The 576,716-nt window shown below is 45.4% G+C and overlaps 10 protein-coding genes, 1 non-coding gene and 1 pseudogene across 33 annotated transcripts in view; 3 read left to right on the top strand and 9 right to left on the bottom strand.

Annotated features, from left to right (window-relative positions):
- Nucleotides 1-17,903: 17,903 nt before the first annotated feature.
- Ncbp3 (nuclear cap binding subunit 3) lies at nucleotides 17,904-53,979 on the bottom strand. Of its 2 annotated transcripts, XM_052756762.1 has the most exons (14): nucleotides 53,745-53,979; nucleotides 51,864-51,929; nucleotides 48,463-48,568; nucleotides 37,259-37,384; nucleotides 36,614-36,742; nucleotides 36,323-36,399; nucleotides 34,904-35,012; nucleotides 32,893-32,992; nucleotides 31,771-31,874; nucleotides 28,999-29,284; nucleotides 26,109-26,263; nucleotides 23,959-24,120; nucleotides 21,935-22,097; nucleotides 17,904-21,482 (listed from the first exon to the last, which is right to left on the bottom strand). In XM_052756762.1, the coding sequence occupies exons 1-14, from the start codon at nucleotides 53,928-53,930 to the stop codon at nucleotides 21,374-21,376; spliced, it is 1,878 nt and encodes a 625-aa protein (XP_052612722.1). In that variant the 5' UTR covers nucleotides 53,931-53,979; the 3' UTR covers nucleotides 17,904-21,373. The 2 variants fall into 2 exon arrangements, with proteins under 2 accessions (XP_052612722.1, XP_052612721.1); XM_052756761.1 differs by having other exon boundaries at nucleotides 17,904-22,097; nucleotides 53,745-53,977.
- A 5,723-nt stretch (nucleotides 53,980-59,702) lies between these two features.
- Nucleotides 59,703-83,350, bottom strand: Camkk1 (calcium/calmodulin dependent protein kinase kinase 1). Of its 3 annotated transcripts, none has more exons than XM_052756714.1 (16): nucleotides 83,220-83,350; nucleotides 76,383-76,783; nucleotides 75,704-75,751; nucleotides 75,035-75,088; nucleotides 74,621-74,672; nucleotides 74,278-74,411; nucleotides 73,803-73,839; nucleotides 72,874-72,895; nucleotides 71,188-71,276; nucleotides 68,545-68,744; nucleotides 66,285-66,338; nucleotides 65,540-65,613; nucleotides 65,178-65,265; nucleotides 64,859-64,987; nucleotides 64,332-64,435; nucleotides 59,703-62,609 (listed from the first exon to the last, which is right to left on the bottom strand). In XM_052756714.1, exons 2-16 carry the CDS (start codon nucleotides 76,740-76,742, stop codon nucleotides 62,537-62,539), a joined length of 1,518 nt encoding a protein of 505 aa, XP_052612674.1. In that variant the 5' UTR covers nucleotides 76,743-76,783; nucleotides 83,220-83,350; the 3' UTR covers nucleotides 59,703-62,536. The 3 variants fall into 3 exon arrangements, with proteins under 3 accessions (XP_052612674.1, XP_052612672.1, XP_052612673.1); XM_052756712.1 differs by lacking the exon at nucleotides 83,220-83,350 and adding an exon at nucleotides 82,833-82,963; XM_052756713.1 differs by lacking the exons at nucleotides 64,332-64,435; nucleotides 83,220-83,350 and adding an exon at nucleotides 82,833-82,972.
- A 3,702-nt stretch (nucleotides 83,351-87,052) lies between these two features.
- On the bottom strand, nucleotides 87,053-102,253 carry P2rx1 (purinergic receptor P2X 1). Its single transcript, XM_052758452.1, has 12 exons — nucleotides 101,876-102,253; nucleotides 93,413-93,560; nucleotides 93,110-93,181; nucleotides 92,651-92,720; nucleotides 92,401-92,497; nucleotides 92,012-92,092; nucleotides 91,636-91,777; nucleotides 89,654-89,781; nucleotides 89,249-89,339; nucleotides 88,811-88,876; nucleotides 88,329-88,430; nucleotides 87,053-88,195 (listed from the first exon to the last, which is right to left on the bottom strand). The coding sequence occupies exons 1-12, from the start codon at nucleotides 102,010-102,012 to the stop codon at nucleotides 88,130-88,132; spliced, it is 1,200 nt and encodes a 399-aa protein (XP_052614412.1). The 5' UTR covers nucleotides 102,013-102,253; the 3' UTR covers nucleotides 87,053-88,129.
- Nucleotides 102,254-108,190: 5,937 nt separating this feature from the next.
- On the bottom strand, nucleotides 108,191-140,289 carry Atp2a3 (ATPase sarcoplasmic/endoplasmic reticulum Ca2+ transporting 3). Of its 2 annotated transcripts, XM_052757843.1 has the most exons (22): nucleotides 140,009-140,289; nucleotides 131,593-131,610; nucleotides 131,250-131,332; nucleotides 129,824-129,928; nucleotides 129,530-129,668; nucleotides 129,180-129,260; nucleotides 129,003-129,088; nucleotides 126,617-127,081; nucleotides 124,968-125,056; nucleotides 124,710-124,812; nucleotides 123,772-123,903; nucleotides 123,289-123,414; nucleotides 121,425-121,643; nucleotides 120,993-121,328; nucleotides 119,582-119,802; nucleotides 118,673-118,875; nucleotides 117,972-118,057; nucleotides 113,865-113,998; nucleotides 113,347-113,464; nucleotides 112,793-112,910; nucleotides 112,366-112,438; nucleotides 108,191-109,666 (listed from the first exon to the last, which is right to left on the bottom strand). In XM_052757843.1, the coding sequence occupies exons 1-22, from the start codon at nucleotides 140,124-140,126 to the stop codon at nucleotides 109,603-109,605; spliced, it is 3,117 nt and encodes a 1,038-aa protein (XP_052613803.1). In that variant the 5' UTR covers nucleotides 140,127-140,289; the 3' UTR covers nucleotides 108,191-109,602. The 2 variants fall into 2 exon arrangements, with proteins under 2 accessions (XP_052613803.1, XP_052613804.1); XM_052757844.1 differs by lacking the exon at nucleotides 112,366-112,438.
- Nucleotides 140,290-163,054: 22,765 nt separating this feature from the next.
- LOC128121812 (cofilin-1-like) lies at nucleotides 163,055-163,887 on the bottom strand. Its single transcript, XM_052756826.1, has one exon. It carries the CDS (start codon nucleotides 163,812-163,814, stop codon nucleotides 163,314-163,316), a length of 501 nt encoding a protein of 166 aa, XP_052612786.1. The 5' UTR covers nucleotides 163,815-163,887; the 3' UTR covers nucleotides 163,055-163,313.
- An 11,376-nt stretch (nucleotides 163,888-175,263) lies between these two features.
- Zzef1 (zinc finger ZZ-type and EF-hand domain containing 1) lies at nucleotides 175,264-306,945 on the bottom strand. Of its 2 annotated transcripts, none has more exons than XM_052756186.1 (55): nucleotides 306,475-306,945; nucleotides 285,203-285,347; nucleotides 281,190-281,384; nucleotides 279,644-279,815; nucleotides 278,611-278,810; nucleotides 276,130-276,340; nucleotides 270,718-270,834; nucleotides 269,699-269,877; nucleotides 267,393-267,491; nucleotides 261,830-261,921; nucleotides 260,663-260,811; nucleotides 257,023-257,134; nucleotides 255,662-255,874; nucleotides 254,616-254,716; nucleotides 252,884-253,053; nucleotides 251,902-252,035; nucleotides 249,303-249,370; nucleotides 248,094-248,208; nucleotides 243,803-243,962; nucleotides 242,943-243,064; nucleotides 242,721-242,843; nucleotides 241,829-241,995; nucleotides 241,667-241,748; nucleotides 240,967-241,168; nucleotides 239,761-239,909; nucleotides 237,900-238,140; nucleotides 235,512-235,591; nucleotides 233,020-233,113; nucleotides 231,562-232,024; nucleotides 230,091-230,255; nucleotides 225,049-225,168; nucleotides 224,118-224,279; nucleotides 220,804-220,933; nucleotides 218,437-218,575; nucleotides 216,812-216,977; nucleotides 215,686-215,948; nucleotides 214,454-214,623; nucleotides 212,098-212,257; nucleotides 210,377-210,516; nucleotides 206,686-206,963; nucleotides 205,234-205,408; nucleotides 204,594-204,726; nucleotides 197,011-197,210; nucleotides 194,931-195,050; nucleotides 193,365-193,556; nucleotides 192,259-192,359; nucleotides 190,485-190,620; nucleotides 190,038-190,397; nucleotides 187,848-187,991; nucleotides 186,355-186,523; nucleotides 185,727-185,825; nucleotides 184,485-184,650; nucleotides 180,037-180,190; nucleotides 179,318-179,389; nucleotides 175,264-177,723 (listed from the first exon to the last, which is right to left on the bottom strand). In XM_052756186.1, exons 1-55 carry the CDS (start codon nucleotides 306,826-306,828, stop codon nucleotides 177,643-177,645), a joined length of 8,904 nt encoding a protein of 2,967 aa, XP_052612146.1. In that variant the 5' UTR covers nucleotides 306,829-306,945; the 3' UTR covers nucleotides 175,264-177,642. The 2 variants fall into 2 exon arrangements, with proteins under 2 accessions (XP_052612146.1, XP_052612145.1); XM_052756185.1 differs by having other exon boundaries at nucleotides 249,303-249,373.
- Nucleotides 223,536-223,699, bottom strand: LOC128123550 (U1 spliceosomal RNA). The gene has a single exon (XR_008222725.1). It is a non-coding gene; the product is annotated as a U1 spliceosomal RNA (small nuclear RNA).
- Nucleotides 306,946-307,210: 265 nt separating the features above from the next.
- Nucleotides 307,211-345,937, top strand: LOC128121475 (neuferricin). 16 transcript variants are annotated; one of them, XR_008222206.1, is made up of 7 exons: nucleotides 307,211-307,588; nucleotides 312,973-313,113; nucleotides 319,040-319,226; nucleotides 319,834-319,888; nucleotides 320,213-320,314; nucleotides 321,469-321,670; nucleotides 321,919-322,032. XR_008222206.1 is itself a non-coding variant. In XM_052756193.1 (6 exons), exons 1-6 carry the CDS (start codon nucleotides 307,339-307,341, stop codon nucleotides 321,964-321,966), a joined length of 783 nt encoding a protein of 260 aa, XP_052612153.1. In that variant the 5' UTR covers nucleotides 307,211-307,338; the 3' UTR covers nucleotides 321,967-322,086. The 16 variants fall into 16 exon arrangements, 12 of the variants coding, with proteins under 12 accessions (XP_052612153.1, XP_052612150.1, XP_052612157.1 ...); XR_008222202.1 differs by lacking the exons at nucleotides 319,834-319,888; nucleotides 321,469-321,670 and adding an exon at nucleotides 345,538-345,937 and having other exon boundaries at nucleotides 321,919-322,598; XR_008222203.1 differs by lacking the exons at nucleotides 319,834-319,888; nucleotides 321,469-321,670 and adding an exon at nucleotides 331,300-331,385 and having other exon boundaries at nucleotides 321,919-322,598.
- Nucleotides 327,004-395,924, bottom strand: Ankfy1 (ankyrin repeat and FYVE domain containing 1). Of its 2 annotated transcripts, none has more exons than XM_052756187.1 (25): nucleotides 395,865-395,924; nucleotides 385,993-386,185; nucleotides 383,731-383,849; nucleotides 375,390-375,525; nucleotides 369,540-369,663; nucleotides 367,772-367,921; nucleotides 365,696-365,861; nucleotides 358,183-358,387; nucleotides 356,552-356,620; nucleotides 356,002-356,201; nucleotides 349,992-350,089; nucleotides 345,949-346,177; nucleotides 345,327-345,425; nucleotides 344,737-344,890; nucleotides 343,755-343,923; nucleotides 342,308-342,426; nucleotides 341,376-341,532; nucleotides 339,994-340,194; nucleotides 338,277-338,453; nucleotides 337,071-337,218; nucleotides 335,908-335,998; nucleotides 335,526-335,650; nucleotides 334,268-334,414; nucleotides 331,408-331,498; nucleotides 327,004-330,931 (listed from the first exon to the last, which is right to left on the bottom strand). In XM_052756187.1, exons 1-25 carry the CDS (start codon nucleotides 395,872-395,874, stop codon nucleotides 330,799-330,801), a joined length of 3,510 nt encoding a protein of 1,169 aa, XP_052612147.1. In that variant the 5' UTR covers nucleotides 395,875-395,924; the 3' UTR covers nucleotides 327,004-330,798. The 2 variants fall into 2 exon arrangements, with proteins under 2 accessions (XP_052612147.1, XP_052612148.1); XM_052756188.1 differs by lacking the exon at nucleotides 395,865-395,924 and adding an exon at nucleotides 395,311-395,333.
- Nucleotides 395,925-399,395: 3,471 nt separating this feature from the next.
- Ube2g1 (ubiquitin conjugating enzyme E2 G1) lies at nucleotides 399,396-483,753 on the bottom strand. Of its 2 annotated transcripts, XR_008222207.1 has the most exons (7): nucleotides 482,892-483,753; nucleotides 428,701-428,803; nucleotides 420,212-420,309; nucleotides 414,047-414,225; nucleotides 412,398-412,521; nucleotides 404,297-404,389; nucleotides 399,396-402,403 (listed from the first exon to the last, which is right to left on the bottom strand). XR_008222207.1 is itself a non-coding variant. In XM_052756202.1 (6 exons), exons 1-5 carry the CDS (start codon nucleotides 482,935-482,937, stop codon nucleotides 412,435-412,437), a joined length of 513 nt encoding a protein of 170 aa, XP_052612162.1. In that variant the 5' UTR covers nucleotides 482,938-483,747; the 3' UTR covers nucleotides 399,396-402,403; nucleotides 412,398-412,434. The 2 variants fall into 2 exon arrangements, 1 of the variants encoding a protein (XP_052612162.1); XM_052756202.1 differs by lacking the exon at nucleotides 404,297-404,389 and having other exon boundaries at nucleotides 482,892-483,747.
- LOC128121478 (40S ribosomal protein S24-like) lies at nucleotides 404,396-412,153 on the top strand (annotated as a pseudogene).
- A 71,922-nt stretch (nucleotides 483,754-555,675) lies between the features above and the next one.
- Spns3 (SPNS lysolipid transporter 3, sphingosine-1-phosphate (putative)) overlaps nucleotides 555,676-576,716 on the top strand; it is a 55,015-nt gene continuing 33,974 nt past the window's right edge. The window contains exons 1-8 of the mRNA XM_052757608.1: nucleotides 555,676-556,059; nucleotides 558,879-558,944; nucleotides 564,201-564,337; nucleotides 565,760-565,911; nucleotides 566,564-566,630; nucleotides 567,719-567,867; nucleotides 568,402-568,554; nucleotides 575,605-575,794. Coding sequence (XP_052613568.1) covers nucleotides 555,720-556,059; nucleotides 558,879-558,944; nucleotides 564,201-564,337; nucleotides 565,760-565,911; nucleotides 566,564-566,630; nucleotides 567,719-567,867; nucleotides 568,402-568,554; nucleotides 575,605-575,794 — 1,254 coding nt within the window. The 5' untranslated portion in view covers nucleotides 555,676-555,719. The remainder of the gene's footprint in view (nucleotides 556,060-558,878; nucleotides 558,945-564,200; nucleotides 564,338-565,759; nucleotides 565,912-566,563; nucleotides 566,631-567,718; nucleotides 567,868-568,401; nucleotides 568,555-575,604; nucleotides 575,795-576,716) is intronic.

Raw genomic sequence — 576,716 nt, forward strand, 5'->3', positions numbered from 1 at the left:
CTCAGCACCACAAAAATAAAATTCAATGAAGCACTTGGCTTTTGTCAACTAACATATTTTGCTATCAGAAAAAAATTGTCTGGGTATCTTGGATTTGATAGAATATAATACAATACAATATTTATGTTAAAGTTAATGGGGGAATAATCTTCAAATTAATAAATTTTATTTTCTAGTAGAGATTTTAAGAGCATATCAAAACAATGATACAAGGGTAGATTTACAAACCATGCTTCCTTGGGTACAAGGAATGGAAAGATGTATATGTACATAAACCTATTTTTCTTCAGAAGGATTCTTAATCCTTTCTTCGGTGATTCTTAATCTGTATGACTGCAGTAACATCACTTCAAAATCTAAAAGGCAAAAACCTGACTGGATTTAAAACATTACAGATGTTACAACCAAAGGAGTCTTCAATACTTTAACAAAACTTTCAAGTTAGCTATAAAACAAACAAAAACAGACATCAAGGATATAGATCTGATCAGCTGATACTCTTGGCCTAATCAACAATAGAATGCATTCCTAACAATGGTAAAATAAGTATTTTTTCCAAACACATGTGAGGATTTGGCAAAATTGACCAATATGCTGAATCACAAAGCAATCCTTTACTGACAGATGAAGACAATTCAGAATCTGTTCTGTGACCATAATAGAATTAAAATCAGTAACAAAAAGAAAACTAGAAAAATCGTGCTTCTCAGAACTTAAACAGTGAGCCTTTTTTTTTTACAGTTTACTCTTTTTACTTTTGCATCACAAATTAAGTTTTTAATATATAAATATTTTATACAAATGGATTAATAAAATCAAAATATCAGGGGCTGGAGAGATGGCTTAGCAGTTAAGAGCACTCACTGATCTTGCAGAGGACCAGGGTTCAATTCTCAGCACCCACATGGCAGCCAACAAGCCATTTACAACTCCAGTTCTATGGGGTCTGATGTCCTCTTCTGACCTCTGTGAGCACCAGGCACAAAGGTGTTGCACATACGTAGATGCAGACAAAACACTCATACACACAAAATAAAATAAGTCTAAAAAACCCCCAAAACTAAAATATTAAGTAAAAATGGCCAAAGCTCATAAACATGCAATTAATCCTGTCTTCAGTGATTCTTAATCTGTATGACTCCAGTAACATCAAACCAAACATAAAACCAAATTATCTGATATTAAAAACATTCAATTTTAGTCACATATTAATGAACTAATATTTCCATTTACCAACAAAAATACTACATTTTGCACTGTTTTATCTTTAATATTTTATCACTGTAGGAAGTTATAGTATGAACTACGTTATCTTAACCACCCCACTGAGACATCCTCTGAGAACTGCAGTTCAGACAGGGCCTACATTGGTTATAACCCAGAGTCACAGAGGAAATCGCAACGGAAATGCTGAGTGCTTAGATTAAGATACGAGAAATCAGAACCTGCAGGACACAGTTAAAGCAGTGATTTCAGGAACAGCACAGCCTGACACCAGTGTTCAAAGGGAAGAGGTTGAAGATGGTGGCACAGGCTGATGAGCTGGACACCTGGAAGACGAAGACTGGAGAATCAGGAATTCAGTGTCATCATCAGCTACATTAGGAGTTCAAGGTTAGCCTGGGCTACATGAAACCCCACCTGAAAAACAACAAATTGCCGGCGGTGGTGGTACACACCTTTAATCCTAGCACTTGGGAGGCAGAGTAGGGTGGATCTCTGTGAGTTTGAGACCAGCCTGGGCTACAGAGCAAGTTCCAGGACAGGCTCCAAAGCTACACAGAAAAACCCTGTCTCGAAAAACCAAAATAAATAAATAAATAATAAATTAAAAAAATAAAAATAAATTATAAAAAAAAAACGAAAACAAATTTACACATACACACAAAAAAAGAAGGAAGAAGAGGAAGAGGAAGAAAAGAAGGGAATATATAGCAAGGATATATAGTAAGGTTAGATTTATAAACTATGCTATCTTTAGTACAAAGAATGGAACAATCTACATGCACACAATTCTATTCCTCCCAACCCCTGTTATAGATGTAAAACTTCCAGAGAAATATGATGGAGAATATTAGTCAACTACACGCGCGCGCGCGCGCGCGCGCGCGCACACACACACACACACACACACACACACACACACACACACACGAGAGAGAGAGAGAGAGAGAGAGAGAGAGAGAGAGAGAGAGAGAGAGAAAAAGACAGAGACAGAGACAGACAGACAGACAGAGAGACAGAGACAGAGAAGAAGCGAGGGAGGGAGGGAAGGAGGGAGGGAGGGAGGGAGGGTGGGAAGGAGGGAAAACCATAGATTAAGATAACATCATTGCAACTCATTCATGAAGGATTTGTTTCAGAATAGGTAAAGAGTTTCTACAAATCACTAAGAAATGAAAGCATAAAGGCTAACATATAAAGAGAGAGAGAGAGAGAGAGAGAGAGAGAGAGAGAGAGAGAGATTTCACAAGAGTTTATCCAAGTGGCCATCAGTCACCTAAGATGTTCACTACCTATCGGAGAAAGGCACATTAAGAGCCAGCATGTGATATGGCTGTAAGCGAACACAGACAAGTGATGGAACATCGTGTAGGCCCTGTTCGCATCTTAATATGAGCAAACTCACTGTTAAAAAGACACTTTGAGACTGATATTCATAGAGACGGGGTATGAAATGGTTCAAACTCATTTGTTAGCTGATAACATGCGGCAGAGGAAGAGAGCGCTACATTCTTCAGAGAAATGGGCCCCTGAGCCACTGCCATGCAAATGAGTCTTGTGGGGATCTTTGTTTCGCTTTTGCTTATTTGCATATGTGTATGTCTATTTGCATGTGTGGAGGCCCGTATGTGTGTGCACACATGCAGAGCCTGAAACAGACATCAGGTGTCTGTCTCCTTGATTGCATGCCACCTTAAATATTAAGGCTGGGTCTCTTGGTGAAACTGGAGCTAAATTGCTCCTTGTCTCTGCCTCCTGTGTGGAGATTGCAGGCGGGCTGCCACACCCACCTGACTTCCGTGTGGGTTCTGGAAATCACTATGTAGACCAGGCTGGCCTTGAACTCATACTCCTACCTCTGACGCCCAAGTGCCAGGATTACAGGCTTGTATCACCATGCTCAGGCATACCTGAGGATCCTAAATCACAGATTCTGAATCAAGAGGGTGGGCAAGGGCCTGAGGGCCTAACAAGCCTCTTCATTATGAATATGTCTACAGCTGGCAGGTCCTGAGACCCACTTTGGAAGTTTTAAAATACTTTGGTAAAGAGAGAAAGAAAGAGATGCAGCCAGTGTGTGGGAATCCTGACAACTTTGTCACATTTGTGATAGACATATGAGCTTGCTGCAGGTCTCCGGTAGAACTTCGGACACACTTGAAATCTTGCCAGGGAAACCCTTCCACTGGTTTGATTCCCAATCCTTCTGTCTGAGCCTATGACACGGGGATCCAAGAAAAAACAAATTCAGTTTACCTTATATTTTCCTACACCAAATACTCCTGTGACCTTATATACATCTTTTTTACTGGGGTGTGTGTGTGTGTGTGGTGTATGTATGTGCGTGTTTGTGTGGGTATGTGTGCATGTGTGCCCCTGTGTATGGAATCCAGAGATTGACATCATGTGTCTGCCCACCTTATTTCTGAGAACCTGGTGCTCATCCAATGGCTAGACTGGTCGGACTGGAGCTCTGAGGACCCCATCTGACTCTGGACCTCCAACCCCAGCTCTGGAGTCACAGAAGCACGCCTCCACTCCCAGCTTTTATGTGGATGCTGGGTGTCTGAATTCAAGTTCTCTCGCTTAGAGGCAGAGGCAGGTAGATCTCTGTGAGTTCAAGACCAGCCTGGTCTACACAGTGAGTTTCAGTCCAGCTGGGGCTACACAGTGAGATCCCATGTTAAGAAGAAAGGAAAGAACTGAAGTCCTCACGCTTACACGCTTTACCCACGGAGCCACCTCCCCAGCCCACACTTCCACAGTCCATTCCTTTACCTTTACCTTTGCCTTGCCCGGAATAACTTGTGCTGATTCGTAAAAATGCATGGCACCGCAATATTAAAGTCATTAAAATTATGGAGCAGGAAAAAAAATGGACAGAAGGAAATCGGGTTTTTTTGTTGTTTTGTTTTTTAAAGGGAAGAATCCGATTAAACCAGGAAGGAGGTCAACCATCAACTGGCATGCCCAACAATGAATCCTTGTACTTTCTAAGCCAGCCCCACTTTGGGCTCTGGACACAGCTCTGGGGCTCAGTAGATGCTTAATAACATTTCGGTTGAATAAAAGTGTCCATGAGTGAAGATCAGTCAATGTCATTCATGGTGTCTACAATACAGGAAAAAGAAATTATTCTGGCCGGGGATGGTGGTGGATCTCTGTGAGTTTGAAGCCAGCCTGGTCTACTTAGAGAGTTCTATGGTATCCAGGGCTACATACAAGGGCTCTGTTTCAAAAAACAAAGCCTATTTGGTGGAGCACAACAGCTTTTGTTTTGTTTTGTTTGTTTGTTTATTGAGACAGGGTTTCTCTGTGTAGTTTTGGTGCCTGTCCTGGATCTCACTCTGTAGACCAGGCTGGGCCTCGAACTCACAGAGATCTGCCTGGCTCTGCTTCCCAAGTGCTGGGATTAAAGGTGTGCGCCACCACCACCCGGCAACAATTGCTATTTTTATTTAAACCAAAATACATTTCCTTGAAGATTAGCATAGGGAGAACACAGGATGCTCAGGTTTCCCAGAGTTGTCATGCATCTCCTCTCTACCACTACACTGAAGCCACTCAGAAGACATCAGCAGAGCATGCGCTCACGGGTGCGTGGGAGATCCCAGATCCCCTCATCAGAGCCTCTCTATTCCCCCAAGTGCAGTGCAAATCAAAATCCCAAAATATGTCGGCAGGAGACCGGAAGGGATCCCCCGAAACATACTTCTGAAGTTCTGAGGAACTACGGACACAAGGAACATGGTAGCCCTGAAAAGTCCTGTTGGCTAAAAACAAAAACAGCTTCACACCTAGAAAGGAAATCCTCCTGAGAGAGTAGCCTCAGGAAGAGGTGAGTTTTAGACCTGGAGGGCACTGGCTGCATCTCCACATCCTCCCGCCACGCTCTCTCAGAAGGACCTCAAGGCCCAGCAGCCCCAGGTCCCTGCTCCTTTTCGGCAGCCCGGGGTACCAGAGAATTCACCATCTGCTCCTGTGTCTGCCCCCAACGCTTTCATCTGACCCCGTTTACTCCTGTTAATCTGCCTTGTGTCCATGTTACCGCCATCCCAGTCAGGGTTCCCCAGTTAGGACTCCCGAGCTGAGAAGGGAATGATGGTGTTTCCCGTGACTTCGGAGCTTAGGTAAAGATGACTTGGGGTTCGAACTCAGCCTCCTTGGCTCATTTCACGCTGAGCCTCGTGTCTCAGAGAGCCAGGTTGGGAGAAACAGGAAGTGAGTCAATTGAAGAGAAAAGAACCACAAAACGGGAACTGCCAGTTGTTCCAGGGTAAGTGGAGGAAGGGGTGGGGCTTTTTCCTTCCATTTTCATTGCTTGTAATTGATTGACAGAGTGGATTTGAAATCCCTGAGCATCAAGAGCACTTTCCACCTTGCCCAGCTGTTCCCTCCATCCCATGTGTCCTCATCAGTCATCATGTGTCTGGAAGGTCAACCTTATGGCCCCGCTCAGCCAGCCAGCAGCCAGTCCTCAGCCAGGCAGCAGCCAGTCCTCAGCCAGGCAGCAGCCAGTCCAGATCCTGGATAAAGTAACTCACTGGTCCCCGAACCCACTGAGCATCCTGTGGTGTTTGTTGGCTCTGACTAAACCCCATCCTGATAAACTAATGGGTGATTAAATCTGCCTCCCCCAACCTGTGATCTGATGAGTCATCCATGACACCCCCAAACCACAAAACCCAGCCGAGCTCAGGGCCAGGTTCAGAAGAGACACCCTGAAAATACCGTAACAGGCCAGCCAGCCCCTCTTCCTCACCCCCTCCAATCCCATGTTTGCGCTGTTTAACTGAGGGGTCTGGATAGACCCCCCAAGGGGTGGGAAAGGAGAGGAAAGGTACTGAGAAAACATAATGGCTGTCTCCCAGGGCACTTGCTCTCTTCAGGGACCCTGCTGCAGGATGAAGCCAACAATTTGCTCTTGGACTCAGTAAGTTGTCTTTTTGTGACTGAGGCCCAGGTTTCTTGATTTCAAGGCCCTTCCCAAAAGTTAGAAGCACTGAGGGGTAAACAAAGTAGGGTTACAAATGGCTCTGAGGGCCGGGCGGTGGTGGTGCACCCTTTAATCCCGGCACCTGGGAGGCAGAGCCAGGCGGATCTCTGTGAGTTCGAGGCCAGCCTGGTCTACAGAGTGAGATCCAGGACAGGCTCCAAAACTACACAGAGAAACCCTGTCTTGGGAAAAAAAAAAAGAAAGAAAGAAAGAAAGAAAGAAAGAAAGAAAGAAAGAAAAAGAAAGAAAGAAAGAAAGAAAGAAAGAAAACAAAAACAAACAAACAACAACAACAAAAAACGTCTCTGAGGAGTTGGGCGGTGGCTTGCTGGACCTGGCTCCCTGTTGTTTTAATAGCGCACTGGACAAGGGCAGAGCCCTGAGTTAGGGCAGGTAACTAGGTCGTTGGGAGCTGACTGTATAACAGGGGCACAAGAGCTGTGTGTGCAAGCATGGGTATGTACATGCATAGGTGTGTGTGTGTGTGTGTGTGTGTGTGTGTGTGTGTGTGTGTCTGTGTGTCTGTGTAAGTGTGGTGGTGCCTGGAGTCTGCTGTGGGGTTTATATTGCATTTTTGCTTGGGCTTCCATGTATCCATTACTTCATACTTCCCACAGAGACTCAGAACATGAGCCCCAAGGGCAGAAAGTCTTGAGTTCAAATCCTTGCGATGCCACGGAGTCACTGAAGGACCTTGACTTGTCCCATTGCTTTGGTTTTCACACGGACATGGGCTGAGCTAGCTCAGGGCCTGTCGAGTGGAGGTTCAGTGTGTGGATGCTGCTGTGAAAAGCTCTTTGACCACAGGCGAAGGGCTGTCGCTCCTTTTAGAACCTCACTGCCCACCCTCTTCCTCCAAACCTGTCATGAAGTCAGACATGAGAGCCCAGTGAGACTTGTGTCTGTCTCCACTCTACCCACAGGGCTGCACCCTAAACTGTCTCCAGTCACATGGGCCTCTGAGTCAAAGATCTTACCCTGGCGGCCACCCTACCTTTTCCGTTGCACTGGGCATTTTGGATGTCTCCTCACAGCACAGTGGTCATCACTGTTTCCAAAAAATGAGGCCCAAATTTTTATAAGGAACTAGTTATAGAAATGAGACTAGACTCAGCATCTTGATGCCTGGTCCAGAGGCCCAGGGAGGCCCCAGGGGAGGGCCATGCCCATCTTCAGATCACAAGCATCCACAGAACACCTGTCCGGAAGGAGCAGCCCCTCATCTCTCTCACAGAGCCTTTCCATCTCAACCTCAAACCTCACAGGCGCCCAAAGAGCCCCGCCCTCCACACCTCTAGTTTATCTGATAACAAAAATGGCCACTGGTCTCAGGCAATTCCTGAATGCAAGGCCCAGCACTATGCTAAGCACATACAGATTTCCCAATGTTTCCCCTGAACATCCCTACAAGCACCTCCACCTCCACATGCCTGCCCTCCTCAGCACTCACAATTGGACCACTGCTGCAGCCTCCTACCAGCTTCTCTGCTGCTTCCTCTCACCCGCTAACTCCATCTTCTATACAAGTGTGATGCCCTACCATGCTCAGGACCATCCATGGCCTCTCGTTGCCCCCATGATAAGTCCTCACTCAGCCTGGCACTCTGAGTCCTCCACACTGCTTAACTCCAGCACCGTGGAGCCTTCAGGCATCCATGTCTTCCGCATACCCCATATACATCCATACACCTGTGGACAGTACACACTCCATATATTCTATGTACATTGTGCACAAATACCCCATTGTATACCTATACATTATATATACCCCATAAGCCCCATCCCATGTACCACTCATATACCTCATGTACTCATACATACCATATATACTCCATATATCATGTACACATACTCCACAAACCCCATACTATATGCTCCACACATCCTATGTAATTCCCATATAAAATCTATATTAACTCCTGCATGCCATGTCTTATAAACTACATAGCCTATACACTTATACATAGTATACACTTCATATAGTCTATAATAGTATACATAGACCATAAATACCCTCTCTGTACTACTCACATCCCATACACTCCCTATCCACACCACACATACTTCATATATACAGGATAGTTTTCCCGAGGTCAGAGATGTGCGGTTGGTTCCATCTGGCTTGTCCACCTTTGCTTAGACTACCCTTTCTGCCTGAGGGTTGTTTCCTGGCTCTTTCCACAGACCCTCCCCTGGGCTAGGGAACTCAGTGAGTGTATAGCCTGCTTTTTCATCACATTGGGGCCCAGCAGGTCCTAATCTGGGATGGGGAGGACAACATCAGAGTAAACAGCTTTCTGCTCCCATGCCTCCCCTCCTCCCTCTTCTTCCTGTGCCCAGGCCATGCTGCTTCCTAAAGCCCTTCTTCCTGGCCAGTCTATTTGCTGAGACCCTTCCCATTTTCCTAGGCATGTCTCAGGTACCTATTCCTGAGGACCCAGATGCTCTCTCACATCTGCACACAGGTGTAGACTAGGCCTGGGAGGAACCAGACCAGCCACCTCCTAGCTTCCCCAGCGGTGCCACAGGACTCCGCCTGGCCCCGGACTCTGGTTCCTTCTCTTAATGCATGAGGTTTCACAGGTCCTAGCAAAGTTCCCTTTACACAAAAGTAGTAAACTAGATCTCTGAGTCTCAGGAGGAAGTGAGTACCTGTGGCCACAGAATGAGTCAGGGCTGGATTGACTTTGGGGACATCAGGGTGTACAGGGGCTGGAAGCTGGGGTTTGGGCTGCTATAGATTGCAGTGTGTTTGTTTGTACCTGCATTCTCTCTGAACCTTCCTTAGACAGCCTTTAGCTCATTTGCTCCCATGAGTGACAGGGAAAGGTCATTACCACAGTCGGTGGCTTGGAAGGGCAGAAGGGCAGAGCCATTGAGTCAGGAACAGCTGTGAGCTGGCCCCAACCCAGTGAAGCCAGCCAGGCACAGGGCTGGAGAGCCCGGGCCTGTGCTCAGACTTCATTCTTAACCTTCTGGTACCACCTTGCCTGCTTCTGACTCCCAAAGCCCTGAGGACTCAGCCTCAGAAAACTTTCCAGGAAATTCTTGAGGCCTGGCCTATCACCAAGCCTCAGAGCATCACAGTACAGAGCAGAGCCATCTCCTTTTCCCATCAAATACTAAAGCCAAGCTCTCACCCTACCCACAGCATAGCCAACCCACAGGCTACAGGGCCTCAGTGACAATCTGCCCATCTTGCTTTTTTGTTTTGTTTTGTTTTGAGACAGGGTTTTTCTGTGTCTCTATGTAACCCTAGCTGTCCCGGAACTCAGAGATCAGCCTGCCTCTGCCTCCAGAGTGGTAGGGTTAAGGCATTTGTCACCACTGCTGGCCTCCATCTTGCTCTTTGCTGCATTTCAACTCGGGAAGTACTAGGGCCTCAGGGGTTTGATGAATGACAGGCAATGGAGGTGCTGAGGTGATAACATTGCTAAGGAGCTGCAGGAAACAAAGGTGGACAGGAGTCCAAAGCCACTAGGGTCATCATTCCAGGCCATGGAGTGTCCTGGAGCCGTGAGGCAGGGCAGAGACCTGGGCATGGTTCTGTCTCTACTGTTCCTTGATCACAACCATTTCAGTCTGTCTATCTGTAGGCCCTGGTCACCTCTGTGCTGGAGTGAGCTAGTCTAGTCTCAGCATCTTCTCTAGCCAGCCTTGATGATGGGGCATCAGAGCTCTGATTTAAAAAAAAAAAAAGAGATCCCTCCCACTTCACATTCTGTAGGTAACAAAAATGAAGACAGGTCTAGGATGCAAAACAACAAAAAGTTCAGCCCACTTTCTTCTTTCCATGGTGACTCCTCAGATGCTTGAAGAAAGCTTGTATGTGTGTGCCCACACATGTGTGTGCCCCTGTGCATGGCACCATGTAGAGGTCAGAAACAAGTCAATTCTCTCTTTTACCATGTGGGTCTCCCAGGTGGAATTCAGGTCATCAGGCTTGGCAGAAAATGCCTTAACCTGATGAGTCATCTCACTGGTCCCTCAGATATTTAAAAAAAAAAAAAATCAAAATTTGTTCCCAAATATGATGCACTGGTGATCTTGGCAGTGTCTAGACTGCTTCCTGGGTGCTCTGGCTCATGGTGGGTGCCCATCCTGCATCCTCCTCCTACGATGGTTCAGCTTCTTCACATCTTCACTGATCGGCATGAACTGGCTTTCATAGACAGAGCTCCCAGAAGCCCTTATATTACTGTGCCTAATGCCCACCTTATTCTCCTGCCAAGCTTGAGCAAAAAAAAAAGAGACCCAGATCACTAGGCAAGACCATGGCTTGAGCCCAGGGGGGACTTACCTGACTATGCTAGCTTGTCTCTGGGACCTTCTAGGTGTGCCCAGGGCAGTTTATCTAAAAGCAGCTCCCATACAGGGTTAAAGACAGAACGGGAGCCCCTGGCAGCAGAAATACCTTCCCCACCTTCACACCACAGAACAGGAAGCAGGTTCCCCCCAACACTGACTCTGTAGATTCTCGCCCCCAGTCTCCTACCAATACTTAGGTTCTCCCAAGTCCTCCCTACTCCCAGCAGCTGAAACCACTCTATTAACTAACGGTCCTCTTCTGGGTGGTATGGGCTATCATTAGCTCCCACACTCTGGGCACTAACTAGGAATAGGCCTGAGGAATGTGGCAATGAGGGGAGGCTGGATAGAGAGGGAAAGAGGGTGACAGAGTCCTAAAGCCTGAGGCCAGGGGCCATCAACACTGAAGAGTTCCTTACCAGTAATCCTACAGATATGTCTGAGCAAGGGCACTTCCCTGGAGAAGCTCCTCGTTTCTCTGACCTCTAACCCTAAAGTCCAGACAGACAGACAGTGCGTCTGAAGGCAGGGGGTAAGGCTGACTTACTGGTCATGCAGAGAAGGGTGTAGAAGAGCCACTTCATAGCTGGAGCAGATGCAGCTGTGCAAGCTGAGTGGGGTGACACAGGACTCAGAAGGCACTCAGCTTCCCCTCCTCTACCGGAGGCCAGGAGGGCGGGGGACAGAGGCATATACAGACAAGGGCCCATAGGCCCACAGGTACTTTCAAGTAGACATAGCCATCCTGGCTTATACAAGGCCAGCATGTGGCTTCCCCCATAGCTGTGGGCTGTGTCTTGGGAACTTAGACAATTGTCAGCCCAGCTCCATCACTCACTAGACACCATTTCAAGCATGAATGAGCTAAGATTTGGCTGGTGGTAGTCCTACAGCAGATACAGGAGGTGCAGGAGAAACAGTCATCCAGGTAGGTGGATTCCAGTCCATCCCGTCTAGAATGCTCCCCAGGTAGACACATGAGTTCAGCTTCCAGGCCAGTCTTGGACCCCCTCCCATAGACAGTACCCCACAGTCAGAAACTGGGCTCTTATATATGCTCCTGGACTCAAGGCCTGGGGCTGGGGAGGGCTGGGGGAGCATGAAGACCCAATGTATTAGCTGAAGTCATTGCTTCAATCCAGCTGTTGCTCGATTGTCCCCAAAATTTGCAACTGATACTGGCTTCACAGGGCTTAGAGCTTTCAGTCCAATGGAAGAGGTAGACTCCATGGCTTTACAGCACAGCTCTGACCCAGCCCGGGTTGTGGAAACTCTACTACTTAACAGAGGCAGTCAGACCTAAAGACCAACTCCTTCAATGGTCAAATTTGCCCACACAGCAACGAAGGCAAGAAGTCTCTCCATACGGCAGCCCAGCAGAACCCTGGACAGGGAAGCCTAGTGCAATCCTAGCATTTAGGAGTGTAGGACAAGACTAGGTTTGAGACCAGCCTAGGCCATGTAGTAAGACCTCTCTGCAAAGATGGGCTGCTCTGGAGCCTGCTGTCCACAAGTGACTGACATATTAAAATGATGCCAGTGCATGGAAAGAATTGAAATTTAGACTGTACTCAATCTTAATTCAGAAAGGCTAGGCATTAAACCTCTTGTTCTTACATGCATGTAAAAGAACATTCTGAAGTTTTATGTATGAACATAAAGTAGACAACCACGTGACCTTAATGACTGCATGAAAATCAATTTTATTTTGTTTTTCACATGGAAAACTTACTTAGCCAAAGTTCTGTGAAAATTCAATGACACTCCAAACATTTCTACACTGTCAGCTTTGGTCTGACATTTGACTAGATCTTACACGATTACTCCAATAGAGATCACAACTCACCATTTCTCTCCGCACACCACCTAGCAGAGATTAGCAGCACTAGAAAAGAAGAGTTCCAGGTCTGATGACTTACTGCCACACCATAGTGCAAGCACCCTGAGGCTGTTGGACAGACCTGTCACAAGCTGCAGTGGCACGCCCATCTTCCCATCACTCCTCTGTGCCCACCTCCTCCCAAATCTAAGGGCGTTTGGTAGAGCCACTCAAGGATTCTCCCAACCCTGGCCCATGGGGAAGAAAGGGGCAGTCTAGTATCATAAATCACACCCTTGGTAGGGTAGGAAAGCCTGGGATAACAGCTCACTTAGGAACTCTGCAAGCAGCAAGACTGAATGCCAATCCCAGGCATCTCAGGATGCTGGGCAATGTGGGTGGCCGAGAGCTGCACAGGGAGCAGGGGCGTTTTTCTGCCATCTCTGTAGACTCTATAGAGTGCCGATACCTCCTGCACCCACCCAAGATTGTCAAGGCCGGTAACTACAACTTGCAGAGGAGCCCCGCCCAGCCCATCTGATACTAATGCTTTCCTACAAACCAGAGCTTCAGGTCCCTAAGTTAGGGCTTGGCTTTGCTGTCTCATGTTCTGTTCTTCTCATAGCACCCAGTCCGAGGCTGTAAATTCAGCAAATACATACTTCAAGGAACCAACCTGAATGCCAATCTTATACCAATAACTAGACTGTATCCCTCCAAAATATCCATGTCATGAAAGACAAAGAAAGGCTGAGGACATGTTCCCATTCCAGAACAAAGGCAGTCCACTGCTTGATGCCAGATTAGATCCTGAACCAGGAAAAAAAAATGCTTGAAACAGCATTGCTGGACAGCTAGAAGCCTAAGGCCTAAACTACAAATGAGCAATTATTATACTGACCAGACACTACATATTCCTGAACTTGGTAACTATCCAATGGACACAACACAAAAGCATGGTGAAGGTAAAGTTGGAATGCAGTGCAAAATACTTCAAATAGTTTGTGGGTTGGGGATGGAGACAAGGGAAAGACTGAAGGGGTAAAACAAATACAGAAAAAAAATGTCCTTTGTTCTAGCCTCAATGCTACTGATTTTGCAATTATTTCAAAAGAAAAAGTATACTGAGCCATGGCAAACCCTGTTCGGGAGGCTGATGTGGGATTGAAAGCTCTAGACTAGTCAGGGCTCTAGGCCAGGCCAGCTTATGTAGCAAGGAGACCCTGTTTCCCCTCCCCCACCTCTCCCAAAGAGAAGTGATACATGTTCAGAGAGGGAGGTGTGCAGCAGGTGGGACACTGTCTTGAGAGTCACAAGCAAACAGGAAGTGTGACACATACACCAGTGGAGGGGCTTGCCCTCAGAAGTGGTTCTAGTCACTTACCTCCAGCCTTCCCTCAAGAAGCTGCGAAGAGGACATTTGAAGATGAGGACCACAGGGAGGTGGGGATAGGCAGAGCCAAGGCCTCCTGGAATAGCCTTTATCAGAGGATAGTATCATCTCATGGCGGAGGGTGCTGATCTCAGAGGGAGGCTAAGGACTGAGCCCAAGGCTACATGGAGGCCTAAGTTGCTGAGCTGGGAGCCAGACATGACTGTCTCCTCCAGAACTAGAATCCTGAACTACTACAAACCCCTCTCTTCAGATCATGAGTTTTTGAGAATTTACAAAGCAAAAATACAGACTGGCACCCTTACACTCCCAGGTTCCAAGAGCTGAACAATATCCACCTCCAAATTGCTGTATTCAAGTTCTGAACCTCAACGTGACTAGACTTAGAAATTTGGCTTTGAGAAGGTCACTAAGTTTAAGAGTTCAAAAGGGTGCCCCAGCCCTAATGCCATAGGGTTGGTGATATGAGAAGGGTTACAGGCACACAGAGGAGAAAGGCCATGTGAGCAAGCTAAAGAGAGAACTCTCTCATGCTAGAACCCTCTCCTCTTCTAGCTTCTAGGTCTGTAAGAAAATAAATGTCTATTGTTTAAACCATCCATTCTGTGGTATCTTGTCATAGCTGCCCAAGCAAACTAGTGCCTTAGGCTATCTTTTCAAATAGCTCCCAAATTAAAGACTGAACATGCATGTTCACACATGAACATGTCACAGTGCATGTGTGGAAGTCAAAAGACAACCTGCAGGAATCTTTCTTTCCATCATGTAGATCCTAGAGAATAAGCTCAGGCCATTAAGTATGGTGACAAGAGCCTTTACCCACTGAGTCATCTCACTGGTCCTTCTTGTCCCTTCACGACTGAAGGGATGGAAGGGAGCTTGCACTGGCTGTGGGATCAGGTGGGTCTCTTGATGATCTCATCTCCTTCCTATTGGATACTCCCAATGCTCCTTGCAAAGCATAGCAGGAGTCCCTCCCATCTCAACTACCATGTGCAGAGAAGAAACTTGAGGTCTCCATTTAATGGACAAGGAAACTAAGGCCCGGAGAGGGACATGTTCCGTCTTCCAGCTGTGAATCTGAGAGAGAATGAGTCCCCCACCACCTGCCTCAGCTCCAGTCATCGTCCTATTTGCCTTTCTTCAAAGACATTCTACCTGAGCTAAGAATGCTGCCAACTGCTCATGGCACTCAGGGGAACCTTTGTATATAAGCAGGAAAGGGACACGTCATTGGACCCAACACTAGGATAGGGAGAGGCTGTTTTTATCCATGGTGGGAGGCTCTTGCTCTCTGACCTACACTGGTCCTCACTGGTCCAGGGGTAGAGGTGTTTGAGGTCACACAAAGTCTCAACTACTGAAGAATCCGAGCATCCAGAAAGGGCCTCTGGAACTGCTTAAACAGATGACTAGTGACTTTGGTACACTGAGTATCACAGGCATTGGAGTTTATCAATAGCATAGTAAAATACCACTTTCATGCTTTACCATGCTTAATGGTAAATAAAATATAGAAAAAAAATGTTCTTTGTTCTATCCTGAACGTTACTGTGATTTTGCAATTATTTCAAAAGAAAAATTTATAGAGCCAAGGCAAATCTGTAATCCCAGTGTTTGGTAGGTTGATGTAGGATTGACAGCTCTAGACCAGTCAGGGCTCGAGGCCAGGGCAGCTTGTGTGACAAGGAGACACCATTTGAAACAGGCTTTGAGGCAGCAATTCCCCGACTGCTTCCAGATGTATGAAAGTTCTGTGAAATGCTTACCAGGCTTCGGAGGAGTCGGGACTACTACTCTTTATGCTAAGATTTGCCACATAAACATAAGACTAGTTCTAGGCTTTTGCTGCTGGTCACATTACGCACTTTTTTTTTTTTTTTTTTTTTTTTTTTTTTTTTGGTTTTTCGAGACGGGGTTTCTCTGTGTAACTTTGCGCCTTTCCTGGAACTCGCTTTGGAGACCAGGCTGGCCTCGAACTCACAGAGATCCGCCTGGCTCTGCCTCCCGAGTGCTGGGATTAAAGGCGTGCGCCACCACCGCCCGGCACATTACGCACTTTACAATCTGTCTTGAAGCAAAAGTACTACTCTCAATATTACCAAAAATAAAATATTTTCTTCTTTGAGTTCTTACATTTAAAGGGAGAGGAAAAGGCTCAAGTTCTAAGTTACACCTCACTATATAAGGTTTAAAAGCAAAGACTTAGGCACCAAACTTATCCACGCAGCAGTTAAAGCAACACTATTACCGCTTACCCAAAGTGCACAGCAGCATTTCACCAGCGACCGCAAGCTGGTAGCAGAGGAGGAATGCTGCTTCGGGCACAACAGCTGCTCTAGCAGGCAGCTACTTCCTGCCTCCTGTTTGGGTTGCTGTCATTTATCTTGATAGGACCATGGGCTAAGAACTGGTTCAATGTTCCCTCTTCCGGGCCTCCTACTTACCTGCCAGCCTTCTTTCCTCCTATCCTAGAGAGGGTGAATACTAAAAAAAAAAAAAAAAAAAAATCTTCAGGAGAGAGAGATGGCTCAGAGGTTAAGAGCAACTCTGTTCCTGTAGTAGATCTGGGTTGGGTTCCTAGCTCAGGACTGTGTGGAACCACTGTTCAGAGAACCTAATCCTTTTCCTTTCAGATACTGGTTGGACCCAAGCGTGCTCTTTCTGGTACTACGGACTTTATGGACTTGCTTACCCCTTCTCTAAAGTCCTCTCCTGGCCGTGACATGGCTGAGGTCTCAGTCAGCTTAACTCAAGCAGTGTGACCTTTTCTGTTTCCTTCTCCTCGTCATCTGCTGTGATTTACAATTTGCCTGGTAGTTTTCTTTTAAACCCCAAAAAAACTGTCCCCAAGTCTGAAAAACAAAATGATTTCCCAGTGACTTTTCTAGAGCTGGATGAACTCCAGCTCAGATATGGCAGACCATCAACATCTGATGTTTTCTGAGATCTAAACGAGAGCTCTTTGCACACATGGTATACCAATGAATATTCTGGCCATTTTGTATCTGGGGAACTCAGTTAGAATCAAAAAGCCTGCACAAAATGGTGTGTGAGCTGTGTTGTCAAATTCATTCACTTCCCAAATACTTCTGAAACATTGCTTACACCGGGCTGGCCTGATTCAGGGAAACAGAGAAAACTACATGAAGATACTACTCCTTAAGAGCTCACAGGCTGGAAGGAAAACAAGGACAAAAGATGAAAATAAAGCATACCATACACGTGGCGGAAAATGAGGACTGGAGTGTAAGAGGCATGGGCCTGAGGGTAGAGCTGCTCTTCGGGCTGAAGGTTTACAATCTCACAAATGTTCATGGAGGACCTGCTGGGCTAGTATGGTGACAAGCATGGAGAAAGCCCAGTGCACAAGCCAAACATGGTCCCTGCTCTTACGCCCTTACAGCCTAGTGAACACATTAACCAGGAACAGGAAGTGAAAGTCCACTGAGGTGTGCTGGGCTAAAGGCATGTGGTCCGCATTACATGAGCCACAGGATTAAACATGAAGCACTTGTTTGAAAAGTAAACAAACAACAAAAATAGCTGCAAAGCGATGGAGCCACACTACCTCCATCCTCCCCCTCAGCAAGTCCAGGCAAGCTGGAGGGGAAAACCTGGACATCCTTTGTTCTTCTGCTGCTCCTGGGGCCCAAGTTCCCAAGCTTCTTAAAAGTGACCTCACTGAGTGTGGTGACACCAAGATAAGGCAACATTTGCATGACACCGTCCTAAACTGCAGGCTTAACTGCTTCACCAAGTACTCAACCAAAGAAAGAGTGACCCTTTCCTACAAAGGCAAGAACTGACTGCAAGAACCTTGTGATGCTGGCCTTCAATGTGGCACCCACCTTGGGATTTCCAGGAGGTATTTTGATTAGATTACACTCAATTTTAACCTCAGGCATTGACTTATGATCTAGTCCTGGAGTCAGCTAAGATTCCTTGATGGCACACTGGGACACACACATAAGGAAACCAGTATTGAGGACTGCCTCTTAAAGCCTTTATCATGAGAGAACTAAAAAAGGCAAGGCACTGCCTAAAGGCATGCCCTGTGCAGTCTGGAAAGTCAGTGAAATCAAGAGGATTGGAGTGGGGAGGGCAGGAGAGAGAACAGGCCACAGATACTGCCAGAGGCCATCCTGATCGACTCCAAAGGCTATCAAAGAAGTTTGGAATTTTATTCTGGAAGCAATGATGAAGTTCTGCAAAGGTTTTAAGCACAGTAACAATAAGATCAGATTGATATTTTAAAAGTTCATCTTGTTACACATGAAAATATGCCCAATAGCCAGGCATGGTGATGGATGCCTTTAATCCCAGCACTCGAGAGGTAGAGGCAGGCAGATCTCTGAGTTTGAGGTCAGCCTGGTCTACAAATCCAGTTCCAGAACAGCCAGGACTACAGGAGAAACCTTGTCTTGAAAAGGCAGAAAAAAACAAAACAAAACAAAACCAAAACAACAACAACAAAAAGGAAAAAACAGGGGATGGGGGAGCAGGAGGAAGAGGAAGAAATACTGGCCAACAGCACTAGTCATTAGGAAACTGCAACTCAGAACCATTCTGGGACTAGGATGTAGCTCAGTGGTACAGCCCTTGTCTACATGTGCAAGGTCCTGGGTTTGATCCCCTGCACTGTAACAAAACAAAACACACGCGCACACACACAAAATAAAATACCATCTCACAGTGGAGAGTAAGTATTGGAGAAGATGTGATAAACTGGAAGTCTGATACACTCCATGGGAACACAGCTTGGCAATTCCTCCAAAGACTAAAGGTAAGAGCTAACATATGATCCACTGATTCCACTCCTACATATAAGAATGAAAACACATGTCCGTGAAGGGGAGCTGCACACAAATATTCACAGAAGCCTATTCACAATAGTCTCAAACTAGAAATCACAGAATGCCCATTAAATGAAATATTTAATTAAATAAAATATATACACAATTTTAAAAACTGAAAAAAAAAAAAAAAAAAAAAAAAAGCACTGGCAGGCACACTGCCGCACACCTTTAATCCCAGCACTTGGGAAGCAGAGAAGACAATCTCTGTGAATTCAAGGTCAGCTTGGTCTACATAGGGAGATTGAGGGTAGCCAGGGCTACACAATTAAAACCTGTCTAAACACACACACACACACACACACACACGAGAGAGAGAGAGAGAGAGAGAGAGAGAGAGAGAGAGAGAGAGAGAGAGAGAGAGAGAGAGAAGGAGGAGGAGGAGGGAGAGAAAAAGAAAGAACTGAAATGGCATGGATGAACCTTGAAATGATATAAATAGACACATAGCATAGGACATTTATGAAATGTCCATTAATAGGCAAATAAGCCCTCAAGGACAGAACGATTAGCAGTTGCCAGGTCTGGGGAGAGGTAAGAATGAAGGATGACTACTAGTGGGAACAAGATGTTTTGGTGATGAAAATGTCCTAGAGTTGATTATGATAATGGTTACACAACTCTGCAAATAGCCTACAGCCAACTGAAATGTGCACTTTAAATCTCTCAAGCAAAGGTTCACCCCGGCTACAATGTGAAGAATGGAGAGGAAGAGTTGAGAGAGGCTGCAGCAGTGAGGGAGGACAGAAGCAGGGAAGGATGCTCGTATCAGGCTAGAGGAAGGCCAGAGGCTATCTGGCCCCTCTATAAAGAGGGAGAGTAGGAAACAGATGAGGTATCTGCGATTATTATCAAGCAGCAGAAGTGTATTTAAAATCTTCTACATGTAGAGACTAACCCCACATGTACAGAAAGAGACCTGGATAAAGCATACCCAGCTGTCTGCGGGGCTGTCCTGACTATCCACTGTCACTCCTAAGCACAAAGGGCTCAAGGTACTAAAGACCTGAGCAGCTCCAAAGGCAGGCTGGAGAGAGAGGCTGGGAAGGCCATCACTTTAGGCAGTACATACCTTTCTGGGTTCTCTGTGTTCAACTGCAAGGCTGCTGAAGTGGACATCTTTCTAGGTCAGCTCAAAGGGCTAATTTTGAATATATACTACCTATCTTCCATGAAGTCCTCCCCCTCATCTCTAGCAGGAGATTGACAAGTGCTCCAAGACCCTAGGCAATGGGCCTGGACTGGTGGATGGAAGCATTATAATTGAGAAACAGAAAGCAAGCCGGGGGAGTTGTCTAAACCCTGAGGAAACCATGTCAGGTGGGAAGCACATCTACATCAACGCACTGGCAGAACCAGAGCCTGGGCTAAGTGCCTGCCCACAACCTCACACTTACCTTGTCTTCCTGACACTTTGGCCACCTCAACAGAAAACATGCTGCAGCCACAGCTTCAAGAATAATAAAATATCACTAAGAGATACCAACAAAGCCAGAAACTGCACCAGACCATTTACTTGCCTCATGGGGGAAACGAAGGTGCAGGCCCACTGGGCAGAGTCCTGGTTGGCATCCAGGTCTGCTCTCAGGACCCTTTTTCTTTTCACTCTACCAAAGCCTGAACATCTAAGAACCTGGCTGTGAGCTGTGAACTACACAGGGCAAGAGAAGCTTAGAAACTCTGGAGGCCTTAGGTCTGAGCTAGTGGAGAAATCAAAACCACCTTTCTAGGATTCCCAGAAGTCAAACCACTTTGGTTATATGCTCATCTTTTCTGATGGGGGTGGGGGGTGGGGGTTTAACCAAATAATACATATGATACAGGTTTGTTACAATTTTCAGTTCTTAAGCCTTCTGCTTCTCTGCTTACAACACTGTTCATTCACAATGTAGTCAACCATCAATGGGACATGTGCTCAACCACAAGCCAAGTGCTCTATGGATCAGAACAATCCAAGCAGGTGAAGAGCTTGATATCCCAAAGGGACGATGGCTCACCATTATCTCTAACTCCAAGATTCTAATGTGCTCAAGTGAAAAACCATTTTTACACCTGTAGAGGAATACAGTATTGAATAATGCAAAGTAAAAGTCAGAGGAGAGGCCAAATAATCTACTGCCTCTGCATGGTAAAATAATTTGAAAGATTAAAAATAAACTAAAATTTTCTGAAACTATTATCTTATTTGCTAGTTTTGAATAAGTCTTCAGTGACAAGTCAGAGACAGAAAGAATGAATCAACCCATCCCTTCTAGAAAAGTGTAATGAACAAGAGTCCACTGCAGACAGACAGTTTTTCCTACAGTGGCCACAAAGCAAGTTGAACTCATGTACAACAGACCATACAACTAGTATCATTCAAAATAAAGAGACTCCCCTCTGCCTTCTTCCAAAGTATATGATGTATATTTAACAACACAAGAGACACCACTTGAGCTTCCCCTGTAGCCAACAGGAGGAATATCCACATATAAAAATTAAGAATTTAAACTTTTAAGTCATTAATAGTCTTTAAACATAATACAGACTTAAAAAGTGTTCAACATTAACCCAAGACCCCATCCCTAAGCACAGAAATCAACTCCAAATTCAGAAGTCACAGTTGTTTGTCCCTAGAAGTCCCACAGCACTGACCTAGGTCTTCCCATCAGGCTAACAGCCAATAAAAGGTCCTAACAGAAACTCCCCAGGGAGGAATGGAAGCCATTGCTGCTACAGCTCTATCTACCCGGGAGGGCAGACGCAGCTCAGGTCAGATCTGAGATTCAGCCCCCACACTAAGGTGCTGGAAGGCTGGGCTGGCAGCGTCCCTCATCTTCCCCCTCAAAGACTGTCCAATAAGCACCTAGAAACTGACTTTTCTTGGGAAAAGGGTGCTGGCAAGAGCTGTCAGGGCCAAGGCAACAGTGAGAAGTTCAGTTCTCTGCTCTTTGGATGAACTGTGTAAAACATTTCTTTTAAAAGACACAATGTTAAAAATATTAAGAAAACGTCTACAAAATCTGGAGGGTTGCCTTTTTCTCCAAGGGTAAAGCTTGTGGGGTGGTGGGGGAGAAGACTTGAGGGCCCAGAACTGTAGCTCTGCAGCACAAGACAGAGACGCCCTTCAACACTCATCACACTCTAAATCTGCCCACTGGGACAGCAAGAGTTCAGGGTGCAGGTAGGAGGGAAGGGCGCCAACTTCTGCAAGGGAGGTTCCTACTGTGTGCCCCACCCTGTGGAATAATGTCAGATTTGAGGGCAGCTGCCAAGTCCAGAGCATCAGGACTCTGCCTCTGAACCAGAGCTACTTTCCCCGGCTGACTTCAATCTGGAGCGATGGCAAGCTATCTAGCCGACTCTTTTTCTGGCGAGACTGTTCTTTCTCCTTAATCAAAGCACCCCATGCCCTCTGAAGCTCCGAGTCATCTTCCTCAGCACCAGACGGCCTGTGATCCACTTTCTTCGTGTTCTTTTCTTTGGTCTTGGGTGTAGATCCTAAGCGAGTCCATAAACCACCTATTGGGGTGAGAAGATACCTCAGTTTGGCAATCAATGCTGAGAACCAGACAGTTCTGAGGAAGCAGGTGAACTGCCAACACCTGCCATGCAGAAAACATCGGCACAGGCACTTGCCACAGTCTGCAAGTCGACGGCTTGAGACTCAACAGGAGAGGCTCACAGCTCAAAGCAGGTGTCCTCACATCAGGCATAGGACACCTTACACTTTCCTGCCATACCTGTCCCTTTCCCAGGTGAGAGGCATCATGCCCCATGCTCATACCACCTCAGTCTGCTAGGAACCTCCAGCTCTAACATTCTGCAAACTGAAGGGTTTCTTTTTACTATGACAATTCTCAGGCTTTCAGCTATTAATTTTTAAAGAGTTTTATTGGGCTGAAGAGATAGCTCAGTGGTTAAGAGCACTCGTTCTTGCAAAGGACCTGGTTAAACATCGAACACTCACATGGCACCTTACAACAGTCCATAACTCCAGTTCCAGGGGATCCAATGCCCTCTTCCAACCTCCAAGGACAACATACATATACACAGTACACAGACAAATATGTAGGCAAAACATATAAATCAAAAAAGGAGAGCATTTTATTAAAATCTAACAATAAATAAATGTGTTTAGGATGTGGTGGTATAGATACACTATGAAGCAATTAAGTTTTATTTATGAAGAGTAAGGCAACATGGAAGATTTATTATGGAAAAATGCTACATGAAAAGAACTAGATATGGGCTAGACAGATGGCTCAGTGGTTTAAGAGCACTGGCTATTCTTCCACAGGTCCTGAGTTCAATTCCTAGCAACCACATGGTGACTCACAACCATCTGTTATGAAATCTAGTACCCTCTTCTGGTGTGTAGACAGAACACTGTATACATAATAAATAAATAAATCTTTAAAAAAAAGACAAGAACTAGATATATGTGTGGATAAAGAAACTAAATAATGTGAAACTAAAAAGAAGCAAGAGTGTTGTGGAATATTACTTTAACTATGTAAAGGTGTGTTATATTTATGCTGCGGATTATTACTTTAATTATGTAAAAGTGTTACAACTGTTCATGTTGCATTTGTTTAACAATGTCAAGATGTGTTGCTTTGCCTGCCTAGGGCACCTAATTGGTCTAATAAGAAGCTGAACAGCCAATAGCTAGGCAGTAGAGGGATAGGCAGGGCTGGTGGGCAGAGAATTAAATAGGAGGAATTTAGGCTCGGGAGAGAACAAGAGAGAGGGAGGAGAGAAAGAAAAGAAAGAAAGAAAGGAAGGAAGGAAGGAAGGAAGGAAGGAAGGAAGAGAGAGACACCCAAGGCCAGCCAGACAAAAAGTAGGACATACAGAATGAAAGAAAGGAGCTGGGCGGTGGTGGCGCACGCCTTTAATCCCAGCACTCGGGAAGCAGAGGCAGGCAGATCTTTGTGAGTTCAAGGCCAGCCTGGTCTACAGAGCGAGATCCAGGAAAGGCACAAAGCTACACAGAGAAACCCTGTCTTAAAAAAAAAAAAAAAAAAAAAAAAAAAAAACACCCAAAAAAAGAATGAAAGAAAGGTAAAAACATATATGAAGAGAAACAGGATAAAATAAGTTATAAGAGCTAGCAAGAAACATGCCTAAGCTAAGGTCAAGCATTCATAACTAATAATAAGTCTCTGTGTCATGATCTGGGAGCTGGTTAGTGGCCCAAAAGAAAGCCTGCTAAACAAAGGTGTGTACTCTTTTCTCCTTTTTGAACTCTCCTGTAGGCATGATACTGATGCCTACAAAAGCAATTATGCTAACTGGAGAGGAGTAAGCACTGACTCTACTTATGCTATAACCACTGTTCGCCACTCCTTCCCATCCAGCAGTGTGAAGTGTTGCTCACCTGATTTCCTCTCCCGAGTATCAGAGTAGAGGCCTTTAACATCTTGTCTAGGAACACCTAGCCTACTATGTACATCTGAAGAGGGCTCTCTCCGAATCACTTGATTACTACTAAAAGCCTTTTCTGGAGAATATGGTCTTTTTCCTAACCGCTGACGAATATCTGAAAAAAAGAGAAAAAGTACACCTGTAGTACTAAGCATGTGTATTTTACTGTAAGTACTAAACACCTAAGATTTTTGTCTTAGCTATAGTTTCTATTACTGTTATAAAACACCATGACCAAAAGCAACTTGGCGAAGAAAGGGTTTATGTCACTTACACTTCATTTAATAACTTATCGTCAAAAGCAGTGAGGGCAGGAACTCAAGCAAGGCAGGAACCTGGAGGCAGGAACTGATAAGGGACCACTGAGGAGTGCTATTTACTGGCTTGCTCATCCTGTTTTCTTATCCCAACTAGTAACCAGCCTAGGGGTGATACTGCCCACAGTGAGCTGGGCCCTCCTATATCAATTATTAATCAAGAAAATGCACCACAGGCTGGCCCACAAGCTAATCTGGCAGGGGCATTTCTCAGCTGAGGTTCCCTTTTCCAAAATAACTCTAATTTATTTCAGGCTGACAAAAAAACTAGTCAGCACGGCTCTCTAAGGACCTGAGCCCAGATCTCCCACAGTGAGGGCACAGGACTTGGTATGAGAAGGCTTCTAAAGCCTGTTCTGTTCATAATTGGTCTTGCTTCTCTTAGGAAAACTTAAAACTTGGGGGCAGAGGCTACCAGCTGTTTGCTTGAAGTGAAAGTTTTCTTTCGTTCTTTTTTCTTTTTTGGCAGAACCAAGCAAAACTAAATAACATACCAAATTTTTCAGTAACAAGACTGCAAGCTCCCCACAATCCTTGGACATACAAGCTGTTCTCAATAAACTTACTACATTTAACCAATAAGTATAATGAGGCTGGCAACAGGCCAAGTATAAAGGAGTCATGTCCTAAACTAAGCGTGTTTCTCCTCCAAGCCTATGTCATAGAGCTGCTGGGCCTGAGGTCTCCACTAACAAACAGCAGCTACACATTCATCGGCCTTGAGCCTTGCGTCAGCTTTTGACATCTTATGTAACCTCCCTCCCCCCAGAGCTCAGGCTGAGCCTCCTCCTTGGCTTCTTTCTCTTCCATCCTTTCTCCTCCCAAGGTCCCCTTCATAGCCCCAATCTTCACTGTCCCTGACCAAGTTCAGTCCTTGTTATCTTGTTTTTTGTGCCCACTATATTCTATTCCTCCAAAGTCATCTTTTTAAAATAAGAATCAGATTATTCCCCACCTCAAAAGATAGTTTACCAACTGCACTCTATTCCCTCCCAAGACCAGGATCTAAAGCTGTTTTCTCCAAAACCCTTCACCAGTTCTCTCGGCAGATCTACGGCAAATGCTGCAGCCCGCCCCCAGAGACCTGCACATGCTAGGCTATTAGCCACAAGCACACCCACATACTGTTCTATCAGGGTTTACTCACTTATACAGTCTAGTTCACACTCAATCATGCATCTAACCATGCAACTTAACTTTAATGGTTTGGAGTATAAAGTATACCAGGGAAATTATATTATTTATTATTTAATATCATCTATTATTTCAGACAAAAATACTAAAAGCTAGTTTTGTCAAAAATTTGGTTTTATTTTCTCATGAATCTAATGCCTAGCTAAAGATTTAGATACAACAAGAACAATTTAATCAGTTTAGAAGAGCCTATTCTGAGCCCACCTGCTCTCAGGTGCTCAGAGTGTGTTATACCTTTGAGGGAAAAGGTATCCTGGCAATCAGAAGCCTATGAATACCACAAAGTCACACAGCACAACAAGCCTCACACAAGAGATTTATTGGGAAAGACACAGGATGATGGCTGCCTCTGCTTTAGAGGGAAGCAGCAAAGAACTGAGCAGGAGGCAGGTTTATACAGGGTTTCTTGTGGGGATGGAACTTTCCAGGGTGGCCTGATCTTGGGCTTTTTAATCTCTCTATGATAGAGCTTGGCCACCTGATCTCAAGAGGCAGGAAACAGCCAATACAGCTGTTGTAGTCTAGTGGCCAGGCCTGGTCACTGGAGATGCTTACAAGAAGCAGTCAGGAGCACAAGGAAGAAGAACAGTACCTGGTTTAGTACTGCCAACCGCTGGCCGTGGACACGAGTGCTGACGCTTTTCATCTAAGAGGTGTCGAACATCTGAAAATTTCTCAGGCGGCAATTTGTTACCAATTCGGTTTTTTATATTGCTTGTGGATATACTATCTGCCCTCATAGAGTTCCTGTAAGGGAGGGAAAAAAAAAGAGGGGAGAACACAAGAAACCAACTTCAACTGTGAGACAGGACACAAGCAAAGTCTCCTACTTCAGAGAAACTCAATCTCAGAGGACCACTATTCACTAGCTGGCTTAGAACCAGGATTAACATGCTATGAAGAGATGGTGATGGCAGCTGGCTGTTGACTTTCACAGGGTGGTTTCCATGTGATGCCTGTACACTTTATCACAGAACATATAACTGATGGTCACCTTCTCCAAGGGCAAACAACATTAAACAGATGCTTGCAAAGAGGCTGGAACTCTGCTCACCCAGTGCAATCTGGATGTAGTCCAGCCACAGTAAATCTATAATCCCCTTCTTTAAACACGATACTTCTCTGTCTACAGACCATCCTACTATGAGAGAGAGCATTACTCTGCTACAATTCTCCATTAGCTCTGTGGAAACTAAACACAAAGATGTGAACAAGGCCACACAAATCAACAGTAACAGCCCCTTTCCTTCCTATCTGAGAGTACCTCAGAAAGCCAAGGCCTGGTGGTACAGGCTGCAGGCTCAGCTACTTGGGAGACTAAGAATAATCACAGATTCATATCCTGCCTATGTTACAGAGCACATTTAAATCCAGTCTACTTGGTTTAGTGAGACCCTGTCTCAAAATTTCACTAATTTTAAATAAAATCTGTATTTATTGAATCTGCTCATTAAAATAACTATGTCCTCTGTTCCAGAGGTCCACAAAAATTAGGAAGAACAATAGTTTCTAAACCTGGTAAGAGTATGAGTCACAGGCAGTAATGTGGGTAAAGCCCTAGGAAGGAAATTCTGCAATACATACAGATTTTTAAAAACCCGTCTCTCTCTCTCTCTCTCTCTCTCTCTCTCTCTCTCTCTCTCTCTTTCTTTCCTTTTCTCTCTCTCTCTCTCTCTCTCTCTCTCTCTCTCTCTCTCTCTCTCTTTCTTGTTTTTTGTTTTTCGAGACAGGGTTTCTCTGTGTAGCTTTGCGCCTTTCCTAGAACTCATTCTGTAGACCAGGCTGGCCTCGAACTCACAAGAGATCCACCTGGCTCTGCCTCCTGAGTGCTGGGATTAAAGGCGTGTGCCACCACCGCCCGGCAATTTTTTAATTTTTTCAAGACAGGGTTTCTCTGTGTAGTCCAAGCTGTCCTGGAACTTGCTCTGAAAACCAGGCTGCCCTTGAACTCACAGAGATCTGCCTGCCTCTGACTCCCAAGTGCTGGGATTAAAGGCATGTGCTACCACCACCCAGCAACACATGTATTTTAAATACATGTATGATTTTTAAACACGTGTACTATTTTATATAGCAAGACAGACTTTGAAGAATCTATTTAGCTAGGGCAATATTAACAGAAACATAAGTAACTATCAAAGGGGATTAGGTGTGGCGGTGTATACGTGTAATCCCAGTCAGTACTCAGGAGGCTGGGGAAGAGAATGCAAACACAAAGTCAGCCTGGGCTATCCACTGAAACTCAATCTCAAAAAATCAAAACTAAATAGCAAGATAGCTCTGAGGTAAGGGTACTTGCTTCCGAGTCTGACCATTTCTGTTCAATGTTCAGGACCTGCATAGTAGGAGAAGAGAACCAGCTCCACAAGTTGTCCTATGACATGCACTGTGGCATACTCATGCATGAGAAAATTTAAAGAAATCTTTTCTAAGTAATTAAATAAGTGATGATAGTGTTAAACAATGCACTACATATGGTGGAAAAATAACAGATGTCTGGGAATACAAGTGGTTTTCACTTTCTATACTGTCTATGCAACAACTATTGTTTATATAGAGGAAAAAATTGGGTGCTTCCATTAAACACCTACAAAGAAATGAAAATTAGGGTAAAAATTATTGCAACATGAAGAGGGATTGCATCTGTAATTACCACTTAAAAATCAAATTATAAGGGCTGGAGAGATGGCTCAGCAGTTAAGAGGACTGGTTGCTCTTCCAAAGGACCCGGGTTTGAATGTCAGCACTCACATGGCAGCCAACACCCATCTGTAACTCTAGTTCCAGGGGATCTGACAGCTTTTTCTGACCTTTGAGAGCACTGAATGAATATGGTACACAGACATTCATGAAGGCAAAACACTCATACATTCAAAATCAAAATAAAAATAAAAAGAATCAAATTACAGAGTAGGAATATATCTCAGTAGGAGAGTGCTTTGCCTAATGCCTAATATGTACACAAGAGGTCCTCTGTTCAATCATCAATATTTCCAAAATACATAAATGAGTAAATTTAATTTAAAGTTAACATTGAATAGCCGGGTGGTGGTGGCGCACGCCTTTAATCCCAGCACTCGGGAGGCAGAGGCAGGCGGATCTCTGTGAGTTCGAGGCCAGCCTGGGTTACAGCGCGAGATCCAGGAAAGGCGCAAAGCTACACAGAGAAACCCTGTCTCAAAAAACCAAAAAAAAAAAAAAAAAAAGTTAACATTGAATAAAAAGAGGAAAAGTATTAGCTGGACTGTGGTGGCACACGCCTTTAATTCCAGAACTTGGGAGGCAGAGGCAGGAGGATCTTGAGTTAGAGGCCAGCCTGGTCTACAGGGAGAGTTCCAGGACAGCCAAGGCTACACAGAGAAACCCTGTCTCGAAAAATAAAAAAAATGAAGAAGAAGAAGAAGAAGAAGAAGAAGAAGAAGAAGAAGAAGAAGAAGAAGAAGAAGAAGAAGAAGAAGAAGAAGAAGAAGAAAAGTATTTACCTAATACTTTTCAACTGAGATTCCACTTCATCTGCATACATGGTCATTTTCATGCTTTTCTTTGGGGAAGGAGTGGAAATCATCTTCAGTTCTAGATCATAGTCCATCTCATCTGAGTCTGAGCTGCTCGCACTGGACCGCCTAGACACACTCCGCTCCCGGGACTGCCTGAGAGCTGGGAACTCCTCATGGTACTCCACCACGACCCTGTCATCTGCATCCATGTCTTGGTCCTCCTCTTCCTCTTCCTCTTCTTCAATGGGTTCCTCAGGAACATTCACTAATCCTGAAGAAATTTAACCCAAAGGTTAGATAGAACTAAACTTAAGGCTAAACTAACAAGCATGACTTCTACTCTACACTGGGAGAAGGAAAGAATGCCACCTCTGAGACTGTACTGGAGGATTTACTATCTGTAAAAGTATCAAACTGGACGCCATTCTTATTCTTACTTACTTATCCAAGAGACTGGATAAAATATGAATGTAGTAGCATAAATTCATGTACAATATGAGCAATCTTCATTATTTGTTCTATATTTATAAATCTGTCAGATTTATTTGTGGCTCCTAAATCAACACTCAAGGTACTGTCAAGAACATCTGTAGACATGTGCAGATTGACAGAACTAAGTGGCCAGATGTGCTTCTTCCTGTCCAAGGCAACAGCACCAACATCTTTTTATTCATGATTCATACTGTAAGCAAGGTCCTTTTCAATTTATTAACTGCTGTGTTTTCACTTTTTGTGCTTTCTCTTGATAATTTCATTGCTTAAAAATGGTCCCTAAGCTGGGTGTGGTGGTCTATGCCTTTGATCTCAGCATTGAGAGGCAAAGGCAGGTGGATCTCAGAGAGCTCAAGGCCAGTCTGGTCTACAATACAATGTGTTCCAGACACAAGGGCTACAGAGAGAGACTCTGTCTCACAAAAAAGAAAAAGAAAAGAAGAAGAAAAAAAAAAGTCCCAAGCTGGGCAGTGGTGGTGCACGCCTTTAATCCCAGCACTTAGGAGGCAGAGGCAGGCAGATTTCTGTGAGTTCAAAGCCAGCCTGGTCTACAAAGCGAGTTCCAGGGCAGACTCCAAAGCTACACAGAGAAACTCTGTCTCGAAAAACCAAACCAAACCAAACCAAACCAAACCAAAAAAAAAAAAAAAAAAGGTCCCATTAAATACAGTGAGTGATGAACTGTTATTTGTTGTAGAAGAATGGTGGTGCACCTCATGAAGAAAACACCTACACTAAATAAGCCTTGTTCAGGCACGAGTTACAGTGCTGTCAGCTGTTAAATCAATGCCAATTAATTAATAGTGCACATTCAATCAGCTGTATTTAAATTTAAAAAAAATGGGCACAGCAAGGTTACATACTGATCAGTTGATGAAAATAGTGTGACCAGATGTTTTATATGGTTCAATATTCACTAATTCAATGTTCAGTGTAACTTCATGCCACATGAGAACCCTCAACAATAAAAATCAACTAACTCTAAAGCTTATAGGCTATGTATGAGGCTAGAAAGATGGCTCAGGGGTTAAGAGTGTATACTCCTCTTGCAGAGAACTAGAGTTTGGTTCCCAGAGTAAATGGCTTGTAACTCCAGCTCCAAGGGAATCTGACACCCTCTCCTGGCCTCCACAGGTACTATACAAACCAACACACCCCATCCACATATAATTAAAAATAAAATCTTTTTCAAAATAAGTATGAATAATGCTTGTGGTAAGTGGGAAAAACAAATACAAAGTATACTTACAATAATTATAATTTTATGAAAATAGACCAATGTGATAAAGGTAAAATAAAATCAGTTACTGTATTAGAATACTTGAATTAGGGGCAATTTACTTCCTAATTTCTTTAATACGAGCATAAAGGATAGGTTACAACAACATTTTTGTTTGTTTTTCAAGATAGGGTTTCTTTGTGTAGCCCTGGCTGTCTTAGAACTAGCTCTGTAGACCAGGCTGGCCTGGAACTCACAGAAGTCCACTGGCCTCTGCCTCCCGAGTACTAGGATTAAAGTCATGTGGCACATGCCCAGCTGACAATATCTTAGAGTAACTGAAACTGGCAAAGTATAACAGAAACTATGCTTATTACTAATACACAGATTTCAAAGGTACAATTCTGTACACATCCATTAACTAAAAGTGCATACACTCTATTTCTTCCTGTCTCATCCCAATGACACCTGTGCATGTCTGTATGCTGACTTACCTAGTTCTATAAAACATGCAGAAGACTGTACACATAAGTTCAAAATAAAAGTGAATCTTTTAGAAAGCATAATGAAAATGGATCCTTTATAATAAACACACAAGAAAGAAAGAAAAAAACCTCAAGTCATAATGTCTCATGTTTTAGTAGCATTCATATATAAAAACCAATGTGTAAAAACACTCAACACAGCAGTCTACTCACATTATCGGAAAAGGAAACAAAATCAGTCCATTCGATAAGGTTTTTTTCATGCAGTTGTTGATATTAATAGTAGAAAAATTAAGTTCCTAAGAAATTTTTATTTTCATTTTCTCTCTGTAACATATGGTCCCTTTTGTTAAAACAGTTTTATAAAATCATGTGACCTCTTTTATGGGCAATTTAAAATTAACCATGACTTGACTTACTTTCCTCTATGTTGGCAGAGGGTGAGGGCAAAGAAAAGAGGATAAGAAAGTTTGGAACCTTAAAAGACTGTGTTAAGAATAAAAATACGATTTCGAGAGCCAAACATGTGTTTGTCTACCCAAGAGCTGAGCAGGCAACTACCGGAATGTCGGTGTTTATACGACGTCAAGCCAACGTCATCCCCAATCAGGGCTCTCTTCTTGATCACATCCCGCTGAATGCGACGGGAATGATATCTTCGCTTCCTGCAATATTGCCAAAATAAGCACACCATCAGAAACCAATAAGAAGGATGCTGAAATCCACTTCATTCCAGCTCCACAGTGGCACAGCGTTAGGTGCCGAAGCAGTGTTCTCCTATCATTTGCCACAGCTAAGAATCATGAGTTCTTCCTCACTTTCCTTCAGTCCACAGGAGGTTCTGACATTCTGCCACAGAACACCAACTGAAGGATGAAAAACAGCTGAAGTGGTGTTCAAATGACTGTATTTTTAAGCCATGCTTGGTGGCACATGCCTGCAATCGCAGCACTTGGGAAGGCAGAGGCAAGAGGATCAGGAGTCCAAGATCCTGCCTGGCTACATAAGAGTTTGAGACTTGCCTGGACTACATGAGACACTCTTTCAAAAAACTAAAACCAGAACAAAATATTTTGCAATGGTGACCAGTGAAGATAGACTTAAAACTGACAAAGTTCTGAGAATAAAAGACTCTTGAATGCCTAACCACAAATGAGACATCTGTATCATCCCTTCTAAGTCTCAAGAAACACTGTAGAAGAAGGCCCGAAAGAATGTAAGAGCTGGAGAAGAGAGAAATGGGGTGGAACACTGACTTCCTGGTTATAGCATGATTGCCACACTCTTAAACTCACAGCTATGATGGCCTGCACAAAACCTATACAAGATTGAGTTCATCAACCCCTGTTATGGAATGGGGAGGGACTCACAGGACCCATGATTTATACACAGTTTGTAGTTGAGTTGGGAGGGAGAGATTTTCTTCAGTGACTACTAGTAGGCACCCATGCTCCTGTAAAAAGGAAACTCATGGGTCACTCACACACCAAAGAGAGACATCAAAGTAGAAGGGAGCTAGTTGGAAGAGGTGTGGGTAGGGATAGGGGAGGCCAAGATCAAACTATCAAAATGCATTATATACCTGTATGTGAATATGATAATGAAGCCTATTATGTGCAATTAATATATGCTAATAAAAACATTAAGATAAACAACCATCATATTTTAAGGTTTTAGACTCACCATGAATTGCTAAGAATTCCTTTCATGCCTCCATAATTTGGATTTCCATATTTCATATAATATTGACTTCTTCTGGCTGCTCCAAGTTCCTTTTTGTCATCTGAAAGTTAATAGAATAGTTATTTAGGGTTTCCTGTGAGTGTGAAGATAATATTGACTGCTTGATTTTGAATTTGTTTTTGAAGCTGGGTCCCCCGTAGTCCAGGTTGGCCTTAAATTTACAATATAGCAATAAAAAGAGCATATAATTCATCTATCTATGCTACTTTTGGATATATGTCAAAAGGAGCCAAAATTAGTATATTGTAGGGATATCTGCATATCCAGTTATCAAAATATTATATGCAATGGTCTATTCCATCACCCCCAAAAGACCCTGCAATAACCTCATGGCACTGTCCCAAATTTGGGACATATAGTGGCATCTTCTACTGAGACAAGATACCAGCAGGCACATTTCTTCTGCTGGAATATAGGGCTCAGAAATTATGTGGAGACATGCTATCGAAGCACCTTCATCTGGCACTATGGTAGACACGGGTGGCAACCCTGACATAACCATCACCAATGGGTTCCCACCATGTGCCCCTATTCCCTAGGAAGCTGTGGCAGTACATTAGCACTACAGGATTCATCTATCTGTTATTTGGGCACAGACTACCGGCTTGCTTGTTAGCAATAGTGAAGGTGAGCATCCTCTATGAAAAGATGCATGAGAACTTTGTGAAACAGGTAGACATGGTAGACAATGGGCTCTCCCAGTGGAAGAAAGGGGAGCCTCAGTATTCATTGGCTACTATACTGAGCGCCTGCCTAGGTTGCTCAACTTCATCTCACCTGAAACTAGCCCAAAGACACCAAGGTAAAGGTGACACACACACAGCTTTGGTTCAGGAGGAGTTTCTGTAAGATCTGACTTCTACCAGCACAGCTGGCCTAGGCCTTGATGGAAGACTCCCTGGTCCAGCGATTCCAGGCAGATTCAAATGGGGTGATAGTGGAACTGAAAGAACACCTTTGCTCCTGGCCATCACTGTTATCTATGCTGACCAGGATGGACACAGTGGTAAACTCAGTGTGTGCCCAAGGAATCGCATTCATTTCAAAGCCAGCTCTTTTGTCACAGACATGGTAATATCTTTGGGATAAAGTCCTGGATCAGATCAGTGTACCCCTAACTAAATCTTCATCTACAGCAGCACTTCAATGGTGGGTTCCGCATGTTAGAGGGTACCCTGAGCATTGTCAATGCCATTCTGGTCCCATGCCCAGCACCTATGGCTCCTACAAATTTTCTACTTTTATTAATAAAACTCCCTTCTCTTAAAAACAAAGTCTCAATATAGTGGCTCGCACATTTTTTTTTTTTGGTTTTTCAAGACAGGGTTTCTCTGTGTAGCTTTGCGCCTTTCCTGGGACTCACTTGGTAGCCCAGGCTGGCCTCGAACTCACAGAGATCCGCCTGGCTCTGCCTCCCGAGTGCTGGGATTAAAGGCGTGTGCCACCACCGCCCGGCTCGCACATTTAATCACAGCACTGAGGAGGCAGAGACAGGTGGATACCTTAGTTCCAGGCTAGCATGGTTTTACAGAGTGAGTTCCCAGACAGCCAGGGCTACAATGAGAAACCCTGTTTTGAAAACAAAACTAAAGGTTCACCAAGTATCCTATTTTTTTTCTATGTGGAATTACGGAGTTAAGTAAAAGGGGAACTATTAGGGAGGTAAAAAGAGGAAGGGAAGGAATATATGAACAGGAAGTAAAAAGAATGAATGGGGTCCAAGTACATTACAAGCATGTATGGGAATGTAACAATAAAATTAATCACTACATAATAAATACACACTAACAAATACGTTTTGTACAGAAATTCCTTCTCAATCAGTAAGGCCAGTTTTCATAAAGTGTTTATTTAAAGGGAGTTTTGGGATTATCTGAGCTAACTTCTGGTCAATAGGAAACGTTTCACTCAGTAATTCATCATTCTGACCAAAAATCAATATCAAATTTACCTTTTGTAGCAAATCTCATGAATAGCCTATTTCCTTTAGCAAGTTTGTTAGCTGGACGAAGATCATTTCTTAACAGAGACTCTTCTTCTACCTGAGACAATGTGTCCAACTTAAGAAAAAGAAAACATTTTCAATGTAAAAATCAAAGCATATTTCACACTTTTTCTGTGGTTACCATTAAGAAAGCATCCTAGGCTGGGCGGCGGTGGTGCACACCTTTAGTCCTAGCACTCGGGAGGCAGAGCCAGGCGGATCTCTGTGAGTTTGAGGCCAGCCTGGTCTACAGAGTGACAACCAGGACAGGCACCAAAACTACACAGAGAAACCCTGTCTTGAACCTCCCCCCACCCCACAAAAAAAAGCATTCTATCTGTTATACCCATCACAATTATAGTACTCATTCCTCTGGAGACCTCTGAAGCCAGATTTTCTTTGACTACCTTGCCTAAAAGAGTAACCTCCATCATTTTCTTTCAGTATAAACATTTTTTAAAATTATGTTTTTACATCTGTGTAGGGTTATGTGCACATGAGTGCAGTTGTCTTCAGAGGGCAGAACAGTTTTGGATGCCCTATAGGGGGCAGTTGTGAGCCATCCCACATGGGTGCTGGAAATCGAACTCAGGTCTTCTGCAAGCATAGTATACACCATCTCTGAAGTCCTAATTCTCCCTCCTTTTACCCTTTACTGTCTTCATCCTGCTCATGGTGTCTCCTAACAGCATGTAACTGTGTATCTGTCTTCCCTTTTAGCATATAGCCTCCAGTGGGGTGATAGTATGTTCCCAGAATTTGGTACACAGTAAACACTTACCATTTCAATATTTAAACTCGAAATGAATATGCTTAGCTAGGGACACAGATCAGAGGCACAGCACTTGCCTAGCATGTCCAAGGCCCTAGGTTTGCCCTAGCACCACACACAAAATGTTTCAAATGAATGCACTCCAAGATTTCTAACAAACCCTAGTTGCCTTTCCATATTTTATTGGTTAAGTAACACTTCAAAGTATTTCTTTTTTTTTTTTTTTTTTTTTTTTTTTTCTTTTTTTTGGTTTTTCGAGACAGGGTTTCTCTGTGTAGCTTTGCGCCTTTCCTGGAACTCACTTGGTAGCCCAGGCTGGCCTTGAACTCACAGAGATCCGCCTGGCTCTGCCTCCCGGGTGCTGGGACAAAGTATTTCTTAATAAACCCATTTTCTCTTCTGCACAAGTATAAACACTATTCTAAGATTCTAAGATGAACTGTTACATCCACATAAACTAAAAGGCTAAGAGTCTAGTGCACCTTCAGAAGGTTCCATGGTAAAAGCTAGACAAAGAACACAGCTTACTAAGTCTTTAAAGCCTTACATTAAAAAGACAGTAAGCATTTTTTTTGCAATAAAATCTTGCAGATTATCTTTGCCCTAATACTAACCTCTACATCACTTGAATTCTCATCTTCAACTTCTCCTTCTTCAGTCTCGTCGTCATCTGAACTGTCTTCCTGCTTGTCTAAAATGGAGTGTGAGGGACAAGAGGAACCTTAATGTAACCCCATCTCATAAAATTTAAAAAACCCAGTGTTTTCTATTCCTATTGATTGATGACCCAAGCATCATAATTCACCTCAGAAACATCTGGAAATGCAGTGTTCATAACACTCTACTCAAAGGCCCAGAACTGGTCAGTGTACAGAATGAACAAGGGCCCCTTTGTGTGTAGTTACCTTTCTTGTTCTTCTCAGACAACTTGTCTTCACTGGTATCTCTGCTTCTTATCTTATCCTGAGCTGGCAGAGAGCTCATATTGATGAGAGCTCGTGTGGCTGTCATCTCATCCAGCCAAACCACATTACCTAAAATAAAACATCACACATTCAAATCTAAGGTTTTTGAGAGCGGATTTGGCATCAGGTTCATTGTCACAGTCTCACTGGCCACAGACAGCTGTCAGTCAAAGTAAAAACCAGCTCATGAAAAAGTATGAAAGTGATGGAAAAATGCTTGATGAACATCGTTTAAAGCTACACTCCCAAGCGCATTTCCACAAAATAACTGTTCTATACATATGAACTGCTTGAAGCCAAATGTGGCAACACACACTTACAATCCCAACACATGGCAGGCAGAGGCTAGAGGATTTCCAGTGCTAGACCAGGCTGAGCTAGAGTAAGACCTACCCCCCAGAAAACGCTCCTGAAACACAGTGACTGCTATGTAAGTATTATCAGGTTAGCTTTTTTTCTCCTAGACTAAGAACAGAAGTTAAAAATAAACAGTTTGGGCCATAATTATTCACTATCAAAGATAGCAAGGACTCTTTTAAAATCATAAATAAAAGCATACTAAACAGAAAACGTGGGTATACTTACAGGAGGTATCATCCAACCACTCGATGTGAGCTGGAGGATATTCTTTAAAATAGGAAAAGATATCCTGGGTACTCATCTCATCTACTCCACAAATGTAGATGGTCTCCAGTCTCACTTTGGGGATTGCTACAAAAAAAAAAAGAAAAACAGACAGAATTTTCCTACCTGCTATGTACAGCTTGCCAGCACTTCTTTACAATGGTTTAGATAACGGGTCTAGAAGAGGAAGAAGCTAAAGCAATAATTATTTCAAAAGAACACCAAACAAGATAGTAAGGTCAACTGCACTAATGTTTACCATTAAACTACATTAAGCAAATGATGTGATTCAGAATAGCCACCCAGGGCTCAAACTGAGGAAATAAAGCAATGGTAAATATATGGCAGTTCTCCCTACTGGTCATGGAACTTGACAAGCTGATTCTGAAATTATACATATATACTGAAGAGAAATGTCCAACGGTGGATATAACACTTCAAGAAGAGCCTCCACCTTCAGATACAGCAAAGCATGAAAACTAAAGAAACTATAACGGGATGCTAGAGTCCAGAAACCTTACAAATCACTGGGCATGATGGTGCCTACAATCCCAGTATTTGGGATACTAAGGCAGAAGGACTGCCACAAGTTCCATGCCAGATGGGCTATAGTTTGTTACAGGCCATCCTGGGCTCAAGTATTAGAGTCTGTCTCAAACCTTACTGTACACACACACACACACACACACACACACACACACACACACACACACACAAAAGATATCCTACAAATCAGTAAAACAACAACTCAGATGGAGGTTGGTGGCACATGCCTTTAATCCCAGCACTTGGGAGGCAGAGGCAGAGGCAGGCGGATCTCTGTGAGTTAAGGCCAGCCTGGTCTAAAGAGCTAGTTCCAAGATAGCTAAGGCTACACAGAGAAATTCTATCTCAAAAGAAAACAACAACAACAACAAAACCCCGAACACTTCAAAACAAAAATGGCAAAAGATGTAAACAATTTACACAGATGGAAATATAAATGGCAGATAAAAATATTAAGAGAGGGTTGACTTCCTACTAATCTGGAAAATTCATATTAAGAGGATACTAAACTGGGTGTAGTAGTGCATACCTTTAATCCCAGCATTCAGGAGGCAGGCAGGCAGATCACTGTGAGTTCCAGGCCAGCCAGGGCCACATGAGACCCAGTCTAAAACCAATCAAAAAAGATACCAGCTTCCAGTGAGCAGTTTTGTCTTTTGCATCAAACACTGGCCACATGGGAGGAGTTGCTCCTCCTGCTAGTGGAAGCATGGACAAGGATAGTCCAAAGGATAAGGGAATATAGTCTAGCACATATCCTAAAAACCTAATTCTCAGCATCAACCCTAACACACACGAGATCATATCACACACAGAAATGTTCAGGGCAGCACTACTTCTAACAATCCAGCAGCCCTAAGGGTAATAAGTTACAGCTTACCCAATATTAAGTAAATCATGGTTTACCCAAACAAAACTACAGAACATAACATAGTAAGAAAGCAACAGAGAGAGAGAGAGAGAGAGAGAGAGAGAGAAATTATATACCAGATTATTTTAAAACACTGAGTGAAAAAAAAAGTTATCAAAAATTCCTGGGGCCAGAGAGATGGCTCAACAGTTAAAGCTCTGGCTGCAACACAAATGTGAGGAGCTGAGTTCCACCCCAGCCCCACGTAAGAAGGTAGCTAGAGCCGGGCGGTGGTGGCGCACGCCTTTAATCCCAGCACTCGGGAGGCAGAGCCAGGCGGATCTCCGTGAGTTCGAGGCCAGCCTGGTCTCCAAAGTGAGTTCCAGGAAAGGCGCAAAGCTACACAGAGAAACCCTGTCTCGAAAAACCAAACCAAAAAAAAAAAAAAAAAAGAAGGTAGCTAGGATGGCATGCATATGTAACCCCAGCCTCTACAGATGGGAAGCAGAGACAGAGCTCATGGGTCAGCTGGCCTAGAGTACACAGCACAGCAGAGTGAGACCCTCCCTCAACAAGGTGGAAGGTAAGAAACGACTCCTGAAAGTTGTTTTCTCACCTCTACCAGCATGCACACACCCTCAAATAAATACATCATTACACAACATCGAACACCTTAATAGCTATAGAAAAAAGCCTGGTCCCATTCACAATGCATTGAAAACAGTTATTACATCTGGTGAGAAAAAAAGTTGACAGCCATGGTCAAAAAGAACCTGAGTGTTTCCATGAAACACTTGCAAAATATGTAAATATGTCATTAAGAATTTGTAAATCCCTGTATATCTACTACCTGGTTTTGTTTAATCCCTCAAGAAATCTCAAGCAGAGACTAGTAGAAAAGGGCCTGTGGACCAGGTGTAGTGAGTGAGGAGGAAGTGGGGGCAGGAAGGATGCAGATGAACAAAGCTTGACATGTATATGTATGGAAATGACAGAATCCTCTCAATCTGTATAAGTAGCATTAATTTTTTTAAAGTTCATGCAAATGAAACATCTCATACAAAACTAGGGCTTCATAACCTCCCTTTCTCTTCTGAAGCCAGTCTGACAAGAATTCAGTTCCCATTACTCCAAGCATGTTTTCCTTTTAACTGATAACATGAAAACAGGGCATGCTGACTCATGCCTGTAATCCTAGCACTCAAAGGCTGAAGCAGGAAGATCACCAAGAATGCAAAGCTAACCTGGGTTACACAGTGAGTTTCAGAAAGCCTGGCCTACAGGGTAAGGCTCTGTCTCAAAAACAAAAAGTAAAGCAAACACCTATTATTTCTTTCTGGTATAAATGCCATTCCTTTAGACATCTGAAATATGTATTACATAATTGTTTCAATAATTAGCCTCCCATGCAATTCCACAACCAGATCTTCTTATTCCAAACTACAACTACAACCTTTCCCGACCCCTCTATTCTTCCTATTCTCCCAGTCTGGTAACCAGCATTTGACGACCTACTCCTCTTGAACTCATGTATTTTAGATTTTATACATGGAATCATGTGCTACTGTTCATCTGTGTCAAGCTTAATTTTACTTATCATAATGATCTCTACTTCTATCACAATGACAGGGTTTTGCTTTTTTATAACTGAAAAGCATTTCATGTGAATATGTACTACATTTTCTTAATCTAGTCATCAGCTTGTGAGGGAGATGCAGCTCAGAGATAGGGTTTACTTAGCATGTGTATGGCCTCAGCTTTAATCCCTACCACCACAAATGGACATTTAACTTGATTCCCTGTCTTGGATATGCGAATGTGTTACAATAAGTAACAAAATGCACAGGTGTACAGATGTCTCTTTACATATTGATTTTCTTTGGAAATACGCTCAGAAGTGGCTTTGAAAGTTATACCCACCTATGGTTCCAGCCTTTCTCTGCCACACAGTCTCACTATGTGGACCAAACTTCTGTCCAGGGGGATTACATGCCTGTGGATTGTAGAGTCAGGTGTTTTCCTTCCCCTCCACTGCACTGTATTTGGAGAGTCAGCCCACTGTGGCAGCTGCAGGAATTTAACCAACGTCTCCTTCCCTGCCATGACACACTGTGACCCTCTGAAGTCCTGGGCCAGAGTCAACTCTTCCTTCCTTCAGCGGGTCTGTCGGGCATCTTGTCACAGCAGTAAGAAAAGTACCCAGCTGCCTTCCTCCACACCCTACTAGTGCTTGTTATCAACTCACAATGCATTCGGTCACGCCCACTCTCCTGACACTGCAACAGATTCTTCATCTACAGAGTTCAGGTTGGAGAGCCATGGAATCAAGTTACAAAACAAAACAGAACAAAAAAATCACACATCAAAACTCTCATCATGCATTAACAAAGCTTATAGCTTTGTGCTGTGGTACATTCATAGTTATCCTGGGGCACATGTGGCCCACAGAGCACAGGTTAGGCATACCTGAAAAAGACTTAGAGGATGGAGAGATGGCTCAGTGGTTAGGAAAACTTGTTGCTCTTGCAGAAGACCCAGATTTGGTTCCTAGTACCTACAGGTACTCTGAGGGTCTGCATGCACATGGCACACAGACATACATGCAAGCAAAACACCCATACACATAAGAGTAAAAAAAAAAAAAACGCTTTAAAAGACTTGTAAAATCTTAAACAAATTACCAGAAGAAAACAGAAGGAAAGCTTCAGGTCACTGGACTAGGCAGGGATTCCTTGGATAAGATCCCCAAAGCACAGGAAACAAAGACAAAACTAAACAGATGAATTACACCAAACTCAAACTTCTTCACAGTAAAGGAAATAATCATCAGAATGAAAAGATAACCTATAAAATGGGAGAATATATTTGGAAATTATACCTCCAACAAGAAATTAACATCTGGACTATATAAGGTACTTCAAAACTCCAACAGCAAAAGAAAAAAATATCCAATTGAAAAATGTGAAAAATGGGCAATACCGTTGGTGACGCAAGTCTTTAATCCCAGTACTCGGGAAGCAGAAGCAGGCAGATCTCTGTGAGTTCAAGGCCAGCCTGGTCTACAGAGCAAGAGCCAGGACAGGCACCAAAGCTACACAGAGAAACCCTGTCTCCAAAAAAAAAAAAAAAAAAAAAATTGCCTTTAGCCGGGTGATGGTGGCGCACACCTTTAATCCCAGTACTTGGGAGGCAGAGCCTGGTGGATATCTGGAAGTGTGAGGCCAGCCTGGTCTACAGAGTGAGATTCAGTACAGGCACCAAAACTACACAGAGAAATTTTGTCTCTATACATTTGTAATTCTAGCATTGGAAAGACAGAGGCAGTAAGATTGCCCTGAGTTTTAGGACACCCTGTTGTACAAGGTGAGTCCCAGTCAGGTCTACATAGCAAGAAAAACATTCTGTAAAACAGTAACAACAACAAAAACAGTATTTTCTTGACTCTTGGCAGTGCAGGTTCATGAGGACAGAGATACCCTCAGGATTTTTTAATCACAGCAAATATTCACTGGTGAAAGTAGTGTGACAGTGAGCAGAGACTCGTGCAGAAAGGAAAACACTGATTTAGCTCAGTGGTTACTGTGCTTCTCAGCTCCTTGAACTAAAAGCTATGGTAAGTCAAGAGATGGTTCCACAGACTGAAACAAAAAACAAGACAGAGCCAGGCATGGCGGCACATGCTTTTAATCCCAGCACTGAAGAAGCGGAGGCAGATAGGTGGATATCTGAGTTCGAGGCCAGTCTGGTCTATATAGTGATATCCAGGCCACCCAGGACTACACAGTGAGACCCCTACTCAAAAGAAAAAAGAAAAACAAAAAACAACTCCCAGTAACAGAAGAGGAAAAAGTCTGAGTGTTAGGGAGAATACATATTTGTTCTTATCTGATAAAATGGACTTAATTAAACGAGTCAGGCAGAGAAAAAAGTAACAAAACTCAGTATCAACACCATCATAGTATGTACTAATAAAAAAAAAATCACAATATTAAAAAAGAAAACCTACAGATAAAAAAGTTTAAACACAAAGAAGAATGAAAGAATAAAAATTCTGGCTAGAGATGTTTAACTTAGCAGAATAAGACACATATTAACAGTGGACAATATTCTTCAAAAGAGGCAGGTCAAAGCCAGACTTGGTGGCACGAGCCTTAACCACAGCTACTAAAGAAGCTGAAGCAGGACTTCAAGTTCAAAGCCAGCACGCATGAGACCCTGACTCAAAATAAGAAAACAAGAGCTGGGGATGTAGCTCAGTGGGAGAACACTTATCTGGCATGTGCATGTGGTTTTTCTCAAAAGAAAACCAGGGGCTGGAGAGATGGCTCAATGGTTAAGAGCATTGGTTGCTCTTCCAGAGGTCCTGGTTGAATTCCCAGCACCCACATGGCGGCTCACACCTGTCTATAACTCCAATTCCAGGGGATTCAGCATCCTCATACAGACATATATGCAGGCAAAACACCAATGTACATAAAATACAAATAAACAAATAATTTTAAAAAAGAAAACCAGATTGCCAGATGCATGGTCACCAAAATAAGAACTTTGTTAAAATCAGGATTTCATGGAAAAGGCCCTTACCTTGCTGGCAATGTTACTGCAAAATAAACAAAGCCAAAGAACGTGGCTAGACTTACAGCAAGGGATGAGAAAGAGCTTGAGTGCTGAGGGGAACTGCATGGGGATGGGAACTGCACATTCACTTAGTGTTGCTCATATGCCAGGCACTGAGGTCATCATCCTGGATGTTCCAATAGGAAAGGAAGATAACCAACAACAGTGAGTAGGACAAAAATTCAAGTCTTTGGGAAAGCAGACTTCAGAAAACCCAAAGGAAAAAAGTCAATCCTCAGGTCTCAGATTAGATTAATTAAAAACAAAGCCAGTGGCCCTAACACAGTAACAGTATGAAAACGCTCTAAGAACCAACCTGTTGGCGCAGGTAGTGTGAGCCAGCCCTGAAATTATGAGCACGGGAGAGCTGTCCCCATTACCTATCTGTCTTGTAGCAGCACGGGAGGAGGAGAGACCCTCCCCCTATCAACACCTGAGGCAGGAGAGAGAGAGCTATGGTCATAAGAGTAGGAGAGTTACCCCTGACCCCTACCAGCTACAATACTTGGGAGAGCAGACCCTGTACCTAGCCTGGGCAACACAAGAGTCAACCCCACTGGGAGGTGTGGGTGAGCCAGCCCCAAAGTAGTGACTGTGGGAGACCTAGCCCCACCCCTCATCTGCCATATGGCAGCATGGACTAGAGAGAGATGCCCTTCCTCCTAACCCCATCAATGCCTGAAACAGGTAGAGGAGCTGGCCTGGGGTCATAAGAGTGGGAGGACTGTCCTTACCCCTCATCAGCTGCAGCTCTTGGGAGAGCTGCCCCTGTACCTCACCAGGTGTAGATGCAGATAACCAACCCTGAGGGTGTGAAAGCAGGAGAACTGGTCCTGTTTTATTTGGGGGAGGTGTAGGAGTGGATGCAAAGGGACAGGAAATGAACTGGATCAAGATACATGCTGTAAAAGACACATAGACTAAATAAAGTTAAAAAAAGAAAAGAAAGAGAGAGAGAGAGAGAAAGAAAAGGTTCTAAGAAAAGCCACACTAGACTCATGGTTTGGGGGTTTGTATGTTTAAAAGACTACTAAATCAACAAAATTCAAGGAATACCATGGATGGTGGGTGTTCCATCAAGAGTCAATGTGGACAGTCCAGGAAATCAGTACATCTGCTTCTCTGCAGAAGATGGGACTACACGCTGACAACTGGATCAAGAAAAAGAAGCTACACAGATTTAAGGTGCAAAAGATATAACGAGGAAGACAGTTAGAGAGATAAAAGCCATATAACAGAAAACAGGTGTGATGGTGCAACCCTGTAACCCCAGCACAGCACTCAGTTACAGGTAGAAGGAATTCCTGGGCTGAAGACAAGTCTACTACCATGATTGGCACAAGGAAGAAGATAAGGAGCAACAAGTCTGCCACTCAATACATACACTGTAGCCAGAGTCTACACAGCGTCTTAGGAAGGACATTTAGAAACCAGAGAGAGACAGGAGATCAGAAAGACATGTCATACAAAACAAAGTTGGTCAGGACCAAATGAGATGGCTCACACTATTAACACAGTACTTATAAGACTGAGGCAGGAGGACCAACTCTAAGGCCAGTGGGCTATCCTAATACCTTGTGTCAAAAGAAAAAAAAAGGGGGGAAGTGAGGCTGTATTTCTATCTCCTGAGCAGTCATACATAAATGAGCAAAGTACTTAACATGTTTTTCCTAGAAGTCACACAGCAACTACCAAACAGAAATTCCTGGAGAGCAATGTTCCACACAGGGAAGTATCCTAAGACAAAGCTGCCTGCCCCATAATGATTCTCACACAATCTCTGGATGCCCAAGGGCCTGAAGTATTGGGAAAGGAAGCTGGTTTAAATGAACTAGAAGGTCCCTCCCAACCATGAAATCTCTGATCCTAGAGACATGAGGACCAAAGCTATTTAGCAACAAGACATCCAAAAGCAGCAAATCCCTTTTGAAGCATAATAGATGTAGCCTGTCTCAAGTTGTGTCCCTAAATGCTAACAAAATAGGAATCCAGGCTTCCAGTCAGTCCAGCCTTCAAGCACAGCCCTGTTACATACATGGCTGTGGAACCTCGGGCAAGTTTCTCAACCTCTCAGCACCTTGGTTTTCTCATCAGTAAAATCCCTCAGGGAATTGCTAAAAGGATAAATTTGCCACAAAGCAGAGCAACTGTAACTCAGTAAGCATTTAACAAGTGTTATTATTGTGGATATAAGAAAAAAAATCACGTGACATCTGGTGTAGCTGTGAGTATGAAGATACTTATTTCAATTTCTCTCTCTAAGACTGGGCTGCTCAGGTGACTACTTAGCTGAATGCCAGATAACTAACATCTACTGGGCGCCTATTATGTGCCAAGCACCAATTGAAGAGCTGCAACATTTTGTCAGACTCCTGTCAATTCTGTCTGTCTTCCAAGAGTTCACAGTGGCTAGACAATTTGTCCAAGCTACAGAACTACAAAAAGAATCTGAATCCAGGCAACTGGGCTTCAGAACCTTGGCTCAAAACCAATGGTTCCCAATCCTGTCCAATCCTGACTCTGCATTAAAATTACCCAGAAGATACAAAAACAATAGTTACCTCTAGGGCTTATCCAACCCTATCTACCCACAATTCTACCTTAAATTCATCTAGATGGATATCAGGGACATCATTTAAGCCATCTTGCCTAAGGTTCATTTTCAGATTGCACTATAAAATGAGCAATATTCCCCAGGTGATGTCCAGGCAAAGCTACTACTGTCTTTTAAATGAAATATCTGCATAGCTGGGCATGTTGTCCCATACCAATAAACTCAGAACTTGGGAGTCAGAAGCAGGAGAATCAGAGTTCAAGGCTAGCCTGGCCTATATGAGATTCTGCCTAAAACAAAAGCAGAAACTTAAGATTCTGATTGCTTTTCCATGTGCAGGATAAATATTCTTGACTAAAATTTAACCCCAAAGCAATCCTACTAATAACATAGATATTGCATTCCCATTTTGTGGATAAGAAAAATGAGTCTTTAAAAGGTTCAGTAACTTGTCCTAGTAACAAAAGAACTGGCACTAGATTCCATGAGGGTTTGTGATCCTAAAAGCACCAACAGAAGAGGGAGTTTTGAGCACAAAATCAGGGATGCTTCACAGAGGGCAAATGAGCAGAGAGAAAAGCATGAACTGTGGCTAGGACTATAAGCCAAAAGGTGCAGTAAAACATGGAGCTTTCAAAGCTGAGCTGTGAGAGAAGAGTCCAAGGTCTTCCTAGGCCTACATTGTGCTAGCACATGACTGAGAAGCTATATAGCTATCTCTGGACTTCATAGGACTTTTCCTTATATTGAGATCCACGTAAGTCTGGAACCCCAGAGTCTGCAAGAAAACTAAGGTCACAATCCTCAACTTGAACTCAGAATTCAGGGAGAAGAGTAACCAGTTCTGCACAGACACTACTCTGTCCCAGTAGGACTGACTAAAGAGTGACATGGTCTAGGACTATGGAATTATATACACATTACATTTAAAATATTCACATATATAAAATTATACCAATAGACCAAAAGTGTTAGAAGTAAGGTTAAATGTTAAGCATAGGGCTGGTGAGATATGGCTTAGAGGGTAAAGACACTTGCAGCTAAGTCTGACCACCTGAGTTTGATTCCCAGGAGCCACAAAGTAGGAAAGAACCATCTCCTTAAAGTTATCCTCAGACCTCCACACAGAGGCTGTGGTGTACGTATACACACACACACACACACACACACACACACACACACACACACACTAAAAGAATGTGTTTTGTTTTGTTTTGTTTAACGTAAGGTATGAGTCTTTAGAGTCAGATAAACCTAGGTTGAAATCCTGGTTCTTTCTTTAGCTCTGAGCAATACATTAAACTTTTACAACCTGTTTCTTCTTTTGTAAAATAATGATAAAAAATATATTCCTCAGAGTTACTGTGAGAAACAAATATATAACATGCTTAACCCACTGCCCTAAGAAAACATGTTCCCAACAAACAGTAGCCATTCTTTCCCTCATCCATCAGGTTTACGAACTGTTTTCATCAACCAAGCAGGACTAAAGGGACTCACACAACACCACAGAGCTTCAACATGCAGTAAGAAGGCTGCTTCCTAAGCCCTTTATAAGTACCAATATTGGCAAATACAACAGAGAGAGGCCTTTTGTATTCATGGATTTAGATTAGAGGGTAATAAAAAAAGAATGTAGGCTCACTCCAGGGAAATGCTCCCCGGAACACTTTTTTTATAAATTGCTTTGCTATCAAGTATGGTATACCCCTGTAATCCTAGAACTTGGGAGGGAGAAGCAGAAAGACCATGAGTTCAAAATTATCTTCAGTTTGAAACCAGTCTGGGCTACATGAGACGTTGTCTCAAGCAAGCAAACAGAAAGTGAGTAATTGGGCTGCGGCTGTGGTGACTTGACTTGTTAGCTTGAGCAAGTCTCAGGGTTACACCTATCACCACAAACAAAAACCCACCACTATCAACTGCCTTGCTGTGAGTTCTAGGAAGCAAAATACCTAAATAAAATAGACTATAATTGGTTTAGGCCTCTTTGACAATAATTACTAGGAGGTCTGCATGTACCATGTATTGACATTATTTAAAAAAAAAAAAAATCCCCACCAATTCCCAAAGTGCTCCAACTGCTCTAAAAGAAAGCTTCACAGTAGGACACTTCCACTATTCTTTTTTTTTTTTTTTTTCTTTTTGGTTTTTCGAGACAGGGTTTCTCTGTGTAGCTTTGTACCTTTCCTGGATCTTGCTCTGTAGACCAGGCTGGCCTTGAACTCACAAAGATCCGCCTGACTCTGCCTCCCAAGTGCTGGGATTAAAGGCGTGCGCCGCCACCACCGCCCGGCTACACTATTCTTAAAGGCAAAGAGGCTTACATCACCACGATGAAAGCAGTCAACGAGGAGGTCTACAGCACATATCATCTCTGACACAAGCTCCCTTCACAACCTCCTTTGTTCCATTGTTCTAGCTCTAACTGAGAAACATCTGACAGCATCTCACCTTTACACCGGTGATATCAGAATCCCTTCCTCTTGGGTATTTGGATGAGGACTGAACATACAGGACAAAGCCAGAAACATGAAGTGATGGCAGGGAAAGTTACTCTTAGAACAGTATGAATAAATTTCCCCAAACACACTGTACCTTTCTTCATCATGTCTCGGTCCAAGGCTACATTTCTCTGGGCAAGATTTACTTCTGCTCGAAAGTGGAAGCGCTTGGCTCGCTGTTCTTTCTTTTCAATTGCTTCCTAGGAAGTACAAAAAAGTCAAAGAGATAAAAGGAAGATGAAGAATGTTAAATCACAAACAGCATGTTGCAACCTTAAAATAAATCAGAAGAAATAAGCAACCTGTGCCTTGAATGTGTTTTACAGTGAACTGGACATGCACAGCTTACAGTAGCCCTGCCAAAATCATCTCCATTCTATCATAGCCTATGACTACACCCAGAACATAGTAGGAATTCAATGAACACTTGTTTATAAAGTTTTCTGATACTTCATGTGTTATCAGCAATCATGCCAAGAAGTTACAACAAATAACCTCAACTTCTCAAATTCTCCTAGTGCAGAAATGGAGATACAAAAATGGAAAAAGGTTTGGAGGAAATATTTCTACTAGCTAAGGACAGATCTGATCCAGTGCTATTTCTAGGGACTCCACAACTACCATTATCACTTTACTTTGTCTGTGGGCAGAGTAATCACACCTATTATGCTCTTCCACATTATGTCTGCCTGAATGATCCACTCCCTAAAAGTCACACCCCCATTTAAAAATAACACAGGAGCAAAAACAGTCTCCTCTATTCCAGCCTTATGTGCATGGAATTGCCTGTTTTCATTTTTAAGTAACAAAGAGCATTGACATTTTGCTGAAAAAAACATTCAGCTTTGTAGATTTCTTGCAAGAGTAAAAATAAATTCAGGTCCAGTTCTGCTTTGGATTGATGGATTTCTCTGATGGCTCAAGAACCCCTCACTAACTGGAAGACTAAAGGTCTGACTGAAGTAGCTTGTGGCACTGAGGATGCAGCAATGCTTCTGTTACTTCCTAATAGTTAGGCTAATTTTTACACGAAGTCTACTTAGCACAAAGGACAATCTACTTTTTTTAGCGAGTGTGTGTGTGTTTGTGTGTGTGTGTGTGTGTGTGTGTGTGTGTGTGTGTGTGTCTGTGTCTGTGTTATGCGTGCACTACAGCATGTAGGAGGAACGTGTGTGCATTTGCGGGTGGGGGAGCAGGTCTTCCTTAGTGCTGCGATTATAGATGCAAACACACTGCCCTGTGGGTTTTATGCGGGGCTGAGGATCTGAACTCAGGTCTTCACGCTGACACAACAAGCACTTTAAGGGCTGAGCTGTCTCCCCAGCCAAATCCTTTACTAACAATTCAAGTACAAAATCCTTTCCCCAGGTACCTGTTCATGTACTAGAAAATGATGGAGGGTTAGGAGCAGTCTACTTCTTAATTACAACGAGAACATTTTCACTCTGTACTATTTTCTGGACTAGAAGGTGCTCAGCTTTCTTTTAGCCTTTAAGTAATCTGAAATAAACTGAGACAGAGAAACTATAAAAAGCCAAGTATGATATATTTATTTTTATTCTTGTTTTTAAACATCCAACATATAGATATATACTCTTTAAATTTTAAATTGGGCCTGGAAAGATGGCTCAGTAGTTAAGGGCATTAGTGGCTCTTACAGAGGACCTGGGTTCAGTTCTCAGCACCCACGTTATAGCTCACAACTGTCTATAAATACAGTTCCAGGGGACCTGATGCCTTCTTCTGACCTCCACAAGTACCAGGCATGCACATAATATAGTAGGCAAAACACTGATATACACACACACAAAATAAAAAATGTAATTGAAGCTAGTTGGCACACACCTTTAATCCCAGAACTCTGAGAAGCAGAGCAGGCAGATCTCTGTGAGTTCAAGGCCAGTCTGGTCTACAGAGAGAGTTCCAGGACAGCTAGGGCTACACAGTGAAATCCTGTTTCAAAAAACTGGGGGCGGGGGGGGGGGGGGGGGGGGGGGGGGGGGGGGGACGGGACGGGACCGACGACGACGACGACGACGACGACGACGACAAAACATAGAAATTGAAAATTCTGTTTCAAACTGAACTGTACACATTTAAATGAGGAAGAAAAAAAAAAAAGGCCTGAACTAAATTAAAGCAATATACTATATACTGACTGTTCATCACATGGAAAATAAGAGGCTTCACTCTACGGTATCACAATGAAGGGGGTACAATGGTAACAGCAATCACTTAGCAAAAGGCAATATTGTCAAGATGCTGGAAATAATTCGGTTAGCATGGTCCTCAGAGCTTAAGCACACACACACAACTAGAAAACCCTATTTTCCTACATTGGCAACCAGTGAGGAATAGACATGTACCAAGGGCTTATTTACATGTTGGGTGCTTTTAATGTTTTCGAAACAAAACACATTTTTAAAGAGTGACATCCAAGTAAACATTCCTGAGGCCAGGGGCATGGCATGACTCTGTGGGTAAAAGTGCTTGCCATGTAAGCCTGTCGACCTGAGTCTGGATTCCTGGAACCCATGTCAAAAGCCAGACATTGTGGCACATGTCTGTAATTCCAGCACTCTTATAGCAGAGTGGGAGATAGGAAGCAGAGATGGTAGAATCCCCCCAGAAGCGTGCAAGCCAACTAGCCTAACGTATGCAGTACAATGGCTAACAGCCAGAGTGTGAGTGAGTGAGTGTGTGTGTGTGTGTGTGTGTGTGTGTGTGTGTGTATGTGTGAGTGAGAGAGAGAGAGAGAGAGAGAGAGAGAATGAGAGAGAGAGAGAGAGAGAAGGTAGGAGGGGGATGGAGAGACAGCTCAGCAGTTTGAAGCACTGGCTATTCTTGCAGAGATCCAGGTTAAGTTCCCAGTACCTACAGGGCAGCTACAACTATCTGAAACTCCAGTTCTAGGGGATCTGAAGCCCTCTCCTGACCTCCTCAGGCACCAGGTCTACATGGAGCACACGTACACACATGCAAGCAAACCACTCATATACATAAATCTAAAAATACTACTACTACTACTACTACCACTACTAAAAAAAAGATGGGAGGTGAAAACCAACACCTGAGGCTGTTCTCTAACTTCCACTTGTGTGCTATAGCATGGACACACTCCTACACACAGACACAGATACATCATATACAATAATAAATAAATACTAAAATAAACATTCCTTTCATGGAAATAGCTAAGCACAGGCATCTAAGTATAGTGATTATCTTTTCATGGATACAAGCACATACAAATGCTGCCTGGATGTCTTCAGGAATATACAAGGGCATCCTTGGGTAGATAGATATAGATATTTGATAATATGATTTTATATATATATATATATATGTGTGTGTGTGTGTGTGTGTGTGTGTGTGTGTGTATATGTAACAAAAGAAAGAAGGAGGCAAAGAATATTTATTATCTGTAAGTCCTAAGGACCAAGTATTAATTTCACCTACTTATCAAATTGAACAAATAATCACAGTCTGTCTTACCTTGGAGGTAACATCGATTCCAGTGATGAAGCTGCCAGCCTTGTTTTCATATCTTCTGCTTGTGTCCTAACAGAAGAGAAAAGATGGGAAATTCTGGGAGGAAAATCCACGATTAAAGGCAGTCTGAGAACCCGCTCTTTTTGAAGTCATTCTTTTCAGCAGCCCTTCTCCACCCTAACACCTGTGTTATTAGGAAGTCTATCTCTGAGATTCCACAGTAGCAATGGACCATTCTAACAAGAAGTCTTTTTCAGACCCCAGACAGAAGCCTGTACAAAATATTAAGTAATTCTGTCAACTGAGTATCTACAGAAAGGAAAATCTAAAGGCGTTTGTGGAAAAACGTCAAAAATGAGATAGTCACTTAGCTCCCCAACCCAGACTGGACAAATTCCCCTCATGGCCACTAGGTGGAGCAAATGTCTCCACAAAAATACATGAAGTCCCAAATCTCTGGGAAAAACACAGCCCAATACAATGAAAAAAGGAGGGGAAACGGATTGAGTGAGGACTGAAGTCTCAACTCTGCAATTCAATACCCTGGACATCTCTGAGCCTTGCTTTCTTCTATGCTATCTGTCTTTCTGACTTCTGATCTCCCCTTTGAGCTTAATATATCCCAACATTTCTCCAACAAAACAATCTTGTTTCCATCTCAGAGTCGTTGTGCTTGCTGTCTCCCTATTAGGAAATGCTCCCTTCCAACTGACATGGTTGCCTCTTCTTGTCATGTAGGGTTAAGGTTAAATCTGACTAAATAAGGGAACTTCCCTATACATCCTGACACACACTGACTGCTTCATATCCCTCCTGGGCACGGTATTTTCTATGCTATTAACAGAGTGTGTTTTCTTCATAGTACTTGACACAAAAGAAAAGTATTTATTTACTTCTGTCCCCTACTAGGGCAAACTCAAAGAGGGAGTTTGATCTTAATCAAACACCTAGGATTATGTCTAGCACACTGTGTGTGTGTGTGGGGGGGGTGCGATACATATATGTTAAACTGAATGAATGGGTAACGCCTAAGTCACAACCGCAGTGAAATCTAGATGATATAACGTGGAAAATGCTAAAGTTGCCATTATGCTGTTACCAAAGTCACTGTTATTCGCCATCACTACCTAAGCCTTTACTCACAACGTCACATGTAAATAAGGGGGGGGGGGGGAGTTCATGTTGTGTGTTAAAAATCGAGCTATCCAGGCCTCAGACCAGCTTTAAGAATAGGGCATGGGACTACCAAACCACAAGCAAAACACTCCTCCTCATCTCATTACCCACTGTGGTAAAAGACAGATCAAGTGTCATCGAGCGTCAGAAGGTGGGACCACCGAGTGGACGCAGCGAAGGTGCGCGGGGACAGGACGACCCTCACCCACAACACCAACACGCGAGTGTCTGCTGCTTGACAGGTCTAACCTTCTCAAGCGAGGAGCGAATGGCCCTGTTTGTAACAGACACGAACTCCGCCGGGGCAGGACCCGCCAGGAGACCTGGATGCCAGCGCCACCTAACACTTCCTTTCAGAGCTGCTCCAGGTTCTGTTCCCGCCCGCGGCTCCCTTTTATCTCCAGCCGGACACAGCTCCTTCGCTCCGGGCCCCCGGCCGGGCCCGAGGGGCAGAGAGAGGGCTGTCCCCAACTCTCTGCCAGCTCTCCCGCCTCCTCCAGCCGTCTCTGCACCCATTTCCGGGCGCCCGGGTGTCCTTTCTCTCGCTCCGGCTCTCTCCGGGTCAAGCGCGGCCCCCTCCCTTCGGCGCTCGCGCCCCTCTCCGGGTTCCCGGACTTGGGCGGCGAGTGCCGCGGTCCGCCACCTCTCCGCCTCGCAAGGGACACTCGCTCGGCGACCTCCTCCTCAGCCCCCGCCCCTCGCCCCTACCGGGAGCAGTTCCTTTAGCGAGCGCCGCACCGGCACGATTTCCAACTCGCCCTCCTCCACCTCCATGGGCTCCGGCTCGCCACGCTCCAAGCCGGACTCCACCTCGGGCGACGGGAGACCCAAAGCCGGGGGCCCAGCCGGGGCCTCTGCCTTCACAGACACCCGCAGGCCGCGAACGGCCGCCATAGCTGCCAGCCGGCCGCACCACAGAAAGCCCGCCCCTCACAACCCGCCGCCTAGAGCGCCGCCGCCGCCAACCACAGAGGAGAGCCGCTGTCAGCCAGAGCGTCGCCTATTTCGACCAGAAAGCTGCCCTTCTCTCTGGCGCCCCCTTGGTGGCCCGGGAGCCTGGGACCGGCTTGGGGCGGGATTTCGCGGGGAGGGGGGTGGGACCAAACAGAGCCGGAGGTGGAGCGTCGTCTGAGGTTCCAAAATACCTACACTTTGAGGACTATATTCCTAAAAGCTACTGAGCGATTACTATGTGCCTAATACTACCAAGGCTTGAACCCTTACAACTCTATGAATAAGATTTTATTATTACCTTCATTTCACATAGAAAACTGGGGCATGGTTTTCTCAAGGTATAAGCTATTTAAATGATTACCTGGATCTGAGCCTCGACAATCAGGCTTCAGAGCCCAGAATGAACTATAATGTATCATCTCTTGGCAATCTGCACGTTTACAAAGTCATTTGCGTGGTAAACCTTGTCTCTGTCAAGTCTTCCAGTAACTGAGCCATTTTATGTAGTCAAAAAGTTAAGCTGGGGCCCAGCATGGGATTATATGCCTTTAATCCCAGCACTCAGGAGTCAGAGGCAGGCACACCTCTGTGATTTCCAGGCCATCCTAGTCTACATAGTGAGTTCCAGGGCTCCAAGGTGAGACCCTGCCTAAATTTAAGCTGGGCATGGTGGTACATGATTGTATTCCCAGCACTTGGGAGATAGAGGCAGGAGGATTAGGAGTTCAAGGTTATCCTTCAATACATAACTAGCTTGAGGCCAGCCTAAGCTACAGACCTATCTTGGGGGGGGGGGGGGTGCTCCAAGATGGTAGTGACCTACCCAAAGGGCAGAGCCAGAGCTTGGACCCCGTTTTCTTGCTTCTGGGGGCTCTACCCATCAAAGACGCATTAGAATGACTTCTTGCAAATGTTTCTAGTAAGAGTCTGGCTGGGAAAGAGGAAAGGCTTCAGACTTCCAGAAGGTACCTCTTGTCTGCCATGAGTGCTGATTTTGTGTCTCTCCTGTATCTCCTTTAGCTAGCTCTAGACCTGTCTCCCAATCTGACTCAGGAACAGGTGAGACCATACTATATCTGAGCCCCTAAAAATCTATTCACAGACCAATAATTCTAAAACAGAAAACACAAGGATAAGACATACCAGGGGTGTTCTTAGGCATACTACTTAACCCTCAAGTCACAGTTCCTTCATCAGACACACACCTCCAGAGAAGACTGCAAGGGCTAAATGAGCTATTATATGGGGTGATAAGATCCAACAGAAAGCCAGGCGGTGGTGGCGCACGCCTTTAATCCCAGCACTTGGGAGGCAGAGCCAGGTGGATCTTTGTGAGTTCGAGTCCAGCCTGGTCTACAGAGTGAGATCCAGGACAGGTAACTACACAGAGAAACCCTGTCTGGGGAGGCGGGGGAGATCCAACAGAAGTGATGTAGCACATCCAAGTTTTTTCTTAAAATGGGCCTACACCATGGGACAAAGATGGAATTCCTTAGAAGGGTAGCTTTGGTTGAATGTAATGCAAAAGTAAGTACAAAATTTAGGTTTGTAAGCATTGCAGCTCAGATGGAAAGGGATCCTGATAGTCGGGAGCCAAGGAATGCCACAAGTCACTGAAAGGACAGTGCTGCTCCAGGGAAAGGTTTCCTCAATGTAACAACTCTGCCTGGGCAGGGGAGGGTTTCCCCAGAAAAATTGTTACAGTTCTGCTCTGGTCCTGTGGAGTGTAACAATTCTGCTCCACTAGGGGAATGTTTCCCCAGAGAAAGTGTTACAGCCGTGTTCTGCTCTGCTCAGGCTAGATCTCTGCTCCTGCGAAAGAAGGTGGTCACCCAAATCTTATTCAAGAGATTTATCTGGAGGGAAGAATCGAGGAGGGTGGCTGCCTCTGCCAGGGTGGAAAAGGGCAGCAGCAAACTGAACAAGCACAGGGCTTACATAGGGCTTCTTGGAGGCAGTTTTTCAGGGTGGGACTTGGTCAGATTTCAATCCTTGAGTTTGGACAAGCTCAAAGATTGGCTGAATTTTGTGCTCAGGGACTGGTTGGTTTCGTCTCAGGGATTGGTTGGTTTTGTGCTCAGTTGGTCAGGGGCAGATTTGGCTCTGGTTTCAGGGCCAAAGTGTGTTTCTTTCACTGACCCTTTTCAACCTTTTGGCTCTAGTTTTAGGACCAGGGTGTATTTCTTTCACTGGCTCTGGTTCCAAGGCCAAAGTGTGTTTCTTTGGCTCTGGTTTCAGGGTCAGAGTATGTTTCTTTAGTTCGGGTTCAGGGCCAAAGTGTCTCTTTCACTGGCTCTGAGTTCAAGGTCAGGGTGGGTTTCTTTCACTGGCTCTGGTTTCAGGGTCAGGGTGGGTTTCTTTGGCTAGCCCTTTTACCCTACAGGATTGACAGAATGGAATGTATTTTCTTTTCTCCATTTTTTCCCCTCTGTACTGACAATGGAACCCAGAGTCTTGAGCATCCTAACAAAACCCTTGACCAGAGAGCTATATCCCCAGTTTTGAGACAGGATCTTGCCCTGTAGCACTGGCTGGCCTACTACTCACTTTGCAGCATAGAATGACCTTGAACTTCTAATCCTCCTGCCTCCACCTCCTGAGATGGGATTACAGGTATTATAGCCACCTAGGCTGGCTCCCTAGTGTGTATTTTAAAGAAATGTTTATGTTTGGGATGGCCAGCTGTGCATGACAGTCAGGAACCCCACCATTATACTAGCTCTCGGGGCCTACAGAGTAGGAGGTAGGAGAGGCAGAAGCAGTTAATTACTCAGCAACACAGGCCTAATCTCCCTCCTAAAAGAGTTTTGCAGCTTGAGGATTCAATTCAGAGAGATTTGGTATTGCAGTTCGAAGAAGCTGTGGGGCAGCCACAGCCATCGAGGGACACGAGGGAGTCAACACTAAGCTTCCAGACTGCTACCCAGGCGGCCTTGTCCCTTTCTCCTCTTGACCACCCAACTCACCTCTTCTGCCTCCCTGTCCACTGTGCAGCCTGATGATGCGAAACCACAGAGAATTTAGGAGGTAAATTTAGGTAAAGAATAATTTTCAAAAAGTTACAGCTAATGGGGCTGGAGAGTTAGCTCAACGGGTAAAGTTCCTCCAGAACCTGGTTCTAAATCCTCAGCACTCCTGTAAAAGCCTGGCAAAGTGGTAAGCATCTAAAACCCCAGCGCTGGAGAGGCAGAGACAGGCAGATCCCTGAGCTCACCGACCAGCCAGGCTAGCCAGTCTGGGAGTCCAGGTTACTGAGAGATCCTGTCTCAAAAACTAAAGTGAAGATAAGATAGTTCAGTGGTTAAAAGTGCAGGATGCCCTGACAGAGGACCCAAGTGTCTAAAAAAATAAATGGAGAGATGGCTCAGTGGTTAAGAGTACGTAATGCTCTTGCGAAGGACCCAAGTGCAGTGCCCGGCAAAAAACATCCAGCTTGCTTACAATCATTTACAACTGCAGCTCCAGAAGATGTGACATCCTCTCCTGACCTCTGAGTACACTGTACTCAGGTAACAAACCCCCCCACACACACACATACTTTTAAAACAAATTTTAAAAAAATCTTTAGAAGTTGGGCATGGTGGCACACAGCTTTAATCTCAGCAGTCAAGAAGCAGACGCAGGCAGATCTCTGAGTTCAAGGCCAGTCTGGTCTACATAGTGAGTTCTCTGTTACACAGAGAAACCCTGTCTCAAAACACCAAAAAAAAAAAAAAAAAAAAAAAAAAAGAAAAGAAAAGAAAAAAATAGAAAACTTTAGAAAAAAAAGTGTTGAATAATCAAGGAAGAGGCCCAACATTAATTTCTAGCCTCCACACACCCACATGAACACATACATACATACATACTTAAATACAAGCACATGCCCACACAGTCAGAGCTGAGCATGGTAGCTCACACCTATAATCTTAGCATTCAGGAGGCTGGAGCAGGATGATTGGTTTTAGGATTATCCTGATCTATAGAAAAAAAAAGGCAAAATAAATAACTGCTAAAAGTTTTTAAAAAATATGCCTTTCAATTATAAAAACAAAGATTTGGGCTATGTGTAGCTGCTTTAACTGAGTTCTCACCCAGCATGCAACCTGGTTCAATCCCCAGCACAGAATAAACTAGACATGATAGCACATGGCTGTAATCCCAGCACTCGAAAGGTGGAGGCAGGAAGGATCAAGGCCATTCTTGGCTACTCAGCAAGTTTAAGGTCAGCTTGGAACACAGGAGAGCCCCGCCCCTTCCCATGTCAAATCCTACTGTTCATTAAAACTACCCGAGGCAGAGAAAAGTTACATTCTGTGTAATTCCAACCATGTGACTTTCTAGTAATTGGTCCCTGGTTGTGGAAAGGAGCAGGGAGGGATGAACAGATGGGACACCGGACTTTTAGGACAGTGAAGACCCAAGCTTTGACCTGTTCTCATATTAGCTGGAGAAATGAATTTCTCTGGTTCACGTGGTGGTGGGGGGAACAGGGGGAGGTTAGGGAGGGAAGGCCATTTAAGTCTGGAACTAAGTAGTACTGACACCTCAGAGGCCCAGTCAGCCAGACTGCTACTTGTACTGACCACGTCTTCAGTAGGCACCCAGGACTCGGCACCACCTACCACCTGGCTCCCCAGAGGGAATATTGTCTATTTTCACTTGAGAATGTGAAGGCTGTTTGGAGTGTGCTCATCTGTCTATAGTGAAGGTAACCCTGTAACCTGGGGTGTGTGTCCCCTGGTAAAGCTGGAACCCGGTCAGTAACTTCCAGCCCCCATTCCCAGCTGAGCCACCTTGTAGGCTGAGTGAAAGAGGAAACAGAGATCAGGGAAGGGTCTGCAGGATTCAAAGCTTGCAAGGCACACTTAACTGCCTCCCACACCTTTAAGCAGATCCACTGTTGCCGGGGCTCAGTTCCCCTATGTGGTATAGTAGTTTCTGACTCTGGCTCTCCCAGACGTCTTTGCATGTGTAGGGCTGACAGTTCTCCTGGGAGCTTGTGTGGCAAGGCCTGGGTGAGGGTTCAGTGAGCAAGAGGTGCAGGCTCTAACCTGGCCCTTTCCTAAATCACTTTTCTGGGCCTCAGTTGTCCCACCAGTGTGCACACTCAAAGGATGAGACCCATGGGAAAATCCCATCAAGTACCCAGGATGCTCTTCAAGTTCTCAGGACTCAATAGACCTTGCTTAAGAGTGTAATGGACTTTGACAGGCAGAGGTAGGGGTATGGGAAGGGCAGTATCCTGGAAGGATAGGAGAGATAGAAACATAGTGGGGAGGGAAGAGAATCAAGTGGGGGGGGGCAGATAGAGCCCGAGTCAGCAGAGTAGCCAGAGAGCCTTGGAGGCCTTGGATACCAAAGTGGGATTCTTACTAGGCAGCTAGCAAGGATTAAGGGCTGGAGACCAGTGAGGTGAGAGGTAAGGGCTGAAAGGATAGGAAGGGAATGGGAACAAAACCCATTTTTTGGTGTGGTATTTGACAAACTCTTGTCTGGCCACCATCATCCCTCTGGAGAAGGCCTTGTACTTACTGCCCCTCACAGGACTAGGAAGCAGCCAGGAATACGAAGAGTCTGCATTTCTCAGGTGGAAAAACTCATCACCCACTTGGGGCAGCTTGGCCATCTTCTTGGTCTTCAGCACTCATCAGTCTCTGGCTTCATCCAGCTGCAAGTTCACAGCTGGGCAAACAGCATGCACATAAGGCCGGCTGAGCAATAACCCCCAGGTTTCCCCATAAGGGCTTATGTACCGAGTATTTATTACCAGCTAGGCTTTTGAAACAAGGACTGAATTCACTGTCACAAAAACTCCATAAAAGTGCTGATACTATTTTCACTATACCAATAAAGAAACAAAAGCTCCTTTAACGACCTGCCAAAGGTGTCAGGGTTATTAGATAGTGTGGTAGTTTGAAAAAAAAAATGGCCCCCAAAGGGAGTGGCACTATTAGGAGATGTGGCCTTGTTGAAGTGGGTGTGGCCTTGTTGGAGGAAGTGTGTCACTATGGGGGCGGGCTTTGAGGTCTCTTTTGCTCAAGCTTCACTCAGTGTGATACTCAGTCTACTTCCTGTTACCTGCATATCAACATGCAGCAGCTCCTTCTCCAGCACCATGTCTGCCCACATGCTGCCATGCTCCCCACACCATGATGATAATGGACTAAACCTCTGAAACTATAAGCTGCCACCTCAATTAAATGTTTTCCTTTATGAGTTGTTATGGTCATGGTGTCTCTTCACAACAGAAACCCTTAGACAGTTAGGTAGCCAAATTTGTGTTCAAGCTCAGGGCTGTCTGACCTCAAGAATGACACTTGACATCACTACCCTGGAGGACCCTATGGCTAGAGTACTGGTGCTGAGTCTGATAAGGCATGGGTAAGACACTGGGCAGGCCGGCTTCCCAGCTTAGCCTTCCTGTACCCCTACGAGACAGGAAGTGTATCCTATGGCCACCCCACTGGTTCTCAAGCACCCAATTCTTTCCAAGTAGGGGCCCTGGGGCTTAAGCTGCACGGAGGGCAGGAACTCCTTGGCCTCGTGAGCCCACCTTTCCTCCACCTCCTTCTTCCTCCCACCTCTCCTCTCCCTACCTCTCCCTACCCTGCCATGCCGCTCAGCGGCCTACAGTGCCTCAGAGCCTTCCAGAAGATCAAGCCAAGTCAGCTGGGACAAGAGAAACACACATCTGGACACAGAAGATTTACAAAGCCTTTCTTTCTTTTCTTTTCTTTTTTTTTTTAAACTTAACAATGGGTTTTTTATTGTTTTTAATTCACTTCCTAAGAAGTTGATTTTTAAAACACTCTTATGGAGTTTGTTCACTTGTGCTACATTCAGAACCAATGCCAAACAAAACTCTCAGCAACAGATGACAGTGAGCATTCCTTTCTGGCTCTGCTGGGGACAGCGAGGCCAGCCACCCAACTCCAAGCTTTTCCCAAGTGGGTCCCGTTCACAAAGCTCCCTGACTCCTTGCTATTTAACGGCTGCCGGCTCTCATTCACTCTATAAAAGTATTCTTAGAGATAGATTTAGATGATTTGTTTTTAAGACCTGGGTTACACTGGCTGCCTTAGTGCAGAGGAGCTGGGTTGAAATGGGAGCCCACCGACAGTGGGCTACCCTCTGCTCCTAGGCTTACGTAGATGTAGAAACTATATTACAGATGCATGTGCCAGGACGAGACATGCAAGTGTGCTGTGTACAGCAGATGGGCACGCACAAACAAGTGCACATGGAGGCGCAATGTACACCCATTGGCACAGAGATGCATTGGAACTCAGTGCTCCCACCAAACCTCCCTCTTTTCTAGTCTAGCCCTCCTGCATTCTGAAACCCATGTGGGCAGCTAAGATCTTGTGGGATGTTTTTGCGGGGGCAGGGGGGTGTACCTGAGTCCTGGTCATCTCCCTTTGGGGACCAATCTCTATGAGCATTGTCAGTAAACATTAGACCAGCCAGACGACCACAGAATCCAGAGAGCTGACGCTCGCTCCAGAAGGCATTGTCCACATGTGTGCCCCAAGTGTGCAGCAGGGCTGACTGATGTCCTGTGCTGAAGCAACTGGCAGAAGGGCCACCTGCCTGCAGGGTATGCATCCTGTGAGGTCCCTCATCTGTCTGAGTCTCCCACCTAGGCAGTTCATTCTTTATCCTAGGCATGAGATGGGTAAGCCAGTGTAGGGTCAGTGACCGGATCCCAGTTACTTCCACATCTGCAGGGCCACAGTTCCGAGTGTTCATAGCCCTCAGTGTCACTCTCGGTGTCTCTTCTGCAACCTTGGCTCTGGAGATCCATATGGGAAGAAGGGAGGTAGGCAGGGAAGGTGCGCTGCTCCTGGCTCAGGCCTATGCTCTGAGCTGGATTCAGTTCAGCCCTTTTTCCGGCTAGTGCCGAGTATAAAACACAGTCCATGAATGTCAGGTCCACGGGACTGCCAAACAATGTGCCAGGAACTACCCAAAGCTGGAGGAAGGTGTTCCCCACAACAGCTGCTCCCACCCCAGCCTTCAGGTAAAAGACAACAAAAGAGGAATCTGAGTTCTCCAACACCAGTCCTCTCCCGGGCACACATCATTATTTGTAGCATCCACGCCAGAGATCTGAGTAGCCTAGCGCTCAGCACCTTCCACACACAGGTGAGGTAATCATCCTTCCTTGTGGTGTGGCAGCTGGGAAGGCCCACCGAGCCCTACGGGAGTTCTCTGAGATGGAGCCCACCAGGCTTCCATCTGCCATTTTGGTCTCTTGCCCTTCTGCCCTGGGCCTCACCAGCCAGTCAGGTACGGTTTCTAATAGTCTGTGGGCCCCAGGCTTCCCCACAAGATGGATCAGAACAGAGAGAACCAGGAACCCCAAGCCCCAAATGATACACATTCCAAACTTGTCCATGGATGTGCCTGTGCGCAGGTCATGCAGCACAATGGGGGAGGAGGGCCGGGGGAGAGGCCGCAGTCCCCAGCCCCCTGCCCGCACGGGCGACTATTGCATGAGGGCGGTGGGCCTCTGGAGGCAAGGAATGAGCATGCTGCCGATGGCCCTGGGCACATGCAGGGACTCAGGATGCAGCCTCATCTTCCTGGACTCCGGGAAGCTCCGGGCTTTTGCCCCCTTCTCCACACCCTTCTTTCCTGTTAGAAGACACGAGGGGCAGAGGGACCTCAGGAGGCAGAAGGTGTATGCCAGGACTCTCACCCACATCCACACAGGGATAGCTATTCTACAGCCTTTCACGCCCCAACTCCACACTAGGCCTCCCTAGGATCTCTTCCATCATGGCAGTCTTTCTGCTAGTTCCCCAGGCCCCAAGCCTCAACCTACAACTCTTGTGTGGCTCCCCACTGAGATGAAATCTAAACCTCTCAGGAACCTCTAGGGATCCGACCCAGATGACCTCCTGCTATCCCAGAAGTACCAGCCAGGTCAAAGGGTCAAAGGTCTTCCACATTAACCTTGACTGGCCCCCAGTGGGTACAAGGCCTTTCAGTCTGTGTTTTCTTTGCCTTGACACAGGGCAGAGTTACCATCAGTCTTGGAATTCCATTCTTCAACGGATTCCTGAACCTGATCATGCATCCCCACTCCCAACCTTCACTTTTAAAAATATCCAATCAAAGGATAAACCTCACGGAACTGGACTAAAAATACCACAAAAATGTAAAAAAATGGGGTCTACCGAGAACCCCAAGGTCCTTGATGAGGTTAAAACGTACTTTATCCTTGTTTTTGTTGTGCAGTTCCAGGGAACAAATTGGAAGTTAGACCCGGTGGCTTAACCGGTGGCTGCTTCATTCTACCACCAGGGGGCACCAAGCTACAAGCACTGAGCTGGCGTGGCCTGATGTTCAGTTTACCGCACAATTGTGATTCAGCTGTCCCTACATAATCATTAACAGACTCCTTTTCACGCTCAGATCTGTTCCAGTTTGTCAAAGTCTATATGATGTACCAGGCGCAACTCCAGCATCAGGGAACTGATATCAACTACCTCAAGAAGAATCAGGAAACTTGCAGATATCAGTGCTTTCCCAGGTCTACCTCTCACTGTGCGGCCACTCCTTGGAAGGGCACCTGCACAATGTTCATAGTCACCTCCCTGGGAAAGTACCTTCAGCACAGGGCAAGCCAGAAGTACAGTCCTTCTCCCTGGAGCTCCCTTCACAGCCCGGAGAGGTGCCCAACTGCCCTAGAACCAGGATGTTCTGGTCCTGAAAGTAGTACTCTCTGAAGGTCTGTGCACAAACTCTAATTGGCAGGTGAATTTTACTACAGCAGAAAAATTGGAAGCCAGACTCAACGTTCAGAGAACTGCTTTTCTGGCCTCTTCCACAAAGTGCTGAAACCATGCATATGGTTCAAAGCAGGGACCCCTTAGCACACAGGGGTCAGCTAGCCTGTCCACATGAACTCGCTGGACAAACACTCACAAAGTGCTGGCTGGGGATGACATGAGTCACTCAGAAGAGTGTCAAACAGCCAGCCTGGGGCCAAGGAAAGTGGACAGAGTGGCCATTTCCCCACAGACACCAACCTTCGGTAAGGAGCTGACCTGATCTGTCTGCAGACTTTTGACTACCAAAGGCAAAAGGAAGCACAGGTTGGAAGCCAGAGAGCTGTGCTGGACCCAGTAGGAGAACATGACCACAGCAGGCTTCCAAAAGATGATCTACCCTTCAGTGTGTGCGTGAAGGACACTGGGCCTGGCCAGGGGTGCAAATGAGGCCCTGCTCTGAAACTCGGATATATCCCCAGGCTCTAGGAACAGCCCCCACACTAGTACAAGTCAGGGATGTGCCTTGGTGCCACACCTCAGCCCAGGGAGCAGCCCACAGGCCTCAGCCTACTGTACTTACATCAGTAAGTTTCCAGGTGCAGACATGGATCTTTCTTCCCTGCGTGCTTGGGGCTCAAATGGGTTCCCAAAGGAACGCTTTCTCAGCATGGATTTGACCAGGATCTGGGGAGCACAGGTCAGTATGGAAAACAGGCCTGGACACCCAGTCCCGGCCTAGGCAAGCAGGAGGCTTCTGGGGGTAGGGTGTGGTCTAACCGACAGGTGGGAGCCTTGAACCAAGTCTCCGGGTCTTTCACTGTCACACCTAGACACCAGTGTGGTATCTTGGGAAGGGCAGCAGGTCAATGAAAGCATGCATGCAAGGAACTGCTTCCTCCTGCCTTGGGCCTCACCAAGCCTCAGGTCTCTGCCACAACTAAGTCTAATTGCTCCATTAGACTCCAATAGAGCAGGGCCTCCACAGCCCCTGTGCTGTGGCTGACAGACTTGATTCCCCACTGTTCCCTCAAAGGCAAGAGCAGAGCAAGCCCCAGGGAGTAGCCACACACTTCTAAGACAAGAGAGCCCCACCCCTCGCCCTCTTACCACAGTGGTCCAGCTGGGGATGAGCTTGACTGAGTTCTTCACCTCCTCCTCAGTCACCTCCACCACACTACAGTGCTCCTCCTCTGAAGGGAGAGGCTCCTGTCCATGCTTAGTCACCCAAGGGTGTAACTGCAGAGCCCAGGAGATGAGGAGGGGTCAGGGCCATAGGCATATAAACAGCAACCAGCAAAGGTGCCCAGGTATCCCTAGCATTGACCTTGAAAGACTCCTCAACCCTCAAACCCCAAACCCCAACCCCACACACACGTGCCAGTATAGGTTCCTTCAGGAAGGGACAGAGACCTTGGTCCAGACCCACCTTGATATCTGACACCCCAATTCTTGTTTCAGGGTTCTTGTCTAGCATCTTCAGGATCAGGTCCTTGAGCTCCTCACTGACCTCTGGCCTAGCGGAGGGAAGGCACGGGATGAGGATACCACGGCTGATGAGGACCCCTTCCTCCTCCCCTCCTCGGGACCAGGAATAACCCTAACCACATTCCTCGAATGCAAGGACAGGAGGCTCTCCATCTGCCCTGGCCCCTCCCAGGTATCAATACCCCCACCCTAACTCTGAAGGGTAAAATGGAACCCTGACAGGGTGAGCGCTCTGCTGACTTTCAGATACCCTCCCCAGGAGTGGGCGGGAGCTTCCATGGTCCCCTGCTGTGGACAACTCACTCCTCAGGGAACACCACGGCCTCATTCTTGATCTTCCTGTGAAGGGCCAGGATGTACTCGTCAATGAATGGGCACTGTGGGAAGGGGAGACAGACAGGATGTAGGCCTTGATCCGCACTGCAGGGGGCAGGGGTGGGAGGCTGCGTATGCCCTTCCCCCAACAGCAGATGGGAAGGGCCCCACCTAACTTGTTCAGGGCACACAGCAAGGGCTCAGCGAATGTAACTGAGCAGATGAGTCACTGGAGACCGAGGCTGGCTGCATCTGCCACCTGCAGTAAAACTGCCTGCAGCCAAACCTTCGCTCTCCCAGGGTCTGGCGTTTGGGGACCTGTTCACTGAGGTCCCCTCTGCCTTGTTAAGTGTGGCCACCAGAGCCAAAGCACCCAAGGGCAGGAATCTTGGTCATATCAGTGTTAGAGGTCCCCAAGACCCAACCATTTGAATAAATGATTGAGTGGATGAAGGAATGAATGGCATCGAGAGAGAGGAGGACAGGGCTCACTCTGGCTGGAGGGAGGAGGAAACACCTCTGTCACCTCCTCTTGGATGTGTGCTGTCCCAGGACTCCACTCAATCCCTCCCAAAGGGGAGAAAGACCAACAAAAGGCCTCTCTTCCCTCAATCTTCCTGGCCCAGGTGGGCTTTTTCCAAAGCCATTTTGTCTAAGGACACAAAAGAAGGTCCTGCATCTGCCATCCACTCCTGGCTCCCTGAATCCAGTCAGAGTTGAACTCAGGACTCACCTTCCCATAGATAAAGCAATACAAGGTGACCCCAGTGGCCCATACATCCAAGGCCTAGAGAGAAACGAGTTCATGTCAGTAAACATGGCCAGCACCTCCACCAACTCATCCCCACCCAGCTTTACCAGGCTATGGAAGAGCCCCGTGGGGATCCTCCTTCCCTAGGCAGGCATTTATCAACAAACACTCCTGGGGCTTGCTCTATGCTGGGCCCTGTGCTGAGCACCAGGAGATCACAAGGATGACCAGAACAGAACAGCAACACTCCTGGGATTGTGGACTTTCTAGAGACAAGCCCAAAAGAGACACTGTTTCTAACTCAGCAGGTTCCAAGCCACATTTCATCCATGGGGTCATCTGCTGCCTCCATGACACAGATGTACTCCCAAAATAGCAGTATGGATTGAACTAATGCTCAATAACTAGCTCTGGTTTCAAGAGGTTCTCACTTCAGCTACTGCGCAACTGCTTCCAATGCCAGAGAGCAACCCCTGCCCACCCTATCCCCACGTCCACCTACAACTCCCCTCAGGCCCAGGTAGGGCTCCCCATAGGCTCCTCATGTGTGTAGCCCCTGACACAGACAACCATCATCATCATCATCATCATCATCATCATCATCATCATCACCATCATCATTAGAATCCAACCAGGGAACACTAGACATCAGGCTGCTTTTCAAAACATCAAGATCAGAATGACAGAGAGAGGCCAAGAAGCTAGAGGGCGGGGAGGACAGAGGACATGTCTGTAAACCAGCACTTGGCGGGTAGCTGCTGGAGAATCGCTGGTTCAAGGTCATTCTCAGCAAATTCTAGGGCAGCATGGGATGTATGAGTCCTGTTCCCACCCCTCACCCCAGAAAAGGCGGGGAGACTACTCCAGATCAGAGAACTCTAAGGAGATGGGACAGTGAGCCTGATGATCTCCTCCAGGATTAGGAAAACAAACAAACAAAACACCAGGCAAGCCGACAACATTTCAACACCATTTCATAATAATTTAGATGTGTGCAATCTGTTGCAGAACAATCTCATTACAGATAGACTCCTGACCTTGGTCACTGTACCGAGATTATTTAAGGGAATGTCCACCCTCTTAGGAAAGCCACTGAAGTACATAGTGATAAACAGGCATACTGTCTCAAAGTGAATTTCTAAGTGGCTCAGAAAAGTGCAATAGAAATATGCAGGAACATAAAGACAATGAATAAGCTTATGTGACAGAGCGGATGAATCTGGGTAAAAAGTTACATGGGGGAATGGAGAGATGGCTCAGTGGTTGAGAGCACTGGATGCTCTTCCAGAGGATGTGAGTTCAGGTCCCAGCACCCACATGGTGGTTCGCAGCTTTCTATCACTCCATTTCTGGGAGACTCAACGCCCTTTCCGTTTGTGGGCACCAGGCACACACTCGGTGCACTGACATGCAAGCCAAACACTCACAACATTCCTGATCTTACAAGTTACACGGTATGCCTTTAGGCTCTAACTTTCCAGTGAATTTAGAATTATAGCAAAAATAAAAATCCTTTTTTGTTTTTTGTTTTAGAGTTGGGAAATAAACCCCAGCGCGCGCGCACACACACACACACACACACACACACACACACACACACACACATGGCAAATGTTCTACCACTGAACTATATGTCCAATCCAAATAAGAAATTCCAAGCCTATAAACCAGGCACAGGCATGGCTGACATTGCAGCCCATCTATAATGATGACACTAGAACCCCACGTAACCAAAGAAAACCACACTCTCCACCCCGTTCTGTCGTCAGCAAGCTTACATTTTGGTGTTGGGCTGCATTCATAACTACCTTTGGCCACGTGAGAGTCTAAACTCCACCCAGCCCTATGCCTTTCAATCTTCTGCCTCCATCTCAAATTCTCTTTTTCCAGGGCCCAGTCTAGACCTGAGAAGGCCTCTACCTTCCTTGGGCCATGACTCTAAGCCCTCATCACCGTGCAGAAGGATATGACTGGGGCTATTTTGGTTCTGCCTGGCCCACAGTCCAGTACAGAGCCCCACACAGACAAACAGCAGTAACAAATACAAGTGAGACTGTAACCATTTGCTAGGAAATGAGAGGAGCCACAGCTGGAGTATGTGTTGGGCTCCAGGGAAGAGGCAAGTATGCCACTATCCAAATGCAAGAAGCCTAGAACCTTCAGCTTGCAAAGTGGCCCCCCACGGCAAGCTGTTCTGCCCCTCTACCTGAACCCCCAACCTAGCCCAGGCCCTGAGAGTCACCTTCCCACTGAAGCTCTGGCCAGAATCAGAAATGGCCTCAGGGGCCATGAATGCCGGGGTCCCTGCCGTGCTAGACAACTGAGCATCATTCCCCTCGAACTGGTTGCTGACCCCAAAGTCGGCGATCTTCACATGGCCATCGTCCCCAAGGAGTAGATTGGATGGCTTGATGTCCCTGTGGACGATCTTCTGGCAGTGCACTGCAGAAGAGAAGCAGGTGGTAATGCAAGCCTTGGGGATCGCTGCCCAGAGCCCCTCTCCTGCCTTCACCCAGCCTAGGAAGCAAGCAGTTGCATCCCAGTCCACGTCCATTCTTGTTAGGAGAGAACCTCAGAAGATGAGACCCTCACTGTTCCACTATGCAAGTGAGGACATGGAGGGGAATCTTGGGAGTCTTTGGACTTCCACAACAAACAACACACTTCCTGCTGAGGAGGGAAGTCAGAGGGAACTCAGGCTCTGTATTGCGCGTGAATGTCCAACAGATAACAATATCAATATGCATCTCAGTATCAGAACTTGATGTCTGTCTACTATCCCCATCACCAGCAAAACAGAAAACTTCTGTTCTAGCCAGGTAGAGTGACACATGCCTATAATCCAGCTGAGACAGGAGGATTGCAAATTCTAGACCAGCCTGGGCTACATAGCAAGAAAAGGAAAGGAAAGGAAAAAAGAAACTCCAAGTTCTTCCTCTATTGTTTCCTAATCCTAAAGACCTCAGCTCCTCCTCTCCGCCTTAGAGCACGTAGCCATGACAGGCCAAGGTGAAAATAATCCAAGCTGGGTAGAGTGGTACACAGTCATCCACCATAATCTGAGGTACTTAAAAAACTGCAGTAGATAAGGAGTTGGAGGCCAGCCTGGGCTACACAGTGACACCTAAGTTAAGAAAAATGTACTCGAGTGTGTGTGTGTGTGTGTGTGTGTGTGTGTGTGTGTGTGTGTGTGTGTTACATCTCAGTGTCTATCTTAATGTACCTGCTTCCATCATCCGGGCCTTTCTGACCAGCTCCAACTGTCCCTCCACAAGACCAGAATTACAAGTCTTTGGGGCTCTTCTTTCACCTCTCCAGTCCCTGGTGCTAACACATACCCCAGAGACGCCCTTCATTAGCATCAGCTGAGCCCTGAGGAAGCTATTACCTAGAACCAACCCTAGATTAGCAAGCTTCTGAAGTGGAGTTAGGAGATGGCAGACAGGCCCTCAGCAGAGGAGAAGGACCCAGAAAAGGAAAGAGGTGGAGCTAAGCTCCGGAAGAGCTGTTCCTGCAGCTGACTAGACCAACAGACCAAGGATAAAATGTACCCATCCCTCCTATACTATAGACCCTTGCTGGAGTCTATGTATTAACATTTGCCTCTGTGTGCCTCAGTTTCCCTACACATACAAAGAGAGCATTAATCTGAAGACACTAGAGAGGCTCGGCAGTATAAAGATGCCCATGTCACTGTAGGTCACACTTCACCCAGGGAGGGAGAATTTGCTCACAAGTCCAGCTAAGACGTTAGAGAGATGGGCAGCACCCCCATCCCCCAACTCAGCCTAGAACCCTATTTTTCTGAGGGCCCTCCTCTTCCTAGACCAGTCAGGCACCCCAGGCCGGCCACCCCACCTCCTTCACATCCCAATGCTCCTGCCCTAATCCTGACCTCACCATCTGTCACTTGAGCTGTGGAAATAGCCTGCCCCTGGCCAGCTGGCTGCCTCTCACACCCTATCCAGCCACCACACAGCTGCCAGACAGAGCTTTCTAAGAAGCAAATCCTGTCAGGCCTTCCCCTGCTTAGTTAGAGCCCTCAGGGCCTCACAATATGGACAGGATTTAGTCAGAAAGTCTTTCTCAGAGACGTTTCCAGCCTTCACCGTGGGGCCCGAGGAGAGTTCCAGTACCATTGTTCATTGGCCATCAGGCCCTGCCTCTGAGATGCACCACCCAGACTGAGTGCCAATCTTCAAACAGTACAGCCCCATTCCTCTCCTGCCTCTGCCTGACTGGCTCTCCCACCACCAACCCTCAAAGCTGGCTGGGGAAATCCTACTCTTCTTCCTTCAGGACCTGATCTCATGTGGCCTCTTTCAGAGAGCCTCCACAGCACTTCCCACCTGCCACTCCTGGGCAGAGCTCCCTTGGTCCTAGACCATCATCTGTGCGGCTCAAGTAGGTGTCCATAAGTGAGTGAAGTGAATGAGTGAAATAAACGAATGCACTTCTGGCACAGAAGCTAAGCGCGCCTGAGCTCTCACCTGAGGTCTCCTCACAGCTAAACCCACCCTACCATCACCACAGGCATCACTCCAGGACGCACTCTTCCCTAAGCAGCTGGACACAAATCTCTTCCAGCCCACATCTCCTGAAGCCCTGCGGTGAGGGGAAGCTTGGCTAGAATCCAGCAGAAAAGATGGGGACAGAACACCCGGAGACAACACAGTGGTGAACGCAATGGACGGGGAAGGACCTAGCGCATGCCTAGTGAAGTGAGCTATGGCCCCGCCCACACCTCCCCGCCCCCAATCCCCACTAAAGCGGATTGGTAGACCAGCGCTGACTGACAGGAAGGCCTCAATGGCTGTTTAGCGTGGGCACAGCCCGCTCCTGTGTCCTCTAGCTCCAGTCCCAGGGGACAGGCTGTCTCACTCACAGTACTCGAGGCCCAGGATGATGTCCCTCAAGTAAAGACGAGCTTGCTCCTCAGGAAAGGGCTTGTCGCAGGGCACTTCCATGACCGGCCTGTGGGGAAAGAGAGAGGAAGGCTGTTCAGCAGAATCTGAAATAGAGATTGCCGCAGGAACGGGGAACAGAAGCCCTCCAGGGAACCTGGTGCTCGTGGGTTCAGAGAACTCAAGACACTAGCTTCTCCCATATGCCCCAAAGATGTAACCTGTCTATCCCCTTTCAATCATGTTTTCAAGGCAGCTTTATCTCTATTTCCACTGGCTTGTAGTTCTTGCAAGAATTAAGTTTAGCCAAATAATTACAAAGATGCCATTTAACTCAATGGCTTTAAAATTGTGGACCCAGACCCATGAATCATGAAATCAATCAGGTGGGTCTGCTTTTCTTTTTCTATTGAAATAGACTGTTTCAGAATGTATAGCATGTGAAAAAGATATACATACTGTTCCAGATTATCAATCACAGACATGGGCAATACAAACTTTTACTTTTTAAACCTAGTGTGGTGGCGCACACCTTTAACCCCAGCATTCAGGTGGCAGAGGAAGGAGTATCTCTGTGACCTGGAGGCCAGCCTGGTCTACAGAGCAAGTTCTAGGCAGCCAGAGCTACATGGTGAAACCCTGTCTCAAAACAAAACAACAAAAAACAGCCTGGTGTTATGGCAAGTGCCTGTAATCCCAGCACTTCAGAGGCAGATAAAGGAGGATCATCCATGAATTCAAGTTCAGTCAAGTCTAAATAGTGAGATCCTGTCACCAAAAAAATAAATAAAATAAAAATAAACATACACTTGTTTTGAAACAGGGTCTCACGTAGCCCAGGCTGGCCTGGAATTCACTATGTAGCTAAGGATGACCTTGAACTTCTGATCCTCCTGCCTCCAGCTCCTGACTGCAGATGTTAGCTGCCACCCGTGGCTTTATGCAGTGTCAGGGACTGGACCCTGGCTTGGTGCATCCTAGGTACTCTACCAGCTCAGGTACAGACTCAGTCCCTACTGCTTGATTTGAATGCAAGTGGGTTTTTTTGTTTTGATTTTGTTTTTGTTTTAATAGTCTTTCAGGAAAGCACTAGCAAAGAGATAGTTCACAGCCTTCATTCCAGGATTGGCAGTGAGGGGGTCGCGTCCTATGCCCACTAGTCTATGTCAGTTGTTCTGCAAATGGTCTGATAGATCAAACAGGCAGTGTCAGAACACCAGGCTTCATCAACAACTTGCTGTGTGACCTCGGGCAGGCCATTTGCCTTCTCTGATTCTCAGGCATTTCCCTCCCATAATCATGAGTTGTAGTAGCTCAAAGACCCCTTGGTGACTTAAATACAAGTATGAATTGTATCCCGTATGTACACTTTTGCCTGGAAACATTCCTTCCTCCCCCTCCCCCCCCATCCAAATACCTTCCTGGTTTTTCAAGGTCTGGCTCAAGGCCCATCCCTCTCCCAGCCTAATTCCCCAGCCTCCACAATGCCCGCAAGCCTTCACAGAATGGTCCCAGACCTCTTATTTGCCCCTGAGGCAAGAGTTCCCGAGGGCAGGTGCACAGCTCTGCTTTCTCTTACACTAGCTGGCCCCTGGGCAGGGAGACAAAGGGGAGGATAGGGAGACCTGGATTAGAAATGACCTGCCTGACTGGGACGGGGAACTCACCCCTTTCTCAGGAGGTCAAACACTGAAAGAAAAGAAGAGAAGAAAAGGTGTTGGAAGGCTGTAGGATGGCCGTGCCAAGGTCCCTCCCTGTTCTGGAGAGGGGCAGGGGGACAGGGCAGACGGAGTGGGCTCGCTGTGGGCCTGCCTGACCTGATCCTCGGGTGCTAGATGGGACTGTCAGCCTGAACCTCTTTCCCAGGGAGGACCTGAGACTTCATGAGAAGGGGCAGACATGTTAACACTCCTGACTAAAGCCTTGCCTCTTGATGTGGAAGCCAGCTCTCTGGCCCCACTCCCTTTCTGTGATGAACGGAAACACAGAGTCTTGCTCATGCTGGGCAATCTCTAGAGCTTCACCTCCAGCCCTCCTATCCCATTTCTCCAAACCTCCTCCAGAAAGAGCCAAAGTAACAATCAGGATAAGGAACTTAAATAATAACATTCATATTAATAAGGATAATTACAAATGTGCACATTTCCTGACATCAACCTATAAGATACATACCACCATTATCTCGTTTTATTATTATGAATATCATATTTTGAAGGGCTGGGTATTGAGCCCAGTTCCCCAAGCATGCTGGGCAAGTGTTCTACCACTGAGTTACACGCCCAACCCTATTATCCCATTTTATAGGTGGGAAAACTGGGCCAGGGTCCCCAAGCTCACTGACTCAGCCAGCTTCTTGTATCTACTGAGTGCAGAACCACGCTGACTGGGACTGGTTCGGGGCAGGGAGTGGGGCCCAGGAATAGGCACTGAATCTGATTAATCTAATTCTCTTTCTGCAGCGCTGTACAACGGAGTCCAGGACTTCAGAGTACAGGAGGTCAGAGCATGTACATGGCCACCTGAACATCCCATGTGTTCCTGGGGAGCCCTCACTGGGACCAGCCCTAGGTAAGCTGCTGTGAGAATGAGCACTCACCCAAATAGAGATTGTCCTCAGCAGGGTCATCCAGGACCTGTTCAGAAGGAGCAGACATGGGCACAGGGCTTGAGGAGGCATGGGGTTGGGGAACCCAGGCCTTCTGTCCTTTCCTGACCCAAGATCCCTACTGTGCCCTGCAGCCACCCTGGACACAGAGCAGGAACTGTACAGGTACCAACAGAGGGGCCTCAGTATCACTGACACCCCACCCCCACCCCCACTCCCTCGAAAGGCCTTCCATATAACACTGGGTCCTTCTTTCCCCGTGATGGAGAAGGGATTCACAGGACTGCCCCTCACTCTCAGCAAGAACACCCCAGATCAGCCTGAACTGCCTCTGATACCTCCACAGCCCCATCCAAGGCTGGTCTGTGCCCAGTGCCTCACCCACTTCTGCTCCCTAGGCCCTGGTAAGGCTGAGCACCCGCCCCACCCACCCACCAAGCTCCCGTACCCTCGCCATCCCCCCTACCTCGATCAGTTTCACTACGTTCACATGGTCCAGCTTCTTTAGGATGGCAATCTCCTGGTACACACGCTCCAGGGGCAGCAGCTGTTTGGCTGGCCCTCCCTGGGCAGCTTGAGACCCTCTGGGAGGAGGACGGCCTTTGACCAAAAAACAAGGTAAGGCCCTGGTCCAGGAGAAAGGCCCTCACGAGGCTGAGATCTCATTCCAGCTCACCAAGCCTAGTCCATTCCCAGGCCATTGCTCCTGTTTCCTACCATCCACCCCCACTCCTAGGCAAAAGCAGTTAGGGACCGGTCCCTCCCCCTCTGCCCCAAGCCTACAGCTCCCACAGACAAGGCATACTTACGGGGAAAGCCATACTGCTTCAGTAACTTCTTTTTGGAAAGAACTTTCATTGCCTGTGGAGAAAGGAACAGAAATATCACATGCGCAGCCACCAGGGGCTAGGAAAGGCTGGTTACATGAGGACTACAGTCCAGATGGGCACACTGGCAGCTGCCACTGGCACCAAGCATGTGGCCAGGTATGTATCTGCTATGCCATAGCTGAGTCTAGGCCTTCCCTCCCTTCTCCCTTCAGGGGAAGCCAGCCTCTGCTTGTGTATCCCAAAGGAACATTCAAGCTCAATCCCTTAGCACACCCCAGGAATAGGAACCTCCCCAATAAGAGGTAGCCCTAACCCCTTCCCCCAGCACTTCTGCCTACTACCCAGGCTTCTGGAGCCTACCTGGGCAACACCCCTTCCCAACCCCAGACTCACATAGTGTCTGTCTTCACTTTCGTTGTAGGCCAGCCTCACCACACCGTAGGCACCCTGCAGACAGCCATTGGTCAGTCCTACCAAACACCACCACCTTCACTCTGGGTCTAGCTCAGGAAATGGCAGGCCTGACAGCTCTGGCCCTGGCCTTTGTACCCCAACCCCACCCTATCTCCTGCCACCTGGTTCTTGGGTTCATTCACATTTCAGAGATGAGGAAGGGACTCCTGTGCCCTAGGAACCGCCCTGCCTCACAACTCCATGAGCCTCTTCTTTCCTTTAATCTCCATCAAGAACCCTGGGAGTTGGGGGCTGGAGAGATGGCTCAGATGTTAAGAGCACTGGCTGCTCTTCCAGAGGTCCCGAGTTCAATTCCCAGCAACCACATGGTGGCTCACAACCATCCATAATGAGATCTGGAGCCCTCTTCTGGCCTGCAGGTGTATATGCAGACAGAACACTCTATACATAATAAATAAATAAATCTTAAAAAAAAAAAACAAAAAAAACCCTGGGAGTCAGGAATCCAAAGTTATCTCCACCCTCCTCGGATGATCTCCCAATCGGGCTGGGGTGTTCTTGGCTCTGCTCCCCAGTCCCATCAGAGGGAAAGAAAGATGCTCAGAGAGCACTCTGCAACCCCCCTCCCCAATCCTGCCCAGGTCCTACCTTGCCAATCTCGCTCTGCAGCTTGTACTGGTTCAGTTTTACACAATCCTAGGGGAGAGGGGAGCATCAAGGACAGCTCATTCAGACACAACAGTGCTCCCATGCTGGGAGACCGTTCAGGGCCCAGCCCTACTTCCCAGACCCCCAGCTCTCACGCCTTTCAAATTGGGAAGATTGGAGGGTAGCATCGCCACCACGAGAGACAAGAAGCCTGGGGTAATATATAAAAATATGAAGGGTGGAATCCTGGCTATGCTGCGCTCCCACCAACTACTCAAGTTCACATTCAGATCCAAGCCCGTGAAAGGCCAGAAACTGGAAGCACACTGCAGTTTTTAAGTCAGAGCACTCTTGGGGGGCAGGATTATGGCTCGAGCTTGGGATGATGCAGGGGGTTGGGACGTACATGATCTATTTCCAAAGCTCTAAGAAGGCTTCTTAGGAACAAGAGAGGGTCCTCTGTCTGGGCTGAAGGTAGGAAGAAAACAGGAGGTAACCTTTGCTTTAGATGGCTCTTCTCTGGGTAGGAAGAAACCCTGCTGGCTAGGTAGTGAGCTTCTCCGCTCTCAAAGTATGCAAATCAAAGAAAGCTAAGTATACGGGACAGATGGTGGGCAAAAAATCCCGGGTTTTCCTGGCAGGCCCATGAACAACTCCTACCTAACTCCATCTCACCAACCTCCGTGTCTGAGATGGCCACATGGTGGGACTCGATGGTGGGTCTCCGCCAGGCCCGAGGAGAGATGTGAGTGGCAGGGCCCGTAGAGTAAGGCCCAACCTGGGCCTCCAGACAGCTTCCGGCTGGCCGTTCCTGCAGGGAGAACTTTCTAGCTGAGAGGCTGGGCCGCACTGGGGTGGGTCTTGAAGCACTGCCAGGGATCACAGAGGCAGCTCTGGCCCGGGGTGGAGGGTCCACACCATTCCTGGCAGGCTCTGGGCCCTCATCTGCCTCTTCCAAGTGGGTCACATTGATGGCTGCCACCCGATCTACCAGCTCTGCCCGAGGGTCCTGGCAGCAGACGGCCGGGCCACTCTCCATCACTTTAGTCAGTGGATCCTCTGGATAACCTTGGTAGGAACCTGAGAGAGGAGAGAGTGTCACTCCTGGCCAGGCAAGTGGATTGGGCCAAGCCACAGTGCTATAGACCCACCTCCCAGTTGTTCCCTGGGCCTGGCTTGCTGGCACATAAATCCAGGGATTCCTAGTAGTTCACCTGGCTCTGCTGCATGCCAGCCCTCTAGCCCCTAGCGCCCCTGCCTGTAAAATAGGTCCAGTCACTTCTACCCTGATGGCTTCATAGAGAAGTGTAACAAAACTGATTCTGCAGTCAAGACAGGCAGACGTGGCAGACCTGGAGGTCTAGCCACACTAAGGCACAGAGTTCCAGGTCAGATCAGTCCCAACCATCCAGGCAGCCCAGTAGCTCACCAGTCGCCATACTTGCTGGCAGACCATTACAATATAGCCCCTTATATGTAAGCAGCCTGGGCATTGGAGCTGCAGACCCAGACACCTCCTCCAGGAATGCCTTCTGGATACCCCAGACCTTCACTCTAGTCCCTCTCACTGTTTTCAAGAGCACTTCCCGAGGTCTCAGGCCTCGGTCACCTCCTCTCACTATCTTCAAGACCCCAAAGCAAATCTAATCATTCACCTCCCTGCTCCAGTAGAGCTCCTAGCCCAGAGGAGGGTGCACTAGGGGCCGTTCTGCCACACAAGACACTAGTGCAGCTTCTGTCCTCCTGTTTTTTCCTCCAGACTGCCCATGTGCCAAAACGTCCCTTATGGCTGCTTTACTGGGGCCGACGTGCTCCTGGGTCTGGCTTCACACATACCTTGCATCTACTGCAGTCTATGTTCCCCAACCAGCTAAAAACCCTAGCAGCAGCCCTGGCTTGAGCCTCAAGTCAACCCCCAACCTACATGCTGAACCCCTGACTTACTCTCAGACCAGGACAACCGTCTCTGCCACAGCCCACATTCTGGCTCCACCTCCACCCAAGGCTCCCTCCTGGGCCTCACTCTGCATCTTCTCAGAAAAGGAAGTAAGTGGACTCCTGAACCCCTGCCCTTCCGGTCGGTTTGGTGACTTCCTCTATCCTGACTGCAACTCAGAGGATACAGGTCCCATGGGCGACATGTGCTCATTCTATCTGTGGCTCTCCATCCTTGGCTGTGAATGCTGTCGAGGTGGTAGGGCTGGCTGGAATACCCTATCCACAGGTAGGGAAGCCAGCCACCTCTGCTGCCAACCACGGGTCTGGGGCAAGCCAGGCTTCCCCCTCTGTACTGTAGATGCTATGCCTCCCTAGCTGCCCTGGATACCACCAGACTTGGAAGTAGACTGTAACAGGGCAAGGGTCAGAGCCTCTGCTTGGGACCACCTGTGCTGAGTGACTGGGAGCCAGGAGGCAGCAGAGCTGCTGCTGACATGAAGAAAGGAAGAGGATGGGGGAATTTGAGAGGCTGGAGCTCTGAAAGGCCTCCCTGGAAGAGGTGAGGAGGGGGAGGGGGGCTTCAAGGCTCAGAAGAGCCTCCCCACGCCTGATGACTCCTCCACCCTCTCTTCCATTCCCCATAGGGCAGTCCTCCCCACCAGGTCCTAAGCACTGAGATAAGCTCTTCGGTCTGCTTTGTCTCCGTAAGATCACTTGTGTCTTCAGCAGTGCCTGGCACATAAGAGCTTGATAAATATTTGCTGAATACAAGTGGTCGTCATAGTGATCTCTACAGCCCTGTTCCCATTACATGGATAGGAAAGCAGCCTCAGTGAGGGAACCCCAACCAGCCTCAGGCAGTAGACCACATCAGGGGATGGAAGACAGTCAGAAGTTCCCGCCCTCTGCTCTCAGGGGAGCCCCCAGCAGACAGAAGCCACAGGCCGCCCTGGCCCATAACATTTGCATATAATTTCCCTCAGATTACAACTCCAAAAAAAGTCACTTTCCTTTTAGCTCCCTCTCCCCCTTTTCCTCAGAATGCTCTGGGGTCACACAGCAAGTGGGTGCAGAGGCCTTCCTGTTCTCGTCTAAAGACTGTTACCTGGCTTGGTACCCGGGCTGGGATGCCAGGCTGCCCACTTCCTGGCTCTTAGAGGTGGGGAGGGCAGATAGCTTTGGGTATTTCTCATCAGTGAAACGGGCCACAAGGCAAGTCTCACACTCATGTGGTTGTGAGGTGTAAAGGTGCTGATGTCTGGTAGGGACACAGAACAGCGCCTGCCACTAACACGCTCCAGAGAAAGAGTTGTGATTGCATGGGATGAGCTGGGGCCCAGATGGATGCGAGGGTGGCGGTGGGAGGAGGCTGTGAGAGCTGACGTCAGGCTCTCCATCCATGCCTCCCTCTTGCCTGGATCAAATTCAGGTGACTAAGCAGGGCTTGGCTGGAGGGAGGCAACAGGGAAGGCCCAAAGTTCCTGCCGAGTGAGTGTCCAGGAGACAGGGCCTTGCGCCTGGCCTGCGGCTGTGCTGTGCACACGAGGGCCTGTGTCTGACCCAGAGAGAACATCCTGGAAGAGGCTGGGGGCTGTGCATCCTTGTGCTGTGGCTCTGCACCTAGGAGCACATCTGTGCAGACAAGCAGTTCTCGCTCTCTGAGGGATCCCCTTGTACCGGTTGATCGTGTGCACTTCTGGCCCTTTAGACCTGCACATGCGTGCAGCCAGGGCCAGGGGAGCGGGACTCCAGAGGTCAAGTCTGGATTTCCCCACACATCCCCTGTCCCACCAGCCTGGGACTGGTGATGGTTTGTAAGGCTGGCCTGAGGGTCCACTCCTCCTTGGCAGCTCATGCAATGGGTTTTCTCAAGGCCCCACCCAAAACTAAAGCCTTGAGAATGCTTTGTAGAAGCTGACTCAGCAGGTAAGCAGGGGTCAAGCAGACAAACAGAAAGATGGACAGACAGGCTGAGACCCACTCCCAGGGCACAGCAAAGACTCTTGTCAGTGTGGGGGGTGGAGTGTTGGGGGTCAGTCCCTCCACTGACCTAGATAACAACCCCAGCCACAGGTCTTCTCTCGTTAGGCAAAGTTCAAATCCTGTTCTCCCAGATGGGAGCTGTGCTGCCTGGGCTAGGACATGAAGCTTTTTGTTCTTATTTTTATTTTGGTTTTTTGAGACAGGTTTTCTCTGTGTAGCCCTGACTGTCCTAGAACTCCCTCTGTAGGCCAGGGTGGCCTTGAATTCAGAGATCCTCCTGCCTCTGCCTCCCAAGTGCTGGGATGAAAGGCCTGTGCCACCACGCTGGGCTAGGTAGGTTCTTGAAGCTTCTTGAAGCATCAGTTTTCCCACAGGTGAGTAAGATAGACGGTTACTGTCCTGTCTTCTCTGGGAGCCCTAGAAGGAAGTGGAGGGATCTGTGGACACAAAAGCAGTTTGTGCCCGAGTAATACGTGGCTAGAATGTGTGTGTATCTGGAAGCAACTCAGAGTGAGCCCCACTTTACCAAAAACAACCTACTTTTGGTGCCTGGCTCTAGACTGGCCTGGCTCCGGCTTCTCCTCCAAGCTGCACCCCACCCTCCAAGTGTCTGCCACTCCCATGTACACAAGCTCTTGGCTTCAGAAGCCCACTTCGTCTGACCTCCTTTTGAGGACATGCCCCATCCAGCTAGGTCCGAGAGTCTAGAAGAGGAACGAGCCAGGAGACCCTGCTGTCACCTACACGGGCTCAAGCAGCCCTATCTACGGTAACTTCAGAGACCAGTGACCTCAGATCTCATTCGGAGTTCTGTTAGAATGTTCCAGAGCCAGGCTGAACCAGGGACCAATTACCATCCAGGCAGAAGATGAGCAGCCCTCATCAGCAAAGGACTGGTGGGGTGGGGGTGGGGGGGGGTAATGCAAGGAGGTAGTAGCCTTGTGGGCTACACACCAAAGTGGTCGTGACATCCTAGGGATGCTTCACTGTAGCCTGTTTATGCTTCTGACAAGGGTCTGATGGCTCTGGCAATGGTGCCCTCTGCAGCTCCTGCCCCTGCCTGGGATGACTCAGTCCCCTTGAGGGAGACCCAGGAGTCTGGTGCCAAGTCATGCTCAAGGATGCCTGCTGTGAGGGTGGCCCTCCCACTACCTCTGGGGATCCCCCGAACACCCAGGTGGGCTCATGACTCCCCCTTTGCAGCTGTCCTCAAGGCATCCCTCGGCCCACCTGTGGAAACTGACGTCTGTGGTCCTCCTCTTCTATGGCAGCTCTCAGCCTCCGCCCTCTTTCCAGGGAGCTCCTCCCCTCCCTGTTCCTGGGCAGCTCAGCTCCGTCAGGGACCCATCCAACTCAAGCATCATCCCTGGACTGTTTATCCTCCTCTGCCCCTATCACAGAAGTGGGAACTCCATTTCCCCAGTTCTCACAGTGCCTGGGCCATGGAGGCAAGAGTCGCAGAAGGGTTATTCCCCCTTCTCCCCTCTCTCGCCCCCCCCCCCCCCCCCCCCGGCCTACCTCCTGCGGCCCCCTCCGGCTGCACCGCACCACTTCAAGCTTCCCCAGCCACAAGCTCTGTGTCACCAGGCCTTTGCACACGCTGTGCCCTTCTGCCAGGAACACGCCTCCCTTGGCTTCACTTCCTGAAGACCAGTTCAGACATCACCTCCTTTGAGATGCCGCTTTGATCTCTCCACTGCTGGCTGGATGAGCTAAGTTGAACCCCACAAACAGCAGAGATTCGGGGATAAAACAGCCAGATCCTGACCTCACTGTTCTTTCCCTACTTCCTGGGGTCTCCCTACCTCCAGATTCAGATCCCACTCCCCTCCTCCACACCGATTGCTAGGGGGAGGATTTCTAACATGCAAATATGTTCGGAGTTTGCCCCGAGTTCTTCAGGGCCCTCAGAATCTGGGGAACAGACAGGCACAGTGACTCCTGACATGCAAATCCAGAGCCATGCATCCTGCCACAACTATTCATTGGGAATTTGCTATATAGGGACTGGGAGATAAACCAGTGAACCTAAAAGACCAAGTCCCTGCTCCCACCGTTTGCTTTCTGGTAGAGGCTGGAAGCAACAAATAAGAAAGCTAGGACTGAATATATGATAGGTTACGTGGGATACCCTGGGAGGACAGCTATTGTAACAAGACAGCGCAGGAATAAGACAATGACACTTGACTTCAGATGCAAGATCTAAGCAACTATGAAAGGACTAAGGCAGTAAATAGTGCGGACGTCTGGGGAAGAGCATCTCTAGTCAGAGGGACTGGCCCATAGAAGCAAGTGCCATGAGGTGGGAAGGTGCTTGCTCTGCGTGAGAGGTCTCTGATGGAGGGGTACATCTGAAGCCACGGTCTACTTACACTGGCCTCGGGGGTGTTTCCTGGAGGGGGTGACACTGAAGTTCTTTTTTGACCACTAAGCAGGATTGGGGGTTGGGGATTCACCCTCTGCCTAAGAGAGATGCCTTCCCAAAGTGGGACTCAGGGCTTGGTGTGGGGTTGGGCAGGCCTTTGTAGACAGAAACCAGAAGGCCTCCAACATCAGACAGGGAAGCAGTTCTGTTGGATGAGGTTTAAGATGATCCCCACTTCTGCTGTGAAGATTGAGTGTGGAGGGACCGAGGAGCAAGCAGTGGGCTCCCTGAAGTGTGTGGGTCTAGAACAGTCTGACCTGTGCACAGTGTGTGTTGGATGGAGGAGACAAGGATGTGAAGGCCTGGCCTCTTCCCTTTCCCTGGAATTTTCAAGGACACAAGCTGTGTGTTTCTCTCACATCCTGAACCTGGCCAAGACAAAGAGGCACTCACTGGAACATAGTCCTGGGACCCAGGGCATGTGACAGAGAGCTCTGCTCACTCTGCAACACCCTCAAGACAAGCACACACCCCTTCCTTGACATGTAACCCATGTCCTCGTGACCCGTGCTCACACACCACTCCAGCCTGAAACGCAACCCCCAAGTACACAAGCACACTCTTGGGTCCACGTGACGCACGCACACCCGCCTCCAAACACCACACACAGCTCCCCGCGCACGTGTGCACCCTCGGAGCCCCAATCCTGTGCCCACCAGAACCAGAAGCTGCATCGCCCGCCTCCGCCACCCTCAGCCAGGAGACGACTACGCAGCAGCTGAAGCCGCTCGCCGCATCCGTCCCATTCATTACCCCGCCCCCAGCTCTCCACGGAAGACTCACTGGAGGGCCGTGGGAGGAGCGCTCCACGGAGATCCACACGTGGGTGCACCCGTCCAGGCCCACTCCGCATAGACACGGCCTCCACCCAGAGCTGGGGCCCGGGGCACCATGCGTGGGGCTCCTATGCAGTCCCGCAGACAGCATCTGCGGAAGGGACGTAGGTGGCCGGGCGCCCGCATAGCTGGCTTAGACAGACGCAGGCTCGAGGAGCCACCCCGCGGACTTGGCCCTGGAGACACAGTGGGGATCGCTGCACGCTAGGTTCGGGCTGCCCACGTAGACGCGGCCTCGCAGACCACCCCTCTACAACACGTTCGCTGCACAGAGCGGCTCAGCCGTCCGCACCCCAGTTCCCCACTCCAAGTCCCTGCCGCCGCCGACCCCTACCTCGGCACCTCGCGACAGTCTCTACGGTGGGCGCCAGGCTCGCTCCCGCGCCGCGCGCCCCGCCCTGCCCGCTTCCCCGGGCTGGGATCGCCCCGCTCAACCCGCCGGCGCCGCGGCTCCAGGCAGCGCTCGCTTCCCCCGCCCGCCGCCGCGCCGGCCCGCTATCATTGGCTGCGCCGCGCAGCGCCCCGCAGCGCCGTCCAATCGGAGCCCGGTCCTGCCGCCCGCGGGCGGAGGGGGCGGGGTCTCGACGGGATCGGGAGGAGGCGGCTCGGGAGGGGCCCTGCGGTTGGGCCCGGACGCGTCACGCCCCCGGCGCCCGCAGACAGACAGGCTAAGGGAACCCGAAATCCCTCGGGCCACGTCGTGAGCCCCTCAGCCTGGCCTGAAGCGTACGGTGCTTTTTCCCGAGTCTTCAATCCTGTGTCCTGGCCTGTAGAGGCAAGAGCATCCCTTCCTCGGGGCTGATGAGGCCCGGTGCGTGCCAGGGAGAGGCTAGGCGGAGGCAGCGGGAGAAGGGCCTGGAGTTGAGTGTTCTCCTGGGGTAGGGAGAAGCCGAGCAGGGAGGACCGGCGGAGTGCTGGGGTTGGGCAGCACTCAGGTTTGGGGAGGAGCAGGAGGGAACAAGCCCCTAAGTGGGGCTGAGGGAATGGAAAAGAGCCCGACAAGACCAAGAGGCCTTGCCTGGGGACTCTGGCCCTCACAGACTCTTGGTTCGATCCTGCTGTTAGTCTCTTGGAGAACCCCACATCACTGCTTGCCTCAAGCCCAGACCCATATTGTTGTCTCCAACTTGGTCTCCCCTGTGTCCCTGTCTCCAGCTGGAGTCCGAAACCGGGAGTTACCACCTGAAAGCCTGCCTGCGTAGCAGGTTTTCTGACCCAACCAGTGTAGCACAAGGTTCTGCCATGCTACCTCTTAAAGATCCCTAAAGTCTACCTACCTCTCTCCACCTTCTGCCCCTCCCTGAGCTCAACCACTAGTCATGTCTCCCGCTTCCAGTCTCACTTCCCGCTGGCCAACGTGGACAGGTTTTCAGAAACACCCGACAGCTGCCTCCTAGGATCTTCCATTGTCCCCACTACCTTGAGAATAGGTCTCCCTCAAGCCCTCCACGGTTCACTCCTCACCACCAGCCCCACTTGTCTTTTGGGGCTCAATACTCCTGCCGCTAGGAAGCCTTCCCCATGTCCTCCTGGATATCCAGAATGGCCAGCAGCCCTTCATCAGCGGGACACCTCTCAGGGGTCAGGCTGTTCTGGAGAAATCAAGAACAGCCCTTGGTCTCAAGAGTTCCTAGTCCAGATGGGAAAGACTCAGGTGAAGGGCGCTGAGACCCGGAGGCTCCGAGGATCGAGCAATTGGAGAAATGGATCTATAGGGCAGGGATTCAGAAGAGGGCTGGGCCAAAGAGCCATTTTTGTCCCAGTGTTGGAGATTGAATCCAGGGCTTCCTGCATATTAAGCAAGTGTGCTACTGCTGAGCTACACCTCAACAGGACAGTTTGGAGAGCCCTCGAGGACCCACAATCCTAAGTAGAGCCATGGAAAGGAGCAGATCATCTAAAACAAGGCCAAGAGCAAAACACTTGTCCCAAGTAAGATCAAAATTCTGACCTAGGCAACAAAAGTCTCACACGTAAGCCTCGAGAAATGCTTCTGGGTGGATATAATGGCTCTACTCCACAAAAACCTTCCAAATGTGGCTCTCTCCACCCCCTGTACCAGCAAGCTCTGGAGATGGCCTCTGTCCTCGTGGTTCTGAATCGGGGCCAGAGCTCCTCCAGTCATCACATACACATTCCAGGTTTTAGAATGGAGAAAAACAACAAAGGATCAACACTAACACTCTCTCTCTCTCTCTCTCTCTCTCTCTCTCTCTCTCTCTCTCAAGATTTATTTATTTATTATGTATACAGGGTTCTGCCTGCACACATCCCTGCAGGCCAGAAGAGGGCACCAGATCTCATTGCAGATGGTTGTGAGCCACCATGTGGTTGCTGGGAATTGAACTCAGGACCTTTGGAGGAGCAGCCAGTGCTCCTAACCTCTGAGCCATCTCTCCAGCCCCTAAGTCTCTCTTTTTAAAGTTATTTATTTTATGTGGATAAATGGTTTGCCTGTATGTATGTATGTATGTATGTATGTATGTATGTATGTATGTATGTATATACGGGTGATTATGAGCCACCATGTGACTGAAAACTGAACCTGGGTCCTCTGCAAGAACAGCAAGTGCTCTTAACCACTGAGCCATCTCTTCATCTCAACAGTCTCTTAGAGAAAGTACCCAGAAAGTGCCACAGAACATTCCCCCCATACATCCCACTACCTCAAATTTTGTCATATAACCAGACCCAGTTAAAAGGGATAGAACATGGAAATGCAGCCTCCGTTAAAGGCAGCCATGTGCCCAACCAAGGAGCAAGGGTTGTAGCACCAAGAGGACAATATATATGCATGTATGTATGTATGTATCCAGAGACAGTGAGTGATGATACTGTGTACCAGTGTACCAGGCACTGTCCTGGGCACTTTCATGTGTATCTCTCTTATCCCAACCTTAGCAGAGGTTGCCGTACCCCTAACATACAGAGGAGTCTTGGAGAGAGGCCACTTGCCAAGGACACAGGGTGCGCTGTGTGAGGGCTGCAAGAGGCTTTCCTCCCCTACTCTCCAGGCCTGCCAGGGAGTCAGGAGAGGCTGCACTGGCCTACCACTGTAAGGAATCTTTGAACAGTGGTTAAATGCTGGGAGCCAAGCAAGACGCAAGTCCGAGTATCCCTGTGGAGTTTGCATCAAGGACTCTTCTAGCGACCTTGGCAAGGGCATCTGGAAGTGATGGGGGTGGAGGCCGGTTGCAGACAAGGGTGAACTGGTCTTTCTGGAAGGGCAGCAATGAAGAGGGAGTAGGCTGGTCCACAGCAGAACAGGAGCCAGAGGTACGCAAGAGAGGCCGCCTTGGCTAGAGGTATCTGGGCTGGTTGGATACTTCTTTTTTCTGCCACTCAGGAGGAAAGAGACAGGAAGCCCAGGCTTCGGGGGCTGGGAAAGAGGAAGGTGGAAGGTTCTTGGCTGGGGAAGGGGGCAGAAGGCCAAGGTCTGAGAGAACAACTGGCCCATGCTGTCCACTCTGCTAGCCACTGGCTTCATACAGCTACTTTGGTGAATTAAAAGTAAATAAGAACTGGGTATGGTGCCAAGTACCTGTGATCCTAGCATTTGAGGAGCTGTGACAAGAGGATCATGAATTTCAGACCAACATGAGCCACATAGCAAGGCACTGTTTAAAAAACATTAAAAAGTGAAGCGGCTCCAGGTGTTTATTTGCTACCCTTGGCAAGTGGCCACCAGATTGAAATGTACAGATCCATCAGTATGAGAAATTATGCCGTTCAGACTGGTCTAGACAGAGCAGGGTGGGGGTACTCAGAACCCCTGGCTGGCTGTGAGCCCAGGCTGGAGGGCGTGCCCACATGGAGCCTTCTGTGTTCTCCAGCCTCGAGCCTCACTTTCTTTGGGGAAGTACCCCCAAATCCCCACTCCTGGGACAATAAGCCCTTCTCTCAACCCTGTTTCCCGAGGCTGCCTCTGGGGTGCTCAACTGCCCTCACAGCCCGGAGAAGAGCTTGCTCAGGCTTGGGTAGAGTGCTGGTGCCCTGTCCTGTGTGGAGATGGAGCTCAGGGACTGCTATGAGCTCACTGACCCAGCTGGGCTCAGGCACCCCTCACCAGCCTGCCCACAGGGAGCTCAGATGCTCAGCTCAGCTGTGCATCTCACAGGTGCACAGAACTTCAGAAGGGTTTAAAAGGAAAACAAAGAAGACAGAAAATTTGTCCTCATTTCTTTTTATTGTGCCCCACCCCTTGCCTCCTCAGCCTTCATGTTCCAACCAAGCTGGGCAGGCCACGGAAGCTGGGACTGGGCCACAGGCAAGAAGCCAGGATTCACCAAGCTTATACCTCCACCTGAGGTAGCTGAGTAAGGTTCTGTGGCTAGAAGGGCTGGTCTGGCCCGCCTCCCTCAGGAAGGAGCATCGTCCCATGGGGGTGACACTGTATGGAGACCATGTGTCCCTGCCTGGGGGGTGTAGGTGTGTTCAGATGGCTGCACTTGGAGTACCCAAGCTGTTCCAACCCACAGTGGGGGTGGAGGATTGTGTGTGTAGGGGGGGTGTGCACATGGGGGTTTGTGAATGCCTGTGTGGCGCATGGGCACACTACACACTTGCTGGGTGTTGGAGCCCCTGCTCAGTGCTTACAGCTGCCAGTTGGTGCTGACCCGAGGCTGACGGGGAGCTTACAAGTCCAAAAGCTCCAGGACAGCAATTCTTAAGCCTCAGGAACAAAGTGGCCTGTGTTTCTGGTTTAGGAGGTGGGATGTGTGCCAGGCACCTGCACTGTTGATGAGCCTCCCAGGGAATGCCTTCAGAACTTCCCTCAATGATAAGCATCCTATGCTGTCCAGTGTGGTAGCCATGGGCCACACATGTCCACTTAGCTAGTTCAACTGAGGCATATTTTTATCATATTTTAATTTAAGTTCAAATCCTCACATCTGGCTAGTGGCTTCCATACGGAAGAGCACAAATCTAGGAAGGTGAGGCCCTGGGATAGACAGTGAGAGCCGGAGCCATAAACACAAAGCTAGGGTCTAGGTGTGTGAGGAGCCCAACCACATGGACCCAGAGTAGCTGAAACTGCAGGGGGCATCCCTCAGGAGGGCAAGTGTGGAATTGGACCCAGAGCTCTGAATTGCAGTGTCTCGCCTGTCTCCACTCTGAACTAGAGGGGCAACTTGGTGTCTGCCTGGTAGGAAAGCCCCTGGGAATGACCTCTGCCCTGGCTCGAAGCCACCAGCCCTTGCCGGAAACCACACACTGAGTCAAGTCCAGAGGCCAAGGCTGAGTTCAAGAGGTCCTCATGTTCTCCTGCAGGCCCAGAGTGGAGCTGGTGGCCGCGGGGTCACGTTCACCCTGTGTATGCAATGTGAGAATGCAAGTCAGGCCCCAGAAGAACCGAGTCCTGCAGGACAGAGCCTGCCACTACAGACCCACGAGCTTGAGGTCTTTGAAGAGTCCTGCTAAAGAAGTTCTGGAGTTCTCTTACCTCTCCAGGCCCCATGTCCTCCGCGTACTTGAACTTCTTCTGCTTGTAGTAATGCCTCTTGGGCAGGATGTGGAGCAACAAGAGATCACAAAGAACTGTGGCCTGAGGACAGGGAGGGCAGGGATGGAAAACGGGAATCTGGGGCAGACACAGACCTTCCGTGTCCCAGTGTGCTCCCTACTGACTGCAGTCCTGTCCTAGCTGAATCCTTCCACTCCAGACCCTGGGTTCCTGAAGACAGGATAAGGTGCTGCAAACCCCTCCTGGGACCAAGTCAACCTCATCCTACCTCTCTCTTACCTTAACTCTGAGCCTTAGTTTCCCCAGGTACACGGGGGGGGGGGGGGGGGGGGGGGGGGGGGGTCTATGGTGATGGAGAAAGCTGCTGCTGCCTCAGAAATGATAGGCAACTACAGTCACATTTTGGGGGTTCTGCTACTGAATGTAGAAGAGGAGTGGCTGAAACCCAGCACAGCACTTACCACTCCAAAGATGCCAATTCCAGAGCCGATGGTAGTCATAGTAGGGATGATGTCAAACTTCCCGGCCTGGTGGCAGGGCCCAGGGGAGAGCCAGATCAGAAGAAGGGACCCAGCTAGAAAAGGTCAAGCCCTTCTCCCTCTACTCCAAACTATCCCCACTGCCTGTGGCCCAGGGCTCCAGCTCTCCTGAGAGGCAGCTCCTGGTCATAAAACCTGGGCTTTATCCCTGGCCTTGCTTCCCCGGACCCAAGGAAATGGAAGGGGAGTCCTGTCAGTGACTCTAAGCCTGGCCAGGATCATCCCTCATGTTCATGGTGATTAGAAGCAGATCTCTGAACACACCCTTCCCATCACACTTCATATCCATAACAACAGACATCCGGAGCAGGAAGGGGCCTTCCTTGGCGGCCTGGGCCTCCCTTCACATGGGACACTCACCTTGCCATCCACAAGGATGTCAAAGTGAATCCCAAACACCTTGAAGAGGTGACGACGGTTTGTCCCATTCTGCACAAAGTGCCTGGCAAACCTGGAGGGGGGGGATGGGCAGGTGGCAGGAGAAGGTGCTAAAGTATTAGGAAGAGGCCTTCCAGCATTGCTCAAGGAGAGTGATTAGCCTCCTTCCAGGAGAGTTGAACCCAGCCCTTCCCTGACTCCTACCAGGCAGACCTCCTAGGAGCCAAGACCCAGGGCTCTGAGGCTCAAGCCTTTAAGGTCTTGTTTCCTGCTGGCTTCCTGTTTGGCAACTCACACAGGATGGAGGCCATCCGGGTCCTTTGGTCCCCTCTGGGAACATTTGTCAACCTGTGGCGTTCTAGAAATTGGCAGGAGACTTTCAGGTACCTGAAGTTGAAGCCTGGAGACAGATTTTTCTCCCCATATAGTCCATGGAACTGGTAGATGGGTTTGCAGTGCCTTACATGCCAATCCAGGTCACACTCCCAGTCGATGGTGATGCCAACCACCCCACCCTGCCAGAGACACAAGCACATAGGATCTGGGCTTCAGGATTCTAAAACTCCTGTCTAGACTGGCAAGATGGCTTCATGAGTTTAAAAGAGAGAAAACAAACAACAAAAACTGTCTTATAGTTGGTGTCTGCACTCTCTTTGAAAAATCATATTATTAATTTTGAGAGATGTGTATAGGTGTGTATGGGTGCTTTCTGAGTGTCGGTGTGTATGTGTGTGTGTGTATGGGTGCTTTCGGAGCCCAGAAGAGGTCATATGGGTCTCCTGGAGCTGGAGTTACAGGTGGTTGTGAACCACCCAATGTGAATTGCTGGGAATCTAAAGTTGGGTCCTCTGGAAGAACAGCAAGTGCTTTTAACAGCTGACTCGTCTCCCCATCTCCTAGTTTCTTGAGACTGGGTATTACTGTGTAGTCTAGGTTGGCCTTGAACTCCTCATTCTGCATCTGCCTCCTGTGTGCTGGGATCACAGATGTGTGCTAGCATACCTGGCTTGTCATGTGTGTATTCTGTGTGATAACTTATTGACCTCTGTCCTCTAAGACTGCCAGGTCCAAGGAGACAGGGTCGTCTGGCACTCGTCACTGTTTCTCAGTTGCTGCCTCAAGTCGCAGTGGTGTGGGAGACAAGCAAGCAACCTTTGAACTAGAGTGACCTGTGCAGTCTGGGAAGAAAACACTTCAGACCGTGAAGTGAGGCAGGACAGGTGGGTGGCTCAGGCCAAGAGCGGAGAGGTGGTCAGTGAAGTGGGCAGGGAGCTGAGCAGCTCAGCCTGGAGGCAGGAACAGAGATCCCCACACTCAGTGGGTGAGGGTAGGCATGGGTTCTAGAAGCAGGGTGGGTTACAAATCATGATGAACCCACAGACGCCTCAGCGCCCACAGTTAACCACTGTCCGGCTGTTTCCACCTCCGGGTAGCTCTTGGAAGCAAACACCTGCAGACTTCTGCCATACACAACTGTGTCGTGAGTGGGGCTTGTTGGTGACCTCATGGAAAAGGGGAGGGTTGCCATCCCCGCACAAGCAGCTGCAGGAGCAAGCACAAGAAGAACTCAGCAAGAACAGGATGTAGGATTGCCCCATGCCGGGCAGAGCTGAAGTGCTAGCCAGCAGGTGCATGCTCACTTGATCCTCTCCCAGCGCCACCATGGGAATGGTGCTATTATTGTCTTCAGCGGCAGTTCTCAGATACACTGAACCTAAGAGACCTGTCTGAGGGCACACTCTGATTGGGAGGCAGAGCAGGATTTGGATCCAGAGCCTTATGATGATGGGACAGTGGTCTTAGAATCCAGGGGACATGTGAAGCCCTAAGGTCCATCCCCACCACAGTGATTTCAGGCTGTGGTACAGCCCTGGGTTAGGGGTTACTACTGAGCATGCATGAGGCCCATCCTCAGCAGAAAAAAAATAATTAAAAAAGAAACTGGGTGTGGTGACACACACCTCTTCTCTTCATTAAGTAGGCAGATGCAGGGGGATTAAGAGTTTGAGGATAGCCTAGGCCACATAGAGAGACCCTGACTCAAAACAACAAAAAGGAAGAAATGGGAGACGAAGGAAGGGAGGGGGAGATGAAGGGAAGGAGAGAGGAAGGAATAAAGGGAGAAGGGAAGGGAGGGAGGACCATGGAATATCCAGATGATGCTGTCTGCCCACATCTCTTCATTCTTAGCATCTCCTCCATGGCAGGATCCGACCAGGCCCTGCAGAGGATCCTCAGGGGCTCTGGTACTAGGGCACAAGTCCAGTGCATACACTTGGCCTATCCCAGGGAAATTTGGGAGGCAGGATGGGACTGGCAGGCCTGTATTGTGACCTTGAGCTGTATACACCACCCCATCCCATCCATACCTTCTCAGCCAGGCTGCGGAAGTCCTGGCCTGACTCTCGCACCACATAGCCAAGGCTGAAGACTGGGCACAGTGGGTGCAGGGTCTTGTGGTAGAGGCATTTCTTCAGGTAGGTGCCATTCACCTCCTCCACCAGGTTGCGCCTGTGTGGAAGGCATGGGTAGCAGCCATGTGCCAGCTGGGAGGGTGCTCACTCCACTCAGCTCTTGGGACCCTCAAGAACTCTAGAGTGTCCCCCTCCAGAGCAGTCAGCCTCCAGGAGGTCGGCCAAGGCTGCTGTCTCCAGAGTGCAAGCAGCGGGGATGGAGGGAGACAGTGTTGAGAGCGGCTGCAGCTGCTACAAACCACCTGCATCTCTGCCTTCCTTTCCCACGAACCTGTTGACCTTGAAGCGTGGAAAGCTGATGCTGTTCTTGATGAAGAGGGTGAAATTCTCAGCCTCATGGAGAAGAGCAGGGCTGGGGAAAACAGCACTCACTCAGTGCCCCTCCCCAAGAGTGTTCGCATGCTCTGAAAGAGCTTGGCATATAGCAGGGTGCACACGGGCTCCTCTGGAGCGTGCATTGATGTGTGGTGGAGTTGGGGCAGCCATGCTACAGAGGCACGGGCTTACAGGCTCCTAGACCAGGGAGACTCTTTGGTCTGGGCCACAGGGATAGGGTGAGGGGTAGGATCAGAAGTATAAAGAACCCATTCTTGCCAGACACAGATGTCTGTGAGTCAGGACCCTGTCTCTAGCTCCCTGGAAGGACAGGACATCAGTTACCTTGGGATCTTGTCATCCACCTCCACAGGACACCAGCCAAAGATCTCACAGGTCTTCACTGTGCTATTGAAGGGCACACACTTGCCTGTGCGAATACCTGCAGTGAGAGAGCAACCCCTGGGGTCCCACCCTATGGTGGACTTCCATGGCATGGGAGCCAGGATGAGAGCAGGATAGACTTTCTCAGTGGGGAATGACTTGGTGAGTTGTGGAGTACAGAGAGAGGCAGACAGGAAGGGGCTGGTCTTACCTTGGGCCTTCCTTTCTGCTTTTCCTGGAGTGCAGCCATTATCATCCTGACATATGCCACCTTCTGGGTTCTGGGGGAGGGGAGAGCTGCTGGTCCCAGGCCCTGTGGTGTGGTCCTAGAGAGTACCTCTCCTGCTCTGCCCACCCAGGGCCACAGTGTAGACATGGAGCAAAAATCTCAGATTCTGTGGGAGACCCTGCTGACAGCCTCCTTCTCCCACATTTATCCTAGGTTTCTGTCCAGCTGCTGAGAGCTGCTGGCAGGGGACTGGAGGTTGGGATGGAGAGGCCCAATGCCCAACAATGGCACTAACAATGGCTGAGGGTTATTTTGTGTGACTCTCTGTCCAACATTGCATCATAACCACATCAGAAAGCCCGTCCTACATCACCACCAAGTCCCAAGGGGATTCCATCAGGTTATCTCCCTGTGGATCCAGGAGAGGGGCGGAGTCCTCACCTCTGCACAGTAGCCTTGAGCCTGCTGAGGGGTCACGATGAAATTGGTCATAACTACAAAGGAGCTGTCCCCCTGGAAGTGAAGGGCAGGGAGATGACAGAGTTGATAGAACAGCCCCAAGCATCTAAACACTGCCCTAGCAGGCACCTGACACCCAGCAGACGCCACATCCCGTGACATCACTGTGAAGTGAAAGGATTAGTCTCATAGCAAAGGAGACTGAGGTCCAGAGAGCAGGACCCTCGGGGATCCTTGAGCCACGGTTTGTGGGAGGGAGGATGCTGCAGCCCTGAGCCAGCTCACCTGTGCCGGGAAGACATAGTCAGCCACATCCCAGACCTGGGGCCCCAGGCCCTGGAGCTGGGTCACAGCCAGGCCCTTGAGTTTCACAGACACACTGCTGATGAGGCCACTTGAAGTCTGGTATCCCTTTTCGTAGACAAACACCCACCTGCCGGGTCCGGGGAAGACAGAGGAGTTAGGATTCTGTGCAGTGTTGGGCAGGACATCCAAGGACACAAACGGCTGTGAGAGCCTTTGTCCTTTCTGGCATCCTCTGGGCTGCCTCTTGTCCTCCTCAGATACGTTTCTGAGCTACTTTCCTGGTGGCAGGACAGCCTTGCCTGTTGCCCCCTGCTGGCCTGTGTCTAAATTCCCACCTCTCCAACTCTGCCACCTAGGCCAATCCATGCAGCTACTGATTGTCCCTCCTAATCCTTTTCCCAAGAGCTGTCTGTCAGGACCAGCTGGCCAGCTCTTGACCCCCAGTCCTCCTTCCAAACACCCTGTTTCTTCCCACACAACTTCCAGCAAAGTATAAGGACTGCCCGGGAGTCCGGCTTTGTCTCCCAGCCAGCCCTGCTCCTCAGTGCTGCAAGGTTTAGAGTGGGTCCTTCCTCTTCATCTTCCTTATCTATAAAACGGGAACAACATCGTGCTTGTTTATGTTAAGAGAGTTAATGCAGAGAAGCTGGTTAGGATGTGGGCTGGCGCCTAGCCAAGGCTGCGCAGAAACCATCTGTCATTACTGAGCAGAAACTGGGAAAGAGAAGGGAAGTCAGGATATGGGGCTAGAGACCGTACCTTCCCCCCTTGCAGCATCCAGCCCCCTCCCTCAGGCTGTTGTGTAAGTGGCTCGTGTCGAATCCAGGAGGTTCAGTGGGACTGACCTCACTCCCAGGGATGGGCACACGGCCAAGGCATGCCAATCAATGTCCCGCCCCTCTAGCAGAAGTAGAGTCTAACTGTCATTAGAAGAGTATCAGCAGCAAAGCCAGATTCTTTTTTCCCTCGGATTTACTAGCAAAGAAACTTCCACTGTGCTGGGTGGCTAAGCAAAATGGCTGTGAGGCCATCACTACCATCAGCCATTTTTGCCATCTCTCAGCAACAGCCTGAGGATGGAGCCAGGAGATGGAGAGGACAAGATCCCTGACCATGTTGCCGCAGCCCCTTGGGAAAAAGAGAAAAGAAAAAGAGAAAAAAAAAACAACAACAATTTCTGGACTCTTACTAGAACATGAGCCAATGAAGTAAATCTCTTCCATTGTGGGAACTAGCTTAGTTTCATCTCGATTGCTTACACTGGGAGTTATGTATCTCACGTCTCTCCAGGGATAGCCTCTTCCTTTAGAAGACACTGTTTGAGTCGACTGAGGGTGTGTTGCCCACTGGAGCATATATATACCTGCAGTGCTCCCCAGGGAGAAGACTGTAGGTGCGTATGCTCTGCTCCCTCCCTTCTTTACCTTACCTAGACAAAGAGCTCAAAGTCATCTGCTCTGGGGACAGGGTTCTCCAAGCCTTAGTGCCAGAGTCAATGTCATTTCCCTTCTCCTAGGCCACAGGGAAACAGTCTTGTGGCTACTTTAATCCTCTCCTGCGTTGGAAACCATCCCTATTCCAAGCCAAAGTGTGGTCGCTGCTGCCCCCTGCAGGCCACAAATAGCAACAGGTAAGGCACAACAAAGGTCTGCGTTCTTCTGGGGCTGGCTGCCAGGCTGCCCTGCTGGGAACCCCTCAGGGAGAGGGGCTCCCCATCTGCATGGTCTCTTTCTGCAGTCAGGCCTCTGTCTCGCACCCCAGCTGAAAGGGGCTGCCTTGGAGGAGGGGGGTGTTGCACATCTGAGTCTTCTCTGAGAAGCCACTGTTTTCCCTCTTCACATCTCCATCCCCAGAACCTCAATTTCTCTTGGCCCAATAGCAACACATCACACAATAGGTGGAGAAACTGATGCCCGAGGACACGCTCCTCCCAAAGGTCAGAGGTCAAACAGGAGCAGGAGGAGACTCAGGGCTGGAGGCCTCCCATTCAGGGGTGTACAGCACTGGCATGGACGTATCTCCCCGGAGCTCCTCCCCTGCCTCAGCTGTGGGTTGGGACCAGTACAATTTCTGGGCTGTGTCTGCCCCTGGGGCTGCTGGTCTTGGAGGTCAAAAGGAAATGTCAAATCTGGCATTTGTGACCTCAGCCCTGGTAATAATAGCTTTGGCATGGCGGCAACAGGCCTGTCATTCCAAAGCTATGTCTTTTAAAGAAGATTTTATTTTTAACTGTGTATATATGTGTGGGTGTGTGGGTGGGTGGTGGGGAGTTGAACACTCAACTATAGATAACCATGAAGACCAAGAGAAGGCACTGAATCTTGTGGAGCCAAAATTACAGGTGAGTATGAGCTGCCTGCCTGCCATAGGTGCTGGGAACTGGACTTAGTTCGTCTACAAGAGCGGAACACACTCCTAACCACTGAGCCATCTCCCCCAAAGCCATGTCTTGACCTGGCCTTGTGGTCACCACTCTGGGAAGGCCATCAAAGAGTCTGGGGTCAAAGACACCGGCATCTTCAGAGGCCCCTCCCCTTCCAGTCTCTTCACCCTTCTTGGGACTCCCTTCTCCAACAGTCCCTGGGAAGAGGACACACAGTGAAGTGGCCCACGTTTAAGTACTAGACCTGCCTTTTGCCAAATGTATGGCTTCAGACTAGAGACTGAACTTCTCTGAGCCCCAACTTCCTCAGTAAAACAGAGGATGCCCCTACCTCGAAGGTACTGCCCACTCAGCAAATCCTTAACAAGGCTGTGTACTCATGACACATGAAAATGAAACTCTCTCATCAAATCTTTCCCATTCCCCCGGCCTCCATTCTCAGCCCAGGACAGAGTTCTGGGTGAGCTGTCACAGGCACACTTGTCCCAAGATCCACCTCTACATCTATGGTCTGCCCTTACAAACTCAGCCCTACACATTTAGTTAGTCATTCAATACACATGCATGCATCAAGCCCATCTTTGGTTCCAGGCACTGTTCTCGACACTAAAAGCACAGAAGTGAGCAAATCCTAGGAGCCTGCCCTCAAGAAGTCTGAACAGACTACAGGCATCTCTGGTTGCTTGGTGTGCTGGTTGAAATTGTCAACTTTGATTGCGTCTGGAGTCACCTAGGAGACTCACCTCAAGACGTGCCCACAGAGGATTAACTGAGAGAGGAAGTTAACTCAGAGCGAGCAGTACCTTCCAACGGGCCCAGAGATAAAGAGGCCAGAGGAAAAGCAGTGTGGCCTGCCTGCCTTCACTTCCTCCAGGAGCCTGTGCCCATTGTGGCAGCTGCTGCCACTGATGAAGTTGATATCAGACCCCCAGCCTCTTTGTCTTCCAATGTGAGCCGAGGACTAGTGACTCTCCAGAAATCTTCCAGTCCTCCAGTGCCACAATGAGATACCCCTGAGGTATCTAGCTTCATGGACCGATCAGCTACTAGGCTCTCAGCTTCTCCAGCACGCAGACAGCCATTGTTAAGCTACCTGGCTCGTACCTCTTGTGTAAGGCAATATGGTGACTCTCCTTCTATGCTACACATACATTACATCAGTGCTGTTCCTGTAGAGGACCCTTCCTAGCACAGATCTGGGTACTGAGGAGTGGGGCCATTGCTTTGATAAGCCTGACCATGTTAACCTTAGGTCTTTGTGGAAGAGTTTGGAGCTGTGGGCCAGAGAAGCCCTTGAATGCTGTCAGCAGAGCCTAATAGGCCATTCTGAGGGGAGTTTAGGAGACGAGAATGCTAAGAGAAGTGCAGATAGTGGAGGGCCCAGATCAGAAGGTCTCACAGGGGAGCAAAAATTCTTTCGGGAACTGGGCCATCTGGGTCATTCGTGTTATATACTGGCAAAGAATCTGGCCTCGCTCTGCCTCTGTCCTGAGAACTTGAATGAGGCTGAAGTCAAAAGTAACAAAGCGAATTGTTGGAGAGGAACTTGAGTCTCAAACTCACAATATTGCCAAGGGTAATCTTGAACTCCTGGGTCCACCTGCCGAGTACTAGGATTACAGGGATGCACCTCCTTGTTTATGTTCTGGGGATCGAATCCAGGGCTTTGTGCATGCTATGCAACTGAGCAGAGGACCTTTCCAGGAGGTTTTACTGAACAGGGGACACCCTCCCTGAATGTGGGCAGCACCATGCCATGAACTGAATATAAAGGAAAAAGCAAGTGGAATCCTGCATTCTCTCTGCTTCCTGACTGTGGGCACAGGGAGACCGGCCGCCCCGCCCTCCAGCTGCCACAGCCAGAGAGGCTCTCACCACCATGCCTTTACCATCATGATAGATGTGCCCTCAAACCGTGAGCCAGAATAAACTCTTCCACCTTTATCTGCTTTGGTCACAGCTACAAGAGAGGTAACTAATTTATTTGGGGACCCAGATCTGCCTCCCACAGCAGACATCTTGAAGGTATCTCCAATGCCACAGGACAGTTTAGAACACAGCTCTGCAGTTCCACAGAACTTTGAACATGGGCTTTCACTTGACCTGATCCCGCTATTAGATAGATACCTTGGAGAAAAAAAAAATATGTCCACCAAAGTATTGGTCCACAAACACTCAGGGCAGAATTGCTTCTGAGAGCCAAAAAGTGGAAACAGCCTAAACTGTCCAACCACAGATACTCTAATAAACAAAACGTGATGAATCAACACATGGAATATTATTTAGCCATAAAAACATTGGGTTACACATTATAACCAATGTGGCAAGTAAAAGAAGCCAGATATGAAAAGGCGCCTGGTGTATGGTTCTATTTATAGGAAATACCCAGAATAGGCAAGGCAAGCTGTGAGGAGAAGGGGTTGATTACTAAGGGATACAATGTTTCTTTTTAGAGTGATGGAAATGTATTTAGAAGTGACAATTATGCAACCTTGTAATAATAATGACCATAGACTTGTGAAGTTTCGTCTTGTACCACACTGGCTTGGAACTCACCATGCAGCCCAGGCTAATCTTGAATTCATGATATGACTGTCTCAGGCTACTGAGTGCTGGGATTATAGGTAAATACCACCTACCATGCGTGATTCAGTTCAGAATTTTTTTTTTTTTTTTTTTTTTTTTTGTGTGTGTGTGTGTGTGTGTGTGTGTGTGTGTGTGTGTGTGTGTGTGTGATTTTTTTTTTATGAAGGCTAAGGAATAGCTCAATGGTGGACAGTGTGCTTAGCATGCTCAAGGCCGTAGGTCCAATCCCCAGCATTAGATAAATGCAAGACAAGTTAGTTAAAAGAGTCAATATTGCCGGGCGGTGGTGGCGCACACCTTTAATCCCAGCACTCGGGAGGCAGAGCCAGGCGGATCTCTGTGAGTTCGAGGCCAGCCTGGGCTACCAAGCGAGTTCCAGGACAGGCGCAAAGCTACACAGAGAAACCCTGTCTCGAAAAACCAAAAAAAAAAAAAGAGTCAATATTAAGGTATTTGAAGTCAGTCTCAAGCAAGTTCCAGTCCACCAAACAAAAAATTCAACTGAAGCCAGGCATGATAGCACATGCTTTTAATCCAAGCACTTAGGAGGCAGAGGCAGATGGATGTCTGTGAGTTTGAGGCCAGCCTGGTCTACATAGTGAGTTCCAAAAGAGCCAGGGCTATGTAGACCTTGTCTCAAAAAACAAACAAATACAAAATTCAACTGAACCAATTCTTAAAAAACAAAACAAACAAACAAACAAACAAAAAAAACAAAAACAAAAAACTGGGTCTCTCTGTGTAGCCCTGGCTGCCTTAACATCTTAGAACTTACTATGTAGATCAGGCTGTCCTCGAACTCACAGAGATCTACCCACCTTTGCCTGAGGTTAAACATGTGCACCACCATACCTGGCCAGACTGGCCCACTTGAACTCACACAACAGAGTTCATTTCCTGTGTCCCCCTGCTTCCCAGCAGGAGGGACCAGACCAGTCCGTCTCATAGCTCAACGTCTCCAATTGGAGCATTTTATCTGTGACATCACCTTAATCTGGGCCAGCAGAGGCTCTGCCTCCTGCACTTTCTTACTTCCCCTACTTGCCTTGAGTCTACAGGAAGAACATGACCAATGGAGACCACAGCCTAAGCTTCCCTCCTCTAAGTCTGTTTCACGTCTTGGCATCTCAGCCTGTCTGTCTGTCGTCTGTCTGACTTCCTAAGCCTCACAGCTGCTTTCTTCATCTGTCCCTCTCCACCTCCTTGCTGCCCATTTCCAACATGGGCTTCAATGTCTGGTGCCCAGAGACCGAATCCCTTGGTTGTCCCTCTTCCCCACCCTCCATCTTCCCTGCAGCACCCACAGGCCCGGACATCCAGACAAACGTCTAGGAAGGAGGAGGATCCTTAGAGCAAAGCTCTTCCCTTCACAACGAAGAGCACGGTCCTCTCCAACTGCTATGTCCTATGTAACCATGGGGAAACTGAGGCTTTAAGGTGCTGGGAGTCTTGTCTGTAGGAGTCAGTGTAGCATCAGGCAGGGGCCAGATGAGGGCGACAGAGACAGAGGAGCCACAGCCAGAGTTAGCAAAAATTCCCGTGGGCAGGGAAGCCTGGGTTTGGGGACCTGAAGACCTTGCCTTCGGCTCCGCTGCATGAATTGGGCATTTTAGTGAGACCAGTTACATCCCTCATCTCTTTTTTTTTTTTTTTGGTTTTTCGAGATAGGGTTTCTCTGTGTAGCTTTGCGCCTTTTCCTGGATCTCGCTCTGTAGACCAGGCTGGCCTCGAACTCACAAAGATCCACCTGCCTCTGCCTCCCGTGTGCTGGGATTAAAGGCGTGCGCCACCACCGCCCGGCTACATCCCTCATCTCTTACACCCCCACCCCTCACACCAACAAGGGCTACATCCATTTGAAAATGATGGACCATATTGGGCCAGAAGAAAGGAAAGAAGGAGGGTGAGGTTCCTGTCACTGGAGGAATGTGTCAGAACTGGGGGGCAGTTGGGACTCATCTTAAGCAGGGCATGGGTAGGTGGACTGTCCCTTCTGTTCTGACAATCAGGCTCTGAAGTCACAGTAGAGAGCCCTCGGGGCCTGAGTGAGGACAACCTTTTTGGCCTCTCCAGGTGAGGAACAGGCTGAGCTTGAGTAGTGACTTCTCTTTCCTGGAGGAACTAGAAATAAGTTAATGGTGAACTTTTAGGCTCCTCTTGTGCTCGACATGTGGTCCTTGGTGCCCATTAGACAGTTCCTTAGAAACCTTGTGGGGGTGAAAAGGGAGGGGCTGATTTGCCCTGTGACCTGGAAATTTCGTGGCTCCTCTCTGGGCCTTAGTTTTCCTCCCAAGCTCGGCCAAATTGATATGTGAGCAAGAGGGAGACAGAGCCCAAAAGGCAGCAGGAGGGTCCTGGCCTTGGCTGCATCTGGCCAGCTCTGAATCTCAGGGGACCAGTGGGCAGAAGAAAGGCTGTTCTGGGTGCTAGACACTCCCAAGAGGTCAGCACTACATGGGTAACTCTTCGGGCCCTTCATCTCAGTCCCCCAAATGTGAATGTGCAGAGCCCTCAGAACCACACAGCATAGCCAGCCTGGGGTGCTGGGTGTTGGCAGGCTCTCATCAGGGCCCAATCCTTTGAGTGACCCCAGGACCTCTAGGGGTTCTTTTCAGCATGACTGTGAGTAAACATGATACCCCTTACATGGGACACTTCAGGCACCTAACTACCTGAGACCCGGGACAGACAGGGGCACAGCCATACATGCATGTGCATCCAGCAATAGATGCGTAAAGCCATTGGTACATGCCTAGACATATAGAACATGGGAAGGGTACAGGTACCTCCGAATGACACCGTGACATTAGCCCACTCAACACACATGCTCATGCAAGATTCTGCCAGGCTTGTTAACTTCCAGGACAACCAGACTGAACTGTAAAATGGGGCCTTTGCATGGTTTCCAGGCTAGCCAGGTGGCTGAGGTAGACCTGTGCAGCTTTGATCCTGTGCCCGGGAAGGAGATGTCACACTTGAGAATGGAGACTACCTCTTGCTTCAAGCCTCCACCTACATGCTGAGTGTTCAGAATCCAAGGGTCTTTCAGTTCTCAGGTTCCCAGACACCCCAGGATGTCCCTCATTTAGGGCCTATCTTCTGGCTAGTAAGATGGGTGTCGCCTTGTCTCAGTAGCTGCATGTGGGAAGTTGGAGGTGAAAGGAACTCTTACATCGAGCACCACTCACTCACTCACTGGAAAGGACCACTCACAATGTCACTTCCTTGGGACCCACAATGGCATTACCTCTTGCTCGCCATGCACCCAGAGCAGTGTGTCCCATCCTGCCTCAGTGTGTCCGTCTTGGCAGTGGGTTAACAGAGCCCATTCTTTCCTAGTAGCATGGAGGCTCATCAGGAGGGCTTTCCAGTGCATAGAGAGATGAGGGGCTAATCAGTACCCCTGAGCTCAGAGGATTGGCACGTGTAGGGGTCCGGTGCCCAAAGGTGGCGAGGAGGGGACTCAGACTCACCCAATGACGTAGACCAGAACCACCAACTGGATCAGACGGAAAATGACTCCCACCTTCTTGTTCCGCACCAGCACCATCCGGGGAGTGTCATACTCAAAGAAGAAGGCTGACAGCTCATCCTGCAGCCGCCGTGCCATGGTGGGCCAGGAGGGACTCAGAAATGAGCCCCCTCGGGCCTCTGTGGTCAAAGGCAAGCCAGCATCTGCATCCACAGCTTTACAGTGGAGTGACGGGAGACTTCTCAGCCCCCTAAGAACAGAGCAGGGCAGTTGGGGCCAGAGGCCAGGAGGCAAGGGGTTAGTTGGTGGGGTCTGGGTTGGGAGGAAAAGCCCTGGGTGATCAGAACAGCTTTTGGCTGCTGGCAGGCAGTGGAGTACCGGCCAGTGGTGCCCGGGAACTAAATTCCCAAAGATAGACAGAGGCGGAGCCAGTGGGGCCGCTCAGGCCCAGCCCCACTGCCCCTCTAGGCTCCGCCTGGGCCCCCTTTGGGCCTCCGGAAACAGGAGCTGCTGGCCGGAAACCACCATGGCCACTGGTCACAGGGGCAGAGATAAAGCTAAAGGCTACGCATCCCCTCCCCCTTCCCAGAACCTGACAGGACAGAACTGAGGGGTGTGGCCAGGACTTGAGGTGAAATCCCTCAGAATGCTCCCTCCATCCTCACACCTATGGTCTCAGAGTAGGCAGCTCAGTCCTGAGGACCTGGAGGGAGATGGGTAGAAATGGATATCAGGTCTTGTAGCCTAGAACTGTCCTTGGACAACCTCATCCACCAGTCCCTTCAAATCCAAGCCTGCCTTATATCCATTAACTTCAACATCAGGCTGGCTTCTCCATCCTCAGCCTTTCCCTGCCTCCATCTGACCTGCTTGACTATACCTCTTGACAGCACTCCCATCCCCTCCCTACCACCAGAAGGGACATGGAGGTAGATATCTAGACAATACTGAGGTCACATATCTCTATGGAGTCCAAAGACTCAGCTGAGAAAAGCCTAATATTATGTAGTTTTGCCACTTGTTGAGGGCTTGGGGACATTGTCTGGTCTCTCTAAGTCTGCTTCCTGTAAAGTGGGACAGTGTAACATTTTCCTCAGAGTGAAGTCCTCAGGGGATGGGTCCCAGCAACCCCAGAGACAGAATTCGAAACCACTGTTGAGTTAGGAGTTCAGGTCCAGGGCAACCCTTGCCTTCTTCAGTAGTAACCCAGACCCTGAGCATAGGGGTCTCAAGACCCAGGTCTGAGGCTGGCTCACATTATACCCCTAGGGTCAGAGGGGAGCAAGCTCACTCTGGGCCTACTAGAAGAATCGGCTAGAAGCACAGGCCTCTTGGGTAGCCTTCCCTGCCCTGCACCCCAGGCCTGAGTACTGATAAGCAATCTTCTTCCTCATAAGCCACTTGTAGGGAGCAAACAGCCCAGGGCAGGGCACCAAGCCCCTGTGCAAGCAGGGCTGCTTTCTGGATGTCCCGTCCCAGCACCCAGGACCAGTCCCTCCCTCTTGAATAGAACAGACACACACACACACACACACACACACACACACACACACACACACACACACACACGACATTCCAGTAGGACCTCTCACAACTGTCTGACGCCACCGTCAGCAGTGAGAAACCACATCCCTCACTCTTTGTCTAAGGAAGCAGAGCCACAGCAGGCTCCTTGGCCTTGTCTTGACCCCACACAAAAGGGCCTGTGCCTCTCGCAGCTGATTTCATGTCCAGCTGTTGGGACAGGAGACCCAGGAGACGGGGCCACCTGTGATAGGAGTGAGCGGGTGCTGAGACTGAGCCGTACCTGTGCCCTCCTCCACGACGCTCACATCATATTCTAGAGGGGGACCAGCTCCAAATGAGGGAGAAGAGAAAGGATGGAGAGAAGACAGGAAGAGGAAGGCAGCCATTGTCCAGAACACTGCTTCATGCCTCGGCCACCGTCTCCCTTAAGGTCACTTCGCCTCTTCCTCCTCCCTTCTCTTTCTTCCCCCTTCTCCTCTTCCTCACCATTCCTCCTTCCTCTTACTTTTCCTTTTCTACTTCCTGTTCTTCCTCTTCTTCTCCCTTCTTATCCCATCCTCAAGAAGCTAGGTTTATGGCTGGTTGGATAGACCGTCAGGCCTGCATCTGTTACAGCCTGGGCATCAGCTGGAAATATGGCAGAGAGGACCATTTGAAGGTACTAGAAGATCCAAGGAGCAGCCAAAGACACAGCTTTCTTCTATTTCTTTTTTTCCCTTCTTTTCTTTTTTAAAAATGTTTTTTGAGACAGGATTTCTCTATGTAATGGCTCTGACTATCTTGGAACCAGGCTTTGTAGCCCAGGCTGGCCTTGAACTCAACGATATCTGCCAGCCTCTGCCTCGTGAGTGCTGGGATTCAAGTCGTGAGCCTCCACTGCTCCGCATAACTTTCTTTTCTTGACAATAACCCTGCAAAAGTAAGCCAACCACATGAGACTACAGGGGTGGCTCAGGAGTGCAAGCATAAGGACCCAGGTTCAGATCCCCATCACTTGTGGGGGCCTCTGCAGCTGCATCTGTAACCCCAGGGCTAGACTGGTGGAGATGGGCAGATCCCTAGAGCTCATTGGCCAGCCATCCAAGCTCAATATGTGTGCTCTACGTTCAATGAAAAACTCCATTTCAAAAAATAAGATGGAGAGCCATTGAGAAAGACATTTGATGTTGACCTGTGGCCTACACACACACACGGTGAATGTCTTTTGCACTGGTTTACTTTTAGGGACAGACACCTGTGGCCCTAGGCTTTGTCAGCACAGGCGGGTAGAACAGATGTCAGAATTCCACCCAATGGAGTTCTTCAGCCTTTTCTTTACTATGGCCCTGTAAAGCAGGTAGTAGAAGCCCATTATACAGATGCAGAATCCGAGGCTCTGAAAGTTGAACACCTGATCAAAGGTCATGGAACAAGTAGTTCTCAAGTTTGCTTGTGGCTGGAAGAGAGGCTCCCCAAAGTCTAAGGGCTTGGCCCAGATCCCACCCAAAGACTCCAGCTCTTGAGATCTGCCAGGCCTGCCTTATAAGCCCAAAGGACGTGTGGCCAGCTCTGGTTCTGGGCCGGGCCTTCTAGGGAGACATGGCCCTGCTGCCAAGGACTCGGCCCCAGGACAACCTCCCCTGCTTGGCTAAATTTAGCGTTCTGTGGGTATGGAGGGAGTCAGTGCCCATCCTGGAGCCACTGCCCAGGCCTGGAGGGCAGCCTGAGTCCTCAACAGGGTGGGTGGCATTGATTCCAACTTGTCTCCTTAGCCACTCAGGATACCAAAAGCGTATCTCTGGCAATCTGACTCCCACACTCTATGGTGTCCTCAGGGAGTCACCCCAACACTCAACAGCCCCTCCAATGCTGTTGGAACAGAACTCTTGACCTAACAGTCAAGGGGAGGTCCATGGAGAAGGCTGGGTACCAGCCACGGCCCCAGGGCTGGCTTTTCCTCATTGTCTGAAATTTCCAGACCTCTTCCCTCCCACTGTGGGCCATGACCAGGCTGGCTCCTATCCTTCAGTGTCCAAGGCATCATGGTCCATTCTTTTTGGGTCTTTCCCCGCAGACCTCTTCTGTCCAGTAGTAAGAGGCTTCTGGCTGATGTAGGTCCCTCTCCTCAACACTAAGCACTCACTCAAGAGGCTTGTTTCTTTGCCAGTTCTCAGGGCTGGGGCCCCGCTGCTGCCATAGGTAGCACAGGTGAACTTACCTCTTCTATGGCTCTTTCTTATCTATTTGAGATATAGTTTCGAACATCTCAGACTGACCTGCCTCCACTTCCCAAGTGCTGGGATTATGGACAAGTACCACCAAGTCCGGTTTATGTGGAGCTGGAGGTGAACCCCAGAGTGGTGTGCATGCCAGGCAAGTGCTCGACCAGCCAAGCCACACCTCTGGATCCTTTTTTTAAAAATCAAACTAAGTTGAGGTAGAATTTCCTTTTTTTTTTGTTTTGTTTTGTTTTGACAGTCTGATGAGTTCTAACAAATACACATAGCTACTCTCCGGCCCATCGTTCTAGAAGGGTCCCTCCTGCATCCTCCCACTTTGGTGTTTCAAGACAGGGTTTCTCGGTATAGCCCTGGCTGTCCTGGAATTCGCCCTGTAGACCTGGCTACCCTCAAACTCAGAGACCCGCTTGCTTCTGCCGCCTCAGTGCTGAGATTAAAGGCGTGTGCCACCATCTCCGGCTCCTCCTGATGCTTTGCGGTCACTCCTCCTTTCCCCAGGACCTACGCCCAGCAATCACGGGTCTGCGGCCATCTAGATTTGCCCTGCCTTTTGGGGAAGTCCATGCATGCACACAGGATGAGCTCTCTTTGTATCTTGCCTCTTGCATCCAACACGATGATTATTTCTTTATGTATTTGAGACAGGATTTCACTTTGTAGCCCAGGCTGGCCCAGACCTTGCTTGCAATGCTCCTGCCCTAGCTCTCCAGTGCTGAGATTTTTAGACGTGCACCACCATGGCTGACTTATCACAGTGGTCTTAGGCTACGTAGTTCTATATGTGTGTGGTCATGTGTGCGTTTGTTGCTGAAGATTTTCTGCTGTACAGACACGTCATGGGTGGTCCATCCATCTACAGATGGACTCTGTAGTCCTGTAGTATCCAGCCTTTTGGGCTCAGGTCTCTGGATGTCTATATTTCCTTCTCTGCTCTGTCTTTCATTTTGCTCTTCCATGTCTCATAACACAGCTCCAACCTGCTCCCTCCTCTTGTAGAGGGGGCCTGGAGAGCACAAAGTCCTGGTTTCCAGAGAAGCAAGGAGACCCTGGGGCATCTTGGCAGCTGCCACCTTGGAGCCAGAAAGGAGTATCCCAGGAATATTGCCTGGGAATTCCCTCCTGGGTGAGGTGAGGAAACCTCTCTGTTTACCTTGGCTGCCCCGCCTTGGGTTGTAGACTCCATGCTGCGTGCTGGACAGAGATGGATTTGGGCAGGCCCTGGTGGGGGTGGAGGCAAAATGGACCAGGCTACCATGCTCCAGAGATTGCTAGGGACTCCGGAGCCACACACCTCTTCTGAAAGTACCCTTAGGGCTTAGGCTATCTCATTTCCACATCCTGTCACCATGATGAAAGCCAGATAGGCCCTCCCATGGCTTCCTCATTTGTTAGCTGGAGCTCCAGCCCTCGGCCTGCCCCTGTCATGGGGCTCCTTTAAGACCCTAGGAGTGCAGGGTTTTATATTTGAGAGGCCTTACAGAGGTCTGTGTGGCCAAGGATACTTCTAACCATTCTGCTGGGAAAATAAATCCTTGGGAGCTCCTCAGGGTGTGAGCCATCTCCTCTGTCACAGCTAGCGTCACAGATGTGTGACTTAGATAACTGCACCAGCCCACATGCAGAAAATCCCTGCACTCGGCACTGGGATTCTGGGTTTCTTCCTTCCCCCAAACCCTAGGGCCTCAAACTGCTCTACCACTGGCTTCTATTCCCATCCCAGTAGTACCTTGGGCTTTTATTTGTTTTGTTCCTGCTGGCTGGAGTCCAGCCCAGTTCAGTGAGTAATTTGGGGGCCCCTGGTTTTCACCTTGCAATGGGCTCTGCAAATGATGTAGTCGGTCCTGCCTCCTTCCCTGTACAACAGGGCCTGGGTATCCAGGTCTCCATCCCAGGACAGCTAGATAGAGGATAGATGCTAAACTTTCATGGTGAGCCTTCTCTTTGGAGACATGGTTAGTTCCTTCCTACAGCTGCCTCCCAGGACCACTTGCAGAGGCTGGTTCATATTAGGCACCATTATAGAGATCCTCTTGGGGTGGTGGGAGTTGAGGGAAATTCTGGGGAAAGGGTAGAAACCTTTGAGGTGGGATAGACTGCTGGAGGCCCAAGAGGATAAAAACGTAACAAGCAAGAAAGCCCAGGGAGAGTAACAGGAACCACAGCATTGCCAGGGCCCGCATTTGCCAGGGGTTCTGAGGTACAAGGGCTCCTGAAATGCAGGCTCCAGACCCAGCTCTGCCTCATCCCACCTCCAGCTCCTTTTCCTCTGAGGTGACATGTTATTCATAAAACATGCGATTAAACTGTTGAGCACTGTTCTTAAACTGCCAACTAGTAGAGAGAGCAGTAAGCAGGCTGCCCATTAAGGCTCGCCCCACTTCTGCTACTGGGGTGTGGTTCTGGTCTTGTGATTCCAACTGAGTGTTTCTCAAAGCCCCATCTTCGAGTTAGAGATGGACTCTGGCAACGTGGGGATCCCAGACTTTGACTTTGCTGGTTCTGGGTGGCTGGGCCCCTGGTAGCCACAGAGATAGGAAGCCACAGTTCAGACAAGATGCTGACAGCACCAATCCCCCAGACACACATCTTTATTCCTCTACCAGAAAGCACGTCAGCAGGTGGGCACAGGGCTCTGCTCCTGCCAAACCATCCTTCCAACTCTGTTTCTCTCTAAGGCCCCTCTAGAACCCGCCAGAGGGAAGGGAGGATGGGCAGGAGAGTAGGCTGCCAAACAGGGAGTTCATCTGTCTGCAAGGCAGGCTGAGGGGGCTTTGGTTACTGGGGGGGGGGGGGGGGCGGGGATCAGGACAGTGATGTGAATCTTGATTTACATATAAAATAATCACATTGCACACACTCAAGGAAGAGCGAAGTCACGCAGACAGACACTTGCTCTGGTTTCTGGGACACCTAGCTAGTTTTTGTCAAAGGGGCAACAGCAGTGTGAAGAAGAGGAACAACAACAGAAAAAAAATAAAACCAAGTAACACCCAAACCAGTTCATCTGCTAGATCCCCATGAGATGCTTTCTTTCAGTGGGGAGGTAGGGGTAGGCAGTCCCTCATGGAGCATCCATCCTAGCGACGTCTCTTTGACTCAAAGATGGATGGTGGGAGGAAAGAGAGAGAGGCGAAGAGTAACACCAGCAGTTCAGGTGATTCAGAATCACCCAGTCCGGCAGCAAGTGACACGGCCTCCCACCATGGGTAGCAGGACAAGCTGACACGGACCTAGGGATGTCTGGAGTCTCGGGCACCAGGGACCTGGACAGTCAAGCTGGCCTCTGCTTTACAGACCAGGTCACCCTGAGCCAACCTGAGCCGAGGCAGTGAGCCGAGAGGTGGGAATAGGCCTGAGCCCCGTCAGCTAGCCCAGGCTGCCTCCTAGGAAAGGGAGTCCTGGTCCAGCCCCTCCTCCTGCTTCTTGGGTTCCTATCTGTCTGTGATCCCTCAACCCCCTAGGGCCGGCACATATATAAACAGACACAGGCTCCCGCTCTCAGAAGTGGACTTGGTGGAGGCAGAGCCAAGTGGAAGGGGCTGCCCCTCCTCGTGGTCACAGCTGGGCCCAGATGGTCCCCTCTGAGTCCTCTTTCCCACAGCTGATCAGGCTCCAGACCCAAACTAAGCAAGAGGTCAGAGTCCGTAAGAAGGCCCTCGTGAGTCCTCCATCAGGGCAGAGGCACTAGTTACCAAGCAAACCAAGTGAGCAAAACGTCCAGCCTCCAAGCAGGGAAAAGGTTATAGAGCTGTGGGGGAATGTGTGGTGGCCCTGCAGCCAGCTCCGGCTTCTTAGCTGCCCCTCCTGGGCTCAACTTCTGGGCCAGAGCTGCAGGGAGGTATGGAAATGGAGACAGGAACCTGGGATTGGGCCTAGAGGTGGTCGTTCTTGTTTCAGGCCTGTTATGTCCAACAGGGTCCAGTAGACATGTGGCTGAGTGTGGTTGGCAGGGGTGGGAATGGGGACGAATGCTTGGACACTGTCAGTCTGATGGCCATACCGGAGACTCCTCTCGGATCCCAGGACTTACTTCGGGTCCTTTTTTTCTGGAGGAAAAAAAAAATGAGAAATCATATTAAGACGAAGTGTGAGATATGTAGGCTGCTCTTTTCAGCTCCCCTTTCAGCCTCTTACCCTTCATTTCTCCAGGGCCAGCCCCCACGTTCCATGGCCTGGGACCTTCCATACCTGGCCCATCCCTAGCCTCACTGAGTCCCAGCCCCAGGAATCCGGCTGCTCTCTATGTGTCCCCCAATACTCCCACAGAAAACGCTCATATTTCTTTGGAAAATGCCCCTGTCACTGTTAGGTTCATAAGCAGGGGATCCTCCCTGCCTCCTCCCTATCCCACGTGGTCTGATTTCAACTGAACACGCTCAAGCTGACCTTTACCTTTGCAGCCCATACAAGGACAGAGGCCCCACTCCAGTCTGTCCTGCTTAACTACCTCCTTCGGCATCACACAAATCCCCCAATCTGGCCCCATCATCCTTTCCGTGGCTTCACTGTCCTTAGATGAATTCTGGATCCGCCTTGGACTCTCCCAGATCCACTCCCTCTCAGCTTCTCCATCCCAGCCTACCGGCTTCCTGGCAGCCCCTCAGTCACACCTGAACAGCGCCAAGGGTGGGGAGAGAGGACCCCCCAGTCCCAGGGCTGACCCTACATCCACAATTCTCCCCAGGACACATCCTCGTAAATCACAGAGAAACCACAAGAGTCCAGCCTCAGTAAAACTTCCCTAAAAGGCCACTCAGCTGGCTTGGGAACGTAAAGGGTCCCCTCTCTCACCCCCGCCCTGTCCGGCTTTAGGAGGCCCAAGGGATTGTGGCCGCCTGCCGGCTCAAGGCAGAGCCGTCTGGACTTCCAGCAAGCACATGAGTCCCCAGGGCCAGCCACAGGTGCCCAGCCCAGGTCCCTCCTGAAGACCTGTGGTCACTCCCTTTCAAATCAAACTTCTCCGAGACCATGGTGGTCACCATTCCGGGTCAAGAAGGTTGGTAAAGGTATGGTTTGGGGCCCGTTCACTCTGGGTCAGGATTTGGTTTCTTCCTCAGGCCACCTTAGCATCCCTTTTGCTTCTATTCTAGAATCACTTCAGTATGTTTCTAGTTGTCAGAGTCCTCCCAGATGCTTACACACCTTTTGTGGTCCCCACTCCCTGAGAATAGCCAGGACCTTGTCTTGGCATTCTAGGCTTTCTGCGTCCTCTGGGCTCCCTTTCATACTCTGGGTACCAGCTCCATCACAGACACCTCAGCCTCTACCCTGCCAGATTCTACTCTGTCTATGGAATCTCATCTAGAATCTTCTAGCAGTTTCCCTTAGCTCCAACTGGGCGGCTCTCTAATCTCCCCCATCTAGCCCCCCCTCCCCCATTAGGCCCAGGAATCCAGTGTGGAATTGTATCCCAGACACAGGGTTTCCCCCAAGGGAATGAGAAATTTTAGCCATGGGGAGAAATTTTTCATCTTTAAATTTCCTCAAGAAAACACGCTGAACTCCTTGGCTGCTGTGGTCACCAGGGATGAGAGTTGTCTCTCAAGACAAAACAGCCTCCAGATGCTCATGTGTCTAGGGGGCAGGCTTCACAAGGGAGTTTGTGTGGTTGGGGCTGAGTATGGAGGGAGGGGTTTCCTGGAGACTCTCCTGTGCTGTCTGGTCACAGATGGCTTTCTTTCTTTCTTTCTTTCTTTCTTTCTTTCTTTTTCTTTCTTTCTTTCTTTCTTTCTTTCTTTCTTTCTTTTCTTTCCTTCCTTCCTTCCTTCCTTCTTTCTTTTCTTTCTTTCTTTCTTTCTTTCTTTCTTTCTTTCTTTCTTTCTTTCTTTCTTCTTCCTTCCTTCCTTCCTTCCTTCCTTCCTTCCTTCCTTCCTTCCTTCCTTCCTTCCTTTTTTCCTTTATTTTTGGTTTTTTGAAATAGGTTTCTCTGTGTAGTCCTGGCTGTCCTAGAACACACTCTGTTGGCGAGATTGGCCTCAAACTCAGAGATCCGCCTCCCTTTAGAATCTTTCAGAGAAAACCAAGATAAAACATTATGCAAATATTTTAGAGAAGAGACAAGCTTTCATTACACTGCCCAAATGGGTCTTGAACACTTGTTCAAGTGATGCTCTGGCTCAGTCTGGTGTACATGAATACAGACAGCTGCCACCACGTCTAGCTGATGTGGTCTACCTGGCACATGTGGTGTGGGGATGCTGGGATTAAATGAGTGTGCCACCCCTGCATAGACAGAGCTGGAATTCTGACATTCTAGTATCATACCTATTTCTTCAAGGCCTCTCCCAGGTCCACCCAGGGTGAGCCCGAAAGAACCATATATGGAGGGGCTGCCCTCAGCCCCACTCCTGGGCTCTTTGAGTGCAGCCGTTCCCTGTACGGAAATCTGAGAGGCCAGCTTCTCCAGAGAAGGAGGAACGGCTCATTGAGACCCTTTTAAAAAGACAATTGTTTTCAGTACCCAGTAGACTTGGTTAGCATGGGGGTATAGGGACCTTTATGGAATGACAGGCACGGCATTTATTTATAGCTTCCACTATTTCCTGGATCAGGGGTCACATTCCAGCTAGAAGTGGCCCCCAAAGTCCCAGCTGCCCAAAGTAAGTCTTAGCTGGTTGCTGGGCCCAACCTCTCCACAGCAGTCTAGCTTTCTTCTCTGCACCCAGCCCTGCTACTGTCCATCACTCCTGGATGAAGACAGACCCTCCCCTTGTTCCCACCCATGAGGTGACCCCAAGAAGCCAACCCGGTGTAGTATGGGGTCCTGGAAGTGGTCGGCGGCTGCCTACTCCAGGCCTGCACAATTGTCCTGAGAATACCTGGATAAAGACAGGCCAGTACAGGCAGGTCAGAGGTCAGGGCCAGGACTATAACAGCATCTTTTCCACATTATGTGTGTGTAAGGCGGTGGGGGTGGGGGTGGAGTGGGGGATTTACAGCAAGTGAGGACAGTGAGGCAGCATGGCCCTGAGCAGTGTTCCCAATAGGCCCAGTGCGAGACACCTCCCAGCAACACCTTGGGTTATAGCCACCAGGACCTTCATTTCATGATCCAAAAACAGCTCTCCTCCCATGCACCTTGTATCTACTGTAGCATGGGGTGGGGGTGGGGGAGCAGAGGCAGGCTGGAGAGAGCTGGTGAGGATGTGGAAGGGGCTGGGCCTCTCACTTACCATCCATGTGATTCCTGGACAGATACTTGAGGGCCTCGTCCAGCAAGATGACGGGCAGAGACATCTGGAGCACCACCCCCCACTGCCGGCCACTCAGTGGGGTCACCTGGAAAATGAGCTGGTGGGGGCAGGGAGACCTGGTTACAGGCTGCCAGCCGCGTATCTATGTCACCCACCTGGACTCCAATGGGCTCTTCATGGGCATGTCCTTGGAAGCCCTCCTGCCACACCTTACCCACTAGGTTTCCCCCAAGATAAAGTGCTCTCCTCTGCCCACCCAATCCTTCCTAGGCCCTGCCTAATGCTCAGGCCCAGGCAGTACCTTCAGTGAGAGGGCTCCACCTTTTCTGCCCCCTGAAGGTGGGGATCTATCTGGGGGATGATGGTTAGCTGTCATCTAGCTAGCCATCTCTCTGCTGTCTCTCTTGTGCTTCCATTAGAGAGGCCTAGGAAGGCCCAGCACCCAGTTGGAACCCCTAGTGTCCGAGGACTGCTCGATGTCTGTAACCCAAGAAACTAAGGGAGGAGGAGGAGGAGGCGTGGGAGCGACTCACAGGCAGGGGAGGCACCAGAAGGATGAGGAAGTGTAAGGCCATGGACATGACCACAGCCCCCAGCAGCCAAGGGTTCAGCCAGGGTGGCATGCGCAGCAGTGACTGGTTCTCTGAGACGCTACCAAAGGCACAGGGATTCACTGAGGACAGGTTGTCAGGCCATGGTGGTCCCACCCACCTCAGCAACCACCTCTCTCCCTAGGTTGTAGAACCAGCGTGGATATTTCTTCTGTACACCCCATTCACCCTAGAGGCCCATCTCAGGGCTTGGGTCCACTTTCTCTGTCCCTCAGATTCAGTCCTGGCCCTCCATTTCATCATACCCCAGGCCTTTCTCTCCTGGATCCCAATTCTGGCCACGGTGACTCTCAGAACCCATTATGGGCCTCTATGATCCGTAGACCTCAATCTTCAGTCTACTTAGATCTCAATCCTGGTCCCTTGTGACCTTAGACCCCAGTCTGTCTTGGACTCCTCTGACCCTTAATCCCTGCCCAGGACCCCTTTGCCCAGCTCACCTGTTGAGGGCGTTGCACATTTCAATGGTCACAAGCACAGATAAGGCCATGGTTGTGGGGAAGCGGGACTCAAAGACCTCACAGTCGATACCAGCAAAGAGTGGGTTGTCTTCAGAGCACTTCAGGAAGTTCCTCTGAAGACAAGGTGATAGGACCCAGGAGAACAGTTGTTACTGAGGTGCTGGACAGAGGAAAGGGAATCCTTGCCCCAACTTTGGACACAACGGGGAATGACTAGTGGGCACAGCACTGCCAGGGATGGATCAAAGAGTGACCATCCTGGGGTGGTTAGGTGTGGATCACAGGAGTAGCTGGCATTAGTCTGGGGAAGGCACTGGGAAGCCAAGGGGTTGGGGAAGGGCCCAGGCTGAGCCTCCTGGGTCTCTGAAGTGCAGGAGTTGGGGAGGGGGTGATCAAAAGAGACCTGGTAAATACACCAAAGCACGTCAAGATGGATCAACACAATTATGCTTAAATAGAACTGACCTCAGAAGTAGACAAAACCCACGTGTGCCCTCTTCAATGTCATTACGCAAGGTTCCATTCCTACCTCACTCCCTGCTCCCTGCTCCCTGCTTATGACATAGAGAATGAATTGCCAGGGCTCAGTCCTAACACACACTTCCTCTGTAATTAGCAAACTGTTAGCACCATAAGAAAGCCCGCCCCCCTCCATTCCAGGGAGCTTTCTTTCTGCTCACTGGCCTTGCTCAGGGTCTCCTGCAGCAAAATGCCAAACTGAGGATGTCTGGGAGGATCAACCTGTCCTCTCCCACACCATGGGGATAAGTGCAACCATTCATAACTGTTAGTCTACCTGGGTCTCCCACATTCCCACAAGAATAACTCCATTCTTAGAAGTCTCCTCCGAACCTGAAGATCTTTAAGGCCAGGGCTTAGTAACAGGCATTGTACCGTAGAGATAAATTCTCCAAGAGAGGTCTGTCTAGGGACAGATGGTCTGACCTAGCAGTAAATACAGTATTACTGTGCATGAGCCTCTGCTGTCACACAGGAGAAAAACTATTGACAACTATGACTTGCCTAGATCCCTCCTAAAAGCTGAGATCACATGCATGTGTCCCCCACACTCAGTTTACAGAGTGCTGTCAACCCAGAGTGTCAAACATGTTAGGTAAACAATCTACAACTGAGCTATGCAAGCCCAGCTTTGGAAACTGAGTTGGACCCTTTATGGGGTCACATGAGTATGGGTGTGGTTGTTAATTTTAACTGTCAACTTGACAAAACTTAGAATCCCCTTGAGGGAGTCTGTAGACCAGGTTGGCTTGTGGATATGTCTGTGGGGCACTGACTTGATTATGTTAATTAATGTGGGGAGCCCCAGCCTGAAACCAGGCAACAGCAATTCCTGGTTCTGGGTCCTAGACCATATAAAAGCAGAGAAAGTGAGCGCCTCCAGCTCATTAGTGTGCACTTCACTTTCCTCTTTAATGGTGAAAAGATATGGATACCAAAGACATGGGTTTTGTTGCTGGTTCTGATTTTTAAATAAATGTATAATTTTATGTCTTGGGTGTTTTGCCTGCATGCATGTCTGTGCACCGTGAGTGCCTAATCCCTCAGAGGCCATCAGATCCCCTGGAACTGGAGTTACAGACCGTTGTGAGCTGTTACACATTCACTGAGACTCTGACCCAGGCCTCTGCAAGAGCAATCAGTGTTCTTAACTGCTGAGCCATCTCTCCAGTCCATTTTTGTTTTTGTTTTGAGACAGGGTCTCATTATGTATCTCTGTCTGGCCTACAGCTTGCTATGTAGACTAGACTAGCCTTGAACTCACAGGAATCCACCTGCCTCTACCTCCTGGGTGCTGGGATTAAGGTCCCAGCTGGTAGAATTGTTCTAAAATATATTCCTTATGATACATTATTAATAAGTAATTGACTTGTGTATGTATTTTAATACTTATATAATTGAGGTCATATAAAAATTTCTTGGGTGAGAATGGGCTGCAAATAGAAAAAGTTTAAGAAGTCATGAAACAGGGGCCTGGAGAGATATCTTGGTGGCTAAGAGCACTTGCTGCTCTTCAGAGACCCTAGATTCGATTCCTAGCATCCACATGGTAGTTTACAACCATAACTGACTCCCTCTTCTGGTCTTTGCAGGCACCAGGGACACATGTGGTATACAGACAGACATGCAAGCAACCAAAACACTCCTACACATAAAATTAAAAACAAATAATGCCGGGCAGTGGTGGAGCACACCTTTAATCCCAGCACTCGGGAGGTAGAGGAGGCAGATCTCTGTGAGTCCGAGGCCAGCCTGGGCTACAGATCGAGTTCCAGGACTTCCAGGGCTACATAGAGAAACCCTGTCACAAAAAACCAACCCTCACCCACACCCCACCCCAGCCTCAAAATAAAAAAACAAACAAACACTTTTTAAAAAGTCATGAATCAGAGTGTTCTCTTTCAGGAGCTTCCGCAAGGATCCCTCTCTTGAAATTTGACAACTTGAGGCTATAAAATGGCAGAGACAGGCGGATCCCTGGAGCTCAGTGGCCGGCTAGCTTAGCTGAATCTATGTATCTGTGAGCTCCAGGTTCAGTGAGAGACCTTGTCTCAAAAAAATAGGGTTGAGAGGAATCGAGGAAGACACCCAATGTCAACCTCTGGCCTCTACATACATGTGCACATGTACCAGAGAGAGAGAGAGAGAGAGAGAGAGAGAGAGAGAGAGAGAGAGAGAGAGAGAGAGAGAGAGAGAGAGAGAGAGGAGAGAGACAGAAACAGAGAGAGACAGAAACAGAGAGAGACAGAAACAGAGAGAGGGAGGGAGACACCAGTGACTCTAGCCTAAAGTTCCACCTAAACCTCCCACTAAAGCACTTCCCACCCTGAATAGGATTCCCCGTTTCCACGGCCCCTCCCCAAGACTGCCAGTTCTTTATAGAGACCCCCTGACCATCAATCCCATCGCCTCAGTAATTTGTGCCCAGGCCACAGTGAGTGTCTGGTGGCTGAATGAGAAAAGGAATGACCTAAGGAGAGTTGAGAAGAAGACATCACATCAGGCTGACTAGGTTTAAGGAGATGGCTAAAGTGACTCCTAGGTCTCAGCTTGAGTGACCAGGCAGACAGTGTATCTGAGATGAAATAGAGGAGAGAGATCAGTGTGGAGGGAGGCATGGTGTGGCCTTATGGTTTGCAGGGGACCTATGAAAACTACAGAGGAGGTAAACAGCATTTATGGGGTGGGATCTCAGAAGAGAGGAAGGAAATCCCTGGAGAGCTGGGATCCTTGGCCTAAAGTAGTAGTTCTCAACCTGCAGGTCATGACCCCTGGCCGAACAACTCTTTCAAAGGGACCATCTGCATATCAGATATTTACATTATGACTCATAAGAGTAGCAAAATTAAAGTTATAAAGTGGCAACAAAAACAATTTTATGGTTGGGGGTCACCACAACTCCAAGAATGGTATTAAGGTGTCGTAGCATTAGGAAGGTCGAGAACCACTGGTCTAAAGGATGGATGTAGACACAGGGATGGGTGGAGGCACAGTCCCATGCTCTAATCCAAAGCTATCATGGGAACCAGAGGTGCTGAGGTGATCAAGGATGATCCCTGGCTGAGGACAGAAGGAAGGGATATTAGCCTTCGAAGGAGGATGGGCTATGCGCTGTCGGTATTGTGGTGAACTGGAAGAGATGGTCTCTGGGCTTGAGTGCTGCAGTGCCAGAACATGGCCCTGGGGCTACCTCCTCTCCAATAATGCAGGTGGCATCCATCAAGGAAGGGCCCCACCTCCCTCAGCTACCCTTGTCCACTGTTCTGTGATATTTGCTTGAAGCTAAGGGCCAGAAGGACAGACAGCAGCTGAGAGATGGTCTGGCTTGTTTCCAGAGTTGAACTAAGCTAAGGTTGTTCCACACTGTGCTGTGTAGTGTTTCCTTGAGCTGGGGGCTGTACTGGCCCCTGTGGGCTTCCAGGGCCAACCAAGCTACCTCCCTGGAGGATGGTATTCACACCTGGGGATGGGAAAGGACAGCTGCAGGTCAGCCACGGAGGCTGAGTCTCTCTGGAACTCCCTCAACCTTCATCTATAAGCCCACCTGCCTGACTTCTACTTGCTCACCAGCTGATAGAAGGTGACTTGAGGTCCCTCAGCGTCATACAGGAACCACCAGGTGGCGGCAGCCACCGTAGCCAGGCCTACATACACTGTGGGCAGAGGAAGGGGAGACATTGCAGGCAGCAGCTGAGGTTCTTAGCCATCCCTTTCCCCTTCCCAACCATCCCCCGAGTTTCCCCCTCCCTCCGTAAGCCATGGCCTACTAACATCTACTCTGTGCCAATGGTGCCCCTGAGTGGCAACCTCATCTGCCACACTCTTAGGCACAGTAATTGGTCTAAATTTGCACTAATAAAAACAGGCCTGAGATTTTTTATAAAAATAAACCCTAAATCTCCCTGGGCTGTGGAGATGACTCGGTGGACATAAGCATGAAGATCTGAACTTGGATCACCCAATGTAAAGGCTGGATGTGGCCGTGTATGCCTGCAATCCCAGCACATGGGGTTTGTAGGGAGACAGACAGAGGATCACTGGAGCTTACTGGCCAGTCAGTCTATCCAGCACCTCCCCGCCCCCCCCAAAAGGCAAGCTCCAGGTTAGTGAGAGACCCTATCTGAAGGGAATCGGCAGAGTGACAGACCAGCCATACCCTGTCTTTTCAGTCACACGAGCCCACAGAATCTGTTAGCAGAAGCTGGTTGGGTGGCACTGTCTGCAGTCCGCAAACCTAGGATGCTCCTGAGGGCTGGAGCCCTGCTCACCTCCAATAGCCAAATACCGGAAAAAAAGCCAGCCGCTGATGAGAGCCTCACGGGGGTTCCGAGGCAGCTTCTCCATGATGTCCAGATCTGGTGGGTTGAAGCCAAGTGCTGTGGCAGGGAGGCCATCTGTCACCAGGTTCACCCAGAGCAGTTGCACGGGGATCAGGGCTTCGGGCAGGCCCAGAATTGCTGTGAGGAAGATACTAAAACCAGAGTCATGGGCTCTAGCCTGAGCAGGCCAGCCATCAGCAGAGGGTCCAGCTCCACCTCTCACCCCAGGCTGGAGGAGGGGCCCTCCACAGCTTCCTCTGCAGCCCAATAGTGATGTGAGTATACTGGGTACATTTGTCCTTTAGGTATAACAAGGACAGTTGGGTGTGTGCACACATACCACATGCCAAAGCATCAGACATGTGCAAACACCTGACACCTGTCACACAATCACATAAACACACAAATACAAACAATCACCCATGTGCTGGCCCCAAAGTGCAATGGTGAAGAATCCACATGCATTGAGTACATACGAGCTCATAGCATCCAACAGGCATCTCTCCCATGCAAACAGAAATGTGAACATATGCACACTCTGGTATACATTCTGTTTGTGTTTATGTCCAATGATGCTTAAAAGCACACATGCATTCCTAAGCATAGACCTCTCACCTGAACATACTATACATACACACACAGATCAATGCATGCATACATGTAGACACCCTGTTGCCCTGTGGTGAAGCTGCTTCTCCGGTCTTATGGGTCTCAAGGTTGAGAAGTGATGAAGAGGGAAGACCATGGCTGGAGGAGGGGTAGAGGATGCTGGAGTGTACCACAATCTGGGAGTAGCCTTCTCAGGGACAGAGAGTTGTTCGGTACAGGGGCTTGAGAGGAGGGCGCATGGAGCCTCACCAGACAACCTCGCCAACATTGGAGGAGATGAGGTAGCGGATGAATTGCTTCATGTTGTTGTAGATGGCCCGGCCCTCCTCCACTGCGGCCACAATGGAGGCAAAGTTGTCATCGGACAGTACCATCTCTGCTGCTGACTTGGCCACAGCGGTGCCTGAGCCCATGGCGATGCCAATCTCTGCCTTCTTCAGGGCTGGTGCATCATTCACCCCATCGCCAGTCTGTGGGCCGGGCCAGGTAAGACATACCTGAGAAACTTGTCCCTTGTCCTCTTATCCCAAGCAATCCTACTGTTAGGGGATGTCCCCAAGGACTAAGACAGATAGACAGAAGAAATGGTGGGGTCAAGAATGAGCTTAGAGAGCCAGTCTGTAGTCTCAGCCACTCATAAAACAGAAGCCGGAGGATTACAAGTTCAAGACCAGCCTTGGTAACTTATGGAAACCTGTCTCGAAATGAAAGTGAAAAAAGGGCAGGGGATGTGGCTCAGTGATAGAGTGAGGGCCCTGAGTTCTTCTATCCCCTGTATCCCTACCCCCCCCACTCAAGTGCGCATGTGTGTGTGTGTGTGTGTGTGTGTGTGTGTGCGTGTGTGTGTGTGTGTGTGTGTGTGAAAGGAAGGAAGGAAGGAAGGGAGGGAGGGAGGGAAGGAGGGAGGGAGGGAGGGAAAGAAGGAAGGAAGGAAGGAAGGAAGGAAGGAAAAATAAGCATGATCTTATACATTGGTTCAAAGACGAGATTAGAGAAGACAAGGGATGTGGGCTAGGGTGAAATTGGACAAGACCAAGCCTAAGTCCCGAGAAGATGATGAGGCAGCGACAGAGATGAGGTGGACCCACACTGAGGACGAGCATGAAATTCAGGTTGGATATGGAGTAGACATCAAACTGAGATTAGAGAGAAAGTTGACATCAATTCAGAGATGACGTCATGGTTGTGGCCCAAGTCAAGGGCCGGGTACATACTAGAGTCAAGGTGAGCACAGAATCTAGATAGGACTCAGGCTGAAGGTAAACAACACAAACTAAAGTAGAGGTCAGAGTCAACGTTATCGTCCTCATGATCAGTGACATCATAGCCAAGTTTGGAGTTGTAAGGTCAGGATTGGAGACCAGGTTAAAATTGAAATCAGCGTAAAGGTGAACATTGAACAGTGTTGGGGAATCAGAGTCAATGTCTGCGATCAGTTCTAGACCGGGTCAAGGCTTAAACGCATATCAGAATTGAGCCCAATGTAAACAAATAAGAGGGTCAAGGGGGGTTAGCCTCAATGGTAAAGTATGTGATTAACAAAACAAGTTGGAGATCAAGGTCAGTGTAAAAGTCGAAGGTGAGGGCAAGAACAGGGTTACAGCTGTAATCAATTTAAGCAGCTCCCAGGCTCTACTCTCCCACCCCCCAGCAGCCTCACCATGGCAGTGATCTCGTTAAAGGACTGTAGGTTCTCCACGATGCGAGACTTATGGGCGGGCTCCACCCGCGCAAAGCAGCGGGCCGTGCGGCAAGCGTGGCGCTGCTGCTCTGGGCTGAGGTCATCAAATTCACGGCCTGTGTAGGCCTTGCCCAGCACGTCCTCTGTGTCCCCAAAGATGCCAAGTCGACGGCAGATGGCCACAGCTGTGCCTTTGTTGTCTCCTGTGATCATGACGACCCGAATGCCCGCCCGGGAGCAGCGTGTGATACAGGCAGCCACCTCCGGTCTCGGTGGGTCTAACATGCCCACACAGCCCACGAAGGTCAGGTCTGTCTGTAGGGTAGGGACAGAGGCAAGCACAGCCTGAGTCTATCCTTGACCTGGTTTGTTCCCAGCCACTGCAAGAAGAACCTGGCTCTCAGCACCCACCTCGTACTGTACAAACTGACTGCAGTCATCCAATCGCATGTCCTCCTTCCTTGGGGGCGTGTCCTTGGTGGCCAAGGCTAAGCAGCGCAGTGTGTCAGAGCCTGAGCCCCAATCCCGGATCTTGGCCAGAATGTGTTCTCTGGAGGTGGTGTTCAGGGGTACTGTTCGGCTCCCCACTCGGACTAAGCTACAGCGCTCAATTACACTCTCGGGAGCTCCCTGTAGAGGGAAGGGGAGGAGTCAACTCTACCAGCCAGGACCCTGGCCCTCCTTGCTGCTGGGTAGAGGAAAGTGCAAGCCTCTATGGAGAAAGGCCAACCAAGAGCTCAGACAGAAGGAAAGAGCCTTTCTTTGTAAGCTCAGAGGGGGAACCTGGTGGGCCTCACTATGAGAAAACCTGAAGGGATGGGCAGGTGAGGTCACAGACACCCACTGGGTGGCCCCTGCCTCTACCAGCCCCCAACTGAGAAGGCTTGCTGCAACATTTGGAGGTCTGATTGGGATCTCCATCTCCCATGGGGACCCGTGTCCCTCCCTGCTTGCCTGGTACCACTGGAATCCCCATTTTATAAGGGCTCTGCAGTAGCAGATAGGCATGCTGAGCCCCACCAGGGAGGGCACTAGAAAGAGAGGCATGCGGTGTGGCAGGTGTGGCCCCGGCAAGGCGGCTTTTGGTGGAGGGGTGACTGACTCATTTCATCAGGGTCTCACCTGGGCCTAGGACTGGTTTCTGGCTAGGGCATCAGTGGCAGGCATCTTCCTCTCCCTTAGCCTAAAACCCCAGGGGCTGCCTTCTCTAAGAGGCCAGGATTCCCAGGATGGAAGTGCTGTCATTTCATAGGCACTAAGATCTCCACTGTGGGATAAAGCTAGGGATGGGATCCCTGGAGAGCTGGGACCAGAGCTGCTCCTTTCCCTCCCCAGGTTTCAGCTTCCAAAAAAAAGGAGCACCGCTGGGCGGTGGTGGCGCACGCCTTTAATCCCAGCACTTGGGAGGCAGAGGCAGGCAGATCTCTGTGAGTTCAAGGCCAGCCTGGTCTCCAAAGCGAGTTTCAGGACAGGCGCAAAGCTACACAGAGAAACCCTGTCTCGAAAAACCAAAAAAAAAAAAAAAAAAAAAAAGGAGCACCAACCACATCACCACCAGTGATCCGAGGCACAGGGCTTCTGAGAGCTTTTAGCCCAACTTTGTCATGCCCATGGGGTGCCCAAGACCACAGAGGAGCACCGATGACCCCAGAGTCCTGTGACAAGACAGTAACCCTCGGGCCAGAGCTAGGGACCATGGTCCCTTAACTGCTGCTGCTGCTGCTGTCAGTGTCCTATTGGGTGTTGACCAACCTCATTCCAGAGCCATGGCTTTGACAATGGGCCTCCCAGCTCCCTGGGCCTCCCTACTACTGCAGTCTGTGGGGCTTTTATTTGTTTTTTTTGTTCATCTGTTTTTCTTCTTTTTTCTTTTCTTTTCCCTCTCTTTCTTTCTTTCTTTCTTTCTTTCTTTCTTTCTTTCTTTCTTTCTTCCTTCCTTCCTTCCTTCCTTTCTTTTCTTTCTTTTTTTTTTTTTTGAGATAGGGTCTCATATAGCCCAGACTCATGAACCCAAACTCACTTATGTAGCAGATCCTCCCACCTCTACTTCCTCAAGAGCTGAGACTATAAGCATATGCCATTATACCTGGTTTTTGTCATTCTAGGGAACAAACTTACGGCCTCTTGTACTCTAGGCAAACACCCTACTAACTGAGCTAAACTCCCCCTGGTGTTCTAGAGACTGGAGACCGGATTGCTCCCTACCCGCCCCCCCGCCCACCCCCCCATCCCCCCATCCCAGAAATAACCCCAGGCCTCACAGGCAGGCCCCCACCTTCACGAACATCTTGCTGCCCTGGGCCTTGGGGTCAGAACGAGTAGGTGTGCAGTACACAGACATGGACTTCCGGTCCCGGGAGAACTCGAGGGTGAACTCCTTCCGCATGAGTTCCTTGATGACCTGCAGGGTCCAGGTAGGTCAGGGCACGAAGGACAGAGTTCGCAACTCTTGCCTGCTCCTCACTAGCCACTCGGGAGGAGATTCTTGTTCCTTGAGGCCTGCTAATCTATACTCCTCTGACTCTGGCATTCAAGGTTCCCACCTTCTTCTCCCAAGATGTATTCATTTCCCATCTGGAAGCCTGTGCCTACACTCAGCCTTTTCCTCTCTCTGCTCCACAGATACATCTTGCAAGCTTGAGGTCCTCCCCTCTTTCTTGAAGCCCACCCCCCAAGCCTACGCTTTTGTCTTCCCCATCTGCAGATACTCCAGAACTCCTGGCTGTGCGGCCAAGGCTATAAGCCCCGTTCTACTCACCGAGTTGCAGGCGCCAGCGCGCTCCACCCGGGACAATGCGGCCAGGTCCGTGTCAAACACATTCATCTTCTCTACCAGGCAAGTCAGGGCTGTCTCCGTGGCCTCTCCTACCTTCTCGTACACGCCCTTGGCCTGGGGGAGGGGGCAGTCACAGTGCATAGGGAGTGAGGGCCTTCTGCTGTCTTTATTGATTACTTTTGAGACAGGATCCTGCTATGAGCCCAGGGTGGCCTCAGATTCACAACTGACCCTCCTGCCTCAGCCTCCTAAGTGCTGGGATTATAGGAGTACTTCAGCACACAAGGCTTCCGGGTTCTTCTTGGCTGAGCCTCAACCCTGCTCCTTCACCACATAGGGCTCCCTGACTCCTGTGTTGTTATCTGTCTATGCTACTGTACATACAGAGCATCTTTGGGGGAGGCAATGTAGTCACACGGGTCCCCTGTTCAAAACCCTCTGGTGGCTCTCTGCTTGCCCTTGGCTTGGCAGGAGAGCTGACTTGGTTTGGCTAAGGGTTCCTGGAAGACTGGGGTATCCTCCAGTATGTTCCATTCCCTGCTTCAGTCACACGAAGAGCAGAATTCAATGTGTGTCAAATCTAGCTTTTGCAGGATGAGCCTTTCCCACGTCATGCCTTCGGCTTTAAATGTCCACACTTGTCCTGTCCCCCACCCAGTGTCTTCCCAAAGCATCCCTGGCCTGCTAGCTTCTTACATGGCAGTCTCTCCGGGGGCAAGGTTACACAAACAATCTGAGCAGAATGAGGAGGAGGGTTGGAAGGGAGGGTGTACGTGGTACAGGGTGTACCATGCTCCTGGAGTGTGGCCCTCTGAAGCAGCAAGGAACACCAACCTCAAACAATGAGACTCGGGACAAAGGAAAAGGGTCTGTCCTCAGAAATGAAACCTAGGGAGGTCACGGAAAGGAGGGGGGCCCACCTCATTGTAGTCCAGTGCTGAATCATTGCAAAGGGCACAGATGGTCGCTAGCTCCACAAGCCCATCAAACTGCCCACAACGCACAGGCTGCTCCCCTTGTCGCCTGCAGAGAGAAAGTGGTCAGCCCAGAGCCTGGCCCTGCCCCTGAGAGGCGTCCTGCATTGACCCCTCCCCCAGGAAAGCACTCCCACGGACCCCTGTGGTGTCCCACGGAGCTCCACCCACTTGACCCCACAATACCCTTGCTCCCACACTCACACTTCGCCCTCTGGGGTATATGTGGTACCCGAGATGGTGAATTCATGCAAACGACAGGAGCCTGCCTCTGCTTCAGCTACCACGAACATCTGTGAGCACAAGGGCGGGTTCAGGCTGCTGGATGGCTTCCTTTCTCCCTGCCATCAGCTTACAAAGAGTCTGCCCCAGGAGGATGTTTGAGGCACCCTCCCCGAGAGTCACTGAAGGGCCTTCCTTCCCCCTTCACTAGAGTGAAGAAGTGAGCCCAGGCTAGGTCCAGGCTAGGCACCTGGAGACTCTGCTCTGTCCAGTGGCATCTGGCTCTCACTGGCCATTGCTCAGGACTCCTGAGGGTTCTGTAGCCCATCTTTCAGTGCCTGAGATGTCTGCCAACATGACAGGGCCCTGAGTTGAGCAGGATACCTGGGCCCTTGTTCATCTCTCTGTGTGACCCCTTTCAAGCATGCAAGCCTCAGTTTCTCTACTGGTAACATAGGGAGAAAGTGAGCCCAGAGCCCAATGGCGAGGGTTGAATTCTCTGTCTTCAAGGAAGAAACCCATATCTTGTGCTGAGGCAGTTCCCTCCAACCCACAGGTGACCCTAGAGAATGAGCTTCTGCTCTCAGGGCCTGCTGGGTCATCCAGCCCCTACCTGCACTCTCCCCTACCAGGGCGGCCCATTTCCTAGTCCATCAGCCCACTGAGAGAGACTTCTTACAGCTCATTCTTGAGCCAGTGGCCAGTCTAGCATCCCGAAGGTACTCTGAACTAGCTCTTCCTTCTTGTCCTTTCTGTTCTTGGGGTAGTCTTCCAATGAGCATAGTCCATTACCCAGCATGCTCAGCCACCGCCACTTCCTCACACCACGTTTTTCAAATCTTTAGTTAGGAAACACTGAACAGATACAATCTCGCTAGGGATTGTACCAAGTCAGAGGATGCAGGACAGCAGAGCTTGCCCATGCCTCTCCCCTGCATCAGACTCTGAAGCACTTCCAGGGGGCTGTAAGGTCTCAAGAGCCCTAAGCCAGCTCCTAGGGCCTACTAGGCAGACTGTGGGAGCAGAGGTGAAAGGGGCATGGCAGGTGCCTGAGGTATGAAACCCACAACTGTCACCATCTCCCCAGCGACCTCTCTGCCAAGGCAGAATGGGCCCTCGTCCCTTGGAATTCCAGCCAGAATCCCTGGCACATGCAGACAGTGGACCCAGGATATGGGATCAAGTGCCCTAGAATGAATAATTGCTGCCCTAGCCTTTCCCAGGTCACTGAAGCTAGCGTATCTGGTGACAGGCGTCAGGTGAACAGTCAGGACAGAGCAGGACAGAACTTGGGTCCAATGACATGGGGACTGCACTTGACCCTCTCTTGGATCCCTTAAGGTAGTTACTGGCAGGGCTCACACCCAGCTTTCCGATGAGGAGACTAAGGTCCACAGACTGGAAACAGCCTGCCCAGGACACTGAATGACACTGGGCCCCAGTGATGTATATCTAGACAGGCACTGATGCAGCCTGCTTTACACACGGAAGACCTCAGTCTGCTGCTCCCCACTGCCAACTGGGAGACAGAGCACAGGTTCTCCATTCCTTACCGAAAAGGAGGCCAGGGAGCCAACCCAGCCGCCCAGCATCACCTAACACCAGCGGGTCCCAACCCAGCTGCCACTCACCCTGCAGACAGACATCTGATTGGTGGTGAGCGTCCCTGTCTTGTCAGAGCAGATGACTGAGGTGCAGCCCAGGGTCTCCACAGAGGGCAGGCTCCGCACAATGGCATTCTTGCGTGCCATTCGCCTTGTGCCCAGTGCCAGGCATGTAGTGATGACTGCTGGGAGGCCCTCGGGAATAGCAGCCACAGCCAGGGCCACAGCAATCTTGAAGTAGTAGACTGCACCACGGAGCCAGGATCCACCGTGGGCTGGGTCAGCAAAGTGGCCGATGTTGATGACCCACACAGCCACACAGATCACAGAGATGGCATGGGACAGCTGCCTCCCAAACTCATCCAGCTTGCGCTGCAGTGGCGTCCTCTCAGGTTCCACAGCCGCCATCTGGCTCCGAATCTTGCCCAGCTCTGTGTGCAGGCCTGTGGCCACGGCCACACCCAGGGCTTTGCCTGATGCAATATTGGTGCCCTAGCCAGAGAAGGACAAGGAAGTGCAGCTCAGTCTCTGGCCAGGGCCGGGAATCCCTGACTCCAAGCCAGAAGAGGCTCTTTTGTGTGGCCAGTGTTTCCAGACTTACCTAGTCTGGTATTTATTGGATTGTTGCTCTATGAAGGCAGGGATTTAGAGGGTCACCACATGTCCTGTGCCTAGCATAGTGCTTCAGGACTGATATCAGCCGCATGTCTCAAGTCCAACCCATAAACCCCATCAAAACAGGACTCATAAACAGCCACTATGGCCACACAGGAAGGAGTGTGGCTGACAACGATCTCAGGCAAGTAGTTTGTACATATTTACTGAATCCACAAAAACCTGAGACTTGGCACTCCCATTCCCAAGGCCCTGGGGCAAAAGACCCAACTCCTAGTGTAGAGGACAGGTGGCCTCATACCCCAATGTCCTGGTCTGCAAAATGCCCCCACAGACCCAAGATGCAGTCTCCATAGAGGCTGCCTGGTGCCCCTTCGGATGGGTGTGGAGGGGAGCTGGTAGAACATGGGTGTTACTGGCAGCTCTGCCTCTCCTTCACCCAGAGCAATGTAACTGCGCCCCCGCTAGCTGCGCCCCCAAACTAAGGCAAAGGCCCACAGCAAGCCACCTCCCTTCCATGGGTGACATGCTTCCCTCCCCACCCCAAGCATCTCATCTGCCCATGCACTCAGGCAGGGCTCTCTGCAGAAGCTCCGAGGACCCATGGCATTCTCCGTTCCCGTTCACTTCCAGGGAGGCTCTTCAGCCGCCTCTGCCTGGGTGTGCTGGGGCATGGTCTAGCTGAAATGCAGCTAGCCCTATCCCTTCTGTACCCTCTCCTGCCTCCCATCTTCCATTGAGTGACCCAAGGCAAGCTTTGTACCTCTCTAGCTAGAAGCACAGTATCCTAGCAGGAAAGAGAAATCCTTAAGACCCGGATGTCTGAACTTACATCTCAACTCTACTGCTTATTCACTATGACCTTGGACAATTGACTTAACCTCTCCTAGCCTGTTTCCTAACATAGATAACAAGATATGGACAACCTTATTCAACGGCTTGTTGTGTGGATTAAATAAACTATCAAGTTTAAAGGGCTTAGACCAATGCCAAGCAGGCAGTCCTCAATAAACACAAGCTATTATAATTACTAAAAATTTGCGTGTATTATTGGTAACCAAAAGATCCATTCCTATAGGACTCTGAAAATGTTTTTAAAAAATTTACATGCCAGGAGTTGTGGTACATGCCTTAATCCCAGCACTCAAGAGGCAAAGGCAGGTGGCTTTCTGAGTTAAAAAGCCAGCCTGGCGCCGGGCGGTGGTGGCGCACGCCTTTAATCCCAGCACTCGGGAGGCAGAGCCAGGCGGATCTCTGTGAGTTCGAGGCCAGCCTGGGCTACCAAGTGAGTCCCAGGAAAGGCGCAAAGCTACACAGAGAGACCCTGTCTCGACAAACCAAAAAAAAAAAAAAAAAGCCAGCCTGGCTTACATAGGGAGTTCCAGGCTAGCCAGTGCTACACAGTGAGACCCTGTCTCAAAAAACTAAATAAAAATACATTTTAAAAAATGACAGACAATAAAGTTTTTTATTACACTTTTGTGTGGGGGGTGGTGGTGGCGGTGGCGGTGGTGGCGGTGGCGGTGGCGGTGGCGGTGGTGGTGGTGGCGGGGTGGTGGTGGTGGTGGCGGTGGTGGCGGTGGCGGTAGTGAACATGCATATGCCACCATGTGAGTGTGCACGTTGGAGGACAACCTACAGGAATCAGTTCTCTCCTTTAAGCCTGTGAGCCCTGGGGACCAAACTCAGGTCTTCAGACTTGGTGGTAAGTACCTTTATCGGCTGAGCCTTCCCACCAGCACACCTATAGGACTATTATTACTGTCCAGGCTGAGCCCCGAGCATCCCAAGAACTTACAGAAAACAGCATGTTCTTCTTGTCCTGGTTCACGGCTCTGGGGTCTGGGATGGCGTCTGTGTGCTTGGTCACAGAGACAGACTCCCCTGGTTACAAGATGAGATATGAGAAACCCCACCCTGAGACAAGCCCATCACCTGGACCCACCCCCACTCTCCTGGAGCCCTTGGGCCTCACCTGTCAGGATGGACTGGTCCACTCGAAGTGTGGTAGACTTGATCTCAATGAGGCGGAGGTCAGCAGGGACCTTGTCTCCCACTGCACAGGGAGAATGGCAGGGCTGAGAGGGGCCCTAACCCCAGCAAAGCCAGAAAGGCTCCCAGAGGTAAGGCTAAGACTAGAGGCAGGGTCCTGAGCTATGATCCCTCAGGCAGATCCCAGCCACTCTGGCCACAGTCTCTGGATCTGTCCAACAGGGCTTTGGAAGGTTCTACTATCAGTCCTCGGTAGCACAAGATAGAAGCAAGGAGAGAAACAAGGCTCCCTGCTGTCACAGAGTGAAAGGAGAAGGGCCTGGACATACCCACCTGCCACTTCCACAATGTCCCCAGGGACGATGTCCCGGGCTCGGATCCTCTGCACACCCTTGCGGTCAGAGCGGATCACCTTACCCATCTCAGGCTCATACTCCTTCAAGGCCTCAATGGCACTCTCAGCATTGCGCTCCTGCGGAACGTAAGTGGGCAGGTGGTCTCCCTTTGCTGCCCCAGGAGGCCTCCCCTGGAGACTAAAACCTCTGGGACTAGGGTGGACCCGAAAGCAGAAAGCACACCTAGCAGATGGGAGACCCCAGGGACCGGCCCACCCCCAGCACCTCCCACCTGCCACACTCCCACGATCGCGTTAGCCACGAGGATCAGCATGATGACTAGGGGCTCCACAAAGGCGGTTGTGGTGTCTTCACCCTCCTCGAACCAGGCCAGGACCTGCAGGGACAGAGCTGGTCAGCCTGGCTGTGCTGGGGGCCCTCTGAGATGAGCTCCTTGCCTTTTATACCCTGCATTCTGTCTGTTCTCCTGGGGGATCCTGGGCTTAGAGAGAAGGCCTTGGTGGAGGAAGGATACCCACCTTCTAGATGTGCGGCCACAGCCCTCCTCCCACCCAAACCTCTGTCTCCAAGGAAACAGAGGCAGCTGGAGACTTCTCTCTGCCTTCCTTGCTTTTCACTGTGGTCCTCAATCAGCAGCCCCAGATGTTCCTGAGAACTTGTTAGAACTGAAGTTCTCGGGCCAGCCCAGACATCCCGAGCAGAAACTGCTAACAAGCTTCCATGATTCTGGTGAGTGTTCATGGTGAGGGTCCTCCAGTCAGAGGAAGCCTTAATGGGACTCAGGTCAAGTCCCTCATGCACCTCTTGGCCCAACCAAGGACTTGTCACCTCCCTCCAAAGTCCTCATTGTTTCCATCTGTTCTTTGAAGGGTAAAGGCATTCCTTTGGCTTTGCCATTTTAGACATCTGCATGGATGGGTTTTTTTTTTTTTTTATTGTTCGTTTTTCTTTTCTTTTGTAAGAGTTCCAGTTTTCACAAGGACAGTGACCAGGAAAGCCAACCACCACTGGACAGGAAAAGCTAGTCCCAGCCAGTACCATGGGGCTCGACATTCTGAGTCACCAAGATGAAGTCTCCTCCCCAGGAGCAGGAATCATGCCTGCCTGCCTTGTGTTAGTTAGCCTTGTGTTTGCTGCTCAGACACGGAAGACAGTCATTGTCTTCCTCCCCATTCCCATTTGGCCCAGGACCTGTGGTCCAGAAGGGGCCCAGACAGCAAGAACGAGGAAGGTACAAAGACAGAGAAGCCAAGATAGAGGTTAAAGTCTGTTTGAGGAACCCAGGAAGGGACCAAGGCCCTTCATCTGAAGGGAGTTTGGCCCCTAAATAGACATCTAGCAATGTCTGAAGACATATTCGATTGTCACTGGGAGATGCTGCTGGCACCTCACAAGGAGGCCAGGGATGTTCAACATAACAGACCACCCTCACCCCTATCCAGAACCATCTGGTTCAAATGTCAAGGATGCTGAGGCTGACAGACCCTGGCTAGGGCAGGGACAGGACAGGCAGGTTTGAGGTTTTGAAAGCCCCCTGAACCAGGGCATAAATGGGTTAGAGGAGTTCAGGTGGGAGCCCTGAGTTCAGTGTGGGACAGCTGAAGACTGAGGACTGTCCCTGACTGACAGGAGAGCAGCCAGGGGCCCTGAGCACTGTCAGGACCTGGCTCACAGGGTGGCAGGGCGGGCTTACTTACAAAGGAGACCAGGGCTGCCAACAGCAGGATGCGTACCAAGAGGTCATCAAACTGCTCCAGCACCAGTTCCCACAGGGACTTCCCTGGAACAGGAGAGTGTGTGAGGTCCAGACCCCTGGCCATCACCCCCCTCCCCGCCCTGCCCCCATCACCCTCTCCACTCAGAACTAGGGACTTTTAGGGACCCTCTCCCTATTGATCAGAGGGAAAGCCCAAAGTCCTGAAGGGTTCATCTGAGGGTTCAATAAGACGTCTATCTGGGAATGGGGTGTTGCAGCCTAAAGGTGTCTAGCTTGGGGGAGGGTATTATAGCCTGCAGCCTTCCCAACCCACTCGGCCTCACCTTCCTCAGTAGGGAGCTCTGCAGGATCCAGGCAGCCACGGGAACAGGATGAAAGACAAGAGAAAACTGGTTACTAGTAGGCCCTTCTGGAGTCTGGAAGCCCTGAGTCTGGAAGCCCCTCCTGTGGAGCGCATTGGGGCCCACCATGGCATCTCATGTGTCCTCCCAGCTCTGAGGGCACAGAATCAAAGTTCAAGTTCAATGACTACCCTTTACCCCCACCCCCCAAGTCTGTAAGAAGTCTAGTATGGCCTGGCTCACCTTAGGATGAGACCAGAAGGGAAGGGGAGCTTCCATCCCCATCCCCTTTCATAGAAATAAAATTGAGGCCCGGAGAAGAGAAAGAACCCGAAGTCACAGAGTCTACAGTTCTTGCAACCCCATCGCATTGATCTTCCTTGTACAGCTGCCTGCCAGCCCTGGCCAGAGCCTCCCTGCCTTAGCAAGTTGTCAGTGCTCCTTGTAATTCTCAGGAAAAGGCCAGCTGGGAATCCCACCTACCAACCTCCCTGGATACCCTTAGTATTTCTAGACATCAACCAACCATCCATGTTCAGGTCCTTCTTGGGGTCCCTCTTGGAACTCCACTCCAGACACACTCAAGGAAGATGGCCCTCGTGTGTCCAGTCCCATACAACACTGTGAAGAATACTGTCTCTAAACACCAGTAGCACCCGCCTCAGTTTACCCGCCAAACTTCTTTAAAAAGTTCATTTTTCATGTTTATTTTAGTTTCCTTTTTTATGTGTAAGAATGATTTGCCTGCACTTATGTATGTGTACCACATCCATGCCAGAAGAACGTGTCAGATCCCGTGGAACTAGAGCTGCAGACAGCTGTGTGCTAGGAATTGAACCTGAGTCCTCTGCAAGAGCAGCCAGTGCTTTTAACTGCTGAACCATCTCTCCGTCACGCCCGCCAAACTTCTTTCCCACCTACAATTCTTGAATTAATTTCACACCTGCTGTAAGATTACTGGCTAGCTGCTCTGGGTCCCCAGGATCTTTAACTTGCCCTAGCAGCCTCCAGCAGAAGCAGGTGGCATGCCGGGCCTGTCTCATCACATCTGCAAGGACTGCGGATCGGATGGACAAGCAGCTGGAGCAAAGTTCCACAGCCAATCGGTGTCTGCACGGTGCTGTGCCGGTGGCAGAGCTGAACCCCAGAGTTGGCGTTCTGGTAGGCTCCCCTCTTTGCCAGAGCCCTTCCCCGGCTGAGGCTAACTAAAGCCCCCCCCCCCCCCATGTGGCCAGTCTTTCTGAACTGTGCTTCCTCCTGTCCTCAAAGGCCAGCGGCCTCAGCCGCACCCAGGACCCACTCCCAGCACAGATCGGAGCCTCCCCTTTCCACTCCCTGACCGTGGCCCAGTTCCTCACATCTCTCCACCTGTTCTTGGCCCAAAGACATTTTTTTCCTGTGGGAACTCTTTCCCCAGACCGTGCGCCGCAGAGGTTTGGGGATTGCACCTGTCAGCTGAACCACGGACAGCAGCAACCACTGGCCCTCGGGGCTCCGAGAGGGAAACATATAACCTAAAAATATATTTTCTAGCATTTTCTCTAAAGGCCTATTTTAGGCAATGGCTGACATTTTCCACGGAAAATGTAATCTCCAGTGTCCTGTGTTGAGATTAAAATCAAACAGCCTTTCCTTTCTGATCTGTTTAACTGAAGAGAACAGGAAAGGTAGGGGGGAGGTCCAGGCCCAGTTTCTGGGCCAGTTCTCCAATGGAGCAGAGTCCCTTAGAGGTCATCTTAGGTACGCCCCCGCATCAAACAAAGCAATACTCACCTCACAGCACATATCAGCAGCTTCTGCTGGGCTCTACCCAGGAGTCTCTCACCTTGCCAAGACTCATGGCCAAGAGAAGGACTGTCAGTCAGTCTCGCCCGACTCCCTCATGCTGATTCTCTGGTCTTTTGCTCTGAGGCAAGCCTCCCCACCCCCACCCCAGGCTCCATGCCCTCTGTGATATAGATCGGGCAGGATGAGGCCTGGGGTTAGGACACATGTCACAGGCACGCGTACCAGTTCTAGTCTTCAGGCTGCATGCTGCCTGCCCAAGGGGTGTCTTTCTAGAAAGTTCACCTCTTCTACCTGTCTACCTGGATCTCCCCTCTGGCTCCCTGACCCACAGTGACCCACTCTTTAAAAGTCATCCCATTTCCCCAAATACTTCTCCCAGCTTGAGGCCACATTGTAACTGTGCGTTTCTCAGCCCATGAGAGTTTCCAAAAAAAGGATGTGTGTTAGTTCCCAGTCGGCAGATGAGGTTTTTGGTGCAGGGTTCCCTGGAAGGTCACTGTCCCACGGACTGCTCTGTGAAGATGGAGGGAGTGTCTGTCCCATCTAGCACAGCTGTCACTAGCTACATGTGGACACTGAAACCTGGCCAAGTGGCTAATGTGCCTGAGGGTGACATTGCTAATTTTATTGACTTCATTCATTTAAACTTAAGCAGTCACATGAGGCAGTTAGCCGTCTGTCACCGTGGACGGCATGGGCTGGGATACTGACCCTCCACTATAGTGGTGGTAAGGCATGGGTCTACTAGCTGCTCTGCTACCCTTTATGCATGCATGCTATTCTCTAGAATTCTCCTCAGCTTGAGGAGATACTATTATTATTTCCATGTTATATGGCACCTGAGCACAGATAGGCTGAGTCACATCTTTATGACCACACAGCTGGGAAGCATCAGGAAACATTTCTACACCCAGGCCATCTGACCCTCGACCTCTGCTCTGGGCCTCCTGTGCTAACCCCCAGGTAGTCCTGCCTTCCTTCCCCTGGTCCCTTAACTGCCCAGTCAAAGCCACCTGAAAGACCTTGGGATCCTGCATATTTACCTGGATGCCCATTCCTTTGTAGTGAGCCCAGATCCACCTGCCCAAATTACCTGGTCCAAGAGGGTCTGCTGTCCTCACAAGTGGGGTTTTGGGGGCCTCTACATCCTGCCCATTCAAGTCTGGTCTACTTCAAATGCTGATTGCACTAAAACCCTGAAGGACCTGATTCTCTCTTTCACATGAGCGAGTCACAGGGTCACAGAGGAAGCCCAGGTCTGGAAGAGTCCCCAGTGAGGGGAAAGAAGATGCTGGCTCTGCTCTCCTACCTGTCCCTAGCTGATCCTAAGTACTGATGAGGTACCAGGCCGGCCTTGGTACAGACATCCTATTTGCTAAATGGAGGGATGCCTGGTCTCTACCACAGTGTGGACAGCTACACAGGGCAGAGGCAGTAACCTGGTAGGATCCTATTCCCACTGGACTGGCCCAGGCATGGGACCCCCTGAGTCGCACACAAAGAGACTCAGAACATGGCATCTGGTCCCGAGGGCATGATTCGCACCCCGCTCTAATTGTTATGCCAAGGCCACTGGCAGGCCCAGGGGCCCGTGTCTGTTTCTCTGTCTGCACAGAAGCTGTGGTGACAGGGATGCCTCTTGAAGCTGACTGAAGGCCGAGTAATTGGCAGAAAGCTCCTGAGGGAGACAGCATAGTCACCAGGCATCGGCACAGTGACAGCGATGGACCATCAGCTCCACAGCATCTCCAGCACCCAGAACAGCGCCTGGCACACACCATGGAGCCCTGCCTCTGCCTCACTGTGAGCACCAAAGCCCAGGAACAGCCTCTGAGGCTTTCCCTGATCTGCCTGGCCTGCCCTTCCAGAGGCACTCCCCACCTTATGTTTCTCTACAATCAAGCAAGAGGCCTCATGAGGGCCACCACCTTCGTTTCCCTCCATATACCCTTCTCTCATCACCTCATCAAGACTCCAAGAAGCCAGGGGCCCTTTCATCCCAACCTTGTCCTTCCCCACTCTTTGAGCCTTCCACCACTGGACAGGAGCCCCAAGGCAGGCTGAGCCATCCCTGGAACCACACTGTGTCCTCCACCCCCAACCCCAGGGTCATTGTTGAGTCAGTTGCTCAGGCCTCCTGCCCATACCCTGGAGCTATGGAGCAGAGGGTACAGAGCCAAGCACACCACTGGGCTGCGCCCCCCCCCCCCGACCTGTCTACACCCCAACCCTGGGCTCCATGCACCACCTGCTCCTCCAATTTCCTCCTCCAACTCCTTCCTTCTCTCAACATTGAAAACTGGAATTTCGGCTTCTAAATGTCAGTTCCAGCTGGGAGAGGCGGGCACTCACCAAGGTCTTCCTCCAAGGCAAATTTACAGAGCAATTAAATTGTCACTTGTGGAGGCAGGGAGAGGCTCTAGCTAGGCAGGGCCCGCCCAGCCCACCTGGCTCTGCCCTGTCTCCAAGGTCCACCTAGAGTGGATAGCCTGACCTGGCTCTGAGGGGGACCACTCAGGGGGCCAGAGGGAAGTAGCTCCCGAGCTGCAGAGGGGCACACCAGCCTACCCAGAGCTGGTAGTGAAAGGTTTGTCAACACCTGTGTGTCTTGCCACATCACAGGGCAGACCCCACCTTGCTCACTGCGATTCAGCTGGGTCAGGACTGCCACTGCTGTTTGGCAGACCTCAGGGAGGGCCAGGAGATATGACAATTAGAGTCAAGCCCAAAATGGCTACCAGTAACACGGCACTCAGCAGAGGCAGTTTCGGATCCTGAAAGGCACTTAGGAGATGGGGTTGGGGGTCCTATCTGTACTATGCTGAAGAAACTGGGACCCAAAATGGGTAAGTATGCCAGAGGTCAGCCAGAGTGTGAGGCCACACCTGCCCTGTCCTCATGGTTTCTGGGGGTCACGCATATGGGTTTCTCCTGTTTGGTGCCAACTGGGGCCTGGGCTGAAGTCAGGAAACAAGGTCACAGTCGAGGAAGGCACTGTTGAGCCCTCCTGGGATTTCGCCCAACCCAACATCCTTGGCCCTCCAGGGTCCTCAGGGGTGGGTGTTTTCATCAGGATGAACCTAGCACACAGTCTAGCCTTGGGCCTTGGCTTATGCTGTTTAGGGACAAAGAGACATCAGTTGGCTTCTGAGCAACCAAAGATGCCAAACCTGACTTAAAAACAGAAAAAATGCAAGGAAAGATCAAATGTAGGCTTGGACACCACTGGCTGGGCGGCAGAAGTGGGCAGGTCGTCTGCATCAGCCCCGTCGACAATGACCCAGCCACAGCCCCTCCACGTGAAAACACTCCTGTTTTGCTCACCAGTTCCACTAGGTGACATGATGTGAGGATGGGGGGCTCCTAGTAATGCTGTGAGGCATAGCAAAGGAACCACCCAGCTGGGAAGTGGCGTAAAGAAACTGCAGCCTGCCATGATGAAACCCTGTGAGGACACAAGGAAGCCCAGGGGCTGCTCAGGAGATGTATTCAAGAGTTCTAGCCAAGAGGACCATCACATCCAGGCTACTTCCCTCCCTGTTCAACACATCCAGGCTCTGTGTAAAACAACCCTGGACCCTAGATAGCCCCCCACCCACCCACACACACCAGGTGTGTATACAGGAAGGAGACTGGTGGCTGGGAATGGCATTGGGGAGACTTTACTGTATACTTTTTGTACCCTTTGAAGATTACACTTCGTGTAACTTTTTATTAAAAAATGAATTTAGAATTAGGGACATAGCTCAGTGGTTAGAAGGCTAGCCTGGCCTGTGTAAGGCCCTGGGTCAATCCTGAGCATCACTAAAACAAAAACAAAGTGTCACTCAAGCTGAGCATGGTGGCACAGGCCTATAATCCCAGCACTCAGGAGTCTGCAGCAGAAAGACTGTAAGTTCCAAGCTAGCAGGGCTATGGAGGCTGGTGGTGTCTTCATGTGTGTTGGACCTCTTGGCTGGTCTGTTAGTAGCTGTGTGAGGCTTCTATCCAGCTCTGAGGTTTTCTATCAGGGAAGGGAGGGGGGAGTTAGGAGGGTGGCCCCCACCATTTCTCCGCCCCAGGCAGAATTTGCAAACTTTGAGGAGTTAAGCAAATGACTTCCTTGTGGTTTCCAGCACTAACGACTGCAGGTGCATGGCTGACTAGGGTAGGGGGAACACTAGTCCCTGGGGTGTCCCCTTTGCCTGCAAACCCTGCCCATCCTATCGCCCAGCTCCTGGCCCAGAGCCCAGCCCCACCTCCTGGTTACAGGGCAGGGTGACTCTATGTAAGTGACCTCACTAACCGTGCACAAACAACCCCGACGTGGGTCCTACTGTACCCTCCTAACACAGACGCCGAGGCAGAGCGTCCATCCAAGTGGCCTGCTTAGGACAGAGCAGAGCTAGGGTGCTCACCCCTAACTGTTTCACTCCAGAGGCAGAGCAGAGACTGGAGGACACCCAAGCTACACACACACACACACACACACACACACACACACACAGAGGCAGAGAGCAGGAGGCAAGGAGAGGCAGCTGGTTCCCCTCTGCTCACCTGACAACTTCCAGAGCCCTGGACAGCTTCCTGAGGAACGAGCCAGTGATGGGAGGGGCCCGGAGGGCTGAGGAATGAAGCAGGATTGTCTGCTGCCCAGACAACCCCAACACCTAGCACAGGCACAGGCACAGGCACTGGCACTGGGGGCAGACCCTGTGTCTGTCTGATGCAGTCAGGAAAAACTGAGGCCTAACGACAGGCCCCACCACCAACGCCACCACTGACTGTGGCCTTGCGGGTCACTTGAGCTTCTGGTGTCTCAGTCGCCTCTGTGACACGGGCGACAAAGTCCTCACTTAGGCATGGGTTCAGAAGAAGGAACGAGTTAATTGATGGGAAGTGCCGAGAGCAGGGCCTGGCATGAAGTAGGAGCTTCTCTTAACACCATCCAAACGGGCACCCGGAACACCCCTGCCAACCTTTCCTACCTGGCATGAAGCAATTGCTCAATGAAGTAGGAGCTTCTCTTAACACCATCCAAACAGGCACCCGGAACACCCCTGCCAACCTTTCCTACCATGCCCTCACGTACCATGGCAAGCCAAACTCCTCTCCCATCATCACACTCCGACACCCCGAGACTCCATCACCAGGCGAAACTACTTGGCGTAAGGGGGCTGGGGCGCCCTCTCTCCCAGTTATCTCCTCTGCTGGACCAATGAAGTCATGAGCCAGAAAAGACAGTGAACTAGGCCAGAGCCCTCAAGGGACAGAGTCTGTGTGACCTGGGACAGAACTAAAGGCTGAGTCTCCAACTTCATATGAGAACCAAGATTCCTAAGCTGGGGACCACGATCCCATCAAATAGACCGTAGACCCCAGACCTGCCTTCCACTCCCTCAGGGTCGGGGGAAGACCCTGCTTCCCTGTCTTCCTTCTGCAAAGGACACCCTCACTGCCAAGTCATTAATGGGAGATATTAAATAATATTTATCTCCTAGTTCCTCCCACAGCTCAACTAAATATAGCAACTAATTTTTTTGAAAAAGGATTTCTGCTCCAGAAAGATAATATTTACATAAGAGGTGGTTTTCATAAACCAATACAAACCCCAAAGCACCCTTTCTGACAGCTCTTCCTAGTTTCCCAGCCTGAGCACAGGGACACCCAGGCCAGAGCATGGTTCCCTCAACTCTAAAAGGTTGAGGCCCTCTAAAAAGATACAAGTTTGGGATGGGTGGGATCTCTGTCTCTCTGTCTCTGTCTCTGTCTCTCTCTCTCTCTCTCTCTCTCTCTCTCTCTCTCTCTCTCTCTCCTACAGGTGCTATGTCCCTGAGCCAGGAGTGACAGGTCCTGCTCACAAGGACACTGCAGGGAACCTTTATATGTCCACTCCCAGGCTCCTAGCAATGTGTGGGCCACATCTGAATGCAGTCTACTGGCACTGGCGAGGCTTTTGGCCGGAAGGAGAACCCCATGCTCCTTTGAGGGAGGTGAGGAAGCCATACCTCTCCCAGTAAACTGCAAGGGTGCCTGGGCTCCCTGCATGCCCAGAAATGGGCAGGTACCACTCATTTCCCCAGACCACCAGCTGGGGAAAAGACTCCTCTGGGAGCTCCTCCAGACCTCCGACCTGCCCCTCCAGGAAGGTGGGTCTTTGCCCCAGCAGTTCAAACCCACATCAACGCCCCGCCAGCCACATCCGCTTGGGGTTGCAGAAAGAGGAAGACCTGGGGCTGGGAGTAAGCACCAAACATGACAGCTGACAAGATGCACCTTCTCAGGCGTCTTATTAAACCTTCCGGGGAAACATGGGAGCCAGCTGAAAGGCTGGGCCTCGGAGACCCTGGCTAGCGTGTCTTAGAGTCTGCACCTGCTGGGTGCCAGCGGATCGCACAGCATCGCGGGCAGCGGCATTCAGCGAGGCCCTCAGATAGGATTGGCTAAGACTTGCAGGGGTGCACAGTGACAGGGAGTCGGGGACTAGATCCTCTGCTCCTCGCGAAGGAAGCCGTGAGGTCCCGCCAGGTGCCCCACTAGCATCTGCGAAGGCTTACAGAGCCCTAGCTTCCTGCCGAGAGCCAGGAGGGGGACAACCGCTCCCCACCGCGGGGCAGGGACCCGCGCTCACCGTTGGGGCCGTAGCGCTCCCGCGCGTCGGTCACCTGCTCCGGGCTCAAGCCGCCCTCGGCTGTCACCGAGAAGCGGCGCAGCACGTCGGCAGCCGGGAGCAGGTGCGCCTCCTCCATGCTGCCCGCCCAGCCGTCCGCGACGTCCAGGCCGCCTCTCCTCGGGGCTACTGCGCGGGGTGCTGAGGGCTTGGGCCGGGGCGGGCACCTCGCGAGGCCATGACCGCGCTGGGACCTTCCCCGACGGCAGTGGCTGAGGCGGCCCGGCCCGAGCCAGGATGCTGCGCCCCGGGCTCCGTCCCCTGGGCGGGGCGGCGAGGGACCCGCCCCCGCACCCACACCCCTTCCGGCCGCCCAGGCAGCCACCGCCCCGCCCCGCCCCGCCCCGTCCCGCTGTAGGGACAGAATCCCCGCCAGTCCTACCGAATCTGGCACTGAGGCTGCGTCCTGGGAGCCTCGAACCCGGTCTGCAGGGTTGGGGGGGGGGGGGGGCGTGCAGCTACCACGTCGCCGCCTCTTGGTGCCCTAGGGGCGGAGCGGGGCTGTGCAAACTGCAGCTGTCTGTAGGGTGGCGTCCCCCTTCCTAGCACAGCACAGCGGACCCCGGGTCTGGTGGGAAGCAGACTATGTGCATTTGTAGGTCTCCTGCAGAGGAAGCCACCTGATGCTTTCCTCGGGTGCTGAATGCGCGCGCTTTATTCTTTCCCAAAGGTCCTGCGATGAGTGTTCATTGCTCATGCACCCACATCTTTAAGACCCTAAGAGTGGTCCAGTGTAGAAGAAAGGTAAAGAGCACCAGGCTGTTTGTTACCTAAGCGTTCCCCCGCTGGTGAGTGGAGATCCCCTGGGAGCAGGAGCTAGGCAGAGGGTTTCCCTGCTTAGGGTACACGGCAGGAGTGACCTTGACTGAGGGAGGGGCGGGGACAGAGGAAACTCCTCTGTGTCAACATTGCCAGGGAGTGCCAACCGGTTGCAGGCCCGAGGAGGTGGGGGAAGGCAGAGACCACTCACCTTCCTAGAGGGGGAGCCAAGAGAACAGTGTGATCTCACCACCGCCTTCCCCTTCTTGGACTCAGTGCGATCTCTGGATCACCAAGGCTGCCAGGATGGTGCTTCTGGGCACGTGGGCCCCACAGCACCCATGCAACCTGAAGTTTCCGGCCCGCCTGACCTGGGCACCCCAGAATTGGGGTTTTTTCATCCTCTGCTTCCACCTCTCTACGCCCTCAGAATATTGACTAGTGAGGACAGGGACAAGTTGTGCCTTTTAGTGGCTTTGGAAGGGCTGTCCAGACTCTGTGACATCAGCTGGGTCTCAGCTGGCATAGAGATAAAGGAATGCTGGTTTTATGGCTGTGTCTCCTTCCAATTGACATTTTATTTGTTTACTTTGGATTTTTTTCTTTTTTGAGACAGGGTCTTGCTACATAGTCCAAGATGTCTTCGAATTCTTGGCAATCCTCCTGCCTCAGCTTCCAGAGTGCTAGGATTACGAGGATATGATACCAGGCCTGAGCTCCTATTCTGACATTTTAAGTTTTGACTCCAATATCCCCAGACATCTTCCTCCATCCCTTTCCCTCTGTCCAGGATGGTACACAGACAGACTCTCCATTTGTGAGTTGCTGGGAAACTTGTTAGGACTCTGCTGGAGACAGAGCCATCCAGGGATGGTTCCCCACTAGAGACCTTGCTCCCTGAGACATGGAGCTATAGGCATTTGAGCAGCAGACTTCCCTCCTTCCTCCCAAACACACACATCCAGGGGTGCTGACACCTCCTCTGCCAGCCTCGGAGACATGAACCCCAAGCCTCTTCCACTCTCCCCATCCATAACTGTGAGTTGATGTTTGCTGGAAGGCAAGGCCTGGAGGCCTTATGGTTTGCTCTGGCAGCCCTACCCCTTACTCCAGCCCACTCCACCCTGTCTTCAAACCACCATGGGTAGAGCAAAACTGTGGTTCCTACCTCACAGGTGGATACACCTGTCGGCATGCCCCGCCTGCTCAGCTGTCCTCATCAGGACTTCTGAGCACCCCTGCACACTTTCCCCAAGTCCCACACAGTCATTTCACACTCCGACTCTCTGTCCATCGCTTCTATGCGCCCAATCATGTCCTCTGCCTGCACTTAGACAGCTGGAGGCTAGGGTGACATGGTCACTAGCAGGCTGTCCGAAGGGCAGCTCTGTTCTCCCTATGCCCCAGCAGCTATCACGGTCTCACAGCTCCAGGTCTAGCTAGTCCCAGATTTTTCTAACTCTCCCACAGGGCAGATAGTGGCAATTTGCCAGCAGGATCTTGCCTGGCTGCCTCACGTGAGGGGCCAGGACAGTCAGGAGAGGCAGGTGTTCCCTGGGAGGGTTTGGACACATGAAGAGGGTGTTGCAAGCAGTCACAAGTTTGAATTAAATGCAAGAATCACCAGCCTTGTGTCGTGGACAGAGATCCAGTTCCAGCACAGCTGCATCATGGGAGCAGAAGATGGATATCTGGAAGACAGATCAGGAACCTAAGCTTGGACACTAAGCCTTGAATACCCCGGTCCTTATCCTGAAGGCTTTTAAGCAATGAGAGATAGGATCGGATTTGCCTTCTAGAAAATTCTTCCGTGGAGCTAATATGGGGAAGTGACAGATGGGGGCAAGGGAAAGTAGAGTCACCTGAACCAGAGTTTCTGTTTCAGCTTGCTGGGTAGGGGTAGGGGTCAGGCCTGGGAGAAGGGCAGGAGGTTGAGGTAGAAAGAGGAGTCATTGAAGACCAGGTGGGGCCTGAAGTGTGGCAGGGGAGGTGTTAAAGAACACTTCTCTATTTGGGACTAAAGAGAAATCCTGGGAGGCAGCCTAAGCCACCTGTATACCCCCCCCACAAGCCACCGTATACCCCCCCAACACACACACCAAGGGGAAGCCACCTGTATACGTCCCCCACACACAAGCCACCTGTATAACCCCCCCAACACACACACCAAGGGGAAGCCACCTGTATGCCCCCCACAAGCCACCTGTATACCCCCCCAACACACACACCAAGGGGAAGCCACCTGTATACCCCCCACAAGCCACCTGTATACCCCCCCAACACACACACCAAGGGGAAGCCACCTTTATACCCCCCCCCACACACAAGCCACCTGTATAACCTCCCCTCACCCCCAACACACACACCAAGGAAACAAGAAGCCCAGGCCCAACAGTTCAAACAGGGTGAACAGAGCCTAGAAGTTTCTCACCTTAGGCCGGAGGTCCTACTGGGAAGAGGACCAGTGATCAGACCAGAGTTCATAGCTTCAGGTTCGGTGTTGTCTCAGGTGGAATGGCAGGGAAGCAAGGGCAAGTCCAGTGTGGGACAAGCAGGGAGCTGAGCGAGGGAGAGGGAGTGGGGAAGAGAGAGAGTCTGGGAGAGAGAGCGTTTCCACCCTTTTCATGGCGCCTAAGGTGATGTTCTATATAGATGTGCCTGTATTTGAACAAATTTCTGGAGATTTGTAGTCCTTTTTTGGTTTGGTTTTTGAGGCAAGGAGCTGTGTGTGACTGGATATAAGCCCAGCTTCCTCTCTGAGCTCTGCCTCTTCTAGGCTGTGTGGGCTTGGGCAAGGTGCTTCTCACCTCTGAGTCCCACTTTGCTCACGGGCAATTGCCAGGGCAAACCAACTGCCACCACAAAGTCAGCCCCAAATAAACACGTCGTCGTGGTTACGGTCTACAGAAGTTTACTTCTAATGGTGTAGTGGTGCAGCCCACGGAACACTCGGCAAGGAGGTGACCCTGAGACCCAAACTCTTTCCTTTTTGTGGCTGTGCTTTCTTCACTGTGGTGACAAGGTCACCACACTAGCTTCATGGAGCCAGGGAGGGAGGAAGAACATGGCCCCAGTCATAGGGGGGCTTTCATGAGCCAATCCTGGTGGCGATGTCCTTTCCTCTTATAGTCTGTACCAGCAGTTTGGTCACATGGCCCCACCTGTCTGCAAGGGAAGCTGGGAAATGTAGTCCATGCTTAGAAAGGAGGAGGAGGAAGAAGGAGGAAAAGACAGTGCTCTTACCCACACATGGACATAATAGCCCACTCCCAGGGTGCAGGAAATGGACCATAATCAGCGTTCTGTCTTCCTCAGTTTTAATTCTGGGACTCTTCCCTTTTCCGTCCTGCTCTCTGGCCGCCCCAGAAATGATCCCGTTTCTGAGATCTAGAGGCTGGTGTATGACTATTCTAGAAAATGAGACAGCCTGTAGTTCCCTGGCCACAGGATTGGCTCAGAAGTAGCATTGACTAGAACTCAGACAACCAGATATATTGACTTGGATTTTTGTTAAAATATTGGGGAAAATATTTTTACGCTATCAGCTATTGATGGCTGGCAGCCATCTTGTCACCATAAGGATAGCATTTGGATTTCAGTGGGGAATGGCAGCACAGACTCGTAAACCCAGCACTCAGGACACCTGAGATAAGATGATTGGGAGTTTGAGATCAGCTGAGTTATGCAAAGTGCGGTGAAGGGAGGCAGGAGATGAGGAGGAGGAGGGGCCCCAGCAGTGAGGAGATGGAGTACTTTTTGCCTGGTATATATACAAAGCCTGGCTTTGATCCCCAGTACTGCAGAGAGTTTATTAACTAAGAGCTGGGTTTCTGATGGATCCGTAAGAGCACCTTCATTTGCCAGAGCTCAGGAGTCAATAAAATCCCAGCTGGGGATCTTTTGGAGTTTCTGTCATTTGAAAGTAGAAGGCTTGTTGGGCTTTGGTAGTGTTAGAGGCTAACGGTTGGGTTGGGAACCAGGATGTGTTCAGCAGAGACCTACTGAGGTTAATTAACCCAAATTATGATGGGAATTGCAGAGGGATCTGTGGTGGCCATCAGTGCACAGCCCCGTGGAGGGAGATGGAAAACATGCTTCCCAGAGAGAACGGGCTTCCACATAAGCCCTGTGGCTGGCACTGGGGCCACACTCCAGCCCCCTAATTTCTCTTAGATACATACAGTAGACCCCCACGAGCCCCAGACCCATGGCCTGAGATGGGAGGAGCTTCCATACCAGGCAGGGATGTGTCTGTCGTCAGAACAAGTGAGGAGGACCTACACCATGAGCCAGGGTCTGCACTAAACTCCTTTTAGATCTGCTCCTTTTCACCCAGGTGGGGTAGCACATTTCTTCAATCCCTTCACTCAAGAGGCTGGGACAGGGGGTTCTTGAGTTTAAAATCAGCCTCCTGCTATGTCCTATAAAACCAAACCAAACCAAAATACCCTCAGGCTTGTAGGCTTGAGAACCTTAATTTCTTTTGGGGGATCAGAAGCATCTGGTTGCAGGCATCTCAGGTATCCTCAGCCTCACAGCTGAGCCATGTTCTGAGTCTCTGAGTTTATTGTCTTTTTTCTTTGCTTTTTTCTTATTTGAGACAGGGTTTCTCTGTGTAGCCTTGGCTGTCCTGGAACTCACGCTGTAGACCAGGCTGGGTCTTTGAACTCACAGAGATCCATCCGCCTCTGCCTCCCAAATGCTGGGATTAAAGGCGTGCACCACCACCATCCGGCCCAGTCTATTATCTTAAGCTCCCAATCCTCCTCTTGGATAGCCACCTTTGGGGAACAAGTGGGAAGCCCTTTGCTTCCAGCTGTTCAGAGTGGGAGATCCCTAAGTCATCTGGTACCCAACCCTACCCTAGGTGTATTGTTTGAATGTTCAGGCTTAGGGACTCTATACCAGCCCCTAGCATATCCCATCAGTCCTCCTGGGGTCAGCCCCTTGGTCTGGAGTCACCTTCATCTCTTTTTTTGTCTCTGAAATGGTCCTCCAAGGAGTCCCCACATCACCTATCACCTCTTCTGGCTACCCCTCCCACTTTGTTCTCATCTCTCCAAACCTTTTCTAACCACTGCCTGCCTCCATCGGGGAACCCTGAGTTCACATCTGGTTCTCTCCTCCCAGCAGGAGGCTGGCCTCTGGATTCTTGCTCATTCTGTCCCTCTGTGAGATACGCCAATTCCCTTGTAGCTGTCTCAATCCTGGGAGTTCCTGAGGCCACGAGGGCTCCCACCGCCCCATGTGACCCCCACTAGCCCTCTGACTGTTGTTTGTCCCCTGATCCTCTACCTGGTGGACACTCTTGAGAGGGGCCACCTGAGCTATCCCACAGAGGGTGCTAGGAGGAGGTATCCAGAAGGCACACATAGAATGACTGTCCACTGTGGAGACACATGATGCTTGCCCTAGAAGAAGCACGCGTCACCTACTGGGCCACAGAAATGGGCTTGTCATCAGGTGACAGAGAGAGAAGCACTCAGGGTACCCAGGCCAGCCCAGGACAGGATACTCGTGCATTTTGTGCCGAATGGACTTTCTGACATTTTGTGCCTTTTCCTCTCGCGTCTGGGCTGGCCCTGCTGTGGCCAGGCCCGGGACATCAGGCCATGCTACTAACTCCTTAAGGCAACTTCCTGTCCTCACCCCCTTATCTCCCCAGCCAGACCAAGGAAAGGAAGTCGTCCTCTCCCTCCAGAGGCACCCCCGGACCTCAGGAAGAGTAGCATGTCATGAAAAGGTTGGCCTACTTCTAAGGCCCTCCTCTTCCTGTGTCTGCTGTGACAGTCCTCTTGCTAAGCAGCTGCGTAGCCTCTCCCTTGCCAAGAGCCTTCCATGACCCCCTGTGATCTTCTCCAGTAAGATCACGGCCAACTTGTCAGGCTTATCTCATGCTCCTGCACCTCCACCACCTCAGAGTCCGGTCACATCAACCCATCTCCATTCCTTCTCCAAGATTTGCTTTCTCCTTGTCCTTATCCACACCGTTACCTTCTCTGGGAAGGCCACTCTTCTCTGCCATCCCGACCCTCTTAGGACACCCCCAGCCAGGAGGGTGATTTTGTAATGAATGACCTTTAGCACAGGATGCCCCTGAAACAACCTTTGGTGGTTCAGATGGTACTCATCGTGGAGGGACACACCAATTGGAGGCTGCCAGCGAGAATTCGGGCGAACACAGAAGCCCGGGGCCCTGGTTAATTAGGAGCTCAAGGGGTGGGGGTGACGCTGTTCGAGCTTTGAAGGGTAAGGAGGGTTGCGTTAGACCCTCAGTGATATTGGGTAAATGCAGTTCTTGCCAGTGCAGTAGGGCAGGCAGGAAAAGCAGATGAGATGCCAACAGGGGAGGAAGAAAAGGAGCGAGCATGGTGTCTATCAACGTTCACATCGTGCAGTCAGGGGTTTAAGGCCCAGAGAGGAGCTGGAGTCTGCCCATGTCCGCACATCTCTTGGGCTTCCCTCCTAGCTCCACATTACCTTACCTACCGCAGTGTCTGGCACAAAGGCACATTCTCTTGGCCATTTGTGTGCTCTGGACTACCAGCCCCTTGGCAATGAGAGGAGTGGGCTGGCTGGCTGGCAGGGGGCACATCGGGCCAGCCTGCCTGGACAGCCTCGGCGGGAGGCCGAGTTAACAAAGAACCCTGATTTGCCTTGGAAATTGTATACCGGCCAAGCTTGTATGTGGTCCTTGAGTCAGGGCTTTAAGTGGGATTTATCCCCATGGAACAGAGAAGAGGCCACTGAGGAGCCTGAGAGCCAGGCCCTGTGTGCATGGTTGGGAAGGGGCTTAGGGTGGGCCTTCCTCTGGGTTCTTCCAGGCTAGAGCTGAGTTCAGGTGGCTGGTCAAGTCCTCAGGCCAGTCTGGATTGCCCTGGCTACAGAGGCCGGGGAAGCCCCCTGCACTCTAGACCTATAGCCAGATAGTAGGTGGAATAGACCCATGTCTAATTCTAAGATTGCTAGTGGACTGTAGTCATGTGGCCCCCCAGGAAAAAGTGGCGCCTTTGGCTTTCAGAATGGAGCAGTGGAAACACTCACATCTCTATTTGTGGGCACCCGACTTCCTCTACCTCACTCTTGCTTGTGGTCACACTTTCCATGACAATGCTGGGCCATTCACTGCCTGGAGGGACCAGCTGTCCTGACTTTCCCCCTCTATGCCCTTTGGGGCTTTGGGTCCAGCTACAACGGGTCTCCACCCCGGCGTTCCCTGTGTGGGCAGCCAGCCCAGCTCCCTGGGGATATCCTGTCATTGTGGCCCAATGCCTGGGCTCTGTTTCTGCCAGGTCACCCCCAGTGCCCTGGGTCCTTTCCAGGTCCCCAGGTAGAGCCTGGGAGTTCAGAGATGTGGGCAAGGTTGACAAAGGCAGCCAGGTCCTCAGCGTGACAGGGCCAAGCTCTGTGTCTAGGACACTTGATGGCCTGGGTTCTGGCCACCTCAGAGCAGATACATGGAGGACTCTCTTACCTGACCCAGAGCTGGCCCTGTAGGTGACCTCAGAATGTCATCTACCTCTTTGGGGGGACTTCCCTGATGCCACAATTTATGGCTAACCCAACCCTGGCTCAGGAGACTAGGGGAGTCTGTTACCACTGGTGGTGACTCCCGGAGTGGTTAGCCACTGTGGGTGTCGCTGGATCCTAGGGTGGAAGGGAATTTCTGTGGGGCTGTGTTCCTTGGCTTCCAACAACCGCACTCCATGAAAATACTAGAATTTGCAAGCTGAGTTCTATTTGCCTCAAATTTCCCAGAGCCACACCCCTCAGTTGCATATTCAAATGAGTACAGGCCCTCCTGGTTGATTATTCACAAAGGTGGCTGCTGGAGGTGGGGTGGGGAACGCTGCTAAGCAGGCTCTCGGGTCGGAAAGAGCAAGAGCTACCAGGGGCTGACCCTAAGCCCACGCAGGTTGGCTAGTTAGTTAGCTAACTACCTTGTTGTGAGACAGGCTCTCCTTAACCAGGCTGGCCTGACCCTGCCGTTCTCCCACCTCAGAAGAGCTGAGATCACACGCCTGTGCCATCATACCAAGTTCTTCACTGTATCCTTCGAAAGACACCTTCTCTCTACCAGATGAGGCAAAGGCACAGCCTGGTGAAGAGCAGAGCAGGAGCTCGCCCAGTCTTCTGTGGCTGCAGAGCTGTGGATGGAAACAGCCGGCTATGGGCCGCAGAGTACTGGGTCCTGTGAGGCTGGGCTGTTAACCCCGTCTGCGTCAAATGCCCTTCTTTCCTCAGCCCCGAGTTACAGCCTGGGAAAGTGCTGAGGCTGGGCTCCCCGCAATGTCCTTGGCACCCTCTTTGAGGTTGCCAAGAACCCTACCAGCCACCTTTGACGGGGGGTGGGGGTGGGGTGGGGTGGGGTGTTCCACCTGCAAAGGCCATCGCCGAAACTCTACGGTGCGGCCTTGAACAGAGGCTTTGTGTCCCTGAACCCCAGTTTTCTCTATGCGAAGTGAGAACTGCAGGAGTTCCCTGTCATAGTCACCCTGGAGCTGACTTATGGGGATGCCCACAGAGGGGACCAGGCTGTTGCTCCTGAGCAGTGACCCCCCTGGCTCCAAGTCTATTCTCAAGAACCCAGCTTGGCTCTGGCCTCTGTTCGCCAGACTGTCTGTGATCTGAGCAGGAAGCTGGCCCAGGGTAATACCCACCCAGATCCTGGAGGCACGAGGCCAGCAAGCGGGAACAAAGAACTTTCCATGGCTCCACAGTTAATGAGGAACTGACACTCTTGGGCCTCGACTGGTCTTTCACCCTCCTCTCCTTCCCCCAAATTTCCATCATTGCTGATATTTATGTTGGAAGTGTGCCCAGGACTTCAGGAACCTGCAGGAACCAGTGGAAAAACAATACAGAGCTTGTGGGTGGGTGGATTACTAAAGGTGGCGGCAGGTTTGTGCACTTTCAAATACACTGCAAGGCAGCAAGCATCAAAACCGAATGGTTGCTTAAATCTCCTCGGCGGATCTCTTCTCAATTTCAAGACACTGGTGAAATACAAAGACAAAAAAAGAATGAAGCCCTTCCTTCAGGAGGGCCACAATTGTGAGGGGGCCCCTGGACAGCAAACAGCATATCCACCAAAGAGAGTTAGGAGCATGCTGGATGGGAGACAGACCCGGGGTGAACCCCCTATGTGCCTGTGTTACCTCAGGAAAGTTCCTAAATGTCTCTGAGTCTCAGTATTATCATCTGTAAAATGGGAGTAATAACAGGTACCACCTCAGTGGAATGTCGCATTTAATTGAGGAAATGAGAGGCATTGCCAGCTGGCCACCTAACAGGGGTCACTCCCCACCGCTGACAACAGACACACCTTTTGCTAACAGGCTTGAATTTGCTTCAGGTAGCAAAAGTGTCCAGGCCGAGTGCATGAGCCATGAATGGTCTCAGCCAAGTGTCCTTCCTCTTTGCCAAAAACTGCTTTTCCCAGTTTCCAAGCAGCCCAGACTGACCATGTCACCAGACTCTAGCCAATGAGGTATAATAGGATGTTTGCTGGGGCTTTTTTTTTTTTTTTAATAAAATACTGAGAATGAGAGACCTTTGATTTTGATGCTTCCTGCCTGTGACATGCTATGATGTCTGGGGCCTGCAGCAGCTGTTTTGTGTCATGAGGCATCCAGTGTGAGACTGTAAAACAGACTGACATTGGTTGAGGAAGGAGGGGGATGGGGGTGCTGCTGGATGACAGAATAGCACCTCCTGAAATGGCTGACCTCCAGGTTTCTTTTGTTTGTTGGTTGGTTTTTGTTTGTTTGTTTGTTTGTTTTTGTCGAGACAGGGTTTCTCTGTGAAACAGTCCTGACTGTCCTGGAACTCACTCTGTAGCCCAGGCTGGCCTCGAACTCACAAAGATCCGCCTGGCTCTGCCTCCCGAGTGCTGGGATTAAAGGTGTGCGCCACCACCACCCAGTGACCTCCAGGGCTTCTTATTCTGCCTGCTGGTTCTCATGCGTTTATTCAAAGGCACCAGAATCTGCAGGGTCTGTTTCTCAGGACTGTATGTTTGGCCCATAGTCTATGCTTGATGCCTCCAGCTGTGACGTCACATTCCTGGCTGCGCTGTCTGCTGTCCGGGCCAGGAGGCAGACAGGACACACAAGCTTGAAGGCCATGCTTTCCCTGGTCTTTCCACTCCATAGGTGAGTGTGATAGGGCTAGGGACCAAGTGTCTCTCAGAACCTCAGGGTAGAGAGATGGAGAGGCACTGGAGACACCAGGATCCACCCTGACATGGCAGGAATGGTAGAGGCTGGACCAACTGGCAGGCGGTGGTACCTGTCACCACAGTTCTTGGATAGTCTCAAAAGGTCATTTTGCCCATCGTGATTTTATTGTGATTTCATTTTTTTTTTTTTTTTTTGGTTTTTCGAGACAGGGTTTCTCTGTGTAGCTTTGCGCCTTTCCTGGAACTCACTTGGTAGTCCAGGCTGGCCTCGAACTCACAGAGATCCGCCTGGCTCTGCCTCCCGAGTGCTGGGATTAAAGGCGTGTGCCACCACCGCCCGGCTCATTTGGTTTCTTGATACAAGATCTCGCCATGCAACCCTGGCTGCCCTCAAAATCACAATCCTCCTGCTCCAGTCTCCAAAACACTGGGATTCCATCCTGATTTTTACCTGATGCCCCAACTTTGAAGGCCCGTAAGGAAGGAGCACAGTGGTCCTGTGTGTGAGCCAGAATTTTAGACGTGGTGCGCATAACTCCAGCTGGCTGGAAGCCGCAGGCAGGAGCAATCCCACCAGAGGGTACCACTGGAGGGGTGGGCCTGCAAGAGACAAGACTGAGGAGAAGCACAGCCAGCTTAGAGCCTGAGTGTGTCCCGTGGTCTCTGTGTGTAAGCAGACATGTGACTTCGAGAGATAAAGTACAGTGGAGAGAGTCGGGGGTGGCGGGGGAGGTGGGGGGGTGGGGGTGGGGGACGATGACACACAGGACCTGCCAGGCTCTATACTGAGCATCAGTGGAGAGAGGAGAGCGTGGAGTTGAGCCTAGAGCACCAAGCCCATGGGTGGTTGCCAGCTGACCCTTGCCCTCCCCACACACCTGTCTGCGCGTCTTCCTGGGTGGGTTCTGCATTCTGTATTTGCCTGTTTGCCTGCCCTCCCTGCTTCCCTCTCTCTTATTTATTTTTTATAGTGCTGGGGGTTAATCCGGAGTCTCGCAGACGCTATGGAAATGCTCTACTACTTAACCACATCCCAGCCCAGATGAAGCAGGGTGGTGTGAAAATGTGTGTGTGTGTGTGTGTGTGTGTGTATGTGTGTGTGTGTGTGTGTGTGTGGCGGGGGGCAGGAAGAGTCCACGTGATGTTGCCTCAAACATCAGCCCTAGGGATTCACAGTAATGTGGTAGCCATAGGCCAAGTGTGGACACCATGGGTCCTGCCTGGACAGCCCAGCCATGGCCATAGCATTGTGAACTGTATACTAGAGTGTTAATTCTTTTGTTGTTGTTGTTTCGTTTTGCTTTGTTTGAGAAAGGGTGTACTGGCTAGGTTTATGTCAACTTGACACAGGCTAGAGTCATCTGAGAAGAAGGAACTTCAGTTGAGAAAATGCCTCCATAAGATCAGGCTGTAGGCAAGCCTGTAGGGTATTTTCTTAATTAGTGATTGATGAAAGAGGGCCCAGCACACTCCTGGGCTGGTGATCCTGGGTGCTATAAGAAAGCAGACTGAGCAAGAAATGTGAGCAAGCCAGTAAGCAACACTCCTCCATGGCCTCTGCATCAGCTCCTCCTGCCTCCAGGTTTCTGCCTTGAGTTCCTGCCCTCGCTGCCTTTGATGATGAGCTGTTATATGGGAGAGGAAGTGAAATGAACCTTTTCCTCCCTCCCCAAGTTGCATTTGGTCATAGTGTTTCATCACAGCAATAGAATCCCTAAATAAGACACAGGTTCTCACTGTATAGCCCTGGATGACCTGGAACTCACCATGTAGACAAGGCTAGCCTCGAACTCACAAAGATCCACCTGCCTCTGCCTCTAACTCTGCCTCCCGAGTACTGGGATCAAAGGTGTGTGCTGCCATGCTTGGCCCAGTTATTTTGCATTGTTTGGACAGAATTCCTGACAAAACAACCGGAAGGATGAAAGATTTGGTTTGGCTCACAGTTTCAGAGGTTTCTGCCTGTCATGGCTGGGAAGGCGTGGGCGGGAAGCTCAGTTCATGGAGGCAGGAGTGTGTGGTAGAGGCTGCCCATGTCATAGTGGACCAGAAAACAGAATGACAAGAAGCACTCAAGAATAACATACTAAGGATCAATAGGCCCCACCTCCCAAAGCTTTGAGAATCTCCCAAAATAGTGTCACCAACTGGGGACCCTGTATCCAACCCAACCAACCTCAGCTAGCCCAGACATGGACAACCAGACAGCAAGGACAAAGTCCCCAGGGACTTCCCAGCCTCTTCAGATAAACAGAAGCTAGGAAAGATGCAGCTGTACCTGCCTGGGAAGTACCTGCTCTGCCATGCCCTGCCCTGCCTGTGGCCCCTGGAGTGGGCACCTGCAGGATGCAGGACTAGAGCTTCTTGGGAGCTCAGCCTGGATGGACCAACGGGTGAGGGGGGCTGAGGGGTTTTGAAGCATCCTCTTAGTAGTATCCTAAGTTAGGCCTGTGTTCACAGTCATCCCCCTGCCAAAGTCTGCGACTCCACTCACAGACTCCTTGCCTTGGCACCTCATTTAGAATGTTCCCCAGCAGGAGACCTGGAGGGACACATCCAGAAGGTAGAGTTGTGAAGGAAGGGAGGGCGCCCACAACAGTCCCACCACCTTGCCCTGCAATGGGACGTGAGGCTCAGAGCCTGTGATGGAGCTAGTGAGCTCCGGCCACGGCACAGACACCCACTTGCTCTATGGCGCTCGGCTCAACACGTCCTGCCTGCCTTGGGGCTGTCTTCTTTTTAAGGTACCTCCTGCACCTTGGGAATTGAGAGCTCTTGTCAGAATGTTCAAATCCTTTACCCCGACTGAGGACAAGGACACTGGCATGTGGATAACAGACACACAGGCCCCTAATCTGGGCGGCTCATCTAGCCACCAGCCCCCACTCTCCACTGCAGGCCTCAGGAGTGGGCTTTGCTGAGGCGGAGCCTGGCCTAGGACCCCAATCCCTGCTGCTGCCACACCACAGGCCACAGCAAATTCTGACAAAACACGACCCCTCTCTAGACCTCAGCTTCTCCTCTTGCACCGCGGCCCCCGGGGGATGTCCAAACAGAACCAAGGGCCTCTTGCTGCATTCCAAAAGGATGAAATCCCTATGTTTTAGGCAGAATCTTTGTCCCTGGGAGGCTTCCTGGGGAAGCAGCCCACTGCTGTGGCTGAGGGGTCTGAGGCAGGCACTGGGGCAGGAGAAGGGGCCTCATTTCTTTCCCTATACTGCTGAGTGGACAGAGCCTGTCTGATTACTGGGTCCTGGGCAATGCCTGTCCCTTTGGGCCTCAGGGACCAGTATCAGTGCAGTAGGCGCTAGACAAGGTGGGCTCACCAGCCCTGTGAGTCTTGCTCAGTTGGGGCCTCAGGAAATCTACAGCTATATTTGGACCGCCTCAAAGAGCACCCACCAGCTCCCCGCCTCCACCTGCCAGGCTCACCTCCCTAGCTCCCTCACATCTTAGTGTTGGCAAACAGGCAAGCAGCAACCAACACTCTGGCTGTCTTCCAGCAGAAAGGGGCTCCCTGGGTCCACCTGGGGATGGAAACCCTGTTCAAACGGCTGACAGGCCAACAGGAGATCACTGGCTCATTCCACTGAGAAGTCCCGGGCACACATTGCCTCAGTAATGGCTGAATGAAGACTTCTCAAAGAACGACTTCAAGAATCCCCTCCCTGCTCCCTCTCTGACTGCAGGCTTCATCTTCAGGAGGGCCCTACCCTCATGTTGATAAAATGGCTGCCAGCAACTTCACTTACTATGTGACCACCTCAGAAAGAGGAGATTCTCTTTGCCAGCTCCTCTCTCTCTCTCTCTCTCTCTCTCTCTCTCTCTCTCTCTCTCTCTCTCTCGCTCTCTCTCTCTTCAAGACAGCCCTGTAACAGTCCTGGCTGTCCTGGAACTCGCTCTGTAGACCAGGCTGGCCTCGAACTCACACAGATCCGCCTGCCCCTGCCTCCCAAGTGCTGGGATTAAAGGTGTGCGCCATCACTGCTCGGCCTCTTTACCAGCTTTTAACCAAGAGCCATCAGGCTTTCCAGGTGTGGGACTTTCCTGCTCCAGCTGGTACAGGGAGGCTGTTCTCTGAAAGCAGAGGTGAGGCTCCCCAGTGGACGGTCAAGGTTCAGAAGCTAAGGAAGGACTATGAACATGCAGGAGCACAGTGGCTGCCCATTGCTGGCTGGAGATGTCAAGTCAAGAAGAGGGTTCAGCTCTTTCTGAGCACCTGTGACAGCCCGAAGGGGAGGTCAGGAGATTCCCTGAGTGCCCGGCCCAGACCCCAAGGAGCACCAACAGCTACAAGCGGCTGTAACAGCCAGGAGGCTCAACTCAATGTCACAGCAGCTGGGCTGCACAAGGCCTGAGCACATGAGTCCTGGGCAGCCGGGAGATCCTTGAAGCAACACTGTTTACACTTATTCTTAGAAGCAGGAAGTGGGAGCTTCCTGAAAGCAAGCTGATGTCATCCACAAGCCCGGGGTGGCTCAGGGGCCCTATGCCACTTCCAGAGGATTATGGCTAACACCTCATGCAAAGAAACAAAGTCAGTCTGCAGCTTGCCTCTCCGGCCTCCCTCTCCAGTCTCACTACACTCTTATCCTCGGTGTGAACCACCATCCTACACGGCTGTCCTTGACTACAGGCCCTTGGTACTGGTAGGGTCAGAAGCTTCATTCACTGAATCTTCCTGGTTCTCATCCCTCCCATGTGCTCATCCTTCCCATGTGCTAATCCCTCCCATGTGCTAATCCCTCTCTTGCTCTCATCCCTCCCATGTGCTCATTCATTATGTACCAGTGTTTTCCAAGTTCTGACATCTTCCTGGGAACTCTGAGGGGTTTAAACTAAACAGCACAAAGCAGTTCTTAGAATGAGCCCAGTTTTGGATATTGATGCTTGCTTCTTTCTTTGGGCATCAGTCACAGTCAGAGTCTAAAAGAGGAAGGATATTGGCTGTCCTCAAAATGATAATTCAAAAACAAATACTGGGGGCGGGGGGGGGGGGGGGCGGGGGGGCGGGGCAGAGCTCAGTGGTTAGAACACTGGCTGCTCTTTCAGAGGACCCAGATTCAATTCCTAGTACCCACACGTAGTGACCCGACCATCTTATAGCCTTCGTAGGCATTGCATGCACATGGTGCACAGACACACACGTAGGCAAAATACACATATAAAATAAAAAGAAATAAACCTATTTTTGGAGGGGGAAGAAATGCTTCTGAGACACTAAAGGGCTGAGGGCTGAGAGGCCTGGGTGCTGCCCTTGGCTCTGGCCCTGCTTCACCAGATAACCTTGGGGAATGTGGTGGACTTCTGACCTCCTTGGACTATCCCACAGCCCTCTTAGCTCACTGTTGGCAGATTCTTCCTCAAAGGTTAAACCGAGCTCAGCCCTGGCACTAGCCTCTACAGTCTTACTGCTGTCGACAGCCCTGTCCCTGGGGTTCTGTTTGCTTTCTTCTCTGTGTGTGATTTTTCCACAAGTGGCTGTTGACAACACAATTCCAGCTTTCCCTCAAGGAAGTACACAGAGCCGAGCCCACATCCCAGCCAAACAGTGGATATGACTCTCTAGCGTGGGTCAGAACCTAGCAACACGCTTTAGGCTCCCATGGCTCCTGGGACTTGAGTCTGCTAAGGGGTGAAGCAGAGAGCCAGGGCTGCTGGGGTTCCAAACTGAAAAAAAAAATGCATGAAAATGGGCTTTCCTTCTAAGATATCCAGGGGCTGTCCAATGAGTGAGACCCATATGTTAGTCCCCAAATCCACCTCATGGAGGGACTTGCATGGCTGTTCCCAGAGAGGTACTCCTGGAAGCCCTTGTCCTGGCAACCCAGACACAAAGAGTCTGGGACTCCCAGCAACAAGTGTTTCCTGCCCAAACCGGCTATAAGCCAAGCACAGCATGGCCATGCTCAGGTCAAAGCAATCGTGTGGCCTTCGCCCTCAGCTTCCAGTCCTGCAGTGGGAACAAAGTCGGGATTTAAAGCACCATGTGAATCTAGAGCTTCACCAGGTTCACTCACAAATGCACATATCTCAGAGTAAGAAATTTAAGTGTACAAACAGTTAGATACCGTCATCAAGCATTGCAGACACCTGCCCCTAGATTCCCCTGGGCATGTGATGGTAGCGGGACCTTGGCGTATAGTCAGTGAGAGGCACATCCTGATGTTTCCTTCCTTTGACAATTTGTCAGGGGCTCGGAGGTGCAGGTAGGCAAATGGAGACCAGTCAGCCAGTCCCTATCACCCTGTGGGGGTCGCTATCCTCAAGGGCCGTTCTGGGGCATGTGAGGTACCCTAGGCTCCAGGGTCTTCCTGTCTCTGCCTCACCCCAGTTCCAGGCTCTGGGTTCTTGGGGGTTCTGTCAGTAGTGGGCCCACCTCTCAGGCAGCTTGCCTATGATGTCTCCTGGTGTTCAGTCCCCTGTCTGCTCCCCATTTATTTCCCCTTTTGCTTTGGTGTCTCCCGTCTCAGGATATTCTTTTTTCCCCAGAGCTATGGAAATACCTCTCCATGACCCTGACTTTGACAATGGTTTCTTAGGACGCTGAAGTCACACGCCATAAGTGAAAGACTAGATAAACTGGACTTCTCTAAAATTCAAAACATTCTGCGTTACAAAGGACGTTATTGAGGGTTGGGATGTAGCTCAGCTGGCGGAGTACACGAAGCCCTGATTTTGAGCCTCAGCACTGCTTAGACCAGATGTGGTGGCATGGGCCTTTAACCCCAGCGTTCTGGAGGAAGAGGCAGAAGGAGCTGAAGGTCAAAGTCACTGTTGATTTAAAAAAAAAAAAAAAGACAGAATCAAGAGAGTAAAAGGACAGGCTCAAAATGAGAGAAAATACCTACAATCCATATCGTAGATAAGTCTTGTTTCTAATCCTTTGAAAAGGCTTTTAAAATATATATTTATTATTATATTATTATTATTATTATTATTACTTACAGTTTCATGCGGTGTAGCCCAGGTTGGCCTTGAACCTTGGCGCCTCCTTCCTCAGCATCCCAAATGCTGGGATTACAGGTGTGCACCATGACATGGGGCTTGAGAAAGCATTCTTTAAATGTTGCAGCATATTGGTAGAGAGGGCAGAAGTTACACGCAGGTTATGCCATAAGGAGAAACACGGTGTTTGGAAGAGGAAGCTAAGCACTTTCAGGGAACATTAACTCCCACAGTTTGCTCTCCTCTCCGTGACAGACTTGCACGGGGGACTTTAAAAAGTCTGCAGGGACTTTGCAGAGAGAGGACAAGATCAGCAGAGCTGGCTTGCTGGGTGGCCTGGGTGGGGACTACAGCACCTGGCCAGTAGGAGGCAGTCTGGAGATGGCCGACCCGTGGCTTCCACTCTTCACAGCAGAGCAGGACTATGGTTACTGGAGACCTGTGGGCCTCACAGGGGTCCGGGCTCCAAGCTCATTTATCAGTTAGATCTCGTTTAGTGGTAAGTGAGAGAAACCCAAAGAGATGATCTATCATCTGATGAGCACAAATGGGGCCATCTTAACTCATGCCACTGTCAGACAGGCTGACTGCTCAGAAGACAAAATGTTGGTGCACTGTGGCCTTAGGCTCTTGCAGGCCTGAGGACTGGCTCCTGGAAGCTCCATCTTAGAAACAGCTTATCACGTGCATAGGCCCAGAGGCTCTGTTCAGCTTGCATGGGGGTGGGGGGTGGGGCTGCATGGGTGCAGAGCTGGCATGTGAGGCTGGGAGTCCAGCGCTGTGTGTGACTCAGACCTAGGGGGCTGCCCGGTGAGAAGTGGGCAGCTCCTGTTTGTTCCCAACCCTCAGCCTCTCAGGCAACCTGGAAAAAAACAACCCTTCCTTCCAGCAGGAAACGGCCATGTATTCCAGCCTGTAGCGCAGAAAGCCAAATCTTGTGACAAGTGTAAAAACAAAACTTGCGAAAGGCAACCCTCACAATAGAACATTAAAAGAAAACATGCACACACACACACACACACACACACACACACACACACACACACACACTTTTTTATTTCTACAAGTAGCACACATTACTGTAGCAAAGCTTTAAAACACAGATAAGTGAAAAGGATAAAATGTTCATGATCTCACTCACTTCCAGGAACAACCGATGATAGATTTTACTCTGTTTCTCAGACCTTTCTCTATGCTGACAAGTCTGGTCAGAATGTGGACATTATTTACAGATTTTCCCTTTGTAGTGTTCGGTGGATTTTTTTTTCCATATCCATAGGTGCACATTACCACGGTCCATTTTCTGTTGCTATGATAGACGACCTGAGACTGGTAACTGGAGAGGTTCGTATTGGCTCACAATTCCAGAGTCTGCTACGGCAGGTGAACAGCTCTTGTTCCTTCAACTCTTAGTTCAGCCTAGAGGGGTAGATGGGAAAGAAACATGGGCGTCAGGTTGCTCGATCCAGCCTCCCTGTCCTGTGATCTCCAATGTGCTCACTAATGTCAGTGGCTTGCCTGGACGGGTCCCAAACTCTGCATCCTCCTGCTTCAGCCTAGGGGTCTAGGTATGTATCATCTTGCCTAACTTGAGGAAAGAACATGAAGGTAGGGAGAAGAAAGGCCTTTGTGTTCTCCTATCTCTCTGTGCTGTGTGAATCCCTCACCACAAGCAAATGTTATTTTTATAGTTGAAATTCCTATGGAAACCAATGGTTTATAAAGTCACGAATAACAGACAGAGGGCAGAGTGGAGGAGGCATCTGTAACATACACACTAGCTTGTTTTTCATAGTCTATAGGGAACCCTTACAGATCAATAAGATTAAAATCAACCTGCCAATAGGAGAGAGGATAGAGCCAGAAGCTGACAATATCCTCCACAAAAAAAAACCCAAAAAACCACAAGCAGGTGACAAATGTTCATTTGCATAAATAATCAAAGAAACACACGGCAAAACAATACAAAGACAAAGATAAAAACCGTCACCTACCAGACGGGCAAGGGTGGAAAACAGGGCAGAGCCAAGCACAGTGGATGGGACTTGCCAGGCACCAGCTGGGCAGCAGGAAGGAGCCAGGGTGTCCAGTTCCTTCTCTGGAGTGGCCCTGGCCAGGTGATCAGAGCCTTAGAGGGGCAAGCCCTTCACACCACCCTTCCCCGGTTAAGAATTTATCCATGAAATAATTGTCCACAGTGCTAAGAGTCAGAGAACTCAGAAAAGAGTCACCTTAAATACCCCATGAAATGTGGTGATTCTCGGCAAGTGTTTAACAGAATGCTGCACCTGTGGTGCAGTTTGAACGTGACTCCCCGCCCCCACCTCCCGGGGAGGGGGGTGCTCATGAGGGGTTTGGTCCTCAGTGTCATAGTGTAAGAGGCTGGTGAGGGATCCATCCCCATGAAAGGATTAATGTGGTGTTGTGGGAGTGGGTTCATAGTCTCACAGACATTAGATCTCAAAACAAACAAACAAACAAAAACAAACATCAAATCACAAAGTGCTCTGCACTTCCTTACCTATCCCACCAGGAGTTTTCACTGTGTGTTCAGAAACTAACGTTTATAGGGATGGGGTGTAGCTCAGTGGTAGAGTGCTGTCCATTATGTGTGAGGCCCTGGGTGGGCTCCCTGTCACTGTACAATATATAATTTAATTAAAAAATAATTACAGGGCCAATGAGATGGCTCCGTGGATAAAGGTGCTTGCTGTCAAGACTGGGAAACTCAAGTTCAATTCCTAAGACCACTAAAGTGGAAGGAAAGAACCGGCTTCTAGAAGTTGTCCTCTGATCTCCACATGTGTGCCATGGCGTGTGCAACCAATAAAAATATAACAAAATTTATATATTGTAGTTGGAAGGTATCTCTGGTCTTGCCCAGGCCCCACAGTCCCACGTCCCAAGAGCCAGGCAGGAAAATCCAAGAGAGAGTGGGAGGAGAAAGGAGAGGAGGGACACTCTGCTAGCTGCCGCCAGGAGAAGCAAGATGTAAAAGTACTGGTAAGCCACAAGCCATGTGGCAAAGTATAGATTTATAGAAACGGGTTGATTTAAGATGTAAGATCTAGCTAGTGAGAAGCCTGAGCCATTAGGCCATATTGTTTAAAAATAATATAAGCCTCTGTGTGTTTATTTGAGACCAAGAGGCTGTGGGACGTGGGTGGGAGAGATTCGTCCCAACTGTAGGGCACAGGAAAACTTCCAGCTACAATATATATATATATATTCAACTACCATTTGGTTGAGTGGCGTGTTACCTGTGTGTGTGTGTGTGTGTGTGTGTGTGTGTGTGTGTGTGTGTGTGTGTGTGTGGAGCCTACAGCTCAATAGGAAGATGCTGACAGAGCAAATGAAGTCATATGCCTGCATCTGTACATCTTGTCCCCCTGGCTGTGAGGAGGGGAGTAACAGGTATGTCATCAAGGGCAGCCTCCAGGGTGGCCTATGATCCCTCTCTCCCAGAATTCAAGTGGACCGCAATCCCTTCCCCTTGAGTGGGGAGGGATGCCTGACTTGCTTAGAGTCAATAGTGAAGTCCAGGCGATGAGATGACTGTCTGAAACTGGGTCACAGAGGCTCTGCGGCAAAGACAAAACAAAACAAAGCTTGTAGAAATATTCGCCTGAGTAGTGGTGGCGCACGCCTTTAATCCCAGCACTCTGGAGGCAGAAGCAGGGCATCTCTGTGAGTTCGAGGCTAGCCTGGTCTACAGAGTGAGTTCCAAGACAGCCAAGGCTGCATACTGAGTGAGACCCTGTCTCAAAACAAAACAAAATAGCAACCACTAAGTCCATGGCTCCTTCTCTTGAGTGACTCCTGCTGGGCCAGGCGAGCTCCTAGGCTGTGAACGGATCTGGGGAGAAATCTGGCTGGCACAGGAAGGACCTGAGGGCCTCATTTCAACAGCCAAAGAGGAAACAAAGCCTGCTGCCAGTCAATCACACAGCAGCCAGAGGATCGTTTTGCTCTGGTCAGATCTTGAGATGCCTGTAATCCACGTGAGACCTTGAGCTGCAGGAAGCAGCTAAGCTGTGGGGATTCCTGCCCCATAGGAACTGAGATAGTAAACAGTGAATTCAGGGCATCAAGAAGTCCTTGGGTGAGCACATTTCCCTGTGTAGGTCCAAGTGCACAGTAACACCGTTCTGACAAACTCCCCCGGCAAATGCATACGACCCTCCGTCCATTTCTCCGATCTTCAGTTTCTTTTGAGTGTCCTGTTTTGTTTCCACACTCTAAGGTTTGCACTTCTGTAGCAGGCTTTCTTTTTGGGCTGCCAACCAGCTCCCAAATAAAGGCACAGAGACTTATTATTCGTTATGAACGCTCAGCCTTATCTTATGCTTGTCCCACGAGCTCTTGTAACTTAATTTAACCTTTGTTTTGCCTCAGGGCTTTTTACCTTTCTTTTATTCTGTATGTCTTACTTCCCTGCTTCCTCTGTGTCTGGCTCTCATCTGCCTCTTCCCCCCACCCCCACTCTGTTCTCTCCAGAGCCTAGATTCCTCTTCCTACTTATTCTCTCTGCCCTCCAGCCCCGCCTATCCCTCTATTGCCTAGCTATTGGCCATTTTAATTAGATCAATCAAGTGCCTTATGCAGGCAAGGTAAAACAAATGCAACACATATTTACATAGTTAAGCAAATGCAGCATAAACAAATGCAACACATCTTTACATAGTTAAACAATTATTCTGTAACACAAACAAATGCAACACATCTTTACATAGTTAAACAAATACAGCATAAACAAATGTAACACATCTTTGCCTAGTTAAACAAATATTCTACAACACACTTCTTTTGATAATTTACTCCTAAGTTTTTTGGGGACTTGTTTTTTTTTTTGTTAATTAGCCTTTTTAGTTTAGTTTAGTTTAGTTTTGTTTTGTTTTGTTTTAACTGAAGGTCCCTTATTGGTCCTGCTTCCATGAGTGGCCGAGAACAAGGGGAAGGGGAGGCAACCAGCTGGGCAGGGAGGGTCATTTCCACATCTCATTTACACACAGAACTAAACAGACAAGCACAGTCACTATTGTGGTTAGAAGTTGGCAGCATGGGATGGAGGCAATGAAGAGTAGGGGTGTCGTTAAAAAAGCTCCCCCCAAACTGGGTGCCTGGGAAGGGACTTGGTCTGCTTCAACCCAAGAGGAATCAGAAGATAAAAGCAGTTTGGGAAGGCCAGAACCGTCAGGGTGGAGGGAGGGGGGACGGTCCAGGGGGTGGGGGGGACATTTGGCAACTGGGGTGAAGGGATTACCCTCCCCCTGCTGGGATCCCCCCAGCCCCTCCGGTCTGGCAGGAAAGGGGCAGCCTGCAACACCCATGAGCAGGTCTGGGGCTGCTAGATGCTCCAGGCAGGGGACTGGAGGCGGCTCACAAAGGCTTGCCCTCCTGAGAGATCACAGCGCTGCCACCTAGTTTTTCTGCCAGGGTGCAGCGGTCCTTGACCTCCTCGTAGCAGTTGGCTTGCAATTCATGCTTGATTCCTGTCAGCTTCTTCTTGATGGCATCCTTGGAGCTGGCATAGATCATTTTGCTCTTAAGGGGTGCACTCTCTGGGGACCAGAAGATGAACACCAGGTCCTCCTTCTTGTTCTCCTTGGTCTCATAGATTGCATCATAGAGAGCATAGCGGCAGTCCTTGTCTGGCAGCATCTTGACAAAGGTGGTATAGGGGTCATCCACAGTCTGCCCCACATCTCCTACCAGGATCTCCTTGCCCTCCTCCAGGATGATGTTCTTCTTGTCCTCACTCAGGCAGAAGAGCACTGCCTTCTTACGTTTCTTCACTTCTTCTGGCATTGAAGACTTGCGCACTTTCATGTCATTGAACACCTTGATGACACCATCGGAGACAGCCACACCAGAGGCCATGTTTCCGGAAGCGAAAGGGAGACAGGGAGAGCTCCAGAAGAACTGAGCCGCCGCAGCTGCTGCCGGGATCCGACTGAACTGGGGACTTGTTATTGTTTTGAAATGGAGTTATAATAAGTAGCCCAGCTGGCCTCTCTCTCCTGCTGCTACCCCCTCCCAGTGAAGGTGTGCCACACATTTCTGCTAGATTTTTCTATTAGCCGTGTAGACTGCAATTTGGATGAACTCATTTGTGGTTTACTGGTTTTTGTTGTCATAGTTGACTCTTTAGGATCTGACTTGTGTGAGACCCTGAGTTGTAGATGGATCCTTCCCTTTCCAGACTGGGAGCTCCAGGCTCTCGTTGCTTGCCCAGCTCTCTGACTGGGCTCCCTGTGTAATGCTGGGTAGAAGTGGTGTGGTATACACCTGCTGTGGCTGCTGCTGATTTAGGAAGGAAACACCCATTTTCTCCCAGTAAGTGAGGTGTTAGTGGGTTTTCCTAGATCCCTGCATCACACTGGGGACCCACCCTCTGGTCCTCCTCGCTGTCTTCAGATGAGTTTGGCCATCTTGCCAAAAGCCTGGTCTGTATTTTTTGAAAGGAGCAAGACGTCTTTGTTCTAATTGTGTTGATAGCATGTGTCAGATCCAGGTTGGTGGAGGTAATGTCTGATATGTAGATATTGAGCCTACCTTGAATTCCTGTGGCAAATTTCACTGACCTTGGTCTCAGCGTAGAAGAGTTCTGTGGTCGAGAACTGGTTTGCTAGGATTTTAGTAACCACATGCATGGAGGTGTGGGCTACGGTTTTCTTATTTCTGGAGTCTTCTGGTTTGGGCATCAATTTAACATTGGCCTCAGCAGAATAAGTGAGAAGAGCCTGAAGAGTCTGAAGCATTGGCATCACTCACTCTTACCAGTCTGCAGTCATTTGGCTGGGCGGGACATGATCAGATTCCTACTTCAGTCTCTTTACTTGCTGCAGATTACCTAGACTCATATTTCTTCCCCAGTCAGTTTTGATAATGTCTTCTAAAAATCTGCTCATTTTATGTAAGTTTTCTCTTCTGTTGTGATATAGTTGTTCATGGTATTCCTTCATAGTTTATTTCCTTAAGGATGGTAGTAATCTGCCATTCTACCTTAGTTACCTAGTCATCACTGTCCCCAAATACCTGACAGAAACAGCTTAGGAGAGAGGGTTTGCTTTAGCTCATGGCCTGAGAAGGTTCAACCCATGGGCCTCGACTCCATGTTCCTAGTCTTCTGTAGGGCAGAGCATCATGGGAACAGGCAAGTGTGGAAGAGAAGCCTGTTTACCTTAGGAAGGAGAGAGGCCTGAGATTAAAAACAACAGCCCTAAGGTCCCTTAGTGACTTACATCCTTCAGCTAGGCCCTATTTCCTGAAGCTTCTAGGACCTCCTAAAATAGTGCTACCAGGGAGCCAAGAGTTCAGTATATGGGCCTGTAGAGAACACTTCAGAATCAGCCACTTCTCTCTCTCTCTCTCTCTCTCTCTCTCTCTCTCTCTCTGTTTTTTCTTTTCTTTTGAGATGGAGTCTCACATATTGTTCAGGCTGGTTCCCAACTCCTGGGCTAATCTTCCTGTTTCAGCCACATGTTAGGATCATAGGTATGAACTACCATGCCCCCACCTCTCATTCACTTCTGATTGTGGCCATTTGAGTCTTCTCTCTTACTTTCTCGGTCAATACAGCAAAGCATTTTCAGTTTTCTCCCTTCTCTTCCACACATGCCTGTCCCCATGATCCTCTACCTCATAGACGACATCAGGGCCTAAGGGTTGGACCCTCTGAAGCCATGAGCTTGATTGTCACCACCCCCCCCAGGCACGGTGACACATATCTGCAATCCCAGAATTCAGATAGGAAATGAGGAGCTTAAGGTCATCCTTAGGGACTCAGTAAGTCGGAAGCTATCCTGGGCTACATGAGACCATGTTACAAAATGAAAAGTGCATCAGTGAACCAACATCTAGTTTCTTTGATTTTTTCTTTGCATTTTTCTAGTCTTTGTTTTTCTTCCTTTTTCTTTACCTCCTCCCTTAACCCTCCCTCTCCTTCTCCTCTTCTTTCATTTGTCCTTTCTTCACCCACCATTCTACCCACACCCCCCTCTCAGGATCTATGTAGTCCATGCTGGTCTGAAATTCGCGAGCCAGCTCCCTCAGCCGCCAAGCACTAATCCACAGAGCCCAGCTTTCTGGTTCCTTGATTTACACGCTAATTTGTGCTCTGCTTCCCTTTAGTCGTGGTCTTAAGGCAGGCGTCTTTGAACGTGTTCATATTAAACTCTAGATCTCCTCCTAAGCATAACTGAGGTGTGTTCCATACGTTTTGGCATTCTGTGTCTTCGTTTGCATCCATCTCAAGATATTTTCTTAACTTTTCCTCTTATGCTCTGGTTTATTTGGAAATATTCTTTAAAAATGCTTGTTTTTTAAGACACAGGGTCTGTCTTGTTCAGACTTGCTCCAAAATCCTGAGCTTGAGCTGTCTATCTGGGGTTATAGAGGTAGGTGCCCTATATCCAGCCAGAACACCTCCTCCTCTCCTCCTCCTCCTCCTCCTTTTTTCTATTTTTCTTAAGAAGTGTTTTTACATCTATGTATTGAGTTTCTTACATTTGGCCAGTGTATGGGACATCTGTCTCATACCCCAGTCAAGGCTTAGGGACCATTGTAGAAGAAGTTGCAGAAAGATTGTAAGAGCCGGAGGTTGGCCGGGCGCTGGTGGCGCACGCCTTTAATCCCAGCACTCAGGAGGCAGAGCCAGGCGGATCTCTGTGAGTTCGAGGCCATCCTGGTCTACAGATCAAGTTCCAGGATAGGCTCCAAAGCTATACAGAGAAACCCTGTCTTGAAAAGCCAAAAGAGAGAGAGAGAGAGAGAGAGAGAGAGAGAGAGAGAGAGAGAGAGAGAGAGAGAGAAAGAGAGAGAGAGAGAGCGAGCCAGAGGTTGGACAGAGCCAGAATGAAATTAACAGCAATATTGCACTTAAACTCACAGCAACTGTGGGTGCCTGTCCAAGATGAAGCCATCATCGTTCAAGTATGGAGGGGGAAAGGGAGTCTCCACCCCTCACTGAAGAGTTATGGCCAGTTAATGGCTTCTCAGTGATGGAGAGTCGGTTTTCTTTAAGGGTTTGGTCCTGGTAGGCTGACTACACTCCAGTGAGTGGTCCCATATCCAGGAGTATATGGGCAGCACAAATGGACTGGATGGGTTATGAGAAGAGAAGAGAAGAGGAGAGGAGAGGAGAGGAGAAGAGAGGAGAGGAGAGGAGAGGAGAGGAGAGGAGAGGAGAGGAGAGGAGAGGAGAGGAGAGAGAGAGAGAGAGAGAGAGAGAGAGAGAGAGAGAGAGAGAGAGAGAGAGAGCACGAGCACAAAGTCGAAGTGCAAGATGGGATGTGGGGGTGGACCTGGGAGGAATTGAGGAGAGGATTGAAGGGTGAATATAATCAAAATACACTGCATAAAATTATCAAATAATTAATAGAATAAAGTGTCAACAAAGTAACAGTGGGTTTCCAACTTCATTCTATTATGGCTGAGGAACATTATGGTTTCAACATGAAATGTCCTTTGCAGGCCCAGGTGCCAAAGGCCTGGTGCTTAGTTGTGGCGCTATTTGGGGAGATAACGGAAACCTCAGGACATGAAGCCTTCCTGTATGACATAGGTGTCATAGTTACTTTTCTCTTGCATCATGGTCAAGGCAACTTTCAAAAGAAAGAATTTAAGTGGGCTACTGCTTCAGAGGACTAGTGTCCATGATGGCAGACCAAAAGCAAGGAGGCAGGAACAGCTGAGAGCTTACATCTTGATCCATCTTGATCCGAAAGCAGGAGGCAGAGAGCACAGTGGGGATGGTGGGAGGCGTCTGAAACCTCTTTAAGTCTGCCCCAGTCCTCTAACAAGGCTACATGCTCCTAGTTCTTTCCAAACAGCCACCACCTGGAAACCAGTATTCAAAGGCCTGGGCTTTATGGGGGACATCTTATTCAAGCCATCACAATAGGTCACTGGGCACATGCCTTTGAATGTTCTACCTCACCCCTGGGCGCTTCTTCCTGTCTCTTCCTGGCCACCATGCGATGAGCTGCTGCTTCACAATTCAACTGCCATGGGGCTCCGAATAAGGAACCAGCCAACCAGGGGAGGGAACCTCGGAAGCTATGAGCCCGTCTTTCCTCTTGTAAGCTGTTTCTCTGGAGTACTTATCACGGCGACGAAAACTTTGACCAAGACAGAATTTTGGTACCTGAGAGGTGGTGGTGTTGCCAGCTGTCTGACCGTGTGGTTCAGAAACCTCTGGAACTGACTTGTGGAGGGAATCTGGAAAAGTTTGGAGATGTGGTGCTAGAGAAGCCCCAGGATGCTGTAAGCAAAGTTTAGTGGGTAATTCTGTTGGGAGCTCAGAAGTCCAGCACGCTGATAGAATTGTGAACAGTAAAGAGTGTTCAGGTTTCAGCAGGAACATGACTCACATAGCACTAGAGGCCATTCATGTCTGTGGTGGTTTGAATGAAAATGGCCCCTATAGGCTCAGTGTTTGAATGCTTGATCTCCAGTTAATGGAACTATTTGGGAAGGATTAGGAGGTGTGGCCTTGTTGGAGGAAGTGTGTCACTGGGGGCGGGCTTTGAGGTTTCAAAAACCCTCAACAGCCCCAGTGTCTCTCTCTCTCTGCCTATTACCAGTGGATCAGGCTGTACAGTTCTCAGCTACAATTCCATGCCTGTCTGCTTCCTGCCATGATGACCACGGACTAACCTTCTAAAACAGAAAGCAAGCCCCAATTAAATTCTTTCTTTTAGCTGGGTGTGGTGGCACACACTTTTAATACCAGCACTCAGAGGCAGAGGCAGAGGCAGGTAGATCTCTGAGTTCAAGGCCAGCCTGGTCTACTTAGTTCCAGGACAGCCAAGGCTAAAAGAGAAACCCTGTCTTGAAAAACCATAAATAAAAAATAAAATTTAAAGATGCTTTCTTTTTTTTTTTTTTAAGAGTTGCCTTGGTCATGGTTTCTTTTCACAGAAATAGTACAGTAACTAAGACAATGCTGCATTGTGGCAAAGAACTTGTCTATATTTTGCCCAGACTTTGTAGAAAGCTAATCAGATGGAGAAAAAGAAGTTTTTTTGAGGCAGGGTCTCTCTCTGTATAGCCCTAACTGCCCAGGAATTTGCTATGTAGACCAGGCTGGCCTTGAACTCACAGAGATCCACCTGCCTCTGCCTCCCAAGTGCTGGGATTAAAGGTGTACACCATCACACCCAACCCAGATGGAGAAAATTTTATGACAGTTTGGAACCTAGGCTGTTGCTGGCTGCTTTTAGCCAGGTTTACAGTAAGAATCAGGAGCAGAAAAAACAGAGTGGAAAGACTTGAAAAACTTGCAATTTTGTCAGAAAAGCTGTATGGTTAAAGTTGCCCCCAAGGAAGAGATGGTTAAAAAGAATGAAAGAGCCGGGCGGTGGTGGCATATGCCTTTAATCCCAGCACTTGGGAGGCAGAGCTAGGTGGATCTCTGTTTCGAGTTCGAGGCCAGCCTGGTCTACAGAGTGAGATCCAGGACAGGCACCAAAACTGCACACAGAAACCCCATCTCGAAAAACTGAAAAACAAAACAAAACAAAAAGATTAAAAGAAAACAAGTACTTTGTACCTGGACCACAGGTTCCTTGGTGGAACCTCAAGAGTTAGCCAGACACCACCCATCAGAGGCTCAAAGGCTCAAAGGTATGAAGAAGTAAAATTATATGAAAAACTTTGTTTTGACAGGAGCACTGGCCTCAGGCCCTCAGAGGCCACAGCATCCACGTCTAGTGGGGCCTGGTTATTGCTCAAGTTGGTGGCAGAACTTGATGTCATCTGCATGACTGGTTTTTGTAGGCATGTAGAATATAAATGCTATGAGCCTTAGAGACTTTTACCCAGATTCCGAAAGCAAGCTTAGGAGACTCAGTACTGTGTTCCGGGGTCAGAATTCCTGTCAATAGCCTAGGAAAGAACCGTGTGGAGCTGTGAGAGAGAAGCCTAAGCTGCAACAGAACTCAGGAAGCTGAGGATGCCGGGAACATGGAACATCTGCTCAGGAAAGTTGCAAGCAGTGAGCAGAGCCAGCCCAGGAGAGGCCACATGTGCTAAAGCCAGCATGGTCAGAGCCAAGATTGCCTGAGCCCGTTAGGGCTCACATCATCCTATCATAAGCTCCAGATGCCAGAGGCACAGGATTTAATGTGTGTCCTGCTGGGTTTTCCTTCCCCTTCCTTCTGGGATGGGAATATTTAAACTGTGTTACTGCATATTGGAAGTATATCTTTTTCAGTTTTATGGGAGGCTCACAGGTATGAGTTTGTTTTGAATCTTTGAAAATGCTTTGGACTTGGGAGCAATACTGGGACTGTTGAGATGTTAGGGAGTCTTAGAGATGTACTAAAGAAAGTTTTTCATGAGGAGATGGGCATGAGCTTTTGGTGAACAAGACATCTCAATGTTATGAACGGTTTGAGTATGAAATGTCTCCCACAGGCTTGGTCCCCAGCTGATGGGACTGTTTGGGGATGTGGCAGGAACTTTAGGAGGTGAGGCTGAGCTGAAAGAAGGAGATCAAGCTGGGTGTGGTGGCCCATTGGCTGTTCTTGGTGAGGACCAGGGTTTAGTTTCCAGCACCCATATGATGGCTAACAGCTCTGTAACTCCAGTGCTAGGGGATCTGATGCCCTCTTCTGGCTTCTTCAGACACTGCATGCAGGCAAAGCACATAATTTCTTTTTTTTTAAGCCTGGAAAGGGGGAGTTGAAAAGAGTTGTCACCAAGTGAAGAGGTGAAACTGTACAAGAGGGAAAATGTCTGATGTTCACTAGCACAGAATAACAATGGCTGACAACTGATTTTTGAAGACAGAGGGTAGAGACCATTTTTTTGAGGAGGTACTGGAAAATGAGTCTGGGCTAAGCACATGCATACCCCTGAGCTATACTCCCTAGAACGGATTCTGAAGGTTCCCAATTCAATAAAATGTTAAGTAGGACCTGGAGAGACAGGACTGCAATAATCTTCACTACTTGGAAGGTTGAGGCAGGAGGATTGCAAACTCCATCCTGGAGCCCTTAGACCTTAAAATAAAAAATAGAGAAGCTCAGAGGCAGGGTGATTGTGTGGGAGGCCCTAGGTTAAGTCCGTAGTACTGTAAACAAAACATGAATATCACCCTGGGCGGTGGTGGTGCATGCCTTTTAATCCCAGCACTTGGGAGGCAGAGCCAGGTGGATCTCTGAGTTCAAGGCCAGCCTGGTCTACAGAGCGAGATCTAGGACAGGCACCAAAACTACACAGAGAAACCCTGTCTCGAAAAACAAACAAACAAAAAAAAAACAAAACAAAAAAAAACAAAAACAAAAAAAAAACAAACCAAAAACAACAACAAAAAACCCAAAACCAAAACAAAAAACATGAACACCTCATATACCTGATAAATATGTACAATAATGTTATCAGTTTAAAAAAGTAAAAAAAAAAAAAATGTAAAAGGAACTTTTGTTAGCTGTCTCTCCTCACTCCTGCTGTGATTTTCTGCCCTAATAAGCAGTCTCCCACCCTATTTCAGGGGTGTCTCACCTGACGAGTAGCTGAGCAGCTGTGTTGACAGGATTCACAGTGGCTGTGTGGGGATTTCCCCAGGCATGCCATCTGCCCAGTTGTCATGGATGCACACTGCTCAGCAGTTCTGGGATGGCAACCATAAGGACATGGGTCTCCCAAACAGCTTTTTAAACATGAAGGGGACAGTTCAGGGAAGCCTGGCATGAAGAAGCACCGAGGTGGCTCTCCACAGGGAGCAGGGACTGCCCAGGAAGGAGCAGGTGGCTCCTTCTCGTGAGTAAAAGTCCAGGAAGAGCAGGACAGGGGAGGGCAAGGAGAGACAGACAGACTGACCTCACATCTTCAAGGCACGGAATTCCTCTTTGCCCAGAGGCAGATGCAACCCTCAAGCTTTTTAGTATGTGAGCTGGTGAATTCATCTTTTAAATTTAGTCAGTTTGGGGCCAGCAAGGCAGTGTAGCCGGGTAAAGGCGCTTGCCAATAAGCTGCTCACCCACCTGAGTTCACTCCCTGGGACGCACATGGTAAGGGAGAACAGATTCTCTTACGTTGTCCTCTGACATCCACAAATGCAGTGGGGCGGCATGCTTGTGTATACACACAGGCAGCATGCTTGTATACACACACACACACACACACACACACACACACACACACACACACACACACACACCAGTTGGAGAAATTTCACTGAATTCTGGGACAGTGCCTCCAAATTTAGTCTCAACTCCTTTTGTGCTGAGGGAAGCTTCAACAGCCAAGAATCCCAGAAAGGAGAATTTGCTAATCAAATTGACTGCCATCAGCTTGACTGGGCCCTGTCAGTGGCCTTTCTACTTCAGGAAATGTTTATACATTTCCTTCCCGTACACTGCTGATATTTTAAAAATCACATATATTTGTTTGTTTATTTATTTTGTGTGTCTCTGTGTATCTGTGGGTGTTAGAAGACAACTTTTTTTTTTTTTTTTTTTTTTTTTTTTTTTTTTTTGGATAGGGTTTCTCTCTGTAGCCCTGGCTGTCCTGGAACCTGCTCTGTAGACCAGGCTGGCCTTGAACTCATAAGAGATCCATCTGCATCTGCCTCTGTCTCCCAAGCGCTGGGATTAAAAGCATGGGCCCCCACTGCCCGGAAATAGAAGGCAACTTTTAAGACTCCATTCTCTCCTCTTTCTGGGTCATCCGGTCATTCAGGTCATCCAGCTGGACTGCAAGCCTCTTCATCTGTTGAGACAGCTCAGTGGCCCCTAAATTCTTGAAGGCTTGAAAAACTTTAGTGAAACCATTTTGTGTTTTTAGAAAAGTATCTATTTAATAGGACTATTTAGAGCAGTGGTTCTCAACCTGTGGGTCACAACCCCTTTGGAGTTCAAATGACCCTTTCCCAGGGGTCTCCTTAGAAAACAGATAATTACATTACAATTTATAACAGTAGCAAAATTACAGTTATGAAGCAGCAATGAAAGTAATTTATGGTTGGGGTCACTACAACATGAGGAACTGTATTAAAGGGTCTCAGCATTAGGAAAGTCGAGAATCAGACATGTAAGTAGTCTTAGTTCTTCCTGAAACAGATTTTTTTTTATAAATTAATTTTTTCATACAATGTATTTTGATATTAATATGGCAAGAGGGGCTATTACCTAATTTCAACCCACTGGAGCCAACTGTGACCTAAATTTGGGCTAGAAAATGTTTTCATTTGCAAGTGAGCAGAGACCAGCCAACCACATGCTCCCTTGTCCACCTCCCCTATACTCCCAGGGATCCTGAACAGGTGCTCAAACCCTGCAGTTAGGAACCCCACTCCGATCCCAATGCCTGCTTCTGCGGCTGCGGCTGCGTACTGGCTCTCCGGCCACCTGCTTTTCACTACCTTATGGCAGCAGGCTACAGTGGGGTCTCCAAGGCCAGTGCTTTGTCAGCTCAATGTGAGCAAGAATCCTTCACCTTCAGCAGTGGATCTCAACCTTCCTAACTCAGCCCTTTAACACAGGTCCTCATGTTGTGATGACCCCCAACCACATTATTATTTTCATTGCTGCTTCAAAACTGTAATTTGACTATTGTTACGAAATGGAATAATACATTATACACAGGATATCTGATATGTGACCCCCGTGAAAGGGTCATTTGACCCCGAAAGGGGTCATGACCCACGGGTTGAGAACTGATGCCCTAGAGCCTCCTAGCAAGCATCACTGTCTGTGGCAGGAAATGGCTCACAGCTACCCTGATTGCAAGAGGAGATGGGAAAGGAAGCGTCCTCTGAACAGAAATGAGATTCCTTGGATGGTACCCTCCAAGGATGACTCTCCCTATGAGCCAGTAAAAAGACAGTTTTCCTGAGATGGAAGAATCTACAGTTGGGCACCCACAAACAGACTGGATTCCGGGGCAGGGGAGATGGCTCGGCAGGGCTAAAGAGCTTGCCGCCACGCCTGACGACCTGAGAGTACAGGGTGGGAACCGGTTCCTGCAAATGGTCCTCTGACCTCTATACATGTGCACCCACATGCACAAATAATGTAAAAGCAAAAAAGACTGAATCCTGAAAAAGAGACTCTGGATTCTGTGAGCAGGGAAGGAGGGAAATGGGCAGGAGGTGGCAGTGAGGTAATCAACAGGGTCCACAGAGGTGCTCAGTCATGCGTGGATGTGGGCTTAGTCTAAGTCTGGGTTTTCCACCGGGCTGTTTCCATGCGGTGTGACCACCTGGCTGGCATGCTGGGGGAACTGGGGTGTGGGAGAGAGGCTATGGCACTGGGCACCGGGGCTGAGCCCTGACAGTTCTCCGTTTCCTCCCACGCCAAAGGATTCGGCACTGATATGCACAAGTGAGGAATGCTGGGCCTCCAGCTTTCTCTTCAGGCTTGTGGAAGGCTTGGGTTAGAGTCCCCCAGAGCTGCTGTGACCAGCATCTCAGCAGGGAACTTCTGCACAGCTGCTCCAGTGCAGCTGAATAAAGGCTGTCAGGACATCAACAGGAAAGACTCGGAGCCTTCCTTTTCAGAATTAAGCCCCTGATTCTTGGAAGTCAAGGTGAAGAAAGCAGTAAAGCCTTAGAGGGAGACTCAGAGCCCTGGATCACCCAGTTCCCCTGAGCACCATGCTAACTCAAGCTTCTTACCAGAGAAGCTGAGGCTGGGTCCAGGCCCTGCCTGGGGCTCCCCTAGAGTCTCAGGTTTGGGGGAGATGTGTAGACTGTGAGGCCTCAAAGGTGGGTTAGGCCCAGATTCCACTGAGAAGGCGAGTTCCTCCACCTTGCATGATGGCACGGAGCCCAGTGTCTGAGAAGGGCACAGCATGGTAAGTGGGAACTCGGCCCTGAGGAGGAACAGGCGTCAGCCTCAGGTGAGCTGGGTGAGGCTGGCAGGAGAAGCAGTCCCAGGACAGCAGCAAGGCCTGAGCTACAGGAGGCTCAGAGACGGTAGGGCCGTGTTGGGATATGTGACTGGAGAGGAGTGAACCTGGGGACACTATTTGTGTATTAAACCTGAGAGATACAGTATAGAAAGGGGCAACTGAGGTGAACCCCTGGATTCCCTGGGTGGCCACAGTGAAGGGCAAGGCTCACAGTTCCGTCAACACTCAGAGGCTGCGGCCTGAGGGATCTGCTGGACTTCTTCCCACAAGGAGGTGGTGAAGAGGTTCTGTAAAGCCCATCTGTCTGTCTGGGCAGAAACTCCAAAGTATATTTCAATAGAGAAACTGAAGGGCCAGGGATGAGAGACATGGGCAAAGATTGTGGGTTTCAGGCTGGAGTGGGGGATACGGTGAGACCCTTCCACAGGGGGATGGAGGCAGGGAAGGAAGAGAAAGGGAGAAATCCACACAGAGTTGTACTTTTTTCTTTTATATAGAATTTGTACAATATATTTCTCTTCATTTGCATATCTTATCCACAACTTAAAACATTCTTTTTACAGGCTGAACTCACTCAGCTGATATAATCAAAATTCTTTCTTTCAACCAAATAATAAAAATTCAAAATCGTAAACCCGTAAGAAAACAAATTAAAAACGATGATGAAAATAAGTCACTCCTCTCATTAGAACAGTGTCTGTACAATATATATGATTTGGAACAGAATTCTTTATAGATTAGGCACATGTTTCCACGACCCCTTATTCCTGCCAGTTTTGTCTCGGTCCAGGCAGTCTTGCCTCCTAAGAAGGGTCAAGGGGACGTTGGCCTTGATGGAACTCCTTTGGGACCTCCTGCCCAGGTTGGGGTCAGGAGAGACGGGCCTGGCTCAGCAGTGCCACCCAGTGGCCTAGAGAAGCAGAGGCAGTGGGCTGCAGGTGGCCGGTCAGGAGGGGCCTGTCAGAGAGCAGGGGTGGGGTGTGAAGGAGGGCAAACTGAAGCATGGGGAGAGGAAACAGCAAGCAGTGAGCGCAGAGAAGCTATGGGGTCCAGCGTTTATTTACAACTGCTCTTCCTGGTGGAAGGTGGGAGGAGAGCTGGGGTCACTGTCCCAAGGGAGGCCTCCAGCCCTGCCCTACCCCGCCCATCTGCTCCCTCTATTGAGTCAGTCTCAAGTGTGGAGGGGTGAGTGTGCCACCTCCTCCCCCATCTTCTAACTGCTATCTGATCTGAGCCACCGTGAGGCTTCTTCACCAAGCACTGAGACTTGTTCTGTCTCTCACCTGAGATCTACTTGGAGGGAGCGGCATGCATCAGGGCCTTCTCTGGGGTTTAGGCAGCTTGCAAAGTCCAGGTGCTTTGGCAAAGAGCAAAAGATGAGGAAAAGGTTCCTATGGGTTGGCACCATGTCCCACACCATGGGAACTGGACTAGGACTTCTTTGATGTCAGGGTGGTGGACCACGGGTCACCACTCCATTTGTTCCTGTGGTTTGCAACCTGTCCCCTCCCACCCTGTGACCATTTTTCCTGTATGCTGGGGTTCGTCAGAGAACCTAATTCAAGGGCCGGGCAGGTAGTGGTGCCAGAAGGCACAGCACCTTTGCAGAAGATGCTTCTAGACCTGCAGGCTCGGTCTCTTCCAATCCAGTCTCTTGCCTACTCCCAGAAGGGTCTTCGGAGGTCAAGGGGCATACTGGGCCACAGCAACCCAAGCTGGCCAAGTGTGGATCTGGCTGTGATGAACCGTTTTTGCACTGGGCCTGTGAGGTGGGACTTGCCTCTGGCCCAGACACCCGCCCTTCAATAGGAGGTGCCTTAGGAGTCTTTCTTCCTGAAAGTCCTTGGCCTGATGCCGACCCAGCTTCCCACTCATGGTGGCTCTGGAAAGAAAATCATCAGCACTTCAGGGCAATGCTAAAGCCATACACGGGAAAATGCAAAAGCATTCACTAGAACTAATGTAATTATTGCTAGACAGGTGATGGCTAAATAGCCAGGCAAGAGGCCCACGGTGGTAGGTATGCCGATCACCAGGACCTTGGAGCCCAAGTGTCATCAGGTCTGTCCTGACTCCTGAACAAGGGCTCTTCCGAGGGCACTGCTGGCACTGCAGGGTCCTCCATTTCTGTCACTTCCACACACCAGTTTGTTCCTAGGCATTCCCTAGGGGCCCTCTGAGGGTCAGTGTGGTTCTCTTCTAAAAACACAGGAGAAACCAATACATACTAAATAAGTGAAGAAACCCAGACGCGTGTGCTGGGAGCTGTTGCACGGGGGACAGGCAGGCCTGTCGGCTGTTCCCAAGGGCACTGGGGAGGTGGCCATCTGACCCGTGCCATGAAGACAGCTTGGGAATCGGCGATGGCTGGAAGGTGCTCGTGTTGGTTGGGGGTTGGTCCCCAGTTGGGCCACTGCTGCTGCAAGCTCCGAGTCTCACTGCAAGGGTGGCTCTGACAGATGGGCCTTCCCCGATGGCAAGCCGGGGCGGCTCCCGCTCAGTGGAGACAGAATCCTTCCAGAGACTACGTCTAGGTCTTCAGTGCTGTGCCTCCTCCCCTGGGGCAGCCCTGGAAGAGACTGGTCTCTGGTCTCTAGTCTCTGAGGAACTTTCCCAAGGCCTCTTGATGCCCTTTCTGAGCCACTCAGCGCTGCTGTGCTGTCTTGCACACGTGGAACCTACACAGTGGGCCTTCTTGATGAGGCTGCTGCTTGGCATCCAAACGAGAGCAGAGGGTGGACTCAAAGAGAGCTGGGTGCAGACGCCGCAGGGGTTTCCTGAGCAAGGTTGGAGGTCTGCTGTAAACCCCTGTAGACAAATTATTGGGTCCATGCATGCCACAGTGAGGTTAACACTCCACATTCCAGAGGCGGGTGGCCTTGTTTGGGTAGTTGATGGCCAGGCTGATAGCAGCGATGTTTTGCAGAGCCTGTGGAGGGAAAGAGCAGTCACCAACATCAAGGGCTATTTACTTGCTCACCCCTAAGTTCCTCAGCTGGAGGGTAGTGAGGTGAGCCAGGGGTAGTGCCCCTCACCCGGAGACTCACAGGTAGAGTGAGAAAGGAGACAAAACCAAAAGCCCACAGGAAAGCCAAGATAGGCAGGAAGAAGCTGTTGGCTAGGGTAGCAGTCTAGTTGCTGAGGCAGGGGGCTGGGAAAGCCATACAAAGGTATGGAAGGGAATCACATAGGACACACAAGAGATGAACAGCCAGTGACAGAGGAGAGCACCCACGGGAAGCCCATAAATAGCGCTGGGAATGCAGCTGTCCCAGAAGGACATGGCTAGGAGGCAGAACACCAGTGAGGGGACAGGACAGCTGTGGGGAGGGTCACAGGGGAGAGGGGACTAGACGTGCATGGGGCAGGCATGAGGGTCAGTCAAGCCCATAGGAAAGAAAGCTGGAGCCAAAGCAGGCACACATCAAAATCTCTTATAGCACATGAAGAAAGCAAGGGCCACGGCAGCTGGTGCAGCTGGTTGCTAAAATGGAAGGAGTTCGTACTCTGCCTACAGGTCTCAGCAGAGTCCCACCTGCTCTTCTCCCCTGCTTTGGTGGAGAAGCCCCATTTCTGAGCAGATCTCTCTAACCTCGTCCTTCCTTAAAGGACTGGGCTCTGGGAAGAGTCCCAGGTGGATGCCCACCTGAGTCCCCATCTGTCTGCTCTAGGGTTACGGCACAAAGTCAACAGTACGTATTGAGGGCAAGTCCAGTTCTCAAATGCAGGCTGGGGCCTGAGGATCCCCGGCCTTTGGGGACGAGTCACAGGTTCAAGCTTCACTTTCACCATTTCCTGAGCACACAGTACAGTGCCTTTTTAGGGGTGAGTGCAGGGCAGACACAAGAATCCAGCTGTCTTCTGTTGGGCCAGACATTAAAGAAGTTTGCAAAAATGGAGCTAGGGCCACCCTCCTCAAAAATTATTTTGTTTTAAAAAGAGTTTACCCAAAACACATTAACATGGAATGTTCCACTGTCTTAAAAACTGAATTGATACCTAAATGTTGAGACATTTTGAACGTTTGAATTTTGACACTGCGGTCTAATTTCTAATGCTGTACACTGTATACAGTATGCATAATGCACCGCTTTCCTGGGCCCGCCATCATTTAGAAGCACAGATGTTAGAAGAGGAGTTTTCCTACCAGGGAAGCAAAGTACGTCCAAAAATATCTGAAATCTAACTCTATGGAAACTTCCAGGATCAGCCAAACTAAAGTGAAGGCACTGGTTGTTTTGGTTTTACAGACACAAATTCTTGCTAGTGTCTTCTGACCCCACAGTTTAATATGAGTGACAGTGATAAATGGGGCTCGCCTGCTCTCTGTGAGAGCCAGAAGGAAGTGACTGAACTGCAACTGAGCTCCATGTAAACTCTGGGAGGGTCTGGACTTGTCATGCAACTCTCTCTCTCCTCCCTCTTCTGCATCCACTCCCCCACGGTCCCGGCAAGTGAGACGGTGCCATCCGTCACAGGAAGTTGACCTACAGTCCGGCTCTTTGGGGACAGGGGAGAGGTACCTGTGCTGCACATCGTAGAAGGTGGTCCTCAGTGGTTAAGGCCAGCAGGTACTCCTGCAGCAGGCCAAGCTCCTGTGAAGAAAGCATGGGCTCCTTGAGTGATGGAAGGCAGCAGGGCTGACCAAAGGACACCCACCAAGCAAACAGGGGCCCCAAGGGGGTAAGCACTGCTCACTGCCAGCACCTATGACACCATACACTCTACAGTCATGAAGAAGCCTAACTGGAAAGAATAGGAACCTGGTTCCAGAGCTAGCCCTGATGGCCCACAGGGTAACCAGGCAGGGGACTTTTCTCATGTCTCCTAAGGAGGACAAGCAAAGGATCTGTGAAAGGCCCTTTCATGTGGCAATTCAATAAGTCTATTGTGCTTAGGCAGAGAAGACGAGGAAGAGGAACCTAACTGTTTGATTTTCCAGAAACCTCTGTTGTTGAGAGCTGGTCCAAGGCGGTCCCTACCCCCTTTGGCTATAGGCCTGACAAAATAAGCAACTAGGCTGACCTGAGGTTTTTCTCTTCCCAGGACTGGGAGTATGGGTATGTGTTGGGGGGATGCTGCTGGATGTAGGCCGAGGCCTGCCTCTTGTGCAGCCTGGACACGCTGGGCTTGGGGGCTGGGGTGTAACTCTAGTCCCGCCATGAGTAGGAACGGGTAAAAGCATACAGAGGCACGATCCTTCCTGTCCAGATTGAAGGGCAAGAGGCGGACATGTCTTTACCTGGGCACGGTTCTCGGTGACAAAGAAGAGCTCAGTGAGGGCGCGGTGCAGGGGCAAGAGGATGCCAGGCTGTGTCACATCCTCGAATAGGCCGTACTCCATGTGGGTAAAGAGCTGCCACAGGGGCTTCAACAGCGCAAGGTCACAGAGGTCACTGGAAGGAGGAGGAAAGCATGGGGTCAGTTTACTGAGAAGTAGGCCACCCAAGGGGGACGGTGGAAAGAAACTGCAGGCCAGGCTTTTCCTTTCCCACCCCATCCTAAAGCAGCCACACCCACTTCTCTCCAAAACAGGCACACACAGTCACCAAAAGCACCAACAGCATGGAAGAACGAGGCAGAGCCAAACCCCCAAAATGATTCTAAGAAATCCAGAGAACCTCAAGTATGTTCACAGGAATTATTGCATTTTTCTTTTGTTTTTACATTTATTTATTTATCTATTTACTTATTTAGAGAGAGAGAGAGTGAGAGTGAGAGAGAGAGAGAGAGAGAGAGAGAGAGAGAGAGAGAGAGAGAGAGTGTGTGTGTGTGTGTGTGTGTGTGTGTGTGTACCACAGCATGCATACGGCAGGCAAAGGACAACTGTGGGAGTTGGGTCTCCCTACCCACCATGTGGGTTCTGTGAAAACTCAGGCCATCGGACTCGATGGAAAGCATCTTGACCCACTGGGCTAGCTCATTGGCCCCTACTGCGTGTTTTTGAAAATGGTCCCTATGAAGTCCTTCCAGTGACAGTGGGAAAACCTCCAGGCAAATGTGTTCTGTTTTGTTTCACTAGGAAGCCTAGGCTGTCCTTGAAGTCACGGTAATCCTCCTGCCTTAGTCGTCTCCCATGTACTGGGATCACAGGTGTAAGTTACCATGCCACCTTAAGCTAAATGTTAAATGGCAAAAAAGCAAGATATGACACATCATATACAAAATAAAACTTACAAATAAAAAAAGAGAACTACTAAATGGATGGGAAGACAAATATTATTTTGATATTCAGTTATAAAAAGAAAACAGACTTGCAAGCTTGCTGGACCTGAGATCTTGCTTCTAGGAGAAGCCTAATCCTCAGACCTGTGTAGAGAACCCTGAGTGTCTGAACCTGGAGTGGATGGGGCTAGGATCCTAGTTCAAAATCCCTCAGAAGAGAAAATTAGGAACTCAACAATACTCTGGGCTCACTATAGGGTAATATGCATCTATGTAATGATTTTGCCATTCTCTTTAATTTACTTTTTCTTCTATAACTTGAAAAAGAATCTTCCCCTTTGAGTGTTGTCTTAGTGTCAGTCATTTCCCCCAAAAGGAGCACATCTTCACAAAGTAAACAGATGGGCAAATTCAGTTGGACTTATAAACATGTTTCATTGCTAGCTTTCAGGAGAGCATTGGAGAGTGAGGTAAGAGGTACCTGCTGGACGGTCCTCCTCTGGGATTGGCCCTCTACTCTGGCCTCTATCACCTTCAGGCCAGAAAATCTTTAACTTTCCAAGGAGCTAGTGTAGCAAGGCATTCTGGGAGTATGTGGTATGTCCTCTACCTTCATGCCCCCAGGTCTCCCTCCAGGCTCATATGGAGGAGTACAGGGGTATTACACTGGTATGCAAGGGCCAGTGGAGGCACATGGAGAGTTCTTCCCAGGCTCAGGAGTGCAGGAAGTTCCTACTGGAAAGAAGACTGGCAGAAGCCAGCAAATTGTGGAAAGACATCTGAACCACAGCCAGGAAGGTCTGCCAGCCCGAAGACCCTGGCAATGTGACATACTGCTTAGACAGCATGCCATCTGGGTGCTCTACTGGAAGCCCACATAGAGCTAACCACACAGAATGTCTGCATATGAGGACGTGGTACTGACAGGAAGCACACCCAGCTTTCTCTCACCCCTCCCTTGCTGTCAGCCTAGGGACGGACAGTCAGCCATCACTTTTTCTTCCTGACTTAAAGACTGCTTTAAGTTTTTAAAAATAACAACTTCCTATTACCTTTCACTTCGCATATCATCACCCCACACTGACTCGTACTCTGTGTATCTACAGGCCTTAAAAATGCAGGAAGGAGCAACTCCTACTGGTCAGGGGTCTGAACAAGGGGTGTGGGGGGAATGCATGGCTGCTGCATAATTAGCACAGACACCACCAACCCTTTCCTCTGGGATGAGTACTATGACGCTACGCCACATTCCTATTTCTATTCAACACTGTAGTGGAAGTGCTGCCAGAGTAAAACACCAAACCCTGCTCCTGTGCTTGAGACGAAGAACTAAAGCTCACTATCACAGACGTCATGACTGAGCGCTGGATGACTCACACACTCACTCAGAGCAGATGTTGGATATAAGGACAGCAGGACAGAATGACACAGCAGCAGAACAAAAGTCCCCTTCTTTTGTCTGAGATGGCCTTACCAGTGTAGCCCAGGCTGGCCTTGAAATGCCTTAGCCTTCTGGGTGCTGAGATTATAAGCACATACCACCATACCCAACAAAAATTTTAAATAATAGTTATAAGAGAATAAAAACACTAAATACCGAGGAATGTACCAAACAAAATGCTGTATGAATTGTCTATAGAAATGTGTATGGAAGTTTATAAAATGGCTATGGATTAGAGGATTCAACTTTCTAAGGATCCCATTAGGAGGCTGGGGGTGTGGCTCAATGGTAGAGTGTGGAAGGCTCTTCCTCCCATGTGGAAAGCCATGGGATAAACCCCAGTACCACAAAAACAGTATCACTGGCCAAGACAGAGGTTGGGAAGTGTGAACAACAGAGCACATATGTACATAAAAGGGTGGTGGGGAAACAGAGAAAATTGTTTTTCTTTTTTAATTTGAGACAGGGTCTCCTTATGTAACCTGGAATTTATTATGTAGATCAGGATGGTCTCCAATTCAGAGATATAATTGCTCTGCCTCCCTGCTGGGATTAAAGGTGTGTGCCATCACACCAGGCTGAAATTTTTTTTAGTCTCTGGTTGTATGTGTTTGTGTGTGGTCATGTATGTATTCATGTGTTTGTGTGTGAAGATGCTGTGAGTGTGCATGTGGAGCCAGAGGTCAATATCAGGGTCTTTCTCAGTTGCTCTGTACCTTACATTAAAACATTTTTATTAGATATATTCATGTTATTTTATGTGTAACTGTTTTGCCTGAATGTATGTATGTGCACCATCCTGCATGTATGGTGTCTTTGGAGGTCAAAAGAAGGTACTGGATTCCCTGGAACTAGAGTTATGGATAGAGAACCACCATGTGCATGCTGGGAATCGAAGTCCTGTGCAAGAATAATAGCGTTCTCAACTGCTGAGTCATCTCTCTGGCCCCATGCACTTTTTCTTTTCTTTTTTTTTTTGAGCTGAGTTCAGATCTCCTGAATCGTCTAGGCTGGTTGGCCACTGAGTTACAAGGACCTACCTGTTGCGCCCTCCTTCTCCAAGTACTGAAGACCTAAACTCAGGTCCTCATTCTTCTGCAGACACTACAGACTGAACCATCTCTATAGCCCCCCCCCCTTTTTTTTCTTTTTTTGAGACAGGGTCTCATGTATCCTGGGCTGCCCCAGAACTCACTATAGTTGAGGATGACCTTCATCTTCTGAACATGGAGAAATTAACATGCTAATATAAAAATGGATAGGCAACTTTTGGGTAAAAAGATTTATAAATCATTAGAAAAAAATGGTCAGTCACATTAAGGTTATAAATACCCAACACAGCCAGTGGAGTATGTAGGCAGATCTCTGAGTTTGAGGACAGTCTGATCTATATAGTAAGTTCCAGGTTAGCCAGAGCTACATAGTAAGACCCTATCTACAAACAAACAAACAAACAAACAAACCAAAAGTAGAAAAACACACTAACACCGGTCAGGAATGGTGGGGTATACCTGTAGTCCCAGTGCTCAGAAAGCTGTGGTTGGAAGACTCAGAGCTCTAGGCTAGCCTGGGCTACATATTGAACCCTTGTCTTAAACGAAACCAAAACCCAAGACAATCTTGAATTAAAGAACTAGGCTGACGGACTTCCACAATTAAATTATCAGATATGTAAATCAGTCATAGAGCTACAGTCATTAATACAGCACTGGCTTACAGATAAGGAAATACCCAAAGTTATGAATACATAGGACCTAAAGTAACAATGCAGAATGCTCAGGGCAAAGGTAGACTCAGAACAAGCAGAAATCCAAAGCAAAAACATGACACTAGAAACTCAAACTTGTATACTGTCATTCATCCCAGGTGGATGACAGATGTCGTGTTAAAGGGAAAGCCATTAAGCTTCTAGAAAGAAATGACCTTTGAATGAGGCAAAAATTACTTACAGGAAATGATGGATGAACTCAGAAACACTAAAATTACACTGGTCTTTTTTCCTCAAAGATGCCATTAACAAAGTAACTAGGAACCAGAGTAGGAGGAGGTGTCTTTAGGGACTGAGCCCGGCTGGCAGTGCCTACCTGTGGGTGCAGCACCGCACAATCCTCAGCAGCAAGTGGATGGCTTTCAGTCGCTGATGACCAGTCTGGCGGCAGGCCACACCCACCAGCCATTCCCAAATCTTGGCCAATGGGAGGTGAGGTACAACCCTTTCTTCGGACAACATCTGCTTCAAGATCTCAAACCCTGGCACCACCCCCAAACACAGACATTTTAAAAACAATTATTAGCATTAAAAGATTCACATTTTGTAAACTGTTCATATTTTGATAGGGTGAAATCATTGTGATCATTTACATTTTGGCTGAAAACAAATTTCTTTTTGTTTTCTTTCTTTGATACAGGGTTTCTCTGTGTAGTCCTGGCTGTCCCAGAATTCACTCTGTAGATCAGGCTAGCATCAAACTCAGAGATCCACCTGCCTCTGCCTCTCCAATGCTGGGATTAAAGGCATGTGCCACTACTGCTTGGCAAAACCAAATTTCTTTTTGTAAAATAAAACACAAGAACAAAACTCTTAGTTCTTCACTTTTGCAAAAGGCCCTGGTGTTGGGGGATACTCAATCACACTGTGAACTCCGAGTCTGCATTCACATTAATTAAATAAAATTAATTGTGGGTCAGGAGGCTCAGTTAGCAACTAATTGACACCAAGTAATCATAGAGCATGAGAGGGCATCTGGAAGAGATAGAGATGCACCGGAAGTAGTAGGGAGGGGTTTTGAGTGGCACGGCTTTTTTTTTTTTTCTTTTTGCAGAGTGATAGGACGGTCTTTTCAGGAGAGCCAGCAAGGAGAGAGGGTTAGTTAGGTGCTACTCAACCTCTCTAAGCTAGCAGGTTTTCACCTCAGCCTTTAGGTCTCGAGTTTTATTTTTAACAGAATTCCCATCCAGGCAGCTGCCAGATAAGCAGGCCAATAACTGCAGAGTTGAAATTACTGGCTGAAATAGCAGTAGATTAAGGTGCAGCCACTGTGCCGAAGATAAAATAATACCCTGGCAAAACAAACAAACAAACAAAACAAAATTCCAAGTGTCTTCTTTTAGATCCTGACAGAGGCTTTTATCTGATCATTCAAGTTTACAAGTAGCCAACCATGTCCTGGTGAAGAAAGCCAGGCATGGGGGCTGGGAGACACTTTTGGAAGACCTTAAGAGACAATACTTGCTTTGATTTTAATAGAAGTCAGTAACACAATAGCACCTCTGGCGAGAGCGTGTCTGGTGAACAGAACATGCAAACAGAAAGGCAGAGCACACACCTGTCTGGAAACGCCCCAGGTGTCCGGCCGTCACAGTGAATCGGTAGCCCCACTCAGTGTTGCTCATGTCAGAGGTAAATCGGTAATACAGAGTATCTCCTGGGTTACAAAAACCAGACACAGGTCAGGATATGGGAGCAAAGATGGCAGCTGGGGTGTTTCCCATGAAATACTTTAAACTCATTTTAAAATCCTCTAATAATTTCTCAACTTTATGCTTTTAAAAATTTTGTTCTACCTTTATGTGGGGTAATTATTTTGGGGTGAGAAGTATGTATGATAGGCATGTACATGCCAAGGTATATATGTGTAGTCGGTTCTCTTTCCACCAGGTGGGTCCTGGGGCTTGAACTTAGGTTGACAGGCTTGGCAGCAAGTGCCCCTACCATTGAGCCATCTCACTGGCCTTCCTGTGACAGCTCTGCAGGGCTGCTGAGCTGGCTCAGTGGGCAAAAGTGCTTGCTGACCAACCTGCCAATCTAGTTCCATCCCTAGGACCCATGTGGAGAGAACTGACTCCAAGCTGTCCTCTGATCTCCACAGGGGCACTATGACACATACTCAGCCCCTCAAACAAGTAAATAAGGAAATAAACAGAAGCAACATTTTAAAGGAAAAGTCTATAGACCTGGAAGCTCAAAATCTTTCCACTTCTGTTGGGATCCACTGAAGTTGTGTCGGTCCTGCTGAAAGTCGCTACTGCTGGACATGGCTAATTCATCACAGCCTTCTTCCGTGTTGCACTGAGGATCAAATTTGATTGAGAGGTAGATTGCACCAGGAATGTGAACTTTATCCTAGGGAGGGAGACAGAGAATACTTCTATCACTGTCACTAGTTGCCACTGAGGCTGTTTCTGTAACCAGGGGCATGGAGCATGAGCAAGCCACAGTCCCTTCCTCCAGCTCTGTGGGGTGGGGGGTCGGGGGGAGGGATCACAGTGGGCAGCAAGGAAAGGTCCAGAGCAGGGTGCTTACAGGGAGCTCCTCAGGGGAAGGGACACATGAGTGCCTTTCAAGTAAGGAGCAGCACTGGAAGAAGGTCTGCATGCTCGGAGAGTGGCAAGGAGTGTGGCTTGGGGATTTTACAGGAGGGGCTGCGATCATGTGTACTAAGAAGAGGTGTCCAGACTTTTGGAGACAGGCGCTCTGATCACATCTTGAAGAAGGGTCACAGCTGCTGAGGGGCCTGCTGAGGGGCCAGACAGGGGGTGAGGGTGGGATTGGGAGGAAGTACAAGAGTAGCCCCAGAGGACAGGCCAGTCTGGGACCGTCAGGAAGGCAGGATGATCCCTTCTGGGGGTACAACTTGGCAGCTGAGAGAATGAGGCAGGGAGAGAAGAAGCTTGGAAGGAAGAGGGTGAGGAGGTGGACACCTCTGAGAAATAATGTCTCAGCTGATCAAGCCAACTTCTGAACCAGCCTCTGTGTCCCTGTCCCAACTTCTGTAGACTACTCCACCTAGAAGCTCTGGCCTTGCCAGCTCCAGCATCTCCAAAGGGCTAAAGAAAGGTGCAAGAAATCAAGTCCGAGAGCAGCTGGGGCGGCCCACGCCAAACTCCTAGGCTCTCTATTTAGACACAAATTCAGGATGGAGAAGATGAGGCTGTGAGGGCTGGGTAATTAAAAAGGGAGCTAGTGTCTCCAAGGTGTGGCCTGATCATCAGGAGACAGAGAGGTTGACTATGGAGCCCCACACAAACTCACTGTTGGCAGAAGCTGAGGATTCACTCAGAGGAGCTTTCAGTGGAAAAAGGATACTCTCCTCGAGGGCCAGGAGCCCACTTTTCCCTGTTAATACAGCTCTATGTGGAGAAGGGGAAACCTGCTGCCCAGGACTCACGGCTTCAGACAGGAGATGAGGAAATGTGTTCCTAGTCAGGGTTGGTAAGAAGAGGGAGCCGGGCGGTGGTGGCGCACGCCTTTAATCCCAGCACTCGGGAGGCAGAGCCAGGCGGATCTCTGTGAGTTCGAGGCCAGCCTGGACTACCAAGTGAGTTCCAGGACAGGCGCAAAGCTACACAGAGAAACCCTGTCTCGAAAAAAAAAATAAAATAAAATAAATAAAAAAAAAAAAAAAAAAAAGAAGAGGGAAGAGAAGGTCTCTGATGCGCAGTCGTACCTCAAAGCTGGTGTTGTTGTTATAGGGGTGTTTTGATTCCCTCACTTGCACCTCCATTCCTGGCTCCTCCATGAACTGACAGGCAGCCAGGGCCATGGTCCCCAGCATGCCCTCTCGGCAGCCTTGGAGCACTTTTTGCAGGATCTGCAAAGATAGAAGGTGGGTAAGTGCAGGGCCAGCCAGTGTCATCAGGAGGAAGAAGAGAGCCTACTTCAGTCTGAAATTCACCTGAAGGCACTGGCACCATCTAACCTGGCCCCAAATGCAACCCCAGCGGCCACCTCTCAACCAGGCCCTGTTCTGAATCAGAATAATGCCACTTCTAAAAGGCCCACAATAAAAGAACCAGCTGGAGATGTTCCAGGCCCCTGAAGTGCTCATCACTAAGTAGGTGGAAGAAGCTATAAGTATGGGTTGGGGATTTAGCTCAGTGGTAGAGCGCTTGCCTAGCAAGCGCAAGGCCCTGGGTTCGGTCCTCAGCTCCAACAAAAACAAACAAACAAACAAAAAAACAAAAAGAAGCTGTAAGTGAAACGACAGCACACAGGGAGAATGGCCAAAGTGCGAGCGAAGCTCTGAGGACCAGGGTGGGGGAGAAGCACATGTCCAAGCAGGGGTCTGCAGAGGCAGTGGTTGCCACTGTGCTTCGTGGAAGGTGGATCTGGCGAGAGCACTCTGCCAGGGCCTGCAGGGCTGTGATGCTGGCAAACAGTCTAGGATATGTAGAAACCAGTGGTCCTGGGGGGCAAAACAAGGGCCAGAGGACATACCAACCTCTCCATGCTCAGCACACTGGACAGGAGGCAGAGGATTAAGGGGGAAATCTGACCCATGATTTCTGCACCTGGAACTGAGGAGAGAGGGACCAGCCCTGCACCAGAAGGAGTGAATGCACAGGGATGTGAAGGTGGAGACCAGGAAGGGAAAACGGACTGTAGCCCAGCACTATTATTTATTTATTTTATGTATATGTATGTGGCTTGAAAATATGTATGCACACTGTGTATGGGTCTGTGGAGGCCAGAAGAAGGCGTTGGATCCCCTGAAATTGGAGTTGCAGGAGATTGTGAGCTGCCCAGCATGAGTACTGGAACTAAACTCTTATCCTCTGCAGGGGCAGCAAGTGCTCTTAACTGCTCAGCCATCTCTCTGGCCTCACAGCACTATTTTAAAAGAAAACAAGGAAGATCTGATATAAAAATGAAACAGATGCTGGGCAGTGGTGGCACACGCCTTTAATCCCAGCACTTGGGAGGCAGAGGCAGACGGATCTCTGTGAGTTCGAGGCCAGCCTGGTCTACGGAGTGAGATCCAGGACAGGCACCAAAACTGTACGGAGAAACCCTGTCTCGAAAACCAAAAAGAAAAAGATGAGGTGGAGATAGCTCGGTGGTTAAGTGCGCTGGGTGCTCCGACAGAGGACCCCAGTTGAGTTCCCAGCATGCACACAAAGGCTCACAACCATTTGCAGATACAGTTTCATATGACACCTCTTTTGGCCTTTGAGGACACAACACACACATGATGTACTTACATACAAGCAGGCACAGCATTATACCCAAAAAATATAAATAAATTAGAAAAGAAAAAAAAAATACAACATGGCCTCCAACTTAAAACTCCAAACTGGAGAAGCAGGCTTTAGAGAATGGCATGAATGTTAGTGAAATCCCTGTCACCCAGAAGCCAGAGCCTTGGTTAGGCCTCTATGTACACCACTAGGGTCATGGCACAACCAAGGTATGAGGGCAGATCACTTGACCTGCATAGACAGTCTAGAAATGACAGTTTAAGACAGAAGACAAAACCTCACCAGAAGCTTTCCTGTATTACGGGAACAGGCTACCTGGGCAGCCTATGAGTATTACCTGTCCCCTGACTTTGCATCATGTCAAATTCTAGGGACCTGAGAAGACACAGGCTGGTTAGCAGAGCTGTATGACCTGTAAGTGTGAAACAAGCAAGGCAGAAGGCCAAGGCATGTTTTCAGAGACTACTGCTGCAAATGTTTCCTGCATTCAGGTCTGGGCTGTGAGCACAACTCCTGAAAACCCACAGTGCAGTCAAGAGCAGCCCTTGCCTCTGCTGTACTCATACCTGTCAGGGGACTACATTACTCAAACACTCTGGGGCCACAGAGATAAAGAAGATGGGCAGAGAGGAGCCTGGGATGAGCAGAGAGTTAGCTACCTTCTCCCACTGGTGCTTTTCTTCCAGCTGCATGAACATATCCAAAATGTAGGTCATATGTGCAGGGCCGCTGAGCTCTAGGATGTCCTCACTCACTGGCACGTGCCCTGGCCACTCGGCCAGCAGGGAGGCGAGCACATGGCGAGCATAGAGGACTGCTGTGGCCTCGTTCACACGGAAGAGGTAGTCCCGGACAGCCCTCTTGCTCTTGCAGTTCAGCTCCTTGTGCAGGAGGGCAGCGCTCTTGCTCCGGCGCTGCTTGGCGTAGCTCTGCTGCAGTTCACTCTCCGTGCTGGAAATCAGCTTCTGGGTCACAGGGTTCGATTCGGCAGTGGCTTGGTCAGAACGCACAGGCCGGGACTGCAAAGCCAAGACCACCATTACAGAGGCCTGGCCTTCTTACTAGGGGCAGAAGTGTAAACACTGATCCCAAGGTGGGAGACATACCAAGCATGGCAAGATAATCATGTCTGTGTCCACGGCTTTGGCACTCTGCTCCTCCAGTCTCAGACTCCTACTGGGTTGCCACCTCTGTGCCAGGGAGCGAATCCTCTCATCTGTGGTGAGCTCATCCCCATCAAACCTGAAGGGGAGCCAGTAATGGGCACAGAAAGTGGAGGAGAGAAGAACTTAAAATACACTGTCAGAAAGGTGACCAGACTCTGTCATGCACCCAATTATATCATCACTTGCTATACTTGCAAACTATAGTCACAGCTTTCATCCATTCACCCAAACATGTAGACTTCTAAGAATATCCTCATGGCAGAGACACAAACTGTCTCTTAGGAACCACTTTTCTCTTTATGTTTCTTTATTTTTAAAAAATTACTTTTTGTAGCTAGGCGGTGGTGGCGCGTGCCTTTAATTCCAGCACTCGAGAGACAGAGACAGGCAGATCTTTGTGAGTTCGAGGCCAGTCTAGTCTACAGAGTGAGTTCCAGGACAGCTAGGGCTACACAGAGAAACTGTCTCAAAAACAAAACAAACAAATAAAAACTACTTTTTGTGTATATGTTTTGTCAACATGCATGTCTGTGCATCATATGCAGGCCTAGTGCCCTCAGGGGTCAAAAGAAGGTGCTAGATATCAAACCCAGGTCCTCTTAACCAGTGTTCTTAACCACTGAGAATTTCTCGGCCTCTTTCTATTTCTTTCTTAATTTAGGATGTGTGTATGGGAGGTTGACCTCGCTCTCTCTCTCCAGTTGTTCTCCACCTTAGTTTTAGAGACAGGGTCTCTCACTGAAGTGGAGCTTACTGATTCAAGCTGAATCCACTTGTCTCCACCCCCACATCCCCAGTACTGGAGTTATAGATGGGCACTGCCATGCCTAGCTTTTACATAGGTACCGGGGATCCAAACTCAGGCCCTAATGCTTGCATGGCACACACTTAGTCAAGTGTCTTCCCAACTCAACTCTGTCTTCCCTTCCCTTTCTCTGTCTGCCTTTTTTTTTGTTGAAGTAGCTTAGACTGTACCCTGACCACCTTCTTCTCATAATACCTGCTCTATTTCATACAGGATTTTAGATAATACGTAGGGTAAAACAGAAACATGGATAAGTTAATTGAAATTCACTCCACATTAGAACAAGAAGCTAAAGGGCTAGGGAGGTAGCTTAGCATGTACAAGGCTCTGGGTTTGACTCCCTAGCACAGCAAGAAGGGAGGGAGGAAGGGATAGACAGAAGGGAAAGGAGAAGAAGTGGGAGGGAAAGATGTGTGTAGGAGGAGAGAGAGAGAGCACAGCCAGGCCATGGGGACAGAAGAGGAGGCTGGGTGGGAGAAACGTAAAGTTCACATGAATTCAGGAGATGGATTCTGGAGCCACCTCTGAACTTCCTAGCCAAGAGAAGGATACATTGTTGATTATATAATCATCCCTGTGAAAAAGTCCTGAAAATAATTTACACTGATGAAAATGTAAGAGCCCAAACCCCTCTTGAGCCACAGCAGCTGCTCTGCTCTGTACCATCTGAAGCATCCCAGAGTCTGCACCTTTAATACTGCACACATGACAGTCTCACAGGAAACTGTCACACTCTTAGAGATGACTCAGTCAAAGTGGCACAGCTGCCTTTCCAGGGGCCTCAGGAAGAACTCCAGGCTGGTCCCTGTGGCTGCCTGGCCTACCAGGGCCTCTCTCCAGATCCCATGGTAGCAGGTGAGGCCCCCTACCCTCACTTGGCACACTTCAGTGCATCTGAATGGTCTTTACCTCTTCTGAACTTCCAGGAAGAAAGAATCGGTCTTTTTCATCTGCAGCTCATATATGGCCCGGAGAATGTGCAGAGGAGCGTTGAGGGCATCATGAGCCATCTGGAGGCATGGGAGAAGGCAGAACACAGACAAGGATAAGTGCCTTAAGACATGAACAATATGCACTCTGAAGTGACAAAACAGAATTTCAAGTTACCCCAAGATGCAGCTGAAGAACACTATGTGGGTACTTGAAAAAAGCATGGCAAATTGTGAGTACTAAGATATGAACTATAAAATATGCATTACCACTTTAGGGGCTAGAGAAATGGCTCACTGGTTAAAAATACTTATTGCTCTTTCAGAGGACCCGGGTTCAGTTCCCAGTACCCATATGGTGGCTCAGAACTACCTGTAACTCCAGTTTCAGGGGATTCACTACCGTTTCTGGGCCTCCGCAGGCTCCTGCATGCATATGGTGCATATAAAATCACATAAGTACACACCATGCACATAAAATAAATAAATAAATCTTAAAGCCACTACAAAGATAGGGCTCTACTATCCTTTTGGATCTTTTCTGTATGCAACAGACTAAGCAGTTAAAAAGGTTATTTAGCTGGGTGGTGGTGGTGGTGGTGGTGGTGGTGGTGGTGGTGGTGGTGGTGGTGGACCATGCCTTTAATCTCAGCACTCGGGAGGCAGAGGCAGGCGGATCTCTGTGAATTTGAGGCCAGCCTGGTGTACAGAGCGGAATCCAGGACACGTACCAAAACTACACAGAGGAAACCCTGTCTCAAAAAAAACAACAACAAAAAAAAGGTTTTTAATTTATTTATGCGAATGGATATTGTACCTGCATGCTTGTCTGTGCCCCATGTGTGTGCCTAGTACCCGTAGAAGGCATTAAAGGGTGTCAGGTCCCTTGGAACTGAAGTTAACAAACAGTTGTGAGCTCTCATTTGAGTGCTGGGAATCCAACCTGGGTCCTCTGAAGAACAGCAGTTTAACCACTAAGCTCTCTCTCCAGTCCCTGGACTTGTTTAGGTTGACGCCCAGCTGAGCCAAAGGGAAGTCACTCCTCTGACACCTCTGCCCCATTCCCAGGATGACCAGTGAACATACCAAGAAGCATATTCTGGTGGGTTCGTCCAAGCTTTCAAGAGGGTCTAGTTTTTTCTGCTCTGGTTCTCCAGGGCTACTAACTGGCCGGTCCACTTCTTCCTCTTGGTCCCCTCGCTCATCCAGCTCCAGGTCTCCATGTTCAGTCAGAGTGTTGATCTCCTTTTTTGAGGAGTACAGCATGATGGACAGAATCTACACACAAAGTCAGGCAAGCAGAGCAGGGAGATGAGTTCAGTGAGCGAGAAAATGATATTGTGTGGTATTGTGTTCCCCAAAATATTGTGCACTCTAATAAACTTATCTGGGGCCAGAGAACAGAACAGCCACAATATTAAACATTGAGGTTAGGCAGTGGTAGCACATGTCTTTAATCCTATCACTTGGGAGGCAGAGATCCATGCGGATCTCTGTGAGTTTAAAGCCACACTGGAAACAGCCAGGCATGGTGACTCACGCCTTTAATCCCAGCAAGTGAGGACAGAAAGCAGAAAGGTATATAAGGCGTAAGGACCAGTAACTAGAGCTGGTTAAGCTTTTAGGCTTTTGAGCAGCACAGTTCAGCTGAGATTCATTTGGATGAGGACACAGAGGTTTCTAGTCTGAGGAAACAGGATCAGATGAGAAACTGGCAAGGTGAGGAAGCTGTGGCTTGTTCTGCTTCTCTGATCTTCCAGCATTCACCCCAATATCTGACTCTGGGTTTGTTTTTATTAATAAGACTATTTAAGATTCGTGCTATATGACATAGTTCTTTAATCCTGTAAGGTTCTATGAGACTTATCCTAACTTTAAGATAGCAGAGTTCATATGGAGAGTATGTGATTAGGAAAGGGACATGAAAGCATGTTCAACTATACTTATAATAGGACTTGAGTTCAATTCCTAGAACCCACATGGCAGCTCACAAACATGTGTAACCGAAGTCCAGGGGAGCTGATGTCCTCTTCTGGCCTCTGTGGGCACCAGGCACTCAAGCAGTGCATACATAGTTGCAGGCACACCACCACACATACAATTTCCCTTAGACCTAAGCAGAGCCTGTAGCAGTCAGAGCTGGTTCTTCAAATGCAGGCATCTGTGAAGTGAGGGTGAGGGGCATGGCACAGCCTTGTAGCACTGCCCCATATACTAGAAGCTAGCACCTGACCTTGAAAAGCCTCTGGGAACCATAAGAATTCCGCTAAGAAACATCTGAGGCCTCAAAGGAGGAACAATAAAATGAAATTATCGACTGAAATCCTACATAAGATAAACGTGTGGTCATATTTAGAAACCGATTTTAGCTCAAAGGAACTTTATAGGGAAATAATAATTCAAAAACACATTTTATTATCATGATTTAATGGTCAATTATGTGTTTCCACAAAATACTTCTCCAAGGTTCTTTGAACAAACACCCAATTCATTTCCTGCCAGGGGAGGACAGGTGTCAGGATCCCTAATTCAGGAAGAGGGAATCAAGGCTGGGTTTAAGAGCGGCACGGAATGAGAGTGCACGGGGAGGAACTGGCCGGAACAAGCTAGCTCTGCTCCCGGGTGAGGGACGACAGGGCAGCCCTCCCTCACCTCCAGGTCCCGGAGAAGCCAGGTCTTACTGAAGCCGGTCCCTTTGCTGCACTTCTTCACCAGCAGCTTCAGCAGGTCGCTCTGGAGGAAGGTGGCATGGGTCTCTTCGAAACCGTGAGCCTGCCAAGAGAGGGATTTGCAGGTGCTACAGAGAGAAGGCTAACGTCGGCAGCGCTAGCCTCTTCCGGAGCTGATGGTCCAACTGACCTTCCAGGGAAAATTCCAGTCAGTAAGAAAGCTCTTGAATCTTCCCCATGAGCCACACTGCCCCTCGTTCACTCTGTGTTCTTTCACTAAACAAACGCTTCTGAAACCCATTTTTATGTCACTTCCCTCTTTCCTTTCTAAAAAGGCTTGAGGCTCAAGTCCAAGCACTAACCATGGCTGATGGGGTCCTACAAGGCTCTCTGCCTGCTTCTTTGGCCTCATCCCCTTGGCTGCACTATCTTAAAGATCTAGAGGTCCTTCTGCTCTGTGACCATCATGCCTGGTCCACTTCAAGGCCTGAAACTTGCTATTCTTTCTATCCATGTTACCCAAGGCTAGCTCCATATCTGCCACCTCCAATTTCCCCCTTTCCAAAGGCTTTCTGATGACTGTATGGAGGCGATGCCTCCTCTGGCTTGGCAGACTCTAAGCCTCATGAGAGCACGGCCCTTCTTTCCAGCTCACCACTGTACTTGGCTCTTGGTGGGCAACAATATCAACTGACTGAGTACTCGTGGTGGTGCACACCTTAATCCTAGCATTTGCGAAGTAGAGGCAGGCAGACTCTGAGTATGAGGTCAAGCTGGTTCATATAGTAAGTTCCAGTCCAGTCAGGGCTACCTAACGAATACCGGTCTCAACAAACGAAACTGAATATGGATTTCGGAGCTCTGCCATCAGGAAGTTCATTTCCCTTCTCTATTATAGTGGAAACAGTGAAACACACCACACTGTGAAACATGTCAGAAACTAAACAACTAGCAGATGGATGGTCTCAGCTGACAATAACACCTTCTCAGGGATGCCCACAGCTGGAGAGCCAAGCAGGCAAGTCTCTGGTGGTGCCTGAGTTGTCCCCCTGGCCACCATCCAATGACCTCCCTACCAGAGTCATCACTGAACACTTCAATGTCAAGGGGCAACAAACTTCAGCTGAGACCCTTTCCAGGACAGCTCTGTAAGGAAGAGCATCCTGCAAGTAACCTCAATGTATTTCCTTGAAAGATCCTCACAGCCCTCCAGCCCACTAAGGCCCCCAAAGTCATCAGGGGTCAGGGCTTCTCTCCACCCCAAATACCACTCAACTCTCACCTAGCTGCTTCCTCCCAGCCTAATGGTCACATTGATCCCTTGAAGCTCCTTGGGATACTGGCTCCCTTTATTCCTCCCTCAATTCCTGTGATAACCTAGAGGAGCTCCTGTTGGGCATGAAGTGAAAAACATTTCAGCCCAGTTTTCTTCCCCCCAGACAGGATTATGTTTCCGTGAAGCCACAGTATCAGAGTCCATGAAGCAATATTTAAAAAACTGAGAGGGCTGGAGAGATGGCTCAGCAGTTAAGAGCACTGACTGCTCTTCCAGATGAACCCAGGTTCAATTCCCAGCACCCACATGGCAGCTCACAACTGTCTGTAACTCCAGTTCCAGGGGACCTGACACCCATGGCAAAACACCAATGCACATAAAATAGAAATAAAATTAAAAAACAAAAAACAAAAAAACTGAGACTTGCCAGGTGGTGGTGGAACATGTTTTTAATCCCAGAACTCTGGAGGCAGAGGCAGGTGGATCTCTGTGAGTTCAAGGTCAGCCTGGTCTACAAAGTGAGTGCTAGGACAGCCAAGGCTATACAGGAGAAATCCTGTCTCAAAAACAACAACAACAAACAAACAAACAAAATAAAAACTGAGACTCAAAACACTGGGAAAATTCTTTCTTCCTTAAAGTTATCCTTGTATAAGGTCTCAAGCATTTCTAAAAAGAACCCATTGTTAACCATTCTTCCAAATCAGTTGGCATTTCCTCCTTGTTAATCCCCTGCAGATGTCAAATCACAGGTAGGCTTGTGCAGATGGAAGAGGCTCACCATTACCTTTAGTGTTTTATATAAACCTTTGAGGGCCAAGGACAGGACCCAGGTTGCTTCCACTGCCTCGGGACAATGGCTGTCCATGTTGGTTTGCAGAAGGTGACTGGCAATAAAGGCAAAGTGTTGGGAGTACTGGCTCAGCTGGGCCTGCGAGGTGCCACACTCTTGTCCTCCTCCCTTCTGGACCAGCTGGTAGTCCTTCACTGAAGCATCATGTCACAAAGGAAAGAAAGGCACAAAGGGTACAGTTAGTGTCCTCTGCGGCCAGGCTTCTCCACAGGTCTCACTTAAGCAAGGACTGCAGAAACAATCTCCCAGCCTCAGGTGTAGCCACTGTATTTAAGCCCAGTTTGCAGCAGGTGAACACAAAAGTGGTACAGGACCACTTGTCCATGGGGAAACCATGAGGGACAGACAAGTCACAATGCAAAATTCTTATTACTATGTACAAGCTGGTCATCATCAAAGGTGTTGTGATGGCTGTTCTTGGTTGTCAATTTGATTACATTTGGAATTAACTAAAACCCAAGTGGCTGGGCACACCTGTGAGGGACTTTTTTCTTAATTAAATCATCTGAAGTGGGAAGAACTACTTTAAATTCAGATCTTTTGAGGTAGGACGATACACCTTTAATCTGGGCCACACCCTCTGCTGGCAGCCTATAAAAGGACAAGGAAGAAGGAAGCTTGTTCTCTGTCTGCTGGCCCTCAGTCTCCCTGGCATGTCCATCATCCCTTTACTGGCATTAGAGCCTGCTTCTTTGGGATTCTGGTATATACTGAAGATCAGCTGAGACATCCAGTCTCATTGACTGAACAACTACTAGATTCTTGGACCTTCTATTGATAGAGAACCATTGTTGGACTAGCTGGACCACAGCCTGTAAGTCATTCTCATAAACCCTGCCCCCTCTCCCCACCCATCCCCCCATTTCATCCTATCAGTTCTGTTCCTCTAGAGACCCTGATCAATGCAGATTTTGGTACCAGAAGTGGTTCTAGAGCAACAGAAGTATAAGGATGAATTTAAGTATCTAGACTAGGCTTTCCAATTTGCCAATACCTACAGTTACTGAAGCCCCTCCTAGAAGCTCAGAGTTCTGAAAGCCTATGGTGTGAACTATTTTACAAACTAAAGGAGACAAGTGCATTTGATTATCCTAATTCAACAACTGTGATGGGAAAGGCCACAGATTTGGTGACTCTGTATATAAAACTTTTGACAATCTGTGAAAACATAAGGAAAATGATGCTGGTTGGTTGCTCCTGCATCTCTGGATAAACTGACAGAGGAAAAGAATGAGCCCCATGATAAAATTAACCAGCTCCTAGCATCTCAAAATATGGTGAGGGACACCAATGAACGTAGTGATACAACAGACCATTCCAGAGGTGCATAAACAGTCTACAAGTTTCTAAGTGTGCCCTGAGAGTGAATTGTCTCTCCAGCAGCCACAGAGTTTGTTACAGAAAATCAGAACAAAGCCCTCACTATAAGCTTGGCTGAATTACAGCAAAAATTCAAGTCCTAGCCTCAGAGGGAGTTGGTAGTTAAAATTAGGGCATTAATTGGTAAAAATGGGATACTGTAACTTGGGGTGGAGACATGTGGGAAGACTCCATTGAAGCTGAGAACTTTGAATCCTCAGAAGGGTTTGTCTCACCTGAAGAAGTAGTCTCTCCACCCTCGGCAGATTTCACTCCCACCCCCTGAAATACTGCCCTTTTCACGTTTGACTGAGGAAATTAATCCTTCATTGTCTGCTAAACCAGCAGTGGCTTTCTCTGAAGATGCAGGAAAGGCAACACTGATGTCCTCAGGGTCTATCAACAGCTGCCTCTAGACCTATAACCAGACTTAAGGCTAAGCAGGCTCCTAGAGGGGAGATAGAAAGTGTAGTCTATAAGTAGGTGTGCTACAATACTAAAGAACTCAGTTTGCTAATTCATTCAAGCAGAAGCCTTGGGAGTGTGTGCAGGAATGGATTTTAAGGGTGTGGGCTAATGGCAGAAGGAACAAAAGTGGATCAGGCTGAGCACTGATTAAGGCCCACTGAGTGGAGAATCTAGGCTTAATATGGATGCTCAGACAGTTAAAGGCATCTCAAGTTTGTTTTAATGGTTGGCTGAAGCATTTATCAAGAGATGGCCTACTGAGGAGGAGATGGAGATACCGGCTAACCCTTGGCTTAGTGTTGATGAAAGGATTTTTTTTTTTTTTGGTTTTTCAAGACAGGGTTTCTCTGCGTAGTTTTGGTGCCTGTCCTGGATCTCGCTCTGTAGCCCAGGCTGGCCTCGAACTCACAGAGATCCGCCTGGCTCTGCCTCCCGAGTGCTGGGATTAAAGGCGTGTGCCACCACCGCCCGGCTGATGAAAGGATTTTAAGACTCGGGGAAAGTGCAGTGCTAGAGTGGGTACACTGTGTAAACCCAATCCCCCACAAGGGAGGCTGAGAAGCCACGCCCTTCAGGGATCCTGTAAGATTCGAAATGGTGAGGGGCACCAGCACACTTGAAGAGCTTTGTTGTCCCCTTTTCCTTGTGCCAGACCTTGGGGTTGGAGATGCTGCTGCTCAGTTGGATGGATCAAATGTTATGGGTTTAACTGGGCCCCTGAAGCAGCAGGGGCCAGGTGGCAGTACTGAATGACCAAAGGCAAGGTGATGGTAGTTATTATAATGGGCAGCATTGACAAAGCAGTGTTGATAATGGCCTGATCCATAATGGGCAGCATAGGCAAAGTGATTTTTATAGTGGCATGACTTGTATGGATCTTTGATACTGGCTAGTCAATCATGGTGTTTCTAGGCATCAGATAGTTAAGAAGCCTACTGCATTCTTGTTTGATCTGTATAAAGAGGGGGAAAAAATCTCAAACAAATGAAAGAAAGGCTACATTGGATTGTGGCAAAAGGGAATCTCAGCCCATAAACCAATTTCCAGATGAGCCAGTTTGCAGACCCAGATCCCCTTGGATGAAGGCACTACCAGTTCCCCTGAGGAAGGACCTTGATAAAATAACCTAAAAGTTTTACTGTTAGCCTCTTTCCAGCCCTTCCCCAGAGGGGCCTCTTGTCCTTTACAAGGGTAACTGTTCACTGGGGGAAAGGACACAATTGGACTTCCCAGGGTCTACTGGATACTGAATCTGAACTGACGCTGATTCTGGGAGACCCCCAAGAAACACTGTGGTCCTCCAGTTAAAGTGGGGGCTTATGGAGGTTAGGTGACTATTGGAGTTTTGGCTGAAATCAAACTCAACAGTAGGTTTAGTGGGTCCCTGAACTCATCCTGTGGTTATTTCCCCAGTTCCAGAATATATAATTGGGATAGATATACTTAGAAGTTAGCAAGATTCTCACATTGGTCTGTGAAATGGGGGTTATTATCATTGAAAAGGCTAAATAGAAACCTTTAGAATTGCCTCTGCCAGAGAAAATAGTGAACCAAAAACAGTATCATATCCCTGGAGGAACTTCAGAAATGAGTGCCACCATCAAGAACTTGAAAGACGCAGGGGTGGTGGTTCCCACCACATCTCCCTTTAACTCTCCTGTCTGTCCAGTGCAGAAGACAGATGGATTGGGGAGAATGACAGCTGACTATTGAAAATTCAATCAAGTAGTGATTCCAATTGCAGCTGCTGTACCATGTGTGGTGTTCTTGAGCAAATTAACACATCTCCTGGTACATGGTATGCAGCTATTGATTTAGTAAATGCCTTTTTCTTGGTACCTGTCCATAAAAACCACCAGAAACAACTTGCTTTCAGTTGGTAAGGCCAGCAGTATACCTTCACAGTTTTACCTCAATACATATTAACTCTCTAGCCCTGTGTCATAACTTAGAAGGAATCTTGATCATCTTTCTCTTCCACAAAAAAAAAACAAAACAAACAAACAAAAAAACACATTGGGGCAAATGATTGACGACATTATGTTGACTGGACCAAGTAAGCAGGAGGTAACAACTACTTTGGACTTATTGGTAATAACACATATGTACATCAAAGGATGGCAAATAAATCCAACCAAAATTCAAGGGCTTTCTATTTCAGTGAAATTTTAAGAGTCCAGTGGTGTGGGGCATGCAGAGATATTCCTTCTAAGGTGAAGGATAAGTTATAGTACCTGGCCCTTCCCACCACCAAGAAAGAAACACAATGTTTGGTTGGCCTATTTGGATTCTGGAGACAGCACATTCCTCACTTGGGTGTGTTACTCTGGTCCATATACCAAGTGACTTGGAAAGCTGCTAGCTTTAAGAGGGGCCTGGAAAGGAAAAGGCTCTTCAACAGGTCCAGGCTGCTGTGCAAGCTGATCTACCTCTTGGACCATATGATCCAGCGGACCCGATGGTACTTGAGGTGTCAGTGGCAGATAGGGATGCTGTGTGGAGCCTTTGGTTCCTATAGGTGAATCACAGTGGAGGCCCTTGGGATTTTGGAACAAGGCTCTATCATCATCTGCAGACAACTACTCTCCCTTTGAGAGACAGCTCTTGGCCTACTGTTTTGACTTAGTGGAAACTGAACATTTCACAATGGGACACCAAGTTTCTGTGACCTGAGCTGCCCATTGTGAACTGGGTATTATCTGACCCACCAAGCCATAAAGTAGGATGTGCACAGTAGAAATCCATTATCAAATGGAGGTGGTATATACATGATTGGGCCAGAGCAGGTCCTGAAGGCACAAGCAAGTTATGTGAAGAGGTTGCCTAAATGCCAATGGTTTATATTCCCATTACAATGCTGTCTGCTGCCAAGCATGTACTTATAGTCTAAGAGGTATGCCTTATGATCAGCTGACTGAGGAAGAGAAGACTAGAGCCTGGGTCACTGATGGTTCTGCACGTTATTCAGGTACCACCCAGAAGCGGACAGCTACAGCATTACAACCCCTTTCTGGGACAACCCTAAAAGATACTGGTGAAGGGAAATCTTCACAGTGGGCAGAACTTTAGGCAGTACACATGGTCATACATTTTTCTTGGAAGGAGAAATAGCCAGATGTGTGATTATTTACTAGGAACTTAGAAAGAGCAAGATTGAAAAATTGGTGAGAAACACATTTGAGGAAGAAGTGTGTGGATAGATCTCTCCAAATGGAGAAGGATGTGAAGATACTTGTGCCCCAAATAAATCATGGGAGTAAGTCATGTAAGTCACCATGTAAGTAATCAAAGGGTGACTTTAGCAGAGGAGGAGTTCAGTAATCAAGTAGGTAGGATGACCCATTCTGTGGATAGTCAGCCTCTTTCCCCAGACATCTCTGTCATGGGCCCATGAACAAAGTGACCATGGTGGAGAAATAGAGGCTATGCATGGGCTCAACAACATGGACTTTCACTCACCAAGGCCGACCTGGCTACACTGCTGCTGAGTGCCAGATCTGCCAACAACAAAGACCAACACTGAGCCCCAGAAATGGCACCATTCCCCAGAGTAGTCAGCCAGCAACCTGGGGGCAGGTTGACTACATTGGACCTCTTCCTCTATGCAAAGGACAATGCTTTGTCCTTACTGGAGTAGATACTTATTCTGGTTATGGATTTGCCTTTCCTGCATGTGCTTCTGCCAAAACTACCATCCATGGACTTACAGAATGCCTTCTCCACTATCATGGTATTCAAATAATCCCTCAGCAGCCAGAGAAATATATACTACAAACAGCAACAAAGATAACAGCAGCAGGCCTCATGCCAATTCACAGCAGAATGAGTGCAAGCCAGAGAACAACAGAGAGACATCTTTAATTCAAAGAAAAAAACTATTAGGGGCTGGGGAGTAGCTGTGATGGTAGACTGTTGGCTTAACAACCACAAGGCCTAGGGTTTGGTCTCCAGCACATTAACCAGGGGTGGTGGTACATGCTGTAACCCCAGCACTGGAGGCAAAGGCAGAAGGACTACAAGTCCAAAGTCACACTTGGTTATATAACAAGTTCAAGGCAGCCTGTGCTATGTGAGATCTACACACACACACACACACACACACACACACACACACACACAGAATAGCATAACAACAAATAACAAAATATCTCTCAGAATATTTTTATCCAGAAAAGTTACGTTTCATAAAGATTTTACTTTTAATTATGCGTATACACGTCTGCCAGTGTGAGGGTTTGTATATATAAGTACAGTGTTCATGGAGACCAGGAGAGAGTGCTGGGTCCCCTGGAGCTGGAGTTACAGGTGGTTGTGAGCCACTGGATGTGGGTGCTGGGAACCAAACCTGGTCCTCTGCATGAGCTCTTAACTGCTGAACCATTTCTCCAGCCCCAGAAAAATAATCTTTCCAAGACAAAGTCAGAACCAGGAGTGGCAGTGCGCACCTGCGATACCAGCACTTGGGAGAGAAAGGCAGGAAGACTCCAACTTCAAGGCCAATCAGGCTATCTGGTGAGAGTCAGTCTCAAAAACAAGGCCGAGGTCAGAACAAATATTTTCCAGACAGATTTTTGTGGCCAAGGACATGGACTAAAAGAAATGCTAAGGAAGTGTTTCACACCAGGGAAAATTATACTAGACCGACTTCTGAATCTACAAAAGCAATGAAGAACACCAGAAATAGTAAATGTGTAATTGAGTATGCACTGTTTTCACTTAAAAATCTCTGTAATAATAACTCACATTGCAAAGAAAACATTATTTACTGTGAGATTTACATCATGTAGAATAAAAAGTATGACTACAATAACACAGAGTGAGGCAGACATGGGGCACAAATGCACTATTTCTACACAGTTGTAAAGTGGAATAACACCTGAAGACAGACAGTACAGGTGTGCAGAACAAACCACAGGGCCATCTCCCAAGTGCTGACTAAAGTACTCACTGCTGTGACACCAGAGCAACAGAGTTAGCACCAATAGCAGACATGAAATGAATCTTTAGAAAACAGGAAAAGTCAATCCAAAAGAAGGCAGGAGAAGAACAAAGAACCAAGAGCAGAGACAAATGGAGAATAAGCAAGGAGACAGCAGACTTAAACTCAATCAGCCATCAAATGCCTGAATAAGTATTGAAAGGAAGGGACCGTCATACTGGATTAAAAAGAAGACTGACCATGTGCTATGTATAAGAAATCAATTTATGTGTTCATTATGCTTATTTATTACTATTTTGTCTGAGACAGGGTCTCATTACGCAGTCCAGACTGGCCTCAAACTCACTTGCAGGCTGATTTTGATTGTGTGATTCTCCTGCCTCAGTGCTGAGGTTACAGACATAGACCATGACACTCTGCATAAGAAATCCACTTAATTGAAAGATTTGAGCTGTTGAGAGGGTTCACTGGATAACGGCATTTGCCACCAAGCCTGATAATCTGAGTTCAATCCCTAGGGCCTCAGGTTATGGTGAATGAGAAGTGACTCTCACAAGTTTGTCCTCTGATCTCCACATATGTGTGTATGCACATGAGCATGTGTGTGCGCACACACAAATAAATAAATGTAATTTAAAAAGATTAAACAATCACATGCAGGAACAAGAACTGAGGCATCTTCATTGGTTCATAGCACACAAGGATTAGACTATTTTCTTCCATTCTTAGAAGACATAATTATGCTTAGGACCTGTTTTCCTTTTCCTGGTTTTGACGTCGACAATTACAGCTCTATTCTTCTCAGTGAAGTGCTTCAAGATGATCACATTATGGGGCTCATTGGCGTTATCCATATAAACACAGCGGGTTCCCACACAGAGGACCTAGAGCATTGATGCAGGAAGAGGCACTTAGTTAGGCACAAGCTCAGTCCCTTTTGCATGCTCTTCTACAAGCACACATGGACAGGGGGTCTTCTCATCCCCAAGTCCAAAGGATTGTGTGCAGAGCTGGCACACAATTAGTTTAGGTGCTTGTCATGTAGCTCCTCATCCCAGTCAGATGAGGCATACAAAATGAGGAAGATCAACATGAGTGCCAGAGTTAAGTTCTCTGAAGTTCTTTATAACTGAATACATTCTAGTTACCTACTATTCAAAGCTAGTAAAATTAATCCAATGTCTAACTATTGACAATGCAAGTCTAACAACTGCACAATTCTGAAAAATATATCAAGACTATAAAAGCAAATCATGCAACTAAAAAAATTTTCCAAAACCATTACAGACACATTTGTATGTATGTGAGTGTGTGTGTGTGTGTGTGTGTGTGTGTGTGTGTGTATGCACATACTCTAGAGACATGGACGAACAGGCCTTCAGATGCTGTACCTGGGGGAAGCCGACAAGCACCAGCAGGGTAAAGATGTTGGTATGCTTCAGCTGGAAAGGCAGCTGCTTGATGCAGTGATCTGTGAAGGTGGCAATGACGTCCCGCCACAATGGGGCATTATTGAGTGACCGAAGGATCTCTGCCATGGAGCAGGCCCAGTCCAAGCCCACTCGGCTAGAAGGCAAGATATCCAATGTTAGGTGGCAGTGTGTGAGGCTACACCTTCACAAACATCACAGCTCAGTGTCCTAGGTAGAGTCAGACTCATGCAAAGAACCATCCATTACTTAGCTTAAAAACTACCAGAATGATGCTTTTCACATAAAGGTAAGTGAAAACAACAACAAAATCAAGATCTGTTACTTATTTTTTTTTAAAGGTTTATTTATTATGTATACAGTGTTCTGTCTGCATGCCAGAAGAGGGCGCCAGATATCATTACAGATGGTTGTGAGCCACTATGTGGTTGCTGGGAATTGAACTCATGACCTCTGGAAGAGCAGCCAGTGCTCTTAACCGTTGAGCCATCTCTTCAGCCCAAGATCTGTTACTTATATACTCAGCCTACAAACTCAATCTACAACTACATTCTCAAATATCTCTCAAACAGTGGTTCTCAACCTGTGGGTCATGACCCCTTTGGGGGGGAGTGAACTGACCCTTTCACAGAGGTCATCTAAGACCATCTGAAGGGCTGGAGAGATGGCTCAGAGGTTAAGAGCACTGGCTGTTCTTCCAGAGGACCCAGGTTCAATTCCCAGCATCCACATGGCAGCTCACAACTGTCTGTAACTACAGTTCCAGGGGATCAAAAACCCTTACAGAGACGTACATGCAGGCAAAACACCAATGCACATTAAAAAAAAAAAAAGACCATCTGAAAACATTTTTTTCGTAAAATAAAGATATTTATATTATGATTTATAATAGCAGCAAAATCACAGTTATAAAGTAGCAATGAAAGTAATTTTACGGTTGGGGGTCACCCCAACACGAGGAGCTGTATTAAAGGACTGCAGCCTTAGGAACCTAGGTTGAGAACCATTGCTCTAGAGTGTTATCTTCACATACCATATACAAATACATTCATATTCACAGTCATACTCAGAAAGGAGCTTACAGATGTATGTGGTACAAATCAAGGTCACTTTTCCTTCTTCATTTCATTTCAAATTTGGTATTATGATTGTTATTTCTATAATGAAAACAGATTTTTCAACCTCAATGCCTATACTTACTTTCCTCAGGAAAAATCTACCAGAATAGATCTCTCAGAGCTGACTGGCAGGTACTGACTGCTGAGGCTTCTCAGCTACTTTAGTGTGGAGTTCCTAGTAGAATTCTCAGAGAAGAGCCTCAGCATTGCAGCACACTCATCAACACTAGCCCTTTGCTCTCAGTGAACAGCACAAAGGGCGGAGTGGAAGCTGGTATATGAAAACCAATGTTACCTGTCCAGGCAGACAGCTCCCAGGCTGAAGAGCAGGTGGGTGGTCTTCCAGCCATCTGGTACAATGCCATTGTCTGCTGTAGCAAACAGGTTGTGTTTGGCTGAAAGGACCTTGATGACTGCAGTGTCTACCTCTGCTGGCAAAAGACGGACAATTAACTGGCCCAGAAGACCCAGGGTGAGGTGGTAGGTTTCATTCAGGTGGCCTGCATTAGAGATGACGACCTGAAACATGAGTGGAAGGACGTGCTCCAGGTCTATCAGGGGGACTGTGGGACCCTGTCAACAGAGAGGGGAAATCTCCTTAGTACAAAATCCAATCAGCCACAGGGTCTACACATGCCACCCAGTCAAGTGTTACAACTGCCTAATTCCAGTTTCAAAAATGTCGTGTGTAAAATCAACTGTAATGAAAACAAATATGCTCAGGTATCATCTTATGCTACTTTTTAAATTTAATTTTTTTGTGTGTATATGTGATTATGCATATGTATGTGCTGGTACCTCTGGAGCCCAGAAGATGGCACTAGATCCCCTGGAGCCGGAGTTACAGGAGGTGTTGAACCTCTGGACATGAGTGCTGGGAACCAAACTCTGGTCCTCTTCAAGAGTAGGAAGCACTCTTAACTGCTGAGCCCTGTCTCCAACCCCCTTCTTATCCCACTTCTAGTATTCCTTTACCCTTAAAGTAAACAAAACATTTGTTCTTTTCTTCCTTTCCTGATAATGTCCCATATAAAGAAATCAAAGAATTAAAAAATAAAATTCAGACTGTCCATCATAGTCCCCTTCTGACCCACCAATGCCAAAGAAGTAACAAGTATTAACAGTTGGATAGACAGTTTGTCAACCTCTCTTCATACACATTTATAGGTAATGCCTGTAAATTATTTTCCCTCCCTCCCTCCTTCCCCCTCTTCCTCCTTCCCACATGGAGTGTGTGTGAGTGTGTGTGTGCACACGCACGCGCGTTTGTGCATATGCATGTACCATAGCACATGTGGGGGCCAAGGGAAAATCTCCAGTGTTGGTCCTTGCCTTGTACCTTGTTTGAGACAGGGTCTCTTTGTTGTTTGCTTCTGTGTATGTCAGGCTGGCTTGCCTATGGGCTTCCGGGGATTCTTCTGTCTCTACCCGCCTCACTCTCCATGAGGAGATGCATGTTAGTTATTATATCCAACTCTGAGTGGGTTCTGGGGTCCTCAAGCTTGCATGGTAAGTGCTTCACCCACCAAGTCATCTTCTCAGCCCTATTTTTCTTTAAATACTGTCTGCATTTTACTTGGCTTCCAATGCTTATTATTAAAAATGCCATTTGGAAAACAGCTGACTACATTTCTACACGCTTAAACCATTTATTATTTTCCATAGGAAAAAACAGAAAACCAGAGACCCTCTTTAATAACTGTGAGTGAGTATGTTGAGTGTGATTCAAGACAGCACTGTATACAGACTAGAAAACAAAGCAACCGAAGCACCTACAGCTCTTAGAAATAAAAACTGAACGTCAGGAGGCATTCCCTTCAAGGGATGGCTGATACGGCTGCTGGAGACCACGAAGAACAAAGAAGGTGTGTAGAGAGGGGCTCGAGTGCTGTGGGCTACAAGTCCCCATGTAATAAGGGTACCTAGGAATTGGCATAAAGACAGACATGGTGTGGAGCTAGTAAGGTTGGGAAGGCCTCAGTATAGAGTAAAAAGAGGAAGAGGAGAACATTCTTCAAAGAATAGTGGCTGTGATGGGAGGCTGATCAAATAAGTAATTATACCAAGGGTCATGGGATCCAGGACCTCAAGTTAAAGATCAGAGGTGCAAACACAAAAAGACAAGACTGAATGAATCTTATGCCATTGGGTGTGAACTGCAGGGACTGCTGTGAACTCATAATTCATTCTCACATTCTCTGAACCCCTATGCTGAGAGAGCACACAATGACTCTCCTGCCAGGTACTGTGACTGACTCATAAGTCAGCCTCAGTTCCCACACACAAGGTGATTTCTCAGTCCAAGCGTCTCTTGGCAAACTGCTTTTTTTTTTTTTTTTGGTTTTTCGAGACAGGGTTTCTCTGTGTAGCTTTGCGCCTTTCCTGGATCTTGCGCTGTAGACCAGGCTGGCCTCGAACTCACAGAGATCCGCCTGGCTCTGCCTCCCGAGTGCTGGGATTAAAGGCGTGCGCCACCACCGCCCGGCGGCAAACTGCTTTTTAAAATGTCCCTAGACTCAGAGATCTGAAGACCAAACCTTGGTTTACAAGGATATCCCCTTCCCTAGAGCTTTGCAAACTCTGAAAAACTTGTTTCCACTTTTTGCGAGCTGTTGATTCTTAGCCATGAGAAAAAAAACAGTATTGTTAAAGATGTCAGTTATTCCTAAATTGATATATAGTCAATGCCATTCCAAAGAAAATAACTCATCAGATCTTAAAGGGGCAGTTTGACAGGGGCTTGATAAAAAATACTAAAATTCACATAAAATACGCACAAATGAAGAGTCCAGAAAATTATAAAGAATACTAAGGACATAGCTAAGCTGTCTAGATTCTTTGAAGATATCAATATTATGAAAGTTACCAAAATAGGGCTGGACAGATGGCTCAGTGGTTAAGAGCACTTGTTGCTCTTGGAAAAGACAAGATGCGGTTGTTTCCAGGACCCACACCAGACAGCTCATAGCCACCTCTAACTCTAGTTCCAGGGGATCCAATGTCCTCTGACCCATGGCATCTGCAAGCATGTGGTGTATATAAACTCAAGTAGGTGTGCACGCATGTGCACACACACACACACACACACACACACACACACGATCTTCAGAGGCAAGTGGATCTCTGTGAGTTTGAGGCAAACCTGGTCCATAAAGTGAATTCCAGTACAGCCTGGGCTGTTAAACAGAGATACCCTGTCTTGGGGGAGGGCAAGGAAAGATCTTAAAGAAGTTATAACAAACATCAAAGCAAGGTAGGTATACTAAAGGGGACCAAATAAGCATGTCCTCTGAATCTAACACATTCTTAAACGAATACTGATTTTTACAAAAAAAGCTTCAAGGGGCATTCTAGAAATAACTGGGAAAATCTGTATCTAGGTTCTGCTCTACATGAGATAAAATTATCACTGTTAAATTTTTTATTGGTTTAATTGAACTTTTAAAATTGTATGTGTATGTATATATATATAAAGTCTCATTCTGTAGCCCAGTATGGCCTTGACCTCCTGGGACTACATTGTGAGCTGTCTGGCCTGAGTGTTTAATATGGTAGCAACATGGTACTCAGAAGATTGCACTTTCAGGAGAACTGAGAATGAAGTGCCTGTAAGCTTTCAATTTGTTCTTTTTCAATTTCAGGAAAAATGTAATAAATATATAAATAAGCAGATATAAAACAACACTAGTAATTAAAAAATCTAGGTGAAGATCTTCATTCATTGCACTTCCAAATTTTCAATGAGGTTAAAAACTTTCAAAATAAAAACATAAAGTAACTATAAGAACAAAAAAATAATTAAAAACAGCCAATCATACTCATATAAAATATAAGTTCAAAGAAGAGAATAACTTTAATTAATAGTTGTCCCCTCCCTCAGGACACAGAGCTGTTAATAGTTAGTTTCTGCTTATATCTTACCACCATTTTTTTCTGTGAATACAACTGCCCACTCTTTCACAAAGAAAACACTGCCTGCCTCTTACCGACTTGATGGGAGGTAACATGGCTGCCAGCAATCCTAAAATCCTCTTCTGGGAACACTCTGCAAATACTTGCTCAGGGTTTGGAGTAATTGCCTTCTCTTCCACTGGTGTCTGAGATGACACTTTCGGATGTTCAGCATCTGTGTGGGAAAACACCAGACACTTTCAGATTTTGCCAGACTCCACACATGTAAAAGGCAACTAAACCATGACACTGTCCTTGTGCTCCTGTAGAAGGCAACTAGATAATATCCCATTGCTGAAGCTAGGCGTGGTAATGCATGCTTGGAATCCTAGTACTTGACAGGGTCACTAATCAAGAATGTGAGGTCAGCCTGGGCTACACAGCAAGACTGTTTCAAAAAGAACCAAGGGGCTGGAGAGTTTCCTCAGTGGTTACGAGCACTGGCTGCTCTTCCAGAGGACCTGGGTTTGATCCCAGCATCCACATGGTGGCTCACAACCACCTATAACTTCAATCTCAGGGGACTTGACTCCCTCTCTGGCCTCTGCCCCTACCTGGCACACATATACAAATGGACAAAACACACATACACATAAAATAAAAATAACCTTTTTAAAAACAACATCAAAACCCAGAACAATAACAAACGATTGCTGAACACTTTTTACAGTCACCTTCTCAAGGAGGCCTTCCTGCTCCCTGATTGAACAGGGAACCTCCCTCCCCATTCTCTGCCCTGCTCTTAAGCTAGATGCTCTCCAGCATTTGATTACCCTTTAACATTCTGCACATTTGTGTTTGCTGCTCATCACCTACCTTCTGTGTTTTGCCTCTTTTGTGGTACCTTGTACAATGCCCCAGAACATGGGGGCACCTGACAGATACTTGTGCCTATGAACCAGAATGCTGATCCTCAGGGAGCCTGACTCTGGTAGACTTTGAGGAGATGGCATGATGTGGACCTTGCCCTGAAGATAGTGTACAACATACTCACTTCCACTTCTATTCCAGAACAGCCAATGAGATAGAACCTGACTCTCTGGGCTGCCTGAAGCACCTTCTTCAACCCAGCACTACAGCTCCATCCTCCAAAAGCCCAGCTCTGACCCCACCATTTCCATCCTCTGACAGGCTGAGGCCTGAATGTCACAGGCACGCAGCAGAGTACCACAGTAGCTCTTCCGTGTCATCTTCTGGTGCTCTGCTCTGGCCCTGCACACCCGGCATGAGGACCTCTCATGTTAGTTCTGGAATCTACTAGGAGGCCTTTTCTCACAGTGATTTCTGCCTGAATGTCCATTCCTACTACATATCCTGGCACATTTAAGGCCCTTACATCTCTCCTTTTACATGGCTTTATGCAGATACAATCTGCTCTAGATCCCAATCAGGGCTAACACTTGTCACCCTTCTCCTGGGACCAGAATCACAGGTCCCCTCAAATGACAGTTATTTGTACCTCTGTCTGAAACCTTCCTGGATCGCGAGTTCCAGGAGGGCAGAGGCCATGTGTCCCTTTGCTATGCTGGCAGATTTCATCCCTGGGATCCAGCATGGTGCTCAACTAAGAGAAGGCACTGAGGAAACACATGCACTAGATAAGCTAAAGTAAAGGCTAGATGATGCAAAGTTACTAGCCACGGCTGAAGAGAGTGGAGAAACCTTAGCTACTGGACAATTTCAAATTATATGTGACAGTGCAGACGTATGCACTTCAAGAGGAGGGAGATGGAATTAACGGCCACATGTTCCTGACCTGGAGGTCCTGGAGGTCCTGGAGGCACGTGAGTACTTCCAGGTGCATCTGAAGTTTGGGTCTGGTAGGAAGGGTCCTTCGTTAAGGAGAGACCTTCAGCTGCCATTTTACTTTGCTTATAATCCAAAGGTCTGACTTCTTTATCTGCAGCTCTCTTTCCCTAAAAACAGGAGGTAAATGTAAAAGAATATAACAAAAATGTACTCCATATATAGTGTATACAATTATGTTAGCTAGTCTTTCATAAACCAACAATCTTTTGAATTTCTTTAGACAAATGCCATTAATTTCTTAGAATAAAACAGTACTCTATGATGATTCTCCCACCACATCCCCTTGATCATCTTTGAAGTGCCGTCAGAGCTTCTAGGTCACATAAGCTCATACCAAATCTTCAGTATATTCTATTTGGCTTCCAGAAGCCAAGAATGCAAAGTTCTTCTTTTGGGAAAAAGATGAAGTTGTTGATTTCCTTCTAGTACAATACAGTGATCGTCTCTAGATACTTTCCCACAGGCTGGGAGATGTCTCAATCAGTAAAGTGCTCACTACGTAAGCACGAGGACCTAAATTTGGATCTCTAGCAACTATGTAAAAAGTCAGGTGTGGTAGAGAGTGCCTATAATCTAGCGTGGGAGGAGGCAGAGACAGGAAGATCCCTGGAGCTTACTGGCCAGTTAGTATTGTTGAACTGGTATTCAGGTTCAGTAAGAGATCCTGCCTCAAAAACAAGGTGAAGAGTGAGAGAGGAAGACTCTTGATGTTGACTTCTGACTTTCACACACGTGTACAAACACATGAAAATGTACACATGCATACAGCATACACACACACAGAAAAATGAAATCCATCTTTATTTACAATCAGAAAAGTATTATATCTACTATTATCTCTAATGCTATTATAAAGATAAGGTTACATCAAATTTACACATAATAGTGTTTCTAATGCCACAGATGCATGTATTTTATTGATATAGAAATGAATATCCTAAGGGTATAGGATGGAACTGTGAGCTCAGAGGGTAAGAGACCTTAGTATACAAGCATGAGGATGAGTCAGATCCCAGCACTCATACACATGCTTTGTTGATACCCACAGGAGGCCTGCCCCTTTCTGAACAGAAACAGAGGAGTGGATGGGGGGATGGGGAGAAGAAGACGGGGAGAGGGAATGGGAGGAAAGGAGGGAGGGGAAACTGTGGTCGGGATGTAAAGTAAATGAACAAATTTAATTTAAAAAAAGAAGGCTGGATGTGGCCACGTATGTGTTATGCCTGTAACTGCTGTCCAGGGAAGAGGCAGGGAGATTGCTGGGGCTCGTAGATCACATTAGTTCCAGGTTCTGGGAGAAACTCTGTCTCAAGAAATATGGCAGATAATAGAGCATGAATGCAATGTCCTCTTCTGACATGAAGCTTACTGTGAGCATGTTCTAAGCACTTACATGTTTCTTTCAAATGTGGACAGTACATAATTCCTACAGCAGCCCTGTGTTACAGTCACTGTTATTATCCTCCCCTTTTACAGAATGCACCTGCGCACGCGCACACACACATGCGCACACACACATGCGCGCACACACACACACACACACACACACACAATACAAAAGTCAAGCAGGAGTGGCCAAACATGGAGTCAATCTGAGCATCAAAATAAAAAATAAAAGACTTAGATTTTAGCAAATAAAAAAAAATTAAGTCCATTTCGGTGTAAATAAATGAACACATTGATAGATGGGGACCACAGTGCTGTGGGCAGCTTGCTACAAGACACTGAGGGCTCACAAATACAGTCCCAGGAAAAGAGGTAAGGGCTGCTGTCCCTCCTGACGGGATGGACTGACTGTGTTCCCTCCTTGTGCAAGGTCATCTGTGGCAGGTCAGTGCTGTGTGGCCACGATGCTGACAGTGAGAGACAGGCAGCTTGAGATGACCCTGACCTGACACCTTGGTGGGGCTAGAAGAGAGACACCAGCGGCTCCTGCAGCAAAGGCGGGAGGGACATTCACAGCCTGGGCTCAGCTCTGAAGGCCAGCTTGTACAAAAACCATCTTTTGTTATTTAATCTTACTTTAAATTCACAAAAGGATCTTTATGTGTGTGCCACAAACACAGATCATACTTGGACCTCTAAAGGTTTTGCTGTCTCTTCACCTACCTGTAAATTATAGTGTCTACCTGTTAAAACAGGAAACTTTTGGTATCATCTATTTGTTGGCTGAATATAAACCAAAGCTGGGCACTAACGTCTTCAGTTGCATAATCCATGTTCTTAGCTTCCCTGTTGGACCTTTTATATGACTGGCTCCCTGAACACAAGCTTTGACCACATGGTAAAGACACACTACTTACATTGCTAGGCACAAACAGGCCCGCATCTGCTGGCTCCTCAGCAAGCTGAACTGTTTTCTTCTCTAGCTGCTCCGCTGATGTCTGGATGGACATTGTGACTGGCAGGGCTTGATTTTCTGAGGTCGAGTCACCATCTGGTAATACACCAAGAAGAGCTAGAGCTTTAAGACCTGGAACGGGAAGAAACAGGAATATGGTTAAACAGTCACAACAGGGATATTTCTGGTAAGTACGACAAAGCTTAACTACTGTACAGAAACAGATGGCTGGGGGGTTACACAAACCACACAGCAGCATCCCTGACAGCCTACACCCATTCCACTCCTGATCTCAGACAGGAAAGATAACAGCAAAGGGAACCTGCACTTTAAGCACAATGAAACACTGAAGATACAACAGGCGACAGGACTGTTTTGAAAATTAGAAACATTTTTTTCTGATAGTGTCAAGCAAATTTTTTTTTTTTTTTTGGAGACAGGGTCTTACTGTGTATCTCTCTGGCTTGCCTGGAACTTGCTATGTAGACCAGGGTGGCCTTGAACTCACAGAGCTGTCTGAGCACTAAAATTAAAGGCATGTACTGCATTATACCTGGCTAGCAACTAGATTTTTAAATTTCCACTGGCAGATAGAGACATCACCCTTCTTCTCCCTAAGATAAGTGTGAATCCCTGATGTCCAGTTAGGATGGGGAGTCTATGGTCTGAGAGAAACTTAAATGTCTCAGAAGTTTAACATTTGCATTACTTTCTTACTAATACCCTTTAGTGACGTCAGAATTACCTTGTTATTTTGAGACAGAGCATCTATGTAGCCCCACCTAACCTCCATAGAACTGAATTTGGGTGTGCATGATCATACCCAGAAACATCATTATTTGTAAGCAGCTTTCATCTAGGATACAAGTACATGTAGATTTGCACTTCAGGTTAAAAAAAAAAAAAGGCATGGATTCCTGCGCAAAGTGAGAGATTCAAATACTACAGGTCCATGGACTTCCAGAGTTTTGATTATTAATATTGTATCACATTGTCAGGGAAACACTTTGATTAACTAAATGCTAGTTTATGCCAATAGTCCTCTCAAGAGAAACTGGGACTTAAGTTCCAGGCTAGGCTGAATCTCTCTTATGTACTACCTCTGAGTCAAGCATGGTCTTTTATGGCTGCCTGGGCTTTTTGTCCAACAGCAAGCAGAGACAGGGCCTGGGGTGCTACCTAAGGAACAGTTACCTTTACCCTGGTGGGCCTTCATCAGACAGTCCCCGACCAGCTGCATGCACTGGCTCCTCAGGGTGGCAGCATTGCTGCGGGCCTGGGGGTCCAGCTGCTCCCCGTCCACGTGCTCTGTGCTGGTCAGGTGGGCACTATAGAGAGCCAGGGCAGCAAAGAGCAGCCAGGAGTAGTTGTGGATATAGGGCTGGATGAGCCTCTGCCGGTCACTGATTCTGATGGTCACCATTGGGTGGGCTGTGATGCTGTGGGTTGGCAAATGGCTGCAAAGACATGAGAGTTTTAAGGCCTACAGAATTTGTGAGACTCTGAAAAAGATCCCTGGACCTCAGGGGAGTATGTGTTTGATCATGCTGGGCATTAGCTACTGATAGGCTGTGGCTGTTGAAGCTTTAAAGAACAGTATCAACTCTTTCCCCAGAGAACTGAACAAACACAGATGCTGGGCATCTCACATTAGCACTTTACAGCCTGAAGCCTGCACATGGAAACCATGCTGAGGAAGAGAGAGGTCAGAGGATTCGGAGGTGTGCTCACTCAAGTTTGGTAATGCAAGGTAATGCCCGTAATTTAAACAGATGAATTATAAGGTATAGGAAAGAAATGACTGGAGGTCTGAAATGGGCTTGGAGTAAGCACACAGGACGCCATCTCCCTAATGGATGACTGCGAGGACACAGGGTGCACTGTACTGCTTTCTCTTCTTCTAATATGTTAAAAAAATTTTTTTTCTTATACAAAACAAAACCTTTCTTTAAAAAAGTAAGGAAGGGGTTGGTTGCAAGCCAGCTTAGCAAGTAAAGACATTTAGCACACCTGGTGACCTGAGTTTAATCTCTAGAACCCACAGAAAGGAGAAAAGAGAGAAATGACACCACAAAACTGTCTTCTGACCTCCACATGTGCACACACGTGCATGCATGCACATGCACACACCCCTCCCTATTAACAATAAAAGTTTTTTAAAGTAAGGAAGGCTAGTAGTATAGCCCAGGTATAGAGTGCTTGCCTAGCATCTATCAAGTCCTGGGTTCAGTCCCTAGCACCACAGTAAAAGCAAGACACCCCCCTTAAGTGAAGACATATACCCCTAAAGGTCATGGTAGTGGCAGGATATCTGACGTACCCGTAGGAGTATTTCTTTGCTGCATAGCATCCATAGCAAAGATCAAAGTCATCACATACATTGCAATTCATTCTCCGGCCTATGATCAAACCCTGGCAGTGGTCACAGGTAAACTCCATGTTGACCATTTCATGATCATCTCCATGGCCCTCAGGCTTCACTCCACCTGAAGAAAAACCAGCAGTGTGAGGTGGATGGGGTAGAGGGTCCCCCAAAAGGCTAGCAAACTGATCCCAGCACCAGAGCCATTTCTCATTTACTACTCCAGAAGGCAGGGGTTCCTTTGAAGACCAGAATGCCCTGGTGGCCATGAGCATATCATTGATATTCTCAGCACGGAACTCTTTGGCAATGGTCCAGCTGACCGATCCGCATTCTTCAGTGTCACACGAGATCAAATACACGCCAAATTCCTACCATGACTGCTATTTGGAGAAACAGGCCCTGCACTTTGTGAGCTGCCTCCTACACCCCATCTCAGACAGAAGTTACGCTCCATGTTCCTATGGAGCACACCAGTGATCAAGTTTCTGTTCTTCCTTTGTCACTGCAGAATTATAGGTGAAAACAGACTTCAGAACCCCAGACCCGGTGAGTAAGAGAATGACAGACATGAACAAGACAGGCTACTCTGATCTCACTCCAAGTCCCTGCTCAATACTCCTCACAGCTGGCCACTTTTGTAAGTGCTGTAACCCTGGTGTAGGCCCAAACACCCTGTGACTAGAGTCTCCTGAAGGAGACTGACACAGACAGTCTTCCCTGAGCATAGCTTTGACCACAGTAACACCCTAATTGTAAACCTCCCCTCCTGTCTTCAGACTATTCAGATTCCTTAGCCTAGCATCTCAGGGTCCCACAACCTGGGCCCTATTTGTTTTAGTCCATCACTTAACTAGACACTTAAGGGTATCGATCTAAACTCATTGGAAGCACTCATTCATTCCTGTCCCTGAGCTTGCTCTGCTCTTGATGGTAATGCCATCTTCAGAGTTTTGTGATGTCACCCAGTTCGAACTTCCTTCAAAGACCAATTCTTACCCTATCTCCTCCACAAGGCTTCTCTGGAGAGTGCTGCTATATTTCCAAAATTTCCTGGAAATACTCTGCATTGCTCATTTATAACAGCATATGCATTCATTACGTGGATATGTTTGGTCTCTCTGCTAGATTATATATATATTTCCAGGACAGGAACTGTGTTTACTGCTAGACTTTAAATAGAGCCCTCCAGTGCTCACTACTGCGGAAGAGCTCTGCCCTAGCACCCATGAGTCAAGTATATTAAAGAATATTTCAAGTTTATTTTGCTTGTTCATATATGTTGCTATTTGGAAACACTGCATGATTCAGAAGCAAAATTTCTTAGAAACTTATCTGAGTCTGTGTTCATTAGTCCTGATAGTTTATCAAGTGCCTCCCCAGCAGGATGAGAGATGGAAGGATGTCAGATAGGAGCAGCAGAGGTCATCATCGAGTTGAGGGAGATGATTCATATTTGCCAGTGAACCAGAGACTGTCACTGGACAATGTCTCTATTTAGCACAATGAGTTTAAAACTGGCAAACTTATAGAAAGCAGAAATGACTGTTACTTGTGGTCGTGGGATTCCCCCTGAAGCTCACCAAGGAAGCAAGTCTTGCAGAGGTCCATGTCACTGCATTGCAGACATCGGTAGCGATGCCAGGGGGCAATCTCATCACACCCATCACAAGAGATGTCCACATTTAACAGGTCACAGTAGCGAGCAATAAACATGTGCATCTGTAAGGTGAAATGAACACAATTAGCCAACAGACTTTCTACTGTGGCCACTGTTTATCAATTCATTCACTCAGTAGGTACCTAAGATAGCCCAAGCATTATACCAGGTGCTAGAATTTGAAGTTGGATAAGCAAGTACCCATTTGGGAATTCCTTCAACCAAACAGATGATGGTCATTCAGTGTGGGGAATGCTTTGACAGGCAAATTCAGGAAGTTCAGAGAACACAAAGGACACTATCAAAGGTATGGGGAGGGTCAAGGAAGGTTTTTCAAGAAAGACAATTCCTCAGTTAAAACCAAGAATAAATAGATAAAAATAAAGGTGACAGGAATGTCAGACAGAAGGAACAGCAAAGTCTACAGAAGCTTTGCTCCTGAAAAAAGGGAGCATAATACAGGCTGAGGATGTAGCTGTATGTGAGAGCACTTGCTTGGCAGGCACAAGGCACAGAAAAACAGAAAGAAAAGAAAAAGGACAAGGGTTTTTTGGTTTGCTTTTTAAAAAGATGTACTTTTCATTTCTGTGCAAGTGTGTGTGCCCGTGTATGTGCATGCCTCCTGTGTGTGTGTGCCTGCAGAAGTAAGCATTGGACTCCCTAGAGCCAGAGTTACAGGCGGTTGTGAGCCACCCAGCATCGGTGGCTAGGAACCAAACTTGGGTCTTTTGAAAGAGCAACAAGTGCTCTTAACCACTAAACCACCTCTCTAGCTCCAGGGCTTTTGAAATGGGCAACAATATAGCATGTATAATGGAGTAGAGAGGAGGAATAAGCAGGTGAAGTTAGAAGGTAAACTCCAAGGAGAGTAAATTGCTAGCGTTTAAAAACATTTTTTAAACAGAAAAGTAAAGGCAATAGATTTGGGCACTCTGAAGGTTCCTCTGGTTGCAGAGCAAAGAATGGATTTTTTTGGACCAAGACAAGGGTTAGGGAAGCTGACCATCACACAGCTGTTCAAGTAACTCCATGACGGTAATAAGGGCAGGGACTGAGTTGTAATCAGGATGTGAAAAGAAGACAGATTTGAGAAGTATTAAGGAGGCAAAATGAGAAGCCTTGGTGATCAAATTAATAAAGAGACCATCAAGAATGACATCCAGATGTTTGGCTTGGGTACTTGTTAGACAATGGCAGTGCTAACAAACATCGAAAGAAGACTCTTGATTCTGGCACATTAAAATAGCAGGGCATGGTGGTGCTTCCCCATGATTCCAGCATTCAGGAGACTGAGGCAGGAGGATTGTAAGTTTTGGGCCAGCCTGGACTTCTCTATAAACAAACAAACAAACAAATAATGCTCTGTTTTCTCCTCAGATGATAAAAGTCTTTCATCTTTAACTAATTAACTAGCTAACTAGCTAGCTAGCCACACAACTAGTCAACAGGCTTTCTATTATATTACCTAGCTAATTTACTTCCTGGGAGCAGATAGTAAGGGACTGTTACATGAGCAAGGTATTGGGTTACTGGAAAGTACTTGGTGGCTATAAGTTAAGTTTATTTTAGAGTCTGCATATGAGGAAGCCAAGTCAGAAAGTCACTGTTTGGTAGTAGATGGTATGTTGTAAGAAAGGAAATCTGCCAGGTCACCTGAGCGCTATAGGATGCTCTCAATCAGACATTAACTTACAAGAGAGAAGTCACAAGTACCAGTTGGTGTGCTCCTCTTAAGCATCACAAAGGTACTATAATAGACAGACAGAGTGGCTGGCAACAGAAGGTACTTAATATGGGGAAAATTAGTGGCTTTGAGGCAGCAGATGCCTGGCACATGTAGTAGTGGCAGATGGGACACCTTACATAAAGACAGATAGGCTACCTAAGTTGATTCCATTACTGTGTGGGTCATTTAACTCTCATATGATAAACAGGAGCTGCTTCTAAGCTCACTTGATTGTCAACCTTGTAATTGGAATGGTGCTTGCCTACAGGAAGATAGTGTGCCAGTCTAGAACATGAGAGTCCAAATGCTTTAGCAATTCCATTTTGAACTAAATTAATACACTGGAATCTAATAACGTACATTAGCCTGATGAGACACTCTGCTGTGAGCCTAGTTCTATGGAAGTAAGCCATCGTAATGGATCACATCAGGATGAAGACCAGACATTGGTCCTGAATGTTCCCAGAAGCCCTCTGGGAGACATCATCCAAGTGTACCCCAGGGACACCCTCCTCTCCAAACTCCTAGCAAGTCACCCAGATTGCTCTAGCTGAGAGGTCTTACTTTCCTCTGCTTCTCTGGATCCTCTTGAGCTATTTTTTCATACCAGGCCTCAAACATGCCATCCTGACACTCATCCATCCACTCTGAGTTCTGCTTGGCATCAGCGAGCTCATCTTCTTCACTCCACTGGCTGAAAGAAGGATGTAATGAGAGAAAAGCATGCTTCTTACAATACCCAAGGAAGTGCTAGTTAGCAGATGTTGTGTCCCATACGTTTAACAGACTGGGCATTTTGAAACAATGGGAATTGCTTTTCAAAGCCTCAGAGTTTATCTGCTATTTGATAGATTTATGCTGAGAAAAATAAATAAATAAATAAATAAATAAATAAATGAGTAGATAGATAAATAAATAATAGAAAAATCCTTTCTTGAGCAGACTAGATTGAGTAGGGCAAGCCTATCATGTGTCAGGCACTAGAGTCAAAAACGATGATTAAAAAAAGTTGAGTCAGGCATAAGTGACACATGCTCAGAAGGCAGAGGCAGGTAGATCTCTGTGAGTTAAGAGGTCAGCCTGAACTATACAGTGAGTTCCAAGCCAGCTAGGGCTATACAGTGAGACCCTGTCTCAATAACAACAACAACAATGATAAAGTTTGGGCTGAGGATGTAGACTGGTTGGTAGAATGCAAGAAACCTTGTGTTTGATCTCCAGCATGCCATAAACATCACACACCTGTAACCCTAGGCAGGAGGATTAGAGGCAATTCTTGGCTATACAGAATGTCTGAGGCCAGCCTGAAATAAACATGACTTTGTCTAAAATAAATTCAGTGTGGACGTGGTTAGAAGAGACTAATGCAATCAGCACAGGAAGGGGTCAGGAGATCTTGTGACTTCAGCTGTACCAACTAGTTGCTATGAGACCATGAAACATAGTCAGCCTCTGCATCTGTGGCCTCCACATACATGGGCTCCATATCATATCAAAGGTATCTTTTAAAAAATTGTCTCTGGGACTGAAGAGATGACTTAGAAGTTAAGAGTCCTTATTGCTCTTCCAGAGGACTGGAGTTCAGTTCCCAGAACCCATGTCAGAAGCTCCCAACTGCCTATTACTCCTACTTCAGGGAGATCCAACATCTCTGGTCTCTGAGGACACCTGCACTCACATGTACATGACCACACAGAGATACACACAGACACATATAATTAAAAATAAAATAAATCTTTAAATCTGTATTGAACATGTGTAGATCCTTTTTTCATCACTCCCTAAATAACACAATGTGAGAGCTACTTACCAAGAATTTATAGTGATTCATAAGGCATCACATGGTCACCTGAGATGATTCAATGTATGTAAGAGGATGTGTGTGGGTTTTAATCCCAGCACTCGGGAGGCAGAGCCAGGCAGATCTCTGTGAGTTCAAGGCCAGCCTGGTCTACAGAGCGAGGTCCAGGACAGGCACCAAAACTACACAGAGAAACCCTGTCTCCAAAAAAAAAAAAAACCCCAAAAAAACCCCAAAACAAACAAACAAACAAACAAAAAATAGAGCCAATCCACCAAGGGTCGCAGGGACAGGGATGACTGACCTTTACCTGGCACTGCTCCTGACTCCTCACTTCATATACAAGGTTCCAGGTGGTAACGTCACAGACTCTTCTCATGCAAGTTATACCTTTCTACAGTCTGTTTACAGTTTGCTTCAGCAATGGGAACTTAAACACGGGCTGGAGAAACAGCTCAATGGCTAAGAGCAGTTGCTGTTCTTCAAGAGAGTCAAGTTCAGTTACCAGCACCCACACCAGGCAGCTCACAAGCACCTGTAACTTTAGTTCTGAGAGATCAGACATCCTCTTCTGGCTTTCTATGGCACCCACATACATATGGCATACACTCACATAGACATACACATATAAATAAAAGTAATAAATCCTTAAAAAATTTTAAACATGCCAGGCAGTGGTGGCACATACCTTCAATACCAGCACTCAGGAGGCAGAGGCAGGAGGATCTCTATGAGTTCAAAGCCATCCTGCTCTATAAATAAGTTCCAGAACAGCCAAGGCTACACAGTAAAACCCCGTCTCAAAATGCAAAACAAACAAACAAAAAAACCTCATCCATTCATTATTTATGCATTCAAATTAAACGGTTTTAGGCCTGCTCTTACACAGTCTTGGGCTAGTTCTGAGGGACTGGTGTGAAGGGCATGTGTTCCCTCTCTCCTCCAGGGCTGTATCATACTAGCACAAACAAAGCTTGGAACACTGGGCTGACGACTGACAGCTGAAAAACCAGCTGTCACCCAGTGCCGTGACCCCGTCTGCCCTCTGACAGCAGGTAAAGTGATAGAGAGAGCTTTATCTATGGAGCTACCTCACTGGCCCAAGGAGACAGCTTTAATTGTCCCCCCCCCTTCCCAGAATATCTCCTTTGAGAGTGAAAATAGTGAGTGTTGTCTCATTCACTTACGTCTCAATTCTCCTCTTAACACCTATTCTTCTGTCTCACTCCTCTCCATACAAAGTCATAAATGGTTAAATGGGTTTAAGCAGGTAGAGGCACATGGGTCAAAAGTGGAATAAAGCACCTCCCTCTTGAGAAGCCCACATCTATGAGGTGTATAATAATGTCCTTTTCTGAAGCCCCACTCTCTTAATACCCATGTTTAAAGCTATATTAAAATATTGTCTCAATAAACTCCCAACCTTGTTTTATAACAAAACCAAAAATTATCAAAAAAAAAAAAAAACCCCACTGTATACTATTTTCTTTTAATGTAGGGGAGAGTATAAACACAGTGCCCCATTATCATAAATTCTGTAGTCAAATTTCCCATGTGTGGGAAAATTGAAGGGGTCAGTGCATCCCAAGGGTCATGGTTGAGCCTCACCCTGGGAAAATCATCTTCTTGATTATAGTATCTCCTCTGCCAGGCAAATTTTGTATACTATTTTTTATTGTAATTAATTTATTGTAGTGCTTACAATGTGCAGGACACTATAGTGGCTAGTGTAAAATAAAAAGATTCTCCAATTCCACAGGCTATTAGGACCACCCAAAATGAAGACCATCCTCATCTTACAAGTTCACAGCACTACTACTGCCCATTTACCCTGCCCCACTGTGTACCAGGCACTGTTCTAGACATTCAAAAATAGAACTTATGCATTTTCCACAAGTCTCAGGGTAGCTCTAAAGAGGAAGAAATGGAGGCACAGAAAGGTTAAAAAACTTGCAAGGTCACCCAGTTCACATGTGGTAAAGCCAGGATATGTTACAGACTAGCTGCCAAGCCCATTCCCTTGCCCCCACTCTACCCATGCCCCCATTCAACAGCAAAGGCGGGACTATGCTCTTACCTGATCACACTGTCATGGACGCTGATATTTTCTTGTGACATGTTCATGAGGAGATCTGGTAACTGAATGTCAACAAAGAAGGCAAGATCACTGGGTTCCCAGCCCATATCCAAAAGATGAAGCAGGGCTGTCTGAACACAGGATAAAGCAGGGAGCAGAGACCTAAAGAGACCACACAGGTGACAATTATCAAAGCTGCCCACTGCCAACAGGGACAGCGAAAGTTGGCAGGCTGATTTGGTACTAATTTGTAAGGAAGGACTCAACACAAATATCCTTTAAAGCTTAGAAACAAAAAACAAAAAACAAAAAACCCACGAACTCTGAAAGGTGGAAAGTGAGTTTGGAGCACCTGAGAGTGAGGGAATGAGCAGTGACGTCATGCACCGATGAACAGCAACATTAGGGCAGTCCCAGATTCGCTAAGGCTAGTTATGGAAGAAGCATCTGATTTAAGGGTTATATCTGAACAACTTACTACAGAGGAGATGAGAATTTGCTTTGTACTTAAGTTTTTTTTTTGTTGTTGTTGTTTTGGTTTTTTCGAGACAGGGTTTCTCTGTGTAGCTTTGAGCCTTTCCTGGATCTCGCTCTGTAGTCCAGGCTGGCCTCGAACTCACAAAGATCCGCCTGCCTCTGCCTCCCAAGTGCTGGGATTAAAGGCGTGCGCCACCACCGCCCGGCTGTACTTAAGTTTTAATCTGCACATAATACATCAAACACTGAAGATAGCAGGCTATAAACTCTTAGATTTCCAAAAACCTATCCAATACACACATTCCCCCTGCTCCCAACACACAGAATATACTAGTAAGTGAATATTTGTGGTTAATTTTGTGCTTTTCTGCATTTTCAACATCAAATGTGTTTCATTTATAATCAGAAAAAAAGAATACATTTTTCATCAAGAAATGCAAAGGCAATCCAGTACCTGTCATTGATGCTATTAAATCCTTTAATCGCTTTGACCAAAAATAGAACAAGTTGGTAGTAGGTGTCTCGAATTTCTTTATGTAGATCAGCACCGCAGCCTTCCAAGTGTCCAAAGTAACTAGAAACAAGAGAAAACCACTAGCTTAACATCCAGGACAACTTTGACTTATTAATCTTTATACCTCACACAAAATAGCCAAGAAGTAGGATGTAACACAAATTGCTAAATGGTCTTATTAATAAAAAACTCAAGAGCCAGATATTGGGATGAAAGCTGAAAGATCAGAGGGATAGAACAAGCCAGCCACAAGTTCTTACTGCTAGGAATCCTCAGCCCAAGAAAGAGCTACTTCCTGAATACTCACGCTCATATACCTTTCTGTGCCCTGCCATCTTACTTCCTCTCTCCACCCAGCTACATCACTTCCTCTTTCTGCCCAGCTCTATCACTTCCTGTTTGTCTACACAGACCTCCAGACCTCTATGGATAACTAGTGCTGGGATTAAAGGTGTGAGCCACCATGCCTGACATCTATGTTTAATATAGTGGCTGGCTTTTCCCTCAAATCCCCAGTCAAGCTTTATTTGTTAGAGCACAAATAAAATACTACATTTCCCATTTTTTTGTCTAAAATAAAAAAAAATTATAACTAATAAAAAAACTATATACAGTAAGTATAATAATTATATACAATATATACAGGCAATAAATACATCAACAATGTCTAGTCCATTTGCATTTGACAAATTCAACGAAAATATTCCATTATCTATCCTATTTTGGTGAGTCCAAAATGTACCTAATTTCACTTTCTATCCTTACTTGTATTACCAACCAAAAACTATCTTTTGATGTCTTTCAAACTTATACACTTTATACCTCTTTAGTGAGTTTCTTTTCTGAATTTCTTAACAAGGAAAACTATAATGATCTAATCTTCAACTCCCTCAGAGAACCAAGAAGGAAATGATATTACCTAGTTAAACAGGAAGTACAAACAAGTAACTTCCAAAAAATGTGAGGAATGACAGACACAGCTGGCTGCCTGGACAGTCACCTGAGGTTTAATGCGGGACTGTGGGGCTAGGTGAGATCTGAAAAAACTTTCGGCTACAGCAGCCAGCTGGACAAAGCAGCCGAGACTGGAATAAAAACAAGCACAGTGACTTTTGAGCGGAAGTCCAGTTGGGTCAAGATAGCAGCCCAGCAGAAGTATAGAGGTGACAACTACTCATCTCTCTTTGTCAATCAAACAAAGCACCCATTCTCACTGCTGGAGTGTGCCACGCTATGTCACATGCTTTCCATAAGTAACCTCATTTAGCCCTCTCTACACCAACATGCCTCCAATCTGTTCTTCCTTCACTGATAACTTTAGTAGTAAGTTTTCCTTTTCTTTTTTGTTTCTTTTCTTTTGAGATAGAGAAAGTCTCTGTGTAGTCTTGGCTGTTCTGGAACTCACAGGAATGCCTATGTATTCCAAGCGCTGATTCACTGGCTTTTGCTACCTTGATCCTTGGCACTTAATGACTTCAACATCCATGGAAATGATGCCTCCGATTCTTTTTCTCTTGATTCTCTGCCCACTTCACTGCCAAGGATTTTCACTTCCATTTCCTTCCCTAACTAGCCCAATTTGATGGTCCTCCCTTAACCTTGTCATCCGGTGAAGGCTGACTTCACAACATGCTACTCTGCCTACAATCTCTTGTCCTCTTCTACTATGGACTTCCACACAGCCTTTTTTCAATCCTAATGAGCCCCAGCTGAGGAATGTCACCATCAACTAACTACACCCACCATGCTTTTTCTCTGCTCTCTTCTCAGCTTGAATTTCATAGCCCACCATCATACTCCTCTGTTAGCAAGCATCAGCTCCTTGGCCTCTCTCTCCTTCTATGAGGAATTCCTCTTGTATAAGGAATCTTACAATTCCAAAACAGCTGAATGTAGGTGGAAGGAACATCATGCAATTGAGCTGATTAACATCACTTTAAATTTATAACCATCAGTTTTTCTTCGTTCTCTTTAAAAATACTATTTTTTTTTAGGCTGGGCATGGTGGCACACACCTTTAATCTCAGCACTCAAGAGGCAGAGGTAAGAGGATCTCCATGAGTTTGAAGCTAGCCTGGTCTACATAGCAAGTTCCAGGGCAGCCAGGACTAAAGAGAGACTATGTTTCAAAAAATTTTTTAAAAAAAGATTTTTTTAATTTTATGTGTATGAGTATTTTGCCTACACGTATGTATGTGTAGCATGTGTGTGCCTGATCAGAAGAGGGTATTGGGAGTTCCCCTGGAACTGGAGTTACAGATGGGAGCCACTAGGTGGGTGCTGGAAACTACACTCAGGTCTCTGTAAGAACAAGTGCTCCTAACATCCAGGCCAGCTCTAGCCTCTCACCTTTTTTTTCTTTTGAGACAAAGTCCCACATAGTCCAAGTTGGCTCTAAATTTACTATGTTGTCCATGCTGGTCTCAAACCCAAAACAATCCTCCTGCTTCTGCCTCCCGAATACTAGGAATACAGAAGTGTACTACCACACACAGCTTACAAACATAATTCTCACTACCTTCTTCTCTACCTCATTTCACTGATGGTTCTACTCATATCTTTTATTTATTTACGTATTTATTTATTTATTTTGATTTTTTGAAACAGAGTTTCACTGTGTAACGTCCTTGGCTGTCCCGGAACTAGTGCAGTAGACTAGGCCGGCCTCAAACTCACAGAGATCCACCGACCTCTGCCTCTGAGTGTTGGGATTAAAGGCGTGCACTACTACCACTCATATCTTATTTTTAAAAACAGAATGATCCCATGGGAACCCATCACGTTTGTAGCACTCCATCTACCAGCCAACCTGTGTCTGTACTGACTACTGGAATGTCCTGCGTCTTCCTGTTGACACTGACAGCACTCCCCTGACCTTTGCTGACTCATCCCCACTATGCTCTAGTATCTCCACACCTGCGGGTGCAGGCCTCATGGCAAAGCATATGCTGAGTTTGAGCAAGCCTCCGGCTCAGTGACCAGCACTGTGAAACAATACAACCCTTTGATGCCCAACACTCTCTTCCAATAGCCACCATATTTCTTGCTCTTCTTCTTTCTAATCTTGTCTTTCCACTTTACCATCCCATCATCCAACTGGGCTTCAGGCCACAATTCACCAAGACTGTCACCATTTCAATCCATTGCTTCAATCTCAAACTCTCACATCAGCATCCGACTCAACTGACCATTCTTGAGGTTGAAGACATAGTCTTCTCTTGCCTTTTATGATACCACCACCTACAGGTTGTCAATCTATCCCAAGGGCCCCTCTACACCTTGATGGCCTTAGCTGACCCCTCTTTCTCTTGACTTCTAAATGAAGGCTCAACTCTGGACCACTGCCTGTCTAGGTTTCATCTGGTCCATGGTTTTAAATATCATCCACATGTTCATGATAAACAAATTCTATCCCTAGTCCTGACTTACTTCCAGTACTTTAGATTCTGATCCTCATCTTCGTATTTATCTTTACTTAAATATCAAAGAAGCAGTTAAAACAGGGAATGGAGAGATGGCTCAGCAGTTAAGAACACATGTTCAATTTCCAGCACCCATATGGTGTCTTACTCCAGTTCCACGAGTCTTGTTCTAGGAGATCCAATATCCGATTCTGACCTCCACAAGCATCAGGCATGCAAGTGGAGGTTGGGGTTGGAGTGCACAGACATACATACAGACAAAACACTCATACACATAAAATAAAAAAAAAAATATAAGGCAGTGGTGACACATGCCTTTAATCCTAGCACTTAAGAAGAAGAGGCAGGTGGATCTCTGAGTTCCAGGCCAGCCTGGTATACTAGTGAGTTCCAGGACAGCCGGGAAACAACAATATTTTCCAAAAATATTTGTCAAAAAATATTAAAATAATAAAAAAATAGTTCAAACGTATCACCAAAACAGAATTTAAAATTTTGTCCCCATCTGTGTCTTTCACATCCCTTCTCTCAGTAAAATATGACACCATCCACACAGCTGCTCCAACCAAAATCCTAAGTTTCTTTCCCCATGTTTGTGGTATCTTTCATTCATCTTTTCTGTCTTACACAATTCCATCTTCCAAATAAATCCCAAATGCCATCCTTTTTCTCCTTCCCTTTCTCCCTGGTCCAAACCATCCTCTCTTGCCTGCATCACTCCAACAATCTCCTAACTGCTTTTCTCACTTCCCCACAGAGCAGCCAGAGGCATCTTTCATAAACTTAAACCCACTGTGCTCCTCCTTCTGGGCTTCAAAATCTCCCAAGGTTTCCCACCTCCAACTCTGTAAAAAATGCAAACACCTTGTAGGACAGGGTCTTGCCTCATGCTCTGATTGGCTCACACGCTTCCCGCTCTCACCTAGCCATGCTCTTTTTCTCTGTCCCTTGGCCTGATTACCCACCAAGAGTTCCTTCTGCCCCTAGCACTCTACTAGTCTCAGCAAGTCATTCACCTCTTAGTTTACAGGCCGTTCCCTTGGCTCACTTTCCTTGACCACCCAAACTGTGTCACCGCACATGGAATCACCACATTCTATACAACTACCAGAGACTGTCTCGCTTATTTATTTTGAATGTTCTCCAAGAGAATGTAAGGCTCCATTAGAAAGAGGCCTTGCCTGTCATGGCACGTTTGTATACACAATGCTTAGAAAGGTATCAGGCACAGCAGAAAACAAATTGTCAAGTGAAGGTCAGAATCACCTTGAAAGGTCATTCCTTTAAATGAGCACTGCTAGCATACAGCTTCTAGAAACCTTATGAGAGTGTGGAACACAATTCTTACTGTCAGGTAAAGCAGATAAAGTCATAAGAGGAATAATCATATTTTTGCTTCTTACTAACAGGATATAACCCATTTTCTTGAGATGAGAGAACAGGCTAACCAAAAATGTAAATTTGCATCATATATGGCAATTATGGCATTATCAATACTGAGGCCGATTAGGATTTCTGTAAAATGGCCTCTGCTGGCTTTTCTGGCAAATTTGTACTTACTTCGTAAAATCTTTCTGGCAGGTCAGAAGTTCCAGTAGGAAAAGTATATACGGTGGATGGAAGCAGTGAGGCTGCCCAAGGGATTCTGTACAATACTGAATTATCCTCAGGACTTCAAGGATGCTCTGTGCTTGGGCTTTCCGCAAAGAAAGAACCTTCACAACACTGGAGACACAGTTCAAGTCAGTAACGCCCGGAAAACAAACCCTTCCCCCACATTCTGAAACCACGTGAACCAAAGTCAGTCCTGTTGTGAGGGACTGGGCGTGTCAGAATGAGTGCTACCTATAGTCAGCACCACAAACCAGTGTGCACCAACTATGCAGAATGAAACAGTTTATTACTTATTTTTAATAAGTAGTTAAAAAAAGGAACGTCAGGATCTTTACTTCCCCTTAAGGAGGCAAAGTTTTAATTCTTAGGCAGAAAATTCTTCACTGACATAGGCCTATGGACAAATAATTTTTTCAGAAAATATCAAACCCTAAATTTCTCCCTTGCAATATGAAAAAATTTTGAGTGGTAGTGTCTTTTTAAGTCAGGTGTGGTGGCTAATGCCTATAATAGCAGTACTCAGGAAGCTGAGGCATGGGGATTGTTATGAGTTCCTGGTCAGTCTGGGCTGCAGAGTAAGATTAGTATCAAAAAAACAGAAGAGGGAAAGGATAAGGAGGAGGAGGGAGGAGAGAAAAAAAGAGAGAGAGAGAGAGAGAAAAAGGGAGGGAGGGAGGGAAGGAGGGAGGGGGGGAGGGAGGAAGGAAGGAAGGAAGGAAGGAAGGAAGGAAGGAAGGAAGGAAGGAATTAAAGAAATGATTCCATTTTAAAAGATCCATGCAAACATTACTGAGATACATGTTATATACAACGAAGGGCACAATTTGTTTGTTTTTTGACACAAGGTCTATCTACATAGCCCCAGCTGTCCAGGAATGTACAGAGGTCCACCTCTCTTTGCCTCCTAAGCATAGAGATTAAAGGTGTGTGTGAAGATGCCCAGCTATAATTTTTTCCTAAGACAGGTCTCATATACCCCAGGTTGTCTGTGAACTCAGGATGACCTTTTTATTCTTGTGCTTCACCTCCCAAGTGCAGGAATCACAGATACACCACCACACAAAGTTTTAACACAGTACAGGGGTCAAACCCAGAGCTTCTTCATGTGGAGTGAGCATTCTACCAACTGAGCTATATCAACAGCCCTCAGTGTACCAATTGTAGTATTTCCTTAAGGGGGAAAAAAAAAACCCACACAACCAAGTTTTTTATCCTAAATATTTTAAAACAAATCTGGATGTACCCTAAATATTATTGATTCATTTTATTTATTTAAAAATTTTATACACTATATTTTGATTTTATCCTTTCCCTTATCCATTATTTGTTCATTTTAAACAAGAACTTCATGCCTTTGACTCGAGTGGGTGCCGACAGCTTGAAAAGGATAAGTGTTGGAAGAAAATGACTGGCTCACCTCTCATGTGAGAGTGACTGATCTTTAATGAAGTCCATGACATCCTTCAGCACCGGGTATTTCTCTTTGACTGTGGGGACTGGCCTGCTCTCCTCCATGGACCTGAAAGAGAGCAGCCGGAGTCGCCCTCGGGTGAAGGGAGGCCTCCGGGTGGGTGTGGATGGTGATGAGGGCTCTTCAGCTGTGGACACTTCTGCAGCGGAGGGGCCACTGCTGGGTGGCAGCTGTGGCTGGGTCTGTGAGGCAGGACTCTTGTCGCCTGTCGTTGGGGCTGGTGCTTCTGCAGAGGACGCTGAAGCCTGGAAATGCTCTTCCACCACAGAGCTTGTCCTCTGGTGCCTGTCAAGTGGCTGGAGATGATCAGTCTCATCAACAGGCACCAAACTGTCACAGTTTTCTTTTGAACTTTTGCTTGTGGGCAAAAATTTCAGTAATAAGAGACTTTTCTGAATACATTCTTTTGCTAAATGAAAACAAATGAAGAAAAACAAGAAAAAGTCAAAATTAAACTTACAATCTACTTTTGGAGAAAATAATCTATTTCAACTCCATGATTTATGGTAAGAAATGCCTTCCTGAATGCTGTGACATGTGCACCTACAGAACAGAATCAGATCTTCTCTCACTGTACAAATCAGGATCTTGCCATGAGGACAGCGCACTTTCTAAAGTTTTACAGAAATGATTATTTCAAACACTTGTAGATATAGCAGAAGAAGGACCCTGCCATATACTCAATATTCAGCCTCAATAATTATCAACTCACAGCCAATCTGGTGCCCCACTCCCAATCGCTGATGGTCTGCATACAGCTTCCAGGCATTGCACTTTCATCTGCAAATATTTTATAAAACTAGAGCTTTAAGACATAGCACAACCAGGCTGGAGAGCTGGCTCAGTGGTTAAGAGTGCAAACTGTTCTTGCAGAAAATCAGAGTTTGACTCCCAGACTGACATTAGGCAGCTTACAACTTCTGTAACTCTAGTTCCAGGACATCAGAAACACTCCATGGGCACTGCACTCATGTGCACATACTCACACACAGATGCACACACACACACACACACACACACACACACACACACACACACACACACACATATATATACACATACATTATTAAAAAAATCTTAAAAAGTATCATAGCATGATAGCATTTTAAAAATGGTAGTTATTTAATTTTCATGGCTAGTCAATGTGCATATACTTTAAAAACAGAACAAAATATAGCTCAGAAAGCACTTAACAATTCCTATGAGAGAAGCCACTACAAAGACACTCCACTTGAAGCATGGGGATGAACAGTAACTCCTCTCTGGCATCTTTTCCATTTCCTTCCTTACATCCCTAGGTCAACACAGCTCAATTAAGATAACCTGGAAGGCAGGACACCTATTCCCAGGTTCAAAAAGGAAACATAATGGCCCAACTGTGGTAGCTGGTATTGGCACACTCACCCAGGCTCTCTGGGTTCACCTCTGCAGCTTCCAAACCACGCTTTTCTTCTGCCTCGCTCCCCAGGCTCACCAAGGACTTCTGCTTCATCTCTAACTGGGGAGATGACAAGAGCCACACAATTAAGCTGTCAAACGGAGTAGCAAGTGTAGCCATGGTAAACTACTTTAAAGGCACATGGTGCTGCGGCAGTGGAGGACATCATAGCCATCACCCAGCATGGCAACAGCACTGAGCTGTTTTTGTTTGTCCTTGGAGTCTCTTCACTATGTGGTATCTGAAAGGGGTCTGCATCTGTGACCTCATTACTTTAAAAACTGAGAACTGGAGACCAATAGCTCAATGATAGAGCACTTATCCTGCAGGTATGAGGTCCTAGGTTCAATCCCCAGAACCTCACAACTAAAACAAATAACTAGAACACTGAGGCTGGAGGAGCCTTTCTTTAAAGCCACTAGTAGAGACAAAAAAGTAGAGATCTGGGGAAATGGGGTCTTGGGAGGGTCACATACACAGTCTGCTACAAAGGTCAGACAAAAATCTGAAGTCTATTCTACCCTGAACACAAGGGTGATGCCCCTTTCCAAAGAAGGGTGTTGAGGGCCAGCCCCAGCAATGGTTATAGCATTGTTCATAATTCAGAGAGTCACGAAAAAAGGGCATATCTGATGTATGACTAAGGTCTCAAAGAAAAGAATGTCATCTTATCCAGCTGTCATCAGTCACAAGCTATGGGTATCAGAAGCAATAACCTACAAGTATCTAGTCAAAAACCCTTTTAAACACAACTACTTGTGGTAGCCGACTTTCTCAGATACTATCTGCCTTTCAATTTTCATTAGGAGTGCTTTGTTTCCTCTGTAGGTACTCTTGATTCTCCTCCTACCATTCTTTTATTTTAATTACATTTTTAGGGGGAAGTACGTGTACTATAGTATACACATGGAGGTTAAAAGACAAGTGGTGAGGGGGAGTTCTCGCTTCCCCCAGGGACAGAACTTAGGTTGTCAGACTTAAAAGCAAGTGCCTTGTGCACTGAATCATATTGCCAGATTCACACCACACTTTTTTTTTTTTGGGGGGGGGGGGCTATGTTGGAGCTTGAATCTAAGGTCTTGCACGCATTAGGCAAGCACTCTGCCACTAAGCCACACCTCTAGAGAGTTCTCCTCATTCCATTCATTTCCTAAAGGAAACTAAAAGGCGTTTCTTTTGAGAGATTCTATTGACCTTGGTCTCGACCCATCCAGTATATTTGAGGCATTAACCATGTTCTAACCCATGTAGATCCTATTTTGTCCAAAGTTGTCTGTTCCTGGGTAAATCCACATGTTTTTGAAAGAACTATTATAAATGATTTGATGTTATCTTTATCTCAGCTTGATATTTCTGGGAATCCATTTAGATTACTTCCTTCACTGAATTATCTAGCTAGATGGCTCAGGAAATAATTCCCAAGTTCAACACCCCTCTAACTCCCACATCCAAAACTACTTTTCCTACCCTGGTCAACACTTCTACTATCTTGCCAGGAAGCTGGAATTAACTTGATCAACTCCTTCCATTCATCAATCACATCCATCACCAAGTCATCCTTAACTAACTACTGAGATTAATCCCCAGCTTTCAATTTCATTACCTATTCTTTTTCTGGTTATTTAAAGATTCTTCTCAATTACTTACTATCCAATATTTAAGATACATGATAGCTCAGAAGTAGAACATTTGCCTAGCACATATGGAACCCTAGCACCTAAACAAACAGACAAATGAACACATAAAGCCTTTCACATTTACCAATTCTTCTGCAATCTGCTTTTTCGGGGGTAGAGTTCATTATCAAATCTGTGAGAGTCACCCGTACTGATACATGTAGCTCTACTTCATTCACTTTTATTGTAATATAATACCACATTATCACACTACATTGTGACACATTATTATATAATTATCACATACATGGCTGGGGATGTGGCTCAGTTGATAGAGTGCTTACCAAGCATGCATGAAGCCCTGGGATTGATCCTTAGTGAAACATAAATCAGGCACGGTGGCTCATGCCTATAGTTTTTGCTCTTGGGAGGTGGAAGTAGAAGGATAGGAAGTTCAATACCAGCCTCAGCTACATAGGAAATTAGAGGCTATCCAGGGCTACAGGAGCCCCGTCTCAAAAAATAGAACACACACACACACACACACCCCAACATTGGTTCTTCCACGTTACTGCTGCAGAATCGTTCCTGTAACATGCCGGGGGCCTGTCCTCTCCCTGACACAGGCACTGCTATTCAATACCATAAAGAAGTCTTTAGAGTTACAAAAGGACAGAGAGGGCCCAATTGAACACCATTTCCTCAGCATTTTCAACACTTCATCAAATTATATCCAAGGGCTCTAAAATAGTTTATATCTATTCATGACTCTGACTGAAGTTAGTTTATCACAGTGGGAAAATCTAAGGCATATTACAGCTTCATGGGAAGGAACACCTTACCATCCATATTCGAATTCCATCTGCCAGAGAATACACCTGAGAGAACTCTTCACTCAGGGCTATCTTGCCCCCGCTGTTTACTAGGGAAAGAAGAAGAAAGGGAGAGATTACATTCGGCTGGCACAATTCACTCCTGCAGCATTAAGCCTCTGAATCCTAGCACCCTTCTGACACACACTGGGGATGGCAAAAGAGGAAAGGCACAAAACCTAGTTGGGTTCTCCATGTCATTTCCATCTAATAATTTATGAAACAGCAGTATTAAGTGCACAAAATATAGTAGAAAAAATATAAAGAAAACTGAAAATAAAAAACTTTAATATTAAGATTGAATTTAAAAATCTTTCACATGGTGACTGGGGAGATGGCTAGCACTGGGATTATGGATCTCCAACACCTACATAAGCACCTATAACCCCAGCATTCTAGGGGGCAGAGATGGGAGGATTCCTTGGGCTCCTTAGCTAGTCAGCCAGCTTAGACAAGAGTTAGGAAAAAAAAGCACTCTGACATGAAAAGCAGTTTATGGTACATTAATAAGAAAGCAGGTTATGAAACAGTATAAATGATCTGACTTTAAAAGACTACCTTTAAAACATGGATGGATAAATACATATGCACATGAAGATATCTAAGGCCAGGTAGATATGCAGAAAAATGTTGGCAGAGGTACTATGATAAGATTATAGGTCACAATTACTTTATCTTTCCTTTACTTTGTAAGCCTCTAAAAGAATGGATATAATTTTTCTAACTAGAAAAATTCCAACTCCCATTTTAAAAAAAAATTTCTGAAGCCTATCCCTTCTCCTCATCAAAAGCAAAAGCTAATATCCTAGAACAGGGTGAAGCAGGCTCTACATCGGGCACCAGGAGTGCAAGGCTGGGAAAAAGACATGATCCTGGCCCTCATGCAGCTGACAGTTTAGTTGAAATCTCTCATTTTCCTGAGTCTAAAGAGGTCATACCATAATATGATGGAATTAAGGCAACTCAAAAGATTAGTAATAACCCAAGTTTTAGACAACAATGAAGAAAAGTTACAAAAGGCCATTCTCAATGTAGTTCAGTTTTGAAGAACTCTTGAATGGTTCCTAGACATGATGTATGTATTATAAAGACAACGGTAAAGGGCCAGGAGTGGTGGTATCTGCCTAGGCAGGTGGATATTTGTGAGTTTGAGGCCAGCCTGGTCTACATAGAAAGCTCCAGGTCAGCCAGGGCTACATAGTGTGACCCTGTCTTTAAAAAAAAAAAAAAGACAGTTGCAGAGAGAACTGAGACAAAACTTGTCCCTTTCAAACTGGTAAGGAAGGCCAAGGGTACAGCTCAGTAGTAGAGTGATTGCTTAGCATTTCAAGGCCCTGTGCTTGATTCCTAGCTCCCCCCAAACCAAAACAACGAACAAGGGAAGATGATGTAGGAATAACCTGTGTATACCAAGATATTTCTTGTTCCCTTATTTGATTAAGTGTTTCTCTATTGCAAATAAATATGACATAGAGATATGATTTGACCACTCCCCTATCAGGGCATCTTCTGTGTTCAGCTTTTGATCCACGAGGCCTTTATCCCTCTAACAAAAAGTCCCTCAAGTAACAACGATGATTCAGCTACCTTACCATAATTTGACTACAAAAACACATAATTTCTTTCCCAAAACCATGCAGATGACCCCTCCCCCATTGTTCAGTGAAGACATATTCTTCCATTTATCACTCATGTCTTAATGTAGTTTTATTTGAGTGGCTTTCTAAAAATAGGTAAGATTTGAGGAGAAATTGAGATATTTGGAAAACAGGAAATAAAACAAGAACAAAAGGGCTGAGTCACACAGGTTACAGAGATCATAATATGTAATAATGACACAAGCCAATCACCTGCTCTAATCTGGGGATGCATCTGTTCCTACTTATTTTATGTGCACTTGAAAGAACATTTACCCTGCCAAAGAGTTTGGGAATAACCCATACCTCAGCTTTATGTAGGGTTTGAAATGCTTTTCCCTGAATAAAGATGAATGTAGAGACCCTCCCTCCCTGTGGACAACAAGGAAAGGAGGTGCAGAAAGGTTGTCTGAGCATGCTGAAGCTGGGGCTATGAGCTATGTTCCTTCCGTTAAACTTCTTGGTGGTAGTTTTCCATGGGAGTTCTGGATAAAGTACCTGCCAATTCTGCAGATCAAGGTTACCTGACACATACTGTAAGCTGCTAAGTGCTAACTGTAAATTAACCATTAATCTCTTGACCGCCAAAGTAGAACTGACAAGATTAAATTGCAGGCATGGGCTAGTATCTTTAAGTGTTTCTAGATCCTCATTAGATGGGCCTTCTTAAACCTTAGCAATTAGCCTTCAGATCAAACATATTCCCTGTAATATGAGTTACCATATTTTTGCAGCTTCTCATATAAATCTGGAGTGCGATACACCAGAGCGGCAAAGGTGGCGTTCACAGCTTGATCAATAGTGGAACCAGCAACTATATCTGTCTTTGGGGCCTGTTTTCTACATGCCTGTATGAATCCTTTGAAAAGTTCTGAATATGGCCCACAGAAGTTCTGAGCAGGCTCTGATTGGGCAAAATCAAGGAGAAAATGGCGGCAGGGATCATCAGGGATGTTCTTGACCTGGGAACGAGAGGAAAACCATCACATTTAACACACTCATGCAAACAAACAAACAAATTCAACGAGCACCTACTAGGACAAAGCAGAAGTAAAAATACAACATGGTGCAAGCTCTCAGGAAGCTTCAATCTATTTGGGAGACCAGACAGATGTACAGGTTTAAAAAAGTAAACACAAATAAAACCTAAGAGCATTAAAACTAGCACTACCATAAAGCAAAAAATCACCCAGTGCCAAATACCTAGAGGGGTACCCAGTGCTGAGAATTCACAGAGGTCCTCGCAGGTCAAAGTAATTAAGAAAAGCCTCCTGAAGAACACAGGCTTAGGGATGGACACTGAAGGAAGGGATGCCTTGGCCCTGAGATACAACCATTTGCAGAGGTTAAGAGTCAGCGGGGAGACTGACCTGGCCTGAAGTCTCAGCTGGGGAGTGGTGGGAACTAGAGTCAGATAGGTAAGGTGAAAGGAGACTGTAGAGAGCCTTGACTGTCACACTGAGGAGTTTAGACTTCACCCTGTGAGCAATGGGGAGCCATTAATGGTGCTTGGCAGTGGAATGACAAGATAATGCAGTGATTAAAAACAAAAACAAAAAAACTTGGTAGGTCCTGATGTAATAATGCAAGTGCAAAGAGAGGACTTGGGTAAAGATGGAGACCAAGGGGAGGACAGAGATGCACATCATAAGGAAGAATCTATTAGGCTTGTAGTTGACTGCATAGGAAGGGCAAGAACAGGGCACGAATGAAGAAAGCTATGGAGCAGTGGTCGAGGGCTGGGCAAAAATGACCACTGAACAGTCTGTTGGGGAGACATTCTGGTTTCACACTTTGGACTTAACGAGAGGCAGGATGTTGAAATGAAAATACCTAAGAGAAGACTGGAGTTTGGAGAAGAACTAGGGCCAGGAGGATTATGGGATTATTCCCATAGGCGGGACAGTAAGAGAGGACAGAAGACGATGTCTTGGGGGGTTATGGGAAAGCAAAGGAAGCCTACCCTTTAGAAAAGGAGGTGAAGGGCAACAAAAAGGGAGAAAGGACAGTTAGTGAGGAAAGATACTCGACTATCATGGACAGAAGGGCATGGCCTGAAGAGCGATAGATTTAACAGACAGAATGGAGACCAGAAGAGGAAGAGCCACTGGGTTTGGAAATCAATCATGGGATAACTTGGGAGGAAGAGAGAAAAGTGGAGAAGGAAGGAAGGAAAAGAGAAAACTGGGAAAAGAGGGAGAAGTAGAGACAGAGGCAAACTTGTTTAAAAATGTTATATACCTAAACTGAGTGCTACAGTTCAGTGGGGGAACAAGAGAGACAACACAGATCATTTAAAGTGTGACCCTGCGGGCACAAGAAGCACAGTCCACTGTGTGGTGACACCAAGGGATTCACTGAGCATGAGTATTTCACAGTCATTCATCCACACTTGCCAACACTCATTGTATTCAGGCCCCTGCTGAACCAGTGGGGATAAAAATAACAATGGCAGCTCCAGCCTCAAGGAGCTCACAGCCCCACAGAGGTGCTAAGACATAAACACAGTGTTTTTAACTTAAGGCAACAGATACAAGCCGCAAGTTTCCACATAAACAGAAAGGCGACAGAGGAGTAAATACCTCCTTCCCATCCTGGTGTGGGTGAGTGGGCCAGCTTGCTTCTAATTCTAACTCTGGACAAATCTGATGCCTGAAGACAGGGTTCCACAATGGAGAATTCAGGACTGAAGCCAGTTTTGCCTGTGATACTGCCATGTTCCTGCCTAATTCTGTAGAGAAAAGGTGGCTCATGAGACTTCTGTTTTTAATTCAGAACACAAAACTCTTTGAGTTGACAAAGAAAATGTTAAAAATTTTTGGAGGAAATTCACCTACACTTCTGAGAACGAATTGTGACACCTCATGAACATACACCATGGATCAACCTGGAGCCTCAGGCCTGACTGCTGCTCTGCTATGGGCGGGTGCAGCAGAGACTCAGTAAGCAGGGAAGCACGGGGAGCCACCTCCCAGGTGAAAACACTCACCATTTAGGAAGCTGTTTTCACACAAAATAATTAAACACTCACCGGAGGAGATCTAAGTAAGAACAGAAGCCAAGTCTAGGGAGACATAAAGGGGCTGGGCACAGTCGTCTCCAGGTGTTAGGGTGGAAGAGGTTTCTATTGTTCTGGGGTTTTTGTTTGTTTTGTTTTCCCAAATGCCATTTTTCTCTGATATTTTACTTTTACAAATGGAAAAACTTGAGAAATGATATAGAAGGATAATAAAACAGAAAAAAAAGTTTGTTTAGACAGGGTTTCACTATATGGTCCAGAACTCACTATGAAGACCAGGTAGACCCCAAACTTATAGAGATTCACCTGTCTCTACCTCGGGAGTGCTGGGATTTAAAGCATGTGCCACCAGGCCTGAAAACAGAAAGATTTATTCTGCGAGTCTTATAAAGGTTTATTCTAAATCTTGGAAGAGTTTAATAACAAGTTAAATTATTTTAATATAAAGGCATATGTCTGTCTATATCTACAGACTACATAAATATCTACTTACAGGACACGCAGTTATTTGATTCTGTATCTCTGCCCTCTGGCTAGAGTATACCTAAGTCTATTTACAAAAGGAAAATCACCATGCTTGCTAAAACCTGGCTCCTCACCTACTTATCCTCCATAGACAGATTCCAGGCACCCTCTGTGATGAGGGCTAAAGCCCAAGTCAATGTTATCAGTACTTTGCTCTGTCCCTATGCAAGGACCACCTAGAAGAGAGCCCCAGCTTGCTCTTCAACACGGTTCTGATGGAAAGGAATCAGGGCTGTAGACTTACGATGCACTGACTTGAGTGCCATGCACTGGGAAGCAAGACGCCCCATCAGTCGAGAGACAAGGAGCTGCAAGTCCAAACCCCAAGACACAGCAACATCAGGCAGGCCATACGCAGTGACAGTGAACTTGTAGCCCCACTCATTGTTACTGCTGTCAGAATGAAAGAGGAACTGCAGCCGAGGACCATCCTTAAAGGTCACTTTCTAGAGACAAACAAAGTCATGTGGTCAAAGAGATGGCGGGAGGCTGCACCTCAGTAGTTAACAAGCAACTTGAAACTTTTAAGGAGTTCTCTATTTCCAAAAGTTCAAACTACTAAAGGAGAAATGTACAAAGGTACAACTGAGCCCCCGTATTTATAACTGTCCTCACAAAGAAGCCAAGTGAGAAGAAAAGTGGCTGCCCATCTTTACAAACCTTGGCTGACCACCTGTCTGCAACCTTCCCAGCCAGCTATCATACTTACATAGGCCTACACTCCCAACCAAGACTCCTGACAGCAACCATCAACAGCTGGAGGCAGCTCCCAACCTCTAGCCAGAGGTCAAGCAGAACTAACTCAGAGCTGGATTCTGGGCCCTTCTCCTGGACCCACTAGCCCAGAATGATAGTTCTACTGTCCCGAGCGAGCGAGCGAGCACTAGTGAAGGAGAAAAACTGCAGAAGGGGGCACTTCACCTCCTTCTGGGAATGTCACTCACCTTGGGCCATTTATAAGTGCCAACTTTGGTGTCATAGCGTGTCTTCCCACCTCTAGAGTCAGTAAATTCCAAATAATCATACCTGTGAAAGCATAGTCCCTGTTACTTCCATCTCCTGTTTTTGACTCACTGTGGCTTGAGAAAAGAACTTATGAGCCTCACCTTTTTTCAGTTTCACATCTTTCATCAAATTCCACCTCAAAATAAGTTGCCCCTGGGCTAACAAAGACAGACACTTCATGGCAGTTGTTTTCATAGTTGTGGGTGGATTCCTTGGTCCATGTATGCAATACCACAGGCTGTTCCTGCTGCCAGGTCTCCACGTCCAGCTAGGAAGACAAACGAGTCAAGAAAACAGCTCAGATCACTTCACTCCAGCTGGTACAACAGGGTGCTTATCAGTGCTGCAGGGATATGGGCTCTGACAGCTCTGGAAAGGCCCTGTGTGGGCCTAAAGGGAATGTTTGACCTTGCAGTCCATATAGACATCAACATCTGCTCATCACTTAGTACAGCACACACCTTCTTTTACTATATTCCAAGGGCTGTGACCAGTTTCTGTCTTTCAGCTATGACAGAATTATTTCTTACAAATGATTAAAAGTATGACTTTTCAGTGGAGAAAAAAACAAAAAAATTAATTTGAGATTTAACAAAACAAGGCTTAACATTATTATCTGAGACGTTGGCAAGTCTGAAGTTTCTCCCTTCTTCCCCGACCCCCTTTTAAACTTATTAAATGTATTTTCTATTGCCATAGGGCTATTGTGGGATGCTGACCATTAGAAACTTTGTTTACTGAAAAACAATTTGCCTTTGAAGTCTTCTAAACTTCAGCTGAGTATTCACCCCTATGAATTTTATACAATTTCACATGCTATTAATTGCATGGCTTCCTTTGGGTCTCTTTTCTGATACTGATGATAACAAATGTACTAGGGTCAGCATTTACTACCCTTGTTGGAAGAACTGATCTATATGTCGAGGCATCAGTCAGAGCAGTCACTCTCTCCCAGGAGAGGAAAATGCAGGTTCAAGGGCCACCTTGAGTCACCTTGCTCAGGCCTCCTTCAGGGTCACTGCATAGCTTCTTCAACAGCTCTGTGAGGGTGCTGAACTCTCTCAGGAGTGTGCAGTGGGAAACATCTAAAGTGCAGAAGTCTAGTAGGAAGATGACCTGCAGGAGGATGAACGGAGGGCTTAGCATTTACTCTAGGCTCTCTCTGGGCTGAGCACCCCTCCCAGTTTATTACAGACAGCTCCCATTTTCTCTTACCAGTTGACGAGCTGCCATGGAAAACACTGAATTACATAATTTTTCTACGATGGTCTTTCCACTATACTGTGACAAAAGGGATTCCAAAATCATTCTCATGCTTGCCAGAAACTGTCCCACATCTACCAAAACATAAAGAGAGTAGTTAATACTTTATATAGGAGAAACATTACTTGCTTAATTGTCACTAAAGATGAAGCTACAGAGCAGTGGTTCTCAAACTGTAGGCCACGACCCTTTTGGGGGTCAAATGACCCCTTTCACAGGTGTGGCCTAAGATCATCAGAAAACACAGATATTTACATTACGATTCATAACAGTAGCAAAATTACAGTTATGAAGTAGCAAGGAAATAATTTTATGGTTGGGGGTCACCACAACATGTATTAAAGGGGCTCAGGGTTAGGAAGGTTGAGAACCACCTTATACAAGGATACAGAAGCAGGGGTTCTAGATCAGATGAGACTATTAGCCACTGTGCAAATGCTTCTGGGAGGGGAAAGCAGTACAGATTTCAGTAAAAGGCTGCCATTAAAGTGAGTGATGCCTTTGTTTTTGTTACTTTTCAGAGAAGTGGAGATAACATTTCTCTAAGTGAAGCTGTGCCAGTTCCGGAGGCACATGCCTGTAATCCTAGCACTATGGAACTGAGGTAGGAAAATTGTGAATTTGAGGTCAGCCTGGGCTAGTAGTGAGACTCTGTCTCAAAGAAGAAAGATAAAAATCAGCCCTGTTACAGGGCCATAATACAGGAAGCCACATGCATGCCTGATATGTGAGGACGTAAGTTACTAAGGAAGGGCATTCTCGCCAGGTCAAACTCAGACACGTGTCTGTGGCCATGGATTGCTGACACTCACATTTTTCAATAAGATCCATGGCAAGCTCTTTGGCTGTGGTGTCTGTGCTCTTGAGCTGCAGGAAGCACCAGGAGAGCAGGCTGCCTTGCACAGACCAGAACAGGGAGAAGAGCACGGAGCCAACCTCCCCATGGGCCCGGTTGAGCATCAACAACTCACACTGCAAGAAAGCAGACAAAGTGTCCAAACAAGACTATTCAGAGAGCACAGTGAGAGATCTCTACCAGAGCAACTATCACTAGAAAACAAAACAAACACCATGCACATGGGGAATAGTCAATCCAGGAGCAAGCCAAGAAAGATGGCTTTATGAAGACTCCCTTCTTCAAAAGGTTTTCCTCCATAGGACATCTATTTCTGCACCCCAAGGAACCCATCCCACTGCCGATCTCTGCCTTCTCTTATATATTCACATTTCTTCTCTCTTTGTGGCTCTTCCCAAGTATTTGATCAAATTTCTCCTACCCTAAAATAACTGTTCATCTTTCTATGGATGTCTAACCATCATCTTTGTTCTTGAAACTTTGAGGGGGTCACTTGACCGCTAGAGATAAACTCTTGCACATAAGAATTATAGGTATAATTTATATCGGCACCATTGTGGAATAACTTCCCCAAGCTGGAACTAAGTCATCAGATGAATTACAACGTGTCAAAAAGGCTATTGGACACAGATGAAAGACAGCACATATGTCAACATGAATGAATCTCAAAAACAATGCTCATTAAAGCAAATGTGTCCCAGAGGATTACATGCATATGATTCTGCAAGGCAAAACAAACACCCTGTGTAAGAATAATGAGAAAGAAAAAACAGGGAACCAGTGAGCCCAAATGAAATTATTTAGAGAGAAGTGAGGGAGCTAGGCCACCAAAGGGCCAGTGGCAGGGAGCCTGGACTTCAGAGAGACCAGTCCTTAAAGAGAGTTTTGATTTTTAAATTGTGTGTGTGTGTGTGTTATCCATCCACCCATCCTCTTCTGCATGTGTACCTCATCGTAAAAGGTAGTTACATAGCTGGGCATGGTGGTACATACTTTGACTTCTAGCACTCAGGAGGCAGAGGTTGGTAGATTTCTGTGAGTTCAAGGCCAGACTGTTCTATATATTGAGTTCCAGGCCAGCTGGGGTGTGAGACCCTGCTTCATTCATTCATTCACTCACTCACTTATTTATTTATTTATTTTGTTTTTTTGAGATACGGTTTCTCTCTGTAGCCCTGGATGTCCTTGAACTCTCTCTGTAGATCAGACTGGCTCAAACTCAGAGAGCTGCCTGTCCCTGCCTCCCGAGTGCGGGGATTAAAAGTATACACCACCACATCTGGCTCTATTTTTTTTTTTTTTAAAGGGGGAAAAAAAGGATGGAGAGCTGAATTGGTTCAGAGGTTGAGAACACTTATTACTTTTGCAGAGGGCCTGGATTCAGTACCCAATACCCACATGGTGGCTCACAACCATCTGTAACTCCAGTTCCAAGGGATCCTATAACCTCTTCTGTCCTCCAAAGGCATGAGGCATGCATGTCATGCACATACATACATACATGCAGGCAAAATACTTACACACATAAAATAAAAATAAACTTAAAAACTTAAAGGTGCCTTCATTTATTGTGGTTTTACTTCTGCCTCTCATTTTTTTGTTTCTGGGGACACCATTCCTCATAGGTATCAGTTATCACCTGGAGGTCAAAGCTTCTCCCTGCACCTCAGATGCTCTGCTCACCCATCCCCTCACTTTTCCTCCCTGCTGAGCTGCAGTTCTCTTGAAATCCTGCCCACATCCTTCCAGCTGTCCTTTCTTTGTAGATGCCTTCCAAGTGCCCAGCTGCCAGTCAGAGCTTCAACAACCATGGGTGTGTTATACATTATGGTCCCCAGCACTGACTCCTTTCTGGAGTGTGTAGCCAGATCTTACCTCCTAAGACTCTACATGTCCAGAGTCCACTCATTGCTAGTCTTCTCTTTTTTTTTTTTTTTTTTTTTTTTTTGGTTTTTCGAGACAGGGTTTCTCTGTGTAGCTTTGCGCCTTTCCTGGAACTCGCTTTGGAGACCAGGCTGGCCTCGAACTCACAGAGATCCACCTGGCTCTGCCTCCCGAGTGCTAGGATTAAAGGCGTGCGCCACCACCGCCCGGCTGCTAGTCTTCTCTTTAAGCACCTATTCCTTCCCATCTTGTCACGGGCTCCCTCAATCTACACTGCCTCCATCTTCATCTCTGCTAGACAAGACCTTATTTATGTCTCTCCCAGGCTCCAGCACAACCTTCTTCAAAACGCCTTTCCTGAACTCCTTTAGAAAGGGCTAGGTGTGCTCCCCAGGACCTAGGACCACATGCCCACCCTCTGATGGCATGACTACATAGTGGGAAGTTCTGATCACATGTGATCACATGTCTTCTGCTCTCCAGACTGGGTTCCTCTATCATTATATCCTCTGTGCCTGGCACAGGGCCTTGTACACAGTAGGCATCCAGTGGATACAGGTGAATTAACAAACTCAGGAGAAAACTTTCAGGCAAGCCATTCTGACCATTTTTACACTTTTTCCTAATCCAACTCGACCTCTCTTGTATAATCACCAGTATCTCAGGGAACTATATTAGAGGCTGAATGATCTCTGCTAGGTGGTTCAACGCAGATCTAACTTCCCCTGTGTTCAGATGAGACAGGGGTGACAGGATAAGTGCTTGATCTCCAAATGCTAAGGCTTACGGGAAATTCTCAAGCACAAATGCCATCTCATTTCTCTAGTTACAGCTTACAAGTGTGACCCTGTGGGAAGAGGACAAGACAGAGTGGCCCAGATTTTAGTCCTGGTTCCAGCATTTAGCAACTCCTCCCACAGAAAGCATAAGCAGCCAGAGTGAAGCCCAGTGGGATCCCTGAAGTTTTCTATATCAGCATGTGACTGCAGAGGGACCTGGGAGAGCTTAGAAAGACTTGCACTTGAGGAACATACAGGATGGCGATGAGGTTTAAGGCATGGGAATGGCAGAAACAAGATGGAGACTAGAATGAGCAGTGGCCAGCTGGGGTAGGGAGCACAGGTAGGTAAGAATTAGTTAGAGTGAGCATTATAAGGAAGACTCAGAGAAGAGCAAAAGAATCCAGAAACATGATAGAGAGCACAAAGTCAAAAACAGAGAACAAATGTAATGCAAAAGTCATGTTAGTTTGAAGACATGGTAGCTAGACAGCAGTCAGCCTCAGTGGGCCTGTGACCATTGGTGACTTAGTTAGCCTAAGTGCTCTGTAAGTAAGGGCTACAAGAGAAGTGGAGGGGCTGCTCAATAGCCCACTCCTGCAGTGGCTCTATCAACAACCTGATAACAGGAAAGCACGAGCAATTGGAGGAGACCAGGGCCAGGGATGTGGCTCAGTTGGTATGTTGCCTAACATATACGAAGCCCTGCATTTCATCCCAGCACTGTAAAAACTGGGTATGGTGGCACACGCCACCTCTAGTCAAGGCACACAGAGGGTGGAGGCAGAAGAATCACAGACTTAGTCATTCTGGGTAGGCTAGTCTGGGATAGATGAGACTGTATAAAAAACCAAAAGCACCAAAAATAAACAATTAAATAAATAAATAAATAAATAAACAAATCGACTTAAAGACACTCAACCACAAGGTACAAGATTCTGAAATCCACATTTCCAAATACCTTTCTCCTACTATGCGAGCACCTTGAAATCTTAGGCTCCTAGAGTTAGCCAAGGAGGCTATCTCAGAGTCTCCTGGGGTGCTTAGTAAAAATGCTTAAGATTTTGAAAACAGCAGCATGGGGTAGGGCCTGGAAACCATATTTCTGTCAGGCAGTGCTTATTTGGTAGCAGTATGGGCTGCATTCTGAGAAGTACAAAATATAAATATATCACCAGCACAAAATAAAGAGATCATAATATCATAGTTATTAGGGCAGAAAATTCATGAACTGATCTTAAGTTTTTAAAAAGTCAAATCAGTTTAAAATTAGAAAAAAAATATAAAAATCAGACCTTGCTGGGCTCACTGACCAGTACTCCCCGGGCACTTGATGACTTCATCCCTCTGCTCATAGAAGTCTTAGCAAGCAAGGACTCTTACATTTTTGCTTCTTGCTGAGGTAAACAAAAAGCCACTAATTTGACTGCAGAGGCTGGCTGGGAACCTCTGTGTCCATGTGAAGCAGTCAATATCAAAGTCTAATCATATTGCAAATGAGGGCTACAAGGAGGGCACAGTGACTGGCATAATCATGCTCCTGAAAGCAGGAAGGAAAGACAACAGGTCGCTGTCACTAGGTACCTCTCGAGCAGCAACAGAGAGGAGGGTGTTCATAACCGCCAGGACTTCACTGGTGTTTGTGTTGGTCAGGTCACTTTTCTCAGGTAAAAGCAGAAGACCTCCTGGATCTTTATCACTGAAAGGACACAAACTTGTCAAACACCTGGTTACAGAAGAGGATTTTCATGTTTTCGACCCTGAAGGTTCCAAAAAAGAATGTAGACAGATTTCAATGTCAGGGGTCCAAAAGACAAGCTATACGGGTCCATTGTATTATATGCAAATCCATTAGCATCTTGGATAACAACACATCTTCAAGTCCTCCCCATTCCTGCTTCTCTTGTTTCTGCAAACTACTATTCTGTGCTTGTGTGTGTGTGTGTGTGTGTGTGTGTGTGTGTGTGTGTGTGTGTATGTGTGTTGTGTGTGTGTGTGCGCGTGGTGTACATGTGTATGGAGGCCAGAAGATAACCTCGTGTATTTGTGTATTGTTCTTTAGGAACTATCCACTGTGTTTGAGAAAGGGTCACTCATTGGCCAGGGACCTGCCACCTTGGCTGACTGGTCAGTAAGCCCTAGGGATCCATCTGTCTCTGTCTCCCCAGCACTAGGATTACAAGCCACACCACCATCATGCCTAGCTTTTTTTTTTTTTTTTTCAAATGTGGATTCTGGGGATTGAACTCAAGTCTTCTTGCAAGGCAAGCACTTTACCAGCTAAGCCATCTTCCCAGCCTTGTTTTCGTTTTTGAGACAGGGCTTTTCTATGTAACCTAGACAGACCTGGACCTCACTATGTATGTGACCCAGGTTGGCCTCAAACTCCCAGAGATTCTCCTGTTTCTGTTGCCTAAATGCTGGAATTACAGGTATGTGCCACTACACTGGATTGCAGTTAGTTTTTAAGTAGTTGAGTCTGTAGATTTAAATATAAGACCTGAACCTCCTTTAGTTATAGTTTTTTTCTTTAAAATTTCCTTAGAAACTGAAGCACTCAGAAAGTAATCCACAAGGGGCCCAACTATAACTGGTTTTATAATGACTGGGACTTGGGGTACATCACTATTCCAATCACTCTTATACCTAGTAGGAACTTCACAAACTGATCTTTTTAGATTAGCAGAGAAAGCACAATTCCAAAAGACATAAGAAACAAGAAATAGCTAAAATAATAATAATAATTTTGCAAAGATTCAAAGTACTTGACTAGATAAAGAGAAGTAAACTTACCTAAAATATGTGCAGAGTGAACGGAAAGTGAGTTGCAGAGACTGCTTGTGTTCATGCTCAGTGACATTCTTCTAGGAAACCAGAAACTGTACATTTAGAAAATTGATTCCATAACATTCTTGAGACCTTAGAGCAGCACAGAACACCACAGAACACCACCACCCACTGGACCATCTCATAGCATCCAACTAAGCCTGTAAGCAGCACTTCTCCATGGCTTTTGCATCAGCTCCTGCCTCCAGGTTCCTGCCCTGACTTTCTTTAAATAAGCTCTTCTCTCTCCAAGTAGCTTTGGTCATGGTTTCTTATCATAACAACAGAAACTCCAACTAAGACAGAAATTGGTCCCTGGGTCATGGTGTATTGCTATGAGAGACCTGACCATGTTGTTTTTTGAGGACTGTAAAAGGACTCTGGAAATTCAAGCTAGAAAAGCCATTGAGTGTTCAAAGCTTAGTTGGTGAGCTGTTCTGTGGGAGCTTAGAAGATAAGAGTGTTGAGAGAAATGCAGATGATGGAGGCCTGGCTTATGAAGGTCCAGAGGGGAGTTTGAGAGTCACCTAAAGAATCTATTACAACCATTGCATATTTTGAGTTATGAATCTGTGGTTCTGGTTAGCTGGGGTTGAAGAATCAGCTGTGATTAACAAGAGACCAGAACCACTGAAGTAAAACTGTTGCTTTCTTGGGACAATTGACACTGATCAGCTGGAGCTAAGAAATTAGCAGTGATTAAGAAGAGACCAGCATTATTGGGGTATGTTTAATCTAGTGGCTTGTTCCGTTCTCTAATCTACAGGCAAATTTTATTAGAGGACACAATGTATCACCACAGAAATCTTCTGGGAAGTGTTTCCTCAAAGTCAGCACACAGAAGCTGTGTTCCAGAGGCAGCCAAGGTTGTACCTCACACTGGCAACCAAACTTGGTACTATATAAGAATCATTCAGGTGGTGCTGGTTTTGAAGGCATGAAGGAGTCATAGAGAACAGCTGAGGCTTGGCACTGTGAGAGGCCAGGCAAGGCTACTGGAGAAAGTACAGCTTCAGGAGCAGTTGAAGGCCCAGAACTAAAGGGGTCATGCAGAGAAGCTGAGACTCAGCACCGTGAAGGGAGCCCATGAGAGGCTACTGGAGAGAGTGCAGCCCAGTTGCAGCTAGAGAGCCCAGTGTTTTGGAGAGTCCAGTACCATGGGACGACCATCAACCATAGCAACAGGTGTGGAGCGGAGCTGGCCTGAGCTTAGGAGACAAGCTGTGTGTTCTGCAGAGAGCAGAGCTGGAGAAGTGACCGGAGCCCTTTGGAGGAGTCCAGAAGATGAGTGAGTGCCAGTATTGACACTGAGTTATTTCTACACTTGGAGTTTGATTTGGTTTCACTTTGATGGTGACTGTACCCTGGTTCTTCCCTCTTGAAGTAAGACAGTATTTAACTTAGTCTTGATTTTACAGGAGCCCACAGTTGAGACACTTTTAACTTTTAAAGAGATTTTGGAATTTTACAAAGATTGGATTTTAAAAGAGACTGAATTTTTAAAGACTGTAGGACTTTCAAAATTTGAAATGCTTATGTTGTAATGTTGATATCATGTGTGATCTTGGAGATAAACAAGAAAGGAAATGTTATGGATTAACAGTGATATGTTTATGTGTCAAGTTGACAAGGGGTCATCAGCCCTTGAGCACCTATTTCTATGTAAGGCACTGAGGGAGATTCCAGAGGACTTAAGACCTAGGCCTCTGCTAGGAACAAAACAGTGGGAAGATAAGAGATGGTCACAACGAACACAGTTACCTGAAGAGGACTGTTTAGCAACATCAAAGTTAGCAGTGCTGTTCAATTCACCAGAGTATGAAGGGAAAAAAGCAATCTGATCCCTTTCTGAAGGGATGAACAGAGAGACAAGGCTGCTTTGCTAACAGACACACCATTCAAGTGGTCAGATGTCTCCTGTTTCATATGGGACACATGCTAACAACAACATCAACAACAAATCATCATTCAGCTACCTGATGAATGCTTCCAACAAACAAATGGGGAAGTTTTTGGTATAAAATGTTCCATTTGGCAATACAATGCTTTTAACTATGAAAAGTACCTTTTACCACAGTACTGACTCTCAGTAACATGGAGAAGGGCCCTAGGAGGGTAAGAAGACCAACTGAGGATTAAAACCTGGTTATGTTTTCTTCACAGTCATATATTAAGCTGGTTATTAATACAATAGGTCAGGGGTTTGCTTCAAAATGACACTGGGTGGGTGGGAGAACAGGAGAGTGAGGTATATCACAGATGAAACAAGATTAGCCTGAGTGATAAGGATTCACTATATTACTGCTTTAATTTTTTCTTGGAATTGCATTAATTTCTTCTTGGGAAAAAAGGTAAGACTATTTGGTTGTAGGCAAGTCATGAGGGTGAAACTACACTGTGACTATGAAGAGGACAGGCTGTGAAATTCAGACTGAGTATATACACGTCCTTCAACTGCTCATGCAAAGCCTGGCAGATAGTGACTGTGTCAGAAAACACTGTCATGTATTTAGAGAAGATAAAGACTAACTCAGTCATGACACCCACACTTTTGGTACATAGTTACCATCATGGTGAAGAGCTGGGCCCGCCGGGTCTGTCGATCAGGAAAAAAGATGGCAGCCCCATTGAGAAGGGTGTTCCTGACTTCTTGTTTTAGGATCTCCATGGGCATGGAATCTCCATCAGCTCTATCTACCACTAATGGAGAAAGAACAATGGGTCAGCTCTACTACATTCCATCTATTCACTAACCTGCTATAACTGATTACAGGTTCACTACTCTCCATGGTGTACTTTGTATCAAAGTGAGCTATTTCTGTATATACATTAGGTAGTATAAGTAATCGAGTTTTTGTTTACATGTAACTAAAACAGAGACTATATGGACAAGTTTTTGTCTTTGTTTGTTCTCTTCAGACACACTTGGCAAAGCCTTAAAAATACTCTCAGATGTGGCATGTGTTTCATCCACAATCTGTTATTACAATCTCTCACTCTCATCTACTGGCCTCATCCCAGTGTCTTGAATGAAGGTAAGGCTGAACAGTGTGATAGTAATTACCCCCAATATAATAGAACTGCATCTGAAACTAGCAGGAAGTTGGCTGTAAAAGAACAAATCCTCAATTCAAAACAGTAATCCAAAAGGCATCAAACAAAAAGCTCCTGTTATGTTAGGGAGGTAAACCAGTTGGCAGAATGCTTGCCTAGCATTTGTGATGCTTTGGGTTTGAGGTTCAGGATCACATAAAACAGTACAATGGCACTTGCTTATAATTCTGGTACCCAGGAGGTAAAGACAGGAAGATCAGAAGTTCAAAGCCATTCTCAACTGCTTAGTGAGTGGGAAGCCAGTTAGGATACATAAGACCTATTCTCAAGGAAAAAAGAAAGAAAAGAAAAGGAGGGAGGGAGGGAGGGAGGGAGGGAGGAAGGCAGGTTCATGTCCCACAGTGCCAATCTCTGGCTCACACTGGACCCCTCACACTTCTATAGGCAAGTGGCCACTGTACAAAGTCACATTCAAGGCACACCCCAGTCCCTACCATCACATAAGTGTGTGTAGAGCTCCTTGGCAGCCTGCATTCCCTCAGGGCACTGTGCGGCAGGCTTCTCCTCCTCAGAGACAGCTGGTGGGTCACTCTGCAGCACTGAGAAGCAGCTCTGCAGAAGCTGCAGCAGCAGGGTCTGCGCACAAATGCATTCTTCCCTTGGGCTTCAGAAGGACAAAGAACGTCAGAGAACAGAAGGGCAGGTTCATTTCACCCTCCAAAGCCATACAGCTGTCTACAACCGAGTTCCCTCAAGCCATCAGGTTCAGTAAAGGAATGCCAAGCCAGAGGAAGCTGGGAGGAACACTACCAAACACCTGAAAACAGACCCTGTTTGCCCACTGGGGAAGGAAGCATATTTATGATTTGTTTCTTCACCTGTAAGATGAGGAGACAAATCATGTCCTTTATCTAAAAAGCTGGGATCACAACAGAAGAGGCTTAAACTTTGGATTTTTTCCCATGATTTTGGAATATCAGCACATGCATGCATGCATCAGAGAGGGAAAGGGAAGGAAGGGAGTGGAGGGGAGTGGAGTGGAGGGGAGTGGAGTGGAGTGGAGGGGAGTGGAGGGGAGTGAAGGGGAGGGGAGTGGAGTGGAGGGGAGTGGAGTGGAGGGGAGTGGAGTGAAGTGGAGTGGAGGGGAGGGGAGGGGAGTGGAGTGGAGGGGAGGGGAGGGGAGGGAGGGGAGTGGAGAGGAGGGGAGGGGAGGGGAGGGGAGTGGAGGGGAGTGGAGTGGAGTGGAGGGGAGGAGAGGGGACAGGAGGGGAGGGGAGGGGCAGAAAGGGGGAGGAAAGGGGAAGTGAGGAGAAGAGAGGGGAGGGGGAGGGAAGGGGATGGGGAGGGAAGAGAGCTCTCTTGGAGTCGAGACCCAAGTTTAAATATGAAATTCGTAGAGTTGGGGAGATGACTTGCTCCACAATCATAAAAACTGGTATTCAGATTCCACTTCTCATGTAACAAGCTAGGCATCCCTGTGAATGCAGTAACCCAGCTCCAAGGTGTGTGTGTGTGTGTGTGTGTGTGTGTGTGTGTGTGTGTTTGGGGAGGAGGTGGGGGATCAGAGACAGGATTTCTAGGGCTTACTGGCTTCCAGTCTAACTAAGAAAATGTGATGCCCAATGCCTCTTCTGGCCTCCACATATACACAGGTCCATGTACCCACCCTTACGAGCATCAAGTCTCTCTCTCTCTCTCTCTCTCTCTCTCTCTCTCTCTCTCTCTCTCTCTCTCTCACTCACACACACACACACACATAAATAAACAAGTGAATAATTTTTAAATATAAAATTCATTTGTTTTGTATACAACTTCTTTCCCTTTTGTTTGCAGTGCTGGGGACTGAAGCCAGGGCCTTACACATGCGAAGTTAGCACTATGTCTCTGGGCTACGACTCCCAACCATACAGTATTTTTAGCTCAGCTGCATTTTGACTGTGATTCATGAAGTGAATACTTGTGACATACAAAAATTTTTTCGAGCTTTGGATTTTGGATAAGAGATGTCTAACTTGTATCACTGTAACACCTGACCTGTTTACTTAGCAGGACAATCATAAGGAAATGTTTGGGGAAATGCTTCCTAAACATTTTACAGAAATCTGAGGTGCCATTTTCAACAATCAAATATTTCAAATCATAAGAATACATATAAGAAAAAAAATTTAGAAAAAAATATCCAGTTCAGCTTTTATGATTGTCAATTTATAACAAATTTTGACCTACTTTTGCTTTAATTTACTGTAAAAATTCCAGAAGATCTGCAAATCAAGACCTGTGAAGTCCAGGAAAGACTTATATTTTAAGCCACTTTCCTTCTGCTGCACCTAAAAAATAATAAAGACCAGAAAAAAGTAAAATTAAAAAATATATTTAGAGAAATACTGGGATGTCTCATTTACTTGTCATGGTTAAGAAGTGAGATGATCCACCTGAGTGAAACTCCCACACAACCCAGAAATACACGCATGTGCATACACAGATAACTGTGACACTAACACACACATGCCACACAGGCTGACTTCATAACACACACATCAAGGTGTACATGAAAATGACGCTCAGGACTGTCCTGCAGTCTATTTGACCTCCCTACATGTGGGCTGCGCTTCTGTTGTAACCTAGCCACTACTCCTAGGCCGTTCTCTCTCTCTGCTGTGATAAGAGTTCTTGGCTGACAGAGACCCAAACGCCATATGCACACTGGCTCAAGAGTCACTTCAGTCCCTTGTCACTGAAGGGAAAGGAAGCTAAGGGTAGACACTGCTGTACACACCCAAGGACTCCCCTGAAGTAAGCCAAGCACTCCATGGTAAGACGCCCTTGAGTGAACTGACACTGTGACTTACTAGTAATTGTAAAAGTCAGCATCAAAACCCCAAATATTTCAAATTCAAACCCTGACAGTTTTGTCTATTTAGTAAATGAAATTCACCTGTAGACTTGAGAAGCAATTCTAAGACTTAACAAATCTTGTGATGCTGTTTTGTTTGGTGCCCCTGGGCAAGCACAGATAGGTACAGAACCACATATCTGTAGGTCTATTCCAAGGGACCTCACAATGGCCTCATGCCATGTAGTATTCCACAGACTGGTGTCACCGAGCCCACTCTCCCCAGCCTTTTTGTATTATCATGCAGTATGAGAGCTGTTGTGTTCACTGATATTGCCATCGCTTCAGAGAGGCCAGGTTTTAAAGGTGCCTACCTCCCTTAACATTGTCATTCATTTCTCCTAGAGGAATGTTATATAACAATGGGAAAAAGCCCTACCAGGTCATGGGCGAGCTGCTGGATGAACTGCAGGGTCCTGAGGAGCAGGGTGGCCCCATAGATATTCTCTGTGTCCTTTCTGCAGTGGGCACAGAGGATACTTTGTTCAGCTTCTGCCCTTGCAGGCCGGAGGTACCCGCAGATACTCAAGCCTTGTACACCCAAGCGCTCTGCTGACTCCTGGCGGGTGCACAGGAACTTCACCATCAAGTACTAGAAAGGATAAAAGAGACCTAAGAGAAGGACTTGGAGTCCCTAAGTGCAATGAAAGATGATTCAGAGGGCTTTTTAGGAAAGTCCCCCTTGGTTTTAGTTAAGTATTTTATAAAGAGTCACCATGCCCAATACTGGGGACACAAAATAAGTTCAGTATCTTCAGCCAACAGAAAAAAGAATACAAACACTGGATAAGTGAGGTTTTGTAATGATCATACTAAGAACAATGGCTTTATGAAAGGCAAAAGCCAGGTAGGAGTGAGAGAACTAGGTTTGCTTCTTGGCAGTCATTTTGAGAAAGAACAAAAACAAAAACCAGATAGTTGATGAAATAGTCAATTCCCTATGGAATCACTTCAAGTTCTCAACCAGCACGTGCAACTCATGCACTGGAAGCAAAGAGACAGCCTTGTCTGTGCAAACAAAGCAAAGGCATTTCAAAAGCTCAGCTTTGGTGCAAACTGCTTCTCAAAGGGAAAATTCCTTTCATAAAGGCCTTGCTATCTTCTCTTATTTCCAGTTTTACAGTTTACTTATTTATTTCATGTGTGTATCTCACAGCGTGCTTGTAGAGGTCAGAGGACAAACTGAAAGAGTTGGTTCTCTCCTTCTGTGTCGGTCCCAGGGATTAAACTCAGGTCTCAGGCTTGACAGCAAGCCTCTTTACCCACTGAGCCAACAACTCACTGGGAAGAAAGCCTTTCTGCACCTATCACTCAACTCTACAGATAGGTACTGAGCACATACTATTTATGAACTCTGAAGAAAGTTCTGAATTCTCTTACTTTTACTCTTAAGATTTACTCTGAAGAAAAATAAATTACAAGGGAAGGCATTACCCATTCCTCTTGCATTTATGCCTGTGCACTACTCGCTGTAGTGGGCCTTGCTGACAAATCCCAGACAAGCTAAAGATTATGGCCCAATCCTCTTCCAGCACTTGGGATGATTTCACACCCTCTTTCAAATGAAGTCTTCTCTGGTGAACCCCAGGCTGGGTTAAACCTCCTTTGTCACAGCCATATTACATCTGTCTCTCCATGCCCTCTACAGACCCGGTGTTGGCTCAGGGCTGGTGCAGTCAGCAGTGTTTGTGGAAGGGGAGAGCAGGTGAACGAGTGAAGTGCAAACTGGTTACTGCTTACTTTGGCAACTCTGCACTGTTGCAACTTGACATCTGCTTCATCCCACTCTTCTTCTAGCTCAAACCAGCCAACGGGATCATCCTCTCCAAGGTCATCAGATGAGCAACCAATCCTGTGAATACGAGGGTAATCATAAACATTTTCCTACTTTTCAGTTTCTTCAGAGCCTGACAGGTAAGGCCTCATCCAAATGACATTTAAGTCAGGCATTTCCGGTAAGATGCAGGAGTGATGCACCAAGATGGGCACTTCTGGTGAGCACTGAGGGAGAGGCAGGAGTAGCTTCCCTTCCCTAGGACTGGCTAACTTGTGTATGTCTAGCCTGAGGTTTGAGCCATGTACAAACAGATGAAGGATAGATGCTTCGGATCCTGGAGCTCTCAAACAGGAAAATCTCAGCCTTCACGGGTCTCTGTTGATTAGCAAGTCCTCTAAAGGATGCATTCCATCCTAAACACTAAAGCATAATTGCAGGCTGCTCTTTAAAAGCTGGATGGGTAAATGCTACTCCCTCTTCAGCAATTAAGTAACTAACTAAGGAGCAGGCATTCTTTTCAAATACCATTCTTTGTTTGTTTGAGACAGAGTCTCACTATGTAGCCATGGCTACCTCAAAACTCACTATATAGACCAGGTTGGCCTTGAACTCGTAAGAGATTTGCCTGCCTCTGCCTCCCAAATGCTGAGATTAAAGGCCACCGTGCCTGGCTTCAAGTTCCATTTTTAAAACCTCACACTACTTGGTCTATGACTCAACCATCGCACTAACAGCACAAGAGTGTCTGTACAAGCATTGACAAGCAACTACAGATAACTACAGGGAAAAGGAAAGAAAATCCAGAACAGGTTCTAGAACAAAGGAAAAGTTTTGTTCTCTTCCTCACATAAGTCTTTCTTGGTAGAAATCTTTTGTGATACAACTGACCACAACAGAACAGGTAGAATTTGCTAAGCTCTAATGAGTCTCATCCATAATACATGTTAGAGGAATTTTAAATGTATTCTTTGAGGACTAGGGATATAATTCAGTGGCATGGTGTTTGCCTAGAGTGTGTGAGAACCTGGTTCCATCCTCGGCTATGTAGCCCAGGCTGGCCTTGAGCTCTCAATCTTCCTATCCCCCTGCCACCCAGCCTGGCAAAAAGTCTTCTCAAGAAAGTCTGCAACATAGAAAGCTGGCAAAGAGTCAGGGACTGTAGAAGCATGCTCTCACACTAAACCACACTTTACAGCAGGCAGGTGATGACTGGGGAGCAAAGTGACAGAAGGACACAACAAAACAGGCAGGTCATTTTTATTTCCAACTGGAGAGAAATGGATTATATATGTAGGCCAATGAAGTTGGCCTATATTGAAGAATAACTCATGCTAGAACCAGATCAAATCATTAAGGGATTCATAAATAAGCTTGTATTTAGGTTAAAAAAAATTCATCCTGTATAAGATATGAAAGACCTTGTTTGACAGAAAATTTATAGGAAAAGACCTATTTTAATATCCCAAGAGTGAGAAGAACATGGCTGCTTAAAATTAGGTGGCACCTGTAGCCATTATTAAAAGAGAAATTATGTTGGGTGTGGTGGTAGACACCTATAAGCGCAGCACATATAAAGCTGAGACAGGAAGACTGCCACAAGTTCCAGGCTAACCTGGGCTACATAGTGAGTTCTAGGCTATCCAGGCTAATAAGACTTAGTCTCAAAAAACAAACCAACAGCCAAGGTATAGCCTGGCTTGCCCCCTATTCTCTGAGTCTTCTGTTGTCTCTAACTAGTGCTGCTCATCAAGATGACCTGTCTTCCTAGTCCACAGTCCTCTAAAGCCATCTCGTCTACCTCCACCTCTTCATCTAGTTTTGTTTGGTTGAGACAGGGCCTCAGCCTGTAGTTCAGGCTGGCCTTGAACTCTCAGCAATCCTACCTCAGCCTCCTGAATGCTGGGATTAAAAACATGAGGCACCACACCTGGATCTAATATTTTTAATGACCATGTCAAAGATTGACATGTCTGTTCCCACAATATAGGAGTCTCTTCTAGGCTGCTGACCTGTTTGTCCTACTGGCTATAACACATCTCAGAGTCTTCCCACAAACCTGCTTCTCCCTGGGACATTTTCTATCTCCGAGAAAGGCACTACCAAGTTCCCCACCTGCCCTTGGCCCAGGCCGTGAACTTGGTGCTGCTCAAGCCTTCTTTCCTCTCCTGCTCTCTGGTCAGTCATCCCCAGGCCCTACTGCATCAGGTCACCTTGCTCCACTGCTGGCTACAAAGGTTGTTGCACTGGTCTAGGCCACTCTTCCCTTCAGCTTCCTGGCAACATGCTTCCTCCAGTCTCTGCCTCTATGCTTGTTTTCCTCTATCCATGGTGCTGCAGCACACGCCTAAGTAGTTCTAGAACACACATGTGATTTCTTTCACCTTCCTCTTAACTCCCCATAACATGCTCCACCCTCTGCCTGCTTGCCTCCCCTACCACATACATGTGCTTTAAAGATAAACTAAGACCTGAAACAAACAGAGACACTTCTACTGACCTGCCTTTCCCAGCTCTCCCCAATAGTGCAGCTCAGCCACATAACCACCAGCTCCTTCACTATGCCATACTCCACCTCTGGGCCCTAGTGCCTACTCGTGTCTCTGCCCAAGGCACCCACTACTTCCTCAAGTAGCTATTTAGTATGTAAGTCACTCTTCAGAAAGAACACAGCACTGCTCACTGGCTCCAGGTTACGTTTCCCATCAAGGGAGGCCTGCTATCTGCTCCCAGAGGTCTCCTGCACTGCACTCACTACATGGTTGACACTATCTCCTTGCAGGAAGCTCTCTGTAGTCACTACAGTACCCTCTCTAGTACTTTCTCCACTGCGGGATCTTCAATGCATCAGGCCTGGCACATAATAAATGCTTAATAAATATTTTCAATGGAAGTTTGAACAGTGGGGCTGGAGGGAAGGATCAGAATCAACAGCACTTGTTCTTCCAGAAGACTCAGGCCTAGCACAACATGGTGGCTCACAATCATTCATTCATAACTCCAGTTCTAAGGGATCCAATGTGTTCTGACCCTCATAGGCACCAGGCACACACGCGGTGCATATACATACACACACTGAAAAACATTCATACATTAAATCAATAAATCTAAAGAAATTTTTAAAACTGTTTTAAAGCTTGAGTGGCAGGAGAAGGGTTCAGGAAAGGATAAATTCCCAGTGGCCAGGTGAAACTCAGGCTGCTGCCAACTAAGGCATGTATCACTCCCCAGCCATTCTGAAGACCTGTGACCCTTGTCACAGAAAGGGCCAAGTAAGAAATTATGAACAAATTAACACCTCTCTTTTCAAATGCTTTTAGAAAGTAACAAAGGCCTCTGGCCTCTGTGGTAGGTTACTGGTACCTTTTCAATGAGCATAGTTTGACAATAAGAATACATCCTTTTTTTTTTTTTTTTAAGACCAAGTCTTACTATGTAGTGCTAGCTGGCCTAGAACTCACTATGTAGAATAGGCTAGCCTCAAACTCACAAAGGTCCACTTGCTTCTGCTTCCCAAACTCTGGGGTTAAAGGCGTGTGGTATCACACCCAGCAAGAGAACAGATACATTCTTACTAACCACATGGACTTTCCCTCTGCTCTGTACCTGCTTTTTACAAACTGCCTCAGTTCCTGGAGCTTCCATTTGTCATATTTTTCAAACCGTTTGAAGTGCTCTTCTGCATGAAACTTATCAGAAGGTGAATTATAGGCAAATACCAGCCCACACTGAGCACCGATGCCACCACGGCGAACCTGGAAACAGAGGCAAAAATTCTGTGGCTATTTTCTCCAGTTGATATGGTTAAGTTCTAACAGCTTACAGCACAGTGAAACCAATGAAGCAATATTCAAACATATTATGTCCTATAAGGTAAGAAAGCTATCCTACAAAATGTTAGTTTGGCTTTCTCCATCCTTCCAATCCCACCATTCAGAGACTTATATAACTGGATCCAAATTTGTACCCTGCCCTCTGCTAGAGGACGGAGAAAGAGAAAAATAATCACTGCATACCCAGTGAAAGGCAAGGACCTCTGGAAACATAACCCAAATCACTTTTTCCCCCGAGACAGGGTTTCTCTGTTTTGCCCTGGTTGTCCCAGAATTCACTCTATAGATCAGGCTGGCTTTGGATGCACAGAGACCCATTGCCTCTGCCTCCTGAGTGCTGGGATTAAAGGCGTGTACCACTACTGCCCAGCTCAATTCACTTAAAATTTATTATTATTATTATTATTGTTATTATTATTATTATTATTATTTTATGTGTGGGGGCATTTTGCTTGCATATATGTCTGTGCACCACACTCATGCTTGATACCACATAGTGAGTCACCACGTGGTTGCTGGGAATGGAACTCAGGTCCTCTGGAAGAGCACCCAGGGCTCTTAACTGCTAAGCTCTCTCCCTAGACCCTAGTTCACTTTTTGTTTTTTCTCTTCCTTTCTCTCTTTCTTTCTTTCTTTCTTTCTTTCTTCTCTCTCTCTCTCTCTCTCTCTCTCTCTCTCTCTCTCTCTCTCTCTCTCTCTCCTTCCTTCCTTCCTTCCTTCCTTCCTTTTTTTTTGTTTTGTTTGAGACAGGGCTTCTCTGTATAGTTTTGGTGCCTGTCCTAGATCTCGCATAATAGACCAGGCTGGCCTCGAACTCACAGAGATTCCCCTGGCTCTGCCTCCCGAGTGCTGGGATTAAAGGCGTGCATAACCACCACCCAGTCCTAATTCACTTTTAAAAAGAAGTACCACTACTTAAAGAAGGTAGAAGGAAAATTACCATAATTCTGATCTGTGTAACTTGGAAGGCAGACTCAGTCCCTGCAGAAAAAATAGTACTTGCTCTGGTTTTTCCAGTCTCTGTAAGAAAACCTAAGAAAAATGAAAAGAAAGTTAAGATATCTGAATCATTTTTATAGTCCTAAGATCAAGAATCAGCAAAAACAAGGGTAACTAGCCTATCTGGTACCTTTGTGACAATTAGAAAAACAATACCTCTTTGGGCAGATATGACTCCCTCCCCCACACCTCTCCCCCTGCAATAAGAGCACTAGCTAAGAGCACGCGCGCGCACACACACACACACACACACACACATACATACACACACACACACAGTGCAACCTCCTCAGACTGTGATTTTAAATCAAAGAGATAGAAAACTGCAGGATCAATCATCTCCCTGAATCACCCCTAAAGCCATGACTAATGTTTTACTGGGCTGACAAAAGACAAGTAGGTTTAGCAGCTGAGAAAAAGATTAGCCAGCTTCTAGAACATTCTGTCAGGAAAGATTATGAAAGACAACGAAATGGGAGGGGGATTACCGGGTCTCCTGTCTAACACATTCTGAGTTATCACCAGCTTTTCCTGTCTCTAAGCTATTTTACAATTCTGTAAGTTGAATACTGAGGGTAATGCAAGTGATTTTTGCCCAAAGAAATAAAAATAAAAAAATAAAAGAAATAAAAATTCTATAGAAATGTAGCTGATTACTAATTGTAAGCAAATTCCAACATTCCTATTGGTCTTTGTGTGTTTTATGAATTTTCCTTTTTACTGTTGATAGTAACTTATTAATTCTTTCCTTCATTAAAAGTCAGAGTTATTCATCTATCGTTGTATGAGAGTCATAGACTGTTTTGGGTTGCATTTTGTCTCTCAACTCACAAGAAGATCTGCTGCTACACAATGTGCAACAGTGTAACGCAAGGACATGCTCAAGTCAGTGCTACATGAACACCCCTCCTGGGACCCTGACCTGCTTTCAACCATTCTCTTGTAAAGTCAAAACACTGAAATGAAGCTCATGTTCTCTCACTCTCTCAGGTTTGTTGTTGTTGTTGTTGTTTGTTTGTTTGTTTGTTTGAGATAGGGTTTCTTTGTATAACAACTCTGGCTGTCCTGGAACTCGCTCTGTAGATCAGGCTGGCTTCGAACTCACAGAGATCCTCCTGCCTCTGCCTCCCAAGTGATAGGATCAAAGGCATGGGCCATCACCGCCCAATGAAGTCCATGTATTTCATACCTGAGTTTAGTAATACAAACATTCATAGACTGGGTCTCCACAAGACAATGTGAAAAATGTATCACCAAGACCAAGAAAATGAATCCAAAGGAGCCTTTACTAATTCATCACATGATCTGATTTTATTAGGGCTGAGAAGTAGTACAATGGCAAAAACCCTTAAAACTACAACCGATATTATCAAATAGCTATTCTGCCTACAATTTTAAGGAAGCATGGTGCCAGAAATACACACAATTTTAAGAGTAATACACCCAGACAATTCTAATTGTTTCCAGAGTCCTGAATGAATCTATTTATGGGAATTTATTGTATAAAATTGTTTTCTGGTTTTTAGAATCAGGGTTTCTGTGTAGCCCTGGCTGTCCTGGATTTCATTCTGTAGACCAGACTAGCCTTGGACTCAAAGATGCCCTGCCTCAAAGATGCCTTCCAGGTACTGGGATTAAAGGTGTTCACCATCATGTCCTGCTGATTTATTTTCTTTCTTCTTTCTTTCCTTCCTTCCTTCCTGACAGAGTCTCACTATGTAGCCTAGTTGGCTTGGAACTCACTATGTAAACCAAGACTGGCCATAAACTCACAGATATTTGTCAGTCTCTGCTTCTCCACTACTAGGTGGGATTGAAGGTGTACCACCACACCAGGCCAAAATAAATACTTTTAAAGATTTTAATTACTTGCTAATTTAATTTTATGTGTTTGTATGTGTGCCTGAATGTACACATGTGTGCCACATGTATGTATACAGGTGCTTACAGAGGCCATTAGATTCCCTGGATCTGGAGTTACAAGTGATCTAAGACCACCTGATATGAGTGCTAGGAACTGAATCCAGGTCCTCTGCAAAAGCAGAAAGTGTTCTTAGCTGCAAAACCACCTCTGCATCCCCAAAATAATTTGGTTTTTTTAAAGAAGGAATATATTGTAAAGGCTGAACTAGACTGTTCTCTAATTTACACATGCCTGCTTGTGGCACATGTACACCTGTGTTCACACACTCATACTCACATATACGAGCATACACACTAAAAAACAAATAACTCTGTGTTTCCTTGTCTTGCCTTTAACTTTTTTTTTTCTTCTTCTTCTTTGAGACAGGCTATCACTATATAGCCTAGGCTGGACTTGAACATCTGATATTCCTGCCTCACACTGCTGAATGCTAAGATTATTAGGTGTGAACCACCTTGCCCGGTCAGTTGCTCCCTACCTGCCAATGACAGAAGTAAACACTTAGCCAGTCACAGACTTGAAGGATTTAATGCATCTGTCCCTCCAGCTCCTACTGGTCAATTATCCTTTAAAGACTCAAGCATTAGTAGCAATAACTTCCATTCAGAAGTTAAGGAACATCAGCTGTCTCAAATGTCAAGATTCTTTCCCTGAGCATTCTTGGGCACTCTAGTGGCATTTGCCTAAAACTGGAACATACTAGACAAGAGGAACTAGAAGTGTACCAATCAGAGAGCTTTTACTGTTCTAAGGGAAAGAGAAAAAGCCATTCCTCTTGCGCTGGCTCTTTAGGCTCATTTCTTCAGCTAAGAAATCCACATATGGCCCAAGTTTCCAGACAGCCAGAGCTGGGTGAGGAGTGTTTAGGAGAAGTCAAGGGCTTCTGTCCACACCCCATACTCTAAACCACAACAAGAAACAGAAAATCTACCGCCATAGCCCAAATCTAAAACTTCACCCATCCAAAGTGAAGAGTGTAGGAAGGGGAGGTGGCTAGCAAAGGATCCAGGGAGAATAAGGAAGTATTCAAATCAGGCAAGGGGCAAGGCCTCTTACAGGTCTTACAGATAGGGAAGCCTGTGTAGATTTTCAGACTGAACAGTGCTAAAAGCCCACACTGTAAAGCAGGCAGGAAATACTGTAAAAGCATGTGGAGGGATACTTTACAGCAGTTTGGAGGTACACTGTAAAGCATGTGGGGGCACTATAAAGCAGGTGGAGGGATACTGTAAAGCAGGTGGAGGATACTGTAAAGCAGGTGGGGGATACTATAAAGCAGGTGGAGGGATACTGTAAAGCAGGTGGAGGATACTGTAAAGCAGGTGGGGGATACTGTTAAGCAGGTGGGGGATACTGTAAGGCAGGTGGAGGATACTGTTAAGCAGGTGGATACTGTAAAGCAGGTGGAGGATACTGTAAAGCAGGTGGAGGATACTGTAAAGCAGGTGGGGGATACTGTTAAGCAGGTGGGGGATACTGTAAGGCAGGTGGAGGATACTGTTAAGCAGGTGGATACTGTAAAGCAGGTGGAGGATACTGTAAAGCAGGTGGAGGATACTGTAAAGCAGGTGGGGGATACTGTTAAGCAGGTGGAGGATACTGTAAAGCAGGTGGGGGGTACTGTAAAGCAGGTGGAGGATACTGTAAAGCAGGTAAGGGGATATTATAAAGCAGGTGGTAGTGGTGGGGATACTGTAAAGGTAGTATATACAGGCAGAGAATACACCTATAGACCCAGCAATCACAGGAGGCCAGGACAGGAGGATCATGAGTTTGAGGTCAGCTTGGGCTGTAACATAGTAAGATCCTCATTCAAAACAAAACTAAGCCAAGAAGTCCACATTCTGATGCGAGAAAATTCTACTTCCACATGTAACAAAGACAAAAATTCCAATTCTTTAGAGTAGAGGGAAAATGCAGAGGATCTTTTGCAAAGCCATTTTGATTTGGTTGGGTGAAGGGATGATTAAGGGGCAAAGAGCTGCCACCACCTTCTTCTCATATCCTACCACACCCCCATCTTTGGGTGGCAGGTAAGTTAATGGCCTACTGTGGATTTCAGTGTGGAAGATAGATAGATTCAGTGAAGGAAAGCTCTTTGTGGAGGCTACGAGCTCAGGAGTGTAAGGAACCATCTTGTGCAAAGTCTATTTCTTGAGAGGTCCCCAAGGACAGGAGGTGTAATGGGGAGCCTCATTGGTGGAAACAGGAGGGGAAAGGGCAAGGCTGACGAAATGAAAGTCTGCAGTCTCCAAGGAAGGCTACAGCAAAACCAAATCTACAGCAGGAAGGCCAGGCCAGTGGTTACAGCTGCTAGAACATCCCACTTCACTGAATCATAAGATTCAAAGCAGTACAGTGAACAGGAAAGAGACACACGCAAGCACTGACCAGGTGGCCACCAAGATAGAGAGGGAAAGGCTCACGACTGTGCCTGCGTGGGGAGAAGAGCCTACAGCAGAGTGAAGCACACACAGACATACACGTGTGCTAGAGGTGAAGACGTTTCCTCCCACACATCAAATGCCAGAGCAGCTGTAGTGTCCTTAGAGATGCCCTCAGGTATCTGGGCTAAGGACCCATTGCCTCTCTCAACACTTTCAACCAACTCAACAGAAAGTCAATCTAAACTTAAAAACAATTAAATATGCTGCATGCCTTTAATCCCAGCACCCGGGAGGCAGAGGCAGGCATATCTCTGAGTTTGAGGCCAGACTGGTCTACAGAGTGAGTTCCAGAACAGCCAGGGCTACACAGAGAAACCTTGTCTCAAAAAAAGGAAAAAAAAATGCAGTCACTTTTTCTATTCTAAGAAGAGGAGTCCTTGCTTTGTAAAACTTCAATTTGAACAGTCCCAGGCTGTCAAATACTTAATGCTGTTACGGGTCATTACTCATCTAGACAACAGCTGAGCTGGACAAAGTGTACAGAAGCCACTGATGCCAACCTGAGGTGAAGACTAATGTCTTTGGTGACTCATGCTGTAATCCCAGCACTTATCAAGTGAAAACGTAAGTACTGCCTTGAGTTAAAGGCTACCCTGGGGCTGGAGAGATGGCTCAGAGGTTAAGAGCACCGACTGCTCTTCCAGAGGTCCTGAGTTCAATTCCCAGCAACCACATGGTGGCTCACAACCATCTGTAATGAGATCTGGTGCCCTCTTCTGTATACATAATAAATACATAAATCTTAAAAAAAATTAAAAAAAAATAAAGGCTAGCCTGGGCTACATAGTGAGACCCTGTTTCAAAACAACAAAATCCACTAACATCTAGGGGCAGAAGAGACGACTGTAATTACAACACTTGCTGTTTTTACAGAGGACTTAGATTCTGTTCCCAGCACCTACATGTGGGCTCACAACTATTCAGAGGGTATGATGCCCTCAAACTGGCCTCCTAGGGCACTAGGCACACATACAGTACACATACATACACATGGGCAAAACACTAATACACATTTAACATTTTTTATTTTCACAGACATACCCAAAACACCAACATCTGAAAATGTTCAAGGTCAGAGTGAGTTCACATAGCTGCTTCCTGTGCATACTAGCAATAGATCATCTAGCACTTACCATCCCTTGTCCATGGCTCCACAAGGAGGTTTTCGGGTCCTGACTTATCTTCTTTTCCTTTGACATCACAAGCTTGAAGAGTCAACTGGAGAGGTTTACCTAACCAAAGAAAAGATAGGGCAAGTTTTAAGCTAGGTCCACAAAAAGATAAAATTGGCAGAAATGTAGGGCCTATGCCCACCCAGACTGCTAAAGCTTTCATGTATAAAAGGCAAAGTAGGGGCCAGCAAGATGCTGCCAAATCTGATGACCTAAGTTTGATCCTCAGGATCTACACAGTGCAAGAAGGAAAGAAGAACTGATTCCTCCAAGTTGTTTCTGACTCTCACATGGTACACACACACACACACACACACACACACACACACACACACACACACACACAGATGTAATTTTAAAAAACTGGGGGAGGAAGTGCTGGGAGATGGCTCAGAATACTTCCAGAGAACCTGAGCCCAGTTTCCAGCACACACATTGGATGGCTCACAACTGTCTATAACTAAGCCCTGGGGATCTGATACTTTTTTTCTGGACTCCAAGAGTGTCTGCACTCATGTACACATACCCAAACAAAGACATACTACACTCACATAAGTAAAGAATAATAAAAAAAAACCTTAAAATATTTTAAATAGATAAATAAAAGGTCAAATAGGATGGTAATAGTAGACAAAAGTTGATACTACCACTATGAGCTTTCCTGAAAGAGAAAAAGCATAGCCTATGTTTCTGAGTTAGTTTAAGGAGCAGTCTCTAGAAAAATCACTTTTCAGAAACAAACATCACAATATATAGATTAATACTATAGACTCAACATATGGAAGGATTCCTAAGATACTGTTTGAAGTAAAAAGTCCGCTTTATTGGATGTGTATTTAAGTATATATGTTTCAGATCTCTTTAAACTATCTGCAGGGGGGGTGGGAAGACAGCTCGATGAGGGCAAATCTAAAGAACTGAAGTCAATCCCTGCAGCCCATGGAGGAAGGAGAGAACTGAATCCTCAAAGCTATCCTCTGACCTCCACACAGGCACTGTAGCATATGTGCACATCCCCATATCATACAATAATAATAAATATAATATAAATAAATAAATCCAAGCAAAATTGGAAAGTCTGAAGAAAAAAATCAAATTTTGTTACAACGAACTGAAAAATTGTTGTTTTTAATAACCAGCTGGATGTAGTGGCACATACATTTACTCCCAGGATGCAAGAGGCAAAGGCAGGTGAGTTTGAGGCCAGCCTGGTCTACATATCAAGTTCCAGGCCAGCCAGAGATATATAGTGAGACCCTTTCTCTAAATAAAAAAAATAAGAAAACAGCAAATACCTAGCAACCTCTAGAATAGCCCAGAACTAATCACTGTTAGTCATGTGCAGTTCTTTCCATATTCATCTTTCCTCTGCTCCCTGTCCCAACAACCCCAATATGAATGGTAAACATTTCTTGAAAACACTTTAAGATGCCACCTCAACTTCCCACCCAGCTATGCCTGTTCTTGGCCCACAGTTTCTCCAGAGACTTTGCCAGTGTAGAGAGAAACTGGATTTATATGACAATTGTCTAACTTTAAAAGTTAAACATAAAATAAATCATCAAGTTGTATTATGTTGTGCAAACATCACAGTGGGAATATCCCAGTAATGCCTTTAATACTGAAGAAGATCAATCACTGAACTTAGTGGAAGACAATTTTGCCACCAGAGGCTGGTATGGCAAATCCGTTGCTCCTCACAGCCAGGTTGCAATCACTGTGAACAGCTTTATGGGAACTGGGTTGAGATGTACTGGGGTCTTATGCTAGGTCATCAACAAAGTGCTGAGATGGGCCCAGGCAGGGAAAGCAATGGCAGGCATACACATGTTCCTGAGCAGCCATGTTGTGGGTGCAATGATCCCTCTGCACCAGGTCTCAGTGAGCTCCTTCCCTCCAGATGAGATATGCTCTAACTTCCCAAGTCTCTCTACTTACACGATGACACACACTTCACCAAAGATGGCTGTGCTCAAAATGGCTACCAAACCCAAGTCATTGTACTAGAAAATCCAAGAACCATCAGGGGATACTTGAATGTCTTCTGCCAACCTGCCATAAATGACCCATGGATACCCTCCTTCTCCTATCAGTTCCAGAGAAAAGCTAGTAGTCAGAGGATGTGCTCATCCAGGGACCAGGGCACCACTATTACAACCCAGCCTACACACTATCCAGAAAGACCAGAAGAGGCCAAAGGGCACCTGGAAAGGGTAGCATTATGATTTGTCAACTGCTAGCATTTCCATCATGCCCAGGTCATTTACCATATTTCAGGAGCAGGTTCTGCCTGACAGATGCCATGGATGAGATGAGGGATGAGGCATCATAGCGTGTGTCCAAGTGGTCAGTGATGGTACACAGAGAGCTCATCACTTTGGCAATACTTCCTCTTGCTAGTGCAAAAGCCAGAAGAGTCAGTTCTACCTCTGGAGTAGAACAGCAGCTACAAAGAATAAGCAAAAAACTTTTCACTTCCTAAAAGACAAAAAACCAGACAGCTCAAACCTATGTAATCAATCCCTATAAGTAAAATAAGCCAGTCATGTGCTGTCCAGATGTTTACCAGAAATGCAGTTTCAAAATCCTTAATATAACCCAAGGAAAAGCGGAATCAACCCAAGGGTCAGAAAATTAAATCCTACCTTTGAAACTTTAATAATACAGAGCAATTTATTAAGCCAAAGATAAATGAACTACTGCAGCCAGTCTCCATCAGGAACCTTTGGGAATGAGCTGGGCTGGACACAGAGCTGACAGTGTATTACTTGAGAAGCACGAAAACTCTTAGATACACTACTCTGTCTTTCCAAACACGCCATAACAGAAACTTAAAGCTATCTGTGTCTCTCAGGGAATGGTCAATGTCCTGAGGGCTTGCTGTGGAGGGCCAACTATCTTCACACCAAGTGTTCCATTCTATCAAGTTACCAAGGCACCCTTTCCCAGTTCTATAGGCAACTAGGCTTGTTAGTCCTGCATGTAAGCAAGCTGACTGAAGGCCACAGGCTGGGGAGAAGAATGAATTAAGAGGCCTGCATCTTAGACTTGGACACATCTCTTCGAAATAAATCAGAGACCAACTTCCTCTGCACCCCAATTCTTAAAGTCAGGTGATATTGTAGGTTACCAGGGTTAATTAAATTAGAATGGATTATTTCACTTTCTCTTTGGTTACTAAAAATGAGTCATTATTTGGGGAAACATTCTAAATTTTTCTTAAGAACTGAATGAGCATATCTGCCCTCCCCACACAAGTTGTTCACCTCAGCATCCTTGATTTTACCTAGTTATCCTTACGAGGAAGCTGTCCACTTCTTCCAGAACATTGGGAGACAGGAAAGTTGAGAAGTCTGTGGATCCTGGGGAGAGGGACAGTGGTGGCATGTGCTGCAGTGCCTTCCTAGGGAAGTAACGTGCGCAATCAGAGCAAAGCCAGACACGGACAGCAGACGAGAGCACATCATCAACTCTGGGCTGAATTATCTTTTGAGCGAGTAGAGAGTATTCCTGTGGAGAGCCTGGTGCACAATAGAAACTAACTTGTGTCCCCAAGAGTCATATGCTAAGCGGTTTAGCAGGGTTTCACTTTTTTCCTTTTTTGGAAGAGTTCTTTCCCACTGTGTAAAAACTTCCTTGGCTCCCTGGAACTCAAGTTAAGTGGTAAGAATAAAAGACACAGACGCATGAAAACTGGCCCCAAGATAGAGCTGTGTGGTTTAGGAGAAAGTTTGCTTTGTACCAGGACCTTAGGAGCTACAGCATCTAAACAGGTGTCACAATTTTACTGATTCCTGGGGAGATCAGCACCATCATGTTTCCTGTGCCTGCTGTGGTCTTTTGGCCTTTTCACCTTGACGTTTGTTTTAAATTGATTTAACAGGTGATTACTGACTGGGTGCTAATGGTGTCCTGAGTATGTTGGTGAACCATGAAACACTTGAAGGTATACCAGGAACGCTCAAAAACATCGTAAGCCAAGCATGGTGGCTCACACCAGAATTATATAATCTAAAGCAGGGGATCACAAGTTTGATGTCAGCCTGGGTTACATGGTGAAACTTGGTCTCAAACAAAGAACCCACCCCCAAAATTCTAGAATTGATCATCCTTTATTATTATTTTTATAGATTTCATTTTTATTTTTGTGTGCATGCATATGCACCACTAAGGCATCTCTCTAGTCTATTATTATTTATTTTGGGTAGAGGGTTTTTATTTGTTTATTTGGTTTTTGGCAGTCCTGGGGAATGAACCTAGGGCCTCTTACATGCTAGCAAAGTATCAGCCCTTTGTTTTTCTTGGGACAGGGTCTTTCTATGTAGCCCAGGCTGGGCTTAAACTCATGGCAATCCTCTTGCCTGGCCTCAGGAGTGCTGGGATTATAGATGTATGTCACCATGCCTGATAATTTTTCTGCATTTCAAAATACAGACCACATAGCATCCTAACACTATGTCAGCTTCCCCTCTGCTCTGGTTTCCCCTGCCTGCCTGCCAGTCATTTGGAGCTGTGCTGGTAACTATGCTCAGATGCAGGTATCATAAAGGCAAAATCACATAGTCATTTATGGGATTCATTTTCTCCCATGCAAGTAAACATTCGCTTTGCCCTAAATATATTTATAATTATTTCTCCTCAAAGCACATTTTTTTATTTTGTAATGCTTTTAGATAACTGATCTTTAAAAGTCAGGGGAAGAGAAAGTACTATTGCATATGTACTAAGACAATGGAGCAGAAATATTTTGCAACAAACTGATACATCATCCAAAAAAAAAAAAAAGATATGGGGCCGGGTGTGGTGGCACATGCCCTTAGTCCCAGTGCTCAGGAGGCAGAGGCAGGCAGGTAAATGAATTCAAGGCCAGCCTGGTCTACATGGTGAGTTCCAGGACAGCCAGGGCTATGTAAAAGACCCTTTCTCAAAACAAGCAAAGAAACAAACAACAAAAACTAAGATAGAAAGCTCTTTCTCTCTCCCTTCCTGGAAACCCAGTGCACCCTGGTGGAGCTGTGGGTGACAGAGGCGCTGGGGGTAGCCTATACTTGGGTATGGAACCTGAGCAGAGTGAGTGAGGTATCTGCAACAAAGGGACAGACCAGTAATGGAATAAAGGTGCCAATCAGAATAAGGAGGGTGGCATGACACAGGGTATAGGAACTTGAGGGACAAAAGGCACCTGGGCAAGGGTGCTCACAGCAGTGGCTCTATTAATGGCACTGCAACAGGAAAGGACATGTGGAGGGTGTCTGCAAGGGCAGGGGCAAGGAACCTGGTTGTATAGAGGAAGACTAAGGAAATAAGTAAGTTAATGCATGAAAAACAACAGGAGCCACTTCTTACTATTAGAGGAGGAAATGACACATCCAAAACCAGAAAACTACAATAGATCCCATGGTGCTAAATTGGAGGTGGAAATACTCATGTAAATTTGGTTCTTAGTATTAGAGATGCAGAAATATAGGTGTGAATATATGTATGTGCCTATGTTTTATTTTAATGTAAATTTGAGTTTGCTGGCTGTGTTTACTGAAAGGACCTGGGAGAAGTAATAACCTTACAGCAATGAGCTGAGTTTCAAAATAACACTCTCCAAGGACTTTGCTTGGACAGTAATAGCACAGCCCTGTCTGAAAAGAAAAAGGTGAAGAAAGGGAACTATTTTATAACGACAATTCTAAAAACAATGGGGAGCTAGACAGACAGACAGATAGAAATAAATAGAGATATAATACAAAAGGACACACAAACTCAGACTGAAGGGGTTGCCACCAACCAAATCCGGGACTGTGTGAGCATCAAAACTCTGACTGGAGCTAGAGAGATGGTTCAGGGGTTAAAAGCACTTACTGTTTTTGTCAATGTGCTGGGTTTGGTTCCTGGCACCTACACTGGGTGGCTTACAACTGCCTACAACTCCAGTTGCAAGAGATCCAAGAATCTCTCCTGGCATCTGCGGGTACTGCACACATGTGGTATACAAAGAGACAAACAGGCACACAAAAAACAAAGATGTTTTAAGAACTGTGGTTAAGGGTAGTGGTGGTGCGTGTCTTTAATCCCAGCACTCAGGAGGCAGAGGCAGGTGGATCTCAGTGAGATGAAGGCCAGCCTGGTCTACAGAGAGAGTTCTAGGACAGCCAGGGCTAAACAGAGAAACCCTGTCTTGAAAAACTAAAAGAAAAACAAACAAACAAAAAACTGTGGTTAACTCTAAGTCAGTGTATAAAAACAGGGATCTGTGAATCCTTACCTAATATAAACAGAAAGTTTCATAGGGGTGGGATTTACATAGCCATTAAGTACCTCCTTACCAAATAATCAATTATAAAGAAAAATGTAATTCTAGAGTTGAAAAATCTGGCAAAGGTCAAAGTTGACCCAGCAGTTCTAAGAATAGGACAACTGCAGCTGTGCTACCAGATGAAATGCAATGAGAGCATAGAACCACTTCTAGGACATTCCTGCTCAAGATACGAAACATTACCAGGCCTGGTGGCACACACTTGGGATCCCAGCACTTGGGAGGATTGTGAGTTGCAGGCTGGCCTGGCTACACAGTAAGACTCTCAATCAAGCAAAATGAAATAAAAAACCCAAATCTGTTTGTGATGAAACATCAGATGCACCAGAATCATAGGCACTCTTCAAAATAACTGACTTGTAATTTTCAGAGGGGTCAAGTGTTGTGTTGGATGTTTGGTTCATATAGGTCTGTGGAAGAAACAGGGTCACTCAAGGATAATTTTTAGCCTTTGCAGCTGAAGGGCAATTAGCTTCTGGTGAACTGACTGACTTTTTAAATTTTTCTTTATTGTTATACAATTTATACCTTAGCAAGTCAATTTTTGCATACCAAAACCTCTTATCTGAAGCTCCCCTAAGAGAAAAATGCCAAAGCAATTTCTAGTCACAGGACATGGTTTTCTGAGTCTTCCAACACCCAAGTTTTGCATAGGCTTTGAACCTTTTAGGAAACACTCAGAAAAGATTTACATACTTGGGGGCTGGAGAGATGGTTCAGTGGTTAAGAGCACTGGCTGCTCTTCCAGAGGACCTGAGTTTAATTCCCAGCAACCACATGGTGGCTCACAACCATCTATAATGACATCTGGTGCCCTCTTCTGGCCTTCTGGCCTACAAGCATACAGGCAAGTAGAACACTGTATACACAGTAAATAAATTTTAAAAATCTAATAAAAAAAATTACATAAGTCAAACAGAAGGTATGGGACACAAAAGGTAGGTCAAAGCCAGGTGCTGCAAAACTCTGGGAACTCTACAGTCAAGATCATTAAAGTCAAGGAAAGAATGAGGAAATGTTCTAGACTTCGAGAAACTAAAGAGGTAAGCCAAGGAAATGCAAAATACAACTCAGGACTAGATCCTTTTGCTAAAGGACTTTATTGGGACAACTTGAAACACCCAAATGGAATTTTAGGGTTACACATATATTAATGTCCTCATTTGGTGGTTTTCAGAAATGTTTATAGGGAGCACGTTATTAAAGTATTCAGGAACAACAGGGTAACAAATTACTCCCATATGACCGGATAAAATTTGATTATTCTTGCCATGTTTCCCTAAGTTTAGAAGGTTTAATAAAAATGATTTTAGAGACAGGGTTTCTCTGTGTAGCCCTGGCTGTCCTGGAACCAGCTCTGTAGACCAAATTGGCTTTGAACTCAGACATTTGCCTGCCTCTGCCTCCCGAGTGCTGGGATTAAATTTGTGCACCACCACTCTTAACCACAGTTTTTTTTAAAAAAAAATCTTTGTTTTTATTTTTGTGTGCCTGTTTGTCTATGTGTACACTGTGTGTACACACCCAGCAATAAAAATGATTTTAAGACAGGATTAAAGGGTCGGGGGTTGGCCACCCCTTCCCTACAGAGTCAGCATTGGCAGTAGTGTCACTTACTGAAAGTTGTACAAATAACACTAATTTCAAAAGTGGACAGGAGAATAAATACTAGATGCCTCCTTCATGCCCACACTTGAGAGTGATACTAATGATACATTCTGTTATTGAACCCACATGCAATACACTAGCAATTCATTAATACAGAACTATCTTTTTAAAAAACAAGGTCTTACTAAGTAGCTCTGGCTGGCTGGAACTTGCCATAAAGAGGAGACTCATTTTAAACTTGCAGGAATCCCACCGACACCTCCCCAGTGCTGGGAGGAAGCTGTAGCTTTTGTTCAACATGTTGCTACTTGACTGTGAGAATAAATTAGTATCTTTGAAAATCTTTAACTCACTAGTGCAAAGAGCTCCCAACATGGGAGTCCAAAGACCTAGATCCAAACTGACTCATCTCTGGCTGGTTGTGTGACACTGGAAGATCACTAGATCCTCACCTACAAAATGAGGATGTCTTACAGAAGCACTTGAGTGTCTTCAGGTAAAACAAGACCCAACATTTGAAAATGCTGTCTAATAGTAAATGTTACACAATGACTAACTGTTCCCGATGCATAAAGAGTAGAGATAGCATGGCTGACTTCAGGTCAGGGAACTAATGAGTTAATGAAGAAAGACACTGGAGGAACTGTGTTAGCGGGGCAGAGGATAGAACAGACACTTCCTCAGTCTACAAAGTCAGAACATCAATCAGAGTGGAGCAGAGCCGTGAGGCAGGGTTAGTCAGGATGCTTCCACCTTGACAGTATGGGCACCAGAGTGACTTACTGAGTATTGTGCAGCACTGTCTGGACGAAGGCAGGATTTGTCTCCATTGAAGCTGTCACCAGAGATGTCAGCAGAGACCAGTACCAGATTGCAGAGGCATCAGAGACTGAGACTCCCGATTTCTTAACTCTCTGAAAGCCAACCGCCCTCAGACCGTGGATCCTAGTGTCACACCCATCACTAAGACAGCGCTTTATGTTTATCTGGACATCTGTGGAGCACAAACAACAGGGTCAGCGGTAGAGTCACGTCTTGAAAGGGGCAGGAAATGGCAGGCTCTCAACTAAAAGCAAAACGGAAAATTGTAAAGATATATTTCGGTCACAGAAATAAATTATGTGTGCAATGGAACTAGCATAGAATTAACCTATCACAAAAACACTGATGAATCTGAGAAATCATAAGAATAATGTGTAAACTTAGGAATGAGGTATAATAAAACTTTTTCAGAACTTTATGAATTTTGAAAATTACACAGAATTTTATAAACTTTCACATAATGTATGGTTTGAACATTTCTGGAATTCTTTCTAGAGTTTTGTTTCAGTATCTGACTTATAGACAGTTGTGAGAAGGTCTTTTTAACAACCAAGTCCAATAGAGGATGCAGACATGACTCATTTTCTGATGCTAAAACTGCTTAGGCGGCTGAAGAAGGGAAGACATTTGAAAGGACACATCTTAGAGGAAGAGCTCCACAGCCTAAGGCAGAGAGCTTCTACTCTACAAGCATTACTATTTCTTTGTGTAGGGGTGAGACACAAAGACACTAGCTCCCTAGACTCAGCTCCTTTGAGCAAAGTAAAAGCACTTTTAGCCCAGGAAAGCATTAAAAGAAATAAGACATGAAGCATTCTGGCTCCCTAAATGAAATAAAGGTAGAAAAAAATATCTCAAGACTGTTATTTCCAAAATGCTATATATGAACAACTTTATAATATATAAAAAAACATAAATGTCCAAGAATAAAGGGTAGGTTACAATTGAGAGATTTTTATAACTCTTAAAAAAAAGGCATCATCACTATACGTTGTGGAATAATCTTTTTGAATACTGTGAAGATGTGTCACTCAGATTGGTTTAATAAAAAGCTGAATGGTCAATAGTTAGACAGGATTTTCAGGGCAGAGAGAATGCTGGGAAGAAGGGACAGTCATCAGCTAGAGGGATAGGGAGCAAGACATTCAGGAGGACAGGTAAATGCCACAAGTTACGTGGCAACACATAGATGAATAAAAATGGGTTAATTTAAGTTATAAGAGCTAGTGCCTCTTCTGGCATGCAGGCATACATGTGGGCACAACATTGTGTACATAATAAATAAGTAAATATTAAAAAAAGAGCTAGTGGGACAAGCCTAAGCTATCGGCCAAGCTTTCATAATTAATAATAAGTCTCCATATCATGATTTGAAAGCTGGCTGCAGGACAGTAAAATCCACCTACAACTATATGAGATGTCAACACATTAAAAATACAAAAGAGAGTCAGGCGGTGGTGGTGCACACCTTTAATCCCAGCACTCAGGAGGCAGAGCCAGGCAGATCTCTGTGAGTTTGAGGCCAGCCTGGTCTACAGAGCGAGATCCAGGACAGGCACCAAAACTAAACAGAGAAACCCTGTCTCGAAAAACCGGGAGAAAAAAAAAAAAAAAAAAAAAAAAGAGCCTAGCATGGCGGCACACACCTTTAATCCCAGTACTTGGGAGGCAGTGGCAAGTAGATCTCTGTGAGTTCGAGGCCAACCTGAACTACACAGACAGTTCCAGGACAGACAGAGTTACATGGTGAGATCCTATCTCAAAAAAAAACAAAAAACAAAAAAAACCCAAAACCAAAAAACAATAAAAATACAAAAGAATGTGAGCAGAATATTATAATCTTTGGGAAATGCTATGTATACTACATGAAAATATATATAATTCTATTTTTTTTTATTAAAGAGTGCTTTTTATATGTGTGTATGTATAAACACACACATACAAATTCATAAACACAAGAAGTGGTCTGGAAAGAGTCACACCAAAGCAGCTGTGACTTGACAACCTCTGTGTAGTAAGATTTTGAATATTTTTTGTTTGTCCATATTTGCTAGTTTTTGAGTAAGAAAATAACAATATACTTTTAATTACAAAAAAGCTTCATTACTCTTCTATAGTTTTTAGAATTACTTAATAGATAAAATAATGGTGATTTTGCTCTGGGTGTAAAAGAAGCAAATCAAATCTCAAGACTTCAGAGGCCTTCTTAAGACTTAGCAAAGATTAGCCGGGCGGTGGTAGCGCACGCCTTTAATCCCAGCACTCGGGAGGCAGAGCCAGGTGGATCTCTGTGAGTTCGAGGCCAGCCTGGGCTACCAAGTGAGTTCCAGGAAAGGCGCAAAGCTACACAGAGAAACCCTGTCTCGAAAAACCAAAAAAAAAAAAAAGACTTAGCAAAGATCACCACCACCCCCCTCCCTCACCCACTTCCCCTGGACTCACAGAGCTGACTGATGTTGGCATTTTCCAGTAGTGTCACATAGCCAGTGACATTGCTAGGGATGTGCACGTCTCGTACTTCCTGCAGATCACTGGCACTCCTTCCCACAGCCACTGTCACTTGCTGTGGCATGTAGCTCTGGTCAGTGGCAGCCACTGCAATGGACAGATGCCTAAGCACGACATCTGGCTTCATCTTCAAACTGGAAAACAGAGCACAGAAACCACCCACGTTTGCATGGCCCAAGGGCTGGTGGAGCCACAGGCCCCATCTTTGGACCTTCCATTTGTTGTGTGTGTGTGTATATATATATATACATGCATATATATATTTATTTTCTTTTTTTTTAAAGACAGGGTTTCTCTGTGTAGTTTTGGTGCCTGTCCTGAATCTTGCTTTGTAGCCCAGGCTGACCTCAAACTCACAGAGATCCACCTGCCTCTGCCTCCTGAGTGCTGGGATTAAAGGTGTGCGCCCCCACTGCCCAGCTTCCATTTGGTATATGTAAAGATGGATTTCTATTTTTTTTAATTTTTTTTTTTTTTTTAGTTTTTGGACACAGAGTTTCTCTGTATAGCTCTAGCTGACCTGGAACTTGCTCTGGAGACCAGATTAGTCTCAAACTCACAGAGAACCACCTGCCTCTGCCTCCTGAGTGCTGAGATTCTTTAATCTCATGTGCCACCATCACCTGGCTAAGATAGATTTCTAAATGACTACCCAGAGATGCTAGCTATGTATTCAAAGGTTGTATGTATGACCTCCCTAAATCTCTACAAAGCCATTCTGTTAGACTAATCTTATATTTCCTTGTAAGTATTAGTATAAGCAGGAATGGACAATATGAGCATTCTAATAAAATCCTTTTACTAGCCAAGAAGCAATTTTAAACTGCATTAAAAAAACTGAGTATGCCTCTCATTTATAGGTGAGCTAAGAGGAAACAAGGTGAAGATTTCTATTTATACCACCTGGAAGAGCCATCTCCTCAGGCCACATTCTAGATTTTGAAAGAATAAAACATGTACTACTCACCGTATCCAGTGTGATCGGGCACTACCGTCTGACTGCCAGTAGGATGATGTTTCTCCATTTGTCATCCTGTAGATGTCTGCAGGGTTGGAGGATGTTTCTATATAAGCATAGCACTTTGTTACCGACTTGAGTTTATCCATTTCTGGGCTTCTGGCTAGGTCTCCAGGACTTTCTGCAGGAAAACACCAGAGCTTAGCTATTTCACAAAGGGGAAAAAATGGTCTTTTAAAATATCTAACAGAAATATTCTTAACACTTTGGCAGCAAAATCAAACATTCCTTAAAAGACTCCTTCCAAAAACCCCATTGGCCAATGACTGCCCCATCTCTCATTAATTACACCATGATGCCAAATCACTGCTATCTTTATAAAGCTATGCCAAAGGATGAGTAGTTTGCACTTACATTTCTTTAACTATGCTTTTATTTTTTAATCATATTTATTTACTTACTTATTTGAAGTAGTGTGTGTGCATGTGCGAGTAAGGACAATCAGAGGACAAATTGCAAGAGTTGATTTTCTCTTTCTACTCTGTGGGTTCTGGGGATGAAACTCAGGTCATCAATCTTGGTCACAAGTGCCTTCAGCTGCTGAGTCATCTTGCTGGCCCAAATGAGGCTTTTGAAGCCACTTACAAATTCTGAGTATTTTCTGGTCCTACCCTCTCCCAATTTTCTTCCTGGTTAATAGTCTGGGTTTGTTTGTTTGTTTTGTTTGTTTGTTTGTTTTGTTTTTGGTTTTTTAAAACAGGGTTTCTCTGTCCTGGCTGTCCTGGAATTTGCTCTGTAGACCAGGCTGGCCTTGAACTCACAGAGATCCACCTGCCTCTGCCTCCCAAATGCTTGTTTTAAAAGTATGTGCCACCACTGCCCAGAAATAGCCTGTTTTTGAAAAATCCAGTCATTTACTGTTTATACATTTGTAGTGTATACGTACATATGCACCTGAAATAAACTTGGATGTTTACTGATGTGGAGAAAGTGGAGAAAAAGAAGAGCTCAGCCAAATGGGTCATAATATGCTAGAAAACGTATTTTGCTCCTGGGATGTCTAGTTTGACTGCTTATATTTTTGTTGGGAGAAACTTTAAAGTTTTATACAGTATACCCCACTAATCTTTTTTTTTTTTTTCCTCTGATGAGTAGAGGTGGCTATGTGGAGGTCAGACAATACATTTCAAGAGTCAGTTCTCACTTTCCACCTTTCTGAGAGGCAAGGTTTCTTGTTTCTCCTGTTGCACTGGATACTCAGGCTAGCTAGCCTACACGCTTCCAGCTGATTCTTCTGTCGGTGCTTCCCACCTCAACACTGGAATGCTGGGAATACAGATGTGTACCACTGTATCTGGCCTTTTATACAAATTCTGGGGATCAAACTCAAGTCATCAGACATGCACAGGCAAGGGACAGGGAGAACATTCTTAGGCTACAAACTGGTTATGTATTTTCAGAAATACAGGCACAAAGGAGAACAGGCTCACCCTATTACTAAACACTACAAGAAATAATGGGCGAGTATTTTCAGGAGACTCTCTCATGCACATACCCTTCTCTTTTTGTACCAGCTGATCCAGAGACTCCTTCAGAACTGATGATCGCATGGTGCACATGTTATTGCAGTGGTCCAGCATTGGGTAGGGAATCACCATGCTAGAGATCCGATTGCGATGCAGGAAGCGCAATATCATTGATGAGTGAGTACCAAGGCCCTCCTTTGACTCTGAAAATATGTCGATGAAACCTAAAGACATAAAATCCATTTTTGGTGTTTTCATGAAGCCACCACAACAGTTCCCAAATCCTGTGCCTGCTACTCCCTCTGAAGTGGCTAAAGTAAACGCAGCCACTAACTTGACTGAAATTCTGAGCTTCAACTATTTAAAAATATAAATTGGTTTTAAAGAAATGAACCAGTGGCAATTTCAATTTAAGAACTTATTTTAGGGACTGGATAGCTTAGCAGTTAGAAAAAAATCTTTTTTTATATGTTCATTTTTATCTTACATGTACAAGTTTTGCTTTTGTGTACATATGTGCAATGTGTGTATGTCTGTTGCCCACAGAGGCCAGAAGAGGGTGTTGATCCCTTAGAAGTTAGTGCTTATTCTTAGGTCCTAACAATAAAACATCTACTGCTGTTGCCAGTTTCTGGAAGAATTTTATGAGACATAAGGTATTTGACATAGACTGTTTCTCTTGGCCCTCACAATATGACAAGGTGTATGTTGTCCAGGGGTGGCAAAGGTCCAGGCAGCCTTGCTTTACAACAGGGTGGAAATGGAGCTCCTGTGACTCACAAGAGATCGAGAAGAAGGCAGAGTGGGGACACTCCTCCACTCCCCTGTCATGTTCCTCCTGCCATTCTAAGTCCTTCTCCCCCATGCATGACTCATTTGAAGCCTGTTCCTCCATCTTTTCTTCAACCTCAACACTCCTGCTCAGATGCCCACTTGGGTGCTCTAAGTGACTCCCCAAATGTCACCAACCTCTCATGTACCATTATCCCAAGTAACCTTATGAAGACATGACACAGGCCACACACCTGCCACTGTTTAGAATCCTTTACTGGCTCCTTATTGTTATGGAATATTATTTTAAGATGTGTTACATTTGTTTATGCTGTGGAACATTTGTTTTATGATGCAAAGATATGTTGTATTTGTTTATGTTGCATCTGTCTAACTCTGTGAAGCTGTGATACTTTGCCTGTCTAAAACATCTAATTGGTCTAATAAAGAGCTGAATGGCCAATATCTTGGCAGGAAAGGATTGGCAGGGCTGGCAGGCAGAGAGAATAAATGGGAGAAAAAATCTGGGAAGAAATCAAGGAGCAAGAAAAAGAGGAGAGGATGCTAGGGGCCAGCCACCCAGCTACTCAGCCAGTCACAGAGTAAGAATGAAAATAAGATACACAGAAGTAAGAAAAGGAAAAGGCCCAGAGGCAAAAGGTAGATGGGATAATTTAAGAAAAGCTGGCTAGAAACAAGCCAAGCTAAGGCCGGGCATTCATAAGAAAGAATAAGTTTCTGTGTGATTTATTTGGGAGCTGGGTGGCAGGCCCTCCAAAAGAGTCAAAGAGTAAAAGACTAAAAACGACCAACAACACATTACAACCTAAACTAATGAGTCTCAACCTGAGGTCACTATAATACAGGAAAACCAGGTTAGGTGAAGCAAGGATAAGCATGGCAGCTTCTCTGGAAGCAGAGACATATTTGTAGATTTGGTGTCCTATTTTTTCCCCACTTTTTAAATGAGTCATAATGTATGACAAAAAGTTCACATAATGGTATTATTTGACAAATTTTCCCAAGTTCAAGAGACATATGTAAACAGTCTCAGATCAAGCTGTCACCCACCAGTCTTTAGGGAACTTGTGTTTAATAGCAGAACAGAGTCATTAGAAGAGAATAAAACTCTGAAGCAACTTTTTAGATAAAGCAATAGGCTAAGAAGAAATTTTGTGCTTAAAGTAGCCTATTTTGGTTATATGCCCTACTCAAACCCCAGAAAAGCTGATTTCTAAAGATTTAAAATCTAGGCAACACCCACCTACTCCCACAGGTGGACAAGGCCTCATATCCATGAGGCTGCTGAGACTGCATGGATTTGTTCAGAATCCACACCAAACAGCAGACTGCTGCACATGAACATACACACGCGCACGCGCACGCGCACACACATGCACATGCACACATCCAGAGCAATTCTGTAATGGAAAATGGTTTCAGTTTTAGAAAGGTTCTGCAAAGGAGCGATTTCACCCGATTCTATGCATCAACAGTGAGATGCAACAAGAACAAGTTTCAGTGTGGAGAGACATTTGAGAGGAGGACTAGGAAACTACTCGATGTCATCACAGAAATGACCTCAGCTTTCAAAGGCGTGAGACTGTGACAATTCTTTTATGTTGGATGTTACTACATATTTTTGAGTTGAAAACTTTAAGTGATGAGTGTATATTATGTGAGCACTTGGGGATCTGGACTCTGGTCTTTCTCCAACACCCCTTTCCTCCACCGGGCACCCAGTGCAGCAGGTATCCCCTACTGGTGAACTCCCTTCCCTACTCACCTGCAAAACTCCTCTGAGACTCAGGGGATAGCTCAGGGGTACAATGCTTGCCTAGCATTGGTGAGTTCCTGATGTGATCCTCAGAACACTAATGCACATATGCATAATCTGAGGAATCCAAATGATGCCACCCACATACTTGTAATGCAAAGGTGGGAGTGACTATAAATACTATGATATGTTAGCTAAATGAAGTTCAAAGTTCATCTTAACTGCCATGACACTAGGAAGAATAGTACTATGTATAGGCTACTTACAATGCCTTATAATAATTACATAATGAAAGAAAACAAAACATTCATTCTCCATTAAGATGCAGACATTATCCTTCCCTGGCTCAGTACATCACTTGGCAGTAGGTCAGAGGGTTCAACAGCAATCAGATTCACAGTCTGCCAAGTCTATCCTGCCTTTACTCCTGCCTAGAGACACTAAGTATTGTCACTTGGTGTACAGAGTAGGCAAAGTTCTTAGGTCAAATGATGTACAATGCTATTTCCCTTTCAAATTGAACTGTCATCTCACTTGAAAAAAAAAACTAAGGGCAAATTTATTCTGATGCTATCTTTACATAAGTCTGAGTCACCAAGGAAATCATCTAACCACACAGACCAACTGGGTATATAGTGATGTACAGCACTTGCCTAATACGTACAAGGCCCTAGGTTCAATCCTCAGTACACACACTGGGGGGGGGGCAGGGAGAGAGAGAGAGAGAGAGAGAGAGAGAGAGAGAGAGAGAGAGAATACAAGAACATGAACACAAAGAAAACAAAACAAACAAATCAGCAAAGAAATTAAAGCCAATATTTTTTAAACGTACAACAGGTAGAAGCACCATGGCTTAATTTTTAGCAATTCTTACTTTACAAAAATTACTACAATTTCAAAGTAAAAGCTTTAGAAAACAACAGTAAAATGTTTAATACATGCCCAAAATAAAATGAGAGGACACAGCCAAAATAAGAGAAGGTCACTACTCTGATGGAGCTCACAGTATTGGAAAGACAGACAGACAAAAATGAAATCAGTTTATTTATTACAATGATATTACATTGCAAAAAAACAGAAAAAAGAAAAGAACAGTGATGCAGAAGAGAGAGGCAGGATGCTATGAGAACATGCAGCATGGGCCAGGCATGCTTCTTAAGGAGTAAACAAGCAGATCTACTGGAAGGCAGCCTCTTGACCAAGGGGCAGAAAAACAGAAAACTGCCCAGCCATCACTGCTGAGGAATGAAAGTGACGATTTCACTAATTTTGTTCAGCTCATGTGTCTAATAAATGCTTAGGGAGGAACTCACAGCACCACAGCTGGGCCAATCTCAGCACCTAAAGCACAACAAAGTTCATTGTGGTTCTAAGCTTTGTGTGCGGCAGTGCCGACAGCCAATGAGGCTTAGCCTAGGTGCCATTAATAGTAACTGAAAACTTTTTGGTTCTAAGAGAACATCTTCAGCCTTCAGAACTCATGTGAGCACCTACCTGGAACAAGAGAGCAGGCTTGTAGTTGTCTGATGACATGGCTCAGCTCCCCCTGCAGATTGGCTCCACTGGAGTTCTTGAGGGCCTCCAACATATTCTCTGCGTCAACTGTCCCATCTCCCTCAGCATCAAACTGGGCAAAGGCCTACAAGATAAGAGACATATATATGTACACATATGTGTGTGTTTATGTGTATATGTATATTTCATTCAAAGAACAAACAAATTCAGGATAGTAGGCTCTTTGTGTTTTGTAAGATATATGTATGCGTAATTTTATAACATCATTTCTCCTCCAAGGCAGTAATTCTTTGATATCTCCAAATAATTTCAGAAGAAAGTATTCACTGCAAAATTTTTCAATAGTTGTAAATTGTTGTGGTCTGAATAGAAAATGTCCCCTATAGGCCCATGTGTTTGAACATTTGGCCCCTGGCTGGTGGTGCTGTTTTGGAAGGTAGTGGAATGTGGGTCACTGTGAGTAGGCCCTGAACTTTACAGCCTGGCCCTACTTTCTGTTCATTTTTTGCTTCCTGATTGTAGACTTAATGTGACCTCACGTGTTTACTGACAGGTATTCCCTGCCAGGATGGACTGTAGCCTTTCTCAGACTGAATCAAAACAAACCCTCCAAACCTTCCCCACTTAAGTCCTTTCTTGACAGGAAATCTGGTCATAGCAACAAGAGATGTAAAGTACAGACAATGTCAAACACAAAGCAAAAATCTGAAAGAACTGGGTACTCAACACAAGTGCTACTTTGGTCTACTGCTTCATTACTTTTAATCAATGTGGACCACACCCCTTGCCCATACTGGAGGATTTGGGAAACTTGGTTCAGCATGGGACTTGATTTGACTACTAGTCTGTCCCTAGAGCTGTGTGTATCTGAGTTTATTGACTTGAAAAATAAGGGAGTTCTCACATTCACGAGCTGCTGCCTAGACAAGGTACACAAGAACAGAGTCCTTTACAATGTAAAGCCACTAGCAGAACAATGTTCGTTTTCTAATCTATAACCTCTGACCCCATCACATTCTACAAGATGTCCTCACAGAACTGTGTCCTTTCACCCAGTCTCAGTTCCTGTGCTCTGGTTTTTCTGTCCTGTTGTGGATACATGCACTCACATACCTCCTCATTGCTAGAGTCTCCTGACCTGACCTTTCCACATGAGCCCCTCTTCCTCAAAACTGTCCCCTTTCCTTACTCCTCTGCTCCATGATACTAGGAAATAACCCACCAAGGTTCCATGATGGGCACAATGCTCCCATTTCCATCCCATCACAGCTATCTGAACAGTACAATATTCAAAAGGAACAAATACAGATTCCTACATTTGTAACCAGAAACTCTGAGGAGAGCACAGCATTATTTTTGCCTCTATTCAGCCTGCCAAGACTATCCAAAAAGTGAACAGGATCAAAGATTACACTAGTTGAAGTACAATGGACAAGAGGAGAGCTCTGTCCTATACCCTGTGGAGAACAGGTTTTTGTGGGGTATGTGTGTTGGTAGAGGTGGTTCTAAAGATTAAACGCAGGGCCTTGCTCACACCAGGCAATTGCTTTACCACTGCACCACATCTGCAGACCATGGAATCTTTACAGTGGAAAATGGTAAGTGGGAGTGTCTTAGTTGGGGTTACTATTGCTGTGACACCATGACCAAAAGCAAGTTGGGGAGGAAAGGATTTATTTGGCTGACACTTCCACATCATAGTTCATCATTGAAGGAAGCCAGGACAGGGACTCAAACAGGGCAGGAACCTGGAGGCAGAAGTTGATGCAGAGGCCATGGAGGGGTGCTGCTTACTAGATTACTCTAAGCCATTACATCGCTTGCCCAGCCTGCTTTCTTATAGACCACAGGACCACCAGCCCAAGTATGGCCCCACCCACATTGAACTAGGCCCCCCACATCAATCACTAATTAAGAAAATGCCCTGCAGGCTTGCCTACAGCCCAGCCTTATGAAGGCATTTTTTCAGTAGAGGTTCCTTCCTCTCAAATGACTATAGCACTTGTGTCAAGCTGACATAAAACGAGCCAGCACAAGTGACGCCTTGTCAACTTACACACATCACTGTTAAACCACAACCTTTCCTTACTTGTTCATTCCCCAAATCACACATTAATATTGATATCACGATATAAAAACATTTTAGAAACTTAAAAAGTCCCACAGTCTTACAAATTCAAACACTTTAAAAGTTCTTTTTATAAAAACAGTACGTCTCTTTTAAAACCAAAAGTCTCTCAAAAGCAGAGCATGGGGGCCTGGCTAGTGAAGTTCCAGAGGGAAGTTTGAGGGTCACTCAAAGCCTCAATTGCAAATTCTGAGTTAAGAATTTGTGGTTCTGGTCAGGTGGGAATGAAGGATTGGCTGTGATTAACAAGATATCAGAACCACTAAAGTAAAACCTTTGCTTTGCTAGGACAATGGATGCTAGTCAGTTGGAGCTGAAAAGTGAGCAGTGATTAAGAGCAGCATCATTTAGGTGGAATCTTCTGAGACGTACTTCCACAGAATTAGCACACAGAAGCTGTGTCCCAGAGGTGGCCAAGGTTGTACCTTGTGTTGGCAGCTGAACTTGGTAGTTTAAGAGTCATCAGGTGGTACTGGTTTTTTGAAGGCATGAAGAATGAAGAGGTCACGAAGAGCAACTGAGGCTTGGTTGGCACTGTGTGGCAGGGCTGGAGTCCTTGAAAATGGCCCAGGAGTGGCTATTGGTGAAAGTTAGCCCAGTTGCAGTAAACGACCCCATGGGACAACCACCAAGGACAACAGCAGGTATGGAGCTAAGCTGGCCTGAGCCTAGGGTACAATCTGTGTGTGCTGCAGAGGGCAGAGTCAAAGAAGCGACACAAGCCCTACACTGCAGAAGTCTTGAAAAAACTTTGGAGTTGGTAGAAATAGGTACTGCTAGAGTGGAGGTGTCTGGTGAAAAGCCCGTTTAGAAAGCAGTTAGAAATTATTGGGTCAACAATCATCTTAAAGAATTGCTGGGGTTTTGTTGGTTTGCTTTTAAGTAGAAAGAATAATAATAGTATTATGGGTGGGGATTTTTTTGAGTCCTTAATCTTTTAGAAATGTACAATGAGGGGCTGGAGAAATAGCTCAGCAGTTAACAGCAGGTTTGTGGTTGTTCTTGCAGAGGACCTGGGTTCTATTCCCAGCACCTTACAACCATCTATAACTTCAGTTCTAGGGGATCTGATGCCCTTTTCTGGCCTCCTTAGGCACTGCATGCACATGGTATGTATACATACATACAGGCAAACACCCATACTAATAAAATAACAAATAAATCAATCTTTTTTTAAAAATGCACAATGACAGATAAAATATGTCAAGATTTGCTTTTAAATAATTTGGACAAGAGAAAGTTGATGGTATTTAGATCAAATAAAATTTGCCTTGAGTTGGTACTTGTTGAACTGGCTAAAGTATATGGGAAATCAGTTCACTATTGTCTCCATCATCCTATGTTTAAAAGTTCCCATTTATTAAAAACAAACAAACAAAAATAGAGATTCTCTTCCTCCATCTTGGTAGAGGCCTAGGACTTGATCTCTAGAGAGTTGTAAAGAATAGACTGGAAAAAGGCAGGCACAGCTAAAAGTGAGAATGTCACACTGAAAATGGGAGGTTGGTGTCTACTTGCTAAATAAATGGTTAAGCACAACCTTCTCCAGGGCTCCTAGAATGCTAGCATCCAGTTTCATATCCTTCCAGAAGGAGACAGAAGGGTCTTCCCTGGGGAAGCTGATAAGCCTAAGAGAATAGATGACACAGAATCACCTCACGAAAGTGCCCAGCCAATTCATCTTACAGCCATAGTCAAACGCACAGAGCATCCAGGCTTTTAAGCACCCCACCCCATCCCCATCCCTTCAGAGTCTTACTCAGGCTAACCTTGAACTTGTAGCACAGGCAGGTCTTTTACTTGTGATCCTGCCTCTGCCTCTTGAGCAGGAGGATTACAGGCCTGCTCACCAGGTCCAGCTCTAGTCTGTCATTCTTACTGTTGTTTGTGTTTTATTTTGAGATAGTGCCTGGAAACTTGCTATGTAGCTCAAGTTAGTCTCAAACACCTACTAAGTCTCTTGTCTCTGTATCCTGAATATTGGGCCTAGTCCCTCATTCTCTGGTGACTGGATAGCCCAGAACCACTAGACACTTGAGAAAAACCTACTACGAAACACGAAGAGAAAAGAAAGATTATGCAGGGAGAAGAAAACGTCAAAAGAATGATTAATATCTTCACAGAAATGCTTAAAGATATTTTAACCCTGGCTTTACTGAGTTGTCTATCTCATTTCCCATAAAATTCACCCCATTAAAATGAACAGTTCAGTGGGTATTAGTATAATCAGAGTTGTGCAAATACCACCCAGTACCTGAAAAAGGTAAATACTGCAACCACAAAAGAACAGGATACTGGGCTGGAGAGATTGTTTAGCAGTTAGGAGCCCCTGGCTGCTCTTCCAAAAGATCAGGGTTCAATTCCCAGCACCCACATGGCAGCTTACAACTGTCTATATCTCCAGTCCCAGGAGAATCTGATGCCCTCTTCTGGCCTCCACTGTGCACTGCACACATGTTGTATACATAAATGCTGCAAAACACCCATACACATAAAAATAATAAGTAAAATGTTAAAGAGAGATTAAAAAACAGAACAGGGTACTATTGCTAGAAACAGGAGAGTGAGAACGTTCCCAAACACTTCTGAAGCTCAGGTATCTGCTGGGTGTGCTGCAAATGCCTATAATTCCAGCACTCAGAAGGCTAAGGCAGGAGGCTCTGGAGTCCAAGTCCAGTCCCCGACTTATATATTGAGTTCCAGGCTGTCCTGAGCTACTAATAGAATCTTAATTGGCGTATAATCTCAGCCCTTGGGAGACTGAGGCAGGACAAGTGCTATGGGTTTGAAGCCAGGCTGAGACTAAACATCAAGCACCAGCCAGTCAGAGCTACACTATACACCAAGACCCTGTCTCAAAAAAATAAGGAGCCGGCCGGGCGGTGGTGGCGCACGCCTTTAATCCCAGCACTCGGGAGGCAGAGCCAGGCGGATCTCTGTGAGTTCGAGGCCAGCCTGGGCTACCAAGTGAGTTCCAGGAAAAAAGTCGCAAAGCTACACAGAGAAACCCTGTCTCGAAAAACCAAAAAAAAAAAAAAAAAAAAAAAAAAAAAAAAAAAAAGGAGCCGAGCGGTGGTGGCGCACGCCTTTAATCCCAGCACTCGGGAGGCAGAGGCAGGTGGATCTCTGTGAGTTCGAGGCCAGCCTGGTCTCCAAAGCGAGTCCCAGGAAAGGTGCAAAGCTATACAGAGAAACCCTGTCTCGAAAAACCAAAAAAAAAAAAAAAAAAAAGGAAAAAACCTCTCATTACAAAGGTTGAAAAGTAAAGATTACTAAAGGGATCAGAAAGTAGAGTACACGGAGAAATGATAGAAACTAGGAGGGAAAAGGAAAATTTAGAAGAATGACTTCGAAGGTCAACTTCGAAACGCCATGAGTTCCAAAAAGATGGGACACAAAATGCAGCAGGGGAAATCACAACAGTGACGATGTAGACTTCCCCACACCAAAGCACGTACATTTGGCGATTCAAAGGCAGAATGACCTATACAATGACCGACAGTGCACCATAAGGGCACTTCCTAACAGGAGCCAGGCACACGGCACACAACTGCAATCCCATCACTTGAGAGGCAGAGGCAGGAAGACTCTTTCCTCTAGCCTGGGCTAGAAAGTGAGACCCTGTCTCAAAAAAAGAGAAGAAATGCCCTAACAATGAGGGAAAGAGAAGTTCTTATTTCTAGGAGGAAGAAAGAGTTTCCAAGTAAAAGGTCAAGAATCAGAAAGGGATCAGTTCAGTGGACACAGTGGAGACAGAGGACGGTGGGAAGAGTGCATCTTTTGGAGGGGCCTTTCTAGCCCAGAAATCAATACTCAGCCATGATAATGTGAGAGTAGAATAAAGACATTCTTATACATACATGCTCAAAAAAAGGAAAAAGAAAGAAAAAAGCTGCCTTTTCACAAGGTGCCTAGAGGACTGGACCAGAGTGACGGAAGAGCACAAGAATGGGAAGAAGAGAATCCAGCCAAGACAGAAAGGAATCCTCAGCATGGTGGAGACTGAGGCACAGTACAGCAATCTGGAGGGTAACAAATCCACCTCACAGCACATCACAAGGCTTAGGGAGAATGTTCCTTTAAGAAGACAAAGTGAGGCCGGGCGGTGGTGGCGCACACCTTTAATCCCAGCACTCGGGAGGCAGAGCCAGGCGGATCTCTGTGAGTTCGAGGCCAGCCTGGTCTACAGAGCGAGATCCAGGAAAGGCGCAAAGCTACACAGAGAAACCCTGTCTCAAAAAACCAAAAAAAAAAAAAAAGAAGACAAAGTGAGGGGCTGGAGAGATGGCTCAGAGGTTAAGAGCACCAACTGCTCTTCCAGAGGTCTTGAGTTCAATTCCCAGCACCCACATGGTGGCTGACAACCATCTGTAATGAGATCTGGCACCCTCTTCTGTATACATAATAAATTAAAAAAAAAAAAAAAGACAAAGTGAGCAGGGTGTAGAGGAGGAAAAGGTGGACCTCTGTGAATTCAACACCAGCCAGAGTTTCACGTAAAACTCCGTCTCAAAAACTAAAGAACTGGGTGATGGTGGCCCACGCCTTTAATCTCAGCACTTGGGAGGAGAGGCAGGTGGATCTCTGTGAGTTTAAGGCTAGCCTGGTCTATATAGTGAGTTCCAGGCCAGTCAGGACTATACAGAGAAACCCTGCCTCAAAAACCAAAAACAAACCAAAACCGAAAGGAAGGAAGGAGGGAGGGAGGGAGGGAGGGAGGGAAGGAAGGAAGGAAGGAAGGAAGGAAGGAAGGAAGGAAGGAAGGAAGGAAGGAAGGAAGAAAAGAAAGACAGCTTTCCAGCTGGGGCTGGAAAGGTGGCTCAGTGGTTAAGGACACTTGCTGCTCTTCCAGAGGATCTGAGTTTGGTTCCCAGCATTCACCTAGGTGGCCCCCAAATCACCAGTAACTCCAGTTCCAAGGGATCCAACACTGTCTTCTGGTCTGTGAGGACTCCTTTACACACATAACATGCATTCACACAAATGCACATAAATAAAATACAAATATATTTTAAAATTTTTTTTTATAATTTATTTAATTTTATTTTTTTATGTGCATTGGTGTGAGGATGTCAGATCCTCTGGAACTGGAGTTACAGACAGTTGTGAGCTGTCATGAGGGTACTGGGATTTGAGCCTGGGTCCTCTGGAAGAGCAGCCAGTGTTCTTAACTGCTGAGCCATCTCTCCAGTCCCACAAATATATTTTTTAAGAAGGTAGGCTAGGCATGGTAACACATGCCTTTAGTCCCAGCACCAGGAACTAGTGGGACTTTATGAGTGGAGCTTTATGAGTCTGAGGCCAGCCTGGCCTACACAGTAAGTTCCAGGACAGCCAACACTACATAGTAATGTAGCCTCAAAAATCAAAGAAGCTGCTGATAGAATATCCACATGTCAGAATATGTTGACCATTTTTGTTTGATGACGTTTAGACAAATCACAGAGAATCTGTAGCTCAACTAACGATAAAAGACCTAAAAATTAAGGATAACAGTACTAGGGCTACATTTGGGGCACAGCAATCAGTGCTTTCGTAGCACACAGAAGGTGGCCTGGATTGATCCCTCACACAGCAAAATCTTTTTTTAAAGTACCGAGTCAATTGTTAACTCCAGAAAGAATAAAAAGATCTCTAAGTAAGGGAAAGTCATAGTGGGATACTCCAGAATTCAGCTACTGAAAAAAAATTTACCTAATCTTTGTTATGCAAACATCAAAGGGCGACCCAAACAAAACATACCATCCCAAGAACAGCAGGTGTGCAGGTGAGGTCAGGAAGGGCAAGGGCTCATCTCCTTTGTGGCTGGAATAAAATGGATGGAACCCAATACTAAAAAAAACTCAAAATGGCTGGAGAGATGACCCAGCAGTCAAGAGCACTGGCTGCTCTTCTAGAGGACCCGGGTTCAATTCCCAGCACCCACATGGCAGCTCACAACTGTCTGTAACTACAGTTCTGGAGGATCTGACACCAATGCACATAAATAAAAGTTAAATAAATTAAAAAGAAAAGAAAAAACTCAAAGAAGTGGAGCTGGAGAGATGTCTCATTGATTAAGAGCGCTGGCTGCTCTTCTAGAGGACCTGAGTTCGATTCCCAGCACCCACATGGTGGTTCACAACCATCTCTAACCCCCGTTCCAAGGATTCCAAAACCTCTTCTGGACTTCTTGGACTTCTGCACACACATAGTGCACAGATATACATTCACACACACAATACACATAAAGTAAATAAATACATTTTTAAAATCTCAAAGAAGTGATAGAAGCGTGATAACATGATGAATAACCAGGAAATAGTCAAGTTGCTAAAAAATAACTGTTTGGGAACATAAGACACCAGGGAAAGAGAACAGGGCACTAATCACTAATGAAAACAGCCCCCTCCAATTTTGTTTTTTAAGACAGGGTCTCACTATGTAGCTTTGACTGGCCTCGAACTCACTATGTAGATCATACTGGCCTTGAACTCTTAGAGATCCACCTGTCTTTGCCACTCCAATGCTGGAATTAAAGGTGAACTAAAAACCAAAAAGTGGAAGTATCTACTTCAAGCATGGAATGGACAAGGACCTTTAATTTTTTTTAGTTATTGTTTTGCAGATCAAAGTTAGGTCATCAGGCTCCAGCAGCAAGCACCTCTACCCACTGAATCATCCTGCCAGCACTCCCACCCCCACCCTCTGACCCCGACACATTTTTGTTTTTTGAGATAGAGTCTCATTATGTAGCCCTGGCTAGCCTGGAATTCTGTGTAGACCAGGCTGGCCTCAAACTAAGAGATTCATCTGCTGGACACTGGGACTAAAGGCCTGCACTATCACACCAAGTTTTGCAGCCCCCTTTTAAAAAGCAATGTAATGTTTCCTCTCCTTTCGGTGACATTTTATACACACTGGAGACAGCAACCATGAATGAGATTGTCTGAACAACTGGATAACTTTGAATACGGACTGGGTATGTGATTAAACAGACATGGAAAACTGAAGATCATTAACTACAAAAAATTAGGTAGACTGGAGAGACAACTCATAGAATAAAGGTACTTGCTGCCAATTCTGATGAGCCAAGCTCAATCTCTGGGACCCACATGGTGGAAGGAAGGAACCAATTCTCACAGTTGTCCTCTCACCTCCACATGTACACACATGTACTTCCCACATAAAAAAATGAAATAAAAATGTAATTTAAATAAAGTACATTTAAAAAAGAATATTGTTTGAAGAAAAAGTATCTGTGTACTTTCCATATTAGTAAACACATGTTTTAATGTATGTATATGTGTTTAAAAGACCAGAAAAAGTAAATATTTGGGTGTTAATAGTGGTAATAGGTTCCAGGCAGTGGTGGCGCATGCCAGCACTCCGGAGGCAGAGGCAGGCAGATCTCTGTGAGTTCGAGGCTACCTGGTCTACAGAGCTAGTTCCAGGACAGCCAGGGCTACACTAAGAAATCCTGTCTCAAAAACAAAACAAAAACAAAACAATAACAACAAAATAGTGGTAATAAGTTTTATAGTTTCCCAAATTTCACTTATCTGCATTTCCTTAAGGGTTGGAGGTATAACATATTTCTTCAGCACTTGTGTAGCTTGCATGAGGCCTGAATTCCACTGGTAGTTCCACAAGATTCAAAGCATATCCCAAATACAAAAAGTGGACATGGGAGTGAGGAGGGAGGTGACATGGAACCCTGAGTGTCCAGGTGTGACTACAACAGGACCAGACAATAGCTACTTTCTTCTTTCTGATATTATGACATACTAAGAAAATGATACTTATATGACTCTAAGGTAAATGCAGCAATAATTCAGTTGGGAATGACATATGGGTTGGGAAGCTTTTAAGTAATGTTTAAGGAATTACTGAATTCCAGGTATTGTGAAAACGTTTTATATGCATATCATTAATTCTCATAACAGTTTATATGCATTATAGCATTAATTCTCATAACAGTAATGATACTATTAACTATTCTAGAGCCCTATAGAGAGGCCAGAAAACTTGTCCCAGGTCACTCAGCTGCCAATGAGTCAACTCTATTCCCCTTCCTTTCATCAGGTAAGCACTGGGGCTCCTCGCAGTCTGGGGACCAGACGCTTAAAACTTCTCTCAGCTCCATCCCTGTCCTCCATCATGTCCTGCTGCCCAGGCTAAGCCTATCAGTCTTGCAAGTGAGGCTCACACTCTCAAGCTTGAAGCGGCAGCCAAGCCCCATTCCCACCCACGCTTCACCCCTCAGGTGCTGCCGGCACCCTCTGCTGCACAGCTCGCCACTTCACATACAACTCCTACCACATATCGCCAGGAAAAGACCTACCAAAACCAGAAATAGTGACAGTTTTGCTATTTTTAACAATTCTGTTCATCTGTCAATAGGTAATGAATATAATAAAGAATTTTTATATAAAACATAAAAGCATTTGGGCTGAGAAAAAAATCACAACAGCTTTGTTAACAGTTTCTTCAAATTAATACTTAATTTCCCAACACCTACAAGTTGTTCTTAAAATGTTCACATTCCTGAGCATCCACCATGCTTTACAGGACGCAGCATCTAACCATGCACACACTCATTCAATGCTAGCTCATAAGAAGTCATTATACACATGCCTGATCCTATGCTTGGAGCTGTGGATATAAAGATGAACAGGGTAGGACTTGCCCTCCAAACCCCTCATAGCCTAAAAGACAGATCTATAAACTAACAGCAGCAGTGTCCTAGACATGATCACTAGAACAAGAGAAGTGACAGCATTAACTCCCATAACAGCTCATATACACAGAGCCTTTACTACACATCAAGAGAGTTCTGAGCACTTCACACAGACCTATCTCAACTTGCCACAATAATCCTACAGGCCATGCTATCTTTCCAGTGGTAGTGAGCAAAGACAGTATTTTGTTCAAGGCCACATAGGTTAGTAATGGTAAATAATGGCTGAGATTTGAATTCTGGTCTATATATTCTGGACCTCTACACTACCAACCATTATCCCACAAGCCAACCAACACTGCAGAGATCAGAAACCAAGGAGGGGACAGGGAAATACTCACAGAAAGTAACTCTTATATGAATTTTAAGGGTAACTGGGGGGTTGGAAAGCCTATGAAGAGGTGTAGGCTATCCCAGATAGAAGAGACAGAATGTGGGTGTAGAAACAGAGTGCATGGCAGACTGGTGTAGCTGAGAAGGAAGTAAGGCAGAAAATGAAGAGATGGACAAAAGTCAGAATAAAGAGATGAGAGAACTACTGAAGCTAAAGTATTATTGTAAGGGCACATGAGGCCACTGCAGAGTAATAAGGGCAGAGGAAGCTGACCATCCCAAGTTTACAGAGCCCTCATATTGAAAGGACCTACAAAGTTTTAATGCATGTGCCTTGGGGCTGCAGTTCTGTGAAAAAGCACTTGCCTTGTATTAGGTCCAAGGTTCAGTCCCCAGTACTCGGGGTAGGGTAGGGTGTGACTTATACCATCTGAACTCTTCTCCAGCTTCTCTGAGTGGTCAGCCACTTTCTCATACAAGTATCAGTGAGAAGCAGCTAATGTCCTCTGAGTCAGTCTCTTTCCTATAGTCAATAGAAAACCCCTTGGGGAGGCCATTCAGAACACACCTGTTCTTGTTCCTTCTGTCCAAAGGTAGCCTGTAGATCAGAGAGAGCAGGGATCAGGTCCTCTAAGTCCTGTGTCCCCCTCCATTCAGCCAGTTCTCTATTTGGGAAAGCCTTAGTCTCATTCCCATTCCCTTTGGTATCCCTGTAGCTTGCCAGTGAAATTCATAGTAATGTTCAAGTTTTATTGGCTGATCCACCAAAACAGAAACAATCAATTGCATTCTAAGAGACTGAGGATACATATAACTGATGTAGAAAATTTCATGAAATAATGTAACAGCTTCCTTCATCATATAGGTTGTATTATGAGAATTTTCTATTCTGTTTCTCTTAAACAACAAGATTAGACTCTAAAGTAGATTTCTAACACACTGAGGGGCAATTTGAAAAACATTGCCTTGAAAAGAGGCATCAGAAACTCAATATTCTAGTCCATATTCCAAAATATGGCATGTCATGCCTGCTGCATCTGTGTAAGGCCTCAGGGATGGACCCAACTGGGGGTTGGAAGGGAATTAAGAAAAGACACACAGATACACACACACACACACACACACACACACACACACACACACACACACACACACACCAACCTCCCTCCCTCTCCTATTCTCCTCTCCTCCACATCCCTCCCACCTCTCTCTGTGGCCTGAGCTCTCTGATTGAGAAGTTCAGCGTTCAGGAAGCTCAGTAGAGTTATTATATCCAGCTTAACGAGGAGGTAGGGTTATTACATACAGATAAACAAAGAGGTGGCAGGGTTTATGATATATAGATGGATCAAGATGACAGGTTTGGATAATCTCAGCAGGAGCAGTCTCTGTGGGGGGTGAGCAGTCTTTGTAGGCGAGCAGTCTTCATGCCATAAACAATGGAGGGGGTCAGCTATGGTGCACATTTTCTGCACACACTATCAGCATCCACACATGGCCCAGAGGAAGGCTTTGCCCTCTGAGCCTTAGAAGGGTGGGGATGGCTTTTCCCCATGGATCTGAGGCTAGGATCTTTGACATGATGTGCCCGTGTCAACAGCACACATTCACTCAGGACTTGACTCGTCAGGGCTTCTTACACCCTTTGCCTCTCTAACAAACAAATTCGGCTAAAACTCATCTCCACAAAGATGGCAACCTGGTCTGCCACACCTTCTCTTCCTGACTCAAGCCTCTTTTTTGTTTGTTTTGAGACCACTGTCTCATTATGTAGCATTTGCTGGCCTTTAACTATATAGACCAAGTTAGCCTCATACTCATAGAGTAACCTGCCTCTGCCTCTGAAGTGCTGGGATCAAAGGTGTGTGCCACCATCCTGGAAAAACCTCCTGAATTCTCTTTTTAAAATTTATTTTATATTTTAATGTGTATGATGGTTTTGCCTGCATGTATGTAAGTGCACTGTGTATGTGTCTGTGTCTGAGGGTGCCAGGTACTCTGGAACAGAAATTATTCACAGTAGTGAGCTACTATGTGTTCTGGGAACTGAATTCAGGTTCTCCACAAGAGTATTCTTAACCACTGAGTGATCTCTCCAGCCCTGAATTGTCTTTTTTTTTTTTTTTTTTTTTTTTTTTTGCTGAGAATTAATCCATGGTCTCATGCATGGAAGGCAAATGCTCTACCAATTAAACTATCTTCCCTGCTCCTGATGTCTCTCTTTATAATGTTTCTCCTATGTGCTTGCATCCACAAGGTAACCATTCACAGTTGCAGGGGCAAGGCACTTTGACAGCTTCATGTGGGAGACACAAAGTAGAATCAGGAGATAATAAGTACATCAGAATCAAAGGTAGGTGTGGTGGCACATGCCCATAATCCCTACACTCTGAAGGCTGAATCAGTAGGATCATGAGTTCAAGGCCAGCTAGGCTACCTAGTAAGACCCTGTCTCAAGCAAACAAACAAAACAACAGCAACAATGAGAAGAAGTATAATAACAGAAGCAGACTAAGAAGGGAAACCTGATTTAAGTGTTTAGCCTTATCCATTTTCAACTCTTTTACTGCTACTGTGATCAAGACACATCAAAAGTCATAGATAGAGCTCAGTGGTACAGTGCTTGCCCAGCATGCCCTTGGTTTAACCTCCAGAACTGCAAAACAGAACAAACAACAACAAACAGACACTGTACACATGAACACTGACGCTGAAATAATCAGACCAGAACTGTGGACTTAGCCCAGCAGACATTGCACTGGCTTAAATATGAAGGTGGCATCGTGTGACCTCTCACTCTCCTTTCTCTTCCATGACATCCTCCACAGACAACCTCCATGGGGCATTTAAAAGTCTGAATCTCGTCTCACGTCTGCCACTGGTTGCCTGGGCAGGTTACCTACCCACTGAAGGCCTCAGTTTGCTCATCTGTAAGATGATCTCACATTCCTTGTCTAAACGAAGTATTTAAGTGGCTGCTGCACAGCTGCTGGAGAAAATACCCACGTGAAGAATAACATGACTCATTACCTGTCTGAGCATTTAGCACTCTAGGGACTCTTCCAGGCACTTTACAGGAACCAATTTAATGACCATACCATCACATAAGGCAGACGCCATTATTCTGCTTATTTAACCAGTGAGGAGGCTGAGACACTGAGTGGTCAAGTGAGGTGATAAAGATCACCCGGCAAGATGCCAGGGTGGTTACATGTATCTTTAATCCCAGTACTCGGAAAACAGAGGCAGGCAGATCTCTAGGAGCTAGAGGCCAGTGTGATCAAACTACCACATTCCAGGTCAGCCAGGGTTTCACAGTGAGGTTCTGTCTCAAATTAATTAACTAAAATAAAATAAAAATCACCTGTCTAAAGAACAGTGAACCTTGGCTTTACCCAGAAGCAGGCTGGCTCCAGGCTCACTTCCTGCTTAGCCTAAAGAAGAGCAGTAGAATGTGCTGTCTCATAAAGCACAGACTTGTTAAGCCATTAACAGACTACACTGAGACTGCACTGAGAGTCAGTCCGCTCAGACTCTCTTCTCTGTGCCCACTTGCCAAAACTCTCTCGACTCAATATATTTGCGCATGCTGCGCCTTAACTGGAATATCTCTTTCTTCCTTTGCCAAGCAAATTCTTTTCAACTCTCATGTCTTAGGTTTGGTGAAGCAGTCTCAGATTTCATGCTACTATTAAGTACTGCTCTGTGGACTTAAAAGTGGACAGGGTTTGGAACAGAGCAAAGAGCTATCTGAATCCTGCTCTGGAAGACTTGGCGCTAACCACAGGATGATGCCAAGATGGAAAACCTGGAAGAGCTAGGCTAGCACAGGACAAAGTAGCTGTCCCTCCAGCTAGGAGCACAGCACTTTCCTTATGCTGTGATCCTTTAATATAGTTTCTCGTGTTGTGATGATCCCCACCATAACATTATTTTCATTGCTACTTTATAACTATAAGTTTGCTACTGTTATGAATTGTAACATAAATATTTTTGGAGATATAGGTTTGTCAAAGGAGTCACACCCCACAGATTGAGAACCACTGGCTTAGGCAGTGGCAAAAGACAGATGAGGTCAGGGAGACAGGCTAGCCTGTGGACTCCTACCTATTTGAAGAGCATATATCTAGCTCCTGGGCAGTGGGGAGCTGAGGGTGCTGAACAGGGGGTTACAATATTTGTAGTTGGCTACAACGTTATGGTGCATATACACAGCTGGTGTAGGGGTGGATAATTACATGTGCATGATTCTATGCACATAGTTCTTAGGCTCAAAGCCATTCTAAGCCAGTCAACTAGTGCTTTGGTATGATAATACCAAAGTGGGCATTAGAACTTTTTCTCCAGATTCTCCTAAACCCAACAGTGACTGTTTACAGTTTTCACTAAAACTATATTCAACTGTTCCCTCCAACACCAAGAAATAGCTAGTTAATGAAAGGCCACAAGCCAAGTATGAAACACCAAGCTACCGTGTGAAGACTGTGTCTTAGCTTGCTCAAGCACACTGGAGCCACAGGGGGAACAGCTACCAAGCACTAGCTATGTGCCAGAACCACAAACAGAAATTAATCAAAACCGTCCTTCCAAAGGCAGGCATGGTAGCTAGTACTGAAGAGACTAAGGCAGGAGGATTGTTTTGAGTTTGACCTGGGCTTCAGACTCTGTCTCAAAACAAAACAAACCCACACAGTCAAAATGGCCCTTCAGAGTTTCACAACATGGTAAATTAATAAAAATGAGAACCAGTCATCTTAAATTCTCACCTCAAAGTTATCTGCTACATGTGGTGGCACAAGCCTTTAATCCTAGCACTTGGGGAAACAGAGGAAAGTAAATCTCTATAAGATAAGGCCAGCCTGGTCTATATATCAAGTTCTAGGCCAGCTAGGGCTACACAGTGAGATCCTGTTTTCAAAACCAAACAAACAAGTCATCTGCACCACTTCCCTGTAATGAGCACTTTGTCCTGCCCTAAAGCTTACGTGACTTTCTAGAAGTGTGCTTATGTTAAGAGCAGAAATAACTAACCTCTGAAGTCAAATAAGAATTTCATTTCTCCCTCTCCCCCCTCTTTCTCTCTTCCTTCTACATAGGTGACTATTAGATAATTAGACACTGCTTCTTTCAAACAAACCCAGGAGTCCTTTGCCTAGACCACACCCAGTAAGAGGAAAAGGTGTGTTGTACTATAAAATGATAATCTGGAAGACTTTGGTCCATGGTCCAACTCTAAGGCCATCTTTATGACACCACCTCAGAGCACTAAGGTCACTGCAATGAAGTGAGGCAGGTGGTGGGCACGGCCAGCACCACAAGTTAAAGGCCAAGGAACAATGAGCTGTACTTGGAGATTCCTACATTAGAGGGATGAACCACGCACAGCCATGGTGGCCTGTGCTGGTAAAAAGAAATGGAGGGAAATAACGTGTCACCTTAATTGCTCCTACAAAGATATTTTATTATTATTTCATAAAACCTTTCAACATATTAAATGTCACAATACATTTTCAAATCTTTGGTATAAAATAGAGAATTAAATACCTAAGTATACACACACAAGTATATACTTCCTCAGGTCTAAAGCCAGGACTGTTTTGAAGGCACAGAATCAACCACACAGCTAATATTAACTTTAATATAATTATGCCATACTCCTAGACAGGATAAAAGGATACCCACATGAGATTGTCACCATCCTGTTTTCAAACTTTGGCTCTGTTTTCACTTTGAGTTAGAACTGCTCTCTTCAATTAATCACGGGGGGGGGGGGGGGGGGGGGGGGGCACAAGATTTTGGTTATCAACCCAAATCACAACTCCTCCCTCTCAAATCTGAAAAAGGTATATAGGCTTCAAGAAAAAGACTTTGTGGTTTTTTGTTTTTTATTCTCCTGGGACTACAACATCCTGGCTTTCTATAGAATGAAAGGAAACTTAAAGACTTTATTACTTATCTTTGGAGTTAAAAGATTAATCCCAGAGAAACAGATCCTTATGGGAAAAGGGCAATAGTTCTGGGGTGAGAAGACCCACACTTGAGAGCTAGTGCTGAAACTGAATTTTAATACCCCCCCTTTTTTTTTTTTTTTTGGTTTTTCGAGACAGGGTTTCTCTGTGTAGCTTTGCGCCTTTCCTGGAACTCACTTGGTAGCTCAGGCTGGCCTCGAACTCACAGAGATCCGCCTGGCTCTGCCTTAATACCCCTTTTTTAAAGACAGGCTCTTGGAGGGTGACTTGGCTATGACATCTGTCACCCCATTGATGGCTAGAGTTGACTCCACTGAACTGACTGGGCCCATGCGTGTCCCTCCTGAAGTTGTCCACTGGGTCAAAGAGGACCACTTTCTGCAATGGAGGACTGTTCTTCAGTTAAGGGTTTAGCAGTGGCTGAAGGCTCCTGCTAGAATGTTCAAAGGAGCTCTCAAGGTGGGGTTTCACTCTGTAACCCAGGCTGGCCTCAAACTTGCAGTATTCTACCTGTTTCAGTTTCCCAAATGCTGGGATTACAGGTGTGAACCACTCTGCCCAGCTCCAAAATGAATTTATTTTATGTGAATCACTGAATCTTGCTGAGTTCTCCGTTTGGTGGCTGTCATCCATCTGCCTCACAGAGCTGACTGGTGTCAGTCATCAGATACTATGTATTTGAACATGTTATAAAGAAGGAGGTGAGCTGATGAATGGTAGGATTGTAAAACATGACTCTCAAGCACCCTTTGGGAATGTGGTGCACATACTTTTAGGAGCCTGTGACAAAGCTCTAGATTATCATAGGGATTTTTACACACATAAAAATAGTAATATCCAGTATTTTATAAATCATCAGTTCTTGGTGTTGGGTTGAGGATTCTTTAGTGTTAATTTCTGTCATCTATGTAACATGACTACGACTTTCTTAATAACCAGCCCCATGTGGTGGCACACGCCTTTGATTCCAGCACTTGAGAGGCAGAGGCAGGCAAATCTCTGTGAGTTCAAGACAGCCAGGACTACAGAGACCCTGTCTCAAAAACAAACAAACAAAAAACAAAAACAATAACAAAACTCCAATTTACAAACTCTTTGCTAGGTTGTTGAAGACTCAGATTCTTGGCCCCTCTCCTTCATTCTCATCCATTCTTCTACATTTATGATCTAGCCAAAACTAGTATTACATTTGCTTTCTTCCCCGGTAATTAAACCTCAAATTTAGCTAAATATAAGGCCATGGAATGAAGATCCTTCCTAGCTTTTCTTACAACTAAGTGTGGCCACTAGATTAAGTCTGAGCCTGTGGAAGGTAATCTCTACCTAAGAGAATGGCAAGGTCATGTCCTTCCCCTTTCTCTTTCCTATTTGTTGGGAAGTGAAAAGTAATGGAAGGAATAAACTGGGTCACTAAATGGAAGTTGCCTATGAAGTGTACAGCAAAAGAAGGACACAGCCAGGTCCCTGGTAATTTGGAAATACCACATCTGCCTTGATTGCCCACCTGGACCTTTACATAAGAAAGCAGTTTCCTAGCTGGTTGTAGTGATGAACACCAGTAGTCTCAGAATTCAAAAAATTGAAGCAGGAAGATTAAAATGAGTTCAAAGCCACCTTGGCTTACACAGGGAGTTGTAGGCGAGTGGTGGCTATAATGAGACCCTGACTCAAAATCAAATTTGTTTAAAGTACCAATATAGAGAGCTGGAGGGATAGCTCAAAGTTAAGAGCTAGGAACCACATTATATTCCTAGCATCCACAAGACAGCTCACAAACCACCGTAACTCCAGTTCCAGGAGATTCTGACACTCTCTTCTGGCCTCCGAGGTCACTAGGCATGCACTAGGGTACTGACATACATGATGTCAAAACATCTATACATATAAAATAAAATAATAAAAAAAATCTTTTTTATATTATTTAAATAATTTAATAATTTAAATAATATTTAAATAATTTAAACCACTGATACATTAGATTTTGTCTCCTTGGGTTTTTAAAAAAAGATTTGCTATTTATTTATTTACGTGTGTGTGTGTGTGTGTGTGTGTGTGTGTGTGTGTGTGTGTGTGTACCTGCGTGGAGGTGCCCTTGGAAGCCAGAAGTGGGTGTTTGGATCCCCTGGAGCTGAGAAGTTACAAGGCAGCATGTGTTTCCAGTCCTCTAAAAGAGCAGCAGTTTTTTCTAGCCTAACTGACCACACAGTACCACTAGATTCTCCATTTAGTAGACATCTGAAGGTGTAATTACCTCTCTGCCTGAAAGCACTGCTCCTTGTCTTCTTGCACTTTCAGACCTCCACTGAAATGTTATCTCTGTTAGGAACCTCCAACTTAAGACCTTAGATGGGTTAAATACACTTCCTACTTATTCTTTATGCTTTCTCTTGGCTGACAGTCCCCACACCTTTCACTGGTAAATTACAATCTAGCTGTTCTACTATACTACATACTCTATAGGAGCAGCTATCTGCTTTTTGAACCACCATCTAGAAGGCTGGTGTTCAGTTAGGCCCTGAAAAAATGAATAGTGCCACAACCCTTGAGAGATCTTTCTAGGGCGGCTCTCTGGATTTCTTGGCCTTCTATTACATGATCTCTATAAATCCAATGGATAATTCTGTTCCTGTTGGTCTCACCACATAAAAGCTGTTTCTCTTCATTTGCCTTTAAACAAACCTGAAAAGTGTCACCTTCTTAATAAAATCTGCATAGTTCTTTCTACCAAGGCTTCATATTTTCATAAAAGATGTTGGCACTAGAGTGAAAGTATTATGAATATTCTAAGTTTTTTTTTGAGCCAGGGACTTGCCTGCCTCAACCTCTCAAGTACTAGAATCATGTGTGTGCTTACCATGAACAACTTGGGGAATTTTATTTTAATGGAGACCTTTTTACTAATTAATTGACTGTATGTGTATATACAATATGAATGCATATATGTTTCACACTTTTGAGACAGTGCTACTCTATGTAGCCCAGGCTGTACTCAAACTGACTATGTAGCCAAAGATGACCTTGAATTGATCCTCCTGCTACTACCTTTCAAATTCTGGTGTAACAGGTTTGTACCACCATGTCTTGAGAGTTAGAACACATTAGAGGCAGTTTTTAGAGGGAAACTTACCAAACATATTAGGTACACAATTTCATCATTTGCAGGCAACATCTTTGAAATATTTCAAAAGCTTTAGGGGAAACAGAACCTATAATGATGCTACAAGTGAGTGTTGGTTTCTTGTTTTATGAATTAACCATTCAATGACTGACAATTTTATATGGCTTACTCATTAAACACCCTTTTGTCCTAACATTGTGGAATCAATAAGGCTCCGGGAAGCAGGGTAATAAGGATACAAGAAAAAAAAAATCAAGAGGTTTGTGTGATACTCTCAATTTTGCCAATGAAATGATTTACAGGATAATTCTGGGTCAGTTTTTCTCCAAACTCTAAACTGAAGAGTTCAGTATAGATATAAGGAGAAATTGCGTAAGTGAAGAAAACTAATACTTCCCTATCAACTTTAGGTCTTATAACGGTTTAAATGAGTCTGGAGCAAGTTCTTCAATGATCTAAAATCAAGTGTGTACTTTGGAAAAACTAGTATGCTATAGATGAGGATAGCTTGTAGAGTCTCTTCAGCGTAATGCTACCCTCCTGCCACATTGTACTCCTATGGCTCTCCGAAAGATCTGCATAGGTCAGTAAAACAGAATGGGTTTTACGGCCACTCCCTTGATCTTTGCACATCCTTTCTCATAATTGTCTTATACCCTGATAAGCTCCATCAAGCAACTAAGCCTGCCTGTCAACTGCACAAATGTCTGCCTACTACCACATGCAGAGACATTTTGGCTTGTTCCTCTTTTTGGAGCAAAGCCACATAGCCTGGACTTTCCACACCTCTAGTAAAGGTGAGAGCCGTAGCAAAAGTCTGGAGTGATGCACTCCGAATGGGTTCGGGTAACCCCATGCTTCCATTCTAAGAACCCGAGGACCCTATGGCTTCCTGGCTGACATCCGCAAAGCAACCGCCCACCTCTTCACGACTTTATCGGCCACCACCCTGCCCCCGGCCGGCAGTCGCCAGGCCACCCTGACCTCCTCGAACTGCTCGCCCGAACAGCCGGCGCCACGAGCTTCCAGCAACTCCCGGAACTGCTCCAGGGTGACGGACTCTTCACCGCGGCCCAGCCGCTCTTCCAGCCAGCGCAATAGCGCGCCGTGATGCCTCGACACCAGGGATTCGCAGGGAGGTGCGGGCCGCAACGCAGCCGCAGCCTCTCGCAGCCGGGCGGGTTCCAGCAGTGCAGCGGCGGACGGCAGCACCGCGGCCGCCGGGCCGGGGCTGGGGGTCGTGCCAGAGTCGGCAGCCCAGTCCTGATGTGGGCTCCAGCCCTCACCCCCGGCGGCCGCCGCTTCGTCTTCGCTGCTGTTACTCGGAGCGTTCCCCATGGGGACTCCGTCTTGGGTGCTAGGAGGTGCTGCCGCCGCCGCCTCCCAGCCACGACCTGTCAACCTCCGACAGCTCCAGGCGGGCGGGGACGGGGTGGGGACGACGGCGGCGGCGGCAGCGACTTCCGGCTTCCTGGCCGTGGAGCGAGGCCTGATGTCGCAACGGAGCCGTCAAGCGGATTTTACCAGCTCACGACAGGTAGGAGAAGGCCTAAGAGCACGCCTGTTATGTGTAAGTCAACGTCTAGCCTCCTTTGCCGCCATCTTTGTTGAGGGCACACAACATGTAAGCCCAGATGGTCTTTCGGTGCAATTCCACTTTCTCCTCCACGCTTCACGTTCTCAAGCTATGCTGGAAAAGTACGAGAAAGAGTCGGAGCCGAAGGGTGAACTTTACTCTGAAGCTTGTCGAGCGTCGCGCCGCTGACGTCACGACCGGCGTCTCCGCCATCTTAGTTGTGGCTAAAGAGGTGGCGATTTCGGAAGTGCGGCTTGTGTGCTGCTGTGTAGATGCTGAGACTATGTGGGCTTGGCGTGGTGCTGAGCCTGGTCGCGGCGGCGGCGGCGGTCATGGCCATGTGGTTGGTGGACTGGTGGGGTCCCTGCCCTGGCCTTCGCCTCTTCGTACCCGAGGAGCTAGCCCGCTATCGCGGCGGCCCGGGGGACCCGGGTCTGTACTTGGCGTTGCTCGGCCGCGTCTACGACGTGTCCTCTGGCCGGAGGCACTACGAGCCTGGGGCGCACTATAGCGGCTTCGCAGGTATCAGCGAGGCTCTCACACCTTTTCCTCCCGCGCGGGGCCGTAGCCACCCGAGCGGCATGCGTTCGTCCATTGGTTTATTCATCCGCGCCCCGTCACCCCACGTTCCTGACTGCTGTGGCAGGAAGGACACGGCTGCACGATCCTGGTTTGCGCCCCGGGCGCAGCTATGCTAGTTATATAGCCGCACGCTTTCTGTCCGCCGCTGTGTGTGACTGATTTGGAGAAAGATGTGTCTCGCTAGCTACTGCTTACATTCATTCAGAAGTCTACCTGGTCTATATAGCTACGGTGCTTTCCGTCACTTTAGAGTGATCCGAGCTAACCTTTGCTTCGCCCATCCCGTTTCCCCTTAAAAAAAAAACAGTATTTGAGTCGGTCCCCCCACCCCCTTTGGTTCTAGTAGATGCACTTGTCTGCTTTTCTGAAAAGATAGTGAAAAAGAACGGGGAGAATGAAGTTAGAACACAGGAAAGCAAGTAACTCTTACAGTCTTTTTTAATACCTACGATAAGCCAGAAGTGATGGTGTTTTGTGGTCCCAGCTATTGGAGTGGCTGAGATTCTTTGAGCTAGGAAGATCCATTGGGCCAGGAATTTGTGGCCAGGCTGGCTCAAAAACAAGACGAAACAAATCTTAGAATAAAATGGGGTATGTTTGCCCTCCTAAGAACATTTATCAAATTAACTTTATTCTGCTGCCCACCCTCCCCCCTTTAACAACTGAGGGGACTGAAAGATGTCATTGGACTAAAGTCCTTACAAGATGTGGGTATAATGTCCAGCCTAGTAATTTTTATGGTCTTTAAATTTTATTTTATGTGTGAGTGTTTTACTTGCTTGTACATCTCGGAACCACCTGTGTGCCTGGTGCCCAGGGAAGCCAGGAGAGGCTTTCGAATCCCCTGAAACTGGAGGTGTGGATGGTTGTGATGTGCAATAGGGTGCTGGGAACCTGGGTCCTCTGGGGGAGCAGCCCCTCCTCTTGACCACTGAGCCAGCTCTCCAGCTCCCAAGCTAGTAATTTAAAAAATGTTGCTACCTCTCACTGTTTGGGGAAGAAAAATGCAGGGTGAGCCTAAGGCTGGTGACTAGGTTGACAAAAATTTCAAACTTTCCACTGGTCATTTATGAGAATTAGGAAGCTGCATTTAAATGCAAATTACTTCCTTCTCTCCAAACTTCAAACAGTCCAGAAGAGGAAGGAACTTCCTCAGGGACATAGAGAGTCAGAAGCAAAGCTGAACTGGAATCCAGGCTTTTTTTCTTTTTCTTCTTGCCAGTTGACTGCACTTTAGAACACTGTCTTACCAACATCTGATAACCTCTGTCATGGATGTACGCACAGGTTTTGTCATGAACACTTCCACTTCTGGGAGAATCCTTACACAATATGTGCTGGTGTCTGTTGAGTTCTGTGTATACAATAATTTGACCTCCATTGATTGACTGCTGCTGTGGGTCCTACCTCAGCCAGGTGCTGAGAAATCCCAGATGTCTCTGACTGCCCACACAGTCTACTAGGGAAGCAGATTTGTTCATTTATGCAGTCAGTATTTACTTTTATTGAGATACAATTCACACAAAACTTATTTTAAAGTGTACAAGTGTTTTTATGTATGCCAACATTACCACTATCGAATTTCAGAACATTTTGCCCATCCCCAAAGGAAACTACCCATTAGCAGCCCCTCTCCATTCTCTACCTCCCCACAGTCCCTGGCAATTCCTGTGTACATTCTGTTCCTACTGATTGCACCTTCTGTAAGTAGAATCACACACCTCACACATGTTCTTTTTTGGTCTGGCTTTTACTCATCCATAGTGTATCAGCATGTGGCCGATACTTTTTTTTTTTAAAGGATCAGGTCTTGCTACATTGCCCTGGTTGGCCTGGAACTCACAAAGATTAAAGGCTTGCCACCACACTCAGCATTTATTCTTTTTTATGACCAAATAATAATTGCATGTTTAAATACTAAACTGCATTTGATAGACTTTTGGGTTATTTCCGCTTTAAGATTTTTATTTGGTCAGTGTATATGCTTACAGTGTGTGTGCCACACCTTGGACATACGGAGATGGGGAGAAAATTGGAGTCAGTTCCCTCCTTGTTCTTGTCTCTCCCTAGCTGTGTGTCTGAGGCTGGCTGGCCTGCAGGCGTCTAAGGTGATTCTTCTGCCTCTGCCCGCTGTGGGAGTGTAGGGATTACAGATGCACACCACTGCTTTTGGCTTTGACACCTCTGTTCCACTGATTAGACTCCAGTTGTCAGGCTCCTACAACCAGCATTTGTATCCACTTCACCGTCTTGCTGGCCCTATTTCCACTTCTTATAGAGATCTCTAGTATTAAATTGGTGACTATGTTGTCCGTTCCCCTAGTATTCATCTGGATGTGGATCTGCTGACTGACTCACATGTCTCTGTACCACTGTATATCCCCACAAGGAATGCATGTGAGTTTCAGTTTCTCCACACATCTGATTTGTTAAACTTGTTAAAAGTTTTGTTTTGTTTTCTAATGTTAGGGATTGGATGCAGAGTGTCATACATGCTGGGTGTTTTTGGTTGTTTTTGACCTTTCTGTTCTTTGGCAGCTCCCAAATAAATCACACACGGAGGCTTGTTCATAATAATAAATACCCAGCCTTAGCTTGGCTTGTTTCTTGCCAGCTTTTCTTAAATTATCCCATCTATCTTTGGCCTTGGGGCTTTTATATTTCTCTACTCCTGTATACCTTTCCTTTTCTTCTTACTCTGTGTCTGGCTGTGTAGCTGGGTGGCTGGCCCCTGAAGTTCTGCTCTTCTTGTTCTCTTGTTCCTTCTTCTCTTGCTCCTCCTTGATCTCTCTTCTTCCCAGATTTCTCCTTCTATTTATTCTCTCTGCCTGCCAACCCCACCCATCCTTTCTCCTGCTTCACTGTTGGCTGTTCAGCTCTTTATTAGACCATCAGGTGTTTTAGACAGGCACAGTAACACAGCTTCACAGAGTTAAACAAATGCAACATAAACAAATACAACATATCTTTGCATCATTAAACAAGTGTTCCAGAGCGTAAACAAATGTAACACATCTTAAAGTAATATTCTCCAACAGCTAGGTGAGCATTTTATTGCTAAAATACATCCCCAGTTTCTCCTCCTACTTCATTTTTTAGATGAAGTCTCATATAGCCCAGGCAGTCCATGAATACACAGCAATCCTGGCTCTTAATGTCTTTTTATTGTAGCAATCCTCATGGGTGTAAAGCGCTGTCTCCTCTGTATGCCTGTCCATGCGGAGATGACGAGCATGCCCTGCTGTGTCTTTGTGTCTCCCTGGGTGCCAGGAATCCAAACTCAGGCTCTCCAATTCGCAAAGCAAGTACTTCATTGACCTAGCATCTCTTACTAAAGCCAGTTTGTGATATGTTTTTTAAAGGGAAAAGTAAGTTTACCAAAGCCTCTAACCTAGTCAGGGAGGAGGAAAGTGGAAGACAGCACCATGAGAAAGTGACTAGATAAGGTTGGGGGCAAATGCTACTGAGGTAAGGATTTTGGATATTCTCATAAGGCAAAGGGAGGCTGTGAGAATTTTGGCAGAAAATGACGTGATTTTTTTTTGGGGGGGGGTTTGGTTTTGGTTTTTGGAGACAGGGTTTTTCTGTATAGCGTTGACTGTTCTGGAATTTGCTCTGTAGATCAGGCTGGTCTCGAACTCACAGACATCCTCCTGCATCTGCTGAGTTACTAGGATTAAAAACATGTGCCACCACTGTCCAGCAACAAGGTTTTGTTTTTTGTTTTTGTCTAGAGCCAGGTAAGATGGCATATGCCTTTAATCCCAGCACTCTGGTGGCAGAGACAGGCAGATCTGTGTTCAAAGCCACTCTGGTCTACAGAGCAAGTTCCAGGACAGCCAGGACTATACAGAGAAATGCTGTCTTGAAAAAACCAAAATATAAAATATCAGTCTAGGGAGCTGGGCATGATGCCATGCACCTTTAATCCCAGTACTCAGAGACAGATAGGCCAGTGTCTGAGTTCTAGGCCAGCCTGGTCTATGTAGCAAGTTATAGGTCAGCCAGAGCTACATAACATAGTAAGAACCTGTCTCAAAAAACAAAACCAAAAAAAAAAAAAAAAAAAAAAAAAGCAGTGTAGTTCTGGAGACTCACTCATCAGTTAAGAGTGCTTGCTGCTGTTCCAGAGCACCTGAATTCAGATCTTAGCACCCATGTTGGATGGCCCCCTCAAGTGTTTATGCACATAAACACAGATATGCATTCACATGTGGCATAGACACAGACACACACACACACAATTTATAGCAATAAAATAAAACGCTAGTCTGAGTGTTACCTGAAGAATAGTTTGGTAGAATGAAATGTGGTCCCACTAGGGGTCCTCTGTGGTAGTTCACCTGAGAGATGATGGCATACTGGGATTGTTGGGTAGCAGGTAGAGACAAGTGAATGAATACAGGAACTATTTAGGAAGAAAATACTCTGGCACTAATTAGATGGGGGGATAAAAGAGGTATCCAGCCTGCATTTATAGATTGAGCAACTGGTGATAAGGAACACTAGAGGAGATTAAATGACCATTTCCTGGGACTGATGACCAGTAGCTCAAAATAGGCTTTTGAACTTGTGATGGCAGTGAGACAGCTAAGTGACATTGAGTAGAAGTTGGATATACAGGTCTAGTGCTCAGGAAATGCCTGGGCTAAACATACAGCCTAGATAGAGGATATGAAACCACATGGGTGGATAAGATGGTGAAGTGAGAAGGTGCAGATAATAATTGATCCCTAGGGCTAAGTAGACAGGTGCTGGGAAAACCAGGAGCGGAGTGTCATGGAAGCCAGAAGTTACCATTTTGAATTTATCAATTGAATATTATTGAAGTTAAATAAAAGCTGATGGGCTAGGTGTGGTGGTGCATGCCTTTATTCCCAGAACTTGGAAGGCAGGCAGATCTCAAAAAACCAAGTGGATGACAGTTACCAAAAATTCTTGTTCCTGGTCCAAGAGGTCCCTGGGAGGCAGAAACAGGCAGATCTCTGTGAGTTAAGCCAGCCTTGTCTGTGAGTTCCTGGACGGCCAAGGCTACACAGAGAAACCCTGTCTTGAAAAAAAAAGAAAGAAAAAGAAATTTTACTTGGTAAAATATTGTGATTTGGGCTGGAGAGATGGTCCAGAGGTTAAGAGCACTGACTGGTCTTCCAGAGGTCCTGAGTTCAATTCCCAGCAACCACATGATGGCTCACAACCATCTGTAATGAGATCTGGTGCCCTCTTCTGACCTGTAGTCATACATGCTGTATACAAAATAAACAAATAAATCTTTAAAAAAAATATTGTGATTTATAACCAAATCTTTGGCAACTTCTTTCCTGAAGGCCGGGATGCATCTAGAGCGTTTGTGACAGGAGACTTTTCTGAAGCTGGACTTGTGGATGATGTAACTGGCTTGTCCTCCTCTGAGATACTGATACTTCAAAATTGGATTTCATTCTACGAGAAAAATTATGTATTTGTCGGTATGTAGTCCTTGACTGTAGATTTCAGTTGCTTATCTTGCCGTGTTTTTCAGGGTACCTAGATTTCAGTTGCTTTTCTTGCCGTGTTTTTCAGGGTACCTGGATTCTTTAGGAACTGGGCTCAAGGTAAAAATTTGAAACCAGCCCCAGGTTTTTCACATTAGGTTCTTGCTGGTAGTATAGGAGTAATCTGTAGGAGGCCAGCTCCCACCTTTTTCAGGGTTCCTATGAAGAGGAGACAGGAAAAAGGAATTTGTAGATAGAAAGATAGCAAAAATGAGACAGACAGAAACACAGGATAGCTTTGGGAGGACCTGGCTCCTTCTGTCTCTTCAAATGGGCTTTTTATAACAATGCCAAGGGGCAGGGCAAAAGACCCCCTTGCTAGATCAAAGCATACTGCAAAGCCAAGTGCAGACCCTTCCAAACACCTGGTAACCATGCCCGTGGTCCAGTCATTCCCCTATGCAGACCTGCTGGGTAAAGCAAGCTCGGATCTCACTAGGAAACCTCTGTGAGTCTCCACAGTAATCCTCAGAAGAAGATGAAATTGTGGATAGTCTTGGGAGAGGATGGCCAGGCCTTATACTTTGATGTCAGTGGCCCCCAGTCAGTATCATCTGCACTGGATATGACCAGCCAACTCCAAGAGGTGTCCGCCCCATGGCTCCAGTACAGTTAGGAAGGCCTGAAGCCACTTGTGCGTGGTTCTGAGGCTTCCTTTTGATTGCTCTCTGATGAAGCAGACATCTTGAGTGAACTGTTTCTGAGATGGAAGATATGCCAATCACACATTCATTTATTCATTAATTCAGGGTTTCATGCTGCCTGGCTGGTCTCAAACTCACTATGTAGATCAGGCTAGCCTTGAATTCCTGATCCTACTGCCTCCATCTCATGTATTAATGCCAGTTGTGTGTTGTCCTGCACTTATTGCTTACTGGTGATACATGAGGGATGTAACTCTTAAATGAGCAGACAACTGACAGACAGCGATCACTACATTCTTTCCTGAGCACTGAAATCTAAGATGGCTGAGGCCAGTCCTTTCATCTATGTGCAGCCCCACCTCTCATGGAGCCCCATGTGGTCTTGACTGGCTTCTTGTGGATACCAGTGTCCCTTTACCATTGGAATTTCCTGCCCCTAATGCCTCTAAAGGCTTGCTTTCCTTATTGCTTGGGCTTCTTTTTTTTTTTTTTTTTTTTTTTTTGGTTTTTCGAGACAGGGTTTCTCTGTAGTTTTGTGCCTTTCCTGGAACTCACTTTGTAGACCAGGCTGGCCTCGAACTCACAGAGATCCTCCTGCCTCTGCCTCCCGAGTACTAGGATTAAAGGCGTGCGCCACCACCGCCCGACTTGCTTGGGCTTCTTATTCTGAGAACCATGATATTTTCCTTAACTCTTCTACTCAACATCCACTTGTTCAAGCTCTAATTTTATAAGATCTGAAGTGAGTGCCTTTCCATTCCATTCCTCTTTGCTCCTCATCTTCGTCCATTGTTGACCTTCCTTATCCCACATCTATTCCTTTTCCCACAGTTAGCATACCCTTAGTCTGCCCTACATGGTCCCCAAGGTCACAACCATATATGTCTTCTCTACTCAGTGCACTTGTTTCTCCTGTTCTCCAGGATGTTGCCAAGGGACAGTTGAAGTGTCGCTGATCTACTGAAGTCCTGCATGCTAGGCAAGCAGCCCTACGGACCAAGCTTCATCTCTAGCCCTAGCTTTTTAAATTCTGTTAGTTTGTTGGAAAGTCCCTGGTCACAGAGCCTTAAGTTGGTTGGCTGCTTGTAACTGGCTGGAGTTAGACTTTGTTTCTACTTCAGTCTTTATCAGAAATTATCGTATTCAGCTTCACTTATGCTCAGATGGGTCATAGTTATTCTGAGGCCTAGTTGGTGCTTTATGGTGAGGTTTTGTTTTTTTGGTTTTTTTTTTCTTGACTTTTTGAAACAAGGTCTCATAGAACCCAGGCTGGCCTCAAACTTGTTGCATACTGATGTTGACATGGAAGTCCTGATCCTTCTGTTTCTTTTTTTTTTTTTTTAAAGATTTATTTATTTATTATGTATACAGAAGAGGGCGCCAGATCTCATTACAGTTGGTTGTGAGCCGCCATGTGGTTGCTGGGAATTGAACTCAGGACCTCTGGAAGAGCAGTCGGTGCTCTTAACCTCTGAGCCATCTCTCCAGCCCCTGATCCTTCTGTTTCAATACCCCTAGTGTAGCAAGTATTCTTGTCAGACTATCTTTGGACCTCCAGCCTGCAAATAATGACCTGAAGACGTTTTATTAATTATGAAATGTTTGCCTTAGTTGAGGATTTTCCCCAACTAGCTCTTATAACTTAATTAACCCATTTTTTTAAATCTACATTTTGCCACGTGGCTTGGTTACCTCTTCTTATTATGGCACAGCCAACTTGCTCTGAGTCTGCTGCTGAAATCTCAAACCTAGATCCCTCCTCCCAGTCTCTCTCTGTCCAGAAGTCCCGCCTACACCTCCTGCCTAGCTATTGGCCATTCAGCTTTTTATTACACCAATAATAGCAATACATCTTCATACAGTGTACAAATATTCCACAGCACAGGAGTGTGTTCAGTGCAATTCCTGCCAAAGCTTTGGCATGAGGACCATCTAAGACTTTAAGGAACATCAGAGGATAAAGACAAATTTCCAAGGATCATATTGACTTGGACACAGTTAAGAAGCTATCATTGTAGTTGTACAGCTGGACCTCAGGGGAAATGAGGCAGATTTTGTTGTGCTCTGGATACACATTTAGAGACCCAAAAGGTAAACCTGTTCTCATAATACAGCATCTAAAATTCTGCCTCTGCTCCTGTTAGCCTCTCTTTGGATATCATGTCTCAACAAGATAGAATCATCCCATGCCATCCAAAGCCCTCTGTACCAAAAATTTGGTTATAAGCCAACCTAAAGTTGTCTAATCTGACACTAAGGTCATGATCTGTCATCTATTTATTTAACAGACATTTAAAATAGATGCTCTGAGCTGGATAGCAGTAGCACACACCTTTAATCCCAGCACTCAGGAGGCAGAGGCAGGCAGATCTCTGTGAGTTCGAGGCCAGCCTGGTCTACAGAGCAAGATCCAGGAAAGACACCAAAACAATACAGAGAAACCCTGTCTCGGGAAAAAACAAAAACAAAGACAGATGCTCTGTGTGAAGCTGTTTCGAGTACTGGGCCTCACGGGACACTTTCTGACTAAGCAGGCATCTCCACACAGGGCTGTGAAGACAGGAAAAGGGACCAGCAGAAGGAAGGGTAGCCATACTGAGATCTGGGGAGAGTGTAGCAGACTGAGGGAGGAGTGGTGCCTGAGGTGGGTATCAGCAAGGCCTGCTCAGGTACTACAGAAACCCTGTGCTGGAGCACGGGAAGGAGGAGCAGGTGGCTTAGGGAGAGGCAGAGTAGACAGCCGAACGACTGGTGGGACCTGGATGCCTCGGGAAGAAGTTTGTGTGTTATTTATGCTTTGAGTAGCTACCGGAGGGTTTAGTCAGGTATAGAGGTGACGTGTTGAAGAGAGTACTCAGCTGGGCGGCGGTGGTGCATGGCTTTAATCCCAGCACTTGGGAGGCAGAGGCAGGCAGATCTCTGCAAGTTTGAAGCCAGCCTGGTTTTACAGAGCGAGTTCCAGGACAGGCTCCAAAGCTGCACAGAGAAACCCTGTCTCGAAAAACAAAAAAAGTACACAAGGGACTGGAGAGCTAGATGTCTCCGTGGTTAAAAGCACTGGCTGCTCTTTCAGAGGACCAGATTCAGTTCCCAGCACCACATGGTGGCTCTCAATCATCTGTAATTCTGGTTCCAGGGGCTCTAACATGCAGTGTCCCTTCTGAGCTCCATAGGCACTGCACACATGTGGTGCACAGACATAGGTCCAGTCAAAACACTCATACACATAAAAAATTTAAAAGTGAAAAGAGCATCCAAATTAGGCCTATGATTCTAAAACTTACAAAACTGAGACAGGAGAATCAAAAGCCTCAGGCTAGATACTGGGGCCTGTCTCGAAATAAATTAAAGGTTACTAGGTAAGGTCATACCTTAGTGGCAGAACACTCACTCACCATGTAGGGAGCCCTAGTTGTGCTCTGAGCACTGGTTGGGGGGGGGGAGGGTGTGGAAATGCCCCAGATGCTTTGTGGAGGAAGTACTATAGGAAAGCCTGAGCTGCAGCAGAGGCCAACTGGAAGGTTGGATAAGGTGGCAGCAGTGGAAATGGACAGGAATGGACAATCAGAATATGTTTCAGGCTGGGCGGTGGTGGCACACACCTTTAATCCCAGCACTCGGGAGGCAGAGCCAGGTGGATCTTTGTGAGTTCGAGGCCAGCCTGGTCTACAGAGTGAGTTCCAGGAAAGGCGCAAAGCTGCACAGAGAAACCCTGTCTCGAAAAACCAAAAAAAAAAAAAGAATATATTTCAGAACTGACAAGGTTTACCCATCAGCCATGAATGAAGGGAAGTACTTACCTGAATGTGAAGGAGTCAGGAGAGATCCACTGCTCTTGACATAGAAGGCCTGAGGGAGGTACTAGTTTCTGTTGCTGAGATAAATTGCCAGGACCAAGGCAGCTTTATTTGGGCTTAATGGTTCCAGAAAGAAAGTCTGTAATGTCAAGGGAAGCATGGCAGCAGGCAGTTCATCAGGAAGCTGAGAGATCACTTCTCTAAGTATAATCACAAAGCAGAAAGGGGATGTGAAGGGAAGGGCAGCAAGGCTATAAATGCTCAAGTCTCTGCCCTCAGTGACCTACTTCCTTCAGCGAGTCGACACTACCACCCCAATAGCACCACCAACTAGGGATCAAGTGTTCAAGTGCCTGAGCCTATAGAGGACATTTCTGATTGAAAACCACAGGAAAGTTGGCAAGGGAGTGGGACCTGAGAGTATGAATGAAGTCTAGGGCTTTCCATTGGAACCTCAATTCAGCTCAGTCCTCAGAGACTGACTAGAGAGGTGGGACCCACGCTACCTCTTATTTGATCAAACCTCCCTGAAGTGTTTTCTGGGGCTTCCTCTCTACCTAGTAAGGTGGTGCCTTTTAAGACCTCAGGCCTTGGACACAGCAAGCTGTGGTACTTTAAGAGCTAAACCTTTTTTGTACTAGCCTGTAGGCTGCAACCAATTGGTAATTGCTTTCATAGCTTAAATATTAAGAAAATTTGAAAGCCATTTTAAAAACTATCCTCCTCTCTCTTATGTCCACCAAGGACTTCAGAAGAAAGTGGTAGAGGAGAAAGCATGGGCTCTGAGCTGGTCTAACTAACTAACTAGTTCTGTAAGACAAAGTAATTGGACATGGACCCCAAAAAAATGTGGGCTCATAAACTAACTGTATGTTCACTCAACATTACTAAATACTCAGTGTTCCCCCAAGCACTACAGAGCATTGATAAATGTGTCACACACGTTCTGTTTTCAGGGAACTGATGTTGTCTGGAGGTGATAAAAATATGATCATTTCCATGTTGGCAGCTAGCTGACTCTTTAGCCCCAGCTAACCAGAATCACAGATTCTAAACTCAAAATAGCAAATGGCGCTGATAGAGTCTTTAAGTGATTTCAGACATCCTCTGGAATTTCACAAGCCAGGCCTCCATCATTTGCATCTCTCAACACTCTTATCTTCCATTCGCCTCCCATAGAACAGCTCACCAAGCTTTGAACACTCAGTGACTTTTCTAGCCCAAAGTTCCAAAGTCCTTCTACAGTCCTCCCCAAAACAACTGGCCAGGTGTGTCACAACAGTACCTGGTGATTTTGGTGCCAGTTTCTGTTGTAGGGTTTCTATTGAGGTGCCGAAACACCATGCCCACAAGGAACTTGGGGAGAAAAGGGTTTGCCTTACCCTCTCTGCTGCTCTGCCCTTTTCCTTGTTATCTCAGGGAGACTGGTTGGAAGGTTCTACGGAGAGGATGGGCTGCCCACTCCAGAACTAACCCAGGTGGAGGCCCTGGTGGCCAAAGGCGCGGAGGCGAGTGAACAGCAACAGAGAGAAAAGCACAGGTTCCCTCCGTGCAATGCCGAGTGGAGTTCTGCTAAGGGGAGCCGGGTCTGGTGCTCCCAGAAGAGGTAAGCAGCCTTCCCGTCTTCTCCGTGCCTCTCCTGAATCCAGCTTCTAAGCCATCCTTTTATTATCTATTTATTTGTTATTCAGGGAATCCACAACTGACTGCTAAGCTAGGGAGCTTGCATGTGCTGCTGTACATGTTAGATCTTCTGAGTTATATTCATTTCCTTACTGTAATGAAAACACCTGAATGAAGCAATTTAAGGGAGGAAAGATTTAACCAGTTTTAAGGTTGTAGAGGGTACAGTCCACCATAGCAGAAAAGGCATGGTAGAGCAGCTTGGTGTGTGGCCGTGGAGGTGTGTAGTTCTCATATCATTACAGATGGGGAAGCTGAGGTTGTGCCAGAACCAGCAGCAGACACAACCTTTAAGGTCTGCCCCAGTGAGTTACTTCTAGCTAGGACTCAGGTACTTCTACAACCTCCCCAAACTGCTCAAGGATCTAGGGATCAAGTTTTTCAAATCTACAGACCTGTTGGGGACATGTCATATTCAAACCACAAGATGGGCATTAAAGGAAAATCCTGATAGTAGGACCTTTAGTAACCGAAAGAAAACCTTAGGGTTGAGAAAGGCCTGAGACCTGGGCCTCTTCCTCCCCTCTCAGTCTCCCAGAGATCCTGCTAAAGGAGAATTGCTGCTCTGGGAATTCGATGGCACAGGTACTATTTCTTTTTTAAAATTCATTTTATTTTGTGTGTATTGGGAGTGTCTGTGTATGTATGTATATGTAGGGCCTGCAGAGGTCAGAAGAGGACATTGAATTTCCTGGGACTAGAGTTATAGGCAGTTGTGAGTGGCCATGTGGATACTGAGAACCTAACCCAGGTGCTCTGCAAAAGTAGCAAGTGTTCTTAACTCCTGAGCCATCTCTCCGGCCCATAAAGTTTCATGATTTTCTTTTCTTTTTAATTTTTATTTTTAAGTGTGTATATACAGGGTTGGAGAGATGGCTTAATGGTCAAGAGCACTTGTGTCTCTTACAGAGGGATCCAGCACCCACTTGGTGGCTCACGACCATCCATAACTCCAGTTCCAGGGGATCTGATGCCCTCTTTGGACTTCTGCAGGCACCAGGAACACATATGGTACGCATATATACACACAGATAAAGCACTCATACATATAAAATTTTAAAAAAAGTCATGTGAATGTAAATGCCCAAGAGTCCAAAAGTCTTGGGTCCCCTGGAACTGGAGTTAGAGGATGTTGTGAGCTATCAGTGTGCGTGCAGGGACCCAAACTCAAGAGGAGCAATATGTGATCCTAGAGAAGCAATATGTGAGCTAGAGAAGCTGGGCTTTCTCTAGCTCGGGTACTACTTCTTGACTACTTCTGCCTGTTCAGCCAGAGATGATTTTCAGTTTCCTGTTTGTCAGCACAAATTATTCCCGCCTGCCCGCCTGCCCGCCCGCCCGCCCGCCTGCAGGAGAGTGGGGTGGGAGGTGGAGCCATTCTTTGGTGCCCTCAGGTACTGTTTATTTTTATTTTCTTTGCAACACAATCTCATGTGGAGATCCTAGATCAACCTCGAACTCTCTGTTCAAGGATAACCTTGAACTTCTGATGCTTCTGTCTCTACTGAGACCAGGAATTAGCAGCATCCACCACCATCATGCTGGGTTTATGTACTGCCAGCGATGGTTTGACCTCACGGCTTTGTGCAAGCTCTGCCAATTGAGTGATATCCCCAGATGTTTGTAAAGCACTGTGGTGACTGGAGTGTAGCTTAATGGTGGAGCGCTTGCTGGAACATGGCCCTGGGTTTAACCCTTAGCACTGTTAAAAGCAAGGCAACAAACCATAAAAAAACCAAAACATAAAAGCCCTAGTACCCTGAGCGTTTCCGGGAAGTGCAGGCTGGATAGAAGTCTCCTCCTGCGCGAGCACAGTGCAGTGAGAGAGGCTTCTATGCGTGGTGCCGTAGGAATGATTCCAGACATGGTTTTGTCTGCTTTAACCGTCTGGTCAGCCACACTCAGACCTCAGCTCTGCTCTCTCACATCTCCCTTAGCTCTGGTGAGATGACAGTGGAAACCAGAACTAGACAAAGCTCCTGGATGCAAAGGATCAAACCAACAGTCAAGCTCTTCCTGAGGAGGACTGGGGAGAGGGGCCACACTCCTGTGTGCTAAGCTGTGTAGGGCTGCCTTCTTTTTTGGTTTTTTGTTTGTTTGTTTGTTTTTTGAAGATAGGATTTCTTTTTGTAATAGTCCTGACTGTCCTTGAACACTCTCTGTAGACCAGTACTGGGATTAAAGGCATGCGCCGCCACCGCCAGCACCACCACCGCCAGCACCACCACCACCACCAGATAGAGCTGCCTTCTTCCCCCAGGATCTGTCTATCCATTGAGTAGACAGAGCAAACAGCCCAAGCCACCGGCGGCTTTCTCCAGGGGAAGCCACTGCACCATCCTCTCTGCTTTACTTCCGGGCAGTAAGGTGAGGGTTCAAAAAGGGAAACTTTCAGAGACATGGCTTCTATGGCACCATTGGAGCCTAACAGGACAGTCTGAGACCTGGCTGTCCTTCTTGCGACACAATCTTGGATGTAGGTAGACTCAGAAGGCACTGGTGACATAGGAAGAAGAATGAAGGACTGCTTCTTTTCATAGCACCCTGCAAGCCCTCCCTTGCTCCGGGCCTTGTGAATTCAGGCTTTTAAGAAGTCTTCTTTCCCTTTTTCCTAGTGGAGGTGTGAACAGAGACTGGACTGGTGTCCCCAGGAAGCTGTATAAGCCAGGGGCCAAGGAGCCCCACTGTGTGTGTGTGAGAACAACTGGCCCCTCTAGTGACCAACAAGACAACTCTAGACACCTAAATCGTGGGGACTTGGACAACCCCAACTTGGAAGAATACCCAGGCTGCTCACCTCTGGCCATCGAGTGTACCTTCCCACCCTAAGATGGTGTCCTGTATGTTGATGACACATGGAGAACCTTCCCTAGATCTCCAGAAAGCCCTTAATATTTATGCTCTAGGAGGCTCCTGGCAGGAAAACAGGAGGGTCAAGGACTCCACCCTCACTCTGCAAATGTGTGTCACAATTCTGTTGACTGAGACAGGAGCATGATAACCTACCTGGTATGGTCAGTTTGTTTTGACACTGTTTGGAACCTTGGTCCCCTGTCATCTTCCTTCGGAGCCTGCAGTCATTCATGAACACAGTGTGATCAACGTAGAACTGCCTGGAGAAAGTCTGTGAGCTCCAGCAAGGGACTTCCCACGGACTCATTGCTGCCATAATCAGAGCTTGAGCTCTGCCATCATGCCAGTCCTGCTGAGACTTGGAGCAGTAGCAGAACAAGAATGTGGCTCTCAGCAGAGAAGCAGGCATTTCCAAAGAAGCCTCAAATCTTGCAGAATCAAGGTAACTGTTCTAAGTCACAAGGTAATTGACTAAGTTCCCAATGTCTGACTTTTGTAACATTTCTAAAACCTCTACTCCAAGGCAAACTTGAATTTTTTTACTTTTATTTTTATTTTTTTATTTTATTTTATTTTTTTGGTTTTTCAAGACAGGGTTTCTCTGTGTTACAGCTCTAGCGGTCCTGAAACTCACGTTGTAGACCAGGCTGGCCTCAAACTCAGAGATCTGCCTGCCTCTGCCTCCCGAGTGCTGGGATTAAAGGCATGCGCCACCACCGCCCAGCTGGCAAACTTGAATTTACTGACTCCATCAGAGCTGGGCTGGTACAGTGAGATGTGATAATAAACTGGGATGGGCTGATTCTGGGATAGGAAAGCTTTTGCTCACACAGATAGAGCACACGCAGATTGCCCCTGCTTGAGTGTGCATTAAACAGCTCACTTCCCTATCATTAGTGAAATGTTGTCCCTGCCTCCCAGAAGTTTCTGTAACTACCCCACATGTTGAAGGGCTTCTGCCCCAGGTTTCTCAGCTCATTCCCTGCAGAATTCCCCTGCCTACTCGGCAGGGGTCTGTTCTCACCTGCTCCTGGAGCTCTGGCTGTCCTGACATGGAACTCACAGGGATCATCTGCCTCTGCCTCTCGAGTGTTGGGATTAAAGGCCTGTGCCACTATACCTTGCTAATTCTTACCTATTTTGATCTCTGCTACTTTTTAAAAATTTACTTGGCTTTTTGAGACAGGATTCATGTATCCAGGCTAGCCTTGAACTCGGTAGGTAGGCATGTGGTACCATGCCCAGTTTATACAGTACTAGGGATTGAACCAGAGTTGTATGCATGCTAGGCAAGCACATTACCAACTGAGCTACATCCCTAGGCCCTTGATCTTCATTTGTCTTGACTATTGACCATGATGTCCTGCAAGGTCCCCATAAAGCCCTCATTTACTGCACTGATCCCACCAAAGCTCCTCCACATCTCTGAAAGCTTCATCCCCAGGAACCTTCTCCTTGACTTTTCTTTCTCCTACGTCAGGCAGCACACTGCTAGGCAGTATCCCCAATCCAAAGGGCTCGATAATAAAGAAGTCCGTGAGCTCTTTCTGGAGGTACTGCAAATCCCACATTGCCTTTTTCTTTAGCGTACATGATGTCTACGTGTGCATGTATCGGTGAAATGTGACGTTAGATGTCTTCCTGTATTTCTCTCCACCTGCTATAAGACAAGGTCTCTCACTGAACCTGTAACTCTTATTTGACAAGACTAGTTAGCCAGCAAGTTCCAGGAATCTGTCACTTCATTCCCAGTGCTAGGCTCCAGGTGTCTATCATCATGACTGACTTTTTACAGAGATCAAAGTCCAGGCCTTCTGCTTGTATGGCAAGTACTTTATCAACTGAATCATCTCCCCAGCCCTACAAACCCCACATTGCTAATCATTGCTAATGCCTTCATCCTCTCTGTCACCAGATGTCATAGTTAGCTTCAGCTGTCAACTTGACACAAACTTAAGAGTCACCTGGAAAGAGAATCTCAACTGAAGAATTGCCCAGATCACATTAGCCTGTGGCATGTCTGTGAGGCATTTTCTTTCTTTCATTTGTTCTTAAAAAACAAATAAACAAAAAGCAATGTTTCTCTATATAGCCCTGGCTGCCCTGGAACTTGCTGTGTGACCAGGCTGGCCTCAAACTCATTGAGATTCTATCTGCCTCTGCCTCCCAAGTGCTGGGATTAAAAGCATGAAGAAGCACCGTGACTGATCCCTTTATATCCCTGTGGGTGCACATGGGGACTAGGTTTTTTTTTAAATTGCTAATTGAAGGCACATGGCAGGGGTGCGCACCAGTCTGCTGTGGGATGTGTTGCCCCTGAGCAGGTGGGCCTGGTTGTGTAAGAAAGGTAGCTGAAGCCAGGCATGGAGGTTCACACTTTTAATCCCAGCAGAGGCAGGTGATCTCTGACTTTGAGGCCAGTCTGTTCTACAACAATGAGTTCCAGGACAGCCAGGGCCACACAGCAAGAAAAAGATGTCAGCTGAGCACGTCAGCTAACAGCATTGCTCCATAGTTTCTGCTTCATTGGCTCTTGCCGATTTCCTCAGTGGTGAACTGTTACCTAGAAGTGTAAGATAAAATAAATTCTTTCCTCCCCAAGTTGGTTTTGGTCAGGATACCATATGATCACTACCACCATCCCTACTCCACCCCGGGGAGAAACCTGGCAGGTGGTCGGAACTCCTGCCGCCCGGCCAGTCTGCACCCTTGAGTCCTGTCTGCTAGCTCTTCCTCTTTATCCCTCCTCCTTCTGGTCTGTTTTTAGGCTGGCAGATCTTGCTATTCCACTGGCTTCCCTGCTGTGGTAGGTCATCTTTCTTCATGATGATCAGGGTAGTCCCCACTTAGACCTCCCAGAGTGTCTTCGGGTTTCTATTGCTGTGAGAAACACCATGACCAAAAGGCAAGTTGGGGAGGAAAGGGTTTATTTTGCTTACACTTCAGTATTGTTTTTTATCACTGAAGGAAGTCAGGACAGGAACTCAAACAGAGCAAGATCCTGGAGGCAGGAGCTGATGCAGAGGCCATGGAGGGGAGCTGCTTACTGGCTTGCTCAGCTCACTTTCTTATAGAACCCAGGACCAGAAGCCCAGGGGTGGAATCACTCACCTTGGGCTGAAACCTCCCCTACTGATCACTAAATGAGGAAATGCCTTACAGCTGGATCTCAAGGAAGCATTTCCTCAGCTGAGGCTCCTTCCCCTCTGATGACTGACTCTAGCTTGTGTCAGGCTGACACACAAAACCACCCAGTACACAGGGGCTCTATGGGGGAGAATCTTTGAGGATCACACGCAGCACTGTGGCAGAGGGGTCCCCTGCATTGCCTGTCTGGCAGCTATTCCTTCCCTATGTGCCATGCATGCTCTCTGGTCTTGCTCTATGTAATCCCTACATGCAAACCCTTCCTTCTGGGGAATCTCTCTCCCTCACTCCATTAGTCTCCTGTTTATTTTTCAACAGTCCTGTCTACAGAGGCCCTGCCTGAGTACCTTCATTAGCCATAGTCCCACAGAGTAGATTTCAACTCTTGCCCAGCTCTCCACCAGCACTTGGTTGCTCAACTCTTGTGGGCATGGTGGTGCAACCCTTGAATCCTAGAGGCAGAGACAGGCAGATCTTTGAGACTAGCTTGATCTAAATAGCAAGTTCCCTACAGTCCAGGCTTTTAGTGAGACCCTGCACCATCCCATCCCCACCCCCACAAAAGGTTTTACCCTCATGGGCTTGAATGATGAATCCTGTCAGCCTAACACTGGACACACTGGACTGATTCATACATTCGTGGACCATGAGCATGATGTTTGCACTCCCAGGGCAGGAACTCACAGTGAACTAATCAAGGACCTTGTTCTGAATTCTAGACAGCCCTGAGCCTGGTTCCCGAGTGCTGGGATTAAAGGGGATGGGACATCCAAGTTCATAAGAAGCCCCTACATAATGAGCTAGATCACATAGCTAGTCTGAGTCTGGGTTGGCAAGCAAAAGGAAAGTGGGCTAGAGAAAAGAACACATTCGTCCAAGGAAGTATCCGGAAGACCCGCTCACCAGAATTTTTATTCCTTTTTCATGCTAGAGTTGAACAGCTTTATGGACCAGATTTTACTCTGCAGGCCACTAGACCTTCCTTGACATTCTCTGAAGCCCACAGTGCCAGCCCCCACCCCCTTTTTCTTCATATTGGCCAGTGGTAAGCTCATCATGGGTGATTCCTTATGAAATAATGGAATAAAGGAGTCCAGGATTCTCTGGACAACTTCCACGGGCCAGACAGCTGAAACTCCATCAGCACTCACATGCATCACGGAAACTTGAACTTGGGAGGCAGGGAGAGAGTGCAGCAGCTGCTCACTCTACACAAAACACTTTGTGACAGCTGCCAATATGTGTCACATAAAATAGAGAATTTGAAATGTAAAGGGTAGCTGCTCTAGATGTTTTTAAATATATTCTTTTTATTACTTTGAGTACTTTGCCTGCATGTATATCTGTGTATCACACGTATGCCTGGTGCTTGAGGTTGTGAGTTTCCATGTGGGTGCTGGGAATGGAACCCAAGTCTTTTGTAACAATTGCTTTTAACTACTGAGCCAACTCTCCAGCCCTCTTATCTTTAGTTCTTTGAAACAGGGTTTCTCTATGTAGCTCTGGCTGTCCTGGAACTAGCTCTGCAGACCAGGCTAGCCACAAACTCACAAAGATCCCCCTGCCTCTGTGATAACAAGTGTGTACCACCACTGCCTGGCTCAATTTTTTAGAATTTTTTTTTTTTAATGTTCATTGGTACCTCTGGGTTAGAAGTAGCTATAACATAAATGTCTTTAATTAAAGCTTCCACTTAAGAGTCACAATTTTGCCTCATTTTTATTATAAGGAAGTATTACAGAAAATGAAAATACCAATATTTGAAAAATACATTCCATTACACAGACTCCAAAGAAACAATGCTGCTAAGCGCGCCATGGTCCCAGATGATGCTGTCATTCCCACACTGAGCACCACCAGAGTGGTTTGGAAGCCAAAGTGATCTACCCAAACATGTGCCTGCAGTTTTAAAGGCCCAGCTGCTGCCTTGTCCTTGGTCCTACAAGGATGTCACAGAACACCCAGCTCCACACAGCTCCCAAACAGGCAAGTCAGTAAGTCCAGCCGTCCCCAGACTCCCTTGCTATAGGAAACCAATGCTGTCAGGTGTAACAGTTAATATATTATTTATGCCACACGAAAGAGGAACTGTATAGGCAATGATCCTCCAGAGAAAGGCTTTAAGGCATCTTTGACACTGGGAATTTAACTATTTAGTTAACCAGTCACACACTCAGGTTTTCATTAGATCAGTTCTGTAGTGAGCATGACTCAGAGACCTTTGCTGAGCTGCTTCCTCTGTTGGGCTGGCAAGGGAACTCTTTGGCTTCAGGTGGCTCTAGGGGGCTGGACCTGAAGGAAGCCAGTGTTTGTGAGGGAGGCATACATTTACTTGTACATGATGCTATTGCTGCCTCTCAGGCCGAAGTATTTGGCAGTTCAGCCAAGTTCTTTTCTCCAGGTAAGGAAATCCTAGATGGAGGCTTTGCCCTCCACCCCTTGTCTGCGAACAAGCCTAGGGCTGGAACAGTTGAGTATGGGGGGCAGGCACGACTTGGGAAGGGCAGTGAGACCACACACCCAGTTCCCTGAAAGACCCATTCAAGGAAAAGGAGGAAGCTGACAGGTAGTGAGAAACAACTCAGGGCCCTGAGGTAGAGGGTAAAAACATCATGTGGACCCCACTCCTTGGAGAGAATATGGCAGGTGAACTGAGCAGTCTAATATTCAGCCTTGACTGAATTAGTTTTTGGGGTGGAATAGGCCCAGAACTAGTGTTGTAACACATCACTGAGTGAGACACCAGTGAAAGACAACTGGAAACAAGGGAGTCCTCAGTGTAGGCACTTAAGCTGGTGGGACATCGCTGTTAGAGGATCACAGCAAACTAGCTACGATCAGCACATGGTTTGTACCTGTCTAAAAAAAACAAAAAGCCCTAATGATGCAGTAAGACTAGAGATGCATAAGAGGCAGTTAAACAGCTAGGCAAGCACAGCAGTGCTAACTGATGCAGCAATTGTGTTTCAGTGACGTTGATTCTTCCTGCTCTGCTCATTCACAACTGGCAGCTTTTTCAATTAATAAAATGAAGTTTTGCTGCAAGTTGTCAAGGTACTGATTAAAACTGAACAAGAACAGCTAAGCAGTTCCATGGTGAAGTCTGGTCAGCATGGAGAGAGCACAGGAGAGACACAGGAAGTCTGGTCCTGGCCAGGGCAGTGCACAGCAGGAGTGTAGGGCAGGGAGCAGGGCATGGTCGGGCTGTGGAAGGATGCCTGAGCCATGTCTGCAGCATGGGTACCGAGCTCAAGTCACACAGCCTCTTTCTGCCATAGCTGGTCACTATGTTGACCTCTGAAGGAATAGAAGCTTGAACCCACATATTTTGGGGCATGATCTTCAGGTTTTAAGTACAGTTATAGGCAAAATTGTTACTGAAACTGGTGTTGTAGGGCAAGGACAAAATGGTCAGCTTCACCCTGATTCCCTATTCTTCCCTCTCACTGTGATCATAAACCAAGTTTATGTGTGCCACCCGCCTTGGTTCATAGCGGAACCATAATTACCTTCCTCATTAAAGAAATCATGGCACCAACTAAATTCTAGGTCTCTGTGATCCCTTTTAGGCAACAATAAATTGGAAACAGACCACATGCTTCCTTCATATAGTTGTTGGCCAAGACTGGCTAAATATTTCCATAAAAACTCCCTATGAAGTAAGTCACAGGCTGGGGGACAGTGGCACTCCTCCAAGTAACTCTTCCTTTCAACCCCTGCATACAAGCTAATATTAAACATATAAATCACACAAGTACTTTCAGGAAGTAGCACACTGGTTTCTCAGCACATTTTCTATGTGTGTAGGCAGTTAAAGAGTCTAACTCTACAGAATGGAGGACATCCCACTAGCCAAGAAAGGGCCTCCCACTAGCCAAGAAAGGGAGCGATGCCAAAAGAAGTCCCTTTATTCATACATCCGTACTCCATTAATGCAGATAATGGGGGGTTATCAACTGTCTCAAAAAGATCAGTGTGTGTGATTGACACTGCTAATCTCTGAGTGTAACTAGTGTTCATCTCAGAGTAGTTGTGTTTTTGTTTCTTTAAAAAAAAAAAAAAAAAAAAAGTGGCCGGGTAGGGGTGGCGCACGCCTTTAATCCCAGCACTCGGGAGGCAGAGGCAGGCGGATCTCTGTGAGTTCGAGGCCAGCCTGGGCTACCAAGTGAGTTCCAGGAAAGGTGCAAAGCTACACAGAGAAACCCTGTCTTGAAAAACCAAAAAAAAAAAAAAAAAAAGTGGTAGAACTTTCTCCTTCAGTGTGCAATATAATAAAATTGAAAAAAAAAAATTAAATTCCAAGCCAGAAACAACCCAAAACACTGGCCAAACATTAAAAAGGAAGAGGCCCAGCATCCCAGGGTTAATACAGGCAGCAGGAGGAACCAACGCCCTGTGCTTCAGAGCCTTGCTCCACATTTCAGCCAGACTTCCAAAACAGGCTGCTCACAGTTTGGCTGCTGGCTCTGATGGGCAGGGCACTACTCAGAACTGGCCCCAGCAGCACTCAGCATGCACGGCAAGCTTTTAGCAGGAAGGATGTGTCAGGGAGAGAGGACCTGGACTCAAGTCATACTCATCTTTCTCGTCAGTACGAGTTTCTTCCTTCTTGGTAGTTTTCCCTTTAAGATCAGTGTGTGCTGAGGTTTAGTCCGAGCTGGCCATCAGAGCCACTATAGAAGGGATGTGAAGGGCTTTTTGAGTTGGATTCACCAATGATGCAGCTTTAGAAAAAGTGCAGCACAGTCAAAGTGCATTTCTTGTACCACTCAAGTGGCAGCGACTGAGGACTCCACAGACAGGACGCAGCAAGACGAGAGAATGAGACAGCTGCTGGGTGTCAAGCTGCCGCTGCACTCGGACACCCAGCAGTATCAACATTGGTAAAGCTTTCGGTTGTTAAGGCCACAATTTTTCAGCTCTCATCTTTGAACCCTGTTTAGAAAGATTTCACCTTTTTAAAAGGGGCAGCTCACTAAAAAATACAGCTTAGCTTAAAAAAGAAAGAAAAGACTTGAGGGCAAGAGGTTCCTATTATCTTTATGAAAACACTGTGCATTAAAGGCCATAGCCGCGGAGAGGAGTCACCACCCTAGAGTAATCAGCTCTGTCTGGCAGCTGCTCTCTACTCTGTCAGGCTCTGCCTCTGAGTCAGCCCAGGCAGGAAGACGGAATTCTCCGAGATGGACACTATACTATCAGAAGGGAACATTGACTCCAAGTGTCCTTGTGTGCTGCTAGCCGGTGCCTATCACACGGGTCACCCAGGCTACACTGGCCTGGTCCGACCAGTGAGACATCTAGTGCAATAGACCACAGCTTGACAGTCAGACAGAATCATCTGAAATGGGTCACACCAGGGTCTGTAATTATTCCAGTCTTCTGCCACAGGAAGACAACTGCCAGCTCTTGCTCTGGGTAGGAGGCAGGCTGGTGAGTAGAGCAGCTGCTGGGGAGGTACCAGGGGATGCAGGCCTGGACCCTCCTGGGGCTCACTAGGAGACTCCACCCAGAGTCAGTACATCAAAGCAAATGTTGCAAACCCGCACAGGCTTGTTCAGGTCAAACTTTATAATAGGAATCTCCTTGGTTGAGCATTTATGGCAGAGAAGACGGCCGCAGTGACGACTGTGGAGGCAAAGAAAGAAGTGTGAGGAGCACTGAAAAGCAGACTGTTCCCAAATGGCCAGGGAACTCTGACTGGCATCTGTGGCCAACTCTGCCAACTGCCAGCCAAATCACACCAAGTCCCATATCATATTTAGTTCTTAACAAAATACCAACTAGTAGCTAAGCTAAAGCAAACAGCAAGACTATAAGCTGCCCACCTTGCTAAGACTGCCATCTAGTCCTTAGCACCCTGTGAGGCAGTGATGGAACCTTAGCACCCAGGAAAGCCGCAAGTCTGGGTACTCCTGCTTTCCCTATTCTCCCTTCACAGTGGATCCTGCTCAGTTCTACCATCTCCTCATTCTGTCTGGTTAACTTCTGCCCAGGAGTGGCTCAGGCCCTGACAGGCTCGTGGCTCATCATGGACAAGTACGGAAGTGATGACACAGCTGAAGCTCCTGCTTCTCTGCAAATGACGGTGGGGCCTTTCTTACCAGTGATGTTTGCGAGTTGTGACTCCAAACTTGGCAGTGCACTCATAGCAGTTGGAGCCGTCACACCACGGAGGCTCCTTGGAGAGCATATCTGTAACACACACAGAAGACTACTTGTTACCCAGTGATGTGCTGGACAGACTAGGCTGCAGAGGAGGCGCAGGACATTCCAACTGGTCAGGGGAAGCTTCACAGAGGAGCCTGGAGAATCAGCATTTGCCAGGCATGCTGGAACAGAAGGAAACACAGCTGGAGGTGTGAATCAGCGGCATGTGTGGGGTAACACACTATGAGAGCAGAGACCACACCACAGAAAAACTGCCAGGGGCTCAAGGGTTGGAAACAGTAGAGGGAACCACAACAGAGGAAACAAGGAAGAGGAATCTGTGAATTTAGGGGGCTGTTTGTCCCACAGACAAGTGGGATGTGTGAACAACAAAGAGAGGGATCTCGGGATTCTGGATAGCGTGATTCAGTCTGGTGGGACCAACAGAGAGATGGCCTGAAGAACAAACTAATGCAGACAAGTTGCAGTTGCACTCTGTAAATTGGCAAAGTATCCTGGGCAGGGTGCTGTTGCTCTGTACAGAGAGGGGCAGCAAATGGGTTGAACACATGGAGCTAGAATTGCCACAGGCACCTACTGAGTGCTGAAAAGGCTGACCAAGTGCATACCATAGGGACAACTAAGACTATGTATAACAACACAAAGGTTCCTTTAAAATGTAAATATGTAAGTATTATTAGTAGGGTTGGAGAGATAGCTCAATGGTTAAGGACTCCAATACCAGGGGGTATGACACCCTCTGGTCTCTGAGGGCACCTACATGAAAGAGGTACATATAAACTCACACAGGTATACATACATTCACAGAAATTTAAAAATCCTTTAAAAATAAGTGCATTTTTCTTAAAAAAAAAAAAAAACAAAAACAAAAAAACAACTTTTCATTTTATTTTTTCCATGTATGGGCATTCTGTCTGCATGTACGTTTTTGCCATATGCATAGAGGGTGGCAGAAGATGAGTGTCAGATCCCTTGGAACTGAAGTTACAAATGGCTGTGCTCTACCACGTAGATGCTGGAAATTGAACCTGGTTCTTCAAAGAGAAGCCAGCACTAAGGCATCTCTCCAGCCCCATTAAAAAGAAAAAGAAAAGAAAATCTTTAAAAATAAAGTATATGTGTGGGTGCATGTGTGTATGTGACAGCCAGAGGACAACTCTGCGGTGTCATTTCTCTCCTACCTTTATGTGGGTTTCAGGAATAGAACCCAGGTCATCAGGCTTGGGCAGCACACACTTTACCTGCTGAGCCATCCTGCTGACCCTCTGAAAAGTTTTAATTTGACACTTGATAAATTTTATTTCTGAGATAATGGTATGAAGATCTGATGATGTACCAATATGTGATGATCAAATCAAGATAATTAGCCTTCCCCTTTCCTTTAAGCTTTATCATTCTTTGTGCTGGAAACACATGAATTCCTTTTTCTAGTTCTTTATCAAATATGGAATTGTTAGCATAGCAGCACTAATGTGCTGGAGAACACCAGACCTTAGTTCTACTAACTGTAGCTGGCGATGCATCCAGCATCCTTCTGTCCCCTCCCCTTCCTTTCTTGGTGCTATTTTCATTCTCTTTGTCATTACATGTCACCCACTGATTTGCTCTGTAGCTCAAACTGGCTGTGAAAGATTTCAAAGTTGTTTATTAGTGGAGCTGTGGGGTATGATACAAGTACAGCTTGCCTGTGGAGGTCAAGAGCCAACTGTGTAGAATTAGTCCCTCCTTCACCTTTACATGGATTCTGGGGGCTAAACTCAGCACCTTAGGTAAGCAGCATACTTTCAAATTGAAAATGTTGACTCCTTGGTTATCCACACAGTCATTTGATGGCCCTTGGCTTTCAATTTTTTTTTAATTGAAATTAAATTTAATTTTATCCGTATGGGTGTTTCGCCTACATGTATGTATGTACACCATGTGTGCATTGCCCCTCGAGGCCAGAAGAGAGCACTGGATTCCCATGTGGGAACAACCCAGGTCTCTCCATCCCCTGGCTTTCATCTCTTGAACTTCTTGCTGGGATAATACATGTTTGCCATCACCACACCCAGCTTAGGATATTCTAATTCTTGCTACTATCTCAAAAGAAAGGCATAAAAACACACAAGTAAGAAAAAAGAGTTGAGGGCTGGAGAAATGGCTCAATAGTTAAGAGCATTTGTTTTTCTTGCAAATGATCCAGGTTTCGTTCCTGGTACCACATTGGGGCTCACAACCACCCCTGACTCCAGTTCCAGGGACCTGATGCCTTCTTCTGATCTCCACAGGCACCAAGCATGCATATGGTACACATACATATATTCAAGCAGAACACTCATACAAAAAAATAAGTCTTTAAAAATTATTAAATAAATAAAACCAGCCAAAAGGCATAGTCAGTATGACCAGCTGAGAGCTTGTGGGCTTCATAAAAGTTTAGGGGAAATGGGAAAACGATAGGGCTGTCACAGCAAGCACTCTGAAAAGAGGCCCTTCCCCTTTCATAGAAAGAGCCTTACATGGTGCCTGGAAGCAGCAGGTTCAGATCTCAGAGAAAATTACGAGATTTAGAGCCAGGTAGTGGTAGCGCATGCCTTTAATCCCAGCACTAGGGAAGCAGAGGCAGGCAGATCTCTGTGAGTTTGAGGCTAACAAATTGAGTTCAGGGACAGCCAGAACTATTACACAGAGAAACCCTGTCTCAAAAACCACCCCACCCCCCAAAAGACAGAGATTTAAAGATCACCAGTACTTCTACACATCAACATTATAACTGTGCTTGCAGAAGAGTATAGAAAGTATGCTGCTTACCTAATAATCTAAACAGAAGCTGCTTAGTGGCAACCTGGTAATTGAAAATGTTGACTCCTTGGTTATTATTCACCCCAAGGCGAGCCCCAGACCGAACGATGGCACGGCACAAGTTGGCATTCCCTTTCATGTATGCTAAGAGCAGCACTGGAAAACAAAACCGCAGGTAAGGCTGTTGCCCACCAGTCCAGCTGGCCAGTGCTGAAGGGCAGGCAGAGCAGAGCACTGACAGGACACTGTTAGTCGTCTGCAGACATGGAAGAGTTTGAAGTGCTAGTGAGAACTCCATGCAGAATCTGGTATGTCTTCCAAAAAAGGGTTCAGCCAGAAACCAGGTGATACTATAGTTGAGGTCTGTAATAAAAAACTAATGTAGAGATCCAACATAGGGAAAAAAAAAAAAGTTTTCTCAGTTGGCTTCCCCAGTCAAAAATCACTGCTTTTACCACTAAAGACAAAGCTATTTGCCATGTAACTAAATATAAAGACTTGTGATTTCGGTACATACAGAGAAGTAAAATTAGTATAGGAACATGTTCTAGAATGTTCTTCCATCCAAAGGAGCCACTCTTTGTGAAATGCTGTCCCAGCAGAAAGCTAAGCTCTGATCTAACTATTCTGTTCTTCTCTACAGTTACAACTAGCAGCAGCTCCCTTGGCTTCCCTTAAGCTGACACTTGATTAAATTTTTAACTCAAAATGATGCAGTAACAAGAGGGCTCTTAATCCTAGCATCAAATGAGGACATGGGTACAAGGCTAAGAATTTACTCAATCACCTTTAAAATATAACACAAAGAGACACTTGAAACTAAGTCTCCATGAATCAGAACCCTGGACATAAAGTCTCTTCCTACATGCTTCTTAAGCTACAACCTGGGCAAGTAGCTTGAGTAGACTGATTGCAAAAGCATGTCAAAAACACATAAAAGTAAGAAACTAGAGAGGCCTGCTTATTATCCTTGTCAAGAAAGCACCTAGGTAGAACTTGCTACTTCTTCAAAGCATGTCACAGGTACTGAGGCATATTTCCTGGAGCCCCTGAGTCTTGGTTATATCTTATTTCTGCTCAAACAGAAGCATGGAAGGGTCCTGGTTAACCGAGTAAAAGGCAGATTAAGAGTAATTACAACTGTAAAGGCCTGCCTGGTCACAGGGATGAGGTTCTGGAGTACCTGAAGCATTTCAGATGTCAGACACCTGATTCCATGGTAGAGACATTCCACAGTTGCTGAGATTCAGACACCTTATTTGCATACCTGTGTTACCTTCTGCATCTGGTTTGTCCAGAGGATATTCAGGCATGCACTCTAAGAAGAGATCAAAGATGGCTGCTGCATTCTCTTTGCCATATTGTCCCAGAATGTGTAGTGGTGACTGGCCTCTGATAAAAACGAGTTGCAAAGGTTAGACATGTATCTGTCTTAACTGTCACACCAAAGAAGGAATTTTCTGAACTCTGTGATCTTAACTAAATCTAAAGGACCTATTATACCAGACAAAAGTAGATTTTTAAAAAGTAGTCATTACAAAATCAAAACTACCATGAACCAAAGGCTACCCCAGTGCACCTGGGGCTTGGGGAGGCAATAGGCGAGGCCACCAGGTACCCTAGTCTGTGGCTGGACCAGTCACACTCACCTCAGATTAAAGGCTTCAGCATCCACTGTGCACTCGGTCAGAAGAGCTCGGATGTTGTTGAGTCGACCATGCATGACCGCAAGATGAAGAGCTGGGAAGCAAATCCTCTTACTGTGCGAGTCCAGAAGCACACAGAGAAAGCTCTGTCTCCTCCTGACCCCATCTAAATGCACTCAGCCAAGTACAGAGCCATCCTTTCATATCCTCTCCCTACCCCACCCTAAGTCATCAGTGCAATGTCTTAAGCGCTGCTTCCTATGCTGGTGGTTTTACCGGCATGAGATTTAATGGCTTCTGTCTCTGTGTTTGCTTTCCGTCTCTCACTGTTTGAATGAGAATGGCCCCATAGGATCCTATATTTGATGATTCTCTATTTGGTATATTTGGTGCAGCTGTTTGGGAAGGATTAGGAGGCATGGTCTTGTTGGAGGAGGTGTGTCACTGAGGGTGGGATTTGAAGTTTCAAAAGCCCACGCCATTCTCAGTTAGCGCTCTTTCTGCCTCATGATTGTGGCTGAGATGGAAGCTGTCAGCTACTGCTGCAGCACCATGCTGGCCTACCTGCTGCCATGCTCCCTACCATGATAGTCATGGCGCATTGTCAGAGCAGTAGAAAAGTAACTCAGACAGTCAGACCGACCACTGGGTACTTGCCAACAAGCCTTAAGACCTAAATTTAATCCCCAGGATCCACATGTATGACAGAACTGACTCCTGTAAATTATCCTCTAGAAACGTACATAAAAAACAAAATAAAGTCACTGGGCTGTAGAGATGGTTCAGAGCATGCACTGCTCTTGCAGAGGACCTTAGTTCAATTCCTAGCACCCAAGCCAGGCAGCTCACAATAGTTTATAACTCCAGTTCCTAAGGATCCAACACCTCTGGCCTCTGAGGACACTGGCACTCACGTGTACATTCCCCTACACAGACCTACTTTTAAATGATTTTTAAAAATGCAACTGAAAAACTAAATAGTTTAGACTACCAGGGTTATGATCAAATTGGGAAGCTGTTCAGTGGCAGGACCTGTCCAGAGCTCTGTTCCTGTATAAGTGAACCTTCCTGAGGGGGAACAGACCCAAGGGTGCATTGCAACTCCACTGTAGAGCAGGACTGCCCAAGCACACAGCACTGCACATAATGTGATGCCTAGCAATTACCATTATTTCCATTCTCATCCACAGCAGCAAAGTCCACTCCATTCTCTAGAAGGACTGAGCAGATGGTGGGCAGGTCCTGCTGGGCAGCAAGATGGAGGGCGGTCTGACGATGCTTGGTTAATTCATTCACCTTGGCTCCTGCAAGAAGCTGTTAAAGTTGATTACTCAATCAGCCTCTCCCATAGTTCAAGGTCCCATTAGTAGGGCCAAGTCTACAGGTCTTCTCTTATCTATAGAAACTGACAATCTACCCTCCTGGCAGAGCTTGAATGCAAGAAGATCTTGCAGAAATTCCTATTGAAGCAAACACAGGAAAACCAGCGGCAAAGGCAAATAATCCACCAGTATGTTCAATGGCTGTCCCTTAAGGACATAGTAATTCTAAGACTTCAGTACACTAAAACTGCAAATTAGACTCTCTGTATTATACAGGAATGTCCATACTGCTTACAATTCTCAAATTTCAAACAAATTCCTCTATATAAAATATCCACATACATTCTGTCTAACCACCATACACTTTCTTTTTCAGGCCTGTTCCCTTTCTGACATTATGTTGTGCTGGAAAGTCAGGCTTTTGAGTTAAGTGCAAGTCTAGTTACATGAATTACTATAGAAGAGCCTGGGGGGATTCTTTTTAACCTACTCTCTTTATTGCACATGTATAAAGCTTTCCTTCTGGAGTTCTGAGAATTAAGAGACAGCTCATTCAAAAGTCTCAGCTAATCTGGGAATGGTGGAACTTGGGAGGCAGGCAGAGACAGAGGCAGGTGGATCTCTGTTAGTTTGAGGTCAGATTGATCTGCATAGAGAGTTCCAGGTCATCCAGGTTAGCAGGGTGGGGGCGGAAAAAAAGGACAAACACAGCAAGTAAGGGAGGGAGGGAGGGAGGGAGGGAGGGAGGGAGGGAGGGAGGGAGGAGAAAAGTCTTAGCTGAGAGCCTGATAGTAGGCAAACAACACTGCTGACCTCGAGTGTTTTTCTGTTGTCTGTCAAAACCTCCTTGGCCCTCAAGGCCTGAGTCCAGCATCTCTACGTCTACTTCTAGCATGTGTACTAGGGCACTTGGGACCTGCAACCTCTTGACACATCTGTCTTCCTGGTTTAGTTGCCCAGATTTATGCCTTTCATACACAACAGCTCCAAGGACAAATTCTGCACATACCCTGAAGCATGCTTGGCTTCACATGTTGCTCCGTTGCTTACCAGATTTCGGACAATGATCTCTGAGCCTGCTTGAACAGCAAGGTGCAGTGGGGTCAACTTGGAAGCATCCTGGACTCTGGAGTTCACATTGGCCTGGACACTGATCAGGAACAAGACACTTTCGATGTCAGAGTTCTGAACTGCCACGTGAAGAAAATTCCGACCTTTATTATCTACCTATAACAACAAACAAGTAAGAACCACACTATTAGCCAGCTCCCCTTAAAGAGTGGGATCCTCTTGCATGCCCACAAGCTGAGTGGGTCACTGGGGAGGTCATGGAACATCCTTCCTCAGTTCCAGAGCTCCAACAGAAAATGCCACCCCACCCCCTGGCACTGCCTTACAGTAGGAGCCACTGCCCTGGCACCCTTAGAGTAGGAGCTGGACAAACTGAAAGACAGGCACTTGAAGAGCTAATGATTAGCTGCAAGGCTTCTGCTTTGACCAAACCAGATACCCATCTCACTCCCTGAGTAGCCAAACAGGCATCAGAAATTTTCTTAAGCTTTAGAGTAAATGACACACAATGGGAGGCAGATCCCAGACAAGCTGATATGAAGTAGCCAGAACACCTTCCTCAAATCAAACCCTACCATATACTGTAGTTAGAGAAAATCATCAATACATTAGTACAAGTGTTCAAGGGAGGACAACACACTCCACACTCTGCATTACCCCCACGCCCACCTCCACACATGTCGACTGTGTGTGCTGGAGTAAATAAAATCTGCAAAGGACTCAGATCAATAAATAGTACCAGTTTCATTCTAGATGGAGAACCCCATTCATGATTATCTTATACTCAGTCTGAGCATGGGCAAAGTTAAAAGCTATATATCCAGTCAGACGTAGGAAAATAATAAAGGCAAGGTATCAAAGCTTGTGCTAAGAAAGCAGTCATCTTCGTACCAGGACTGCATTTCATTCAGGCTCATGTCTCTGTTCATCATCATAAATGGCTACTTCTTTTTTGTTGTTTTTTTGTTTTGTTTTGTTTTTTCGAAACAGGGTTTCTCTGTGTAGTTTTAGTGCCTGTCCTAGATCTCAGTCTGTAGACCAGGCTGGCCTCGAACTACAGAGATCCACCTGGCTCTGCCTCCTGAGTGCTGGGATTAAAGGCGTGCCACTGCCGCCGCCTGGCCATAAATGGCTACTTCTAAGTCTTGGCAAAATTCTACAAGCTGGCTGGAATCGGGTTTCTGTGGGACTGACCTGACAAACGTATTCCAGCTTTCACTGCACATCAAATCATATCGTCATTTCCCACCCACTGTTGTAGATAAACAAGTTGTAACCAGGATTTAGGAAATGATAAAGAAATGGCAAAGAACCAGGGAAATGCATACGCTCAGTAACAATGCCTCTAAAACACTCAAAAAGTTGACAAACAACACAAGTACCTCAAATTCAGTGTTTGTTAGTATTTTAGAGGCATTCATTATTAGAGCATCCAGCAAATGCAGAGAGTGAGCTCAGCTGCATACCCACAGAATTCTAATGCCAGGCCCTCAAGTAAGCTCCCTTCCCCAGCCTTGTCCATATCACCAGGTCAGCCCTCAGCCACCAGACACAGACACTGGAACAGCTACATTTTCAGAAAAGGGGGAAGTGAATTTTAAAACAAGTGTCTTTGTGTAGAAGGGACCTTGTGGCTTCTGGCTAGTCTCCATATGAGAAGTTCTGCTGTGGCGAACGGTGGTGGCTAGTCACTGACCTGCTCAGCAGCCCCAGACTCTCGCTTTAGAATGGCCTCAGCTGCCTTATTGTTCTTGTAAGTCATGGCGCAGGCGAAAGGGGTCAGCCCTTGTCTGTCTCGTACACTCAACTCAATGTTAGGGTGAGAAATCAACAGCTGAATGATGACGCTATGCTGGTTGCTGATGGCCACATGGATAGGTGTTCTTCCTTCTGCATCCTACGGAGATAAGAGACAAACTCCCATGGCTAATGGAAAGATAAAACTCAGGAACAATATGAAGGGAGGCAATTTTTAAAATAAATTTCAGTTATGAGACCCTGTGTTTGAAATCAGTTTTTAAAGAGGTAAAGCATAAAGATGACTGGCAGCTTCTCTCCACCACACTTCTCACAGTTCCAGTGACCACACTGCCCCAGTGGTAGCGAGAGCCCAGCACAAACACAGTTTCGTCCTCAGCTCTCATTTCCACAACTCTCTGCTGATGAAGCATCGGCTGTAAATCTACAGTGTTCTGGAGCTGAGGAGCCGGCTCAGGCAGTAAAGGATTTGCTTCACAAATGTGACAACTGGGGCTTGATCCTCAGACCCATGTACAGAGCATGGGCTTGTAATTCCAGTGTTGGAGAAGGTAAGACAGGTAGATTCTGCAGCTTACTGGCCAGCCAGCCTAGCTGTCCAGTCTTAGACCAACTGGAGACCCTGTCTGAAAATAAGGTGGATTTTGGGGCTGGGGAGATGGCTCAGCATTTAAGAACACTGGCTGCTCCTGCTCTTTCAGAGGACCCCAGCTTCTAGTAGCTATATGAAGGCTTACAACTGCCTGTAACTCCAGTTTCAGGGGATGTAGTGCCCTTTTCTGGTCTCTTCTGGCACCAGGCACACACATAGTACACTTTTACATACATGCACGCGAAACATAAAAGTAAATAATCTTAAAAAATCTATTAGTTGGACAGTGCCTGAATAAAAACACCCAAGGTTGTCCTCTTGTCTGCTAACAGACAGACAGACAGACAGACAAAAGCTCACAAAGATACTCCCTCCACAGGTCTGAACGCTGAAGAGCATCAGTGAGCTAATTAATGGGACACAGTCCTTAAAATACAGTCCTTAGTCCTCAGTGTGAGACTAACCCCATTTTGTGTGGAAATCTTTAAGGGAACTAAGAAGAAGGTACAACAGATCAAACAACCTTCTTTATGCTGAAAAGCAAGGCACAGAGAATTAACCTGAAATCAATTCAATTACCAGACAGCCTACATGACTCAAGGTCACTATCTGTCATAATAAAGCCCAATTGGTAAAACAGAAGTCTAGAATTGGAGAATGTACAAGGTCCTTTGTCACAAGAGAAGATTCCTTTAAGTTTACCTCCCCAGAAAAGAAAAACTATATACCTGTGCATTGACATTGGCACCGAATTCCAAAAGACACTGAACTGTCTCTTCCAGCCCCCATGAGGCTGCCAAATGCAGGGGGGTCTGCCCATCTCTTGCCTCCTCTTCTCCTTCTCCATCAGTACCTGGTTGTCTGGGACTATTCACATCACAGCCACTAAAATAGGGAAACAGAGTCACCATCCACCTGGCCTAGCAGCATGTGCTAGAGAGCAGCAGCTTTACCCACTCTAACAACAAAGCCATCGCTGCCACATTCTGCTAGCCCTGATCCTTGGCATCAAGTTCGAGAGCCTGGGTGCCACTGCCATAGCCTCTCTTGCAATTGGTCTTAGGGGCAACCTGGGAATCAGAACTGTTGCAGATTTCCTAAGGATATGCACATATTTAAATGTTGAGGAACACTATTTGCAAAGTTTCCCAAATTAACCTTGCTTTTTTTTTTTTTTTCTTTCGAGACAGGGTTTTCTTCATGTAGTTTTGGTGCCTGCCCTGGATCTCGCTTTGTAGACCAGGCTGGCCTCGAACTCATAGAGATCCACCTGCCTCTGCCTCCTGAGTGCTGGGATTAAAGGCATGCACCACTGCTGCCCGGCGGGCTACAAGCTTTTCCGGTTCCTGTGTTGTGGTGGGGCCCAGAGGAGCCCATATGGTCTCCTCCAAGCTAGCCTCGCCTCCACAGCAGGAACTGGTCTGAAGGTAAAAGGGGTCAATGCAATCAACGAAGCAGAAGATGGTTCTGATCCAGGCATGTGAGCCCCTCCCTCCTCCGCAGCTAGCTTGATTCTTAGCTGACCTGACATGACAGAACAGTTGCCCCTTGATAATCTTAATTATGAAAGTCAAGGCCAACTACATGCATGTGACTTAACATGAGGAAGAAGCGGTTGGCAGTAAGCAGAGTAAGAGAGAGATACTTGGGCTTCTCAGACCTTCGAATAAGAAAGCAGGCAGTGGACTCATTATTTTCATCAATGGCTCTGTGCAGAAGTGTCTGAAGACACCCACTGGGTCCTGGGCCCCAGCACGTGGCATCACAACCATGTCTGACCTGCAGAGAAACACAGTTTTCTCACATTGTCGAGCAAAAGTAAAAATGTTAATTTCAACTCTGAGCAATATGTATATTACTTTTCAGATAAGATATAGTCAACAAGTAACTGATGATTTTATCAATCATAACCATTCATTAGTCTTATAAACACGGACTAAAATCTGCTCTTTGGGAGCTGGCTCATTGGTTAGGAGCACTGGATGCTCTTCTAGAGGATACCGGTTTGATTTCCAGTCCCCACACAGTGGCTTACAACCATCTGTAACTCCAGTTCCAGGGGATCTGATGCCCTTTTCTGGCCTCCATGAGCACCAGGCATGCACATGGTGCACAGACATATATGCAGGAAAAACATCATACACATTAAAAAATTATAATAAATATAAGCTGCTCTGTGCAAAATCTTAAACTGCGTCCTAGGAGCATGTTTTCAGAAGTACACATTAGTACTCATCAGTTGTGTTCTATTAAGGACAGTGTCTGTTTGTATGTCTACTCCAAAGTCCCCTAGCAACACACACCTGTAATTAATAGGTAATCCCTCAAAACAGTTGATAAAATCCTCAGGTACAACATACCTCCATGTCATTATGCAGGCCCTCAGACTCCAGGCTTACCTCACTTCTTAGATCTGTCTTGTCAACATATAGACAAACCTGAGATTTGGGGATTTAGTAATATGCTGATGGTCACAGCATCAAATCAGCCCCCACCAGGAGATGCCTGAGACAATCCTTCCACTCGAGCACTCCTTTGTGGTTGTCTCTTAAGACAGCCCAGATAGAAGTACTGGCCAGCACCAAGTACTACCCTCCCTCCCGCCCCAGACAGGGTCTCACTGCATAGTCTGGAACCTGCTCTGTAGCCGAGGCTGACCTTGTACTCTCAGAGATGCACAGCCTTACCTACCCAGTGCTGAGAAAGTGAACACAACCATGCCTGGCTGAGCCTTAGACCTTGTTAAACTTGTTTTATTTTTATGCATATGAGTGGTTTTTTTCCCCACATGTATGATTGTGTACCACATGCATTCCTGGTGCCTGCTGATGTCAGAAGAGGGCATCACATTCCCTGAACTGGAGTTACGGTTGTGAACTATCATGTGGGTGCTGGAAGTCAAATCTGGATCCTCTGTGAGAACAAATACTCTTAAATCATCTCTCCAGACCTATAATCTTGGACTTGTTCATGTGATTTTCCATTGTTTGTCCTTGACCTGCTTGTTACTTGGCTGACCTCTTGCTCCTATGACAGCAGGCATCAAATCCATCTTCGACACAACATATCCTCATCTGTGAGCACAGGCTCTGTTATGCATGACTCACCAGAGTGGAAGCGATGTCTTCCAGATTACTTGCCAAGGCAAGCCACAGTGGTGGGTTTCCTTTTTCATCTGGCACAGACATGTCAGCTCCTCGAGTACATATGGCATCAACTACTAGTGGAAGCTGATTTTTGATAGCCAGCTGAAGGGCAGTCTCCCCATCCTGAGTCCTAGCAAGACATAACCATCACAATCAAAACCAATGCTTGTAAAGGCAGCCAAAGAAAACAGCACTATCCAGGTTTTCCAAAGCCTAGATGCCACTGGATCTCTAAAATAGCTGTATCTGTCTTTCCCACCTTTAAAGAAAATCCAGCCCCCTCTCGCTATTGTAGTCAAAAAGCAAACAAATAGGGCTGGAGATATAGCTTGGTTGTAGGAATGTTTGTCCAGCATTCATGAAGCCCTGGCCTTGATTCCCAGCACACATGCCTGCAATCTTAGCACTTGGGAGAGGTGGGGAGGAGGATCAGAAATTTAAGGTCATCCTCAGCTACAGAGAGCTGGAAGCCTAGGATACATAAGACTGTTTGGAGATCCTGGATAGGAGTCAAGTACATTAGGCAAGCTCTCTAGCAGAGTGCTGCACTCTACTCTTTTATGTTTTGTTTTTAGGGGCAGGATCTCACTGGGGAGACCAGGCTAGCCTTCAAGTCACTAAGATCTGCCTGCTTTGTACTCTCGAGTACTGGGATTAAAGGGTGTGTGCCACATGCTTACTTCCTAGCCCTTCTGAAATTTTTCATTTTGAGACAGTCTTTCTGACTTGCTCAATTAGGCCTTAAACTAGCCTCTTGCCTTGTCTCCTAAGCAGTTGGAATTATAGGTATGCACCACCCAGGCCTGACTCCCATTTACACATTCTGAGAGCCACAAGGAATTTAAAAAAAAAAAAAAAATCCAATCTAAAAGCCAGGCTCTGATTTTGAAGCATCTCAATTACAAATGACCTGGAGTTACAGAGAGCATGCTACTCCTCCCACCTGACGTTTATATCGGCTTGGTGCTCCAAGAGGAAGAGTGCACTCTTACTGTCCTGCCTCCGTATGGCCATGTGCAGCAAAGTCTGCCCATCTGACATGGTGTCATTGATAGACGCTCCAGAGCCCAGAAGCTGGGCAGCGATTGTGTGCATGCCTGGGAAATAAACATGCCCGTCATGCACTTGGCTTTTCCCACGGCCCTGATAACAGACAGACAAGCTTCTCAAAGGCAGCAAGTTTTCAGTGAACATAACAGGCAAAAAGTTATTTTACAACAAAATCATTAGCCCGCCACTTCCTCCTGCCTCCTCTAGTCTACCGGCCACTTCCTCCTGCCCTCCTCCAGTCTACCCGCCACTTCCTCCTGCCCTCCTCCAGTCTACCCACCACTTCCTCCTGCCCTCCTCTAGTCTACCCGCCACTTCCTCCTGCCCTCCTCTAGTCTACCCACCACTTCCTCCTGCCCCCTCCAGTCTACCCACCACTTCCTCCTGCTCCCTCCAGTCTACCTGCCACTTCCTCCTGCCCCCTCTAGACTACCCACCTACTCATCTCCTATCTGAGAATCAACAGCCTTTGACATAACTCACCAGTCCATAACGCTAGGCCTAGCACAGTTTGGTCTCTGGAATCCTTGAGGCTGAAGTCCGGAATAATTTGTAAGTTGTTGGTGGCATGAAGAGCATTGGCTAAATATTTTTAAAAGGAAAAGAAACTTAACTTGATTTCACCATCCTATGGATGACAGAATCAGTTTCTTTCTTTCTTTTTTTTTTTTTTTTTTTTTTTTTTTTGATCAAGGTGGAGGTGAGGAGGAAAACAGGATCTCACTGGTAGCCCTGATTGGCCTCAAATTTCTGGCGATCTTCCTGTCTGATTCCTGACTGCTGGGATTATAAGCATGAGCCACCACACCTGGCTCCTCAGATTACATTTAAGACATTCAAGAGGATAAGACTCAGTTATAAACTAATTGGCTGGCCAGAATTAACTGCTTTTCAAAGGGAGCAAAATTTTAAAGGTAAATTAATTTTCTTAAAACGTCCACATTCCCCAGACAACAAAAACAGACTCCACTGCAGAGACTGCATTGTGAGAACTACAGAAACAGCTGTATAAGACTCACAAAGGGAAACAGCAGCCTCTGAAATCAGCTGCCCAAACCACTACTTTCCACAGCTCACAACAATGGACATCTGCTCAACCACCTACCTTTCTGCTCCAGGATGACAGACACCACATCTGGATGGTTATAGGCAATTGCCATGTGCAACGGTGTCTGCAGGTAGATGCCATCTGCAGAACCCATTAGGACCGGAGTCTCTTTAGACACAGGCAGCGCCTCCTCTGTCTGCAGGTTTGGATTGGCACCTTGCTGCAGGAGCTCTGCTGTGAGGTTGGCCAGGCCATGCCGACAAGCTGTATGCAAAGGAGTTTCTCCCTGAATAAAACAAAAACCCAAATCACCATGAAAGGGAGTTGGGAGTTCCTGTCACAAAGGGATACTGAAAGTACAAGTACCAAAACTCAGGCCACACTGCCAGCCCCAGCCCTGGGTTTCTCCTGTCACCAGCTGACCTCATGAGGCTGACTCCACTCCCTCAGCACCATCAACTTTCAGTTTGTTTAGTGTCTTCCCAAGCATCTTTCTGTCGTTCTTCTCCCAGAACCACCTTGGTTATCCCTTTACTTGGTTCTCACATTTTTTCCTAATTATGCAAAGACTCTGTTTCTCTATAGAACAACAACAGCCAACAACTACCGGGTATCACCAAATTCACCGGCAGAAAACAGCAGCCCCGTGGCCAGAGGGAAGCAGGGCTAGCTCCTTGACCAGCACTTGCTGCTTTAATCTGCTCACATCAACCTCATTGTGAGCTCTGATCAAGACTTCCTTCCCCAACTTTAAAAACTAAAGGCATTTTCTTTAGAACCGACATGGATTAAGAAGGGACAGGTGAACGAGAGCTCCCGAGAGTGGGCGGCCTGCAAGGGGGGAGCACCACTGACGACGTTTTCATGGTTACAGATACCAGACTTGGTACTCAAAAGATGTGCCAACACTTTAGGTCTTGCCTCCCTCCCAACCTCCAGCACACAATTCTCTTCCTCTAAAGGAGCTAATATGAATTTCTTGATTTTCTTCGGGGACTGAACATTACAAGAAAACACATACCTATTCATTTCTGTGTATATGTATGTTTATGATATGTGTAAACACATGACTGAATGTGTTTTACCCAAAGAAGTGGAACCATCAAAAGGATGGACCGGGTGCTTTTACTCCCTAGCCCCATATAGACCGACCAGGCCTATCCTCCTGCTCAGCCCCTCTCCCTACACATGCTCATCAGTGAGTGGCCTTGTCTATTCCTGGGTTTTTCTTTTTCTTTTTTTTCTTTTTTTGTTTTTTTTTTTGTTTTTGAGACATAGTGTTGTGCATCCCAGACTGACTTCAAATTCATTATGTAGCAGAGGAAGACTCTGAACTCCTGATCCTCCTGTCTTCAACTTCAGGCATGCACAACCACATCTGGTTTATGAAGTGCTGAGAATCAAACCTAAGGATTCATGTATACTAGGCAAGCACTCTATCAACTAAACCACATTCCTCTACTCCTGTGACTTTCCCCAGGGCCTACAACCAGGTCTTCGGCCCATCTCTTCGCCTCCAAGGCTGTACAGATTATGGCTGCAATGGAATTTACTCCCCCACACCAGTTGCTCCTCTTGGTCAGCCCCCTTTGATTCATGGGTCCATCAAAAACACCTTAAATTCTCTTGCCTTCTTCCTGAGAGTCCTAAGAAGGTATAAACCTGTTGGTATTACTCCCTTGAAACCTGTCGACTTGCATGTAAGAGGTCAGGACAGGTCACTGATTATCTAGGCAACTCCAGCCTGGCTCCAGCCTTGACTCACTGGAATGCTCACCATGCTAGCCAACCCAGGTAGCTCTTCTGAGTCTCTAATGATCGAACCATTCTTCTACCCCAAACCTTTCCTTCTATGGATCATCCTTGGACGAGATAAAGGCCAAACTCCTAAGTGAGCACCCAGGCCCGTCAGTGTTGCTTTCACTTGCTCTCATGTCAGATTCACTGTGCCTTTCCGTGGTAGGCTTCCTAAGGCTTTGCCATGAACTGCATTCAAGAGCTGCTATACACTGTGGGCTCCTGGGAGGACTGTTGAAAGTTAGGAGACAGAGTGTCTGTCTTACTAAGAATGAGTAATTCAGGGCTGGAAAGAAGGCTTAGTGGTTTAGAGCATGGATAGCTCTTCCAAAGAACCAGAGTTTAATCCTGGCACACGTCAGGCAACTTACAACTTCTTGTAATTCTAGATCCAGGGGAACCAACACTGCTAACTTCCTTGGGCATCTATACACATAAGCATATACCCACACGAGATACAAAACATACACATGATTAAAAATCATTTTTAAAAATCTCTGGCCACATGTGCATATACATGGGTAGATTTCATGGGCAGAAAGATGGCACTGCCCTCTCCCCTAGACTCCCAATATATTCTGGTATATCTCTGGTGCACAGAGCCCACAGAGGCCAGAACAGGGTATCAGGTCCCCTGGGAATGGAGTTCTGAGCTGCCATATGGGTGCTGGGAATTGAACCTGGAAGAGTAGCCAGTGCTCTTAACCACTGAGTCATCCCTCCAACCCCAAGATCCTTTACTTTTTTTTTTTTTTTTTGGTTTTTAAGACAGGGTTTCTCTGTGTAGCTTTGGAGCCTGTCCTAGAACTTGCTCTGTAGACCAGGCTGGCCTCGACTCACAGAGGCCTGGCTCTGCCTCCCGAGGGCTGGGATTAAAGGCACGTGCTACCACCGCCCAGCCCAGCATTCCTTTTTAAAATAGATTTTATATTTAATTGTGCACACTTGTGTGTGGGTGTATGCAATTGAGTGCAGGTGTCTGCAGAGGCCAGGTGTAAGATGCCCCTAGAGTTGGAGTCACAGGTAGTTGTGAGCCTGTCCAGTGAGTGCTGGAGACCAAGCTCAAGTCCTCCGGAAGAGCAGGCGGCACTATTAATCAGAGTTGTTGTCTCTCCAGTCCCTATTTCTTTTCATCTTACACATTCCCTATGACATCAAGATGAACTCCATTTTACAGCTGTTGATGCTGGAGCTCAGAAAGTACACTGTCTTAAGACTAAGGCAGGAGATGAGAAAGCTGGTAAGCTCAGGACTATCCAACCCCAAAGATCTACTGCTGACCTAACAGTGACTGCCCTGATTACAGGAAAGAGAATCTTTGACACTCCAGAGATGCCTGAAACCATAGGGAATACCAAGCCCTATGTCTATTTTTTCCTAATGAAGTACTTACGATAACATTTAGTTTATTATTTAGGCACAGAAAGGGGATTAGCAACAATAAGATAAAACAATTACAAAAATATACTCTAAATAAAGTCATGTGAATGCGGCCTTTCCAAATGTCTTCTGTTCCATACTCCCTCTTCCTGTGAGGATGTGCAGTCTATGATGTGTGAAGGTAATGACAAGAGACAGGCACTGTGACAATGAGGATAAGCACTGATACTGAGTCAGTCCCTCTTAGGAGAGAACTGGTAAGGGACGGACAGGCAGGTAGCATGTGCACCAGGCACACACTGGACAGAGGGGTGAGCCACAAACTAGGACTGGGTGAGATTTCATCATGTTATTCTGGTGGACAACCTAGAATTTATGGACTATTTCTCAGTTTCCCATTTAATATTGTCAGACCATGACTGACCACAGGTAACTGAAACCTAAAGGTACAAGTGCAGGTGAGGGAAGGCCATGATCTGGTCAGTGTTGTTGCCTAGAGACAGACTGAAGCAGCAGCCACATGGGAGACCTGAAGAATACAGGTCAGCACATGCCTGTGATCTCAGCACTGGAGAAGCTAAGACAGGATCATAAGGTAAGTCCTGCCTGGGTCACATCAAACTGTCCCAAAACCAAAAGACTCAAGAAACTATTACAGCACTTGTTTACATTCCTGTTTGCTAATTTTCACTCCATTACAAAGTCTACAGGATCTAGTTCAGGACATGGCTATACAAGGAAACTCTGGATAATGGTTACTAGCCGACAGTCTTTGAGGACACACAAAGATTACACTGGTCATATGAATGTACATTCATAGAAGTGAAGAAAAAAAAGAGACTATTTCATTTTTCCTGAATACCCAGCATTGCCATTTCTTACACAGACCACAGCCATTCCCCCAGCTGCCCTTGCCAACTTACCCATTTGTTCCTGTGGTTGGCATGGGCACCACTGGTTGCCAGGAAAAGAGCTGCAGCCTCATTTCCTGCCCCGGCTGCCCGCTGTAGTAAACAATTTCCTACAAGAAAGAAGCCATATTCATTCTTCCTTTTACATGGACACAAAATTAAGTTCCACCCTGCACAACACCCTGCCCTACCTTACCACCTACTGGCCAGCCCACACCAGACATCACCCTTGCTGGCAGCTCACTGTACTTCCTTGTAGGGCTTGGGTAGGGGCAAGGTTTCTCCCACATAGCAGTGCTGATCACATTTCCTGAGATAATTAATCCTTTTGCCATAGGGCCAGCTCTGTAAGTTGTATAACATTTGAATATTCCTGGCTCCTACCCATCAGATGCCAGGAGCTCTGAACCTGTAACAATCAAAAATGTCTAGGACTAGAGATATTGCTCAGAGGCTAAGAGCAGTGGCTGCTCTTCCAGTACTAGATCCTTCAAGAGGCCTCAGGTTCGATTCATAACACCAACACGGCAGTTCCATGTCTATACGGCAACTGTCTATAGCTCCAGTTCCTGGGGATCCAATTTTCTTATGGCCTCCATGGGCACCAGGCATGCAAACGGTGCACAGACATACATACAGGCAAAACATCCACAATACATCAAATAAATCTTAAGTTTAAAAACAAACAAAAAAGCAAAAACAGCTGGCAGTGGCGGAGCATGCCTTTAATTCCAGCACTCAGGAGGCAGAGGCAGGCAGGTCTCTGTGAGTTCAAGGCCAGCCTGGTCTACATAGTGAGTTCTAGGACAGCCAGGGCTATACAGAGAAACCCTGTCTTGAAAAACCAAAAAAAAAAAAAAGGCCTAGAGATGCTTTCAAATGTTCTTCGGAAGATGGGTGCAAGTAGCAATGTCCTGGCCTCATCATTGTGGCTATACTAGAAAATGCCCATCAAATGCTTCAGTTCTATCCCTACAGCCTTATAAGCTTGTTGGCTCAGGAATATTTTTGCTTAGCACTGTAACTATTTTCTGAATAAAACACTTAGGAAAAATAAAATCTTCTCCAAATGGTTTTTGGCTCCAGAACAGTGTTTCCAACTCCATTTCCAAACACAACATAAAGTCTCATGTTCTGGGCACTACAGAGATAGCTCAGTGGTTAAAAGCATGTATTGCTCTTACAGGGAACCTGACTTTAGTCTGGTGGCTCACAACTACTGTAACTCCAGCTCCACAGGACCTGATGCTCTCTTCTGGCCTCAGCAGGCACCTGCATACTTTTGCACATACCCATATACAAACACATGGGCATATTCATAATTAAAACTAAAAATAAATCTTTTAAAAATCTCACATTCTGAAGCTGTGGTGCTTGAAAATCTGAATAAAATGAATATGAAGACTGAAAAATAAAAATAAGAGAAACAGGACAAAGCAGTGCCAGGGAGAAGGCTCCGTCAGGCAAAATGCCTGCTACACTGCCCGACGGCCCACTCCATTTCCAGAGCTGTGTTTCATTTTTTTCTAGTTTCCTAAGATGGGCCTTACTAGTGTAGTCCTGGATGACTCAGAACTTGCTGTAGACCAGAATGACATGAACTCACAGAGATCCGACTGCCTTTGCCTCCTGGGGTTAAGAACAATGTAAATAGTAGTCAGATACATCTGTAATGCCAGCATTTCTACAGTGAGATGGAAGGAGAAGGTAGGAGTGGAAACTCTAGGGCTCGCTAGTCTGGAATACATAGAAAGAGACTCTGCCTTGAGAACCAAGTACCAAGAGTTGTCACCTGACTTCCACATGCTCGGTTTTATACACAGCACACGCACACACATACACCAACGAACATTCACCCTCAATTAAAAAGAAAGAAAAGGAAATGGACAAAACACTACTTGGTCTTTATATCATTTTTTTTCTTTCGCTTCACAGACAGTGACTTCATCTATAGTTGTCGTCATTCTGATCTCAACTTCTGTTGGGTATAATACATGCCAAGAATCTCCTCTTGGAGATTGGAAGGCAAAATAAAGAGGGAGCTGGAGAGATGGCTGAGCAGTTCAGAGCACTGAATACTCTTGAAAAGGCCCTAGGTTTGGTTCCTATAGCTCTATGTGGTAGCTCTGTCAGCTAGTACAACATAGCAAGACCTCGACTCAAAAAGAAAAAAAAAGAAAAGAAAAGAAATCCTCATAATAGGTAACAAAAGCTAAAGGCAGTAAGTTCTACTCAGAGAGCTGAGACTAAACAAAATAAATAAATCTAAAAATGAGGGAAAGATTTAGGAGTGTGAGGTCATCTTCACCTATACATCAAATCTGAGAGCAGTTTGGGCTAAATTAGAACCTGCCTCAAAACCAAAAAAACTAGGCTAAAACTCAAAGTTTATAGTGTAAAATACTGTCTCAACAGTAAGAAAAATTTAAGAGACCAATCAATGGTGGGGGAGGGGCACAGGGTATAGCTCACTGGCAGCGTACTTATTAGTTGCATAAGGCCCTGGGTTTGATCCCTATCATTAATGGAAGGAGGGAGGATGGGAAAGAGGTTCAAGGAGATGAAAGACAGAGCAGTCCAAAGCTGATTAGAGTACATGAAGATTTGAACAGTGTTAATGGACAACTTTGAGTTAATAACAAAGAAAATGCTGCATTCCCATGAATAAATGCTTGTTATTTTAAACAATATATCACATTCTAAAAAGAACATGTTCTAATGCTGAAAATGCAGCTCAGTAATATTTTTGCCAGCTTATGCAAGTTCCTGGGTGCAAGCTCAATGATATGGAGGTAGCAGGTGGGAAATTTACAGAGAAAATGATAATACAACAAAATTCAAGTCCTAAATACCAAAGAACCAGTCTTTTGCATGCCACACTCTTACACAATGTAATTAAAGTCAGAAATCAGCAAAAACTATGGTAAATAATCAATATAATTTATAGATTATTATGTAGTCATGATGGCATTTCCAGGTGTTTAGTCTAAAACAGTGTAGTAGAACTTAGCTTTCGTTATCTACTGTGGAATTTCTCTTTCTTCTGTTTTTTTCAGACAAGATCTTGCTATGTCCTAGCTGACTGGAAGCCATTGTATGAATCAGGCTGGCCTTGAACTTGCAGTGATCCTAGCCTGTGCTTGGATACAAACATGGACAGCCATCTAGAGCTAGAGTGGTGATTTTATATGACCTTTCTTTCTTTCTTTTTAGTATCATGGGTTAAAACTAAATTCAAAGTCACAGGCATGTGGTTCTGAGCTACACCCCCAGCCCTTTTACCTTTATTAAAAGTTATTATCACTTTAACAAAAGTATTGTTTACTATTCATCTTTTTTAAAAAAGGGAAGCTAGGAATCAACTGTCTTTGTTAATGGCTTCTACCCATGCTTGACATCCATTTATTTTATGTGTGTGTGTTAAGTGTATGTGTACAGGGTGAATAAGACAATGCATTAAACAGGTCTGGAGTTCAGGGGACTGTTATCTCCTATCCTGTGGGCTCTGAGGATCAAACCAGATCATCAGGCTTGGTGGCAAGCACCTTTACCCACTAACCCATCTCAGAAGCCCCCAACTCATGCTTTCTGTGAGTATTCGCTACTTATATATGGAATCCTTGTCCTTAAAATACTCCCATGCTGATCTGGGAATGGTAGCACATGCTAGCCAGGGCTAAGAGACCCTGTCTTAACAACAACAACAAGCAAAACATACAAAGAATACAAACAAAACACTACCATTTTTTCTTTAGCCAGTTCAGTGAAATATATGAAAACAGGGACATCCCAAGTGTGGCCTATGGATTCCTGTAGGTTTCTGGAGTCTTGCAGGGCATCAATAGATCAGAACCATTTTTACAGAATCTTTACTTTTCCCTACACTGTGCTGACATTGGCACTGATGTTGCCAAATCAGTGTCGGGGATTCAAATGCCTAACAGATCACAGCAGTGCCAAGGTTTCATTTTCACAGTCAACAAACCTATACTTTTGCTACAAAAAAAAAACCTCCTAGCTGGGTGGTGATGGACGCCTTTAATCCCAGCACTCGGGAGGCAGAGCCAGGAGGATCTCTGTGAGTTCGAGGCCAGCCTGGTCTACAGAGAGAGATCCAGGACAGGCACCAAACTACACAGAGAAACCCTGTCTCGAAAAACAAAACAAAACAACAACAAAAAACCAAAACCACCTAATTTTACTAACTCTCAACACTGAGCATGTTGTGCTCATGAGCTTGCAAGAGCCTGTGTGTAACGTGAGAAGTACGGCAAAGCTGCTACTCCACAGCAAAGCATGCTGTCTGGAGGAAGCACACATGCATTAAGGTGCATGCTGAACAATTTCAGCACAGGGTCATGGGCCAGGGTTTTTACTCAGAATGATTCCCATTACACTACTGTTATCCAAACTTGATCATTTAGTAGACATTCTCTTGAAAATGAGCAAAAGGAGCCTGTCTCTTTAAGAAAAACAATTGAAAAAATAATTGATAATATTTTTAACCTAATGATAAAAAGTAAACTTTAATATGAAAATTTGAATCTTGGAAAACTTTGCAACTCCAAGTTTGATATTTCTTTACAGTGAAAGACTTCTGATGAGATGAACAGCGATATCAGTGAGTGAAGTTCTGAAATATGAAACACAGGACATCCACAACACAGTGAACTAACACTCTCCAATGACTAAGGCATAATGTTCTAGAACCATGCACAGAAAAAACAATCCATTCAAAGCACAAACTGGTGTGACTTCCCTATGATACTCAAAATGTGCCTCCCCTTTCCACGTGTCTCAAAGGATGTGCATTCTTCCGTCACTTTAACCAAAACAGCACGTCTGGAAAGACTGAACACAAATGTAGATACAAGAAACTACCTGCTCTTCTCACTAACTTGTTTTAAGTTATTTTCATAATGAGTATATTCTCTATACTATAAACTGATTAATACAGCTCTTCAAAGTTTCTCAGTTTGGGATCTGGAGAGATGCTTAGCAGTTAGAAGCACTTGCTGTTCTTCCAGAGGACCCACGTTCCCAGCATCTACATAGCAGCTCACAACCATCTCTAATTCCCATTTCCAGAGATCTGATGACTTCTTCTAACCTCCAAGGGCACCAAACAAGCATGTGGCAAAGATACACGCATCAAACACTCACACACATAAAAGAAGATAAACCTAAAAATCAAACTAAAAATGAAAGTTTCTTGGTTTTAGAGGCTGGATATTGTAGATTGTGTCCGTAATCTCAGTACTTGGGAGGCTGAAGCAGGAGAATCTCCAGTTCAGGTCCAGGCTGGCCTACATATACCTGTCTCAAAACCAAAAAAAAAAAAAAAAAAAAAAAAAAATTCTCATTTTGATTTTCTGACTCTAGTAAATACTAAAGGTATAACTATCCAAAGAAAAACTTACTGAATGTAAATTCTACGAGGGCAAAACGAATTATGAGTCTACAAAGTCTAAGAATCGTTGTCTTAACTTACCAGGTATGTTTTAGCTTACAATACTTAAACTAATGTCTGGTTAAATTGTTTGGAACACGAGATTAAAACAAACAAACAGGCCGGGCAGTGGTGGCGCACGCCTTTAATCCCAGCACTCGGGAGGCAGAGCCAGGCGGATCTCTGTGAGTTCGAGGCCAGCTTGGGCTACTAAGTGAGTCCCAGGAAAGGCGCAAAACTACACAGAGAAACCCTGTCTTGAAAAACCAAAAAAAAAACAAACAAACAAACAAACAAACAAACCAACCAACCACAATGGGATTTTACTGAGCTTAAAATTAAATGTAAAACAAATAATTCTCATAATAGTAAGCCATTCCATTTCTGTATTATTATTAAAAACATTTACAAGCTGGCATGGTGGCACATGCTAGTAATCCCAGCACTCAGGCTAAGGCAGGAAGACAACACATTCAAGGCTAGCCTGAGCTAGCAAGTCTGAGGCCAGCACTGCATTGCCAGTCCTGCCATCAAACCACAACAAGAAACTCACTCCCTGGGCCCATGGTTTACCCGTCACTGCATCCGGAGCATCGGTGTTGCTGCCGCGTTGGATGAGCCTGGCTGCAAAGCTGTTCTCATCAAAGGACGTTCCGTTCAGCACAGGATGGTCTTCAAAGGGGTTGACAGACTGGTCAGAAGACATGGTGATGTACTGGACAGCAAGCCAGAGTGCAGTACTGCCCTCGTGATCCTTCAGCTCTAAGTCTAACCTAAAATAAAGAGGCCGTGTGAATGACAGGTACAATATCAAGCCTCTCTTTGCTGCCAACAGCTCACTCTCTCCCTGTACTTTCTAAAGGACAAATTTTTATTTTACTTAAGGTTTATAACTGTAAAGCACCTTAAGAGAAAACTTCAGGCTAGGTGTGATAGCCAGTACCTGGGGGACTAAAGCAGGACTTTGAATTCTAGGCTTGCCTAGACTACATAATAAGACTTCGTGTCAAACAAACAAATGAACAATATTTTTTGTTTTTTTTTAATTTTAATAAGGAAAGATTTTTCACTCACAATCCCACCCTCAAAACCGCTTTTCATTTCTCCAGGCCGCCCTACGTACTGTTTACACTGCAGCAGCTGATTGAACACATATTCATTCCTGGCCATGATGGACAAGTGTAAAGGAGTCCTGAGGGTAAAACAGAATAAAATGAATTAAAACAAGTGTCAATTCAAGACAGACCAACCCAGACACTCACAGCAGACAGGAACTAGAATCCTTGGTACAATCACCATCTACAACCAATTCCATTACTCTGTTTTCCAAAACCACAGCCAAGAATCAAAACATGAAAATGGATTTGCTTTATGGCCCATGGCTCTCCTCCATTTCTAACCCCTTCCTGCAGGAGTGTGTTAAACAGCAGCTTCTGTCACACTTTCTCCCACCCATCCCCCACCACTCTGAGAAGAAACTGGTCTTCGCTGTCATCTTCTACTAGCACAGGAACAGACAGCAGCGACAAGACAGAACTGGTCCAAGTGAACCTGTTCTTCACGTTTATTTAGTACTCAAGTGCCTTGAGAGAAGGCTGCCACTGGAGCACAGGGCCTGAGCCTGGCCTCTACCTCAGATGGACAGACTGCCCAAGTTTACTGCAATTGGAGGGGGAAAAAAACCCAAAGAATCAGCACGAGGGAGGAAGGATGTAACTGCTTGGCAGAATGAGTGGTTGATTACTAGCAACACCAAGCTCCTGGACCATCTTATCTCTGCACATGACCCACTGCATAGACCCTCTCCTGACAACCAGTCTCGAAAAATCTGACATCCTGGGTGGGTTTCAAACACTGAACCAAGCTGAGGGCGAGTGGTACTTATACCCTTCCCACGGCTGCTGAGGCAAGGGGCTGAACTGCACTTCAGAGCCTCCCACCTTCTGCCTCAAGACAGGCAACCCTGTCCACAATTCTAAACCACAAGGAATCCTAAACTAACTCCTTCTGAGAAGACGCAAAAAAACAACAGAAACTGGGCTGGAGATGGTTCAGGGGTTAAGAGCACTACTTGCTCTTCTAGAGGACCTGGGTTTGAGTCTTATCATCCACGTGATGTCTCACAAATACCCATTACTGCAGTTCCAGGGAATCCTACACACTTCTTGTCTACAGACACTGCACGTATGTGGAGCACTGATACACATCCAGCCAAAACACCCATACACATAAAATAACAAATAAAACTAAAAACTTGTAAGAATGTAAAACACTACACATAACCCAGAGACACTATCAAATAGAGGAAGGGCTGTGCAACCAAGGTAAGACGCTCTAGAGATAACAAGTTGTCAAAAGTTAAGATAGTCATAAGGCAGAATTGGGTTTAAAATAGGGAATTTTCTAACTATTAGATCTCAGAGAAATAAAACAGGTTGTCTTGAGGTAGTAGTTCCTCTTCAAACTATTCAAGTGATCCTAAAAAATGCTAAAGAAAGTCCTTGTAAACACTGACTAGATGACCACTCTGGTTGCTTTCAACAGAAAAATGATATAAATTGCTTAGAAATTCAGACCTTATTTAGCCAGGCTGCAAATGTTTTCCCAAATACTTCTAGTCTTGATCATGACATTTAATTGCATGCCAGATAAATGTGTGCAGCTCCAGTAGACATCAGATTTAAGAATGCCCAATACTGTGCATGCCGATTATGTGCTGCCATGCCAACCCTCTTCTGGAGGCAGCGTACTCACCTGCCCTTGCTGTCCTGCATGTTGGGGTTGGCACCAGCCTGTAGGAGGGCCTCTGCAATCTGCGCCATCTCAGACATCACATCTGCTGAGTATTTCTTTGAACTATACAATGCTACAAGGTGTAATGGGGTCTCTTGGACCCCCAATGTGGCAGCATTGACAAGGGCCCCGTTCTTAATGAGGAATGTAGAAGCAAAGAGATCTCCTTGAAAGAAAGAACAGAACACACAATGACATGACAACACGCAGTTACTGTGGCCAACACTTCCTCTGAAGGCAGCAAGTGATAACTGCAGACATAGGAGAAGGACATCTGGGGTTGTCTGAGGCAATCTCTTGGACAGCTGGAGGTGGAAATCCATAACAGTCCACAAAGTTACACTTTATTTCAAAAGGCTCTTTTGTCCACCTTTTGATTACCCATGATGACCTGCCCTGGTTCCTTCCTTTAAGATGCTCTCACTGTCTAACAGTAACAGACTTGGGCAGGAAAGACAGTACAATGGTGGCTCTTCTAGAGGACCCCAGTTGGAGTCTCAGCACTAACATGGTGGCTCACAACTGCCTGCAACTCCAGGTCCTGGGATCTGACATCCTCTTATGGATTCCAAGGGTGTATGTGCGCGCACGCGCACGCGCACACACACACACACACACACACACACACACACACACACACACACACACCCCTACCTCTCTCTGGAACTTGGTGGGGTGGAAACAGTTAATTCTCAGTGATATCCAGGTGGCACCAATTAACACATACATACTCTCCCCCCCCCCCCCCCCCCCCCCCCCCCCCCCGCCTCCTCTGTGGGGTGGAAGCAGTTACTATTTTTTTAATTTTTTTGAGAGACTTTTGACTATTTTTTTCTTTTCTTTTTAGATTCATTTATTTATTTATTATGTGTACAGTGTTCTGTCTGAATATACACCTGCAGGCCAGAAGAGGGCACCAGATCTCATTACAGATGGTTGTGAGCCACCATGCAGTTGCTAGGAATTGAACTCAGAACCTCTGGGAGAACAGCCAGTGCTCTTAACCTCTGAGCCATCTCTCCAGCCTGGAAGCAGTTATTTTTCTCAGTGACCTCCAGGTGGCATCAAGTCTCACACAGAGAGAGAAAGGGGCGGGGGGGGTGGGGGGGGGGGGGGGGGGGGGGGGGGGGAGAGGAGGAGGAGGGAGAAGGAAAAGGAGAAGGAGGAGGAGGAGAAGGAGGAGGAGGAGGAGGAGGAAGAGGAGGAGGAGGAGGAGGAGGAGGAGAAGGAGGCGAGGGAGAGCAAGTGCTTGGTGGGGACGGAAGCAGTTATTTTTCTCAGTGACCTCCAGGTGGCACCAATTAGCTTCTACCTAGTACTCATCCACCAATGTCTTTAAAAATTGGCCTTAGGAAAATATTGGGGAAGAAAACAGATGAACTTCAGGGCTACTGGGTTTTACTTTAACAGACAGGCTCTAACTGCAATCAATTCTGATTTCAGATAACTCACTCTCTTACCAGAGTCCTAGGTCTCCTTCTGAAGAGTGATGAGGACACAGACACAGGAAAACCTACAGATGGTTACGTTCTGACAGAAAGTGTAATGGAAACCATCTTCCATCCTATTTTTCTTTAAAGACAACGGTCCTTCTCGGTAGCCCAGGCTGGCTGTAGCCCAGGCTGGCTGTAGCCCAGGTTGGCTTCTTGCTGGCAGCACTCTCCTGTCCAGTCTCCTGACTGCTGAGATTACAATAAGAACCACCATCCCGCCAACATTTTTATGATAAGTCTTTTTAAAGGATTTTCTGACTTTAAGTCAAATTTACTTAAAGGTTAGATCCAAAAATCTATTTATAATCATTCATTTATATGTACTTTAGACAAAAAAAAGCACTCTTTAGGAATTATTAGAAGCTGAATTAAGGGAAGAGAGTCCAGAAGGTAAATAAACAAGAAGAAAAAACATGCAGAGAACAGGACAAAGAAGGGAACTGGAAGCTAGGCCCTAGTAAGGTTCTTACCGACAAGGAAACAGCACTCCACACATTCCATCTAACAGGGCAAGAACGGGGTTCAAACTCAGCCACTGCTCAGCATGCTTAAAGGCCTGAGTTCAAGCCTCAGCACCAGAAAAACAGTATCTCCTGCTGAAGACTTCCAGCCACTTGCTTTCCTCACTGACCAACAATGCCAGCTACACGAGGCGTTACTGTCATCATTTTTCCACATAAAAATATTCTTAACCAAGCCAGGTGGTGGTGGCGCACGCCTTTAATCCCAGCACTCGGGAGGCAGAGCCAGGCGGATCTCTGTGAGTTCAAGGCCAGCCTGGGCTACCAAGTGAGTTCCAGGAAAGGCGCAAAGCTACACAGAGAAACCCTGTCTCGAAAAACCAAAAAAAAAAAAAAAAAAAAAAATATTCTTAACCAGCTGGGCGGCGGCAGCGGCGCACACCTTTAATCCCAGCACTCAGGAGGCAGAGGCCAGCCTGGGCTACAGAGTGAGTTCCAGGACAGGTGTCAAAGCTACACAGAAAAACCCTGTCTTGAAAACCAACCAAACAAACAAAAATTCCTAACCAATGTTAAACAATACATACAACTTTTCCTTCAGTTTTATGACAGTTTTATTCAGGGAACAGCCAGTAACCTTCATCATTAAGATAATACAAACCATAATTAATAGTCCTTGTTTTAAAATTTACTACAAATAATTGGTCAGGAGAGTCCAGGTTATTGTAGGATTGTTTTTTTGTTTGTTTGTTTGTTTGTTTTTCCTTCCGAGACAGGGTTTCTCTGTGTAGTTTTGGTGCCTGTCCTAGATCTTGCTCTGTAGATCAGGCTGGCCTCGAACTCACAGAGATACGCTTGCCTCTGCCTCCCAAGTGCTGAAATTAAAGGCGTGCGCCACCACCATCCAGCCATTACAGGTTTTTAAGTTAGTAGAAAACTAGAATTGTTATGAAAGGACACATCATCTTGCTTAGGTCAGGCTAATTGGAAGAGATGGTAACAATGCCCTATGTGGGTCTCCTATGGCCTCACAGATCCTGTCACCACCAAATGCTTCTGACTGACAGATGCATTTCCTTAGTAAGATGACCACTAATGTTTTGTGGATTCTAATATGCATCTCCAAGTAGACCTAGACTTCATTCATCTATTAACGAACCCCATCACTCATAATAAATTAGAAGCAAGGTCAGTAGCCAAACTTAAAGGCAGCACTCAGTCATTGGGTAATGCTAACCAAGTAACAGCAAGTTGAAGGAGGCAAAGTCAAACAATCCCTCAGAAGGGGTGACACATACCTAAAAGCCAGAACACAGGAGGCAGAGGCAGGAGGACTACTGCAGGTCTGAGCCCAGGCTCTACCATGTAGTGTTCTAGGCCACCCAGTGTTTCAGTGGGACCTCAATGAAAAGAAAACAATTCCCATAGGGTCTGGCTATGGTACTCCAATGCCCAGACAAGACAAAGGCCACTATGTTTACTCTACTGGTCAGCTGGCATTCATTGGGGTACATCCCCACCCTGTCTCACTATGCTAACAGCCTGGTGAAGCAGAAAGATCCCTTCCCATTTTATAGACGAGAAAAGTCAACATAAGTGTGGACAAGTGATTGTCAAAGCAACACGTAAGCCAGGATTCAAGCCCAAGTCAGTGCTCTGCCCATGCCACACCCCTTTGAAAGTCTGCTATATTCACACTAGAATCCACATACTTCCAGACATTTCACAAATTCAGAATGAAAGATTAAATCACTCTAGAACACACATCAAAACTGTCTTGGCAATTTCTGTAACTAAGCAATCACCCAAATATTTAATAACTCACCAGAGATGTTTTTCATGAAACAGAAGAATTCAGCTCCCAGAGAGGAAAGGAACTTAATTGTTTTTTTAGTAACAAGTGAATCTGTTTCCAAAATAAACACTTCAGATACTAAACAGAGTGGGAGAGAACAATTCCCTATGTGGTAGAAACTTTCCCCAGTGAGCACAAACCCAGAGCCAAGTGCTGTGTGTGCTTGGGACAACGCATCTGTTCTCCACAGTGCCCTGCTCTAAGGGTTTCCTACCCAGTGATGAGTAAAACTTTCCTCTCTACTAGCCAGCAAGCTCAACACTCTACATAGCTCAGAAGGACACTTACCCTAAACACTCCGCCCAGAACGGGGAGAGAGCTGCAGCTGCAGCAGCATCAACATTCACACAGTACATTCTGTTAAAGAACAAAACCACAGCCGAGCGACAGCAGTGTCATCTGTTGATCAACAGCCATTTTCTGGCTATTAGGACAGCGCAACCACAAACATACACAAACACCTCTGTGTGCCAACTTAGAGGCCTTCACCCGTATAAACAAGAGCTGTGCCACACAGCAGCTTTACTTTAATTGACTTTGAGAAATCTCCACACTGATTTTTCATAATGGCTGTACAAGTTTACATTCCTATCAGTAAATATAATCCCAGAATTTGGGAGGCAAAGGCAGCCTCTGTGAGTTCACAGCCAACTGGTCTACATAGTGAGGCTCTGTCTCAAAAATTAAAACAGAATTCCTCTTTCTCCATATCCTCATTAGCACCTGAGGATTTTTATATTTTTGTTATTTATTTGTATGTGCCATTTTGAGTGCATGCATGTATGTGCAGGTGCACATGCCTGTCTGTGTGCATGCAAGGAGTCAGAAGAGGCTGTTGGGTGTCCCCCTCCTACTCTGTCTATTCCTCTGAGGCAGTGTCTCTCCCTGAACCTCGGGGCTTACACTTTCTCTGATAGGCTGGAGGCAGCAAGCTGGGAGGATCTGTCTTCGGCCTACCTTGGAGATGGAATTCAGGTGTACACACAGAACACCCAGCTTGCTACCTGTGTGCTGGGATTAGAACTCTACACCTCATAATTGACTCTTAACCACTTGTCCTTTATGTTTTATTTTTTTTGTATTTGTTTATTTCATGTGTATGCAGATAAGCAGGCATGCACATGGCCATGGCCTGAGTGTGGAGGTCAGAAGACAACTTTGCAGAGTCAATTTTCCCCGTCTACCACGTAGGTCGTAGGAATCAGACTCAGGTGAACAGGCTTGGCAGCAAGTCCTTTACCTACTGAACCATCTCTTTATCCTGTCATTTATTTTCCTGACGACAACCATTCTGAACTGGAATGAGATAGACTCTCAAAGGAATTTTAATGTGCATTTTCCTGGTGGCTAAAGATGTGGGACACTTTCAGGTTTTATTCGCCATTTGTATATCCTTTTTTGGGACCTGACAGTTTAGCTCATTTATTGATTGGATGCTTTTTAAAAACTGTTTAATTTTTGCAGTTCTTTACATCCCTTGAATATTCCCCATCTGATACGTGACCAGCAAAGGTCTCTTCCCTCTGGTGACTGTTTTCTCTGTTGTCCAGAAGCCTCTTCATTTTGACTTTGGGATGTATCTCCTTGCTGCTGGAACAGTGTTCAGAAAGCTCTTGCCTGTGCTTGTACCCTGAGGTGTTTTACTTACGCCTCTTTCTTCTAGCACACTGGTTCTCAGTCTTCCTAACACTGTGACCCTTTAATACAGTTCCTCGGATGTTGTGGTGACCCCAACCATAGAATTATTTCATTGTTACTTCATAACTGTAATTTTGCTACTATTATGAATTGTAATGTAAATACCTGATATGCAGGATATCTGATATGTAACCTCAAAGGAGTTGTGACCCCCCCACCCCCCAGGTTCAGAACTGCTGCTCTAGCAGTTTCTAAGTTTTAGACTTACATTTAAGGTCATTAATCCGTTTTGAAATGATTTCTGTGAAGGTGAGAGGTATAGATCTAGGTTCACTCTTGGTTAAAGAGGTTGTCTAGCCTGGCAGTGGTGGTGCCTGCCTTTAATCCCAGCATTCAGGAGGCAGAGGCAGGTGGATCTCTGTGAGTTCGAGGCCAGCCTAGTCTACAGAGTCAGTTCCAGGACAGGCTCCAGGGCTACACAGAGAAACGCTGTTTCAGAAAACCAAAAAAAAAAAAAAAAAAAAAAAAAAAAAAAAAGAGGTTGTCTTTGCTCCGATGTATTTTTTTTACTTTTATTATTATTATTATTTTTTTTTTTTTTTTTTTTTTTTTTTTTTTGGTTTTTCGAGACAGGGTTTCTCTGTGTAGCTTTGCGCCTTTCCTGGAACTCGCTTTGGAGACCAGGCTGGCCTCGAACTCACAGAGATCCGCCTGGCTCTGCCTCCCGAGTGCTGCAATTAAAGGCGTGCGCCACCACCGCCCGGCTTATTATTTTTTAATATGTGTTTGTGAGTGTGTACCAAATGTATGTCTGTGCCCAAGAAGTCCAGAAGGTGTTAGAATCTCTGGAGCTGGAGTTACAGGCAGTTGTGAGGTGCCAAATGGGTGTTGGCAAGAGAAACTCTTAACCACAGCACTGTCTCTTCAGTCTCCCTCCAATGTATGTTTTTGACAGATTTCTCAAAATTGGGATGCTATAACTATGCATTTATTTCTGGGTCCTCAATTTTCTATTTCATCAGTCTACATGCCTGCTTCTGGGCCGGTAACTTGCTGTTTTTGTTCTTGAGTCTCTGTAACATAATCTGAGATCAGGCGTGACTGCTGGTACCTCAGCACTGCTCTTTCTGCTGAGGATTACTTTGGCTATCTGGGCCTTTAAGCCTTTCCTAAGATTTTAACAGACTTCTGGGCACAATTCCTGAAGAAAATGGAATGAAGTAAGTAGACATGTGTTGCTCACAAAAGGTACTTTTTAATTTTTTTAAAAAATAATGTGTAAATGTCTGTGTGGGTGGACGTCAGGGTGTGTACCTGTAGAACCAGAAGACGGGGTCAGAACCTCGGGAGCTGGAGTTACAAGCAGTTGTGAACCACTTACTGGGAACCCAGTCTTGTGCAAGAGCAGCAAGTGCTCTCAAATGACTAACCATTGCTTCAGCCCCCAAAGGATTTCTTTTTTTGGGTTTTGGTTGTATTTTTGTTGTTGAGACAGGGTCTCTCTGTGTAGTCCTGACTGTCCCAAAACTAACTATATAAACTAAACTGACTTTGAACTCACAGAAATTACCACCACACTACTCCAAAGGTACTTTTTTTTCCTTTTTTTTTTTTTTTCCCGAGACATGGTTTCTGTGTAACAGCCCTGGCTGGCCTCGAACTTACTCTGTAGACCAGGCTGGCCTTGAACTCACAGAGATCCACTTGCCTCTGCCTCCTGAATGCTGGGATGAAAGGTATACACAACCACCACCTGGCTCCAAAGGTACTTACTTCTTAAAGATCATCTATCTAGCTTGTCTTACTCAGGCCCTGGTGGCACTATGAACAGACAAACTGACAAGGCCAATAGTGTTTCAATAGTGACCCTCTGACTCAACAATCACAAGTTCTAAGCCATGCAGGCTAAGTGTGCAGACTCAAGGTCTTTTGGGAATTCCTGGAACTGAGTCTAGGAAGCTTCAAAACTATAACTACAGAGAGTTATATTGTGTACAGAGAAAAATGTAAATTTCATTTCTCCTTACCTCTTTGGATTCCTTTATGTAACAAGCTCCAGCCACTCTTGTCTACCATGTCCACATCAGCTTTATGATTAACCAGAGTGGTAGCAATACTCTCTAGTCGCCGTGAAAGAGCCAGATCTAATGCAAGATCTCCATTATGATCCATTTCGTTCAGCTTCCCAGGGAGCTGCACAGAGAAATCTGGAAATCAGCACTCAGACAGAAAATACAACCACCTTTAATCGTTCCCAGATGAAAACCCTTTTTGAGACAGGGTCTCAGTATGTAGACCAGGCTGCTCTCAAATTCACAGACATGGCCTTTCTCCCGTAAATGTGTGTGTCACCACACTTCCTACCCAAGTGCCAATTCTTTTTTTTTTTTTTTTTTCTTTTTCGAGACAGGGTTTCTCTGTGTAGCTTTGCACCTTTTTTCCTGGAACTCACTTGGTAGTCCAGGCTGGCCTTGAACTCACAGAGATCCGCCTGGCTCTGCCTCCCGAGTGCTGGGATTAAAGGCGTGCGCCACCACCACCCGGCTCAAGTGCCAATTCTAATGCTCTGGCACAATGGCATTGCTTAGTCCTCAGATTCAACACCACTCACACTTCCGATCAGGCTTCCCGAGAGCATGTGCGTTCAGTCTCAAAAAAACAATAGTGATTACTGAGCAAAGGGCGACAAAGGTGATTGAAGGCCACCACAGGAGAAATGCAGATGGCACTGGGGGAGTGGGGAGGGGGAGACAGACACCAGACACAACACAGGACAGATACCACAGACAAGCCAGCATAGAGAACTTTATGAAAAAGAGTTAAGATTTTCATAAAAGGTGGTTTAACAGAGTCCTCTTTAGCACAGACACTAATGATAAACCATACTTCCATCTGCACTCCTTTGAAGGCAGTGTGTATGTAGAATAATGCCCTCTACCCCCACTCCACAGATGTTCATGCCCTAATTACCAGATGATGTAAGCATGTCAACTTACATGGCAAAAAAGTACCTTTGCAGATGTGTTAAGGCTAAGTACCACGAGCTAGAGAGGATTCTGAACCAGCCTACAGGGCCCCACTTTGTAACAATATTCATTCTTAAAAGTGAAACAGAAGGCCGGGTGGTGGTGCATGCCTTTAATCCCAGCACTCAGGAGACAGAGGCAGGTGGATCTCTGTGAGTTCGAGGCTAGCCTGATCTACACAGTAAGTTCCAAGACAGGCTCCAAAGCTACACAGACAAACCCTGTCTGGGGTGGGGGGTGGGGGGGAAACAGGAAAGTAGAAGAGTAGGTCATTAAGGGGTGAAATTAGGACTTGACCTGTTTCTGCTGGCTTTAAAGATAGAAGCAATGCTTCTTTTAAGCTAAGGACTGTGGGAACATCTAGAAGCTGAGAACAGTCTTCAGCTCACAAGAAAATGGAGGCCTTGGACTACTAGAGAGTTCTGTCAACAACTTATGTGAGCAGGAAACAGATTCTTCCCCCAGCTCCATAAAAGAGCACAGTCTACAAACAACTTGATTTTAGTCTTGTGACTTTTGGCTTGGACCTCCAACAGGCAAAGCTGATAGGTAATAAACTGATGTGTTGCTGTTACTATTTTAAACAGTATTTTATGTGCATGAGTGTTTTGCCTCAATGTAGTGTGTGGACCACGTGTGCCTCCAGAGGTCAGAAGAGGGTATTGGATTCCCTGGGAATGGAGTTACAGATGGTTCTGAGCTGCCATGCGGGTGTTGGGAACCAAACCCGTGTCCCCTGCAAAAGCAGGAAGTGCTCTCAACCAACCCAGAATATGTGTTGGTTTAGGGCACTGAATTTGTGAAAACTTGTTTTAGTAAGAAATAAAAACAAAGATTGGGGCCTGAAGTCAGGTACTGCTGTGACAACCATCTGGAAATATGAATGTGGCTTTAGATTGTACTAAGACTGATGAATTCTGAGGAACAGAACAAAACAGAAAATGCTCAAAAGCAACATGAACATGTCAGCAGTACTTTCTTAGAATGTCCAGTGACAGTACAGATGGAAGCAGGGAGTCTAGATAGCATTAAGGTTTGGGGAGAGATAGGAAAAATATGGAAATGCTTCTACAATACCTGGGAATCCATTTCAATAAGATAGAGGAAGACTACATCTTCTCTCTCCACTTTGATAGCTTTATGGAGTGGGTAGTCCGTCTTGGATTTGATCATTTTGTATAACAACTGAGCACTCAGGCTACTGAAGTCCTCCTTCCGCAAGTCATCCTAGGGTTAAAACAATGGAAAGGGTTAATAAGAACAGCTGTCATTACTAAGCATGTGTCAAGCCCTACTTTAAGGTCTTAACATTTCCCAACTATCTTTGCCTGTTTTACAGAAGAAAGTGAAGCCTAAGGAGGCTAGAGAGCTCACGCACAGTCTGACAGTGAGAAAACAACTAAGTCAGGACCTGGAGTAAGAAGCACTTGCCACCACACTCTACTCATCACAGCTCTGCTGGGCCTCAGAGACTGGACAGCCGACTATCAATGCTGACCTCCAACAGGAACAAGCCATGGAGGACCCCTACTATGAGCTTAGAGTCCTCTTCCTACTGAGTCTACGAAGACGGCCCCTTCAAAACAGTCGGAACTGCAGCAAACAACCCTCTGAGCCACAGCTGCAGTGCTCTCAGCAAGGGAAGGCCACCATTCTGCCGGTTCTTCAAAGCTAGTTGTCAGCAGGCATAGCAGCAGCACGTGCCTTTAATACCAACACTCAAGAGGCTGAGGCAGGAGGTTGGCCATAAGTTTGAGGCCAGTCTGAATTACACAGTGGGTTCCACTTCAGTCTGGGCTACAGAATGAGATCTTACCTCAAAGCAAAAAACAATAACGCCACTTTTCTAGTATTATTGGGGATCAAATCGAGGGCTTCAGGCATTTGTACCACTGTACAGTGATTGTCAGCTGCCATGTGGAAGCACTGGACCACTGAACTGTATTCCCAGCACTTCAAAATGTTTCTGAGAAAGGGTCTTGCTAGTTCCTCAGGCTGGTCTTGAACTTGCTCTGCAGCTCAGACCATGAACTCAGCATCCTCCTGCCTTAGCCTCCCAAGTTGTTAGGGCTATAAGTCCATGGCACTAAGCACACACACACCAGTTCTGTTAGAAATCTTTCTGTAGAATTCCAAGGTTCTTCCAATAATGTTGTATACAAAACAATCACAGAAGCTAATTCATAAAACAACATTGGTTGTTGTTTTATTTATTATTTAATGGGGTGAAGAAAAAAAAAGCTCGGCTTGTAAACCCTGTGCTTGGAAGGAGACAGGAAGACCCCTGGGGCTCACTGGCCAGCTGAACTCACCTAATCAGTGAGCTCTAGGCCAGTGAGGGACCCTGTCTCAAAATATGGTGGATACTACCTGAGTAACTCTACCAGAGGCTGTCCTCTGGCCTCCACAAGCATGTATGTGTACCTGCATACACATAAAAAATACAAAATCAAACCATAACAAGAAATGTGAAGCCTGTTATTTATAATAAAAACCCAAGAAAAGACGCTGAAGTTTAAGAATGCCTCTTATAGTGGAGGAAGCTCTTCCATGGGCAGCGCACACTGGGTCTCAGCTTCTCAAGGATGATGCTAAAGGCAGGTGTTCCTTCTTCACTTCTGCTCCGGAACCTCAGCTACCTCTGCCTGGTCCACTCTAAACCCTCAGAACAGTTTCAGAACAGAAAAAAAGCCTCACAGGTCATCTAATCCAACTGCTTATTTTTCAAGACTGCAAACAGCAAAGATGATGTGTCAGAGAGGCGACTGAAGAAAGCAGGGCTTACACTGGGATCTCTGGCTGCCAGTGTGGAAGCTCTGTCCACACCTCTCAATCTCTCACTCACCCAGTGACTTGCAATAATTTCTGCACAGTAGTTCATCAGTGTGCTGGCATTTAATTCCTCGGCAGTTTGATAGAAGCGAATACAGTTCCTAACATTCACCAGAGACATAACACCCTTCTCACATCTGTAAGAGATTTTCATTAATGATGAATAGTATTAGCAAGGCAAATACATTCATAAATAAATAAACCAAAAAATAATTAAGGCACCAGCTATGTCTAATAAAACTAAGATATAAGACTGAATACTGTTTCATAAGGAAGTATGTAGAGATTTTTACTTATTGAACTCAATTTTTATTATAATTTTACTAAAACTGATCATATACATTTTATTTTTGAGACAGGGTGTCTCACTATGTAGCCCAAGCTAGCTTTGAAGTCAGACTACTCTTGTCTCAGCCTGGGATTACACCGTGCTTTGCAGTCTTGTACTAGATAGTATATTACACCACACTGTTCTGAGTAGAATCAAAATAACCTGCAAAAAGAAAATTATGAAGCTTAAAACCTCAATAGCCTCAAAAGTAATCACTTGAAACTTCTGAATCACATGCACAGGTCATTTTGCAATCAAACACAAAACAGATTGGCTTCAGTTCTTTGGCACTGAATTATATGGAACATGCCTGCAGATTCCAGACAATTCTATTATACTAACTTTAATACTCAGAGTTTCAAATATGAGGGTCTGTGCTTAATAAATACCTCTTTAAAAATCCTCCCAAAAGATAAATTTTTATTTTGTATAAATTATAATTCAGATGGCTAGAGAGATGGCTCAGAGGTTAAGAATACTGGCTGTTCTTCCAGAGACCCAGGTTCAGTTCCCAGCACCCACATGGCAGCTGAAAATCACCTGTAACTCCAGTTCTAAGGGATCCAATGCCCTCTTCTGACCTTCATGGGTACTGAATTTACATGGTACACAGACATATATGCAGCCAAAACACTTATACATATGTAATAATGATGATGATGATTAAAATAAGTGAATAAACTGTAATTCAGGGTCTGGAAAGAAAGACAGTGGTAGAGTGTCTAGGATGTATTTGTATTTGGGAAGCCCTGTGTTCAATCCCTAGCAACATTGGGTGTGGGTGGCGGGAGAGCAGGAGGGATGTATGTGGACTAAATAGATAGTTTAGCAGCTAAGAAGAGTTGTTCTTCCAAAGGACCTAAGTTTGGTTCCCAACACATGTTCACAACTGCCTGTGACTCCAGTTCCAAGGGATCTGGTGCTGTTCTGGTTTCCCCAGATACCCGCTCAAAACACACACACACACACACACACACACACACACACACACACACACACACACACACGCACACATAAAGTTTTACAAATAAAATAAATATAATTCAATAAACTACATTTTAAAGAACCACCCAAAATAGATAAGATAGTGAAATAATTATGAGTCAGACCTAGTGTGCAAGAGGCTATGGATTCAATCTCGAGTGCCACACACAAATCAGACCACAGTACATCAAGAGAAAATTGAGCACAATGTATATCTCCACAAAGCCAGGCAACGAGACTTGATGAAGGACTAACAAGAGAGTATCAACTACATCCCTGTGGCACAAAGTTGTCTTCACGTCCTAGCATAGAAGATACAGGACTTATTCTATGACAGAATTCCTGGAAACCTTATTGTGCCTCTCGCAGAATGAGGCCTACGGAGAGAGGAGGCTAAGACATGGTCCTTCAATCAGATTCCCCTCCAAGGGTAGCCACAGAGGCCCAATGGTACTCATAGCCCCCTCATCTAATCTACCACTGCTTCTCCTTTCCTTCACCCTCAATAAAAACCTTTTTTTGTTTTTTTTGTTGTTGTTGTTGTTTGTTTTTTTCGAGACAGGGTTTCTCTGTGGAAAAAGTCCTGACTGTCCTAGAACTCAATCTATAGACCAGGCTGGCCTCGAACTCAAAGAGATCCACCTGCCTCTGCCTCCTGAGTGCTGGGATTAAAGGTGTGCACCACCACCACCACCACCCAGCTAACAAAAACTTTTCTAATCACATGGCAGAACTTAGTAGTGACAGAAAAATGAAGTCTCTGTAGTCCTGTCTCCCCTTCTATGACATAAAGATGGTACTTGATCTTAGAGGTGTTGAGACTCTGCGGGTTTCAAGATGAAGGAAAGTTAGATGTACCCAGCAGAGCACAAGACACACTTGGAGGTACGCTCCTAAGTTTACATTTCCTCTCTGCTCACCACTCCCTTCTAAGGCCCAACATTCCTGTCCTGAAGGAAAATGGAAAAGGGACATAGCAAACTTTAAGAGCTAATGTTAATGGACTTCAATACTACTGTAAATAACTGAGTAGCAGGTAATTCTCAATCTCAGTAGATGAGGTACTAGGTAACAGGGAAGGACCACAAGAGTTAGAGAGGTAGGGAAAGAGGGGAAGAAGGCAGTGAGACAGACCGTGGATTGGAGACAGGGGAAGGGAGGACAGACAAGGGAAAAACAAAGAGCAAATTTTCAAACCTTATAGTTAGACTAGGCCAGAAACAAGAACACAGCCATTTGCCATCAACATTGCAGACTTGGTGCAAAGCACCACCTCTCCCAGGGCACTTTAAGAATTAATTTAGGGCTGGTTGTGGTAGCATATGCCTTTAATCCCAGCACCTGAGAAGCAAAGGCTAGTGGTGAGACCTTGTCTCCAGCCCTTCCCCACCAATTTATTCCTTTACTCATTCATTCGTGTGTGTGTGTGTGTGTGTGTGTGTGTGTGTGTGTGTGTGTGTGTGCGTGCCACAACGCACCAAGGGGTAAAGGCCAGAGGACAATTTCAAGTCAGTTCTTTCCTTCCAAAGTGAGTTTTGGGCACCAAACTCAGGTCATCAGGTTTGTGTAGTAAGGACTTTTGCCTGCGGAGCAATCTCACCAACCCTCCAACACTATTTTTAAAAGAAGTTAAAATCAATATGTAGACATGTTACAATAAGAAGAAGTTTCAGCTGGGTGGTGGGGACGCACACTTTTAATCCCAGCACTCAGGAGGCAGAAGCAGGCTGATCTCCTGTGAGTTTGAGGCCATCCTGGGCTAGAGTGAGTTCCAGGAAAGGCGCAGAGCTACACAGAGAAACTCTGTCTCGAAAAACCAACCAACCAACCAACCAAACAAACAAACAAACAAACAAACCAAATTACATACACTGAATGTGTATTTATAATTAGAATATTTTCATTTTCATAATACTCTTTTGTAAAAGATTTTCTGATATTATTAAAAATAAAAACCTTCTGTGGTAGTTTGAATGTAATTGGGCCCCATAAGCTCATAGCAAGTGGCACTATTAGGAGGTGTGGCCTTGTTGAAGGAAGTGTGTCACTGTGGGGGCAGGCTCTGCTTAAGCTTCTCTCAGTGTCATAGTTTACTTCCCGGTGGCTGCAATATATAGGACTCTCAGCTACTTCTCCAGCACCATGTGTGCCTGCATGCCACCATGCTCCCTGCCATGATGATAAAGGACTGAACCTCTGAACTGACCCACCACCTCAATTAAATGTTTTCCTTTGTAAGAGTTGCTGTGGGCATGATGTCTCTTCACAGCAATAGAAACCGTAACTAAGACACCCTACTTTTTCATCAATTTAATTATTAACATTTCTAAACCATCAGGACCTCTCTATCACAGAAATTGGTGCCACTGACTTCACAGTGAACTGCCTGCATTTGCTAAAGCCTCTTGGGTTATCTTAGATGTGCCATTTCTCTGCCTGACAGCAGGGGGCACTCTTGTGACTTCCTGAAGAGTCAGCACTCACGCTAGTCCTGGTCTCCCATCCCAGCTCTTAAGAAAGCTGTGACAGGGCTGGAGAGATGGCTCAGAGGTTAAGAGCACTGCTTGCCCTTCCAAAGGTCCTGAGTTCAATTCCCAGCAACCACATGGTGGCTCACAACCATCTGTAATGAGATCTGGCACCCTCTTCTGGCCTGCAGGGATATGTGCAGTCAGAACACTGTATACATAATAAATAAATCTTTTAAAAAAAAAAAAAAAAAGAAAGCTGTGACAGACAACTTAATAGCCACATCCAACAGTACAGATTTGAGCATCTGGTAATGTTGATCGTAATGAGGCCTAATCAATCAATAAACAATGAACATTTTAATTAAAGAATCCATTATACCAATTAAATAATCCATACAAACCCCAGAACATTTTTATTAAAGCAATTTAATTTATAAGCAAGTCTGATATGGTCAATGAGAAAGCTCAGGATATCTGGGGGAAAAGATATAAACAATCTAATTAAAGTGAGTATGAGTTTACTCCTAGGTAGTTCAGAAACTTACTAAACAAACACAATAGTTAATTAGTTGTGTTAATAATAATCTAGCTCTATACACCTTGGACTTGTTTATGTTTAAATTAGATTTAGATATTAAAACAGTTCTCAGGCCCACATCACTGACTGATAGTTGAGAAGATTCTGTCTATGGATTCCTGTGGGGCTGTGGGGCCATCTGAAAGGAAAAGCCCTCTCACAGTAAAAACAGAGCAAGCAGCTCCTGGTAGCCGAGTCTCTGGGATCTCCTGGGTGAGGGCAACAGAGCACAAACAGACCATCTTGATGGCTGAAACTAGCCCTTCAATCACCAAGAGAGGAGCCAGTTTTTTCTCATGCACCCATAAGAATAAAAAGAGATTATGAAACTCACTTGGTAGCCCAGGCTGGCCTCGAACTCACAGAGATCCGCCTGGCTCTGCCTCCCGAGTGCTGGGATTAAAGGCGTGCGCCACCCAAAAAAAAAAAAAAAAAAAAAAAAAAGAGATTATGAGAGCCGGGCTGTGGTGGCGCACGCCTTTAATCCCAGCACTCTTGGGAGGCAGAGCCAGGCGGATCTCTGTGAGTTCAAGGCCAGCCTGGGCTACCAAGTGAGTTCCAGGAAAGGCGCAAAGCTACACAGAGAATCCCTGTCTCGAAAAACCAAAAAAAAAAAAAAAAAAAAAAAAAGAGATTATGAAGTACTATGAAAAGACTACTCTGGGCTGGAGAGATGGCTCAGAGGTTAAGAGCACTGGCTGCTCTTCCAGAGGTCCTGAGTTCAATTCCCAGCAACCACATGGTGCTCACAACCATCTATAATGAATTCTGGTGCCCTCTTCAGGCCTGCAGACATGCATGCAGACAGGACACTGTATACCTAATAAATCTTAAAAAAAAAAAAAAAAAGAGTAACTATCTTTAAAAAAAAAAACAAAAAACAAGCTGGCCATCAACAGCCACAGCGACAACAGGTGCACAACGCACTCTGCCTGATCCTTTGATGAGCATTTTGTCTCCTATAATTCTAACAACTTGGGAGAGGAACAGAGAAAACGCACTATAAAAACGTATTGTGCCAGCTCCTTGGGACCTAAAAAGCAGTTAACTTCAATGAAATAAGCCCTTATTGATACTGGCTACAAAACCTACTGAACCATAAGCTCTCTGGATTAATGTAAGCATTAGAGTGCCTCCAAAAAGGAGTATATAACCAAATACTTCCTTTGCTAGATCTATCCAAAGGCAGAATCAACTGTTGAAGAACACAGAATGGAAGGCAAAGTCAAGACTCTGGACCCTGGATTCTATTTTTCCATATTCAGTTGTCAGTTTACACAGGACCTCAGGTAACCAACCAGGAGAAGAAAGACCAACAAACTAGCGCCAGCACCATTAGCTTCCCAGTGACACAAAGCAAGAGAGAAGTCAGCCTCTGCCCCACCACCTTTAGAGAACCCTACAGTTCTCCACATGTCAGAAGCTGTTCGCACAGCTTGGCACAATTAAACTTAGCCACCACCACCTTGCAGGGGCTTGAGCACATCTGTTGTGACTTGCCTCTCCCTAAGGAGCTGGAGTTGAAAGCGATTAGCCAGTTTCATCAACTCAGTCAGGAACACATCATCCTCTCTGAACTCTAACTCATCGGTATAGATCCAGCGAAGCATGGTCATTGTCACCTCAGGATTCGCATCTAGTGAGAAAAAGGAAGCAGATGACACGCTTAGGCCTTCTAGAAGTCACGCTAAAACCTGTGGTTAAAAAAGTCAATTACAGTACACCTAACTCAAATATACTGTTACAGGCCCCCACCCTCAGTAGGTCCCCAGACCTTAGCACAATTGACACCATGATGGAACTATCATTCAGGCCTTGGAACCTAGCACCTAGGCAACCAGCACCTGCAAAAAGAGAACAAAGATCTATAGTTCTGGTAAAGTCCCTAAATTTATTAATCTTGCTTTTTGGCTTCTGTAATTCCGCTTCTGACTAACTGCTCTGGCTAACTGAGGTGTGTCATCCCAGTATATGTTTTCTTGTGTTTAAAATCCCATCTTGAGAAAGGCTTAGAACAGCATTTGGGTCCCAAACACCCAGTGTAGCTGCAGGACAGCTAATGAAAGACTTTCTATTTGCTTAAACCCGTGCCCAAGTGGTCTTCTCTGGTGGATAATTCTAACAATACAGCCATTAAAAATGGTGACAGAATGTCTGGGCAGCATCTGACTCAAAAAAATGTTACAGTTTTGTATGAGGAAACCATAGGGTCAAATTCATTGGGAAAATACTGAGACATAAGATAATTTCAGAATATCTTTTATTCTTTTATTTTTTTCCTTTTGAAACAGGGTCTCTCTACGTAGTCCTCACAGAGTTCTGCCTGTCTCTGCCTCATTAAAGGCATTAAAGGCACCACCACACTCAACAGAATTTCTAATACAGACTAGTAAAGGTTTTATTTATTTATTTTCAGTCATTTATTTTATGTATGGATGTTTTGCCTACATGTATGGCTATGCAACAATTATGTTCCTGGTACCCACGGAGACCAGAAGAGGTGTTGAATCCTTTGAACTGGAGTTACAGATGGTTGTTGCATCCCACCGTATGGGTACTGGGAATAAAAGCCAGATTCTCTGGAAAAACAGCCAGAGCTCCACTGAGCCATCTCTCCAGTCTGTAGCCAAGATTTTTAAAGACTGAATAAACTTTTAAACAGCAATTACTCTTAAACAAACAATAAGGTAAATACAGAGAAATGTATTATTTTAATAATGAAGAACTGAGATAAAATGTTGGTTTATTTTGAAATAAGATCTCTCACTCTTACAGCCCAGGCTGGCCCAGAACTAACATCAATACTCTTGCCTCAGCCTCCCAAAATTGTGGGACTAAAGGTATGAGCCACCACATTTTGCTTACAAAATCTTCAGAGTACAATAGAAAGTTAATAAAAACATAATATATTATGTATATGTATATATAATATATATGTATATATATTATATATACATATACACACACACACAATGGCAAATCTGCAGCAATTAAGACTATTTAGATGGGGCTGGAGAGATGGCTCAGAGGTTAAGAGCACCGACTGCTCTTCCAGAGGTTCTGAGTTCAATTCCCAGCAACCACATGGTGGCTCACAACCATCTGTAATGAGATCTGGTGCCCTCTTCAGGCCTGCAGGGATGTGTGTGGGCAGAACATTGTATACACAATAAATAAATAAATAAATCTTAAAAAAAAAAAAAGACAATTTAGATACATTCATGACAATATATTTACAGAGGTTTAAAAAACTAATAATACATTTTATATAATCTCATTTTTGCTATATGTATGAGTATAAATGTACCATTGTGTATATGCATATATATATCTAAATAGACAGCTCTGTCTATCTATCATCTAACAATTAATCAAGAACCTGAAAAGATTTTTACTAAAATATCAACTCAAGAACTTATTCATGATTAATTTTTCTTTTAGCTAATCGGTACCTTGATTTTTAGTTAATAAATATATTATTTATATATTTTTTAAAGACTATACAACTACTTGAAGGAAATGTTTACTATAAAAATCATCATTTAAAATATCTGAACTAGCCGGGTGTGGGCAGTGGTAGTACATGCCTTTAATCCCACCACTCAGGAGGCAGAGGCAGGCTGATCTCTGTGAGTCCAAGGCCAGCCTGGTCTACAAAGTGAGTTACAGGACAGCCAGTGCTACATAGAGAAACCCTGTCTTGAAAAACCAAAATAAATAAATAAAATATCTAAACTAATGCTGAGGATTAGGCTCAGTTAGTATTGATTGCCTAACTTGCAAGAAGCCTTGAGCTAATTCCCAATGACATAAACCAGGTGTGGTGGCATATATCTTTAATACCAGCAATTGGGAAGCAGAAGGATCCAAAGTTCAAGGTCATCTTTGACTTCATACTATGAGTTCCAGGCCAAGCTGGACTACTTGAGATCCTGTCTCAAAACACAAACTAGCAAACAAACAAACAAACCTAAACTGTTATTCTGATTAAATCAGCTTTCGATTAGTCAGAATACAGAAGGTGATGTCCAGAGGAAAAGTTAAAGCCACAGTTTGCATAACAGTTCTCTATGAGGAATCCTGAGCAAGCAGACTCCTAACAGAGTTTAACTCTCAAGCCCACCCAGACGACCGAAGAGAACTGGGGATGGACCCAGCATCTGCACCTTAACAATTCCATGATGTTATTGTGATGCTCACTAAGGTTAGGAGACTATATTCAATTCTTAATTATCAAGGAAAAGTACAGTAAGGACCAGTAATATATTATTAGTAACTAGGCAACAACAGATCAGCTCTGATTAACCCTCTATTCCAACTACCCGCAGTGAGGAGGATGGGTTTGAAGGGAGTGATGTTGAGTGGAACTGAAAACCTGATGTACGCAAAGCAGACTGATTCACTGTTGTCTACTAAACAACAGACAAACAAGGGTGGAGCAAAAACAAACCGTAGCTTTTTCTTTTTTCCTTTGTCTTCCTCAGTAACACAGTAATGGTGGAAAGTTTTCATTTTGCTTTGTTTTTGATTTTCTGAGACAAGGTCATGACAAGGTAATCCGGGATGGCCTGGAGCTCCTAACCCTCCTACCTCAGTCTCCTAAATCCTAGGATTACATGAACATGCCACCAGTCCAGCTAAAAAAAAAAAAAAAAAATTTAAGGCTTGTGGATACAACTTTTTTTTCTTTTTTTTTATTATTAAGAAATTTTTCATTCATTTTACATACACAATGGAGTACTACTCAGCAGAGAAAAACAATGACAGCATGAAATTTGCAGGCAAATGGATGGAACTAGAAAATATCATCCTGAGTGAGGTAACCCAGACTCAGAAGGACAAACATGGTATGTACTTGCTCATAAGTGGATACTGGATATAAAGCAAAGGACAATCAGACTGCAACCCACACATCCAGGGAGGCTACCTAGCAGGGGGGACCCTAGGATGACTGTGGCTTATAATAAGTTTTGGTTTTGCCCAATCAATGGGCAAGATTTAGTGAAACATTTCACTATTAGGATAAGAATTTGTACTGTATCAAGCTAATGAAAGAAAATGCTGGCCGTACTTTCAGGAGGGAAGGCTAAAATCTTTTTAGATTATGGATTAGCCTATAGAAAAATGTCTGCTGTAAATCAAACAGTGAAGGGGAATTTGAACAAGAATCTCCTTTACACAACTTAAGTAAAACATAGCTCTCTGAACAGATGAAGATAGGTTTCTTCTGTATCCCAGAATCTAATCAATATTTATATGTATAATTCAGCTATTATTTGGCTTAAAAGGGCTTATTGGGAAATGTTATAATTTTTACTATTTTCTACAGAGAAAATATTTTCCAGTTTCAAATAACCCTGGACTTTTGAATTATAACCTGTTTTCATGTATTAAAAAAAGAAATTTTTTTACTCATTTTACATACCAATCACAGATCCCCCTCTTCTCTCCTCCCACCCTCTATCCTCCCCCCCCTACACACACCCCCAGTCCCTCCTACAAGAAGGTAAGGCCTCCCATGGAGAGTCAGCAGAGCCTGGCACATTCAGGTGAGGCAGGTCCAAGCCTCTCCCCTTGCCTTAAGGCTGTGTGAGGTGTCCCAACATAGGTAGTGGGCTCCAAAAAGCCAGCTCATGCACCCAGGATGGATCCTGATCCTACTGCCCCCTTGGCCCCTTAAGCAGATCAAGCTACACAACTGTCTCGCTTATGCAGAGGGCCTAGTCCAGTCCCGTGGAGGCTCCATAGCTGTTGATCTAAATTTCATGAGTGCCCACTAGTTTGGTTTGGTTGTTGTTCCTCATAATGATCTTGATACCCCTTGCTCATAGAATCTTTCTTCTCTTTGACTGGACTCCTGGATCTCTGCATCTGCTTCCATCAGTTACTGGATGAAGGCTCTATGATGACAGAGTATTCACCAATCTGATTAATAGGGTAAGGCAGTTCAGGCACCCTCTCCACTACTGCTAGTAGTCTAAGCTGGGGTCATCCTTGGGGATTCCTGGGAACTTCCCTAGCACCCATTTTCTTCCTATCCAGCTAAAATTTCTATCTCAAGATTGCAGTAAATAGTAACACTGAATTTTAAAGAATTGATAAACTAGACATAAAGGAAAATATATATATATATATATATATATATATATATATATATACACACAGATATACATACATACATACATACATACTGAACAATCTCCTTGACATAATGGTATTTAAAGAAGACTACATCCACCCAGTCTTGGTGAATATAGGTAATCCCAGCACTTGGAACAGTGCTGAATCATATAATATATACTCAAAAAAATATAGGCAGGAGGAAGGAAAGTAGAAGATCAGCCTGAACTATATAGTGAGCTTCAAGCCAGCCTGGGTAACATAGCAAGAGTCTACCTCATAATAAAAAATAAGTAGGGTAGAAGTGTATGTGGGGTGGTGCTGGAGTGCTTGCCTAACATGTAAGAGGCCCTGAGTTCAAACTGTAAATAACCAAAGCACTATATCCAGCAACTGCGGTACATTATTTTTCCATGTGCACACAGTATATTCACTGAGACAGATATACACTGAGCCATAAAACAACAGGGTCTCATGTAGCCCTGACCAAAATGTCACTGACAGCCGGGCGGTGGTGGCGCACGCCTTTAATCCCAGCACTCGGGAGGCAGAGCCAGGCGGATCTCTGTGAGTTCGAGGCCAGCCTGGGCTACACAGTGAGATCCAAGAAAGGCGCAAAGCTACACAGAGAAACCCTGTCTCGAAAAACCAAAAAAAAAAAAAAAATGTCACTGACAGTACAACAAAGTACATTTCGTAAGTCTCACAACTGCTGGAATCACCAATTTTTTATAATGGAAGGATCAAAAGATCGTAGCCTACTCTTAACATCTTTCTAATGAATTTGAATAATTCCTGTTTTTATTATCTTTTCTAGCCTTGCAAAATATGTGACTGTGGAGTCAAGATACTACCATACATTTTGTGAAGAACATTTCATAATCAAATGGTTCTCAGAAACTATCCTAATTTTATTCTACAGGTGGCCAGAGATATGTGGCTTCAAAAGATACATTTTTAAAAAGAGAAGCCACCACTCTGAGTGCACTCATATGGACTGGAGCCTTTCTGGTAAAGACCTTCCATACAGGTATTTTCATCCTAGGTATGAATGACACATCCACATGAATCTGCTTTTATGTATGTTTATTTGTGCTTACAAGGAGAAGTGAGGCCTTCAAGTTAAACCTTTGGAATTATCATAAAGAGAGTTCACTCACAACAGAAAAACATGAAATGTCTGTTCTCCGAAATTCAGGAGATCAACACCCATTCTTCCAGTACAATACTGCTCAAGTGTTAGCCACCCCTGGCATCTTCCTTACAGCCCCATTCAAATCTCTTCTGCTGCTACTTTGTTACATTCATGGCTCGGGTTTGAACTGATTTAGTAACAGTCCATTACTTCTCCCAGAGCATGAGCTCTGAGGCAGAGACCCACCATAATCACTCAGTCCTCAGCACACAGAAATAGACCTTCTAAACAGGAGAGCCTCTGAACAGACATCTCAGTAGAGCTTTCATAGTCAATCACTTCTGAAAATCACTCTCCACCCCCATTCTCTCTCCCAGTCTTCAGGATCAAACCAAGGGATTGATACATGCTAAGCAAGCACTCTACCACTGAGCTACACTCCCAGTCCAATGTCCTATTTTAATATCCTGACAGTCTCCATTTTATACTTTTTGCAATAGTCACTAAGAGCAGAGTTCAATGAAAATTTTGCTTCATGCCTTGTTTTCAAGAGTAGTTAGGCAAATACTAACACAATACAATTTTTAGATGAACTTTTGAAAACTTCCATTTAGTCATAAGCTACAAATATACATAAGACAATAATATAAATAATTTAGCGTATCTACTAAGAACCTTTCTTAAAATTACATTTGAGTGTGTGTGTGTGTGTGTGTGTGTGATGAGCACACATATCATGATGCCTGTGTAGAGGTTAGAGGACAACTTGAGGAGGTGAGTTATTTATTTTTTTCTTCTAACATGTGAATTCTGGGGATCAAATTCAGATCATCAGGCTTGGTGGCAAATGCCTTTACTCACTGAGCCATCTCCACAGTCCTATTAAAATTGTTTTGAAAGAAATTTACTACATATGTTTAAGTATATAACATGTTATTAGGAGACACACATATAGCTGGGCATGATGGCACATGCCTTATCCTAGCCCTTGGGAGGCAGAGCAGGTAGACCTCTGTGAATTCCAGGTTAGCCTAATCCACACAGTAAGATGTTATCTCAAACAAACAAACAAATAAAGAGATACACATACAAAAATTACTATATAGTGGGGCTCAGCAGGTAAGAGCATATACTGCTCTTGTAGACCACCTGAGTTTAGTTCTCAGTACTCACATTGAGAGACTCACAACCACATGTTAATTCCAACTTCAGGGAGATCTGCCTCTTTAGGTACCATGCATATAGACACACACCAACACACAGACACACAAAAAATAAATAGAGCTATAGAGCTGGAGAGATATATCAGTGTTAAGAGCACATATTATTACTGTAGAGGGCCCAAGTTAGGTTTCCAGAAGCCATATCAAGTCACTAACAATCCCGTTACTCCAGCTCCAGGGAACTCTAATGGCTCCAAGGGCACTTGTATTCTCATGTACACACACACACACACACACACAAAATACATGCAAAATATTTTTAGGAAAAGATACTAAAGGTGGTCATACCCCTTTAATTCTAGCTTTTAAGAAGCAGAGGCAGGCATATCTGAGTTCAAGGCCAGCTTGGTCTACATCTTGAGTTACAGGCCAGCTAGGGCTACATGATGAGTTCTTGTCTTCAATCAGTCAATCAATAGGAAGAATGACTGAGTTATCAGCCTCTGGATTCCACACACAGCACACACACCTACAAGGACATGTACATATACTACATGCAAAAGCTAAAATAAGCAGGCCTGGAGAGATGACTAAGCAGATAAAGACATTTGCCAGACAAACCTATCAACCACAGTTCAATCCCCAGAACTCCACAAAGTTCTCTGATCTCCCAAGCTAAGCATACATACAGTAATAATTTTTTTAAAGAAATAAGCTTGGGCTGGAGAGATGGCTCAGAGGTTAAGAGCACCGACTGCTCTTCCAGAGGTCCTGAGTTCAATTCCCAGTAACCACATGGTGGCTCACAACCATCTGTAATGAGATCTGGCGCCCTCTTCTGTGTACATAATAAATAAATAAATAGCATCCTAGGACAAGCTTCTAGGAACTTTAAAAAAAAAAAAAAAAAAAAAAAAAGAAATAAGCTTATTGAAAGATTCTTGTACTTTCTAAATATAAGAACATAATAGATACTAAAATATTTAACTTGTTATCCATGGATTAAATATAATCATAAAGAACAACCTGAGGCTGGAGAGATGACTCAATGGTTAAGAGCACTGTCAGCTCTTCCAGAGGACCTGGATTCAATTACCAGCACCCACATGATGCACCACCATCTGTAAATCCAGTTCCAAGGTATCTGACATCCTTTTCAGACCTCCCTGGGCACTGCATGCATATGGTGCAAAGACAGAAACGCATGCAAAACACCCACACATATAAATTAAAATTTAAAAAAAAATTAAAAGAAAATAGAACAACCAACTTAGGGTGATATCTTATTTCAATAGTTCATGTTCCCATCAATTGATAAGTACTTTACTTTTATCATACCACATATATTTTACAGTGATGCATTATAACTTTCTGCCAAGAGGTCTTGTGCATTAGTTCTGTGTTCTGATGAAGTCAGACTCACCTGACAAGTCTAGCTCTTCTGTGGAAGACAAGTTGGCCAGACTCCAGCTATCACTGCGAGCTGCCAGGACAAACTTGTGAGCACTGATGTGCCTGCCCCCAACCTTGATCTTCAAATCACTGATGAAGAAAATATCCAGAGATACAGAAAGAAAAATGTCATCATAACTAGGTAAGCTAGGAGTTCTACCTGACAAATACATGGATAATGATTATCAACATGAATCTGCAAAAGAAAAAAATAAACCACAATGGCATTTCCACACGGTGGACCATGCTTACATGTTCCTGGGAATATTTTAACTTCTACCTCAATTCCATGGGATGATCTAGTCTCAAATACATCTAACAGGATTCTTGTGCTGAACTTACAAGCTAAGCAGGATGACTAAGTTATACATAAAATATAAGATGTCTTATGCAGAATGTATCGAATAAACCACCAGAGTAATAAATGTGGATAGCACAAAACTCAGACTGTGCTATTGCTTTGCTCCATAATAATGTCAAGCAATGTGAAACGGAGAGACTATGAACACATAAGTTCACACAAAGCAGTAAAGAACACAAAACCTAATACCTGGACTCCTGTCTCCATCAGAAACATTTATATCTAACATTAATCATTTAATATCTAACCATTTATCAAGAGAAGAGGTTGGGGCTGGGTGGCACTTTCATATAACCTCAGCATATTGGGATCACAAGTTTGAAATCAATCTGGGGTACATAGCAAGACACTGTCTCAAAAAAGCAAACAAGAAGAGAGGTAAGGATATTTCCTACATACTATTATATTTTTAAAAATTCCCCAAAAAAAGATAGGTACATTAACTCTGAAATGTCAAATGCTAAGAAAAAAAGGCTTCTAGGCAATTAACTGAAACATCAATGATGACCCTCTGTGCCGACAGGATTGGGTCATATGGCCAGCCATGCTGGCAACAGAGAAAAGTGCCAATGTGTGGCACTTAGCAAAACTGTAGCATTGGAGAAGCAGTGGGAAGAGGATCAAAAATTCAAGGTTATCCTTGACCACAACCAAGTACTAGGCCATCCTGGGCTACAGAACACCTAAATAAATAGCTAGGTATAGTAGCACATGCCTTTAATTCCAATATTCAGGAAAGAGATGGACTGCTGAGTTCAAGGCCAGCCTGGTCTACACAGCAGGTTCCAAGTCAGCCAGGGCTACACAGTAAAACCATATCTCAAACAAATAAATAAAATAAATAAATACTACTGCTAATAATCAATCCTTGGTATGTGCCCACTATTCTAAGTGTCTTAACATCTATGACTTAATCTTTACTCCAACCCTAAATTGAGTAGTACTAATATATCATCCTTTGTTACAGATCAGGAACCTAATGTCATAGCTTGAGGCCAAAGGGCTAGCAAGTAGCATACAGGTCTCTAACAAAGAATGACATTTTGAGTAACAAAGGCGCATTGCTCATCTTTTTCATTGGTTTGGTGTTGGTTTGAGTGTATGAGGGCACAGATGAGCACACAGATAGTGTGCATGTGGAAGCCAGAGGAAAACCTTTGGTGCCATTCCTCAGGTGCCATCTACCTGTTACTGGGTCTCTCACTGGCCTGAAACACAACCACTTAGGCTAGGCTTGCTGGACAGGGAGCCCCGAAACTGCTAGTCTCTGTCCTCCTACTACTCCTAGGATTTTAAGTGCCTGCCATGAGGCCCAAATTTTTTCACATGGGTTCTTGGGATCAAATTCAGGTTCTCATGTACCTTACTGACATCAGCCTAGCTCTTACTTTTGTTTTATAGATAAGGACTCCATCTAACCTAGCCCACACTGGACTGGACCTCACTATATAGCTGAGGCTGGCCTCAGACTCATGATAATCTTCCTCTCAGTCTCCTTAGTACTGAGATTACAAGCTGAGCTTCCACATGTGGCTCAGTGCTGGTAATGTGGATTACAGAAAAATAAATTTGACAAGAAAATGAAAGAGAAGCCAGGCCTAGTAGAGCAGATAGGTCTAATCTCGTCTACCTGAGAGGCTCAAACAGGAGAATCACAAGTTCAATGGCAACCTGGCCAACCTAGTGAGACTGTCTCAGAACAAGGTTGACAAGATCTGAGGATGAGGATGCAGCTCAGCACTTGTCTAGATATGCAAAGTCCCTGTTTCAACCCCGAGGAGTACAAAATAAGAGAGAATGAGAAGACACTCTAACATATGTGAAGTGGCTAGGGATGAAGCAAGAGGTCCAGTTCTGGATCCAGGAGCTTACCTGTACTGCTCCTGCTCATAGAGACCTGCCACTATTGCCAGCAAACGGCTGATGAAGGACTCACTGCTGCTCTCCTTGTTTGCCTGTGCAGCCAAAAGCGTGCATCTTTTCTCCGTCTCTGCCAGTTTCTTCTGCAGCTTGACATACTCTTGTCGAAGAAGCATCAAATGCTTCTCCAACTTGGCCACCTCCTCTGCAAGGCAAACAAAGAATGTTTACATGGCAGTTGCAAGGCAAATCTCATTCACCACTCTCTAGCCATATGGTCTACTATTTCTGTATAATCTGAGAGACTCAAATATGACTTTGTGGGCTGGCAAGAAGGATCAGCATATAAAGGTATTTACTGTCAAGCCTGAGGACCTGAGTTCAGTTCCTAGACCGACATAACAGAAGGAGAGAACCTACTCCTGTAAGTTGTCCTCTGACCTCTATCACACACATTGTGACATGCATGTGCCTACACATATACATACACACATACAAAATAGTAAGAAAAAACACAACTGAAAAGAAGAGACCCAGTAAAATGGCTCATCGGATAAAGGTGCTTGCTGATGAACTTGACAACTTGAGTTTGATCCCCAGGACTCACACGGTAGAAGGAAAGAACCAATTCCCTTGGGTTGTCCTCTGACCTCCACTTTCTCATGTGGCACGGACTTGGACATTTGCGGGCGCACACACACACACACACACACACACACACACAAAATATAAAAAAAAATAAGCAGATATGTACTGCTTTCATAATTAGAAAAAGGTTTTCAAAAGATGTGTTTAAATGCTAATGTGGGGCTGGAGAGATGGCTCAGAGGTTAAGAGCACCGACTGCTTTTCCAGAGGTCCTGAGTTCAATTCCCAGCACCCACATGGTGGCTCACAACCATCTGTAATAAGATCTGGCACCCTCTTCTGTATACATAATAAATAAATAAATAAATCTTTAAATGCTAATGTACTATGATCGTCACACATATACACACATGTATGTATATATGTGGCTGTTTTTTCTCCTCTTTTGGGCAGTCAATAAATGCCTGCAGTGAAGAACTGGATGCCCACCCAGTCTCAGGTAGAAATCAATATTCCCAGGAAAATAAACTTGAAAAGCACTTACAAGATGACAACAGTAACATTTTTCTCTAATTCTGCAATTATTTGTCTTACAAATATTGAAACAAAACATTTCTTTAAAAAACAAAACAAGCCGAGTGGTGGTGGCGCACGCCTGTAATCCCAACACTCGGGAGGCAGAGGCGGGTGGATCTCTGTGAGTTTGAGGCCAGCCTGCTCTACAGAGTTAGTCCAAGACAGGCTCCAAAGCTACAGAGAAACCCTGTCTCGAAAAACAAAAACAAACAAAAAATCAAAAAACATGTGTTTATTTTGCTCTTACTGATGAGCCATCTTTCCAGCCTCCCAAACAACATTTCTCTTAAAATGCTGGCTAAAGGAAAACATACTTTTTGTTTTATTTTGTTTGTTGTTTTTTGAGACAGGGTTTCTCTGTGTAGCCTTAGCTGTCCTGGAACTTTATCTGTAGACCAAGCTGGTCTCCAACTCGGAGATCAACCTGAGTGCTGGGATTAAAGGTGTGTGCCACCACCACCTACAGACGAAAACAATACTCACAATTAACCTGGTTTTGAAAACAACAGAGGAGTTGAACTTAAAATTACACCAAGCACCTTGAGTTAGACTCAGGTCACTGACTCTGAAGAGCTCTTAGTGACTCAAGACTAAAGAACCAAGAAAGTACAACTCTCCACCTCGGAGAGGGAAATACTAAGCAAGAGAACTCGACACCAGCACGGGAAATACAGGCTCCACGTCACAGAATGAGTAGGTACTGAAGCAGGGCAGAAAGAGAAAATTTAGAGGCCCATCACAGCAGAATCTAGTTTACATTCCACACAAGCAATAAAACCAAATTTTAAAGCTGGGCAGTGGTGCTGCACATCTTTAATTCCAGCACTCCAGGGGCAGAGGCAGGCAGATCTCTGAGTTTGAAACCAGCCTGTTGAGTGAGTTCCAGGACAGCTAGGGCTACACAGAGAAACCCTGTCTCAAAAAACAAAACTAAAAATTTTCTTTGGCCTATAGATACTTCTTGTCAAGATATTTCAACAAGGATGCTAAAAACATCATATTCTGTTTACTTACAGTTAGAATGTGACCTTGAGTTTAACCCTATGAATGCTTTTATCCCTAAACCCAAAAAATACGCCTTATAAAACCACCTTACAATTCCATTTACTAAAGGAAATCCTTTAAGTAAGTAAACAAACTCATATATTCTTAATTTAATTTTTCTTGAGATTGGCTTCCACCACATCACCATTATCCCTCTGCCTGCCCTGAGAGTCTATAGAGAGAGCAGGCTGGCCTCTGCCTCCAGGGTGCTAGAACTAAAGGTGTGCCACCACTCCCCACCCACCCTTTCTTTTCTTTTCTTTCTCTTGAGACAGGGTCACAGCAGAGAAAAGGAGAGAGAGTATGGAAGGAAGACTGCCCCACACATCGACAGACTAGATGAATTCATTAATAATGGCCTGGGACCTTTGTTGAATGAGTAGAGCTTTACTTCAAACTTGGAGAGTTTCTTTGCTCCCAGTTTTACCAGCCTATGTTAACAAAACACTTTCTAGAAGACTGCTCTCCAACAGAACTTTCTGTGTGGTACAATATTCTACTGATCTGCCTATCCCAGAGAGTCATTAGCCACACTGCAGCTGAGCACTTGGAATGTGATTAATGTGGCCAGGAACTAACTGTTTAATAGCATTTAATTTTAAGTTCAAGTGGCCGTATGTGGCTAGCAGTTATTGTTCTGACCAGTGAAGAAACAGTGTAAAAATGTCTTCACCTTGTTATTCAATTGTCCCAAGTACTTTCCTGACCAAATTCCACTAAATTAGTAAAAGCCTATAATCAACTATGTAACAAGCCACTTATATATATTTTGATTTCATTTTGTGGGATCTGGAGCAATGACTCATGGTTAAGAGCACTGGCTAGTCTTTTTTTTTTTAAATAATTTATTTACTTTTATTTTATTTGTATTGGTATTTTGCCTGTGTAAGGATTATGTCCTTAATTACATCACCAGCCTAAAAAGCGGGCGTGCCCTCTGTGCATTCTCTCTTTCCACACTCTCTCTCCTTCCATCTGTCCTCCCCCTCTGCACAGTTTCTCTCTCTCTCTCTCTCTCTCTCTCTCTCTCTCTCTCTCTCTCTCTCTCAATAAAGCTCTAGAAAGGTAACCATGGCTTGTGATTTCTTCTCTGTCGGCATGGCGGCAGCCAGAGTGCCGCCGCATAACCAACAGCCTACATGTACATCTGTGTGAGGGTTCAGTTCTTGGAGTTAGAGACAGCTGTTAGAAGCCATGTGGGTGCTGAGGATTGAACCCAAGTCTTCTGAAAGATCAGTCAGTGCTTCTGAGCCATCTCTCCAGCCCACAAATTATTTAATTTTATTTCATGTGCATTGGTGTGAAGATGTCAGATGCCCTGGAACAGGAGTTATAGACAGTTGTGAGCTGCCATGTGGTGCTGGGAATTGAACCCAGGTCCTCTGGGAGGGCAACCGGTGCTCATAACTGCTGAGTCATCTTTCCAGCCCTGCACTAGCCAGTCTTACAGAGAACCCAGGTTCAACTGTAGCACCTACATGATAGCTCACAAATATCTGTAACTGCAATTCCAGGGCATCCAATGCCCTCTTCCAACGTCCTCAGGCACCAGACATGCACATGACACACATATGTACATGAAGGCAAAACACTACAGACGTAAGAATAAAAAAAAATTCTCCCCACTATGATGACAGCTATGAATCATATCAGCCACCAACATGGCAAGATAACCTTAAGGGTGCAGCAGTGGCACAAATACCTTGGCATTAACCAATGGCTCTCTAATTGGATTTAAGACTCACTCAATATTAGGTAAACCATGCCGGGTACTGGAACCTAGTTAACTACTCACTCAGTGCTAGTTAGGGCATGGTTATTGGAGGAGAATCAACAATCATTAAGTTACTAACCCAGCATAATTCCTAAGAATGCATGAACATTTGTCCTTATACCACAGACAAGTGTAGTCTCCACCCCCATCAAGGAAACTGCTTTGCAACAGAGACCACCCCATAAAATCACAACCAATCAAAATGCAGAGTTGTGGAGCCCAGTCCTAATAAATACATCTACAAAACACTCCTGCATCTAAGGCTCAGAGAACATTTTGGAAGAGGGGAGCAGAGAGAATTCTAAGAGCCACAGGATCAGTAAGCTTGCTGTGAGATTGTGTCTCCTAGTAATTATCAGAAGTTACACCCACAAAGTCTCATGAACAGACTGCCCAAATGTGAGCTGAACAAGGATAACACCAATGGATACGCCCAAGTGAACTGAAAAGCCTACAAGGCCTCAACCCTACACAAAGAACTATAGGCAACTGAGGAAAGCTGGGAGAGAGGGTCTTCTCTAAGGAAGAACACACCAATTATCTAGTGCCAAACAGTCAGCCCAGAAAAAACATACGCACAAGTAACACTATACAAACTGAGCATGCTATATTTAGGAATGTGTGTGTGTGTGTACATGCGTGTACACGTGTGTACACATATATGCACACAATATCAACTAATGAAAAAACAATCATGAATTTGGAGACAGAGTAGGAAGGGGTATATGGGAGGCTTTACAAGGAGGAAAGGGTAAATGCTATAATTACAATCTCAAAAAAAAAAAAAAATGTGCTGGGAATGGACCCAAGGCAAGCACTCTGTATCTCCAGCTCAAGAACTACACTTCATTTGCTAAGACTTAAATGTGCTAGAAAAGAAAAGTAGCTGAGGCGGTTTGAGTAAGGATGGCCCCACGGGCTTATATTATCTGAATGCTTAGTCACCGGGAATGGAACTGTTGGAAAGGATTACAAGGATTAGGAAGTGTGGCCTTGTTAAAGACAGTGTGTCGCTGAGGGTGGGCTTGGAGGTTTCAAAAGCCCACACCGGGTACAGGCTCTCTCTCTGTGCAGATCAGGATGTAGCATTCTCAGCTACTACACCAGCACCTGTCTGCATACCACCATGCAGTCCATGGTAATAGACTAAGCCTCTGAAACTGTAAGCAAGCTCCTGACGGGTGATGTTGCTCTGTATGCTGTGAATGTGATATGCTCTGTATGCTCTGATTGGTTGACAAATAAAATGTTGATTGGCCAGTAGCCAGGCAGGAAGTATAGGCAGGATAAGCAGAGAAGGAGAATTCTAGGAGAGGAAGGCGGAGTCAGTAGATGCCAGCCCACTGTCCGGGGAGCACCACGTAAAGCCTCGGAACACGTGGCAACACATAGATTAACAGAAATGGGCTGAGTTTAAGTGTAAGAGCTAGTCAGTGGTAGGCCTGAGCTAATGGCCAAGCAGTTTTAATTAATATAAACTCCTGAGTGATTATTTTATAAGCAGCTTCGGGGTCCGTCGGGCTGGACAGGACTAGAAAAAACTTCAGCTACAAGCCCCAACTAAATGCCTTGGTCATGGTGTCTCTTCACAGCAAGAACAGCCACTAAGACAGCAGTTTAAAGAAGCCAGGTATGGTTTGCATACCTGAAAGGCAAAAGGATCAAGGCATGGGCCACAAAGGGAGGCACTATCTTAAAAACCAAGTACTAGGTGTTGATTAGGGCACTCCTAGAAAACTGATGTTTTTCAGAGTAATGTAGTAGAAACCCACCAGTTTACATGATGTCTTAGTTTGCTTTCTATTGCTGATATAAAAAACAATGTGACCAAAAGCAACTTGGGAAGCAAAGCATTTATTTGGCTTCCATATTCCCCATCACAGTTTATTGAGGAAAGCCAAAGCAGGCCCCTGGAGGGAGAAAGACATGCAGGAACACTACTTACTGGCTTGCTCCCCATGGCTTACTCAGCCTGCTTTCTTATACAATCCAAGACTACTTGCCCAGAGGTAGCACTGCCCACAGTGATCTGGCCCCTCCCAAATCAACTATTAATCAAAAAAATACACAACAGACTTGCCTACGGGTCAGTATGATGGAGGCAATTACTCAATTGAGATTCCCTCTTCCCAGATATGTCTACAGTAAATTTGTATAACATTGACAAAAACAAACCAGCACATGTGACAAGAGACTAAAGACATAACAAGCAAACTGTTTGGGTGCTAAGTATTTCATCCATGTCAAGAGCATACACAATACATGCTCAACCATGGAGTGATACCCTCAGGCACCAAGCAACTTAAGGGATGATCAAAATGCCAGGCCTTCAAGCATAAGCATGATTCTAGGTTGAGTGACAGCACTGAATGAAACAAGCAAAGCTCCTGCTTCACAGGATCTCCATGCAGGAAAACCCTCTAGGTGACAACTGAACAGCTATTGGAAGAAAAGCTCATCAGCCATACAGAGATATGGCTTTGCGGGGACAAAGGCGGAGGTAAAAGCATGTTGGAAACATACAAGAACAGTTCGTATGACAGAGGCACAGTAAGCGAGAAGCCAGAAACAAGTTTCATTGTGAACTAGGACCAGATAGATCTCTTTTGAGACTTCAAGGTTATTTGGAATATACCACAGGAGTTGGAGGGGGAGGGTGTTAAGAACAGGAAAGGTAGGGCTGGAGAGATGGATCAGTGATTAAGAGCACAGGTTGCTCTCCCAGGACCTAGGTTCAATTCCCAAACCCTGTAGAGAGGCTCACAACCATTTTAAGTTCAGTTCAGAGGATCTGATCCCCTCTTTTGGCCTCTTCCCCCCATCAGGCATGCATGTAGTGTACAAAACACACAGGCAAGCAAAACATCCATTCATATAAATTAAAAATATAAAATTTTTTGAAAGGAGAGTTAAGATCTGATTTTGTGTCTAAAATTTTATTACATTTAATCATTTATTTGGAGGGGGACTGTCATATGGTTGTTAGCACTTGAAGTGGGGCTAATGTGACAAGTAAAGAGAGTCACTTCTCACTTTCACTGCATTGGTCACAGATAACAAATTCAGGTAGTCGGGCTTGGTGGCAAGCCTGTAGTCACTGAGCCATTACCCTGGCACTGATTTTTATATTCTTTTTGAGACAATGTCTCATGTAGCCCTGGCTGGCCTTAAACTGCCATATAGCTAAGAAAAGCTTTGAACTGTGTTTCTCCTGCTTCTGCATCCCAAGTGTGGGAGCCACCATGTCTGGCATAAATCAGATTTGTTTTAAAGAGAACGTAAGAAACTGAAAAGAGGCTGTGGGTGAGCAAACTAAAGGAGACAAAAAGTAACAACTGGAAGACCACATGAACACCTTTAAAGTAGCTCATTTGAGTTTGAAGAAAACACAGATCAGAACAGCTGCAAAGGTGTACAAAATGGAAAGAGAAATCGCTTTTAGAGGCTGGGTGTGGTATCACACCCCTCTCATTAATCCCAGAATTCAGGAGACACAAGCAGGCGGATCTCTGTGAGTTCTAAGCCAGCCTGATTTACCCAGCAAGTTCCAGGCTAACCAGGACTTTAGTCTCAAAAAAATTAAAAAATTAAAAAGAAAAAAAATTGCTTTTAGAGTGGACCTGAGTTAAGGATCTGTATTTAGTCAAGTGAACAGCCATAGAAAAAAAGGAAGTTTTCTATATAAGCAGATAAGTTACTGTATGGCAAGTATATATGGTTTCTCAAGATTCTGCTTACTATTCCTGGGAACTAATGAACCACACACAAACCACCACCAAATGATCAACTACTAGGAAAGTCTCCAGAGTATGCTGACAACTGAACTGTGACATCTCACAAAAATCTATTAGTCTGAACAGCAGCCAGTTCTGACAATCCGATTAAAGTTCAAGCAGCAGCAAAAACAAACAGAACAAAAATACAAGCAACGTAAGAAACATCTCACAAAATATCTTTAGATGACTTTGTTTTTCCTTGCATAGGAAATGCCTTCCATTTAATGAGCTAACTGACCCAGAATGCTTTCCTCAAATTTTCCTACCTGAACTTTACAACATCATTTTCAAACAGCCTTAACTGGAACTTAGGAAACTGGAATGTAAATAGGGCAAACTGTGAGGTCAGAGCCTAAGAGTGTCTACCTATCATCCCCCCATCACTTAACCCCTCCAACCAATTTAATCCTGTATGTCTTGTCTGTGGTTAAGGTGTACGGTCCACTGGCTAGATAGATGTTTCTAATCACCTCAAGGCAATCACAAGTAAACTATCAGTGACTGATCTCAGTCCATATGAACTCCCCACAATTGGACCGGGAGCACAAACACAGTAAGTGCTCAATAAAACTACTGAATGAAAAAAGAAAAGAAAAACTACACCCTGAAACTTGGTAATGTATTTCCTCAACATTCAAATTCCCTTCCTAAAAGCACTATACTACTCACAATCTCACAGTGTCTTCCTGAACCTTCCTCCCACACCTCACTGCTGAGAATTCACTGGCTGCCTCCAGTGTACAATATTTCTGTGGTTTACAGATCATCTAGCTCCTTTTTTGTATAGGCTTTTGTATATCCCAGGTCAGCTGTGAATGACCTTAAATTCCTGATCCTTCTGCCTCCAACCTCCAAGTTCTGAATGAACTACAAGCATGTACCACCACACTCAGCCCTTTCAGAAGTCCCTTTGCTTCCTCGTCTTCTTTGGGACAATATTCGCCTGAGGTTCCACCTCCAAGGTGTTTAACGTGGTAGAAAAAGGAAAACTGGATCCAGTTCCCAGCCATAACTCTAGTCTCAATTCACTTAGCTATTAAGGGCAAATAACATACCTAGCAGACCTACTTCGTATTACTACTCTTAAACCTAATCCAAATCAGAGAAACCTACACAAACTGTCATGCTACCCAAATCTCAGAACAAGAAATGATGGGTTCCGCCAAGGCTTAGCAAACAAACAAACCAAAACAGGGAAGGTCTTGATCAAGCACCCTTCAACACTCAATAATGTCCAACAAGAAGTGTTTTTCTCCAACAATGGGGTACACTCGAGAAACACACAGGCCAGGTCCAATATCACTCTATGATCCCTGGCAGGTAACTCACCATCTCTGGCCTTTCTTCCCCACTTGTAAAGTTTTGACAAGCAGAGATCCTACATTACGGGAAGTTGAACGTGAGAAATCAGATACCTTTACCTGCTGTGTTGTAGAGAGTACACTAAAAAAGAGGGTAAGGAACCAAGAGGTAAAGGAACGCAGGTCTGGCTTTAGTACACCTCTCACCAGCAGTGTGGCCTTGGTCAACTCCCTTACTAAGCAAACCCCTCCTCTTGCCCCCATTGCAAACCTCAAGAGACTCTCGGCGCGCCCGCATGCCGGGGCTGTGAAAGAGCCCAGAGACTACAGCGCTGGCCCAAGAAACCCGTTGCCCAGTTGCAGCCCCGATTCCTCCCGACCTCCTGCAAGGAAGAGTCTCAAGCTCTTCCGCAAGCAAGGGATGCACCCCTTCCGGATGCAGGACCTGCCATGACAGCAGTTTCGATTTCCTAAGGAGATGGACACTTCCCTCGCCGTTCCAGCATCGCTGGCACTACAAGGAGCCTCCTGGACAGCCGTGCCGAGCTTCGCTGCTGCGGCTGCTCCTAGCACCTGATCACCACCCCTGGCGTTCTCAGCCCACCTAGGACCCGAGGGGCCAGACCGCGGGAGGGGCGTTACCATAGGAACGGCGCAGAGGAACCCCCGGCCCGGGAAGCCCCGAGACGCTAGACAGGAAGGCTCGCGAGACACGCGGTGCCCCGTGCAACCACACCCGACCAACCCCTCTCGGGGCTTCTGTGCCAGGCCAACGGTGCCCTCACACCTCTGTGCCTTCCCGCGCCGGTCCACAAAAAATCCTACCTTCCGCCATGTCGGGCCCTGCCCTGCCTGCAGCCTCGCGAGATGTGCCTGCGGAACGGAGTCAACAAGTCTCGCGAGACCTGGGTGGAGGCGCGGCAAAGGGAGGAGCCTGAGCACACAAGAGGTGAATGAAAGTGGAGCGGGAAGCTATACCCCCGGGGAAACCGAGCTCCCCCGCCTCTACACACTAGACATTTGGGGGTATTGCCAGGCACTGACTGATCTCCCATATTCCAGGCGGTCGTCAGGGAACAGCGAACGTGAACTACTCTGATGCATGGTTACTTTGTAACCATGAGATGCTGTCAGAAATCTTGAATGACAGCATTGGTCCTGGGCTTTGGGAATTTTATGGCCAAAACCAGACTACAACTCAGGTCATCAATCATGACACGCACTGGCTACTGGAGTAGGGGTTGCGGTAACTGTAAGGCTCTATAATTATTAAAGGCCAACGTCGTGCGAGGAAAACTGTGAGATCCCTGAGGTCAAAGTGGCAAAGCCAAATAACATTAGGAGCTTATTAAAAAACGCCCAGGACAGGGCCATGGAGTAGAAATGAGAAGCAAGGGTAATTAGATACTGGGAGATTAAACACAGGGAAGGAAGATTGTAAAACTTTTGGTGAATGTGAGAATGATTATATGATTTGATAATAGCAAAATAGAGGGGAAATATACCTAGATAACATCCTCTCAACTTTTTTTTTGGCGGTGTGGTGGGGTGGCGAATTAAGACAGGGTCTCTTCACATAACTTTGTCCTGGAACTCACTATGTAGACCAGGCTGGCCTTGAACTAATAAACATCCACCTGCCTCTACCTCCAGGGCTGGGATTAAAGGCGAGCACCACTACACCCAGTTTAAAATTTTTTTTCTTGGCTTGCTGAACTAGCATGTGTAAGTAGAACACATGAGGCCTTCGGTTCAACGAAAAAGTTTAATTCAGGAGAATAAAAATAATGCACCAACAGTTAAGCAAGTGTGCTATAGAGGACAGCCAGATTTTAGGAAGATCTGCCACAACTGAAGCATTTTGGGATGGGTAGTGAAATGGAGTGATGAAGGAATTTGGAATTTAAATCACAAAAACGTAGGGCCGAGGGTTAAAATTTTGAAAGGGGGGCAACCCTGACTGATAAACACCTAGAAAATCGAAGATGGAAGGGCACTGAAATACATTTAAAAAAATTATGTGCTAAAAACTATGTTCCAGGTGTAACAGGAGACTACAGGAGTGAAGAGAACATGGGCAGAGGAATGTTTGGGTAGTGGCACTGCGTAAGCGGCATGTGGGTAAAGAACAACACAGTGCAGTATTTGTCAATTTCAATAGAACTGCCAGAGCTCAAAGCTTCTGTCTGTTGAGGATAGTTCATAGGTGTACCAAATATTGAGCTTGTCAGACCTTCAGGTGGCTAGGTGAGCCAGCCTCAAGCATAAACAGACTCCTTCCTCTACATGGAGTCCCCTAAAAAAACCTCAAGATCCTAACACTAAAATGACTTAAGTGGTTGCAAAGTGCCGTCATAGTGGACATCTCTTTACAGCATATGTTCTCTTTGCCTTACTCTGCAACCCTTGTAAATTAACCTGAGTCTGTTTCATTTTTCACTTTTTCTGACAAAAGTTCTCATGTAGTCCAGACTGGCCAAGAGCTCCTGACCCTCCTGCCTTCCCAAGTGCTAGAATCAGAGGTATCCACATCTGGCTCAAATTAGTTTCTTAAGATACTATTACCTTGAATGATCCTTTTAAGAATTTGACCAGATCCTTCAAGATGCACAAATAACAAAATCTGCTATCAAGGAGTAGCCTGATTAACAGAAACATGGTTTCTAGTGTTGTTAGGAATGAGGTATTGTGAGCATTCAAATGTTGTATTTCTTTTATAGGATTTGTGTGAAGGTGTAGCATCTGTTTGCGAAGACCAGAGCTCAAGGTACTTTATTCATTTGCTCTTCACCTTATTTGTTGAGAGAGGGTCTATGTATCCCTGAATGTCCTTGAACTCTCACTGTAGACCAGGCTAGCCTCAAACTGGAGGCCTTTGCCTCCAGAATACTGGGATTAAAGGTGTACCTCAACACACTCAGCTCACATGTTTTAAGTCTTTCACTGACTTATTTGACTGGACTGACAGACCAAGGAGAGACCTCCTGACTCCACCTCCCTGGCACTGGAATTTTAGGGACTGCTGTGCTGGAGATCTGAACTCTGGTCCTAATGCTTGCATGGTAAACACTTTACCAAACTGAGCCATCTCCCCAACTCTGTGTGTTTGTGATGCTAGAAATTAAACCCAGGGCTTTGGACATTAAGCAAGTCCTTTGACACTGGATAACACCCTCAGCCCTACAATTATTTTTATTATATACTACTTCAGAAAGAGTCATTTTTCTTGCCTAGGACTTTCTGTGCAACATGTGCCTGGCTGTTGAAAGCTGTTTGATTCATATGTGAACAGGATTCAAAAGTCTGTGATCATATCACTAAAGGTCAGTGTAGAGGTACTAATTCATCAAGCCAAAAAGTCTAATCCTACCTTGGCAGCCAGACTGCACACCTGAAATCAAACACCCAAAAATACCATAGGCAGAAAGTAATTTTCTCTGCAAACTAAATTCTGTTGAGTTCTACAGGCTTCCAGAAAATGTAAATTGGGTAAGGTAGTTACTCCTGTATCTTCTTGAGGGCAAGGGAGAAAAAATTCCTTGGAAGCCTAGTGCCTAGCACACAGATCATACTAATGAACCTGTTCATTTGCATTTGAAGCAACATGCAAATAGAACTTTCTTTTTACCTAGTGATGAATAACTGTAAAATTGAGTTCACAGGTGTGCAACATCTAAACCCTTCTATAGCAATTTCAGTCCAATACTTTTATCAGGGTTAGAATTTTCTTCTTGTTTCTAATTCAGCTCTATGGTATCTGGCTCCACATTTTTCAGTTTGTAAAGAAGAGGCCAAACAGCCACTAGGAACTTATGAGCATCATCATCAATAAATACATCAAGTCAGTTATCAGTTCTAACACTAAATGCATATAAACTGAGGGCTCAAGACAAGAAGCTAGATACTGTTATCTTTAAGAGAAAGAAAAGTGTTCAGTCTTATCTCTTTTGCCACTAAGTCACATCGAGTAGGGATGACAATCTGCTTAGAGGACAGGTGGTCTCATCCAGTTCACTTTTCAGTTTAGGTTCCTCTAGATTAGCTGATCTCTAAGGTAGAGCCAGTCTAGTTTAAACAAGACAGATCCCAAATAATGTTCTGCCATATGTTCACTTTAAGCTTCTAAGTCACCATGAACAGAAACTCTGATGAAATAATGTTTGGCCATATATTGGAAATTTAAAGAGCATTTTACCAGACTGGAAGTTAACTCCTGCTTTCAAATTTCTTCTTTAAATAAAGCTTGTGAAATCCATCAAGGTTTCTGTGTGTATCATTTGGTATGATATGCTGTTTATATAGAAAGCATCCCATAACTTGCTTGAGACCTGCACCTAAAACCAAAATAGCTCATAATACAGCCTCTAAGTCATCATTTATTGATTTATAGAGCACCCATCACATGATTAAGGTGCTTTACAATACAGTAAACATCACAACAAAACTCACATAGTTAAATACAGTCAACAAATTACAGAACTAAAAAAAAAAAAAAAACTGGAATGAAGCAAAACATTATGTCAAACTTCAAAAATGTTGAGAAGTGGCAGTACAAAAAGAAGGTAATTCCACCAACTAGAGACCAGACAAAGATACACAGGCACCAAGACCCAAGGTGGGCAGGTTTGTAGAGAGTGAATGAGCATATAAATAAAACTTCACAACTGGGAACAAAGGCCATTAAATGATACTATGACACCCAGGTATCACAAAACTAATAAAAAAAAAAACCCAAATGTTTGAGCATTACCTTCTATTGACAAAGAAATCACTGTGTGGATTTTAAACACATAAGGCCATAAAGCCACCAATATCATCCCATTACAAACACAGAGTGAAATTCGCAAGCCTCTACAAGAACTTTGAATAAATTAGGTGACAGCCAACAGTTCTATAATCTAAAGGACTTTATAGGTGTAGCTGATGGCTGACATAGGTGGCAGGGGTTTGGGGTATAATGATGGGACTTTCTCTAAAACAGAATTGCCTCAGACTAATGATGATGCATTAGTGGGACAAAAGCCACCTGAGTGTGAGTTTTAAATCAAATGTAGAGGCATTTAAATCCACATTGTCAGATGAACACTAGGAAAGGCACAGATGACATCTCTGATAGGAAAGTAAGCCATAACATTTAGGCTTCTGTTTCATGTGTAGAACATGGTCAGGGCACCATAAGGGGAAAGACCTTCAGGAGAAAGGCAGTCACTCTTAGCTCTCCAGTAGTCCTTGATCTAGCACAAAGAACCACACGGTTATCCCAAGGTAAATACAATACCGTGGCACGTATAAATTCAGAAATAGCTGTCCCTGAGTTACTAGGGCATTTACTACTTGCGGAGCAGTCAAACCCTGGATTTTAATTCAACAGAGGGCTAGAATCACAGCAATAGAAGAGCAAAAAATCCCACATTGCCAAAGCAACCACTGTGAGGACAATTTCTGAATGGAGAGTGAAGAAGACTGCATTCCCAGGCCCTTGTAGAAGGACAGTAGCACTGTAGGGTAACTTCTAGTCGGGGGAGAAGGGATGTCTAAAAGTTCTTAAAGAGAATTGGGCTCCAATGAAATCAAATCAAGGTGTTCACAGCTGCTACACATTTATGGATTTTAATAATGTTTATGAGATTTTACAATGCTCCCAAGAAAACAGATTTAAAAACGGTGCTGTATCATAACTACATCCTCATCCATTTCTCCTCTACTTAAAAAAGACATAAGAGGTTGGAAGGTCTGACTTTGACAGGAAACCTTTCATTCCCTCTTCTGCCAAAAGATTTATCCAAACCCCATGGGGCAGAGCCCCACCTATTCTCACAATCAAACACCACCAAGTAATAGGTACTGTCTTATGCTCTAGATCTTATATGCCAAACACTACTTCCCATTCTCAGCTAAAACCAGACAGGAGCTTAGGCCTGTCTTTTAACAATGAACGTACTACTTTTACCCATCACTGAAGTTGCTTTAGAAAACTGTCTAGGAAACATATTTATGCTCAAACAAAAATCAAATCTAACTGCACTATGTCAGTGACAAAATATGTATGTCAGTTAGCAAAAAACTTACCCCCTGTAATGCTTTTAGACTCAGATAAAGAATCTAGACAGAACCCAATACGTATACTGCCATGGCCATGAGATTTTCAAGTATTAAGTTTGTTTGCATAAGGAATCAACCTGAGATTTTTCTAAACTGCACTTCTCTGGTATTCAGTACTATAACCTTCATTTAATACAATAAAAGCCAACAACTTGACAATTATTGGAAAAAATTATATTTTGGAAGAACTCACTACATAAGGTGACAAAATTCCAAAATCAAATTACATGAAAATATACATCGCAATTTCTTTGTACAATAGGTGAGGGAAATCTGCAGTAAAGAAACAAAGAAATATGAAAGACGAAGGAGAAGGGCAGAGGACAAATAGCATTTTTAATAGCAATCCCAGATGTAGAAAGCCTGTAGCTGTGCATGCTTTATTCATCCAACCTTAATATTAGGCAACTCGAGGGCAAAAATAAAACCAAATCTGGATTTTTGTACTGCTTGGAATAAATTTCACTAAGTTGAACTTAGAACAGACTTTACATTTTTTTTTCTTTTTTCTTTTAAAGTTCTCAGGAGATTATGACTAGAATCAAGAGCTCTCAACAGCCAGAAAATGTTATTGCTACATCCAATCCAAGAGATGGGTGAATCCCAGTACAAAAGGACAAAGCACCTAGTGATGACCCCACCTCTGAAGTCATCATGGAAAATCAAGTAATTTACTAGTATTTCAGTATTTTAACTAAGTGATTTGAGAACTTTCTGGCAGATAGAAGAGATAAAAGGAAAGGGGAGTGTGTCAAAACAAAGAAAATACAAAAGATTAGTAAATGGAAAGAGTGTAATGAAGACTTAATGGTTTAAAGGAAATTATATGGAAACTTTTAATCCTTATTGGTTTTCACCTGACATGCTTTAAGGAATCTTTTTGAACTGATAAACGATGAATAGGAAAAGAAAACCTGCTAAAGTCTTTTAGAATTTACACGATTCTTATTCTACTACAAGAAAGCATTATTTGGTACAAGGTGTGTTTGTGGATGTACATGAACAGTATATATATTATCCGGATCATGTTGTGCTATGTACAGGTCTTTACAATTCTTCCTGAAGGTTAAAACAGTTCATTAGAATTCAAAATGCGTAATCATCTGTAAGTTGGCACTTGTTAGGCTCTTGTCAGCATTAATGACTGGCATGTTTTATTGCAGCCCAGTTCCAGCCAGAGTTTGCCAACTTGTTACAACAGAAGTCCAGCAATAGGTGGGTAGAGTGCAGGAAAAACAGTGCCATGTTTCTCAATTGGAGACCTACAACAAAAACAAACAGCATTATGTAATAAATTTATAAACTACAAATAAATAATTGAATAGAACTATTACTTATATTCATAATTTCATTTTGAAGCTCACTCATGTGCTTGTTTATCATATAGTGGCTACTAACCACACATAGTTATACTTCAACATTTAAATTATGAAACTAAAAGAAATTAAAGGGCTAGGAAGTCAATACCCACCTCTAATCCCAGCACTCTGGAAGCTGAGATCCCCAAAACCATGAATTTAAGGCCAGGAAGGGCTACACAGCAAAACCTTGTCTTTAAAAAGATAAATTTTATGGGCTGGAGTAATAGCTCAGCACTTAAGAACATTTGTTACTCTTCCAGAGAATCTGACTCCCAGCACTCACATGGTAGCTCACAACCATTTATTTCAGGGAAACTGACACCTTCTAACACACTTATAAACACACAGGCAAAACCCTCATATGTAGATAAAATATCTGAAGAAATTTTTAAAAATAAATCTTTAAAAGTTTAGGTCAACTTGGGTTCCTTTGCCATGCTAGCCTCATGTGGCTAGTGGCAGCCACACTGAGCAATGAACATTATTAATTAGTCAGCCATACTTTACAGCAGTACTTCTTTTTTTCAATACTCCAAATGTTTTTCAAACTCCATCACATCCACAAATCACAACTAGATTATTAGTAAAGTAATTTGGGGTTGGGGAGATGATTAAGCAGTAAAACAGCTCAACTTGTTCTTACAGAGGACCCGAGTTAGGCTCCCAGCACCCAACTTGAGTGGCTTGTTATTCCAGACCCATGGGATATAAAATGTTGGGCCTTTGTGGGCACCTGCACTTGTGTACACACAACACATGCACACATGCACGCACACAAAATTTAGAAGTAATAAGTAAAGTGATTTGGAAATTCAGAAATACCCATGTGTAGAAAAACAATTTAAGGGGCTTGGAGAGATGGCTCAGAGGTTGAAAGCACTGACTGCCTTCCCAGGTGGACCCAGGTTCAATTCCCAGCACCCACATAGCAGCTCACAGCTGTCTATAAACTCCAGTTCCAGGAGACCTCACACTATCACCCAGACATACATGCAGGCAAAACACCAATGCACATAAAATAAAAATAAATAAAAAAGAAGGAAAACAATTTAAGATTACTATACTTTTTAACTTGCTTGATTTTAGCCAACTTTTTGCATTCATTTCAAAGCCATTTTTCCCATGGAAGCTCCCACAAATGATAGCCTCAAATCCAACACCATGTAAATCAAGAATGTAGGGGTTAGAGAAATGACTAGGCAGGTAAGAGCACTGACTATTCTACCAGAGGACCTGGTTCAGTTCCCAGCACCCACATGGAGACTAACAACTGTCTGTACTCCAGTTCCAGGGGTAACTGATGTCCTCTTCTGGCCTCCACAGGCACTGCACAAATATGGTGCACAGACATTCATACCAGCAAAATAAAATATTCAAACACAAAAATAAAAATAAATGTAAAAAAAATTTTTTGAAGGAACACATTAAAAAAATAAAAACTACCATCTTATCAAATGCTCATGATGTGCCAAGAAGTGTTAAGTGTTTTGCAAACCTGGATAAATAAAATCATCACATGATGTTTCCCCACTTTGCAGAGAGAAGTGATACGATCACACAGCTAACAATGATAGTTTCTAGTCAGAAAAACACAAGGTTCAGGTTTTTTTAATTCTGTTTATGAGTGGCCACTTGTAGAGCCTCTATTCTATGCTTTGAGGGTAGGACAGGGACAGAACACAGAGAGCTCCCATTACCACTCCATGTTTAGACCGTGTCTTAGCTGCTTTTCTATTGCTATAAGACACCATGACCAAGGCAACTTATAGATGAAAGAGTTTATTTGTGGCTTACAGTTTCAGAGGGTGAGTCCATGACCATCATTGCAGGGAGCATGGCAGCAGGCAGGCAGGCATGGCGCTGAGGCAGTAGCTGAGAGCTTACATCCTGATCCATAAGTAGGAGGTAGAGAGAGAGAGCTAACTGGGGATGCTTGGGCTTGTGAAAACTCAAAACCCTCCCCCAGTGACATACCTCCTCCAACAAGGCCACAACTCCTAATCATTCCCAAACAGTTCCATCAACTGGGGACCAAGCATTCAATCCTCTTGGGTAGGAGGGGTCATTCTCATTTAAACAAACACAACAAATGTTCCCAGAAACCCACATCTAATGCCAAGCACAATTTTGGGTAAATGCAAGCAGAAGAACTCTAGGGATTCAAGTAATAAAATTTAAATAGAAAAGCCAACTCACACAAGACATGAAGTTTAGTCAATCTTATAAAGCCAAGAGTAAAATTTATCTTACAATCACCCCATAATTCAACCACATCAAAAGCTCTACTGAGCCAGGCGATGGTGGCCCAGCCTACCCCTTTAATCCCAGCACTTGGGAGGCAAGGCTACACAGGGAACCTCCCCCCCGCAAAAAGCCTGCAAAAGCTCTACTGGAGGAAGAACAGTGTGAGACAAATCTGTAGTCTTACATGTGCCTGATTCACAATTTAAGAGTTCCCAGGAATGAGTCTAAAACATACACCTACTGCTAAATTTCTTGGCAATATAGTTGTACTACTCAGTTGTCTACCCTACCCTTACAAAGAATGAGATTCACCAGACAGGACAACATTATCTTCCTCAGAGTCACAGTCTACTATTTGTAACAGATACATATATGTGCAAATATATCTCTTAATAGAAAATATACTAAAGCCAGGCAGTGGTAGCACAAGCCTTTAATCCCAGCACTCGGGAGGCAGAGGCAGGCGGATCTCTGTAAATTCAGGCCAGCCTGGTCTACAGAGTGAGTTCCAGGTTAGCCAGGGCTGTTTCACCAAGAAACCTTGTCTTGAAAACCAAAAAGAAAAAAGAAAATATACTAAAAAGACATATACTAAAACTCAAAGACAATGTTACACATCAGAAGTGTAGCTTTGAGGTAATGTCACTGAATGTTTCTCCAAAATTAACATTTGGCTAACAAATCTCAGTTCTGAAAGAGAAATAGGTACAGAGTGGGACATTTCATAATCATTCCCCTATGATATAAACAATGAGAAATTTCAGCATCAAGAAATAGTGTTTGGAGACTGTTTCCAAAAAAAGTTTCGTAAGATAAAATAAAAAGATGTGTGACTGCCAAGTCACTGAACACCTAGAATCAGGCAACTTGGCCTTTTAGTATCAAAGACACAGTCCATCAAAAGCATTAAGTTGTTCAGTGAATTAGGATAACCTAGTCAAATCCCTTTCAGTCAAATTATGTCCAAAGAATAGTTTTACTCCAAAGTCTTTTAATTTTTTTTCTAGAAAAGATAAACGTGAAAACTTTATTTTATTACCCATATCAAATAATGGTGTTGACCTGAAAGCCATGTAATCATGTCCTACTAATAACTTCTAGTGTCGTTGTTAAATAGTCCATACTTTCAAAAAAGTACATATGTATCAAATGCACTAGTTGTTTACCTCAAACAGCCACTTCCTTATTCCTGCGTCTGTGTGTGAGAGAGGAGGAAGTAAGGGTTTACAGGTTCACACACACACATGTGCATGCATGTAAAAACCATAAGTTGACATTGAGTGTCTTCCTGAGTCATTCTCCAGCTTTTATTGTGTGTATATACATGGAGGAAATGTGTGCATGTAGAGTCAGGGAAGTAGGAACTTGTAAAGTAGGTTCTCTCCTTAAAGCATGCTGGTTATGGGAACTGAACTCTGGTAGTCAGGCTTAGCAGCAAGTTCCTTAACCCCTCGTGGTATCAGCTTCACCACCATATTTTTTTGATACAGGATCTCTCACTGAACCTGGAGCTCATCAATTTCACTAGGTAGGCTGGCCAATGACCTCTAGTATGATCTGCTTTTACCCATCTCCTCAGCAATGGAATTACAGGTGGATGAGTGCTGCCATGCTTGGGTGCTAGGGATCAGAACTCAGGCGTTTATGCTCGAACATAGCTAACCTATCTCCCGTTTCCTATTCTTATTTCTTAATGTACAAATCTGGAGATGTTTATCTTCAAGAGATAATATAGGTAGCATCTCACTCAGAGGAACTGTTCCACTAAATTTTACCACTTATGTAAAAACAATTGGAGGAATAACTACTACACCCTCCTCTTTGGAGGGGGGAGGTCAAGACAGGGTTTCTCTGTTGTAGCCCTGGCTGTCCTAGAACTAGATTTGTAGACCACAGTCTCCTCAAACTCAGAGATCCACATCTACCTCCCAAGTGCTGAGATTAAAGGCTTGTACCACCACCACATGGCTCAACCTTGATATTATTCTTTACTTCATTTTGATAGATTTTCTATATTTATACTAGATTTTGAAATTTAGGGAAGATACTTTTAGTTATTAGAAAAATAAGTTAGTCCTATGACATGCTGGGTAGAGTTTTCACTTTCCTCTTTACTTTATTAGAACCTAGGTGATCAGAGAGGCTCGATAGTTCAGCACTTTTTTTTTAAAGTTTAAATTATATTTTATTTATTCTGTGTGCCATGGTATATAGGTGAAAGTCAAAGGACAACTTGTTGGAGTCAGTTCTCTCCTTCTACCATGTGAGTCCTGGAGACTAAACTCAGATCATTGGACTTTGGACAGGCACTTTTAGCCACAGAACCAACTCAATAAGCCCATTCAGGACTCTTGATCTTAAGCAAATATAGAATTAAATCTTTGAATGATCTAAATATGAAACTGATCAAATATCCTTAGGATAACTATTTTGAAATACATTCTTAAATAGGAAACAGACTATGACTGCTTGGGAGAGACAGAGGCAGACAGACACAGACACAGATATATACACACACATATTTGTAAAAAATGGCTCTCAAGATTAACAAAATTTCCAACTAGGCAAGCTTTTCTTTTTTTTTTTTTTTTTTTTTTTTTTTTGTTTTTGTTTTTTTTTTTGTTTTTGGAGACAAGAGTTTCTCTGTGTATCTCTGGCTGTCTCTTTGTAGACTAGACTGACCTCAAACTCACAGAGATCTGCCTGGGTCACCTGGCCCCTAACTTTTTTTAATGATTTCTTTTTACTTACATGTCTATGTGTGTACACAGGTGACACTGGAGACCAGAAAGTGTCAGATACCACGGAGTTAGAACCACAGGCAATTATGTGCTGCCTGGTGTGGATAGAGTTAGAACTCACATTCTCTGGTTGGGCAGTATGTGCTCTTGCTGTGCCTGAGTCTCACAAAGCTTCCTAGCTGCAGATCATGGGGCTTAAATTTGCTTATGCGGGGTTTACAAGGAAGTGCTCTCAAAGATCAAAGTGAGTCAGGTGTGGGAGTTTGATCCAAGGCAGATCTCTGTGAGTTCCAGGCCAGCCTATGCTATGTAGTCTCTGTCTTTAAAAAAAAAAAAAGGGGGGGGGGGGAGCCAGGCGGTGGTGGCACACGCCTTTAATCCCAGCACTCGGGAGGCAGAGGCAGGCGGATCTCTGTGAGTTCAAGGACAGCCTGGTCTACAAATCGAGTTCCAGGAAAGGCGCAAAACTACACAGAGAAACCCTGTCTCGAAAAACCAAAAGGGGGGGGGGGGACGACAAAAAACAACAACAACAAAAAAAAAACTAAGGTGAGCCAGTTTAGGAAGAAAAAAAATATTGAGGTGTTGGAGGGGCTTGTTGAATCAAAGGCAGACTACACATTTTGATGGCCCTTCAGAAAACTCCAAAACTGCAATCCCTAGAGAGGAATTCAGCTATGTTTTATCTGTAGGCAACATTTCCACCAGCTTGGGTGTACTGTTTCCTATGGGCATATCTACCACACTTAGTCCTGAATCTACTCGTATCCTTTTCCTGCTCTCGCTGATGAACCACCTGCCATATTATGAGCCAATTTCTGGTGACCATCATGTAATAAGAATCAAAGAAGGAGATTAGAGAGACAGCATAGCAGTTAAGATCCCTTAGCGGTTTTTCCTTCTTTGCAGCTCGGGCACTATAGCCATCATGAATGACACAGTAACGATCCGGACCAGGAAGTTCATGACTAACCGTCCATCTGCTTCAGAGGAAACAGATGGTCACTGATGTCCTTCACCCTGGAAAGGCAACAGTACCAAAGACTGAAATTTGGGAGAAGCTGGCCAAAATGTACAAAACCACACCCACTTTGGTGGTGGCAAAACAACTAACATTAGCATGATATGATCTATGAGTCTCTAGATTATGCAAAGAAGAATGAGCCCAAACATAGACTTGCAAGACATGGTCTTTATGAGAAGACCTCTAGGGAACAGTGAAAGGAACCAAAGAACAGAATGAAGAAGGTCAGGGGGACTGCAAAGGCCAACGTTGGTGAGGGCAAAAAGCCAAAGGAGTAGCTTGATCTGCTGTGATGTGCAGACAATTTCAGAGAGAACAAATAAACTAAATAAAAGCTTTTATGTGTTGTTGTCGTCGTCGTCGTCCCGTCCCCCCCACCACCACCCCCCAAAAAAAATCCCTTAGTGGACTTTCCAGAGAATCCCTGTTCAATTGCCCACACAATAATTCACAACTGTCTGTAAACTCTGATCCCAGGAGAACTGGAAACCCTGTTCTTGCCTTCTTGGGCACTACAGGCAAAATACACATAAATATAATTTTTGATTAAAAATTAAATTTTAAAAATATATTTAATAAAGAGCCAAAGAAGAACTCTAGTCAACACCTAAATATATCCTGCAGACAACTACCAAAGTGAGCATTGATATACAAATGACCCCACTTGGGCCTTAAGGTCCTTGACTGCACACCTATCCTTCAGCTATGTGAGGGACCTAAAGTCAGGAGTTAACTAAGCCTACATATAAGGGATTGAGTGGCCCTCAGAAGTATGAGATAACAAATGTTGTTTGAGATTACTAAATTTGGAACAATTACTAAGCAATAAAGAATTACCCTTCATGCAAAAACAAAAGAAACTATCATTTCTAGAGGCATACAAAGTTGTTGATCTATAAAAAACAGATTTACTTTTCTTTCCTCTCCCTTCTTAGGATCCCAATCTCAATCAAAAGATAAGACTTACAAAAGACAGGGCAGAGACCAAACAAAAAGTAAATAAAGTCTAGGTCAAGTAAATGAAATGTTTCAGAAAACATCACAAATTTCGAAGACTTTTTAAGTATTTTTTTTTAGTATTTTAAAAATTTTGGTATTAAAATTTTTTTTTAATTGTAAGTATTTTTTAAGCTTTATGTTCATAAAAAAGGGGGAGGGGGCACCTTAGAAGTGTGCTAACTTCTAACTCCAAAAATTCTTATAAAATTTGGGTTAGGGGTATGTGACTCAAGTGTTAGAATGCACAAGACCTGGGGTTTCATTTGCAGAACCACAAAAATATACATGAGCCAGCTGTGTTAGCACATGGCTTTAATCCCAGCACTCAAGTGGCAGAAGCAGGAGGATCTCTGAGTCCAATGCTAGCCTGATCAACAGTGAGCTCCACACCAGCCAGGACTACAAAGCAAGATCCTGTCTCAAAAAACAAACAAAACAAATAAATACACATATACATATATATGAATGAATATACTATAGTATCTTAAAATTGCTGGTATGTACAGGAATATACATGAATTATGATTTGTTGAATATTACAATGCCAACAAGATTGTTCAATGATTAAAGGGGCTTGCCAGCAAGCCCAACAACCACAGTTCAATCCCTGGGATCTGTGGTGTAAAGAACGAGTTCCCATGAAGTTGTCCTCTGACCTCCACCTTTGTGCCATGGCATATACACCTGTCCATGCATTAGAATTTGCATATACAAGCACACAAACACACAAATAAATATATAAAAACTGTTTTAATGTTCCGTTCATTACCTTTTTTTGTGTTTTTCACACAGGAGCTTTAACTATGTAGCCCATGCTGGCCAGGAACCAAAAATACTCCAGCCTTAGTATATCAAGGACCGGGGTTACAGACATCTATCACCACATCCAGCACACATTTCATAGTTTTAAACACCTCAACATTTAATTCAAACAAAAAAATGTGATCAACTCATCTACTAATGTCCTTTTTTATGCCAGATGGAATCAATCCTTCATCTTTGACTCCTTACTAGATATAAGATACTTGTGAGATGTTTACAGAAACTGTACTCCACTGGCCCTATTAAGATATAAAGGACCAACTAAAGAAAAAAAGAAAGCTACTCAATGGTATTTGCAATAATATGAAATAAGGTTTTTCTTCTGATGTTTTTGAAATAGTGTCTCATGTATTCCCTGCTGGTCTTGAATCTGCTACACAGCCATGGTGACCTTCAACTTCTGGTCCTCTTGTTTTCCACTTCTCCAGTGTGTCACACCTGGTTTTATATGGGGCTGGGGATCTGTGATAGTTTTTGTTAACTTGTCATAAACTAGAATAGTTCTCAACCTGTAGATGGTGACCCTTTCACAGGGATCGCCTACCATCAGAAACCAGAGATATTTACATTATGATTCATAACAGTAGCAAAATTATACTTATGAAGTAGCAATGAAAATAGTTTTATGGTTAGAGGTCAACACAATATAAGGAATTGTATTAAAGGATCACAGCGTTAGGAAGGTTGAGAACCACTGAATTAGAGTCACCTGGGAAGATGGAACATCAATTAAAGAATTGTCTTCATCAGATTGACCTGTGAGCCTGTCTGTGGGGCACTTCTTGATTAATAACTGATGAGGGAGGGCCCAGCCCAATGTGGATGGCATGTGGTCCTGGGTTAAGAAAACAGGCTGAGCCAATTATGATATAAGTAAGCCAGAAATGGCATTCCTAATTGTTTCTGCTTTCAGTTCTTGCCTCCAGATTCCTGTCCCGGCTTCCTTCTACAATGGATTATAACCCATAATCTGAAATAAACCCTTTCAAATTGTCCTGGTGTTTTTGTTGTTCTTTATTGTCAACAGAAGCTAGAGTTATTTGGTAAGTGAAACCTCAATTGGGAAAACTCCTCCATTAGATTGCATGTAGGCAAGTTTATAGGGCATTTGATTAATGATGAGTTGGGCAGGGAGTTGGTACCACCCCTGGACATATGGCCTCAAGCTGTATAAGTAAGAAAGCAGGCTGAGCAAGCCATAAGGGCTAGTCAGTGAAACATTTCTCCATGACCTGTGCTTCAATTCCTGCTTCCAAGTCCCTACCACTGAATTCCTGACCTGACTTTCCTCAGTGATGGATTGTGACCTTGAGTTGTGAGAATGAATGAAGCCCTTTCCATCCAAAGTTGTTTTTGGTCATGGTGCTTTCTCAAAGCAATAGAAACCCTAATTAAGACACTCACCAAGTTGATATTTTATCACAGCAACAAAAAGCTAACTAGAACAGGAGTGAACCCAGGATTTCATGAAAACTAGGCAAGAACTCTAACAACTGGGCTCATTCCTAGCTCTAGGATCTTGCTTTCTTTCTAATACAAAAAAAAAAAAAAGTTAGCCTTTACCATATATAATATTCAGTATACGAGGATACAAGACACTTTAGTGCCTAGCAGTAGATAAGAAGATAAGGGCAGGGTGAAATGCAAGAAATCAAACTGACATCTTCATTACTAGAAATTCTACTACCAATAGGGGCTAGAGTTTTAGTTCAGTAATGGGGTACCCTCCCCAAAGGGAAGTGCAAGGTACTGGATTTCAGTGCCAGCACAATTTAAAAAAAAAAAATTATCTTTAATTACTACTAGTGAAAATAAGGTAGACTAATACCATAAAACTATTTTAAGACAGAACAGCTAGTTAAAAACCCTTGAGCCCCACCTCCCAAAAAAACAAGTCATTATGCTACAGCTCTGAGAAGCAGCAAACTACAGTAAAATAGAAGTGGAGGAATAAAATGAAGTCAATAAATCCAAGTCAAATAGCTAAATCAAACATTCTGCAAAAATTAGCATAGCATTTGACCAAAAAAAGACAAAGAGTTGTATGGTTTTTAAATGAACTTACCCTGAAATAATTGAAGTTACTAGCTATTGAATAAACATCACTCAAAAGCAGTTTCTTGGCTTTTTCTTACACAGCGGGCAACTTTTCTTTTAAATTCTCCATTTCTGTCTTCCCTCCATTCTTTCTGTAGATATAACAAATAAAACCAAATTATTTTATATAAACCCATTATAATCAAAGATTTTTGTTTTATTTATTTATTTTTATTTTTTGAGAAAGGATTTCTCTTGTGTAACCCTGGCTGTCCTAGAACTTGCTCTATAAACCAGGCTGGCCTTGAACTCACAGAGATCCATCTGCCTCTGCCTCCCAAGGACTAGGATTAAAGGCCATCACAAAAGGCTTCCTATTTTAGTTTTAAATGTTATCTTTTTGTAATTGTACATCTTAAAATGTTATGGTAGGGTTGTAGCTTAACATGCTTGCCTAGTTTGTGCAAGGATATGGGTTTAAAATCAATCCCAACACTCCAATTTTTTTTCAAAGCATGGTATTTTCACCTAGAAATATAGCTCAGGCATTAAGCATTTGCCTGGCATGTAGAACGACATAAGTTCAATCCCCAATACCAGACCCCCAAAAAAGTTGGTGAGGTAGAAGAGCAAGCTTTTGCAAAGGACTAGGCTGAGAACTACAAATAGAAAGTGTTTATGCTAATTACAGCTACTGGAAAAATTCTGGGGGGAGGGGGCTGCAGAAAAATGGATTCGTGGTTATTAAAGGGCTTCAAGATCTTAGTTAGGGATCAGAGAATCTACTCGAAAAGTTGTCCTTTGCTCTCCAAAGAGCCAGGACAAAGTATGTGCCTACCCAGAAACAAACAAACAAACAAAAAGATCACACACATACTGACACAACACACACACTCACCCACACACTTTTAAGTGAAAAACCCTAAAAAGTCACAATTTTCAATTTACAAATAAAACATTAAAATTAACTGGAAAATTACCTATTCCCACTTCTGGAAACAATTAGAAAACAGTCAACATGAAGATTGTCTCCTGTTGAACTTGACAACTGAGGTGCATCATATGGAGATGCTGAGTACCACAGGGAAAAAGTAGGAGCAATGGTTGTCACATCACCTCCTTGCATGGCACCAGTACCAGCAGGAGCATCAACATATTTCAATTACAACAAAAATCAATTTTTACCAAATAAGTAGATAATAGGAAATGCTCAAAAAAACAGCTGATCTGTATTTCTCTTTCTTATAAATAATATCCATTTAAAGAAAGAGACAATAACAATTTCTATACCTTATTCTTTAGAAGAAAAAAGTCCTCAAACCAAGACAAAACTACAGCGAGATACAATTACATGTACATATGATGTCATAATGAAATCCATTATTTTGTACACTAACAAAATAAAATTTTAGTTGTTCTCACTACATAAATTAGTGAGGTAATGCATGTCAACTAGTTCAAATTAACTATCCCACAGTATCTACATATTTCAAAATAATAATACATGATAAATTTTGATTTGTATGAAAATAAAGACACACACTAATATATATATATATATATATATTTTATACACACATATATGTAAGTACTAAATTTTATGTTGAGCTTCATTAAGAGAGAGAATGAAAAGGTAAAGGATGGAAGCAGCAGTTGTCAGGCAAACAAATACCTTACCGCAGCGTCTACATTCGCAGGTGAATCTCCATTAGGGTCTGCCAGCATAGAAATGACACTAATCATGATGGTTTCCACAGTATGGATAGGCAACCAACGTTCCTCTGGCTTCTCATAACCATATTTATCCTCCCCAGGCTCATGAAGAATAGAAATGCAAACATCACCATTTTTATCAACTGTAAAATTACAGAATAAGAATTGTTTAAATTTGGTTATATATAATCTATTACAAATGTGCTACTTATCCATATAGTACATATAAAACATTACTTACATGTAATCTAACTTTTTGAGAATGCTACAGATTTTACCAAATGCACAGGAGCCATCTCAAAACTCAAACAGGAATATAAGCTATACTTAACTATATTTTACATTCTTTAAAATTACAGCTGATACAGACCTCCACTACTGTCCCTGTCCCTAACTCAAAAGACATGATTTTTCACTTCTCCATCTTTCTATTCCCAGCATTTACAGCTGTCCTGTTCTGTTTTTTTCCTCTCAAACTCTAGTAAGATGGTCCTCAAGGTTCAATAAGTGAAAATTTTAAATGGGGCTACTGACTGGAGAGATGTTTCAGTGGTTGAGAGCACTGCTTTAATTCCAGCACTCAGGAAGCAAAGGATCCCTGTGAGTTGGAGGCCAGCCTTGTCTACAGAGTGAATTCCAGGACAGATAGAGAAACCCTGTCTGGAAAAACGAAACAAAAACAAAAAGCACTTGTTACTCTTCCAGAGGCCCCAGGTTTGATTCCCAGGGCCCACATGGCAGTTCACAACCATCTCTAATTACAGTCCCAGGGGATCTGACACCCTCATCTGGCCTCTGTGGGCACCAGGAATGCATGTGGTACATAGACATACATGTAGGCAAAATATCCATACACTAAAAATAATAAAATAGGGGCTAGAGAGATGGCTCAGTGATTAAGAACACTGGTTGATCTTGCAGAGGACCTAAATTCAATTCCTAACTCATAACCATCTGCAACTCCAGTTCCAGTGGAACCAACACCTTCTCCTGACTTCCATGGGTACATGGTATACATATATACATGAAGGCAGAACATTCATAAATATAAAATAAATGTTTAGAGAACTATTTTAAAAAATAATACAAAAGCTTTAAAATAAACAAATAAAGGACACTTATAAGGCTGCTTTTCTATTAATTCATTTTAAACTCAAGTTCCAAATAGTAACAGTCATTGGAGCAATTGGAGTAGAAATAAAAAAATATTCTCAATTTCATAGGGGTTACATAATGACACAACTGTATCTTAAAAAGTAAATATTGTCAAAACAACACAACACAACAAAGTGCTGGGTGGCGTTTGTCTTTAATCCCAGCACTTAGGAGGCAGAAGCAGGCTGATCTCAGTGAGTTCAAGTCCAGCCTGGTCTGGTCTACAAAGCTAGTTCCAGGACAGCCAGGACTGTGTTACACAGAGAAAGCCTGTCTCAAAAGAAACCACAAACAAACAAACATGCTCAAATAATCATAACACCCTATTAATAAAAGTAACCTTTCACAGTAAATTTCTTCTCACACACACACACACACACAAAAATGCTATTATTTCTTGAGGAATTTAGAAAACAAGTAAGACTAAATAAACTTTCTTAGTACAAAATATTTTGTTTGTTGTTTTTGAAAAAAGGCTCACTCTGTAGCTGTCCCTGAACTGTTAGCAATCCTCCTACCCCATCCCAGAGTCAAAGTACATAGGGGGAGTGAAGGGATGGGTGTATGGGTGTGTATGGTGTGTGTGTGTGTGTGTGTGTGTGTGTGTGTGTGTGTGTGTGTGTAATCCAACAAGTATTTCTACAAGCCCTACTGTAAAGCAGAATTACTCCTGACATGTAATCAAAATGACAGACAAGTGCCCATGTCTTTGATGATTTATACAAAACTTTCCTGTAACTGAGGTTCATCTTTCTAACCCATTCCCACAGCTTGTGAAATCCAATAAAATGGAATTAATAAAGAAACAAGAACAGTATTAAACACTGATATTTGGCACAAAACTTTCTAATTATTACTTTGTTTTCCATTCTTATTACAAAACAAGAAGTTTTCTTTGAAAAGATGGGATTAAATATTTATATGTAAGCCGGGCGGTGGTGGCGCACGCCTTTAATCCCAGCACTCGGGAGGCAGAGCCAGGCGGATCTCTGTGAGTTCGAGGCCAGCCTGGGCTACCAAGTGAGTCCCAGGAAAGGCGCAAAGCTACACAGAGAAACCCTGTCTCGAAAAACCAAAAAAATAAATAAATAAATAAATAAATAAATAAATATTTATATGTAATTATATTGGAAGGAATCTATTTAAGATCAAGATTTGGAGGGGGAATGTAGGATGTATGTAGCTCAGAGGGAAGAGAATTTGCTCATCAAACATAAGCCTTGGCTCAACGTCCAGCATTCCATAAACCAGTCATGACAGCACATGTTCATAAGTACAACACTCAAGAGGTGGAAGTAGGAAGTAGGAAGATTAACAAGATTGAGAGCAGCCTGGAATACTTAAGACTCCTGTATAAAAAAAAAAAAAAATCATTAACTGAGTTAGAGAGATTACTCAATTGTTAAGAGCACTGGCTGCTCTTTTAGAGAACCTGAGTTTGATTCCCAGCACCCACAGGGCAGCACAATCTTCTGAAATTGCAGTCCTAGGGTATACACTCACTTCTGGCCTCTGCAGGTACCAGGTACAAGGACATACCTACATTTAGGCAAAACATCCATACAAATAGACAAGTAGAATAAATTAACAGTAATAACAAAGTGTGGTGGCCCATGCCTTTAACTCCAGCACTTCAGGGGCAGAAGCAGGTGGGATCTCTGAGTTCCATGTCATTCAAGGATAGATGATGAGACCTGGTAGGTAGGTAGGTAGGTAGGTAGGTAGGTAGGTAGGTAGGTAGGTAGGTAGATGATAGACAGACAGACAGACATACAAGCGAGCAAGCAGACCCCAGAATAACAATAATGATAACGACAATTTTAAAAGAAAATGGTTTTTATGTCTGGTGGTAGTGGCATATGCCTTTAGTCCCACACTCTGGAGGTAGAGGCAGGCAGATTTCTGTGAGTTGGAGGCCAGTCTGTCTATAGAGTGAGTGCCAGGGCAGCCAGGGCTAAAAACAAAACAAAATAAACAAGCAAAAAAGCCCTGTCTCAGACCCCCCACCCCAAAAAGTGGCTTTGAAAACCAACCATTAATCTAGAATCTTAAATCATTTTAGATTACAGTCTTTAGAATCTTTGTCTTTATTTTCTTCCATCACTTCAGAAATAAGATTCATATCTATTATGAAACATGTGTTGACATAAATTTTATTTTTATTGTAATATATGCATAAGATGAAATTACAATTTCTAACATTTGTGTTAAGAATTAAAAATAATCATCCCAGCACTCGGGAGGTAGAGGCAGGTGGATCTCTGTTTATAGCCTGCTATCTTCAGTGTTTGATGTATTATGTGCAGATTAAAACTTAAGTACAGCCGGGCGGTGGTGGCGCACGCCTTTAATCCCAGCACTCGGGAGGCAGAGCCAGGAGGATCTCTGTGAGTTCGAGGCCAGCCTGGACTACCAAGTGAGTTCCAGGAAAGGCGCAAAGCTACACAGAGAAACCCTGTCTTGAAAAACCAAAAAAAAAAAAATTAAAAATAATCACAGTAACATGCAATTATAATCATCATTCATCTTCCTCAACTCAAATTGTGTATACAAACAACCTCCTCACTTTTCCCAACTCTTTGGTATCTAGAAATGCCCCTGATCTTGCCATTTTAATTACTGAAGTATCTCATAGAAGCAGAATCACACGATCACACATTTTTTGTTCTTTTCAGTTTATCATATTTCAATTACTATAATGTCTTTAAGGTTCAGCCATTAAACGTTGGTGGAATACATTCCAGGTAAAGATCATGTTTCCATGACCAAAATTAGAATCATGCCTAATCACATTCCTCCCCCTACTAGCCCACCCCAACAAGGTTTCTCTGTGTAACAACTCTGGCTGTCCTGGAATTCACTCTGTAGTCCACACTGACCTCAGACTCAGAGATCTGCCTGCCTCTGACTCCCAAGTGCAGGGATTCAAGGCGTTCGCCACCACTGCCAGGTCCAAATGACACTTTTAAAGAAGTATGTCATTTATACATCCATCAGAAATGTGTGATGATGACATCATCACTGCCTTACTCAGGAGTAATGTTCTTCCATACTGATACTGTTTAAATTCTAGTGATCTCTGTCTGATTCAATTTACTTTTCCAAATACATGTTGGGTGACAACTATGATCTCTGTGAGATATTTACGGTAACCACTCTCCCACCCCAGTGTACTTTTGGTGCCTGTCCTAGATCTCGCTCTGTAGACCAGGCTGGCCTTGAATTCACAGAGATCCACCTGGCTCTGCCTCCTGAGTGAATGCTGAGATTAAAGGTGTGTGCCACCACTGCCTGGTAACTCTTTAGCTAGCTATACACTTAATATTTACACCTACTTTGCCAAAATGCTTGATTTCCCCATATAGTATTTTGTCTATCTGTTTGTTGCTTTTTTTTCCCTTTCATCTCAACTTTCTTTAGAACTGGCTTTATTCCTCTATTCTTTTATTCAAATCCACGTGAAATCCTTTGAGGGCTGAGCATGGTGGTACACACCTTTAATCTCAGCACTTGAGAGGCAAAGGCAGGTGGACTTCAGAGTTTAAGGTCTGCCTGGTCAACATAAGTAATTTCAAGCCAGTCAATGCTACACAGTGATAACCTGTCTCAAACAAGCAAACAAACAAATAAACCAAACAAGTCCAAACTGGAATATATCTAAGCTACAAACTATTACTTGCATGTAATTTTTTTTTAATTTATTACTATTGTGTATATGTGCGAGCATGTGTACTATAGGCCTTGTGTAGAGGCCAAAGGATAACTTAGTGGAATGGAATCTCCACCTCAACATGGGCTCCAGGAATCGAACTCAAGTTATCAGCCTTACATGGCAAGAACTTTTACTTACTGAACAATCTTACCAGGTGTCCCCATAAAAACCCACCATACTATTCAACCATTTGAAGCATATAGTCTAACTGTTTCTATATAATACAGTTACTGAATCATACACCAAATCACACTCAACTTTGATCACCTCCCAAAGAAACATTGTACAATTGATATTAACTGTTTTCCTCCCCTCCAAAATCTTCAACAGTCCTAAGCAACTATGAATATACTCTGAGTCTTCAGAGTGGAATATTCTAGAAATTTCATATAAATGGAATTATTAAATGACTATTTCCATTTCCTCATTTCTTTGAAAAATTATTTATTTTCCATGTATGAATATGCCTCTGTGTGACTATGCATGTGAGGACAGATACCAAAGGCAATGGATCATCTACCTGTGGTTTTCTCAAACAGCTAATGAGTCCTTCAAATCCATCTTTGGTGATGGAAGAACATTACACACTTATCTGCTAAGCAATCTTCCAGCCCCCAGAACACTCCACTTTTTTTGTTACCAAATCATGTTGCATTGTATATATATGCAACATTTTGTTTTTACTTTCAATGTTAGGCATTGGTATTATTGATACTTTTTGGATAACATGAATGCTGCTGAAATTTAATATGATTGTGAGATATATCTCTACAATTTTCTTTGCTATATAGCTAGAAGATTACATACTTGCATCACCACCCATTTTATGAAAAGTTGAGGATCAAATCCAAGGCTTTTTGCAATCGAGGTTAAGTACTCCACCAACTGAACTATATTCCCAACCCAGTGGCAATTTTCTAAAAAGCTCTTTTTTCTAAAAGCCTGATGGTAATGGCTCTTGCCTGTAATCCGAGCCCTTGGCAGCCTAAGGCAGAAAGATTATTAAAAGTTCAAGGATAGCATGAGATACACAGTGAGGTCCAGGCTGACCTGGAACTCAAACTTGTCATACCTCATCTCCAGAAAAAGCAGAAAATTAAGAAAAGAAAAAGAAAATTTTTATACTTATCTATTTAGAGTCTAGTACAAGATCATATGCACAAAAACATGAAATCCCAGAGCAATCTCACTGAGATTGCTGTAAAATCTTTAATTACAAATCATCTTATTTGCAAATGTGAAAGTAAAACTAGAAAACTTACCATTCGGGTGCCAAATCTCTGTAATGAATTTCATTTTAGGAGGCCGGAGGGGGTAATCTTTTGGGAAAGTGAGATGAGCCTTAAAAACACCACCTTCACTGGAAAAAATAGAAAAACAAGTTCATGAATTTAAGTTATTCTTTACAAGTACACAGTCAATCAGACAAATAAAAGTGTACAAGAGATAAAACAATAAAAAGGAAGAAAAAATAATTATGGTTCCCTGCAAATACAGTTTAATAAACCATCATAAATACTGCTTTGTTAAACTCTCCACAGGTTAGTAGAAATAAAAGGGATCATTGGAAACCGGTCTAGATCAGATCGCACTGGTGTTATGCTGCAAGTCTTTTCAGTGCATGTCTTCAAATGAAATTCGGGGAATTTAATCTTGTCTGCATGATTCAAGTTGAATCTTCTATATTGGTTTCAAATGATCATTTTTCTTTGTTCTGGCCATACCCATCAACCTCTTTCTCATCTCAAAGTTTAGGCACATTTTGTGGTTCCCCATCTGGGAACAGACTGACACTTCTATTTATCTACTTGTTTATTCATTTCATCATGTAATAAAAATTCATTTGGTACATATATGTCCATTAGGAGGAAGTAGTAAACAAAAAGGTCTCTCAAGGAGGTTTGATACTATTGACCTTACAAAGTGGTAACCTCTGCAATATTAATAATGTTCTCTGTACTTTCCAATATGATACCCACTAACAAAATAAATGTGGAGTGTTTACTGGTTAGTTTTTATTATCCACTTGACCCTAGAACCAAGAAGAAGAAGAAGAAGAAAGAAGAAGAAAGGAGGAGGAGGAGGGGGGGGGGGAGGAGGAGGAGGGGGAGGAGGAGGAGGAGGAGAAGAAAGAAAGGAAGGAAGGAAGGAAGGAAGGAAGGAAGGAAGGAAGGAAGGAAGGAAGGAAGGAAGGAAGGAAGAAAGAAAGAAAGAAAGAAAGAAAGAAAGAAAGAAAGAAAGAAAGAAAGAAAGAAAGAAAGAAAGAAAGAAAGAAAGAAAGAAAGAAAGAAAGAAAGAAAGAAAGAAAGAAAGAAAGAAAGAAAGAAAGAAAGAAAGAAAGAAAGAAAGAAAGAAAGAAAGAAAGAAAGAAAGAAAGAAAGAAAGAAAGAAAGAAAGAAAGAAAGAAAGAAAGAAAGAAGACTTCAATTAAGAATTTTCCACCAGGCAGTGGTGGCCCATGCCTTTAATCCCAGCACTCGGGAGGCAGAGACAGGCGAATCTTTGTGAGTTCAAGGCCAGCCTGGTCTACAGAGCGAGATCCAGGAAAGGCACAAAGCTACAGAGAATCCCTGTCTGGGGGGGGGGGGGGGGGAGGAATTTTCTAGGACTGGGTATGGTGTCATGCACCTTCAATCCCTGCACTGAGCAGAGGCAGGCAGATCTCTGTGAGTTCAAGGCCAGCCTAGTCTACAGAGCAAGGTCCAGGACGGGCTCCAAAGCTACACAAAGAAACCACCTCGAAAAAAAATTTCCTGAGTCAGATTAGACTGTGATGTCTGTGAGAGATTGTCATGACTGATAATTGACATGGGAGGACCCAGTTCACTGTGGTTGGCAATCCCTGAGCAGATGAGTATAAGAACAATAGCTGGGAACTGTGGAGATGGCTCAGTTGGTTAAGAGCACTTGTTCTTGCAGAGGATGTAGATTTGATTCCCAGCACTCAAATGGCAGCTCACAACCGTGTGTGTGTGTGTGTGTGTGTGTGTGTGTGTGTGTGTGTGTGTGTGTGTACAATAAATTAAGGATAACCTGTCAGCCTTAGGAAGCAAAAATGATACAATGGTAATATGCAAAAGTAATTAATTCTAGTACTTGAGATCAAATGCTCAAGGTCCTCGTGCGATGTACTGGACTGGTAAAATGGCTTAGCAAATAAAGGCACTTGAGACACAAGCCTGACACCTGAGCTCCATCCCCAAAACCTGTTTTCTGACCTCCATATCTACACTGTAGAGCACACACCCATATACATATTATGCAGGCTCACACTAACAAGTAATTTTTAAAAAGATGGGAAGAGTTGTATACTGACACAAAAATAGGAACACAACATTACATATAACAGTGATTAACTATAGGATATAAGACATGGGATCCTTTACTTTGTGCTTTGCACATTTCAGCACAGGTTGAATTTTTTTTTTTAAGATTTATTTATTTATTTATTATGTATACAGTGAGTGTTCAGCCTGCAGGCCAGAAGAGGGCACCAAATCTCATTGTAGCTGGTTGTGAGCCACCATGTGGTTGCTGGGAATTGAACTCAGGTCCTCTGGAAGAACAGCCAGAGCTCTTAACCTCTGTGCCATCTCTCCAGCCTGACAGGTTGAATTTTTAATCATAAATATTTTTCATTGCTTTTTTGTCTGAACAAATAAAAATGTTAAGTTTGATAAAGAGAAGTAGGTCAATAAGAGTCCTGTTTAGGTAAAGGTATTTGTCACATAAGCATAGAAACATGAGTTTCATCTCCAAAACTCAAGTAAAGGTGGAAGGAGAAAACTGACTCAACAAAGTTGTACTCTGACCACACACTTGCAATGTACAGCAAGCACACACAAATAGCAGTTTGTTTGTTTGTTTGTTTGTTTGTTTTAAAGAGAAGGGACTGGAGAGATGGCTCAGCAGCTGAAGAACACTCGTTGATATTCCAGGACCCACATAGAGACTAACAACAATCTGTTATCAGACACCCTACCCTCTTCTGGTCTTCATAGGCACTACATACTCAGAGTGTATAAACATATATTCAGGCTCATACACATTAATGAACGGTGCTATTAATATCAAATATTTCCAAATATTAGAGAGGTAAGCTGGGGGCTCAGAGTTTAACTAAAAAAAAAAAATCAAACTTGAGAAAAGCAGTAAGAAAAACTCCATAAAAGATTAAAAAGAAAAATGATAAAGTACAAGCACAATGAAACAAGACAATCTACATGGGAAAATTAACAGTTAAAGATGAAGTCTGGGTATGATTGTACATGCCTGTCAACCCCAAACTTGGTAAGCTACAGTAAAGGTAATTCCAGAGAGTTCAAGGCAAACCTAAGCCACACAGTAAGGACCAGACTAGCCTGAGAAACATAGCAACATCTAAGCTTTTTTTTTTTTTTTTCCTTTTCTTTTCTTTTTTGAGGGGAGGTGTTAAGAGGAAGCTGGACATAATACAAATTAAGGGCTTTAAAAGGGGGAGAAATCCAACTTGTTTCCAAAGCTATAGGAGGGCACTAGTGGAAAGATAACTAGGAATATTAGAGGTCCTCCTCCAATACATAGCAAGTTATTGAAGGCCAGCCTGGGATACATGAGAGCCTGCCTCAAATACTAAGTCATCAGAAGTTAGAATTGGGAGGGGGGGGGAATAAAGGTAGTAGAAAGCCTAACCACAAAAAAAGGAATGATTTAGAGCTGGGGAAATGACACAGAGGTTAAAAGAACTTATTGCCCTTGCAAAGGTTTAGTTTTCAGTCTGTCAGTGGTCCAGCATTTGCCTAGGGTTCTGAACCTGCTTTGTTTCCAAATATTGCGTGCAGAAGAAAACTTTTTTGGGGGAGGGGTCTTCAAGGCAAGGCTTCTCTGTGTAGCTCTGACTGTCCTAGAATTTGATCTACTGACCAGACCAGCTTTAAAAGCCTGGATCTGCCTCCCAAGTGCTGGGATTAAAGGCATGTGCCACCATGTCTGGCTAAGAAAATCTAGATAGCACTAGAAAAATTCAATATTGGATATAAGAGTAATAAAAACTTACACTAGGTGAAGATGGGTAAAAGGACTAAATAAATGCTCAGTAATTATCACTCTTAAAGCAACACTTGAACGTACTAGCCACTGATTGAATAGACTCTAAATAGTATATGGAGTGCCCTCTAGTGACTAAATTAGTGATACATCACAAAATAGCACATCATATTTTTATAGAATTTTGCAGTACTACTTTTTCTGAGCTGACATCTCAGGCCATTTTATGGTGGTAAACTGACTGCTGAGGTTAAAGTATTACTCAAATCCATGCTAATTTATTTTCAATCCTTCCATCCTCTTCACACTACTGAAACTACAAGATCACTTCCTTGCACTTAAGTCAATAAACACTTTTCAAGAACTTAATATTCTATAAAGCACTTAATTAGAGTTAGTAGCCTTATAAACATCATTGTAAGTCTGTCAACTTTTCCTTATCTTTCTTTCAAGACAGTGGTTCTCAACCTTCCGAAAGCTGAGACCCTTTTATTCAGTTCCTCATGCTATGTTGATTCCCAACCAAAAAATTATTTTCATTGCTACTTCATAAACTGTAATTTTGTTACTGTTATGGATCATAATATAAATACGATATGCAGGATAGCTGATATGCAACTGCTATGAAGGGGTCCTTCAACCCACAGGGGTGCGATCCAAAGGTTGAGAACCACAACACATTGGGGTTTCCCCCCAACACTTTGGGTGTGCTCTTTCTCTAAGCCTTTTCCCTACCATGTGGTTGGTTGCCTGCCATGTGGCTGACCTCTGTGCCAGCTTTAAATGGCTTTTTTTCTTCTCTCCTCCATTAAGAAGCTGTTAAGATTTACAGTTTGTCTAACCTGGGGTTTTTCTTCAAACTTTAATAAAATTGTTCCAGTGGCCACCTCCCCCCAAAATTAACATTTTCAAAGGCCACATTTACCAAGTCTTTTCTCTCCACTCATTCTCCTTACACCTTTTAAGCTACTTTCTTGGGACCTGTCTCAAGTACATATTCTCTTCCCTGAAAAAGGGCTACAGATTTCAGAAAAGCAATGAAGTGGCTAGTGTCTTGTTAACAAGTCCAACGTTGCCACAAATGTGACTGCTATTCACATTTCAACAGCCAACACTTTTAGAAACATACAGCGAGAAACACATTTAAAAAACATGCAATGGGAGCTGGGTAGATGGCTCAGCAGTAAGAACACTTTTTGATCCTCTAGAGGGATCAGGTGGCTCACAACCACCTATAAGTCCAGTTCCAGGGGGATCTGACAAGTTCCACTTCTGAGAAACAACTCTACTCCCATGCACATACTTACACCCAGATATGTGCACATAATTAAAAATAATAACAAATCCTTAAAAACAAACAACATAATAGTCAGGGTTGGGCTACACATACACGGGGTGGAGGGGAGCACGCACATTAAAAGAATAGCCTGGGGCTGGAGAGATGGCTCAGAGGTTAAGAACACTGACTGCTCTTCCAAAGGTCCTGAGTTCAATTCCCAGCAACCACATGGTGGCTCACAACCATCTGTAATGAGAGCTGATGCCCTCTTCTGGCCTGCAGGGATACATGTAGACAGAACACTGTATACATAATAAGTAAATAAATCTTAAAAAAAGAAAAAAAAAAAAAAGAATAGCCTGTTAACTAAAATGGTATTACAAACATGATTTTGTTTTGAGACAGGGTCTCACTATGTAGACCTGCTGCCTGGTGCTGAGATTAAAAGCTTGCACCAAATGCTCAAAGTAGCTATCTTTAAAAACCCAGAAAGTGTATGTGACACATTCACTAACCAGCTAGTAATACATGCCACAAATACATAATACATGTAAGGACAAAAAATTCAGTGAGCCCTTAAGAGCTGAATGAAGCTTAGGCATGGATTCCTAAATAGTGCTCTGTAAGGACTTGGTTTAGGAGAATGTCTCTCATTTCAGTTATACTCAGGGTAAATAGATTTCTATCATCAGACTGTTCCTATGTCTCCCCTTGAGGCACTGTGCCTGGGGAAAAAAACAAACAATATTTTAAACCCAGAAGAATAAACATAAAGAACAGACCAGAACTGTGTTAGGCTCACAGACCAGGTTAGTAAGAAATTCACCTCAAATAACAATGTGAATGTGAAGGGGTATTTCTAAAAAGGTTTCCAGTGGCTACTGGCAGCAAGACTCTAATGCTATGGCATAATCAAATTCATTTAAAACTGCAAAACTGATTAATGCAAATGTTGTATGAAATTCTGTTTGTGTTCTGACAAATAAAGCTTGCCTGGAGATCAGAGGGAGAAGCTAGCTACTAGTTAACCATAGACGCCAGGCAGTGGTGGCACACACCTTTAATCCCAGGACTCAGGAGCAAGTTCAGGAGTTCAAGGCCACCCTGGGCTACACAAGACTGAACCAGTCTTTTTTTAAAAAAAAAAAAAAAAAACAGAGCCAGGCAGTGGTGACATATGTCTTGAATCCCAGCACTAGGGAGGTAGAGACAGAATAGAAGATGGGTGGAGACAGGATCTCGGTCCATTCAGTCCAAAGATTTGTAGACAGGACACCCATTCAGTCTGAGGATTCTTACAGGCAAGAAGTCTCTCTAGTGGCTGGCTTCTCTGATCTTTCAGCTTTCATCCCTGATATCTGATTCCAATTTTTAATTGTTAAGACTAAATAGGATCGCACTTCAAGCAAATATATTTCATATAAATATATGAGCAATAATTCTGATTGCTAATGGCTATAACAAAGTATGAACCACCTTTTCCCAAATATAAAACACGAACTACTACATTACTTTGTTTTAACTTCTTTTCTCTCTTTTCCACCTTGTTTTTAAGGCAGCTTTTCTCTCGTTTCTGCCACAATGTATTCTACTACTCCAAGCTCCACCAACCCCACAGTTCCCCAGAGTTTTCTTGAGTGAGAGTAGCAGGAAATATTAGATAGAAGGATTTAGAGTGTGGAGATAAACAAGATAGAAAATAAAGAATAGCCTCGAGAGGGCCTGGAACCTATTCCAATGGGCCCTGACTGTCTCTGCCCTAGGGTATTTATAGAAAGGCCAAGGGGTAGAGCAAAAGACCTCCCCCCAGCACAGCCAACTGCAGACCATCTCAGACACCTGCACTCAGGCCCGTGGTACAATCCTCTCTCTGCAGATCTGCTGGGTAACGCCACTAGGAACCTGAAAATGGGCTCCAACAAACCTTTCATTTTTTTTTTTTTTAAAAAAATACATTTTTTACCAGCTGTTCGAGGTAGGTAGAAAACAACTACTTGAGCATGGGGGTGAGTGGGAGTTGATACATTCAAATCATGGCCTTCTTTATACCAACTCAAGGAGTGCAGCCCCAAAGAACTACATATCTAGGTCTGTCCTTATCACTGCTTGGCTACATAACTTTGAGAAAGTCACCTCATTTCCCTCATTGATTCAACAACTGGCAGTCAGTTATTTTATGTCCTAATATTAAGTCTTACAAACTAGAGAGTCAGAACACCGTTTTTTTCACCCTGAATGTATTCTGTGGAGACTAGGTTAAAAAGTTACTAAAACAGACCTTGAAGTTCCCTTCAGTCTTCTTAAGACACGGATATACAGAATACATCCTATGTAAAAATCTCAGGGCTGGAGATATGGCTCATCAGTTAAGAGTACTGGCTTTTCTTGCAGGGGCTCTAGGTTCAATTCCCAGCAACCACATAGCCATCTGTAACTCAAGAGGTTCCATGCTCTCTTCTGGCCTCCTCAGGTACCAGGCACACACATGGTATACAGATAAACATGCATGCAAAACACCCACACACATAGAAAACAATTGATCGATTCAATTAAACAAAAAAAAAGAAGAAAAGAAAAAGAAAAACTCTGTTTAAAAGGAAAAAAAACAAACAAACCAGAAATCTGCAGTCTTGTTCTTTAATAAATGATAAGGCATTAAGAACAGTAAAATGGGCTGGAGAGATGGTTCAGGTGGTTAAGAGCACTGGCTGCTCTTCCAAAGGACCAGATCAAATTCCCAGCACCCGCAAAGCAGCTCACAACTGTCTGTAATGCTAAGATCTGACACCCTCATACAGACATACGTGCAGGCAAAACATCAATGCACATAAAATAAAAAGAACAGTAAAACTTGCCAGGTAGTGGTGGTACATGCCTTTAATCCCAGCACTCAGGAGGCAGAGGCAAGGGAAGGCCTGGTCTACAAAGTAATTTCCACAATAGCCAGGACTGTTACATGGAGAAACCATGTCTCAAAAAAACCAAAAGAAAAAGCTTTTTCATAACAAATTTATTCCAGCATCAAGAGTACCTAAATTGTGAAACTGTACTTTTTTTTTTTTTTAAAGATTTATTTATTATGTATACAGTGTTCTGCCTACATGCATGCTTGCAGGCCAGAAGAGGGCACCAGATCTCACTACAGATGGTTGTGAGCCACCATGTGGTTGCTGGGAATTGAACTCAGGACCTCTGGAAGAACAACCAGTGCTCTTAACCACTGAGCCACCTCTCCAGCCCCCGTGAAACTGTACTTTTAAAAACAGTTTTTAGACATTAGAGCTTCAAGTGTAACACAAAGGCTCTACATATTATCAAATTTATTTAAGACAAATGATATTAGATCAACCATTTTGGTTACTCCTTTAAAAAAATTAATTTTCAAAATTAAAACTTAATTTTATTAAAGGAGTAACTATTTGAAGATGTCAGTTCCAGTATACTTACTAAAGTGTATCTGGAGGTCCAATAATAAGGACTTCCCATCGATAGAGGTCATTGTCGTCTATTAAACCTGCTGAAAAGCCTTCCACTGGATTTTTGTTGAGTTCTGTGGAAAAAGAAAATTTCAATCAAAACTTTAAAACAGTTTTTCTCCAACAAGTAAATTACAGAACATGCACATAAAAAAGTCATAACTATGAAAACTATAAAAATGCTGCCTTATGACAACATTTCCATACTACAAGCCACGGGTACAGCAAACTACCCAGATGGAATTGTACCGTCTTCCTACATCTACCCTAAGTTCCAACCACGGTCTTAGCATTCTAGGTAGGCTTTAAGAAAGCCTGTAAAGACTCAAATAACTAAGGCTGATTCTCCAGATATTTTAGTTCAAAGAAAACCCAAAGTCAAATCAAATCAAGAATGGCAAGTTTTTGCTTTAGCCTTTACAATTCCTTTATAAAGAACCAAAAGCAGGGCTGGAGAGATGGCTCAGGGGTTAAGAGTGCTGACTCTTCTTCGAGAGGACCTGAGTTCAATTCCCGGCACCCACATGGCAGCTCACACCTGTCTATAACTCCAGTTTCAGGGGATCCCCACACCCATGGCAAAAACACAAATGCACATTAAAATAAAATAAAATATATTAAGAACCAAAAGCACCTTTGTATTAGAACTGCTATATTTTACCAACTCTTACTTACACTAGCACCTATCTATCTGCCATGATGCCTCTAAGGTACACACATCTCCAGATGGAGTTCTTGTGTGGACCGTAAGTCTCTGAACATAAAGAGAGAAGAGGCTCCATCTCTTCTGCTTGTGTGTGTTGACCTCTCTGTCTGCCACAGCTTTCAACAGGAATAGCTTTCTAAGAATAGCTGGTGCCTACAGAAATAGCAATGGCATTATGAGATTTTTCTTTTCTAAATAGTGCTTTGGCATGGAGAGTATATAATGAAGACAGAAAATAACAGAGACAAGGAACTAGCAAGATGGAGAAACAAAGGCCACAAAGGATCATCAAAGAGCAGGTATGGAGTAGAAAACCTTAAGAGGTCAGAGACAGGGCTTAATAAAATAATGACTTATTGGTAATGGGCATGTCACATGAGTTTTTTAAATAGCTTTAAGAAAGTATAACTGGTCGGGCGGTATGGCACAAGCCTTTAATCCCAGCACTTGGAAGGCAGAGGCAGGTGGATCTCTGTGAGTTCGAGGACAGCCTGATCTACAGAGCGAGTTCCAGGACAGCCAAAGCTACACAGAGAAACCCTATCTCAGGAAAAAAAAAAAAAAAAAAAAAAAGAGGGGAAAAAAAAAGGAAAACTGACATTAGATAAACTGTATCTACGTAAACTATATAATTTGATGAATTTTAATATACTATCACCTTTAAAGCCACCATCACAATCATGATAATGAATATACATGTGCATGTATGTATATATCAGTCACCAGGAAAACGATCAATTATTTTATCTGTCAAGAAAGCTGAGGGCTGAGTGATTCAAACTGGGCAGTGAGGACAAAACATGTGAAAGAGCAGTTCAGAAAGGACCTGCCAAAAATCTAAACAGGTACATGATTCTCATATAGCACTTGCCATCATTCTGAAGATAGGCCATCTAATAATGGAAGTAAGGGTAATACAGCACATTAACTTTTTGAGCAGTCAATGGTGGTGTTAGTTCAACAACTGTAATTTCATATGCTGATATCAGATCCATTTTCATTTTTCAACCTATTTCAACTTGGAATCACTTAGGAGACAAACCTCTGGTGCATTTCTGAGGATGTTTCCAAAACAGTTTAAGATGGAATGTGGTTGAAACCATTCCATGGATTGTGCCCAAGCAGCAACATGTCAGCAGACCGTTAATGCCATGGCCACATGGCAAAACATAGATTAATAGAAATGAGTTAATTTAAGATGAAAGAGCTAGCTATCAAGAAGCCTGAGCCACAGACAGTTTGTAATTAATGTAAGCCTCTGTGTGTTCTCTTGAGACCCAGAGACTAAGGAATACAGGAAAACTTCTAACTACAGTTCCAAGGCTGCATAAAAACAAAAAAAGGAAACAGAAGAATACTAGGATTCATACTCCCTCCCATCACCTTACCGCTGTCACACTCCAGCTATTACACTTTCCCAGGCATGATGGAAACTACACAATAAACACACCTGATGAAATAGAAACTGAAATAAATATTTCTTAAGTTGTTTTTATCAATTATTTTGTCACAGCAACAAGAAAGTAATTAATGTACACTCCAACATGCCCCCCTCAAAAAAAAAAAAGTTAAAGTCAAGAATTAATCTACATTTTAACACAGTTAAACTTTTCCTGACTTTGAACAGATTTTTACAAATCAAATAAGCAAATAGAGCCGGGCGGTGGTGGCGCACGCCTTTAATCCCAGCACTTGGGAGGCAGAGGCTGGAGGATCTCTGTGAGTTCGAGGCCAGCCTGGTCTACAAAGCGAGTTCCAGGAAAGGCGCAAAACTACACAGAGAAACCCTGTCTCAAAAAACCAAAAAAAAAAAAAAAAAAAAAAATAAGCAAACAGATAAAGTCAGTACTGTATTTTAAAATGCCAATCTTGTGTTTTCACTTTTGAATAGAGATTCCCCCACACAATGGTTTTTCAGATCCTGTCCTGGAACTCACTCTATAGACCAGGGTGGCCTGGAACTCAGAGATCTGCCTGCTGCTGCCTCCCTAGTGCTGAGATTAAAGGGATGCACCACCACGCCCGGTTTGAATAAGATTTTAAAGATACCATTAAGATATGAACCATACTTCAATCTTATTATGTTTATGCATACATATCTTTCACTAATTCCCAACTATGTTGCAGGCTACTAGGAAAGAATACACATATGCACTTTACTGTTGACAAGAATTTGGTGTAGTGAAGGCACAAGGATTATATACATGAGTTATCTCATTTCCAACCTTTTCAGCTATACTGTCTGTTTAGTAGTCCACTGGGATCCACCTGTGCCCTCCAATGCTGGTGCTACACACATTACTGCACCAAGCTTTTATATGGTGTGGGGCTCCAAACTCAGTCCTCAAGCTTCCACCTTGAGCACTTCACAGAGCCATCCTGATTATCTCATTATTGCATTCTCAGCAGATGTCTAGTGAAATTTTATAATCTATGTAAATTAGGAAATTGCCATATAAGTATAAATTATCCTTGAAAACTTAGCACTGCTTCTCACTTTTGTCAATGTACCCTAAATTCTGAAACATTTGCACACACTTTCCATGATTTTTTTTTAACCAGCATGATACTGTGTCCATTGCTTATTTCATATAAATAATGTAAAGGCAAGGCAGAAAAATGTCCAGTATCTATCTCACCTTTAGCAGGGTTTGCCCCTGGTATGGACTGTTAAGTACAGATGCATGACCATCATCATGTCGTCATGATGAATGACTCCTTCAAAGTTTAGCTCAAGTACTACCCTCCTGTCTCTGGGGCCTTTCTTAAATAGTTTACTAAATAATCTTTGACTTCTGCTAAAAATCCTATTCATGTAGTTTCATTCTATACTGTATTACCTAGCATTTGACTATCATGGGTTCATTAGTACCAAAAAATATGTAAGTGATGACAATGTATAATAGATGCTCTAAAAGTAATACCAGAAATCAGGGTAAAAGCAGTACAAAAGAAGGGCATATAACAATCATGAATAGCCAGAAAAGGAGCTGGTGTGGTGGCAGACACCTATAATTCCAGAACTTTAGAGGCAGGAAGAACTACACAAATCTGAAGCCAGCCAGGTTTATATTGTGACATCCAGTCTCAAAAGTAAAAGAAAGACAACCAGGCACAATGGGGCATACGCTTTATTGGGGTAAGGGAAGCAGAGGTAGGTGGCTATCTCTGAGTTCCAAAATGACCACGGCTACATAGTGAAGCCCTGCCTCAAAGGGAAAGAAGGAAGGGTGAAAGATTTTTTTATAGAAGAATATCTACAATGAAGAAAGAGCTGGGCCTATGACTGAACAAAGAGGCACAAATGAAACAGGACAAAATGGCAAAAGCTAGAAAGTAAAGACTCCTTGTTAGTCATATTAAGTTTCAACTTCATTCATGGGGCAATGATAACTCTTGGCAGAGTTGGGGAATGTTTGTTTTTATTATGCATTATTACTATCCTGCCTCCCTAGTGCTGGGATTAAAGGCATGCACCACCAACACCAAGTTAGAGATCCATCTGGATAGCAAATTTCCTCTGAATCTCCCCATCCCCACCCCCGCCCCATTTTTGCATGTTTCTAGTTTTCTCTTTCTTTTCTTTTTGGTTTTCCGAGTGGGGTTTCTTTGTGTAACCCTGGCTGTCCTGAAACCAGCTCTGTAGACCAGGCTAGCTTTGAACTCACAGAGATCTGTCTACCTTTGCCCCCTGAGTGCTAGGATTAATCATCGTATCTTTATGATAATTCCTTCAATTCCTTCAAAGTTGTGTACCACCACTGCCCAGCATGCTTCTGGTTTTCTGAGGCAGAGTCTTACTATATAATCCAGGCTAGCCTTGATTTTTGTAATCCTGCCTCATCTTAGAAAGAGTTGTAATTACAGAAGTATACTACTATGTCTGATTCTTTGAACTGTTTAGGTAACAGGTAAGATATTTTGTCTGAATATTATGTAGTTACTCTTAATAAAAGGTTTATCAAAATAATTTTCCACTTTAAGCCACAGGAATTGGCACACATCTAGTTACTATAACTACCAAAAGCATTCCTTTCCTCAATCTTCATTAATTAATCAATATTGGAAAAATATCAGTGGTTGTTTGAATAAGAATGGCCCTCATAGGCTCATGTTTGAATATTTGGTTCCCAGTTCATGGAACTGTTTGGAAAGTATTAGGAGGTTTGCCCTTATTAGAGGAGGTATGTCACTGGAGGTGGGCTTTGAGGTTAGCTCTGTATCTCCTGTCTCCTGCTTGCTATTCAAGATTTAAATTCTCAGGTGTTCCTGCTACTGTGCCTTTACTCCACCATTATGAATCCTAACAACCCTCTGGAACTAACTGTAAGACCAATTAAACACTTCCTTTTATAAGCTGTCTTGGTCATGGTGTTTTATTACTGCAATAGGAAAGTAACTAAGACAATGATATACCAACAAACAAAGATTCTATTACATATCTACTACAGATTTTTAAGATCCATCAATCTATTCATCTTTATAGATTTATAATCAACATTAAAACTGCTTACATTTAGAATATTTTTCTTTATACTAATTAAGTCATAGGCTACAGAGAGCTGACTTCCTAACCAAAAGACATCTGGAACATGGAGAAGACAAGCAAAATCAATCCAATACCATATCTGTAAAAGGCTTTCCAATATTCTGCCAAAAGGATTTGCTTGACAAAATTTATGGCCGCATTTCCTACCACCTGCAATATTACATCTTGCTTATAACACCCTGACCATGGTATACCAGACCCTGATACACCATCTCTCTGGTTAAATAAAGCTGCTCTGCAGGATCTCCATGGCACAGGGCAACAACAGGATATCCAAGAGGAGTCCTGGTAAGGATCCAGTATTGATAGTGTAGCAGATGCCAGAAGCCTCGAACCAGACCAATGACTCAATGCAATGAAAGTTTACAAATAAAGCTGTTTGGGCAAAAGGGCAGACTGGGTGACACACCATGACACACCACAGCTTCTACAGTGAGATGGATTTTTTTGGTTTTTAATTTTCACTTTTTAATTTTTTTATCACTTTTATTTTTTGTTTTCTTTTGGGGAGAGGTTGCAACAGCAGAGGGTGGATATGGAAGATCTTTGGGGGAAGAGGTTGCAATAGCAGAGAGTGGATATGGAGGGCCAGGGACATGAGTGGATTGGGGTGCATGATGTGAAATTCACAAAGTATCAATAAAAAGTTTAAAAAGCTGCTCTATTGTTAAAGTTAGCTAAATGCTCATTCTATCTTCCTACAAACTTAAATAACTTATATACTTTCTAAATATGTACCAATGAATACAAGTTTGTCTCATAATAAGCCCTTTGTATGTTGCAGCTTATGCTTAAATACAACATCAGAATGCTTCTCTGCTGAGATTTGATACAGTAGGAATTCCTAGGGACAGAAAACTCCTAACACTATATAGTCTGACATTCCAAGTCTCCTTAGCCTTGTCAAATTAAGTTATTTCTTTTTCTCTTTAGTTTCATTTTTCTTATCCATAAAGTAGGATAAAACACATAGTAGTATTGCAAAACAGAAAGAAGAGGTGTGAGTGTGTGTGTGTGTGTGTGTGTGTGTGTGTGTGTGTGTGTGTGTGTGTGTGTAAGTGCTTGAGTCTCGGAGACAAAGGCCAACAACTGGTGATTTCAACTGTTGACCACTTTATTATTTGAGACCAAGTCTCTCACTGAACATAGAGCTCCCTGATTGGGCTAAGCTGCCTAGCCAATGAGCTCCACTGCTCAATTCAGTTTCACTCCTGCAGCATAGGCTTAAAGACATGCACTCAGACGTCAAGTGCCTGCAGGGAATCCAAACTGGGGTCCTCTCATGCTATTTATTGTCAGAGCCATTTCCCTCATCAAAGAAAAATAACACTGTCGTGCAAAATACTGTCCCATCTTAGGGTTTAGTAAATGTTAGTTATCTACTATCTTCCTATAGTCTATGAAATACAATTTTTTTTAAGATTTATTTATTTATTGTGTATACAGTGTTCTGTCTGCACATATCCCTGCAGGCCAGAAGAGGGCACCAGATCTCATTACAGATGGTTGTGAGCCACCATGTGGTTGCTGGGAATTGAACTCAGGACCTTTGGAAGAGCAGTCAGTGCTCTTAACCACTGAGCCATCTCTCCAGCCCCCAATGTTCTTTATAATCTCAAGAACAAACCTATAGTTCCCCGACCCTCTTTGAGATAAATACTAGTCAGCTCCAAACATCATCCAAACTATTTCTTTTTTCTATAATTCATCTTTTTAAAAAAAGGTATGCACTTGTGTTTTGCCGCATGTATGTCTGTGCGAGGGTGTTGGATCCACTGGAACTAGAGTTACAGACAGTTGTGAGCGGCCATGTGGGTGCTGGGAATTGAACCCAGGTCATCTGGAAGAGAAGCCAGTGCTCTTAGCTGCCGAGCCATCTCTCCAAACCCCAACACTACTTGTTTCTAATGAGAATTGCTACAAGCCCCTCCCTGAGTCAAAGCCCATAAGGAAAATGTGCCATTAAAGACTGGGCTGTCAAAAATTACAGCTGCAATCTATAGGGAAAAATTCACATAAGAAAATGAAGCCCCTGCCTGGGCTGTGGCAGCACGCACCTTTAATCCCAGAAGCCGATGGATCTTGGAGTTCCAGGACAGCCTGGTCTAGAGTGAGTTCTAGGACAGCCAGGGCTACACAGAGAAACGTTTCAAAAAAGAAAAAAAGAAAGATTAAAAAGAAAAGAAAATGAAGCCCCAAGAGGAACAAGCAAAGGAAGAAACAAGAAGAGAAGTCAGAACAGAATTCTGGTCTGCTATATTTGGTATTGTTTCTATCCCCAATAAATTTGTTTAAGAGACAAATTTCCTTTTTCCCTAAACTCAGTTTTAATTTCTGTCACTCCCAAATAGAAGTGTTTTGTATTACATGGCTAGCTTTTTTTCGTTAAAAAATGATAGGGCTTCTCTGTGTAGCCCTGGCTATCCTGAAACTAGGCAGAGGAAGGTGGATGTTCAGAACCAGCATGATTTACAAAGTGAGTTCAAGGACAGTCAAGGCAGAGAAACCTTGTCTCCAAAAATAAAAATAAATAAAAAAAAAATCACTTATCATCTAGTAACATACCTAAAAGCCTAGAAAGGCTTCAGAAAAAGTCTCAAATTATAGCAACATAAGGTCTTTTGGGGGGGGGGCAAAATTTGCTCCCCCACACTGTGTATGAGTGCTTTGATTATAAGTATGTAATGTGCACCAAAGTGCATGTCTGATGCCATGGAGGCTAGAAGAGAGCACTAGGTCCCCTGAAACTGGAGTTAGAGGTGATTTTGAGATACCATGTGGGTACGAGGAATCAAACCCAGGTCCTCAGGAAGACCAGCTAGTGTTCTTAATTGCTGAGCGATCTCTCCAGGGGTAAAGAACACATTTTAAAACAAGGGATCTTAAAGGCAAGTTTAAAAACAAAAAGCAAAAAACAACAACAACAACAAAAAAAGCTGAGCATGATGGTTTACACCCTGTTGTTGCAGGAGCTGTCAAGCACATGCAGGAGAAACATGAATTTGAGGACAACTTGGGTATCATAGTGAAATCCCAATGCCCTGGGCTACTCAATTATACCATGCTTTAAAACGACAGAAAAGTTCTAAGTATAATTTTACACACCTATGGTTAATGTAAGTAGCTTTGAGGTCTACTGGAGCTATATGGTAATGATGCAGAATAGAGGGGAAATTATGGTGACATGAGAACAAAGAGAAAACCTTGTTGCCCTGGTTGAAAAGCAAAAACTCCATCACAATTTTAAAAAGCTTATTTTAAACACTGCTACATAGAAATTTTGTGTTAAATAGCAAGGGCCCAGGCTTAATTTCTGAATGTTCACGATTTTGGGTAATGCCTCTTCTTTTCTCAGACAATGTCTAAGAAGAATCTTGTGCTGGCTAGTTTTTTGTTTTTTGGGTTTTTTTGTTTTGTTTTGGTTTTGGTTTTTCAAGACAGGGTTTCTCTGTATAGCTTTGGAACTTACTCTGTAGCCCAGGCTGGCCTCGAACTCACAGAGATCCGCCTGCCTCTGCCTCCTGAGTGCTGGGATTAAAGGCATTAGCCAGCACCGCCCAGTGTGTGCTGGCTAGTTTTATATCAACTTGACACAAGCTAGAGTCATCTGAGAGGAGGAAGCCTCAATTGAGAATATGCCTCCATAAAAATCAGACTACGGGCAAGCCTGTAGGGCATTTTCTTAATTAGTGATTGATGGGGGACAACCTAGTCCACTGTGGGTGAGGCCATCCCTTGGCTGGTGTTCCTGGGTTCTATAAGAAAGCAGGCTGAGCAAGCCACGTGGAGCAAGCCAGTAAGTAAGCCTTTGCATCAGCTCCTGCCTCCAGGTTCCATTTTGCTTAATTTCCTGTCCTGACTCCCTCCAATAATGAACAGTATAAGCCAAATAAACCCTTTCCTCCCCAACTTCTTTGGTCATGATGTTTCATCACAGCAATAGTAACTCTAAGACAAACCTCAAACGTAACTGTTTACAGTAAAGATATCCTAACTTCCAATGTTCCTGTGGGATGGATTTTATTTTATCAATTGTAATCCTACAAGGTGACTGTCCCACAGGAACCACTTTGTGACTGATAGAGGCTTCAATCCCCACCAAAAGTTCTATATATAACTAGTATGTCTTCTGAGCACATCTTTTTCTAACTCTTATGCTTAAACCTGTAAAAATATGTTTACTAGGGGCTGGAGAGATGGCTCTGAGGTTAAGAACACTATCTACTCTTCCAGAGGGCCTGGATTCAATTCCTAGCACCCACATGGCAGCTCACATCTGTCTGTAACTCCAGTTCCAGGGGATCTGACACCTTCACACCAATGTACATAAAATAAATTTTTAAAAAAATGTTTACTAAAACCAGCATTTTTGCTTCATAATAAACTGGCTAGTCTTGAGTCTTTTCAGTGTCATCCACAATCTTCATTTGGCCCGAGTCAATTTTTTGGGAACACGTTAAACAGTTGCAGTTGACAGCTTGAAAACGCCTCCTTTATCTGCACCTCAAAATGCGGACAAGTCTCTGTATAAGTTTATTTTTAAAATGTAGTTGAAAAGAATAAAAAATAACTATAAAAGTCGGAGCAGGCCAGGTGGTGGTGATGCACACCTTTGAGCTCAGCATTCAGGAGGCAGAGCCAGGCGGATCTCTTGTGAGTTCAAGGCCAGCCTGGTCTACAGAGCAAGTTCCAGGACAAGGATCCAAAGCTACACAGAGAAACCTTGTCTCGAAAAATCCAAAAAGAAAAAAGAAAAAAGCTGGAGCTAGAGAGGTGGCTCATAGGTTAAAAGCTCTCTCTGGTTGTTCTAGCAGAGGATCTCCAATTTCAGGACATCCGATGCCTTCTTCTGACCTCTGTGGGGCACCAATAATATACACATGGTAAACAAACATGCAAGCTAAACACATATAAGATAAAATAAATATAATTAAAAATTGTAGAAGTTAAGCGCGGCGGCGGCGGCGGCGGCGGCGGCGGCGGCGGCAGCGGCGGCAGCGGCGGCGGCGGCAGCGGCGGCAGCGGCGGCGGCGGCAGCGGCGGCGGCGGCGCACACCTTTAATCCCAGCTCTCGGGAGGCAGAGCCAGGTGGATCTCTGTGAGTTCAAGGCTAGCCTGGTCTACAGAGCAAGATCCAGGACAGGCACCAAAACTACACAGAGAAACCCTGTCTCAAAAAAAAAAAAAAAAAAAAAAAAATCCTGGGGGCTAGAGAGATAGCTCAGTGCTTAAGAGCACTGGCTGCTCTTCCAAAGGACCTAGGTTGGACTCCCAGCACCCACATGGCAGCTCACAACTGTCTGTAGTTCCAGTCTTGGTGATCTGGTTGATACCTTCATCTCACCTCCAGGGGCACATATGTGGTGCACAGGCATATATGCAGCCAAAACATTCATACACATAAATATAGGTAATTAATTTTTCTTTGTTTTCCTACATTTTACTTATGTATTAACTTTTGGTAGCTGGTTCTCTCCTTCTACCAGGTAGGTCCTAGAATTAGAACTTAAGTTCTCAGGCAGTAAGTGCCTTTATTGTCTGAGGCATCTCACCAGCCCTCACCCCTCCTATGCACAGGGAGGAAGAACACATGGAGGTTTAGGACTAGTCAGTTCTCTCTTCATACCATGTAGCTTCTGGGAATTACACTCAGGACCTCAGGCTTGGTAGCAAGTGCCTTTATCGGATAAGCCATCTCCCTGGCCCACTTAGTTCATTTTGAATTCAACTGATTCTCCAAGACTTTTAATTTTTTTCCCTTTATGTGTATGAGTGTTTTGCCCCCAAGTACGTATGTGAATCATGTGAGTACTTAGGGTCCTTAGGACAGAAAAAGGCAGCATATCCTCCTAGAAGTGGAGTTACAGATAATTGGGAGCCACTATGTGGGTGCTGGGAAGTGAACCCTGGGTCCTCCCTAAGAGCAGAAATGTTCTCTCTGGCTCCCATTTAAAAAAATTGTTTGTTCATTTTCAGAGGGCAAGTATGTACCATGGCATATAAGTGAAGTTTAAAGGACAACTTGTAAAAGTCAGTTCTCTCCTTCCACCATGTGGGCCAAGTCAGAACTTAACTGTCAACCTTGGTGACAAACATCTTTATTGGTTGTACTAATTATATCACTCACCCATTCTCCAGACTTCTAAATGTTTATTGGTTTGGTTTCCTAGTACTGTTTATTGACTTTTGTCTTGTTATTAGAATGCTACCAAAAATTTAAATGTTAAGCAAGTACTTTACCACTGAACTATATATAAGGTAACTCCCTATGTTGCCCAGGCTGGTCTGCAACTCAGATTTCAGGCCTTAAATAGCCAAGACACAGCTGTGCATCATCACATCAGGCTAAATAAACTGCCTCTGAGATTTTATGCACAACCATTTGTCTTTCTTTTTTAGTATTTATTTTATGTGTATAAGTATTCTGTCTGCAAGTATATATGTGCAGCATGCATATGCCTGGTGCCAGCAAAGGTGAAAAAAGGGTATCAGATCCCCTGAAACTGGAGTTAAGAATGATTGTGAGCCACCATGTATGCGGGTGCTGGAAACGAAGGAACCTCTGGTCCTATGAAAGAACAAGAAGTGCCTTTAACTGGTGAGCCATCTCTCCAGCTATCATTTGATCTTCTTTAATGCATCCATACAGAACTAGTACTAATGATATAACTACTGAATGTTCCTGACTAGAATCACATTGGTTAATTACTATTAAGATTTTATCAGAAATATTGATAGAAATACTGGGATTGGTCCAGAGCATTTCTGCCATCTATCATGTTTTGACTTTTCAAAAGAAACAGGAAAATTTATAATTTTTATAACAGAGTAATTAAAATTTCAGTACCAGAATAATCAGTTATCAATCACATGCTAAACAAAAATAGTGTCTGTGAGTTATAGAATTTTCCGCTAGGAAGGAAGGGAATAAATCCAAACCTTAGTATGCCAATATTTCTTCTAATGGGACCTGGAATACTCAGTGGTAGAAAGAGCACTTGTCTAAGATTCATTAAGCCCTAAATTCAATCTCCATAACTGTACATTAATTGACTCGCTAATTACCAAAACATTGATTTTGTTTAAAAATTAAATTGATAAGTACCAAAGTAATTTGGCTCAGTTTTTTGCTGATATGACATGAAAAAAAAAAATCACATAAGACAGAATGACAGTCACCTATACAGAAATATAACAACTTGAACTAAGGTAAAAATACTTGTATGACTAAGTAGTAATCTATTTTCATGCAACTGTAGAATATTCATAAAAATATAAAGAGACAGCCGGGCGGTGGTGGCGCACGCCTTTAATCCCAGCACTCGGGAGGCAGAGCCAGGTGGATCTCTGTGAGTTCGAGGCCAGCCTGGGCTACCAAGTGAGTTCCAGGAAAGGCGCAAAGCTACACAGAGAAACCCTGTCTCGAAAAACCAAAAAAAAAAAAAATAAAGAGACAATACATAAAGCAAAAACTGGCATAAAGAATATAAATATATGCATTTTAAAGCACTGTTGTTGAGGGAGTCAGAGCAATGGCTCATTGCTGTGGAATAATCCTGCTGTACACTGTGAAAATGTGTTGCTCTCATTGTTAATAAAAAGCTGATTGGCCAATAGCTAGGAAGGATTTTGGGGGCAGACAGAATGCTGGGAAGAAGAAGGGTGGAGTCTAAGGGGTCTCGATCTGAGGAGTCTCAAGCCAGACATGGAAGAAGCAACAGGGGAAGTTCCTAGATGAGGTAAACCAGCCTCAGGGCAGCACAAAGATTAATAGAAATGGTTAATGTAAGTTGTAAGAGCTAGCTGGAGACAAGCCTAAGTTATCGACCAAGCATTTATAATTAATAGTAAGTCTCTCTGTGGATATTTGGGAGCTACTGCAGGGGACAGAGAAACTCTGCCTACAGCTCATCAGGCAAAACACTCATACATTCATGTAAGATAATTCTTTTAACAGAGAGAGACAGACAGACAAGACAGACAGCACTGAGGGCTGGAGAGATGATTCAACACATTAAGAGCACTTGCTACTCTTGCAAAGGACCCAGGTTCAGTTCCAGCACCCATGACAGCTCACAACCATCTGTAACCACAGCTCCAAGGGATCCAATAAACTTTTTTGGCCACACACATGTGGTACATATACATATATTCAGGCACTCCAGTCATACACATAAATGAATCTATTTTTAAAAAAAATCAAGCTGGGCATGGTGGTGCATGCCTTTAAGTCAGAAGCAGGTGGACCTTCTTCGGGTTCAAGGCCTGGTACACAGAGAAGCCCCGTTTCAAACAAACCCCCCCACCAAAAAAAAAGCTAAGCATCAGGCCATACCAGCTTCAACACAAGATAGCTTCCAAAGAGAAAAGTAGCAGGAAAGACAGTACAGAAACAGCTATTATACACTATTATGACTTAAAAATATGAAATGTCATGCATAGGCTCATGTGTTTGAGCATTTGGCTGGTGGTGCAGTTCTAGGAAGTTGTGGAAACATGAGGACTGTGGCTAGCTAGCAGAAGTGGGTTGGTGAGGATAGGCTTTGAAGGTAATTATTCACTTCTGGTTCTGGCCTGAATGCTCTGGTTCCCGATCAATTTAAGCTATGAGGAGCCTCAGCTTCTAGATCTATCTCCCTGCCATAATCACTGTGGCTTCCAGACCATGAGGAACTATATACTCTTTAAAAACATGAAAGGGGGGATGGAGGTTAAGGGGAAAGGGAAAAAAATAAATAGAACCATGATCCAAACAAAATAATTTCTCCTTCCATAAGCTGCTTTTGCTGTCAGGTTATTGGTCACAGCCACAAGGAAAGTAATGAATACATAATGGCATTGATTCACTCTCTCTGGCATATCACCCTACAATGTTTTAAATTCGTTTTCAAACCTTTACCTAAGGTGGTAGTAGTAATATATTTCTGTGACTCAAATCATGATTTATTTTATCCATTATGCACTTTCTAGTAGTTAAAGAGAGTTCTGCCTATTCAGAAATGGTATATATGCTATCAATATAACCTTTACTGAAAAGTACTGTGGATCCTCTCCCTATTAAGAAGCTTTGAGACACCATGTAAAAACACAACTGAGTAAAGGTAAGAGGTCTAAGAAAGCACGGTAAGAGGTCTAGGAAAGCACATGAAACAAGAAATAAATAAAGTTTAAGACAAACAACATGGGAATAAGAACTAATGTAGCCTGTATGGAAGAAGTGTGGAAGTTCTTCAAAACCCCCAAATATAACTACCATATACACGATCCAGGTATATCATCCTAGGCATAGACCCAAAGGAACCTAAAACAGCATACCACAAAATACCTGCACACACAACATTTACTGCAGTACTATTCACTATGCAAAATGCAATTCAGCTTAAATGTCCACCTAAGAAAATGTAAAATTCCATGTTTACACAATGAAACTTTATTCAGCTATAAAGAAGGATGAAATGAAGGGGTGGAGTGCTTATCATACCACCCTAACAGTGAGTTTGATAAGCAAAACCTACATGAAGGTGGAGGAAGAAAGCCAACTCCACAAAGTTGTTCTCTGACCTCCAGTGGCACTCTGTAGTACACATGTAAAAACATCCACCCACAATAATTTAACAGTTTTCTTAAAAAGGAATGAAATGAGTAGTTTGCAAGAAATAGAGCTCATGGTGTTGAGCGAAATAAGCTAAACTAAGATAAATATTTAATGCTTTATCTTAGAGATCTCTCTAGCTTTTATACGATGTAAGTATATGTACACATCAACACATTTGCATGTGTTTGTACAGCATGAAAACAGAAAGGATATTATTTGAGAAGAGGAAGGAAACAAGCAGTAGGGGAAAGAAGACAACAGAAGTGATCGTAGTGCACAAAATGTATGTGTGAAAATCAAAGCAGCTTAACAATGAACAAAGCCCTAAATAAGCACACATTAGATTATTTCTGTTAGCCAGTGATGGTGGCGCAAACCTTTAATCCCAGTGCTTGGGAGGCAAAAACGCGGATCTCTGAGTTCAAGGCCGGCCTGGTCTACAGAGTGAGTTCCAGGACAGCCAGGGATACACAGAGGGGTGGTGGTGGGGTGGGGTAGGGGTGGGAAGGACGATTGTTTCTATGCAAGAGAAAAGGAAGATGATCTGCACAGAGCACAATTTTCTGAAAACTAAAGTGATATTCTGTCCCACAGATTTATAGTCACAATCAACAGGGACACTGCTGAGCACTGTGAATGAAGCAATAGTTGGCCAATATCTTCATAGTTATAGAGGAAATAAAATAAAAGACAAGTTGCAAAGCAAGCCCTAAATTATTTAAGTTCTTTCACATGCACACATGTGCACTGGTATGTACCAGTACGTGTACACACACACACACACACACACACACACACACACACACACACACACACACACACACACTTTTAAATGTTTTTTACTGAGACAAGGTTTCACTATATAGCCCTGGTTGACTCTGAACTCAAGAGACCCAGCAGTCTCTGCCTCCCAAATGCTGGGATTAAGGGGAATGACCACCATTTCCAACCTTACTTAAAATATTTTTTAATTAATAAATAAATAAGACGGACTGAACAGATGGCACAGTGGTTCTTGCTGCTCTTACACAGTACCCAGCACCTACATGGAAACTCACAACCATCTGTAACTCCAGTATCAGGGGACTCAATGCTCTTTTCTGGCTTCCTTGGACACTAGGCCCACACATGGTATATATACATACATATGTGCAAGCAAACACTCATAAAGTAACAATAAATAATTCTTAATATATAATTAACTTTTAGAAATTTATAAGTGGACATTGTGAAACAGAGAGGCCTACAATCCCAGCAACTAGGGAGGTCTGAAGGAGGAGAATACCAAGGTTCAAGTCCTACCTAGACAGAATTAATTCAAAGCCAGCCTGGGCAATTTACTGAGACCTTGCATAAAAAGAAAAGGGAGGGATAAATAAGGAAAGAGTAAAAGAAAAGGAAAAGAACAGGGAAGGACAGAATAACTATATATCTGGCAAATTTGCCTAGCATGTTTAAAGACCTAGGTTCAATCCCTAGTTTAAAAAAAAAAAAAACTACAAGAATATTTAAAGGTCACTGATATAAACTAACAGTTTATATAGTTAGCAAGACTGAAATAGATTTTTTTCCAGCTAACTACCGAAAATAATTATTAGACACGGAAATATTAAAAGTGAATTTGAGGTAGTGGGCGGGGGCTCAGGCTCAATGGGATCCCACCAAGCCTGATGATCTATCGAGTTCAATCCCTGAAACCACAGTAGAAGAAGAGTACCAACTTCCACAAGTTGTTCTCTGACCTCCACACATACATATATATATATACACTGAACACATAGTCACCAGTTGATGTTGCTGTTTGGGGGATGTTATGAAAACTTTACAAGATGTGATCTTGTTGGAAGAAGCACATCACTGAGGAGTGACTTTTGATATTATGTAACCTCGCCTCCCTTGCTCTGCTTCCTGCCTTTGAATAAAGCTGTGGTCTCTGGATTTCCAATTTTGGCTTTTGTGCTGCCATGCTCCACACCCCCACAATCTTGACATTATAGATTCTTTCTGGAACCATAGTCAAAATAAATTCTTCCTTCTCTAAGTTGCTTCTGACCAAGATATTTTATCACAGCAACAGAAATCTAATACACAGATAAATATAACAAAAATATTAAAAATGAATATACAATCTCAACAAAAATGGACCTTTTAAAGTCGAGTGTTAATGCACACCTATACTCCTGACACCTCCTGGGAGGCAGAGGCAGGTGGATCCCTTCCAGTTTGGCCCAGTCAATTGTGGATGGGGCCACACCTGGTCTGGTAATCCTGGGTTCTATAAGAAAGCAGGCTGAGCAAGCCATGAGGAGTAAGCCAGTAAGCAGCACTCTTCCATGGCCTCTGCATCAGCTCCCACCTCCAGGTTCCTGCTCTGTTTTGAGTTCCTGTCCTGATTTCGTTTGATGAACTGTAATATGAAAGTGGAAGCCAAATAAATAAACTCTTTCCTCCCCAAGTTACTTGGTCATGGTGTTTCATCACCTATAGGTTGCAATAGCAACCCTAACTAAGACAAGCTGGTGCCAGAATAATGGAGTATTACTGTGATAAAACTGACCATGTTTGGGGGAGGATTGTAGGACTTTGGAACTTTGGCTAGAAAAATCATTGAATATTAAGAGTTCAGTGGGCTGTTCTGTAGGACCTTGGAAGATAATGTTGACTGAAAATACAAACTTTGCATGTATAAATAGCCATAAAAAATGAGAAAGTAGAAACTGGAGAGCTCAGCAGTGAAGTACTTGGTTAACCTGTGTTATATTTCTAAGTTAAAAGAAGGAAGACCCGGGCACGGTGGTAAAATCTTTAATCCCAGCCCTCAAGAGACGAGACGGGTGGAGCTCTGAGTTGGAGACCAGTCTGGTCTCCACAGGGAGTTCCAAACCAACCAAGGCTACACACTTTGTCTCAAGATAAAGAAAGAAAGAAAAGGAGAAAAAGAGAAAGGAGGCCTGGCTTTTTAAGTTTCAGAGGAAAAGTTGAAAGACTACGGGGCCATTAGCAAGAAGTCAAAGAGAATGTCTATAAAGTTGATAAACCAAAAAAATAAACACTGAGCAGGGCGGCTGTGGTGAACACATTTGATTCCCAGCACTCAGGAGGCAGAAGCAGGAGGATCTCCAGGCCACCCTAGTCTACAGAGCAAGTTCCAGGAGAGGTTCCAAAGCTACACAGAGAAACTGTCTCAAAAAAAAGAACAAACAAAATAAAATACAATAAAAAAAATAAACACTGTAAACATATTATTTAGAAGCATAGAGTTAAACTCCCCCAGGAAATCTGAACCAAAAAGGTTTTATGAAAGCAATTGTCCCTAAGGAGCAGCACTCTTTAGTAGCAGGCATTTTTAATTATAGGTATTTGGTTATCTGAATTTTTTAAGCTAACATACATAATATTTTTTTAAGCTTTTATTCTTTGTAATTTTACATTTTGTTCATTTTGATTGCATACACAACCCTAATTTTACTTCCTAAATCAGGGCTATAACTTATTTACTTAACAGTGTTATTTACCTATAAGGTGTGCAATCAAACAAATCTACTGTGATTTGACTAGAATTTTTTTTTTCCTAACAGAAAACAAAAATAAAATAGTAATATTGTTGGTAAAAGTTTTGTTTTGGGGCTGGGCAGTGGTGGCACATGCCTTTAATCCCAGCACTCAGGAGGCAGAGGCAGGTTAATCTCTGTGAGTTTGAGGCCAGCCTGGTCTACAGAGTGAGTTCCAAGACAGGCTCCAAAAGCTAGACAGAGAACCCTGTCTTGGGGAGATGTGGGGGTCGGGGGATGCTATAAACATTTGCTTAAGTAGGTATACTGAGGTGCTAGGCAAAAATATCTTCCTTATTGTTTCTATGATCAATCTAGTAACCAGAGAAAACCCTATAAATCCAAATCCTGCTGCTACTAGTAGAGTGGCCTGACCTCACTTGGTAAAGGGCCTAACAAGGTCCTTCAGAATTTACCAGCATCCCACTCCAACCTTCTGTCTCTGGGTTCAGCTACTGTCTCTCTTTCATTTTCCTGCAATACTTAAGCATATCTCCCCTTGCAGATGCTGTGCTTGTTGTACCCTTTAAATATTCACTCCCTCATTGAACATTCATCAAATGTCACCCTAACTTTAAAACTCTCATACTCTTAGGAAATTTTATTCCCTTTTCTTCTTTTACTTTCCACTTAGTATTCTACTACTTTCTATTAATCATGTTTAACTACCTTACTCCACCTAGATTGCTAACTCTAAAGGAATAGGAACTTTTGTTTACTGAAGCCCCAGGTTCTATTATCTCTGACAATAAATGCTTAATGAACTAAAAATTGTTTTTTGTTTTTGTTTTTTTAAAAAGGTAACATCATAGAAAGAAACCCATTATTGATAATTAAGAACAATAGTGTGGAATCCTTAAGGAAGTCTGACAAGTGTAATTGATGGAGATGAGCTACAATTTACACTCTGAAACTCTTCAATTTCAGCTACTGAGTAATTTGCTGAGATTATATAATCTCCATATGCAAAACTCTGGCATAATCCCTGCTAACATCATCAGTAACAACAACAAAAAATGTTTGCATCCAAGAGGAAAGGAGACAGAGACAGAATGAACACAACTTGCTCATGGGTCGACCTGTTCCATCAACAGGTCAGACGACCTTTTTTATTTAAAATTTAAAGTCACAGTAATAATCTCACTCAACCACAACCTGCCATAGTCCCAATGTCCACTATTGCCTTCAACTCTGAGTAAAGACCAGGAGCACATTCTTCACCACCTTCTACTCTAAATGGTAAACTACTAAACAAAAAAAAACCTTATAAGTAAAGTATTCTTTCCTAACACAGAGAAATACACATGACAAACAGAATTCTACTATGTGCAAAAAGCAGTTTATATATCTTCAAAAAGAATTATCATTAAGGGGCTAGAGAGATGGCTCAGAGGTTAAGAGCACTGGCTGCTCTTCCAGAGGTCCTGAGTTCAATTCCCAGCAACTACATGGTGGCTCACAACCATCAATAATGAGATCTCGGGCCCTCTTCTGGCTTGCAGGTGTACACGCAGGCAGAACATTGTATACATAATAAATAAATAAATGGTTTTTTTTCTTTAAAGAATTATCATTAAGCTTTTTCCAGATCTCATGTCATTAACAAAACACAGTATCTGGCACAGACTTGATCAAAACCATTTATTAACCATTTATTTTGTGTTCTTGGAGAAGAGATTTTGACATGGCTACTCTGCAACTGTTTTGAACCCATCTTCTCAAACAATACAGCTTTACCTTTTTCACCACAAGGAGTAAAAGCACTTGTAAATAAAAGTAAGGTAAAGTAAAAAGCCTGCTCAGACATATATAACAAAAACTGAATGAAATAGTGAAGCCACTGGCAAAATGGAAAAAAAAACAAAACACAATTATAAGTAATAAATAGCAGCCCTGATATTGATGAGAATAAAATTAGGAGAGATTATCAACAAAATAACATACATCAAAACAGAACAACGAAAGCATTTAGAAAATAGTGAAATGGAAAACAGGATATGAAGATGTGCAATTATAAAACTGATGCTTATGAAATAAATCTACAAATTAAAGCATATTAAAAGATATCTAAGAAACTTTCCTGAACCCAGATTGAAATGGCTTACCATTAACAGGAAAATGTAATAGAGAACCACACCAAGACCGAGATACATTCTGATGAAGTTACTGAACTTCAAGGATAAAGAAAGAAATCTGCCAATACCCAGGCAGAAGTAGGTCACCTACAAAGGGAAAAAAACAGTCAGGCTGGCCCCAGACTTCTCTACAGTAACCCTATATGCCAAAAGATAGGGGAACAGTCTGCTGGGTATTAAGAGAAGGAAAACACAGCTCCAAATTCTGTAACCAAACAAAACAAACTTTGACTCTGAAAGCCATGAACAGTATTTTCAACATAAGAATGCTGAGAATACAGCACTCAAACAACCATTTTTGGAAAATCTACTTGATAAATATATTAGACTTAAGTGTACTAAGGCTTCTGCTTTACAGTAATAACCACACATATACTAACTACCAAGTTCATCAGTTCTAAAATGCACCCTTTAGTTTATCTGAAATCAGCATGCATATTACAACTGATGAAATGTCATGGTTTAACAGCATTAACCATGTTAGCAGTTTACTACATGTTAGCTTTATTACAAAATAATAAAGCATTTAAAAATTGATGGTATCCTAAACAAAATGAAATAATGTTTGTAAGATGAGAGAAATGAGAACAAATAAACAAATAGTTTTAAAAGATGATGAAAACCAAGCCAATCACAGGTAACAAACAACAACAACAACAACAAAAAGACTAGTATTACAGAAGTAAATCCACGTACACATTATGTGAATGAGTAAAAGCATCTTAATTGGGTCCAAAAAGACTAACCTTGATCTAACATGGGGTCTACATGGGATAAACCTAAAAAGGAGACTTTGAAAGGTCAACAGTAAAAGGCTAGACAAATGTTTATCAGGTGGATATAAAAACTTTTAAAATTCATTGAATTCAAAATGAAACATTAAAAGAGCCAAAAGACAGAATCACTTTTTATAGTGATCAAAATTACAATCTAGCCAGACATAGTAGCCTACACCTCTCATCTCAGCACTTTAGAAGGTAGAAGCCAGTGGATCCAGAGTTCAAGGCCAGCCGGGGATACAACATAGTAAAACCTTTAATAATAACATTTTTCAAGATTCACAACCTGCCGGGCGGTGGTGGCGCACGCCTTTAATCCCAGCACTCAGGAGGCAGAGGCAGGTGGATCTCTGTGAGTTCGAGGCCAGCCTGGTCTACAGAGCGAGATCCAGGAAAGGCGCAAAGCTACACAGAGAAACCCTGTCTCGAAAAACAAGATTCACAACCTCAGTATTTTCAATTGATCATGAATTAGAATTAAGAATGTTAGAAATAAAAATACTAAAATCAGAATAAAGCAATTTTTGAAATGACTCCGGAATTCTAACAACTGGGAGCTGAGGCCAGTGAGAAGAGGCTCAGCAGATAAGGGTGCTTTTGTTAAACCTTAGGACCTGAATTCAAAACCAAGAACCCACGTGACAGAACTGATTTCCACAGGTTGTCCCCTGACCTCTCTCTACACATGTGCCCATGGCACATACATATTCACATACACAGACCTATACAAAATAAGTAAAAATGTAAAATAAAAAAGCAAGAGGTGGTGGCACCTCTTTAATCCCAGTGCTCAGAAGGCAGAAGTGAGCAGATTCTCTATCAACCATTATCTCTCTAAAAGATGTTCTGGGCTCATACACTAAACTGATACTGAATTTAATTTCCTGTATTTTTTAAAAGGCATTTCAAATTTCTTGTTCTGAGTGTTTTACCTGAGTAATGTCTGCATACCACATGCATGTCTGGTACCAGAGGAGACCAGAAGAGAGTGTCAGATTCCCCTGGGACTGGAGTTACAGCAGTCCTGTGGGTGGTACTGGGAATGAGGCTGGGTCCTCTGGAAGAGCAGCCATCTCCCCAGTCCCCTAAAAACTTATTTTCATAATGTTTAATTATGGGAATGGGGGCATGTGAGTGCAGGTATCCAGAGAATCCAGAAGAAGGTGTAAAATCCCCCGGATCTAGATTTACAGGCAGTTGTGACCCATCCCATGTAGGTGCTGGCAACTGAATTCCAGTCCACTGAAAGAACAGTAAACACTTATAATTGCTGAGCCAAGTCTCCAGTCCCTAGTTTTCTGTGTCTTATTTCAAAATAAGAATGAAATATACATACTCAAAGTCAGTGAGAATCTGGAGAGACTTCCCAAGTAGTATTTTCTGGTTCCAACTTTCTACAAAATTCATGTGATCTGCCCCAGCTTTACAATTAACCCTGCAGCTATAATTACTTCACTTATATGTAATTTCTCTACTACTTCTACCCAGTATTTATAAGGAATTCAACTTTCTACTACACAGTTACAATTCTACTAGAACCACCTTAGTCTTAGATAGTAAAGAAAACTAAACACCTCAGAGACCTTAAAATTTTTAATCTTGTTTCAGATTAAAACTATGAATCTTGCCGGGCGGTGGTGGCGCACGCCTTTAATCCCAGCACTCGGGAGGCAGAGCCAGGCGGATCTCTGTGAGTTCGAGGCCAGCCTGGGCTACCAAGTGAGTTCCAGGAAAGGTGCAAAGCTACACAGAGAAACCCTGTCTCGAAAAACAAAAAACAAAAAACAAAAAACAAAAAAAAAAAAAAACTATGAATCTCTTTGTCTTTCTGGGATATGCTAGGTAGGTGGCACCTGTGGTGGCCAGCAAATGGCAAAGAAAAGATGACTTACCTAGAAGTTCTGGACTCATTCACCTGACTTTGATGAAAAGCTAGTATTTCCAGAATATTATTCACAAGGTTGAGTAAAATAAACTAGCTATAGGAATCACATTGTCATTTCACAAGCAATACAAACTTTCACAATTTCAAACATAAAATCTTACAGTTATCTCTCCAAGTGGTAGCTGTAGTAACTGAATTATTCAATAATATGACTTTACAAATATCGATTAGTAGAGAGGGAAAATGGCTCAACAGTAAAGAGCAACAAGTGCCTTCTTCTGATCCCTGTGGGCGTGTGCACACACATATATACATACAAGTAATAATATAAATAAAATACATGAGCAAGCCATGTGTATGCAAGAGTCCAAGGAGGAGAGAAAAGGGTGCCAGATCTCCTGGAGCTTGAGTTACTGGCAGCTATAGCTGCCTGACCCTGATGCTGGGGACAGAACTCAGGTTCTTTGCAAGAGCAGCAAACCCTCTTAACCACTAAGCCATCTCCCTAGCCCCATAAAAATAAATCTTGGGGGAAAATCAAATATTGACTAACGCTCATGAAAAGTCTCTATTCATGTCCTGTTTCTACATTTTACATATTTAACCTTTCCGACTCTCTACCCATACACTAACTATCCCACCATCTCTCCTGTTGCTCTAGATGAACTGATCATACTTTTGGCTAAATAAAGCTTCCAAAACAGGCAGTAATTAGATCCCCATCTTGTTTTCTCAAAGATACTGCTTCACAATTTCCAGTTCCCACAAAAACAAACAAACAAAAACAACAAAAAAAACCTTCCAGTTCCCTTCTTGTGTCAATCATTCCCTCTCCACTAAAGTCAATCTCAATATTAAATACACTAACAATTCTGCAACTTTAACAAAACAAAAATGAAGCAACTTGACCTCAGGTGCTTCTTTATGCCCAGTAAGGTACAATTTAAAGAGTTGTTTTCATTTCCTATACTCACCTTCCTCTCATTCTCTCAAGCTCAGACCAATGTACCTTTGTCCCACTTCACTAAAATTGCCTTCTTCTCCAGTGGCAACTTCATCCCTACCTTACCTGACCCCTACATGAAACTTTCTTTGCTTGACTTAGAGGCCAACGAAATGTGGTTTTATTTTTTTTTCTCACTATTTCCCATTCTCCATCAGTTTCTGACTCTTAAAGCTAGTGCACAAAGACTTAAGTTCTTTATATCTACTACTTATTTCCCTTTTGAACCCATTCAGACTCAGAAGTGAGTGTGACAGGAGGGGTGGGGGGGTGTTGGTTGTTAACAATGTCCCAGTTTATATCTCTTAAGCCAGACCTGGATTTCACTGAACCCAGACCAAACCAACTTGCTCTTTTTAACTCTAATTAGCAATTCAAACTTGACATATTCAAAATTAAGCCACTGATAATCTCTCCTTGTTCTTTTTTATGTTAAATATCAGTTCAATCCTTTTATTTGCTCAACTCAAAAACCTTAAAATCAGAGCCAGAGAGATGGCCCAATGGTTAAAAAGTACATACCACTTTCTCTTGCAGAAGACCTAACCTGAGTTGATTTCCAGCACTCACATGGTTTACAATTGCCTGTAACTCCAGCTACAGGGGATCTAAACCCTTTCTCTAGCTTCTTTAGGTACCTTTACACACCTGCAGAAACCCAAACATACATATGCACACATGTAATTTAAAACTTAAAAACCTCAAAATCATTCTTAATACATTCTCCACTCCACCACCTTGCACAACAAATCTCTACCAACAAATCCAACAACTAAATTTAGAAAATATAACCAAGAATTCATTCACTTCTCAACTGATGTATGGTTTAAATATCATGAGCAATCTTCTTTTCTATTTCTGTCATTTCTGCCCTGCTGCAGTCTATATATTCAGCACAGTAAGTCAAAAATGAACCTGTGCAAATGTCACCCCAATGTATGATCGTTTCACTTCTGTATGGGTAAAGTAAAAGCCAACACTCTCACCCACTAACACACATCACTCCCAACCCATCCACATCCCCAACTTTATTTCTCTGAAGGGCACTTATCAGTAACAACTTAGATCTTTTAACTTAATTGTCTAGCTTATCATCACTCTTATGCTAGCAAGAATTGTGTGTGCTATTCATTAAAATATTGCTATTTTTAAAGTATGCACTCAAATATTTGTTAAATTTTGGAATTAAATGTAAAGGTTTCATTTATATATCAGCACTTTAGTGCTAGCAGGTCTAAGTTTTACATGATCCTATGACTTAAGATAGCAAGACTATAATAATGCTAAACCCTCTTGGCCTATGTATGAAAGTAGGAGATTTCACTACTCTTTTTCAAACTTTCCTTTTTGATTGGTTTGATTTTTGTTCCTCTTTTTCTTTTTTTGCAGGAGGTGGGGTTGCCACTGGTAAATTTCTCTTCAGTTGCAACAGACAGCTCCAGGGCTTTTGTCTCTAGAGTAGCTATCTCCATTGGGGGAGGGGGGAGGAAGCAATGATTATTATGAGGAAAAAAAAAAAAAAATATATATATATATATATATATATATATATATATGGAAAAAATGTTAAAACTCCAATGGGTTTCTAAAGCAATACTAAAACTTTCATTTAAGACAGGGTCAATTTACTACTCAAAGGTAAAGAAGATTTGTTAGTATGAGAAAATAAGTAGGAAATAAGTATCATAACAAGAAACACTAATCAAGGAATAATATAAGAAATACTTTCTTAATGTTTTTTAATTATAATAAGGGTTTATGTTTATGATGTGTGTGAGTGCCACAGGGAAAGGAATTTTTGCAGTGTAAAGTACAAAAATAGAATGAATCTTTTTCCTTTTTCACAAATTGAGTATTTTCTTTTTGTTTGTTTTTGGTTTTTTGAGACAGGTTTTTTTCTGTGTATCCTTGACTGTTGTGGAACTTGCTCTGTACACCAGTCTGGCCTCAAACTCAGATCTACCTGCCTCTGCTCCCAAGTGCTGGGATTAAAACTGTGAGCCACCATCTGGCAAGAAAAAAATTTGGTTTTTTTTTTTTGTGTTTTTTGGTTTTTTTGTTTTGTTTAAATGAAGTGCTTGGAGTTTTCTTTAGCATGTCTGAGTTACCAGCATCATGGCTCTTATGCTTTCTCAATCATTATTAAGTAAATGGTTATCTGAACACATGGATAGCAGGACAACTACTTAAGTGACAACATGAATGCACCAAATAAAAGGATAATTTGCATCGTGGATAGAAATAGAACAGAAAGCCGGGCAGTGGTGGCGCACGCCTTTAATCCCAGCACTCGGGAGGCAGAGCCAGGCGGATCTCTGTGAGTTCGAGGCCAGCCTGGTCTCCAAAGCGAGTTCCAGGAAAGGCGCAAAGCTACACAGAGAAACCCTGTCTCGAAAAAAACCAAAAAAAAAAAAAAAAAAAAAAAAAAAAAAAAAAAGAAATAGAACAGAACAACATGGAAGTTCATCCTAATACTCAGAATGGTGTGCAATTTAAAACTAATTTTCCATTAGCTTCTTCATATTGAGGTTTATTTTAGGTAAATACAATCACTAAAAGCAAAACTTCAGATAAGGAAGAGGCTACTGTACTTGCTTATCCAGGAGTCTTGGGGGAAAAATGCTTTTGGACTGGGATGATGTAATGATTCAGACTGTTAAAATGAATCCAACCTTAGTTCAGCATCCCAGCATTCAGTGAAAAAACTGGGTGTGGCAGTATATCCCTATAATCTCTGCACAAATGGAAACAGTACAATTCCTTTGTTTGCTGGCCAGCTTTTCTAGCTAATCAGCAATCTCCAGGTTCAATGGAAAACACTATCGTAAAAACTAAAAAAAAAATTTAAGAGCCGGGTATGGTGGCACATGGCGCACGTCTTTAATCCCCAGCACTCAGGAGGCACAGGCAGGTGGATCTCTGCATTCAAGGTCAGCCTGGTCTACAGAGTGAGTTCCAGGACAGCCAGGGCTACACAAAGAAACCCTGTCTTGAAAAACAACAATGAAAACAACAAAACAAAAACAAACAGACCAAAAAAAAAAAAAAAAACCAACACAGGAGGAGGAGGAGGAAAAGAAAAAGAGAGAAGAAAAAGAAAGTGGGGGAGTGAAAAGGTTCAGCAGTTAAGAGCATTAGTTACTCTTCCAAAGGACTTGGGTTCAATTTCCAGCACCCATATAGCATTTTACAACTGTCTGTAATTCTAATCCCAGAGGATCCAACACCTTTTTCTAGCCTCCAGGCACCAAGCACAGGCATGGTGAAGACACACATGCAAGCAAAATACTCACATAATTAAAAAGTAAAAAGCATAATTAAAAAGTAAAGGCACATCTTTAATCCCAGATTTCACAGGGAACAGAAATGTGGATCTATCTCTGAGTTCAATGTCAGTCTGGTCGACATAGTGAGTTTGAGTCAGCCAGGGCTAAGTGAGACCCTGTCTTTTTTTTTCCCCCTTTTCTTTTAATAAAAAAAAGGGGGGGTATACTAAATAAAATGGAAAGTGACAGAGGAAAATACCTGACTGCACACTGAATTCTGCCTAGCACACACAAACACATACAATGGAAGTCTTGGTTCTTTCCTATTCCCTCGAGTGACTTGATTCTGAAACATTTTTTAAGGCATTTTTTTATTATTATTTATTTTGGTTTTTACCAGACAGGGTTTCTCTGTATAGCCCTGGCTGTCCTTGAACCCAGGTATCTGCCTGCCTCTGCCTCCCAAGTGCTAGGGTTAAAGGCAAGCAACCACCAACACCTGGCCTTGAAACATCTTATAATGAACATTAGAGTATTGTGCTGTTACTAACTTTATCATTATTAAGTTATGGATTCTAAAGGTCAATGTGTTTCTTTCTTTTTTTTTCTTTTCTTCTTCTTCCTTTTTTTTTTTTTTTTTTTTTGGTTTTTCAAGACAGGGTTTCTCTGTGTAGTCTTGCACCTTTCCTGGAATTCACTTGGTAGCCTAGGCTGGCCTCGAACTCACAGGGATCCACCTGCCTCTGCCTCCCGAGTGCTGGGATTAAAGGCGTGCGCCACCACCGTATAGCTTTATTTCAACTCTTTATTCCAGAGTCAACATAAAACACCCAGCTAACTAACAAACAGCTTTACATAAAGCTAATCTACCCCAACCTAATAAAACTATCACAGATTGAGAAGAGAAATGACAGGCAAAACTCAGAGGAAAATGCTTTAACTTAGAAAAAACATGGTAAAACTCTTTTCTTTCCACAGCCACCATGCCATCCAGACTAAGGAAGACCCAAAAAATTCCCACATATGAACCACAGTCATGGCTATGCTGTTAAGCACCCAAGAGGCCAGGGTAATGCTAGTGACATACATCACTGTATGATCAACTCCAACAAATATCATCCAGGTTACTTTGGGAAAACTGGTATGAGGAATTACCAGTTAGAACCAGAGCCCAAAGGTCAACTTTGATAAATTGTGGACATTGGTTAGAAAGCAAATGCTGCTAAAACAAGCCTGGAACTGCTCCCATCACTTACACAGTGATTACTATACTATAAAGGTGTGGGGAAGGTTAAGTTCCCTAAGCAGCCTGTTATCCTGAAGGCCAAATGCTTCAGCATAAGGGCTGATAAAAAAAAAAAAAAAAAAGATTAGGGATGCTGTAGGTACCTGTGTCCTGGTAGTTAAATTGCAAAGAAAAATTCATTAAATGCTAACATTCTTTAAGAAGGAAAAGGCCTAAAAGGATGCCTTAGTGGTTAAGAGCACTGGCTGCTCTTCCAAAGGTCCTGAGTTCAATTCCTAGCAACCACATGGTGGTGACTCACAACAGTCTAGTCCCATGGGATCAGATACCCTCTTCTGGTGTAGACATATACACAGACAAAAACATCCATATACATAAAATACAAAAATATTTTTTAAAGGGAAGGGGGAGGGCAAAAATAAATACATACATACTTTTTCAAAAAACTGTGGACAAACTAGCACAAAAACCAGAATTGTAAAGGTAAAAATAAGGTATCCAAAAAATACTGTGTAAGTATTTAACTGCCCTCAGAAAATTCCAACAATTCAAAACTCACATGTTTTGTTTTAAGCACTTAATATGGATAGTAAGGATCAAGATTCAACCTCCAAACATAATTATCAAAAAAATTTAAATCATTTACAAACTATTTCATTATTGAAGTCTGACATGGGGCACTTGCTACTCCTCCCAAAGAACCTGGGTTCTACTCCTAACACCTGTGTCAAGGTTGTTGGAAACTGCCTATAACTCCAGTTCCAGGGAATCTGACACCATCTTCTGGTCTCTAAGGGAACTGGCACACATGTGGTATACATACAGAAATAACTAAAAATATATCTTTTTAAAAAAAAATGTTAAAGTCTGACATGATCTCTTTATAATCCAGGCATCCACAAGAGACAGGAAAAGTGACAACACTAAACAGCCAGACACAAATACAAGTATCAGGTATGGTGGTGCATGCCTTTAATTCTAGCACTTGGACACAGAGACAGGCAAAGCCTGAGATCTCTATGAGTTCCAGGCCAGCCATCCAGGGATATATAGTTAGATACTGTTTTAAAAGAAAAGAGGGGAAAAAATTAAGTCCTGACCCCAAGAGTATTTAGTGTCCATTCTTTTCTTTTTCCTTTTAAAATAAAGTGTACAGTTTACTGAATTATGCAGACTTTTGTCTGGTTAATTTCCTTGTGTAATTTTTTATTTATTTGCAAGATTTGTATAATAAAGTTCATAAGATTAAAAAAGAATTGGCAGTATGGTGATATTTTATTTGTGCTGAAATGTGATATTTTATTTGTGCTTTAATAAATTAAGCTTACCTGGAGATCAGAGGAAATAGCAAGCCATTTTAAGTAAACAAAGAAGCCAGGCAGCAGTAGCACAGGCCCTTAATCCTATCACTTAGCAGGCAGGACAGGATCTCTGTGTGTTCAAGGCCACACTGGAAACAGAGCCAGGTGCGGTGGCACACGCCTTAATTCCAACACTAGTTAACCATGGAGGTCTGTACAGACAGAAAGTGACAGAGCTGGGTAGGAAGAGGAAGTGATATAGCTGGACAGAGAGCAAATCAGATGGCAGAACAGCAAGGCATATGTGCGTGGGTAGACAGGAAGTAATTCGCATTTTGGAAGCTGCAGAGTTGGTGAGGTAAGGCTGGCTAGTGGCTTTCCCTATTTCCCTGATCTCTCTAAGGCTTTCACCCCTATATTTGGCTCCATGTTTTTTATTTAATAAGACCATTTAGAAATTCGTCTACATGGCAGTATCATTGGATCTACCCCATAATATTTAGTAAAGATAACCTTTAAAATAAAAATAAAAGAACCAACATTTTCAATCTAAGCCATGGCCAGTCTAAAGCCTAAGAAGTTTAAGTGTTGCTCAATTTGAATTTTAATTCTATTCAGCTGTCATTTTATAATAAAAATGGAGATATAGTGGGGTTTTTTGTTTTTTGTTTTTGTTTTTTTTTTAAACAGGGCCTCTTTATATAGCCCTAGTTGTTCTGGAACTCCCTATATAAATCAGGTTGGCCTCAAACTCACAGAGATCCTCCTGGGAATTAAAGGTATACAACACCATGCCTGGCCCTCTCTTGGATCTCTTAAAAAGAATTTTAAAAAATTAAGTAGGCAAAGCTGAGAATATAGTTCAGTGACAAAGCACTTGCCTAGGAAGCCCTAGGTCCTGATCACCAACACTACATAAATAATAAACTTTTAAGAACAAAAAATATCCTTGGGAGGCAGAGGCAGGCGGATCTTTGTGAGTTCGAGGCCAGCCTGGTCTACAGAGCGAGATCCAGGAGAGGCGCAAAGCTACACAGAGAAACCCTGTCTCAAAAAAACCACACACACACACACACACACACACACACACACACACACACACACACACACACAAAAAAAAAAATCATGTCTAATAATTACTTGTTAAGCAAACAGTCAGCAACTGTATTTATTATTGAAGTTTCTTCAGTCATAGCACCAACAAGCATTTGGTATTACATTGCTGTTACTGAAAAAAAAAAAAAAATTTCTGATTTACTAACACTTGTTTATGCCTCTAATGGCCACTCATTACACAACTCTCATCTTACAAGGAATATCTCTTGCTGATGTTCAAAGCATGAAATCAGAGATGGCTTCAGTATGTAGACCCACAAGTAAAAATAGAACAGATTTCAGAGACTTGAAATGAGAAGGCAGAGAAAGAACATAACAAAACCATAAAATGAAGATTCTTATCATAAGTTGCATTAAAAGTGCTGAATAACTCTTTTGAACAGTGTTCTAATATCTGTTACTGATAACTCAACAATATTATATTCAAAATTGTTAGTCAACAAAACTTTTAATTTTATTTTTTGTTTGTTTGTTTGTTTTTCGAGACAGGGTTTCTCTGTGTAGCTTTGGAGCCTGTCCTGGAACTGGCTTTGTAGACCAGGCTGGCCTCAAACTCACAGAGATCCACCTGGCTCTGCCTCCCAAGTGCTGGGATTAAAGGCATGTGCCACCACGGCCCGGCTTAATTTTATTTTTAATTACATTATTTGTTTTTATGTGTGCTTTGTACACGCACAGCATACCAAAGTCAGAGTACAGCTTGCAGGAATAGGGGCTCTCCTACCACCATGTGGGTTCAGGGGATAAAACTCAAGTCATCACACTTGGTGACAAATGCCTTTACCTGCTAAGCCATCTCACCAGTCCAACACAACTTATTTTTTTATAAACTGATTTTATAACATTAATCTGAAAACTAATTTTAACTCTCAGGCTTTCTACCTTCTCAAAGGCTTTACAAGCATATTTCTTATATTAATTTAATAAACATCAAATATTAATTAAGACTAGTTCACAGTAAGTATAAATACAATATACAAATTAGACAACAAACTATGCTGGGCGGGCGGTGGTGGCTCACATCTTTAATCCCAACACTTAGGAGGCAGAGGCAGAGTTCAAGGCTAGCCTGTTCTACAAAGCAAGTTCTAGGACAGCCAGGACTGTTATACAGAGAAACCCTGCCTTGGGGGTCGCGGGGGAAGACAACAAACTATGCTCAGGTCCCACTGTCCATCATAGTAGGTGAGTTGCTGCAGTCAAGTTTCCACATGCAAAGCTTACAGTTTTAACAGGAATCAAAGTGAATACAGTGAAAAGGCAAAGGAGGAGGAAGAAAAAAAAATGTTTGAGGAAAAAGATACTGATTTCAAATGCAAATATGGCTGTGGAAATTCTATTATCAAAAAAATTACTTAGAGGCTGAAGAGATGGCTCTGCATTAAAAGCACTGACTGCTCTTCCAAACGACCAGGATTCAATTCCCAGCACCCATAACCCACTGTAATTCCAGTTCCAGACAATCCTATGCCATCCTCTGGTCTCCAAGAGCTAATATAAATCAACCAATTTCCAATATAATATGCCAGTAATCTGGATATTCCTTCCCTACATTCCCAATAGAGATTTTAATTAAGCAGAATCTTAATATTGTAATTCATTGAGCATATATTTACTGAGTGCCTACTATATGCAAAGTTCTAAGTATGTGTTGTAATATAATGTAGTAGTCATTAGTGCTGTTAACAACTAAGGTTATCTTTCTAGGCCTCAACAGGATCATGGCTAGATGCAACCCTATGTGGCTAGATGTGACCCGTAACTTAAAACTTACACTGCATCAAAAGTCACGTGTAGCAAGAGTTAACTAAATTGCTGGTACAAGAGCCTCCAAAAGGCTCTGACATTTCAGATGGTAACTGCTCTATTACTAAATAACATCATTGATCAGAGATACCTGCCAAACTTAACAACTAAGAAGTAATTTCCTGTGTTTTAAGCCATTGCAATCCTAAGGTTATTTGAAGTTTTTCAGCTTATGAGTCCCCATCCTTCCCTGAGCATTTATAATTAGTTACCAGTTGCTGGAGAATGGAGAGACATTTTCTTCAGTGTTATAGCCACTGGTAAGATGCCTATGGTCCTGTAAGCTAACACTAAGCTCACCAATATGTGTATATATATTATATACACACACACACACACACACACACACACACACACACACACACACAGGGATGGAGGGAGGGAAAGAAAACAAAGGGCTAGAGAGATGGCTCAGCGGTTTCTGGCTGCTCTTCCAGAGAACCTGGGTTCAATTCCCATGGCAGATCACAACTATCTATAACTCCAGTAACAGGGTATGCGACACCCTCATACAGACATTCATGCAGCCAAAATGCAGCCAAACAATGCACATAAATTTTAGGGGAAAAGAAAGAAAATTATCTATCTAACTATTCAAACTTATAGAAAACTGTCTAGGGCTGGAGAGATGGCTCAGCGGTTAAGAGCACTGGCTCCTGAGTTCAATTCCCAGCAACCACATGGTGGCTCACAACCATCTGTAATGAGATCTGATGCCCTCTTCTGGCCTGCAGGCAAACACGCAGCCAGAACACTGTATACATAATAAATAAATTAATTAAATAAATAAATAAATAAAAACTGTCCTGATCAACTAACTTAAAGGTTGATTATTCCCTCTGTTCTTGGTACAAGCTTACTATATAAAGCAATGTCTTAAAGTGATTCCAAGTATTTTGAAATTAAATCAGCCCAAGTTCAAGAGCCGTGATACAAAGCTATAAAATACACTCTCCACCCCAGTACCATAATTATCAAATACTACTCCTAGTTATAACTTCAAATATATAAGCACCCATCCATCTTTTCCATATGGCTAGCATGAACCATTCCGTCAAATTCACAATGTTCACTTATAACCCTTCCTAATTACTAAGAGATGGGAGTAAGAGAATGATAATGGAATTTAAAGAAATGGGATACTGAATTGAAAGTGGTGGCTGATGTTTGAAATCCCAGCACTGGGGAGGCTGAAGTAGGCAGAAGATAGGCAAGAGTTCAAGACCAGTCTAGGCTACACAGTGTTCCAGGCCAGCCTGAGCTAGAGTAAGACTCTGCAGGATAGAGGGTGGGGAGACAAAAAAATAGTATGCTAATGGTAAATTGACTAGTTAATATCCAACCAAGGGTAAGAACAAGTATGTACATAAAAACAAAACCAAGTACAAAATGTTAAGTACCTTAAAGATAATGAGAGAGTAAAATTTCACTAAAAATATAATAAAGCGTACTCTGGACATATTCTCAATGCCATCAATGTTGAACTTATTTTGCAAAGAACAAGCTGTCAAGAGAACACTTCTAAGGAACAATATATATACACATATATGTGTGTATACACACACACACACACACACACACACACACACACACACACACACATATATATATTTGAATTGGACCTTTGCTTTAAAAAACATGAATAATTTAAACAAATGTGAAGAAAAGAAAACAACACTCCAAATAAAAAGCATATATATAAAGGAGCAGGTATAGTTCTCCAAAGGGAAAATCTTGAAAAGTAGGCTATCTAGAGTTTGCTTTTAAATCTCCTACCTTGCCCCAAATACAATGTTCTTTACAGAGACATATAAAATAATGTGAATTGGGCATAGAAATAGGAACAAGGCACAAACATTAATAGAATCAGAAATATTAATATCTCAAAATATACTCTTATCGGGGCTGGAGAGATGGCTCGATGTTAAGAGAACTTGCTGTCCTTGGAGAGGACCCACGTTCAGTTCCCAGCAGCCAAATGGTACCTCACATCTATCTGTATCTTCAGTTCCAGTGAATTCAACACCTTCTCCTCGCCTCCACAGGCTTCTACATGCAAGTGCTGAACAGACACATATGTAGGCAAACATTCATACACATAAAATTGAAAATAAAAATAATAAAATAAAAAGCTGGGTGAGACGGCACATGCTTTCAACTCCAGCACTAAGGATACATAATCTATATATAACAAGTTCTAGGCTAGCCTAGGCTTCATAATGAATGAGGACTTGTCTCAGAAAAAGAGAAAGAGAGAGCCAGGCGGTGGTGGTGCACTCTTTAATCCCATCACGTGGGAGGCAGAGGCAAGCTTATATCTGAATTCAAGGCCCAGCCTAGTCTACAGAGAAAGTTCCAGGATAGCCAAGGCTACATAGAGAAAATCTGTATTGAAAAACCAAAAAAAAGAGGGGAGGGGGGCCATAAAGAAGGAAAAAAAAACAGAGCCCCAAAAGTTTACAGTTTCACCTCTCAACTAACGAGTACTTAATTTTAGATGAGTATTTAGTGCATTCAAGATTTCTAGCAGCTGATATAAAATCTGATCAGATAGTCACACAACTGCTATTAACATTAAAAATAACACTATTTTCTGATAATTATTTATGTTGCTACAAGATATTCCTAAAGGTCACTTTTTATGGGTTGGAAATTTGGCTCAGTTAAGAGAACTTGTTGCTCTTGCAGAGGACCCAGGTTCTGTTCCTAGCACTCGTATGGGTTGCTGACAATCATTGTAACTACAGTTCCAGGTTATCTAATATCCTCTTCTAACCTCCTCAGGTTCCAGACCATGAAAGTAGTTAGTATGCATACATATATGCAGACAAAACATTTATATACATAAGTAAATCTTTTTTTTTAAGAGTCCTGGAGCTGGAGAGATGTCTCAGCAGTTAAGCACACTGGCTGCTGCTCCTCAAGACCCAGGTTTAATTCCCAGCACCCACACTGCAGCTCTCAACCATCTGTAACTCCAATTCCAGAAAAATCTAATGCCCTCTTCAGGTCTCTGAGGCACCAGACATGGCAAAACACTCATACACATAAAATAAAAATAAAATTTTTAAAAGGTTCCTTTTAGCCGGGCGGTGGTGGCGCACGCCTTTAATCCCAGCACTCGGGAGGCAGAGCCAGGCGGATCTCTGTGAGTTCGAGGCCAGCCTGGACTACCAAGTGAGTTCCAGGAAAGGCGCAAAGCTACACAGAGAAACCCTGTCTCGAAAAACCAAAAAAAAAAAAAAAAAAAAAGGTTCCTTTTAAAAGGAAACTACAGCACTGGGGGTGTGATTCAGTGAAAGAGGAGTTGCTTATTTCTTAGAACCTGGGTCAATTTCCAGCACACCAGAGAAATATAAAAATTAAAAATGACATTTTCACAATATCCAAGATGAGTTTGAAAGGGCTGTTGCCTATAGCTATCTCTGTAGGGAGAGTTATACAATGACAACACACATCAGAGCACAATTTAGTACAGGCACCTTTATTTGTTTGTTAGTCTGTATAGCCCTGACTGTCCTGAAAGTTAGAACAGGCTGGCCTTGAATTCAGAGATGCCCCTGCCTCCACCACTGCCCAGCTTATACAGGCACCTTATGGCAGGTTAGGTAGTACACAGCTTTCTGTCTATTGGGGAAGAGTTTAAGAGAATCCAAAACAATGATATTTAAATTGTTGCCAGGAGAGAGACTAGAAAAGCAACAGGCAAGTGGTTTTTCAAAACCCAGAGTGTTTAAACCATCCTTCTGTATCTCTACCAAAAGCACACTGGGATAGTGATTGTTTCAACAGCACAGATACTAAAATTAGAGTGATAGAAATTCATGAGGCTTTCCATATTTTTATGGATTTGTATTGAGCTGTAAAGAAAAATGAAATTATGAATTTCACAGGAAAAAAAGGAAATAAAAATATATTAAGTGAAGTGACCCAGGTTCAGAAAGACATGCAGATCCTAGCTTCTAATTGCTAAATACGTGTGTTTAAATGAAATTAAGGTGGGAGGCAACAGGATACATAAGATATGAAAGTGGAAAGGGGATTGCTGGGAGCAGATGGGGTAGAATCAGTCAAAACTAAGTATGTATAAAAATGCCATAAAGAAACCTATTATTTTTGAGCTAATTTTTAAATTAGTATTTTTAAAATAGTGTGTCACAGGTCATACTGGTGCCCGTGGAGGCCAAAAGAGGGCACTGGATCTCCTTCAACTGGAGTTCTAGGCAGTTGTGAGCTTCCCCCAACATGAGTACTGTGAACATGGATCCTCTATGTAATATAAACAAGTACCCTTAACTATTGAGTCATTTCTCCCATCCTTTTTAAGTATTATTTTTTTAAAAACACATGGACAATACTAATGAAAATAATTAAGAGATTTCCAGATCACAGTCTTTACCCAAATATTTCCATAAATCTCTAGACTATAAAAAAAATTCTTGATCCACAAGAATGGATTAATTAAAGTCTTTGGCCAATTCGAAGGAGGGAAGGAAGAAGGGAGGGAGGGGCAAAGCTTATCTTGGCAAAGCTGAATATGGTAGCAAGAAATCTCAAACTGTATTCTCTGCCAAGTATCTACAGAGCAGTTATATATAATCTAAGTGACCTACTTAAAGAAATGTATGATAAACATCTTTTGAGGGCCCTAATGAAGTCTTAGGACTAACAATGGATACTTAAAACAGCTTAGTGTCCTGCATTGTCAGGTGACATATTCCCACCTCTCAATTTGCTGGACCACTTTTAAGCTTCCCCTAACTTGCCATGGCCATTTCAAGTTTACCCTTTTGATACCCTCAGATATCATAGTATTTTACCCAACTCCCTCTACCATACTATTTTGTATCAATTACAAAGTTTGACTGTCTTCTGTACTAAACAAAAAACATTTTTACCAGTGTATCCTAAACCCAATAATGTTTAAAGACAGAATTCAAATGATGAAACTACTTTGATGGATAACAAAATTCTTAGGAACTTTCTATTTGTCATTCTAGTAATAAAGGAGATGGGCAAATAGCAATCAATATAACATGGTTAAGGTAGCTAATTTAGAAAACTCTCAAGGCAGTTAAATTTTAACTAAAAGTAGGATGAAAAGAAGGTTCAGTGGTTAAAACCACATGCTGCTCTTCCACAACCTGAATTCAGTTCCCAGCACCCTTGCAAGACATCTTATAACCATCTGAAATTTCTGCTATTGAGGATCAGGCACCTTCTTCTGGCCTCTGCAGGCAAACACGCATACACCTGGCAACATTAATACACACACACATAAATAAAAATAATAGTCAAAAGTGGTGTCACACTTTTAATCCTGGCATTTGGGAAGTAGAGATGGGCGGATCTCTGAGTTTGAGGCCTACAGGACGAGTTCCAGAACAGCCAGGGAGGACTACACAGAAACCCTGTCTTGAAAAGCCAAAATAAATAAATAAAAATAATGAGCTGAAGATGACTCAGCTGTTGGGAGCACTTACAGAGGACCCCAGATTTTTTTCCCAGCACTGACACGGTGGCTCACAACCTTCTGTAATTTCAGTTCTAAGGGATCCAATGCCCTCTTTCAACCTCTGATAGCACCAGGCATGCATGCAGTTCATAGATGTGGTGATATTTTATTTGTGCTTTAATAAATAAAGCTTGCCTGGAGATCAGAAGAAAAAAAGGTCAGCCATTATAAGTAAACAAAGAAGTCAGGCAGCAGTAGCACAGGCCCTTAATCCTATCACTTAGCAAGCAGGATCTCTGTGTGTTCAAGGCCACACTGGAAACAGAGCCAGGTGTGGTGGCACACACCTTAATTCCAACACTAGTTAACCATGGAGGTCTGGAGGTCTGTACAGACAGACAGAAAGTGACAGAGCTGGGTAGGAAGAGGAAGTGATGTAGCTGGACAGAGAGCAAATCAGATGGCAGAACAGCAAGGCATATGTGCGTGGGTAGACAGGAAGTAACTTGCATTTTGGAAGCTGCAGAGTTGCTGAGATAAGGTTGGCTGGTGGCTTTCTCTATTTCCCTGATCTCTCTAAGGCTTTCACCCCTATATTTGGCTCCATGTTTTCTTATTTAATAAGACCATTTAGAAATTTGTCGACACACAGACATACATGCAGACAAAAGTACTCATTAACACTCTCTCACTCTCTCTCTCTCTCTCTCTCTCTCTCTCTCTCTCTCTCTCTCACTCACTCACTCACTCACTCACTCATACTCACATACACACACAATTTAGCCAGGCAGTGAATGGAACACATCTTGAATCCCAGCACTTAGGAAGCAGAGGCAGGTGGATCTCTGTGAGTTCGAGGCCAGCCTGGTCTACAGAGTGAGATCCAGGAAAGGTGCAAAGCTACACAAAGAAACCCTGTCTGGGGGGGGGGGGGGGGGGAGTTCAGTCTTTAAAAGCCAAAGTCTCTCTAAAACTTCAAAATGTCTCAACTGTAGGCTCTTTTAAAAATAAAAAATAAATTACATTCTTTCTTACTCCAAGAGGTCAGAACGAGGGCAGTTAACGATCAAATCAAAGCAAAACCAAAGTCCAACAGTGTAAAGAGTCAGTGCTTAATGTCTGGAACCCACTCAGGATTCTCTGAACTTCAAAGTTTCTTGGCAGCAGCACTTATTCAGCTCTGTCATCCACAGCACACACAGCTTTTCTTGTAGGCTCAGACTGCCTCTACTCCATAGCTGCTGCTTTCCTGGTCATCTCACAGTACAGCATCTCCAAAACATTGGCATGTTCACTGCAACTGTGCTGCACTTTCACCAATACCCTCTTCTAGGTTCTCCTCAGCGACTAACAACCCTCACAAACAGTGTCAAGCCTCAACTTCTCTGCATGACCCCTTCAATCCTGGATATTCTACTGCAACTGAGGCTGCACCTGGCTCCATCTATGGCTGAGTACCACATCTGCCAGCATAGAGATCAACACTAAGCCCAATATGACACCACTGCCCTGGGTAACCAGAAAGCAACTGAGTGGCAGGTTGACTACATTGTACCACTTCCACTGTGAAAAAGGGGAATGCTTTGTCCTTACTGGAATATTTATTCTGGTTTTAGATTTGCCTTTCTATAATGCTTCTGCCAAAACTACCATCCATGGACTTAACAGAATATTTTACTACCCTCATGGTATTCTGCATAGCATTGCTTCAGACCAAGGAGCTCACCTCAACAGTGGGCCCATGCTCATGTTTGTCACCACCCTAAATAGCTGGTCTGGCAAAACAGTGGAATGGCCTTGTTTTGTTTTGTTTTTGAGACAGGGTTTCTCTGTGTAATACAGCAGTCCTGAAACTCACCCTGTAGACCAGGTTGGCCTTGTCACAGAGACCCTCCTTCTGCCTCCTGAGTGCTGGGATTAAAGGCATGTGCCACCACTGCCCAGCTTGGAATGGCCCTTTAAAGACACACTATAGAGCTAGGGTTTTCCTGAAAGCTTTGAACCAGCATCTAATACATGGTAATATTTTTCTCAAAGTCAAGATTCATGGGTCTAGGAATCAAAGGGTGGACCTGTGATGGCTAATCTTGGTTATCAACTTAATTATATCTCAAATCAACTAAAACACAAGCAGCTGGGCATGCCTATGAGTGTTTTTCTTGATTTGATCATTTTAAGTGGGAAGATCCACCACAAATCTAGGGCACACCTTCTTGTGGCAGCCCACATAAAAAGGACACAGAAGAGGGCTGGAGAGATGGCTCAATGGTTAAGAGCACTAGCTGTTCTTCCAAAGGTCCTGAGTTCAATTCCCAGCAACCACATGGTGGCTCACAACCATCTGTAATGAGATCTGGTGCCCTCTTCTGGCCTGCAAGCATATATGCAGACAGAACACTGTATACATAATAAATAAATAAATAACCTTAAAAAAAAAAAAGAGGGAAGTTTTTCTTTACAAAAAAAAAAAAAAGGTCACAGAAGAAGGAAAGTTTTTGCTTTTTGCCTTGGAAGAAAAAGCTTTTGCTTTTTCCCTGCTTGCTCTCATTGCAACTTCATCTATCCTGTTTTAGAAGCATTCCTTCACTGGCATTAAAACCTATTCTCTAGGATTCCAACATGGACTCAAGACCAACAGCTCTCTAGGAATCCTGTACTCCCAGTACAGGTTGGAACTACTGTGATAGCTAGTCTTGTGAACTGAATAACTACCCAAGATTCATGCCTTTCCATCAGGAAACAGTCACTGTTGAACTACTTGAACCGCCACTTGTAAGCCACTCAATAACAAATGTTAATTATACTCTTCCGGTAGATGATGCAGACCATGGAAAACCCTGTTTATTCCTAGAAAAGGAAGCATATAAAATAGTACTGCTCAACTTTACTGAAAATCTACATCTTTCAAAAATAAATAAATAAGGCAAATTAAAATTTTAGCAGGACTCGTTAATATAGTGCACATCTTTAATCACAGCACTCGTGCTGGGCAGTGGTGGCCCACGCTTTTAAACCCAGAATTCAGGAGGCAGAGGCAAGATCTCTGAGGTAGAGACCAAACCTGGTTTACAGAGTGAGTTCACGGACAGCCAGGGCTACACAGAGAAACCAACAACAAAAGTCTGTCTCGAAGAAGAAAAAAAAAGTAAAAAATAATCTAAAAAAAGTAAAAATAACCTAAGTATCGGCCACTGATGAATAGATAAGCAAAATGATAGGTGTGCAATAGATTATTCAACCCTGAAAAGAAATCATGTGAGTCAGGTGGTGGTACATTCTTTTAATCCCAGCACTTGGGAGGCAGAGACGGGCAGATCTCTGGGAATTCGAGGCCACCCTGGTCTACAGAGTAAGTTCCAGGACAGCCAGAAGTACACAGAGAAAAACCCTGTCTCAAAAAAACAAAAATAAAACAAAAGCAAGAAAAAAGAAAAGGAAAAAAATTATACGGCACAACATGGATTAGCCCCAAGGACATTATGCTAAGTGATAAAAAGACAAATATAGTATGATTTCTACTTCTAGAGGAAGTAACTCAAGTACAAGAGTCATAGAAACCAAGTAAAATAATGGAAAAGGAATATATTAAATGAAAGACTTGGAAGATGAAAAAATTCTAGACGTGTTTCACTAAAATGAATTGACTTTGGGTTGCATATTTTAAAATGTTTGCAATGTGGTGAGAGGAAAACAGCAAAGGGTGGGGGTAAGAATAAAATAAAAATTAGACTAGGAGCCAGCATAATGGCTCAACAGATCTCAGTTTGATCCTGGAGACCTGCATGGTAGGAGAAAAGAGACTGCTAACAAGTTATCCCTCTGACCTCCATAAGCATACCATGGCACATGTGCCCATACACATACAAAATAAATGTAATTTAAAATTAAAGCTTTAAAATGGCTACAAGGGTAAATCTGTTTTGCCAATCAAAGAAAGTATCTTTTGTGTAGTGGTACAAGCCTATAACCCCAGCACTTGGGAGGTAAAGATAGGAGGATCAGAGGTTGAAGTTCATCCTTGGCTATCCTGGGCATAGAAGAGTGGGAAAAACAGGTGGTGGTGGCACACAACTTTTTTTTTTTTTTTTGGTTTTTCGAGACAGGGTTTCTCTGTAGTTTTGCGCCTTTCCTGGAACTCACTTTGTAGACCAGGCTGGCCTCGAACTCACAGAGATCCGCCTGCCTCTGCCTCCCAAGTGCTGGGATTAAAGGCATGCGCCACCCACCCGCCCGGCCCATGGTGGCACACAACTTTAATCCCAGCACTCAGGAGGCAGAGACTAGCAGATGTCTGTGAGTCCGAGGCCAGCCTGGTCTGCAGAGCAAGTTCCAGGAAAGCCAGGGCGGTTACTAAGAGAAATTCTATCTCAAAAAACCAAAAAATAATAAAAAAGATGAGTGTGTGTGTGTGAGTGAGTGAGTGTGTGTGTGTGTGTGTGAAAAGAGAGGGGGGGGGGAGGGAGAGGGAGGAAGACTGGGAAGGAAGAAAAGGAAAAAGAACTTACAAAAGATTTTCTATGATTTCACCATTCCATATTCCCACCAGTAATATATGAAAGATCATCTTGCTTTCTCTGCCAACATTTGGTAAATTATATCTACACACATCTTAATTTAAGCTATTCTAATAGTTATATAGTATTATCTTATTGTGCTTTCAATCTGCACTTCTCTAGTATCTACCAATACCAAACATCTTTTCATTTGCCTTTTGCCATCTGTGTACCCTTCTTCAGTGAAATGCCTGTCTTTTGCTTATTTTCTAAATGGATTAGTTTTACTGCACAGTTCAGTTTCTTATACACTGGCTTTTGCCAAATATATCTTGCAAGGGGCAGTCATTCTCAACTTTCCTAATGTTGCAACCCTTAAATACAGTTCCTCATGTTGTGGTGACCCCCAACCATAAAATTATTTTCGTTGCTACTTCATAACTATATTTTTGCTACTGTTATGAAACATAAATATCTGTGTTTTCAGATGGTCTTAGGTGACCCCTGTGAAAGAGCCATTTGACAAACCACCCACAAGGGTCATGACCCACAGGTTGAGAACTGCTGTTCCAGGGGCTAGAGAGAGGTATCAGTGGATAAAAGTACTTTGCCATACAAGCCTGACAAGTATGTATGACAAGTATGATTCTTGCATCAAACACAAATGTGAATAGAAAAAAAACTCCACAAAGTTGTCCTTTGACCCTTTTATATGCATAATGCTGCATGCATGCTACCACAAGCATATATCACTCACACACACGCGCGCGAAATAGCTTGTGTTTGTGTGAATGCGGTATGTATGTGCAATGTATATGTATGTGGGCTTGTATGTGGTGGTATGTGAATGAAATGCATGAGGGTATGTGCATTAGTACTCTCTCACATGCTCAGGACACAAAAGGATGACAAGTGTCTTCTCTATTCCCTTGAGACAGCGTCTCTCAATGAATCTAAACTAAAACTCTCTGTTTTCACTAGGGGACTAGTCAGGAAACCACCCCCCTTCCAAAAATCCAGGTGTAAGCCTGTCTCCACCCTCACCTATGCTGTTGTTACAGATCTTACATAGGTGCCAGAAGTTTGAACTTGTGCCTACACAGCAAGCACTCTAGGTTTTTGTTTGGTTGGTTTTGGAGTTTTTTGTTTGTTTGTTTTTTGAGACACGATTTATCTCTGTGTAACCCTGGACGTCCTGTAACTAGCTCTTATAGAGCAGGCTGGCCTCGAACTCACAGAGATCCATTTGCCTCTGCCTGGAATTAAAAGTTGTGGGCCATGCCGGGCGGTGGTGGCGCACAGCCTTTAATCCCAGCACTCGGGAGGCAGAGCCAGGCGGATCTCTGTTGAGTTCGAGGCCAGCCTGGGCTACCAAGTGAGTCCCAGGAAAGGCGCAAAACTACACAGAGAAACCCTGTCTCGAAAAACCAAAAAAAAAAAAAAAAAAAAGTTGTGGGCCACAACCAGCATTCTTACCTTCTTTAAGCCACCTTCCTCAACATTGTAGTCTCTGTCTTTTCATCTTCCCTCAAAGTTTCCACACACCAAAAGGTTTCAGTTTTGATGATGTCTAGTTTATCAATATTTCTATGAATTATACTTTCATGCTAGTAATGATCAATGCATCCATAATTCATAAACATGTGGAAGTATCACAAAATATGTATTAAGTAAGCTACGTATAGAACTATTTGTATTGCTTTATAGTAATATATTTATATATTAACATAGTGATAAATATCTAAAAATCAGTTCAGTTCAATATTTAAACATATTAAGTAGAATTTTAGATTTAGAACAAGCTAGCCAAGTATGGTAGCATATGCAGGCAGGGGTTTCTCTGTGAGTTTTGAGGTCATCCTGGTCTACACAGCAAGCACCAAGACAGCCAAGGCTACAGGAGACCCTGTCTCATTCATAAATAAATAAATAAATAAATAAATAAATAAATAAATAAATAAATAAATAAATAAGAAGTAGAAGTGAGGTCATCTATTGTAAGAACAAAAGCAGGGCTGGAGAGATGGCTCAGTGGTTAAGAGCACACTGGCTGCTCTTCCAGAGGACCCAGGTCACAACCACAACTCCAGTTCGAGGGCTTCTGACACCCTCACACAGACATATATGCAGGCAAAACACCAATGAACATGAAATAAAAATAAATTATATATGTTAAAAAAACTAATGCAGAAAGTGTATTTCATTCTAAAGTATTCTATTTATAAAAAAAAATAAAACTAGCATATTTATAAATATCTACACTTTTTTTTTTTTTTTTTTTTTTTTTGGTTTTTCCAGACAGGGTTTCTCTGTGTAGCTTTGCGCCTTTCCTGGGACTCACTTGGTAGTCCAGGCTGGCCTCGAACTCACAGAGATCCGCCTGGCTCTGCCTCCCGAGTGCTGGGATTAAAGGCGTGTGCCACCACCGCCCGGCTACATTTCTTATTATTGAAACTACTAAATAGCATTATTACTTAAAACCTGTTTTAGTCCTTAATGTTAAGAAAGTTCACAGCAGAGTGGTGGTGTCGGCACATGCCTTTATTAATCCCAGGAGGCAGAAACAGATGGATCTCTGTGAGGACAGCCTGGTCTACAAAGCTAGTTCTTTCTAGGACAGCCAAAGATGCACAAAGAAACCCTGTTTTGGGGAGTGAGGGAGGGAGTTCACTTATTCACAAAAAGTTAAGACTTTCTTCAGACTCTATAGTAAAATAGATCAGATAAATAATCCTGGATGTTTCCTTAACTAGAGTGACTTTAAATCATACAATACATCTCCAAACCATGTTTGATTCATTAATGTTGGTTATTTTTAACTTTTTGTTTTGTTTTGTTTTTGAGGTTTACCTTATGTGTACCTGCATCTGTGTGAGTATACATCATATGTGTACCTGCCTCAAGAGGCCAGGAGAGGGCATCACATACTCTAGAGCTGAAGTTACAGGCAGCTGTGAACAGCCTGATGTCTGTGCTGGGAACTAAACTCTTAAAAGTAGCACATACTCTTCTTAGCTGCTGAGCCATCTCTCCAGCCCCTATTACATTTTTTTTTTTTTTTTTTACTTCTTCATTTTGTGCATGTGCTTGCATGTGGCAGTCAGAGGACAACTTGCATAAATCCATTCTCTCACCACAAGTCTTAGGTTGTCAAGCTGGCAGCAACCACCTTACCAGCCCCAATTTTTTTGTGTGTCATATTCAGCACAATAAACACCTGCCACATTATTTCTTTAATAATACATGATTTTTTTAAAGATTTGTTATTATGTGTACAGTGTTCTGTCTGCATGTACACCTGCAGGCCTGAAGAGGACACCAGGTCTCATTATAGATGGTTGTGAGCCACCATGTGGTTGCTGGGAATTGAACTCAGGACCTCTGAAGAGCAGCTAGTGCTCTTAACCTGAGCCACCTCTCCAGCCAAATAATACGTGGTTTTTGGGTATTAAAACTTTCCAAGCATGGTGGAACACACTTTTAATTCCAGCATTTGGGAGACAGAGGCAGTTAGATCTCTGTGAATTAAAGGTCAGCCTGGTCTATATAGTACATAGTGAGCTCCAGTATAGCCAGGACTATACAGAGAAACCCTGTCTCAAAACAAACAAACAAACAAGGGGCTGGAGAGATGGCTCAGAGGTTAAGAGCACTTGCTGCTCTTCCAGAGGACCGGGGTTCAATTCCCAGCACCCACATGGTGGTGGCTCACAACTGTCTGTAACTCCAGTACCAGGGGATCTGACACCTTCACACAGACATATATGCAAGCAAAATACCAATGTACATAAAATACAAATAAATAATTTAAACAAACAAAATGAAACTCCCAAGTCTGGCTGGGATATAGCTCAGTTGGTAGTGTCTGTCTAACATACACAAAATCCTGAGTAGGCTCCCTAGCACTGAATAAAACCAGGTATCTATTACTCTGGCAGTCAGGAGAGAAAAATAGTAAGTTTAGAAACTCAAGGTCATCCCTGTCCACGTAGCAAATTCAATCCAGCCTGGCCTATGTAAGACCATGTCTCAAAATAAATATATATATAATATAAATTTACACACATATATATATAAAATAAAAGCAATTTCCCCTAGTACTTGAATAGCTAGTAGTTTGATGTGATATAAATTTACTTCTAAACTTTTCTCCCATTTCTAAACATGTAGGATCTTTTTTACTTCAGCAATGTTTGGGGATCAAACCTAGACCCTCACACATCCTAGACCAAGTGTACTTCTGAGCTACACTTCCCGATTCAACGACTCTTTTTTTTTGTTTTGTTTTGTTTTGTTTTTTCGAGACAGGGTTTCTCTGTGTAGCTTTGCGCCTTTCCTGGAACTCACTTGGTAGCCCAGGCTGGCCTCGAACTCACAGAGATCCGCCTGGCTCTGCCTCCCGAGTGCTGGGATTAAAGGCGTGCGCCACCACCGCCCAGCTTTTTTTTTTTTTTTTTTTTTAAAGATTTATTTATTATGTATACAGTGTTCTGCCTGCATGCCAGAATAGGGCACCAGATCTCATTACAGATGGCTGTGAGCCACCATGTGGTTGCTGGGAATTGAACTCAGGACCTCTGGAAGAATAGCCAGTGCTCTTAACCACTGAGCCATCTCTCCAGCCCAACAATTCTTTTTTTAATTGTTGTTGGTTTTTTGGTTTGTTTTTTTTTTGGTTTGGTTTTTCAAGACAGGGTTTCTCTGTGTAGCTTTGCGCCTTTCCTGGAACTCGCTCTGTAGCCCAGGCTGGCCTCGAACTCAGAGATCCACCTGGCTCTGCCTCCCGAGTGCTGGAATTAAAGGCGTGCACCACCGCCGCCGCCCGGCTAATTGTTTTATTTTTAATTTAGGTGTATGGGTGTTTTACCTGCATGTATGTCTGCACTATCTGCATGTCTGGTGCCTGCAAAGGCCAGAATAGAGTGTTAGATGCCCTAGAACTAGAATTAGACAACCAGTTGTGAGCCACCATGTGGGTGCTAGGAATCAAACCCTGGTCTTTGAAAGAGCAGCCAGTGCTCTTAACCACTGTGCCATCTCTCCAGCCTCTCAATAATTCTTAATAATATTCTCATTACGCTGATTCTTCCACTTATTAGAGAAATAACCACTTATTCTATTTTCTCTTGTTTGAGATTACTACTGGGATTATCAGAATGGCAACATATTCTAGAAGGAACATTAAGAAGTATTAAATTTGTAAAGAGCACTCTTGGTTTTTGCTTTATTTTAGATAGGGTCTCATGTAATACAGGCCAGCCTTGAACTTGCTCCAGAACACCTGCTGGAAATAGTGGGATTACAGATGTGTGCCATCATGCCCTGCTTTTTCAGTACTTTGAATTGTCTAAATTAACACTGGGACTGTTGGTAAGACAAAATACCCCAAAATAAGAAAATAGATACCTATAAGTGATCCTCCAGGGGCAAAAATTATTCAGGGAACTAAATGTGGCTCAGAATCAGCAGCTTCACATCACTGAAGCACTTGTTTTTAAAAATAGATTCTTAGAAGCTGGGCGGTGGTGGCAGACACCTTTAATCTCAGCATTTGGGAGGCAGAAGCAAGTGGATCTCTTGAATTCAAGGCCAACTAGGTCTACAGACAGTTCTAGGACAGCCTGAGCTACACAGAGGAACCCTGACTCCAGAAGAGAAAAAAAGATTCTTGGGCTGAGAGTGTGGCTTAGTAAAATGCTTGCACCTAGTATTCAGCTAGGTTCAATCTCTAGCACCCAAAATAAAGAAAAAAAAGAGAGAGATGAATAAAGAAACCCACTGGATTCCTGGGCCATATCAACAAATACAAACTAAGATGAGGCCAGAAAACTCCTTTTTTACAGACTCCTCACACATAGTCTGACATGTACAGCATGACAACCTTTTTAGACAGGTAGCAAAAACAAACAAACAAAAAAAAAAAAAAAAAACAAGCGCAAAGCTACACAGAGAAACCCTGTCTCAAAAAACCAAAAAAAAAAAAAAAAAACCACTAATTACTTTAACATACACAATTGAGGTTTCTATTATAAAAGCCCAAATATTTTGTTACTGCATAAAGGAAGGATTCTTTCTACTTTACAATGTCTATGAAATAATGAAGAAAGAAAGAAGAAGAAAAGTAGGGTTTGATACATAGCTCAGTTGGTAGAGTCATTCAGTTCTGTATTCAATACTCAGGACAGCTTAAAACCATTCACATAATGAAGGTTTATAGGATCAGAAGTTCAAGTCATTATTGGATACAGCCTGGGCTACATGAGACTCTTTCAAAATAAATAAATATTGGGTGTTTTTTGTTTGTTTTGCCTTGTTCATTTTGTTGTTGTTGTTGTTGTTGTGTTTTGGGACAGACTGCCAACAAATTCCTGCCACAGGCTCTCTCCCAAATCTGGGATTTACAGGTATATGAGCCACTATCCCTACTACCTAGCTTACTTATTTTTATTTTTATTTTATGCATATGAAATTTACCTTCATGTATGTCTGTGTATGTGTCTTACAACAGGAATTACAGACAGCTGTTATCCACTATGTGGGTGCTGGGAATCAAACCCAGGTCCTCTGGAATAACAGTCAATACTCTTAAACCTTGAGCCATCTCTCCAGCCCTTAAGATTTTATGTGTTACTTTATACAGTAAGTTTTACTAAAATGGAAAAATAATATGGTACTAACAATAAGACAGTATTTGATCACTAAGTAATTTTGAGTATTTGAGACCCTCAGCTCCCAGCACCAGGCAGGATCTTATTATGTAGATTTGAATTCAGATTCATCTGCCTCTGCCTCACAAATGCTGGGATTAAAGGAGTGCATCATCATGGCATTTGGTTTTTAATATTTCTACTTCATGGGACTGGATAGGTGACTCAGCAGGTAAGAGCACTGGCTGCTCTTCCAGAGAACACAGATTCCCAGTATCTATATGACAGCTCACAACCATCTATAATGCCAGTTCCAGCAGGTCTAGTGCCCTCTTCTGGCACAAAGCACGCACAAGGCATGAATGTGGTACACAGACATACATACACGCAGCCAAAATACCCACACACATTAAAAAAATTGTTAATAAAATAAAATTTAACTTCATTGACTGTGTCAAGTACTGTTCCCCAAGGAGCAATTTGCCCACTTGAAAACAAGAAGTCTATAAAACAAGACGGTCCTGGCTCTAACAATTCCATTAGCAGCACTCATTTGACCTTCAGCAAGTTATTAGCCTCAATAAGCTTCTGTTTTCAGTCAGGAGGATTAATTGAGATAATGTGTAAAATATTCAACACAGTGGCTGGTACACATCAGTCCTCAGCAAAGACATCATTAAGTGCATCACCTCTACAGTTGGGATAGACAGACAGTTGTTATCTACTATGTGGGTGCTGGGAATCAAACTTCTAAGGAAGTAGAAGTAGGCAGGCCAGGTGTTTTAAAGCCACCTTTAACTACAAAGCAAGACACAGTCTTAATTAAAATAAAATGTAAAAAATAATCTTTGTAAACCCTCAAAGATGACTCTTGGTCAGGATGAAAAATGATTAATTTCTGCACTCTGTATTTTGTTGTTGTTTTGGTTTTGAGACAGTGTCTCTCTATGTACCCCTGGTTGTCCTCGATCCATGTAGACCAGGATGGCCTTGAACTAATTCCCAAATTCTGGGATTAAAGGCATGTCCACCATGCCGGGCTCGTACTCTATTTTAACCTGTGTTTATAATACCTTTAAAATGTTTTTAATTAGTCTGTTGTACTGAGGGACTTCTTGGTGTTTAATGTAATGCATCACAAAAAAAAAAAAAAAAAAAACCTGCCACTAACTAAATCTGCAAAGGAGTAAGTCATAACCTAATAATATCACAAAGAAATACACAAGCTATCTGATTTCATGAGTGTGTATAAGGTGTTCTTACTAGCTTTTTCCCAATAGCCAAAATGGTGAAACACCATAATCCAATGACTCTGTCTCAGGGGACTTCTAGCAATAGATACATTTTTCAGTGTCACAAATGAGGGGATGTACTTACTACTGGTATCTAGTGGGTACAGAACAAGAATAGTGTAACCTTTACTGCACAGGTAAAATCCTCCACAGCAACAATTGCCCTAAAAGTACCAATTCTGTAACACAGGGCACCATTCTGCTAAACTACTGGAGAACAAAGTTCTCCATTACAGGATAAATTCTCCTAGATAATGAATCAAAACCTTTTATCACTGGCAGACTACTAGCTCAACAAAATGCAGCCACTGTTTTAAGTTTCTGAAATTCTAGCACTGAGAACATTTAACAGGTTTGTGTTACCTACTCAGTTCATTTTAACATTTTTAAGGCATTTATTATCAAACTTTATACAAGTTCACTGATTTCAAGAAATTACATTTTACCATTCTTTACTATTTTCAAGTGATACTGGAAAACCCATTTAAAAATTGATACTAAGGTAAAGCATCTTGATAAGCACCTTTATTTTTAGGTGCTTATCAATTCTTCCCAAATAAACTTAAGATTTTCACATTTCAACTAACAAACTTTGTTCCATACATTTTGAGCAAGTTAATTAAAACCCCTAAAAAATGACTTTATTATTACATTGTCTCTGATTAAGAAAGCAAAATAAGCCAGGTGTGGTGGCAAACATCTTTAATTCCAGCACTCGGGAGACAGAGCCAGGTGGATCTCTGCGAGTTCAAGGCCAGCCTGGTCTACAGAGTGAGATCCAGGACAGGCACCAAAACTACACAAAGAAACCCTGTCTCGAAGGGAAAAAAAAAAAAAAAAAACCACAAAAGAACCAGGTACCAAAATAAACCTCTTTATGAATCACTTAGCCAAAAAAAAATAAATAAAAAATAATAATAATTTACTAGGCAATTAAGTAACTATAAGAAAGCCTGAGCCAGGCGGTGGTGGCGCACGCCTTTAATCCCAGAACTTGGGAGGCAGAGGCGGGAGGATCTCTGTGAGTTCGAGGCCAGCCTGGTCTCCAAAGCGAGTTCCAGGAAAGTCGCAAAGCTACACAAAGAAACCCTGTCTGGAAAAACCCAAAAAAAAAAAAAAAAAAAAAAAAAAAAACTGAAAAATTAATCATTTTCTATTCTCTCTTGCTGTATATTTTAGGATACCTCTTCAGAAAAATCAATCATTGATTAAAAACCTTTTAAGAATGTTTTGCCTATTATTTCTGTAAATAAATAAGAAACTTAAAAAAAAAAAGGGAACACAAGCCTAGAGCCTAGAGTGGTGACAAAGGATTCAAACCCTAGCACTTGGGAGACAAGAAAGAGGCAGACACATCTATGAGTTCAAGGACAGCCAAGGGCTCCAGAGAAAAAAAAAGAAGGAAGGAAGAAAAAAGAAAAAAGAAAAAGACTATGTTCACAAACGGGTATTACTTTTGGTTTGATTTCATTTTTTCAAGACAAGGTTTCTCTGTGTAGCCCTGGCTGTCCTGGAACTCACTCTGTAGACCAGGCTGGCACTGAACTCAAGAGATTCACCTGCCTCTGCTTCCTGAGTGCTGCTGGGATTAAAGGGTAATGGTTTTTCACATACTAGTCCTATTAAAATCTTTTGCACTTTTTAAGATGTATGTCATTTCTATTATGTAAGACTTCTGTTTTAATATTTAGTACTTAACGCCTATTTAAAGATTTGCTACATAATAAAAACGTATTCAGGTAAAGTTGGGGTTTTTTTTTTATTGTTTTTTGTTTGTTTTTTGAGACAGGGTTTCTTTACATTGCTCTGGCTGTCCTGGAATACACTATTATAGACCAGGCAGGTCTCAAATTTTCAGAGACCAGCCTGCCTCTGATTTAAAAAAAAAAAAATCTTAAGGAGAGAAAAATCTTAATTCCTTCTTCCAAAACAAAATAAAGGTAGGAAAAGACCACAGTAAAAGGGCATTTTTAAGTAAGATGAAATTTTCACTTCTTTCGAACATAGTATTTCTGATGGGTGTAACTTTTCCATTCACTTCAAATCACTGTCCCATCTAGAACTTTAATACTTGTCCAAACCTGCTAGCTCATGGTCTAATAATAAACATAATTATACAATCTGTAACAGCCCTTGTCGACCTTTTCCTTAAGAAGCCATAAAGGGTGATTTAACTGACACCTCAAACTCACAGAAATCTATTTCATTTATCTTCATTTCCAGCTTTCAGCGCTTCGCCGGAGGGGGGCGGGGCTGGGGGGGGAGCCGGCTACAGGTTGAGGAGGGGTTAGGATCGCCCGAACCGAGCCAGGCACACGCTTGGCGTTGGACAGCAGGGGTAACTACCGGTTCATTTCTCTTTAAATCTGGCAGCACGTGGGGCGGCATTGTGAAGCCACCAACCCGCCTCCTCCCTCTCCCCCCCCCCCCCCCGCTCCACTCCGCACACGTACGCCTCCAGCGCGCATGCTCCGCTCACACAGTCCTAGCAGAGTAGGAGCCAACCCCCTAAAAAGTCAACCTGGAAGCCGCAAACGGCCGGAGGCCGGGACAATGGGGGAGGGGGACGGAGACTCCACGGGGGAGGCACTTAGCCGCCGCCCCTGGCCAGCACCTAAGGCGGGTCACAGCCCGGTGGCTGCGGGCCTGCGCGGGAGCCGGAGCCGCGCCGAGCACAAAGCCCCGGCCGACCGACCGACCGGCCGGCCAGCCAGCGAGCGGCTCTCCTCAGCGCCCGCGCCCACCCTCCCCCAGACGGGCGGCGCAGCGCCGAGCTCGTGCCAGGCGGAGGCAGGCGAAGCGGAGTCGCGCACCCCGCCGAGCCCTCGGCGCCCCGCGCCAGCACCCAGGCCGGCCCGGCCGTCGCTTTTGTTGTCTGCCCTAACTCCGCGGACCCCGCGCTGCCGGCCCAGAAGTTTGGCGCGCCTCCCCTCTCCGGCCCCAGCCGCAGCTCGGACTCGCAGGCGCGCGGGGCCCGCACGCTCCCGGGGTCCCTGAGGTCCCGCGGCCTCGGCCGCACCTGAGCCCGGGATCCGCCCCTCGGGGAGGGTCGGCCCGGCCGGGACCCACGCCCCTCCCCCGCAACGCCCCAGCCCCGTGGGGGAGGGGGCAGCCGCCCTGGGCGCCCGGCCCGTCCGAGGGCGAGGCTGGGGCGCGTCCCCGCCCCCAACACCCTCCACAGCCCGGCCAGAAGTGTCGCCGGCCAAGCGGCCGGCCGGAGACCCGCAGGCTCCCACCCTCGCGGCCCACGGCCCTCCACCACCCGGCCTCCGAGCCGGCGAGTGGAGGCGAGCGGCTCGTCGGTCCGCGATCGCGGGCCCGGCGCCCCGCCGCTCACCTGCCAGCTGTCTTCGCAGTAGCAGCGCCGACTGCAGCTCCGTCATCCTCCCCGCCAAGAGCCCGGGCTGCCGCCGGGGCTTCGAGGAACTGGGGACAAGCTCTGACGGCGGCTGGGGCTAGGTGTGTTGAGGAACCCGGGCCCCGCGACTGGAGCGCCGAAGCCACGGGAGGCCGGTCTGGGGCGACCCGAGAAGCACCTCGCTGCCGATGCGAGTCCGCTCCGCTCCGCTTTCCTCTCAGCGCCTCACGCCCGGAAGGGGAGGGTACCCGGGCCGCCGCGGCGCGCACTGGGACTTCGCTCGCCCGCTTCCCTCCTCAGCCCGCCCGTCGGCCCCACCGGTGCCTTCCCCCGCCACTGCCTCACTGCGCGCAGGGCCGCTCCGCGCAAGCGCGCTGAGCCTGCCTACTTTCGAAGCCGCACGCCTGCTAGCCCGACCCCTCGGCCCTGCCGCCCCGCCTCCGGCGGCGGAACCCCGCCCACCGCGCGCTAGGAGCCCAGCCCGGCCATCTTGGGAAGGTCCACGCCCGCCTGGCTGCGGAAGCCTCGCCTGATAGACGTCCCGCGGACGCCATGACAAAGAGGTCGCGGAGGGTCAGGACGCTGCCTCCCGATGTAATAGGAGGTCTGAGAGTGATGGGACCAGAAGGGGGGAGATGTCGAGTTGTTAGCGAGCACCCAGCAGCCATCTAACACTACATACGAGGTGTGCGAATTAGTCATTGTTACAAAGCCGAATTTAGTACTGGTGTGCCCCATTTTAAGCATGGTGATAATTTATAAAGAATGCACAGAATGATCCTTGAAATAAAATGTTCTGAATCTCATAGCAGAAAATGTTTAAATAAACAATTAGTAAGACTGAGTAAAGTGCGGAGTTGTGATTAGCACAATCGGATACACGGCTGGTTGGGTGGGTGGTTTATGCCTGTAATCCCAACACTGAGGCTGAGGCAGGGGGATTGGGAAAAGACTCCGCCTTTACTGCTTAGTGATACCCAGTCTCCACCTGAGGATGGAATCCATAATAGATCAAACTGTCCAGAAAGGCACCTACTATGTAAAGTCCAAGTGTGAAACCCAAGGTTCGGAAAAATAAACCTTATTCAGCTATATATACTCTTCCCCATTTGGAAGTTTTGTGAACACCATAGCAATAAAGAGACAGAGGGGAAGGAAAAATAACTATGACAGTCAATTTTGTTTGTTCTTACAATAAGTGTTTATTCAATCCTTAGTTCCCTGTACCCAGACTGTAGAAAACAAAAACTCTACATAGGAAATCAACTACATTTCTACCCACAAAGGCCTGCAGTTTCTGTGAGCTCCAAGTAAAGTGAACAAGAGAAGCAGATTCCAACAGGTTTGTTATAAAAATTAATGCACTAGCAGGCACAAGACCCTGGGTTACCACTGTCCCATCAGACCAAAGGAACAAATAAGCATTGAGTGAATGCCCCCAACTTAGGGACTAACCCAGTTTTGTGATTTCAGGTTTTGGTTTAGTTTGGTTTTTTGAGGAAGGGTTTCTCTGTGTAACCCTGAATATCCTGAAACTGCTCTGCAGACAGGCTGGCCTCAAACCCAGAGATCCACCTCTCTCTGCAAGGCATGCTCCTCCACCCTGCTGTGATTTTGTTTTTAAGGATTTTTTGTTTATTTGTTTCAATGTGTATGTGTATGAGCTTGTGTGAATTTTATGTGCACTGTGTGTGTGCCTGGTGCCCCAAACTCAGAAAGAGGGCATCAGATCCCCTGGAACTGGAGTTCCAGAGGATTGTAAGCCACTACGTGGGTGCTAGGAACCATCCTGTCCTCTGTGTCCTCTGCAGGAACAGCAAGTGTTCTTAATCCTTGATGATCTCTCCAGCCCCTGTATTTTTGTTTTTAAGTATACTCATTATGCAGAGGAATGAGTTTCACTGTGACATTTTCGTACTTGTACTTTTCATGTTCACACACGTTCTTCACTACCTTGCCCGACATCCCTTTCCCACTAGCTCCCTTCCGCTTCCAAAACAGTTCCATTCTACTCTCAGTTCTTACTGAAGTTCAGATTCCACATACAATAGAGAAAACACATTTATCCTTTTAAGTGTGGCTTGTTTCACTTCGTCGTGATGCTCTCTCCTGGTCCATCATTTTCTTTCAAATAACTTTTTACTTTTCCTTTTTTTAAAATTTTTTAAATTTTTTTATTTTATAATTTAATTTAATTTTACATATCAGCCATGGATTCCCCTGTCCTCCCCCTCCCGCCCTGGCCCCGCTCCCCACCCCACCCCCAACTTTTTCTTTTCTAATTTATTTTTATATTATGTGTATGTGTGAGTGCCTTCATGGAAGTATGTGCACCATGTGTATGCACTGCCTCTGGAGGTCAGAAAAAGATTCCCTAGAAATGGAGTTACAGACAGTTGTGAGCTGCCTTGCAGGTTCTGTGAACCAAACTCAGATCCGTTGCAAGAGCTGTGGGTGCTCAACCAGTGAGCCATCTTTCCATTCCCTTTATTTTTAGGTTTGTTTTTGGTTTGTGTGTTTGACAAACATAGCCCTGGCTGTCCTTGAACTCACTATATAGACCAGACTGGCCTCACTCAAACTCACAGAGATTCCATGGCCTCTGCCTCCTGAGTTTTTGTGTTAAAGGGCATGTGCCATCTAGGTTGGTTTTGGTTTTCCTTTTGGAAACTTCCCAACTGATTTCCTCAGTGATTGCACTAATTTACATTCCAACAATATAAGGGTTTCTAACCCGTCCACCCATCCTCAGCCAGCAGAGTGTGTGTGTGTGTGTGTGTGTGTGTGTGTGTGTGTGTGCTCTCACATGCAGGGTCATGACTGTATGCCACAATGCATCTGTAAAAGTCAGAGACCAGCCGGTGGTGGTGGCACACACCTTTAATCCCAGCACTCCGGAGGCAGAGCTAGGTGGATCTCTGTGAGTTCGAGGCCAGCCTGGTCTACAGAGTGAGTTCCAGGACAGGCACCAAAACTACACAGAGAAACCCTGTCTCAAAAAAAAAAAAAAAAAAAAAAAAGTTGGAGAACAACTTGGAGGAGTCAGTTCTTTCTTTTTCACCTGTGGGTTCCAGAGATAGAACCCAGGTGGTCAGATAGATTGACAAGTTCCTTTACTCACTGAGCCATCTCACCCCATTTGTTGTTTCCTTAAGAATAGTTATTTTAGCCAGGTGGTGGTGGCGCACACCTGTTATCCCAGCACTCGGGAGGCAGAGGCAGGTGGATCTCTGTGAGTTCAAGGCCAGCCTGGTCTACAGAGTGAGCTCGAGGACAGGCTCCAAAGCTACAGAGAAACCCTGTCTCGAAAAACCAAAAAAAAAAAAAAAAAAAAAAAAGAGTTATTTTAGGGGCTGGAGGGATGGCTCAGAGGTTAAGAGCACTGACTGCTCTTCCAGAGGTCCTGAGTTCAATTCCCAGCACCCACATGGTGGCTCACAATTGCCTGTAACTCCAAGATCTGATACCCTCACACAGACATACATGCAGGCAAAGAAAGCATCAATGCACATAAAATAAAAATAAATAATTTTGCTGGGCGGTGGTGGCACACGCCTTTAATTCCAGCACTCGGGAGGCAGAGCCAGGCGGATCTCTGTGAGTTCGAGGCCAGCCTGGTCTCCAAAGCGAGTTCCAGGAAAGGCACAAAGCTACACAGAGAAACCCTGTCTCGAAAACCAATATATATATGTATGTATGTATGTATATATATATATATATACATATATATGTGTATATATATATGTATATATATATATATATATACACATATATATACACACACACACACACACACACAAAGTAAAATAAAGGGCCAAGTATAGCGGCTCATGCCTTTACTTTCAGGATTCAGAAGGTAAAGGCAGGTGTATGTCTGTGAGTTTGAGGTCAGCATAGTATACATAGGAGGTTCCAGGACTGCCTAGGGAGACCCTGCCTCAGAAAGAAGTAATAATGATGATTTTTAAATCAAGGACTTTGATCCATTTTGAATAAACTTTAGTTACAAAGTGAAAGACAGAGACTTAATTCCTTTTTTCTACCTATGGATATTCAGTTTTTCCAGCATCACTTGTTGAAAAGCCTGTCTCTTCTCTAATATATAGTTTTCATACATTTGGGTGGATTTATTTCTAGGTTCTCTATTCCACTAATTTGCATGTCTATTTTTATTTATTTCATATGTATGGGTGTTTTGTCTACATGTCTGTCTATGTGCCTCCTTTATTTTGCTGAAGCATATTGAATTCTGATGAGTATGTTCAGGTGAATCTTATAAATACTTAACCATGTGAAATGTTTTTCTTTGTTTATTTGTATTATAGATTGAACCCAGGATCTCACACATGATAGGCAAGTGTTCTAACTCAGGACTACATCCCAGTTCCTATTTTAAAACACCCAGAAATAATATCAACTCAGCTGGGTATAAAATTTTATGCTTATGGCTGGAGAGATGGTTCAGTGGTTAAGGGCACTGGCTGTTCTTTCAGAGGACCCAGGGTTGAATCCCAGTACCCATATGAAGGTGCATAAATGTCTGTAACTCCAGTTCCAGGGAATCCAACACCCTGTTCCGGCCTCTTTGGGCACCAGGCTCACATGTGGTACACATACATACATACATACAGGCAAAACACTCATACACGGAATAAATTTTATTTATTTGTTTGTTTGTTCATTTATTTACTTATTGGATTTTCAAGATGGTTTCTCTTTGTATCCCTGGCTGTCCTGGAACTCAGAGACCCACCTGCCTCTGCCTCCCGAGTGCCTAGCTTAGAGGAGTATGCCACCACTGCCTGACAATAAATAGTTTTTAAAAACCCAGAATTTCCCAGCAACCACATGGTGGCTCACAACCATCTATAATGAGATCTAGTGCCCTCTTCTGACATGTTGTCATACATGCTGTATACAAAATAAACAAATAAATCTTAAAAAAAAAACAGGATTTATTCAGAATGAGAAAATCAATACAAATAACTGTAGGCTTGAAGAACAGATCCCTTTTTTTGAGAATTCTTTGAACTCATTATCAGAAATGCTGCCTGCCGCAGTCACTGAAAACAGATGGGGAAGAGAGCCTAGAAGATCTATTAGTGTTTCCATAAGTTCATTTCGGAAAACACTCCTCCTAAACTGAGCATGGTGGTACATACCTGGGATCTCAGAACTTCGGAGGTACAGACAGGCGGATCAGTAGTCCAAAGTCATCCTCAGTAACATACAAAATGAGTCTGAGGCCAGTCTGGACTACCTGAAAGCCTATCTCAAAGAGTAAAAAATAAAAATCTGGAGCTGGAGAGATGGCTCAGAGGTTAAGAGCACTGGCTGCTCATCCAGAGGACCTGAGTTCAATTCCCAGCACCCATATGGCAGCTCACAACTGTCTGTAACTCTAATTCCAGGGGATCTGACACCTTCACACCAATGCACATAAGATAAATTTAAATAAATTATTTTTTTAAAAAAGAATAAAACATAAAAATCTGGGGCTAGAGAGATGGCTCAGAAGTTAAGAGCACTGGCTGCAGGGCTGGGTGGGGATTTAGCTCAGTGGTAGAGCACTTGCCTAGCAAGTGCAAGGCCCTGAGTTCGGTCCTCAGCTCTGGGGGGGGGGGGGGGGGGGGGGGGAAGAGCATTGACAAGTCCTGAGTTCAATTCCCAGCAACCACATGGTGGTTCACAACCATCTATAATGAGATCTGGTGCCCTCCTCTGGCATGTAGGCAGAACACTGTATATACAATAAATAAATAAATCTTTAAAAAAAAAAAATAAAAGCCAGGTGGTGGTGGCGGTGGCGGTGGCGGTGGTGGCGGCGGGCGGCGGCGGCGGCGGCTGCGGCTGCGGCGCGCGCACCTTTAATCCCAGCACTTGGGAGGCAGAGGCAGGAGGATCTCTGTGAGTTCGAGGCCAGCCTGGTCTACAGAGCGAGTTCCAGGAAAGGTGCAAAGCTACACAGAGAAACCCTGTCTCGAAAAGCCAAAAACAAATAAATAAATAAAATAAAAATCTTGCCGGGCGGTGGTGGCGCACGCCTTTAATCCCAGCACTCGGGAGGCAGAGGCAGGCGGATCTCTGTGAGTTCGAGGCCAGCCTGGTCTCCAAAGCGAGTTCCAGGAAAGGCGCAAAGCTACACAGAGAAACCCTGTCTCGAAAAACCAAAAAAAAAAAAAAAAAAAAAAAAAATCTTTCCTGGACCAAAATATTCCTTTTAAAATATCTTTTGTTTGCTGGGGCAGAACTGGAAAAATGGCTCAGTGGTTAAATCTTGCTACTCTTACTGAGGACCCAATTACCCATATGGCAGCTCAGAACCTGAACTCCAATCCAGTGGGATCTGACCTTCCTGACTGCTGTGCCAGAAAAGCACGTGGTACATGTACACACACACAGTCATATACATGAAATAAATCTTGTTTTAGGCTACACAGAGAAACCCTGTCTTGGAAAAAAATCTTTTCTTTTTTAAATTTAAGTATCTTTTATTCTTTCTTTTTTTTTTTTTTTTTCTTAATGCAATACTAAGGATTTAACCCAGGGCTTCCTGTCTGCTAGACAAGTGTTCTAACAACTGAGCTACATCCTCAACCCAATTTTATATTTTACTGAAGCAATGCATAGCCATAATTCATTATCAAACAAGGTATAATGGCTTAAAAACCAGTGAAAACCAAAAATGCCTGTGGTAGCCCATTCCCACTCCTAAATCCTTTTTGCCATAAGCCAGCCCTTTCCACTCTCATGGATATATTTCTTATGGTAATTACCTCATTTCTCTAAAGCATATGCCTGAGTGCCATTGAGATGCTCAGTGGGTCAAGGGGTCTGCCACCAAGTCTGATGGCCTGAGTTTGATCCCTGGGACTCATATGGTGGAAGAAAAGGACCAATATGTGTAAGTTGTCCTTTGTCCACCACATCTCCCTCCAGTATACACATAAATAAATAAAGCATGATGATTTTCTTATGTATCCATTTTAGATCTTATATGTTTATTTTTGCTGCAATCAGTAGTGATTTAAATGTCTTATATTACCTTCCATCCTTCATTTCCCTAAATTCAGTTATCATTTAATTATTTCATTAAATTGTTTCTGTACTGCTTTGACTTTATAAATGTAGAATAAGAGAGCCAAATACTGTAATGCACTGTAATTATATTTATTCCTTATACGAATTTGTCTTTGGGTTGGAGTTTCTAATTATATTTTTTTCTGGCAGTGCCTTAAGTATAATTGATCTCTTTTATTTCCCTACTCTGCCCAGAATACTGTTTTATCCTATTAAGAAATCTTTTTCTTGGAAACCATCCTCCTGGAACCCTCTATATTACCTCTTTAGTTTGGGCTGACCGAATGGGACCATGCTTACTACATGGTCAGCTCCTAGGATTTCCTTTGGCTGCTGCTCCCATCCTGAGACCACTACATCCTAGATAAGAAGTTTAATTCTTTTTGTTATACTTTTATTTAAATTAAAATTCTTTTTTTTTTTTTTTTGAGATAAGGTTTCTCTGTGTAGCTTTGGAGCCTTTCCTGAAACTCACTCTGTAGCCCAGGCTGGCCTTGAACTCACAGAGATCTGTCTGGCTCTGCCTCCCGAGTGCTGGGATTAAAGGCAGCATATAAATTCTAATGAGGATGTTCAGGTAAATCTTAAGTATTTAAATGTAAAAATGTTTTTATATTATTATTTATTTATGGTGTTGTAAATTGAATTCGGGGCCTTACATATGATAGGCAAATGCTCTGCCTCAGGACTACACCTCAGTTCCTGTCTTTAGACACCCAGAATTAATACCAATTTAACTGGGTATGAGATTTTATATTTAAAGTGAGAATGATGGTTCAGCAGTTAAAAGCACTAGCTGTTCTTCCAGAGGACCCAAGTTCGTGTCCCAACCCACATGAAAGCTTACAACTGTCTGTAACTCCAATCCAAGAGATCCAACACTGTCTTCTGGCCTCCAAGGGCACCAGGCACAAACAGGGTGCACAGACACTTGAAAGAAAAACACCTGTACTCATAAAAATATAAATAAATATTAAAAATTTGAAAATAAGGCCAAGTGTAGTGGTGCATGCCTTTAACCCCAGCAATTGGAAGGCAGAAGCAGGCAGACCACTCAGTTTGAGGCCAGCCTAGTCTACATAATGGGTCCTAGGACAGCCAGAGCTACACAGAGAAACCCTGTCTTGAACAAAAAAAAAGAAGAAAGAAAGAAAAAAAAAACATGCTGCCATGGCACTGAGGTCTTTGTTCTTTCTTGTTTGTTTTGTTTGTTTTTTCAAGACAGGGTTTCACTGTGTAGCCCTTGCTGTCCTGGAACTCGCTCTGTAGACAAGGCTGTCCTTGAACTCACAGAGATCCACCTGCCTCTACCTCCCTAGTGCTGGGATTAAAGGAGTGCACCACCACCACCACCACCACCACCACCACCACCACCACCACCTCCACCCAACTCCTGTCTCTGTTCTTAGAGGGGTAGGTTTTGATGTTTCAGTATCAAGGCTAATACTCTGTTTTTGTAGGTAGCTGTTAACAGGTTAAGGATGTTTCTGTCTATCCCAAATTTGTTCAGACTTTTATATTTATATATGCTAGTGACGGAACCCAGAGACACAGCAATACTAGGCAAATGCACTCACTAGGCTACAACTCATCGCAAGATTTTTTAAATTACATCACTGTTTATTTGTGTGTGGAGGTCAGAGAGAAGCTACTAGGAGTCTTTCTACCTTGTGAGTCCTGGGGCATTGAAATCAACCGAACACCTCACTGGGTTTTTGTTTGTTTGTTTTTTGTTTTGTTTTGTTTTGTTTTTTGGTATAAGTTCACTATGTAGCACTAGCTGGCCTCAAACTCCAGATCCTTTTGCTCACTGCTCCCAAAAACTGCGCTTGTAAATGTATACCACCACACCTTGATTCCAGGCACGTTTTTTATAATTATTTCTAAGTTCATACTTCTATCCCCGATCTTCTTTCCAGAGGCTCAGCTCTGCATGTGCAGCTGTCTAGCCCTCTATTTTTTTTTTATTTTATTTTTTATTTTTTGGTTTTTCAAGACAGGGTTTCTCTGTGTAGCTTTGGAGCCTGTCCTGGAACTTGCTCTGTAGCCCAGGCTGGCCTCGAACTCACAGAGATCCGCCTGCCTCTGCTTCCCGAGTGCTGGGACTAAAGGCGTGTGGCACCACCGTCCGGCTAACCCTCTAGTCTTTTGTTTAATAAATACTGAGTGGGGGCCTACTTTCGGCTGGAAATGACTCCGGAATCTGAGGTCCAGGTGTGAAGTAGACAGACCAGGTGTCTATTCTCAGGACGTTGGCTGCCAGGGGAGCGCTCACTCCGCACAGAAGTAAACAGATGTTAAATGGTGGTGGTGGCGCCAGTTGTAGTGGTACACGCCTTTAATCCCAGCACTTGGCAGACAGAGGCAGGCAGGCAGATCTCCGTGACTGTGAAGCCAACCTGGTCTACAGAGCAAGGCTAGCCAGGCCTGCATCGTAAGACCCTGTCTCAAAAACAAAACAGAACAACTGACGAATGTGTCATGTTTATATAAATGTGTCACTGTGAACTACCCAAAATTATATAATGGACATGAATAGGACTAGGACAAGGGCTCATTAGAAAAGGGGTCTCTTTACCTGGCAGTGGTGGCACACGCCTTTAATCCCTGCACTAGGGAGGCAGAGGCAGGAGGATCTCTGAGTTCGAGGCCAGCCTGGTCTACAGAGTGAGTTCCAGGACAGCCAGAGCTACACAGAGAAACCCTGTCTCGAAACCCACCCCCCAAAGAAAAAGAAAAGGGGGGTCTCTTCTGGGTGAAATAATCAAGGGAGGGCACTTTGGGGACGTCCTACCTAAGCTGCGATTATAAACGAGAAGTGGCATTTGAAGTGTTTAGCGAAGAACATTCCAAGAACAGGAAATAGCCACTGTGAAGATGCTGAGGTGTTCCAGAGCTCAGTTTATCCAGACCAAAAGGAGGCTAGCCGAGTAGGCAACTCCACTGGTGCCTGATGGGCAAGGGGCTCTGAGGTACGGGTGCAAACAGAGACCCACCGGTTCACAAGGAGTGTGTGAAATCCATGAAGCGGGAAGCTCTGAGAGGGAGGTGTTCTGAGATTTTATATATATTTTATATATTATGTATTACTATTATCATCATTATTATTTTGGCTTTTTTTTTTTCCAGACAAATTCTGATGGTGTAGCTCTGACTGGCCTGGAACTCACTATTTAGACCAGAATGGTCTCAAACTCACAGAGCCATTGCTGCCTCTGCCTCTTGAGTGCTGGGATTAAAGATGCACACCACCATACCCCAAAGAAAAGAAAGAAAACGAAGCCGAAGCTGTGAAGCAATCAGGCATTCAGAGATCTGACAGATGCAAAGGAGCCGTCTGTGGCGGCGGAGAAAGATCCCTAAGAGAGAAGAAAGCCCAGTGTCTAGTAGATGCCACACAAGTCAGGACAGGAAAATGCTCCCAGGAGGAAAGGAGGATGAACTGCATGTGCCACTGAGAGGTGGAGAAAAATGAGCTTTGAAAGTGTGCACTGAGTTTAGAAACTGGGAAGTTACCGTTATTTACCATAAGAGAAGTGTTTGAATAACCCCAGGCTTCTGAAAGGTTGAGCAGAGTGGCCTAGGCTGAAGGCCAGACAAGTAAGTGGAGATCTCAATGCCGACTGCTTATGTGAGGCTGTGTCATGAACTGAAAATGCAAACCGTAGAACCTAGTGGAAGTTTTGAGGGTATCTTTTTATAAGTAACGCTCTTCACATGACTACTCAGGAGCAATCATGGTTGACAGGTTCATTCAAGGTTAAAGGTCAGCCAGACAAGGGGGTGGGGCAGACAAGCCAGTTCGTGGTGTCTGTGTTGGGTATAGTGATGACAGTAGTGAGCTAAGCTAGGAAGAGAAGAAAGCAAAAGAGGAGGGAGCCGGTGGACAGTGAAAAAGTGGTGTTGATAAGAGGGAGTTGACGTAGGAGAACTGTGGGTGGACACCAGTGAGCTGGAAGGGTAGGAAATGGTGGTTAGAGTAGGTGGCTTGAAACCAAGATTTAGGGTGTGGTGTGGTTATGGCTAATGAGACTGTCTTTGTGGGAAAGCTGGTTGGTGGCATGAGGAAGAGAGGAGGTCAGGCAGGATTCTGAATGGGCCATCACCATGGGTGATTAAGTCCCCTGAAGGACCAGGACTGAAGTAGAATAAAGAAAAGTGCTGTGAACCAAGAGCTAATGTCACTGAAGACTGAGTTTTCATTATAGCAACAAAGACAGAGTAACACGGGCTGGGGATTCGGCTCAGTTGCTAGGGTGCTTGCCTAGCACGCACAAAGCCCTAGCACCTCATACAGCTGCGCATGGAGGCCACCACTCAGGAAATAAGAGTTCAAGCTCATCCTTGGCTACATAGGAGTTCAAGGCCAGCAGGGGCAACATTGGGTATAGCTGAATGACATTAACCTCAAAAGAGTCAGAGTTAGGGGAAGGAGGAGGAAAAAGAGGAAAGGTCAAGAGATGAGGGTGTTGATGGAGAACAAGGGAAATATTTAATGTGCTGGTGCTGAGATCCATAGACTAGGAAAGAAAGACAGCCTTCCCCTGGGAGGGCTGAGAAAACTGTTTTCAGAAGACACCCAGATTCAGGTGAGGTCAGGTGGAGAGAGGTCCATGAACCCCTCAAACTGCCCTGATCAAAACTATCTCTGTCAGTGGTGGAGGCACACACCTTCAATCCCAGCACTTGGGAGGCAGAGGCAGGTGGATCTCTGTGAGTTTGAGGCCAGCCTGGTCTACAGAGTGAGTTCTAAGACAGCCAAGGCTGTTACACAGTGAAACCCTGTCTCAAAAAAATAAAATAAATAAGTAAAAATAACAAGATAATCTCCCAACATCACTATAGACTTATGGTAAATTCAGATTTGTGGACCTGATAGAGGGCAATACAGACAGGGTGTTCTTGAAGCCAGAGTAAAACCTCTCCCCTTGTTAATTTTAATAATATTTTTAAATTAAAAGGTAAAATATATGCAGGTGAAACATCACACCTGTAATCCTAGCATTCAGGAGCCCAAGGAAGGAAGAGTGTCATGAATTCAAGCCAAGGCCATCAGGTCTGTATTATGCATAGGCTACAGAGAGTGAGACCCTAATCACAAAGTTAATTTTTTTTTTCCAAGACAGGGTTTCACTGTGTAACAGCCTTGGCTGTCCTGGAACTTGCTCTATAGGCCAGGCTGGCCTGGAACTCAAGAGATCTACCTGCCTCTGCCTCCCAAGTGCTGGGATTAAAGGCATGTGGCGCTGCCGCCGCCGCCACCGCCACCACCACCTGGCTTCACTCATACTCTTAAAATAAATAAATAAAAAAAAATACAAACAAACAAAGATGTGTGCCGCCCGGCCCAGCTAAATTTTTTAAATTAAAAAAGAAAGGAGAAAGCAAACACAGCTTCCCTCTCCCTCTGCTTCCTGACCGTGGATGAGGTGTACCAAGCTACCTCAATCTAAGCTGTCACTCTTCCACCTCGTAGACTGACTCCTCAAACTGTGAGCCAAATCAAACCCTTAAGTTGCTTTTTTCAGGTATTTGGTCACAGCTACAAAAATAACAATTAAATTGGGCTATATAGCAGGTTCCAAGCCAGGCTACCCTTGGCTACATAGTGAGACCCTGTCTCAAGTAAATAAAATTAAGGATGAAAAAGATTAGTGAATTAGTTTTTAAATCTTAATTTTTATTAGTTTAAAGTGTGTGTGTGTGTGTGTGTGTGTGTGTGTGTGTGTGTGTGCACGTGGGTATGTGTACATGGTACAGGAGTGAAGATGCCTACAAAGGCCAGAGGCATAGTGTCCCCTAGAACTGGAGTTACAGGTGGTTGTGAGCCACATAATTGAGAATTGAAATCAGGTCTTCTGTAAGAGCAGGAAGTACTCTTAACTGCCGAGCCATATCTCCAGTCCCCATTTTTTTTTTTTTTTTTTTTTTTTTTTGGTTTTTCGAGACAGGGTTTCTCTGTGTAGCTTTGCGCCTTTCCTGGAACTCACTTGGTAGCCCAGGCTGGCCTCGAACTCACAGAGATCTGCCTGGCTCTACCTCCCGAGTGCTGGGATTAAAGGCGTGCGCCACCACCGCCCGGCAAGTCCCCATAATCTTAAAGGAAAAGACAAGTGACTGAATCCAGCAGTATGCAAAAAGACTGTATGGTGTCCAGGAATCTTAAGATTAGTTTATTGTTAGAGAATCAAGTTCTGTGTTAATAGATTGAAGCCAGTATGATTTCTGGACCACAGGGAACCTACCTAGTAGGCTTTCTCTACCATGGTGAAGAGTGGATTCTAGCTTAGTTGCAGTATGAAATCATGTAGAGTCATGAATCTCTTCTCTCTTTGAGTAAGTTTGACTATGAAGGAGAGAAATTGAATTGGGCATTAGCACAGGTCTGAGCAAACCTATTCTTTCTTTTTTTGTCTTGTTCTTCCTCCTCTTCCTCCTCCTCTTTTTCAAGACAGGGAATATCTCTGTAAGTTGCCCATGCTAGCCTTGAACTCTCCATATTGCTGCCTCAGCCTCCCAGTGGCTGGGACTACTTGCCTATGGCACCATGCCTGGATCCTTTTAGGGTCATGGTAAAGTAACGTGTACACAGATGCCTCTAGTCACCCTAAATGCTCGTTAGCAGCTTTGTCCCTTGGGACCTTGTTTCTGACATCTAATCACATTTTTACTTGTTTCAGTTTTAGGTTTTGGGTTTTGTTTTTGTAGGGTTTGGTTTTGTTTTATCCCAGGTGCCCCTCATCTCTAAGGTCTAGTCAACTCACTCATCCTTAGCAAAAAAGGAGTTGCTGATAAGTTGATGCTAGAGTGTGGCGTGACTCTGTGTGTGTGTGTGTGTGTGTGTGTGTGTGTGTGTGTGTGTGTGTGTGTGTGTGTGTGTGTGTGTGTGTACTGGTGCTCTCATCTATATGGGCTCATGTAGAGTACAGATGTTAGATGTCTTCCTCAATTGCTCTCCCCCTTATTTTTGAGACAGGGTCTCACTGAACCTGGAGCTTGCTATTTGCCTAGGCTGGCTGATCAGCAAGCTCTAGAATCCACTTGGTTTGCCACCCTAGTCCCCTAAAGCTGGGGTTACAGGTGCATAGTCTCAAGCTTCCCTTTAATGGGGGTGCTAGGGATCTGAACTTGTGTTCTCATATCTGCACAGTAAACAATTTATTCAGTGAACCATCTCCTCAGGCCCCTTTCTTCATTTTATTTTTTGAGATAGGGTTTCATGTAGACAAGGCTGACTTTGAATTCCTGATCTTTTTGTGTCTACTTCCTGAGTGCTGAGATTACATTACAGACAAATGCCAGCTTTTTTTTTTTTTTTTTTTTTAAATCCCTGGGTCTTCCAGGCTGACTCAGAACTCATTATGTAGACCAGGCTGGCTTCAAACTTGACCCGTCCTGGCCTCCTGGCCCTACCTCTCAAATGCTGGGACTACAGGTGTGCAGCACCACACCCTGCTCTGCCTGTTTTCTCTTTGAACATGGCCCCTGCCTGTGCACATTCACACAAACACAGTAAGAAGAGAAACTCATCATCTGTTGACTCTAAAAAAACTGTGTGATTCCTTAGTGCCTCAAGTCCTGAGAGCAGTGGCCATGGAAGCTACTCTTTCTAAATAACAGATCATATTTCCTTGACCTATTTCCCTCAGGGAGATCAAAGATAGCTCACACATGATGACTGTTATGCTCCCTGAAGGTTGAAACTTCAGTCATTTCCTTATTCATTCAACACGTGTAGACTTCACATATTCATTCAGCAGGTGTGTGCAAATGAGACAAGGTTGGGAGAAGACAGCAGTCTTGAAACATTCAGGACCTAGCTCCTACTTTGACATTCGGAGATTAATCTTGCTATCAAAGGATATGATAATCAAAGGAAATCAAAGACATTGAGCCCAGTGCCTTAGAGGTTCTGAATGAGACTCTGCACCTCTGCTCCTCAACAGGACTCACCTTGAAGGGTGATGTCCCCCAGCACAGCACCATAGACTGGAAAGTATAGGTGGAACTGCACACACGAGCAAGCCCATCCCCATCTCCCTTTGACAGAGTCTCTTCCAGACACTCAGGGTACCCCTGTTATAGCGGCATCTGCTTTGTCACTAGCTGATAGGGAAATATGTCTGATATCTTAACCCTGTTGTCCAAAGAACAGCAGTCAGATGTGGTGTCACACTTATAATTCCAGGCTGAGGAGAGGTTTGCTGAGAGTTTGAAGCTATCCTGGGCTACATAGTGAGTACTAGGCCAGCCAGGGATACAGAAGGAGACCCTTTCTCAAACAAAAACAAACAAAATACTACACAAAACCAGGTACAGTAGCTCATGTTTGTAATCCCAGCACTCAGAAGCTGAAGCAGAATTGCCATGATATTGAGGCCAGCCTGGGCTACATTTGTAAGTTCTAAGCCAGTTTGAAATACCGAGTGAGACTCTGTCACCCCCCACACCCTCCCAGTAACTTTTCTAAAGGAGCTGCCGGGGAGTGCTGTTAGGCCCCTGGGCATATCAAAGTGGCACACTGCTACTGCCACTCTGTGTGCTTGCGAAGAGCTTTCTCTGGCTGGGGTAGATGCTGCTAGCAAGGCGGGCCCAACATGAAAGGGGCGTAAACATGTCCTTCTAGTCCCCAGATGTTCTCTGTGCTTGCTGCTTACCCTGGCTCATTGTACTTCAGGTGGGAAGATTGTCCATTCCTCCACCAGTGTGCCTGGCACTGCCTTCCAAAGAAGTCTCTTGCACTCCTCTTCAGGTCTGCATCTTCAGGTCTCTGTGGGTGACAACCCACAGTAAAGTAGGGATGCAGTGGGAAGCATCAACGAAGGCCTCTGCCAGTCCTCATTCCATCCCAAGCAGTCTTCTCTCCCCAGATCAAGAATTTGGCTTTGTGGTGGACTCAGGAGTTTCCCATACTCCTCACCTACATCTCAGAGGCAAGGAGACTCTTCTTTTAGCCTTCTGTTGCTGTGATAAGACAGCCCGACAAAATCAAAAGAGTGTGGCTCACAATTCCAGTCACAGTCCATCGTTGTGGGGAAGTCAAAGGAGCTGGAACATGAAGCGTCTAGTCACATTACATTTACTGTCAAGAGCAGAGAGCAATGTGTTAATACAGGTATGCTTGCACGCTGCTTGCTTTCCCCTGTATTACACAGGCCAGGATCCCCTGCCTCGCCTCTGTTAACACTGTCAAGATTATCCACCCACAGATGTGCCCACACCCCAGGCCAAACTGATCTAAACAATCCCTCATTGAAACTCTTCCCAGATAATTCTAGATTGAGCCAAGTTGACAAAAAAAAGTCAATCAGATAGGCAGATTTCTGTGAGCTCCAGGACAGCCTTGTCTATATAGTTCTAGGTCAACCATACTTGGTGAGACCCTGTCTCAAAAACAACAACAACAACAACAACAAAAATCACAGAGATCATGCAACAAACTTGAATTTATGCTCTCTCATTTCTTCTACTTAGTTTAGACTCTTTGAGGCAGAGTCAGAGACTTTTTTTTTTCCAGAGCTGAGGACCAAACCCAGGGCCTTGTGCTTGCTAGGCAAGCGCTCTACCACCGAGCTAAATCCCCAACCCCAGAGAGCCCCGGCAGGTGGTGGAAGTGCATCCAATCAGATAGAGCTGTCTGACTTGGAAGGCAGCTGCTAGCGGTAGGGGACACTGTTGAGAGCCTGGCGAGAAGCCGTGGGGGAGCAATGAGAGGGAATGGACTGAGAGCAGAAACTCCTTTCCAGTGTGAACTGCAGTGGACCTGATGGGAGCAAAACGCAAGCTTCCTGCAGAGTATTTGCCCAGCACATCCAGAGCCCTGGGTTTCATCCCGAGCACAGCACTAAATTAATTACTTAATCAGTTTCAATAAGTAAACAAATGCAGGCTTTCTGCTGATAAAATTTAGATATTGTTCCTGGTTATATGACTTCCAAACCCAGTTCCCCAGCACTCCCACCCCGAGTCAGAGACTGTGGGAGCCACCTGTGCTTCCAAAACCGGTTAGAATAGATGCTGTTGTTTGGAGCTAAGTTCCCCGACAGTTCCCGTAATTGTAGGTAAATACAGCGTCTGGTACTAGAAATGGGGTCAATCAGACTGTACCTGTAGCCTCTGGCCTTAGAAGAGATAATACATTTCCTTACTGCTTCTGGAATCCTACGGAAGCTTCCAACTCCGTTTCTTTGTACACTTTCAGTGCCTGGATGTTCCCAGGATGTGCTTAACACATCACATTTATAGTTGTTATAAGTGACATACAATAAAGCACATATATTTTATATATATGTGTGTGTGTGTGTGTGTGTGTGTGTGTGTGTGTGTTTTCCGAGACAGGGTTTCTCTATGTAGCTTTGCACCTTTCCTGGAACTCGCTTTGTAGACTAGTTAAAATATAATTTTAATGTCATGAATTTTGACATACATACACCCATGAAAATGTCACCCCAATTAAGATCATGAATTTCTCCACCATCTCCAAATATTTTTGTGTGTCTCTTTTGTAATCTCTCCCTCTTTCCCTCCATACCAGCATGAAGAAATCACTAATCCTTTCTACATTTTTTTTTTCCCCGTTCGAGACAGGATTTCTCTGTGTAACAGCCTTGGCTGTCCTGGAACTCACTCTGTAGACCAAGCTGGCCTCAAACTCAGAATCTGCCTGCCTCTGCTTCCCAAGTGTTGGGATTAAAGGCGTGTGCCACCACTACCCAGTGCCACATTTTTTTTTAATAAAAGAAATAAAACAGAATGTAGGCATTGGTCTTTCGCACAACATAATTAAAAGATGGAAGCATTTTGTTGCGTGAATAGTCTGTCCTTTTGATTGCTGAGTGCTACTCCATGGTATGGACATGCCACAGGTTTTAAATCCCTTCATCAGTTAGTGGATATTTGGGTTGTTTCTGGTTGAGGGCTATTACTAATAAACTTCCTGTGAGCACTCACATACCACCCTTGTGTTAATGTTTCTGTTTCACGTGTGTAAAAATGCCTACAAGAGTGGTGAGGCTGTGCTATAAGGAGGTGACTTGAGGAATCCAGAGGGAGGGGTATGGTGGCATACACCTACACTCCCAACACTCTGGAGGTAGCACGGGGTAGGGGGGGGGACATCCCATAAAGAAACCTAGATGTTTGTAGCGCCCCAGCTACCACCCATTCACCATGTCTGAGCGAGGGGCTGAGGATTAAAAACAGAGACAAGACAGCAGTAGAATTCGTCTCAGTAGAATGCCGAATGCCGTTTATTGAAGGAGGGAGGAAACCTTAAATACAGGCTTACAGCACAGTAGGAGAACCCCGGAGGGCAGAAGTTCCTTACAGATGTTTTACATACTTGCATCCTAGCTGCTTACACCAAATGCAGGATACACAAACAAGGAACCCAACAGATGTTTTTAGCCATTCTAATGGTATGACATTCTAATTTAACTTGATATTAATGCCTCTTACTTTTTTTTTTTTTTTTTGGTTTTTTTCAAGACAGGGTTTCTCTGTGTAGCTTTGCGCCTTTCCTGGGACTCACTTGGTAGCCCAGGCTGGCCTCGAATTCACAGAGATCCGCCTGGCTCTGCCTCCCGAGTGCTGGGATTAAAGGCATGCGCCACCACCGCCCGGCGCCTCTTACTTTTATTAATGTCAAATATATTCTCAAATGCTTCTTTGGTATCTACATATTTTCCTTAAAGCATTTGCTCCATTTTTAGACGGGGTCTCATTCTGAAGCTCATGCTGGCCTAGAACGCATTATCTTGCCTCAGCTTCCTTAGTGCTGTGATTACAGTATGTGCCACTATGCCCAGTGTAATTGTTTGGTATTTATTTAATGTTTATTAGTGGAACTGTGCAATATATAGATTCTTTGTGTGTGTTTACAGTGTGTGTGGGTGTGGGTGTTCATATATGGGTGCCCATCTCCATACAGAGGTACATACATGAGAGTGTGTGAACTGAGAACCCAGAGCTGGACAGCAGATGTCTTCTTAGTTGCTTTACTCTAATTTTTATGATTGATTTTTTTAACTCACCCTTATTTTATATGTATGAGTATTTGTGTGAATATATGCCGTATGTGTGTGGGTGCCTGTGGAGGCTAGAAAAGGATATATCAGACCCTGAAACTGGAGTTACAGGCAGTTGTGAGTAGCCTGACATGGGTGCTGGGACTGAACATGGATCTCTTGGAAGAATACCAAGTGCTCTCAACCACTGAGCCATCTCTCCAGCCCATGCCCAAGCTATACTGATAGGAATTTATGAAAGTTTCTCCACACTGTCATTAATCTTCACTGTTGCTCTCTTTCTAGAAATGTGAATAGGGCCAGTAAGATGGCTCAGTGAATAAAGCCTGGCACCTGAGTTTGATCTCTAGGACCCACATAGTGGAAGGAGAGAATCAATTGTGCAAGTTGTCCTCTGACCTCCACACGTTCACCTTAGCTCACGTGTGCCACAGCACCAAGATAAGTAAACAAATAGCTGGGCATAGTGGCACAAGCCTTTAGTCCCAGCACTCACTTAGGAGGCAGAAACAAGTAGATTTCTGTGAGTTCTAGGCCAGCCAGGTCTACATCGGGAACTTCCAGGCAAGCTAAGGCTACATAGTGAGACCCTGTCTCAAAAAGAAACAAAAAGCAAGAAAACCTGACCAAAAAAAAAACAAAAAAACACACAGCTGGGCGGCGGCGGCGGTGGCACAGGCCTTTAATCCCAGCACTCGGGAGGCAGAGCCAGGCGGATCTCTGTGAGTTCAAGGCCAGCCTGGTCTACAGAGTGAGATCCAGGACAGGCACCAAAACTACGCAGAGAAACTCTGTCTCGAGAAACAAAAACAAAAAACAAAACAAAATAAAAAAAATCTAAATAAATAAATGTAATTTAAAAACAAAAGACTTAATTTTAAAATATGAATAGAATCGTGTGTCCATTACTTCTTTGGTTGCAAACAGCCAGAATCACCCAGCATTTTACCCTACTGCTACCGCAAGCAGAAGCTGTATTGGGTTTCTTGACCCCAGGCTAAGGCAGGCATGTCTAACTTGATCCAGGCTCCTGATGTCCCAGGCCTTGGCAGTTCTGGTCTCCTGCTGGCCTTGTTCTTGTGTTGTTGGCTTCTTTCTCAGCCTCAGACAGAGGCCGGATGGTGGCAGCTTTAGGAGTCAAAGCCCACCCAGAAGAACATGTGCTGTATTCCCAGGAGCCCCAGCTTGCTTGGTTCAGTCTTCAGCTTCTGGACAGAATTCTCAAGAAGAATGGAAAACAAGCTCCTCTCTCTGTAGATGTGGCAGAAGGCCACCTCCTAAAGCCTGTCAACTGGCCTCTTGCACAAGAGCCACCTGGGGACACCTGATCACAGGCAGCTCTCTGGGCCAAGCCTCTGTCCCTGCCAATGAGGCCTCAGGGAGGGGAGTGACTTGGTCAGGTAGCAAGGACTCCTCTAGCACAGGAATTCAAGTCTTCTATGGTGTGGGTTAAGGATGTACCTCAGTTAGCAGAGTGCTTGCTTAGCATGAAATGAAAATGGAATAAAATGAATTAAGTCCTCTGCTTCTAAAACCCAAGAAGGCAAGGGAACGAGGGGCTGGGAACGAGGTGCTTGCATGCTCTGATTGATGAATATTTTTCCTTGACTGTAGTGGATATCTGTTCTATGACCTTGAAGCACCGCCCCTAGAGATGTGACCTTGAAGTACCTGCCCCTGGGTTTCGGAACTACCCTTAAGACACACATACACTGCTCTCTTCTCTCCCTCATGGGCCTGGATGCTGGGATGGACTCGGGGGAAGAACATTGTGGGTCTGTACCTCAGCCTTCCAGGATCCTACGACAAATCTCCTGTTCTGTAGTGAGCCTTCCTAATAAATTCCTTTACCCTTTAAGCAGACTCCGTGGATTTCTCTTAATACTTGACTCCAATATTAAGAGAAAGGCCTAATACTGAGTCTATCAGAAACCTTTGTAAGGAGGCAGCCTCCTGCTGAGGTCAGGCCCTTCTGAGAGTTCACATCTTTATCTCTTAGTTCCCAGTGGGAATCAGGCAGCTGGCATCTCAAGACTGCCAGCCACCTGTCTGCATAGACATCCTCTCTTTTTTTTTTTTTTAAGATTTATTTATTTATTATGCATACAGTGTTCTGCCTGCATTTATTCCTGCAGGCCAGAAGAGAGTATCAGATCTCATTACAGATGGTTGTGAGCCACCATGTGGGTGCTGGGAATTGAACTCAGGACCTCTGGAAGAGCAGCCTGTGCTCTTAACCTCTGAGCCATCTCTCCAGCCCCTAGACATCCTCTCTTAAAGGAAAGTTGATTCAGAGAAGTCGATGGGTAGGATCCTGGCTCTAGTGTGGGATGGGAATTACCTCCTTTGAACACACTGTGCTGGAGGGACAGGCGAGCAAGTAAGCTACTGAGCCTAGTAGAGAAGAGAGCACCCAAAGTGCAGCCAGAAGGCATAGCCCCCTCTTCGGCATTCCACTTCCCAGGAAGCAATGAACACGTGATTCTATTCACATTTGTGTTTTTAAGGACTTATTTTTAGCTCATTTTATGATTATGTGTCTATGTGTGGGTGGGCTTGTGCCCATGAGTACAAGGTGCCTGTGGAGCCCAGAGGCTTTGAATCCCCTGGAGCTGGAGTTGCAGGAGGCTGTAAGCTGCCTGACTTGAGCTCTGGGAAGAACTTACCTGGGTCCTCTGGAAAAGCAGTGCATACTCTTAACCACGGAGCCATTTCTCCAGCCCAATATTTATATTATTTTAAAAAGAGATTTATTTATTTATTATGTATACAATGTTCCACCTGCATGTATGTCTACAGGCCAGAAGAGGGCACCAGGTCTCGTTACAGATGGTTGTGAGCCACCATGTGGTTGCTGGGGATTGAACTCAGGACCTCTGGAAGAGCAGTCACTGCTCTTAACCTCTGATCTATCTCTCCAGCCCCCCAATATTTACATTTTAAAATAATGTTTTTGCTTGTTTGTTTTTTGAGACAGGGTCTAACATATCCCTGGCTGTCCTGGAATTCACTGTGTAGAACAGTTGGCCTTAAATAGAGATCCACTTGCCTCTGCCTTCCAAGTGCTAGGTCTAAAGGCGTGGCCACCACTGCCCAGCTAAGTTACATTCATTTATTTGCTTTGGGTTTTATTTTGTTTTTCAATTGTTATTGGTTTTTAGGCAGGGTCTCTCCCTATGGCTTTGACTGGTCTGGAACTTTCAAATTCTCAGAGATTTGCCTGCCTTTGCCCTTGAAGAGCTGGAATTGAAATTGTGAGCGATCATAACTTTAATCCCAGCACATGGGAGGCAGAGGCAGGCAGATCTCTGAGTTTGAGGCTAGCCTAGACTACAGAGCAAGTTCTGGGACAGGTAGTGCTACACAGAGAAAATCTCTCTCAAGAAAAAAAAAAGTGTGGGTCATCATAGCAGGCTGTTTGTTTATTTGCTTTAGGAGGAGGTATGCATAAACTAAGGAGGACATGTAGAGGTCAGAGGACAGCCAGTACCCCCACCCAGGTACCCCAACCCTGCTCCCTAAAGGTTTCCATTCTCTCCCTGGGCCACCCAAGGGCTCCAGTGGGCAGAAGCAGGGGAAGCCTGGGGAACTGACATCTGCATGAGCTGCATCCTGGTTCTTCCAGTCTAGGCAGATACAACTTAACGTGTGGTGGTATTGTGTTCCCCAAAATATTGTGTATCCTAATAAACTTATCTGGGGTCAGAGAACAGAAAAGCCACAATATTAAACATAGAGGTTAGGCAGTGGTAGCACACGCCTTTAATCCTAGCATTCCAGAGACAGAAATCCCTCTGGATCTCTGTGAGTTCAAGGCTGCATTGGAAACAGCCAGGCATGGTGACTCACGCCTTTAATCCCAGAAAGCAGCCTTTAATCCCAGGAAGTGGTGGTAGAAAGCAGAAAGGTTTATAAGGCGTTGAGGACCAGAAACTAGAAGCATTTGGCTGGTTAAGCATTTGGCTGGTTAAGCTTTCAGGCTTCTAGCAGCACAGTTCAGCTGAGAGCCATTCTGGATGAGGACTCAGAGGCTTCCAGTCTGAGGAAAGAGGACCAGCTGAGGAACTGGCAAGGTGAGATAGCTGTGGCTTGTTCTGGTACTCTGACCTTCCAGCATTTACCCCAATAACTGGCCTCAGGTTTGATTTTATTAATAAGAACTTTTAAGATTCCTGCTATATTAACCCACAGTTATCAGAGTTCAGAGCCAGAGAAGTGATCCTATCCTCCACATTACATCCTGATTTCAATAATGACATTTTTTTTTTGCCTCCTCCCCCATGCCATCAACTAAAAGTGCTCACTTGGTTGGTTAGCTGAAGGTTTAGAGAGGGCATTCTCCTCCTTCCAAACTCCTGTTGTATAGATGGAAAACAGCAGGGGCAGGGCTGAGCAGCTGCTTGATACATAATCTCATGGAGCCCTGTGACGGGAAATTCATTTGTTTAATTATTTATATGATACATAAATTATAAGTGGAATAATATATATGAAATACATATACATGCAAAAATAAAAATAAAAGCACCGAAAAGTCAGACATGCTGGTAAATTCTTTTAATCCCAGCACTGGGTGCTAGGGATTTGAACTCAGGTCCTCATGCTTGCCTGACAGGCACTTTACTAACTGAGCCCTCTCCCCAGCCCCTCCTCATTCTTTTTTTTTTTTTTTTTTTTAAATTTATTTATTATGTATACAGAAGAGGGCGCCAGATCTCATTACAGATGGTTGTGAGCCACCATGTGGTTGCTGGGAATTGAACTCAGGACCTCTGGAAGTACAGTCAGTGCTCTTAACCTCTGAGCCATCTCTCCAGCCCCCTCCTCATTCTTTTTAATAAAACATAATATTTAATTGGGCTGGGAGCACAACCCAGTGGTAGAACATTTGCTTAACATGCTCAAAGCCCTGGGTATAATCCCCAGGACTGCAAAACAAAAATGAAATAAACGAAAACCATTTAATCGGATGGCTGTAGCATAAACTTAGCCTCCCTTAGGTTCTAAACTTTAGCTGTGAAAACAAGGCTGCAGAGAATACCCAGATGCACCTTATTCATTCGCCTCCCTCAGTACCTATGTGCAGGGACAGAGTCTGTATTTATTTAATAACCACAGAGCCTGCACCAATGACACTTTTCTCTCTAACACTGTGAGGCAGGGTCGGTTTCAGGGACCCACTTGGGTCCTTTTTCTTATTTGTTGTGCCCCTTGATGACAGGTGAAAAAGGACGTCTCTTTTAGTTTTGATTCACTTTTTTTTTTTTTCCTTCCGGAGCTGAGGACCGAACCCAGGGCCTTGTGCTTGCTAGGTAAGCGCTCTACCACTGAGTTAAATCCCCAAGCCCTTCATTCACTTTTTTAAATTTTGTTTTGCTTCCTTTTTGCTTGTTTGTTTTGTTTTTCGAGACATGGTTTCTCTCTGTAGCCCTGGCTGTCCTGGAATTCGTGCTGTAGGTCTCTAGCTCACAGAGATCTGCCTGCCTCTGCCTCCCGAATGCTCAGATTAAAGGCATGAGCCACCACTGCCTGGCTGGATTCACATTTTTTTTTTTTTGGTTTTTCGAGACAGGGTTTCTCTGTGCAGCTTTGCGCCTTTCCTGGGACTCACTTGGTAGCCCAGGCTGGCCTCGAACTCACAGAGATTCTCCTGGCTCTGCCTCCCGAGTGCTGGGATTAAAGGCGTGCACCACCACCGCCCGGCCCACATTTTTTTTATATAGACACTCAGAGGTCTGTTTGTAACTGGATAAAGTCTGGCTGTTACCCCAGGCTGAGTCACAGGGTCCCCTAATTCGGGAGCCCTGACTCTTAGCTCTCACCCACTCATGGAGTGAGTAACAGTTTCTCCTAAGTGACTGGAAGAGTCTTGTCTTACTCAGGTGTCCTGGTTTGTCCTGCTTTTCTGCTGCTCTGAGCTGAGACTAAGCCTCAGATGCAAAGTGGGAGGATCCACAGCTGGGGAGTGGCAAGATGAGATCCGCTTTTATTGGAAGTAGAACTGGGTAAATGGGGGTGGGGGTGGGTGCAGGGTACATCAGAAATGGCCCCCACAGCTGAATGGGTAAGCTAGAAGACAGGCAGACTAGTGAGTGTCCCCAGGACAAAGGGAGAGGTTAGAAGGGAAGATGGGAATTGAGTTGGAACCTGCCTTCTGGTTGGAGCAAGAAGTGTTTTTTAGACTAGTAGTCTCTCAGAAACCATTGGATTGGAGTGGTCACATGTCTAAAGGAGGGTTGTAAATACTGCTAGTCTGGCCACATCAGGTTAAACCACCTTTGGGGTGTGTCCTGCCCCTGGCTTTCTACAATGATGCAACCTGGCTCCTTAGAAGGTTAACCCAGAGCTAGCTCTCTCCTGACTTACCTTCTTGGTCCCCTTCTATATCCTGATGTCATTCTGAGCAGGGTGGAGGGTGGGTCGGGTGGAGAGTGGCTATTGGCATGGTGGGCACAGATCCTGGGGAGCTGGAAGGCCAGGCCTGAGCCTTTGCCCTTAAGACTGCCTAGTTCTAGATCCCTTTCTTCCTACCCATGTTTTCTACCGCCCTGTCTTTCCCAGAATTCCCAGTCTCAAAGTCCCCCCCACCCAAGTGACAGCAAAAACACCCATTGTGGGACTGAGGAACTAGCATAAGGACTTGAGTACAATCCCTAGCACCAGGTACAATGATCCTGTTTTAAGAAAGTAAGATAGAAAGCAATAAATGACGATGCTTAGAAATTGACCTCTGAGGACTGGAGAGATGGCCTCGGGGTTAAGAGCACTGGTTGCTCTTCCAAAGGACCCGGGTTCAATTCCCAGCACCCACATGGCAGCTCACAACTGCCTGTAACTCCAGTTCCAGGGGATCCAACACCTTCACACAGACATACATGCAGGCAAAACACTGATGGTCATAAAATAAAAATAAATAGATAAATAAATAAGAAAAAAAAGTTGGCCTCTGGCTTCCACACACCCTCTCATACTGGGGCAAACCCTTATGAGTGCCCAAACACAAAAAGCAATCATTGTAGCCAATGGTGATGGCACACACCTTTGATCCCAGGCAGTGGCGGGCAGATCTCTGTCAGATCGGGTAGATTTCTGCAAGCCAGTCTGATCTGTGTAGTGAGTTCCAGGCCAGCCAGAGGGCTACAGAGTGAGATTCTGTCTCCCCTCCCCCCACACAAAAAGCACTGAGCGCTTGGCTGGAGGGAGGGTGTGGCTAGATGAACGCGCCTCACTGGCACACATAAGAACCCAGGTTTGCCCCAGAACCTTTTGGTTAATACATTTTTTTGTGCTATCCATTTATGATATATATTTATGCTAATTTAGTTGTTGGGGTTGAGGTACCATCAATGACAGAGCATATGCTTAGCACACATGAAGTCCCAGAGTCAACAAGACTTGAAAAAAAGTTGCTAATTGCAAAATTCAAGTTCATTCATAATGCATTATTTTCTTTCCTTTTTTTCTCTCTCTCTCTCCTTCGGTCCCTCCCTCCCTCCCTCCTTCCCTTTGTTCCTCTCTTCTCTTTCCCTTTCTTCTTTCCTGCACTTACAGGTGATGCTCTTGCCTCAGGCTCTGGTTCTTTACAGCACTAAGGGCTTTTTACCTACGTTAGTTCCGGGCTTGGTGCTCTCTCCCCTCTTCCAGACTAGGAAAACGGAGTAGCCTAGAAGCAAGTGATTTCCGAGGTCAGACCCTCGATGCGAGACGCAGCGAAGAATCTGGGCCTTAACCAATCTCTTTGAGTTCCCTCTCTGCACACCCGGACTGTTAGGAGAGCCCTCAACCAGCTTTCAAATGGGGTGGGGTGGAGCTCAGAGCAGTGGCCCCCAGTGCAGAATGGACAGGATTTGATACTAGAATAGTCAAAACAATTTTGCAACCAAGTGCCTCTTTGTAATAACAATACCAGTCTCAGTCATTTGCATAACTTCACACTTGACAAAAGGTGTCCCTGGCAGTTAATTAGAATGATAAAGAAAGCAGATGGGCGCACCAGAAGCCTGAAGCACCCCTCAGCTGGACCTGGGAAGTTTCCGGGGCTTTCCCTGGTCGCGAGTGGGTATTGGGCAGACTCTGCCTGGGCCAACTTCCAAGAACCTATAGGGGGCGAGCTCGGCTGACTGGCTGGGCGCCGGATCTGCGCCGCGCGCAGAGTCGTTCCAGCTCCTCCTGGAATGTACCCCAGTGGGTCAGCAGGTGTGACTGGTTTACAGTCCACACGTTTGCTGTGGGACGGAATTCCCAGTCAGCCAGTTCCTGAAAGATGGGGAATCAGACCTTGGTGAAAGGGAAACGGGAGCCGGGGCCCTTAAGATGGGTTAGGGACAGCTGGAGGGGCGGGGCTCGGGATACCTGCCAGGGGCCAAGACGTTGGAGACAATGTGATCAAAATGAATCATTTTCATCAGATGTTTGATTTCGAGCCGTCACCTCAGGTTCTCATCTCAGTCAGCAAAAGCAGCCCCTAAGTGTGTGGGTTGAGAATTTTCCTTCCCCTTTCGTTGCGTGCGGCAGGGGCGTGTCGGGAACTGAGTGGTCTTTGTGCTTTCAGAGTTTAAGAAGTGCCAGCCACGAAGCCATTAAGGAACATTAGGGAATCTTGTAGAGAAGTTAAAGTAGCAAAACACCAGTGGTGAGGAGATGAATATTCTGCCGCCGTCCCCTGCCCCTCTCCACCCTGCTTCCCTCAACAGCAGAGTCTTGGGGCTTGGGGCTGTATCTCTATTCCAAGTGTGCTTGGCTCCCGAGCATGACACCGTAGGTTCAGTCCTCTGTCCTGGGGGTATAATCATAATTAGTTCTGACAGGTGAAATGACTCACTGGATAATGGCACTTGCTGCCAAACCTGACCACTTGGATTCCATCCCCGGGACTCGCATCACCGGTGAAATGCTAGAACTGACTACAGCAAGTTGTCCTTTGACCTCCATGCACCATGGTAGGTGTAAGCCCCGCTTCAAACACACAAAAGTAAATAAATAAAATTTATTTATTATTTTAAACAAACAAAAAAAACCTAAAAGCCGGAGTTTTGTTAAAGAGCCCAGGTTGGCCTGAAACACACAATTCATCAGCCTTCCCATCCTGAGTGCTGAGATTAAGGTGTGTGTCACAGGACCAGGCTTACAATTAGACTTTGGTTACATCTTAGGTTTTTAATTTTGTTTTATTTTTAAAATAATTTTTCTTGGAGCTGGAGAGACAGCTTAGCATTTAAGAGCTCTGGCTGCTCTTCTAGAGAACCAGGGTTCAATACCCTCACCCACATGGCAGTTCACAAGCATCAATTACTCCAGTTCTAGGGGATCAGAAGCCCTCTTTGACCTTCTTGGGGACTAGGTATGCAAGGGGCACATGGACATACATGCAGGCAACAAAACAAAACAAAAACACATACGTGGGGTGCATGGACATACATTGTTGTTGGTAGTTAACTCTTGTGCTCTTTTGGGGGGACCTGCCACCCAGCTCCCAAATAAACCACACACAGAGACTTATTCTTAATTATAAATGCCTGCCTTGGCTTGGCTTGTTTCTTGCCAGCTTTTCTTCTCTTTTCATTCTTTTTTTTTTCTTTTTCTTTTGTTTTTTTGAGAAAGAGTTTTTCTGTAGCTTTGTGCCTTTCCTGGAACTCACTCTGTAGCCCAGGCTGGCCTTGAACTCACAGAGATCCGCCTAGCTCTGCCCCCCAAGTGCTGGGACCACTGCCAGGCCTTGCCAGCTTTTCTTAACTCTAATGATTCCATCTGCCTTTTGCCCCTGAACTTTTACCTTTCTCTTACTTCTGTATATCTTACTTTCACTCTTACTATGTGTATGGCTGTGTGGCTGGGTGGCTGGCTCCTGGAGTCCTCATCTCCTTGTTCTGTTGCTCTTTCTTCTTTTCCTCCCAGATTTCTCCTCCTATTTATTCTTTCTGCCTGCCAGGCCCACCTATCCTTTCTCCTGCCTGGCTATCGGTTGTTCAGCTCTTTATTAGACCATCAGGTGTTTTAGACAGGCACAGTAACACAGCTTCAGAGTTAAACAAATGCAACATAAAGAGGAACAAAGACATCCAATGACCTCCCTCAAGTCTACCTTTGGGGTCCTGAGATGAAATTAAAGTTTACTTATTATAGATTTTACTTATTTCCATTTTATGTCTTTCATGAGTGTTTTGCCTGCATGTTTGTCTGTGTACTACATATGTGCCTGGTGCCTGCAGAGGCCAGAAGAGGCATGCGATCCCCTGGAACTGGAGTTACAGGTGGTTGTAGCCAACGTGTGGGTGTTGGGAATGGAACCTGGGTCGTCTGCAAGGCAAAAAGTGCTCTTAACCATGAACCATTTCTCTAGCCCCAAGTTTAAGTAGAGAGCCAAGGACATGCTCCATCCACCACTCAGCCATTATTGTCCGGCCTTCAGTCACACCCTGTAAGGTGGTCTGACAAGCTGTTAGAATCACGGGAAATCTCTTACCCAGAGACAAGCCTCTGAGTGCTCTAGATGGCACCTTCTCTTCCCAGGGTGAGATTCCTGGGGAAATTCCCCTTTTATTTATTTATTTTATTTTATTTTTGTTTTTTTGAGACAGAGTTTCTCTGTGTAACCCTAGCTATCCTAGAACTTGCTCTGTAGAGGCTGGCCTCTAACTTACAGAGATCCACCTGCCTTTACCTCTCAAATGCTAGGAGGTGAAATTCCCGTTTCTTTGGGGTCCATTATTTCAATATTTTGATAGAGTGAAAGACACAAGTGTCTCTTTAGAATATCTTTATTTCTGTCAGACCCATTACAATTCCATATCCCACACATTAATGCCACCCCCATCCCAGTTAGGGTTACTGTTGCTGTGATAAACCAAAATCACTTGATCAAGAAACAACCTGAAGGGGCTGGAGAGATGGCTCAGAGGTTAAGAGCACTGACTGCTCTTCCAGAGGTCCTGAGTTCAATTCCCAGCACCCACATGGTGGCTCACAACCATCTGTAATGAGATCTGGTGCCCTCTTCTGTATATATAATAAATAAATAAATCTTAAAAAAAAAAAAAAAGAAAAGAAAAGAAAGAAACAGCCTGAGGAGGAAAGGGTTCGTTTGGTTTACACTGTTTAGCATCGAGGGACGTCAGGACAGGAACTCAAACAGGGCAGGAACCTGGAGGCAGGAGCTGATGCAGAGACCATGGAGGGGTGCTGCTTACTGGCTTGCTCAGTCTCTCTCTCTCTCTCTCTCTCTCTCTCTCTCTCTCTCTCTCTCTCTCTCTCTCTTGTCTATGTATGTGTGTGTGAAAGAGACAGAGAGAGAGAGAGAGATGGTTTCGCTGTGTAGCTGTGGCTGTCCTGGAACTCACTAGAATTCAGAGATCTGCTTCCTCTGCCTCCCAAGTGCTGGCATTAAAGGCATGTGCCATCACAACCAGCTCTCAGCCTGCTTTCTTACGGAACCCAGAATCACTAGCCCAGAGACGGGCACTACCCACAGTGGTCTGGGCCCTCCCACATCAACCACTAAGAAAATCTACTACAGGCTTGCCTACAGCTCCATCTTGTGGAGGTGCTTTCCTCATTGAGGGCCCTCCTTTCAGATGACGTTGGCTTGTGTCACATTGACATGAACTAGCCAGGACCACCTTACCCTTATTCTGAGTCTGCTGTACCCTCATTAGCTTTCAAGAGGTACATTGCTATTTTTTTTAAATATTTATTTTTATTTTATGTGTATGAGTGTTGGCCTGCATGCATGTATAGGCACTACATGAATGCAGTGTCTGAAGAGGCCAGAAAAGAACTTCAGATCCCCCGGAGCTGGAGTTACAGACAGTTTTGAGCAGTCATCTGGGTGCTAGGAATCAAATCTAGGTCCTCTGCAAGAACAGTAAGTGATGTCACCAGTGTCCAGTGATTGCCTTTTGAGCTCTTGATTTGGGTTCTCTCTCCACCAGCTCTTCCTTCTGGTTCACCCCCATCTCATTTCAACTCATTCTAGTTCACTGTGCTCACATCAGCAGGCAATAATGGAAGGGAGTACTTAGCCCAAGATGTCCTCAACAAGCCCATGTCCCCGTCACCATTGTGGGGCGAATGTATCCTTTCCTTACTTTTTCATGTTCCCCAGTTCCTATGCTAGGTTGTATTGTGACCTGTTCAGGTGTGGGGAGTAAGGGAGGGAGGATTGAGCCCAGGTTAGCTCTTCACAAGGCCCCATCTCGCCTTGCCCTCATCCTGTCCTTGAAGACAGGATACTGCAGCCAGAGGTACTGAATTCCTTTTCTGCCGGGTTTGTGGGGTGGGGGCGGGGGCTTCCTTATGATCATCTCTTAGGGTATGCTGAAGCCATTCACTCAACTCTATTTGCTTCCCTCGAGGCCTCAGTTTACCCTTTCCTTGGACCTGCTCATCTTGTTCCCTCTGCTCCAGGTCTAGTTCCTGAATATTTAAACTTCCTTCAAACACACACGTTCTCTCTCTTGGAATTTATGTTTCATTTATTGATTTATTTATTGTGTGCATGTGTGCATGTTCACGCCACTGCACTCTTGTAGAAGTCGGAGGACCGTTTTCAGGAACGCCCAAATGGAGTGTCAGGATTACAGATGCCCGTACTCTCATTTGGCACTTTATGTAGGCTCTGGGACTGAATTTGTATCTAGGCTTGCACCCTTTACCTGCTGAGTGGCAGCCCTGGCCCAACTGTACTGCTTTGTAGTTCAAGTTTCCTTCTTAGATCCTGGAGGCCTTTAAGTTTTACTGCCGGCTCTGTGGCTTCACGTGCTAGGCTAGTGCCTTGCCACTGGGCTGTCCCAGGTCCATCCTTCTTAGACAGTGGTCCCTACCGCAGCTGTAGCTACACAGATGTTCTTCCTCACTCACCCCAACACACCCTCTGCAGGGAAGGGACTGTGGTGCTGGCCACTGACTTACTGAAACCCCAAAAGGCTAGAGGCTGCTTGTAGGATTCTGTATTCACAAATAGCAAGGAGAGGTGGCTTGTGGTGGCTTTTAGGGTAGAGGGGCCACTCCCTTATTCTGTTGACCATGAGGTAGACATTTGTCTTTGCCTAGCCCTGTTTTCAATTTGCAGTTACTTGAATAATTATTTTGTCTTTTTTTTTTTTTTCAGAGCTGAGGACCGAACCCAGAGCCTTGGGCTTGCTAGGCAAGCGCTCTACCACTGAGCTAAATCCCCAACCCCATACTTGAATAATTAAAAGAAAACTTTTTGTTGCCCAGTGTGATGGTCCGTGTCCTTAATCCCAGTACTCAGAAGCAGGTGGAGCTCTGCAAATTTGAAGCCAACCTTGTCTATGTAGTGAGTTCTAGGCCAGCCAGAGCTAGTAAGACCCTGTCTTTAAAGAAGAAAGGAGCCGGGCGGTGGTGGCGCATGCCTTAAGGCCAGCCTGGTCTACAGAGTGAGTTCCAGGACAGGTACCAAAACTACACAGAGAATCCCTGTCTCGAAAAAACAAAAGAAAAGAAAAAAAAAAGGAAACCCTTTTTGTAGCTGAGCATGGTGGTACAATGCTTGTTACACAGTACTCAAGAGGCAGAGGCAAGGGGATACCAAGTTCTAGGCCAGCCTGGGCTATATAGGAAAACCTTTGAGAGAGAGAGAGAGAGAGAGAGAGAGAGAGAGAGAGACAGAGAGAGAGAGAGAGAGAGACAGAGAGAGAGAGAAAGAGACCTGAGTAGGGAAAGAATGCATACAGCAGTTTCATTTAACGGCTTCGAACTGAAACTAGGAGAATAAATAAACGATATTTGCTATGTGTTAATCAACTGGATGAAAAATGAAATAAAAGGGGGAGCACATGACTACTCTTGAAGTATGGAGAAGATTTTTATTGTGGAGATAAGGGAGAGAGCAGGCGGAAGGAGAGTCCACTGAACGTGGCCGGCGGACTAACCCAGACCCTGAGAGGACAGAGGGGGAGGGGAGCAAGAGAGGAGCCAAAATGGCTGCCTTATAAAGAAAGGATCAGGCTGGGGAGGGAAGCGGAAGCCCAGCTTCTGGGAGGGAGAGGGTTAAGGGAGTCGGGTAGGGGGCCCGGGTGAGGAGTGCTGGGAGGAGCCAAAGGTGATGAGTGATGCTGGGAGAGCCAGCCAGTGTCCACTATTGGTATGTTAATAGGCACCTCCTCGCTGGCCAGTGGTGGTGCATGCCTGTAATCCCAGCACTCGGGAGGCAGAGGCAGGCGGATCTCTGTGAGTTCGAGGCCAGCCTGGGCTACAGAGCGAGTTCCCGGACAGGCTCCAAAGCTACAGAGAAACCCTGTCTCAAAAAACCAAATAAATAAATAAATGGCACCTCCGCCTTTTGTCCCGAGTTTCTGAGACCTAACACATTTAATTAAAATGAAATTACATACATTTACTTATTTATACATGTATGTGCACGCTCAAGCATGTGTGTGGAAGTCAGAGGATGACTTGAGAGAGTCCTCTACCACGTGGGTCTCAGGTCATCAGACTTGGTGGCAAATGCCTTTATCCATTGTTGGAAATAAGCTCGGGGTTGCAAAGAAAGCGACCACCACTCCAGCTGACGTGTCTGGACGAGGCAAACTTTACTCTTGATCGAGAGGGTGTGCTTGGAAGAGCGAGCACACAGACGGGAAGTGCCCTGGGTTTCTGTTCCAAGGCAGGTGGTCATTGTATCTTTCCATCACTGGTTCTAGGCGGGCCTCACAGTCCTATTGGCTAGTATGATAAAGAATTGGCGTACAGGAAATGGAGGAGGAAGAGGAAAGAGGACACTGCTCATAAGGGAAAAGGGTCACTTCTCCAGGTCATCGCATTCCTGGAACACAACGGGGCCCTCTGTGTTAACAAAGTTTTGACTGGGTAGGGAATTAAAACTTCTGTATAAAAGTCTTACAAAGTGAGGGAGATAAAAGTGCTTTGACTTCCTTGTTCCAAACACAACTTTTATAGTACTTAATAGAAATGACTCGTATTTGATATTTCTTATACACTGAACTACTTAACTAGCCCTTGTTCACTTTTTATTTTTTATTTTAGGGATGCACTCATGAATGTATGTGAGACAGGGTCTCATGCAACACAAGTCGGTCTTGACATTTCTGTATAGCTAAGGCTAGCCTTGAACTGCTAACCCTTCTGATTCTATCTCCCTGGTGCTGGGATTACATGCATGTGCCATTATGCCCCATTTATGTGGTGTTGGGGATTGAACCCAGGACTTTCTGCATGTTAGGCAAGTACCTAACATGCTCTACCAACTAAATTACATCCTTAGCCCTAATAACCAAAATTTATGTATTAAAAATTTAATCCAGGCCGGGCGGTGGTGGCGCACGCCTTTAATCCCAGCACTCGGGAGGCAGAGCCAGGCGGATCTCTGTGAGTTCGAGGCCAGCCTGGTCTACCAAGTGAGTTCCAGGAGAGGCGCAAAGCTACACAGAGAAACCCTGTCTCGAAAAACCAAAGAAAAAAAAAACAAAACAAAAATTTAATCCATTTCAACAATGCTGGGAGGTGGAGCCTAGTGAGTGTTTAGGTCAAGGGGCTCTAGTTTAGTCTATTCCTTTGTTTTTATTTTTAGAGCTGGGTGTCTTTGTTAGGGTTTCTCTTGCTGTGATGAAACACCACAATCTAAAACAATCTGAGGAGGAAAGAGTTTATTCTGCTTACAGGTTATTGTAGATGGACATTTCTTGTCCTGCCCACCATTTCCCAAATAGTCACTCAGAGGCATATATTACTTACAAATGCTCAATCAATAGCTCAGGCTTATTACTCACTAGCTCTTACATTTAAATTAACCCATTTCTATTTATCTATATTCTTCCATGTGGCTCATGGCTTGTTACCTCATTTTCTATGTGTCCTGCTTGCCCAGCAGCTAGCTGGCGTCTCTTACAACTGCCCTGACTCTGCCCTTCTCTCCTAGCATTCTCCCTGTGTTAGGCTGTTTTGCCCAATCTCTTTCTGCTCTGCTATCGGCCAATCAGCTTTATTATTAACAACCTGTTATTAACAATGAGCATAAGCTGGGCGGTGGTGGCGCACACCTTTAATCCCAGCACTCGGGAGGCAGACCCAGGCGGATCTCTGTGAGTCCGAGGCCAGCCTGGGCTACCAAGTGAGTTCCAGGAAAGGCGCAAAGCTACACAGAAAAACCCTGTCTTGAAAAACCAAAAAAAAAAAAAACCAAAAAAAACCCACAAAAAACCAATGAGCATAATACACAGCATTTCCCCCTTTTTTCCTAATTAAAAAGGAAGGTTTTAACTTTAACACAGTAAGATTATATATAACAAAAATAGTTAAGTAAGAATTATTATAATTCCAATAGCCAATCCATTTGTGTTTGGCAAAATTAGAGAAAATACTCTATTATCTATCTTATCTTGGTGAGTTTAAAGTTTTATATCTAATTTACCTTTTCTCATAACTAAGAAAAATTAAAACTATGATTATTTAGTCTTCCACTCCATCAAAGACCCCAGAAGCATAAAATGTTACCTAATGACAGGGAAAAATTGCTACCTGGACAGTCACCTAAAGTTCTTTTGTAACATTGGGGCATCTAATGCTGGCACACAGGCCAAGCATATTTGACAGATTTTCCTGTGAAGCAGGGAATTTTGAAGGACTGTCCTACCTTGTCTTGGCAAAGTTTGGCAGTTGCCTTTTTTGTGTCCTGCTGGTCCAGTTTGGACAGTAACTGTTAGCAACTGAGGAAAGGGCAGTTTCTTTGCCCACATGGCTAGATTTTTCCATAAAGAAAACAAACTCCATACAGAGTTTTTTTGATGCCCATCATCTTCTCTGAAGTACGTTGGTGCTGCCAAGAGCAGATGTGTCTCAGTGTCATGAAAAGTCTAAGTTATTCAAACATTTTTTTTTAAAATTTATTTTAATTTATTTTGCAATACAATTCAGTTCTACATATCAGCCACGGATTCCCTTGTTCTCCCCCCTCCCGTCCCCCTCACCTTCCCCCCAACGCCCCCCCCCCCCATTCCCATCTCCTCCAGGGCAAAGCCTTCCCCACAGACTGAGGTCAACCTGGTAGACTCAGTCCAGGTAGGTCTAGTCCCCTCCTCCCAGGCCAAGCCAAACAATCCTGCATAGGCCCCAGGTTTCAAACAGCCAACTCATGCAATGAGCACAAGATCTGGTCCCACTGCCTGGATGCCTCCCAAACAGATCAAGCCAATCAACTGTCTCACCCATTCGGAGGGCCTGATCCAGTGTGGACCCCTCAGCCATTGGTTCATAGTTCATGTGTTTCCATTCATTTGGCTATTTGTCCCTGTGCTTTATCCAACCTTGGTCTCAACAATTCTCGCTCATATAAACCCTCCTCATTCTCGTTGATTGGACTCCCAGAGATCCACCCGGGGCCTAGTCATGGATCTCTGCATCCAGATCCCTCAGTAGTTGGATGAGGTTTCTAGCACAACAATTAGGGTGTTTGGCCATCCCATCACCAGAGTAGGTCAGTTTGGGCTGTCTCTCGACCATTGCCGGCAGTCTGTTGTGTGGGTATCTTTGTGGATTTCTGTGGGCCTCTCTAGCACTTTGCTTCTTCCTGTTCTCATGTGGTCTTCATTTACCATGGTCTCCTATTCCTTGTTCTCCCTCTCTGTTGTTGATCCAGCTGGGATCTCCCGCTCCCCCAAGCTCTCTTTCCCTCGACCCTCGCCTTTCATTACCCCCACTCATGTCCAGGCTGTTCATGTAGATCTCATTCCATTTCTCTGTCATTGGGCGATCCCTGTGTCTTTCTTGGGGTCCTGTTTTCCAGGTAGCCTCCCTGGTGATGTGAGTAGCAGACAAGTCATCCTTGTTTCATGTCTAGTATCCTGCTATGAGTGAGTACATACCATGTTTGTCTTTCTGAGTCTGGGTTACCTCACTCAGGATGATTTTTTCTAGATCCATCCATTTGTCTGCAAACCTCATGATGCCATTGTTTTTCTCTGCTGAGTAGTATTCCATTGTGTATATGTACCACATTTTGTTTATCCATTCTTCAGTTAAAGGGCATCTGGGTTGTTTCCATGTTCTGGCTATTACAAACAATGCTGATATGAACATAGCTGAACAAGTGCTCTTATGGTGTGGTTGAGCATTCCTTGGGTATATGCCCAAGAGTGGTATAGCTGGATCTTGGGGGAGATGGATTCCCAATTTTCTAAGAAAGCGCCATATTGATTTCCAAAGTGGTTGTACAAGCTTGCATTCCCACCAGCAGTGGAGGAGACTTCCCCTAGCTCCACATCCTCTATTCAAACATTTTAAATGCTATATTCTATAGGTCTTTGAAGTGTTTGAAGATTAACTATCTATCTAAAATGTATCTTTGTATACCTCAAAAACCTAACTAATGTGACGATAAGTTTGATTATTATAGATGACTAACTACTAACCTGTATTTCTTAACTATACATTATATATATATATATATATATATTTTTTTTTTTTTTTTGGTTTTTCGAGACAGGGTTTCTCTGTGTAGCTTTGCGCCTGTCCTGGAACTCACTTGGTAGCCCAGGCTGGCCTCGAACTCACAGAGATCCACCTGCCTCTGCATCCCCAGTGCTGGGATTAAAGGCGTGCACCACCACTGCCCGGCCTATACATTATATTTTTATGTTTTTGGTTGTGAGCCTAGCCTTTAACGGCTGAGCCATCTCTCCAGCCCACATTATATTTTTAAATGAGCTGCGTAAACAATACCTTAAGCAAGTGTAGAAATATACATACAGTATAACAAAATTAAATTTGTATCAATATAAAAAAATCCATACCAATGTAAAATATTTAAGACTAGTAGTTGCTTTTTTGTTTAAAAGTAGATTCAATAATCTACCTTTTTATCCTATCATTTCTATATCAGGTTATAGTCCATCTTCAGAGGAAGCCAAGGCAGGAACTCAAAGCAGGAACCTGGAGGCAGGAACAAGAGCAGAGCAGAGGCCATGGAGGAACTCTGCTTATGGGTTTGTGCTCCATGGCTATCTCAGCCTGCTTTAGAATACAGCCCTAGACCATCTGCCCACGGGTGGCACTGTCCACAATGGATTGGGCCCTCCCACATCAATCATTGATCAAGAAACTGCTCCACAGGTTTGCCTACAGGCCAGTCTTATGGAGGCATTGTCTCAGTTGAGGATAACTCTTCCCAGATTGACTTTAGCTTGTGTCAAATGACAGAAATACCAGAACACGGGGTATCCAGCTGGGTCCTCCTGAGACAGAGAGAGGCAAGGCCTTCCAGTGGCTCTAAGTGTCCTGACTCCCTTTGCCTCTAGGGCTCTGTATTTACTGCATGAGCTATTGAGCATTACTGCGAGTCTCAACCCTCCCAGGACTGGTTGCACTTCCTAAACTTCTGCCTGGTCTAGCCCACCACCAGGAATGGATAACTAGGTTTGTCTTTGGCTTTATGGTGAATATAAAGGACAGGGACATTTAGGATAGCAAAAATCCCTGTGCCTGTGGGGCTAGAGGCTGGGAAGGCATTTGGAAGACAAGTCAGAAAAAGCAGTTTATAATGAACATCTTTGGCACAACTGTGTGCATAATTACTGTATAAGTACTTTTATTAGAGCATTGAATTTATAAAATTTACTGCTTTAAAGTCCTTTGTTGTTGATTGTTTTTGCTCTTTTGGGGGGCTTGTCACCCAGTTTCAAATAAATCACACACAGAAACTTATTCTTAATTATAAGTGCCCGGCCTTAGCTTGGCTTGTTTCTAGCCAGCTTTTCTTAACTTAAATTATCCCATCTATCTTTTGCCTCTGGTGTTTTTCCTTTTCTTACTTCTATATATCTTACTTTCACTCTTATTCCATGGCTGGCTGTGTAGCTGTGTGGCTATATGGCTGACCCCTAGAATCCTCTTCTCTTTGTTCTCTTGCTCCTTCTTTTCCTCCCAGATTTCTCCTCCTATTTATTCTCTCTGCCTGTCAGCCCTATCTTTTCTCCTGCCTCAATATTGGCCATTCAGCTCTTTATTAGACCATCAGATGTTTTAGACAGGCACAGTAACACAGCTTCACAGAATTAAGCAAATGCAACATAAAAGATTGCAACTCATCTTTGCACCACTAAACAAATGTTCCACAGCATCAACAAATGTAACACATCTGCAAATAATATTCTACCACAGTCTATCTTCCCGGTCAAACTCAAATAGCCCCAAGATTAGATGGAAAGAAGAAGAGTTGTAGAGACAAGAGATGGTAACATATACATGAAAATATAATAATGAAACCATTGTTATGTAATTAATATATGCTAGTAAAATTAAAAAACAAACAAACAAACAAACCCATAAGCTCTATGTCAGTTGGCCCTAGAAATTTCTGGGCACTCACTTTCAGCCTGGGTTTGCCTAACATTGACTGACAGTATCTTGTCTGATGGTACTTCTGTGTGTATGTATGCACACACATTCATGTGTGAGTGGTGTTGTGTCTGAAGGAAGATACTGTGAATTTAGCAGCTCAGTGGCTTCCTTGAGTTTCCTTCCTTCCTTCCTTCCTTCCTTCCTTCCTTCCTTCCTTCCTTTCTTTCTTTCTTTCTTTCTTTCTTTCTTTCTTTCTTTCTTTCTTCCTCCTTTCCTTCTTCTTTTTTTTTTTTTTTTGTTTGTTTGTTTGGAGACAGGGTCTGTCTCTGTAGCCCCAGTTGACCTGGAACTCAATATGTAGACCAGAGTGGCCTTGAGATCCACCTGCCTCTGCCTCCTAAGTGCTGGGATTAAAAGCGTGCACCACCACTCAGGGACCCAAGTCTCCTTTCTGGAATAAAACCTAGGGATGGGCAAGATGGATGATGGGTAAAAGTGTTTGCTGCCTACGTACCTGCCAACTGAGTTTGATCCTTGCATCTCATGGTGGAAGTAGAGAACCAGCTCCTGAAAGCTGTCCTCTGCCTTGTGATGATATTTTGTTTGTGCTGAAATGTGTTGATATCTTATTTGTATGTTAATAAAGTTTGCCTTGAGATCAGAGGACATAGATAGCCAGCCATAAACAGAAGTCAGGTGGTAGTAACACACGCCCTTAATCCGATCACATGGCAGGCAGAGTCTCTGTGTGTTTAAGGACACAGCCAAGTGTGGTGACACATGCTTTTAATCCCGGTACCAACCATAGACACCTGGAGGTCTGTACAGATAGGCAGTGACGAGGAAGTGAGATGGCTGGGTTAAGAGCCAATGAGAAGATAGAACAGCAAGGCAATAAAGGCACAGGTTAGACAGGAAGAAGCTGGTTCTCTTGGGAAGGGATGGAGGTATGGTGAGCTAGGGTTAGTTGGTGGCTATTCTTATTTCTCTGATCTCTATGGCTTTCACTGCTGTATATGGCTGTGTTTCTTATTTAGTAAGACTGTTTAGAAATTCGTCTACACTGCCTACTCGTACACTGTGGAATGTGGAACACACACCCCCCCCCAAAGAAAAAACTTCACATAAAAATTAAAAGATAAATCCTGTTTTTTGTTTGTTTGTTTGTTTTTTCAAGATAGGTTTTCTCTGTGTAGCTTTGGCGCCTGTCCTGGATCTCACTCTGTAGACCAGGCTGGCCTCGAACTCACAGAGATCTGTCTGCCTCTGTCTCCCGAGTGCTGGGATTAAAGGTGTGCACAACCACCGCCCGGCTGAGAAATGTCTTGAAAAACCAAAAAGAAAGAAAGGAAAAAAGAAAGTCAGACAGACCCGAAACCTGGGACTCCAAGTGGTTGATCACAGCGTTTTCCCTTCGTGGTTGGAACCTGTGAACTCTGTTAGTTTGCTACCTGACCCACTGCATCTTTTGTTGGCTTCTGAGCTGATAGTAGCTTTGTTGGTCTGTTTAAGGAAAACGCATTCCCCTGCTCTTCTAGATGAATCATGTGAGGACTGCCTTTTTCTCATCATGGGTGTCGTAGTGTTGATGATATGCCCTGTTCTAGAAGGTTCGTGTGTGTGAGCACCAGTAGCTGACCCAGGAACAGGCACACCCCTCACTACCAGAAGCCGGGGTCGAGGAAAGGGATGGCCTCTTCCCTTTTCTCAGCATCCTTAGTCCCAAGCTGACCCTGACGCAAAGAAAGGAAGGCCCTGAGGTGGAGGAGCTTGGTTATGAGGCTACCTGGGCCGGATGGAGAGACTGGGGTCTAGCCAGGGTCAACCTCAGCACCTGGAGAAAGGTCGTTGGAGACCCCCCACCCACTTTGTAGCACCCCCTGTGCGTGACCCCGTTGGACTATCAGTCCTTAGTTTTTGGTGCCACCTTGTGGCCACTGCCTATCATAGCTCTGATATGCCTTAAAGGCTTCTGAGAAGGGATGCACTTGGGCGGTGATTTCGTTTGACATCTCATTTTGTTTAGGAGGTTCAGATGGCAGTGACGGCCTTCCTGAAGCCACACGCCCCTTCCTTAGGGTCAGCATTATCTGTAGCCCTGAGATGTTCTTGCTAGGCAAGCGCCCATTGCTTGGCTACAACTTCAGCCTTCTTTCCATTTTTTTTCTTTTTGCTTGTTTTTTGAGACACGATTGCTCTGTTTTTTTCCCCCTGCAGTTAGTTTTTCTTCCTTCTTTCTTTCTTTCTTTCTTTCTTTCTTTTCTTTCTTTCTTTCTTTCTTTCTTTCTTTCTTTCTTTCTTTCTTTCTTTCTTTCTTTCTTTCTTTCTTCCTTCCTTCCTTCCTTCCTTTCTCTCTCTCTTTCTTTCTTTTTCTTTCTCTCCTTCTCTCTCTCTCCCTCCCTCCCTCTCTCTCTTCCTTTTTTTCTTTCTTTCTTTTTTCTTTTTCTTTTCCCCCCAGACAGGATTTCTCTGTGTAGCCCTGGCTGTCCTGGAACTTGCTGTGTAGACCAGGCTGGCCTTGAACTCACAGAGATTGGCTTGTCTCTGCCTCCCGAGTGCTGGGATTAAAGGCATTCGCCAGCACCACCGGCTTCTCCTTTCTTTAAACAACAACAATAACAAAACTTTAATGACCCGGAGTGGTAGAGCACATCTTTGATTCCAGGACTGGGGAGACAGAGGCTGGAGGATTGCTGGGAGTTCAAGCCAGTCTAGTCTACATAACGAGTTCCAGGACATCTAGCCAGGACCACATAGTGATCCTTTCTCAAACAAAAACCCAAATACATAAAACACAACAACAAAGAAAACCCCTTCTTTTAAAACTGTGTGTGTGAGTATGATGTGATCGGCTTTCCATCTTCACATGGGTTTGGGGATGGAACTCAGGTTGTTAAGTTTGTAAGGCAGGTGCCTTTAACTGCTATGCTGTCCTTCTGGTCCAACCTTTCTTTTTCATCCTTTTGTTTAGTTATTTGGTGACTGGTGGGTGGTGATGGTGGAGTGTGCCACAGTGGTCACACGGCGGTCACAGTTTTCAGGAGCAGGTTTTCTGTCCACACCATGAGCATTTCGGGGACTGAACGAGGATTGTAAGGCTTGGCAGCAGGTACTTTGGCTTCTCTCACCAGCTGTTGTTGTTCTTTTTTTTAAAGATTAATTAATTAATTGATTGATTGATTGATTGATTTTATATACCTATGTGTCAGAAGAGGGCGCCAGATCTCATTACAGATGGTTGTGAGCCACCGTGTCGTTGCTGGGAACTGAACTCAGGACCTTTGGAAGAGCAGCCAGTGCTCTTAACCTCTGAGCCATCTCTCCAGCCCCCTTGTTGTCCTTTTGTTTTGTTTGTTTTTGTTTTTCAGGACAGGGTCTCTCGTCATAGTCCTGGCTGTCCTGGAACTCACTAAGTAGACTAAGCTGGCCTTGAACTTACAGAGATCCTCCTGCCTCTGCCTTCCAAGTGCTAGGATTAAAGGCATTTGATAACAGGCCTGGCTGTCCTTATTTGCTTATCTATCTATCTATCTATCTATCTATCTATCTATTTTTTTATTTTTTAAAAGACAGGGTCTCATTGCCCAGACTGGCTTGTACTCCCTTTGTGGTGGGGGATGGTTCTGAATTTCTGACACTCTTGCCTCTGTCTCTTGAGTGCCAGGAGTAGAGAGGTGCATAACCATGTCTGGTCCTTTAATCTTAAAAAAAAAATTGCACATGTTTGGGTGTTTTGCCCGCTTGTACGTCTATGAACCATATGTGTTCATGCAGTGCCTGAGGCTCGAGGAGACCAGAAGAGGGTGTCACGCTCTCTGACCTTTGTGGGCACCAGGTTCAGGGGAGGTACAGATATACACATGCGGGTGAAATACTCATACATTTAAAAATAAAATCAATACATCTAAAAATAAAAAACTTAAAACATTGATTTATTTCATGTGTGTGGGTGTTTTGCCTGCATGTGTGTCTGGGCATCACCTACGTGCCTGGTGCCTTCAGAGACTAGAAGAGGGTGGTAGAGCCCTTGGAACTGGAGCTATAGACAGTTGTGAGCGGTCATGTGCGTGCTGGGAATTGAACCTGGGACCTCTGGAAGAGCAGCCAGTGTTCTTAACTACGGAGTCATCTCTCCAGCCCTGTTCCCTTTATTCTTCAAGTGTGAGTGAGGACAGCCTGAATGCCAGGCACCATGGTGCATGGTGGCGCAGCAAGGCGATTGAATAGGAGAGAAGGACAATGGAAAAACAGGCAAATATGGAAAGCATTCAATAGTGATGGGAGCTGTGTAAGGAATGAAACTATAAAGCCGGGACAGAGTAGCCTCTCTAGCCTGAGTGGTCAGGGAGGGCTTCTTGGAGGTGGTGTCCGGGACAGAAGGGATTGCTGAAATCCTTGAAATGGGTGAGCGTCCTGTTTGGGAAGTAGAGAAAGTGACATAGGCATAGTAGAAACAGAATACAGTGGGAGTGGCAGTGGGCGGGGCCAGAGTTGTAGCAGGGCTGGGTTCAGGGTCAGTTTCTAGGGTCTGAAGTTAGGGGAAGAGTTTCAGTTTTACTCTCTTCCTGGCAGAAAGCCCTCTTGCAAGTTTGTGAAGCAGGGAAGTGAACCTAACATCCCTTTGAACAGATCCCTCATGTGGACAGGGGAAGCAGGGGGGCAGGTGGTCTAGACTAGGCCAGTGGGGATGGAGAGGGAGAAGAATGAACTCAAAGTGTGTTTTAAAGGCAGGATCTGAAGTGGGTGGAGGAAGGAAGGGACTAATGGGGGCTGGAGAGATGTCCCAGCAGTTAAGAGCATGGACTGCTCTTGCAGAGGACCTGGATTTGAGTCCTAGCCCCCACGTGACTGCTCACACTTGTCTAGAATTCCAGTTCTAGAGGATGGGATGCCATTTTCTGGCTCTATGGGCACCAGGCATACAGCACATGGTGCGCAGATGATACATTCAGGCAAAGTATCCTTTCACAGAAAAGAAAAGTAAGTATAAAAAGGGGAATGTGTGGTGGTTTGAATAGGAATGGCCCCCACAGGCTCATCTATTTGAATGCTTCGTCGTTAGGGAGTGGCGCTACTTGACAGGGATTAGGAGGTGTGGCCTTGTTGGAGGAAGTATGTCACTGGAGGTGGGCTTTGGGGTTTCAAATGCTCAAGCCAGGCCCAGTGTCTCTCTACTGGCTGTCTGCAAAGCTTGATGGAGAACTCTCAGCAACCACGTCTGCCTTCATGCCACCATGCTTTCGTCCATGCTGCCCGCCATGCTGGTAACGGACTAAAACCTCTGAAACTGTCAGCGAGCCCCAATTCAATGTTTTCCTTTATAAGAGTTGCTGTGGTCATGGTGTCTTTTCACAGCAATAGAACACAGACTAAGACGGGGGGAGACTTACGTAAATATATATGTATTAGCAGAGAGAACATGTATGAGCTATGAAAATGAGTTCCTGAGAATGGAAGAAATTTTTTTGTTTTTTTGTTTTGTTTCGTTTTTTGTTTTTTCGAGACAGGGTTTCTTTGTGTAATTTTGGTGCCTATCCTGGATCTCGCTCTGTAGACCAGGCTGGCCTCCAACTCACAGAGATCCACCTGGCTCTGCCTCCTGAGTGCTGGGATTAAAGGCATGCACCACCACTGCCTGGTGGAAGGAATTAAAAAATAAATAAATGATATATATATTTATTGCACATGCGTTCGTGTTTTGCCTGGATGTATGTCTGTGTGAAGATGTCAGGTCCCCTGAAACTGGAGTTACAGGCACTTATGAGCTGCCTTGTGGGTGCTGGGAATTGAACCCAGGTCCTCTGGAAGAGTAGCCAGGGCTCTTAACCACTGAGCCGTCTCTCTAGCCCAGAAGGAACTCTTAAGCGAGGAATATCAGCTCACAGATTTTTGCTATTTGAGACACAGTCTTGCTCTATAGCCCAACAGGCTGGCCTTGAACTTACCATGTTCCTTCCTCAGTCTCGTGGGTGCTAGACTTAATTAATTTAGTAAATTTGTGATTCCTAGGGTCCTGTGCATGTTAGGTGTATTGTCACTTTTCTATGGCTGGGATAGAACACCATGATCAAGGTAACTAAAACAAAGAAAGCATTTAAGTGTGCTTGGAGTTCCAGAGGGCACGGCAGCAGGGACAGCCAGAGCCCAAGAGCAGACTGCAAATGGCAGGAAACCGGGCGGTGGTGGCGCACGCCTTTAATCCCAGCACTTGGGAGGCAGAAGAGGGGCAGATGGATCTCTGTGAGTTCGAGGCCAGCCTGGTCTACAAACTGAGTTCCAGGACAGCTAGGACTGTTACACAGAGAAACCCTGTCTCAAAAATAAATAAATAAATAAATAAAATTAAAATAAAAAAAAATGGCAGGAAACGTTAAAGTCTGCCCCCAGTGACATCCTTCCTCCAGCAAGGCCACACCTGCTCATCCTCCCTAAACAGCCATCAACTGGGGACCAGGAAATCAAATGCCTAAGATTTATGGGGGACAGTCTCACTCAAACCACCACACTAAGGGAGTGTCAAATTGATGAGCCACATCTTTGGCCTTCATCTACACCCCATCCCATTTGTTTAAAACTAGATTTTGCTATGTAGCCCAAGCTGGTTTTGAACTCCCAGTCCTCCTGCCTCAGCTTTCCGGGTGCTGGGATTACATGTGTCTCACTATTCCCAGGTGACTCATCATGAGGTTTTTACCAGAGCCCAGAGGTGGCCCTAATGGTTGTGAGCAGAAGGGAGTGCAGGCTGGGAGGAAGCACCAAAAACTGGACAGACCCCAGCGGCTGGTGGGACCTCTGTGGGGGGATATCAAGGAGATTGTGGGAGGTACAGGTCTGACTCTCGGGGGGGGGGGGGGGGGGGGGGGGGGGGGGGGGGGGGGGGGGGGGGAAGGACCACGTCTGAGGACTCAGCCCTGGGAGTCATGGATGATTTCTGATGCCTTGCTGCAGATGAAAGGGGAGAAGAAGGCAGGTGAGGCCTGAGCAGGGGTCCCGCCTCTTTTTTTTTTTTTTTTTTAAAGATTTATTTTATTTATTATGTAAATAGTGTTCTTTCTGCAAGTTTGCCGTACGCCAGAAGAGGGCATCAGATCTCATTATAGATGATTGTGAGCCACCATGTGGTTGCTGGGAATTGAACTCAGGACCTCTGGAAGAGCAGACAGTGCTCTTAACCTCTGAGCCATCTCTCCAGCCCAGGGGGGTCCCTGCTTCTAAAGAGCAGAGGGTGATTTGTGCAGCTCTGGAGGCCTAGAGAGAGGAGCTGTTCAGGTTCAGGAGAAGCAGGTGCATGAAGGTCCTGGGCCTGGGAGTGAAGAGGGTTTGAGGAGGGTGGGGCCTGTCTGGCTCTTGTTGAAGGCTCGGAGCAGTGGGGCAGAGCTCAGTCACTTGGTCTGGCTGCAGGGAGGGCATTGGTGACTCTGATCTGCTGAGTGTAGTGATGTCAGTAGAGAGATGAGGACAAACAGGAAACCGTAAAGAAAGAAGAGACAAGGATGGGCAGTGGTGGCTCACACCTTTAATCCCAGCACTCGGGAGGCAGAGCCAGGTGGATCTCTGTGAGTTCGAGGCCAGCCTGGTTTACAGATCGAGATCCAGGACAGGTACCAAAACTACACAGAGAAACCCTGTCTCGAAAAACCAAAAAAAAAAAAAAGAAGAGACAGTGAGGACAGAGGGGAATTTTGTTGTATTATTATTCTTTATTATATTTGTTTAATTGTTGTTGATGGTGGTGTGTGTGTGTGTAGGGCAGAGAGAGAGAGACAGCAAGCACTTTTACCCATTGAATATGGCAACAGGACTGTATTCTTTAGTTGTTTTAAATTTTTTATCTCCTTTGACTTCCTCTCTCTCTCTCTCTCTCTCTCTCTCTCTCTCTCTCTCTCTCTCTCTCTCTCTCTCTGTGTATGTGTGTGTGTGTACTTGTGTACAGGTGTTTGCAGAGGCCAGAGGCATCAGATTCTTCTGACGCAGGAGATACAGGTAGTTCTGAACAGCCCGATGTGGGTACTGGCAACAGAATTTGGGTCCTGACCACTGAACCATCTCTCAGCCTTTAATTTTTATTTTTAAAGACAAGGTCTCATGCCAATGGCCATGTCAGAGAAACAGCAGGTGGCAATTGAAGTTTGGGAGGTCAGCCCACCAGGAAGCAAAGCTCTGATGGGTGAATCTGGGAAAGGCAAGGCCCCAAGGGTTTTGGCTCCAGAGTGTCTCTTGCTACGGCTGTGCCTTTAAATGTTCGTCGCTGCCATTTTTCTCTGGTATCTGGCATGGTGTGAATGAGTGTGGGGGGATCCCCACTGCCTTTAATGTAGTGTGATTATCTCATGGAAATATCCCTTTCAAGCAGGCATTTTTACCTGTGGATTATTACAGAGATAATTTCTTCCTAAGCTGTACTGTTTGATTTTACATATTAATAGAGTTAGTTTAAACAGAAGTTTGATGAATGAGGGTTTTTAATAAACATAGTAAGGGATTATGATAGAGATTAATTTAGTGGGATAATTAATACAGGCAAAGATAGGATATAGTGTTGCCCCCACTCTGGTAAAGCAGGGGTTGCAGAGGATAGAAAATTAAGAATAAGGCAGTGTCACACAGCTAGGACTTATGAGTTTCTCTTGAGGAGTCATATAGACTGTGGCTTAAGTTAATGACTGAGAAACAACTGAGTCTCAGAAGCTAGGCTAGCTTGAGTTCTCTTAATCTTTTTTTTTTTTTTTTTTTTTTTTTTTTTGGTTTTTCAAGACAGGGTTTCTCTGTGTAGTTTTGCGCTTTTCCCTGGAACTCGCTTTGGAGACCAGGCTGGCCTCGAACTCACAGAGATCCGCCTGCCTCTGCCTCCCAAGTGCTGGGATTAAAGGCGTGCGCCGCCGCCGCCACCACCACCACCCGGCGAGTTCTTTTAATCTTAATGTTGAGAGATGTGTTCACAGGTTTCAGTGTGCACCATAGCCAAAACAAAGCTTTAAATATGACTTAAGATTGGCTTAAGATGTTTTGTTAATAGCTTTGAAGTGAAAAACCCTGGGAAACAATCTGAAGTTTAGAAAGGCATGGAGTTGAGCGAGGGACTCATTGAGGTCAGGGAACAAGAACAACGGTAGCCTGGCTATTGCTGGTTGATTTCTTGCTAGGATGGGTTGGTGATCAAGGGTGATGATTAATTCCTTGTACCCATTTCTGCCCTCAGCTTCCTGATATAAAAAAACTGCTGATGAGTGGGTATGCACCCCGAGGATTTAAAGTAGAGATGAGTGGTTGTTTTTCATATATTAAAGATTAGATTCGTGATTCTTTAAAGATTTCTTATAAGATTGCCTTTTGAGGTAAATAATAAAGTGATCTGTTCTTTGTAACTGCAAAACATGCTGGGTTTCATTTTTGTTTTTGTTTTTTTTTCCAGACAGAGTTTCTCCGTGTAGTTTTGGTACCTGTCTTGGATCTCACTGTGTAGCCCAGGCTGGCCTCGAACTCACAGAGATCCGCCTGGCTCTGCCTCCCGAGTGCTGGGATTAAAGGCGTGCGCCACCACTGCCTAGCTACATGCTGTTTTTTCACTTGTATTCATTGTACTCATTCACTTAAAAAATAGAATGTAACCACAAAAGATTTTGCTGGGGTACGTAAGCTGTAAGGGAAAAAAAAACCCAAAGTTAGTTAGAAGGAAGACATCAAGAGAGACAGGAGGGATACATCTGGATAGAAGAAAGAAATAAAGAGATGAGAGAGATGATAGGGACGTGTGTGTGTGTGTGTGTGTGTGTGTGTGTGTTTCCCTTTTTCACAGGCCCCAGAGAATTAAGTTTTACTCCCTCAGATAGAAAAGTCAAGTTGAGTAATTAGTTTGCCGACTCTGTGGATTCCCCCTCAGTGCCTGAGCTGCTGGAGTCTGTTCCTTATGGCAACAATAGTCTCATGTAGCCCAGGCTGGCTCTGAACTTTCCATGTAGCCAAGAATGACATTAACTTTTAATTTTATTCTATGGGCCTTTTGAACCACATGTATGCAGTGCCCATGGAGGCCACATGGGAGCACTAGATCTTTTGGAACTGGAATTAGTCTTGTGTGAGCCACTATGTGGGTGCTGGACCTGGATCCTTTGGAAGAGCAGCCACTAAGCCACATCTAGCCCCTTATCTTAAAAAACAAAAACAAACAAACCAAAAAACCCATTTGTGTGTGTGTGTGTGTGTGTGTGTGTGTGTGTGTGTGTGTGTGTGTGTGTGTGCATACTTGGGTATGGGTGCCCACAGAGACTAGAGAGAGCGTCTGAGCTAGAGCTGGAGTCACAGGTGGTTATGAGCCTCCAGACTTGATCAGGGAACCAAGTTCAGGTTCTCTGTAAGAGCAACAAGTGTTCTTAAACACTGAGCCAAGTCTCCAACCTCTGACCTCTAACTTTTGATCCTCCTGTCTCTACCTCCAGCACGCTGGCATTCCAGCCATTTGCCACCCAGTTTGGTTTTATGTAGTGCTGGGCACTGAACTTTCTTAGTGCACCCCAGGAAAGCATCTACCAAATGAGTTCATCCCTGGACCAACAGAAGGTATCTTAAGGTGATGCCAAGAAGGGACTGTTGAAGCCTGGAGATTCGGAGATGGGAGTTAAGGTTGACGATGTTCCACTGAGCTAGGTGAATGGCGCAGTGGGAAGAGGGAGGCGAACAGAGAGAGCAATGGAGTGGCGAGATGGGAAGGAAGTGGCTGAGGACAGAAAGCCGGCTCTATCTAGGAAAGCAGGAGTTGAGGTGGACGGGGGCTAAAATGAGGTGGTGGGAGGTGGAGGCTTTGGTTTGTGTTTCTTCCTCCTTGCCTCCTCCATACATATGAAGCTGGGGCAGGGAGTTAGGGCGGTGATGGTGCACGCCTTTAACCCCAGCACTTGGGAGGCAGAGGCAGGTGGATCTCTGTAATCCTGGTCTACAGAGCGGGATCCAGGACAGACACCCAAACTACACAGAGAAACCCTGTCTCAAAAAATCAAAGGAAAGAGAGAGAGAGAGAGAGAGAGAGAGAGAGAGAGAGAGCAGGGAGACAGTGGAGGGGTTTCGAGGGATGACAACCTGCTGACTGATGGGAAGGCAGACCTCCTAGGGGAGGGAGGGGGTTTTCTGGGCACTGCCTTGCTTTGTGGGATGACTGAACAGAAAGCTCCCGACAAGCCCAGTCTGTTCTTGTCTTTACTTCCATCTAGCTGTGTGGGTGCAGGTGTGAAATGGAGGGTTGGGGCAGGGCTTCGGCAGAGCAGCCCATGGAGAAGTGTGGGAGAGGCGCTGTGGGTGACGACAGAGAAGGCCCATGAATCGGCAAGAGTCCTGATGGCTAGTGGACTCAGGAGGTTCCAGGTTTCCATGGACTGAAGTGGAAGACTAACAGGAGTGCCATGGAGCAGGGGGAAGGAGGAGGGGAACTTTGCTTCATGAGGGAGTGTGCTTTAAGTCATGAGTCTAAAGGTGGTCCTGATGTGGGCAACTCTCATGGAAGTGCCAGGGAAAAATGCTTGATTACCAGAGGACCCAGAGGTCCAGATGGTGGAAAGGCCAGCCTTGTGGCTGATGATGTCACCTGAATAGTGACAGAAGCAGGGAAGACAGAAAGAGACTGAGTTAATATCCAAGCCTTGGGAGAATTAGGGTGACTAGGAGGCCCACAGAGGTCATGGCAGGGAAGCCGAGGAGTAGGACTGCATGTCTGAGTCTGTTGTCTTAACTTCATAGAAGCCGGAGGTGTATCTTCAATCTGATTTTAAAAGTTCTTGCCAGGCGGTGGTGGCACACGCCTTTAATCCCAGCACTCAGGAGGCAGAGCCAGGCGGATCTCTGTGAGTTCGAGGCCAACCTGGTCTACAGAGTGAGATCCAGGACAGGCACCAAAACTACACAGAGAAACCCTGTCTCGAAACACCAAAAAAAAAAAAAATCTTTGAAAATATCATGTATTTTTATTGATCATATCCACCCCTTACTCCTTGCCTCCAATTCTCCTGAACTGCCTCCCAATGCCATGTCATCATCTTCATCTTCGTCCTCTTTTTCTTCCTCTTCCTTCTTCTTCCTCCTCCTCCTTCCTCCTCCTCCTCCTCCTCCTCCTCCTCCTCCTCCTCCTCCTCCTCCTCCTCCTTCTTTTTGGTTTTTCAAGACATTGTTACTCTATGTAACTCTGGTCGGCCTTGAACTCAGAGATCTGCCTGCCTCTGCCTCCTAAATGCTGGGCTTAAAGGTATATACCACTATACCCAGCTTATTTATTTTTGAGACAGGGTCTCACTATGTAGTGTTGAGTTATATTGCCACCCATAATTATGAGTTTCTGCTTTTTTTTTTTTGCGTTTTAGCTGTCAACCGCATTTTTTATTTATTTACTTATTTAATTTTTCTTTTTCTTTTTTTAATTTTATTTATTTATTTATTTTCTGCCAAATGCGTTTATTGAAGGAGGGAGGAGGTCTTTTTTTTTCTTTTTTCAGCCCCCCCCCCCCCCCCCGTGTATGTGTGTCTCTGTGAGAGAGAGAGAGAGAGAGAGAGAGAGAGAGAGAGAGAGAGAGCGAGGAGGTCTTAAATACACGCTTACAGCACAATGAGAGAACCCCAGTGGGCAGAAGTTCCCTAGGGATATTTTATAATCTTTCATCTAAGCTGTTAACGCCCATTATGCAGGATACACAGACAAGGAACTTCCCTTAAGCATTCAGGAGGGTGGAACCCAGCAGGGAATTAGCATAGGGAGGATATCAAGGTCAAGGTCAGCAAGCAAGGCAACAGTTACCCAAATGGGGGTCAGGACCCTACAGGTCCCCCTTTTACTAGAAAATGAGCTTCTGACTTAGGTTGCTTGGGACGTCAGCAGGTCACCTTACCCGTCATGGAGACGCCTACCCAGGCCACATAGTCTCACTATGTAGTGTTGAGTTATATTGCCACCCTAATTATGAGTTTCTGCTTTTTTTAAATTTAGGTTTTAAAGCTTTTTTTATGTGTAAGTGTTTTTTCTACAAGTATGTATGTGTACCATATGCATACCTGGTACCTATAGAAGTCAAAAGAGGGCATTGGATGTACTGGAACTGGAGTTATGGATGGTGGTGAGCTGTGGTGATATTTTATTTGTACTGAAATGTGATTTTATTTGTATGTTAATAAATAAAGTTGCCTGTGTTGGACCCCAAAGTTTAGGGTCTCAAGTGGGCGCCCCAAGAAACCAGACTCCAGTCCAGTTGATGCAACAGCACGAGGATTTATTAAGCTTCTATATAGAAGGGCTCCTCTGCTCCCAAGAGCAAGAGTCGCATCTTACTGCAGCCCCATAAGGGCTTTTAAAGGAAAAACGCATAAAACTCACAAGATTACAATTCCCATACAATTTCATGGCCTGACCACAGGGTGATCATAGAGTGGGTACAGTCACGTCCGCATGCACATTCTTCCTGAAACCTCAAGGGGGGTATCAGGGCGGGAGTGGAGTTTACACAAAGGTCACGGTGGTCCTTCCTGGAACACCTGCAACTATCCCGGTCACAGTTGAGCCCATCTCTTAACAGAAATCTTTTTACATTGTTATATTGTTACAGGGGTGATTGAGTAGTGGCTGAGTCAGGTTGCCTTTGGAAGTAGATTTTTAGTTTCTCATTTCCTGGTGCTTGAAGTTTCTCTCTTCCTGAGGCTTGGGGGTGTAAGCCTGAAGGACTAGGGTCTTTCAGCCTGGGGGTCAGAGCTAGTAGCAAGCCATAGCAGAAGCTGGGCAATGGTGGTGCACGCCTTTAATTTCAGCACTTGGGAGGCAGAGCTAGGTGGATCTCTGTGTGTTCAAGGATACAGCCAGCATGGAGACACATGCCTTTATTCTCAATACCAACCATAGAAGATCTGGAGGTCTGTATAGACAGATAGTGACGGGAGGAGGTCATGTGGTTGGGTTTACAACCAATGAGAAGGCAGAACAGAAAGTCAATAAAAGGACAGACACACAGGAAGTAGGCCTCTTTCTGAGGGGAAGGATGACAGCGACAGTGAAGGATAAGAAAGGCAGTTTTAAGTCTCAGCTTTGAGCTACTGCTCTGACCTCTTGGGCTCTTAACTCTGCACTTGGCTCTGTTTCTTATTTAATAACACTGTTCATCTACAGTGAGCCACCGTGTGGGTGCTGGAAACCGAACCTGAGGCCTCTGCAAGAGCTACAAGTACTCTTAATTGCTGTCTCTCTAGCTATCAGGAAAGAATGTTAGATTTTGTCATTTTTTTTTCTCCTTTCTTTTCTATTTGAGATAGGGTCTCTCTTTGATGAAGTAACTCTGGCTGTCCTGGAACTCACTATGTAGACTAGGCTGGCCTTGAACTCAGAGATCCTCCTGTCTCTGCCTCCTGAGTGCTGGGATTAAGGCCATGCACCATCACGCCAGGTGTTGTTGCTGTTATTGAAAGAAAAACAAGGAAAGAAAAAGTCCTAATCCTTTGTGCCTGGTTTAGGTTCTGTGAACACTTAGGGACACATTTTTTTCAAGCCTTTCTCAACTGTATCCACTACAGGAATACAGTCAGGCCCACAGCTGGGGAGACAACATGGCCATCACTCTTATTTTCACAATTAATGGTTCACTCTTGGTCTCAAGGGGTCCAGCGTCTTGAGACCACTCTGAATTTACTAAGAAACTTTCTCACATTTTACCACTCCCGGAATAGTGCGTGGCTGCCATCGCTGCGAACGACCACAGGGTGTCGCTCACCATTGAAACTGGAATTAACCTGTCCACAGACTCCCTGGTGAGAGAGCCTGTCTGAAGTCATGCACTCAGCGAGGAGGGTCCCCGCATGAGATGCTCAGTGTTCAGCAGCTGCTTCTGCTGTACACTTTCTGCCATCTCAGTGTTCACTAGCTTCAGGAGCTCTGGTTAGGACAGCATCCGGTTTCTGCCACCTCAGATTTCTTCCTTGGGAATCCACACCACAATATTATTATTATATTCCTTCTTTTCTTCCTTCCTTCCTTCCTTCCTTCCTTCCTTCCTTCCTTCCTTCCTTCCTTCCTTTCTTTTTTGATTTGTTTATTTGTTTGAGACAGGGTCTCACTATGTAGCTTTGGCTAGCCTGGAACTCGATATGTAGACCAGGCTGGCCTCTGCCTCCCAAGAACTGGAGTTACCACTCTTGGCCCATGGAGATGATTTAAAAGGTTGGGATCACACTTCCTTCTCCTGGGAATGTGGCTGTTCCTTCCTTGTTGTAGGCATGTGACCCTCTCTGGCATCCTTAGGCTCCACCTGAGGAAGATATTTCCTCACCCGACAGACATATATTCATTCCCATTTTCTGCCCCCTTCTTGTCTCTGGAAGCCCATGCTGCTCTTGAACTCACACTGTAGCTGAGGCTGGCCTTGAACTCCTGATCTTTCAGCTATGGCCTCCTAAGTGATGGAATGATAGACATGTACCATCACATCTGGTATACATATATGTATATGTAAATCCTTCCAGAGATTTTACTTTTATTTTATGTTATTAATTAAAATCATTTACTATTATTATATATACGCACATGATACACATGCACACGAACGCCATGGAGCGCACATGGAGGCCAGTAGGATGAGTTTACGAGTCAGTTCTCTTCTCCCGCACTCACATGGGATCCAGGGATTGAACTCAGGTTGTCAGGCTTACATGGCAAGTGATTTTAACCACTGAGCCACCTCACCGCCCCTTCAAAAAAAACATGCATTGTGTTTCGCCTGCGTGTCTGTCTGGGTGCCATATGTGCAGTATCTGAAGAGGCCAGAGGAGGCCAGCAATCCCTCTGGGACTGGAGAGCTACAGACAGACGGTTGGAAGTTGCTGTGTGTGAGTTGACATCAGAACCTGTGTCCTCTGGAAGAGCAAACCAGTGCTTTCAGCCACTGAACCATCTCTCCAGCCCCCCTATTTTTATTTTTAATTGTGTGTGTGTGTGTGTGTGTGTGTGTGTGTGTGTGTGTGTGTGTGTGTGTGTGTGTGAGTTTGTGCATGTGAGTGCAGTGCCCTAGAGACCAGAAGTGGGTGTCGGATCTCCTGGGGCTGGAGTTACCAGGCAGTGTGAGTCTCCTGGTGGAGGTGCTGGGGACCGAACTCTGCTCCTGTGCGAAAGCAGCAAGAGCTTCTTAACTGTTGAGTTGAGCATCTCTCCAGCACTCAGCTTCCTTTTTTTTTGAGACAGGGTGTCGTGTAGCCCAGTCTTGAGCTTGCTATGTGTCTGAGAATGACCTTGAACTTCTGATCTTCCTACCTCTCACTCTCCAGTGTTGAGATCATAGGTATGTGTCACCACATCTGGTTTATCCAATAATCGTTTTCTTCCTCGTGGACAGAGGTGGTCTCCTGTGGTGTCCACCTGCTTCTCTTGCAGCGGGGGCATAGGCATATGACTCTATCCTGCTCCACAGGCGCTGAGGGAGAGAGCCATTGGAGGATTTTCCAATAAAGATCCTGGACATCTTTTTTTCCCCTGATGAATACACACAGACACGTGTCAGGAGAGTCTGCTCCTTTTTTACTTGTTAGATGAAAGCCTTAGGATGTGACTTTGTAACCAGCTTCAAACTAGCTTCAATTCTTGCTATTCTTGTTACTGGGTCCCAGCCACAGTGGGTTAGGATAGGTCTTTGTGTCTAAGGGAACACAGTGGAATATGTCTGGAATTCTAGCCGCTCTGGTCTTTGTAGGACACTACCCCTGAGGAAGACAGCCTCCACACTATGAGGACATCCAAGTAGTCCTGTGCAGGGCCCACTTTCCAGTCATGTGACTGAACAGCCTCTAGCCCCATGGGGGTCTTTGGGCCTTCTGATGCCTGCAGCCCTCCCTGCAGACACGCCCCCACCCACAGCCACCTTCTAGCCGACTCCTGATGCCCTCCCTGTTGAACCACAGGAGAGAACACAAGACTGCTGGAGTCTAAAGCTGTAAGTTTGTCAGGGGTTTGTTGTAGCACAGTGGATATGTAGCCGGAGGCTTGCGAGTAAGACTTCCCAGAGAAGCCTACTGTGGCAGTATACACTTTTAGTTCCAGCACTCAGGAGGCAGAGACAGGCAGGTCTCTAAGTTTGAAGCTAGCCTGGTCTCCCTAGCAAGGTCCAAGCCAGCCAAGGTTACATAGTGAGAGCCTCTCTCTCTCAAAAACAAACAAAGGATTTCCGAGGGAAAAGATGAGGACGCTGGAGCCTGATGACTTTGTGTGTGTCGTCGGCTGATGGACCACAAGAGGTGCCGACTTTTCTACCCGTCCTTGCGCAGCTGCTGATCCATCTGCTGTTCCTTTAGTCCGAGCTTCCTTACTCCCCTAAGAAGACTCCCTGGGGGTTTCTGAAAAGTGTTTGCCTGGTGCTTTTCTGTCACCTTTTATTCTGTGAGGCTGGAATAAAAAGCCAGGTGTGGTAGCACATGCCTTTCATTCCAGCACTCAGGAGGCAGAGGCCAGAGGATCTCTGTAAGTTCAAGACCAGCCTGATCTACATAGTGAATTCTGGATCAGTTAGAGCTACACAGAGAGACCCTGTCTAAATTTGTAAAAAATTAAATTTGGAGCCGGGCGGTGGTGGTGCACACCTTTAATCCCAGCACTCGGGAGGCAGAGCCAGGCGGATCTCTGTGAGTTCGAGGCCAGCCTGGGCTACCAAGTGAGTTCCAGGAAAGGCGCAAAGCTACACAGAGAAACCCTGTCTCGAAAAACCAAAAAAAAAAAAAAAAAAAATTAAATTTGTTATTATTATTATTATTATTATATGTATATGTGCTATTAGTGTGTGTGTGTGAGTGTGGGTGCATATATGCCATGATGAACATGTGGAGGCCAGAGGACAGCTTTGGGGAGTTGATTCTCTCCTTCCACTGTGGGACTCAGGATCCAAATTAGGTTATCACACTCTGCCTTGGGTAAGTGCTTTCTCTCATGAATCATCTTGCTGGCTCCCTCTCTCTCTTTCTATCTCTTCTCTCTCTTCTTGATTTTCTTTATTTACATTCACTTATTTGTGTGTGTGTGTGTGTGTGTGTGTGTGTGTGTGTGTGTGTAGTGCACATGTGCCACAGCCCATATGTGTAAGAGAACAGCTTGTGGGACTCAGTTCTCTCATTCCACCACGTGGGTCCCAGGAATCAAACTGAGAATGTCAGCAAGCACACCCCCACCCACCCTTTTTTGAGACAGACTTTCTTCCTGTAGCCCTGGCTGTCCTGGAACTCGCTCTGTAGACCAGGCTGGCCTCAAACTCAAGAGATTCACCTGCCTCTGCCTCCCAGGTACTGGGATTAAAGGCATGTGCTACTACCACCACCCAACTTTTTCTTTTTTTTTTTTTAAGAAGTTAAATTAAAAATGTGATGGGATTCAGGACAGTCAGGGCTACACAAAGAAACCTTGTCTTGAAAAACAAAAACAAACAAAAAAATGTGATGAGATACATGCAGACTCACACATATTCACATGCATTAAAAAAACTTTTAAAAACCATGGTAAAATATACAAAGCATAATTTTGTTGTTATTTCCTTCTTGAGATAGGGCACCATGTAGCCCAAGCTGACCTCAAATTCGTCATGTAACTAAGGATGATCTTGAACTCCTGATCTTCCTGCCTCCACTTCCCAAGTGTTGGGATTACAGGTCTATACACCAAGCCTGGCCCTATGACATCAAATTTACAATTTAATTCCACCCACTCCTCATCCCACTCCTGTGCTGAGACTTGAACCTAGAGCTTATTAACTGCATGCTGGAGAAGTAATCTATTCCCTTGCCTACTTTGAATTTTTTGGGGTGGGATGGGGCAGGATCTCACTCTGTAGCTCTGGTTAGCTTGGAACTCGCTGTGTAGACCAGACTGACCTCATAGTCACAGAGATCTGCCTATTTCTGCAAGTGCTGGAGTGCTGGGATTAAAGACATGTCCCACCACACCTTTTTTTTTTTTTTTTTTTTTTTTTTTTTTTTTTTTTTTTTTTTTTTTTTTTAGATTTGTTGTGCAGACAGGTTGGTTTCAAACTCCTGGGGCCCAGGGATCCTCTTACTGCAGCCTTCCAAGTGGCTGGAACTGGAGTTCCCACCACATCCAGCTCCCTCAGGCTTTCAAGTACACAGTCAGGGTTGCGCAATAGTCAACACTGTTGTCTCTGGGCCTTTCTCGTTTTCTGAAACTGAAACTCTGATCCGAGTTAAACAGTAACTCCCACATCCCCCAACAGTTTAGTCTCTGATAACCTTTGTTTTGCTTTCAATCTCTGAATTGGCCTGTCTAGATACAGCATGTAGCGACCTCATGTAAGGGCCATCTGTGGCTGTGATGGGCTTTTGTTACTTAACATGGTGTCTGTAAGGTTCATCTTATGGGATGGTGGGTGGCACATATCTGTAATCCTACTGTGAGATGGGGGATGGAGAGAGGAGAATCACCTGGAAGCTAGCATGGAGTTGTAGGTGCAACAGCAGAACAAGGGAGACTTTACCTCAGCAAGGTGGGGCCTGAGAACCTAGGCTGAAAGTTGTTGTCCCCTCCCCCGCCCCATGATAAATAAATACATTAAAAAAGTGTTTCCTGTTAATGGCAGTGTGGATATTTTTCGGTTCTCTGGAAAGCAGGAGTTCCTGGTCTTAGCTCCTGTGCAGAATGCTATACCTTGTTTCCTCTTCTCACCAGAAGTCACCAGTGGAGTAGATCTTGCTGGCCCCTTGTGGGAGGAGCTCTGGGATGTCTGTCCTCTGGGGATCTCATAAGCACATAGACCAAGACACTGAGTGGACTTTCCAGGGCCAAACAATCCCTCCACCAGCATGCCCCCCCAGGGCTCAAACAGGGAGGCTGAGGCCCTAGAGGGCAAACATTCCGTTGTCCCTTCACAGTTTTAGAACCCAGGCTTTGCTCCAAATCCAAGGGTTCTGTCCTGTCCTCCAGTCCGTGTGTGTGTGTGTGTGTGTGTGTGTGTGTGTGTGTGTGTGTGTGTGTGTGTGTGTTTACTCTTTCTTCCGGGGATTTCCAAGATGCCTGTAGGCAAAGCCTCTTCATCTCAGACCTCATTAGGAGGCAAATCCCTGAGAGCTTGGGTTGGGAGAGCTGGTGCTGGGAGGCCAGGGTCTAAGACCATAGGTCGTTTTGTAAGGCCGTTCTCCTGGTCCACAGCCAGCCTCTCTGATTTGACTAAGTCCTGGGACTTTGGCCTCATGAGACCACTTTAGTCCCTCACTACAGAGTGTCAGGTTGGCCTGGCAAAGGTGAGGGCTGAAGAGAATGAGCACGCTGGGCCTGCTCTGTTCTGATTCTCGGCAGGCGATGCCGCTGTGTAGCTTGCACAAGTGTGTGAGTGTAGGTAGGCGCTTGTGTGCCTTGTATTCCTCTGTTCACACTAAGGATGGAGCTCAGCCTGTGGCCTGTTACGGCTTGGCACTGACATCAGGGCCTGAGACCAAAGTATGTGTAAAATGTGGGGAAACCCCATTTTACTTAACAAAAACACAGTACTTTCTCCACTCCAGGCAGTCAATATGGTGTCCCCCAGGGAACAGGGACAGTCAAGCTGCGCAGTCTAATCAGTGATGGGTGTACACCAGTGATTAGCCATCAACTCCAACGTGGGCAACCCAGGAGACCCCTCCCTCCCTTCCTGTTTTCTTTTGCTTGTTGGGACAGAGTCTTCCAGAGCAGCCCAGGCTGGCCTTGAATGCACAACAGCAATCCTCCTGCCTCAGCCTCCCCAGTGCTGGGATTATAAGCTTGAACCTGCATATCCTGCTGTAAGGCACTGGGTTTTTTTTTTTATAAAGGGATGTTTCTTTTGTTTTGAGACAAGGTCTCATCTAACATAAGCTAACTGTGAGCTCCCTGTGTAGTCAAAGGTGACACTGAATTCTTTTTTTGTTATCTTTTGGTTTTTCAAGACAAGGTTTCCCTTGGAACTTGCTCTGTAGACTGGCCTCAAACACAGAGATCTCTCTGCCTCTGTCTCCCAAATGCTGGGATTAAACCAACGCCCAGGGACACTGAATTCTTGATCCTCTGGCCTTAACCTCTCAAGTGCTGGACTACAGGCGTGATCCACTGTGCCTGACTGAGACTGTGTTTCGTCTTCCTTCCTGCCTCCCTTCTCCCTCCCTTCCTGCCTGCCTCCCTCCTCCCTTCCTTCCTTCTTGCCTCCCTCCCTCCTTCCCTCCATCTTTCCTTCACTCCTTTCTTTCCTTCCTTCCTTCCTTCCTTCTTTCCTTCTCTCTCTCTCTCTCTCTCTCTCTCTCTCTCTCTCTGAGTCAGGGTCTCACTACGTAGCTCTGAACTCAAAGAAATCAGCCTGGCTCTGCCTCCCAAGTGCTAGGATTAAAGGTACGTGTGCCAATACTCCTGGCTTCCATGCGGCCCTGGATGGCTTGGAACTCAATAAGTAGACAAGGACTACACAAACATCTCTGTCTGCTTCTGCCTCCCAAGTGCTGAGATGGAAGGTATGCTCCATCCACTCCCACTTTTAAAATATTTTAAAATTTATTTTTACTTAGGTGTATGTGTGTGTGTGTGCCTAGTTGCCTGTATGTGTACCATGTTCATGAGGTGTCCAAGGGAGCCAGAAGAGGGCATCCAATCCCCTGGAATTAGAGTTAATCTGTTTCTAGCTGCCTGCTGTGGATGCTGGGAACTTAACTCAGGTCTTCTGAACAGCAAGTGCTCTTAACCAGTGACCCATTTCTCCAGCTCCTTCTTTAAATTGAAAAACGCTGTTATTGTATATTTGATGTGTATCTACATGGATGTGAAGGTGCCACAGCATGCGTGTGGAGATCAGAGGACAACTTAGTGAAGTGGATTCTGTCCTTCCACCTTTACATGGGTTCTGGTGACGGAACTCAGGTCATCACCTTGCTTGGGTAGCAAGTACTTTTACTGTTGAACCATGTCAAAGGCCTATGAGATTCTGTTTTCTAAGAGAAGAAAAAGTTAGTGACGTAAGTTCTAAACAGGCTTTAAACATTATCTTATATAAGCCACAAAAGCCCCATGGTATACATCCTGTGTTATCTCCACTTTACATGAGGAAATACTCACAGAGATTAGCGATTTGCCCGAAATCACAGGGCCAAAGCCGTGAGACTAACTCTGGGCACAGCATCTCAGGATGTCTACATGGGCTCCAGTTGCGGGCTCTGATTTTGAACTTCTCTGAATTCCACCCTGACCACGTGGGGTATGTGGTTGAGTGGCAGAGGCCAAGAGCCCGTCACCATCACAGTCATCGCCACCATAGCAGAGGACCCAGCGCTCTTCAGTGCTTCCTGTGGGTCAGGCTCTGCGCTGGAAATGGTCTTTGTGTTTATCATGGGACATCTTCGCAATGAACCTCGAAAGTACATCTGATTATTCTCTGTCACACAGGCAGGAGGCTCAGAGAGGCCACACCTAGGAAGTGGCAAAATTGGAATTTGAAGCCAGGCCTGCTGCAGTGGAAAGCTCACTCTCTTGTAAATTCAGTTTGCCTTTCGATGCTGGGGGTTGAACCCAGTGCCTCCCGTCCTAAGCTTACGCTTGGCCACTGAGCTGGATCCCCAGATTTGCTTTATTTTATCTTGTTTTTGGTTTTTTGAGACGGGGTTTCTCCGAGTAGTCCTGGCAGTCCTGGAACTCACTCTGTAGACCAGGCTGGCCTTGAACTCACAGAGATCCACTTGCCTCTGCCTCCTGAATACAGATGCAAAAAAAAAGAAAGAAAGAAAGAAAGAAATGGAAAGGAAAGGACATGACTACTCCTAGGTATGGTAGCGGAGAAAGTTTATTGTAGATATGTGGAGAACATAGTCAGAGGCAGGGAGCTCTGGGAGAGCACAGAGTGGACATGACCAGACTGAGCTGGGCCGTGTGGGAGAGGGAGGGGAAGGGAGAGGAGAGAGAGGGGAACCAGGTGCAGCAGCCTAGAGGCTAAAGGTCCAAAAATGAAGGGACAGCCGGGCGGTGGTGGCGCAAGCCTTTAATCCCAGCACTCGGGAGGCAGAGCCAGGCGGATCTCTGTGAGTTCGAGGCCAGCCTGGGCTACCAAGTGAGTCCCAGGAAAGGCGCAAAGCTACACAGAGAAACCCTGCCTCGAAAAACAAAAAACAAAAAAACAAAAAAAAAAAAAAAAAAAAAATGAAGGGACAGGTAACCAAAATGTCTGGACTCCATAGGAAAGAGCCTCTGGGGGAAGGGCAGCTTCCCTATATATCCTCCAGCTTCCCTTCTCCTGGGCTGAAGAGTTAAGGGGTACAGGGTGACACACCCTGTAACAGGTGGGGACTGAGGGATGCTGGGAGAACCCGGCAGCCAGGTCCAGCTTTGATATGTTAAATAGGCGCCTCAGCCGTTTGAAACTTAGCAGCTGAGATTATTATTATTGTATTATTTTGAGACAGGCTAGCTTCAAACTCTTTTAAAAATTATTTTTAATTTTTATTACTTTTTTAGATATTTAAAACCCTGAAAATCTCCTCCTTATTTTATGTGTACGAGTGTTTTGCTCACATGTACGTGTGTGCACCATGTATGTCTGTGCTTCTGTGTGGGTATTGACAAGCGAACTCAAGTTTTCTGGAAGAGCAGCAGTCTGTGTTAACTGCTGAGCCATTTCTTCAGTCCCCCCAAACTTTATTTTTTAAATTGCCTCCAACTACAATTTTAAAGGTTTAGGAAAACTTTTTTTTTTTTTTTTTGGTTTTTCGAGACAGGGTTTCTCTGTGTAGTTTTGCGCCTTTCCTGGGACTCACTTGGTAGTCCAGGCTGGCCTTGAACTCACAGAGATCCGCCTTTCTCTGCCTCCCAAGTGCTGGGATTAAAGGCATAGGAAAACTTTTTACCATACCCAGAGTGTTAATAAACACATATAGAAGAGCAAACTCATTTTAAGAACATTAAAAGGGAAAAGCTACTATCCATAGACATTTACCTAGCTTCTAGGAGATGATGCCATCCTCAAGTAACTGTATCGAGGTTATTAAAGCTGTCTCTATCACCCAAATATATAGCTTCATCCCTCCACGTAGGCCCAAAGAAGACAAACTAGATATTCCAACAAAGGAGAAAGTGTTTTCAATTAATACACGCCCTGATTGGACTCCCAAAATTGAGATAGTTGTGAGTTCCTGTCTGTCTGTCGTCTGTCTACTTATCTATCATTATTATTGCTATTGTTCGTTTATTTGTTTTTGTTTTTGTTTGAGACAGGGTTTCTCTGTGTAACAGTCCTGGCTGTCCTGGAACTCGCTTTGTAGATCAGGCTGGCCTTGAACTCACAGAGATCTACCTGCCTCTACCTCCCGAGTGCTGGGATTAAAGGCATGTTCTACCATGCCCAGGAAGATTGATCTTTCTTCTTCTTTTTTTTTTAAAGATTTATTTATTTATTATGTTTACAGTGTTCTGCCTGCATGTATTCCTGGGCACCATGTGGTTGCTGGGAATTGAACTTAGGACCTCCGGAAGAACAATCAGTGCTCTTAACCTCTGAACCATCTCTCCAGCCCCCAAGATTGATCTTTCAATGAGCATGTCCGGTGGAAGAAAATGTGTCCTGATTCTACGAGCAGTAAGAGGGTAAATGAACTCAAGTCAGGCAGGGTTCTACTTACAGAGGAGTAGGTCCCTCTATACAACTCAAAAAACTTGGGCAGCATCTCATCCACACTAGGTATTTTTTTCAAAAATTTTATTTCATGTGTGTGATTTTGCCTGCATATGTCTCTGTACCATGTGAATTTAGTACATACAGAGGCCAGAAGAGGGCATCAGAGCCCCTGGAACTGGAGTTACAGATGGTTGGGAGTCACCATGTGGGTGCTGAGAACTGAACTTGGGTCTTCTGAAAGAGCAACCGGATCTTAACCCCGGAGTCATTTCTCCAGCCCCCATATTAGACTTTCTACTTTTGACATGGAGCCAGAATTCAGAACAGTCTACAAACAAAATTTTATTAGCACAAATCAGTACATAAAGCCAGGTGTGGTGGTGCACACTTTTAATCCCAGCACTGACAGACAGAGGCAGGTGGATTGCTGTGAGTTCGAGGTCAGCCTGGTCTACATAGCAAGTTACAGGATAGCCAGAGCTATGGAGTGAGACTGTCTCAAAAAGCAAAAACATAAATATTGTATAGAATTCTCAAGGGACTAATAAAAATATATAAAAACGTTAATTCAATGGAATATTTTAATTAAAAAAATGAGGTCTCATTGTGTTCCCAGACTAGAGTGTGGTGGCTACTCATGGGTGTCCCTACTATTGCTCAGCATGATTGTCTCTAATTCCAAGAGGTTCCATGTCGATGCCCAACTTAGTGTGGATACCTGGTTATTGGAGTGCACTACAGCTCCAGGCTCCTGAGCTCAAGAAACCCTCTGCCTCTGGAGTAGCTGGGATCATGGGCCACCACATCTGGTTTGTTTTAACATTTTCTTTTTTCTTTTTTTTTTTTTTTTTTTTTTTTTTTTGGTTTTTCGAGACAGGGTTTCTCTGTGTAGCTTTGCGCCTTTTCCTGGAACTCACTTGGTAGCCCAGGCTGGCCTCGAACTCACAGAGATCCGCCTGGCTCTGCCTCCCGAGTGCTGGGATTAAAGGCGTGCGCCACCACCACCCGGCTTGTTTTAACATTTTCAATGGAGGTGAGCCAGGCATTGTTGCTCATGCCTGTAATCTCAGTACTTAGAAGGCAAAGGCCAATTGTGAGTTCAAGGCCAGCCTTGGCTACATAATGAGTCCCTGTGTCAAATAAACAAACAAACCCCTCCCTCCCCCCAAAAACTGAACAAACAACTCCAAGAATTGTGGTGAAATTTGTATAATATAAAATCTTTTTTTATTAAATTTTAATTTTTTTTTTGGTTTTTCGAGACAGGGTTTCTCTGTGTAGCTTTGGAGCCTGTCCTGGAACTCACTCTGTAGCCCAGGCTGGCTTTGAACTCACAGAGATCCTCCTGGCTCTGCCTCCCAAGTGCTGGGATTAAAGGCGTGCACCACCACCACCACCACCACCACCACCACCACCACCACCGCCGCCCGACAAAATTTATTTTGCATACCAACCACAGTTTCCCCTCCCTCTTCTCCTCCCATTCCCTCCCCCATCTCACTTCTACCCACCCCGCACTCACTCCTCCTCCATCTCCATTCAGAAAGGGTAAGGCCTCCCATGGGAGTCAACATCCCATTGAATATCAAGTTGAGGCAGGACCAAGCTCCTCCCACCTGCATCAAGGCTGATTGAGGCATCCCACCACAGAGAATAGGTTCCAAAAAGCCAGCTCATGTGCCAGGGACAGGTCCTGGTCCCATTGCTAGGGGCCTCACAAACAGATCAAGCTACACAGCTGTCACCCACATGTAGAGGGTCTAGGTCGGTCCCATGCAGGCTTCCTAGCTGTCAGTCTAGAGTCCGTGAGCTCCCACGAGCTCGTGTCGGCTGTCTCTGTGGGTTTCCTCATCATGATCTTGATCCCCTCCCCCCTTGCTCATATAATCTCTCCTCCCTCTCGTCACCTGGACTCCTGGAGCTTGGCCCAGTGCTTGGTTGTGGATCTCTGCATCTGCTTCCATCAGTTACTAGATGAAGATTCTATGATGACAACTAGGGTAGTCACCAATCTAATTACAGGGAAAGCCTAATTCAGGCACCCCCTCCACTATTGCTAGGAGTCTTAGCTGGGGTCGTCCTTGTGGATTTCTGGGAGTTTCCCTGGCACCAGATTTTGCCCTAACCCCGTAATGGCTCCTTCCATCAAGATACCTCTTTCATTGCTCTCCCTCTTTGTCCTTCCCCCAACTCAACCATCCCAATCCCTCATGTTCCCATCCTTCATCCCTTCCTCTCTATCCCCACCCCCACCGCCCCAGTTTACCCAAGAGATCTCATCTATTTCCCCTTCCCAGGGCAATCCATGCATCCCCTTTAGGCTCCTTCTTGTTACCTAGTTTCTCTGGGACTGTGGATTGTAGCCTGGTTATCCTTTGCTTTACATCTAACAGAGGGCTGATCTCCAAAATACATAAAGAACTTGAGAAGCTAGACATCAAAATATCAAATGATCCAATTAAAAAATGGGGTACAGGTTTAAACAGAGAATTCTCAACAGAAGAGTCTCAAATGGCCAAGATACACTTAAAGAATTGTTGAACATCCTTAGCTATCAGGGAAATGCAAATCAAAAGGACTCTGAGATACCATCACACACCTGTCAGAATGGTTAAGATCAAAAACACTGAAGACAGCCTATGTTGGAGAGGATGTGAAGCAAGGGGAACACTCCTACACTGTTGGTGGGAATGCAAACTTGTACAGCCACTTTTAGAAATCAGTATGGCGGTTTCTCAGAAAATTGGGAATCAATCTATCTCAAGACTCAGCAATACCACTCTTGGGCATATACCCAAAGGATGCTCAATCATACCACAAGGACATTTGCTCAGCTATGTTCATAGCAACCTTATCCGTAATAATCAGAACCTGGAAACAACCTAGATGCCCCTCAACTGAAGAATGGATGAAGAAAATGTGGTACATTTACACAATGGAGTATTACTCAGTGATAAAAAAACCGACATGAAATTTGCAGGCAAATGGATGGAACTAGAAAAAAATCATCCTGTGTGAGGTAACCCAGACCCAGAAAGACAAACATAGTACATACTCACTTGTAAGTGGATATTAGACAAATCTTAAATTAGATAAAATAAATAAGATAAAATCTTAAGTGTGATGGTTCACACCTGTTGTCTCAGCTACTTGGGAGGCTGAGGCAGCAGGATTGTCTGACCCCAAGAGTTCAGGGCTAGCTTTGTCAAGTAAGACTATGTATGTATGTATGCACACACACACACACACACACACACACACACACACACACACACACACACACACACATCTATCTATCTATCTATCTATCTATCTATCTATCTATCTATCATCTATACATAGCCCATATATGTGTATACATGTGTGTGTGTGGGGGCTGGGCATGTAACCCAGTGAGAGTCATGCCTAGCATATGTAAGGTCCTGGGTTCTATTCCCAGAACCAGAAAAAACTGCAAATATTTTTTTAAAGCACACAATTCAGTGGCATTTAATACTGCACAGTGTTGTGCCACTGTCACTTACAGCTAGCTCCAAAACATTTTCGTCACCCTCAAAAGAGGCTTTGCATTCATTAAGCATTCTCCCCTCCTCTCACCTCCCAGCAACCATTAATTGGCTGTCTCTATGGACTTGCCTGTTGAAGGTGTTTCCTAGGAACAGAGTCAGTCATACGTGGTGTGGCCTTTCGTGATTGGCTTCTCAGCAGGGTTTTTGAGGATCATCTGTGATGAGCTGTACCCAGCCTCTTTATGGCTGCATAAGATTTCATTGTTTGTGCATACTACAGATTGCCTGTTTCTCAGATGTTTAGCATTTAAATTGTTTCCACCTATTATTTTAGTGGTACTATTGCAGTGTCGGGGATCGAACCTATGGCCTCTTGCATGTTAGACAAGCACTCTACCGCTGAGATATTGCACCAGCCTTCTTTTCTTTTTTCTTCTGTCTCTCTATCCTCCTTCCCTCCCTCCCTCCCTTCATTCCTTCTTTCCATATTGGGCATTGAATTCAGAGCCATGCATACACTAATACTATTACTCCATCCTTAGCTGCATTCTTACCTCTAGTTTCGCTTCACACTAGTTTTCACTTTTATTTATGTGCATATGTGTGCTGCTGGGAACCTGGATGTACAGAAATCTCTTTGAATCCCCGCTTTTAAGTCTCCGGGGTATGTACACGGAGGGGACACCACTGTATCCCACGGCAATTCTAGGCTCAACCTTCTGAGGACCACTAAGCGCGTTCCCATCTGTGGCTGCATCTCTGAGGTGGTCAGTCGTTCAGCATCCTGGCCCACACTTGTCATTTCCTCTCTTTTTATTGCAGTGGTTCAGTGGGTGTGGGGTGGTATCTCCTTGTGGTTTGGTCTTGCATTTCCCTAAACGATGTTGAACATCCTTTCACGAGCTTGTTGGTCGTTTGTGTATCTTTAGAGAAGTGTCTACTCAAGGGCTTTGTCCATTTTTAAACAGGAGTGTCGTTCTGACGACTAAACATTTACTTAGAAATCATTTAGACCACTCAGGAAAGCGGTAGTATAATACAGGGAAGTCCATATACCCTTTGCCTTAGGTTCATCTGTTACTAACATTTTGCCTCCTTTGCTTGATTTACATTTTTTATTTTACATGTCTGTATTTTATTTTTGGTGTGTGTGTGTGTGTGTGTGTGTGTGTGTGTGTGTCAAGAGGAAACTTTTGGGAGTCAGTTCTCTGCTTTCATCTTGTTGTTCCCAGGACCTGAACTCAGGGAGTCAGCCTCGGTGGCAATCGCCCCTAACCACTGAACCATCTTCCTGCGCCTCATCCCCTGTCCCTGTTTGTTTACTTACTTACTCTAGGATCTATTAATGTTTTCCAACACCGCTGGGAAGAAAGTCATAGACACTGCAGTCTGTAGATACTTCAGGTCAAGGACACTTGTTTCCATAGCTACACCTGAGTACATTTGACAGACAGGAAGTTTCTTCCTGATCTACCTTCTGTACTCTAATTTATCCAGTCACCCAACTCTGCACATTTCCTCTTCAGTACAGAAGCTGGCTTAGGGTCCTGGATTGAACATAATTGTCAGATTTCCTTCCTTCCTCCCTCCCTCCCTCTGTCCCTCTGTCCTTCCCTTCTTTCCTCCCATCCCCCCCCCCCCCCCCCCCATCTTTCCAGGGTCTCTCTGGGTAGCCTTGGCTGTCCTGGAACTTGCTCTGTAGATTAGACTGGCCTTGAACTCAGATATCTGCCTGCCTCTGCCTCCCAAGTGCTGGGGTTAAAGGCATGCGCCACCACACCTGGCCTTCCTTCGTCCCTTTCGATCTGAAATAGTCCCCTCCGTTGATTTTAGTCTCTTCTGACTTCCACCTCCTCTCTCTCTCTCTCTCTCTCTCTCTCTCTCTCTCTCTCTCTCTCACTCACTCTCTCTCTCTCTCTGTATGTGTGTGTTTATGCATGTAGTTTTTATTTTTTTGAGACAGGGTCACAGGCTGCCCAGGTTGCTCTTCAATTGCTACATAGCCAAGGACAATTTTAAGCTGCTGATCCTCCTGCTTCCACTTCCAGAGTGCTGGGATTACAGGTGTGCGTCATTATGCTCAATTTAGGCAGTGCTGGGTATAGAACCTAGGACTTCATGCCTGTTAGCCAAACACTTGACCAGCTGAGCCCCCTGTCCATCCCCTGGTTTTTGTTTGGTGGAGACAGGGTCTCACTCCGTAGCCCAGGTTGGACTCACACTCACAGTGCTTGTGCTGCCTTAGCGTCTTTAGAGCTGTGATAATAGGTATGAACTACCACACCCCGCTGGGGTGTTACTCCCCAGGAATGTTCATTTTTACTCCTAATGCTTATTTATTATTATTATTTTTGGGTTTTTCAAGACAGAGTTTCTCTATGTACCCCTGGCTGTCCTGAAACTCGCTCTGTAGACCAGGCTGTCCTCAAACTCACAAAGATCGACCTGCCTCTGCCTCCCCAGTGCTGGGGTTAAAGGTGTGTGCCACTACTGCCCGGCTATTATTTTTATTAATTAATTGATTAATTAGTTACTTTTTTTGTTTTTTTTTTGAGACAGGGTTTCTCTGTGTAGCTTTGCGCTTTTTCCTGGAACTCGCTTTGGAGACCAGGCTGGCCTCGAACTCACAGAAATCCGCCTGCCTCTGCCTCTTGAGTGCTGGGATTAAAGGCGTGCGCCCGGCCAATTAATTACTTTTTTAAAAAAAGATTTATTTATTTGTTATGTATACAGCATGTATGACTGCAGGCCAGAAGAGGGCACCAGATCTCACTACAGATGGTTGTGAGCCACCCTGTGGTTGCTGGGAATTGAACTCAGGACCTCTGGAAGAGCAGTCAGTGCTCTTAACCTCTGAGCCATCTCTCCAGCCCGAATTAATTACTTTTAAGACAAGATCTCTCTACATAGGCCTGGCTATCCTGAAATTCTTTATGTAGACCAGGCTAGTCTTGAACTCACAGAGATCCAACTGCCTCTGCCTCCCAAGTGTTGGAATTAAAGGTGCGTGCCATTAGCCTCAGCTGACTTTGACTTTTTTTGTGTGTATGCTGGAGGTTGAACCTAGGTCCTCAGGCTTGCTATGCATCTACTCTACCACTGAGCTATACTGCCAGCCACTGACACTTTGGCATAATACGTTCCCTTAAAAAACAGTGTTTCTGGACTGGTTGTGGTGTGCACACTTGCTATCCCAGCATTTGGGAAACCAACGCTGGAGAACTGGCGTGAATTTGAGGCCGGCCCTCACTACACACAGAGACTTTCTTTCTTTTTGATTTATTTATTCTATTTAATGCATATGAGGGTTTTGCTCACATGTATGTCTGTGCACCATGTGTGTGCTTGGTGACTACAGAGGTCAGAAGAGGATGTCTGATCTCATGGAGCTGGAGTTATGGATAGTTGTGAGCCTCCATGTGGGTGCTGGGAACTGAACCCAGGTCCTTTACAAGAACAAGTGCTTTTAACCACTGAGCCATATTTCCAGCCTGAGACTGCTCTCAAAAACAAAACAAAGCCCCCATCCCACGAAAGAGTGCTTTTTAGTTTGAGTTTGTCTAATGTTTCCTTATTACCAAGTTCAGGCTGTGCAGACTGGGGAGATGGTTCCTCAGGTTTGTGTTTGCGGTGTGAGCCCGGGCCACCTGAGTTCCATCCCTGGATCCCAAAGTGGAAAAACATCCCAGTGGTGTTCACACGCCTCCCTACACACACACACACACACACACACACACACACACACACACATTTTTTTAGCAGGGCCTGGTGGCACACACCTTTAATTCAAGTACTCAAGAGGCAGAGACCCACCGATCTCTGGTATGTATGTCTAGCTGAAATCCTGCACTGTGACCTGTGCTGGACTTCTCACCTGGAGACACCCCATGTCATCTGTCCATAAGAGGCTGTTTTCACACCTGAGGCAAGATGTCTGATCCCTTTGTTATGCACTTTTTTTTTTTTTTTTCCCTGAGACCGGGTCTTACTATGTAGACTCAGCTGGTTTGGAGCTCTCTATGTCCGCCTGCCTCTGTTTCCCACGTGCTGGGGATTAAATGCCTGGGCCATTAGGCCTGGCTGTTGTACACTTTAAAGTTATTGTGTGTGTGTGTGTTTGGGTGTGCTTGATGTATGTGGAGACACGTGTACCATGGCACATGGGTGGAGACCAGAGGACAACTTTGTGGAGTTTGTTCTCTCTCTCCATCTTCACCTGAGCTTGGGATGGAACTCAGGTCGTCAGGCTTGCACAGCAAATGCCTTTAGCTGCCTAGCAACCTCACTGGCCCTATAGAGTTCCTTTGTGTTAATGGCCTTTAGTTTCGAGACAGGTTCTCATGTAGCCTGGGCTGGCCTTAAACTCACCATGTGCCTGGGGATGGCCTTGAACTCCTGATAGTCTTGCCTTTACCTCCCAAGTACTGGGAATACAGGTGTGGGCCACCACTGATGGCTTTGGGTATCTGATCTAGTTACTTTTTTTCACCCTTGCTTCTGGTGATCAATCTGTGGAGACACACTGTAGGCTGACGCTGTTACCCTGTCCCTCTCTAAACATCTCCCTAGACTTGTTTCCTCTTGATGAAAAAAAGTATTGATTACATTTATTTATTTATTTTGTGCATGTATGCGTGTGAAAGAGAATGTGTGTGTGTGTGTGTGTGTGTGTGTGTGTGTGTGTGTGTGTGTGTGTGTGTGTGAGAGAGAGAGAGAGAGCGAGAGCTCCTGTACCTGCCCATGAACTTGAACTTGTGTGCCTCAGTGCAGCTATGTGTGGAGGTCAGAGGACAACTCTGTGGAGCTCTCCCCTTCCACCTCGTGGCCTCTGAGGATCAAACATGTCAGCAGGCTTGGCAGCTTTCACAGGCTGCGACCTTGTGCCAGCCCCTGTTGAGGAGTTTTACATAAGCTGTCTCTATGTCTCCAGCTCCTTCTGTTATCTTTGCTCTGTTCTTCTGGGTGGTTTTTCCCACCGCCTCGTCTTGTGGTCTCCTGGATAACCCCACCCACCTGTATCTGACCTGGCTCATGGCCCTGCTCACAGTCCATCCCTTGCTTGCACAGGCAGTCCAGTTTGTAGTGAGCAGGGCTCACTACAGGGGACACTCCTTTCATTTTCTCTTCCAGAAGCTTCCCTTCCTCACTGCAGCTGCTGCAGCCATAGTCTAGATGGAGGGACCACAGAGCTCTCCAGTCACTGGTGCAGCAAGGCTAGGAGGCTGAGAGTGATGAAATCCCACCGGCAAGGCTGCAGTGTGCTCAGCAGGGCCCTGTGATAAGATGTCTAACAGTTACAGGGCCGCTGTTTTGAGGTTGGGAGGCTGGGAGCCCACAGGAAGTGACTTGGTGCCGAGCAAGCTTTGCTCAGCACCCGTCCTGACACAGAGGCCGCAGCTGGCACTGCTGGGAATGTCCACAGAGTGCATCGGTCCTTGGACAGGAGGGCCACAGGGCCAGGCCCTGAGTCCAGGTGGGCAGTATGGGGCCTTGGCTCCAGGTGGCTGTCTGCCGCCCTCCGCGCCTGCCTCTTGGAGCCTGCCCCGCTGGCGAGCATACTTGGCTGCTGCTGTTCTCTGCTACATAAACCTTCTGAACTACATGAATTGGTTCATCATCCCAGGTGAGGAGGGAAGGGGTGGCCCAGGGCACTATCTTCAAGGACCCCAACTCTGCAAGTCCGTGACTGTGCACCCATGGTGGCCTTCCTCCCGGCACCCTTTCTTCGCTTGGAGTCCATCTCTGATGGTTTCAACCCCTGGACGTGGTCTCCAGCCTCTCCTGTAATGGTCCCAAGCCAGAATGGGGCACAATGTGTGCGGGTAGGGGCATAGGAGGTAGATGGCTGGGACTGCGCTCTGCAGCAAAGGCCTCAGGTTGAGGATGGAGCTGCAGGCAAGGTTATAGAGGGCAGGACAGCTTGGCCCAGCTCCCGAGTGAGAATGGCTCTTGCTGGACCGTTTCTGGGGCAGCTGGCTGCTGGCCCTACCTTGCACAGTTTGCTTTCCTTCTTGTAGGAAACAGGGCACAGCTTGCTTCTGTGTTCTGTCACTCACTTATGCATCCCTCTGTGACTGGACTCAACGTCCTTTCCTCTTCTAGTCATTCATTCATTCATTCATCAACTCATAGTCAGCCCTTTCTTTAAAAAATTACTCTAATTTGTGTGCGTGCATGCGTGTTTGTGTGCATGCGTGTTTGTGTGCATGCGTGTTTGTGTGCGTGTGTGTGTGTGTGTGTGTGTGTGTGTGTGTGTGTGTGTGTACTCGAGTAACTGCAGCTGCTGGTCATGCCCAAAGCCAGGTTCTTGAGCGTCACTCATGTGTTTAGAGTAGCCAGGAACCTCTGCGGAATGAATGGGAGTCTGGGGCTACAGACATTACCCGAGCAGGACTGTGTCTTTGAGGAGCTCAGAGGAACACAGAACATGTGCCCAGCTTGGTCTGATGTGAGACAGAGCGGGGTGAGTGCCAGCAGAGCGGCCCTGAGGATGCACGGACTACAGAACTCACACACACAGGGACGGGTTGGCCTGGGCCTTGGGGACCGAGATGACTGGAAGGGACCACAGAGATGTGAATCAAGGCAGGTGAGTGTAGCAATCAGAGGTGGCAAGAGGGAGAGGAAGCAGGAAGTAACCCCCCAGAGGGTGTTTGGTGCAAGATCACAGGCTTTTGGGATGCCAGCCTGGAAACCTGTGCTTTCTGGCCCAGGCAATGGGGAACCATGGGAGAGAACCTTAAGTGGAAGAATATAATGGGATTTGGGTCCTTGAAAGACGCAGGATGAGCTGGAGGGGGGAAGGTCAGTTCAGGGGCTATCAAAGGGGATCAGAGCCGGGCGGTGGTGGCGCACGCCTTTAATCCCAGCACTCGGGAGGCAGAGCCAGGCGGATCTCTGTGAGCTCGAGGCCAGCCTGGGCTACCAAGTGAGTTCCAGGAGAGGCGCAAAGCTACACAGAGAAACCCTGTCTCGAAAAACCAAAAAAAAAAAAAAAAAAAAAAAAAAGGGGATCAGGCTGAAGGTGAGGAGGCCAGAATCTTAGCATGGGCGGAGTTGCTTGGAGGAATGGGAGGCTGAGAGACGCAGGGCTGCTGGGAACTGTCAGTGTGCAGCCTTTTGAGCCTTAGCCCTAACGGTAGCGCTCTCTCTGCCCTGGGGGCACCCAGTGGGGCTGTCAGACCCTAAGATCTACCTGCCTGGTTGCTGCCCCCTTGGGACTTCCGGTGGGCTGTGGTCACAATGGGGAAGACTTGGAGAAGTGAAACCGTGTGGGGGCTCTTAGGGACTGTTGGGGTCAGGCAGTGGTGTAGCAGCTAAGATTCTCCTGTGAAAATAGCACTTAGGAAGACCAGGGTGGTAGAGACCGGAGAAGAGCTGGCTTCACCCTTGTCCTTGAGCTACCCACAAGGTTGAGGAGATCACAGGAGACCCAAGGGGACTCTCCTAAAAATGGAAAGGAGTGCGCTCGGAGGACTTCTAGGTAGCTATTTTTTTCTTGCTAACTTATGTTGCATATTTTTCTTTCTCTCCAATGATTTTGCCATCTGGTGTCATTAAAAGATGAAGAAGGGCTGAGGATGTAACTAAGTTGAGGGCTTGTTTGGCACGAACGAAGCTCTGGGCTCCATCCTCAATACCCCATAAAACCGGTGTGTGGCACACACCTGTAATCCTAGTACTTGGGGTAGAGTCAGGAGGATCGGAAGTTCAAGGTCATCCTTGGCTACATAGAATTGAAGGCCAGCTTAGGCCAAATCTGAGGATTTTTTTTTTTCTCAAAATGGTAATGATTTTTTAAGGTAAAAAAGATATACAGATGTGTATGTTCAGCTGTTATGGTGATTGGGCTCAAACTAGATGAATAAATAAACTTTCCTACCTGGTGCCTTCATTCTTCGATCTTCATTCAGTGGCTGCTCGATATCATATCTGAGGGGTGAGGGGTGGGGGTAGGGCTTCTTGTGGGTGGGGCCCCACGTGGGGACTTTCGTTCTCCTTCTGTGATGCTGGATGGGGGAGCTGCCTCTGTCAGAGTCCCAATCCTCCCTCCTCCCATTCCAGCTGGACAGTCTTGGGCGGGTGGAGTCTGTGTATCAGGCACAGTGACGGTCCCCCCTCTCTTTTTGAGACAGCTTAGGCTGGCTTTGAAGTCTGCTGGTCTCAAACTCCTGATCCTCCTGTCTCCATCTCCTGACTGTGGCGCTCACAGGTGAGTGCTGCCAGGCCCGACTTTTGCGTGTGTTTGGGATGGGCATGGTTCTGTTGTCTGCTGCCGTTGCTGTGTGGTTGGACAAATGTGCAGGTAGGTGGGGATGAGGGCAGTGGGCCCAGCTGCCGTGTCCTGTACTGTGCTACTCATCGGTCCCAGTCTCAGAGGAGGCAGCCTTGGAGGCCAGCTGGGTGGGTTCCTTCCCATTAATGCTGTCCGTCTGTCCCTAGGAGTGTTACTGGATGTCCAGAAGTATTTTCACATCAGCGACAGCCATGCTGGTTTGCTGCAGACAGGTAAGGAACTAGGCTCTTTGGTCACGGTGTGGCAGGTTCTGTGGCCAGCTCCAGACCCCTAGTCTTCTGCAGGAGAGAGCTGGGACTTGAACACAGGTCCTGGAGCTGGAGTTAGCTGCAGGGTGCCCTGAGGGAGACAGGCTGGGGAAGGTTCCACAGAGAAGCAAGAAATCCCAGTGTGTGCTTTTTCTCTCACAGAACTGAGAAAGCTGACTAACAGGACTCCTAGACAGGTAGACAGATAGACCTTGATCCTCAGGTGGGCTCAGAAGGGCTGTGGGCCACAGAGAATCTACTAACAGCATCAGGGAGCAGCCACAGTCCATTCCAAGGGGGTTGGTTTATGGGATCATGAAACATAGGTTAACCTTCCATGAAAGCTTGGGTAAGCGATACACACCTATGTGTATGCACACAGGGACACACATGGTCACAGCACATGGCACCACATGTACACTGTAGCTCCTCTCGGCAGCCTGCCCACCCCCTCCAATTGCCCATTGTCACACTTTCACAGCAGATTCTCAAACTAGATACAGGGACCCCGACTTTTCATGGACCGTGTGAACAGTCCTGAGAGATCTGCTTCAGACTGCCTGTCATTTTCTTAACATGATCAGTCTGGAAAAAAAAAAAAAACCTGTGCCTGAGGGTTGGTCCCCTTTGTCATTGTCTCCCACCCCTACCCCACTCCTGTACTGTCCGCTGTCTGTCCACTATCTGAAGTGGACAGAAGTACTAAATCAGTGTGCTCCTCTCTGTAAAACTCTGGGGTACCAAGCAAAGGTGCTTGCTATGGCTTCTGCAGGGAGGCCTGGGGCACAGAGAACTCACTCACAGAAATGTTTCTATGGGCGGGTGGATTTCTGTGAGTTCGAGGCCTGCCTAGTCTGTAGAGCGAGTTCCAGGACAGCCAGGGCTGCACAGAGAAACCCTGTCTCAAAACAAAACAAAACAAACAAACAAAAGAGTGGTAGCCGAGCGGTGGTGGCGCACGTCTTTAATCCCAGTACTTGAGAGGCAGAGGCAGGGGAATCTCTGTGAATTCGAGGCCAGCCTGGGCTACAGAATGAGTTCCAGTACAGCCAAGGCTACACAGAGAAACCCTGTCTCGAAAAATCAGAAAAAAAAAAAGAAGAAGAAGAAATGCTTCTATGATCTTCCCATCAAGTCACTCACCCCTGGCCAGGAGCCAAGCCTTATCTAGACAGCCCTATTCGTGACTGTCTGCTATTTATCTATGAATTCAAGTTCAGAAACGAGATCTTGGTCTCTGGGATAGGTATTAACATACAGATTTTGATTTTAAAAAGACAAGCCACCAGTTTCCTCACAGTCTAACTTGACAGGTTAGTTTGGCAAAGCAGGGCTGACTTTCCCACTTGGGTTTCATGGCAGGCCTTTCCCATAAACTGAATGAACTCCATCTGCCCCTTAGAGTGCTTGATGGAAATACTGTTTACAAAATTAAAGCCATCCCTCTATCTTCCAGGACAGCCAGGGCTGTTATACAGAGACTTTGTCTAAAAAAAAAAAAAAAAAAAAAAAAAAAAAAAAAAAAAAAAAAAAAAAAAAAAAAAAACCATGGTGTTTGTAGATCCCCTAATGCATCTTCCTCTAAATTCAGTCTCCAGATGACTTAGGATAGCTAATACAAATCCATTGTCACAGCGTTTCATTTAGGGTCTAGTAAAAAGGAGAAAAACCTGTACAAAGTCAGTATGGATATAATTGCTTTTTGAACTACTTCAACTTCAGACAAAAGGTTTTATTTATTTATTTTTACTAAATTTGCATTTACATTTATTTTACTTTGCTTTTTTTTTTTTTTTTTTTTTGGTTTTTCGAGACAGGGTTTCTCTGTGTAGCTTTGCGCCTTTCCTGGGACTCACTTGGTAGCCCAGGCTGGCCTCGAACTCACAGAGATCCGCCTGGCTCTGCCTCCCGAGTGCTGGGATTAAAGGCGTGCGCCACCACCACCCGGCTTATTTTGCTTTTTGAGACAAGGTTTCATTATGTAGTATTGGCTGGCCTGAAACTCTCTATGTAGAACAGGGTAGCCTAAAACTCAACAGATGTCTTCCTGTCTCTGCCTCCCAAGTGCTGGGATTATCAGTGTATACTACCATGCCTGCATTTAATTATTTTTAAGTATTTATAATTACTTTATGTGTGTGCATGTTCTGGGTGCATGTGTGTATATGTGCTATGTGTATGCTTGATGCTTTTGGAAGTCAGAAGAAGGCACTGGAGCCTCTGGAACTGGAGTTACAGATTGTTCTGAGCTGCCTGATGTGGGTACTGGGAGCTGGACTTGGATCTTCTGCAAGAACAAGTGTTCTTAGCTCTGATCCGTCTCTCAAAAAATATTTATTTATTTATTCATTTGTTTTGAGATAGGGTCTCATGTAACTCAGGCTGGTCCTGAACCCACCAAATAGCCAAGAATGATCTGGAACTCTCGATCCATCTGCTTCTAGTTTCCCAGAGCTGAGACTATAGATATGTGTCCCATGCCTGGCTGATAAAAATGTTTTAAATGTCAGCCGGGCGGTGGTGGCGCACGCCTTTAATCCCAGCACTCGGGAGGCAGAGACAGGCGGATCTCTTTGAGTTCGAGGCCAGCCTGGTCTACAGCGCGAGATCCAGGAAAGGCGCAAAGCTACACAGAGAAACCCTGTCTCGAAAAACCAAAAAAAAAAAAAAAAAAAAAAAAAAGGTTTTAAATGTCAACTGAAATCATAGGAAGGAATAAGTAGTTCTCAAGGGAATGAAAACAGCACAGATTTATAATAACATCAGTGAACCAGCACTGCTGACACACGCTTCGGGAGGCAGAGGCAGGTCGATCTCTATGAGTTGAGGGCCAGCCTGGTCTACAAAGTAGGCTCCAAGTCAGACAGGGCTGCACAGGGAGACTCTGTCTCGAGCACAAGAAAACAAATAAAACATCATTGAGGGCATTGGGTGTGGTGTATATTTGTAATCCCTGGGAAGTGGAGGCAGTAAGAAGAATCAAAGTTATCAGTTACACAGAGAGAGAGGCTACCTGGGCCTTGGGCCATTTGCTCAGTGAGATACCATTTGTTTTTCATTAGACAGACAAAAATGAAATTCTAGTTCATATCAGTTGCTGACAAGAGTTCTAACATGCACTTCTATGCAAGTGTAAATTGATATAGCCTTTTTGGAGCCCTATTTTGGCAGTAGCTATTAAAATTTTAAACGCCATCTACACTGGAGATCACTCTCTGTGGAGTATTAGGTTGAATCATATTAAATTGCTGGTTTTATAGGTCAAAAGCGGCCTAATTTCCACAATTGCATATTGCTTAACCTAATACTACAGCAGGCCATGGGAAAGTGGGAGGGACCGGGACCTGAGCTGGGCATTCACTGGGCTCAGGAAATGTCAATCATCTATGATCAGAGACTAGAATCCCAGGTTTTAGACAGAGCCCTCCTAAGTCTTGGCCCTTTGATGGAGGATAGGTGAAGGGGGAGGGGTTTTTAGGACTCCATTGCCTACCTGCTAGCTCTCCCGACCTGGAGGCCAGGACTCAGCATCCTGCAAGGGAGGAGGAGATTTTATTTTAGACACAGACGTCATGAGTGAGTTTATCCATGTGCTACACAGCTGGGCAAACCCAAAGCCAGGTCTCTGTTCTCATAGAAGAGCAAACACAGCACTAATAACTGCTTTGTTGAGTTTTAGCTTTTAAAAATATTGTTATAGCTGGGACAATGACTCATCAGTTAAGAGCGCTAGTTGGGCTGGGTGGTGCTGGCACGGGCCTTTAATCCCAGCACTCGGGAGGCAAAGGCAGGCAGATCTCTGTGAGTTCAAAGCCAGCCTGGTCTACAGAGCGAGTTCTAGGAAGTCAGGGCTACACAGAGAAACCCTATCTCAAAAAACCAAACCAACCAAACAAAAAAGAGCACTGGTTGCCCTTCCAGAGGACACAGGTTGGATCCCCAGCACCTACATGGGTAACTCACAGTCACCTATCTGTAACTTCAGTTACAGAGGATCCCACATCCTCTGTGCCTCTGAGGGCCCTGCATACATGAAGTACACCTATATACATGCAGGTAAAACACCCATAAATACAACATAATAAAAGTTTTAAAAAATTAAAAGGAACATTATTATTACATTTTGTGTGTGTGTGTGTGTGTGTGTGTGTGTGTGTGTGTGTGTGTGTGTGTGTAAGTCACAATGTGAGTGTGGGGTCAGAGAACAGTTTGCAGGAGTTGATATTGTTCCTGGGGATCGACCTCACGTCTTCGGGCTCGGTGGTAGGACTTTTACTCATGGAGGCATCTCAGCTGGCTCCTCGCTTTTGTGTTTCTGAGACTAGGTCTTGCTGTGTAACCCAGGTTGCCCTTGAACCTCCAGTTCTTTTGTCTCAGCCTCCCGAGTGCTGGAATTACAAGCAAGCACCATGCCTGGCTTGATGGAGATGTAGCTGGAGATGTGGTTCGCTCGGTAGGTGCTTGTGCGGGATGCACAAAGCCCTGGGTTCTATTGCCCTGCATAAAAGCGGGATGTGGTGACATACAACCTGGAGCACCAGCAGTCAGGAGGTAGGGATGGGAGGATCAGAAGCTCAAGGTTATCCTTGGCTACACAGCAAGTTCAAGGCCGGCCGAGGCTACACAAGACCCTGGTTTAGTCACAGGTGTAGGTGTGGAGGATAGTGCACGTTCTGAGGCACACCAGCTCTTCCCCCAGCCTTGGGCATCATCACTGGTTTGTATCCAGGTGCTTGTTTCAGGTTCCTCCTCTACTGGTCCAAAGAACTGGCCTCCCTTTCCTCTTGCCAGCATCAGGTGTGTGAGTGACAGATCAGATCCGTTCCTACACCTAAGCTCACAGAAGCCATGCATTCTTGCAAATCCAGAATGCTAGCATCTACTCTGTGCTGGTGGTGGCTCTATGTTCCTTTTATGCTGCCTGAAGGAGATGGTCAGTTTCCCAAGACTGGGGTGATGTGATGCTCAGAGGCCACACAGTAACATAAATCAGAGTTGAGATTTGGTCCATGCTCAGTGTCCTACACTCTGGCCTGTGGGTTGTATAAGGAACCGGGAATGGAAAGCTCAACTTTTTATCTCTTCCTTCTCTTGCTCTGGGCCCACTGCCAAGGTGCCAGCTTGTGGCATCTGTGCCAGGCCCCTTCCCTGGGCCAGCAGGGCTGTCTGCCCAGCCACCCTCTTGGAAGATCCAGGTTGCCTCTTGTGTGTCTCTTCCAGTCTTCATCGGCTGCCTGCTGGTGTCTGCGCCTGTGTTTGGCTATCTGGGTGACCGCCACAGCCGCAAAGCCACACTGAGCTTTGGGATCCTGCTGTGGTCGGGAGCTGGCCTCTCCAGCTCCTTCATCTCCTACCAGGTAGGGCCCCAAATCCCTGCCCAGTCCCTGGGACCTTCCCCATCTGCTTTCTCCATGATCCAGTTGCCTCAGAGTTCCCTTCTGGCCCAAGCCAACTCAGGGATTGTACCGCCAGGACGAGGAGGGGTGCTGTGGTACAACCTCTAAGCCTGAGTAGAGAAGCTGTTAGACAGGTTTTGCTGCTGTTTTTGTTTTTATTTATTTTTGTTTTTTTGAGACAGGGTTTCTCTGTGTAGTTTTGATGCCTGTCCTGGATCTCACTCTGTAGCCCAGGCTGGCCTTGAACTCACAGAGATCCGCCTGGCTCTGCCTCCCGAGTGCTGGGATTAAAGGCATGCACTACTAAACCCCACTATTGTTGTTTTTGAAACAGTGTCTCACTCTGTAGCTCCGGTTGGGTTGGACTCTTCATGTAGAAGAGACTCATCTTGAACTCTCAGAAATCTGCCTGTCTCTGTCTCCCAAGTGCCGAAATCAAAGGCATGTACCACCATGTCCGCCTGGCCCATTAGATTTTCTTTTTCTTTCTTTTTCTTCTTTTTTTTTTTTAATTTTTAAAAGTTTATTTAACTTTATTTTATGTGCATTGGTGTGAAGGTGTCCAGTCCCCTGGAACTGGAGTTAGACAGCTGTGAACTGCCATGTGGGTGCTGGGAACTGAATCTGGGCCCTCTGGAAGAACAGCCAGTGCTTTTAACCGCTGAGCTACCTCTCCAGCCCCCCCCCCTTTTTTTTTGCGCCTTTCCTGGAACTCGCTTTGGAGACCGGGCTGGCCTCGAACTCACAGAGATCCGCCTGCCTCTGCCTCCCGAGTGCTGGGATTAAAGGTGTGAGCCACCACCGCCCGGCTCCAGCCCCTTTTTAATGGTTTTTTGAGATAGGGTTTCTCTGTGTTTTGTTGTTGTTCTTGTTTTTCATTTTTTTGAGACAGGGTCTCTCACTATATAGCGATGGCTGTCTTATAACTTGATTTGTAGCCAAGATGGCCTCGAACTCACAGAAATCCACCTGCTTGGGATTAAAGATGTGTGTGCCACCACACCTGGCCTGGCCCGTTAGACTTTCTTAACAGGAGGCTTCCTTGCCCTCCATTTCACTTCCCTTTTTGGTGGGCTCTGCAGGGGTTGGGGGAAGGTTGGTGTAATAGGTCCTGTCTTGGGAAACTGCCCTACCTAGCAGAGAGCCAGAGGAAGGGTTTCTCCTCTGTTCTGAGCAGGCAGTGACTATAAGCATCAGTAGGCCCACCCATGTGATTTTGGGAACGTGGAGTTGGGGCGGAGGGATACTTGCCGCCCTGGTTCCTACCTCCTTCCCTATGGGCCTTTGTCATGAAGTCCCTTGAGGCCCTCTGTCACATCCTTTGGCCCCTGGTCCCATGGGAAATTTCTGGATCTCACCATGGTCTTGTGCCGGCTTATCCAGTATTCCTGGCTCTTCTTCCTGTCCCGGGGGGTCGTGGGCACTGGAGCAGCAAGCTACTCCACCATTGCACCCACCGTCCTGGGTGACCTCTTCGTGAAGGACCAGCGGACCTGTGCGTTGGCTGTCTTTTACATCTTCATCCCTGTTGGAAGGTTGGTATTGTTCCTGGATCCACTTCCTCGAAGGTAAACTGAGGCTGAAGGAATCAGAACAGGGGCTGCATTGTGGGTAGGAGAGATCAACCCAGCAGGGCTGGGGTCTGAATCCCATTATTGCATCATTCCTTCCCCATCTCTGCATCTCTCTCTGGGCCTGTTTCCTTGGCTGTAAATGGGGACAATGCTGCCACTCAGTGGGCTGGGGGGGGGGGGGGGGAGGTTAGCAATGATAACTATGCTCCTAGAAGGAGTGAGAAGAGGCAGTGTGGCTCACTGGGGAGGGCAGCCCTGGGAGACCAGTGAGGAAGTGTGCTTTGTAGCCCTATAGGGAGGCTCCTGAGCTCTGACCCTCCTTTCCTGAACCTGCCTGACTCAAGCAGGGCTGGGCTTTGGAAACTAGGGGTGGGGTTGGTGGTGGGGTATGCAGCTCCTTGTATGGAGGGACTGGTACAGGGCCTGGGCTAGGAGCCAGAGGTCACTAGGGGTCCGACCAAGGGTGGAGTAAAACTGGACCTTTCTCAGGGAATGGGCTCTGAGGCTCAGAGAACTGTCTCCCTGGGCAGGGGAGCCAGGTCCCTGCAGTCAGGCTGGCCGTGGGCCCTGCCTTCCAACCCTCACGGCCATCTCTCTCACCCCATTGTTGCAGTGGTCTGGGCTACGTGCTGGGGTCAGTTGTGGCGGAGTTGACAGGGAACTGGCGTTGGGCCCTCCGAGTGAGTTCCACTTCCTTTTTGCCTCTGCTTTACCCCCTGGGCCGGCTGGGACTTTCCAGTCTTCTGTGGCCTTAGCCACTTGGCATAGGTACCTGGCGCCATGTGGGGTGCTGGATATTGGTGATTGGGGCCCCATGGGGAATATGGGCTGTGGAAATTGTGACCTTGGGGTCAAATCCCAGCGGCTTAGTTTGCTAGTCGTGTGGCCTCAGGCAAATTGCCTTCTTGTTTGGGGCCTCAACTTCCCTTGCTATAAAAGTTAAGCCTACCTATGGACTCTTTGGGCAAAGACTGGAGAGTGTCTGGGCCAGACACAGAGCACTCCTAAGGACTGTCATCTGCGGTGACTTGGTGGTAGAGTCAGGACAACTGAGAACATACCTGGGGAGGTTCTGTCGGCCTGTGGCTCTCATTAGAACAGGGATATGGCTGGGCAGTGGGGGTGAATGCTCTTAATCCCAGCATTCGGGAGACAGGTAGATCTCTAAGTTCAAGGCCAGCCTAAAAAAAACAGGGATAGACCACTCAAAAGAGGAAGAAACTGGGTGGCAGAGGGGGCTGGAGCTTGGTCCTGCATGCAGATCTCTGCTGAACTGTCCTGGAAGGCAGAAATAGAAGCCCAGGGCAGAAAAAGGCTTCAAGGAAGCTGGCCTGACTTGCCTTGAATGAGAGCCTTCTCTGGTCTGAACTGTCTGAAGCTGCCCCAGGGTAGATAGTGAGATTCATGTCCTGTGGGCAGGGGTACCAGGAGAGGATGGCAGGGTGGGACTGGTGTGGCAGATGGAAGCATGATCCAGGAAAAGGGCTTGTCTGAGTTCCCATTTTCAACTATCTCAGGCTCCCTGGTCCCAGTAGAGGAGAATTTGTACTGAGCAGGCGGGCATTAATTGGGTGCCAAGGAAACCCCCCTGGCGAGAGAGTCTACATTATCCCTATTAGGGTGAAGATAGGTGTTATGGCCAGCTCTCTGTGTAGCCAGCACCGGGCACCCAAGACTAGACCAGAGCTCAGACCCTGTGGCTGGCCCTCTCCTGTCTCCTAGGCTGTGGGAGCACTTGGCCCTGAGCTCCCTGTTCCTCCTTCCCTAGATCATGCCCTGCTTGGATGCTGTGGCCTTAGTTCTGCTCATCCTGCTGGTTCCAGACCTACCCCGAGGAGCAGCTGAGAAACAGGAAGAAGTGGCTGTGGGGGCTCCGAGGAACAGCTGGTGTGAGGATGTCAGATACTTGGGGAGAAAGTAAGTGTCCCTGCTCCCTCGAGAGTCTCAGGAAACCCTTCCGTCTGGCCCAACAACTCCACCCTCTGTCTTTCCGCCTCTAGGGTTGCCTCCGTGTTCACAGCCTTCCTCCTCCTCTGAGCTCCACTCTTAGCGAGATGCCTCTCTGTTACTTGGTCCCCTCTGCATGTGGCCCACGTGGGGGCTGAGAGTGGGGCCGGCTGTATGAGTTCTGGCCTTGCACTGGGTTCATTTATGCGGTGGACATAATTTTCCAGCCCCACCCGCTTCCCCAGGCTGCTGGAAGGATGCTGTGAGTTCACTGTCCACCTCTTCAAGCTACATGGGAGCAACACTGGCCCTTGTGTCAGGTCTCGAAGGGAAGCAGGACAAGCTCTCCTCGATGTAGTCTCGGGCCTCACGAATCACGGCAGCGTGGAGCGTGAGGGTAGCTGAGACCATTAAGGAGGCTGGATCCTGCATGCCTGGGGCAGCGGTCAGGCCCTTTCAGTCCTGGCCCTGTCTTGGCTTCAGCCAGGACACTTTCTCTTGCAGCTGGAGTTTTGTGTTTTCAACCCTCGGAGTGACAGCCATAGCTTTTGTGACTGGAGCGCTGGGCTTCTGGGCACCCAAGTTTTTGTTCGAAGCTCGCGTGGTCCACGGCCTACAGCTTCCCTGCTTCCAGGAGCAGTGTGGCAGTCAGGACAGGTGAGGAGGGGCTGGAGGCCACTGGCTTGGCTCATGACCCTGTGAAGATGGCTGATCTTTGGACCCATGGGCAGGTCAGGGTTCCCACTCTGACTGATGAGTCTGCCATTGCATGTGCACAGACCTCTCTGTTGGCTTTTGTGGGTACTGGAATCCCTGTCTTCCTACTCTCGTGGCTATTGTGGGGGTTCCGAAGGCACCAGAGTGGGAAGGCTGTGAGGCTTCTGTGGGGCTTCAGGAGATGATAGGAATAGTAGGTGATCACCCTTTGTCCTGCAGAGGGGCCCCAAGTGTCTTCTGTGAGGTCACCCCATTTTACAGATTGCAAATTAAGGCACTGGGAAGATCCGCCATGTGTCTGGCTTAGGGATGTCAAGAATGTGTTTTTCTTTGTCCCATCAGTGCATCTGGATACCCAGGAGAGTTTTGAGGTGTCGCTTCATTTTCTGCCTGGCCGGTCTTCTGCCTCTGCTGGGCTCTTTTACTGTCCCTGCCACCTCTTGCCATATTCTCCAAAGACTCCAGTGACCTCCTGATGGGAGTCAAGAACATCTCCTAGGCCTACCTCCCTTGTCTCCCCTCCTCTTTGATACCCCTAATTCCTTGCCCCCACCCCGGGTGGCATGTTCCCTCACCTGTATCTTTTTCCATCTTTGATCTTGCTGTGCCGATTTCTTGGACTTTTTTTTTTAAAGATTTTATTTATTTATTATGTACACAGAAGAGGGTGCCAGATCTCATTACAGATGGTTGTGAGCCACCATGTGGGTGCTGGGAATTGAACTCAGGACCTCTGGATGAGCAGTCGGTGCTCTTAACCTCTGAGCCATCTCTCCAGCCCGATTTCTTGGACTTTTATGTTAAGTTAAATTAAATTTTATGTATATGGGTGTTTTGCCAACATGTATGTCTGTGCATCACATGCATGCAGTGCCTGAGAGGGCCAGAAGAGGGCGTCAGATCCCCAGAACCAGAGTTATAGAGGGTGGTGAGCTGCCATGTGGGTGCTGGGAATCAAATCTGGTCCTCTGTGAGGGCAGCTGGTGCTCTTAACCATCAAGCATCTCTCCAGCCTGTCCTTGAACTTCTAAAGCTCCACCCTTCCCTCTGCTGGTCACACCAACACCTGCATCCTCTTCTCCAGCCTCCTTTGTCTGCCTCAGTTTTGCGGCCTGATGCCCAGAGGGAGCTTGTGTGATTTCCAGAATGTCTGTGCTTCTGCCCATAGTTTCCTTCCCTTTTCTCATCATTGTTTATTAAACTTATTTATTTTGCAGTTCTGGGGATTGACCCCACGGCCTTGCACATTGTAAGCAAGTGTTCTTTGGGGTGAATGCTAGGCAAATGCCCCACTGATGAGCCACACCCGCCCAGCCTCTCACTGGCAGATTTTAGTGAAGGACTCTTATCAGTGAGCCACACCTCCAGCTCTAAATGTTTGCGTCAGGCCTTGTGCCAACTGTTTTACATAAAGAACCTGCAGAGGAAGGTATTTATGCTGTCTCGGAATTACAGATGAGACGGAAGGTCACACAGATTAAGTGACTTGTCTAAGGCCACACAGCTAACAAGCAGTAGCCAGGGTTTGAACCTATCTAACCCTGCCGCTGCTGTTCCGAAGCCCCAGGTCCTGTCGCCATTGGAGACTGCCTGGTTCTGTCAATAACTTACAGGTTGCCTCACCAACCGGCAGAGCTTTCTGGCATACAGGAAACATCCTGTGAACAAACACAGAGAGGAGGTGCAGTCTGCCTCTGCTTCCCTGTGAGATTGTCCTCTCTGGAGGCAAAGACAGCTTCCTAAACAGCCCCCAAAGAGGACTCCGTCCCTCTTCAGGTATTGATACTTGCTTAGAGAAGCCATTGTCTCTGCCCAGCTCCCACTCTCTGGCCCCTTCACACCATCTGTGTGAGAACTGGCGGGCATATCAGTGTCTTGTGCTTGATAAGATAAATGATCACACACTTAATGGTCTAAAACCACAGAAGTGTGGGCTTGGGCTGGGGCTGTGACTCGGGTGGTAGAATGCTTTCCTAGAGTGCACGAGGCCCTGCATTTGATCCTAGAATTGCACAAGCCCAGAACAGTGGTCCACACCTTTAATCCTAGCACGAGGGAGGAGGAGGAGGAGGAGGCAAGAGGACCCAGAAGTTCAAGGGTGAAGCCTGCAAGATGGCTCAGTGGGTAAAGGCACTTGCCATCAAGACAGATGACCTGACTTTTGATCCCTGGAAATCTACATGGTGGGAGGGGAGAACCATCTCCCCCTGACCTCCACTTGTGTACTATGTCACCTCATACATGCACACACACATGCATACACACATAAATATATACATACATGCTCATGATATACATAAGATTCAGGGTCATCCTCAGCTACGTAGTATGAGGCTAGCCTGGTAGCCTGAGCCACATGAGAATCTAACCCACCCACACCCCCCCAAAAAAAAGAAAAAAAGAAAGAAAGAAAAAGAAAAGAAAAAAAGCAAAAAGGACGTGCCCTGGGTTCCAGCCCCAGTACTAAAAAATAAAATACAAAGTCCAGTTAAAAATACCCGGAAATTAGTTTTGTCATGATTTTGGAGGCTGGTACTTCCAGTGCACCCAAATCAAGGTGTCTGTGGAGTCATGTTCCCTCGGAGCTCTGTGGAGCCTTTGCCTCTCCTAGGTCCTTGTAGCCGGTAGCATTCCTTGGCCACATCTCTCTAACCTCTGCTCTCAAAGTCACATGACACGATCCTTTTCTTTCTGGGCTGGAGGTCCCCCGTGAGCACAGACGTGACTATGGTCAGGGCTTACCTGACTAAGGGAGGGTGGTCATTCCAGGCAATATCAAGATCCTTAATATCTGCAAAGTGTGGTTTTTGCTAGAGGTTCCAGTAGGTTCCAGAGATTGCAATACCTTGTGAGTTTAGCTACGGTTTTAGCCTATGGAAGAGCTGTAGAAAGTCCTCGTGTTGGGGCTGCTACAACCCCCTGGGTTAGGGTCAGCCCCAGATGCATGTGAGGGAGAGACAGTACCCTGGCCTGCTTTTCATTGCTGAGGTAAACACCATGACCAAAACCAACTTGGAGGAAGAAAGTGTTTATTTCATCTTCCACTTCCAAGTCACAGCCCAGCATTGAATGAGGCCAGGGCAGGAATGCAAGCAGGAATCGGGAGGCAGGAACTGAAACAGAGCCATGGAGGAATGCTGTTTACCGGCTTGCTCTCCATGACTCACTCAGCTTGCTTTTTTGTATAGCCCAGGATCACCTGCTCGGGGTGGTCCAGTTCCTTCCCCAGTGATCCTTAGTCAAGAAAACGCCAGAGGCTGGAGAGATGGCTCAGTGTTTCTAAGAACACTTGCTTGCTCTTGCAGAGAATCTGGGCTTGGTTCCCAGCACCTACGTGACAGCTCACAACTGTCTTTAACTCCTGTCTCAGGGGATCCAGCGCCCTCTTCTGGCCTCTATGGTTACTAGTGCACATACTTAAACACAAGCGTTCACACACATACACATATAAATAAATAAATAAGCCAGGAGTGGTGGTGCATGCCTTTAATCCCAGCACTTGGAAGGCAAATCTGTGTGAGTTTGAGGTCAGCTTGGTCTACATAGTGAGTTCTAGGACAGCCAGAGTTATATAGTGAGACCCTGTCTCAAAAAAACCCAAGTAAATATATATATATCTCAATTAAAAAGAAGAGCCAGGCATAGTGGTACATGCCTTTAATCCTAACACATGGAAGGCAGAGGCAGGTGGATCTCTGTGAGTAGTTTGAGGTCAGCCTGGTCTACATAGTGAGTTCTAGGACAGCCAGAGCCACACAGCAAGACTCTGTCTTGGAAAAAAGAATGAAAGAAAATGCCCCACAGACTTGACCATCTGATTGAGGTATCTTCTCAATCGAGGTTCCTGAAAATTGTCCTCTGACCTCCACTTGCACACTGAACTCTAGCTTGTATCAAGTTGACTCAAAAAGTTGCACAGGCGGGAAGCTTCCTATGCAGCCCCAGGAGAACCTCCAACCCTGGAGCTGAAGTGGCCCAGAGGAAGGAGCTGCATGGCAGGTAAAGAGTCCTGTCTCTGGCTGTAAGTGGAGTCTGGACAGCGATAGGGGAGTGGTGGAGGAGCATCAGAGCCAATGAGGGAAATCACTATGGTGCCTATTTGATTACTCAACCCAAGTCTCTCAAAGATCTTGAGAGCCCACTATGGCTGGCTCAGAGGGAGACTCAGAGATGAACACCACTAACTCAGGATCTGACTAGTAGCCAGTATCTGGCTCGGGAGGTTTGTGAGGACCATCACATGATGCTTGGACATGCCGGCTTCTGCTTGGTGGGAGAGGGCTCCAAGGCTCTGGGCCTGCCCTTGAAAGGCTGTGTCAGGCAACCTCAGGCAAGTTCCTGACTGCTATGGTTTCCACATGCCCTGCTGTATAGGGAGGGTGCATTCGTTAGGTCTCAGCCTGTGGCATAGACAGGTCACAGAGGCTGGTGGGATTCACTTGCGCTCAGTTCGCTGATGTCCAGTTTTGCATGGCTACGTCCTTTTCAAAATTAATTTACTTAGAATAATTGTTACAAGGGCTGGAGAGATGGCTCAGTGGTTAAGAGCACTGGATGTTACTCCAGAGGACCTGAGTTTGATTCCCAACATCCACATGGTGGCTCACAACTGTCTGTAACTCCAGTACCATGGGCTCTGATACCCTTTCTGGCTTCCGTTGGCACAGACATATACCCAGACAAAACATCCATACACAGAAAATAATAATAAAATATAAAAAACCTGTTACCCTGTGTGTGTGTGTGTGTGTGTGTGTGTGTGTGTTTTCACGTGTATGGAGACTAGAGAACAACTTGCTACAGTCATTTCTCTCCTTCCACCATGTGAGTCCTGGGGATCAAACTTAGATTGCTAGGCTTGGCAGCAAGTGCCTTTACCTGCTGGGCCATCTTGCCAGCCCACATGTCACATTCTTTGAGTATGTGTGTGTGGGGGTGGGGGTGGTGGTGGTGGTGGTGGTGTATGTATGTATGTGGAAGCCAGGAGTTAACCTCAGTGTCACGTCTCAGGAGCTGTCCCTCTTGATATCTAGGCTGAGCTGGCTAGCCAGAGAGCCTCACTGATCCACCCATCTCTGCCTTCCCAGGCCTAGGATTATGAAAGCATGACGTCATCGTGTTTGACATTTATGCTGATGCTGGGGATTGAACTCATGGCTTTGTGCTTGAGTGGCAAGGCATTTAACTGACTGAGCCGTCTTTTTCAGCCCTCGTGAGGGTGAGAGTTAGGCCCTGGCCCTCTCACATAAGTCTGCAATTTTTGTGTCTGAGAGGGAACATGGCTGGGGGAGACAGGTGTGTGTTGGGGCCACAGCTCCAGAGAACAGCCAGAGCAAGGTGGAGAGGCTGGCCAGACATCATGAGGCTGGCTCAGAGAATTGCCATTGGTGCAGAGGGAATGAGGGACTGAGAGAGAGGAGGCTACACTGGTCCGTAGGGCTAGTCCCATAGGGCCATATGTTGGCCAGAGCCTTGTAGAGAAGATACCAGAGTGCCACTGAGGGGCTGGAAGAGCCTGGTTAGATCTGACAGAGTCCGCACCGGTCACTGTCTCAGTGAGGCCTTGAAACTCCTTTGAAAGGAGCTTGAATGGAGCAGTGGGTGATGGTGTCTGTCTGTGCAGATCCTGCCTCTGTATCTAGCAGCTGTCTGATATCGGCCCTCGCCTTCCTTACTCTTGCATCTGCCCATCTGGGATTTCTGGGAGGAAATCAAAGACTTCGTTTGCTTAACATGTATCGCTTATGTTCTGGACTCTGTGCTCCCAGCACAGAAAACAGGAAGGAAACCAAATCTGGTCATTGCTTTTCAGGATTCCGAGGGGTATGGATGGTAGTTAGTGCTACAGGGGCCAGTGGAACTAAAGCAGTCATCGTGGGAACAGGGGATGGTGTCCCCTGTGAGGGAGCATTTGTGGGAGTCACGTGGATTGAGTGGGAATTTGGAAAGTTTACAATAAAGCAAGCAAGGGAACAAGAATGCTATTGCGGAGTGTTCCAGATGAAGAAAAAGTATGTGGGGTTTGCATGGCCAAGAAAAGAAGAGTAGGGCTGAGGCTTGAGGTCCAGGGGGCTAGGACCAGAGCTTTGGGTGTTTGAGAGCTGATGGAGGATTTGGACAGAGTGTGGTTAGGAACATAGTCCCTCATGTCTTAAGAAGCACTTTCTGGGGCTAGAGAGGATTCTCAGTGGTTAGAGCACTGGCTGCTCTTGCAAAGGACCTGGGGTTCAGTTCCCAGCACCCACATGGCTGCTCACAACTACCCGGCACTTCAGCTTCAGGGACCCGATGCTCCCTTCTGGCTACTGTTGGTACTGCATGCACACATAATCAAACAAAAATAAAGTCATAGAAGAAGAGGAAGAGGAGGAGGAGGAGGAAGCAGCTGCAGTAGCAGCACTTTCTGAGGGCCCGTGTAGAGATAGAGTCTCTGTCAACGCCAGATGGGGTTGAAATGTGTACAAGAATTGGGTGGGAAAGGCATGCTGTTGGGGGCTGCTTGGGAGGTAAACAGAGTCAGGATGCATGCAGATGGATGAGATTCAGGAGGTGAATATGTGGGGATAGTGGCACCCACCTTTGATCCCAGCACTGGGGAGGCAGAGCAGGTGGATCTCTGTGAGTTAGAGACCAGCTTGGTCTACATGGTGAAATCCAGGCCAGCCAAGGCATAACAAGAGACTATCTCAAAAAAAAAAAAAAAAAAGCACATCATGGGAGTCAGTACATGCCAATCATCTAAGCACTGAGGATGGGTTGGGCCCTAGAGTTAAGATTTCTGAGCAGGGCCTTTGGAGTGGTGAGATAGAGAAGGTCACTGTGGATGTGCCTGGATGGAGATTCCTCCAAGGTCCTCAGCTTTCCAGCTGCAGTTCTGGGCTTGCCTCCTGCTGCATGGCACTGGGTCATGTAACTGGGTCAGGTAGCCTGACTCCGGAGGCAGGGATAGGATGCAGGTCTGACCAGGTCCTCTCTGCTCTTTCCTACCAGCCTGATTTTTGGGGCACTGACTGTTGCAACTGGCATTATTGGTGTCATCCTGGGGGCGGAGGCCTCAAGAAGGTACAAGAAGGTGAACCCCAGGGCCGAACCCCTCATCTGTGCCTCTAGTCTGTTTGCCACAGCTCCCTGCCTCTACCTGGCACTCATCTTGGCCTCAAGGACCCTCCTGGCTTCCTATGTAAGTGAGGGCCCCTCTGGGAGTGGGTGGGAATCCCTTGAGGCTACAGGTGCACACTAAGCTGTGTCTTTGTGTTCATTGCGCTGCTCACCCCTTCCAGACCGGAAACTCTAGCCCCAGTTTCCAGTGAGTGCACAGAGGCTCACTGAGAGCCGCCCAGCAAAGAGGCAGGACTAGAGTGATCGCAAGCCCCTTTTGGCTCTGGAGTGAGTCCCTCTGGATGACTGACTGGTTGGTAGACTGGGTAGGGTAAGAGTGTTTATCTGACCCAGGGTGTGTTGTGAACCTGGGGAGGCAGAGGGAATGCTTCCCAAGTTCCAGATGAGAAAGGTTGGCCATGGCTGGTGCAGACCTTGCTTGAAAGACAATTATGGCCAGCACAAGCTTTCCAGATCCTGGTCTCATTCTAGCCCCTCCTGTGTCCCACATTCTGCCTAGGACAGGGGTGCCACCCTTTGCTTGTGTCTGTTCATGGAGGGCCCTGTTTCTTTTGGGTCTGAAATCCTTCTCTTCCTACAGTCATCGTTCACCTCCTCCAAAGTGTCCCCAGATTATCAAGCATCCTGTCACAGTTCGCTGTTCCCGCCCTCCTACTCATCCCTGTCCTGCTGAGTGGGAAAGGCTTGCTGTTTCTGGGAGGATAGTACCAGCTTCGCCCCTGGGTGTTGGACACAGCGCCCTTGTCCATAGGCATCAGGTCCACTGAGCTGGCTGAACTCAGTAAATTGGCTGTGGTTTAATGTCCATCTGTCCATCCACTCACCTATGCCCCAGTCCCGGTGACTGTCCTGTTATGGCCAGTCACACTCAAGGACTAAAAAGTCTGTTTCCACTTAAACCGTAGCTTCAGTTCTGCCTCTGAATAAGGCTGTTATCCAGGCACAGAAAACTGCCCCGGGATGAGAGGACCCATGGTGCGCTC

This window comes from Peromyscus californicus, unplaced genomic scaffold, assembly GCF_007827085.1.
Source record: "Peromyscus californicus insignis strain IS unplaced genomic scaffold, ASM782708v3 Scaffold_3__1_contigs__length_106647218, whole genome shotgun sequence".
In the NCBI taxonomy this organism is placed as follows: Eukaryota; Metazoa; Chordata; class Mammalia; order Rodentia; family Cricetidae; genus Peromyscus; species Peromyscus californicus.

Bases quoted from the DNA above. Each gene is read 5' to 3' on its own strand.
- Ankfy1 (XM_052756187.1), bottom strand. The intron at 342,427-343,754 runs GTGAGTCATGCA...GTTTCTCTGCAG, and splicing joins AAGACATCGCTTCCACTCTG to GTCAGACATGGTTGTGATGC. The intron at 330,932-331,407 runs GTAAGAAAGGCC...TTGCCTCCACAG, and splicing joins ACAACTCGCAAACATCACTG to TCGTCACTGCGGCCGTCTTC.
- Zzef1 (XM_052756185.1), bottom strand. From the start codon at position 306,828: ATGGGGAACGCTCCGAGTAACAGCAGCGAAGACGAAGCGGCGGCCGCC. The intron at 241,996-242,720 runs GTGACTCAAGGT...TTGTCTTCCTAG, and splicing joins CTGAAGGAGGCCTGAGCAAG to CTGGACGTGGAGACCTGGCA. The intron at 218,576-220,803 runs GTAAGACCTCTC...TTCACCTTACAG, and splicing joins ATCCAGAGAAGCAGAGGAAA to ATGCACATGTTTATTGCTCG.
- Ncbp3 (XM_052756762.1), bottom strand. From the start codon at position 53,930: ATGGCGGCCGTTCGCGGCCTGCGGGTGTCTGTGAAGGCAGAGGCCCCG. The intron at 35,013-36,322 runs GTTAGTATTAGG...CTTTTTCTTAAG, and splicing joins AGAATTCAAGTGATGTAGAG to TTGGACACATTGTCTCAGGT. The intron at 22,098-23,958 runs GTGAGCAACACT...TCACCCCAATAG, and splicing joins TACTCGGGAGAGGAAATCAG to GTGGTTTATGGACTCGCTTA.
- LOC128121475 (XM_052756189.1), top strand. From the start codon at position 307,339: ATGCTGAGACTATGTGGGCTTGGCGTGGTGCTGAGCCTGGTCGCGGCG. The intron at 307,589-312,972 runs GTATCAGCGAGG...TCTTTCCTGAAG, and splicing joins GCACTATAGCGGCTTCGCAG to GCCGGGATGCATCTAGAGCG. The intron at 313,114-319,039 runs GTATGTAGTCCT...TTGTTATCTCAG, and splicing joins GAAAAATTATGTATTTGTCG to GGAGACTGGTTGGAAGGTTC.
- Camkk1 (XM_052756712.1), bottom strand. From the start codon at position 82,902: ATGCGGAGTGGGCCTGGACGGGTGCACCCACGTGTGGATCTCCGTGGA. The intron at 76,784-82,832 runs GTGAGTCTTCCG...CTCCTCTCTCAG, and splicing joins GCTCCTCCCACGGCCCTCCA to GTTCCTACCAAGGTTATCCA. The intron at 64,988-65,177 runs GTGGGTCTGGAC...TGGGCTCTGCAG, and splicing joins TTGGGGTGTCAGATATCAAG to TTACACCCTTGGGTGACTAA.
- Atp2a3 (XM_052757843.1), bottom strand. From the start codon at position 140,126: ATGGAGGAGGCGCACCTGCTCCCGGCTGCCGACGTGCTGCGCCGCTTC. The intron at 124,813-124,967 runs GTGAGTGTGGGA...TTCTCTCTGCAG, and splicing joins TATACCCCAGAGGGCGAAGT to GCGACAAGGGGAGCAGCCTG. The intron at 121,644-123,288 runs GTGGGGGCCTGC...TTCCCTCTACAG, and splicing joins GCAGCAAGATGTTCGTGAAG to GGAGCTCCCGAGAGTGTAAT.
- Ube2g1 (XM_052756202.1), bottom strand. From the start codon at position 482,937: ATGACGGAGCTGCAGTCGGCGCTGCTACTGCGAAGACAGCTGGCAG. The intron at 414,226-420,211 runs GTAAGTTTTCTA...GTAATTTTACAG, and splicing joins AGAGATTTGGCACCCGAATG to TTGATAAAAATGGTGATGTT. The intron at 412,522-414,046 runs GTAAGGTATTTG...TTATATCTACAG, and splicing joins CTGCGAATGTAGACGCTGCG to AAAGAATGGAGGGAAGACAG.
- LOC128121812 (XM_052756826.1), bottom strand. From the start codon at position 163,814: ATGGCCTCTGGTGTGGCTGTCTCCGATGGTGTCATCAAGGTGTTCAAT.
- P2rx1 (XM_052758452.1), bottom strand. From the start codon at position 102,012: ATGGCACGGCGGCTGCAGGATGAGCTGTCAGCCTTCTTCTTTGAGTAT. The intron at 92,721-93,109 runs GTGAGGACTCCG...CCCCTCCCCCAG, and splicing joins CTCAAGGCTACTGTGCAGAG to AACCCAGAAGGTGGCATATG. The intron at 92,093-92,400 runs GTAACTGATGTC...TGTTTTCCCCAG, and splicing joins GTGGATGACAAGATCCCAAG to CCCTGCTCTTCTCCATGAGG.